The sequence below is a fragment of the Pseudorasbora parva genome, chromosome 15, assembly GCF_024679245.1.
Source record: "Pseudorasbora parva isolate DD20220531a chromosome 15, ASM2467924v1, whole genome shotgun sequence".
In the NCBI taxonomy this organism is placed as follows: domain Eukaryota; kingdom Metazoa; phylum Chordata; class Actinopteri; order Cypriniformes; family Gobionidae; genus Pseudorasbora; species Pseudorasbora parva.
The window spans coordinates 3,766,137-4,303,294 of NC_090186.1; the positions used below are offsets into that span (position 1 = coordinate 3,766,137).

At 38.7% G+C, this 537,158-nt stretch overlaps 15 protein-coding genes and 4 long non-coding RNA genes across 28 annotated transcripts in view; 7 read left to right on the forward strand and 12 right to left on the reverse strand.

Annotated features, from left to right (window-relative positions):
• Positions 1 to 34,492, reverse strand: part of map3k5 (mitogen-activated protein kinase kinase kinase 5) — a 60,505-nt gene extending 26,013 nt beyond the window's left edge. Inside the window, exons 1-11 of one of the 2 annotated variants that reach the window (XM_067416761.1) lie at positions 33,477 to 34,491; positions 21,538 to 21,677; positions 18,145 to 18,168; positions 15,568 to 15,761; positions 14,391 to 14,559; positions 9,228 to 9,334; positions 7,858 to 8,028; positions 6,911 to 7,023; positions 5,056 to 5,215; positions 3,861 to 4,014; positions 44 to 151 (exon numbers count right to left, since the gene is read on the reverse strand). In XM_067416761.1, the coding sequence (XP_067272862.1) occupies positions 44 to 151; positions 3,861 to 4,014; positions 5,056 to 5,215; positions 6,911 to 7,023; positions 7,858 to 8,028; positions 9,228 to 9,334; positions 14,391 to 14,559; positions 15,568 to 15,761; positions 18,145 to 18,168; positions 21,538 to 21,677; positions 33,477 to 33,873 (1,737 nt within the window). In that variant the 5' untranslated portion in view covers positions 33,874 to 34,491. Of the gene's footprint in view, positions 1 to 43; positions 152 to 3,860; positions 4,015 to 5,055; positions 5,216 to 6,910; positions 7,024 to 7,857; positions 8,029 to 9,227; positions 9,335 to 14,390; positions 14,560 to 15,567; positions 15,762 to 18,144; positions 18,169 to 21,537; positions 21,678 to 33,476 lie in introns of both variants that reach the window. The other variant, XM_067416762.1, reaches the window with a different exon arrangement.
• A 10,108-nt stretch (positions 34,493 to 44,600) lies between these two features.
• nt5e (5'-nucleotidase, ecto (CD73)) lies at positions 44,601 to 66,552 on the forward strand. The gene is made up of 9 exons (XM_067416767.1): positions 44,601 to 44,959; positions 49,179 to 49,401; positions 53,011 to 53,199; positions 57,879 to 58,076; positions 60,925 to 61,079; positions 61,749 to 61,857; positions 61,943 to 62,092; positions 64,310 to 64,510; positions 64,602 to 66,552. Exons 1-9 carry the CDS (start codon positions 44,636 to 44,638, stop codon positions 64,760 to 64,762), a joined length of 1,710 nt encoding a protein of 569 aa, XP_067272868.1. The 5' UTR covers positions 44,601 to 44,635; the 3' UTR covers positions 64,763 to 66,552.
• On the reverse strand, positions 66,145 to 134,273 carry snx14 (sorting nexin 14). 3 transcript variants are annotated; one of them, XM_067416766.1, is made up of 30 exons: positions 134,137 to 134,273; positions 133,489 to 133,630; positions 133,166 to 133,286; positions 120,443 to 120,519; positions 119,325 to 119,403; positions 119,197 to 119,240; positions 119,010 to 119,097; positions 118,849 to 118,933; positions 118,517 to 118,673; positions 116,664 to 116,739; positions 115,174 to 115,218; positions 114,993 to 115,073; positions 108,585 to 108,699; positions 105,509 to 105,664; positions 104,928 to 105,052; positions 104,785 to 104,843; positions 102,592 to 102,615; positions 99,794 to 99,926; positions 93,841 to 94,033; positions 93,672 to 93,755; positions 93,487 to 93,587; positions 91,596 to 91,704; positions 80,125 to 80,165; positions 76,440 to 76,559; positions 74,605 to 74,728; positions 72,708 to 72,872; positions 69,840 to 69,935; positions 66,880 to 66,971; positions 66,708 to 66,764; positions 66,145 to 66,618 (listed from the first exon to the last, which is right to left on the reverse strand). In XM_067416766.1, exons 2-30 carry the CDS (start codon positions 133,623 to 133,625, stop codon positions 66,577 to 66,579), a joined length of 2,826 nt encoding a protein of 941 aa, XP_067272867.1. In that variant the 5' UTR covers positions 133,626 to 133,630; positions 134,137 to 134,273; the 3' UTR covers positions 66,145 to 66,576. The 3 variants fall into 3 exon arrangements, with proteins under 3 accessions (XP_067272867.1, XP_067272865.1, XP_067272866.1); XM_067416764.1 differs by lacking the exons at positions 119,197 to 119,240; positions 119,325 to 119,403; positions 120,443 to 120,519; ... (1 more) ...; positions 133,489 to 133,630; positions 134,137 to 134,273 and having other exon boundaries at positions 66,713 to 66,764; positions 119,010 to 119,093; XM_067416765.1 differs by lacking the exons at positions 102,592 to 102,615; positions 119,197 to 119,240; positions 119,325 to 119,403; ... (2 more) ...; positions 133,489 to 133,630; positions 134,137 to 134,273 and having other exon boundaries at positions 119,010 to 119,093.
• Positions 134,274 to 137,559: 3,286 nt separating this feature from the next.
• Positions 137,560 to 142,113, reverse strand: cnr1 (cannabinoid receptor 1). Its single transcript, XM_067416771.1, has 2 exons — positions 142,011 to 142,113; positions 137,560 to 141,051 (listed from the first exon to the last, which is right to left on the reverse strand). Exon 2 carries the CDS (start codon positions 141,025 to 141,027, stop codon positions 139,588 to 139,590), a length of 1,440 nt encoding a protein of 479 aa, XP_067272872.1. The 5' UTR covers positions 141,028 to 141,051; positions 142,011 to 142,113; the 3' UTR covers positions 137,560 to 139,587.
• A 28,055-nt stretch (positions 142,114 to 170,168) lies between these two features.
• rngtt (RNA guanylyltransferase and 5'-phosphatase) lies at positions 170,169 to 330,057 on the reverse strand. The gene is made up of 16 exons (XM_067416772.1): positions 329,728 to 330,057; positions 326,713 to 326,822; positions 326,525 to 326,628; positions 325,427 to 325,515; positions 305,758 to 305,833; positions 289,471 to 289,723; positions 287,720 to 287,829; positions 285,115 to 285,216; positions 277,687 to 277,822; positions 275,146 to 275,217; positions 251,183 to 251,347; positions 238,561 to 238,629; positions 191,639 to 191,739; positions 179,900 to 179,966; positions 172,640 to 172,763; positions 170,169 to 171,160 (listed from the first exon to the last, which is right to left on the reverse strand). The coding sequence occupies exons 1-16, from the start codon at positions 329,789 to 329,791 to the stop codon at positions 171,006 to 171,008; spliced, it is 1,797 nt and encodes a 598-aa protein (XP_067272873.1). The 5' UTR covers positions 329,792 to 330,057; the 3' UTR covers positions 170,169 to 171,005.
• On the forward strand, positions 221,241 to 223,152 carry LOC137040849 (uncharacterized). Its single transcript, XR_010897995.1, has 4 exons — positions 221,241 to 221,391; positions 222,083 to 222,129; positions 222,307 to 222,340; positions 222,710 to 223,152. It is a non-coding gene; the product is annotated as an uncharacterized lncRNA (long non-coding RNA).
• A 1,650-nt stretch (positions 330,058 to 331,707) lies between the features above and the next one.
• pnrc1 (proline-rich nuclear receptor coactivator 1) lies at positions 331,708 to 336,524 on the forward strand. Its single transcript, XM_067418439.1, has 2 exons — positions 331,708 to 332,188; positions 335,511 to 336,524. The coding sequence occupies exons 1-2, from the start codon at positions 331,967 to 331,969 to the stop codon at positions 335,934 to 335,936; spliced, it is 648 nt and encodes a 215-aa protein (XP_067274540.1). The 5' UTR covers positions 331,708 to 331,966; the 3' UTR covers positions 335,937 to 336,524.
• Positions 336,525 to 340,265: 3,741 nt separating this feature from the next.
• gabrr1 (gamma-aminobutyric acid type A receptor subunit rho1) lies at positions 340,266 to 359,449 on the reverse strand. The gene is made up of 10 exons (XM_067418440.1): positions 359,194 to 359,449; positions 356,960 to 357,010; positions 353,644 to 353,750; positions 351,246 to 351,313; positions 349,888 to 350,111; positions 344,279 to 344,361; positions 344,043 to 344,183; positions 342,549 to 342,701; positions 342,222 to 342,412; positions 340,266 to 340,565 (listed from the first exon to the last, which is right to left on the reverse strand). The coding sequence occupies exons 1-10, from the start codon at positions 359,268 to 359,270 to the stop codon at positions 340,266 to 340,268; spliced, it is 1,395 nt and encodes a 464-aa protein (XP_067274541.1). The 5' UTR covers positions 359,271 to 359,449.
• Positions 359,450 to 366,817: 7,368 nt separating this feature from the next.
• Positions 366,818 to 385,039, reverse strand: gabrr2b (gamma-aminobutyric acid type A receptor subunit rho2b). Of its 5 annotated transcripts, none has more exons than XM_067416774.1 (9): positions 384,838 to 385,039; positions 384,060 to 384,166; positions 377,719 to 377,786; positions 374,435 to 374,658; positions 374,208 to 374,290; positions 373,981 to 374,121; positions 371,761 to 371,913; positions 368,706 to 368,902; positions 366,819 to 367,471 (listed from the first exon to the last, which is right to left on the reverse strand). In XM_067416774.1, exons 1-9 carry the CDS (start codon positions 384,951 to 384,953, stop codon positions 367,163 to 367,165), a joined length of 1,398 nt encoding a protein of 465 aa, XP_067272875.1. In that variant the 5' UTR covers positions 384,954 to 385,039; the 3' UTR covers positions 366,819 to 367,162. The 5 variants fall into 5 exon arrangements, 4 of the variants coding, with proteins under 4 accessions (XP_067272877.1, XP_067272874.1, XP_067272875.1 ...); XR_010898010.1 differs by adding an exon at positions 367,700 to 367,794 and having other exon boundaries at positions 367,333 to 367,471; positions 374,208 to 374,658; XM_067416775.1 differs by adding an exon at positions 367,700 to 367,772 and having other exon boundaries at positions 367,333 to 367,471; positions 374,208 to 374,658.
• Positions 385,040 to 386,776: 1,737 nt separating this feature from the next.
• Positions 386,777 to 407,781, reverse strand: ube2j1 (ubiquitin-conjugating enzyme E2, J1). The gene is made up of 8 exons (XM_067416778.1): positions 407,552 to 407,781; positions 406,134 to 406,207; positions 402,139 to 402,270; positions 399,281 to 399,365; positions 398,957 to 399,062; positions 392,356 to 392,485; positions 390,204 to 390,326; positions 386,777 to 389,354 (listed from the first exon to the last, which is right to left on the reverse strand). The coding sequence occupies exons 1-8, from the start codon at positions 407,580 to 407,582 to the stop codon at positions 389,085 to 389,087; spliced, it is 951 nt and encodes a 316-aa protein (XP_067272879.1). The 5' UTR covers positions 407,583 to 407,781; the 3' UTR covers positions 386,777 to 389,084.
• Positions 407,782 to 410,714: 2,933 nt separating this feature from the next.
• LOC137041772 (uncharacterized) lies at positions 410,715 to 412,629 on the forward strand. The gene is made up of 2 exons (XR_010898143.1): positions 410,715 to 410,764; positions 412,340 to 412,629. It is a non-coding gene; the product is annotated as an uncharacterized lncRNA (long non-coding RNA).
• Positions 412,630 to 417,711: 5,082 nt separating this feature from the next.
• ankrd6b (ankyrin repeat domain 6b) lies at positions 417,712 to 453,368 on the forward strand. Its single transcript, XM_067416779.1, has 16 exons — positions 417,712 to 417,872; positions 430,658 to 430,924; positions 435,145 to 435,243; positions 437,356 to 437,454; positions 437,718 to 437,816; positions 439,084 to 439,182; positions 439,987 to 440,085; positions 441,756 to 441,854; positions 445,531 to 445,608; positions 446,011 to 446,109; positions 447,091 to 447,210; positions 447,358 to 447,525; positions 448,825 to 448,977; positions 450,359 to 450,472; positions 450,755 to 451,049; positions 452,696 to 453,368. The coding sequence occupies exons 2-16, from the start codon at positions 430,799 to 430,801 to the stop codon at positions 453,178 to 453,180; spliced, it is 2,232 nt and encodes a 743-aa protein (XP_067272880.1). The 5' UTR covers positions 417,712 to 417,872; positions 430,658 to 430,798; the 3' UTR covers positions 453,181 to 453,368.
• A 2,601-nt stretch (positions 453,369 to 455,969) lies between these two features.
• Positions 455,970 to 460,301, reverse strand: LOC137041773 (uncharacterized). Of its 2 annotated transcripts, XR_010898145.1 has the most exons (6): positions 460,271 to 460,301; positions 460,015 to 460,098; positions 459,561 to 459,918; positions 457,795 to 457,894; positions 456,736 to 456,849; positions 455,970 to 456,287 (listed from the first exon to the last, which is right to left on the reverse strand). It is a non-coding gene; the product is annotated as an uncharacterized lncRNA (long non-coding RNA). The 2 variants fall into 2 exon arrangements; XR_010898144.1 differs by lacking the exon at positions 457,795 to 457,894.
• Positions 460,302 to 463,488: 3,187 nt separating this feature from the next.
• Positions 463,489 to 468,087, reverse strand: lyrm2 (LYR motif containing 2). The gene is made up of 3 exons (XM_067418442.1): positions 467,950 to 468,087; positions 466,505 to 466,645; positions 463,489 to 463,921 (listed from the first exon to the last, which is right to left on the reverse strand). The coding sequence occupies exons 1-3, from the start codon at positions 468,034 to 468,036 to the stop codon at positions 463,841 to 463,843; spliced, it is 309 nt and encodes a 102-aa protein (XP_067274543.1). The 5' UTR covers positions 468,037 to 468,087; the 3' UTR covers positions 463,489 to 463,840.
• Positions 468,088 to 469,260: 1,173 nt separating this feature from the next.
• On the reverse strand, positions 469,261 to 476,521 carry LOC137040938 (uncharacterized). 2 transcript variants are annotated; one of them, XM_067416781.1, is made up of 5 exons: positions 476,142 to 476,515; positions 475,963 to 476,065; positions 473,414 to 473,636; positions 471,194 to 471,310; positions 469,261 to 471,017 (listed from the first exon to the last, which is right to left on the reverse strand). In XM_067416781.1, the coding sequence occupies exons 1-4, from the start codon at positions 476,406 to 476,408 to the stop codon at positions 471,253 to 471,255; spliced, it is 651 nt and encodes a 216-aa protein (XP_067272882.1). In that variant the 5' UTR covers positions 476,409 to 476,515; the 3' UTR covers positions 469,261 to 471,017; positions 471,194 to 471,252. The 2 variants fall into 2 exon arrangements, with proteins under 2 accessions (XP_067272882.1, XP_067272883.1); XM_067416782.1 differs by lacking the exon at positions 469,261 to 471,017 and having other exon boundaries at positions 473,448 to 473,636; positions 476,142 to 476,521.
• A 2,485-nt stretch (positions 476,522 to 479,006) lies between these two features.
• LOC137041816 (uncharacterized) lies at positions 479,007 to 493,983 on the reverse strand. The gene is made up of 13 exons (XM_067418488.1): positions 493,798 to 493,983; positions 493,528 to 493,712; positions 491,799 to 491,936; positions 491,599 to 491,716; positions 491,340 to 491,482; positions 489,054 to 489,221; positions 488,572 to 488,979; positions 483,350 to 483,547; positions 481,906 to 482,043; positions 481,706 to 481,823; positions 481,426 to 481,568; positions 479,506 to 479,673; positions 479,007 to 479,417 (listed from the first exon to the last, which is right to left on the reverse strand). Coding segments are annotated over exons 1-13 (2,337 nt in total). The 5' UTR covers positions 493,799 to 493,983.
• LOC137040939 (uncharacterized) lies at positions 484,646 to 486,314 on the forward strand. Its single transcript, XR_010898011.1, has 2 exons — positions 484,646 to 484,911; positions 486,099 to 486,314. It is a non-coding gene; the product is annotated as an uncharacterized lncRNA (long non-coding RNA).
• Positions 493,984 to 502,991: 9,008 nt separating the features above from the next.
• Positions 502,992 to 512,418, reverse strand: LOC137040937 (leukocyte elastase inhibitor-like). The gene is made up of 6 exons (XM_067416780.1): positions 511,916 to 512,418; positions 506,009 to 506,146; positions 505,809 to 505,926; positions 505,549 to 505,691; positions 503,560 to 503,727; positions 502,992 to 503,461 (listed from the first exon to the last, which is right to left on the reverse strand). Exons 1-6 carry the CDS (start codon positions 512,381 to 512,383, stop codon positions 503,048 to 503,050), a joined length of 1,449 nt encoding a protein of 482 aa, XP_067272881.1. The 5' UTR covers positions 512,384 to 512,418; the 3' UTR covers positions 502,992 to 503,047.
• Positions 512,419 to 522,164: 9,746 nt separating this feature from the next.
• LOC137040940 (leukocyte elastase inhibitor-like) lies at positions 522,165 to 533,443 on the forward strand. The gene is made up of 6 exons (XM_067416783.1): positions 522,165 to 522,513; positions 526,354 to 526,491; positions 526,574 to 526,691; positions 526,829 to 526,971; positions 529,604 to 529,771; positions 529,858 to 533,443. Exons 1-6 carry the CDS (start codon positions 522,280 to 522,282, stop codon positions 530,272 to 530,274), a joined length of 1,218 nt encoding a protein of 405 aa, XP_067272884.1. The 5' UTR covers positions 522,165 to 522,279; the 3' UTR covers positions 530,275 to 533,443.
• The last annotated feature ends 3,715 nt before the right edge of the window (positions 533,444 to 537,158 follow it).

Below are 537,158 nucleotides of genomic sequence, written 5' to 3' on the forward strand. Positions count from 1 at the left end.
ACACATTTAAGAACAAATGGGTAAATAGTAAATGATTTATTACTTTGTCATCAGGGGTCACGTGCCAGATGGATAACGTGTTCTCTTCCGCATCTTTGTTTATCGAGAGGTAAGATGGTTGGTAAACTTTAGTGGGCTCCAATATCAATACCTGCACAAACCAAAAACAAGCAACACTTACACCGTTAACGGCCCATGCTTTAAATGCCATTAATACCTAATAATCTTAGGCTGTGTCTCAAGTCAAAACTCAAACTAGCAAACATGAATATTGCATACTGGACAAAAATATAGAATATATAAAAAATATAATTTTTTAAACAGCTCTTAACAACGCATTATGATTATATATAGGACACATGCTATCCTGTCTCAACTTTAGGCCAAAGTATTTCCAAAAAATAAAATATTTTGATGGTCCTTTTAACACATTCTGTTGACAATAAGTCACATTGCACTTACATATCTACCGACTCTTGTAGTGTTAGTAGAGTACTATAGGGTTAGAATAAGTTGACATGTAGTTGCAAAGATAAATATAGTCAAATTATTGTTCAAAAGGACTATTAAAGTAATATTTGTGTGCAAAAAGCAAAAAAAAACAAAAACTACTTTAATCAACAATCTCTTCTGTGTCCCTCTCAGACACTCATTATTGGCCAGCTCCTGCATCAGCATCTATGTAAACAGCGTCAGAGACCGACACAGATGAGATTGTTGATTAAAGGTCCTGTTCTTCGCGATCCCATCTTTCAAACTTTAGTTAGTAGTGTGTAATGTTGCTGTTAGAGCATAAATAATACCTGTAAAATTATAAAGCTCAAAGTTCAATGCCAAGCCAGATATTTTATTTAACAGAAGTTCCCTTTCACAGCCTACAGCGAACGGCCGGTTTGGGCTACACCGCTGCACTTCCTGCTGTGATGACGTCACTAGAACCGTTTGTTGACTAACCCTCCGCCAACAAGTACATGCACAATAGGGGGCGTGGTCTCGTTGCTCTCCCACGCCGAGAGGAGCGCACATTGAGCGCTTGCATCTCCCCATTATGGTAAGAGGCGGGACCTTTCTGGGCAAAGTGCGCTAAGCTGCTGTCCAATCACAACACGGGAAGCACTGGCCCAATCAGAACTCATTACGTGTTTCTGAAGGAGAGACTTCATTGAACAAGGAAATAATCAGGCTGTTTATAGCACAGAGGAAACAGCGCTGTACAGATAAGTCAATTGTGTGAAAAATACTGTTTTTTTACACACGAAACATTATAACGGAACTCATGTTATATTGCACACTGTAAACATAATCAAAGCTTCAAAAACACGCGAAGAGCAGGACCTTTAAAGTCGTTTTTTTTCTTTCTTTTTTTTCTTATTGCTTCATAACATTAAGGTTGAACCCCTGTAGTCAAACACATTCTATTAACAATGTCTTTACTACCTTTCTGGACCTTGAAAGTTGCAATGACGTTGCTGCCTCTAGGGGGTCAGAAACCTCTCTAATTTAATCAGAAATATCTTTATTTGTGTTCTGTAGATGAACGACGGTCTTACGGGTTTGGTTCAACATGAGGGTGAGGGTCATTTTTGGGTAAACTATCCCTTTAAGATGTGCTTTTGTCGATCGGATCACAAGTGGGCGAGGTGTAAATGCGATCTAAAGCTTTTTCTTTTTTAAGCTTGTCCACTTTCGACCACTTCCAGAGGTAGTCGAAAACACAACTGATTGCTTTAGTAGTGACGCATATGTGGTCAAATCCACTGGAACAGACACAAAAGAGTCGCTACTCTCCGCCGACTGACCTATGCGTGAACATTATGGGACGCACGCTAGACAGATGGGATTTTGAATTTTTTTTTTTTAAAGTGTACCAAGCACAATGTTATCTCACCATTCATGATTTCTAACACACACTCACAGCGTTCAGCTGGTCTTGCGGCTATCAGAGCAGAAATCAAAGCTGACGCTCTCTGTATGTTTTCCTTACATCTCTGGTCGCGATAATGTTAATTGTGTGAGCTTATTTTGTCCATTAGATTGAAAGATCTGAAAAAACCCTCGAAGAGATCAGGACAGAAGTGATTGAAAGTGGACAAAAGAGAAGATTAAAACACCAGATGTCAACAGGAATGAGTCTCCCTCATCTACAGGGAGTGCAGAATTATTAGGCAAATGAGTATTTTGACCACATCATCCTCGTTATGCATGTTGTCTTACTCCAAGCTGTATAGGCTGGAAAGCCTACTACCAATTAAGCATATTAGGTGATGTGCATCTCTGTAATGAGAAGGGGTGTGGTCTAATGACATCAACACCCTATATCAGGTGTGCATAATTATTAGGCAACTTCCTTTCCTTTGGCAAAATGGGTCAAAAGAAGGACTCGACAGGCTCAGAAAAGTCAAAAATAGTGAGATATATTGCAGAGGGATGCAGCAGTCTTAAAATAGCCAAGCTTCTCAAGCGTGATCATCGAACAATCAAGCGTTTCATTCAAAATAGTCAACAGGGTCGCAAGAAGCGTGTGGAAAAACCAAGGCGCAAAATAACTGCCCGTGAACTGAGAAAAGTCAAGCGTGCAGCTGCCAAGATGCCACTTGCCACCAGTTTGGCCATATTTCAGAGCTGCAACATCACTGGAGTGCCCAAAGCACAAGGTGTGCAATACTCAAGAGACATGGCCAAGGTAAGAAAGGCAGAGAGTCGACCACCACTGAACAAGACACACAAGCTGAAACGTCAAGACTGGGCCAAGAAATATCTCAAGACTGATTTTTCTAAGGTTTTATGGACTGATGAAATGAGAGTGAGTCTTGATGGGCCAGATGGATGGGCCCGTGGCTGGATTGGTAAAGGGCAGAGAGCTCCAGTCCGACTCAGACGCCAGCAAGGTGGAGGTGGAGTACTGGTTTGGGCTGCTATCATCAAAGATGAGCTTGTGGGGCCTTTTCGGGTTGAGGATGGAGTCAAGCTCAACTCCCAGTCCTACTGCCAGTTTCTGGAAGACACCTCCTTCAAGCAGTGGTACAGGAAGAAGTCTGCATCCTTCAAGAAAAACATGATTTTCATGCAGGACAATGCTCCATCACACGCGTCCAAGTACTCCACAGCGTGGCTGGCCAGAAAGGGTATAAAAGAAGAAAATCTAATGATATGGCCTCCTTGTTCACCTGATCTGAACCCCATTGAGAACCTGTGGTCCATCATCAAATGTGCGATTTACAAGGAGGGAAAACAGTACACCTCTCTGAACAGTGTCTGGGAGGCTGTGGTTGCTGCTGCACGCAATGTTGATGGTGAACAGATCGAAGCACTGACAGAATTCATGGATGGCAGGCTTTTGAGTGTCCTTGCAAAGAAAGGTGGCTATATTGGTCACTGATTTGTTTTTGTTTGGTTTTTGAATGTCAGAAATTTATATTTGTGAATGTTGAGATGTTATTGGTTTCACTGGTAAAAATAAATAATTGAAATGGGTATAAATTTGTTTTTTGTTAAGTTGCCTAATAATTATGCACAGTAATAGTCACCTGCACACACAGATATCCCCCTAAAATAGCTCAAACTAAAAACTAAAAACTAAAACTTCCAAAAATATTCAGCTTTGATATTAATGAGTTTTTTGTGTTCATTGAGAACATGGTTGTTGTTCAATAATAAAATTAATCCTCAAAAATACAACTTGCCTAATAATTCTGCACTCCCTGTACTGGTCATCCGATCGACCAGAATGAATCTTAAAAATATCAGGTATAAACTGTGCCTTAAATGGCTCTCGCAATAGGAGGTCTTTTTGTCTGTAATTGTGGCAACGTAATGTGACAAACGCATTGTAACAGTCAGTGTGTTAAGGGGGTTCATACAGGAAAACGGACAGATGTCACATCATTTTTGGTGGCTTCCACCATGAAGTCCATCCAGAAATCCACAAGCTCTTGTTTAGGGGCCTGTGGTTCGGTGCTTGGTTTCGTAAAGTGCTTATAGATGAGGATGGTCTCAACCAGGGAGCGAAGATACCTGAAATACACAAAGCACAAACACCTTAATTAATGAACCGTACTCTAAAAGACATTAAGACAACTTATTATAAGAGTTTAATTCTTGCTATTAACCAGTTGGTTATTAGCATGCATATTAGTTGGATACTGTCTGTTTATTAGTACTTATAAACAGAGGTGGACAGTAACTAAGTACACTTACTTGACTACTGTACTTAAGCACACTTTGAGTATTATATTTTCTGGAAACTTATGACTTTTACTTTACTACATCTGAAAGACAAATATCGTACTTTTTACTCCACTACATTTCTATCAAGGTCGAAAGTCATTTCTGTAGCAGCTTTTTAAAGTCAGTGGATGATTTTTTTTCTTCTTTTAAAGGTGTTTGGGTTTTTGCAGAAAGCCTTTCAGGAATCACTCTTGTAGAGTCTTGTGAAGTTCAATGATTTCACAGCAATTTTTGAACACTGATCAATTTATAGCAAAATGGAAGAAGTTCTAATTTTGGCAAACAAAGTTGATTCTGTCTTAAGTGAAGGTGAACAGTGTGAGAATATCAGATGTGTATCAGTGTATTGGATCCGTGCATTCGGCCTTAAAGTGACAGCAGCTTTATAAAGAGCTTCGTAACTTTTCTACAAGTATTTAAATGAGTTTAAGTTAGTCGTATGCTAGTGTGTCAGATGGAGCGTCACTGACGGGCTTAAACCATGATGGCATAATGTGCATTTATACAACAATAATAAAATAATGCGCTGACATAAAAAAGGAAATGTACTTTTGATACTTAAGTACTTTTGAAAACAAATACTTCTGTACTTTTACTTCAGTAAAAATCCTTTTTTTACAACTTTCACTAGTAATGGAGTAATGTTTGACCAGTAGTACTGTTACTTTTACTCAAGTAATAAAGTTTTGTACTTTGTCCACCCCTGCTTATAAAGCACATTCTTGTTCTTATTCTATATGATTTTATGCATGCACTTAGCAAACACTAATAATTAATTGTTGAGATTATTTTAAACCATGTGTGGAAAATGTGAATGTGTGCACATACCAAATTGGTGCTTTAATTTTGAAGAGTTTCTCAGAGGCCTGGATGACTCGTGTGTTGTCACAAGCGAGAATACTAGCTCCGAGGAAGAAGCCCACGTCCCAATAACTCTGTAATCTATCCAAACTGCCCTTCTTCCCCAGGAGACTGCTCAACTTTACACCTACAAAACACACGGATTAATGTGTTTATGTTTATCCTACAATATACTGATATATGTCAAGTGAAGTACTTTCTGACAGAAGATATATACTATATGGACAAAAGTATTGGAACACAAGAATACACATATAATTTATTTAAAAAAAAGACCATTTGTTGTTCATTAGGTGCACTGTTTTTATTTAATTTTAAGATAAAGATGTGTTATACACCGATCAGGCATAACATTATGTACACTGGCAGGTGAATTGAATAACACTGATTATATATTAGGCAGCAGGTGAACATTTTGATATGTTAGCAGTAGGAAAAAAATGGGCAAGCATAAGGATTTGAGCGAGTTTGACAAAGGCCAAATTGTGACGGCTAGACGACTGGGTCAGAGCATCTCCAAAACTGCAGCTCTTGTGGGCTGTTCCCGGTCTGCAGAGGTCAGTATCTATCAAAAGTGCTCCAAGGAAGGAACAGTGGAGAACCGGCCACAGGGTCATGGGCGGCCAAGGCTCATTGATGCACGTGGGGAGCGAAGGCTGGCCCGTGTGGTCCGATCAAACAGACGAGCTACTGGAGCTCAAACTGCTCCAGAAGTTAATGCTGGTTCTGATAGAAAGGTGTCAGAATACACAGAGCATCTCAGTTTGTTGCGTATGGGGCGGCATAGCCGCTGACCAGTCAGGGTGACCTCTGACCCCTGACCCCGCCGAAAGCACCAACAGTGGCACGTGAGCATCAGATCTGGACCACGGAGCAATGGAAGAAGGTGGCCTGGTCTGATGAATCCCGTTTTCTTTTACTTTTACATCACGTGGATGGCCGGGTGTGTGTGCGTGGCTTACCTGGGGAACACATGACCCCAGGATGCACTATGGGAAGAAGGCGAGCCGACGGAAGCAGTGTGATGCTGCTGCTAACACCTTGGTGCCAGATACCACAGCACACCTTCAGAGTCTAGTGGCGTCCATGCCTCGACGGGTCAGGACTATTTTGGCAGCAAAAGGGGGACCAACCTAATATTAGGAAGGTGGTCATAATGTTATGCCGGATTGGTGTATGCCACAGCAGTTAAAACTGTGTCTCTATTGATGTTCAAACTTATAAATCATTCATATTAACAAGTTAATAAATCTTTTCACCAGGAGTATATAATTGGTTTGGATATTTTAGAGAAATTCTAAATTAATGCACTACAATTGAACCTAACCCATTAGATTTTAGTCAACTAAAACAATTCAGATGACTAAAACTAAACTCTGTCAAAATGAACACTGGCACAAAGCAAGGTCCATAAAGATATGGTTGGATGAGTTTGGTGTGAAAGAACTCGACTGGCCCGCACAGAACCCTGACCTCAATCCCATCCAAAATCCTGTGGAAAGCCTTCCCGAAAAAGTGGAAACTGGTAAGGCTGCAAAAGTTGGACCAGCTCCATATCAATGTCTATATATTAAGAATGCAATTTCATTACAGTCCCTGTAGGTGCAATCATCAGGTGTCACAATACTTTTGGGCATGTTGATCTAGCACAATCCCTATGTTGTCCCAATTCATTTCAATTAAAGAAATATCAGGCCAGTACTTCCTGTGATACCAGACATCCATAGCAAAAATAAATTAATGGATAAAAGTTTGCTCAACCGCTTTAGTAGGACTGTATGTGGCTCAAGTCAATATGATCCAAACTGTCAATCAAACTTACCAACTTTACGCAGCTCAAAGGAGGAATCAAACTGATGTCCTGCGGCCAGTAGCAGCACTGCATAGTTAATACCAGAGTGTAGAGTGGGCTCCGATTCGAAACCTTTTCTAAACCTGATGTTGGAGAAAGAGACGATGTCATTGCAACGATGTCTGCTAATATGGCAACTTTGTTGGTGAATCCGACAAAACCTGACAAAAAGTTAAAGGAACACTCCACCGTTTGTATAAATAGGGCTTATTGAACATCTTTCCTACATTTAGATATGTGAGAAAATGCATTTTTGTCTCAGTGCATTGTTTTAGTTTGCCAGGGTCGGCGCTAGCTTAGCTTAGCATAATAAATGGAATCCTATGTTGCCAGCTAGCATGTCCCAAGTAAAAGTGATTCAAAAAAACAAAACAAAAAAACACCTAATTATTTCTTGTGGCGTGTGTATTCACAACGAGTACAAATAGCGATGCAGATAAAGGCGCAGAGATATTACGCAACACACTGCGATTGTTCGACAGCCGGAGGACGTGAGGATGAGAGCCGTGATATCTCTGCTTCCTCATAATATAGTCCCAAGTCAATATCTGAGGAAATCGCCTAGTCTTAATCTGCATCGCTATTTGTACTCGTTGTGAATACGCAGGCCAAAAGAAGTAATTAGGTGGGTTTTTTTTGGTGATTTTGGATCACTTTTACTCGAGACATGCTAGCTGGCAACATAGGATTCCATTCATTATGCTAAGCTAAGCTAGCGGCGACCCTGGTAAAACTAAAACAATGCAAAGAGGCAAAAATGCATTTGCCCACATATCTAAATGTAGGAAAGAAGTTGAATAAGCCCTATTTATACAAACGGTGGAGTGTTCCTTTAACAATCCTACAAATAAGTCTTCATTTTCTTGACGTGAAAAGTGACTCCGATGTTTTGGTGAGGTTCACACTCATGTCCTCACCAGTGCATGCCTTGATCTCTGCTATCGGTGTCGGTGAAATGAGAATCCAGGAACATATCCTTATAGATTCGGCCTACCAGGCAATAAATATCTGATGCCACCTGTTCCTCTGAGTTCACCAATGGCAACATGATGTCCAGAGCCTTCTGTCTGTCTCCGGGTAGGTTTCTCCTGCAGAGACAGACCAAAAAGAGACGGTGAAAACCAGAAATAATAACTGGAAAAAATAAATAATAACTGGAAAAAATATTCAGGTGGACATTTTTTCGGTGTTAAAATGCGTTAGCCTGGATGTAGCTCAGTCTAATGACTCCCCAGACTAATGTTCAATCTAATCAATGTTCAAGATGAAGTTATTAATCTTGAAGTTATTTTTGCTTTAAATAAGGTCTTTATGATACCAAAATACCACTGATATTTCATAATTCTCATCATCATTTTCAATATTTAAAAAACTAATACTAGCCTAAAAATCTCACTGAAGGCAAGTAAACAGTGATAAAGAAAGAGTAAAGAAAACAAACTACAACAGAACAAAGACACAAATGAAATAGACATGAAAAACTTTAAGCACTACGAAATTCTACATAAAATGTAATCAAATGTATAAAAAACTATGCAGTGTTTACTGTGTAAATTAAATATACATTTATTCTTATTAAAGTAACAAAAGTGATTTAGTCAAGCAGTGAGAGGTTTTTCTCTTTTCGTTGTTTGATTAGCATTAATAATGACAGCAGGTCAATTTTGACACTGTCCCTTTAAGAGCGAACGCACAGATCCAATATACTCGTGCCTTTTCTTTCTCAACTGTTAATGTTCATTTAATACATAAATGACTCTGTTTGCTTGCAAATACACATCGCTTTAACACAAAGGTGTGTGTATTTAACCACTCAAGCCCAATTAGGGGTCAAAAAGCCCTCAGTCCAGTTCTCAGGCGCTCTATGAGCAGCGGCTTCATGTCTCATGTCTCTCAGAGAGCGCTCATATACTGAAATGAGTTCTCTTTCGCTGCTAATTGTGCTTTAATGTTTTAAAATCACCTGTTTTTAAACCGTAATGCTTAAAAACACATGCAAACGATAAGCTTGCATGTGTTTGTAATGACGCTGAAAATTGAGCTTTGATCACAGGAATAAATAAAATTTTTAGATGCATTAAAATAAAATAAAAAGCATTTAAACTTTCAGTGTGAAGATATATTAATACTGTAACAGTAAACATATGCCGTAAGCTAATATTTGTGCCTAGTTAAAGGGTTAGTTCACCGTCCTGGACGCCCAAACGAGAGTAGCGGTAAATCAATCATCGGTAATTTTCATTTTTGGGTGAACTAATCCTTTAGGGCACATTGAGCTTAGTCTCACCTGTTAAGGGCAAAGGCATAGTGGAACTTTATATGAGGATGAGCCACGGGGTCAAAGGTCGGTAGCTTTTCCAGTGTTTCAACTAACTTCACCACGGATTCATAATCCTAGACAGACAAATCAAAGTGGAAAAAGAAACGTTTGCATAAAATTCTTATTTTTCATACAATATTATAAATTGTGGGGTTTCAAAATGCAAAGCTAAAAAGAAATGACTATGGTTGAAAGAATAAATATTTAACACTAAATAAACAATGTATCCAATGTTTACCTGTAAGATTCCCACCCCTAACCACCAGCCTGTTTTATTATATTACAACACATATTACAATACATGAAAAAATAAAATAATTCTGTATTAACGGTACATTTATTTCTTTGTATATTTTATTCTAAACCTTTAGTAAATAATAAAACACATTGTTCAGAGACAATGATTCTGGCATGCAAAATTTATTTGCTTGATACTTCAAATAAAAGTACTGAAATATTCATTAGAACCAACTGCACATTGTGTCAGTAATCACAAAAACACACACACACTCAATTCAACAGACCTTCGGCACGTTTTCTTTTACTTTGAAGCTTTGAAATAAAGATATGTTTTATATTAATGCAGCCCATCATTGATATGAAGCAATGGTGCAATTATTAAAAAAATGTTATGATGTCTGGTGATACCGTAATGATGGGAAGTAAAACAACCAATGAATCAAGTTAAAACATGAACAATAACACTTAAGTGTGGGGAACATATTCACTATAAACTACGATTTTTGCCTCAATAAACTCCTAATTACTGCTTATTAATAGATAGTACGTGATTTTTGTAGTGTATAAGTTTAGGTATTGGGTTTGATTAAGGGATGTAGAATATGATCATGCAGAATAAGGCATTAATATGTGCTTTATATGTACTAATAAATACACAATGTCTAGTAATATGCATCTAGTAATATGCAACTAGTTAACAGTGAGAATTGAACCCTAAAATAAAGTGTTAGCAAACAAACTCTGCATTTAGAACTGATCGGCAAAATAAGTAAAACTTCCCAATACTAAAACAAAACTACAAATGATTATGAAAATTGCAATTATTCACATATGACCGCCACTTTTTTACATCAATAGCTACAGTATTTTGTAACACGACTCAACCCAACCATGATGAACAATGTTGGCACGCAGAGGTTAGCCAAACATAAAAAAGGTTATTCACATACACGTACATGTACACTTAAAAGTACATTAAAACACAACCTGCAAATTAATGTTAATGTGTTTGATAATTTTGAGGCTTAAATAGAGGGTGGGAAATAGCAATGAAATTAAATTATGAGTGCAAGAAACTATGACTAACATTGTAAGTGGACATAACGTGTGGAGTACGGCCCATTTATTAATGTCGCAGGAGGTTAGGAAACTACATAAATCTACTTAAAGGGATAGTTCACCCAAAAAAGAAAATTTGTGAGCAAGAATGTTTGTGTCCAAGCAGGTTTTTGGCCCCATTGACTACCATAGTAGGTGGAAAAAAATATTATGGTAGTGAATGGACGACAAGATCTGCTTGGACACAAACATTCATCCAAATATCTTCCTTTGTGTTCAACAGAAGAAAGAAATTCATACAGGTTTGGAACAACTTGAGGGAGAGTAAATGACAGAAATTTCATTTTTGAGTGAACTATCCCTTTAACTGTCATTTATCATACTTTTGAACTTCTAAAGTAACGCAATGCCGAGGTGTGCCAGAGTTATAGCAGAGCATTTATGACTTCCTCTTCTCCTCTTATTAATTTGTAACAGCACAGGCACTAACAGTCCCAACAATACTAGGATCCTCTCGCTCCACGCACAACGCCAACATCCAAAAGCAACAGTCCTTATATTGTTCTAGTTTTCTAGCCAAACATTCATTCGGTAGCAGCTCGACCAAACATAAAAAGCTGGTGTAAAGCAGAGCCAAGCTCAGGGACACGCTGAGCTCTTCCAGCATTTACTACACAGTCCAGCTCCAGCTCTGCACCTCACCTCGATGTCATCAGGGGAAATCTACAGTAGATCCGTTTCTTTCCATGAGAACTATTTTTCTTGGACGCAACAGACTGAAAATGCCAGAACTAATGATTTAATAATAATCTAAACCAATTTATAATAATTTATGGGCTATATTATACAGAACAAAACATGCTAACGTTTAAGGAAATAGACCCTCAACTCAACTCAAGACTCAAGCATTAACTTTTCCGAACAATAAAACGTGTTTGAGATGTAAATATAGTGGTTTAAATGGATGACTGCCGGTGGGACTGGTCGGATTAACCTCTGCTGATTCCTGTGGGTGGAGTATGATCCAAGTAAACAGTGTTTTATGGACACGCATCCTTGCACATATCATGCATCATTTACCATCTTTACATGACCATGACAGGAGTTGAAATATCAGATATAATTTGAACAAACAATTTTAGGTCACACTTAACATGTATAATACTTTCGATAAGTGTGCATTCTAGGGCGCTTTCACTGATTTTTTTGTTTGTTCCGAAACAAGGGCTTGTTTTGTTCAAATATTGCAGTTTCTTCTTGGTTCGGTTCGGTTCGCTTTCACAAGGCAACCTTTCAAAGTGTACCAAAATGTATTCAATCCAAGTCACATACAAGTACAGCTGTTAAATTATACACTACATTCATATTATTACTGCAGCAAATTCAAACGCTCTCTCTGGATTACTTGTGTTGAATCTGTAACAAGTGCAACCGAAATCAACCAAATGACACTCCCTTAACTCCTTTCTCCGCTGCATAAAGCAAATCTTTAAATGTGAAGTATGTAAGATTTGGTATGTTAAAGGGATAGTTCACCCAAAAATGAAAATTCTGTCATCATTTACTTACACCTCATGTTGCTCTAAACCTGTATGAGTTTCTTTGCTCGGCAGAACACAAAATAAGATATTTTGAAGAATGTTTGCAACCAAGCAGATAGAGCAACCATTGACTACCATAGTAGGGGAAAAATACTATGGTAGTCAGTGGTTGCTCTATCTGCTTTGTTACAAACATTCTTTAAAATATCTTATTTTGTGTTCAACAGAAGAAAGAAACCCACGTTTTCATTTTTGGGTGAACTATCCCTTTAAAATAAATTATCGGTCCCTGTCCCAAATGGCACAATTCATATGCCTTTTCGTTCTTGTGGACTTGCAATGGTTAACTGCGTGCGCGTCCACATGGGTGTCCCATTTGTCATTTTAGGTTTCAGAAGGGTGGCATTTGGGACAGTGCCATTGAGCCTCCCAGGCATCCTCTAAACACAGAGCTCAACCTATAACAAGAGTTTTGGTTGTGGCTATTGTAGCCGGCGGAGCTAGAGGGTGACTTATGTGTTATATAGGGAAAAAAGACAGATGCAACACACTACATTGGACACTTTAATACACCACAGGGCCTTCATTTAGCTTTGGAAAATGGGGGGGGGGGGAATTCCCCCCTTGGGTGGTTAATTTGAGGGGGGCATTTTTTTAGACAATTTTTTATCATGTTTTATTCACCTAAATGTTTGCTCATTGTATTTGTGTTTTTCCAACGAGGTCATTTTGTTGCTCAAGAATTTACACAAGGTAGCTTGTGTTCTTTGAATTAAAATGAAAATAGTAGCACAAATAACTACATTAGAATAAAGATACAAATGAAATAAAGAGAAAGTTTTTTTGTTAGAAACTGAATAAGGTAATCAAATGTTAAATAACACTGGACAGTGTTATTCCTTTATAAATTAACCACATTCATCTATTGAGATTATATTAATACTGATTTCTTACAATTAAAGGTGCCCTGCCACACAAAACCGTTTTTACTTGTAATTTTTGAAATATGTTAGGTCCATATGTGTTTGTGTTATGGTGTGAATGTGAAAATGAACTGCTACTTCCTCTGTTAGCTCTAGCCACTGAAAAGAAAGAAGCAGAGCAATCAGGCCAATTACAAAAGCTGGTCAGTCTGATGTGGTGTTGCCTGAGCTCATTACTATTCATGAGCTCGCCCAGTTAAGACCACACCCACAGAATTCATCAAGCTCAGAGAAAGCTTTCATATCCAGCAAGGATGGCTGAACGTCATATAGCAATATGCCTGAAGAAGCCATTTCTGCATCAAACCCAGGCGATAGTAAACAAAGTTCCTCTACTTGTTGCACTGGGTAAAGGATGCTGATAGCCAGGCTCTCATTGGCTAGCTGTTAGCCAATCAGAGTCAAGCAGCTTAGATTGTTGAATATTAATGAGAGCCAAGTCTTCCTTTCTGCTTTCTATACCACGCTAAAATAGCTTGGAACAAGCTAACCAAGGGATTTTGGTAGAGTCTATGGTAGAACTTGGTAGGCATTACCACAAAAGTAATGAAATACGAGTGGCAGGGCAACTTTAAAGCAATCTTTTGTAGTTTTAGCAACATTAATGACAGACACATATTAGGCTGCTGTCACTTTAAGAGCTAGCACACTGACCCATGATTTTACACTGTTATATAAGACAGGGGTTTTAAAAAATTTGAGAGAATAAAAAGACAAAGCAAATATGGATAAAATCTACCAAACATTCAGTTTCATTACTAAATGTTTCTCTCCTTTCTTGCCGTATACATACTTTCCAGAATTGTTTACCTGTATTTAGTGAGTTTTGCTTACTACGGTCTCCTTTATCTTGCTCACTAGGGTTGTAAGGAAGTATTCTCAATACAGTATGTAAGCTGATTACATACATTTATTGTGAAAGTTGCAAATCATTTTTAATTGAAAATGTTCTTCAGGTTTATTATACGTCCAACATTAACTATAGCCAATTTAAGTTTGGAAACATGTAAATACAACACACAATATGTTGTATTTAAAATGCTACACTTACTATTTATCAAACAGTTTTAATGTTTTTTTTCATACATAAAAATATACAGATGGATTTTAGGAATCCTCATAAAATCCCATCATATTTGGGGGTCCTTGGCATCATAAAGTTTGAAAACCCCTGATATAAGACATAACTGACTCACCAATGAATTCAATACTCAGATATTTTGACATCATTTGTTGACACCTGTTACATCTGCAAGTCTGCCCGAAATAATTTTTCATGAATAACAACCAAAAGGTTATGCGCTCACCTGAATATCTCTGTATGAGAGGAGAAGGTTGATGACGACATCGGCTGAGAGACACTCCACGTTATCGAGCCGCTGCTGGATCCGTCTGAGCTCTGCCGCTAGTTCTGCTCCGGTGTAAAGCTCGCGCGCTTTACGAATCTCATTCAGAACGGTCTCGCGGAAGTACTGACTAAACAACCACACAAGAAACAAAAAAAGTTATGCAAAAAATGCATAAAACCTTAAAATTGCACATTAAAAGAAGGGCTAACATTATTTAAACATAAAGGGTTAGTTCACCAAAAAATTTAAATTCTGTCATTAATTCCTCTCCCTCATGTGGTTGGACACCCGTCAGACCTCCGTTCATCTTCACACACAGATGAAGATATTAGTGTTGAAATCCGATGGCTCAGAAAGGCCTTCATTGACACCAATGTCATTTCCTCTCTTAAAACCCATAAAGGCACTAAAGACGTCGTTACAAAGCCCATCTCACTACAGCGGCTCTACAATCATTTTATGAAGAGATGAGAAGAGCTTTTGTGCGCAAAAAACAAAAACAACTAAATAACAACTTATAGTGATGGGCCGATTTCAAAACAAAGATTCGAACCGTTATGAATCAGCGTATTGATTCGTGATTCGGATCGCCAAAGTCACGTGATTTCAGCAGTTTGACACGCGATCCTGAATCATGAATCGATTCGCTGATTCATAACGGTTCGAATCTTTGCTTTAAGTCGTTATTGAGTTTTTTTGCGCACTAAAACTGTTCTCGCCGCTTCATCAATGATTGTAGATCCGCTGTAGTGAGATGGGCTTTGTAACGACGTCTTTAGTGCCTTTATGGGTCTTGAGAGAGGAAATGACATTGGTGTCAATGAAGGCCTTTCTGAGCCATCGGATTTCAACACTAATATCTTCATCTGTGTGTGAAGATGAACGGAGGTCTGGCGGGTGTCCAACGACATTAGGGTGAGGAATTAATGACAGAATTTACATTTTTTGGTTGAACTAACCGGCTTATTAAGCATAATCGGTTTAAGGATGTGCATGTAAACACGCTCACAGTATAAAAGCACCCAAAGCACAATCATTGTACATTCAGCCATAAAGAGAATAGCATTACTGGTTAAAGTAACTGTGAGAATGAAATGAGCGGTAAAGGAGGATAAAGGAAGGAGTGAGTTCTCACCAGGTGTTGGTTTTGCAGCCGGTGAGCAGTTGAGTGAGTCGGTCCAAAAGGGGCATACAGATGGGCCCCAGTAGGGCCTCGAAACTGGGCTGCATCAGCTCACTCAAACCCTTCATCAGATTGCTCTCACAGCAATACACCTTATTCTGAGGCGTCATCATGTATGGAATGAACGTGTAATTAGCAGCACATGTCTGGGAAAAAACAGGAAGAAAACCAAAGCAGTGGAATATTGTTAATATCTACAGTGAACATGAACACTGAAGATCTTGTCTGTGTTGTGGACAGTAGGGGAAAAAAAATGCTAAATAGCACATCATAAAACTTAACTAACCATACAATACTGCACACACTGTAAAAAAATCATTTAAAAAAATAAGTTACCTGGTTGCCTTAAAATTTTGAGGTCATTGAAATTAAAATTGAGTTAATACAATGAACATTTTTTGAGAATCAACAACTTTATTCAAATATTATTAAAAGATTTTGTAAGCATATTGGATAATTGTGTGTTTTATTTGTGATGACGCAGTGAAACATACCAAATTGTGCTATTTTCATTATGTATAAAAAAATTGATGTGATTCAGATACGATAATATTTTGAGTTTTTATTTATTAAACCAATTTACTTCATTGTATCAACTCAAATTTTGCATTTTGTACGCAAAAGAACAACAACTAACGACTTATATAATGATGGGCCAATTACAAAACAAAGATTCGAACCGTTATGAATCAGTGAATCGATTCATGATTCGGATCGCGTGTCAAACTGCTGAAATCACGTGACTTTGGCAATCCGAATCATGAATCGATTCACTGATTCATAACGGTTCGAATCTTTTTGAAATCGGCCCATCGCTATATAAGTCGTTATTTAGGTTTTTTTGCGCACTAAAACTCTTCTCATCTCTTCATAAAATGATTGTAGAGCTGCTGTAGTGAGATGGGCTTTGTAACGACGTCTTTAGTGCCTTTATGGGTCTTGAGAGAGGAAATGACATTGGTGTCAATGAAGGCCTTTCTGAGCCATTGGATTTCAACACTAATATCTTCATCTGTGTCTGAAGATGAACGGAGGTCTGACGGGTGTCCAACCACATGAGGGAGAGGAATTATTGACAGAATTTTTATTTTTGTGTGAACTAACCCCTTTAAAGTGTAATTAATGGGGACCCGGGATTGCAAAAGGGGACATCAAACTACAAAAATATTCTTTAAAAATTCCCCCTTTGTGGTTTATAAGAGCAAGTCATGGTTTGGAATAACTCAGCAATAGTGTTTCACTTCTGCATGTTGAACTGGACCGCTATGGAGCCCACACGAATTGTACTCCAGATCACTATTTCACACCCAAGTTCAGAAAACCACTTTATAAACAACAAAGCAATGTATGAGAAAGGAGTAGGTGTAGAGGGAGTTTCAAAGAGTTCCCCTTGGTTGTGAAACATTTCTAATAGTATTTTTGCCTCTCTTTATTTTTTTTGATACTGACGAAGGCAAAGAGCCGAAACTTTGGTACTTCTAGAGTGCCAGACTTTTTTGTATATTTTTTCACATTTTGGTATTGATATACAGGTCTTTGCACCTAATTAGCTGGGTGAGTGTTTTGATTGCATTCATTTTTTTAAACGCATACATTTTATAAGACAGTTTGCTAGGTTTTCTGGGCACCCTGTACAGAAGATTTCATTGGAAAGTCTAGTCTACCACAATCTCAATCCCTCACTGAAATGTAAATGAAGGTGATTGACTCAATGTGGTTGTGTTTTGGGCGGGGATGCTACTTTCACAAGAGAGAGTTTAGATGTTAATTTCCTGTTTTCTCATTCACAGTCTCTTCCAATTTTCCAGTTTCTCCAGTCTTACGGTCCCTTTAAAAAGTCTTTAGGCCCTTAATGATTCTGTAGGCTGAAAGTAGTCACATTGTTGCGACTTTTTGCCAACAATCAACCATCAAAACACATTAATAAAAGGCAGAAAAATGCGAATAAAGCAGACTGCGCCAGTCATCGTGCAGAACGTACAGACTTGAGTCGATCTCTGTGTTTATATTGTTTTTATGTAATTCCAAACATCGAGAGACAGACAATAAGATTGTGTGATCAAATACAATCAACTTAACATACTTAGTTGAGTTAGTTATAACTCATTTTTTGTGGGAATTATTATGGATTCACTGCATTTACAGCCAGCAAAGCAGCGTAGCAAAATTCTAATAGTATTTTTATTTTTCAAATGTTAAATTACTTTTTGAATATTCGTGCACACCCCTACGACATTTTAGACCTGTTCAGACTCTTTTAAGACCATGCAGAAACCCTGCATGAGGAGGATCATATTTGGGGGTCCGTAGCATCTAAAAGATTGAAAACTCCTGACCTATAACATAAAATATCCAAAACTAAAAATACTTTTTTTAAAAACAATTAAAAAAAAGTACACATTTTTCTTTTTTCAAGTTTGCAATTGAACCGATTAGCCCACACGAGTCTACAAACACAAATAATCTCTTCTTTCTATCTGAAAATGAAAGCAAATGAGTCAGAGAGTGAGTGAAGGTTAAGACACTTACCATATTCTTCTGACATATCAACTCCTGTACGAGAAAAACACCAGACATGAATCAATTCAGGTTGTATACAGGGCCAGTTCTATTTCTGACTCACAAAAAACGTAAAGAATATACCATGTATCTAAATATTTTAGATTAACCGAGTGCGTGTCCATGTTTTTTTCTCGAAATGTAAAAGCATTTTTGAAACTCGTTCTCTTACACCAGTTTAATAAGACAGCTTAAAGTAAGCCAATGATTGGTTGACTTACGATGTAGCATTCTACCATTTTAAATGCTCATTAACACGTATTGTGTGGTGTTTCTTAAAACAATAAGTATCGAGTCTACACTATGCGTATGCATATGTTTCACTCGTGTTCGCCAAGCTTCATCCTCCACTAAATTCTGCCTGGTAATAAAGAGTTCATCTAAATATATCTCACATTATGCAATTTACTCCCCACTCACCTGGCATAATTCCATTTAGTAATGTAAAATGATAACAGAGGTGCCTAACCTTGCTGGGAGGATCTCCATGACAATAACGCCTGCCTACTGTGGTAACAAAACCTACATTGAGATGTGATGGGCTGCAAATAGTGTTGTATTAATCATTTGTGTATATCCAATAAATGTGTGAGCACCTTTTTCCTCACAAGATTATAAGCATTTCTCCTACTAGCCCAATACATCTTTTAGTTTCCATTACAATAAATGTATTTGCAACACACCATGATGCAGTTGCTCAGTGTTATCTTCATTAAGACAACCTCCTTCATCAATATCAGATTTTAGAGTTCAGTTTAAGACTAGAAGTGTCAAGCAAGACTCTTATCAAGCTGTTATTTGCTTCTGACCATTCCCTCTTCAAATGCGCACTCGATCAGTTTGTTTTGTTGCATCAAAGTCTACTTTTAATCAACGTTTTTCTCTATTTCATTCTACACACATCCATACAATGGACATTTTTGGATCAATATCAGTGATTTGTGCGTTGTTGGTGGTTCTATATTCAGAATAAATCAGCTGGTCACTAGACTCCAGATTTCACAAAAGTGCTTAAAGGAATAGTTCACCCAAAAATGAAAATCATCCTATGATTTTCTCACCCTCAAGCCATCCTAGGTGTGTATGACTTTCAGCCAAACACAATTGGAGTTATATTAAAAAAATATCCTTCTTCCAAACTTTATAATTGCAGTGAAGGGTGCCTTCACACCAGCACTTTTGGTGCGCACCCGGGTTCGATTGACGTCAGAGTTCGGTTCGTTTGGATAATGTGAACGCGGATACGGTTCGCAGCTGATATGAACATAATCGTATTAAATCGCAGAAGTTAAAAAAAACGCTGTTGATGACGTATGATTTGATAAAAATGTGTGTTTGTGTGTGTGTTCAACTTGTTTTCCCGGCGAGCGTGACTGACATACTGCAAGCGGAGAGCTGTAAATCCCAATTCTGCTCGCCTTTTCAGAGCATTTGCAGTACATTCGTGACAGAAAGACACAAATGTCTTTTCGTACTGAAGCTATAGAAACAAAACCAACGGTTCAAAAATATAAAAGTGAGGTGAGCAACGCCATGCACTGCACACCGCCTCGCTTGCTTTAATAACGCTAACGCAGCGCGGATCCAAATAATATAATCTGAACACAGCAGGGGGCAATTGTGAAAGCACCTTTTGAAGCTCCAAAGAGTGCATATATCCATCATAAAAGTAATCCATATGACTCCAGGAGGTTGATAAAGGCCTTCTGAAGAGACTCATAATGGCTGTACGTGGGTCAGAGGTTTGTAAAGATATAAATGTGGATATTTTTCTTACAGAAACACATCACTTTGCTCCAGAAAGCCTTTATCAACCCCCTGGAGCTGTATGGATTACTTGTATGATGGATGGATGCACTTTTTGGAGCTTCAAAAACTCCATTCACTGCCATTATAAAGCTTGGAAGCAGTGTTGGGAAAGTTCACGTTCTACATGAACTAGTTCAAAGTTCAATTCACAAATTTTAAAATTAACTAGTTCAGTTCATAGTTCTTTTTTTTCATATGTTGCTGCGAGCTATTATTTTTCACAATTATTGCCACAGCCCATATAGAATCACAGACAGCAATTATTTTATCAGTTTTAACAATGAAGCTATGCGTCAGATTTCATCTTCATATCCAATTTTGAATCCTTATCCAACCAGGGTTGACATTATCATTGAGGGGACAGCATTTCCCCATTGTTGCTTTAATGCTTTTTTAAACGTGCTGCTTGAATGGTCTTTTTTAATCAGGTCAGTAATCATTAAGGTGCAAACGTTTTTCAATTTTAATAATTTTCCATTGTCCTCATGCTAAAACAGAATATTGGAATCCTGGAAAAATATACCAGGCAGGTTCAACAAACAAGTTACATGAATAGTAAAGGCCTCTTTTTTTTCTCCCATTCTCACAGACCTTGTCATAAAATTCTTTTAAATGATCATACTCCTTGCAACATGCTGCTGTCGCCTCCATGCCTTTTTTTGTTTTGATGACGCGTCACACATGCGGTGCGACACTGGTGGCTGGTGTTGCCAGATTGGGTGTTTTTCCGCTACATATTAAGACCCGTTTCGGTGTGTTTTAGCCGAGATTTCGCCTGGAAGGCTCTATAGAAATCTGGAACCCTATTGAACGAAGTTAACCTGAGAGAGCGTGCCGTTCACAGACACCAGAATGAACGAGTTCACAGTAACGTTCATCAGGCAGTAATACAGCACGTTCAGTTCACGTTCGCCCAAAATATGAACTCGTTCAGGTACAACACTGCTTGGAAGAAGGATATTTTTTACTATAATTCAGATTGTGTTTGGCTCATGGTGAAAGTCTTATAGGATGACTTAAGGTTGAGTAAATCATGGGGTAATTTTCATTTTGGGGTGAACTAGCCATTTAAGGGATAGGTTGTGTTAGGGATAGGATTAGAATGTGTTATTTTGGGATGTTGTTGCTATTCCAGGAAAAAAATCCTACTTGGCAAATTCATGGTCAGCTAATGCAGTAATACAGTCAAAAGTTTGACTTTGGCTGAACTCGTTTACTTTTAGTTTTGCAGACAAACATAAATCATGCCAACATATACAAAAATGTTGTTTAAAAGTCGTAGAAAGTGTATAGTGAATCAATGCTTAACTAACGTTTGACCTCTTTCAAAACGTCTCATGCCAGAATGTATTATTTCTGCCAAGAGTGTGAGCAGAGCTGGAATCTAAAGGCTGAACTTTAAACAGCTGACATTTTTGGTGATCACTACACACTTCTCATATTATTTCGTAGTCATAACAAAGATTACTCGTGCTTTATGTCTCTTACTGTAGACTAGTAGAAGATGAAATGCACGTTTGACTTTGGTGACACTGAGATAAAAGCCGTTCTGACCTGAAGAGACTGCAGCGAGTCGGAGTTGAGATCAGAGTAAAGGATGATGTTGTTGACCATGCTGAAACTCTCTCTCACACCCAAGTGATAGAAGAGCGAGGGCTGTCGAAATGCATCCGTCAATTCAACCACTGCAATATCTGTGAACAGAGACAGACAGGGTTCACGCTTTTTTTAATCCTTTTAGTAAGACTTGATAGATGTTTACAGCTAGATAGATAGATTGACAGATAGATAAATGGTTTACTGAGTGTTTGTGTGTGGTTTATTTTCAATCGGGCCTGTCCCTGCAGTTGAGTTCAGTGCCCTACACGCTACATTTAAATACCAGCAGGAAGTCAGTTCCTGTTTGCATGCATCTGTGCCAGAGCTGTTGTTTCAGTTAACCCAGAGGAAACAGATATGACTGAATTTGAGCACAGCAGCATTCATTCCTGAGGAGAAAGACATGCCAAGATGCGTCTTCTCATTCAAATAAACCTAAATAGGAAAGTTATTAAAATTTTATATGCAAATCCATTTACATTACATTTGTTTTACAAATCAAAAGGCATGTCAGGATGCACAAGAATGTATGAGTCTACCAGGGTAACTAAACTATGTTTAAATGGACACAAAAAAGGCAGGTCCAAGGCACTCGTAAACACTCATATTAAAATAGCCAACATGTTTCAACCAAAAAATAATAATAATAATACATTTTATTTATAATGCACTTTGTATTTAACAAAATCTCAGTGCTACAGAATTAAAAACAATCAAAAACAATAAATAAATAAATAAATAAATAAATAAATAAATAAATAAATAAATAAATAAATAAATAAATAAATAAATAAATAAAACTGAAAAAATTAAGAAATAAGTCAATTAAAAGCTCTGCTAAAAAGGTGGGTTTTAAGACCACGCTAAAAAGCATTTCCAGTCTGTGGGGTGCGCAGGTGTTCAGGGAGAGCGCTCCACAGACTGGGGGCTTCAGAGCAGAAGGCCCGATCTCCCAGAGTACGGAGATTGGTCCTGGGAACTTTGATGATGTTTTTATTCCCTTTCTGGACATGGACAGTATAGTGTGCATACACTTGCATACGCTCTCGGACTAAATATAAAATATCTTAAACTGTGTGTGAAGATGAACGGAGGTCTTACGGGTGTGGAACGACATTAGGGCGAGGAGTTAATGACAGACATTTCATTTTTGGGTGAACTAACCCTTTAAACCAGACCAGACTGGACTACTGAATCTAATAGGGCATCCACCGTTACAGACTTCAGAGTAGAAACAAAAGGGACTGTGAGGGATGGAAGTATACTCCATTTAATATCTGAAAGGAGTGTGTAAACTCATTAGCGGCCATTTTTAAATAGCTTAGCCATATACTCTCCTTCAATTGTTTGGATGAACAGGTAGTTCCTGTTATTCTACCTTTATAGTTCCTATACTACTGCAATTCAATCAGTGACGTTACACAATAATACAGAATTACAGCCATTTCTCCTTCTTTGTTTATTAGATTTGTCATCTAATGTAAATTTGCAGAATGACTTTCAAATGATTATTTGGCTGAACACTCAACACCCAGGAAAACAAGGCACTGTACTTTAAGTTAAATATGGCATCTCCTCTGACTTAAGGCCAAGTTTGCAGATTTTGATTAACAAACTGATCAGCAGCATTTTGCATACACTCGTAAATAAATGCTAGAAGAGCGTCTGATAGTGGGGCAGAGCTAACATTAAGCAAAGATTCAACGTTTTGATTAGTAACAATTGTATCTTTTTTTCTTAGAACAACCCATCATTTTAAAATATGAAACGTCAGCTACACGCCAAATAGTACAAAATAGCATCCACTGTTGCAGGTTCAATAATGCTAATTTCTGAAAGTTATTATGTGTATTTAGCAAGCGGCAACCTCCCCCAGTTTCTGGTGAAGCCAATACGGAAGTAATGTAAACTGTAGTTCATCGACTGGCCACTAGAGATCTCATTGAGCCTCATGTTAAAATGCCCAACTTTACAGCAGAAAAAAAACATGTTTACAGACTGGTACAAATTGTGGTTTTGGTCTATACGGCTAATTTTGCCCTTCATGACGACTGTGAGGGGGTGAATTTTTTTATAACTAATTCGTTTACATTATATAAAGCCTTAAAGTTCTGCATAACTAAGGGCGTGGCCACTTTGATTGACAGGTGGATGGCCGTTTGTCTGCTGTCTGTTAGTCATTGTGTAAACTAAGCTCCGCCCACATCCCGCCTCTTTGCCCATTTTCTATTATCAGGGCGATAATGCGTTGCCAAGATGGCGGCGGCCATCTCGTCTCTACTTTACGCTTGAAAACTGCTCTTCAGAATCCTATGGGTGACATTACCTAGATTTTTACAGTCTATGGTATTTAGGGCCCTATGATTTCCGCGATGAGGAAAACAGACAGAATCACGGCAAACAGTCAAAACAGAATTTACAGTAGCACGTAATTTCATGGAATTTGTAACATTTTTGATCAATAAATAAAAAGCAGGAAAACAAAACCCAAAAGACTATTTAAATATGAATCCTGCACTAATGAATAGTTTAATTTACCACACACACACACACACACACTGAAGCACGCGAGACACTCTGCCTTCTCACTATATGAGGACATGAATGCATGAACTTCACATCCAGAGCCACTTCGTGAGCATTTTACTCTTTCTTTAGAGAAAAACTATCATAATTTTATAAACACACGGAAACTCAAAGGTCTTCACAGAAACCAGTCAAAATAAAACTTATAGAAATATAATACTGTTATAATTTTCCTTCCATGTTTTAGCTTTAACAGTAAAGCTCATTATCCAGCACAATGTTTGACAAAAAGTTTGTTTAATTTCTTATGATTTAAATAGAAATTAAATTAATGTTTTATTCCTTTATTTGATTACCAGAAAACGCACAGAATCGTTATTTTAAAAAATCATAAATTATTAAAATTATTTTTATGATTTCAATTAATTAGACATGCTTTTTGATAATTAAAAAAAGGAATTAAACCATTAAAAACAAATAAGTAACAAATTAAACAGAATTTGAGAGGGAAAAAAACATTATTAATTCATTTTAATGTGGTACAAAATTAAAAATGAAGTTGAAATTGGTCAAATTATTTTGATGAGTTTTTCATATGTTTTTTATGGAAAAACATATGTTGTCATGTTGTTGAGTGATCACATCATTTTTACAGAACATTTCATTTTGTAAAAATATTTATAATTAAGTATAAATGTATAAAATAAGCAGGCTATATTCACATGATGTATAATGTATTCACATAATATAAATAAAAAAATATAGTAGTAAAAAAATATTAAACATGTTGTTTAGGGACTCACGATATATCGGCCACCATATCGGTACCGGCTGATATATGTTCATTTTTAATGTTATCATTATCAGTATCGTTATATAATAAAGCTGATAAATAACAAATTATATCTTTCAGAATCGCACTGTTCACCATGATGGTTTTGAATTGCGTGAAATATGATTGGAATAACTTAAAAAAAAGGAAAATACTACTAAATGCACACGCAAGTCTGTCATATGAACCTATTATATATAATGTATATAATAATATAATTGTGCGCTTGGGACATGGTGAGACTTTTGTTTTTGTAATCAGGCAGATTCATCAGCCAATATATCGGTTCCAAATATATCTATAAATATATATTTTCCAAATATGCATCATAAGCAATTTCCCCGCATTATTTCCAATTAACATTCACACCATGTTGATAATTTATTCTAAAAATCTATGCATTTGGTCTCATTTGGAAATTTTTTCTTCCAACAGCAAACGTTGATGAGCAGCAGGCATTCCAACCAAATAATTAGAGGAATCCGAATCACTCAAGCTCTCAGATGTTTCCTGAACGTTGAACAAGGAAATGGTACAGAAACCTGAGGTACTCTGAGGTAGTGAAGCCTCATGTGATGGAAAAGGAATGTGCCATTTACAGAGTTCAGCAAAGTGCAAGACATGAGAACAACACCTGAAACTGAATCTTAAGAGTTTTACTCTTAACCAGTTTTTAGAGTTGAAATTGAGGAATTAAAATAAACCACTATTGTGCATATTAAGGTTAAGGATTGGAACAAACCCCTACTGTAAGTGTTGCTAGCCTTGGTTCCATAACATTTATGCCACATACAGAAAAATGATAACTTAATTTGTGAATATTTAGTAGAGATAGAGGTTACTTCTCTAAGTGATCAGACGTATGATTTTCACCTGGTATACGATAAAATGGCAGAAGAAAAATGCAAACATTTCATTGTGTTGCTAAGATCGATGCTAGCCCACTTCCAAGTCTCCATAATATTACATCTTAAAGGAACTGTATAGCCCCGTTTCCACCACAGGAACTTTACCCAGGAACTAGGAACTTTGGGTGGTACTTCGTGTGTTTAGACCGCAGGAACCAGGGTAAAATTGAAGTTCCGGGTAAATATTTCCCCCTCCAAACGGCCCTGCTCGCGAGGTAGTACTTTTTCAAAGTTCAGGAACTTTCGAGGGCGGGACTTGGGCGCTGAACATGCTGATTGGTTGAGCTCACGCAGTTCAACCGGCATTTTTAAGTCTTTTGCGAGGTTCGTTCTGCGTTCAGTAAATATCAGTCTTTGCTCTCTGTCTGGTGGCGCGCGGTCGTCTCAGCCATCTCACGTTCAATGTCCGTAATAGCTGATAATAATATACATTGTCATTTTAAATCTAGCTTTACAAGCTTTCTGAATATGCTGCAGCTGCATGCTGCTGAATCTGCATATTAGTGCTCTTTTCTGTCATTGTTAATTACCTCTTTAGTAAACCTATACATAACCAGCAAAAGCAGCAAAGCTTGAATCTCTTCCATACTCGTTATTAATTTTTTTTCACCATGTAAACGACCTGGCCGATTACTTTTAAGTGTGTGTCCTTACATGACGTGACGGCGCGCGCCGCGCTCATGTTGACAAGAGAGGAAAGTTCAGTTTTCTGAGGGGTAAACTTTTTATTTCGTAAGTTATGAAGATAATGTTGGAGTAATGACACAGCGTATATTGCCCCGGGCAGTTTTTACTTTAACTGCGCCTGACAGAAGATTTTTTTTTCTGAGATGATTATTACACTTTACAACAAATAGCTATAAATAATACTGTATTAGTCCTGGTGGCCGTTAAGAGTTGCTATGGCTTCAGTCAACACACTCCAGCTGCTGGAGAAAACAGCGTTGACATTTTTGGTGCGGCAGACAAACTGCATGTGACAAAATGATTGCGATTGAAAGTCATCACATGTAAACACCAGATCGGTTTAGATAACGTCTCATGTAAACAGATCACTAAATCTTTCAATCGGTACACACACAAATGATTACTGTCCTTCACTGATTTGGAGGAACAGTCGCGCGCAGTCCTACATCACCGGACTAATTTGCCTAATCTTCTCGGAACTTTATCGCGGTCGAAACGCAGACAGCTGCAGGTCTGGGGGGGAGAAAAGTTCCTGTAAAAAAGTTCCTGGTACAAATAGTTCCGGGTAATTTTGGTGGAAACGGGGCTTATGTAAGAAATGTATTTCAATGAATCATAAAATGGCCCTGATATGTGACTAGACATTAAGAAATCATGTTAATTTCAAATACTTATATCACTGACAACTGTAGTCCGGCCAGGATTTTTTCATTATAAAGTAATTTGTGTTTTGGCCTGAAGCTCCGCCCTCCACCTAATCGACCAATCACAAAGTAAGTAGTGTTTCAGCATCCGGGTTGCCAGATCTGCTGTAGTTACCACAGCTGCAGCTACAAACATTCCTGCAGCCAATCGGGCAACCTCGAGTCAGGGGGAGGGCGAGACACCGCTCTACAGTCATTTGAAAGTGATTGCAGTACCACTTTTCGCCACAATCTTACACACACTTCCTTTAAATCCAATCCCGTAAAGGCTCCTAATTTTGTTTTGGAGTCTCCTCAAGGTTTACATGCATCAAAGGTAAAAAAACACTTTAATTTTATCATAATATATTATACATCCCCACATTGTTCAATGATTCTCAAACGACTTGACGGATAAATCAGTCTCTCTAAATCCCGCCTTTCTGTGAGCTGCTCTGCTCTGATTGGTCAGATGGCCCAGTCTGTTGTGATTGGTCTACCGTGTACAGCTCGTGTTTCGGAAGCTAAACGCCATCACCATAACTGAACTTCAGCTCCAGAGGCTTCCTATAGCTCAGCGATTGGACACACTGTAAAGACAAAAACGATGACGTCGATTTTACCACATCAATCCGAGCGCGAGTCCAATGACGAAACATTAACTAGTTATTCAACTTGAACCTCCATCACAAGGACGACTTGAGCAGGAGTTTCTCAGTGATTCGCTACTCATTTTGAGGTTCATTATGGGATGTTGAGCTGTAATTCCTCACCATCAGCATTAACAAGTGTGTGTCCATCAACAAACCCATGTGTGTATTTCTCATTTATTGGTGCGCATGCGGGAACTGATTCAATAACAGCGCATACGTGAGTCCAGCACTGACGTCAATGACTGATGGAAAACAAATCTCACTCCATCCTTTCTCTTTCCTCACAGTAGTAAGAACGACGGACGATCTGCATTAATAGACTCAGTTTGAGGTAATAGTGGCCCACAGCTGATGAGCAGAAGTATTTCAGTAAGACTTACACAAAATTTACACAAACACAATACAACGTATTTTAAACACATCAATAATTACAGATTATTTGCAGGTTGTGATTCTGAGGAGCTGGTCCAGATAAACTGGTACTGACCGTCTCTCAAGAGCAAGAGTTTTGTAAATCCTGCATTGAACTAAAGATTTAAGGAGCAGTCGTCAGTAAAGTGATGTTTGAGGATCAAGCTGTTCATTGGCAGACGACGTACAAAATAGGCCGACAATATGCATTATGCAAATGCCTTTTCTAGTGATGTAAAACCATAACGCAGTGAGTTTCGACTTACAAACAACTTGTTTAGTCAGTTTAAAGTCTATTCTTTCTTTTCGGAGACAATAACTTTATTTATTGTGCATTTTTTTACTTTAAAACTTTGCAGAATGTTTACATTCACTGTGATACTGGGACACACTACCCATAACTTTCCTAAAAACATTATGGGGGAACTTTAAATTGCTAACTGTCTAACAACGTCTGAATTAATGTCAAAAAAGTATGTTCCAGTATGTGATTCTGGACATACTATATTCGTCATGTTGACCCACAGCACTGATTCACTCCTCACTGGATAGTAAAGCGTCCATCGGGTGTGGTATGTTTTTCACCCACTGTGTGTCCTCATATATATTGCATTGATGGTAAAGGACAACAGAACAAAATCAGACTTACTTTAGCTTTCCGCATACAAATAACAAAGGAGAATACTATCTGATCCCCAGCCCTTGCAGAGATAACCACAGTACAAGGGAACAGTAAGCTGCCCTGTAATCAGACAGAAAAACCTTTGATAAGATTACGCTCCACTACAAACCTTTTCCTTCAAAAACTCCCAGAGTCCAGAAGTACAATTACCCTCCTACACATTCCAGTTAAAACATGTTTAAACATTTTAAAAATGCTATAAATATGTAAAACATGCTATCTTTGATCAATAGATGAAACATTCAGGCCCCAAAAATGCACGGTATCAACAATGCACTCATCAAAACAAGCCAACAACAATAAAAAGATGCATGGAGAAAAAAAGACATGATCTTAAAATATGCAAATGATAACAAAAGCATGCCTTTTTCAGCTTTAAGCTTGCAGACAGTTTCATAAGTCAGTTCCTCATGAGGAAAAGCTGAATATTCATAAACAGTATCATTCATTCATATTTAGTGGCCAACAGATATGGGTTTAGTGGTTAACACCAGAATCTAAACAGAGATAAAAATACAAATTAAATATAAAAATTATGAATCAGCACATAAATGTGCATTAAGTAAACTGTGAGGAATCTTTTTGATGAATGAAGAATTGGCTGATGCCATAATCTCAAAATAAAGTTAAAGGGGTCATAATACACACCGTTTCTGCCAAACTCATGTTAATATTGAGTACCTATAGAATAGAGTTGATCCCTCATCTTTAGTTTGATCATATTTATAAAAGACAGATACACTGAAGTGATTCTTTCTGAAAACAGCCGAACGCGTGGAGGCATGCAGTGGGCGGAGCTAAAGAGTCACAAACACGCACACACACACACAACATGGCATTATCCCTAGATAACTTTATATTCACATTAAGTTGTTGACATTATATGGACTTATGAACCGATTGCCATCAAAACACACACATTTGATGCAGTTTCACTCACTGCCTGTGGTTTTCACTCATGACTGGAAACAAACAAACACACATACACACACACACACACACACACACTTGCAGAACTCCGGACACACAAACTGCATCCACTGTTCCTTAACGCTGGGTTATTTGTCAAGCAAAAAGTGATCACACACACACACACACACACACACACACACACACACTTCTTTAATGACATTGTTGATCTCGTGTCTAAAAACAATATGACAGCACTGCCGACGACTCCTGTAACCCGAACGAAGCTCATTGATGGACGCGGTCTTGCTCTCACTCTGGTGTGTGTGTGTGTATCAACTCTTTAACAGTATAAATAAGTCAAAATGCATGAAATAGCATTAGACTACATGGTGATGATTTTATTTATTATACTATTCCTTTAATTTCATGAAATGGTGCTGTACAGGTTTGACAAGCTCAAAGAGTTTGCTAAAGAGCTCAAGACTAAAGTCATCGTCTCAGTTTGTGAAACTTGGACATGCTTCAAACAAACGGCAGAGAATTCTGCGAAGTAACAACCGAAGCGAAGTACTGACAACATCATACTTCAGCGTCCAACATAAGACAGAGCTACTCGTCTTGAGTCTTTAAACCTAAAGGCCTCATGGATGAAAAGGCATTCATGAACCAAACATCAAAACCTTAACTTTACAAATGATGGCGGGAGAACAATGCAGCAGGCAGTATCAAAAAACTCCTGACCGTCTGTCTCTGACAGACACTAAAAACCAAAAGAAACTAGGTCACTCAAGATGACAACGATCCAGAACACAAGATTAAATACTTTAATCCCTTAACCGTCATCCCCACGGCTCTATTTTTGAGAATAGACGTGAAAATGCACTATTGTTGTAATTCAAGAATGCATTGGAATAGACCTACGTCTTGTTTTAAAGAAGACACTCAGCAGATTATTGAGCTTCAAAAGATGAAAGTATGAAGAAGTTATGGAAGTTTAAATTTACTGTAAATTAAATGTACTCCACTAAATATTTTTCATTTTATATAAATAATTTATATAAAACAATTCACTCTAAAATTACTTTGAAATCAAAGCCATACGTCTAACCAAGTTGTGATCCAGATTTGAAGTTGAGATCACAAAAATGGGGAGCCAGCTAAAATAATTTAAAGTACGTTTTCGGTGGTAACCTAACGTCCAATTTCAAAACGGCTTACACAGGATGAATCTTGAGTTCGTAAGCTTTCGAATGATATATAGTTTGTCAACATTAGATCAGGATAAATATAGGATATAATTGTTTTAAACATGCAGTGACAAATGGGCCCACCGGTGGGCCAGTGACACTTAACATTTAACATTTACATTTAATCATTTAGCAGACGCTTTTATCCAAAGCGACTTACAAAAAAGGGGAGAGTAATAGAAGCAACGGAACAGACAAAGCCAAAAACCTGTAAGAGCTGTAAGAAATCTCAATTAATTAGCACAATACACAACAATTTTTTTTTTTTTTTTTTTAAAGACAGACATCTACAACAAAAACTCACGTACGCAAAGTGCCGAACACTGGATTTTGATAGCTATGATAAGGGGTTGACTTAAGGGGTTAAAATATTATTAAAAGATTTTGTGGCCACATTGGGTAATTGTGTGTGTTTTATTTGTGATGACGCAGTGAAACATGCCAAATAGTGCTATTTTCATGAATTATCAATTTTTTTATGTGGTTTAGATACAATATTATGTTGAGTTTCTATTCATTAAACAAATTTTCTTCATTGTATCAACTCCAATTTTTAATTTCAATAAACTCAACATTTTAAGGCAACCAGGTTACTTACTTTTTTAAGTTAAACCAACAAAATTCTTTTACAATGTAGTCAGTGATAGAGAGAAAATATTTCTGTATTTTCAGCTTTTGGGTTACCAGCACCAAGTCCCAGTGTATTCAGTGCCACCCCTAATGTAATACCAAATTAAGCATTCTGATAAACAGTACATTTTTAGCAGTTGCCTTTTGAGTATAGCAATAATACCATATTGTGAGTTCAGTATCGTGCTGTGCATCGAATCGTGACATGAGGGTATCGTTACACCCCTAAATAAAGGACATTTCTATGAAATTACCGGATAAAATCCTGGCAGTACATTTTCCGTTTTATTTTTTTTTAAAGTGTACAAATATATGAAGCATCTTCAAAATTATTTATTTGATTTATTTATTAATTAATTGTCTTTTGACACTGCATGTATTTTAATGCCTTAATGGATAAGGACAGTCTTGCAATGCATAAACAGTTCAGGTGGTGTTTGTTGTTATTTAGTGTTTGGGGAAAAAGTTAAAACTCATCAGCTGCTCGTGACTTAGACAAGGGATTGCGCTTCAATGCATACAGCTCTGGTTATAGTGATATTTAAACATTTTAACAAGATTGTGCCTCTCTGGTTTTGCTGCAGATCAAATGTTTACATTAAAGTTTCATTGCCATTCAACTGCACTCCACCCTGGGATGTGGGTTTGAGGAGGAGTGATAGATACCAACACATATCACTTCATTCTGAGAACTTTCCTGGAAAACAAACCAAGGAGAAAGAAAGAAAGAAAGAAACCAAACAAAGAGTAAAGGCCAAGCATTTGAGCTGCCAACAAACGTTGTGTACACTGTAAACCTTACTGCTCAAAATAATGAATTGCTTTGAGAAGAGCTAGCTCAAATTAAACAAACGATGGATACTTTTATGAGTATTTACAACTTTCTTTTTCTCAAAAGTTCTCAAAACCGACACATTTTAAGTCATGTGAATTGTTTCATTGCTTTGAGTTTCATGAATTTTAATTTAGACAAACTTATATTTACCTGAAACTGGGCTGGGATTTCCATTCTCCAGCATGCCTTGCCATGACACTCAAAAGGGACAGACAATGCCAGTTATGCTAGTTTAGTAGAGTTTCTGTTGTGTTGGGGGTTTTGTAGGGTTTCTATTATGGTGACGAGTGGAGCATGAGCTTAGTTTGAGCTTACATTTTTATATTGCTGTCCTTATTCAGCAGTTGCTATGCTAATACTATCAAAACATTGTGTACCCAATTAGCAAGGTGGCAATTATTGAATTAGCTAAAGTCAAGTTTACACTACAAAAAATGTGAGATTACATGATATTTTAAGTTAAATGTATGAATTAGCTAGTTAAAGTCAAGTTTACACAACTAAAAATGTGAGATTACATGATATTTTAAGTTAAATGTATGAATTAGCTAGTTAAAGCCAAGTTTACACTCATAAAAATGTGAGATTACATGATATTTTAAGGTAAATGTATGAATTAGCTAGCTAAAATCAAGTTTACACAACTAAAAATGTGAAATTACATGATATTTAAGTTAGCTTGTTAAAGTAAAGTTTACGCTCATAAAAAATGAGATTACATATTTAAATTAAATGTATGAATTAGCTTAATCAAATATTTCAAGTTCAAAGCAGCCAAAATGTAAGTTCTGTTTACTTAAACTATACATTTCTTAATTTAAAAGTTTTACCAACTTCTTCGGGTTTACCGTGTAGCAAATGGCCTTCCCAAGGTTCTCTCAAACTTACCTGCATTGTAAAAGTGATCCAGAACTGAAGTTTCACCAAAGTCCAGCTTTCCAAAGGGAATTATGTCTAGTTTACACCCCACAATGTCGCAGGCATCCTTCAGACACTGTAGTGCCATGTTTTCTGGGTTGTGAGGTGGGCTCGTCTCAGAGTTCCTCACATAGGCCACTGTTATGGATCTGTTCTTACATTTACCCGTGGTCAACAAGCTGCCACTGTCCGAGGGCAAACTAATGACCACAGGGCTGGCATTTTTACAGATAGAGTGGTCCTGCCAGAAAGCCCCGGCACCATGATTCCCGCCGCCACTGGACTCTGCATGACCCCTTCCCATCATGTCTAGATGTTGGCCGAGAGAGGGTACATAAAGAGAAATGGCCTCCAAATCTGAACTCATTTTTCATCAGTTTGTTGAATGAGTCCAGCTTGTCAACCAGCGCACCTCAAAGCTGGCATTCCTGGTGCCTAAAGTGGCATCAAACGAGCAAATAAAAGTGGAGTGACGTCATCGGAACCGACAACATATCAGAAAATAGGGGGAAAGGGGCACGATTATCGTTTCATTTTTAGATTAGGCTCTTAAAAAATCCGCTTAGCAGTATATAGGACTGGACGAAGAATGCCAAAAATTAGTAAGAAGAGAATAACTGCAGCGATCAAGGACTGCTCGCGGACGTCGCTCAGGTCACGACTCTAAAAAGAAACGATAACCGTTAATGTCACTGTAAATCCACTGAAGCGTTTGCGAAGAACGTAACGTTACCCTCGTTTATCCGAGCGTAGTTTCCGAAGTAACGTTTACGCGGTTTGACAGCGACAGTTGACTCCGTGCACATCGCAACGAGACACCGTTTCACCACGAGACAACGCGTCCTGTCGTCAGGGTTATGTTCCGGTCATTTCGTTTAAATATGTCATACTTAAGTTGTGATCCCTCTCGGCTGAAGCGCGTTTGTTTGTCTCCTGGACCCTGCCCTATTTTTCTATTATTATCTTCAGCAGAACTCACGCTCAGGGGGCGGAGTAACACGCTGGACTTGCAGGAAGAGAATTAACGAAACCTACTATGGAAAAGACTTAGCTCATGCATATTAATTAGGCAACGTGACGCTATCTCGCGTGGGCCTGTCACAGTCGAGAGTATGCGCTGACGTCACTTTCCCGACGGAACACGCCCCCTCTGCCGGACTGAGTGGCGGAAGAGCTGCTGAATGACTGGATTAAACTGTTAAAACGCGAGTAAAACAAACGATTATCAGTTTAAACGAAAGGTTGGCCTTGATAGTGTTCATTACAACTTACCAAAGATCCAGTGATCCATGAATTTTGACATGCAGCCAGGAATCGTGATTGTTTTCTGAGACTTATGGGCCTGATTTTGACGGCCGGGAAATTAATCAAATTAGCTTGTGAACGCTTTATATAAATAGGCTACTACTAAAATATACAGATAGTTATACATTTATATATCAATGTTATACATATATATATATAATCTAGACCTAAAACATAGTTTTTGTCATTGTTTATTTGAAAACATTTATTTATTCGATGGTAAATGTTTAATTGAGATGAGTTGGTCCCAGTATAGCTCATAAGCCCATGCTCTCCATGTATTCTAATGGATGAGAGACAAACTAAACAATCAAATAACCCCTGAAATAAAGGGATAGCTCACCCAAAAATGAAAATTCTGTCATAATTTACTCATTGTCCCAAACCTGTATGAGTTTCTTTCTTCCGCTGAACACAAAAGAAGATATTTTTAAGAATGTTTGTAACAAAGCAGACAGACGTTGACTACCGTAGTATTTTTTCCCCTACTATGGTAGTGAATGGATGTATCTGTTTGGTTACATTCTTCCAAATATCTTCTTTTGTGTTTTGCAGAAAATGGTCCTAGATGGTAAAAGATTAATTTATCTTCTAACCACAGCTCCTCTGGTACTGTCTCTACTCTCTCTCCTTGTATTGGCTATGCCCAATCTCCGCTGCCCACATTTCTTATATTGAGGAAAGTCTGACGCTGAGAGACTCAAAAGCAACCAGGATAGGCCCCTGTGAGGCCATTGGCGTCAGCACCACTATTTTTCCACCCTATTATTGTGCCACTGAACCATGATGGTGTGGCTCACGTCCAGCTGCTGGGTGGTCTGCATTACACCAGAATGGCCAGAATGCACCGCCTGATTTTCCTGTAGTCCTCCAGGATGAGGTCCCATCTGGACACATTCAAGTGTTGAAGTTCTTTCACTGCGTGTCCCCTTCTTTTTGGAACTCGTGGATGGCACAGAGCCTAAAATATTTAGATATGTCAGTCGAACGTACATTCAGGTGTTGAACGTACATTCTAGTTCTTGTTGTATGAAATAGTCATTTTTTCTAAATAGTTCTTTGTTCTTATATTTTGTTATTACATTAAACATAATATTTTGGTTATTTCTTTTATTTTATTATGATGTTGTCTTTGATTGTGAACCTTACAGGCCTACATAAATTGTTTCAAGGTTAAGGTTGGGGTATTAAGATAATGGCTTGTCCTGCAAAATATCGCTTCACCAAAAACTACTGGAATGTCATTACTGGATTCATGTCTGTCGATATTTTGGCCATAAATTAGGTCAATAAAAATAAACATTATTATTATTATAATTTAACAACAATAGAATTAAAGCTAGTGTTGCTAAAATAATACAAATAATGAGGGTGGCATTGGAAACAGAAATCACAGCTGTCCAAGATGTCATGAGGATGAGGATCAAATACTATAAATTGCTTAATAAACACATAGAGGAATTAGGCACAGAGAATCATTCACACTACAGACGAGAACAGTGATCGGAGACTAACTAGGAATTAATTAAGACTAACCTGAACTGAAAACACACAGAAATGGAAATAATGGTTCAGTGCAATATATTATTGCACATGCATACAAAGGGGAAAAAAGAAATGTGCAACGTTATCAACATCGGCTATCGGCCAAAATGAGTTGAATAAATATCGGATATTGGCAAAAATCCAATATCATGCATCCCTAATGCAAATTATTCTGCCTTGAGGTACTGTAACAGCAAATAGTGACACAGAGGCTTAAAACATACACACTAATAACTCTTACATGATAACATAACTTTCAATGTTACATAGCATTAAGATTCTTAGTGAAACACATAGCATTCAATCCCAAATCCAAAGAGTGTGTCCTAATACTAAAAGAATACTTTCAGTATGATTTATTATCATTAGTGATGGAGAATAAAATGCTTTTGTGCTAATAATGTATGTGAAATACGTCTAAAATCTAATGTGTGTGTCTTGTTATTGATTCCAAGAAGAACATTTAGGTTTTATTCAGAGAACTATAGCCCAACACATGCTATTGAAATGTGAAGAAATGTATCAGTTCATTAAAAATAAATATAGTCTTTTATCTTAACGTCAAAGTCCGTCTTCTTGTTGGAGAGGAACATTTAGATGTTGGTTTTATACACAGAACTACAATTGAGAAAAAGTTTGCCAGAACTATACCAAAGTGTGTGTGAATATCGCCCTCTAGAGGAACATATAGCCTAGCAGTGTTTTGACTGAGTTTAACATGTAAACTTTGATCAATTCATCTAAAACTCATGGTTTTCTACTCTAACATCAAAGAGTGTGTTTTCTTACTGATACAAAGAAGAACATTGTGACTGAGTTTGGCTGTAGAAATGTTATTGAAAATAAAATCAGTAGGGCCTATATTCATCATTTATTTAAAAAAATATACAATTTACTATTTCAACTCCAAATGTTGTCTTTCACAGGTTCCTAGAAGAATATTTTGATGTTGGTTTTACTGTCAAAAGTGTATATGTGACCAGTTATAAGTCTCACGGGTATATCTGTGGCATAGCCAATACAGTGCATGGGTCAAAATAATCCCTTTTTCTTTTATGCCAAAATCATTGGGATATTAAGCAAAGATCATGTGCCATGAAGATATTTTGTAAATGTCCTACCGTAAATATATATAAAAATATTTATTATAAGTAGTAGTATGCATATAAGGACTTCATTTGGACAACTTTAAAGGGGCCTATCCTAACAAACAATACATAAATGGAAAGCTTATTTATGATTTATAAATCTAAAACTGGAGCCTTATTACTGGTTTTGCGGTCCAGAATATGCTATTGACATTTAAGAATCAAGAAAAAGCTTGCAAAGCACGAGCAGAATATCGCCCCCTAGCGGAACACATAGCAGTTGTTTTGACTGAGTTTTACTTAAAAAATAATAATAAATTAATTTAACATTCATGCAGTTTTCTGTCTTAACCCTGCACGGTATTTTGATTTTCTTTTCTATTTAAATGCACATTTATTTTCTTTTTTAAATGATGATTTTCCATCTCAACTTTAAAAGGGAGTGTCTTGTTAATTGGACCTAAAAGAACATTTAGATGTTGGATTTATCCACAGAACAAGGCATGCTATTAATATTAAAAGAAATTCAGAAATTAATTGAAAAGAAACGTCACAAGCATTTTTGAAAAGCTGGATTTCTATAAGAGTGCGTTGCGTGTTGCACCTTTTTCAAATGTACATGAATTTTATTTGAACAGATATGCAGCGTTAGTTCTTTTCCCTTCAGTTTAGAGTTGTTTTTTTCTGGTGAAGTCTGGTCATCTTTGTACGTTTAGCCTATACTTCCTCCGATGAAGAATGAAAATTATTTGTAGATTTTATTATTTTTTCGGTTATGTGCACCATCCACAACTGTCAAGTATCTCTTTTATCATATCTAGATTTTATTAATATAATCATATTTTTCTTTTCAAGTATAGTATAAATGTCAGGATGTACATTTCCAAACAAAAAAAACTAGTTCTTTTGACTATGTGTCAGTCAAGACAAACTGATCAGAAATGTAGCGAGGGATAGGCTATGTATCAGTCACGCTTACATCAGTGACTGAGGTATTAGTGATGGGAAGTTCGGTTCTTTTCCGCGAACCGGTTCTTTCGGACAGTTCGTTTCAGTGATCCGGTTCAAAAAACCGGATCACCGGTTCTTTTACGTCTTTACGTAATGACGTCATTTCTATCATCCCGGCGGATGAAAATACATTCAAACACATCCATTTAAAGTATTTGTAATCAAAACTTAGTATAGTAATAATTATAATTGACATCATCATCATCTTGGAAACATTTTTTCATTTATGTTTTTCAAAAGCACTCAATACAGTTCACCAAATCGAACTGAATCGATTGTTACAGCATCTACTTCAAGATATTAGTTTTATTTCTAATTTGAGAGACTGTCACTGTCACTGTCGTGCAAACACTGATGTTTTACACGGATTAAATAAACATACATTGACATAATAGGCCTACTTACACAAATCCTCAGTGTTCACCCGGGCTCATGTATTATCAGCATCAGCTGTCCCACTCCGAGAGAAACAGTTCGGTTACGACGCTCTCACGCATGCTCAGTATCTCAGCTCACCGGTTCTCAGAATCAAACATGACCGAAAGATCGAACGTGTCCGATAGAAACGGTTCTCAATTCTGTACCGGTGATCCGTTGCAACCGGTCGATCTGACTCGAGAACCGCTGTATCAGTGTGTGTGTGTGTGTGTGTGTGTGTGTGTGCTGAGCACAGGGTGCTGAGCTGCGAACTGCTGCAAGCTGAATATCAAACCTACTGTTTTGATTACATGTATTTTAAAATCTTTATCGACTTAGAAATTAAATAAGTTAAAGCTGTTCCTGAAAATATCATGCATTATTGATAAAACAAAAAATGTTTAATTTGACCGTTTTACAATCTATTGTTTCCAAAACTTTAAAATAATACAGTGACAGCTTTGTTATAATGTTTCCAAACGTGATTAGTTTTAAATACACTTAACCTGCATTTCGTTCCTCTGAACAAATAACACGCATGCGCAGCTCATCGGCTCATCGGTTCTCAGTATCGAACGTGTCCGATAGAAACGGTTTTGATTCTGTACTGCTGATCCGAGGATCCGACAATCCGGTACTTTCGGTTACACGCGCATGCTCAGTATCAGCTGCTCGTGAGTTCATCAGATCTCTCAGCAAAACATGTCTCACTTCAGCTAACGATTGGAGTTACAACATCTACTTCAAGATATTCGTTTTATTTCTAGTTTGAGAGTCTGTCACTGATGGCAGAAAGTTAATATCTACAGTATTTGTGGGATCAGCCCTGATTTGAGACGCGAACCGTTTAGAACGATTCAGTTCGATTTGGTGAACTGGTTCGACCGGTTCACTATAAAGATCCGGTTAAAAAGAACGATTCGTTCGCGAACCGGACATCACTATGAGGTATTAGGATCTCACTTGAGAGCACAATCACCTTCAGGTAGTATCAAAACAAGCCAATAGACATTAGAGAGTGAGATCTGCGTTTAAGGAAGCGTGTAGCACTCACTCATTAAGCTTTCGCTTTGCATTTAAATTTAGATTTAATCATTTAGCGGACGCTTTTATCCAAAGCGACTTACAAAAAAAGGGTAGAGCAATAGAAGCAACGAAACAAACAAGGCCAACAACCTGTAAGAGCTGTAAGAAATCTCAATTAATTAGCACAGTACACAATTTTTTTTTTTTTTTTTTTTTTATATATAGCCAGCTACAACAAATACTCACATACGGAAAATACAGAACACTGGATTTTGATAGCTATGATAACAACCCATTAGGACTAAGGCTGATGCCCCAACTGTTGTCGTTAATGCGGATTCAGTGGCCCAATGGGTTGGTTTTGTATGGCATTCTAGCTAAACGCGCAGCAATAGCCATCGACAGCAAAAACTCACGGACGCAAAATACAGAACACTGGATTTTGGTAGCTATGATAACTATGTAACATACCCGCCTGAAGGCACAAATCCGGATCAGAGACGTAGATATGATCAGTAAGTGCTATTCTGTATTGGTCAAGTGCAATAGGAAAAGTGCAATTGGAAAAGATGTGTCTTAAGATGGCTTTGGAGCACAGTGTTTTTAAACTGATTCTGCTCTGCATTCATTATTCTTTGGTACAAGACAACCGGAAAGAAGGTCGACATGGAGTGTTAGTGTGACAGTGTGTGTGTTTACGTGCACGTTCTTAAGCCGATTATGCCTAGTAAACCGACAATGAACATGGTCATGTAAAGCGGTAACCTGTTTTCTTTTATCGGAGTAAGGTCATAAACGGCGTAAGCATAAACAGGTCAGAACAGGTCGTTTTTTGCCTCTTACCCTGATTTTGCGCTGCATGTAAACGCATTAACCTGCTTTGTGTCGGCTTATTGAAGTGCGCATGTGTGATAGGTGACAAAAACACAAACTTATTAAAGTTACCTCCTGAGTCCTGAGGTGATTCAAAATATGATGGGGGAGGGGTGAGTTCTGTTTCAACTGTCAGTCCAACCAGTAACCCAAAAATTGGGTTACACAAAAAAACAACCCAACACTGAGAAAATAACCCAATAAAATGACCCAACAGTCTCAACCCAGCGGTTGGGTTAAAAAAATAACTCAGCATTTTTTAGAGCGTAGACCACATTTAAATGCATCCAGACAGAGCGAGCTAGCATTTTAAATGAAATAAGGACATATATCACAAACGCAGACTCTTTTAAGACCCAGAAAATTGTAAAGATGTGTTCTCATCTCATACAGCAGAAGTAGAATAACACAGATCAAGAAAGCAATATTATGAGATTCTTACATTTTGGTAGCCCGTCTGGAAAACACACAGCCCCGGGACGTTGAGCTTTGGGAGCCCTGAGATGTCTGAGTCCAGAGTGCTAAAGGTATGCTCTGTTAGACACGTACACACAAGCAAAACAATCTATAACAATGCAATACTATTACATATAAAAACACGTTTTACTCACATAAGTGTGTTGCACCATTCCTGTCGGGCATGGGCGTCGCTAGGCCCTTTTTAGGGGGCTTCAGTCCCCCTTAACTTATGCCTCAGCCCCCCTAAAAAATATCCCGTTTCTTAGTCTGTCTCTCCAATCCGCAGCGGCTCTGAGCAAAGCGCAGTGCACGGCAGAAGCAGAGGTGTGTGTGTAAATCTGAGCATCCGTCACCGCTCGTCAATGTCAAAATATTTGATAAAACCAATCAAATCAGAGTAGGCGGGCTTTATGGTCACACAGAAACTGCTGAGGCTGAGCGTAAATTTTGCGCAACTCGACGTCAAGTAAGATAAATATATGCTGCTAAACTAAACATTCATGTTTGACAGCTGCTGCTCAAACTCAGAAATGTTAAACAAAAGAAAAAAACATTTTAGGCAAATGAATAAACTTTTGTCTAATTTCGCCATTTTTAACTGAAAATATGCCTATGTGAATCATAATGTATAGGCCTTAACGAACAATAAATATTAACCAAGCCATTTTAATCAGATTAGGCATAAGATTAATAATGAATGTGTATATATTATAAATTAATATAATTCTATTTGTAACATTCGGTAAATAAAAAAACCCTGTATTGGGCATTAATGAATGTGTTCATATTGGGAATTTAATAAACTTAAAACTTTGATAAACAGTAAATTAACATGTCTAAGAAAATTATTCATGAAACATATAAATATCAGTATGTTAATATGTAAACCGTATGTTTACTTTATTTACTGACAAAAACAGAACAAAATATCAGTCAAAGCTCAGCGTTATGAGGGGAAGAGACGGGACAAGATAAAAACAGTGAAAAAGAGAGATGTGGACATAAGAAAGACAAATAATCTACTGCCTAGTGGCATGGTTTTCAAGCTATTGTTATCTAATTATTAATTAACATCTCTAATTAACATCTTAAAATGCACATATGTAGATCATAGAAATCAACATTTTCTTAGGGGAGCATGCCCCGAACCAGCCTAACATTTGGGACAGTATGGCCATGCAGTAAGGTGTTAATATTTGCTTTATAAGTAATAATAAACAGCCAATATCTTCTGGGTAATAATAATAATAATAATGCGTTCGATTTATATAGCGCTTTTCTAGGCACTCAAAGCGCTTTACATTGAAGGGGGGAATCTCCTCAACCACCACCAATGTGCAGCATCCACCTGGATGATGCGACGGCAGCCATTTTGCGCCAGAACGCTCACCACACACCAGCTGATTGGTGGAGAGGAGACTGAGTGATGAAGCCAATCAGGATATGGGGATTATTAGGAGGCCATGATGGACAGGGGCCAGTGGGCAAATTTGGCCAGGATGCCGGGGTTACACCCCTACTCTTTTCCCGAAAGACATCCTGGGATTTTTAATGACCACAGAGAGTCAGGACCTCGGTTTAACGTCTCATCCGAAGGACGGTATGCATGTTTGTAAGCTAGTTATTAGTTAATAGCGCAATTTGAACATTAAACGTTACCATTTTTTCTACAGGCCCACCCTCAATGGGGGCAGAGCCCCCCTAAAATGAAAATCTTAGAAACGTCCCTGCTGTCTGGTCCGATATAGAAGAACAGCATTGTGAGATTTGTTTACAAACGGTTCCCCAGTGAAATGAAGCGAACTCCATTTCTTCCCCATGTCAGCCAGAACTTCATTAAAAATAAAGTTTAACCACACATTGCTAATATTAGGATCCGAAGGAAGCTTATGCGGCGACTGTGTTCTTAGACTGTAGGTTCTTCCACAACCAGGAATATCTTGCTATATTCTTCGGCATGTTCCGATCAGTCTGTGGGCGGGGCTACTGAATTACACCTGCTTATTATTCTGTAGAGGCGGAGTTTCGTCAGTCCATGACGTCAAGATGCGAACACGATCGTTTTCTGGGCCTGGTGTCTATAAAAGCTTTTCTTTGACTAACAAGCACGTTTTCAGCTCTGAAACTTACAGGATAATCTTATATTACCATGACCTTTTATAAATCAACAGCTCAAGGGAAAGCTGATTCCTCAATTCATCACCCCTTTAAAAACATGAACCAACACCAAAACACCCTGTGACAGCTTTCTGTCTGTTTCTGCCATCCCTTCGCCACCTCCTCGTCCTCCTCGCCTTCTTTTTATGGCACGGGGACGTTACGTTAGGGTGACCCTAATTGGGGGAGACTTTTTTTTTGTGTGTGGAAATGTTCTGTCACACCTTCATTTGTTTCTCCACTAGAAGTACATAATGTATGCAAAATACCTTCCAGATAATTTGTCATTTAGGGTCTGCTCAAAGAATGCAACTTCCAAGTATGCCATCCTTGGCCTTCAGACTTTCCCCTTTCCCCTTTCACTTTTATTGGCAATGTTCTTTGAGTATATCTTCACCGAATAGGGTACAGTGAAGTTCTGTGTTCTGGTTTTTAACCTAATTCACCGTTTACTGATGGTCTTTTATAATTATTAAGTGTGTGCTGTTATGGCCATTAAGACACAATTTCAATTTTGTTGAGCCCACCCCAAAAGTCCAGTTTTAGACCAGACTCCCATGGGTGAACACACACACACACACACACACACACACACACACACACACACACACACACACACACACACACACACACACACACACACACACACACACACACACACACACACACACACACACACACACACGGGGGAACAGGTGCATTTGATATTTAAACAACGAGGAGCTGGATGCACTCTAAAACTGATAGGTCAAAAACAACCCAAGTTGGGTTGAAAATGGACAAACCCAGAAATTGGGTTGTTTGAACCCATTGAATGGATTTATTCAAACAACCCAATTTCTGGGTTTGTCCATTTTTAATCCAACTTGGGTTGTTTTTAACCCAGGATTCAACGAGTGTAGTGTGAACAGGACTTTAGTTTGTATCACATCTCGGCCAGAGCCGTTGAGCTCGGTAAAGCTGCAGTTTCCTCCTAATCTCTAATTTTTTCTCCTAATATCCTCCATATTGCTTAAATTACAGCATTCTGAGCAGAACTAACGTGAAACAAGACTTTATTCAGCCCAATGGAAAGCATGTGTACACTGTCTGAATCGTTCCCTATCCCATATAGTGCACTATTGTTGCTATACGCTTCAATCTTCTCTGAAACGGGACACCCACCCGTGGTTACCCCGCCTCCACAGACTGACTGAAGCCTGCTGAGCCACTGAGGAGACTCTCAGTACAGTGAAGAAAGAGAAGAAGATGATGATACAGTGGCTCCATTCAATATTTCTCATCTGGATTCACTGTCAGATGTGCAGGACAGAGTTTGAGCTGACTTTACTCCACACTAATGATGTCCACGCTCGAGTGGAGGAGACCAATAAAGACTCGGGCAAATGCAGTAAAGCGCCCTGTTTCGCTGGAGTCGCTCGCAGGTTTACGAAGATTAGAGAAGTTCGAGCCCAGGAGAAGCACGTCCTGCTGCTGGACGCGGGAGACCAGTTTCAGGGCACCGTCTGGTTCAACTACTACAAAGGCGCAGAAGCGGCGTATTTCATGAATAAACTCGGATACAATGCGATGGTAAGAATATTATGTCCACATTAACTATCTGGTTCAATTTAGGGCTTGCATTTAAATAATTAATTTGCATCGAACAGGCGCAGATTTATTTGGGGTCGTTCCAATACCCCCGGACGGAGTGTAGCCTATACGGGAACGGGACAAAATAACGTTTCAAAGTTTAAATATTTTTACTATGCGTCTGGTGTATGAAACATTGTCCAACAAATATACAAAAAAGCACGCAATGCCGTGAAAAAGTAAATGCAAGGCTGCAATTAAGAAACAAGTAAAAACAGTAGGCTAATATTGTGAAATATTATATCTCCTAAATAAACTCAGGTGATTATTACTTAGATTACTTATATTATTTATTATTTATATTTATTCTTACCACCCAAATACTGTAAATGCTCATAATCTATGTCTTCTGACTAAACGTAACCGTGACCTTATACTGTTAATATTTTTCTTCATATTTTTATTCTTAGAATTTTTTATTACTGTATTGTATTGTATTATTTATGTGCACTGGAAGCTTCAGCACCAAAACAAATTCCTTGTGTGTGAAAGCACACTTGGCAATAAAGCTCTTTCTGATTCTGATTCTGAACTGAAAACACACAGGAATGGAATGAATGGTTCAGTACAATATATTATTGCACATGCAGGAGAGACCTGTTTCCAAACAAAGGGGAAAAAAGAAATGTGCAACGTTATCAACATCGGCTATCGGCCAAAATGAGTTGAATAAATATCGGATATTGGCAAAAATCCAATATCATGCATCCCTAATGCAAATTATTCTGCCTTGAGGTATTGTAACAGCAAATAGTGACACAGAGGCTTAAAACATACACACTAATAACTCTTACATGATAACATAACTTTCAATGTTACATAGCATTAAGATTCTTAGTAAAACACATAGCATTCAATCCCAAATCCAAAGAGTGTGTCCTAATACTAAAAGAATACTTTCAGTATGATTTATTATCATTAGTGATGGAGAATAAAATGCTTTTGTGCTAATAATGTATGTGAAATACGTCTAAAATCTAATGTGTGTGTCTTGTTATTGATTCCAAGAAGAACATTTAGGTTTTATTCAGAGAACTATAGCCCAACACATGCTATTGAAATGTGAAGAAATGTATCAGTTCATTAAAAATAAATATAGTCTTTTATCTCAACGTCAAACTCCGTCTTCATATTGGAGAGGAACATTTAGATGTTGGTTTTTAAATATTAAAAAATTTAATGTTTTTAAAAATTTAAATATCTTTACTATAGCCTACGTCTGGTGTATGAAACATCAATATGTCCAGCAAATATACAAAAAAGCACGCAATTGAGCATGCCGTGAAAAAGTAAATGCAAGGCTGCAATTAAGAAACAAGTAAAAACAGTAGGCTAATATTGTGAAATATTAATTTACAAATAATTGTTTTATATTTCAATAGATATTTTTTTCCCCCTGTGCTCAAAGCTGAATTTATCATCATTACTCCAGTCTTCAGTGTCACCGATCCTTCAGAAATCATTATATGATATCCATAGGCTTATACTCAAGACATTTTAAATTATCATTATCAATGTTGACAACCGTTTTAGTGCTTAACATTTTTGTCAGAAACAATGATACAAAAAAATGCATCAATTTAATTGATCAAACGTAACGGTGAAGACATTTATGGGCTAATGTTACAAAAAATGCTGTAATGGAATTTTTTTTATTTATCCAAAAATTCAGAAAAAAGTATCACCATTTCCACTTAAAATGTTAAGCAGCACAACTGTTATCAACATTGATGATGATGATGATGATGATAATAATAAATGCTTTTTGAGCATCAAATCAGAATATTATAATGATTTCTGAAGGCTCATGTCATGTGACACTGGAGTAACGATGCGCGAAATTCCGGTTTGATGACAGGAATAAATACAATTTTAAAATATGTTCAAATGGAAAATAGTTATTTTTAATTTGTTATAAAAATTTGGCAATATTACTGTTTTTACTGTATTTTTGATTACATAAATGAAGCCTTGGCTAGCATTAAAGGCTTCTGAACTTCTGCCAGGAGCTGTATATCATATATTTAAAGAAAGTCACTCTGCAAGCTTGTATAGGCCACGGGGCCAAAAACAAAGTGTCTTGTGTCCATGTTTAATTACTTTTTTAGTTCTGTTTTTTTTTTTAACCATTCCTACAGACATAGCATAAACCTTCAGTTAATTGCTCATCACAGCGACTCATTCTCTTAGATTAATCTAGGTATCAAAAGTGTTGACAGTTTTTCCATCATTATAGGTGCCAAAGGGACGTATTCCTCATATTATTATTGAGGTAATGTAGAGCAGAAGTGGACAGAGCGTCCTGGACAGGTGTCCATGAGCCACTGGAGTCTTCATTACGGTGGACAGAGCACCTGTTCAGGGGGCGCGGGACTCAAACTTGTGGAACATAAACAGAAAAGGTGTTTCCCAAATGTAGATTCCCCAATGGTACCTGATCACCCACTGTCAAAGAAAGTTTAGACATGGTTGAGTGAATTCTTCTATTCTCATTCTGTGAAAATGTCAAGTGCTGTAGACGAGTTTATTAAACAGAGTGTTTGATGGCAATAAAAGAGATCATTTTGGCACCTGAAATCGCATACTCTCTAGACCAGGGGTCCCCAGAAATTTTCAGATAATAAAATGACAAAGCAGCAGTGGCTTGTCTACCGAACATTCTGGTTTACTTCTAAATGTTTCTCTCATTTCTTGCCGTAAACATACTTTACAGAATTGTATGTGTTTGCTCTGTGAGTTTTTCCCACTATAGTCCCCTTTATCTTGCTCTGTGGGGTTGAATAAGGCAGTTTTCTTCACGCACGTGAGCTGCTTACATACATTTTATTGTGAAAGTTGCTTATACAAATAATTTTTAATTGAAAATGTTCTTCAGGTTATACATTCAACATTATGCATACATAGCCAATTTAAGTTTGGAAGCAATATGTAAACTATTTTTCACATTTACTGTTTATCTAACAGTTTAAAGTTTAACATATATATAGATAGATTTTAGGAAGGGGTTCCCTCATAATGGGTTCGTCATATTTGGGGTCCTTCGCTTCATAAAGTTTGAAAAACCCTGCTCTAGACTAGGTACTTAATTGAATAAGTAATTACTTCATGACTGCTAAAGTATGATCTATAGTGACCTGTGCTGGCAAAATTAGCTTTTTCACACCCTCAATTAAAAAACCTTTGATGATATCTTCATTGACATACAAATCAACAGTGATGATTTGTTTGAATCAGACAAAATACTGAGCTAAACCTGCATGAAGTCGATAGAGGCAGCCAAGTCAATTTTAAGAATTCCAAAACTAAATCTCCTAGCAACCACACCTTAAAATCCCGGGTAATAACACCTAATTTGGTGCGCTTCAAGTCAAAACCAAATATTTATGTACTCAACTTTTTCCCCCATGATACCACACTCTAAAAAATGCTGGGTTGTTTTAACCCAATGTTGGGTCAAATATGGATGGACTAACCCAGCAGTTGGGTTGTTTTAACCCAGCGATTGGGTTGTTTTAATCCTGCGGTTGGGTTAAATATTTGCTTAAAACAACCCAACTGCTGGGTTAGTCCAATACTCAGAATTTTTTAGTGCACATTTTTTGACTTCAACAAAACTTTCATCAAAAAATTAACATCTAAACTTCTGTTAATTCTCAATAATAACCTTTGTGTGTATGACAGAAATTAAGTATAAAAAATAATTATAATAATTGTAATAATGTGTAATGGTGCATAATACTAATCAGTAAGCTGATGTTATGTTCAATAATGCTTGATGTGACGAGTGAATCAGGCCACTACTTGGTGATAATATAAGTTCATTAAAACATAACTGTTCAGACATGGTCATAGTTTCTCTTGCCATAACAAATGTGCTTTGTTAACACAAAGTTGCAGTTACCAGAGAAAAATCAACATTAAAAGTCACTTAAAGCAAACACTGAACAAACTAAACTTTCATCAAAACATAACATCTAAACTTCTGTTAATTTTTAATAATCACCTTTGTATATTTATGACAGAAATCAAGTATCAGAAAAGATTAGTAATAAAATGTGTAATGGCTGGTGCAAATACTAATCTATGCTTTAAGCTGATGTTATGTTCATGACATATATGACATTTTACTGCATAAAACATTGTGTGTGTGATGCTTTAGGCCTTAGGAAATCATGAGTTTGACAATGGAGTGGACGGCCTCGTGAAACCTTTCCTTCAGGATGTGAAGTGTTCTGTTCTTAGCGCAAATATTAAAGCTGATCAGACAATTGCTCCTCGGATCAGCGGCTTATATCTCCCGTATAAAATCTTCAATTTTACCTCAGAGAAAGTAGGAGTTGTTGGCTACACATCAATGGAGACCCCTGCTTTGTCTGTACCAGGTGAGAAACTTTATTACACTCAATTATATCCAGGCTTACACATAATGTTGCACTTAAAATATCTCTAATCACCCGTACTTTACAAAAGAGAAACAAATATTTCCAAAAACCAGCATGTTGTGTACTTTTGAATGGTATAGCGCCCTCCACTATTATTGGCACTCTTGGTAAATATGATCAAAGGCGGTGTAAATAAATCTGCATTGTTTATACTTTTGATCTTTCATTTAAAATATTCACGAAATTCTAACCTTTTATTGAAGTTAAATGATTGAAAAAGGGGGAAACTCATAATACGAAGTAAATGTTTTTCTCTTATTGGCACATCCTTTCCCGGTATAACAGCTCTGAGTCTTCCTCTGTAATGCCTGATGGGGTTGGAGATCAGAGCCCATTCCTTTCAGACAGAATCTCTCCAGATTTCCAGCTCTTCTCTCCACTCAATTTCTATGAAATCCACATTAAAACGCAAGAATTATTCCCTTTAACGGAGATGGCTGATCTAATGATAATGCAACGTGTTGACGTTCCGCAACTGGAAACTTAAAAAATGGACATCAGATAATACCCAAAATAATATAGCAATCAGAATTATCTTCCAGAATTATTAATAGGTAGGGATGCAATGATTCAGAACATTCCTTCAGTTATGATTCAGTCGGATTTTGGTACAGCAATTAAAGGTACAATATGTAATTTTCGCCACTAGAGGTCACTTATTCAAAACAAAGGTGTGGCTTGATGACAGCTTGATTTTTTGGGAATCATGGGAGTTGTTGTCTTCACCTCTACAGCCGGTGGAAAAGAATCCGATGGGATTCGGGCAGGAATCATATTCATGAGCGAATGCATTACAGATTAATGAGCGTTACTGTAGTATGACGCAGGGTGGAGCGGAACGCAGCGCTGCTTTATCATATCACACACATCTGAGTGTGTTGAGAGTGCTGTTATAATGCTACTCTGTGCGTTCACTCGGCGCTACTATGAGACACTTGTTCACACTGCAGTGAGAGATGGATATTAGGCGGTAAAACATGGTCCTCTCTGCGGTAAATCAAGAACACCAGATTTAAACAATAAGACTGTGTTGAGCTGGAGAACAATCATTAGTTTCTGTCAATCAATGAACCAAACAGTTGCTCTCCCGTCTAATAAAACACATCAGATATTAAAGCGGCTTTGGCGTTTCCATGGTTACTACAAAATAAAAGCAGAAATACGCGGGAATGATGTCATCGGTCCGTGTCCTGATTAAAATCACTAATTTCTCTGGATTTAAACATTCTTGGAAACATTTGGGATAATTAAAGTACACAAGTCAGCAAAATATATAACACTGTTCTAGTGGTTTTTGGATATTCTAAAAAAAAATCTTACATATTTTGCCTTTAAATGAATGAATGAATTAACTCAATTGTACAGGACCTTCTAAAAAAATTTGCATAGTGTGATAAAGTTCATTATTTTCCATAATGTAATGATAAAAATTAAACTTTCATATATTTTAGATTCATTGCACACCAACTGAAATATTTCAGGTCTTTTATTGTTTTAATACTGATGATTTTGGCATACAGCTCATGAAAACCCAAATTCCGATCTCAAAAAATTAGCCTATTTCATCCGACCAATAAAAGAAAAGTGTTTTTAATACAAAAAAAGTCAACCTTCAAATAATTATGTTCAGTTCTGCACTCAATACTTGGTGGGGAATCCTTTAGCAGAAATGACTGCTTCACTGCGGCGTGGCATGGAGGCGATCAGCCTGTGGCGCTGCTGAGGTGTTCTGGAGGCCCAGGATGCTTCGATAGCGGCCTTAAGCTCATCCAGAGTGTTGGGTCTCGCGTCTCTCAACTTTCTCTTCACAATATCCCACAGATTCTCTACGGGGTTCAGGTCAGGAGAGTTAAGCACAGTAATACCATGGTCAGTAAACCATTTACCAGTGGTTTTGGCACTGTGAGCAGGTGCCAGGTCGTGCTGAAAAACCAAATCTTCATCTCCATAAAGCTTTTCAGCAGATGGAAGCATGAAGTGCTCCAAAATCTCCTGATAGCGAGCTGCATTGACCCTGCCCTTGATAAAACACAGTGGACCAACACCAGCAGCTGACATGGCACCCCAGACCATCACTGACTGTGGGGACTTGACACTGGACTTCAGGCATTTTGGCATTTCCTTCTCCCCAGTCTTCCTCCAGACTCTGGCACCTTGATTTCCGAATGACATTCAAAATTTGCTTTCATCCGGAAAAAGTACTTTGGACCGCTGGGCAACAGTCCAGTGCTGCTTCTCTGTAGCCCAAAGTGTCTTGACCTGGGGGATGCGGCACCTGTAGCCCATTTCCTGCTCACGCCTGTGCACAGCGGCTCTGGATGTTTCTCCTCCAGACTCAGTCCACTGCTTCCGCAGGTCCCCCAAGGTCTGGAATCGGTCCTTCTCCACAATCTTCCTCAGGGTCAGCTCACCTCTTCTCGTTGTGCAGCGTTTTTTGCCACACTTTTTCCTTCCCACAGACTTCCCACTGAGGTGCCTTGATACAGCACTCTGGGAACAGCCTATTCGTTCAGAAATGTCTTTCTGTGTCTTACCCTCTCGCTTGAGGGTGTCAATGATGGCCTTCTGGACAGCAGTCAGGTCGGCAGGCTTACCCATGATTGCGGTTTGGAGTAATGAACCAGGCTGGGAGTTTTTAAAAGCCTCAGGAATCTTTTGCAGGTGTTTAGAGTTAATTAGTTGATTCAGATAATTAGGTTAATAGCTCGTTTAGAAAACCTTTTCATGATATGCTAACTTTTTGAGTTTTTTGGGTTTTCATGAGCTGTATGCCACAATCTTCAGTATTAAAACAATAAAAGACCTGAAATATTTCAGTTGGTGTGCAATGAATCTAAAATATATGAAAGTTTAATTTCTATCATTACATTATGGAAAATAATGAACTTTATTACAATATGCAAATTTTTGGAGAAGGACCTGTATAATATTACTCTATTTAGCCTATAAGATTCCTCTAATAAAATTTCAAAGAGTACTTTTTCAGTTGAATTGTATTTATTTTTCAAATTGACAATCTTTGAGAGCATCCTAAGTGACCTCACTACATTAACAGCTATTGTTCAGTTAATAAATGCAGTTTTAGCGACCTGAATTTACTGAGAGAAAAAATTCAGTTTAATTTCAATTTCTGACTCTCTCTCTCTCTCTCTCTCTCTCTCTCTCTCTCTCTCTCTCTCTCTCTCTCTCTCTCTCTCTCTCTCTCTCTCTCTCTCTCTGTGTGTGTGTGTGTGTATAATCGAATGGGCTCTTCCCCTATTTCCAAATCATACACAACACATTGAAAAGTCTACTCTTGGATGCTATGCTACACATACAGAAATACACTGACACACACACAAAGAAATACACTGACACACACACAAAGAAATACACAGACACACATACAAAGTCTAGTTGATTTGCTGAATGGACTGAATGACTTTAATCTCCTCTTAATTCTAGTGACTGACCTGCCAGGTGGCAAATTTAAATGCATTTAGGTGGACAGATACAGGTTATTACACAGTAATATGACTGTTTTTTTTCCATATTTATATGGTTTTACAGGCCCCCATCTCAAGTTTGAGGATGAGATTCCTGCTTTACAGCTTCAAGTGGACAAACTCATTGCTTTGGGTGTCAATAAGATCATTGCCCTCGGACATTCTGGCTTCGAAGTGGACAAAAAGATCGCAAAGAAAGTTCGTGGAGTGGATGTTGTGATTGGAGGGCACACCAATACATTCTTGTACACAGGTATTACAATTATTTCATAATTGCCGCAATGTTAATGAGTTATGTCTATACTTATTACTCATCCAAAAACGGCAGTTCACCCTCGGGTGATGATTTAACCAAGATCATTCATTTTTCTGAATAAGAAAATGTTTGTTTTCTTCCGCTGAGCACAAGAGTAAGGTACAACAGACACACCTTAACGGGTTAGTTCAGCCAAAAATGAAATGTCTGTCATTAACTCCTCACCCTAATGTCGTTCCTCACCTGTAAAACCTCCGTTCATCTTCACACACAGTTTAAGATATTTTATATTTAGTCCGAGAGCGTTTGCAAGTGTATGCACACTATACCAGTGGTTCTCAAACCTGTCCTGGAGGACCCCCAGCACTGCACATTTTGTATGTCTCCCTAATCAGACACACCCACTTCAGGTCTTGCTATCTCTACTAATGAGCTGATGAGTTGGATCAGGTGTGTCTGATGAGGGAAACATACAAAATGTGCAGTGCTGGGGGTCCTCCAGGACAGGTTCGGGAACCACTGCACTATACTGCCCATGTCCAGAAAGGGAATAAAAACATCATCACAGTAGTCCATATGAGACATCAGTGGGTTAATTAGAGTCTCTTGAAGCATCCAAAATACATTTGGGTCCAAAAATAACAAAAACTACGACTTTATTCAGCATTGTCTTCTCTTCCGCGTTTGTGTTCAATCCTCAAATATAGATTCAAACGGTTATGAATCAGCGTAACGATTCATGATTCGGATCGCCAATGTCACGTGATTTCAGCAGTTTGACATGCGATCTGAATCATGAATCAATTCGCTGAATCATAACCGTTTGAATCTTTATTTGAGGATTGAACACAAACCCGGAGTCTTTAATTACATCTTTTTAATTTTTCGTTGAACTAACCCTTTAAGGAAAATGGGCTTTTCACTTCTCCCAAAGTGTATGATAAGATTGCAGTAGAAAAAATATTTATGTTAGTGTTGAACATTGATGGAGAAACTTATTTTTGTGTGTGATGATAAATGACAGAAGTGGTCAGAAGGCTAGTGAAGGCTGTGGCTGAAGTCAGTTGTAGTTTTTGCGTTTCTGCTGATCTCGTCTCGTTTTTCTCTTCTTCTTGTTCCTCTAAATTGACATTCCCAGAATTCCCTGTGTGACACTTCACATTTGATGTTATTTTATTTCAATAATTATGTGTCTTCTTAGTTTTTGTTATCAGTTTAGTTTAGAGTCGTGTGTGTCACCATGATGGTGTTTTGTATTTGTGTGTATGACAAACTCATTGTGGTGAACTTTTGAATCATCATGTGTGTGTCTTTTTTACCAGCTGTATTATTATGGTGGTTATCAGTCTATTACAAAGCTATGCACATTTTAGTACTTCAGTAAAATGGAATATGTTTTTTTTTGTCGTTGAATTTTTATGGTAAAGTACTGGAACTCACAGCTGATGTTTTTTTTTTGCCATAAATTTAAGTCCTGTAGAACATAAAAGTTTGCTACCGTATTTTTTACAGTAAAATATTGACAACCATAGCTGCTGTTTTTCCCCACAGGTTTTTTCTCTTTTTTTTTTACACCATGTACTGTATTTTTTACAGTAAAGCACAGGAAATCACATCTGATTTTTTACTGTAAATTTTAGTCCTGTAAAACATAAAAGGTTGCTACCATATTTTAAATTCCACAGGTTTTTCATTTATTTAATTGTTTTTACAGTGTACTGGGAACCACAAATGCTGTTTTTTTACTGGAAATTTAAGTCTTGTAAAATATAAACAGTTGTTTTTTTGTTTATTGTATCTTTACAGTTACTGGGAACCACATCTGATCACATTTTTTTTTAATACCATAAATTTAAGTCTCGCTGATGGTTTTTTTTGCTATAAATTTAAGTCCTGTAAAACATAAAATGTTGCTGCCGTATTTTACATTTCACATGGTTTTATTTTACAGTGCAGATCCACAAACTAGAGGATAATTTGTGCATAATTTGATTCGTTAAAGGTGCTGGACTGTTTATTTTCACCCATGATTAGAAAAATAACTCTATTTTAGTCTCTTAAATGTGCTAAAGTCTGCAAATTACAGTTTCTGGGATCAGGGTGCGGTCTCTTGGATCTTGTTTTACTGTAAAGTGCCTCAAAAATACAATTAAGTTTGTTATGTGGTTATGGAGTTTGCTCAGGTGAATTTGCTAAAGGTCTTTGCTGATCTCGCCACAAACAAAGAGGCACCCATGAGCCTCTATTTCCACTGTCATTAAATGTGATTAATCTGGGAATTTATTTCTGTATAATTTACAGTGACATCTCAGGATTGTAATCTAAGCTGGGGAATAATACGAGATGCTTCAGCCTCACGTATCTGGTGGGCAAGCAGCTTCCCTGTTCTATCACTTTGCTCATAAACCCTATGCTGAGCGTGTAGGATAAATTTTTCAGCCTCATCAGTTGATAACGTATCATATTCTGTCTGTAAGAGCTGGCACTCCTCAAAGAGATCAGGTGAGGGATTCGAAGCATACTGGGTATCAATAATCGCGATAGAGTTAGATGATTTTTTAGGATGCCTTTTTTCTCTTGATTTTTATGGGATGAATAAGAAATTATTAAAGCACGTAAATAACATTTCAGGCTTTCCCAAATGGTAGAGTATGACATGCCAGGTGTTGTATTGATTTCCATAAAACTTGAGATATTAGTTGAAACAAATTCAATAAAATCCTTTTCAGATAGGAGGCTTGGATTAAGACGCCATTGACAGTGTTTAGGATGGCCGATGTGGGATCTGGAGCTCTAGTAAAATTGGTGCATGATCAGAAATTACAATGCTTTGGTAGGAGCAGTCCTGTAAATATGGAAGACATTTTTGGTCCAGAAAAAAGTAATCAATACGAGAGTATGTCTGGTGGACATAAGATAAAAAAGAGTATTTCCTTTCAGAAGGATGCAAATGACGAAAAGCATCACATATTTCATATTTTTGCATAAATGTATGGATAACTGAGGCACATTTTGATAAGGTTGTGATTTTTTTTAGAGGATCTATCAAGAATAGGGGACATAACACAATTAAAATCCCCAGCTGAGTGGATGCGAATGAATATTAGGAATACAGGACAAAAAAGAGGACATAAAAGTAGGATCATCATAGTTTGGAGCATAAACATTTGCAAGAGTCAAGGGGGTCGAGAAAAGTGTTCCTGATATAATAAAATATCTTCCTTTATCATCCACAATAGTGTCAGAGAAATGTGATTAATCTGTGCATTGATAAAAGACATGAACTTTGCGACCATAATGGGTATAAAGATGAACGTTTTTATGCTTTATTTCGATACAAACGGCTAACCAGGACAACGGTGACATGAAAGTTTCCTTTGCCTCCAGAAAGTGTTCAGATTTGCCAAGTAACACTCATTAGCATTTTACTCAGCCCTGTTGCAGGCTTTGTGTTTGTAATGAGACACTAACCCGAAGCACCAAACCTGGGTGTTCACGATTGTCCATTAAGCATGAATGATGCCCCGAATCATGTTTTATATTTTTAAGTGAGTGACTTTGCTTTGGTTTATGATAAGATGGGCAAAAAAGACATTAAAGTAGAGACCGAGCCATATCTACACAGCACAATATAATAGAGATTAGGAGGCGGAGACTTGTGTTGTTATTGTCAGTCAGTCAAGTCTTTTCTGTAGCGCTTTTTACAATATGAATGGTTTCAAAGCAGCTTTGTAGTATTGAGAGGAAATGAATGGAAGAGAGAAAAGTTATTGACCAGCTAAAGTACGTTTTTAATCGATTCCTTTCCGTAGTCAAACATCATTAGTTATTTACTTTGGGGCCGCTTACACAACACCATTTTCAACTAAAATAGAAAACTTTGAATGCCTTCTGACCGTTCACTTGAATAGCAGCTGTGTTTGGTGACTTGAGGACACAAACGTTGAAATAGTTTTGAAACGATACCATTACCATTTTTGTGTAAACGTAAAAAAACGTGGTCTGGGATGCATAATACAGCGTTTTTAGACGTTTCCGCGGATCCATCTGAACGGGAATCATTTTGATTTTTATCTGTACAGAAGAAAAGTGAAGTGTTAGTGAGAATATACATATGAATACATATATACAAACAGATGAAATTTAACAAATAATCTTCACATTTCAATCTAACAACATGTCATGACTCTTTTGTTAGTTCCTGTTTTGTCAAGAGGGAGTGGATAAATGGGAAACACCTTCGAGAATTAATCAACATGAAAAACTACAAAGGACTACAAAACATGACAAAACCATATTGCTTGAAAGTAAACTCTTGGAAAAAAGTGTTCATTGGGGTCCTATATAGAACCATAGGGTTCTGTACTCAACTCCAAAGAACCTTTTATGCTAAAAAGGTTCTATAATGACTAGAAAGAACCCTTTTGGAACTTAAAAAAAGGTTCTATATAGAACCTTTTAGGGGTTCCAAATACATAGCGTCTAATAGAACCTTGGTATGGTATGGGTGGGCATAGTATAACAATATTAGTACTTACAGTAAATTATTTTCATTGTGACGAGGGCAGCTTAAATAAGTGTAACTCATGGCACACTAAAGCAAAAGATATAAATAACCATCTTACTGTACTTGACTTCCATATTGACTCCTCCATTTTGTGTGCGGATCTCTGTAGGAGAGCAGCCATCCACAGAGGTTCCCGCAGGACCATACCCTTTAATGGTGGATTCTGAGGATGGCCGGCAGGTTCCCGTGGTCCAGGCCTACGCATTTGGAAAATATCTGGGATTCCTAAAAGTGTCTTTTGATTCAAATGGGAATGTGGTGAAAGCTGTGGGCAACCCAATTCTTCTGAACAGCTCAATAGCACCAGGTGAGGAAACTCTTAACATGGAAACAGGCTGGGGAATTTGTAAGTCACACTGTAAAAAAAAATGCAGGTCTCCAATTGAAAATATTCTACATTTCTAATCTAAAATTTTCAGTTGCATCAATTCACAGAATGTGATCGGTCACTAGAAAATTTCCAATAGGAGACATTATTATATTTTTTTATAGTGCAGTAAATGGTACACTGCAAAAAATGCTCTTCTTATTTAGTATTTTTTTCTTGTTTCCAGTCCAAATATCAAACTATTCTTAAATCAAGATGCATTTAGATAAGTAAAATGACAAAAGATATTTTTTATTTATTCCTGGGGAAAAATATCTAAATGAAGTGAGTTTTTGCTAAATAATCTGCATGATTCATGATTCGTCACACTGCTGAAATCACGTGACATTGGCGATAATCATAAGCTGGCAGAAAATATAGATTCAGAAAATTGCTTCATGTTTGATTATCTGCTAATTTATCTCCGCTGCCTTTTACTTTGCACTTGCAGACGTAACCGTGACATGCATGTACATTAATCCTTGCAACGTCATGACCCCTGCACATTCAAAGTCCACATAAAAAAAGAATTGCGCGTTATGAGGGCTTTTCTCAAAGGCATACTTCAACGCTTTTTCATTTTAAATTATGTTATTCCCTTAACTAAGAGGAGTTGACACACACCTCTCTCGTCTGAGTGTGTGCTCTTAATCTCTCTGGCGCACGATCTGATAGCATTTAGCTTAGCCCACTAAGCCCAGTTCATTCACTCTGGTACCAAACAGAGATCAAGTTAGAAGCCACCAAACACCTCCACGTTTCCTCTATTTAAATACAGTTACACCAATAGCTGAACGATTAAATATGGTGACACAAAATAAAATGTGGCTCTTTTCTTAGCGGGTAAAAAAGGAGAACTATACACTCTAAAAAAAATTGTGCTATTTGGCACTAAAAGTGGTTCTTGGCTTGTAATCATAGGGGAACCACTTTTGGTGCCAAATAGCACAATATCTTTAAAGGTGCTCTACAGCACCTTTGTCAAATGGTGCTATGTAGAACCCATAAGAGGTGCCATATCGCATTTTATTTCTTCCTCAATAATGGTGCTAAACGGCACCAAAAGTAGTTATTTGGTGTGTAAAGAACCTTTGAAGGGACTTGAAAGGTTCTTTGTACGGCAGTGGTGCTATATAGCACTTCAGCCATCCCAAAGAACTGGTGAAGAACTGCTGAAGAACTACTGAATCACCAAGATTTGGTGCTATACAGCACTTAAAGTGGTTCCCCTATGATTACAAGTCAAAGAACCACTTTTAGTACTATATAGCACCGTTTTTTTGGAGTGTATAATGTATGGCGGAATAGCACTTCTGAGAGTACACTAAAAAGTCCCGGCTGAAACATCCTCCCTCGCATCTGCCCCTCGTCTCTCATTTCGGTCAATAGGGGGCTATAGTGTAGGGGTGAGACGCATGTCATCAAGTTTTAACACAAATCAATCAGGGGTTCGAATCCGCCTTTTGCCACACTCGCTCTACTCCCTTTTCACATCACATATCAGATCAGAAAGGCATTTATTTTCAATAAAAATTGAGAAAATGTTAGAAAAGGGGAAATCAAGCGTCTAACGTGTTTAATTATAAGTGTGTATCGGTTAGGGGTAGGTAAACAGACGTGCTGAATAAGAGACGATAAAAGTGAGTGGGTCTAATATCATTGGTTGTGATAATAGTGTGTGGGTCTCGTCCCTCTGAAGCTCTGGCTTTGTGTGGACGGGGCCTTATATGTCTCCTTTCTTCAACACTCCTGATTCACATCATCAGCCTGTTAGGAAGAGCTCCATGAACTGAACCGAGTGTGTCAGATAAAAGAGACAAACTAAACTACAGCACAATGTCCAATCCTGATCCCGGAAGGCCACTATCATTCAGATGCTCTGTCCATTTCCCCACATTTGAGGTCTTTGCACTTGACCTCTTGTTTACTTACATGACATTTTGCCTGTATTTGGCCCAAGTGTTCAAGTAGGCTATAGAGCAAGTGTGTATAGAGCTTTTGATGACTTGATGGGACACACTTATACAGCTCTAGAAAAAATTAAGAGCCCACTTGACACTGATTTCTCAATGTTAAGCGGTCTCTCAATTTTTTTCAGAGCTGTAGTGTTGCAAACAATGCAAGTGTTTACAGAGCTTTTTACATTTTATTTTCAATACTTTGCGTTTTAAAATCTAAATGTTCAGTAGTCACTATGTAACTAACAGGCATACTTTTTTATTGTGGTGCTTATAATTAAATTAAGTGATAAAAAGCAGCTGCAAATGCACAAAGTACACATCCTACTCATCTCTGCACCAATAAAATGTGCAACACTTTGTTTTAATACCAAATTATATGTAATATCTAATTAATTTATCTTACAGGGGAACGTTTTCCTCGACATCTCGCGATTTCGGGGCATGTGAGTTCCCGAACAAAATGCATGATGGGATATGCTTAGCCTTGAAGACTAATCTAAAGCAAGATGGGTTTAGTGTGCAATAAGGGCACTACACTCTGGCATTTTTAAGCCATGGGACAGTCACTTACTTGCTGTCACAGGCTCGCGCTCTCGTTGGCCAAGACCGCAACATGTGGGTATTTAGACAGGGCAAGAATTTACCTCCAACCCTAATCAAACACAGCTGAAGCAGCTAACCAAGGCCTTCAGGATTATTAGACACTTCAGGAGAAGGATTGGACACCACTCTATTAAACTCGATCTATCAGATCAGATGTGATGCATTGCTGTTGTGGATTGAGCTTTTGATATGTCAGTTTCAACCTGTGATCTGCCTTTATTTAGATCCAGAAATTCAGGCTGAAGTGGACAATTGGAAGAAGAATCTGGCCAATTACTCTTCTCAGTATGTAGGACAAACTCTCGTCTATCTCAATGGAACTTTTGAGGAATGTCGATTTCGTGAATGTAATCTGGGAAATTTAATCTGTGATGCAATGGTGAGTGAATAGGTTTATGACTTTTAACATAACTTCGCCTTTCAAGTTTGTTGCAATTTTTTTATAGCATGATTTTGCACTCACACTTATTGGGACAAACACTACATTTGCCCTCGACGAACAAACATTGAGTACAAACCTTTCATTCTCAACGCCTACACTGTAAACAATTATATGTTCAAAAAGTTATGACCACATATGTTTTTACATCGTTTTAACTCATCAAAATAAGTTAAACAAGATGTAACTCATTTTTTAAAGTCAGTTTAACATCATTTAAGTTGAAATAACTTAAATATCCAAGTCGATTGTACTGCAAAAGTTCAAAATTTGCCTCTTTTTTTTTACAGTGTACAAATGTATTCAGTTATTAGGCAGATATTAATCGTATAGGCCTCCTTTACACCTGGTATTAACATTAGTTTCAGGTGATTTAAGATAAATCTAGATGTAAATGGGGTCTAAAGCGTTTATGATCACCCAAACCACATTTGGAGGCATGTACTGTACATCACATTTATAAGGACAGCCTACTTAAAATTATAATTAAATGGTAAATTAAAGCGCTGTCAGACAGAACAGATTTTTTTGGAAGATAAAACAAAGTGGAAGATTTACTGTTAATCTTGCCCTTAAACCCACAGGACACCCTCTTTGCTTGTTTTTCAGGTTCATAATAATATTAAATATGCTGATGAAGTCCAGTGGAACCATGTCAGCTCTTGTATTCTGAACGGTGGAGGCATTCGATCACCTATTGATGAGCGAAACAGAAATGGTACGGTTATTCAACATCTAAAGGCCAACTTCAGTGCTTATTAGAAATAATACTGAAAGCGTCCTAATGCATGTTTTGATGGAAGGCTCCATCACGATGGAGGATCTGATCACTGTGCTGCCGTTTGGAGGCACATTTGACCTGGTCCAAATGAACGGGTCTACTCTGCGAGAGGTCTTTGAGCACTCGGTTCGCAGATACGGAGGAAACACTGGAGAATTCCTACAGGTGTCAGGTATGCGTACTGTACATTATAGGGCTGGCCCCTATGGCCGACTTAATTGAAACAGTCAGATAAAGTGATCATACGAATCCATATTAAACCCTGCGGCTTGTGACACATTGATGTCTTAAAGGGATAGTTCACTTTGAAATTAAATTTTAATATGTTTTAGCTTACCTCATGGGTATCCGAGATGTAGGAGTATTTGTTTCCCCAGTAGTTTAAATTTTGATCATTTTAGGTCAAACCGTTCTTGTCTGTGCCTCACGTAATGCAGGTCTATGGTCACCACCTCAAAGAGCATACACAGAGAAGTCCAAATGAAACAATCCCCCATCGTAAGAACACACTGATGGCCTAAGACACGAAACGAGCGGTTTGTGTGAGAAAACGAACAGTATTTATATCGTTTTTACCTCTTGTACACCACAGGAAACACGCACGCTCGCCCTCGGATCAGTCAGACGTAGTGGTGTACAAGAGGTAAAAACGATATAAATACTGTTCGTTTTCTCACACAAACCGCTCGTTTCATCTCGGATGCCCATGAGGTAAGCTAAAACATATCAAAATTTAATTTCAAAGTTAGCTATCCCTTTAAGACACAAAACCATCGGTTTCTGAGAGAAACACAACAGTATTTGGTTTATTTTTTACCTCATAGCAGACGAATCTCATCTTCAGTAGATTAAGGTCAAAATAACGGTGCGATTGTTCGTAGAAATGTGTACATAGATGCCTCATTCGACTGATCCGCATAGGCACTAATGAGGCATATATATATAACGGCCCTCATTTATCAATCTTGCGTAGAAACTGGTGTATATGTTGGCGTAAGATTATGCTTACACTCCTCTCACCGCCTGATTTATGAAGCTGTGCGCACCTCTGCAATCCAGGTGTACGCAATACTTGCCCTTAATAAATGTGGCAGCTGAAAACGATCGTCATTAGAATAACACGCCCCTATATATTCAAGTCTACGCCTCTCCCACGCCCTCATTTTACGCCATGGACAAACAGAAGACGGCAAAGAAGCGAAACTTCTTCGACGTGGAGATCGGGCGCGCTCAATCATCTCACTAGTTCACTAGTCAGGGCACTGACTAGGACATAAGTCAATGGGCTGACTCCCTGATCAGTGCTCTGACTACTGAACTAGTGAGTTGATTGAGACGCGCCCATCGAGATCACCACCAGGGAAGTGGGGAAAAAAAACGAAATTGTTTTATTTGGGAGTTTAAAGAGTGGGATTAAAGGCACCTACAAAAAAAAATATGGACCCAAATTATGAGTATCTTAATAGTGTGGAGGTTGATAAGTGCACTCCAGCAGTTTAAAGCTGTTTGGATGATAAATTACCATCACAATGCATTATTTTACAGCACGTTTTCAAACAATTAGCATTTAATTTCGTATCACGGCACATGTATTGGGGTGTACGACAGTGATGATGATGTGATGTGGAGTACTACCATTCATTCACATTAATAATTACATGACAATTTGTAAGATTCTTATAATTATTATGATTTTTATTCTTAATGACGCTTGTTATTTAGAAGAAGAATAATGTCGTTTTTATTGATTTTATTATTATTTAAAAGAAGAAGGTCATTTTTATTATTTTTTCAGTCTGAATTATTTTAGTCCCAGTCCGTGCGCAGCTGCCGGGCCAGGCGGGCCTGAAACGTCAGATGAAGCGCACAGGCTCGCGACTGGAGGAATACATATGCCTACAAATCAAACGCTTTGGTAAAGTCACACAAATTAAACATTGACGTTCATGTTTTCACAAAAATAAACACTGAATGTTGTTGTTGTGGTTTTTAACAGTGGGTCATAATATAGCATATCTTGTCAGTGCGTTTTGTGGTGTTAGGAATTGTTTTTCTGCGCATTTTCGCACTAACTCAAACGTGCGTACACCACCTCCTGAGCTGGCGTAGGATTTGAGCATGCTGTACGCCAACGTCCATATTGATAAATCTCAAAGTCACCGTGGGTTTGGGTGTACGCAAGGTGTACACTGGAAATTTGGTGTACGCACTTTTGATAAATGAGGGCCAATGTGTGTATATGTGAGCTTCTTGTAAACTGTTTAAAACAACTATCCTCATCAATTTGAGCATTGGTACTCCATCGTTAAGCTCTCAGGATTGCATAACATGATAAATCTAGTCCATATGACAGCTTAAGCATTTATAACGGTTTATAATTCCTCTGCAGGTTTTCAGATAGTGTATGATTTATCGAAACCATCTGGAAACCGTGTTAAAAGTGTGAATGTGCTCTGCACTGAGTGTCGAGTGCCCCGCTATGAACCGCTCAACCCCAAAAAGGTGTATAAAGTGGTGCTGCCCTCTTACCTCGTGGATGGAGGAGATGGATACGCTATGATCAAAGAACAGAAACTCAAACATGACAGTGGTAAGTCATTGGGTATGTATATTATGCACATTTAACCATGCATTTCATTGTATACTTAGTATTACAACATACCCTGTACTGTATTCCCCAGGGGACCTGGATATAGCAGTAGTTGCCAGCTATATCACAGAGAGAAAGAGAGTTCATCCAGTTGTGGAAGGACGTATTCAATTTTCCAGCTCTTGCATTGGACATCGAGGATACATGCCCATCATTCTGCTGGCGTGGGCTCTCTGGGTCATGATTGTTTAGCCAGATTATCTGTAATGTCCTCGTGTAACAACATGTAGCCATTTATGTGTAATTGTACAGTCAGTGGAAAAAACTATTTAACCCAAAGATTAGTTACCGCCATAGAAGCATCCCGTTCAGATTAACTGATAATTAGTGCGATGAAGAGATCTTCAATACAGGCATTTTCTACTAGCCTGACAAGCCAGACAGACATCAAGATGTTTGGTCTGGAAACTCACCATAGACAGCTCAATCCGAGGGGCGGATAAACGGTTGTCTTAAACTCCCTCTGCACGCGATAGGATAGCGGTACACCAACCAGAGCAACGGAGGTGAAGCGGAGCTGATAGATTAAACATTCGCCTTATCCGGTCGGCTAAACCCCGAACACATCTTCCCTTTTTAAGAATGACTTCAGTGCCGCTCTTTGTTCTTTTCTCAGAGAAAAGCTTAACTCCAAGTCTTCCAGAGTCGCAGTCAAAGCTGATTCGAAAGACCGCCGCCGTTCGCCAGTTTCTGTGTTTACTAGAAGCACGCAAACGCAACTCGGCCGTCGTTATTATGGCCCCGCCCACCGACTCTATACACGATGTGATTGGCCCGGCAAGAGTTAGGGGATTACAGCTCAGAAGGGTATTGAGAGTTGCTAGAAGACACTCGCGGGCAGATTAGATTTGCTGCCGCTAGGGTGCGTCTAGATTTCTAGGCTAATTTTCTACACCTCTTTATAGACAAAAGTCACAGAATTCATAAGAAGGTATACTATGAAATTTATTTTTGCTATTTTAGGTTATTCAAATATTTTTGTGATGATATTTTCATGGCGATTCAGCACTTTTAACGTCAAATTCTCATTATCATTTTGAACCAAAAGCTGAGAAAATTACCCAAAGACATAGGGCATCAGCGATGTTTTATTGCTTGTATCTGCTACTTCTTCACCTGTGTTTTGATCTGGAGGCTCTGTACTCTTTCAGAAGATGTTATAGTCCCCCCCACTGTAAAACAGTGAAAACATGGAAAGCCAGAAAATTCTGTCAATGGCGGGGAAAGAGTTAAAAAATGGAGTTGGGCTTAAACTGTTAAAAAAGAAAAAAATCTTAGTGACAGTCCGATTTTCTTAATTCAAAATATCAAAATATATATATTTTTTTCTTTCTTCTTAATTATGATTTGTACATCTTTCCGTGCATTTTTCTTTTCTTTTTGCAAGTTATTTATTTTGTTATGTTTCTTGATGATGAAGTTTAATAAGCACAACTTGTGACTATTATAGATCATGGTTTGTCTGGCAAGAAATCTCCACCTCTTTTCTTAGGGTTACTATTCATGTTCCTATAAAGCACTTAAACTACAGCAGATCACACATTTCTAAACACATTTAACAAGGGACAAAGAGCTGGATATATTACAATTTTATTTACTGAGAGCAAAGCCAGAACATTTACAAAACCCCCTTTTATTCCCCGCACACAACACATAATTGTATGAAACTACATGAAATGTCTCAATTATATTTTTGAACGTTTTACTTGTTTCTGTATTTTGTGTCTTTTTTTAATCAATCTAGAATGTAAGAACGGTTTAAAATGGCCTGAAGGATGTTTTCACACTGATAATGTCATGGTGTGGGTTGAATGAAGTTGATTTCTACTTGATGCAGACTCCTGATGTTGTAATTCTCTTACACTTTTAAACAAAAAAGTGGAAAAATAAGGCAGGGCTCCAACGATGCTATGAAATAATCATGGCATACAAGTCAATAAATATTAGTATTTTCGTAGTGCAATAAAATACTTTATAATGTTGATGTTGAGACTTCTGATAATGTTTTACATCCATCTAGAGGAGACGGAGAGACCTGTCTTCTGATTCTACAAAAGACAAAACAGCAGAAGCTCCATTAATAAGCATCACGAGCAGCTCTGAGTCTGAGCATGAATACGGTACAGAAGAATGTTACCTTACTGAGTTCGGGGAACAGCTCCTGGACAGCGATGTCAAGCAACACGTACGTCATCTGTTATCGAACCAAAGGGTGTGACCAATGAAAGAGAAACGGCACAGTTAGCAGAAAGCGGGAGCATTTGAGGGAATGGCATCAGTACATTAGATGAGCATCTGGCGGTTCGTACCTGTTTGTTTAGCAGCGGCTGCTGAATGGCATTGAAAAGCATCTTGACGCCCTCGTACCTTGCTTCCTCACCGATACATTTCCCCACTAGATCTGAGAAACACCACACAACAGTTAGGGATATTATTCTATTATTTTATACAACAGTTATTTCTGGTTCTCGAATCTGATTGGCTGAGAGGCGTGCGATATTCTCCCAGTATCAGCACTGGAACCGTTTCATCGTTCGTATCACTCCGCTTGTGACGACTGTCATGGCGGTTTGAGCAAACTCACTATATTTTGTTATAATTACATACAACCGTTATTGTGTCATGGAATGGAGTTTTTTATTAGAGTTTTTAGGTGAGAATGTCGTTAATTGGGGGGGGGGGGGGGGGGGGGTTATTTTTGGGGTTATTTACCAAAAATAAAAGCCAGAAACAAATATCCTTAGGTGATATATTTTCAGTGTTGTAAATTAGAATAATTCACTAATGTTATCTAATATTATCAATAATATTATTAGTGTTTATTTGTTATTATTAGATTATATTAGCCAACAATATTGTCTTGCCATGGATCAGGCGTTCTGAATTTTGGTTGCTTGCTTTCTGGGCATACATTATTTTTGTAATTCTGATTGGTGATGCAAAAATACACACTTATTTTACACATAAATTATTTAGATTTGTTTTGATATTTAAAATGTCAGATTTACTAGTATTTGTCTTAAAGGGGGGGGGGGGGGGGTGAAATGCTATTTCATGCATACTTAGCTTTTTACACTGTTAAAGACTTGGATTCGCATCCTAAACATAGATAAAGTTTCAAAAACTAACGTTGGACGTTTGATGGAGTATTTCTGTGTCAAAAATACTCCTTCCGGTTTCTCACAAGTTTCGGAGAGTTTTTTTTGAGTATGGGTCGGCTTGACGTTAATAGAGCGGAAGGTCCTTGTATGGGCCGTACGGGCTCTTCTCTTCCGGTAGGGTGCGCGCGCGTGACTAGAGCGAGAGAGGAAATGCACGCCGTAAACAGTCTCTCAGCTGCAGATCCAGTCGTCGTTATAGCACGCGCCGCGCTCCACTTTATTCCTATGGGTGACGTCGAGCGACTTCAACGCTTCAGCACAGCATTCCGGGAAGGCAGCGCTGCATTTGAACCGATTTGAACGCAGAAATGACGGGAAGCTTCACAACATCGCGATTCAGTCGTGTCGCAAAAGTGGATCTCCACGGTCACTGCTTGACGGAGCGGTCCCAAACGATAAAGGTTCGGTCCTGCTTTGGAAGCAGCCGGTGAGTTAAACTGCTTCAAATGTCTGTTGTTGGCTATCGTCGCGTGAGTAAATGGACTGCTTTTTATATAGCGCTTTTATCCAAAGCGCTTTACATTTTTGCCTCACATTCACCCATTCATACACCGACGGCGATGTCAGCCATGTAAGGCGCCATCCAGCTCGTCGGGAGCAGCTGGGGTTAGGTGTCTTGCTCATGGACACTTCGACACTTGGTCAGGTGGAACCGGGGATTGAACCACCAACCTTTCGGTTTGTAGACAACCTACATGAACCACTGAGCCACTGCCGCCTGATGAGTAAACATCAGTAAACGACACGATCGTGTATAACGTTAGTTAATTTATCAATGGAGCATGCGATCTATGGTGTGTGTTTAAATACATTTGTTTAGCTGAGCACTATAGGTGTCAGTTTGTTTATTGTAAAACCACCCAAACATAAACCTAGCGTTCACACAAAGCGTGCTTCGTCATTCTAATGCGCTAACGTTACTCCATTGTTGTTCTGTATAACGTTACACTAGTCTGACGTGTAAAACCGTTTTGCTTGCTACTGCTAAGGTTTAGTCGCATACAATAGTCCATAAACCGAATCATGTCCTCATAAACTGCGAGTAAAGACACACAAATACAGTCACTAAATACAGTCCATACCACAGAGACGGACGTCCTGCTGTTGCTGTTTCTCCTGTTCAATTTATTTCAGCCTCCGGATCTGATTCTGGATCATATCTGTATTAGTTGAATCTGATTGATAGCCATGGTTTATTTAGGGTAACGTTTTCTTCTCCACGCATGACGATGTCAGCTTTCAGAAGCTCTCGTGCAGTAGCTGCGCATTCGTCATTCTTTAGCTCCGCCCACTCGATACGCCTCCAGCCGCTTGTTTTTTTCCGGAAAGACTTGGTACAGCCCATATTTATTTTATACATATAATAAAACTAAAGACTTTTCAGAGATATGAAGGATTTAATACTAACTCTATAGGCACTCGAGATTGACATGAGATTGACTGAAACTGAGTGTTTCACCCCCCCCTTTAAATCAAGATGCATTCACAAGATGCATGATATTTTTCCCCAGAAAACAAGATAAAATTAAGTGAGTTTTTGTTTAAAACAGGCAAAATGCCAATGGGGTGAGAAAAATAATCTTATTTCTGTTTGGGACGGAAACAAGAAACAAGAAACAAGATTTCAATCAGAAATAAGATTCTCACCCCATTGGCAGATCATTTTGCCTGTTTTAAGCAAAAACTCACTTCATTTTATCTTGTTTTCTGGGGGAAAATATCAAAATGAAGTATGTCATTATACTTAACTAGTGAATGCATCTTGATTTATAAATTGTTAGATATTTAGACTAGAAACAGACAAAAATTACTAAGTAAGAAGAGCATTTTTTTGCATTGTATGAGCTCTTACTGTACGTTGGAAGTGGATAAACATGAGATATAATTAATTTGGAGTTTATCAAACTGGCAATCTTTGGTCTCATTAATCAATTACTTGCTCCAGAGAAAAACGATTTGGGTTAATGCAGTAAGACCGTGATATTAAAATACCACATTCAATATACACCTTATTGATGTAGCATACTTTGTACAGGAAAGCAGATGAACAGCAAATATTAATGCGACACACTTTAACACGAGCGATAACTGCAGCTGTTCTGGGGTACCTGGCAGGTAGTTCATCATCTCCTCAAAGGTCTTCTTGGCGCGTCTCTGTTTGTCCTCAGCGGAGCGTTCCTCTGTGTTCTCACAGAAAACTGCATCTGTAGACGTGCAGGATTGATCATCTGATCAGTTGAAGTTCACAACTCTACCCATGATCCACAGCGGCACAATAACTAACTGCTTCAGATAGTTCTTCAGCTGTTTGTGCGTATCGCTTCAATATTTTATGCCCTTCTTCCCTCACTAACCTTTAATTCTTTTCTCCATATTTCTTGTGATAATTATTAAAGGCACAGTATGTAAGTTTCACCACTAGAGGTCACTTATTCAAATCAAAGGCATGGCTTGATGACACTGTGAATGAGAGTGGAATCATGGGAGTTGTAGTCTTGACTCTCTGATGGACTCCGACGAATGTATTAAAGTTTTATTAGCGCTACGGTGGTATGAAGCAGGACGCGCGAGAGCCCTTGAGAGTGAATGCTAATGAGAGAGACCTGCGCCAAACACCGTCTCTGAGCTTTTATTCTCCTTATGCTGCAGTCGCCGCTTGCGCTCTTTACGTTGTGTGTGTGTGTGTGGGGGAACGCAGTGCTGTTTTACACGCTTAAAACAATCATACTAAACTCATTTGAGTGTGTTGAGAGTTATGTTATTACGTTACTCTGTACGTTCGCTCAGTGGCTGCTATGAGAGACTTGTTGCATTTTGCAGTAAATCTAGATCAATATTAGAATATCACATTAATAAACACAGGATGATTAAATTACATTTTAACATATTGTATGATGGAGAAAGCTCTCTGATTATGCTGATATCTGATTAGCCTCTTGATAAAATAGAGTCGTCTCTGAGGTAAATACGTTACTCACATTGAACCAAAAAAACAACAGATTCAAACAATAAGACTAACCGTGTTGAGCTGTTTTCTGCTGATCGTCTGTCTAATAAAACACACACCATATTAAAGCGTTTTTGGTGTTTACACGGTTTCTACAACACTCAAGGGTAGCGCGGATATTACGTCATTAACACTGGGTAAAATAGAGGATTTCTCTGGATTTAAACATTATTTGTTAATAATAATAAAAATATTTGTTGATAATATAAGTGCACAGGTCAACAATAAAAATTTTCAAGTGGTTATTGGGTATGTCAATCTTAAAATCTTACATATTGTGCCTTTCATTTTAAAGGTTTGTTTAATCTGCTTTGTTCATAGTGTGATTTTTGGTTAAATGAATTGAATCCAATTCATAAAAATGTGAACTCCCTCTGTCAAAACCAGAAACCTTTGGCCCACTTAAAGTCGAACAAACTTAAAAACATGCTATAATTCCCCAAGAGGAAGTGCTAAGGGAAGTCAGAAAGTGTGTGTTTGGAATGCTGTCCTGAAATGCATGGCTCAGATAAGGCACTGATGGCGTGCCTCCAGGAAATAATTAACGCCATTATGTCTGTCTGTTCGGGTAAAAGTTCTGGTTTAATATTGTTCGGGACCATGGGCATTGGAAGCAAAATAAAAAAACAGTAGATGAGTAAATGCCATTTACATTAAGTACAAAATATGTCACCTTGTTTAGAGAATGTCTTCTAAATGTCTGGTTTGGCCAGACAAAAGTACTGACAACACAGAATCATTTACAGCAACAATAGTGTAAGGGTAAGATGGCATCTAGTTATGACGCAAATCGACCCGAGGTTCGAATCTGCCTTTTGCAGAACTCGCTCTTCTCCCTTTTCCCATCACATATCAGATCTGAAAGGCATTTATTTAAAATATATACATATTAAAATATTTAAAAAGTGAAAATAAAGCATCTTAACTTATAACAAGTGTTTATCGGTTACGGGTAGTGGTGTTCGATTCCAGGTTTTTTGGAGTCGACTCCGATTCCCGACTCCGACTGTAGGAGTCTACGAAATCGACTACTCAACGTTTACTTTACATCAATACAGGGTTAGAAGTCAGACAAAACTGCTGTTGTTACACACTTAAATTATTTCCTCCCAACACAAAGTCCTAAAATCCTCTTAATAAAACCGCACACTTTTAGCGTGGCCATCCAAATTAGCGATGACTTTTCGTGGCTATCAACATTTCTGTATCTATTATTAGGCCTACATAACCTAGGAAAAGTCGCAAAAAAAGGTGTTGTTGAGTGATGGCGCTAAACGCACATGATCGTCGTCTTAAAAGGTGAGTTAAAGATACTATACATAAAATAATGCACACTATTGATGCGTTTCTTCTTGATATTTTTATGATTTATGGTTAGCTTAATAGACACATGGGAAACCAAATCTATCTATACCATCAATTAAACTAAAGCTAGCACGGAGAAAGCCTATAATTACAAACTAAAGTCGCTGTGATTGTTTTTATTTCTAAAGTAAGCACTCAAATAAATGTGTGACAAAGTTTCTGCGACAGCTCTCTGACACGGTGCTTTTATTACGTCGGTGTATTACCTCGCGGCTCGCTTCATTTCACTCACTCCTTGCTTATAGTGCACTCAACTTCCATGCACTTTAGATGAGAGATTCAGTAAACAAGAGCGGTTTCGGACACAGCAACAGAGTCGACACCAGGAGTCGATTCCTGTACTGGAGTCGACCCCGACTCTGGGGCTATTCAGAGTCGAGGAATCCACTCTTTTGGAGTCGACTCCCCATCAGTTACGGGTAGGTAAACAGACGTGCTAAATTAGAAAGTGAGTGGGTCCAATGTCATTGGTCTTGAAAAGTGGTTTGGGTCTTGCCCACCCACCCACACACAATGGTGCTCGTGACACATTTAGGCAATATTTGTTTTGCAGGTTTTACAGTATGCATGTAAAAACTTAAAGAAATGCTTGAAGCACACAAACCTCGCAGCAGAGTGATGAGGGAGACGAGGCGATGCTCTTGCATGATCTGCTCTAATTTGGACTGTAAATAATGCCCGACGTACGCCTCTAGGGTCCTCTTCAAGAGAATACGACCTCCACTCAGAAAGTGATGCAGCCAATCAGGCATGCGGAAAACCACACGACCTGTGTCAAAAAAACAACACCATAAAACTCTCCACTAACAACTGTAATAATAATAATTATAGATTTTATTTATAATGCACTTTTCATTCCGAAGAATCTCAAAGTGCAACATTTTTTGAAAGTGTTTTAAATATTGAGTGTTCTTTGGAGGCGTCCAAAACCTATGAACTTTTGTCTTACTTAAACCACGAATACACTCAAAACAATTGTCTGGAATCGAGGGGTTTTGTGGTTAAAATTTAAAAAAGGAACGACTCCTTCACTCACGGGTCAATTTGACCCCATTAGGAATTAATAGAATGCTTCAGTACACATAGACAAACATATGCGCTCAAAATTCAAACTAAAACTGCTAAAATTTGACCAAAAATGATTTGATAATGTCTGCATGTAAATCTGAATACACTCTGAAGAGAAACTGAGTTTAGGACCCAGCGGAACAGCTCATCCGCTCCATATAGAGCTGTAGGAGTCATCAAATATCATCTTATATTATTATTTTCCATAAGAGGTTGGTAGACACACCTAATGTGAGATATTCTGAGCTGAATTAAAATGATTATGCATGAATTGTTATTTTGAAAGAATGTGCTTAAATTATTTTTCATTTGTTAAAAAATGTAGTAACTAAAAAAATAAAAAATAAAAAAATAAAATTGCATTAAAAAGTAAAGTTATTTAGACAATTTTTTAAAATTATTATTATTTTAATAACTTTTTTTGCACCATATATACACTACCGGGTCAAAAGAACTGGAAAAGTTTTAGAACAGTAAGATTTTTTATTGTTTTTAAAGAAGTCTCTTCTGCTCACCAAGACTGCATTTATGTTTTTAGAAATAAAAAAAACTGTAATACTGTGAAATATTATTAAAACATAAAATAACCGTTTTCTATTTAAATATATTTTAAATTATAATTTATTCCTGTGCTCAAAGCTGAATTTATCATCATTCCTCCAGTCTTCAGTGTCTCATGATCCTTCAGAAATCATTCTCATATGATGATTTGATGTTTAAGAAACATTTAAGATTATTATTAATGTTGAACCAGTTGTGTAAACATTTTATTTAAAGCTCCACTGTGTGATATTTTCCTCATCTAGCGGTGTAAAGGTATATGACCATCCAGTGAATATTAGCTTCTGTTCCTCTCAATTCTGATTTAGTTTTAACTTCTACGGTGGCTGATTTAGTCCAAGTTTAACATGGCAATCCCCCTCCTCACATTCGACACGGTGCCATCGAGTGTTAAAACGTGAAAGGCAAAGCTTGAATTTACGGGTATGTCCCTCTTTGGCTAATGTACTTTCAAGATGGAGGAGCAACATGGCGACCGGCATTCGAACCCCTCACCCGTATGGATTTTCAATGGCATATTATAAACTTACGAGAATACTTTATTACTTATAAGAAGTAAATATACATTAATGAGCACATAATGAGCACATAAAACAAGTGCTTTTAGCTAAGTATAAACTAAAAAAGTTACACAGTGTAGCTTTAAGATTCTTTGATGAATAGAAAAGCCGCTTGGACTACTTTTTATGTAACAAATTAATAAGATCAAACAGGTGAATAAAGTTTAATTTGTAGGTGAAATGCTCCATTAATAAGAATTTTTAAAAGGATTGTGTAGACCTTTTGTATTTTCTCTACATGTGTGTTAAACAATATAAGATTTTTCGAATTGTTTGGATCAGTAACCCCGAGTTAGCTTGAATTGCACTCACCTATGAACATCATATAGTCGTATGAACCATCAACCTCCATCAGCTCCATGAAGTAGTTCTGGTTATGTTTTCTCTCCACGCCTTCAGGTAGATTGGCATTGTTTCGGTACAGCTCATTGAACAGCTAAAATGACATGAGGACAAATTGTGTTTATGATATTAAAGATACACAGACAATATGACAGGTTGATTTCTTTATTCATTCATTTTAAATAATTTGTGATAATAAATGGATGGTATCTTTCAATGAAAGTGTACCAGTGATCTGTACAAAACAAGGTATAGCCCAAATATTATTTCCTCTTCACCTTCAGATATTTCTGATACGTTATTTTTGTTAATGTTTCAAAATTAAGACGTTTAGTTCTTATCAGTTATGAGGCTAGTACAAACATGATCAATGCTTAGAAAATTTAAGAATGACCATTTCAAATATCATGAAGAATTGTATGGAGTAATGTAAAGATTTAAGAGTCAAATTTGACTTTCCTTACTGTAAAGAAGCATTTTTCAAGCTTGGTACAGATATTTATGAAAAAAATGGGTTTTAAGCAGCTTTGTTTAGACTTTTTGTAGAGTATGCATGTGCTACAATGAATTTTATATTGATCAAGCAACCAGAAAACTATTTTTGTCCATATCAAATTCTCAGTTGTAAATTATTCTGAAACACTCTGTTACTATTACATTAGATAATATATTTTAATACATTACAGATATGTTATATTTGAATTCTGAAAGAGTATTTTTTTCTGAAAGAAATTAAAAGAATTATATTTTAGTTGTATTAGTTTTAAAGGGTTACTTCACCGCTTTTTCATATTAAACAATGTAATTCCCTTAACTAAAACGAGTTGACACACACCTCTCTCGTCTCAGTGTGTGCTCTTAATCTCTCTGACACGCAGTGATGATCCCTTTAATTTTACTGTCAGCTAGCCTTTATTTGTATATTTGTAGTTTTCATGTTAATTTGAGTTAATTATTTTAAGTTAGCCTAACTTTTGTCATTTTATTTAGGTTTATTTTAGTTTTAATTTGAGTTTGTTTCAGATTTATTTATTTGCAATTAATAATTTTAGTGTTACAACATAAACTTATTTCAGTTTATTGCCATGGTAACATTTCTAATTTTAATTCCAAATATTTTTAGTTGATGATAGGGGTGACCCCTAATAGCCGAAGATTCGGTGCATCGATATGCAGGACCGGATTCGACCACTGATCTCATGGTCGAATCTTTGCGGGTGTTATGAAACGAGGATCATACCATTTTGGCAATATGGGGGTGCTCAATATTAGTGTTATAAACACGTGTCGCGGCGCTGAGCGATAAACCTATTTTTTTTAGGTTTATTTATCAAAATGTTCTTTTATATATTTGTGTGATGTTCTGTGTTTCGATCGCGGCCTTTAAATGCTATGAGAGAACGGTTAATTTACGAATGTGTAGTGTATAGTTTTGATGACTTTATTAAAAGTGGTGTGTGTGTGCCGTGTGTAAAGTAAAATAAAAATAGTCTTAGCCTCCTGCTGACTAGTGTCCTGCCCTTCCCAACCCGTTTATACCGTTTATTTTTTTTCCGGTCTATGGTTTACACACACACAGATGATTCGACTATCGGTCGACCACAGAGAGATTCGAAAATTATGATTCGAATGTGTAAATCCTTAGTCGGGGACAGCCCTAGTTGATGACAATAAAATTGTTTCATACTGTAATTTTCCTCGATAATTTTTTTTTTGTAACACCTTTTCCAGAAAGTGATCCATTTATACAATATTTATTTAGTAGGGGGTTATGGAAAGTGGCTTTTTTTGAGTAGCAAACATACCTTTTTATTATTTTCTGCAGTGGGGCTGAGGATGGTGAGCTCGGGTCTGCTGGGTTTGGGTTTGGGGGATTCACAGGAACTGAAGAAAGACTGGATAAATGGCTCCAGGTTTTGCCCTTTCTAGAGAAATCAGCAGGAACAGACACAATGAGTCATATGAAAGTCATTCAATGCTTGTGAAATGTTGTGATCTTCTATCAGAAGATAGATGTGTGTTATTTCAACACATAATTGATAAAAAAAAATCTGGAGAAATAACTACAAAAATGTCACCAAACAGTGTGAACATCGTTACATTTGTAACCAAAATAAAACATTAAGACAAATACTAGTAAATCTGACATTTTAAATATCAAAACAAATCTAAATAATTTATGTGAAGTGTGTATTTTTGCATCACCAATCAGAATTACAAAAATAATGTATGCCCAGATGACAAGCAACCAAAATTCAGAACGCCTGATCCATGGCAAGACAATATTGTTGGCTAATATAATCTAATAATAACAAATAAACACTAATAATATTATTGATAATATTAGATAAAATTAGTGAATTATTCTAATTTACAACACTGAAAATATATCACCTAAGGATATTTGTTTCTGGCTTTTATTTTTAGTGAACACTGTTACAAAGATTCAAACAGCCCAACTAAAGCAAACACTGATCCCCATAATGGTGAGCAAACATTTTTAATAAAACATCAACATCTAAACCTCTGTTAATTCTCGTTAAGAGGTTCTGCTGAGATCTTGAGAGATGTATTGTCTTCTTTTATCTTCAGATGATTTCAGGCTGTGTGGCATTAGTTGTTGGGTTCATTAGTATGCTGTTGAACCAACATCACATTGTGCCATTACCATTGATTTTTAGAGGAAATTTCAACATTTTTCAGCATTAATTGCGGGTGCAAAAGTGATGTTAATTCAATGGAGTTGATCACATTAACATTTATTTAACATTGTTTTGAGGATTGCTTGCTATCTGGACCCACGACTTTCATTACGTCAAATTAGACTAGTCCTGCCCAAAAATTATAAAGTAATAAAGAAATTAGAGTAAAAATTAAAGCTTGGAAAACATCTGGGAAAAGAGAACCTTTTGTGGACATAAGAGTAACATCACTCATTTCACAATAAAAACATAAAAGATAAGCTGGACAGCATTCAGAGATCTTTATCATTTGCTGTCAGTACGACACTGATTAACCACCCCACATTTAACATTTCAGGGAGGCAACTCCCATGATAATACTAATACTTGGCACACACTTCTCAGGAGGCTTTTGACAGTGACATGGTTGAAGGCTGAAGTCCAAGTTTACTATCAAGAACATCTCCATGTATCCCAAACATAATGAGATATTGAAATGAAAGGAACTGTATGTAAGAAATGTATTTCAATGAATCATAAAATGGCCCTGATATGTGACTAGACATTAAGAAATTATGTTAATTTCAAATACTCATATCACTGACAACAGTAGTCCGGCAACAATATCGTCATTTAAAAGTTGTTTTTGCAGCCCTTAACTGATGTTGATGTTGACATGTTGTGTTTTGGCCTGACTCTCCGCCCTCCATCTATCGACCAATCATGAAGTCAGTAGTGTTTCGGCATCCGGGTTGCCAGATCTGCCTAGTTACCACAGCTGCAGATCTACACACGTTCCTGCTGATCCTGCAGCCAATCTGGCAACCTCGAGTCAGGGGGAGGGGGAGACACCGCTCTACAGGCATTTAAAAGTCACTAGAAGGTATGCTGTGGTATCTGGCACCAATATGTTAGCAGCAGATCCTTTAAAGGTGCGATATGTAGGGTTTGACCTAGTGGTTGAAATGGAATGGGTACTGCAGTCTAAATTCAAAATACTGGAGTTGTTTCCCCTGCCCCCTCCTCCTCAGACTCAACGCTCACGTTGGTGCCAAATTTGACGACAAGCATCAGGAACGAGCACAACTGACAATGAAAGCCACACTGTAAGTTGATCAATTGATTTATCGGCATTTTAATATGCTCTCATTCATAGAGAGTTTTTGATGGATGGTGAGGCTTTTTAGGTCGGGTAGAATCTGCAATCACTGACCCAATTTGTTTGCTATCTTCCATGGCATTAATACGCTGTGTTTTCTGCCAACTGGCAACCTGTGGTGTCGAAATACTACTGGGTAAACTGGCAGCGTGCGGTATCACAAAGACCAAAACAAAAAAAAGCAATCTGACTGGGAAAGCACTTCACTCCCCACGTTTATCAATGAGCCTTGGCCGCCCATGACCCTGTGGCCGGTTCTCCACTGTTCCTTCCTTGGAGCACTTTTGATAGATACTGACCACTGCAGACCGGGAACAGCCCACAAGAGCTGCAGTTTTGGAGATGCTCTGACCCAGTTGTCTAGCCGTCACAATCTGGCCCTTGTCAAACTCGTCTCAAATCCTTACGCTTGTTTAATTTTCCTCTCCCAACCACTAACAGTGGTGCCGTGATGATAATCAGTGTTATTCACTTCACCAGTCATAATGTTGTGCCTCATCATTGTATATGGCATAATTATGTATGACCCACAGTACGAGCTGTTCTTCCTTTTGAATAAGCTGTCTGTGGCGAAGGGGGTGTGGTTCTGCGAGGTCTGCAACGGGAGAGAGAGCTCAGAGCGAAGCGGCAGGTAAGTAGGTCAAGCACAGATGACGAACACCTGTTTCTGATTGCAGTTATTGGCAGGGAGAGAGCACGTTTGAGCCGCGGCCGGGAGAGAGTCGGGAGAGAGAGTTGGACTGGGACTTCGCATGCACAGCAGAGAAACTGAGAGACTGACACAGAGTCTGATTGAGAAGGAGCGATCCATATCGTGGAGAAACTGAGTTATCACACACACACGTGTGTTTGTTATTTGTTTTCAAAAGACTGAATAAAGAGAGCGAGTCCCAGTCAAAGCCGACCCCTGTCTTCTTCCTTCCTTCCATCAAAGAACCTCATTACACTGGTGCCGAAACCCGGGAAGGGAGACGATCGCCCCGCTGCTTCTCACACCACAGTGTCATAAATGACAGTCGTGTCAAACTAAAATTCGTCCACTCATCATCTGTGAAGTGGAGCAAGTTCTTGCTTCTGACTCTCATCCACAGACGGCTTGTTTTGGCCACGGGAAGATGCGTTTTTACTGCTTGATAAACTGCAAATAAGCAGCACGGCACAACGTGTGCTCGACGTCTCCTAATTAGGACCCAAAATAGATAAATGTTACATCTGCTCTTTAAAACAGAGAAAAGTAGCAATGGATAGTAAGTATGCGCCAACAGCTGGAAACTCTGTATATTCGTGCAATGAGCGTCAAAATATCTGATTTAAAGATTGGGACATAAAACCACACACGTCAAACCAAACACTTTATTTCGTGTTCATGTAAACACTACGTTTAGATTAATGAATCATAATTATTTCCTCATGTTTGCAACAAAAGTTGTCCATGGAAACTTAGCTAATGACTATTTAGCAACAACTAAGTATAAAGTCAAGTCAGCCAAAAAAGTTGCTTCACAGTAAGGTGGAGAAGTTACTATATATGTTGTGTAGCACATCCTGTGCAGACCTCAACTAAGCAGAAGTCTGCATGGCAGCTGTGCATGCAAAAAAAGACCAGCTGGTTATCATTGCATTTGGAGTAAAGTGGAAACAAATCCTTACCTCTTTCATTAGCTTTCCTGGGACAGACTTGAATATCTTCCCTGCAGAGAAAAGCAAAGTAAATTCATTGAATTCAGAGTCCACTTTTCCATGTTTTATAGTCTTTTCAGTGTTATAAAACATTTCAAAATGCACTGAAGTGTTTTTGGCCTCGGTTTCTTAATCAAACCCCTCGTTCCAAGAATTGCATATTTGGATTTCCTCTCGAATTCCTAGCAGATGCTGTCAAGTTCTGTCCGAATGCATATGGGACACGTGGGATTGTATTTAAGGATGTTGAGCTGAGTTTCTCACGGACAGGAATAAAGAACCAAGAGTTAATCTAGCCATCTGTGTGTTTTATGTCAATGTCAAGCACTGTAAAAAAACTCCTCTTAACTCTTTCCCCGTCAGCGTAAAAAAGAAAGAAAAGTCGCCAGCTGCCAGATTGTTTTCTTTCATACCCGAACATGCAATATATCAAAAGAACAGAGCTTAACAAATAAAGTTTCTTCAAGCTTCACGCATTGTTTTTAAATCAACACATGAATGTGGGCAAGTTTTATTAAAAAGCTACATTTTCAGCGAAACGCTAAGAGAATCACGTTTTTGTCTAAGACTAAGATATCCAGACGGGGTTCAGAGCGATGCTCAAACACAGATCGAGTCCATTAACACACCTAAAGCTTCACAACATAAGGACGTAGCCATCAATTAAGAGAAAGGTTTTACACCATAGTCTGCTAGTTTATGTGAAACTTTCTCTCTTTCTGCTGAGAAACGTCCAAACAGTTGTCCTCTCAGATAATGTTTAACTCACGTTGTCTGATTGATTAATGGACTTCCTGAATATTCTCCAAACACATTTTTTCTTCCCACGACTGACTAACTATCTAGCAAGTCTACGAGCCAACTTCATCAGCCTGGAAAGCCTTTTATGCACTTCTGACATTTGATCAGATAAGCAACATTTGATGCTGTTAAAATAGCTTTTCATATTCATATGTGTCCAATCAGCTGAATTGTATATTAATATATTTTAGGGCTACAATGAATAAAATTAGGCCAATAACTTACAGTGGCCTTAAAAACTATTCGGACACTTATACAAGTCACAGTTAAAAGACAAAATAGCACTGCATCAGATGACAAACAGTGTCATTTTAAACAAAGACACGCACATTACAAAAGCAGCCACAATTATTCAAATAAATATAGATCAAAAATGAAATGACTGTGCCATTTTGTAGGTAAAATATTATGGTTTTCTGTGATGAACTAATTTACACAGCAGAAAATTCTCTAACATCATAAAGCATAGATGACATTTGGTTTAAATATTTTATCTCATGATTGTCTGAGTGTCATTAAATTCTCCAAATGTAAATTACTGGAATAAATGCTTATTGTGATTATTAATATTGTTATTAAACATAATTATTGGTAAATAATTGGTTAATTATTTTGCAGAACTCCAGGACTTTATACGCTCACTGAGCAATTCATCACAATAACTTTGTAATTAATGTGATTATCTAATCAGTCAATCATGTGGCATTAGAACAATGCATAAAATCATGTAGAGATATGGGTCAGGAGCTTCAGTTATGTTTGCATAAAAATTTAATATCAGTGATTTGGACTTTGGCGTGATTGTTGGTGCCAGATGGCCGGAGTGTTGGATGCTAGATGTTGAATATCCAAAGTTTGTCAGAAACGTAGAAACTTGCTGGTGTGTCTGTGTCTGAACACTGGAAAAAGCTCTAGTCCTTAATGTCTTTAGGTTATTAAGTTCATGATGCTTAAATCTTGAATTCCTTGAACAACCCAAAGCACATGGAGATACCGGGAGCAATAGACCTCGATCAGGGGATTATGGGTAATGTAGTACACCATATGGTAATGTCAGTTACTTGGGTTTGTGAGAAACATAGTACAAAGAAAATAAAGGAGGGGAAAAAAAGAAACAAATAGATCAGTTTACAACAGACGCCCCCAAATACTGTTATTGCTTAATTTCAGGTAATGGGATCCACTTAAGGGTTACTTCAGCGATTAGCATATGGCTTTGTATCAGTAGAAACCCTGGAGTATATTCAAATTATTGTGCTTTCCCCCCTTATATCCCCCTGAGACAAGAGACTTATGCATTTTATTTCTGGAAAAATTCCTCCTATGATGCAAATTGATGATTTTTGCATCATAGGAGGAATGTTTGCCCAAAGGCTAAAGACTACAGCCAGCAGAGGGAGCCATTTCTGCATGTTTTGAACTCGCGCATGGAGGATGGGAGATTACACTCAGCTTGCAGGGAGAGCTCAGCTCAGCTACAGGCACTCATTTAAACGGAGCTATGGTGTGCATGCAATGTAAGTCTTTTAACTTCTCAAATTAATTTCTATGAATGTTAAGCTTGCAAAGGCATGAACTGAAAAGCGCCAGACTGAACTCGCGTTGTGAATGTATGCCGCGAGTGTAGTCGCTATTACCTCAGCTCTCATCACTCCTGCAGTCAGTGCTCAGTGCTGTCTGTGATACTCGCGCGGTGACTCACTCATTATATTGAACAGACACGTTCAGTTTTTAATTGTAGTGTCTTCTCTAACTCAGTCACAGTAATGAAGTTGGTGGCGTTGGGGAATGGCACAGGGCAGCGAAGCATTCTGGGAATTGTAGTCTTTCATCCCCATGGGACAAAAATACATTTTCTGTCTTTTCTCAGTCTAGAAGACACCAAATTCAAAAATAATTTCACATTTCTACTGCATTGATGACCCAGTTTAAATACAGATTCATCTTCCCAGCGCTGAAGTACCCCTTTAGCATCTAGACATACATACGTTTTTCCATTAATAACACTGCTCTATACACGATTTTCCTAACTAGGTAGAAGGCGTACTACCCTGCCAATAGACCATGATGCCCTTGGGAGTTGAGGGTCAATGACTAACACTACAGCGGAGTCATTTAGATTAGGAGTTAGGAGTTAGATTAGGAGTTTATTCGAAACTATCCACCAGGTCAGCAGCTTCATCAATAATGGAATAGAGAAACTCCTAATCTAACTCCTAACTCCTAATCTAAATGACTCCGCTGTAGTGTTAGTCATTGACCCTCAACTCCCAAGAGCATCATGGCCTGAAAATCAGGAAATTCATGTTAAAGCAGTGGAGATTGTTATTAATGGGAAAACGTATGTATGTCCAGTTGCTAAGTTGATCCCATTACCTGAAATTGTGCCATAGCAATGACTGTATTTGGGGACGGCTGTTACTTGGGTTTATTATTTATGGACCTTGATCAGGGGATTATGGGTAATGTGGTATAACATATAGTAATGTCAGTTAATTGGGTTTGTGAGAAACATAGTAATATACTACAAAGAAAATAAAGGAGGAAAAAAAAAAGAAACAAATGGGTCAGTTTACAACACTGAGCACCAGAGGAACTCAGTCCCGGGAATAACTAGGATTCCGAAACCACCCGCAAATAACCAATGGGCCAATTTCGCTTATCCTAAAATAATGCACAATTTTGGGTAAGCTGATCTAGTTGGCTCTGATGCTGCTTTAATATCTCCTTAATAACTCAACCAATTCTGGTCTGACAATGCAGAACGACTGCAGTCCCAACTACTTGTAGACATTGCCTCAAATTCCTAATAGGAACATTGCTGCATCACATACAGATCGCTTAAGCTCCCTACGAAGGACACGGTTACAAACATTCTCCAAAAACTGATCACACAGAAGTGTGTCAGCATTAAACAAAGGAATGCATAGAATATCGCCTGCACTGCTAAAGACAACCCATGGTAATTATTTGATACAGTGGCTAAATTCATGAGAAATACAGCTTTAACAAGTTCAGACATTTCCCAACCGCACAGCAGCAATTATGTTTAGTAATAATATGATAAATATAACCATGCAATCATCTACTTCAGACAGTGCACTGTGGATTCCAATAATGTTTATTATGGGAGAGTAAGAATTGTCTAAACTTGTTAAAGGGGTGATGAATTGAGAAATCAACTTTCCCATGAACCTTTGATACTGGTAATATAACCATATATATGAAAACTTCCTTGTTAGTCAAAGAAAAGCTTTTATAGACACCAGGCCCAGAGAACGATCGTGACGTCATCTAGTGGCGAAACTCCGCCTCTACAGAATAATACGCACGTGTAATTCAGTAGCCCCGCCCACAGACTTATCGGATTACGCTAGCCAGCAGTAATAAAAGAAGATAGCAAGATATTGTGGAAGAACAGTCGCTGCATTATGCCTGGCTCACACTACAGGAGTTTTAGGCTGATTTATGCCTGATTTTCCCCTCACGAGACTCGAGAATTTTTTTTTTCCAGGACTCGATCGGTTCCGATGTTCGCCGCAGATTATTTGGTAATGTGAGGCGTTCACAGATCAAATCTTGCACCTCCCGATCTGCTCTCACGCAAATCGGGCTCGCCCCGATCATATCAAACAAGTTCGATATATATCGGGATGAGCAAGATTGTAATAACGTCTGTACTGCCACAATAGCCAATAGGAAACAAGTCTACAACGAGACAGACATTTCGAAATGGCGACCGCGAGTTGAGTTGCCGTAGTTTGCTGTAACGTTAGCTCTGAGAGAGAGAGAGAGAGAGAGAGAGAGAGAGAGAGAGAGAGAGAGAGAGAGAGAGAGAGAGAGAATATCAGCATTTCTTGTTTTTCATTTGACAGCACAAATCTACACTGTAACAGTGACGATCGCTTTTGAACTAGGCAGCGGTAAACATTCTAGCACACTAGTGTGACCTAGCCTTTGTGCAGGGTTCGCCTAAAATACTCAGAAATAAGAAAACAATAAATGACAGTCGTCTGAACGTTCCTTCACTTTATTCTCGGTCACACACATAATAACTAGCTTGAAAAACCCGGTACACTCTAGTACAATTATACTATACAACTATACGGCAAGCCCCGAGGGGAAAAATACATTGCAAACACACACACACACACACACACACACACACACAACGAGCGCCAGAACGACAGGATCAAATAAGGTCAATAATATTACCTCCATTTCTCGCTGAAGAACTGACAATCCATGTTGAGCCCGTCTCTCCAACCATTTTCTAATCCACACTTGTTTATTCTTACACTTTTGGTTTTTTTTCACAACAAATGATCATTATTGATACAGCAAGTTGTCATGTTACAGTAGTAGGCTGATCCGTTTTGTTTTCCCGCTTACAATCTGCTGCATAGATCACGTGACGCACTTTCTCTGGCACGATAATCTTAATAATATTTTGTAGTGTGTGATGCTCCTCGATTTTCATATCTTGTAGTGTGAGCATGTTTAAGATTTGAGTTAAGAAAATCTGCAAAGATTCTCCTGAAGTGTGTACTGCAACCAGATTTTACAATCTGATAGGATTTTAAAACTCCTGTAGTGTGAGCCAGGCATAAGCTTCTTTTGGATCCTAATATTAGGAATGTGTGATACTTTCACACGTGTGATTGCAGCTCACGTGGGGAAGACCGTTTGTGTGTTCACTTCATTTTACCGCGGAATCGTTTGTAAAAAAGACATTGTGCAGACACAATGTTGTACCTTCTTTATTGGATCCGACAGGAATGGTGCAACAAACTCATGTGAGTAAAACGTCTTTTTTATATGTAATAGTAGTTCCGGGGCTATGTGTTTTCCAGACGGGCTTTAGTGAAATAATTCCTTTCTTGACCTGGGTGCGCGCATACACACGTGTGTTTGTGTGTTTGCGCTTATATTCACCGATCATGTGGGCCATTTAATACAGAAATAATATTCCAATCAATCGCGGGTGGATGAGAAATAAATCATTGTGTTTGATTGATAAAGATGTGTACGAGCGCTGTGAGAGAATCATTCCGGTTGCCGCTTTCAAAACAATCTCTCCCTCTTGTGAACTGAACTGAGAAGAGGAGCTGAAGCTCATTTAATATGCAAATCTTATCCAATCCTAGCTGTTGGCGTCTCCAGTGACACGCCCATCAAAACCCAGCGTTTAGGAGAGAGCCTCAAAACCAGTGTAGAAAATAGCCAATTACTTAAGACGTTTGTGTGGTTTTTAAATTCAAAAACATCATAACTAATAAGTTGACCTCAGACAAAAGTTTAACAAAATAAAAAAGCCAGTTCATGACAATTTTAAATCATCAAAATCAAAACATGCATCTTCAACCCTAAGCTACTGAAAGGGATCCAGAAGTCATAGATCCTCTTCTTATTATTAATTCATCAATTTCATTAGGATATGTCCTAAAAACATTCAAGCTGGCTGTTATAAAGCCTCATTTAAAAAAAAAACAATAAAAAAAAAAGTTTATCCTAGAAAATGTTAACTACAGAGCAATCTTGAATTTCCCTTTTCTGTAAAAAATACTAGAAAAGGCAGTATCCTCACAACTATGATCCTTCTTAGAAAGAAACTGTATCTGGAAGGATTTCCAGTCAGAATCTCATTAGTCACAAATGATTTGCTCATTATGGCTGTATTTCTCTATTAGTGACACTCAATCTAAGAACTGCATTTGATACTATCGACCACACCATTCTTTTGAATAGACTGAAATTATGTTGGCGTTATTGGAATTGCATTGGCATGGTACAAATCAAACTTATCTGACCGTTATTCATTTGTAGCAGTAAATGAAGACATATCACATGAAATCAAAAGTTCAGTGTGGAGTACAGAAAGGCTCAATCCTAGGACCGCTGCTTTTCACCCTGAACACGCTATATCTTTAAAAACAAGCCGACTAATTGTCCAATGCCTCGCCTTCCTGTTGTTTTCTAAAGAAGAAAGCTTCCAATGATGGTACGCATGACTGAAAATGTTTCTGCAAGATAGACATTTTACAGGCTTCTTCCTTTCATCTAAAGAACACGTAATCTCCCCTCTAGTTTCCTCCTCTAAATGGTCAAAGTTCACAGTCATTTTTTTTGCTACATGGAGCCAGTGCTTGACAGTCAGGTCGCTACTGGGCATTCCCACTACTGGCCTAATAATGCTTAATAATGTTTAAAAATTACAGTGGTTAACAATTTCTGATGTCATACCATGTTGTTGGCATTGAATCAGTTTTATTTCTGCTAGAAATAAACATTATAGATGGAAGGATTACATATGAATTTGAAAGTTTGGCCTATCTCGGACATAAACACCAGACTATTTAATCTGCTGGTTAAAATGGTTTTTAGAAGAATCCAGGATGAATTAAATGTTAACATTATTTGCAAGGCAAAATCATACACTTAATTAAAAAATAATAATAAAAAATAATGAAATAAAATTGGTAAAAATGCTTTTTTTTTGCTGTTTGCCAATTCCCTTTAAATACCCAAATCAGAACAAAGAACCATAAATTCAAACCAATGTAAACTTGCTGGCCTAAAGTGGAGTACGAAATGACATCTGCGAGCGATATTAGCAGGGGAACGGTATACATCAGAAGAACAGGATCCTCCCGAGTTTTGAGGTCTACTCTACTGCTGTGGGAATGAGACCATCTGTCCAATCGCACCAGATGATTGTGGATTTCCAAGCTATGAGAAATGTAGTGAATAAGCATTTTACATGAAACTTTGGTTCTTTGAGTAAACTTTCGGTTACCTGGGCTAGGTCAGGAAAGGGGGCGATGTGAAAGAGGGGGCAGAGAAGATTGGGCAAATGGCTTTCTGTGCCCCTGCTTTGTTATCTCTTCCTCAGGAATGTAGATTTATCGTTTATTGCACGCTGTCTGTTCACTCGAGAGTTCCTGAGCTCATGCTTTAATAGGCTAACACACACACACACACACACACACACACACACACACACACACACACACACACACACACACACACACACACACAAACACACACAAACACACACAAACACACACACAAACACACACACAAACACACACACAAACACACACACAACACACACACACACACACACACACACACACACACACACACACACACACACACACACACACACACACACACACACACACACACACACACACACTCTCTCTCCTGGGACTTTCACACAGTACAGTTTAAAGACTCAGAACGCTGCCAAAAAAAACAAACAACAGCCGTTGAGCAGCAGTTCTGCGGTCGGAAATGCCTTGTAAATTAGAGAGGTCTATTAGCCACACTAGTGTGAGCTAACCAAAAGGCTACCTTAACTCAGATACACACTCTGTGTAATTGTGGATTGGGTTAAAATAGCTCACTCTCATGAATAAATGCAGAGGACTGGCTGACATAGAATCATGCTGGCAGCCAATCACACGCTCCGAAGGCACGATTCTAACTCACATTCTGTGACATTGCTTCCACTTCGCTTTTCAACTCAAGAACGAAATTGCTCAGAAAAACCCAAATAACAAATTTCCACCAAATTTATGAGTGCTTTTAATGTTCTCAGTGAGGTGCAGCCTGATCTCTAAAAATGTGTTTCGGGGTTTTATGACCCTTTAAATGGCAGACCAGAGATGTTTGAAGGGCGGAGAACTGGAGCAACAGACCCTTCTGTTGACTTAATTTTGCCGTTTGTGGTTATCTTGATGTTGTAATATCGCAAAGAAATCATTTTTAGTTCTCTTTTAAAAGAATATATTTAACCCAAACATGTGAGTAATTTTGTGTCAATAATTTTTTACTATATTTCTTTTCTTTTGGAAGCTGTAGGAAGGTGGTTTCCTTTATACACTCTAAAAAATTCTCGGTAAAAACAACCCAATGTTGGGTCAAATATGGACTAACCCAGCGATTGGGTTGTCTTAAGCAAATATTTAACCCAACTGCAGGATTAAAACAACCCAATCGCTGGGTTAAAACAACCAAATTGCTGGGTTAGTCCATATTTGACCCAACATTGGGTTAAAACAACCCAACATTTTTTAGAGTGTACGTTTTATTTCTGTAATTCTTTTTTTACTTCCATTAGTTTATTTATTGTAGACGGTTTTCAGCAGTCAGTAAATGTTTTGTTAGTTATGTTGGCCTTATACTACATTGCTGTTGAAAGCTTGAATCTGATTGGCTGATGAACGTTCTAAGGTGTGCCATTATTTTCAGGGCAATGCACGGCTAAAGTAGTTCCAGCAGGTCTTGACCGCATTACAGCTCCATATCACTCCGCCAAATGATTTCAGTTATTTCAAAGCTCCCGACAACAGCAAAAGAACCAAAAACCACAGCGACACTGAACAAGCAAAGAAATATAGTATACAATAGGATAAAAACAACAACTTATTTCAATTTTTTTTGCCACAAAATTATGTTTTATTACATACGGTATTATTATGTTTATTATGTACGGTTTCTCCCACTCAGTACGGACACATCTGCACAGAAATGTGTACTCAGCACTGCTAGTTTATCTTAATTTAAAAGCTACATGACATTTCTCACTAGCGAGGTAATAACGGCGGTGTTCTTGAAGCAGATAAACTTACATTTAACACTGTAAGTGGAGAAGCTGCTTCCGAGCACTGATGAGAGACGCACAGACTGAGGTAATACACTCTCTCTCTAATAACTGCATTAATAACTGCATTAGTCAGCTATCAATGGCTCAATCCTCCGTTACAAGCTCTAAAATTTAGTTTTTGTATTAGCAGCGGAGGCTTGGGATGAGATGCATGAGAAATTAGTCCTACTTGAGCGTTTTAAGGACAAAAACCTGAAAAATGTCCCGAAATATATCACCTGAACAGTGTTTTGAGGCATGGAAACCGTAGTATAAGCGTAATAATTGACTCTTGAATTCTTCACAAATAACGCACACCACATTACCACCTCGGGTGTGCATTATCTTTCTAATAATTCAATTATTTCTTACTTGAAGTTCTGTTGGCTTTCTTGTGTTAGTAAATTTTATTTAATTTTGCATCAACAATGGTGTCATGTCTAAACCAGCAGAAGGGAATAATTTCATCATCTCTCTCGACTTGGGATGAACATAACACATCTCATAATGCTGGCATGTGGAAACTTGCAGCAGCAGGGATACAGCAACCGTTGACTATGTCAGGTTCCCCTTCTGTCAGCCAAAAACAGAAAACTGAGGCTGCAGTGTGCACAGCTTTGCCAAAAACGGAAAGACTGGAAAAACAACCCGAGCTGATAAATCCATGGTACTTTAATCCATGTCCTTTACTTGCAATGTGTGAACAGTCCAAACTGGTAGTAGTGATGTAATGGTGTAAGGGGAATGTGCCAATGTCTTGGTATACTTTAAGCCCATTAAACCAAATCAGTCATCACTCGAATGGGTAACACTAAATGTTAGATGTGTTTAACTACCATGTACTTGCATAAAGAAAATGTTAGGCATAATGTACTTATTGTGTGTTCCTGTTGTATCGCAAAACACTTCTGCTACTGAGGGGGGACACGGGTAAGGTTAAGGACAGATTTTGGGGTCAGGTTAGGTTTAAGGGAGGGTTAAAGATTAGGATAAGGGTCAACAAATTGCTGTAATTACGTGGCGTTTTTTTAAAAACATTTTTTATAGAAGTACAATGAGAAAGCATTTACACAATTGTATCAAATGACCCAGTTAGTACATAGTTGTAAGGTACTCGGCCCGGTAAACTAAATACATAACACACAGATGATAATTATAACTAACCAAAGTTACACAGCAAATTGATTTGGCTATGTTTGGCATAATTTCATAACGTTATAGTTTCATTTAACTGAAATATGAATGCTACTATAAAGCAAAACTGTGTACATGTGTTTATTTCATGTTGTACAAACTTCTTATACTTTTATAATGGCTAACACAAATTATTTGATTGTTATTGATCAATAAGTCATATTTTATATGAATAACATGCCAGATTTGGTATTGAGAAAGGGTCCGTTTGTGACGTCAGCGAATGTTAGCTACGTAATTGCACCATTAGATGGCAGTGAAGATTGCCTTTATGAGTGAGTAGCAAAGACTTTTATATTGAATGGAAAAAAACAAGGAAACAAGGACGTTGTTTTTACTTTAAACAACTCCTTAAGACACAATTTATAAATGTGTGTTGGTTCATTACTAGATCTAGTGATGTTTCAGAATCAGCAACAGAGGCTTGGGCTCAACTGTTAAACCGTCAACTTGACATCTAAATCCGTGGCTGAAGGAAGTAGTTCCTCATAAAAGAGGGTTTTAAAAGACACTCCATTGTTGTTGTTTATTTATTTACCCACGTGTGCCATTGAACTGTTGTATAAACACAATATCACACCCGTGTGATATGGCTGTATATCACTGATTACCGACAGCACAATCACAGCCGTGCTGATATACAGCCATGTCACACTGCTACTCGTGTGGTATTGCTCACATGTGTATATATGGTGCTCCTAGCTTTTTTAAGTTGGGAGCACCAGTGCTAAAGCAAGTAAAAAAGTTAATTTCAAGCCCTGTGCTGTGTGTAGTTATGTAGAAAGTTTAAACATACCTAGGTTGACATCTAGCGTTTTATCATTGAACTGCGACTCAATGCTGTGTGGAGACAGGAAATCTGCCAAGAGCTGGCTGTTACTCAGTTCAGGATGATGAAGCAGTTTCTATAGAAAACACACAGAATTCAAAAAAATAAATGACAACATTAAATTACATTAAATGAACACACTTGAGGGCTTTTCACACTTGGGTCATTGTAAACCCAGAGAAAATGGAATCCTGTGCTATCTTGCTTCACGTTGCTCATAATGTACCTGGGGTTAATTAATTCTGGGTATTCATAAATTACATTCCTAAATCCTAGATTAACATCCTTGTTTGCAAAATTGTAGGTGTCAGTGTCATTGGACGCCATCTGTTTACATAAGAGCTCTAACATTGGGCACCCTCACATTACACTGTTGACTGTGCTAAGGTTTATTTTCTCAATGGACCTTTCAGACCATAAACGTAAGAATGAAACTTCTTTAATCCAATTGATGCATTTTCTGCTGACATTTGAAATTTTTCTTATCAAACAATGTAACAACTTTTTATAAAACACAGCTTTTCTGTGACTGTACAAAGCACGTGATATGAGGCACATGAACATTCACAAAACAGGTTTAACACCTCAAAAGTGGTGCCAACCCTTTTTGGGGTCTCATATCTCAGGGTAAAAAGCAGTGCTAACTCCGCTTCTAATTTACAAATGTGAAATGGTAAATTACCCGGGGTTTACAATGATGATAACCCAAGGTTAAGCATAGTGTGAAAAGCCCTTCAGTGTAGTGTAAAAGCCAATATTATTGTGTCTGTCTCTGTGTAAGTCCCTGGTTTCACAGTCAATGCTTAAACATATAGTCCAAGACTAAAAGGCATGTTTGAGCAATTTGCACTGATATATCTTAAAATATGTCTGTGCCTTTGTTTTGCCTAAAGATACACACCAGTAATGTTTATTTTAGGGCCGGGACTTTAACACGATAATTAAGATTAATTAATCATGGGACTTTAACGCTTTAATTAAGATTATTTACACAAAAAATAAATAACATTATTTTAATCACACTTATTTTTGCACCGCGGAACATTTTTCAATTAATGAGTTTCGACGGACGGACCGATTATACTGGAACACCAACTAGCGTTCACGAGTCACGACAACAACAAACCATAGTGAACATGAGCGAAGAAGCTGATGAGACCGCTTTTCTTGGCCCCGTGGATTGGAAATTTTGCTTTAAAAAACGAAAGGATGGCAGCGTTGACAAGAGCATGGTTGTGTGCAAGTTATACAACAAGGAATTAGCGTATCACCGCAGCACATCGAGCCTCAAATATCACAGATATGCTTTTGCTACACTTAATGGCAAACATTGCACTGGTCTGCTGGACTGAAATAAATGAACTATATTTTGTTGATTAAGCTTATGTATTCAGTCATTATTATGGTATACTAAAAATACATGTGACAAATTACTTCTCACTGTTCTCAGATCAAATATTTATATGCAATTAAAATGCGATTAATTTCGATTAATTAATTACAAAGTCTCTAATTAATTAGATACATTTTTTTAATCGAGTCCCGGCCCTAGTTTATTTATAAGGCACGTTAACTTAAATGCCCTTATATTGAACTAAGTCCTAATTCTAAGCCCTGTTTGTGAAACCAGGCCGAATTATTACAACATAGGAACATTTGCTGATTTAATGTAATGATATTTTTCTACCTTGTTAAATATCCATTCAGCATTTATCTAGTTTAAATGTTATAACCATCCCTGCTAGAGATCTTGAGCTGGTAATTTAGTACTGATTTCAATGTAACCCTATGGCAGATGGATGATGTGTATGCTTTGTTAATAAGATGAAGCAAGTGTACAAAAGGTCAAGTAAATTACCTGTAAATACTCCTCAAATTCACCTCGTTTGGAGGACAGGAATTCATAATTCTTTGGTCCAATGATTCTTTTGGAAGGGAGCTGTGCATCCTGGAATGGGCCTGTAATACAAAATCAAACTTGAGAGAGAAATAACCAAAGCATGAAGGCTCAGTCGTGAAGAAAGAGATGATAATCAACTTTACCATGAAACTCTGTGAGTTTAGATTCGAGCACATAAAACTCCACGTATCTTCTGTACACAGACCAGTTCTCTGTCTCATGCCCCACTGCAAAGCAAAGAAGAACTCTGGTCTCGCATGACATTGGCATAATAAAATATAAATGTGTAAATTTAGTGTAAATGTAGCTTACCATTCTTTCTGTCATGGCGCTCCACATCGATGCAGAAGACTGGATTGCGCTCTTTCTTAACCTCGTCCTCAAAAAAATCCACGTACGGGATAGAAATGGTCCAAGCGGAGAGGTTGCGCAATGATCCCGGCGTTCCAACCCCCTCCGCGGGCATTGGAGAGTCGTCTTCAAACACCATCACCGCCTCCTCCACCTGACCGCACAGAACAGAGAACGTTCAGCCAGAGATTTCAACCACTTTTAGCATCAAAATGGATTCCCGTGCCATTTATAATGCATGTGTATACAATACAGTTAGTCCACGGCTCAATACATACATCGTTTTTTAACCACGGTTTTCGGTTCGGTTCGGTTCTAATGGCTAGTCACATCAGTTTTTTGCTATTCTATTCTTAAAGCTACACTGTGTGATATTTTCCCTCATCTAGCGGTGTAAAGGTATATGACTATTTAGTGAATAATAGTTTCTGTTCCTCTTAATTCTGATTTCGTTTTAACTCCTACGGTAGCCCATTACCTGTCGAGAAGAAAGCAGGCAATTGGCATCCTTTTTAAAATCGTTGCTCCTCATGAGCTCTTTCCATCTCGGAAAGGCCGCGCCAATATTGACTTTTGTCTTGTTGATTTGCCTGTTGCGTTGCCATCTTATTTCTCTTTTCCGCTTCCTTGGCGACTCTGATCCATATCCTCGAGAATAAGAGTGATCCTCCATCAGCAAAAGACTTTCAAAAAGGCTTTCAGGTTTTCATATAGCAGTCTCAAGCAATCCCCCTCTTCACATTCGACACGGTTCCATGGAGTGTTAAAACGCGAAAGGCGAAGCTTGAATTTACGGGTATGTCCCTCTTTGGCTAATGTACTTTCAAGATGGAGGAGCAACATGGCGACCGGCATTCGAACCCCTCACCCGTATGTGTTTTCAATGGCATATTATAAACTTACGAGAATACTTTATTACTTGCAAGAAGTAAATATACATTAATGAGCACATATATTTTTGAAAGAACTAAGTGTTTTTAGCTAAGAATAAACTAAAAAAGTTACCTTTAAGCAACAGGAACAGCAAGAGGTTAAGGTTTTGTTGTTGTGTTAACATTAAAGCGATAGTTCACTCAAAAATTAAACCCCTGTCATCGAGAAATGAACACAGGTTTGGAACATTATTAGATTGAGTAAATAATGACAATTTTAGAGGTGAATGATAAATGTAGCTATAATTCATTATAAGCATGGGCTTCATAGAACATATAATTCTCCGACATGATTTGGGGCGGCATTAAAATAAAACATTTCACAACGTTTCTGACACTGGGATCCTTCTGAAGTCTGTAAAGAGACGCAAATGAGCCTAGATGAAAGGTAAATGATTAAAGCTAACGTTAAAGCAAACATTCTTTCACTCATCCTGTTGTCGGCAGACTCAAGTGTGTGAAGTGTGTCAGAAACTGAAGGCACATCTGTATCCAGTTCAGTCATTATAATGGCTTCCATTTGCTTATGTCGCGACACATATCTGGTGTAGAGGTCGACCGATTCATCGGATTTGCCGATTAATCGGCAACGATAGCTGATTGGTGGAACAACCGGTTATCGGCAAAAATCAATACCGATAGTTTTTCCGGTTTGCGTCCATTGCGGGAGCAGCTGAGAAGGCTGCTGTCATTACACAGTAGCCTACGAGAGCGCTGAGAAGGGTCTGCTGGCATTATATAGCGCGAGAGCGGCCTCTAGAGGCCAAATTAAAAACTATCACTGATTGTTTACATTAACACGTGAGGCTTCGCGCTTTACTGCTCACGCTGACACATCTGATGCGCGTTTAAAACACCAACAGAGAAACGGTATGAACACAGAACACTTCAGTACATGTTGCCAAATCATTATAAAGTAATTGATTTGTTGACTAGATGCTTTAGCAGGGGAAGAACAGCAGTATATGTACTTTGTCGTCGAGGCTGACAGGACGCTAATATTAGCAGCAACGGTTACCTCAAGCATTTAAAACGATGTAACTGAGAAACTTTTTTTGATGTGAGAAACTGTATCATGCACCCAACAGAAATAATAACGCATTAGACGTCAATACATATGTTGTTATTTTTCTAAAAAAGCGAACTGTTTGGATTTATATCAGGGTATCTGCAGGTTTTACCAAGTCAAATTTAAGACTTTTTAAGACCTTTTTAAGACCATTATGAATAAAATTTAAGACCTATATTGGGCAATAAAAAAACATGCATAAGAAATCCAGAATCACTCAATTACTTAAACTTATATTATTTAATTTATTTTAAATTGAACAAAGTATTAGTGAACTTATTCATAGCTCAATCCCACCAGGATTAGCATATATATATATTAGGGCTGGGCAAAAAAAAAATCGATTTTTCGATTAATCGGTTTTTAAAATCTGGTCGATTCAGAATCAATTCTCAGATGCCATGAATCGATTTTTTAAAATATGTATTTCCGCTAACATTGAACATAAGCTTAACGTAAATCTAATTACTAGTCTTCTCCACTAGATGTCACCCATTTGCCTTGCGTGATCTTACAAAGGAGCAAGAGGCGCACATCATTTATCCATTCAGTGTTTAAATGGCAGCATCCGGTGCGTTGTCGCCTTTTATAAAGCTGAGGTGAAATGCTGTAGTAATACTAAAAATCTGCGGAACCATTTAATGTGAAAACACTCACACAGCCGAGCACACACACACACACACACACAGCCAATCACACAACCGCTAAAAATAATTACATAGGCCTACACGCGAATGCTTGCCTTGCATTAGGATCAAACTTGAGCAGTCACTTAAGCACGTACGTTAGCCATTATAGACATATTCAAATTATAGTCCATATACAGCGCAGGATCAATAATTCAAACCCTATTAGCTTATATTATAAACAGATTTCCTCTAATAATAGTTAGTCCACAGTCAGCTTAAGTCAGTTAAGGTATTGTTGTCCATTACCACGACAACTACTCACCCATAGACTAAAAAAATAATGAACGCATTTCTCATGTATGAAAAGTAAATTTGCACACATGAGCAGCAAAATTGCAAGAAAAGCTTGTCGTGTAGGCTACTGAAAATTGCTATAAAAAAACATCCAATATCCTAGCTTTTTATGTTTTAGAATAAATATATCAAAACATCCATAAAATACTTCTCAGATAAATTTTTTAAATAAAGTTGCATCAAAATTGTATTTAACAATTGCATGGATTTGAAATATAGAGATGTGTTCTGTTTTAATGTACTCAGGTGTACCTAAAATAAAAAGTTTAACATATATGATTGTGGCTCTTCATTTCTTTTTAATTACACATTTATGTTCACTGTTCTTTTTTATAAATACCTATAGTATTTATTAAATCTATATTCATTTGAGTTGAATCAAAAATCGAATTGAGAATTGAAATTGAATCGATTTGAGGACTTGTGAATCAAAATCGAATCGAATCTGAACATCTGAATCGATACCCAGCCCTAATATATATATATATATATATATATATATATAATTTTTTTGTGGTGGTCACTATCATACATTTTTATTTTTTCAGAACTAGGATGCAACATTAACCATATTATTATGTTAGATGCACAATGATCACACATGGCAATAAAACTAACAAAATGCATGAATCTTGTTTGGTAGGCATATTACAAAAACAAAAAAGGCTGTTCCAGTAGTGCACTATCTATCTTTAATAACACGATCGCTTGGGGTGGGAAATATGACCAACATCTTAAAAGTAAACAAGAGCAATAAGCAATTGCTTAATATAAGTAAAACGTTGTAATTACGTAATCAAGTAATAAAATATATACTTATAAACAAATGACAATAGGAAAAATAAATACAACATAAAGATGCATACAAAGAGGAACACTCCATTGTTTTTAGAAATAGGGCTTATTCAACTTCTTTTGGATAAACCCCATTTAGATATTTTGGCAAATACATTTGTCTCAGTGCATGCATTGTTTTAGTTTGGCAGGGTCGCCGCTAGCTTAGCTTAAAATGCATTTCCCCACATATCTAAATGTAGCAAAGTAGAATAAGCCCGATTTCTAAAAAAGTTGGAGTGTTCCTTTAAGTGTAAGTGCTGTTTTCCCCGTTTGTGTTGTTGCTAAGCTATATTAGTTTGCTTTCACTTTGTGAGCTTAATGCCCAAATCCAGTACTTACTGACAGTTCCCAAACGTTTTAACTCAAATCAGGATATAGACATATCATAATGTGTATATTTGATCGTTCAAGAGTAACGTTAGGCTAATGAGCCTAAAAATAACACATTCAATACACTCGCGCGAGCGCTGACAGGCAGCAAACACATAACGTTACAGTCTGACATCGGAGTTCGGCGTTTACATCACTGTTATTAACTCTACTTAGTGCAATCGGGAATATTATACTTTTATGTTGTCATTATGCAAGATGGTGAGAAAGATTCGCCTTCGCGTTCATGATCGCGGAACTGCAAGAACCGTCAGATTCAGCTGAAGAATAAAATCTGTTTTATGCGTCTGTGGGGTACGATCAGAAAGAGGCTCGTGCCAATAACACGAAAGCTGATTGGCTGCAATATAAGTGGCATGCTTGCCTAATTTGTAGTTGTAATAGAGCGAACAATAGTTGGTCTAGCGAAAGAAAGAACTACAAACACCACGGAACAAACACACACACACATACACACGTGCTCGCGTGCTGCGGGAGGCGAGAGCGTTTCAACGAGGTAGCGTTACATGGACGTAGGAAAATTAAGACTATTTAAGACCTAGAACGCAATGCTTCCGCGAATTTAAGACTTTTTAAGGCCTTATATTTTGATTCTGAAATTTAATACTTTTTAAGACTTTTTAAGACTCCGCGGGGACCCTGTTATATGAAATGATAACACTTAATATAATACAATAATATTCAATTTGTAACATTAAGTAAGTTTAATAAATGCTGTAGAAGTATTATTCATTGTTAGTTTTATCTGTTAACCTTTTTATGCACTATGAACTAACATGAATTATTAAGGTAGAATTGTATTGATCGAATATTAATTCTGCTGTAAAATGTACATTACATAATGCATTTAGATCATGTAAGCTAGCTAAATAAATACATCATTGTTAACAAATGGGATTTGCAGTCTGTTACCTGACATTTACATACATATTTCTAGGTTATAGCTTAAGAAACATTTATTTGTAATATTTTAATGTTTTAGTTATTTTCTGTCAGAACTCATTTTAATATTTTCATATTTACATATGAAATTTAACACATTTTCATGGTTCAGTACTTTTTTTAATTTCTTGTAATAAAGTTCAGCACTGCTTTTTTTCCTGTTATTTGATGTATTATTATTATATTTTAATCTAGTATCTTTTTAAAAACTATCGGTCGATTAATCGGTTATCGGCAAGCGAGATCCAACCTAGCTATCGGTATCTGTAAAATCCACTATCGGTTGAACTCTAATCTGGTGTAGGCAAATATCAGCTGTTAAGAAACTTAACGCCAGTGGGCGGAGCTTATGGTGTGACAATGTATCACTATTCGTTGATGTCTTGCTCTGGAGGCGGGCATATGCAAATGTATTTAGGTGTGATGTCACAAATCCCACAATTTCAGAACGAGCTGTTTTTGGAGCTTGACTAAAATTTATGTTTTGTTCAAAATGAAGAGGACATTTTAAGCTATGAAACTTGCAGGATGATTTAATGATACAAAGACCATGAAAGATATGTCAAAAGATCAAGGCAAATTTGACTTTTGTCATGACCCTTTTAAAATATTCTTTTTTATTTTCACATAGTGAAAGAAAATAGTTGAATAGCTTCAGCAGTTGCTGCTAGGGGCACTGAAATTGGTCCCAAACTACTAAAATTTTGGTATTGTGAAAACACTAGTTCAGTGTCAGCATGTTTCTACATCTTTTGTCTCACCGTGTCGTCTTCTCCTTCAATCATGGCATATTGTGGTAGCATTGCACCCTCCATCGTGCTGCTCTTAAACACGCCCTTTATCTTGCTGCCAATACGGCTGATCCCAAACGACTCGCCCCGCTTCGACGTGTTCCTGTACGCAAAAAAACACAGCTGTTGATTTGTGACAAATTCTGAATGGTTGCTTAAGAGAGACCAACAGCACTCTACACTGCACCAAAGTCACACAACCAATGACAGGGCCCATAATAACATGAGCACATAATCACAGGAAATGATGGGTATACCGAAGTGTCTTTAAAAAGAGCATGAGCAATACAGGTACAGGCTCAAACAACGCAAGGCAATGCAGACAGTCCAGTAAACACATGCAGCACTCCTGTTGCCTGTGCTTAACTCTGACCAACTTTACCTCCAGAAAACAATTTCTGACAGGCAAACTGATCTAAGATTGGCAGCAACTTCCACCCCAGACTTACTTCCCGGGGAGGGCTGGTAATACTGTAGGGCGACGTGTTAAGGCAGGTGTGGCTCTGGAATTGACCACTGGGGACCTGTAGCCAGTGACATAATTCCTGGCCAAAGGGATGCTGTCAAGTCTAAATGAAGCAAATAAGCATGCCAGCACATGTGATGGGGGAAAAAAAGAGATGCACATCAGCACTAAAAGGACAGCTGGAGATGGGAGAGGACATATTCAAATGCACATCAAATTGCCATTAGTTACTAGTTCATTTACATGAACACTTGAAGAAGAAAAAAAAGCAAGTCGGCAGGTAGTTTCAGCTTCAGATAGCACACCCACAGTCCATTTTGCTGACTGCCTAACTCAATTGCACACAAAACTGAAAAACAATTTGTACGATCCAGTCAGAATTCGCAACTACAAAGCAACATCCATGAGTCCGAATATCAGTGCGCCAGAAAACAAAACAGTTTTTATGAAATAAGAGCTTCTGAGAAAGACTTAGGTGCTGGATTTGCCAAAGTTTGTGGGGTCAGAATCAAAGCTTTTCCACAGACTGTTTTAATTCAGGTTCATAGAAACATGCAAACTACTGTAGCTTTTTCCAAGGACTTTGTGTTACATTTTGTTTTCATTCTGTGTAATAATCTGATCAGAAATTAATCTAAATGCTCAAAATGCTATCACTACAACTCTCATTTGCTATTCTGCACAGAAGTTCGACTCAAAAACATGCAACTCAAGAACTGACGTGAGAGTTGATCAGTCACCATTCATGTCCGTAGTGATAAATGGCAAGTTTTGCGTGGAAACGAAAATGTCCTGTCGTACGTTTGCTTCATAAACGAGTCCCAATAAGTCTACATGCATTTCTGCTAGTGTTTTCTGAACTGTTCTTGGCCAGAATAAGATGGTAAATTATCCAGACTTGATGTCGCCACAGGAACTCAAAGCCGTAGTGGCCGCACTAACAGCAAACTGATCTAATGGACTGACTACAGTTGAATGATGATTATCTCAAAAGAAGAAATTAGAAAACTTTCCATGTTAAAGAAGCTGGAGCCTCAGAGCCACAACTACCTATTACAGACCAATGGTTGTTCAAAGGTGTCGACCAGCCAGAGAAAACTTTTCTGGAAAGCCGTTTTCCAAATGTCAGTCAATCACAACCTGACTAAAATCCTGCCTTTTATTTCTAAATGATAACAATTTTAGATATGAAAAAAAAAAAAAAAAAAAACACTAACACTATAAGTGCACCCAAGAAAACATTATCAAACTATACTAATTATACAAACTCAACTATTAAACAATGCAGTTCATGACCCCTTTAACACTTTTATTTGATGGTTTATAACTGTGAAGCTGCTTCGAGACAATTTGTATTGTCTTCCAGAAAACAGTTCAACCATCTTCTCTATTTTTTTGTTCAACCCTCAAATATGTCAAGATTTCAGCCAAATCTGATGATTGTTATGATATTCCAAACAATTTTTTGGGGCGTTTTGAGTTTAGAAATGGATGGCTGATATAACAGCAAGCTTTTCACACTGTCAAACCTGTGTGTAGTCTGACATCCAGCTGGAAAAATTGGCAGAAGAAAAATGTAAAAACCATCTCCTAGAATCCTTCTAATGTGACAACAAAGGAACCAAATGAAAAAGCCTGAGCTCTGAGGTTTTTGATTATAATATCTTCATACGGAATAGGGCTGGGCAATATAACTGAGGGGGAAAAAATATTATATTTGATAATATTTCCTGTAGTGGGGACCAAAAGTCTGAGATCACATGGGAAGTCTGGTATTTTATTCATTAAATCATTGAAATTATAAGAAAGTTTTAGGATTTGGACATTGTTTCTTGTTTCCATTGAATCACACCAGACGTTCTCAGAGTTCATGTCAGCTTGATTAAACATGAGGAGATGATAATAATTCTCAATTTCATATCCACAGTATTTTTAAATTCAACTTAAAACATAATTTTTCAGAAGTGGTCTAAGACTCTGAACCCACTATACATATGGTATATTTTGTAATGATAAACATTTGTCCTGAAAAGGCATAAAAGAGTTAATATTAGTGTAGCATATAATTCATTTCATACAGTAAATATTAAGGTAAAAATGTTAAAATCATCATGATATTTACTATATTCATATTGCCGCCAAAACAATATAGAATTGATTGTAAATATCTGATATATTGCCCCTCCTATCAAAAAGTCTAGATGTTTTTCATGACCTTGAGGTGCGTCATATGGCTTTCAGGCAGCTTTATATGGCATGCAGTGAGAGCACTGGACACTTGAACCTCAACAAATACACTTACCTTAAATCATCCATACTCAAATTCCTGGAATAACAGGCAAAAGGGGTTACCATCTGCCCTGCATGTCTCTCACTGCTACACATAAACATGTCTATATGAAGTGAATAATACTCACTCTTTGATAATGAAGCACATTCATGTTGTATGAGCTCACACAGAATATACAGCAAAGAAAAGTGCCATTTAACAAGGTGTAAATAGGCATGAAAATTCTTGTTTTATGGAACCCATTCAATATAAAAATACAATAATAATAATACATAATTTAAATATTTGTTTTATTAAAAGAAAAATGTATTACTTTATAAAACATGTATTACATATAAAATATATGATATTCCCCCAGTATCAGTATTGTGTGTATCGCTCCACTTGTGACGACTGTCATGGTGGTCAAACAAATCCACAGTATTTTTTTTTTAGTTTTATATATATATATATATATATATATATATATATATATATATATATATATATATATATATATATATATATATATATATATATATACATATATATTTAATTTTTTTATTTTATTTACCAATAATACTGATATTGTGTCATTGAATTTAGTTTTAAGAGTTTTTAGGTGAGAATGTAGTTATTTAGTCCTCAAATATGACTCATATATAAACCTAGCGCATGATTTACAATTTGTTTAGACGCTGTCAGCATCTGTTCAGCGCTAATGTACTAGAGATGGGCATTTTTGTCAATTTGTCATTTTGATCATTGATACTCGAGTACTCGTGGGGCGGGGCATGGCCATCATGGAGATACTGAAAATACTCTTACAAAAATTAACATGTGAACAACATCTGACAAGAAAAAATAACTGCTAGATTACGACGCATCAATGTTTTGGAAAAAGAAACATCTAAAAACAAAATGACAGTCTCAAATAACCCAGTCAATAATGTCGGGCACTGCATTTGAGCTGAAGCGGTGAATAAACACCACCCTGCAGAGCTTTGCTGGTGGATTAATAAACTCAACCAAAACGTATCCTATATTAGATTAATCAAAACCTATTGCAACTTGCATCTGCACAAAAGGATGCGAGTGAGCACGTAAACCGCACTAGTTTGGTGTAACTCTCGTTGTGGATTTCCTTTAACAGCTGATACACGGGGAACTAAAGCACAGAGAATTTACATTCTATCACAATTTGTTCTCATTATAATGGTGTGTATATGACAGATTGGCGCTGCACATCTTGCACTGTATTTCATGATCAAAGTGATTCTAAGCATCACTTTTGTCCATTTGACTGAATTGTTTGCTTGTGTTTATTTCCTGTTGGCTTTTATAATGGCTATTGTTGTCCATTTAAATATTATTGTTCAATAAATATTGCTTTATATAAATAATAATATGCTGTGAGAAAGGGTCCGTTAGTGATGGTGATATGGACTCACATTATTACACCATTAGATGACAACACTTTATGAGTGAGTCTCTGGTCAGAACAGGGAAGTTGCTTAAAGGACAAAGATATCGCTTTCCTCAGCGGACACTCAAACTGATTTTTATAATGCATATAATATGAACATCGAGCTAAAGAATGAATGCTATATCAGACGCAGGTAACACACTCGTTTAGTCGATCTCTCTCTCACCACAATAATCTTCACTGAAGCGAATCAGCGTTTCCTGATCTAAAGTGATGTTTCAGAATCAGTAACAGAGGCTTGGGCTCGACTGTTAAACTGTCAACTTCAGATCTGAATCTGTGGCTGAAGGAAGTAGTTCTGCACTAAAGAGAGTTTTTAAAGACACTCCGTTGTTGTTTCTTATTTATTTACACACTTGTGCCATCGAACTGTTGTATAAACGCAATATCACACCGGTGTGATAAGGCTGTATATCAGTGATTACCTATGGTCGAATCACAGCCATGCTGATTTACAGCCATATCACTACTCGTGTGATATTGCTCATATTTAGTATCGTACTGTAAAATAAAAAATACTACATAATAATAATAATAATAATATACATTTTATTGAGCACTATAGTAAAATTATAATACTAATGTTTATGGCTGTCTTCTGTGATTTCAGCTGTCAGTCTATTCATAATCAAACTATGTATGGACATAATCTTTTTGCATTTTAACTGTACAAACGCTATATTGTGTTCTGCTGCTGTGTGAGTGTAGCAACACAAGCATACAAATGCAAGAAAACTCACCTGTTTAGCTTTGAATTTCTAGCAGGAGACTCGGCACCCCAGAGCAGATGGCGAAAATACTGAGGATGAGGAACAGAGACAGATGCATGATGGACAGTTTAAACATCTTCAGCAGCTCTGAAAACACAACCCGTGGAGGTTACCTCATCACTGTGGCAGAACATGGGGGTGAACACTTTCTCCAGCAGAGACAGCACATGTTCATAAGCCTCAAAAAGACATCTCATCGTCTGGAGCTTCACCACGCCTGTATACGGCCCCTGAGCGACTGCAAGAAATGACAGAGATGGAGAGAACAATGAGAGACGGTGGCATACACTGCAAAAAGTGCTTTTCTTACTTAGTATTTTTGTCTTGTTTCTAGTTCAAACATCTTAAAATTCTTTAAAAAAAAGGAGCGTTTACTAGACAAGCAAAAGTAATCGTCTTGTTTTGGGAAGAAATAACACAAAATTAAGAGAGTATTTGCTCATTCAAACAGAAAACAAGATTATTTTTCTCACCCCACTGGCAGATTATTTAGCTTATTTTAAGCAAAAACTCTCTTCATTTTGCGTCATTTCTTCATAAAAACAAGACAATAATTTTTACTTGTCTACTAAATGTTTCTTAATGTAAGAATTTTTAGATATTTTGACTAGAAACAAGACAAAAATACTAAGCAAGAAAATCCTTTTTTGCAGTGCGTATAACATGTTGCACAGAAAGCTGTGATGAGACTGACTGTTGTGGATCTCATCTACGATGAAGGGGTCAAAGCTGATTTTGTCGATGCTCTCCTCCAGACAGTACGTCTCGTAGATCTTCTGGACCTCCTCATGCAAACGCTGCATCTCTGCGTCACTCAGATCAGGACACAGGATCCGGTCATTAAACTCCTCTACACACAAAACCCCCCCCCACAAATTTACATTCATTAACATTTTTAAACATTGCACACGTTAACATCAGGCATTGTGAACCCTTGAACAATACATGTGAACAATCTTGTAAACCAAGTTTATTCAAAGTTATTTAACATAATCCCCCTGATACTAGCACAAGGTAAAAGGAGTCATCGGACACTCTCACACTCATCTTAAGTGATGCGTGACTATAACTCACTAAGTAATTTGGCACATTGTGTGAGGATCACAACATAATTTTGTTAACCCATGCAAGAACCACTAATTATACTACAGGGCTGTTGAATGCTTAAATTTGTTTGGTTGATGAACATTCAAAATTGTGGGATTATTTTCAGGGCAATGCACGGCTAAAGTAGTTCCAGCAGGTCTTGACCGCATTACAGCTCCATATCACTCCGCCAAACGATTTTGGTTATTTCAAAGCTCCCGACAACAGCAAAAGAACCAAAACCCACACTGAACTGAACAAGCAAAGAAATATAAAATACAATAGGCTAATACTTTCCATTATAAGGGAAATAATGTTCTGCTACGCGTCGTGAATTTGGGTATGCATTAATTATATTTTTAAATGCCCATTGTCAATTATTCCTTACATAATTGGTGCCCCGTGTGAGGACTAATACACATCAGAGGTCTTTTCGGGTCCTTTTTTTTTACATACAAATTGCTTACTGCAAATATTGGGATTGGCTACAATGATCAACGCTTCAAAAACATGTTTTACAGCAAATGAAAACCTTTGACGGCCTTAACAGCGCACTCACATATACCGTCAGATATAAAATAACTTGGGAGCATCTGAAAAAAACTGTCTAAAAACTGTCATAGTCATAAGATAAAAAAAGGAGTGTAATTAGCTAAATTGGCTAAAAAAGTGATATCGCTAATACTCAGTGTATTGCCCATTTCTACTTCTTACCCGAACCCGAAGTGCATACATTCATTTTTTAACCACGATGAACACCGTAATAAGTTTAATAATGCTCACCATGTGAATCATATAGATCTGAGAAAGACCATTATACAATTATGTGCTAATAAGGACACTGATACAGCCGTACATATGGTCATGAACGCGATGACATGATGGATTATTCTGATACACAGTAGACAATGATGTGCACTGCAAAAAATGTTTTTCTTACTTAGTATTTTTGTCTTGTTTCTAGTCCAAACATCTTAAAGTTCTTAAAACAAGAAGTATTTACTAGACAGGCAAAAGTAATTGTCTTGTTTTGGGAAAAAAAAACTTTAAAATGAAGAGAGTTTTATCTTAAAATAAGCTAAATAATCTGCCAATAGGTAAGAAAAATAATCTTAATTCAAACAGAAAACAAGATTATTTTGTTTACACCATTCGCCTTATTCACCTGGCGGCCATTTTGGCCGTTGTGGGGTACACAAACCCGGAAGCTGGAATCCGATACGGTACAAATCAATAGCAGCATTCTGTTTCACTGCACTTCGTCACTCAGGAAAAAATCCAACAGAGGACAAACCTTTCACCGTTTTCCGGAGGATAAGGGATTACATGGAGAGTGGCTTAAAAAAATATCAGAAGGGATCCTGGTCGTAATTTCTGCATTTTACTACAGACGAAGTTCGAAAGACTCAAGCAATAGCAAGACTGGGACATGTCAAGTCAGCTTTATTTGGCGCTTTTACAATACCGATTGTTCCAAAGCAGCTTCACGGTGTTAAACAGGACAATATTGCAACAAAATTTGATTCGGCTGTAGTCATTCTGGAGAAAACGGTGATGTTATCAGCTTATTTAAATTTATCATATAGTGTCAACGGGGGCAGATCAGTATTATAGTTGATACAGTTAATTTACATGTGGGAGATATGTGTATGTATAAGCTACTGGATCTTCATATATGTAAAATAAAATGTCCATTTATCTAAAGAATAAAGTACAATTTTATTACACATGGATGATGTCTTTCATAACTTTACAACTTGTCAGAACATCAGAAAGAAATAAGTAATTCAAAAACATTGATAGACATACTCCTCTAGGTTTGTAAATGGTAACTATGTACATTTATTGGTATGGAGGAATACATATGGCCTGCTTGTATATTGTAAGTATGGAAAAACGTACCAGAAAAGGGCAGAACATTAGAAATTACATTAGGACCAAACTTAAAAAACATTAACAACAAAAAAACTATATACATAAACATATTATCAGTGATGCATTACATGATTTTGTTACACACAGCAGGCAGAAAGTGAGTGACACAGAATGCTGCTGCTGATTAGTACTGTATCGGAGTCCAGCTTCCGGGTTTGTGTACCCCACAACGGCGTTAGAGTTTTCAAAATGGCCGTCAGGTGAATAAGGCGAATTGGCAGATTATTTATCTTATTTTAAGCAAAAACTCTCTTCATTTTGAGTTATTTTTTCCCGAAACAAGACAATAATTTTTACTTGTCTAATAACTGTTTCTCAATGTAAGAATTTTTAGATATTTTGACTAGAAACAAGACAAAAATACTAAGTAAGAAAAGCATTGTTTGCAGTGAAGACCAACAATGAGAATGGGCAAAAAAAGTAACTATGACTTTATTCTTTCTGTGATAAACTGGCATGTGTCTGTAATTATATAGTTATATAAGGTTAGATTTGTAAAATGTATCAAGGTGCCCTCGACTTTTTTTCCTCTCTGTGGTCATATTTTAATATTCATGTGTCTGTATAATGAGTGTGTTGTAGGTCTGTTTTATTGGTTGTTGTCTCTTCCTGCCCTCTACACTCTCACTTTTCCACAGAATTAAACGGGTTTCATGACACATATTATGATAACAGAAACCCACACCTCCTCTATTTAGTTACACAGTCATAAATCGTGTGCATGCTAGCAGTGAAATGCATGTCCTCACCAACAGTCAGGCAAAACTGCAGGACATGAACCGCTCCTTCCTCCTTCAGGAAACTCATGAAGCGAAACAACAAATCCTGCTGCTCTCTGATCTCCTTCAAATCCAACTTCAACACCTGGCAGAATAACAAATAAAAGAAGCAACCGGTGAGGTTTTAGAAAAATTGACTAAACCCAAAGACTCAAAAAACACTGAAATGATACTGGAAGTGCAGTGTGGAATTCATCAAACTTTTCACTATATCTGTCTTTAGACGTCTTGATAAACCTGAAAGCGTCACCTTAAAGGGTTAGTTCAGCCAAAAATGTAAATTCTGTCATTAATTCCTCTCCCTCCTGTGGTTGGACAGCCGTCAGACCTCCGTTCATCTTCACACACAGATGAAGATATTAGTGTTGAAATCCGATGGCTCAGAAAGGCCTTCATTGACACCAATGTCATTTCCTCTCTCAAGACCCATAAAGGCACTAAAGACGTCGTTACAAAGCCCATCTCACTACAGCGGCTCTACAATCATTTTATGACCAGAATAGTTTTTGTGCGCAATTTTTTTTTAAAATAACGACTTGTATAGTGCCCGATTTCAAAACAAAGATTCGAACGGTTATGAATCAGTGAATCGATTCATGATTCGGATCGCCAAAGTCACGTGGGCTGCGTCCGAAACCTGGAAAATGCTGCCTTCGGAGGACACATTTCAAGCCAGGAAGGCATCAAGCAATGTCCAAATCTAATATTTGCTTCACTTCCTGTCTCCTGAGATACATCTGATCGATTAAGTCAGCATGCATGTATCCTTCGCTGCCTTTGATATCCCATAATCCTGTGCTTCCCATTCAGTGACAGTTGAGCTTGGAAAATAAGATCAGGGTTCTTGCAGGTTTCAGTAAGTTAAATTTAAGACCTTTTTAAGACCTTTTAAGACCATTATGAGTGAAATTTAAGACCAACACGACGCATTACTAAAAGCATTATAAATGATCTCAGAAACTGATATCAAAATACTGAGTCCGATATTTTCGCATGCGGTTTTTCGTATTCTGAAAAATTTGTTACGCACAGAGATCTTGCACACTGAGTCCGATGCGTATTAATGAATGCGTTACGGGGGAAAAACGCAAAACAAGACAAAGTGACGTCTAGTGAGGATAATTTGTTTGTCCTGAGGAGATGTGGAGAGACTCCTGTGATCGCGTAGAGTTTCCCCTCCTTATCAAGCGGGATCAAGACCGACCGATTAAAAGTGTCAGTTTGATGCTTTGCTAGCGATACTGGAGACACATATTAAAAAGAAGACCACTAATTTCCGTGAATCAATTGATCCCGAACACCTGGCAGTATGTCTATGGATCCGATCACACACACACACACACACACACACACACACACACACACACACACACACACACACAGCTTTACAGAGACTTGATGTGCTATAATTATAGCTGTGATATAATAATATTATTTGTGGTATTTTTGCTAGAATAATAATTTACGCACTTCCCAAAAAAATTTGGAACAGGTTCGATTTTCTGCGTTTTCGCATCCGTAAAAACGCATTTTGAGACGTTTTGACAACTCAGAGCCACCATACATATTATTCTAGCAAAAATGCTACAAATATTATTATATCACAGCTATAATTACAGCACATCAAGTCTCCCCTTACGAAAGGAAAATATATTTACCAATATATTTTCTTGAAATATATTTTAATATATGGAATAATATATTGATGGCATTATAAAATATATTATATATTCATGCAATATATTGGAAAATATACAAATGATTGCCGCTTTCAATATATTGCAATATATTGGAAAATATAAATATTAAATCCCATATATGTGAATATATTGCATGATATTTTCAAATATATTGCAATATATTTTTGTTTCGTAAGGGTCTGTAAAGCTCTGTCTGTCTGTGTATGTGTGTGTGTGTGTGTGTGTGTGATCGGATCCATAGACATACTGCCAGGTGTTCGGGATCAATTGATTCACAGAAATCAGTGGTCTTCTTTTAAATATGTCTCCAGTATCGCTAGCAAAGCATCAAACTGAGCCACTGAAACTGCAACTTTGAATCGGTCGATCTGGATAATCCCGCTTGATAGGGAAACTCTCCTCTCTACGCGATCACAGGAGTAACGTTAGATGAACCCAATATCTCCTCAGGACAAACAAATCATCCTCACTAGACGTCACTGTCTTGTTTTGCGTTTTTTTCCGTAACACATTCATTAATAAGCATCGGACTCAGTGTGCAAGGTCTCTGTGCGTGACGAGTTTTTCGGATCACAAATACGAAAAAACGCATGGGAAAATATCGGACTCAGTGTGCAAAGACCCATGTTCTTTGAAAACGCGCGTAGACACAAGTGCATACCAGACAAAACAACCAACCTATGATCAGGGTATCTGCAGGTTTTACCAAGTCAAATTTAAGACTTTTTAAGACCTTTTTAAGACCATTATGAATAAAATTTAAGACCTATATTGGGCAATAAAAAAACATGCATAAGAAATCCAGAATCACTCAATTACTTAAACTTATATTATTTAATTTATTTTAAATTGAACAAAGTATTAGTGAACTTATTCATAGCTCAATCCCACCAGGATTAGCATATATATATATTAGGGCTGGGCAAAAAAAAAATCGATTTTTCGATTAATCGGTTTTTAAAATCTGGTCGATTCAGAATCAATTCTCAAAGGCCATGAATCGATTTTTTAAAATATGTATTTCCGCTAACATTGAACATAAGCTTAACGTAAATCTAATTACTAGTCTTCTCCACTAGATGTCACCCATTTGCCTTGCGTGATCTTACAAAGGAGCAAGAGGCGCACATCATTTATCCATTCAGTGTTTAAATGGCAGCTTCCGGTGCGTTGTCGCCTTTTATAAAGCTGAGGTGAAATGCTGTAGTAATACTAAAAATCTGCGGAACCATTTAATGTGAAAACACTCACACAGCCGAGCACACACACACACACACACACAGCCAATCACACAACCGCTAAAAATAATTACATAGGCCTACACGCGAATGCTTGCCTTGCATTAGGATCAAACTTGAGCAGTCACTTAAGCACGTACGTTAGCCATTATAGACATATTCAAATTATAGTCCATATACAGCGCAGGATCAATAATTCAAACCCTATTAGCTTATATTATAAACAGATTTCCTCTAATAATAGTTAGTCCACAGTCAGCTTAAGTCAGTTAAGGTATTGTTGTCCATTACCACGACAACTACTCACCCATAGACTAAAAAAATAATGAACGCATTTCTCATGTATGAAAAGTAAATTTGCACACATGAGCAGCAAAATTGCAAGAAAAGCTTGTCGTGTAGGCTACTGAAAATTGCTATAAAAAAACATCCAATATCCTAGCTTTTTATGTTTTAGAATAAATATATCAAAACATCCATAAAATACTTCTCAGATAAATTTTTTAAATAAAGTTGCATCAAAATTGTATTTAACAATTGCATGGATTTGAAATATAGAGATGTGTTCTGTTTTAATGTACTCAGGTGTACCTAAAATAAAAAGTTTAACATATATGATTGTGGCTCTTCATTTCTTTTTAATTACACATTTATGTTCACTGTTCTTTTTTATAAATACCTATAGTATTTATTAAATCTATATTCATTTGAGTTGAATCAAAAATCGAATTGAGAATTGAAATTGAATCGATTTGAGGACTTGTGAATCAAAATCGAATCGAATCTGAACATCTGAATCGATACCCAGCCCTAATATATATATATATATATATATATATATATATATATATATATATATATATATAATTTTTTTGTGGTGGTCACTATCATACATTTTTATTTTTTCAGAACTAGGATGCAACATTAACCATATTATTATGTTAGATGCACAATGATCACACATGGCAATAAAACTAACAAAATGCATGAATCTTGTTTGGTAGGCATATTACAAAAACAAAAAAGGCTGTTCCAGTAGTGCACTATCTATCTTTAATAACACGATCGCTTGGGGTGGGAAATATGACCAACATCTTAAAAGTAAACAAGAGCAATAAGCAATTGCTTAATATAAGTAAAACGTTGTAATTACGTAATCAAGTAATAAAATATATACTTATAAACAAATGACAATAGGAAAAATAAATACAACATAAAGATGCATACAAAGAGGAACACTCCATTGTTTTTAGAAATAGGGCTTATTCAACTTCTTTTGGATAAACCCCATTTAGATATTTTGGCAAATACATTTGTCTCAGTGCATGCATTGTTTTAGTTTGGCAGGGTCGCCGCTAGCTTAGCTTAAAATGCATTTCCCCACATATCTAAATGTAGCAAAGTAGAATAAGCCCGATTTCTAAAAAAGTTGGAGTGTTCCTTTAAGTGTAAGTGCTGTTTTCCCCATTTGTGTTGTTGCTAAGCTATATTAGTTTGCTTTCACTTTGTGAGCTTAATGCCCAGATCCAGTACTTACTGACAGTTCCCAAACGTTTTAACTCAAATCAGGATATAGACATATCATAATGTGTATATTTGATCGTTCAAGAGTAACGTTAGGCTAATGAGCCTAAAAATAACACATTCAATACACTCGCGCGAGCGCTGACAGGCAGCAAACACATAACGTTACAGTCTGACATCGGAGTTCGGCGTTTACATCACTGTTATTAACTCTACTTAGTGCAATCGGGAATATTATACTTTTATGTTGTCATTATGCAAGATGGTGAGAAAGATTCGCCTTCGCGTTCATGATCGCGGAACTGCAAGAACCGTCAGATTCAGCTGAAGAATAAAATCTGTTTTATGCGTCTGTGGGGTACGATCAGAAAGAGGCTCGTGCCAATAACACGAAAGCTGATTGGCTGCAATATAAGTGGCATGCTTACCTAATTTGTAGTTGTAATAGAGCGAACAATAGTTGGTCTAGCGAAAGAAAGAACTACAAACACCACGGAACAAACACACACACACATACACACGTGCTCGCGTGCTGCGGGAGGCGAGAGCGTTTCAACGAGGTAGCGTTACATGGACGTAGGAAAATTAAGACTATTTAAGACCTAGAACGCAATGCTTCCGCGAATTTAAGACTTTTTAAGGCCTTATATTTTGATTCTGAAATTTAATACTTTTTAAGACTTTTTAAGACTCCGCGGGGACCCTGATGATAGGGGCGGATCTACGGTTGGGCCTGAGATTGACAGCTGCCCACCCAGTCAGATCAAATACATCAGAATACATTACGCTTAACCCTATTAGAATGCGAGTGTTGGCGCCAGCATATTAAAGCGCTATTTGACCGTAAATCCTCAACATTTGGCGTGTTTAAAAATCCTTAAAGACAAATCCTTAAATCCTTAAAAATCCTTTAAAAAAAATCCTTAAAGACAAATAGCGCTTTTTGCCAAAATATGGTTTATTACGGTAATTTCTTGCTTTCCGTTTGCCAATCGCAGCTTTCTGAAAAGCTGAAGGAAAAGTGTAAGGAGTAAAAATGCATGAAGCAGTCGGGTAAAGAAAACTAAAAGGTTTTGTTTCTGAACGGAAGTAAAAGTTTTAAGACTTTGGTAAATTAAATTTAAGACCTAGGATGAAAATCTGGGCGTTTTTAAGACTTTTTAAGGCCTTAAATGTAACTTTCTGAATTTAAGACTTTTTAAGACCCCGCGGGAACCCTGTAAGATGGCGTCCGAAAGTTGAGTTTGTTTCTCAGTTTGTGTGTAAATGAATGTTTTTAACCAATATTTTCCTCTTCTGATGTCATTTCTAGCGAGAAATGACTACTGTAGTAATTAAATATGTGTTTAGTTCTCACCAAAACCTTGCTCTATTTTGCTGTCGATCATTAGACTGCTACACTGCCTCAGAAGTCTGTCCGAAATCGTTTCGTGAGGTGCCTTTATGCACAAAACGCTGCCTTACAAGCCATTGCCTGATAAGGCAGCGAGGCAACGAGTCAGCTGCCTAGGTTTTCGTACGCAGCCGTGATTTCAGCAGTTTGACACGCGATCCGAATCATGAATCGATTCACTGATTCTTAACGGTTCGAATCTTTTTGAAATCGGCCAGTCGTTTTTTAGTTTTTTTGCGCACAAACTATTCTCGTCTCTTCATAAAATGATTGTAGAGCTGCTGTAGTGAGATGGGCTTTGTGACGACGTCTTTAGTGCCTTTATGGGTCTTGAGAGAGGAAAGGACATTGGTGTCAATGAAGGCCTTTCTGAGCCATCGGATTTCAACACTAATATCTTCATCTGTGTGTGAAGATGAACGGAGGTCTGACGGGTGTCCAACCACAGGAGGGAGAGGAATTAATGACAGAATTTACATTTTTGGGTAAACTAACCCTTTAAAGTGACATAAGCTGCACATACCGAGGATTTCTTATTGCGTGGATCTGCAAACTTCTCCAGGAAGGGCACCAGGTTAGATGGAGGATCGATGACTGGCTCAGGCTAGCCGCAAAATGACATAAAAAAATATGGAGAAATTAAGACACAGTTGTCAGGAAAGGCTGACTGAACAGTCTGTTATTGATGTGGTTAAATCACTCACTGGAGAATCATCAATGAAGATGAGCACCATGTGATTTACTGTGTCCTGGGAAAATAGTGATTTATAGATTAGATAAAACAACTATAAGATTCACATACATATCTTATAGCTTAATTAATTATAGCTGTGTTTGATACAAGCAATATTTTACCAATTTAATGCACACAAATAGTGAATGGCAAAGAGAAAATATCGATGGTTTAAAGGGATAGTTCACCCAAAAATAACAATTAGCCCATGATTTACTCGCCCTCAAGTCATCCTAGGTGTTTATGACATTCTTCTTCCAGACGAATAAAAGTCCTGGCTAATCCAAGCTTTATAATGGCTGCTGTTCTGTTTTTGAAGTCCATAAGAATGCATCTGTCCGTCATATAACTGTTCCACACGGCTCTGGGAGGTTAATAAATGCCTCAATGAGTTTGTGTAAGAAAAATGTCCATATTCAAAACTTTTTAAAGTAAAGTTCAGGCCATAGACTGTAAAAAAATATGGACGTATTATCTGTGACGTCACCCATAGGATTCTGATAAGCCGTTCTAAAGCTTAAAGTAGAGTCGAGCTGGCCGTCGCCATCTTGTGAGCGAGTCATTGCGTGTCACTCCCGGATAACAGAAAATGGGCAAAAAGGCGGGATGTGGGCGGAGCTTAGGTGACGCAATGACTACAGACGGCGGATAAATGGCTATCCACCTGTCACTCAAAGTAACCACGCCCTTAATTATGCAGAACTTTAAGGTTTTATATAACTTAAACGAATGAGTCAGAAAAAAATTCACCCCCCTCACAGTTGTCATGAATGTCAAAATTAGCCGTAAGGGCAAAAAACACAATTTGTACCAGGCTGTAAACATGTTTTTTTCTTCTGTAAAGTTGGGCATTTTAACATGAGGCTCAATGAGAATCTGCTCCTTCTGGAGCCGCTCTAGTGGCCAGTTGAGGAATTTCAGTTTACATTACTTCAATTCTGGATTCAAGAGAGATCGCGGGAGGTTGCCGCTTGGTTCAGGCCGATCGTCGTCTGTGGAAAAGTGTTGAAAGTGCCTCTCGGAGTTGAAGATGCGTACGCGACGTTTGACGAGCGTAACTGGTCTCGTAAGCCTTTGAACTGCAGAGGCACTTTCAACACTTTTCCCGTAAACTGAATACAGAAGGCGATCGGCTGAAACGTTACTTTATAAAGTTTTAAATATGGATATTTTTCATACACAAACGCATAAAGTCACTTCAGAGGCATTTATTAACCTCCCGGAGCCGTGTGGAGCAGTTATATGACGGACAGATGCAGTTTTATGGACTTCAAAAACAGAGCAACAGCAATTATGAAGCTTTAGCCAGGTCTTTTTTAATATAACAACTTTTATTCGTCTGAATGAAGAACGTCATATACACATAGGATGACTTGAGGGCGAGTAAATCATAGGCTAATTTTCATTTTTGGGTGAACTATCCCTTTTATGTCCTCATTTAAGGTAATCTGTTACACTCACAGGATCAGCCACAAAGTCCATTATAGGCAGAAACACAGAACCTGTCATGACCTCTCGAATCAGCAGGGCCAAAGATCTGAGAATGAACCACAGAGATTAAATGAGAACAGCAGAGACACATCAACTGATCCTCATCACACTGTTCACGCCTAGAGACTGGACACAATCATACGTTATTATGGGTAAAATCATTACAGACGGTTAAAATTGTTCTCAAAACACTATAAATGGCCATGTCTTTGATGGGGTCGGTAAAGAAATGAATTATTTTATTAACCAAGAATGCATTTGATTGATCATATTGATCTGTTTCCAACAAAATCTGTTCTTTTGAATTTTCTATTTAATCAAAGAATCTTGGAAAAATAATAATCAGTTTCCACAGTTTTTTTTAATTACTTTTTTCAACATTATTAATGATCAGGAATGTTTCTTGCGCAGTAAATCAGCATATTGGAAGGATTTCTGAAGAATCGAAGATGCTCAAAACTCAGCTTTGCCATCATTATACATTGCAATTTTCTATATTTCCACACAAGTATGACCCAAAACCTCATCAGATGAAAAGTAGACAAAGAGAACCCAGTCAAACAAATTAGGTAAAAAATATTTAATTTGTTATTTATTCACTGAGAAGAACTGATGTCCTGACATCTTTCGTTAAAGTTTGATGATCAGTCATCATGTGCAAAAGCCAGAGAGATATTGGGAAAATGTTTTGTGGACGGATGAGATAAAATTGGGTTTAGGAACTTTTATGTTTAAATGAGAAGCGTTTTGTTTGGAGAAATAAAAAATGCATTCCAGCATAAGAAGCGTATCCCATCTGTGAAACATGGTGGTGGTATTATCATGGTTTGGGCTGGACGAATTCGTCCTGGAAATCTGATGATGTTTTGGGTCAAATGCATGCAGAAATACAGAACATTTCGGTAACACTTTATTTTAGGATTCAATTCTCGCTATTAAAGGTTTAGTTCACCCAAAAATGAGCGTGTGATGTTTATCTGCTGACCCCAGGGCGTCCGAGATGTAGGTGTGTTTGTTTCTTCAGGAGAACACAAATGAAGATTTTTAACTCAACCGTTGCTCGTATAATGCATGTCAATGGGGTGTATTTCTATGAGAGTAAAAAACACACACACATACGAATCCATATTAAACCCTGCGGCTCGTGGAAACACATTGATGTCTTAAGATATGTTAGTATTCCCAACGCCATTACTTCAGTAGAGTAAGGTCAAAATACCGGTGCGATCATAGATATATCTACATAGATTCCTCATTCGACCGATCCGCACAGGCACTAATGAGGAATCTATGTAAATATATCTATGATCCCGCCGGGTTTTTGACCTTCTTCAGTAGAAGTAATGGCGTTGGGAACACTAGATGAAATTCGTCTGATATGAGGTAAAAAAATAACACAAATACTGTTGTGTTTCTGGCAGAAACCGATGGTTTTGTGTCTTAAGACCTCAATGTGTCGTCACGAGCCACAGGGTTTAATATGGATTCGTACGTCTGTGTGTTTTACTCTCATAGAAATACACCCCATTGACATGCATTATACGAGCAACGGTTGAGTTAAAAATCTTCATTTGTGTTCTCCTGAAGAAACAAACACACCTACATCTCGGACGCCCTGGGGGTCAGCAGATAAACATCACACGCTCATTTTTGGGTGAACTATCCCTTTAAAATTGTAGTAATATTGCTACAGAATTTTTTGTTGAAATACAGTCTTGATTAGCATAGGAGACTTTTAGAGAATACTTTTAAAAAAATCTCACTGACCCCAAACTTTTTAATAGTGTAGTGTGTGTGTGTGCGTGTGAGTGTGTGAGGTGTACCTGCAGTCTGTAGCTCTAGGGGGCATGACGTAAGGAAACAGCAGTTCTGTGAGTTTCCTCAAATACAGCAGCTCATCTTTGCGGCTCCGCAGGGCCACATGCAAATCGGCCCCGTACTCAGCTAGCGCCGCCTGCTGGAGGCTCTCCGTATTCTTCACTGCTCACACAAACACACAACATTTAAACAAAAAATAAGATGTTAAAAAAATATCACATTTATATAATGGTGCCAAAATGTAAAACGTCATTTATACTTCTACGTTTCTACAATGTGTTATGACAAAGCTCAGTTTTTTCCATTTATATCTGTTTAATTTCATCACAGGACGCACCTTTCTGCTGTGCTTTTGCAATTATCTCAAGGTGCTTCATAGCTGCTTTCATCATTTTGTCCATCACAAGCAAGGGCACATCCACCTACAAGACAATTTTAGTCAGCATGCCACTTCACAGATGTATGTAAATTGTGATATCTGTGTAAAGGTGTGTGTACTCTTTGTGCTCGGTGAGCCAGAACTGCAGCTAAGAAACGGATTGTTTGTCTCAGTTCATCCACACACGCCTCGTCATCTGTAATATCTCTGATTTGCAAAACATCACAAAAGAGACAAAAACGTTAAGTTGAAATGCATTTTCCCCGCTTGTGATAAAAGCAACTTTTGCATTTAAAGCACTCATACCTATACCATGGATACACAAAGTTCTCAAGAACTAACTCCAAAACCTGAAGATCAGTCAAACAAAGAATGTATTAGTTTGATTTATGAATAATATATCAATTAACTCATGACTGGATTCATGGCTCTACCTCTGAAATACAGGCGTCCACTTTGGACGACACCTTTAAGTCCAGCCATGGCTGATAGTTCTCCAGCAGAAGGGTCGGTCTTTGGAATAAAAACACAAATGCTTCGTAGGTACATTTACATCTTCATTATTTAATCAAAAAAGTCTAAAAAGGCAAAATAATTGATGTTGTCTGTGGCAAGCAGGGTGGGGCAGAGAGCCGTGGGAACATCTCTCGACATTTGTGGCCTCTTTTGGAAAGTCATGGAAATGCTTTCTTTTGCTTTTGAAACAAATGGGATGACAAAAAGTAACTGTATATTTGCTGCTGTCTCTCATTCACCTCTATAGAAGTTTACCAAACTATGACGAGTTCCACGTCTGAGAACGGCCGGAAATGTGAAAATGGTCCATCATGTAAATCGCAAAACTTGAAAGAAAGTTTTTAAAAAACAATATCATGTTCTTAATCTTTGTGCCTAGAAACAACTCGCAATGCTTGCTTAAACAGTAAGAGCACACCAGCCACATTCAAAAGAAAAAAACTGGTGGTGGAAGAGTAGGCCGGCTTACATACAGCCAGTTTTCAGTCGACTTCTGCATATAAACAGACATCACAAGTCCAGATGCCTGTGGTTTCCTCCCTCCCTCTCTCTCTCTCTCTCTCTCTCTCTCTCTCTCTCTCTCTCTCTCTCTCTCTCTCTCTCTCTCTCTCTCTCTCTCTCTCTCCCCCTCTCTCTCTCTCTCTCCCTCTCTCTCTCTCTCTCTCTCTCTCTCTCTCTCTCCCTCTCTCTCTCCCTCTGTCTCTCCCTCTGTCTCTCCCTCTGTCTCTCTCTCTCTCTCTCCTTAAGTATTTGCGAGGCTCCTCCATGTGTCTCGAGAGCAGTGGGCGATGCAGCGGTCATTCGTTACTCATTCCCAGCCTCGCCCTGCTTGCCACAGATACTAATATAGTGCATTAGTAGCTAAATCACAAAGAAATTGAACCAATGGATCTGAAATTCAAGGGGAAGGGTTTAAATATGGATGGAAACCCAATGGAAACCAAAAACATAATGTTCCAAAAAAAATATTTGAAACATGGGCTGAAATATGCCCGGTACTTTTTGATCAAAGTTTTTGTGAGATTTGAGATCATACCTGTGGCGTTTGCACTGTTTTTTCCCACAAACTGCACAACTGTGACCCAGAGGGAATAATTCCTGCTGTTCCTGTGGCTGTAGATACACAGATATACAGTATATTAATCACAAATACAGTACAGACGTTAAAAGAGTCTCAACAACTGAGTAATACAATATAATCCAAATGCTTACATTGCTTCAAATTAGTAGTCAATAGAGGCTTTTGCATGATCTAGAGCGCAGGGATCGATATAGTGCTTATAATATATACATAATACAGACCAACATAGCACATAATATTGATAAAATGACAAACAAACACTTATTTTACACAATATATACTCCAAATCCATAAAAAAAGGCAAAGGTATTACCCAGGCCAATATATTGGTCCACAATATATCCAATATATAGTTCAGTCCTAGAATCTGATTGGCTGAGATGCCTCCCAAATGTACTGATATTCTACCATGTTGTCCATTTATCACTATTTATTAAACTCAAGATCTGTTGGCTGAGCCTAACTACGACTTTCAAGTCCTGGGGTTCAAGTCTTGGACTGCCATTCACTGCCATTAACTCAGATTGCATTCGTCTGAAAAAAGGATGCCATATAAACCTAGAATGGCTTGAGGGAGATAAAATCATGGGATTATTTTTTATTTTTGGGTGAACTATCCCTTTATTAAGGAGAAAGAAGTGGCTGAAGGTAAGCTTGAGTCTGAGATTTCTGTAGAAGAGATAAAAAAACTTAGCCAAATTATAGATTTTACTGTTATGGATAAGAACATGAAAGCTGAGATCATATCAATTTTTGGGCAGAAAAAATATTCTCGTCACGTCATAAACATTGCGGTTGCACCACTGGAGTCACATGGATGATTTTAACGATATCTTTTCTACCTCTCTGGGCCATGAAACTGTTAATGATGTCGCTGTCCATTGATAGTACAGAAAGCTCTCAGATTTAATCAAAAATATCTTCAATTGTGTTCCGAAGATGAACGATGAAGGTCTTAAGGGTTTGGAACGACGTGAGGCAGAGGAATTAATGACAGAAAGGATCATTTTCAGGTGAACTTACCCTTTGAAACAGTTTAATCTACATGAAAACAGAAATAATATCGTTGGTTGGTTGATTGATTGCAACAAAACATAGGTAGACTTTTATAGTTTGGTGTCATACAAGACAAACAGACTAAGAAAAGAACAGGATAAGACTGAAAATTCCCAATGTAAGGGGCGTATTAGTGAAACTAAAAGAAGGAGTAGGCAATTGTTCAGACCAAAGACGTACATTTATGTCGTTTTGTTTATTTATTTGTTGTGTTTGTGGATTGTGTGTTTTTTTGACTTCTGCTGCTATTACATGTACTTTGCTGCTTCTCTCTTCCTTTCAATAACCTCACAGTTCAGATAATTACAGTAATTACTGTTCCCACTACAAAAGATTTACAAGGGCACATGGTGCGCATAACATACAGTAACATACAGTGAAGACTGCAGACACACAAACGCCTTTATCCTGCCTTAAGATGTTGCTTTTTTTTTTTTTTTTACATTGTTTGTTTGCTTTTGTTAAGGTTGTGGTAAAGTCTTTAGGGGGTATTTCAGTTTTTCTCGTGTTTTCTCGAGTCAGCATAGGAGGTAGGGAAGGGAGGGAATGCTACTTTTTTAAATGTACTCTCGGTTGTTATTGTGAAAGACTGGAGGCGGGTGAGTAATCTTGTTAATGTTGCAGCACAAACCTGTGCCATAAAAAACATACAGAGACAGCAGGTAACACCCTAAAAATAAGCTGCAGACTCTCAAAGGACAACATCTGTGAGACAGTGAGCTCAGTTAGCTCAGTTACTGTGGCAAATGCTCTCCCAGTTTCTATTCTAGCTGCCAGTTGCACAAACAGCACATTATGTTAAGACTGTCTTAAGTACTGGTATGACCGAATACACTGTAAAACAATATTTAAAAACAAGTTACCTGCACTGTAAAAAATGATTTAGGAAAAAAGTTACCTGGTTGCCTTAAAATGTTGAGTTCATTGAAATTAAAATGTTGAGTTAATACAATGAACATTTTTTGAGATTCAACAACCTTAATTAAAATATTATTAAAAGATTTTGTAAGCATATTGGGTAATTGTGTGTTTTATTTGTGATGACGCAGTGAAACATGCCAAATAGTGCTATTATCATGATTTATCAAATTTTTTATGTGGTTCAGATACAATAATATTTTGAGTTTCTATTTATTAAACAAATTTCCTTCATTGTATTAACTCAAATTTTTAATTTCAATAAACTTAAAATGAAGGCAACCAGGTTACTTACTTTTTTAAGTTAAACCAACAATCTTTTTTTTTTACAGTGTAGCCAAAGTGAGTGCAGGCTCTCAACTGCATCCCCTCGTGGTTCGTAGAAGTACTAAAAAAGTATGTCATGAGGATGGAGAGGAAGCCATAAGACCCATTACAACCAATTACTAGACCTAAACTCAATGCATTATGAGCTGAGAAAGTAGTTGACCCCCTTAAAAATTCCACAACAAGCAAAAGAGCATCAATCCTCTGAACCGCTTGTCCTATGTAAGGTCACTGAGATGCAGGAGATGTCTCGGTCTGAAGGAATGGAAATACCCAGGACAGACGGCAGTCCATATGAGTGTGTTAACACTCGCTGCTGCATGTCTTCGGATTGTGGGAGTAACCAGGAGCACTTGGAGGAAACCTTGGAGGAAGCATGCAAACTCCACACAATAGGGCCTCCTGACTCAGCCAGGACTCAGTTATATAAGAGTCTGTGGGAGAGATGCTGGATCCATTCCCTCATTGACCACGAAAGGGAAATTATATCTAGGAGTTGGAGATGTCTAGTAAAAGATCTCACAGTTGCTGAAAGACTATATAAAAGCAAAACTGTTTGGTCAAAGGTAAATTAGGAACATAATATAATATTAATCTTGAGTACCTATAGAGTGGTACTGCATCCTTCATTTCTTCAAAAAGTCTTTAGTTTTATTATATTTTATAAAACACAGATACACTGTGCTGATTCTTTCAGAAAACTCATGCAGGAATGCAGTGGGAGGAGCTAAACACACACACACACACACACCAGTACACTCATGCAGGAATGCAGTGGGAGGAGCTAAAGTGTCTCACACACACACACACACACACACACACACACACACACACACACACACACACACACACACACACACACACACACACACACACACACACCTTCCCCTAAACCTACCCATCACACACACACACACACACACACACACACACACACACACACACACACACACACACACGGCCCTTAAACCTACCCATCACAGGAAACATTCTGCATTTTTACTTTCTCAAAAAAAAAAAAAAATCATTCTGTATGATTTATAAGCCTTTTGATAAGTAGGGGCCGCTCGCTGGTCCACACAATATAGGTGATCTCAGGTTTTAATATCCTTATGGAGAAATTTGTCCCCACAATGTAATATAAATAAGGGCGCACACACACACAACATCATGGAATTATCTCTGGATAACGTTTGATTCACTATACATTTCTGTTGTTGTATAGTGCACATAAGTGCACATATACAGCACATAAGTGCATTATATGCACTTATGTGCTGATTACCAACAAAACACACATTTGATGCAGTTTCTCTCACTTCCTGCGTCTTCCACTCATGATCGGGATCTTTTATCGCTCCATAAGTTTCAAATGATCTGCAAATCCAGCATCAAACTGAGCCTTGTTTATAAAACATTTGTCACAGAAATGCCGGGAACAAACAAACACTTGCAGAACTACGTTGATGCCCCGGAAAAACTGCCCAGTTGCTGTCCAGGTGTGTGTGTGTGTGCTCATCCGAGAGAAGTTCCCAAGGAATTATGCCCTTTATATCATCACATAGGGCTATACTCCAAAAAAAAAATTCCCGAATCTCTGAAGGAGTGTATTTGGCACAGATGTCAGATCATATGTGGCCATGTATCAATTTTGACATGTTTAGCTTGAGAATCCACACTTTAACCGAGTAAATGAGCCAAAATGCATGAAATAGTGTTAGACATCCCCTTTAAGTAGAAGGCCAGGAAAGACATGGCGGACTACACAAATACCGCTTTTCCACCAGAATGAACCGGGTGCTAGTTCAGAGCCAGTGCTACTGTCAGTTCGAAGTTGGTTCGACTGACGAGCCTTTAAGAACCAGTTTGGCTTTCCACAGGCTAGAGAGGCAGCACAGAGCCAGGTCTAATGTCACTGTATACGTCTCATCTTTCTCAGCAACGCTAGCGAGGCAATGGGAAACACACACACACACACACACACACACACACACCAGGCATGTTCTAGATGCATTGGCGCTGCACGGACCGATCAGCGTATGATATCAAAATACCGTGTGAGCAATTCAAAAGCATATGGAGTCGTTTGCACTCACTGTAACGTTAATTTGATTTCATACGGTGATCTGTCTACACAGCGCTCGCCGATGCATCTCAAACGAGCCTTCCATCAACAACAACACCTGATGACTTGATGATCCTACATCGGCATCAAAATACCGCGAATCCAACGCATTCGTGCAGCTGACCGTGTTTTGTATAGATGGAGATTACAATCGAGCAGCTGTTAGCTTGATTAGCTGCTATTCAAAAAATGGCGGTCACAAGTTTGTGTTGGTCTTGTTGGTCACGCCACGGTAACCCTGCACTGCAAAAAATGCTTTTCTTACATAGTATTTTTGTCTTGTTTCTAGTCAAAATATCAAACAAGTCTTACATTAAAGGGGGGGTGAAATGCTGTTTCATGCATACTGATCTTTTTACACTGTTAAAGACTTGGATTCCCATCCTAAACATGGACAAAGTTTCAAAAGTTAAGGTGGACGTTTGATGGGAGTATTTCTTTGTCAAAAATACTACTTCCGGTTAGTCATAAGTTTCGGCAAGTTTTTTGCGATCATGCGTCCCCTTTGACGTTAACGGGGGCGGAATTTCCTTGTATGGGCCTTACGGACAATTCTACCGGAAGAGCGTGAGAGAGAGAGAGGGAGCGAAAGTAACAGGCTACGCCCATCAAAGCGCTGGCTCGTAGGATGCGCTGCACAGGTGATGTGCACAATTAACAATGACATCAAAAAAGTGCGTTTTTGGTTGCCAGACCAAGACAGTCCAGCACAGATTCCCCAAAAACCCCGCGGTAAGGCAACAGTGGATGGAATTTGCTTTTCCGGATCAGCAACTGAGTTGCGCGAATGTTTATATCTGTTTGCTGCATTTCGGTGCCGACTGTTTCATAAACAAGGCCCAGTTCGACGCCGGATTTTCCCGATCGCCTAATGCTGAAGGATGGAGCAGTCCCAACGATAAAGGTCCCAACGTTAGAACCGCAGGCGGTGAGTGAGACTGCTTCAAATGTCTGTGTTTTTGCCTATGCTCATCAAGTAGCCCAAACATGATCACGTATAGTTGATCAATGGAGCATGCGATGTGTAGTGCGTGTACATTTGTTTAGCTGGCCACTATATGTGTAACTTTATGTTTGTGTATTGTAAAAGCACTCCAAACAACAATACACAAAGAGTGGGGAAATATGTTGAACTAAATAAGCGCGCTTCTTCATTCAAATGCGCTACTATTCCGTGTCTTTCTATGTAAACACTAACTTAGCCTGCCGTGCAAAACCAGTCCGCTTAATAACGTTACAATTGTCTACACAAACCACGCGTAAACACACACACACACACGTGCACAACTGCACTTCCCACATGTACACCTTCAAAGACAAAAATACGACGATATAATTCAAGTATAAATATGTAAATAACACAAGCTGCTAAGCATATTATATAGTTAGTGTATAACTTGTACCACATAGAGACGTCCTGCTCTAGTCGTTTTTGCTGCTGCTCCTGTTCAACTGCAGCCTCTGGGTCTGATTCCGGATCATAGATGTATGGCTGTATCTGATTAAAAGCCATATTTTTATTTTGAATAAAGTTTTTTTCCCGCTGTTAGGGATGACACAGCTTTACGACGCACTCGACTCAACACAATAGCAGCAGCGAGCACACGTCATTATTTAGCTCCGCTCACACGACACGCCCCCACCCGCTCGGCTTTTTTCGGAAAGACTCGGAACAGCGCATCTTTCTTATATAATTATAAAAAAAATAAAGACTTTTCGGAGATATGCAGGATGCAATGCTACTCTATAGGTACTCAAGATTGACATGACACTGACTGAAACTGAGTGTTTCACCCCCCCTTTAAGAAACATTTTCTACAAGTACAAACGATTGTCTTGTTTTGGGAAAAAATAACTCAAAATGAAGAGAGTTTTTGCTTAAAATAAGATAAATAATCTGCCAAAGGGGTGAGAAAAATAATCTTGTTTTCTGTTTGAATTAAGATTATTTTTCTCACCCCCATTGGCAGATTATTTATCTTATTTCAAGCAAAAACTCTCTTCATTTTGAGTTATTTGTCCCAAAACAAGACGATTACTTTTGCTTGTCTAGTAAATACTTCTTGTTTTAAGAATTTTTAGATGTTTGGACTAGAAACAAGACAAAAATACTAAGTAAGAAAAGCATTTTTTGCAGCGCACCTCCAGCCGCTGACGCAAGCAGTTCTTACTTCTAGCCCAGCAATGTTTTGGCGCTACTCAAAGGGTTAGTTCACCCAAAAATGAAAATTATTTCATTAATTACTCACCCTCATGTCGTTGGACACCTGTAACACACTTCATTTACTGTACATCTGTAAATGAAGATATTTTTGTAGAAAGGCTTCAAAAAGGCCTCCATTGGCATTCAGTTCATTCCCACTGACCCACTCACAAGACCCATAAAGGCACTAAAGACTTCTTTACAAAGTCCATCTCACTACAGCGGCTGTACAGTAATTTTACAATGCGACGAAAATAGTTATTATGCGCACAAAAATCAAAATAACGATATAATCCACCAAATTATTGACGTGAACTCGACGCATGCGCGAGAATATGACGCAGCTCTGCCGTTCGAATCATAGCGAATACGTGACCCGGAAGAGGAGGACGCCGCTCCAGTTCCAGGTGAGTTCACGTCCGAGACCTACACGGAAGACAATATCTTGGCGGATAAAGTCATTATTTTGATTTTTTTTTGCACACAAAAACTGTTCTCGCAGCTTGGTACAATTGTTGTACAGCCACTGTAGTGAGATGGACTTTGTGTCGATGTGTTTAGGGCCTTTATGGGTCTTGAGAGTGGGAATGTACTGAATGCCAATGGAGGCCTATCTGAAGCCTTTCTCAGCTTTCAACAAAAATATCTTCATTTGTGTTCTGAAGATGAACGAAGGTCTTACGGGTGTCCAATGACATGAGGGTGAGGAATTAATGAAATAATTTTCATTTTTGGGTGAACTAACCCTTTAAGAACGCTTTTTTCTGGCTCGGAGCTGAAGCTTTGGCTGTGGAAAGACAAAGAACCGATTTAAATCTAGGCTCTGGCTCTGAACTAGCACCAGCACTGCCTTGGTGGAGAAGGGGTAAGAGAGGCTGATGTCAGCATACATTAAGCACTCTGGGATGGTAAAAACACTGACCCCGATGAGCAGAGTAACAAGGGAACATTTGTTGGGATATGGCGAGATGACCTAAGCCATGATCCGAAAAAAGCACTAGTAGTCCCTATGTGAGAGACAAGCATGTCAGCTTACCAAGCTGGGACCCCTGCTTGTCAAAGGCCCCTGTATTGGGAGAAGGGACATATTCTCCAATGGGAGAAGGACTGTAGGAAGAAAAAGGAACAAGGTAAAAAATCCCAACTCAAGAGACAACTCCTCTGGGAGTTTATCTCAGAAAAGACACGTTGCATCAGTAATTTACTGGTACAGCCTGTTGTGCAATCGGACATGCCCACCAATTACAGAGGCAGAGAAAGGAAATGTGCCAGGCATCCAACAGGCGGGGGGATATAATTAAGGGCCAATCCCCCTTAAATAGCTCCATATGGACAGCGAGAAAACCTCATGGTACCTGGTTGATTTCTGCGGATAACTTTGTTATCAGTTTATTGGCAAAATGATCCCATATGCCATTTTTTCTGCTGTAGAGTTTTTTAGTCTGTGGATTACATCAAAGCTCCAGAACAGGACGCAGCGAAAGTAATGTCTCATTTTTTTGTTTCAAGGCACCAAGTCTCCATTAAAGCCCATGTCCTCTATAGTTCAGGGAAGGGAAATATGGTGCATGCCACTCACCATATCTGAAGTGAAGTAGGAACTGAGGAGTGAGCAGAGCCTGAGGAAACACTCACACTTATAGGGGATAACAGGTTCCTGAATATTGAAGATTGGATCTATCCCGGCTCCTGACTTATCCCGCTATTATAGTTGTGAGACTGGTTTCGGGAGTATAACTGACAGTAAGACTGGTCACTTGAAAACACATTGCAATATTGTATGCAGGGCTGGAAATAAGGGAGACTAAGGCGGGACAACTGGATCTTTATGACCTTTAACATTTAATATAAAATGTTGATAAAATGTCAAGTATTTGCTTTGGTTCTTGTTTTAAATGATTTTGTTCTGTTGTTGTGCTTGTACAAGCAGGATGTGGCGGTTGGTCAGTGTGGTTTTTATCCCACCTTTCCTCCTCTGTGATTGGACGGCTGGGTTAAAAGTGACATTTATGAGCGCTGCGTTTTACCCAAAGTTGAATTTTTTTAACTCTTGGCATCCAGAAAAAAAGCCTTCAGTGTGAATTAACACTCAGCGGCTCATAATGCTGCTGCCGTTTTTAAACACACAGCGCTCCCATTGAAAACAATTTAAAAAATAAACTGGCCTACACTGATAAAAGTATGCTGGCCTTAGGTTAACTCAGCCTCAAGAATTGCTTAGTGTAGCCTTGACTCTATGGACTCAAAGAATGATCACAAACTTATTTACTATCATCTTATCTATGATTTTGTATTGTGCTTACATTAAAGTGCACACACATACATATGTCAGAGCGGAGATCGTGCTGTGCACACAGAAACTTGTTATATCAACGCTGCTCTGCGACTTTTAGTAATAAAGTAGTTTCAATATTCAATTGCAACATTATATTTCTCAGCATTCTCTGATTCAAAATGGGTCATTTGTGTTATCCAGTAACATTTTGGACAAAACTTGAATATTTGTTCAATTATTTAATCAATTTATTATCAATTATGGTCATACAGACAGGAGTAAGACCTGTAAAGGGTCTATTTTATTGGTGTGCAATCACAATAAAAACAAAACATTGTGCTTTTGTAACATAAAAAACAAACAGGTCCGTCTCAGTTTCCTTTCCAAGACGTTTGTGGAGCAAAAATGTATTGTAAGCTCTTGCATGCCATCTGAACTCTTGTGCTGCCGCCCAGTTCGCCTACTTATACTACGCCTCTTTTTGTAAAGAAAAACGACATACTTTTGAGTGTATAGCAAAAGATTACTATAATACTATCACGTCATTCAATTGTGTTTTTTTAGTATGTCGCGTCCTTTCACCGTAAACTGGTCTGTCAATCATCCTGTCACGATTAACATCCTCCACATTTCACTTCATCAGAGAGAAATGCAGCAGCATGTTGATCATTCATGCGGAGGCTCTCCTCATATTAATAGATAATGATGCTTTTAAAAGTTAATGGCCAAACTGATCTTCATAAAAGTCCACCTTGTTATTGAAGATTAAATATAATATATTTTTATTAGGTTAAACTGATTATTTGTCAACTCAAAACTTTATCTAAACCTCTCGTCAATCGCAAATATCCACCATGTTTTTTACCAATTTTTACTCGTGTTTGTAGTTCCGAACCAAATCCTCCTCCAAAGCGCAATGGATTGTGGGCAATATAAGCCTTTTTATGGACAGATTTCCTAACAGCTTGCTCCAGCACAAACCCTCTTTTGGTGTTAAAAGTACTGTGAGGATTTACTGAGGACCCGCAGTGAAACATTAGCGCTGAAAGGAGTGGACAGGGTTATTTCTGCAGCTGATCTTATTGCATTTGTAGGAGTTTCTCTTTCAGACGCAGTATTTATGGGAGGACAGTATTTAAATCAATCATGAGGTGAATTACTAAGGGTTGTGCTCGTCAGTTTACTGGTGTTTGCGCCTTTATTTACCGCACAACCGCTTGTCTTAAACCAGACGCTAAGTATATAATAAGAGTAAATAATACGATTATTTTACTCACACCATTGGAAGATCATTTTGCTTGTTTTAGGCAAAAACTCACTTCATTATGATTTTATTTTCAATAAAACAAGAAAAAGATATCTTATGTCGTTTTACTTATCTAGTAAATGCATCTTGATTTAAGAATTGTTAGATATTTAGACTAGAAACAAGACACAATTACTAAGTAAGAAGAGCATTTTTTGCAGTGCAGTACATCTGTGATAAAGATTAATGAAGAAAGCGGAGATGTGGTGTGTACATGCATATTCTCTGGTTGTTTTTTCAATACCACATTTTGGTTGATTGGAGTGCTTATCGTTCACATAATGCTTGAAGGCTACCACCCTGCAGCTCTTTATCTCACTCAGGTTTATCACTTTGTGTAACTGAACAATCCCTTACTAAAGACTCCCATTATTGCACTCCTGACTAGACACTTCTCAAATCCTGATGGACACACAGCGTTGAGAAGGTTACTTATAAAACACACACAAGTTTTGTAACTTTATCTAAATACTTTAGAACATTTTGGAATACTAATAAGGTATGTTACAAAGGGACCACCAAACATAGGACTGGGTTTTTTTTTTAACAACATTGGTTTTCCACAAAAGCAGACAATCTTAGAAAAAAAGAAATAAGTATTGGTGCTCTAGAAGGCAACACGATGCATTGAGATCTGGGTTGTGTGTAAACTTTTTAAAATTGGAGGGACAGGGTGAATAGGGAAACAGTTATTAGCTTCTGAAGGGCAGTACTAAATGAAAAAATTTGATCTTTAAACTAAAAATATTCTGCTCTTAAAGCAGCACTGGGTAACTTTTGCTCTCGGGGTCCCCCTACAGTTGGGAAAAAATAATGTCCTCTACTACTGTCGTAAGATCTGTCATCCTACAACAGGGGACGCCATCACGCGTGCATTTGTTGACATGACAACCCTGATAGCCCTGAACTAGTGATGCGCGGGTCGTCTCATAACCCGCGGACCCCGTATGTCTATTTAATGGTCGCGGGTGCGCGGCGGGTTGTATTAATATATACAGTGGTGCGGGGCGGGCCAAATAACTCCATAAAAGCGTCCCCGCGGGTTGGTGCAGCACTAACAGTTCCCCTGAACACTGCAGGAGGAGTTCACATGCAGGTGTTCTTCTGGCGGCGCGTGTGAAATGTCTTCATCCCAGGTACAGTCACTGCCATATGCTTCAGCATGTCATATGAATATAATTTCATGGGTTTTATTTTTTTCAAACGCCAAATAATCGCGATGCTCACGTTTACAAGCCAGCGTCATTATAGTAGTCTATTGGTTAGCGTTTTACAGAATCTATATGATCCTTCAGTTCAATGTTTGAGTGGTCGGTAATCACCGTAACAAGCAGGACAGCATCGGTCGGTACGCCTCCTTCAGCTCACGCCGACGAGCAAACGCTGGTCACATGCTGATCCTCGTCCTGCCTTTAATCACATCACTTTTTCGTTTCCGCTTAGTGCTTTCCTCCAACAAAACCTTCTCTTTTTTCTTTGTCTCTGCTGCTTCGGACATGACTATATTATCCGACAAACAAAGTTGGGCTCGCACGTCCGAATGTAAGGAAGTGTGTGTGTTGGTGGAAGTGGCGTATATGCCATAAAGCAGTCGAATTTAGTAGTTCTTTTTGTTCTCGGGTTACTACCCGAAACCCGAAGTTTAAAAGTACGATTAAAAACGATACAGACCCCATCAGGCTATGGCAGACGTGTCATTCAACCTATTGTAAGTCGATGTATCATCACAAGAGTCTTGAAAAATATATTATGACGGTTGAAAAGTTACCTAGTGCTGCTTTAATACATGTTTCATGGATGGTGGTTTCCGCCCCTAAGTATAAAAATAAAAACCGTAATTGTAATTTATAATTAATTTTCACAAACTATTCTGACTTTTTTTTCTCCGAATTTCAAGATTTAAAGAGTTAATGAGTTATAAAGTCAGAATTGTGAGATAAAAAAAAAACCTTTTTTAATTTTTTTTTTTTATTAAAGTCATAATTCTGAGAAATAAAAAAATCATCAATCTTTCCCCCCACATCATTGGAAAGTATAATGTGCAATTGCAAGTTTTGAAGTCCGAAGTTAAGATTCAAGGGTATGTACATTTTTGTGGCAATTAGCATGAATTCATTCATTTTGTAATGTACCAAATCATTTTCATTCATTCAGTCAAACGTATGAGCAGAACTGCATCTTATTCTTAGGATGCTTTCTCAGACTTTCAAGAGTCTGAGAATCACCAACTGCTGTCTACATTAATTGTCAGTTACATATTTCATTTAATGCTTAAAGGAAATAAATTACATTAAAATTCAAAGTAATCACTTTGGTAATCTAAAATACTTTACAGATGTAACTGTAATTTGATTACCACCCTTTTAAAAAGTGACTGTAATGAAATAAAGTTACTCAATTTTTGTATTTTAAATCGATTTTGTTACACCCCACTCCCTGGACACAACTGTGTGTTTTCTGACACTGACCTTCCTCTTGGACCGCTTTGAGATGAGAATATTTGGCAGAAGGTATTCCGGGCTGAGGGAGCAGTAAAATGTGATCACTCCAGCCAGAAACGACCAAAAAACCATGAGAATATGGAGATACCTGGAAAAAGTGGAAATATGCCTTACTGAAAGCATGAGGATACATTTGTTAATCACAAATCATAATGGATTTGCATGTAGAGCTCCTGGAAACTGGTCATGAAAAACTAAACTGGTACAAAAACTGTTATTGATATTATAAGTGAGATTCAGGGGAGGGAATAACATACTCTAGACTTAAATATGAGAGTAAAGCTACTCACTGGTTGAGGATGATGGTGGAGGAGATCATAAAGGTGAAGATACAGAAGATGACAGGATATTGACGGGCAACATCCTTGAACACATCTAACCGCAGACCTCTTCTCACACAGCCCAGAATTGAGTGAGGGTCTGCCATTATATCTAAACAAGAAAACGGAAAGATTACCATATTCATGTGTTTTCATGGTATTAACACAACAACGGTATTACCATAGTGCCATTTCCAAAACATAGCAATGTCACAGTAATATACACCTCCATATAAACATACACTAAAACGAATAGTTAATATTTACTATGGTATTCACATACTGTGCCATGGTACATGATCCTTCAAAGGTATCTCAAACAATACCGTGGCATTACCACAGTACTAAACATCTTTATTTACATGAATAGTTAATATTTACTATGGTATTCACATACTGTACCATGGTACATGATCCTCTAAGGTATCTCAAACAATACCATGGTACTTTTACTTTTTGTTACTGTTAAGTCAAGACAATAATATCAGAATTAAACCACAGTAGATGATGATGACAGTCTGGTAATCTCAGACACCTGGGAATGTGTAAACAGTGTAAATAACACGGAAACATTTGCTCTTAAATGGCAGTTTAATTACGATATTGTAGCTCTCTCACCTCAGAAATGATTCGCAGGTCTGATATAAACTCTATCAACACATTCTGACACTAATGTTTTGATCATCCAGCTGATCGTTTCACATGATCAGATTACTGATCCTTACGTGAGCTGCACTTCCGGGTTTAACGTGAAGGCTGCAGCCTGAGGCACCGTTTCAAAATAAAAGTCCTGCCTCTGGCCGACATCCCTCACAAAATAATGTGGGTTAACAGTTTGTGCTGCTGTATTATGATGATAAATTAATATGGGGTTAGAGTGGTACATATTTTGTGAAAGGAAAAGGGTAAAACGTGATGTTGTGTCTTGTGTGTTGCGTCCCTCTGGATTGTATTGTATTCCCCTTTGGATAAAGGAGACTAGTATCGAAACAGACCGGATTATAATCCATAAAGTGTTTTCCATGGTAATATTAGTAATAATCTATAAAGAGACCAGTCTTCCCGTGCTGTGAGTCGAGACATAAAAACGTCCACCTCTTCGTCAGACTGTTTATTTGAACCACTTCCAGTCAAACTCCCACATTCATTATTTAAACATAAAATTCATCATCATTATGCAGTATATTTGTGTTGTTTTTCAAATTAATGGAGGTGCTTATCCACATCAAATTGATTAATCACATAAATTGCGTCCAAAATAAAAGTTTGTGTTTCCATAATATAAGTGTGTGTGTGTGTGTGTGTGTGTGTGTGTGTGTGTGTACTGTGTATAATTGTTATTTATAGCCCATATAAATACACATATGCATATTAATACAGCTCTAAAAAAAAGAGAGAGACCACTTAAAATTAATGTTAAGTGGTCTCTTAATTTTTTCCAGAGCTGTATTTAAGATTTAAAAAAAATATATATATAAATAAATAAATAAATAAATATATATATATATATATATATATATATATATATATATATATATATATATATATATATATATATATATATATATATTAGGTTTAAATAGGGGTATAAATATATTTTTATGATCTTGCCTAGGGCCCCACAACCTCACGGGCTGGCAATAAATAGGCCTACAGCAGCTGGGAACAGGGTTGCAGGTTTAGCCTGAATTTTATTTTATATTAAATAATTGTTAAATCAAGTTTTTTCTTTTCTTTTTTCCCACTTCATTATTTCTGCCTCATTATTTAAATGGTGCTGTAGGCTGGTGATTCTCAATAACTCCACAAGAGGGCCTCAGCAGACCTCGAAGGAAGCCGCAAGATGAGTTAAAATGGTTAAAATTTATTTACAGTTGAACTTAACCGAATAACAATGATTAAAAATGCACAGCCCATCACAATAATAATAATAATAATAATAATAATAATAATAATAAGATGCAAATTACTATATTTTTGGACTAATAATTGGGAATACACTACACCTTTGGACAGCTCACAACCTGCTATGAATAAATTAATAATAATGCATCCCCTATAGCCGTCTAAATTCTGCAGAGACCTAGAAATTTTAGATAACATTTTTATTAGATTACAAATTTAAACTGGCATCCAAGATGGAGTATGAAATACTAAATAAACAACCAGGGACAACCAACTTTCTCCCACATTTGTCATGAACATAAGAGCAGAATCTGAGCAGATATATATCAGGCAAAGCAGCAACACCGTAATCCAATGAGAAAATCTACCTTTAAGTAATTCTAAATGGGGGGGTTCTAAAACTTTTTAGCTCACTGACGCTGACGGCACTTTGTTACACTTAGACATGTAAAACATACAGGCATGTAAAACATACAATTATCAGTTTAAACTTAAGGTTAGACTCAATAAAGTCTTCATTACAATGTATTAAAGATCCAGTGATCCATGGATATTAACATGCAGACAGAAATCGTGTGTCCTGACGTTTATATGGGGACATACATAAAGCAAAGTTGCATGTGAATACTTTCTATAAATACAATATAGGTAGGTCTAAATCCGGGTGATCACTTATTCAATTTTATATCATCCAGCCCCAAAACTTGTTTTTGTCACTAAAAACGTCAAATTACTCAGAATATGAAATGGTAAATTGACTGATTAATTGATTGGTTGTCAATACCAATACGCTGTAAACCAGTCTCTCTGCCACTCAGTCTTTTTGCCACTCATGAGCGTAATCACTCTGTGACATCATGTGCATAACCTCTATGTTTCGTATTAGGCCTATCTAACCTTCCTTTAGCTAGATATGGCAGTGAGTTATATGTGTATGCCTGTAGATATGCGTATGATCACTAAGGTTTGACAAAAAGTCTGTGTTCCAAGGTTGTTGCGCAGAACATTAAGTCGCGCTTAGCTGCGTTTTACAATGGTTTCTGAAAAAAAAGAAAGAGAGCGAGCGACAGAGCGAGAGAAAAGTGCTTAATGTAAAAATATTGTCTTTCACCTTGCGTTATGGTGTCATCCCTTTGCAGTAGTGGATTGTGTTTCCGACTACTGTTGGTTCTCCCTGGTGTTTGTTCCGGTACGTTAAACATGAAGCTAGCGTTTTTCAGATGAAGTGTTCAGCATGTTGTGCACCGTCACTGGCCATGAAGCCAACAACACCCCGCTGTTACATGGACTGAAGCTTTATGAGATGAATATGCCACATTATCATATCTCTAAGATTCCAGATGGGTTTTATTCTTCTTCTGGAAAACGCATTAGGCTATCTTAAAATGTATTTGCTGTATAATTCTGTTTATAACTGTGTTGCTTCAGAAGTTAATTACTTTCCTTTCTAGAAAATGACTCCTGTAACTATGAAACTGTAAATATCCACAAGAGGGAAACAGAGACATTACCAACATTACCATGTTCACTCCAGTCACTGTGATTTTGCCAAGCGAGAGGTGTCCCTGTCAACATATTTTGTTGTTCTTGGAACAACATTCCTGTCTCAAAATGTAAGCCCTACCCATAACTTATCCCTAAAATCAGAGGGAAATGAAGTAAATAGCACTGATGTAGAAGCATGTTTGTCTTTAAATAAAAAAGAAGAAAAAAAGAAGAAGAAATTGTTTGTGTACCGTGCTCGGATAACTGAGACTTCTTACAGCTCTTGCAGGTTGTTGGCCATTGCTCTCCCATTTTTTGTAAGTCACTTTGTATAAAAGCGTCTGCTAAATTATTAAATGTAAATGTTTGGTAATACTTTATTTTACAGTGTCTTTACATTTACTTACCATAGTAACAACAGTAAATTAAGCATTATTACATGGAACTAACCCTCAACCAAACCCTAATCTTACCCTAACCCTATAGTAAGTACATAATATTACTCAGTACTTAAATAAATAACTACACTGTAACAATGACACCTTAAAATAAAGAGTAGGTACTAGATGTTGTCCTTTTTGAACTCTTGTCCACCCTTTGACTCCATAATAATGTGACATGTAGTTTGAAATAAAAGTATCCCATACACAGTTTAGGTCAATAATGACTTTATTTATAAAAGGAAAGAAAGAAAAAAGAGCTTGAAATGGAAATTGAGATACATAGGTGTGCAAGCAGCTTCTGTATTGTAATACATCACTTTGAGACAGACTTTTAGGAATTACTTTGGGACAAAAGCCACTGTGACGTTTGATGATTTTTAAGCTTCGATACTTAAGTAGATTCATTTCAGGTTCAAATGTACCTATACTTTTGAAAAGTGCAAACAAAAAAGCACCACCACACCATATCACGGTTAAAGGAATAGCACTGAACAATTATGATATTTACAGTTCAACTGTTTGTTAATTAACTACAAGATTAAATACTAATTTTTATTAACACGCTGCGGGTAGTTTTTTTTCTCTGGGCATTTGTGCATGTCGTAAAATCTATTTCACTTCACATCTCAGAGAAATACATAAGCAGAAAGACCAAATAAAACGCTTAGATCCAACACGGTTATTTCTGTCACTGTATTATCTGTGACACCAAACCACAATTACAGGCCATCTTGTAAAAAAAAAAAATTGAAAATAGTCTTTTTTTCTGATCCTCACAACATTAACAGGAAAGTATCATGTGGACCAGATTATATCTTAGAAAAACAATATTCAATACATTTGTTATACACTTTCTTTCATTATGTATGTACTTGAAGAGCAACAAAACCTCCTCCTCTCTTATAATACTGTCATCTCCATTCATTTCATTGGCAAAACATCTCAAAAACTGAGAGACTTTTATCTTTTATCGCTCATCACAAGGATGTTGGATACACTAAATCACCACAGAGCTTTACAACATATTTACATAGATAACAATGTGTGTATACACACACACACACACACACACACACACACACACACACACACACACACACACAGACATACATTTATATATCTATATATTTTTTAATTCATTCTTAAACAGTTTTCATATTAAAAAGATCATTAGCCCCTTATTCCCATGTGAGAAGATGTCATTGTTCAAAAAACAAAAATTCAAAGTATAAAAATATAGTACTTTCATAAAGCACACAAAACATCCACACGTTACATTTAAATATAGGAGCAAAGAACAACAAAAAAAGCCCCAACAGAATTACTTGGTGAGAACCTCTCTTTTTTTGAGGGGGAAAAAAAAAATTGGCACTTTAGCGATGAAATGTCATATTCAACAGGTCATCAAACCAGTGGTAACTTAAGCAGCGCTGTGTTTGTAACTTCCCAGCAAGCAACAGCCGTCATTTCACCGTCTCGGTTAACTATAGACCAGATATAGTCTAGATATGAGTAGCCAAAATAACCCTGAATTTGGTCACATGCCAAAATTACTTAAGGTATATAATATTCCATCATGTAAGCAAAGTCAACAATGATTAAGAGGTGTTTGGTTTCATTTCTTTGACATGTTCATCTTCTTGAAGACTAGTCCACTGCAAAAAATGCTTTTCTTACTTAGTATTTTTGTCTTGTTTCTAGTCCAAACATCTAACAATTCTTAAAACAAGAAGTATTTACTAGACAAGCAAAAGTAATCGTCTTGTTTTGGGAAAAAATAACTCAAAATGAAGAGAGTTTTTGCTTAAAATAAGATAAATAATCTGCCAATGGGGTGAGAATAATCCACCCCAATTAATAACAATTAATAATCTTAATTCAAACAGAAAACAAGATTATTTTTCTCACCCCGTTGGCAGATTATTTATCTTATTTTAAGCAAAAACTCTCTTCATTTTGAGTTATTTTTCCCCAAAACAAGACAATTACTTTTGCTTGTCTAGTAAATGTTTCTTAATGTAAGAATATTTAGATATTTAGACTAGAAACAAGACAAAAATACTTAGTAAGAAAAGCATTTTTTGCAGGGCTATGGTTAGGCGTTTATTATATTTTCACTGACAGCCCAAATATTGCCTCGTTTTAGCCTGGCCGTCAGGGCAGTCTTCAGACGACTAAAATTACTTGCTGGCAAGTACACAAACATTCTTTTAAGACGTGATGCATCAGAGCACAATCAAACCGCTTCAGCCGACGTCTCCGCAGAGACGGACATTGTCAATTTGGCTATTTTCACAGTGGTCTTCACACAGCTTTCGGCAGCACGGTTGGCGGCGATGTGGTGATGCCTCTGACAGTCCGACTCCAGGCTGTTGTCTAGTTGTAGCGTCGAGCTGGTACTTCTGCAGCACTGGCAGGTGGTGAGGAAAGCCCTCCGCAGGTCTTTACTCCTGAGGGCGTAGATTATTGGGTTAATGGTGGAGTTGAGCAGGCACAGCATACTACAGAACGCAAACACTGTCTTAATGTTGTCATCCATCCGCCAGAACAGATCATACACCATGATGGCCAGAAGAGGCCCCCAGCAGATCACCAACACCATCAGGATCAGAACCAGCGTTTTGGCCAAGCGGATGTCCATGCGAACCTGATCCGGCCTGGCGGTCTGGACCTTCGTACCGTCGGACGAGTGGACGACCAGGCTTTTCTGTGACGTGCGTCTCAGCATCCTAACCGCGTGATGGTGGGCCTTCCATAGGATGTACATGTAGGCGTAGATGATAAACAAGACCAGAACGCTGGTCACACCAATCCAGAACATCAGGTAGTTCTCGTCGATTAGCGGAAAGATGTCAGAGCAAACTGAATTGAGCCGCTTGCAGTTCCAGCCTAGCAGCGGGAGCGCAGCGATGATAATGGAGATCGCCCACATCATGCAAAAGGCGATTACCGCTTTGGTGCGCGTCACGATACGCCGGTACGCCAACGGGCGGTGGATAGAAATGTATCGATCGATGGCAGTGAGGAACAGGCTCCCTACAGAAGCCGTGTATGAGGCCGTCACGCCGCCCAATTTGAAAAGGAAAATGTTCGGGCTGTCTTTGCGGTGAAAGACGTGAAAGTCCAAGAAGCTGTAGACGAATATAACGCTGCCGAGCAGGTCTGCGATGGCCAGGCTGCCAATGAAATGGTACGAGGGCCTGCAGCGTAGGGTGCGTGATTGCAAAATCACACACAAGACCACGAGGTTCTCCAACACCGTAAAAGTCCCCAGCGTGAGAGACAGCACCGCTATGGCGAGCTGTTGGCTCGGTGTCAGTATCATGAAGCACTCCATGTCCATAAAGTTTTCCCCGCACTGCAGGCTACTCCCATCTTCTCCGAGGCTCCAGTTCCCAAACACATCAGAGCTGTTAGTGGGATAAAATGGGATACCTTTCACGATGAGCTCCTCATCCGGTCCCACTTTATCCGCGAAAGAGCTTCTGCGGTAGGCTGCAAACGGCTTAGGCAGTGGGTATCCGCTTTTGCCGAAGTCGCCATCGATAATGTGGTCGTCGTAGCCGATGTCGTTGGACCCGATGTACTGAAGTCCGGAAGTGATGGTTCTGAACGTGGTTTCTGCCACTCCATCCAGAACCGATTTAACATCGGACTTTGAAGCAGGGAACAGCATGGTCAAAGATGCTCTAAAGGAAACCTATTGGATGAAATTGGGAGAGTGTTTGTTCAAACAAGACTGACGGAGGCATATGGATCCTCATTATTCCAAGATAACAGAATATTGAGCTCTCGAAAGCTCAATCGATGCTTCACTGAGCACAGAAATAAATGCCCTCTCAGACGAGCCATCATACCGCTCTTGTATTTTTGCGCTTGTTGTTTTTCTTGCATGGATAGGCACCTAGGGATTATTACTCTGAGAGACGGGCTTTGAATAATTGATGCCTGCAGCTGACAGATCAACCCAAATACCACACTACAGTCATATAACAACAACTTAGTATGCAACTTTATATTATTATTATTATTATTTTATCTCATAGAATTAAAGATGCAATTGAAACATAACCTACTTTGTGAAACTAAAGTATTTTGAATACATTATAAACTCTCTGAAAACAATAACTAATGGCATTGAGACAAAAAAAAAAAAACAAATTAAGAAAAGGGTGTCAAAATTGTACCTTTAGGGGTACAGCTTGTCACTGGGGCATCTTTGTACCCTTTTACTCCTAAAAGGTGCGTATTACATCAGAGTATAAAAACGTACCTAAAGGTATCACTATGAACCTTTTTGTGGTTGAAAAAAGGGGTACAAATGATGTCCTTTAAATGTACTACTCCAGCTACAAGCTGTTGTAGCCTGGCTACCCCTACAATTTGACACCCTTTTCTCTGTAGATTGAAAACATTTAATAGTAGTGTTTTGGATAAGGTTAAATTCCGCATTCACTGTGCAATGCAACATGTGAATCACAACGAACTTTGCAATGATTAATTAATTTTGAAATTACGTAAAATAAAAACGCGAGGCGCATTTGTGGATTATAAACCACTAACTTTTCTGTTTGTGCTGAAATGCGATGTCACATAGTTCTTCTAAAGCGTTGTAATAACACTGACATTTGATTGAATAAAACATTAATGTAGTTTTACCTTCACATAGTTCGCGCAGGTGTTGCTCTCTGTGTGCTGTCGATCGCAGATCCAGCTCCACTGCAGCCGGACGAGAGAGTGAGAGAAAGAGAGAGAGTGAGAGAGAGAAGAGAGAGAGAGAGAGAGAGAGAGAGAGAGAGAGAGAGAGAGAGAGAGAGAGAGAGAGAGAGAGAGAGAGAGAGAGAGAGAGAGAGAGAGAGAGAGAGAGAGAGAGAGAGAGAGAGAGAGAGAGAGAGAGAGAGAGAGCGTTCAGATGGTCTGCAGGTTTGAACAAAACGAGATGCTCTTCTCCTCAGCGCATCAGAGTCTATATGACGCATCACATGTCACATGACCACCCACATACACGAGCATCTTTAATGTCAAAAATGAAAATAACTCTAAAGTGTAATGTATGTGCTTTTTTTCTTGGCATACTCGATCCTGTTTGTCTAGTTTCAAATGGTTCATCTCCAGAAGGATCTCAAAGAATATTACCTGCGTGCATGCATGCGTTTAATCATTTGGTCTCCTGATTTCAGTGCAGAACTGTGTGTGTGTGTGTGTGTGTGTGTGTGTGTGTGTGTGTGTGTGTGTGTTTAACAATTAACCCATGCAAAATGATGACATAACCTTCATTTTCTTTCCGAATCATTTATTTATGAATAAATGGTTTCATTTATTTATTTATGAACCATATATGAACATGTACATTTTTTACTGCCCACAAGGATTCATATGCATCTCTAAAATTGTATGCACTTTTTGTGCACGTAAGGATTGCATTAGCAGTCTATTCCAAAGATAAAATACACCCCATAATTCAAGTAGCCTATGGAATACCAAAAGCACGTTTTTTTAAACCATCTAATTTATGCTTATATGTAATTATAAGCCACGAGCTTACTACGGAGTTAATCAAAAAATCACAAATTTTGATATAATGCAAAAAGCATTTTTTTTAGGGTTCAATTCTCGCTATTATCTGGTATAGCTCATGCATAATAGGATATTGGCTGTTTATAGCCTACTTATAAAGTACATATTAATGCTTTATTATTAATATATTATTATAACTAACTATTAATCAAGTTATCTAGCCTAAATAAAGCTCTTTATACGATGCAGATTTTTAATATATCAAAAACATATTTGCAGTGATAAACAAATAAGTTATTGCATTTACATTTATTCATTTTGCATAAGCTTTTATCCAAAGGGACTTACAAATGAGGACTACAGCTAGAATCATCACGAAGAGGTGAATAAACACAAGTGCTCGAAACACAACGCTTCAGACATTGTCTCGAGTATAAGCTACAGTAGGAAGGGATTAAAGGTGAAGTGAAGGTGAAGAAGAGATGAGTTTTCAGCTGTCTTTTGAATATCGTCAGGTATTCTGAATACCGGATGAAGGCGGGAAGATTATTATTAGGCTACACAAGGAACAGTGAACGAAAATGTCCTGGAGAGAGAGAGAGAGAGATGTTGTGCCTCTGTTATGGCACCACCGTCGCTCATTTTCTGCTCATTAGCTTCTGATAGGGAACGTCTCAATCAGCTTCAGTAGTCAGGGCACTGATCAGGAATCAGTCAATATGATTGAACGCACCCGTAGACTCTTAAGCGTGTGTGTGTGTGTGTGTGTGTGTGTGTGTGTGTGTGTGCTGAGCCTCGTGTCATGTATCTGTAAATAAGCCTCAATGCTTTACTGGTAGCCGGTGCATTGTTTAGCTGAAGTCAGTTCAGTGTTCGTTTAGTTCTGTTGCAAAGATCATCAATTATTAATACATATATATAAAGCAGTTATATAATTACACAGTATGCATGCAAACATTTAAGTAGTTAGAGAGTTAAAAAAAAATACTTTGATACAATGCAGACTGATTGTTTTAATGAAAGTAAACAGCATATGTCCTAATAGCTCACACGTCCTAATAGGTCTGTGTTCAAAGGTTTAAACATCATTCAAAATCAATTCCCCATTTGGAGAAAATGAATGGGATTTTTACTGTTGTACTATATATCCCATAGTTCTATATGTTCCTCTAATAGTGCTGGTGACGAGCATATCACCCGACACCAACCCAATCAATCCATTATCCAAACCGCACATAGGGTCTATACAACATTAGCTAAATTGAAGAAACCTCAACCCACCAGAGGAAACCTTTTCCCCACCATGCACAAGCGTTCTTAGAGACGGTCAGTTGAAAAATATTTTAGCAGATCATTGGAGAAAGAGTAGAAGGAGTTGATCACCCGAATCACTGCTTGTGACAGGGTGTAAAGGGAGAACCCCATCGATCTCTGATTCATCGATTCACTGAAACAACTGTATTCGGTGACCCCAAGGGGACTGTCTTTAGTGAGGGAATGAATGACCGAGGTGTGTTTGACCGAGGTGTGTTTGTGCAATATTACTTAACTGAAGCCCACCATGAGGGTACCACAGTATACAACACAGCATGCGGATTTCATCTTGGTGGTACTGGCTACTGTAGGTCTTTTGGATATACACCCTAAAAAATGCTAGGTTCAACCAACCATTTCTGAGTTATTTGGCAACCCAGCGCTGGGTAAATATTGGACCCCTTGGAGCACTTTTGATAGATACTGACCACTGCAGACCGGGAACAGCCCACAAGATCTGCAGTTTTGGAGATGCTCTGACCCAGTCGTCTAGTGCTGTCACTGGGGCGGTATAAGCCAAAAAGGTAATATGTACCATTAAGGTACTCTTAAAGTACTGTAATGCACCATTTAGGGGTGAGTAAGTTAGATGCATCTTTTCACTTTTGTATATAAAGGGTACCGCTCCAGTGACAGCAATGTACCTTTTGTTCTGACAGTGCAGCTGCTGGGTCATTTTTACTGTCATTACAAATAATGAACCCCTCACATACCATGGACAAACCCAACTGTTGGGTTAAAACTTGAACTGAAAATTTTAATCCAACGGCTGCCTGATGTCCTCATGCTCATGATTCTAGTCAGAATATGATTCTGCAACTTTTTTTCAGAGAGTGTGAGTACAGGCTAAGCATTTGGGTTAAAAAGAAAAGAACCCAGCATTTTTGTAGAGTGTGTAGTGTAGTACTATGCAAGTGTTATGAAGTAGGCATGAGGAAAGGAGGTACATAGACTATATTCCTACTGTTCTGTCCTTTCCCTTCCTCTCTCTTTATAAACATATGCAGCATCTGTCAGGAGCTCCCTCGGCATCATGGCTTAAAGCTGCCTTTATAGAGTAGAGTTTATCCTACTTCTGATCAGGGTTGGGCATTAAATTAATTTTCAGTTTATGAATGTGAATTGGCCGCAACACACGGGAAGGTGAATTTATTATTATTATATACAATTTAATCGTTTTATTTTTAGCTTTTTTAAATTAATTATGTATACAGTGCTGCTTAAAAGTATGTGAAATCTGCCATGTTGCTGAGTCATTATGTCCCTAAACAAGTGGACAGCCTTACCTTAACAGAGGTGTCCTTGGTATTGACAGATTAGCCAATACAATGACGACTACACAGACAAACCCCAATGGGCCACCATTATAGAGCACACAAGCCTCACCCCCCAAGGTCTCACTTAACACTGACCCTACGGAGCGCCAGAGGCTTAAGGATGCGACAGATGAAGCTCGGAAATCTCCAAGTTTAATGGCTACACCTTGCCCCTGAACTCATGAATCAACCACTTTTGTCTTAACTAAAGGTTATTTGGATAACAGCACCAGATTCTGCCATTTACAAAGCATATATGCAACCTTTCAATGGGTGTGATTCTAAGACCCATTCACGTTTTCATTTATTCATGAAATTACAGGACTATGCATTTATTTATATTATGTAAATTTTCAGTTTCAGCGGATTGTGAGAGAACTCGATCATCCCATTTACTACACTACAGCACAAAATAAACATCAGAAAGTTGAAAGATACAGAATAACTGCTGAAATCTCTGTCATGTCTCATGTAATCACTCAACCAGTGTTGCAAACAATGCCACGTGACATATTACCTCAGAAAAGCCATTTGTTAATGATAGTCAGCAAGAAAAAAATAACCCTAGAGAATGCGAGAGAATAGAGAATAACTAGAGTATAACCCTTTTTACTGTTTAATATTTATATAATAATGTTTAATATTTAATGTATGCTTGAATGAATCCATCAAGTTTTTATGAAAGCACCATTTAAAGGTGCACTATGTAGGATTTTTGCAGAAAAATATCCAAAAACCACCAGGCCAGTGTTATATATTTTGTTCAGTTGAGTTCTTACAATATCCCAAATGTTTCCAACTAATTGTAAACTTTGAGAAAATTGCTATTTTACCCAATGAACCGGGACGTCTGAGGGAGTCGCCTGTCATATCTGCGTTACTCTCGGTTTCCGGCATCATAACATAATTTTTGAACACACTCAGATGTGTCTAATATTATAAACAGAGCTGTGTTACCTCACACTAATGACCGGTAAAGTGGAAATGGTGCCGGCGACTGTGGCCCGTCATTATAAAAGCCCCATGTGTTTGCGTAACAATCTCTCCAGTGGCCTCGCTCAGCTCCTCAACACTCGCTCCTGCTCTGCTTCACTACAGTAACGTTAATAATCTCATCAAGAACATGATCTCTGCTCGAGTCCTATCCCGATTCTTTCCCACCGGCTGTGAGGTGAAGACCACATGTCCCAAGACTCTGAACTCAAACTTGCCATCATCAAACTACGCCTTTGTTTTGAAAAGGCGACCTCTAGCGGACGGAAAAGTTACATAGTGCAACTTTAAAACAAAACAAACTGAATTAAGCAAGTATAAGTAGGTATTGTTTATTTTTATAAAATGGACTTAAAGGAAACTGTTTCTGCGTCCGGGTTGCCAGATCTTCTGTAGTTACCACAGCTGCAGCTACAAACATTTCTGCTGATCCTGCAGCCAATCTGGCAAACTCGAGCCAGGGGGAGGGGGAGGGGGAGGGGGAAACACCACTCTATAGTCATTTGAAAGTGTTTGCAGTACCAGTTTTGGCCACAATCTTACACACACTTCCTTTAAACCGGGTGATTGCCTGTGTTTAATCAAACACACCGGCTTGGACATACTTCTCGTGTCAGAGCCTGAACACGCTCACTCGTGTGGGAATTACACACTGTAAAAGTCAGTAAAAATAGGGCACAATGCAACGTGATCTCATGAAAATGCGTGAGTATTTTTACGTAAAGTGTGATTCTACTACACGTACATTTACTAACGTTTTCACACACAATAAAACGTACAATACTGACTTATTAATGTACAATATTGACAGCACTAAAATGTAAATTATCTATGTATCCAAGTGTGAACGTGTAAGCAGCCAGCCACCGGCTCCCATAAATCGTGGCATTAATATTGTTTATTTTATTCCAATAGTCACATCAATACATGTTTTCAGTCACATTTATTAAATGCATTTTACTAAGATAATCAACCTAATATAAAATAACAGAAATATAAAATAACATTTTGCTCTCGTGACTTCTGCTACAAACTCATTTCGGATGACTAGATAATGTTAAAAGAAGACTGAATTTTAAAACCGTCAGATGAATAACATTCTTGCCAAGCATTTTGTAGTATTTAGCTTGTTGTTTGCTGTGAGACATAAAAAGGCATTTTCTCCTATTCAGCAACTGGCGATCACAAGATACACCAAAACACAACATCAATTCACAAAACACAACACTTTATTCGTTCGCTGTAATCCAAATCGTTAGAATCCATATGTTTGCGAGAAACAAATCCAAAATTGAGCCCGGTGATCTTCATCTCCATTAGCCTTCCATTAGTCTTCATCTCCTCTCAGTAGCGCGACGGTAAACATCAAATCTCGCGGTTGTTATGAATTCAAATTTAAAAAACGCGCCCTCGTGAAGCGTTACGACATGATTTACGGCAGTGGCATCGAACGCTCATTGGCTCTCGCCTGCTTCGTCACAGATTTTGACATGCCGTGTTTCAGTCGATTTGTATTTGAAATGGGAAACGTGCAACTTCACGGAGAGAAGCCGGATTAATATTTTCATTGATTAATAGCTAACATTCTGCTCTGTACCTCATACAAAACTATTAACGTTATATACCACCCGAGAGGACTGCGACTGCAACACATCTTCATTTGGACTACTTTTGGTACCGCTTTTGACATTTTTGCAATAAATAAATGATTGTGATTACACTGGTCTGTCTGTTATGCTTTGATTTATAACAGTACGTTGTTTTAATGAATGCTAATGGGTAGGTTTAGGGGTAAGTGTAGGATTAGCCGTTCAAAATATTTTTTAATGCTATATTGTTACCAATATCGTCATTTTCCAACGTTTTACCTTTTATTTTCTTTATATTCTGTATTAAATTGGTAGGTTTAGGTTTGGGGTAGTGTTAAGGGATCGTACATTAATCAATAAAATGGTCAAAGGGAAATTATATAGATATCTTTATGATATAACAAAAAAAAATGTTTTTACCAGTATAAAGTTTTGTATTCTTAAAAAAAAATGATTTCATGATGGATTCGTAAATATTTTACGTTTTTTAGCTGTAAAAATGTAATAATACTACGTTTAAATGTTGCAAATACGTCTATATTTTACATTTTAGCACTTCTCCAAACGTACTAAGACGTACGTTTAGTCTCTTTGAAAGTAACGTATTAATACCTACGTAATAACGGGCTGCACAATGTACTGTATAAATAAGAAGGAATTTTCCGTATTGTTTTTTTACAGGTGTTTTACCTGTATTTTGAATAACACATTGCATTAGTTTGTGTTTTAAGGTTAACGGAAATCTCCGTAAATTACAGGATAATGTACTGGTAGAAAATTCCCAGTACGTTTTGATTTTTTACAGTGCAGTTGCAGATCACCCTCCGTGTGATCTTCAGATTTTTCCACCATTTGCTAAAAAAAAATTACAGCCAGGGTTGTAAAAATGACCCGTCATAATTACCCGTAATTTTAATTTTCATTATTGTAAAGATAATAAGCCATTTAATAGGCTCTTTTTTGTTTACATTTTATTTTTTATTCACAAACTCACAAGACAATCATATAAGTGTTACATCTGGCCTTCAGTTGTGCTTTTGATTCCGTCACATGTTGCTTTGCTCATTTCCCGGCACTCCTGTGTTCCCATGATCACCGTCATAATGAGTTCATTTGTCCCAGCTGTGTCTTGTTAATTAGTCTATTAATCGGCTTGTTTGCCCTGTGTATTTATTCTGCAGTTCTCCCTCAGCGTTTGTCGGTTGTTGTCTATGTTATCTGGTGTGTCCCTGCATGTTTCCTGAGTGTTTGGTCATTAAAGTTACTATTTCCAGTTCTCTGGTGTCTTTGAGAGTTTTGATCACCAGAGTCCGTAACAATAGGCTAAATTATGCATTTCTTTGTTTATGAAGAGAAAGTTGAACAGTAGACTTTTCAGTGTGTCACTTTTCAGGTTTCATCATGACTGTTTGTGCAATAAATTGCAATAAGCTTTGTGCTGTTACTTTTGATTTGAAACAAAAGACCAGATTTCCTAACAGCTTGCTCCAGCACAAACCCTCTTTTGGTGTTAAAAGTACTGTGAGGATTTACTGAGGACCCGCAGTGAAACATTAGCGCTGAAAGGAGTGGACAGGGTTATTTCTGCAGCTGATCTTATTGCATTTGTAGGAGTTTCTCTTTCAGACGCAGTATTTATGGGAGGACAGTATTTAAATCAATCATGAGGTGAATTACTAAGGGTTGTGCTCGTCAGTTTACTGGTGTTTGTGCCTTTATTTACCGCCCAATATAAGCTTGTCTTAAACCAGACGCTAACTGGTAGATTGTGTTGGTCATGATGGAAATGATCCGGCTGAGTCTGTGTGCTTTAATTTGTTTCGATCACTCCCTGAACTTTACACTCACATTGGCGCTTTTATGGGATTGCACTTTCAGACTAATTTGCCCTGTTTAATAAATCTGGCCCAGTCTCAGCTTTCAAATTCTGTCAATTTTATCTCAAAATTCAAACAATAAATATCATTTTGGTACGAAAGATCAATGTTGCGCCTCAGTTCAAACGATGTGGGACATGAGTGAACATGATCATCCCTTCCTCTTTACTAGTTTACAGAACATAATACATAAATTCAACATCACAAAATATGTTAAAAGATACAGTCCAACTTACCAAAATCCTTCTCATATCGCTCATGTAATCGTTAAATCAGTGTTTTAACAGCTGTCAAATTGACGGACGTTGTTCTGATGATTTGTGCTACCCACTCAGATTTTGCTCATTTGCTACCTCATATTAAAACAGTAATTCAATTGCGAAAAATGCTACCAGCATTAATTTCATGTGGTTTGATGATGTATTAACATCCATAAACCTACCCTAAACCAATGCAAATAAAGTGTTGGTAGCAGTAGCATTATTTGACAGAGCAACAGCTTTCAGATTTTTACGTCACTGCTAAAAAAAAAATTCTGTCAATTACAGCAAATTTTCAGTTAATGTTAGCCTGGATGCCAGCCGAACTTAGCCCCGTCCCAATTTTTTTTAGGTCGGAGGGTTCGGTCTGGCCTCGCTCCATAGAGGAGTAATTATCCCCGAACAGAAACTGTTCGGACCATCAGGGCGGGCTTTAGACGATGACGGACAGATGATCAACAGTAACGTAATCATCACGTCATCAAAGGAGCTTGGGTTATATTTACTCGAATCCTAAACGGAGAGCTTGTTTGTATCTGCATCACCTTCACTATTTCTCTCAGAAATGATGATCATGTTGGGGAAGTACTCTGTGTATCATTAAATTCTTTTATTTTTTTACAACACCGGCAAAGATCGTTTATTTCAGCGTGCGTGCAGACAGGGTTGCCAAGTTTTTACAACAAAACCTGCCAACTACTAGCCCTACAATAGCTTCTCTGGGGGTTCTCCGGGGGGGAAATAGCGTTTGGGGGTAAAATGTGTGTTATTTTGGAATGGTTGCCTGCTAAAATTCGCATTCATGGGTCTATATATCACATAATAGGACTTCACTTCAACCCGCTCTTCAAAAACGCGGACTTGGCAACACAGTGCAGTTGAGCTCTGTTGACGTCGCTTCGTTGCTCTGATTGGTTGTAGGTCTGTCCAATCGAGGTCTTTCCTGGTTCGGTTGAAACACGCCCCATAATCACAGCCCAATGGAGAAGTTTCACTCATATTCTGACTAGAATTGAGTATGACCACGTCAGGCTAGGTTAATGCGACTTCTACTGCCAACCATATAACAAATTCCCCACTTGCAAGCTGGGCTCATGACAAATCAGGTCCACCCTATAGTCTCCATCAATTACTAGTTAATAATACTATATACACAAAGTGCATTTAATAACAATTCTTATAATAATAACTGAAACAGACATTAATGATCATTATAACTTAGTTCAAATGACATATATAATGATCAGTGATTTTGTCGGGGTTGTAATTAATCACTGAAGAGATTACCTTGGGATTTGCTTGGGATCCTAATGGAGATCTGATCTCGAGGGAGGTTTTGGAGTGCTAGAGGCTGGAGAGCGGCATGCTTTACTGCGACCGTGGACCATTACTGCACTATTCTGATCCTCAATTTATAAGTGCATTTGATTTCCTTGCATGTCTGGATAAAATGTCTGGTTATAGCACTTCTTTCCATCCTTTGATCAGATTATGCCTGGTTAAAACTCATTTTTGCACTGAAATAACTCACATTGGAAAGTGGCATGTGATTTATTGAGTGCCACCCAGGACTCTTCAAAGTTTACTTGGGTTGTTGTGACCAAAAGAAAGAGCCATAATAAAACCACTGGTATAAATAAAACTAGAAGCTCTCAGGAAAGTTCTCCAGCCCTAAACAAAAAAATCCCGCCCCCTCACAAACCCGACAAGCACAGCCAGAAACGTCTCATTCTGCAGCTACAACAGTGCAGTTATAAGTTATTTTCCATGAGTGGGTATAACAGCTTTACCAATATCACACGGTGACTCACCAGCTCCTGCTGTTCGGGCCTCTCTGGACGTACATCCTGTCTTATGGAGGATCCTACTCACAGCCCCTTCATTCATTTGTTTTAGTGATCACAGAGCTACTGATCTGAAAGGTAAAATCTCGTGAGAGTGTGAACAGGAATTACTTCTTGTGAGTTATGGCTCAATTAAGCTCATATAAAACCTTCTAATCATATTTTTAGCGATGGAAGCAGGTAAATGGCATTCTGATTCTGAATGCCATGTGGGAGCTTGTGGAAGCAGAATAAAGAAGGTAATTGCGACTTTTTACCTCACGATTCTGACTTTTCTACCTAGCAAATTGAGTTTAAAAAAAATCCAAAATGTGAGATAAAAAGTCATAGTCATTTTTTTTTTTTATTTAAATTATTATTATTATTATTATTATTATTATTATTATTATTATTATTTACTGGAACTGTAGGCTACACTGCAATGCAGACACCTGAATCGATCGGCTCTTTAAAATGCTGAAATTGCATTTGACTAACTGGCACATCTTAATATGTCTGTTATAACGCACCTTATCATTTGATCATCAGAGATTGTGCCTGAATGAATCGGGTTGTGGGTGGCTAGTCAGGTCTTGTATGCATTTTGGTCAATCGGATCACAAGTGAACGATGCCAATGCCAAACTGTGGACCAAACTGTCCTCCAAAAAAGCGACTTTATAGCTCGTTTTTAAAGCACCTTATATTTACCTTTATTTACGTTTTAAAGTCATGCGCCCTCTAGCGAACGTTAACATAATTACAGGGTTGTGTTACGTCTGACGTCATTAAAGGACATGTGACTGTCGTTACCAAGCGGCAACCTCCCGCAATCTCTCTTGAAGCCAATACGGAAGTAATGTAAACTGCAATTCCTCAACTGGCCACTAGGGACAGGCTCCAGAAGGGAGCAGAATCTCATTGAGCCCCATGTTAAAATTCTCAACTTTAAAGAAGAAAAAAACATGTTTACAGCCTGGTACAAATTGTGGTTTTGGCTTATAAGGCTAATTTTGATCTTCATGACAACTCTGAGGGGGGTGAATTTTTTTATAACTCATTCGTTTCCGTTATATAAAGCCTTAAGGTTCTGCATAATTAAGAAGTGGTTACAAGTGGATAGCCATTTATCCACCGTCTGTAGTTATTGCGTCACTTCAGCTCCGCGCACATCCCGCCTTTTTGCCCATTTTCTGTTATCCGGGAGTGACACGCGTTGACTCGCTCACAAGATGGCGACGCCCAGCTCGCCTGTACTTTAAGCTTCAGAACGGCTTATCAGAATCCTATGGGTGACGTCACGGACGCTACGTCCATATTTTTTTACAGTCTATGGTCGTTACCAATCAAAATGCGTGTTGATTTTAATGCAATTTGTGGACTTTATACCAAGGGGGTAATCTAGCGCTCAGAAAGCATTCCACCCATAGGGGCGGCCATTGCTAACCAAGCCATCACCTGCTGTTAGCATCCCATTGACTCCCATTCATTTTTGAGTCACTTTGACAGTGAATAACTTTACATCTGAGGCGTTTAAAGACTCCATTTGTCCATTGTTTATTTCTAAAGAAACACGACAATGCATAAAAGGCTCCATTACCTTGTATCTTACACTATCTGCCCGTAGAAGCTGTTTTTGTAAAAATAGGCTAACGATTGCGTAATAACCAACGCGACTCTGTCGCACAGTTGAGAAATTACCACCATTTGTCAAATTTCCATTCAGCAAAAATGTTTATATTTTTATTACCACTACACCCACCCCATCCCTAAACCTACCCAGTGATTTTACACACTTTATGAGCACATGTGATCCTTAGGATTGAACTCATATCACGATTGCATTGCATGTGGTTGCAATGCTTTACCAATTGAGCTATGCAAAACCTGAACTATAATGCAGATAAAAGGGGAAAATGCTATAAAATGAAAGTGTCCTTTTTTCAATAGGAGCACAACTTTAGAAAACGTTCCTATGGGTCGTATTTCATTAATTAAAACATTATGGGATGCGCACTAGCCAGACGGGATTTAAACGTGGTTGACTAGAGACACAAGTTTGATTTGAAGATGAAACACGCTCCAAGCATGTTCTCTCACCATTCCTGATTTCTAACACACACTCACAGTGTTCGGCTGGTCTTGTAGCGAAATGAAAGAATAGAATATAAGTTCATCTTTAGTCTCACAAGAACATATAAAGACCACAAAAAACTACAACAAACATACAGAGAATACAAAAATTATATGCTCCATGCATTACAAACACATTAACAAAATAAATATATAAACGTATTGACCATAAATAGGATAACAAGGAATATTACCAAAATAAGCACCCTTAATTTCATAATATACACAGACATAAGTCATTTATTTAATAAACTGATGGCAGATGGTATGAAGGATGCTATCCGTGTGTTTTTCCATCATCTAGTCATGCTCATATTTAAATCGCAGAAGCTTATTTTGTCCCTCCCTTCGGATAAATCAGGACAGAAGTGGTTAAATTTGACGATTAAAACACCAGGTGTACGGGAATGAGTCTCACTCGTTTACTTGTGATCCGATCCACCAAAACGCATTTTGGTTCATGTACTGCATTGTTTTATGATGTTTCCTATGGTGCACTTATAATGTTGGTATGATTTGTACATCAAAACCTGTCATAAATTAGAAATACACTGCAAAAAAGGCATTTCTTACTTAGTATTTTTGTCTTGTTTCTAGTCTAAATATCAAAAAATTCTTACATTAAAGCTTCACTGTGTGATATTTCCCCCATCTATGACCATCCAGTGAATAATAGTTTCTGTACCTCTCAATTCTGATTTCGTTTTAACTCCTACGGTGGCCGATTTAGTCCAAGTTTAACATGGCAATCCCCCTCTTCACATTCGACACGGTGCCATCGAGTGTTAAAACGTGAAAGGCGAAGCTTGACTTTACGGGTATGTCCCTCTTTGGCTAATGTACTTTCAAGATGGAGGGGCAACATGGCGACCGGCATTCGAACCCCTCACCCGTATGTGTTTTCAATGGCATATTATAAACTTACGAGAATACTTTATTACTTGCAAGAAGTAAATATACATTAATGAGCACATATATTTTTGATAGAACCAAGTGTTTTTAGCTAAGAATAAACTAAAAAAGTTACACAGTGTAGCTTTAAGAAACATTTACTAGACATGTAAAAATCATTGTCTTGTTTTGGGAAAAACGAGAATTACGGGAATTTTTGCTTAAAATAAGATAAATAATCTGCCAATGGGGGGAGAAAAATAATGTTGTTTTAAGATTATTTTTCTTACCCCACTGGCAAATTATTTTGCTTATTTTAAATTATTTTTTCCTAAAACAAGCAAATAATTTTTTCTTGTCTAGTAAATAGTTATTAATATACTTCCTTCTTGTTTTTGCAGTGTTAAAGGCATTTTTCCTACCCTGATTGTAGTGCCGGATTTGAACAGTGTTTAAAAAAATATTTAAGTAAAAAAAAATGTTTTGTGTTATTTGTCTATTGAACAACAACAAAACAATAATTGTTTACAGGCACAATGTTGGATATTCTCACATTTTTTTTATTGTAAGTGGCAGCAAGAAAAAAAAATCCTTTTTTTTTTTTGCCTGCTTCAACAAATGCCACAAGGTGTCAGGTCTAAAGCCATGTAAGTGTGGGCAAAATGGAAAAATAGCCTATGGCACCGGATTAAGGCAGAATCTTACGGGAAAGGGACTGAAAATCCCCACACAAATTGGTATAAATGTTAAGTGTATTTGCTCCACAGTTTTAGTGGTACTTCTGTAAACTGGGATTGTTTTTCTTCAATTAGACTCTGGAAGAGCTCGTCCCTGTAGTCCTACACTCAAAATACCATTGACATTTTGAGAGTTGAGCTGGGGAGAATGATCAATAAGTGAAGACTATGGAGTCTCGAGGTGCTTTTATGTGTCCCATCTTATCCGGCATCATAAAAGACTGAGTGCTCAAAGGGAGTGTGCGCCAAGTCCTAAATTGCAGGGGTGCCAATGAGAAAAACATTCTTATGTGAATATGTTTACCTCACTGCAAGGTTATATTCCTCGCATTCTTTCAGTCAAACACATTGTCTCTTTTGTTCATCGTTGCCTTGAGTATCGCTGTAGATAGTCTTCTTTTGTCTGTGCCTGGCTTGTGAGCTTCTCCTCATCCAACAAAGAAAACCTGCAGCAGGAATCGTCTAAACTGCCAGCGATTACCACAGCAGATACAATATGTGCTCAGACGAGGAGTGTGATTAGTTATGTACGGAGACAACTCAATGGGAAAAAAAGTCCTAGCTTATCCCCATCTGCCTCCCAGAAGACAACCTGCTCACCTACTGTGCTGCAATTCTGTCCAACTCTGAACATATGACTCCATTTCTCTCTCTAAATCGAAAATACATAAACGGCATGACAATAATCATCACATGCTTGCTCTCATGGCAACCAGGCTGTTATTAATGAGATGATGTTCCTTCATCTTCATACCAAATGGCTGGGAATGAGATGGGAACTGTGTTCTTTGATGCAGTGAAATTGGCCTTCTTAGTCTCATAATGATGTGGAGATGCATTACAAACCCCTTAAACGCACACACACAGACATTACTAGCAAATAATAACACACCTGTTGGCATATTCACTCTCTCGCTCGACGTCCCATAAATGACAAATGATTCCTGGATTGTTGATGATTGCAGTTTTGCCTTTGAGCAGGGGTTGTCCTGTTCTCCTGCACTAATATTACAATGCAGCTCTGTATAAAAGCGTTCATTAGTAGCCTAACCAAAAATATGTGAGCAGCTTTGAACACTTTAAGGCCTTTAAGCACATATTAGGGCAGGGTTTTGATTCAAATTTTAAGAATCGATTCGATTCCAATTCTCAAGATCTTGAATCGATTATCATTATTCGATCCGATCTGAGATTTGGTTAAGTGTTTTTGAAGAAAGCATTTTTTCCAGCTGTTACCTGAATATTACAGGACTGTAGTTATGCAACACATTGATACTATTATTATAGACATTCAACTGCAAATTAATGGATTATTGATGGTTGTAAAGAACAGTCCTCCTTCCAGAGTGCTCTAGTCAGCGAACGCGCGCTGTGGAGAGGGTGTGCGCTGTCATGCAAAGGCAGCCATTATAGCTTCGCTGGCGGTAAGCGCGCGCTGCAGTGAGAACGGCTGTGACGTAAGTCGCGTTCTCGACATATCCAGCAGCCCGAGTTCACTCGTCTACCTTACTCTAGTATTCTCTGTCCGCTTCTTCAGCACGGCCGCGGCAGTATAGTGACGAGAGCTTCGGCTTGAGTTTGTTTACCTACTCTAGTATTCTCTGCCTGCGGCGGTTCTGGAGTTTTCAAAGCCATGTTCGTTGTTTTAATGTCCTTCCACCTCGCGCGCATGCGTGAATTCAATGACGCGGCGAAATAAAATTCATGGGGAAAATGTAGGCCTATTATTAAATTGATCCTCTGAGTTACGGATCGATCTTTAGAAATTAATATGAAAATCGATTCAGAATTGGTGAATCGATTTTTTCAACACAGCCCTAGCACATATGCGTAAAAAAGATTTATTTAGCAAGCATGTAACCACTTAAATCATAGAAGGAAAAGACCATTTACAGTCAATACAGCCAATTTATGATTTCTAAATCTTTTCAACAGTTATAGTGCCACCTATGGTCCGATCTCCATTAATGACTCCTATATGGAGCGGATGAGCTGTTCTGCTGGGTCCTAAACTCATTTCTCTTCTCAGGAAACGATTTGTTACTTTTAAAAATTTCAAGCACAAAACTCTTTTTTTTGTGGTTCAAGTGTGACAAAAGTTTTAGGTTCTTGGACCACTCAAATGAACACTCAATTAAAAAAATAGTTTTGTGTCAAACTGGCTTTTTCTTTGTCATTTGTGAATTTTACTAGCATTCTGAGTGAAAATATTTTTTCTTCAGGGAAGGAGCTCTGCAAAGACATTCAGACAAAACGTCAATTGTCTTCCTCCACGGCATAAAGTGAATGTATAAAAGACAAGTGAGAACTTGAGATTGGCACTTTCACAGGAATGCGATCAGTCAGCTGAAGTGAAACCATTACCCGCGCTAACTCCAAATCTCAGCACCGTCTCCGACACACGGCCCTTTGGTGAGATGAGCCATAAAACACCTGCTCTGGACTCCTCCACTGCAACCACAGAAAACCATATGGAAAGGCTTGAGGACAAAAATATATTACTTCAAATGTTAAATCATGACTATGAGGCTACAACCTGCTTTATTATTATTATTCACAGATTTATTTCTGGTACTGTAGATGTTTTTGTTTTATTGTTATTTTTAATGTTACACAAAATGTCCCCAATACCGGATTGATATGACATTAAAGGGATAGTTTACCCAAAATGGAAATGTTCACACCCTCATGCTGTTCCAAACCTGTATGAGTTTCTTATGTTGAACACAAAAGATATTTTGAAGAATGTGGATGGCAGCCATTGACTTCCACAGAGAGTACGTTTACATGCACACCAGAGCTGATAACTCAAAAATATCAGTTTATTGAAATAATCAGTTTTCCCCGTTTACATGCAAACCAGTTAACTGACAATGCAAGTAAACCGCGTTTGCAAGAGTTTACTAATAAACTGGGTTATTTCCTTGTAGTGACGTCAAACATACACTGTAAAAAATTATTTAGAAAAAAAGTTTCCTGGTTGCCTTAAAATTTTGAGTTCATTGAATCAAAATTTTGAGTTAATACAATTAATTTTTTTTGACATTCGACAACCTTTATTACAATTTTGTAAGCATATTGGGTAATTGTGTGTGTTTTATTTCTGATGACGCAGTTAAACATGACAAATTGTGCTATTTTCATGATTTATCAAATTTTTATGTGGTTCAGATACAATAATATTTTGAGTTTCTATTTATTAAACCAATTTCCTTCATTGTATCAACTCAAATTTTTAATTTCAATAAACTCAAAATTTTAAGGCAACCAGGTTACTTACTTTTTAAAGTTAAACCAACAAAAACCAACAATTTTTTTTACAGTGTAATAATGTCCATATCCCAAATGTTTCGTCAGTTGTGATGTTAATAAAGCGTGTCAGCGGGAGATTTACAGCTCATATTATCCCTCATCAGTTTCAGATGCAGCGTTTAGACTGAACCTCTTCTACTTCTGCTGTATGAGATGAGAACACATCTTTACAATGTTCTGGGTCTTAAAAGAGTCTGCGTTTGTGATATATGTCCTTATTTCATGTAAAACGCTAGCTCGCTCTGTCTGGATGCATTGAAAGCTGCTCTAAGTTTGTGTTTTTGTCACCTATCACACATGCGCACTTCAGTAAGCCGACAGAAAGCAGGTTAATGCGTTTACATGCAGCGCGAAATCAGGGTAAGAGGCAAAAAACGACCTGTCCCGACGGTTTATGCTCACGCCGTTTATGACCTTACTCCGATAAAAGAAAACAGGTTACCGCGTTTGCATGACCATGTTCATTGCCGGCTTATTAGGCATAATCGGCTTAAGAACGTGCATGTAAACGCACCCAGTATTGTTTTCCTACTATAGAAATCAATGGGTGCTTTCAACTTTTTGGTTACCCACATTTTTGCTATCATGCACATTTGCAGTAATTCTGCATTATAGTTCAATTTTTCCCAAATCATACGTTTAATACGGTCTGTTACAACTGGCTGATGTGCCAGTCTAATGAATATGATTTACATTATCTGTGTCGACGTGCAATTACTCATGCAGAGGGAGCTTGTAACCCCGTTTTCTGGGGACAGTCCCGGTTTTTGTTGTTCTGACCCCGACTGGAAATGTCTTAGACAGCTCGTTCAAAACAACCTGTAAATACATTGCAAAAAGGCCCGACCAACACTCAGGAGCTGCTGGTTATACGAACAATCGTGCAGTGATTATTTTCTCCAACAGTTGGAGCTGAGAGCTACGCTGACTCATGTTGTCTCTTCTTCTGGAGTCTCTCCATCATTGACAGTTTCTGATATTTTCACTGTGTGTCTGCCTGAGGTAATCAGAGCTGCTAACACGAGCTCTTGAAGCTCCACCTTCTTCCTGAAAGGGGGTGGGGCGCATCAGCTCATTTACATTTAAAGGGACACACACATAAAAATGGGTTTTTGCTCACCTTCAAAAAGTGACACATTTAACATGCCATAGAAAAATAATCTGTGGGGTATATTCTCATCAGAGACTTATTTTACATTTAACATACATAAAATTATAAGACCCCTCCCTTTAAATTGTGTTGGTTTTGTAGTTGTCACTATATTGCTGAAATGAAACATTACATCTTTGTAATGATGATTTGAATTGTATCACTTTTTGTTTAATTTTGGTGATATCTCTCACACTCACTGTGATGTTTGCTTGTGCTGTTTCTTGCCAAAGGTATTATAGAAGAGGACACAGTAAGCGTGGAGGATTTTAGGCTGAGTTTACTTTTTCCTGAGGAGGGAAGGGGCTGAGAGGGCCAAGGTTTGCTACAGCAGTTTTTGTCTTCTGTATGCAGCTACAGTAAAAAAAAAGATGCTTTAAAAAAAAAGATGATTTAAAGGCTAAAAAGCATTTAGGATGCCATCACTTTTAGCTTATGTATGGCATTGAATGCACTACAGTGTCACACACCATTACACACATATCAGTTTATGTTACTGTACCAAGGCAAATGATAACACGGGTGAATAGCGACCATACATGAATATTTAAAGGTGCACAGCTTCACAGCTCCACTCATTTTTCCATGTGGATTTTTTCTCACCTCTCACAGCAGCAAGAATGTGTTTGTCCTTGAGTACAGTTTTGAAACCACGGTTTATTAAAGTTCACAGTGACCGCAGATCATCTGTTTCTTGACTCACTGCACTTGTTTTTCATCGTGAAGAATATCATCCCCATGTAGCTCCGGATCGAGCTGAATGCTGAGAAAATCTGTTGCTTGAAGCCGTGCTTTCATGTTCCTCGATCCATCCCACGCCGTCACCAGCAACTCACTAAAAGTGTCTCACTGTCATTCTGTCATCAACTATAATGTTGGGAAATGTTTGCATTATTTGCACTACATTTTGGGGTCGATAAGATTTTTTCACGTTTTTGAAAGACTTTTATTTCTGCCACGGCTGCATTTCAGACAGGTCCACTTGAGTCAAAAACACCATAGACAAACTTTTAGTTAACTTTTTATTGTGTATTTTGCATAAATTTACATTCGGCGGAATGGCTTCATTCTAAATTCTCCATCCTTTTCATGAGCTCCACGAAAAGCCAAGACAGGGAACAACAGCTTCTGGGGACAACCTCCCAAATTTCCAAACTAGAAAGGCTCCATTTAGAACAGAACATGCATCAATGACAGGATTGACATTGGTTAAGTTAAACACGGTTAAGGAGGAGCTGGGTAGCAAAGCAGCAAGTCCCGCAATAGCTATAAGGGGCCGGCTATGTAGGAGCCATTTTTGCATTTGAGTTCATCTAAATTATTTTCTATTTGAGCACTGGTATGTTTGTTAGATTAGGGTCTTTTATTTTGTAGAGACTTTTATTTTGATGGGTGGTGAGAATATTTGAAAAAAGAAAATGGCCACCTCTCACATTCGAAACAAAAGTAACATAGGAAGCTTGTAGAAGGAAATCCAATTACAAAAAGCCTTTATTAAACTGGCTATTTCATGATAGAAAGTATAAAAGACATGGGGGGAAAAAACAACCCACGCGTAGCGGCCCAAACAGCCTTCTTCAGGGTATGTGTTACAATCAAACAATTTACTCTTTTATAGATGCTGATTAGAAACACCTGAATGACAAATCACATGCACATACAGAGAAGGTCCAGTAGGAGGTTACATAGCAACAAAAGGCATATCAGAAAAAGGGGCTGAAATCTATTTCTCCGTTCAAACCAGGGTATATTGTGGCCTGTAACTCATATATATATATATAAAATGTTTCTCTCTGTAAAAGTCATTTTAATCGGTCACCACCCCGAATGCTCTTTTTGATCATTTAGTTTGTTTCTGTATTGATTCTATATAAAATTGCAGATACAATGTAAAGTATTTGCTCTGGCTTTTGTTTTAAATCATTTTATTCCGTTATTATTTGCTTGTTGTCATCTGATGACGACACGCAGAATGTGGCAGTTGGTCTGTGTTGTGTTTGTCCCCCCCCTCCTCCACTGTGATTGGACGGCTGGGTGAAGAGTGACAGTGATGAGCGCTGCGTTTTACATTCTTCAACTCTCGGCGACCAGTTAAAACCGCTGAGCGCTCGAGCGCTTGAGCGTGAAATACTCGCCCAGTGCCTCGTTGCGCTCCAGGCGTTCTAAAAACGCGGCGCTCTCATTGAAAACAATTGAAAACGCCAGCCAGCAGCGAGAAAAACCGCTTTGGTGGACACACGGCCTTAGGCCTTCTGGATTACTATTGTGCACATTTTGAAAATGCTTTACCATAGGGTAATCTAAATGAGCTTTTCTAATGGCATTTTTATGCTCCGATACTCTGTCTTTGAGACGTCTCTTGGTCCGGCCTACATAAAAACATCCACATTAGCCAATGTGGATGTTTTTATGTAGGCCGGACCAAGAGACGTTCCCGACCCCAAAGAGCACCTTCAAATAATCCTTTTCTAACTCCTTGAGCACCCAGGACACTTTTTTTTCCGAGCTGTTGGAACGTTTAAGCACACAGTTCTTTACCATCGCTATTTGAATCATTGAATCACTGTTGAACATTTATTGAACATTTAGTTGATATTAAATTGTGCCTTCACCCACCCTTTAACTACCACCCCTCGTCAACCTTGTAACAATCGCTTGCTTGTTGGGCTACTGGAGTCCATGCTTTGTTGCTATTACAACCTGCTTACCCGTCTGCTGCTTGTCTTGCTCTACTCACCTGGCCCGGACATCCATCGGCTGGAACCTGTCACATCCACCACAAAAAGGTACAATTAAAATTTCTATAAGTCGAATAGCTTGTCAGAGAAGCTAAGCTATACGTCCCAGCTAAGAGTGGTCCGCCAATACATTACCAACTAAGACTGAACTAAAGCAAGCTACACGTCAGACGCCCTGTTTGAGATTTGCCAATTGAGTGCATGGGAATTGGATAAGCTGATATGGGCGGGGATGGAATTTTTCCAATCAGCTGATAGCGGAGCTTGACTACAGGGTTGCCAGGTTTTCACAACAAATCCTGCCCAATTGCAAATCAAAACTAGCCCAAAATCGCCTTTTGGGCGGGTTCCCTGAAATGAAAATGTAAATTCTGTCATTAATTCCTCCTGTGGTCGGACACCCGTCAGACCTCCGTTCATCGTCACACACAGATGAAGATATTAGTGTTGAAATCCGATGGCTCAGAAAGGCCTTCATTGACACCAATGTCATTTCCTCTCTCAAGACCCATAAAGGCACTAAAGACGTCGTTACAAAGCTCATCTCACTACAGCGGCTCTACAATCATTTTATGAAGAGGCGAGAATAGTTTTAGTGCGCAAAAAAAACGAAATAACGACTTATATAGCGATGGGGCGATTTCAAAACAAAGATTCGAACCGTTATGAATCAGTGAATCGATTCATGATTCGGATCGCCAAAGTCACATGATTTCAGCAGTTTGACACGCGATCCGAATCATGAATCGATTCACTGATTCATAACGGTTCGAATCTTTGTTTTGAAATTGCCCCGTCACTATATAAGTAATTATTTAGTTGTTTTTTTTGCGTACAAAGAGATAAGACTTGACACTGACAGCATGACGCATGGCTGACCTCAGTGTTAAAGTTGTGTCTGGATCTACAGAAGACGTGAGGACAGAAACGACGGTGACCTTGAGCGGCTCAGCCACATTACATGATGGGGTTTTTACTGGAGAGCTCAAGCCGTTCTCATCTACTATATCACTGAAATACACCCACAGACTCAAATGAGCTATGAATAATGCAGGCATTATTTTTTGCAGCGTGTATAATGTGCGCTCAGAAGAGAAAAACACTCAGAAGAAAGCTTCTGAACCTAATCCTGAAATAATTTTATGGATTTATTTTTAATTTTTAATTAAATTTTATGAATTAAGATCATAATTCATCACTAGAAAATAAATGAAACATGAGTCATTTAAAGGGATAGTTCACCCGAAAATGAGACTGATTTTTATCTGCTGACCCCAGGGCATCTGAGATGTCTTAAGACATCAGTGTGTCGTCACGAGCCACAGGGTTTAATATGGATTCGTATGTGTGTGTGTTTTTTACTCTCATAGAAATACACCCCATTGACATGCATTATACAAGCAACGGTTGAGTTAAAAATCTTCATTTGTGTTCTCCTGAACATCTCGGACGCCCTGGGGTCAGCAGATAAACATCACACACTCATTTTTGGGGGAACTATCCCTTTAAGATATTTCTTCTTAAACAGAACCGTATGACATAAAGGGTTATTTAAAATTGAGTCAAGAACCTGTGACTGTCTGTTCTATATAGCACACCAATTAACCTTTTCCCTGAGTGTGTTTGCAATGCCTGGGTATCCCACAATGCAATGGACTCAACATCTCCAATTATTGTACTGTAATTTAAAATATTTATTTCAGATAATATAAAAGAACAAAAGGAAATCCTGCACACTAAAACTCATTTCAATACATTTACACAATACACTTCAATGTTTTGAAGAAGAGTTTCATGTGTTAATGTACCCATTCATGTGTGTATGGATCCTTAAATGTATTTGTGTATCTAAAACGTGTGTATACTGCATGTATGATGTTATGGTACTAATGATTCAGCTAATGAGACATTCAGTCATTGAGTGTGATTTACTAATGAATGGTTCTCTGCAACGATTGGTCATGTTACCTTTTTAAATGTCATGGATTTTGAGTGTTATATATATATATGCCTGATGGAGGTCACGAGACCGAAACGTTGCTAATAAAATGTTTCTGATTTTTGCAAGTAGCAAGTATTGTGTTCCAGATTTCCTTTTTTTGTTTATTGAGATTTTTGGATCTGGGTATCCTTCGTCCTGCGCACCTACACTGTACAAATTATTTAGAAAATAAGTTACCTGGTTGCATTAAAATTTTGAGTTAATTGAAATTAAAATTTTGAGTTAATACACTGAACATTTTTTGAGATTCGACAACCTTTATTCAAATATTATTAAAAGATTTTGTAAGCATATTGGGTAATTGTGTGTTTTATTTGTGATGACGCAGTGAAACATGCCAAATAGTGCTATTTTCATGATTTATCAATTTTTTAAATCTGGTTCAGATACAAAAATATTTTGAGTTTCTATTTATTAAACAAATTTCCTTCATTGTATCAAGTCAAATTTAAAATTTCAATAAACTCAAAATTTTAAGGCAACCAGGTTACTTACTTTTCAAGTTAAACAAACAAAAACCAACAATACTTTTGTACAGTTTTACAGTGTGTCTATTAGCTACAGGTGTGCGAGGGTAATTGTGCATTAATAGATAATATAAAAGAAAAGAAAAACTGCTGCCTTAAATTTGTGTGAAATAAAAGTGCGAAATAAAAAGTAACATTATATGCATTTTATATAATTCCTCTTATTTTGATTCTGTAAGGTGTGTGTAAACTTTTGAGCAAGACTGTAGATCACTGAAGAGTAAACTAAATCTCATTTACAGTCAGCTGGAATTCTTGCTTTAAATTGAAAATATTTCCTACTTGTACCTCAGAGAAAATCAAATCACCGTCACACGGCAGACCCGTTTGAGATGTGGCCCGCGGGCGCAGGGTTCACCTTCTCCTGTTCGGCCGCTGCCGGGACTGTATTCACTCCTTCATCATTCAGCTGGTGTTGTGGTGTGGGAGTTTGTGGAAGACTTTGAAAGGTTCTACCTCAGGCTACTGAACATGTATTTGCACTTGAATGAAATGAAAGCAGCACACATGAACACAGATTTACTGGAACTTGGACTTGCTTATTTGAAACATGTTTGGATCCAAATGTGTCAAACACAAACCTCTTTATTCGGAATATGATCCCTTCTGAAAGCCAGATTATTTGATATGTGTTTTAATTAGATAATTTAAAAATGCCTCATTTGACAATTGTGGAAGTAGCCGCTTATATCGGCTGATTTGGTAAGCCAGGGTTTCTGCAGGTTTAATGAAGGGGAATTAAAGACATTCAAAGAATATTTTATGAATAAAAGTCTAAGCACACACTGAGTTGTATTAGCAACACTTCCACGTTTGAAAATATAATTTTCAACAGATCTCCATTACCTTTTAACTTATCTTACCAAAAAACAAATAAATAAAATAAAATATTATATCTTGTGAGTGCATACATTGACAGATATTTGTTTCTTGTTTTAAGCATAAACTCACTTCATTTTGTTTAATTTATCAGAAGACAAGCGTTAATCTCTCCATTTTGCATGTTAAGTAAATGTGTCGTGATTTAAGCATGTTCAGTCAGGGTAAACCCAATTGTGTTCAGTCATGTGAACTATGCCCGTTGATCACTCCTCTTGTGCTGTAGAAAATACAGAGCAGACTCCACAGACCAGTGTTCAGTCTTAAACTGAGCTTGGTCTGCTGATAGCCAGACAAACATGTTCAGATATTTGTAATGGAAAACACAATTTATATATATATATATATATATGTATATATATATATATATATATAATATATTTGCAGTTACTAATTTAAAGGATAAATTTAATTAAAATGTCTAATTAATTGAAATCATGAAACAGACAATTTAACAGCAATTTATTTAAAGTTTAACCAAAAATATTTTTTTAGGGCCCTATTGGCGCATGAGTATCTGAGTGTGTTTAAAATGATGTTATGATCCGGAGACTGAGAGTAACGCAGATATGACGCCATTGACAGGCGACTCCCTCAGACGTCCCGGTTCATTGGGTAAAATAGCAATTTTCTCACAGTTTACAAATAGTTGGAAACATTTGGGATATTGTAAGAACTCAACTGAACAAAATATATAACACTGGCCTGGTAGTTTTTGGATATTTTTTACTGCAAAAATCCTACATAGTGCACCTTTAAGATTTTTTTTTTAAATATTCATTTTTCAAAGCCAAGATCTGTCACATGACTAAAGGTCAAGTTCATCCAAAAGAGTCCAAGGCCAAGTCCAAGTCCAAGGCCAAGTTTATCCACATATCCCAGTGTTGTTAAATCGGTTGCAATCTGCTGTTTTTGCAGTCATTTCTATTAACCAGCATTAAAGGACTGCAATAATTATTGTCAAAAGTTTAGATTTTTCTAGGGCAGCCTAGAACAATGGCTAAATAATAGATATTTGGCTACTGGGTCATAATAACGGTAACACCTTATTTTACTATGTCCTTGTTACGCATTACATACTTAGTAATTATTATGGTAAATAATTACAAGCAACTAACCTTAAACCAAACCATTATCCCTTATAGTAAGTTCATGTTGAATATTACTCAGTACTGTGTAATAACATTGCAATCCTTTGATTAAAACGATCAGAGACATTTGTTAACATTTATTAATAGGGTCAGTTTTGATTTCATGAGTTACTTTATATCAGCCAAATACTGCTTGATGCTCGTCTCCTCTCATCATGAGCGTTTTGAGGCATCATAAATCCACCAGAATTGCAATATGGGCTGCAATCAAAGTCTAATCACTTCAGCATGCAGATGAGCTCCACACAGCCTCATAGTGTCGCATCTCAGGGACTCTTTCCTTCATTTGTCTTATGAGGAAACGACTCTAGAAGAAAAGAGGACATGAATGTCAGGTGTGACTGAGTCCCCAGAGACGTGATAATGTCAGCTCTTCTCCGACGTGTGGATCTGATCTCTTCACATCAGGTTTCAATATTGTAAAGATGAGACGTGCGAGAGCAATAAAGAATGCTGTTAAATTTAGCCGTGACAGTTCAATTACGAGTGACAACTGATGAATGTTCACACATCCTTATGAATGACAAAAACAAGATCCAACATTAAGTTCAGCTGAAATGATCACATGTGACCTAGTATCAATATCGACACATACCGTTGGTTTCAATCAGTTGTTTGACTCTTACCCATTCAACCGAGGCTCAGGTCGAATTATTGCCATTCATGATCGTTTACTAAAATCTGCATTGTTTATACTTTTGATCTTTTTTTTTTACAAAATTCGTACCTTTCATTGAACTAAAACGATTGCACGTGGGGGATATTTATAACTCACATTATAAAATAAATACTTTTTATCTAGTTTACATTTGCCACAATTATTAGCACTTCCTTTTCCCAGGATAGCAGCTCTGAGTCTTCTTCTGTAAAGCCTGATGAGTTTGGAGATCAGAGTCCATTCCTTCATCCAGAATCTCTCCAGATCCCTCAGATTCCAGGGGTGCTTCTCAATATCCCCCCTCATTTCCTCGCTCCTCCGTCCTCCATCCTATGACCCGGAAACCGATGGAGCTCAGCCATCTTGTAGGAGATCTCAATTCTCTAATTGCACCTCGAGGAGGCGAGGATGGAGGAGTGAGGAGCTACCTGAGGAGTCGTGAGCGAGGATACACAGGAGTATCCTTAGCGGAAGTGTTTTATCGATTAAACGTGACGCACGCATTAATTCCCCCCCCTTCACATCGTGCCACAGTTTATTAATCATTATTATTATGTTTACATGTACAAGACACAAATGTTTGTCAAATAACAACACCTGACAGCTGCAGAATTATATCAACGCACAAGAAAATGAAAGAAACAAATAGAAACTTATATACAACGAAAAAAGTTAATAACTGGAATTCGTTGTTAATAATAACTGGTAATATTGATTAAAATATGGACAAATGTGGTATTTTGTGGAGGCTGAAGCTTACAATATAAATAGTTATCTCTAATGTTCAAGAATCCCGACTAAATCCAGCGGTGTAGAGTCATCATTAACTGACGCCGCTTTGAAGTGACGTTAAAGGGAGCGAGGATATATCAATTCACTTGATTCAATTCCTCCGTCCTCGCGTCTTTTCCTCGTGCCTTTCCCTCACATCCTGAAGGGGCGGAGCTAAGGCGCGAGGAAAGGAAGCTAGGAAAGGAAACGAGGATGCACAAATAAGAATTGGGAAGCACCCCAGCTCTTCTCTTCAGCTCATCACTCATTTTCTATTGGGTTCAGCTCAGGAACTGGGACGGCATTGGCAGAAGCTTCATTTGTGCTCAGTCACACATTTTTGTGTTGATTCTGATGTTTGTTTTGGATCATTGTCCTGATGGAAGATCCAACCACGGCCCATTGTCAGATTTCTAGCAGAAGCGTCAGGTTTAGATTTTTTATCTGTTGGTATTTGCTAGAATCCATGATACCATGAATCTGAACAAGATGTCCAGGACCTCCAGCAAAAAAACAGACCCACAACATTAAAGATCCAGCGGTGTGTTTAACCGTAGGGGACTTTATCCCTGTCTGCACCAAAGCATCTGGTGGCTCTGTCATTAGTGTCATGTGACCACAGAACCAGGTCCATCTGAAGCTCCAGTCGTGTCTGAACTGGATCTGCTGGAGTTTGTTTCTGGATGAGCGAGGAGGATTTTTCTTCAAACCCTCCCAAACAACATGTGGTGATGTTGGCGCTGTTTGATCACTTTTTTATTCTTTCTGAGCCCGAGACTCAACTAATCTCTGCACTTCTCCAGCTGTGATCTCGGAGAGTCTTGGTCCACTTCTCTTCTTGTGCATTAGGACGATACACACACACACGCACGCACGCCCTCTTCCAGGCAGATTCAGAACATCTTTAGTTGCTTGAACTTCTTAATTATTGCCCTGATGCTGGAAATCGGATTTTCAATGCTTTAGCTCTTTACTTTCTATTTTGTAAAGCTCAACAATCTTTTGCTGCACATCAGAACTATATTCTTTGGTTTTACTCATTGTGATGAATGATTAATTTTCTCATATTTATACTCCTGTGGAACAGGAAGTCATGGCTTGACAATTTCATGCTCTAATCACCCTGGTGTGCTAAAATATACTTAGGATATATTTTACTCATCAATAATTATGGCCAACATTCATGGAAGAAAACCATTTATTTCAATGTGAGATTTTCCACCATTCTCAATTGTTTTACTCAAATGAAAGGTTAGAATTTTGTGGATAAAAAGGATAAACAATGCCGATTTATTTATCAGGGGTAATAATAATTCTGACCACAACTGTATATCTTGTATCAATCCTTTATCTGTAATGTATTGTAAATGTGAAGGTATTGGCAGCTGGAAATCTTTATTTTGGATTTATTGCTTTAATATTTTATTTTCCAAAACAATGAGCCAAAAGATCCAGGAAAACTTAAATACACCTGGCATTTTTTAGAAACAAAACCTGAGAAAAAAGGGATTGGGGTGACATTTTCAAATAAGCAAAATGACATACAAAACACTCTCACCAAACAAACACAATCACAGGCCATGAGCCCATGAGAGCTCCAGATCTGGGCAAATTCCACAGTGTTTTCAGTGTTTCAGGTCTGAATCGAGACAATCTAGCACACTTTACTGCTCGGTTCAGTAAAAAAAGGAGCTGCAGAACAAACAATGCAAAGAGAAGGAGCGCCTGTAGCAAATACAGAACATAAAAAAAGAAAACAATGCAATTTATTTTACTTTTTATTCTTTTAAATAAGAACGTGCCTAAGCACTCAATGCTGAAACAAGCTCTCTCAACAGTGTCTTTAAATAGATCATCATCATCATCATCATCTTCAAGATCCGAAGCCAAAGTGAGGCCAAAAAGCAAAATGTTCTCCAAAAGTCTCTCCTCTTGCGGTGTGGACCGGCAGAGCTGCTGAACATTTTGGGAATAAAAAAATACCAAACTGCTTAAATTGTGCCCCGCCGGCACTGCGCTACTGCGGGATGCTGTGATTGGCTCTTTTCGGCGGCGGGGGGGGCATGAGCTCGGAGTCGGCCGGGTTCTTCCGGGATTGCATCTGAGCGCACCGGTCCAGAAACTCGAACAGAATTTGCTTTGTGACAGGATGCTGGATACTGTTGCACACAGCTGTGAGGACGACAGGAGACAAAGTGAGGATTTCCAACAGAGTTTGGCTACCTTTAGGAAGAATAACTAGGGTTGGGAATCAAAAATCGATTTCAAATGTTTTGCTCTAACAAGTCAAAATGTCCTTGTTGTTTTTTCTTAAAGGTAAATTTGAGCAGCATCTAGTGGTGAGGTAGAAAGAATCGTCTCCTTCTAAGGTAAAAAAACATAACGGTTTATTCTTTAAAGGGTTAGTTCACCCAAAAATGAAATGTGTGTCATTAACTCCTCACCATAATGTCGTTCCACTCCCGTAAGACCTCCGTTCATCTTCACACAGTTTAAGATATTTTATATTTAGTCCGAGAGCGTATGCAAGTGTATGCACACTATACTGTCCATGTCCAGAAAGGGAATAAAAACATCATCACAGTAGTCCATATGAGACATCAGTGACAAATAAAGATTCAAACGGTTATGAATCAGCGTATTGATTCATGATTCGGATCGAGTGTCAAACTGCTGAAATCACATGACATTGGCGATCCGAATCATGAATCAATCCGCTGATTCATAACCGTTTGAATCTTTATTTGAGGATTGAAGACCAAACGCGGAAGAGAAGACAATGCTGAATAAAGTCGTAGTTTTTGTTATTTTTGGACCCAAATGTATTTTGGATGCTTCAAGAGACTCTAATTAACCCACTGATGTCTCATATGGACTACTGTGATGATGTTTTTATTCCCTTTCTGGACATGGACAGTATAGTGTGCATACACTTGCATACGCTCTCAGACTAAATATAAAATATCTTAAACTGTGTGTGAAGATGAACGGAGGTCTTACGGGTGTGGAACGACATTAGGTGATGAAATTATAGTCGACTAGTCGCTGATGACGTCCTTAATAAACAATAACCCTGAACCTTGAGCTGAGATCCGCACATGGGTTTTCTTGTGCACAGCACATCTATGGCATGACACAGTGAGGTTATATATGTTATTATACATGACGATGCCCATTAGGTCATTCCTCCTACATAACTGCTTTAGTACAGCTGTCAAATCTCAAGTCATCCACAGTGGCGCACAAGAAATCACCAATTATTGGACGCGTCAATCAAACATCTATTAAAGGAATATCAACGTACAGTAATAATCATGAAATAGTTTGAATGGGAGTCTAGTGGACTCGGGGATAAGTCCAAATCCTATTATGTTTGAGTACGGGTCAATAGCGAGTCCAAATGCACACGACCAAGACCATTAAAATATAGCCTTGAGACCGAGTCTGAGTACTACAACACTGAGTGATGAGAATCAGAACTGTTAAAAAATTTCATACAATACCCAACCCTAATAACTACCCTTCGATTAATGGTGCAAACATTTTAAGTCTCTTATATATAACTCATCTAATCACCTGAACACACACACACACACACACACACACACACACACACACACACAAACAAACACACACACACACAACTCTTACCCATGGCTGTGTCATATGAGTTGGGGAAGCTCTTGTCAACCCTCTGCCGCATGAACACCCAGGTGTTATTGACGAATGTGCACTCAATTATTTTATTATCATACTGTTTCAGATCCTTTGATATCTGGAACAAAAAGAAAAGAATAACAGGCATCAAAGCACTAGCAGGATTTTGAGAAAGAAATGACAGATGCATCATTCATCACCATAAAGCATTCTTGTAAACATGTACAACCCACATTGTTGAAGTCGCTATTTTCTTGTATTAATATTTGGGATTTCTTTGTCATGTCTTTTTATTCATATTGAAAGTACTGAGATGAATAAAACAGAAGCTTTTGAGGATGACATTAGGCTGAAGCCACTGATTACCACAGGGGTGTGTGATCCTGATTCTGAAGAGCTATTGATTACGGTTGAGCTTTAACAGCAGTTAAACACATCTAACAGCGGCTAATCAACGGCTTCGGGATTCACCAGACACTTTCAGGAAGTGGTGCTGGAGTCAAGCGTTGCAGGTTTGGAGACCCCTGATTAACAGAGGAGTTCATTGCATTTTGTATCCATTACAAAGTCTTCTTGGCACAGCCCTTGTGACGGTACTGGATCCACGGCTGTGTGTGTGTGTGTGTGTGTGTGTGTGTGTGTGGTTCCCTGATGATCCACTGCTGTGTGTGTGTTTTGTGATGGTTGTTCTTGAATCTATTGTTTGTCCTGATCAATATACGAACCGACGTTCGTCAGAAAAATCCTCAAATTCTTCAGTTTTCCAGCATCTTCTGCATATTTGAGCCCTTTTCAGCAGTGTGTGTGTGATTCTGAGATCTGAGGACGATTGAGGAACTCAAACACAACTATTAAAAAAGGCTCACACATTCACTGACGCTCCAGAAGGAAACACATTAAGAGCTGGGGGTGAAAACTTATGAATTTGAAGATTAAGGTAAATTGTACTTGTCAATTGTAATTTGTCTTCCGGGACACGTGAGTATCTTCTGTTGTTTCTGAAGGGCAGCATTACTTGAGAAGTGATTTTTAGACAAAATAAGAAAGATTTGGAAATCTTCATCCTGTTCATAAGTCTTCACCCCGGCGTTGTGTTTCCTTCTGGAGCGTCAGTGAATGTGTGAGCCTTTTTGATAGTTGTGTTTGAGTTCCTCAATTGTCCTCAGATGTCAGAATCACACACACACTGAAGGAAAGAGCTCAAATATGCAGAAGATGCTGGAAAACTGAAGACTTTGAGGATTTTTCTGAAGAAAGTTGGTCAGTTTAACTGATTAGGACAAACGAGACTCAAGAACAACCATTACAGAACACACAAATACAAACACACACACACGCACGCACGCACACGTGGATCATCAGGGTGCAACACAGTATTAAGAATCAAGGGTTCATACACTTTTTTTGAACAGGTCATTTGTATAAATTTAACTATAAATTTTCAACTGTTTGGTCTCGTGGATTCTATGTCAACATCTTTTATGTAAAATATCTTATTCAGGACAGTACTAAATAAAAAATAACTTCACAGATCCTGCAAGGGGTTCACAAACTTTCAAGCAGTACTGTATATGTAAAAAAACCCACTGATGCAGGAAGAGGGAATGAAACGAGCCGGATACAAACCTCCAAACTCTCCGCTACACGTGTCCGCCCTGCAGTGGGTGTGCCAACCACCAACCAAATTGTTGATCGTTTTTTGTAGGTTGTAAAGTAACTGCGGATGCGTGATGTGTAATTACAGCCACAACACAGATGTCTCAATACATGACAGTTTCACAAAGGCCTTAAGAAAACAGGAGCGCGTTTGGCCCAAGTAAGCGAGAGAAAGAAATATCTCAAAGATAAAGAGACTAGATCCTCACTTAACCATGGCAGGTTGGTGTGTGTGTGGGGGAGGAAGTGAGCTGGCAGTAAAGCCGCCCCCTTCTGCGCCTATTGGCATGATGGGATGAGTAAATATCCTCACCATCCAACAGTGAAGGGCATCTGTGTGCGCAGAGGGGAAGCTGAACATTTCAGGACTGACATACACACAACAATATTCCAAAGATTAATTAACCTTTGGTGGTGTGGTACCTTTTCTCGCAAAAAACACACATCTGCACCACGAACGGCTGAAAGAACGCAAACACGGACCACTTAACCGACTCGAACAGAGCCAAATATAATAGAGGAGTCAGGCCAAGGACACACTTTTCACACCCCACACAACTCCATCCACACACAAGTGTGGCAGAGATCCAGGGATGTTGTTCGGCTTTCGTCTGGCACGGAACATGATGCTCCTGTTAGTTTTGGATCGGACCATCGTGACACCACGGTCACCCTCTTGAAGTCCTGGCAGCCATTTACACACTCCACACGGTGCCCGAAGCGGCCAAATCCACTCCATTACAGCTTAAGCCTGCCAGACACCTTCCTGTTTGTTATCATCATACAGTCGTCGACAATAAAAAAGTAAATCAATTTAATGAAAGTTACAGTCAGGGGAACAACAGCCCCTCCAACCACACTGTGCGGAACTGTGTGTAAGAAATGTATTTCAATGAAACATAAACTGGCCCTGATATGTGACAAGACATTAAGAAATCATGTTAATTTCAAATACTTATATCACTGACAACTGTAGTCCGGACAGAATTTGGTCATTTAAAAGTTGTTGTTGCAGCCCTCAACTGATGTTGATGTTGACATGTTGTGTTTTGGCCTGAAGCTCCGCCCTCCACCTCTCGACCAATCACAAAGTCAGTAGTGTTTCGGGTTGCCAGATCTGCTCTAGTTCCCACAGCTGCATTTCTACAAACGTTCCTGCTGATCCTGCAGCCAATCTGCCAACCTCGAGTCATGGGGAGGGGGCGACACCGCTCTACAGTCATTCGGAAGTGATTGCAGTACCAGTTTTGGCCACAATCTTACACACACTTCCTTTAGGAGGGCTAACGAAACAATCACACGGTTACATCACCAGCCTTTCAGCAAATCACGTGTGACTATCAGTGTTGGGTGTAATTAGTTACTGTATTTTAATTACTTTTCCTTGAAAAAGTAAAGTAAGGGATTACTCTTATTTTTTCTGTAATTTAATTACAGTTACTTCACAAGTATTTGAACTAAATACTAAATATAATTATACATTATGCATACAATTATACACTTGTCTTTCCTGTAGCTCAACCAGTAGAGCGTGGCGCTAGCAACGTCAAGGTCATGAGTTCGATTCCCAGGGAAAGCAAGAACTGGCAATAATGTAAAAATGTGTAGATTGAATGCAATGTAAGTCGCTTTGGATAAAAGCGTCTGCCAAATGCATAAATGTAAAATGTAAATGTACATAATACAATAGTGGAATTCACTTTAAAAATTCATGTTTTATGTATCCTTTTCATATTTGTAATACTTTGGTCAGTTAATAAGAGTAATTTATGTAGTTTTATATTATTTATTTGAATGAATTAAAAGAGCCGTTTCATGTCTAACCTTGAATCGCTTAACTCGAGGTTGATATAAGATTTAGAAAGTAATTAGTAATAAGTACTTAAATACTTTTTGGAGAGAGTAATTTGTACAGTAATCTAATTACACTATTGAAGATGTAATTAGAAACTAGTAATTAATATTCATGAGTTAAGCATGAGGTGGTTCATATATATACCCGTATTAAAGAAATCCTATCACTGCATCAGTATGGTTAAAACGCTCTTTTTAAATAGCAGGACCATTATTGAGGTTGCATTTTTAAGATGCCTCGATTCAATCCTTCAACTCGGATGAGCTCTGTCTTACAGAAACTGAATAATTTGGGATGCTCTACATCACACTTGACACAAAAGCACATGTGTAACAAGGAGAAATGGGTGTTTTCTGGAAAGCGTTTAGATAAGGAGTCTTTCGTGCATTATTCTCTCGCATGATTACGCAGCCGGTTCAGTGGCGCGCCAGAAATCCCCAAGAGGACGGACCTCGGTGAATAGAGGCGGCCTCTGTTCTGTGCACCCTCTCAAATGTGAATATAATGAATATTAGCATTTATAAATATTACAAATATTATTTATTTATAAATAATATTCGCTTTTTATTATACAGCACAAGGCCAGCAACTGCTGTCATGTCCGAGTCTAGAAAAACTGATAGCCTGTCTGTGGAAATTTCAGCACATAATGCATGCTAAATAAACAGAATAACTTTATAAATGTTAACTGGGGGAGAGACACAGTCAGCAGCACTTCATACATGGTTTAGGATGAAGGAAATAAATCAGTTATGAATGAAAAAATACAAGTTACCATAGTTACCCATTTATTTACTAAGTGTGCATTTTAGAGACCGTAAAAAAACTATTTCCAAAATAGAAACTAGACTTGATTTGATTTGTGAACACAGACGGCGACTCCCCACGACATGTTCATCCCACAAAACAGTGAATCAACTCAACTCTGACTCCTATCGAGCTGGCATTAGCTGTTTCTGACGTCATTTCGCAACTATAAAGACATGCAATTCATCAGGGGAAATAATCCTCAACATCTCTGTTCTACATGAATACATCAGTGTTTTTATCACTTTATCTTCCATCTCTCTCTCTCTCTCTCTCTCTCATTTTTAATTCAAGGACAATACACCTTTAATAATACATGGAATCAATGTAAAATGTGTCAGATTTATTCAGGATGGCTAGTTTTCATCTGTATTTTCATCTGTCCCTGGGCAGCTTGATGATGAAAAAGATTACAATAAAAATAAAAATGAAAAAGATTACATAAAAAGCACACCTGCTTTAGGCCAGTGCTATTTATTTCAATATTTCAGTATCAATATGTATAGGAAAATCGGTAACACTTTACTTTCATGAACTAATAATGAACTGCACTTATAAAGCATTTATTTATCTTTGTTAATGTTAATCATCATTTACTGATACATTATTAAAATCCTGTTAACATTAGTTAATGCACTGTGAACTAACACGAACAGCTGGATTTATATTAACTAATGTTAACAAAGATTAATAAATACAGCACCAAATTAACTGCTTATGATTAGTTCATATTAATTAATACATTAACTAATGTTAACTAATGAAACCTTATTGTAAAGTGTTACCGAAAAATCAATATTTTTGAAAAAAATAAATAAAAAAAATATAGGCCATAAACTTCCATGTGACAAAATGTGAGCTGTGTGTGTCAATCGTTGTTGTTCAGATGTAAACAGAAGCCTAAATTAAATCTGTTCAGCATGTGAAGTGATCGTGTGTCTTCAGAAGCCACTCGTTTTACAACACCTTTACAGAACGTTTTGGATCTTTCAAGTTTTCGACTTTCAATGGATGGACAGAAAACTCTCAGGTTTAGTCGAAAATCCCTTAACTTGTGTTTCAAAGATTAACTTAAGTCTCATGTGTCTCAACCTAACCAAGAATAGGTTTACAGGGAGTGCAGAATTATTAGGCAAATGAGTATTTTGACCACATCATCCTCGTTATGCATGTTGTCTTACTCCAAGCTGTATAGGCTGGAAACCCTACTACCAATTAAGCATATTAGGTGATGTGCATCTCTGTAATGAGAAGGGGTGTGGTCTAATGACATCAACACCCTATATCAGGTGTGCATAATTATTAGGCAACTTCCTTTCCTTTGGCAAAACGGGTCAAAAGAAGGACTCGACAGGCTCAGAAAAGTCAAAAATAGTGAGATATATTGCAGAGGGATGCAGCAGTCTTAAAATAGCCAAGCTTCTGAAGCGTGATCATCGAACAATCAAGCGTTTCATTCAAAATAGTCAACAGGGTCGCAAGAAGCGTGTGGAAAAACCAAGGAGCAAAATAACTGCCCGTGAACTGAGAAAAGTCAAGCGTGCAGCTGCCAAGATGCCACTTGCCACCAGTTTGGCCATATATCAGAGCTGCAACATCACTGGAGTGCCCAAAAGCACAAGGTGTGCAATACTCAGAGACATGGCCAAGGTAAGAAAGGCAGAGAGTCGACCACCACTGAACAAGACACACAAGCTGAAACGTCAAGACTGGGCCAAGAAATATCTCAAGACTGATTTTTCTAAGGTTTTATGGACTGATGAAATGAGAATGAGTCTTGATGGGCCAGATGGATGGGCCCGTGGCTGGATTGGTAAAGGGCAGAGAGCTCCAGTCCGACTCAGACGCCAGCAAGGTGGAGGTGGAGTACTGGTTTGGGCTGGTATCATCAAAGATGAGCTTGTGGGGCCTTTTCGGGTTGAGGATGGAGTCAAGCTCAACTCCCAGTCCTACTGCCAGTTTCTGGAAGACACCTCCTTCAAGCAGTGGTACAGGAAGAAGTCTGCATCCTTCAAGAAAAACATGATTTTCATGCAGGACAATGCTCCATCACACGCGTCCAAGTACTCCACAGCGTGGCCGGCAAGAAAGGGTATAAAAGAAGAAAATCTAATGATATGGCCTCCTTGTTCACCTGATCTGAACCCCATTGAGAACCTGTGGTCCATCATCAAATGTGCGTTTTACAAGGAGGGAAAACAGTACACCTCTCTGAACAGTGTCTGGGAGGCTGTGGTTGCTGCTGCACGCAATGTTGATGGTGAACAGATCAAAACACTGACAGAATCCATGGATGGCAGGCTTTTGAGTGTCCTTGCAAAGAAAGGTGGCTATATTGGTTTCACTGGTAAAAATAAATAATTGAAATGGGTATAAATTTGTTTTTTGTTAAGTTGCCTAATAATTATGCACAGTAATAGTCACCTGCACACACAGATATCCCCCTAAAATAGCTAAAACTTAAAACTAAAACTTCCAAAAATATTCAGCTTTGATATTAATGAGTTTTTTGTGTTCATTGAGAACATGGTTGTTGTTCAATAATAAAATTAATCCTCAAAAATACAACTTGCCTAATAATTCTGCACTCCCTGTATATGTTTCAGTAAAAATGTTCAGAAATTAATTTAATTAATTTCTGAACATGTGTCCAGTTAATTCACTGAGTCTGGGCTTGCCAGGTCCACAAAGGATGCATGTCTGATTTTGGTCAAAAAGGGCGACCCGTTTAGAGGCCTACTTTTCAGACCGGCCTTCACATAAATAGGCCGATCAGAGATTCAGTACGGAGCTCGTGTGTGACACAATGTTCACCTGTCTGACTCAATTCATTAAAAGCACATCATGAAATGACACGACTAATTTCAGCAGAGTCTGTACTTGCGGTGAATCAAACCGAGGGAATAATCAAAGAAGGGAACCAATGTTTCTCTCACCTTCATTTGAGCAAAGGGCATGTCATAGCTCCCCACGTACAGGAGACCCACCGTCTGCGGGATCAGTCTGGAGAAAGAGACAAAATAAAGATCTAAATTAAATTTCACATCCCGACAAGCAAGCATTGTGATATTCCCCAAGACAGCAGAACTCTGGGAAATAATACCAGCTCTGCTATGGAGGATTGTCCTCCGATACTGCCATGTAATTAACTGGGCTTCATAATAAGTGCCTGCAAGACTTTCACAGCCAGGGTGAGGCTCCCAAATACAAAGACACAGCGCTTTATGATTGGAGGAGGAGTGTTCGGAAGGGAGAGTTTTTGAGGACAAGGAGTTTATGATTTTGAATGAGATGTCGGTAAATTTAGCACACACGCACACACGCACACACGCGCACACACACACACACACACACACACACACACACACACACACACACACACACACACACACACACACACACACACACACACACAAACAATTAAGGTGCTGGTCCCCTTTTGCTGCCAAAACAGCCCTGACCCGTTGAGGCATGGACTACACTAGACCCCTGAATGTGTGCTGCGGTATCAGGCACAAGGATGTTAGTAGCAGATCCTTTAAGTCTGCAACAATGCTTAGGTAGTTGGAGCGTGTCAAAGTAACATCCACATGGATGGAGGACCCAAGGTTTCCCAGCAGAACATTGCCCAAAGCATCACACTGCCTCCGCCGGCTCGCCTTCTTCCCATAGTGCATCCTGGGGCCATGTGTTCCCCAGGTAAGCCACACACACACACACACACACACACACACACACACACACTCGGCCATCCACATGATGTAAAAGAAAACGTGATTCCTCAGACCAGGCCACCTTCTTCCATTGCTCCGTGGTCCAGTTCTGATGCTCACGTGCCACTGTTGGTGCTTTCGGCGGGGTCAGGGGTCAAGCTTGGGCAAAATTGCTCAAATCCTTACACTTGCCCATCTTTCCTGCTTCTAACACATCAACTTTGAGGACAAAATGTTCACTTGCTGTCTAATATATCCCACCCACTAACAGGAGCCACGATGAAGAGATCATCAGTGTTATTCACTTCACCATTCATAATGTTATGCCTGATCAGTACATAATATATATATATACACACACATGCATACATACACAGTATATTATATTTGTTTTTAAAATAAGCCACTTTTAATGTATGTACAGTGCTGTGCAAGTCAGCAGGAAATATCTGATTGCATTTCTAAACATTCCTTTAATCGTAATAATGCAGTGAGATTTATTTATGCACAAGGGGAACGACAGCAGCTGGTATGATCTGATCTAACCATCATCGAGTCTGTGATTACATGAAGAAAAGAAAAAACGAAATCCATGTCAATGTCTCCAAGACGCTTAAAGAAACCGACCACAGACGTGTGTATAATATCTTTGAATTATTCTCACTTGGGGGATTTTCTCAGCGAATATTGATCTAAATATTGTAATGAATTCCGTTAAAACATTTAATGGATTACAACAATAATAAACATCAAAAATGATCACATCAGACAGATGACATCTCATCATCTGACTGAAATAATGAACAAATCAGGACTAGAAATGAATCATTGCAAATGTTTCCTTTGTCTTTCATTTGCCAAAAAACAGACCCTCTCCTCTCCGCTCATCACCGGAGGTCTATAATGGTCCCAGCTGTTCACACGTACACGCCCACTAAAATGTGTTACCATCCAAAATAGTAGTAAATCACCGGGGAGGAGACCGGATCCAAACACTGACAGTGAGGGCTAAAGCACACCCTGCCAGTCAAGCTAATGGGGCTGTGTGTTTGGAGCCTCCCGAAACACCAGCCTCTGTTACTGTGTGCTTGTTCTGTCCCTTTGAAACCCACATCACTTCAGTCTTTTGTCAAATAACGAAACCTCTGTAGTTGTTTACCTGGCCATTGAGATCAACTTCAGTGCCTCAACATCCAGAGACTGATTGATTGCTCATCTGAGCGGCCGCTGTGTTTGCCGGCTGCTCTTTCAGCAGGTGAACTTCACACTGGTGTGTCATTACGCTTTCCATAAATGGGATAGCAACACGCGAACTGCTGAAATGTGCATTTCTCTCCTATTATAATTAAGACCATCAAGCTCAACCATCTGCTCAGATTCATTTAGGAGTATATGGTCTTCTTTATTCACTTGATGATAATGTTTCAGAGGAAATTCTGTGAAATGTGTTCATGAAGCGCTGCCATAAATAGACTGGATGAACTGGATGGCTGCGTGTCAACTGCAATCTGTGAAACGTAAAGCCCCGTTCACACTGACAGCGATTAAAGCGTTAGCACAGTATCCAATCGCATCATTCGGCAGATCACGCTCTGCAATATTATTGGTCGAGGCTGTAGCGTCACCTCTCATTTGCATACAGGTCAGCATGCTCGATAACGAAAGGAAAAAACCCCGTTGAAAGTTCTCATTAATATACTCTCTGTATTCTAGTTAGGTTCACATGGTTTTCTCAAATAAATATAACTAAAGTACAGTTTCATTTTAATAACACTACTTTTTCCCATGTTTATTTTAATGTCCTCCTACATATTTTGAAGGTAAAAAATATTATAATTTTTCAATTATTATTACTATTTTTTTACAATAAATTGTACATTTCATTAAGCTTTTGGAATGGCACCAAAATAAATTATATAATCTGAAGTAACCTTATCATAAATGCATCAGATAATGTACATCATGACTGTACACGCCCCCTACTGCTGACTGGCTCTCTCTCTCCTCCCATCATGACTGTACACGCCCCCTACTGCTGATTGGCTCTCTCTCTCCTCCCATCCTGACTGTACACGCCCCCTACTGCTGATTGGCTCTCTCTCTCCTCCCATCATGACTGTACACGCCCCCTACTGCTGATTGGCTTAATCTCTCTCCTCCCATTATGAGTGTATACGCCCCCTACTGCTGATTGGCTTAATCTCTCTCCTCCCATCATGACTGTACACGCCCCCTACTGCTGATTAGCTTAATCTCTCTCCTCCCATCATGTGTACACGCCCCCTACAGCTGATTGGCTTTATCTCTTTCCTCCCATCATTTATGTGTACACGCCCCCTACTGCTGATTGGCTTAATCTCTCTCCTCCCATCATGACTGTACACGCCCCCTACTGCTGATTGGCTTAATCTCTCTCCTCCCATTATGACTGTACACGCCCCCTACTGCTGATTAGCTTAATCTCTCTCCTCCCATCATGTGTACACGCCCCCTACAGCTGATTGGCTTTATCTCTTTCCTCCCATCATTTATGTGTACACGCCCCCTACTGCTGATTGGCTTAATCTCTCTCCTCCCATCATGACTGTACACGCCCCTACTGCTGATTGGCTTAATCTCTCTCCTCCCATCATGTGTACACGCCCCCTACAGCTGATTGGCTACAAGTGTGTTGTGGTGCTCAGTCCGAATCCCTCTCAACAGGGTTTTACAAAATTACACTTTATTTTATTATTTTAGGGTTCAATTCTGACTGTTAACTAGTTGCTTATTAGCATGCATATTACTATTCTACATCCTCTAATCAAACACAATACATTATCTTAAACAACTACAATACTAACTATCAATAAGCAGTAAATTAGAAGTTTATTGAGGCAAAAGTTGTAGTTAATATATTAATATGTAATATGAATGTGTTCCCCGTGCTAAAGTGTTACCAGATTTTTTTCCTCAACATGATATCATAATTTTTTTGGGTCAAAAATTAAACACAGATGTTTATCATAGAAAAGGTGAATTTAATTCATTGAATGTATTCATTGCATTGTTCATGTACTTTTAAATAAATTGAAAAAAGGAGAATATCTAAACTGCCCCAGCCTCCAGAATCAGCAAAAGGCAAAACCGACAAGTCAGACGAGTGTGGTCTGCATGGGATTCTTGCCAGAGAAGGGAAAATGGAGGGTGACCAGACTGAAAATGGGAAGACAGTTCACCTTTTAACAAGTCCAGGACTGCAAGGGAGAGTGTTAGAGAGTTGGCATGTTTCAACTTCAGCCGTATGATAGAGGAGTCCAGACGTTTTGTCAAAGAAAGCCTTTGGAAGAACTTGAAAAATCAATACTAAAAGTTTGAATGGTTGTGGATAAAATCATCTCTTCATATCTTCTGATGCTTTGCAATGTGTGGCTCTCTCTCTCTCTCTCTCTCTCTCTCTCTCTCTCTCTCTCTCTCTCTCTCTCTCTCTCTCTCTCCCTCTCCTCTCCTCTCCTCTCTCCCTCTCTCTCTCTCGAAGGTCAGTTGAGATGTCACTGCTGTAGTTCATGCAGATACAGCATTAACTCAAAAGCTCAAAGTTTAGCTCCTGTTTACACTACAGAGTCTGTAAATTCAGGTTGAGGAAACAAAGGCTTATTGCAAAAATTTTACTAGACCATTGAGGCATGTTGTGAAAGAATGCTTTCTGCTGCTTTTAACACATGAAGCGTGTTTGTGGAGCAGCTCGCTTATTGAAATGTCTGTGTTTTCAAATTTGAAGCACAAATTCATTTCCTTAAAAATGGACATAAACGAACCCAAGATCTTCTCATTACCGCTCTCCAGCATTCAGCCTCGTCTATGCAAAGAGTCAGGGGTTCTTGTTTTATTTTATCCATCTCATTTCAAAGCTCTCGTCAAATAAAGAGGGCATGGTGAGAGGGAAAAACACTCACAGATAGAGAGAGAGAGAGAGAGAGAGAGAGAGAGAGAGAGAGAGAGAGAGAGAGAGAGAGAGAGGGAGAGAGAGAGAGAGAGAGAGAGAGAGAGAGAGAGAGAGGGAGGGAGAGAGAGAGAGAGAGAGAGAGAGAGAGAGAGAGAGAGAGAGAGAGAGAGAGAGAGAGAGAGAGAGAGAGAGAGGGAGAGAGAGAGAGAGAGAGAGAGAGAGAGAGAGAGAGAGAGAGAGAGAGAGAGAGAGAGAGAGAGAGAGAGGGAGGGAGAGAGAGAGAGAAAAAGAGAGAGAGAGAGAGAGAGAGAGAGAGAGAGAGAGAGAGCTGTGTGGGAGGAGAGTGTGGAGATGTCATCTCTCTCTGTTTCCTGGCAGGGAAGTAACCCCGCTAATAACCTCAGCCGCTCGCTGACACATCTGCTGTAGAGAAGCAAGGACCCTGTGATGCTTTCTTGCCCATTGGCTTTCATAAAATATACATTTAACATACCTGCTGGACATTTTTTGCCTCATCCGACAAAAAAAGCTTGAATGATCATTCCGATTGATGAATCTGAATGTAGTGTTTACATGAGCACTAAATAAAGTGATCAGTTTTATGTCCCAAGCTGACACTGCACGAATATACCTGCACATATTAACTATCCTCCCACCATTGATTTTTTTCCTTTGTTTTAAGGAGCAGACGTAATATTTATCTATTTTGGGTCCCAATTTGGAGACAACGAGCAGGTGAACAGTCGTGCCGTGCTGCTCATATTGATCAAGCATTAAAACATCTCTTTCCAAACCATAAGGAGGACCTGTGGATGAATCGAGGACCTGTGGGACATTGTCCTGCTCCACTTCAAAGATGATGAGTGGAAGAATGTTAGATTGACATGACTTGTTCGACAACAGCTTGCTTCATGCGTCATTCGTCATTATGCCATATCCTTACAAGTAAGCAATAAGGTACGAGAGGCTGTGCTGTAAAAGGGAATAAGTCACGGCTGAAGGGTGTTGTTAACGCGATGCGAACACGAGTTATTCTCAATACACGATATACCTCGAGTACCTTACTTATAAAATGGTTACCACACAATACAAATATTAAAGCCAAAAATGTGCATCGAAATCACTAAAAGGCTTCCTTCCACTGGAAAAAATAGTCCCTGACCGTGAACAGCAACAGAAGTTACATTATTACACCCTTAAGCCGGGTGCACACTGTGCGATTTTGGCCACGATTTGGCCGTCTGGGACAAATTTAGCAAATGCTTAAAGATTCCTCAGATCCTAGGCTAAAATCGGACGTCTTTGGTCGTTAGTTTGACATGTTCACCGGCAGCCGATTAATGAGCGCTGCGATCAGATTTTACCTCAGATGAAATTCTGGCAGTGTCAAAAGATTTGGCACACAATCCTGCAGTGTGACTTCTCCTACGACGACAGTCAAATATCTCCGTTTTTCAAGACAAACTATGACCAAAACGAGAGCTAGAAATTTATTTGTAGCCTCCATTTCGGTCCCGCGTGTAATGCAGCTCACTGTCACTGAACGCGTCATTCATCGATGATATAATGAGTTTTCTTGCGCGCGTCCGTTTTTAGCACGCCTTAACTATCGTGCAGTCTGACATTAATGCCAACTGAGATCTTACAGTGTGACATGGCTTACATCGGCGATCATGTTCGTACAGTCTGACAAGGGACATTCGCAAAGGATTTTGAAAAATCGCACAGTGTGCAGGACCCATTAGAGACTGTCTTTATGAGCGAGTCAGTGAAAAGCGAAGGATGTTAACCGATTACCGTTTGACAGATGGTTGACCGTATTAACGTTAACCGATCAAAGTTGTCGGTAAAAAAAAAAAATCTCTAAATTAGGCTATTATAGACAGTGGACTAAACGCTACTACTGTTAGCCGTCTCATTCCAAAATCTTTTTGTGTGAAGTGAACAAAGCCCCCACAATTTTTCATAACTCGCATTTTTGTACTTAATAAACCAATAAAAACATTTGCTGCGAGGTCACAGCGTTTGGGTTTACGCGCTCACAAGGTTTGCAAAAAGTACACAGACTAAAACACTCGAGGTTAGAGTCAGAGCAGACGACAGGATGAAGCGTCATTCCGCATAAGATGGGCTTACATTTGGAAATATATTACATCTACATTTCAGTGGTAACACATTAGGTGTTGATCATCATCTTTCTTTATTATTGTTAGCACTACCTCGAACTAAAGGTTCGACGCAATTTTTTATTTTCAACGCCATCACCTCGTACCCAAACCATTTCGAAACTAAGGAGCCATTTGTCCTCAGATTACAAACAAGCTCCTCGGCGGCGCGTTTACGGGACTCATGTTTCGTGCTGTAGAGGATTTTAAAAAAGTGACGTGACGAGTGGAAGGGAGGCGGCAGTGCCAGGACAGTGTGTGTGTGTGTGTGTGTGAGAGAGAGAGAGAGAGAGCGGAAGCGCGGCTCGCGGCTGTTATTTCAAATTGCGCAGCATATTTTAAACTAATCGGTCAACCGGTTTCAACCGGCTAATGAGGCTCGGTGGTTGGTCAAGAAAATGTTTAGTTTTCGCCATCCCTATTTTATATTGAAAGGACTGAAACTTTTTGTACACACTTGGAAAAATAACGTAGCTGTCTATGGAGGGACAGAGAGCTCTGAAATTATCATCAGATTTGGCCAATTCATTTCAACTGGTGTGATTTTTTTTTTTTTCAGACTGTGCTACTAGCCTGATTATAATCAGATTATTAGAGTCCATGTAAAGGCAGCTACTGAAACATGTTAATCAAAGCCTACAGCAAAATATCCACTGGGTAAAATCCTAATGATGATGTAGAAACATTACATGAGTAGTTGGAAAACCAGTGGGTATTCAGCTTGCTTACATTACTATTATCACTATTATTATTTTAATTTTATAATGGCATTAATAACATTTTGTATGTGTGTTTGAAAGTCTTTGCAAGCTGCCTTATAAATGCGTCTTTACCCCAAGAGTCAGCACTAGCTCCGTTCATGCGTCCTGTCTGATCTATTTTTAAGTTTTGCTCTACGTATACATGCGTCAGACGAACGTCTTTCTCCAATGCCTCTTGCCATTTTCCTTTTCTGAGTTTGTAAAATGGCTCGTCATAGTTCAATAGTTTAACTTTAGTTTGGCAGGGCATCAATGACCAATGAGAAGAGTGTGGGGGCGGGACACTGAGTGTGTGAACTGTGCACTTGCCTCAGGGTTTAGAAACTACAGTACATGTTTGGTGTGTTTGAGCAGAAACAGCATTTTAAGTTCTAGCCTCTTTTTCCAATGTTTCAAATAAAAGAAAAGAAAGCTTAACGCCATTTCTTTTAAATAAATGCTATATCATTCAACACAGAGATGATATAACATGTCTCTGCATTGATTCTATTTTTCTATTTAAAAAGGCACAATATTTCATAGTAACACTTTATTTTAAGGTTCAGTTAACTATTAACTAGTTGCTTATTAGCATGCATATTACTAGGATATTGTCTGTTTATTAGTACTTATAAAGCACATATTAATGCCTTATTCTGCATGAGCTTATTCTACATCCCTTAATCCGACACGATACCTAAACTTAAACGTTACAAAAACTACCTTACTAACTATTAATAAGCAGTAAATTAGGAGTTTATTGGGGCGAAAGTTGTAGTTAATAGTGGATATGTGTTCCCCGTACTAAAGTGTTACCTATTTCATATTTTGTGATCAAAAAAATCCAAAAACCACTAGAACATTGTTATATATCTTGTTCAAATTATCCCCAGAGAAATAAGCGATTTGAACCAGGACATGGTTATTATACCCGCTTATATTATAAGACATTATACCCGCGTTACCCTCCGACACCAAATACGCTTGATATGAAATGACTGCTGTGTGAACGTTCCCTTAAGTGCTATAATAGTGATAAAAAACAACCACATTTATTTTATACAAACAAAAATAAAGTTAATAAAGAGAACAATATATATTTTTTAACCTAAGATATTGATTTATTGCTGCTTGATGTCAAATCTTAAATTTAGATACTGGATTCACCCTCCTATCCTCAGACAGCGTTTATTTTCAATAAGATTATAAATAAAGTTACATTAAACCTTTTCCTAATAACTGCTAAGCTTAATGTCAAATGCTGTTACACAGTGAACAAATTACCATAAAGCTTGAAAAAAACTCTCAAAGTCACTGTATCAGTACATTAAACTAATTAAGCTTCCTTGCATCCGGCTTCACTGGGCCAGAAAAAGCTTATCGTAAAAATATTTTATTTTGCTATGGATTATGGTGGTGTTGTTTTGAGAGTGACAAGGCAGGCGTGAGAGAAATCAGAAGTGGGGATTCTGAACCATGAAATGATGCCATGAAAACTGATCAGGGTTGACAGAAATGGATATTGTTTCTCTAACATGTTGAAAATCGCCTTATGGTTTTCGTTTCATAATCAGTTTTTTTTGTTATCAGTTTAAGAAACGAAGAAACGGCTAGAAATGTGCCTGCTGCAATGTCAAAATAATAATTTGCCTTATAAATATCTTAATTATGGACAATTGGTGGTGCTAAAACACGTCCCGAGACACTGGTGTTCTGTTCTATTCCACTGAGCACATCTAGCGAGTACCTTCCTCCAGGCAGGAAATCCAATACCGAAACACAAACAAGCATTACAATATAGCAGTGAACCATGAAAACAACGTCCAGTCGTATTTAACTGTGTTGCACCCAAATGTGTTACTTTTTTGAGTTTGCTTGTAACACTCATTGCTGGTGATTCTGATTAAATTCCCATAACTGTAATAAAATGTACATTTTTCAGCATAAATTAAAGGCTGTAAATCTAAATATAGTTTAACATTACAGTATTGTGCATTTGTAGGAAAACATGCTTAATCTCATTATAATGCAAAATACAGGGCCGTAACCACCGTAGACACTGAGGGGGAGTCGTCCCCCCTAGCACTCTCTATGTTAGGATGCCAAAAAGGTTTAAAAGTTACCTTTTTAGTCTGCCTCAAGCATAAACCCAACAGTATTTGTGTTATTTTTTTTTACCTCATATCAGACGAATCTCATCTAGTATTCCCAACGCCATTACTTCAGTAAAGTAAGGTCAAAATCCCTGCACTGTTATAGATACATTTACATAGATTCCTTATTCGACCAATCCGCGCAGGCACTAATGAGGAATCTCTCTCTCTCTCTCTCTCTCTCTCTCTCTCTCTCTATATATATATATATATATATATATATATATGATCGCGCCGGTATTTTGACCTTACTCTACTGAAGTAATGGCGTTGGGAATACTAGATGAGATTCATCTGATATGAGGTAAAAAAAAATACAAATACTGTTGTGTTTCTCGCAGAAACCGATGGTTTCGTGTCTTAAGACATCAATGTGTCTCCACGAGCTGCAGGGTTTAATTTGGATTCGTATGTGTGTGTTTTTTACTCTCATAGAAATACACCCCATTGACACGCATTATACGAGCAACGGTTGAGTTAAAAATCTTCATTTGTGTTCTCCTGAAGAAACAAACACACCTACATCTCGGACGCCCCTTGGGGTCAGCAGATAAACATCACACGCTCATTTTAGGGTGAACTATCCCTTTAAGGCCATTGTGGGGACTCTATTCTTTCCGGTGAAATCACAAAACAAAATGCACACAAACGTTTCCCTGGTCTTAATATACAATCACTGATGAACATCTTTGATTTTAATAAAGAAAAAAATTAATATGAGGGCGAATGAGAACTTGTAACCTTCGACAAGGTTTACAAAATTCAACTGTTAAAGGTGCTCTATGCAACATTTTTTTCAGTAAAATATCCAAAAACCAAAGTTACATAGTGCACCTTTAACAGTGGATCTATGTATTTATTCACTAACGGAAATAATCTCGAGACTAACAATATATTTGATGCAAATTAATGCAAATAGTCCAAAAATTATTATTTCCCAACTAGAATTAGACCTAGAATTTCATTCACAGTTTCTTTAAACTGTTTTAAACTGTGTTAGAACAAATTCATCTTGATAATGTCTTGATAGAAATGGATGTAATGGGATTACAATCAGCTGTTAAATTTAAGCACACGATTAGATAATACCAGTTCAGCTCAACCAATGACCAAGCAGTGCTTCATTTAGTTCAGTCTGTGGTGTCAAAGGTCACATTAACAATTAAAGAACAAACACTTCAGCCAAACATGCTCAGCTCAAAGTGTCTGAATCATTTTGCTCCCAAATTTTTACTGGTAGTCACTGTATGAGGAATAGTTGGGTGTAATGTGTCACAGTTTTCTTTGTTTAGCTCTCCTGACTTACACAAATGAACTCTAGTGTCCTACACACACTAGTAAAATATTATATCTGCTGTCTGAATAATTTTTGGTTTGACTGTGTTGTTGTTTTTCTTTTGATTTTGGCGTGAAATATAAGCTGGACATGTTCTTCACAGAATTCACAGACGAGAAAACAAAAACATTTGCTTTGTACGTGCAGACGGGTCAGCTCGGTCCCTCTGGATCGCCTGCGTTTGGAAGATAAGCCTGGCTCATTTGAGGACAGTAACGTCTCGAGTCTGGACAGAGCGGACAGATGGACTGAGAGAGGCGTAAATGAGGACTGCTAGAGAACTCACACTTTATGCTTCGCTACGTGTCTTCTGAGAGAAATGTCAAGCCGCACATAATCAAAGTCACCAGTCTGTTCAGGAACCGACCTCGCAAATCACATTTTGGTGCATAATGTGTTCTGAACTCGAAAAGTTGCTAATGCTGCAACCACCTGTGTGTGTGTGTGTGTGTGTGTGTGACTCATAGCCGAATGTTTCATAATCGCTCAACACATCAGCGCATACAGGGAGACAAAGACACACGCATCAGAAATCCCAAATGTCTCCGTGTGAGTTTCTGGGAAGTTTGCATGGATGTGTTGTGATGTTTAGCATCGATTTTTGAGCGTAGTGAATGCAGTTGCCATGGCGACGGTGACTCACCCCTCCCCGCCGACTTTGGTGATCTTGAGTCTGAAATCGACGGAGTTGTGGCTGGGCGGCTTCCACTTCAGGATGTCATCACATCGGCCCGGCTTATATTTCTGCAGGGACATCACAGACAGAGACCAACTCACTTTATGACTCAAACCAAACAATGCAGTAGAAGAAACCTCACTCCTTTATTATCTATAAATCAACTTTATTTATATCGCGCTTTTACAATGCTGATTGTTTCAAAGCAGCTTCACAGTGTTAAACAGGACAATATTGCAACAGAATTAGATTTGGCTGTGCAGTCTTTCTGGAGAAAACACTGATGTTATCAGCTCATTTTAATTTATCATAGCGACAATGTTGGCAGATCAATATTATAGTTAATACAATTAACCAAGACCTAATAAATTAATTTTATTTAGATATTTAGATCATAATTTTAGTGTCTCCAACTGAGCAAGCCAAGCCAAAGGCAACCAAAGGAACCCAAACTCCATCAGGGCATGATGGAGAAGAATAGACCTTGGAGAAACCAGACTCAGTCGGGGGTTATTAAAGAATGATTATTATTCTGGCAACCTTAGGCCGCGATCACACAGAGCGCGTTTTTCAGGTTCGAAAACACGACGCCCTTTTCTGGTTGCCGTTTTTTCATTCAGAAAGAGAATGACATTCACCCATTCACACACCAACGGCGATGTCAGCCACGTAAGGCGCCAGCTCGTCGGGAGCAGCTGGGGTTAGGTGTCTTGCTCATGGACACTTCGACACTTGGTCAGGTGGAACCGGGGATTGAACCACCAACCTTTCGGTTTGTAGACAGCCTACATGAGCCACTGAGCCATTGCCGCCCCATTTTAACTTCATGCGCTCGGAGCGCTCCTTCAAAAACGCGAGGCGCAGCAAGTGGTTTAAACACAAGGCGCCCAGGGTGCATAACGCTCTCTGCCAACCGTAATACATTTAAAAAAGGAGCCTCTCGCTGCAAAAACGCGTTCTGTGTGATCGGGGCCTAATTACAGGTCAGAAATCATATTAGATTGGAATATTACAAATTTCTGGGTATCACGCAAGAGACAGGTTTATTGAGAATGGCGTGTCGATTACACAAGAATATAAAGAAAAATCCTGTTAGTTATTGCCAAGAGCAGTGGATCACATATAGCTCCCAGAAAACCAAAAGACCCACATTAGACTTCATGAACCAACTTTTTTTAATCGGGCGAAACGCGGTTTACAAACCTAGTGAGCTGCCTATATACTGTAGTTAACATCTTAAAGGATTTATTCACTTTAAAATGTCCTGATAATTTACCTATCCCCATCCAAGATGTTCATGTCTTTCTTTTTTTCAGTCGAAAAGAAATTACGTTTTTGGAGGAAAACATTCCAGGATTTTTCTCCACATAATGAACTTCAATGGGGCCCAACGGCTGAAGGTCCAAACCAATGCAGTTTCAGAGGAAGAACTTCAGAGTCTCTGACCGATTCCAGATTAATATTCGGGTTATTTGTTATTTGTATTTATATCTCTTAATCATAATTGTAATACATCGTAATGTCCCCCCACCACACAGTTAAACATAACAATAGCACTTAGAAGACTTTTCAAAACTAAGCATTAAAATATCATCTCATCTTACTAACACATGTTATTGGCAGATAATGGGCCAGATTTACTAAACAGGGCAAATTAGTGTAAAAGCGCAATCCCATAAAAGCACCAATGAGAGTGTGAAGTTCAGTGGTGTGTGATCTACTGACAACACAAATTAAAGCACACAGACTCAGCCGGATCATTTCCATCATGGCCAACACAATCTACCAGTTAGCGTCTGGTTTAAGACGAGCTTATATTGTGCGGTAAATAAAGGCACAAACACCAGTAAACTGACGAGCACAACCCTTAGTAATTCACCTCATGATTGATTTAAATACTGTCCTCCCATAAATACTGCGTCTGAAAGAGAAACTCCTACAAATGCAATAAGATCAGCTGCAGAAATAACCCTGTCCACTCCTTTCAGCGCTAATGTTTCACTGCGGGTCCTCAGTAAATCCTCACAGTACTTTTAACACCAAAAGAGGGTTTGAGCTGGAGCAAGCTGTTAGGAAATCTGACCCGTAGAGTGACAACTTATTTACATGTATCTCTAATTATGATTACAGTACATCTAGGTTTTGAAACATATTGTAACATGTAGTAATATTGCTGACACAGTTAGTTATGTTATGGCGGGCAATTTAGCTGTCTTCAACACTGAACACACTTAGCATTTTCACTGCCCTGCTACACTGTTTTCTGTTCATCTTTCTAGATTTGAGTTCTTTGGTGTAAGCCTGGTGGACTACAACAAGTGTACAGAGGGTTAGCGCATCTAGACCAATCAGCAAACATTAGAGCGTGATGTAAATGAGATGTGACGAGCTTAATGGAGCTCTAATGAGAGTAAAGCAGCAGTTCTGTCATGAGCGCGCCTTACTATCTGTACACTGTGCATGAGAAAACAGCCATAGCAAACACATGTACACACACACACACACACACACACACACACACACACACACACACACACACACACACACACACACACACACACACACACACACACACACACACACACACACACACACACTTAGTGCAAAATGGCTCTAAATGTAGCCATAATTGCCTCAAAACACCAGTTACATCTTACAGCCTTTATGAATTAATGAATGAATAAAACTGAAAAGTTTTTGTGAACATGTCTCACCTAAATGAAAAGCAACTATTTACATAATTGTATTAACAATTCATTGTGCTTTTCTTTTAAGAAAGAGGCCCAATAATGTCTCTCTTATCTGTAGTCATTGCTTGCTGTACTCAGATTAACACACACTTCTTTCCATGAGCTGCTGAAAAACACTCGAGCTGTAGGTTTGAATCAGTCGACTGTTTTGCAGAAACCCCAGTAAAAAAAAAAAGATCTGTCCAGTTATTATCTTTGTACTTTACATTTAGACTTTATTTATTGTTTCAAGCTGATGATTCGTCTCTGAACTACTCAACACTCCTGTACATTCTGTCATCATAAACCCTTGAGGATCTATTTCCATGTTTTAGTTGAGTTGTTATCAGACTTAAATAAATAGCTCCTCAGCCATCAGGAAGTGTTGGCTTTAATCCGGCTGAACTCATTCGCATTACGTTTACATTTACATTTAAATGACAGTCATTCAGTCAGCAGACGCTTCTATCCAAAGCTACTTACAAACGAAGTAATCTGCAACACAAGAATGAAACAAGCTTTCCCATACAGATGTTTGTTTGAGACTGTATGCAAAAAAAAGAATGACATCAACAACAGAAACAAAACAAATTGTCAAAAAAATAAAAAATTATATATATATATATATTGAATTGTATATCTATATATTGAATTTTACATTATTTATATATTTGGAAAGGTATTTGGTATTAATTTATTCTTGCACTCAATGGACTGAAAACTAGCTAATGCTAGAAAAGCTGCTGATAATGCATAACATTTGCGGATAAATAATGTTATTTTATAACGTTATAAATAACATTATTTAAAATAATGCAATACCTTATTTTAATAAATGATTTGGTTTTGAATGTATGACTTTCATAAACACCGCATGTGTAGGGGCTGCTGTTGTTTTTTCGCGGGTCAGAAAAAACACTGCGGTGTTTGTGTAAGTCGCACACGATATTTTACAAATAACAAAATAAAAGTATAGCAGCTTCTCTTCCCTTATGCGCCATTTTTTGGTCCTCTGTTTCCCTCAAATAAGCAAGGAGTAGCAGATTTGGTGATAGAAACGAATGTAAATGTGCATAAGCCCCGTATTTGTTTATTTAGCCATGCTTTGTTTATTTTTTACGTTAGCGACCGCAATTCCTCGTGCTCAGGCGGTTTAGTGTGACTTCGCCTGGGACGCTACAAAGCTGTGAGTCGTGGTTTGAAATCGTGACTTATGGATTTATAAACCTGCCTGGAGCGCAGCATTAATGTCATTAATCTCTGGTGCTGAGAGCCCGCCCACACGCTGTTCTGATTGGCTGTGGTTTTTGATTGATTTTGCATCTCGTAGTCGCTTCCCGTCTGGTGTGGACAGACCAGTTGCTTTTTGCTGGAATCTTATCACGTCGCGTGTTGTTATGACTCGGTGTGAGTCGCTTCAGTGAAGATTACTGTGTTATGAGAGAGAGATCGAATAAACGAGTGCGTTACCTGCGTCCTATATAGCATTCATTCTTCAGCTCAATGTTCATATTATATCCATTATAAAAATCAGTTCGAGTGTCCGCTGAGGAAAGCGATATCTTTGTCCTTTTAAAAGATTTCCTATGACAGCACTAAAGCAACTTCCCTGTTCTGACCAGAGACTCACTCATAAAGTGTCATCATCTGATGGTGTAATAATGTGACTGAAGTCCATATCACCATCACTAACGGACCCTTTCTCAATACCAAATACAGCATATTATTAATATAAAACAATATTTATTGAACAACAATATTTAGATGAAAATTAATAGCCATTATTAAAGACAACAGGAAATAAACACAAGCAAACGATTCAGTCAAACGTACAAAAGCAGCGATTCAAGTTAATATAGCCTAAATATAAGGTGATGATACTTAATTTACCCCTTAACCCAAATCGATTTTCCCTGGAACAGGTAATTGATTTATAAGACCAAAGATTGGCCGTTTGATTAACCCCAAATTAATTATATCTGATGTTTATCCATTTTCTACATACAGAGCCAGCACCACATTGTACATTCATGTCAACGTTTTGGACGTGATGAATCAAATCTGGAGAAACCAAAGAGTGGGAAGACAAAAATGAGGCGAAGTAACAGATGCGTTGCCAGGAAACACGATTTGAGCCGGCAGGACTGCTACATGGTGGGAGGTTGAACCTCTAAAAGGCTCAGTGTAAGATTGGGGATGAAAGTACAGTTGTTACGGGTCAGAGTATCCAAACAACCTTCTCACTTCCGCTGTAATACTCCCTGTAATAATCAAAGCTGTTTACCAGCGGCTACACTGATGAAGAAGAGAGGATACAAACACTAGTTCATAAACCACAAGAGCATCATCTCAGGAGAAGAAAAACACATCGCCTTCCTTCCAAACAGCCTGAAAACGACTTTATAAAATGGATAATTCTGGTGCTGAAAGCTGATTGGTCAATGCAGAACTCCAGACAAACCATTTTTTAGTTGTAAACTTCAAAGACAGATCAATCCAAAATGAACGCAAGCATGCTGAAGATCAGCAGATAGTCTGTTGAGATTCATTAAATGATAAGCCGTTTCCTCACAGAATCAGTTTATTCAGTGCTGAAGCCTCTCCTTAATTGACATACATTAAAAAAACTCCTCGTCTCCACTTCACCGAAGCATTACGTGTTTTTTAAAAAGTTTTTTTTGCTAACCCTGGAGACTTACCTTAATGAGACTGTGTCAATACCAAGTTTAATTTCCTGAAGTGACTTGGAGGACTAATACTAGACAATCTATTACCCCTGATGTTATCAGATAGCAAGCGTGGTCAGAGTTATTATGAATCAGGAGTTTTAATTAAAGGTTTACAAACTGACCAATCATCAGCCACTAACTGAGATCGAACGCAATGACAAACACGCTCATGAAGTAACTTCTGTTTTAATGAAACACTGCATATGGACACTTAAGACAGTGTAAAAGCATTTAATCTAGAACATTATACACATGGAATTTCAAGTTGTCGTAGGTCAAATGTCTGCATGCTGACGAAATATGGTGAAATAGTGCCCAGTAAGTGACTAAAGTAACTCATGATCAAGACTGCTTCTTGACAGGGCAGTGATCAAACACAGATGGAGTCGATCGAGTCCATCAACACCCCTAATGCTTCAGTCCTGTTGCTGGAGATTCAGTACTCTTTCAGAAGATGCGTAATTGCACCCCCTAGCGTCTTTGAAAACAGAAAAAAATAGTGTGTCTGAAATTCTGCATTGACCAATCAGCTTCCAGTATCTGAATTATGAATTTTATATGGTAGTTTTCAGGCTGTTTAGAAATAAGTTTTTAATATACTAACAAATAATGGAAAATTCCAAGTTTGGCTGGGAAAGAAAAAAGTTATTTTATGAAATCATATTGAACTGACCGACAGCTTCAGTGATTATAAAAGGAGTAATTCAGTCACAATTTGAAGAAAACTTTTGTTTTTTTATGAAACTTTTTATGAAACTTTGTAAATTCTTTCTCTTTTCCCCATATATGCGGCAGTGGAAATGGAAAATAAGTCAATAAGTGCCCCTGCTGCCATCTACCGGTTATAGTGATAATTTCATGTCTTTTTTAAAATAAAATGAAAACTTATAACATTAAAGCAGCACTAGGTAACTTTTCAACCTTCATAATATATTTTCAAGACTCTTGTGATGATACATCGACTAACAATAGGTTGAATGACACGTCTGCCATAGCCTGATGGGGTCTGTATCGTTTTTAATCGTACTTTTAAACTTCGGGTTTCGGGTAGTAACCCGAGAACAAAAAGAACTACAAAATTCGACTGCTTTACGGCATATACGTCACTTCCACCGACACACACACTTCCTTACATTCGGAGGCGAGCTCAACTTTGTTCGTCGGATAATATAGTCATGTCTGAAGCAGCAGAGACAAATAAGAAAAAAAAGGTTTTGTTGGAGGAAAGCAATAAGAGGAAACGAAAAAGTGAACGGATTAAAGGCAGGACGAGGATCAACATGTGACCAGTGTTTGCTCGTTGGCGTGAGCTGAAGGAGGCGTGCCCGACCGATGCTGACCTGCTTGTTATGGTGATTACCGCCCACTCAAACATTGAACTGAAGTATCATATAGATTCTGTAAAACGGTAACCAATAGACTACTATAATGACGCTGGCTTGTAAACGTGAGCATCGTGATTATTTGGCGTTTGAAAAAAATAAAACCCATGAAATTATATTCATATGACATGCTGAAGCATATGGCAGTGACTGTACCTGGGATGAAGACATTTCACACGCGCCGCCAGAAGAACACCTGCATGTGAACTCCTCCTGCAGTGTTCAGGGGAACTGTTAGTGCTGCACCGACCCGCGGGACGCTTTTATGAAGTTATTTGGCCGCCCCGCACCGCTGTATATATTTTTACAACCCGCCGCGCACCGGCGACCATTAAATAGACATACGGGGTCCGCGGGTTATGAGACGACCCACGCATCACTAATTCAGGGCTATCAGGGCTGTCATGTCAACAAATGCACGCGCGATGGCATCCCCTGTTGTAGGATGACAGAGCTTACAACAGTAGTGGAGGACATTATTTTTTCCCAACTGTAGGGGGACCCCGAGAGCAAAAGTTACCGATAATATTTAGAGCTTTGAAGTTCTAGAAAGTGTGAAGCCCTTGAAATCCCTTGAAAAATGGAATTTCACTCTTAAAATTTTGTACGAACCCTGAGATGAATAATGTAAAAAAAAAAAAGGTTACAGTTAGTGTTACTACATTAAATACTACTGTTTATACCAGCCACACCGCTGCAGACGTGTGCAGTTTAAATAGAGGGTAAGTGTCCCAACCCACATAGATACATATCAAAAGTGTGGCTACATTTCACCAGGCAAAGCATTGTTCATGACAAGATCCTTTCTACTAAGACCGACAACACGACAAATCTGAAGCACTGGACAGTGCACGGAATAAACTAAAGAGCAGAAAGCTTCTCCGTATTCGACTGCAAGAAGAACTGCAGCGAGTCACATAAATAAACCGAAACTAAGCATACACTTTCTTCACAGACATGACAAGTAGACAAGCTTGAAATATCTACATTTAAACAAGCCAATTAAAAACAAATACTTTGATTATGTAATCCGTATGAAAGGTGCATTTCCCTCTATAGGTGTGCACGGCGGAGATATGACGACTTATCATCGCAACTTCATCTTTGCAACCCAACATGGACTCAGAAAACACTAGTTTATTAATAAACAATTAAAATTAACCGGTCTTAATATTATACATTTGAGAGATACCCAGCCCTTTGAATGGCAAAAAAAATATTTAAACTAAGTTGCTTTTCTGAATAATAGACAAACCTTAGCCAATTGTCTTTATAAAGGTTTATTTTCTTGCAAGAAGAGTCACAGTCACACTGTGATTCTGAATGTCTGCACAGTTCTAACTGAAGACATAACAGAAGTCACAGTCTCTTATACCACCATTGCCAAAACAATCTCTCAGTAGTTTTCCACACATGCTAAAAGTAATAAACACAGCACACAAATGACTCCCCAAATGTCCTGGTTTCCTTACACCTGGCCCTTAGAATTAGTTCTGTCCGATACCTTTGGTTTGGGAGAGCCCTCAAATTAGGTTTGCCCTGACCCCATAGGTCTCCAGAACAGTCTCTTTGTCTATAAAGTTTTAGAGAAGTGTCCTGCATGGCAGAAACACATGTTAGCTCCTGTATGAATTCAACCACACTAAATAATCATTCTTCTATATCAGTGATTACATTTTTTGGTAACAATTTAGTATGGGGAACACATATTCACTATTAACTACAACTTTTGCCTCAATAAACTCCTCATTTATTGCTTATTAATCGTTATTAAGGTATTTGTGTGGCATTTAAGTTTAGGTATAGATAGAATATGATCATGCAGAATAAGGCATTAATATGTGCTTTATAAGTACACTGTAAAAAAATATATGTTCAATAAGTTATGACAACATATGTTTTTACATTGTTTCAACTCATCAAAATAAGTTAAGAAATGTTAAACTTTTTTTAAAATAAGTTAAACAAGATGTAACTCATGTTTTAAAGTCTGTGTTACACTGTGTTTTATTTCATGTTTAAAATAACTTAAATATCCAAGTTGATTGTACTTAAAAATTTCAGGCTGAGACTTTTTTTGTTGTTGTGTACTAATAAACAGCCAGTATCCTAGTAATATGCGTGCTTTTAAGCAACTAGTTAATAGTTAATAACTGAACTTTAAAATAAAGTGTTACCCATTTTTTTAACCACCTACTTATCAGTTGGGCAAAATGGGGGTCGTACCAGTACAACCTCTATCCAAATGTAGTCACACTGGCAGGAAAAAACGGTTGAAAAACGCCACCCTTTTTTGCAGTCTGGAGCCCTGACCCCACCGTAGGCAGCATGTATTTCACCAACATATCTTGTAGCCGATGACCAATTATAAAAGAAAATAATACAAGATCACCATTTACTCACTCCTCAGATAATGGCTCAAAGGGAGAAACACAAACTGCTAAGGACCAGGTTAAGGAATTATGGGAAGGGAGTTCAACAGAGATTTCCCAATCCGTCCCTCTCACTAACGCCTCCGTCCTGACTGACAGGTTTCTGCCAGTTAGCCAGAACTGAAATGAGCATAGATGTAACATGCCCAGCCTGACCACAGGTGTTGCTGAGGCTAGAATGTCTCTAAGACCTCACAGTGTGATTTATTTTACTGTGACAAGTTTGACTGGCAGCACCTGAGCTATAGTGAGTCAAATACATCGTGTTGTGACAGTTGTGAGAGAAACTGACATGCTGTAACACATACTAGATAGTTTGCAAAATACCTGCTTGTCACAATTGAGAATAAAACCCGGCTTTGAGACATCAGTTATGGAGGCGTCACATATTGTCTGTCAACAGAAGAACCATAATCGCCTTTGTGATGCAGGGAAGCTCGAGCTGAATGCACGTTTCATCACCTCTGAAGCCAAAGATAATCCGAAGGGGAAAACTTCTTGCGTTTGAAATGAAAGTGAAGGAAACACTGGTATTGAAACTCAGTGGGGAAGTGTAAATATGGGTCTTCAACTGAAAGACTGAATTATGGCATTGTAGATTTCCCATGGCAAACCAGCTATTCAGTTCCACTACTCATGCTCTGAATCTCAAACGTACTTTGTATAAAGTAGGTATTTTAAAGTTAGTTCAACCAAAAAATTAAAATTCTGTCATTAATTAGTTACCCTAATGTGGTTGGACACCCGTCAGACCTCTGTTCATCTTCAGACACAGATGAAGATATTAGTGTTGAAATCCGATGGCTCAGAAAGGCCTTCATTGACACCAATGTCATTTCCTCTCTCAAGACCCATAAAGGCACTAAAGACGTTTGCTAAAAAGTCTGTCTCAGTTGTTGCGCACGATTCAGAAAAGAAGACTGTACTCTCCAAACCTGACAACACTTGCAACAACAGGCCAAATGTCCAAGAGTTTTACACACCAGTCTGTTATTGTAGGGCCATCAGGTTACATTATCACACCCCTAAACATGATGCAAAACAAAGCGAACTGTGATTGGGTGCTTTACATGTCAGTCAGATGGCCCCGGGTGGTCTTTGGCCAATGAAGGCTGCTATGGGGTCCAGACCAAGGGGGTAATCTAGCACTCGGAAAGCGTTCCACCCCTAGGGGCGGCCATTGCTAACCAAGCCATCACCTGCTGTTAGCATCCCATTGACTCCCATTCATTTTTGAGTCACTTTGACAGTGAATAACTTTACATCTGAGGCGTTTAAAGACTCCATTTGTCCATTGTTTATTTCTAAAGAAACACGACAATGCATAAAAGGCTCCATTACCTTGTATCTTACACTATCGCCCCGCAGAAGCTGTTTTTGTAAAAATAGGCTAACGATTGCGTCATAACCAAAGCGACTCTGTCGCACAGTTGAGAAATTACCGTATAGACCTGAGGAGACGCTCGCAGGCAATCTTTTACTGTCTATGAGACAGTCGGGGGGACGTGGAGACATAAAGTCTGATAAAGTCAAGGGAGAAGAATGGAGAGAAGCCCATAGTGAGCCAAAAGCAACGGGAGAAAATATTTAAACAACGTGATTCAGCTTTCCCTTTCCACAACTACTAGAAGACCTACAGCTGTCAGACAGGAGGCTCACGTCACATCTACGTCCTCAAGCTCAGTCTGAGCCGGCGCAGTTCGCTCAGCCATCAGGAAGTGAGTGCTCCTATACTGACATCACTTAACGCTGTAGAAGGCAATGGGATCGCTTCGTCCATTTCTTTTACTGTCTATGGTCCAGACCTTCATCCGTGAGTGTGTGTCTGCATTCCACATCCGGACATTTCGGGATTTGTCTTGGAACAGAGCAGGAGACGTGATTCCTGGCTGGCCTAACTCAATTCGATCAGATGAGTCTAAAGCCAATTTCAAGTTCCGGCTAAAGATGCATCTATATCATCATACTAGGGATGCCACAATTCAAAATATAATATTGAACCGTTCGGTACGGCATTCACGCTTCAATTCGCGCTTGTGAATTGTGGTTTATTCGGTTTTGCATTGAATTTATTATTTTTATTTCTCTCCGTTTTAAATATTTCTCTCATATGCACTAAAGTTTGGGGGAGTTTAGCCACGCTTGAAATGCCAGTGTCAGATAGTTATTATCACGAAACACTACAGTTATTCACAATCACCAAAGTTCATAATTTGCATACGTTTTAAAGCTTTCCCGGTTGAATATTTCAACGTTTTTATGCACATCACGTGCTTATGCACCGTTTTACACTAAAAGCCTGTCAAAAACGTGATTACTGGACTAAGAAGTCTTACTGCGCTAATACTGTCAAATACACACAAGGTTAAAATATATAAAACACAGTCATGTCTAAAGTGAAAGTAAAATCACGTGTGTTTGTATATGTGATGAAAGAATAGAATAGCAAAAAAACGAACCGAAAACCATGGTTAAAAACTGAGGTATGTATCTAAACATCCATAACTCACACGTACTATTATGTAATATTTCTATTCTATTAATTTTTTAATTAAAAAAGACCTTGTTACTTGTTCTGTGCTATACTAACTGTGACTTTTCACAGCACTTGCATATTGTTGATTTGATTGCTTCTGTTGTTCTCCTCATTTGTAAGTCCCTTTGGATAAAAGTGAATGCTAAAAGATTAGATGTAAATGTAAATGCATGACAGCATCTGCTTCTTTTGGTTATAAGCCCATCCTTGCCAAGGCGGCTTTTATTTTATTCTTCAGACTAGAGTTGTGACAGTCCAAATCATTGTTTCTCTCATTCACATCTACTGCTACAGGCATTTCTTCCTTGATGAACAGCACATATCTGTAGATGCTTTAACACTAGAAAGTGGCATTGGGTTGGGGCAATGGCTGAATCCTCCCCAAACCTAGTGCACTTTGCCCATTACTGCTACAAACAAGGTTTCTTCTGGTTTCTTTCATTTTGGGAAAGGGGCTAAAAAATGTTTGGTCTTTTTTGGTGGCTGTCAAAGTTAGCATCAAATCCCATGCTGTGTCTCATGCTTCAGGTGAGCAGGGTACCTGGCACCACAGTATTATTATTTTTTAATTCTCCTATATGCATATATTTTCAGGACTGGAAAGGTCCACTTTTGGAGAAACATGCTCACCCAGAAAATAGCAGTAATGCTGTCAAAAGCTGGAAGCACAGAGCCCAGACAGCACACCACTTTCCAAGGTAAAGTCACTATCTAACAAGTTGCAGGAATACAGAAATGCTGTCAAAATAAAAATCCTAATAGCTGTTCTCACCCCACTGCAGACTCTCGGTATGAGGTGAGAAGATGAAAGAGGAAGTGATGACGTGCTTACGGAGTATATATGTAAGCCACATCATTGACACGCCACGAGGTGAAAACTTTGATGTTGGGTTATCAGCGAGAATGGCATGAAGCCATTTCCACTGGCACTCTCTTGTTATTTTCATTTATTCACAGCTATTAATTTAATACATTCCTCAAAATAATGAAGGCACACTTAATTCACACACTGCTTCTAAGAGCATAGTATATGGCTTACAGGCTGATCCAACTTGCATGAAGTTCATCACAGCAACTCAGAATGCAAGTCAGTGGTGTATGGACCTCACGTCTGAGCATGGGCCTGATGAGATGGCAGATGGTGTCCTGGATCAATGAGCTCCTGGGCAGCCCGTTTAGGATTTAGGTCTGGGGAACGTGAGGGCCAGTCAATGGCATCAATTCCTTTGTCATCTAAAAACTGCCTACACACTCTAGTCACATGAGGCCAGGCATTATCATGCACCAGGAGGAACCCAGGACCAGCATAAGGTCTGACATTGGCTCTGAGGATTTCATCCCAGTAACTAACAGCAGTAAGGGAACCATTGGCTAGCAAGTGGAGCTCTGTCAACCCTCCAAGGATATTCCTCCCCAGACCATTACTGACCCTCTGTCAAACCAGTCATGCTGGATGTTGCTGCATGCAGCAAATCGTTCCCCAAGGCATCTCCAGACTCTTTCACGTCTGTCACATGTGCTCAGTGTGAACCTGCTCTCATCCATGAAGAAAATGGGATGCCAATGCTGGTGTTTTCTGGAAAATGCCAATCGAGCTGCACGGTGCTGAGCTGTATGCCCCACTAGAGGACGTCGGGCCCTCACGCCACCCTCAGGAAATCTGTTTCTGACAGTTTGGTCAGAAACATGCACACTAGTATCCTGCTGGAGGTCATTATGTAGTGCTTCTCATGTTCCTCCTCGCACAAAAGAGCATATACCGGTCCTGCTGCTGGGTTTTTACCCTTCTATGTCTCTGTCCAGCTTCTTTGTGTAACGGCCTGTCTCCCGGTATTTCCTCTGAAACTGTGCTGAGAGACGCACCAAACTTCGTTGCGACGGCACGTTTAGATGTGGAGCAGGAAGGCCTGTGCAACCTGATTTGGTTGTGGGTACTGCCTCATGCTACAGACAGTAACCTAACCCTACAAAACACAAAACTAAAGACAAATCAGTCATGTAGAATAAGGAGAGATCAACTGTCTTATGATCACCACTTGGGGGTTGTCTTGCTTCTCCAGTGCACATCTTGTCAATTTTTAATTTGCACCAAAGCGAGTGAAACTGATTGACAATCACTTATGCTTCCTTACTGGAGAGATTGATATCCCTGAAGTTTAATTGTCTTGGTGTTATACAGTGATAATGAAGTGTTCCCTTAATTTTTTTTGAGCATTGTATTATGAAAGTTATTAACAGTCATTTTCTTCAGCGCAAATGTAGTGCTCTTACTGATTAAACACCATTTGGGAACGAGGGGTGACATAAAGCTTAATGTCGTGGACCTGTAGAGATTCAAAGACGGGGAAAAATACTTAATGTATCCTCAGTGTATTTAAGGGTCACTTTTATAAGCACCACAATATTTTTGTATAATTTATTGCATTTTTAATGATAGTTGATTCATCATACTTTGCCTTTACTCTGACAAGTTTTGAGGAGGACAGGAAGTAAGATAGAGGAGCGAGGACAAAGGGATCAGATAATTTCCTCTAGGTTGGGACTACCTAAAGCAGAATCTTAAAAATGATTTTTAACACCGTCCAAACACACAATGCAGACGGGCATACATTAGAAAAAAGCAAAAGCGTTTCTAATGTAAGATTGATGGATAAAGCTGGGGCTTAGTAAAGGGTCAAACAGAGGTTATGTTTTTAAACTTTTTAAAAAACTTTCAAGGATGAAAACATACCCAGCAGAAGGTAAATCAAAAGCAATATTTTGAAAGCACTTGAGTTATGCAGAAGATTGTTGGCCCTGAAAATTGAACTCATATTAGTTGAAAGTGAAAGGCGTCTGGAACAATAACGCTTTTATGGGGATTGAGTTACGGCTGCAGCTCAATTGCCTTAAGCATTTGAAAAACGTATTGTAATAAAGCCCGACAGACCAAGGTCGGCCCGACGCTGCTGCAGATCTTCTTATGGCTTGTCAAAACATTTTGAAAGTCAGCTAAATTGTATTTCTTTAATCAAATCAAATCAAGTCATTGAGTTGCAGTTATTCAGTCATGTGGTCGACACACAAAGATCTCAAAAGCAGAGCATCGTTAGTCCTTGATGGAGTCAAACACAATGAATGCCGGGGTGAAAATCAATCAAGACCGCAACACAAACCTGAAGCATCACCATGGAAACAAGTGCGACCCTGTTAATATTCCTTCATGCCAGACTAACCTGTTTACCTGGAGCTTTTCACTTCTTTATAATGCATGATGTTGCTGTATGGTTTGTGTGTTAGCGTCCACATGCTTTCAACCACAGCAAACTCTTACTTCTCATTTATACAAAAGCTCTTCTATTTCCATCTGATAATTAAAGGATGGACATGGACAAATGTACAGGAGTGTGGGAGACTGTCTAGAATAATCCCACCATCTGTCTCAGAAATGAAAAGTTCTCAAATTGTGTAAAGTGATTAGCTTGTCCTCAGTGAAAGTGGAAATGCTGCATGACATGACAAAAATCACAGCCAATGAGAACACAGTTGATGTGTAAAATATAGTTATGCAGAGCCAGATTTTGGACGAATAGGATTTCACAGCGGGCCACAGAAGTGCCTGAACAAAATGTTCTGTTGCTCATCACGGCTGGTTAGGACAAGAGCTTTTATCACTTATTGGTTAGGACACAGCCTGACAGAGTCTCCTTCTGGTCCTAAAAACACAAAGCCATGGTATGGTTTCTAGGACGTATTAGGCTTGCAATATTTTTGGAAAACGTAGCCCAAGACAGTTGACTAGTCACCCGACAACCTACTGCTTTATTAGTGACTTGTTTAAATGCTGAAATAGATCATATACACTAAACAAACAAAAAAAAAACATTCAAATGTAATGCTCCAACAATTAAAGGGGTCTTCCTATCATTAAAACTTTCACCGTCAGCGTTTAAAAAAAAAAGAGTTGCCAGCCACTGCCAAGGTTTTTGACCATTTTCACCTAAATTGAATAGCCCGTTTGTTTTATAAATATCTGAGCATGATATGTATCAAAATAAAGAACTGACCCTCTTCTTTTAAACAAACAAACAAAAAAGGTTTTATTCTAGCTTCTTGCATTCCTTTTTTATCAACACTTGAATATGGGTAAGTTTCATAAAAAAGCAACATTTCGAACAAAAAGCTGAGAAAATCACTTTTTGTTTAAGAAATGCATTCAGGTCAGATTCAGAACGATTATCAAACCCAGATTGAGTCGATCGAGTCCATCAACAGCCCTAAAGCTTCAGTCCTGTAGCCATCCAGAGTCCACATCTCATTCACTAACATTAGATAGTTTTGATTTATATTATATTTAATGTTGATGATTATGTTATTTTGCATGTGCATATGATTACATCCAATCGCTTGTTTTACTGCGTGTTGTTTCTTCCTCGTGTGTGTTTGGATCAGGAGATTCAGTACTCATTCAGAGGATGTGTTATAGCGCCTCCTAGCGTCTAACAGTGAAAACACGGACAATTCCGTTTTTGGCAGGGAAGCGTTTTCTCACAAATAACGTAAAATTCTGTGTTTGGCTGGGAAAGAGTTAATACATCCTGCAAGTTCCCTAAACCAAAAACGTCCTCGTCATCCATAAAAAAACATTTATATAATCAAGCTGTAAAAAAGCTGGCATGTGATGTCACAGGGGTGCATTCATTTGCATACGACTTGCATCATCACATCGTTTCCCTGCCCTCTGGTGATCAGCCGATGAGCAGCGAGTGGATTTAAAGTAGTTGTTTAATATAAGATTTTGCTCTTTACACTGAAGACTCACAGCAGCCAATCACAGCAGTGGGCGTTTACACTGAAGTCTCACAGCAGACACGCCCCTTCAAACAGAGCATTCAAATCCAAGGCTAAAATCAGGGTATAAAATTGTTTCTAAAAAAAATTCATATTAACATTATAAGCACACATTATTAAATAATGCAATAAATCCAGTTCATGAAAACTTTTTGACTAAAATAAACAGGAATGTTCACCCATCCCCAACTTTCTAACATTGGGAATCTTTCAAAGGATCGTTATCGTTAGCTCTTTTGATGTTTAGGAATAATACCATCTACTCTAATTTAAGTTTAGAATCACCGAATAGGCATCATTGAGATGAAAATGCTCTTATGGTTGATCATGTGTTCTGGTGTGTCTGACATCAAGGCTCAGGACTCATTTTTGCTGTTTCATTTCAATAAATGCTATTTTTGGATTGGTCAGGAAGCTTGAGTTCTGAAAGGCAAATTGTGTTCCTTATGACATAATGTCTAAGATGTTAATGAAACGTTAACATATTTGTAGTGTTAGTTGTTATCATAATGATAGAATAAAAGAATAGCTCAGAATTTATGTGGAACATGTTTTGAAAGCACAATGGCAAAGGTCTAAACTGACTGGCTGTTATCACGCTAACACTGTCTCAGAAGAAAACAAGTGCTGCGTGGGTGAATTTCCGCAAAGGGCCTTGTAAAATACAACATTACCAAGATTACAAAGACTCTAAACTTCTGCAACAAATTCATCACCTACAAATGTCAAGACAATTACTTTTGGACTTCAAATCCACTGCTCTGTTCAACGTTTCCGTTATAATGGATAATCCATAGTCTGTGAGGACTTTTGGGTAAATAAATGGTAAATGGACTGCATTTATATAGCGCTTTTAACAGACCCTATGGCCATCCAAAGCATTTTACATTTTGCCTCACATTCACCCATTCACCACCGACGGCGATGTCAGCCACGTAAGGCGCCAGTTCGTCGGGAGCAGCTGGGGTTAGGTGTCTTGCTCAAGGACACTTCGACACTTGGTCAGGTGGAACCGGGGATTGAACCACCAACCTTCCAGTTTGTAGACAACCTACATGAGCCACTGCCCCCCATGTGTGTGTTAGTGTATTGTAAAGTAAAACACTTTACAATAAGTGTATATATATATATACTGTATATATTCCCATATAGACCATATACTGCATTTTGAGCGCTGCTGAACAGATTTATAAACTACTCTAATTGGCTGTTGTGTTCACATGCTCAACATATATGTCTGTGATTGGCCGTTGTGTTCACAAACTCAACATACATGTCTTTGATTGGCCGTTGTGTTCACAAACTCAACATACATGTCTTTGATTGGCCGTTGTGTTCACACACTCAACAGACATGTCTCTTATGGGCTGTTCTGTTCACACACAACATATATGTCTTTTATTCGCTGTTGTGTTCACACACAACACATTTGTCTCTGATTGGCCGTTGTGTTCACAAACTCAACATATTTGTCTCTTATGGGCCGTTGTGTTCACACACACACTCAACATATGTCTCTTATTGGGAGTTGTGTTCACACACACACTCAACATAAATGTCTTTTATGGGCCGTTGTGTTCACACACTCAACATATATGTCTCTTATGGGCCGTTGTGTTCACACACACACTCAACATATATGTCTCTTATGGGCCGTTGTGTTCACACACACACTCAACATATATGTCTCCTATGGGCCGTTGTGTTCACACACACACTCAACATATATGTCTCTTATGGGCCGTTGTGTTCACACACACACTCAACATATGTCTCTTATTGGGAGTTGTGTTCACACACACACTCAACATAAATGTCTTTTATGGGCCGTTGTGTTCACACACTCAACATATATGTCTCTTATGGGCCGTTGTGTTCACACACACACTCAACATATATGTCTCTTATGGGCCGTTGTGTTCACACACACACTCAACATATATGTCTCTTATGGGCCGTTGTGTTCACACACACACTCAACATATATGTCTCTTATGGGCCGTTGTGTTCACACACACACTCAACATATATGTCTCTTATGGGCCGTTGTGTTCACACACACACACTCAACATAAATGTCTCTTATGGGCCGTTGTGTTCACACACTCAACAGATGTGTCTGTGATTGTTTTAAAATGATCAACGCTTCAAATACATGTTGTAAATAGACATCTCTGCCGCTCTTCGCCGAGTGCTTACACAGATACACACGGGAGCTTTTGAGAGCAGGCGTCCATCAGCGGATCCTAAATATATCCGCAGATAGACGGATCCGACACTTCGGAAAAACATTACTGCTATGCATCTTGAGCCAAAACAATGGCATTGACATGTTTTAACATCTGTCAGTGCGAGTTGTTTTCTGTTTTCTGTTAAAACAGCTCAATAACGCATTTTAGTCTGGGACTACACTTAAGACTAGTCTGTGATTCAACCAGGGGTTGATTTAATAATGTATAATGAAATATTGAGATTAACATGTCTTATCTTTATAAATGGAATCTTATTGTGTTGTTGACTATTGTGCAAAAATGGTTATAAACATTTAGCTGTTTTATATCTGCACCTCTCACTATTGAACAGATATGCTTGCCATCCATACATGGTGAGATGTCTGTAGACGTAGGAAGGAAAGGCCCTAATCTGGCCTCATTTTGCAGTACGTCCTTAATACAAACTACCCCATACGTCACTCAGACAACCCAGTAGATTTATAAACTGAGCTCTTTTCCATGCTGGAATAATAGAGGAATATCTGTCTGTGAAGTGTAAGAGATATACGTTTGACAAACCCTTGACAGAAACATTTACCACGGAAATGTTTCGTCTGCTGACCTCGCTCTTACTGACAGATTCTGAGAACAAGAACGTATGAATAAATGACAGGTCACAGGTCAGCACAAAGCCAGAAGAGCCTTAACCTCCATACTGAGTGATATCAAACGCCACAGGCAATAGGTGATATTAAGCACATCTATCTCTGTCAAAGATATTCAATTACCACAGGGCAATTTCCTTATGCACACTGCACAACTGGCCTCGTTGTCTGATCGTGTAATTCGGTTATTTATCTGAAATACAGTTTTCATAAAAACAACAATGGAGGACACGTTCATGAATTTTCATTACAACACAAATTTTTTGCTTTCATTTTAAAAGCTCAACGAAACCATGACCCTGTGTAAAGTGCTGTTTCTACAAACATCCTGTGACCTCTCATGATGAGTATTAAAGTCAACATGAAACCGCATTTGCAAACCCATGATGCTTTCCTAATGCGACAAATAACAGGATTTTAAATGACAAAAGAGGTTAAGGCAGGACTTGACTCAATCCTGTCATATATAGCTGAATGAAAACCGTGCCTAAATAGTTATTTGGCCTTTCAAGATTATTCATTCAGCGTTGGCGAAATGCAAAGCTGTTTCAGAGTACATTTCATCCTTTAGTCTTCTAATAAACAAAATAATGAACAAATTCAATCCCCTCTTAACCACTTAAACTCGGAGCGCTACCGGGAGGACGGGCGCCAAACCAGTCAAACACACAAGCTTTCGTCCTGTAACTTCATAACCACTTGCTTGATCAATGAAAAGTAGGTGTCAACTCTTAACAATTGCTTTTAAATTTGCTGAAATATTGCGGGTGTGCCATTGTTCATAGAGAAAAAAACCCTAAAAGCATCATAAATATAGATTATCTTGTGTCATATATCGTTGAAAAGGTCTCAGTTGGAGGAATACACAAACCATATTTGTTTCAGTTTGTGACCAAACTATACCAAGTATTTGGATGGAAGATCACTGCTGATGCACATAACAACAGTACACAGATGAGGCTTTTGCATTACGTTTCAGTAAACAGTGAAATAGTAAATCTGGACAAAGTACACAACTCTATTACTTGAGTAAAAGTAAAATTACTACTGGTGAAATATTACTCCGTTACAACTGACAGTTATAAAAATAGATCTTTAATTAAGTAAAGGTACAGAAGTACTTGTTTTAAGAGTACTTAAATATCAAAAGTAAATTTCCTTTTTTATGTCATTGCATTATTATATTGTTGTTGCATTATGGTGGTTTAAGCCAGTCAGTGATGCTCCATCCGACATGCATATGACTACCAAATGAGACCATGCACGTTATATCTAGTGAGAGTTCGAAGCCATTACTTTTAAAAATGCCATCATTAAAAATACCTTCAGGGTGTAAGTGGTGAATAAACGAGTGTTGTGATCTGCACTCTGCTAGTCTTGTACATGTGTGTTTCCCTTTCAGACATCAAAGATACTGAAGCACCTGGTGTCTGTTGGATGTGCTGGTACATAAGCATGTGTGTGTGAGAGCAGCTCAGGTGATGTGAAGTGACCTGGCGCACATCAAAGGTAGAAAGATCAAAACCGACTTAGTTGTGCTTGTTTATCAAGGGTGTGTGTGTGTGTGTGTGTGTGTGTGTGTGTGTAAAAGTGTGTTTCCACAACCTAAATGTGACTCCTTGGCATTTTCCTTAAAATGTCATTAATAGCATAAGAGAGGCAGAGATGTGTGATTGATTGGTGTGTGTGGAGAGGTTATTATAAACTCTCTGTAAACACAGCTGTCACTTTACCATTGTCTCTCTCTCTCTCTCTCTCTCTCTCTCTCTCTCTCTCTCTCTCTCTGTGTGTGTGTGTGTGTGTGTGTGTGTTTTAGAGTAGACAGCTTCATTCATTATAATGGGGGCGATTCAGTTTTGACACGTTGCAAGCATGCCACTTCGCTAGGTCCAAACTAATTGTGTGGCAAACTGAGAAAATTTACCGGCCATGAAACATTTATATTTTTGTCACCATGACAATGGCTTGTTTTTCTCCCTACACACACACGCGCACACACACGCACACACGCACACACACACACACACTGTATGTCATTCGCAGTATCGTATATGTGAAGAGCCAGCCTCCTCAGTAAAACTACACTTGTCAGAAAGATGTTAACACATCAGAAACTTGTCTTTGAATAAAGGGGGGGATTGAAGGTTTACATAAGTGGCCTTGACAAACGACAACACTTTTGTAGTGCAAAATTGAACAGTAAAATTGCATTTCTCAGAAGAAAAAAAAATGGCTTTGCAACTTTTTTATAGCACAATATAATAAGTAGTCGGCAAATAGAGCTGCTGCTAAAAAGTTACTGAAACAAAAACAATCATTTTATGAGCACGGGGAAAAAGAAAGAAGATTGTTTGCGCCTGGTAAATTAAGCTGACTTCCTATTGAGATCAACAAGAAACTGTTCCTCCAACTGCTATCAGAAGCCCTAACATTGCTAAAACCAGGAACTCAAAATGTAGAAAAAACTCTTTTCATAATGTAGATAGAAAGTTCTGTTCCAAACCCAAAGGAGCTGCTTCAGCAGGGTTTCCATCCAATTATGATGCACATTTTAAAAGTGCACATAAGAAATCCTGAATCTAAACGTTTGAAATGAGAGTAAACTTGCATGAAAATTTGCATTAAAAATGTGATGCACTTGGCAGGAGTGAATTATCTAGAAAAACTACATTACCCATGATTCTGTGCAGAAAATTCCACCAATCTGAGTTGCAGCAAAAACATGTACATAATCAAGTTGCTCTCGCTACGCTGTCAAAATACTTATACTATCAATATAACACTTGAAATACTTATCAAATTTATATATATATATATATATATATATATATATATATATATATATATATATATATATATCAATGAACTTACATTACTGGCCAAAAGTTTGGATACATGAATGTTTTGGATACAAAAACCTTTGCGTTCCCAAACTTTTGACCAGTAGTGTATGTCGTGATTCTCCAAGTAGCTTGTTGGCTTGGTTCACAGCTTATAAGGCTTTAACGAAGACTTCTAAAAATCCTTATGGGAAAAATTAATGACGCAAACATGCATGGAAACTAGTGGGTCTTCACAACACGCCAGAACTGTTTTGTGCGTGGCTGTTTCCAGGTAAATGGAGGCTGGTGACATATGGGAATAGGCATTTGAGCCATCATTATGTGAGCTATTGCGACATCTCCCTCATGCAGCATTGTTTAATTGCCCTAATACAGCAAATATAACTCTCCCCAGAGAAATCAAGAGGTCATTCAGCTGCTTCATCATGACAAGACAGGCTTCCTCAGGATAATGTGGATGAAAACGCTCAATGTTTTGCGTTTCTGAATCTTCACAAAGACACATAACAACTGTGAAACCTTTTGGAATGGAAACCGAACTATTGTCTCTTACTTACACAGGCAGCATCCTACACGAAACGGACATTTACAAAACATCAGTGCACTTAAAGTCTACATCTTGGCCCTATTTTAATGATCTGAGCTCGTGGTCTGAAGCTCATGGAGCAGGTGCACTTAGCTTGTGTCCAAATCCACTTTTGCTAGTTTTATGGTGTAAAAAACGGTCTGTGCACCAGGCTCGTGGTCTAAAAAGGTTCGTCTCTCATCGCTTAATGAGTCATGGGTGTGTTTTAGGCATAATGTGCAATAAACCAATCAGAGTCTCATCTTCCTTTACCTTTAAAAGCCAGTTGTGCTCGCACCATGAGCGGATTCACTATTTACATAGAGGAATATAGACACACTCAAACTGATGAGTTAAAATAGATGTGTGTATTGGCGTGAGGTTAATTCATTAATTAAAATGTCATTTGTCATTACTGCAAATAGGTCATTCTGATACATGCAATGAGTATCCATTATGACATGTATTTGTATCTTTACACTCTAAAAAATGCTGGGTTAAAAACAACCCAAGTTGGGTTGAAAATGCACCGACCCAACAATTGGGTTGTTTTAACCCAATGGTTGAGTTGTTCTAACCCATCAATTGGGTTGTCTTAAGCAACATTTAACCCAACCACTGGGTTAAAACAACTCAACCACTGGGTTAAAACAACTCAACCACTGGGTTAAAACAACTCAATTGTTGGGTCAGTGCATTTTCAACCCAACTTGGGTCGTTTTTAACCCAGCATTTTTTAGAGTGTATGTACACAGTAATAATACAGTTTTACATTGTAACCCGTTTATTTTGTAATATTTGGCATGTGTGTGCTGCTGCGCATCCCTGTGTGTGTGATAATCAGAGTGTGTGTGTGTTGTGCTCCGCCTATAGGCTTATATTACTAACACACTCTTTAAATAACACTATCTACTGCACAAATACTGCACTATTGACTTGAGAGCAGGTGTGTCAATGGTCAGAGGATTTTAGTTCCTCACAATAGCAACGCTCCAACACTGGGGGCAGTGTTTGAACTATACCATGGCCTTTGGGGGAGCCCACTTGTGTATGGGGGGGGGGAAAGAGAGAGAGAGAGAGAGAGAGAGAGAGAGAGAGAGAGAAAGAGAGAGAGAGAGAGAGAGAGAGAGAGAGAGAGAGAGAGAGAGAGTAACCACCATAGTCATTGATCTATATTTTTGATATTCTTGCACTGCTCTGCTTCAGTACACAGAGATCTGTATGCTAGGATGCCAAAAAGGTTTAAAAGTTACATTTTAGTCTGGTTTGCCTTAGATCTAACGGTGCTCGTCAATTTAAAAATGATTGAGATGGCCAATCAAATCAAAGTAGGCGGGGCTTGCGTGCACTCTCTTTTGGCTCGTGCACACAGTCGTCACACACAGACGAGCATGACAATCTATCGCTTAATGCCATTCCGGAGACTCTTAATATACAATCATCGATCTTTGATTTTAATGCAAAAAAACACGAATTGATAAGTCAAAAAGCCACCCTCAAATAGCCTATAAACCAAGCATCCGGCTGTCTTTGAGACAGTTAAAGTTACTCGTCAGGCTACAAAAGAATACCATAATTCCTCCACTCAACTAGGCTACAACACATCATTGTGAATAACATGCCTTACCTTAACACTAATCGACCACAAAGGCCTGGGGTACGCTTTTTTTGCTTTTACTAAATGTACTAAACGAGTGGACTTTGCACCGCAGCGCCACCCCACCTCGATGGTCAAGACTAGAATAGCATATAGTTATTTTTATTGAAGTGAATAAGATTTAAATCGCCATCATCCATGAATTAATTATATTTTTGAGCAATTTTACACATAATAATCCACGATGGCACATTACACAAAACTGAAATTGCACCTCAAAATAGCACAGTGTCAATATTTTTTGGGGAACGGGGGAACAGATCCGCCAGTGCATTTGATATTTAAACAACGAGGAGCAGGATGTGAAAATGAAAACTGCGTTGGGCTGAAACTGGCAGAAAACACTTGCGTCACACTGCACCGGGTCAGTGATAGGGCCCTTTGTTATTATGCCCTGGGGACTGAACCCATGACTTTAACATTGCTGGTGTCATGCTAACAGGTGATCTAACAGATACTGACATACTCAATGGCTCTACATAGACAGAAAGCACATTAGATTTCAATACAGGCAACATGATTTATTTTTTTCACATCACTAACTGCAAAACATTCTGTGATCCTACAAAGTACACACACAGTGCTGCCGTAAAGAGTGATCCAATGGTTCATTGTCCATTATCAATAGAGTAGCGATGCATGAAGCGCAGATTACTCAGAGGTCACTTTCAAACGAAGCCGTTTTATATTGGTCAGCGAGGCGAAACCGCACATCGAAAAACCTTGAATCTGACTCCTATTGAGAAGACTGCTTGTGGCCTGCTGAAGCTCACTGATTAAAGGTCAGTGTAACGGCACCCGCAGCATTTGGCAAAATAAAGGTGTGTTAGGTTTTTTGTCTCCGAAACCAGAGAAGCGGCTCACCAGGGTTTCGGAACGGAGCAAAATCATGTGCAAACTGTAGCAGGAAGTCTATAATACTTCTATGTGTTACCTAACATGGAGTGACCAGAAGGCCTGGATATTATTCAGCATCAAAGAGGGACGTCTGACATGCTCTGCTATCAGTGGATGCACACAAAGGCTTTTGAAAGGCTTGAATGGGCCTATCTTTTTGAAACGCTGAGGAGATTTGGATATGGTGGATTGGCTTGTTCTATAAAAATCCTTCAGCTGCAGGGCTGATCAACAACATGGTGTCAAAGTCATTTAACATTTCCAGACGCAGGGCTCCTCCGTCCTCTTTATCATTTCCACAGAACCTTTTGTAGAGAAATAAATAGCCTTTGCGCTATTGATGTCTTACTCTATCTAAACTGTCCTGACACATCTGATCCCACTTTACTAAGTCTTATCGACACATTTAGGAAAACATCAGGCTTCAGAATTAATAAGCTGCAAGATTTATCCAAAGTGATAGAATTAATATTCTGAAACTGAACCGACTGCTAATGCATATGGGCAAACAGATGGCTAACTTTAATGTCAAAGGGGTCATGAACTGCATTGTTTTATAATGTTTCCAGGGGTGGGTTTCTACAAATGTTAGTATGATTTTTACAGAAAAAATTGGCAGTGTAAGCGCCCACTGCTGTGATTGGCTGATATCTTCGCGTATGAAATAGCTAGTATTACACATTGAATACTACTATTAGGGCTCTAAAGGATGATTAATCGTGAAAGTGTTAATTATAGCATTATATTCAGATCTATGGCATTATATTCAGATCTATGGCATTATATTCAGATCTATGGCATTATATTCAGATCTATGGCATTATATTCAGATCTATGGCATTATATTCAGATCTATGGCATTATATTCAGATCTATGGCATTATATTCAGATCTATGGTATTATACTCAGATCTATGGTATTATATTCAGATCTATAGCATTATATTCAGATCTATGGCATTATATTCAGATCTATGGCATTATATTCAGCTCTATGGAATTATATTCAGATCTAAGGCTTTATATTCAGATCTATGGCATTATATTCAGATCTATGGCATTATATTCAGATCTATGGCATTATATTCAGATCTAAGGCTTTATATTCAGATCTATGGCATTATATTCAGATCTATGGCATTATATTCAGATCTATGGCATTATATTCAGATCTAAGGCTTTATATTCAGATCTATGGCATTATACTCAGATCTATGGTATTATATTCAGATCTAAGGCTTTATATTCAGATCTATGGCATTATATTCAGATCTATGGCATTATATTCAGATCTATGGCATTATATTCAGATCTATGGCATTATATTCAGATCTATGGTATTATATTCAGATCTATGGTATTATACTCAGATCTATGGCATTATATTCAGATCTATGGTATTATACTCAGATCTATGGCATTATATTCAGATCTATGGCATTATATTCAGATCTAAGGCTTTATATTCAGATCTATGGTATTATACTCAGATCTATGACATTATATTCAGATCTAAGGCTTTATATTCAGATCTATGGTATTATACTCAGATCTATGGCATTATATTCAGATCTATGGCATTATATTCAGGGCTATGGCATTATATTCAGATCTATGGTATTATACTCAGATCTATGGCATTATATTCAGATCTATGGCATTATATTCAGGTCTATGGCATTATATTCAGATCTATGGCATTATATTCAGATCTATGGCATTATATTCAGATCTATGGCATTATATTCAGATCTATGCCATTATATTCAGATCTATGGCATTATATTCAGGTCTATGGCATTATATTCAGATCTATGGCATTATATTCAGATCTATGGCATTATATTCAGATCTATGGCATTATATTCAGATCTATGGCATTATATTCAGATCTATGGTATTATACTCAGATCTATGGCATTATATTCAGATCTATGGTATTATACTCAGATCTATGGCATTATATTCAGATCTATGGTATTATACTCAGATCTATGGCATTATATTCAGGTCTATGGCATTATATTCAGATCTATGGCATTATACTCAGATCTATGGCATTATATTCAGCTCTATGGCATTATATTCAGATCTATGGTATTATACTCAGATCTATGGCATTATATTCAGCTCTATGGCATTATGTTCAGACTATGGCATTATATTCAGATCTATGGTATTATACTCAGATCTATGGCATTATATTCAGCTCTATGGCATTATGTTCAGACTATGGCATTATATTCAGATCTATGGCATCATATTCAGATCTATGGCATTATATTCAGATCTATGGCATCATATTCAGATCTATGGCATTATATTCAGATCTATGGCATTATATTCAGATCTATGGTATTATACTCAGATCTATGGCATTATATTCAGATCTATGGTATTATACTCAGATCTATGGCATTATATTCAGATCTATGGTATTATACTCAGATCTATGGCATTATATTCAGGTCTATGGCATTATATTCAGATCTATGGCATTATACTCAGATCTATGGCATTATATTCAGCTCTATGGCATTATATTCAGATCTATGGTATTATACTCAGATCTATGGCATTATATTCAGCTCTATGGCATTATGTTCAGACTATGGCATTATATTCAGATCTATGGTATTATACTCAGATCTATGGCATTATATTCAGCTCTATGGCATTATGTTCAGCTCTATGGCATTATATTCAGATCTATGGCATTATGTTCAGACTATGGCATTATATTCAGATCTATGGCATTATGTTCAGACTATGGCATTATATTCAGATCTATGGCATTATGTTCAGACTATGGCATTATATTCAGATCTATGGCATTATGTTCAGACTATGGCATTATATTCAGATCTATGGCATTATGTTCAGACTATGGCATTATATTCAGATCGTGAAAGGTTGCCGTGATGATCATTGTAGCCGATCACAGACATGTTGAGCTCATGAATGCTGTGATCTCGTCATTACAACTCGATTTCTGCTCACTAACGAATGCTTTCCTCATAACTAACAGTGCAAACACAATGTCAATAAGAGATCTGTTGATTAATACGGGAGTTTTGTCACGAGTCCAGAACTCAGTCTCTGATAAACTTTAATTTGAATCACAGTTTAAATAACAGATTATTTTCATCCTAAGAGAAACAATGTGAAGTTGAGCGTTTAGTCACTGGTTTGATTTACTGACAATTTGTAGTCAATCCTGTATCGCTCTTCTCTCCTCGTCATCTCACTAACACTCCAGTGGGCGGGGCTAAAGTGTTGATGATGAAGTGGGCGTGGCCAGTGATGATGATGATGAAGTGGGCGTGGTCAGAGTGAAGATGCAGAAGTGGGCGTGGTCAGAGTGATGCGAACAAGTGGGCGTGGCCAGATTTATGATGAAAAAGTGGCCGTGACCAGAGTGATGATGAAGTGGGCGTAGCCAGAGTGATGATGATGAAGTGGGGCGTTCTCTGGGCTTGGCGTCATTAAAAGCTGTTTCTGGACTAAAAAGGACGTTTTCAGTTCGGAAACTCACAGGATATTCTCAAGGAAAATTAGATTTTTCTGTTCATGACCCTTTAATAAAGAATAAAATTAAAAATAATGCTCCCTGCCCGACACAAGAACTCCTGTGTGGATAGAGACTGTAAGAATGCTATTTGAGAATCTACGTCTCTGGTCTTTAATAAGTTCTTTTCTTTTTTTGCAATAAAGTTACAATCTCTGTTTCTGTACATTATGTTCCTCAATTTCTCCTTCAGTGCATGTGCACCGGTTGTGTTTGTAGATTCACATCTACTTCATCTTCATCTACTACACTGTAAAAAGTGATACACCCTCAAAGTAGGGTTTATATATTTAAAATAGTTATACTCTAGTTTATTTTATTTGTTTTATACTAAAGAGAATCAAAATACTTCCTCTTTACTTAAAATTTATCAGTTTTTATATAACAAAATATTTTAAATAAAACCATTGCAATTTATTTGGGTAGTTATTTGTATGTGGTTATTGTGTACAAGAAATGTTATAAAAGTGAGTTGACATACACAATTAATTTGAGCTGCGTTGTCGATGTGGCAGGTGTGTTCATCAAACGTAAATATTTTAAATTTTATAAGTTGGCATTATCCCTTTTTCTCTGGCGCGAGGGGACTTGCCCAGGCAGATGCAGTATCTCCCTCGGCACTTCAACTGATCGTTCGATGCAGCGGATCTGAGTTTCAGGAACTGATTAACACGGTAAGTTGAACAAATTTAGCCAAATGACTGGTAATGTAAAGTCACGCGAAATCGCTTACTCCAGGGAGCTGAGGTTAGGTTTGCAAATTGTAGGCTACTGTGTAGCTAGCTGTCCTGCACACATGGCAAGCTAAGATAGCTGCACAGTGCGGTCGATCGGCAGACAACAGTTAACATTAATAAGTTAATATGAAATTAATAAGTGCTGTAGTCATGCCTACTATGTGTTTTACATCATTGCCTGTTATCATCGCCACTATAACAACATTCAGGAGGGACGTGTTTAAAAATGCAGATAGGTAGGTAATAATTCATTGCACAAATGCCCTCAGTTATATTTTTATATTGCACAGATTCAATTTCGGGATCATATGCGATCGAAACAGTTGCAATTTCAAGACAATAGTTCAATAGTTGTGCAGGCAAATAAGGGAAAGTAAAATGCAGGACTCTGGAATCAGTGAATATGTTAGTATACTTTTGCATTACTAATTCAGATGCAAAGTTTATATTTTATAGATGTATGCTTAGTAGACTATCTGTTTTTAGAGATTTGATCCACTTTTTTAATGCTGTATAGTCGATTATTGACAGATTTGTGGTTGAAAAACCCTACAACTTCTAACCCATAAATAAGTTGCATTTAACACATTTTTAACCTTATTCTAACATGCATTTTCCTGGTCTTTAGATACCCAAGCGCTTTTGTTACATGGGGTCTTCAAGCTTCACATCCAGGTAAGAAACACTTCAAAATAGATACATGGCTATAACTCATCACAAGGCTAAAGAATACAGTGCAGTATGCACTAAGTCAACAACAGTATCTTTTTCGTGCTGTGCCACAATCAGAAAAATTATGAGAAAAATTCTGGAATGTTTTCATTAAAAAGCTTAATTTCTTTTTGACTTAAGATAGAAGGACATGGACATCTTGGATGACATGGGGGTGAGTAAAATTATCAGGAATTTTTTATTTGAAAGTAGACTATTCCTTTATTAATGGGATGACCAATCAGGTACACGCAAATACAATTGCATTGTTTTATTGTAATGGATCATTTGAACCAGGAAAAGACAACACTCATGCTACAGTAGATCATGATAGTTTAGTACCCATACTCAATGGCATTGTCATGATAGACTTCACTCTGGTCTCATGCTCTAGTCACAGTATCCATCTAGTATCCACCACTTTTATCAACAAAAATTAAATTTTGACTTTGTGTCTTATCTGTCTTCTACCTGTCTGCTATATGCATGTAATTTACAGTTTGTCTGACCAAAATCTTTATCTTTTTTTTGTCTCCACCAATAGAGTCGTGATGAAACCGAGGTGCATATTGAGCTTGGCAGTTTTAGCCCACTGAAAATGTACATGTGCCATCAACCCGACACAATTTGGATGATCATAGAAGGACAGCCCGTGGTCAGAGGTGTGCCAAACCTGTCGAAAGCCTGCTGCTTCCTGTTTGGACTTACCTATGCCCTTGACCTTAAGTATCCCTAAAAACTGATGTATACATTTGAGCTATATCAGTGGCTCTTTGTGGGACTGATACTTAATGTGGACTTTGGACTGTGTTCTGTTTTCTCATTACCTCATGAGGTATATAATCAACACCGTTGTGTACAATGTGATGTTATGGCTTACATTTACCTTTATCTAAACATTGCAGATTGGGCAGTTTGGATATTTTACTTTACTCTTCAGAACAGGTGAAAAATACACATATACAGTGTTTGTTTTATATTATTGTGTACATGTGCAGCCACATTTATTGGGTGTTTTGTAGTCACTGTTAAAAGTGACACTGGTTGACATTAAATAAATATTATTGTCTTCAGTCTATCTTCCCATCTTTTTTCTTCTTCAATTGAATGTGTAATTGTTATTAACAAAGTCTGATTATTCAAAGTTAATCACTGTAGTGCTTAGAATATAGACATTTAGATTTATTTTCTGAGATTATAGCTAGGGCTCAATTAAAATGTTTATTCACGTGTGATTAGGTTAATTTTACTAAGAAAATACATTTCATAAAACCTAATTAAAATGAGTACAGGTTACTTGTAACAACCCACAAATAAGTTACCTGTACTAAGAAAAGTAGGTTTATCTAACTGATTAATACTAGTATTATTAGTTAACTCAACTTGATTTTGTTGCGTTTGTATTAAGTAATGTTACAGTGTTTATTATACTTAAAAAATGCTGCAAGTTGACTCAACTTAAAACATCCAATGCAGCCACTTGCCTCACTTTTTATGAGTTATATATAGGTAGTACTTTTTACAGTGTACTAATGCAGAAATATTAAAATGATAATTTTGTCTTGGTCACATAATTAAGCCTATTTCTCCCCCGAATTTGCATTGCTGTAATGCAAATGAGATGAGACCGAATGCAAACGGATAGGCTACTGTCAGGGGTGCACCGTCTGCTCCTGGAGATCTAACACACGTGTCTGCACAACCTCGATCATCTGCTTCAGGACTGCTGGATTTAGGTCAGATATTGCACAGGAAGGTTGCTGAAATGAGCATCACAGTATGTTTATGGCAGCATTTATTTTACTGCCTTTAATTTAGTTTACTCATTATATTGTAGTAATAAGAATCTAATATGAATCCCCATGAATGGGATTTACTTGTGTCATTAAAAGGCCATATGCAAAATATTGTAATACACTGTAAAAAAAGATTGCTGTGATTATCTCAACTTGAAATTCCACATTATACAATAAAAAAGTATGTGTCTATGCTTGACTTAAAATCTTAAGTTTAGTTAACTTAAATATCCAACTAAACTGAAGTTATCTCAACATATTTTAAGTTTTAATAACTAATTGCAGCAACATTTTTTACAGTTATATAAATATAAAACATTTTTTCTTGAAAAATACACACAACAGTTCAAAAGTTTGGGGTTGGTAAGAATTTAAAAATATTTTAAATGAAGTCTCTTCTAAAATACAACAAAACATGCAATACCATGAAATAATATTACAATTAAAAAAATAATAATTAAAAAATGTATTCCTTTAAAATGTATTTAATTCCTGTGATTTCTGCATCATTCCTCCAGGCTTCAGAGTCATATGATCCTTCAGAAATCATTCTAACATGAATATCACGCCTCTTGTGCAGCAGAAAATACAGAGCAGACTCATAAAAGAATGAGTTTGGTCTGGTGATAGCCAGACAAGGTTTTCGGATATTTTATAACAAAAAACGTATATATTGTGTCTTTAATGCAAAAACAAAGCAATATCTTTAATATTTTTATATTATTTAAACTATTGAAAATAGATTATATATATATATATATATATATATATATATATATATATATATATATATATATATATATATATATATACACAGTGCCTTGCGAAAGTATTCGGCCCCCTCGAACTTTGCGACCCACATTTCAGGCTTCAAACATAATGATATGAAACTGTAATTTTTTGTGAAGAATCAACAACAAGTGGGACACAAACATGAAGTGGAACGAAATTTATTGGATATTTCAAACTTTTTTAACAAACCAAAAACTGAAAAATTGGCGTGCAAAAATATTCGGCCCCTTAAGTTAACCCTTTGTAGCGCCACCTTTTGCTGCGATTACAGCTGTAAGTCGCTTGGGGTTTGTCTCTATCAGTTTTGCACTTCGAGAGACTGACATTTTTGCCCATTCCTCCTGCAGAACAGCTGAAGCTCAGTGAGGATGGATGGAGAGTGTCAGGTCTTGGTAGATTTGCAGTGGTCTGATACTCCTTCCATTTCAATATTATCGCTCGCACAGTGCTCCTTGGGATGTTTAAAGCTTGGGAAATCTTTTTTAATCCAAATCCGGCTTTAAACTTCTCCACAACAGTATCTCGGACCTGCCTGGTGTGTTCCTTGTTCTTCATGATGCTCTCTGCGCTTTAAACGGACCTCTGAGACTATCCCAGTGCAGGTGCATTTATACGGAGACTTGATTACACACAGGTGGACTCTATTCATCATCATTAGTCATTTAGGTCAACATTGGATCATTCAGAGATCCTCACTGGACTTCTGGAGAGAGTTTGCTGCACTGAAAGTAAAGGAGCCTAATAATTTTGCACGGCCAATTTTTCAGTTTTTGATTTGTTAAAAAAGTTTGAAATATCCAATAAATTTTGTTTCACTTCATGTTTGTGTCCGACTTGTTGTTGATTCTTCACAAAAAATTACCGTTTCATATCATTATGTTTGAAGCCTGAAATGTGGCAAAAGGTCGCAAAGTTCAAGGGGGCCAAATACTTTCGCAAGGCACTGTATATTATATATATATATATATATATATATATATATATATATATATATATATATATATATATATATATATATATATATATATATATATATATATATATATATATATTCGTTGTATGTACCCTGTGAGTGTTTATGAGATTCCTCCAGTAAAATAGCCATCCTTTCACATTTAAAACACTCAGTACAGGCTGACTTCAGGACAGTATTTATTTAGCTAAAACCAGAAATTTTGCCACAATTTCAATTTGAAAGACAACTAACAATGAATAATTTAACCAACGCATTTTTTGTCATATATGTACCAGTACAAATCTTCCTATTTCGCTCTCCTCTCCTGCTCTCTGGAAAAGGTCATGTGGAATGTCATTATTGTACATTACGCCGGTTTCAAGGTCACAGGATTTCTCTCTTCAAAATGTGAGGCTGGAGCACTGTATGCGAGGTAAGAGCGAACACAAGACTGGAATTATTACAGTACACCTGGCTAATGTGCACTCCAGCCGTGTTACATCCACACAACATCCTGGACATCTGTGTGAAATGTATGAAGTTCAGAGGTCTACAAAAGGTCTCATTGCATTACGGTGAAAGAAAGTCAATATCAGCGTCTGATAGAAACCCCGAATCATGTCAGCAGAGAAAATACATTACTCTGTATAAACTGAGGCCTTCTGAGGACACGTCCTTTAATACATTTCTAAACATATTGACGTGATTGATCGGTTGTGTGGTGTCTACGACCTTTACCTTGCATTTGTAAAGAGACTGAACAATATTGGAATTTTGTTTGCTTTTTTGTTTTTGCCAGAAAGACCTGATGAGTATTTTTATGATTTCTTCAAGTTTAATGATGCAACTGAAAACATCTCCCTCTCTCTCTCCCTCTCTCTCTCTCTCTGTCTGTCTGTCTCTCGCTCTCTCTCTCTCTCTCTCTCTCTCTCTCTCTCTCTCTCTCTCTCTCTCTCAAGATTCAAGATTCAAATAGCTTTATTGGCATGGTGAAGGAAATCTTTACATTGCCAAAGCATTCATAACACTATACGAAATAAATAATAATACAAATAAAATAAAATTACATGAAAATAAACATAGCAATAAAAATGTCCAATCTTCTAATATTTACAAAGTGGTTAGCTCTGTCCTGCTGGAGGCTCTTTTGTCGTGACAGGACTTCACGTATCTGGCAGCCAGGTTTGGGTTCGCTGGGCTTTCTCCGAGCAGGAGTGGGAGTTTGTCCATATTTGATAATTGAAGGAAGTCGTTCTGATGGGTTGTGAAAATGGGATAGAATGTGTCTCTAATGTTTTTATAATTGGGGCAGAATGTCAGGAAATGTAGCTCTGTTTCCAGCTGCTTCTCTGTGCAGTGAGGACACAGTCGCTCTTCCTTCGGCAGCCAGGTCTGTCTGTGTCTGCCTGTCTCTATGCTCAGACTGTGTTCACTGAGTCTGTACATGCTCAGGACTTTCCTCAGCTTAGGGTCGCTCACTTTACTCAGGTATCCTGCCAATTCATATTTTCTGTTTAGGGCCAAATAGCATTCCAATTTACTCTGTTTCTCTGTTGCAACTGTCCAATGTTTGAGGTATTTTTCTTTTTGTGTTTTAATGATTTGGTTTGGTCTGGCTATGTTTTTATTGTCAGTTTGTGACGTCAGCTCTAAGACCAGTCGGCCGAGGGCGTTGTTCTCTGGCTTCAGCTCTCGGTAGGTCAGGGCTTTGTGATGGAGGGTCTGTTCATCGCTACTTTTTAAGTGGGCATGGAATTTAATGGCTCTTTTTTGAATGGTTATTACCAGGGGGTATAGTCCTAATTCTGCTCTACAGGCATTATTTGGGGTTTTGCGCTGAACTCGTAGCAAGATTTTGCACAGCTCGGTCTGCAGAGTCTCTATTGGGTGTTTGTCCCATGTTGAGAACTCTTGGTCTGAGAGCGGACCCCAGACTTCACTCCCGTACAGCGCGATGGGCTCTATTACGGTCTTCATTATTTTTAGCCAGATTCTGATTGGGATGTCAAATTGTATATTTCTCCTAATAGCATAAAAAGCTCTCCGTGCCTTTTCTCTCAAGTCCTTAACAGCTTTTTTAAAATTCCCTGTGTTGCTAATATTTATGCCGAGGTAAGTGTAATCCTGTGTGTGTTCGAGGGGCATGTGGTTTAATTTGAAACTATGATGTTGGTCTTGGCGGTTGGGTCTCTTTTGGAAAATCATTATTTTAGTCTTTTTGGGGTTAACTGATAGAGCCCATGACTGACAGAAGTTGTTTAGGAGGTCTAGATGCTGCTGTAGACCCTCTTTAGTGGGAGACAGCAGCACCAGATCATCAGCAAACAGAAGGCATTTGACTTCAGTGTCCAGTAGAGTAAGGCCAGGTGCCGCAGACTGATCCAGGGCCTGTGCTAGTCCATTTATGTAGATATTGAACAGCGCAGGACTTAAGCTGCAGCCCTGTCTCACTCCACGACTCTGAGGGAGGAATTCTGTGTGTTTGTTTCCCATTTTAACTGCAAATTTGTTGTTGGTGTACATTGATTTGATGATGTCATAGGTTTTTCCTCCGATGCCGCACTGGATTAACTGAAGAAAAAGACCTTCATGCCAAATGGAGTCAAAAGCTTTTTTGAAATCAACAAAACATGAGAAAATTTTACCTTTGTTCTGGTTGATTTGCTTGTCAATTAAGGTATGGAGGGTGTATATATGGTCTGATGTGCGATATTTTGGTTGGAAGCCAATTTGACATTTGCTCAGAACATTTTTGTCTCTGAGAAAATGGCCTAGTCTGCCGTTTAGGATGTTGCAGAAAAGTTTGCCTAGGTTGCTGTTTACACATATACCACGGTAGTTATTAGGGTCAAATCTGTCTCCGTTTTTATGGATTGGGGTTATAAGACCTTTGTTCCAAATGTTGGGGAATATACCTAAACTCAGGATGATGTTAAAGAGCTTGAGAATGGCTAATTTGAATTTGTGGTCAGTGTATCTAATCATTTCATTTAGGATGCCATCGACACCACAGGCTTTTTGCGGTTTCAGGTTTTGTATTTGGTCTAATAGTTCAGCTAGTGTTATTGGAGAGTCTAAGGGGTTCTGGTAGTCTTTGATGGTTGATTCTAAAACCTTTAGTTTGTCACTCAGGGCATTTTGTTCCTGATTTTTGTTTATGTTACTAAAAAGGTTAGAGAAGTGGTTTATCCAAACATCTCCATTCTGAATGGCTAGTTCTTGATGGTAAGATTTGTTTAGTGTATTCCAATGTTTCCAGAAGTGGTTAGATTCTAAGGATTCTTCCATTTCCCTGAGTTTAATTTTTGTGTTCTGTTCTTTTTTCTTTCTTAAAGTATTTCTATATTGTTTAAGTTTTTCGTGATAAAGATGACGGATGTTCTCATTGTCAGCATCTCTGTGTTTCTGGTTGGATAGGATTCTTAATTCTTTCCTAAGTTTTTTGCAGTCATTGTCAAACCACCTCTCAGTGGCATGTGGTCTTTTTGCTTTTCTTTGTGTGGTTTTTAAGTTGGATAATGTTGCTGATACCTCAAATATTCTGTTCAGCTTTTCTACTGCCAGGTTTGTACCTTCACTGTTGTGTGGGAAAGGAGTGGCAAGGAATTTATCTAATAGGACTTGAATTTTTTGTTGACTAATTGTACTCAGATAAGTATCTTTACTGTTTTGTTTCCATCTATACATGTTTCTAAATGAGTGGAGCTGGGTTTGTTTAGATGCTTCTTGGTTGGGCATTGCTCTGTTTAAGTAGAGGGTTATTTTACTGTGGTCTGATAGTGGGCTTAGTGGGCTGACTGTGAACGCTCTGAGGGAGTTTGGGTTAAGGTCTGTCAGAAAATAGTCGACTGTACTGCTACCGAAAGATGAGCTGTAGGTGTATCTACCATAGGAATCTCCTCGAAGCCTGCCGTTGACTAGGAACAGACCTAGTGTGCGACACAGATGAAGAAGATGTGTTCCGCTTTTGTTTGTTGTTTTATCATAGTTGAGTCTCTGTGTGTGTATAGGTGTGTGGAGGACATCTCCTCCAGGCAGGTGTTTGTCTCCCTGAGAGTTGAGTGTGTCAAGTTCTTCACCTGTTCTGGCATTCAGGTCTCCACAGAGCAGTACGCTTCCCTGTGACTGGAAGTCATTAATGTCTTCCTCAAGAATGGAGAAACTGTCTTCATTAAAATAGGGGGACTCTGCTGGAGGGATGTAAGTGGCACACAGAAAGATGTTTTTCTCTGTTGCGGTGACTGTCTTATTAATTTCTAACCATGTGTAGAATTGTCCTGTTTTAGCTACATTGATGGCATGGGCAATATTTGATCTGTACCAAATAAGCATGCCTCCTGAGTCTCTTCCTTGTGTCACTCCTGGCAGTTTAATGGATGGGATGATGAGTTCTCTGTAGCCTTTAGGGCAGCCGGTGGGTCCATCTCCTCTGCTCCATGTCTCCTGCAGGATGATGATGTCCGAATTTTTTATTTCTGAGTTGAAATCTGGGTTTCTGCTTTTGAGGCCAAAGGTAGATGATCTCAGGCCTTGAATGTTCCAACATGCTATTATAAATGCGTTGTTGTCCATGAGGTCTTATTTTGGTGATAAGTTGACCTATGACAGTAGGTGTGAGCAGATGAGGTTGAGCATCTGGCGGATGTCTCTTAGCTCTGTTGATGTGGCTTGCTCTGGTGCTGTTGTGGATCTTCTGCTCACTATCTGAGCGTAGCTGAGTCTGCCCGGGGCCTGTGGGGTATGAGGAGTCTCTCTCTCTCTCTCTCTCTCTCTCCCTCTCTCTCTGTCTGTCGGTCTCTCTCTCTCTCTCTCTCTCCCTCTCTCTCTGTCTGTCTGTCTGTCGGTCTCTCTCTCTCTCTCTCTCTCTCTCTCTCTCTCTCTCTCTCTCTCTGTCTGTCGGTCTCTCTCTCTCTCTCTCTCCCTCTGTCTGTCTCTCTCTCTCTCTCTCTCTCTCTCTCTCTCTCGCGCGCATGCGTGTGTTTAGTGTGGTGAGGAGTGTGAGAGTTGTTTGATTGATCGTTCCTTTACTTTTTTCCCCCTTTAATCTTATTTCATGGATTTTTTTCTCACTTTAGTTAAGGATTTAATAGCGAATTGGTAGGAAAAACTTGGCAGCTTCCATTTGAGGAAGTTAAGCATGGCTCCACTTTCTAATGAGGGAACGTCGGGTTTCTCCATTGGAAATGGATGCAAATGTTTTCCTGACCAAGGTTGTACGGTGGAAGATGTACTGATGGCTATGGGCAATGTTGTTGGCCATGAAAAGATTATTTCAGCGTCTAGAATGAATAAGTCTGTAGTGGTGTTTTTGGAAGAGGAAAAATTAGTGAACGTGCTTGTAGAGAGTGGAATTGAAATAGCGGAAACTTTTGTGCAGGTGTCACCTTTGCGTTCACCTGCTACGCGCGTCATAATCTCGAACGCTCCCCCGTTCATAACAAACGAAGCGATCACAAAGGAACTGAGTCGCTTTGGAAAATTCGCGAGTTCACTTAAAACAGTTCCGCTTGGCTGCAAAAACGAAGCGCTGAAGCACGTAATGTCTTTTCGAAGGCAGGTTTTCATGTTCTTAAACGCTCCGACCAAGTATTTAGAAGTATCTTTCCGTATACAACACGGTGAGAGCTCCTTCATGATTTTCGCTACAACTGAAAGTATGCGATGTTTTGAATGTGGTGACTTGGGTCATAAGAAATTATTTTGTCCTCATAGAAAACAAAATGAGGAGATAAGTGACGAGTCTGAAAACAATGAAACACGAAATCAATCGGATCGCGAAGTAACTAGTGATAAAATCGAAAAAAGGCCTACGCTGTTAAGAGAAAAGTTTGTTCAACCGGAAAATAAAAAACAAAAATTGCAAAATGGGACAACAAGTGAGGAGTTTCAGGATAAAAGTACAACGGACAGTGGATGCACACGTTCCCTTGAGAACATGCAGGACTCAGAAGGACAGGCGGAGTTAGATGAGGAGTCAAAGTCAAGTGCTGAGGTGAGTGTTTCTTCTATTCCGTTAGTGCTTGGTGTGTCAGATGGAGCTGAACAGAGCATGTTATGCGGTGATGATAATGACATGGAAAAGGCTATTGGAAGTGGTGTACAGTGTGTTGAGAGTGTTGATGATGTGTGTGTGGATGAATCTAGATGCGATAGTGACAGTCTGTCAGAGGTTTCGGATTTTGAGATGAGCCAATCGTCTGGAGATTTGTACACTGCAGAAGAGATTAATGTATTTTTGGATCAGACAAAAGGGCAGAAAGTAGATGTTTTGAAGTCCTTTCCTGATGCAGGAAAATTCTTGAAGTCAGTAATGAGAGTTCAGAAAAGTGTTGGTTGTGATGTAATATCAAAACAAAAAAGATTTCGTTTGAAAAAAATGGCTACAGTAGTTCGTAAAAGCTTAAAAGGAAAGAAAAAGAATAAATAGGTTCACATGGCTATGGGTGCTGCTCTTATCCTTTTCCTTCTGTCTTTTTTCATTCCTGTTTCTTTTCCCCTCTATTAGCATGCAAACTTTAAGAGTTAGTTCTTTAAATGTAAATGGTGTGAGGAATAGAGGAAAAAGAGGGTTATTAACAGAGTTTCTTAAACTTAAAGACTCACATGTAACGTTTTTACAAGAAACTCACAGCGATGAGAGTAATGAGGTAGATTGGGGATTGTGTTGGGAGGGCAGTTACTCTTTAAGTCATGGCACAAATTTAAGTGCTGGAGTGGCCATACTTTTTTCATCTTACCTTAATGTAGATATATTATTAAAAGAAGAATTGGAAAAAGGGCGGCTTCTTGTTGTTAAGGCAAGGATAGATAGCTATAACTTTATATTTGTTAATATTTATGCCCCAAATAGTAGTGCAGATAGATTAATTCTATTTAAAAAACTGAGTGAATATTTGGAAAATATAATTTCAGATGACTTTCTATTAATAGGTGGGGACTGGAATTGTACAGTTGACTTTACTCTGGATAGAAATAATACAGAACCAGATTTTGAGTCATCTGTTGTTTTAAAAAATGTTCTGATTCAAAATGAGTTGTTGGATGTATGGCGAGAGAGGAATCTAAAAGTTAAACAATACACCTGGATAAAGATTTCACAGGAGAGAATAAGTGCAGCTAGGTTAGATAGGATCTATGTTTGCAAGAGGACTAACATTAGGATTGTAGCGGTGAACATTGCACCATGTAGTTTTTCAGACCATCACTTTGTTTCTTGTAATTTGACTCTGTCACAGACCCAGTGTAAGAGTCCTTACTGGAAATTGAATGTCCGGTTGTTAGAAGAGAAAGATTTTATCGAAGGATTCAAATATTTTTGGGAGTCTTGGGTTTCTCAGAAAGGGGAATATGAAAACCTAATTCAGTGGTGGGAGTTGGGAAAAACACAAATTAGAATATTTTGTCAACAGTTTTCTTCTTTCTCTACAACAAAGATTAAGAAAAGAATCAGTGAATTAGAGAAAGAAATAACACAGATTGTATCTGAGGTGGTGCTGCAACCAGATACTGTGATGGCTGAGAATTTGTGTGAGAAAAAGAATACTCTTAATTCTCTCCTACAAGTACAAGCTAAGGGAGCACTTATAAGGTCACGCTTTTTGTCTGTACAGGATATGGATGCACCAACTGCATATTTTTTTAATCTTGAAAAAGTTTCAAAAAAACAGAGTGTAATGCATTGTCTGAAATTTCCTGATGGGTCTAAAACATCCGACCCAAAAAAGATGAGGAAAATTGCTGTGGACTTTTATACAGAACTTTTTAGAGCTGAAGAGTGTGATGCACAGAGCTCCTCGGACTTGTTAGATCAACTACCCACAATTAATGGAAAACAATGTGCAGACTTGGACAGTGTTGTTTCTTTACAAGAACTGACTGAAGTGGTACAACAGATGAAACCAGGGCGTGCACCAGGTATTGATGGTCTGCCGGTGGAATTCTATAAAGTCATGTGGGGAATTATAGGCAAAGACTTTCATGAGGTTGTCAAGAAATGTTATGAGGAACAAAATCTTCCCAGGAGCTGTCAGAGGGCTGTTCTTGTTCTTATTCCTAAAAAAGGAGACATAAGTCTCATAAAGAACTGGCGACCAGTTTCCATACTCACTACGGACTATAAAATTCTGGCAAAACTTTTGGTCAACAGGCTGAAGTGTGTTTTGGGTGATATTATTCATAAAGACCAATCATACTGTATTCCAGATAGAACTATTTATGATAACATTTTTCTAGTTAGAGATTTACTGGAGTATTGTAAATTAAATGGGATTAATTTAGGTCTTCTATCATTAGATCAAGAGAAGGCTTTTGATCGTGTTGATCATGAGTATTTGTTTAAAACACTAAAAGCGTTTGGTTGTGGTGATGTTTTTCTTTCTTGGATTAAGACTTTGTACACTAATGCTTCATGTTTAGTTAAAATTGGAGGAAGTTTAAGTCCACCAATACTACTGCACAGGGGTATAAGACAGGGTTGTCCTTTGTCTGGACAGTTGTATGCATTAGCAGTTGAACCTTTGTTGTGTTTATTTAGGAAAAATGTCGGTGGTTTACTTGTAGGAAATAGTGTTCATAATGAAATGAAATTGACGGCATATGCAGATGATATCACTGTATTCGTTAAGAGTCAAAAAGATGTAAACGTAATTGAGAAGTGTCTTAATGTGTATGAGAAGGCATCTTCTGCAAAGTTAAATTGGAGTAAAACGGAAGCTTTGTGGTGTATTGAACATTCAACAGAGGTCTTACCATGTATTCCTGGAAATGTAAAATGGGGTAAATTAGGATTTAAATTTTTAGGGATTTATTTAGGAAGTGAGGAGTTTAAAAAAAAGAATTGGGAGAATGTAAAGGATAAAGTATGTGCTAAGTTGTCTAGATGGAAATGGTTGCTGCCTCAGCTATCCTATAGGGGAAGAGTGCTGGTGATTAACAATTTAGTTGCATCTACCCTGTGGCACAGACTCAATGTGTTGGATCCACCATTGGACTTTTTTGTGGATATCCAGAGAGTTCTTGTTAATTTTTTTTGGTCCGGAATGCACTGGGTGAAAGAAGCAGTGCTATATCTTCCAGTTCACGAGGGAGGACAAGGCCTAATTGATTTGAAGTCCAGGTATGCGGCTTTTCGTCTAAAGACTGTCCAAAGGCTCCTTTATCACCAAGATCAGAACTGGATGGAAGTGGCATGTGCCCTCTTGAGGAGGGTGGGTCGTTTGGGTCTTGACAGACACTTGTTTTTAATGAACGTGAAGGAAATCGACCTTAATGGACTTACATCTTTCTATGCTTCAGCGATGCAAGTATGGCAGATTTTTTCCGTGGAAAGAGTTAACGTTTGGACTTTGGAAGAACCTTTGTTTTTTAACGGACTGTTCTCTGTTGAGCTACTGAATTCAGGCACTTTCCGTAACAATCTGATAAAAGCTGGCATTTCAAAAATTGGACATTTAAAGATTGACAATAAATGGATAACAGCGGAAGAGTTGCATCTTAAAACAGACATACGGTCTCTTCGAGTTCTTCAAGGATTGCTGGAAGAGATAAAGGATTGTTTGTGTCTTCAGCTACAACATATGGAGAAGTCTGATGGATTATTCCCCAAATTACATGTGAAAGCAGAAGTGGGAGATTGGGAAGAGACTGATGGGAGTTTATTGACTTTTAGAACACCTGTACCTGGAGATTTTGAACTTTTTTCTAAGAAGGATCTGTACATTATATGTGTTAAAGTGCTCAACCTGAGACTTCTGGAAAAAGTAAAGGAGTCCAAATGGATTGGTGTAACCGAGCATGGATCTTCCCCGAAAGGTAGTTGGAGGTCCCTGTACAAGAAGCCTATTGAGAAAAGATTGGGTGATCTGCAGTGGCGAATTGTACATTGGGCTATAGCTACAAACAGATACAAAGCACATCTGAATCCTTTGCATAGTGTAATCTGTAGTTTTTGTGGGGAATCTGAAACAGTAAATCATCTCTTTTTTGAATGTTCAAGATTAAGAGAACTTTTTTGTTTGTTAAGAGATATTTGTCAAAGCTAGTTTTTTGTTTACTACTGGTTTATTTATATTTGGGCCTAAATTTAATGCTTCAAAAAAAACAAAAAGTAGTATTATTGAATTTTATTTTTGGTAAAGCAAAAATGGCCATTTGGTTAACCAGGAAAAACAGAACTCTAAATTTAAGTGGAGTAGATCCAGTGATTATGTTAAAAGGGTTTATTATGGGACGTTTGATGCTGGAGTTTGCATATTATGAAATGGTAAATGATATTGAGACTTTTTATTTGCGGTGGGGAACAGAAGGGGTGCTGTGTCAGCCCAGTGAAGGGCAAGGGTATCAATTAAGCTTTGGAGTGATATAAAAATGGAAGTGGTTTTGTATTATTATGTGTGTATGTATGTATGTGCATGTGTGTATATATGTATATATATGTGTATATATGTATATATGTATGTATGTATGTATATGTGTATATATATATATGTATATATATATATATTTTTTTTTTTTTTTTTTTTTTTTTTTTTTTTTTTTTTTTTTTCAAGAAGGTTTTTTGGTTTTGTGTTATGTATTGATATATTTATTGTAAATAAAAAAGATTTTAAGGGTCTCTCTCTCTCTCTCTCTCTCTCTCTCTCTCTCTCTCTCTCTCCCTCTCTCTCTGTCTGTCGGTCTCTCTCTCTCTCTCTCTCTCCCTCTGTCTGTCTGTCTGTCTGTCTCTCTCTCTCTCTCTCTCTCTCTCTCTCTCTCTCTCTCTCTTCTCTCTCTCTCTCTCTCTCTCTCTCTCTCTCTCTCTCTCTCTCTCTCTCTCTCTCTCTCTCCCTCTCTCTCTGTCTGTCTGTCTCTCTCTCTGTCTGTCTGTCTGTCTGTCTGTCTCTCTCTCTCTCTCTCTCTCTCTCTCTCTCTCTCTCTCTCTCTCTCTCTCTTCTCTCTCTCTCTCTCTAATCAGTCAAAGGCACATTGATGGCGAGCTTATGTTTTCAATCCGGCACACCTGTGGCGAATCTCTCCAGTGTTTATCCTCCTGGGACCTGCTTTTGTCCTCTATAGAGCATATTTGTTTCTGTGAATGTCTGAGACCATACATGCCACATTTATAAAGCCACATGCCTGCTGAATTATAATGTGGGCATCGTGTGCTTTCTTCAGAGAATTTTAATGTTTTGGGGTTTGGCTATGGGAATTCAACATTTGTTTTAACCTTCTGGTGATCTTCGTTTCAGTCAAAAATAATCTGATTTTTTTTTCAGTTAAATGAATGCACTATATTTTAGTTTGATAATGTTTTTTTTATATAATATTTTGCATTAGTGGATTTTATGGTACTAAATTATATTTATGCCACAGGTATAATCCATTTATTCACTTTTTGAGCACAGACTGGACAATGTAATTTCTAACTGCTGTAAATCTTGAGGCTTCTGAGCACAGACTGGTCTCTTTTCAAAGATGACACTTGGCAAATTTAACCAAATTAAAAAGGTTAACTTAACAAAAAAATTGTTGTGTGTTCAACCTTTACCAAGTTTCAACCAGTCCGATGAAGTAAAAAATGAATAAATATGACGAAGAACAACAGAGGGTTAAATGTTATAAATTAGGATCTGGAAATGAAAGCTAGCTTGTGTACAACACATACAACCCTTTTTATTATGAGAAAGAAGGCATTATAAAAGAAATGTAGGCTACAAATAGGTATTTTAATTAAATGTCTTTGTTTTATTTAAAAGCTTGACATAAGAAATAATAGTTTGATAAATATTTTTTATTGGACAGTTTACTGAACTTTTAGACAAAAAAAAAAGTTTTTGGTTTTATTTTGTTGATACTATTTACATTAGATCAGGCTTTTACGGCTCATTTACATGTCATATGATAGTGATAGTAAGAATATGGAACTTATCGTCAAAACTCAATGAGATCTTCATAATGATATAGACTACTCAACAGAAGACATCAGCAGCCTGCTTACATAAAACGCATATAAACATCAGCTGTCACTCGATATCTGCCAATAATATGTCTTAGTGAGATGATATTTAAATGTTTAGTTTTATGATCAAAGCTCTGTAGTTTTAAAACATATAATGCAATGCAATGATGATTGACAGATGAACAAATAAATGTTCTTCTAAAGCCTCATAATCATATTTGATACTCGCATTTTAAAATGATCTTTCTAAAAAATGATGTACATATAATCAAGTAGAAAGTTGCTTTGGTTCGGTAAGTGTTTGGAAATATGACTAAAAATATCAAAGTTGTTCTTATGTTTACTTTATAAAAATCAGTAAAAAGCCACAACCTGAACGTGGATGTTTTTATAATTATACCAAAAGACCTTCACCTTGTTAAAAAAGAATAAACTATAATCAGATGACAGATGGACTGTTGTAGATTGTGTGCAAGCAAAGATGTGATCATGTGCATAATTTAGTGGCCTTAGCAATTAAGTCCAGGTGTAGCAGCTACACAAGACACATACGTATATGATATTCCTGCAAAATTCATAATTCATGTTTACATCTTTCGCTGAGAATCTTCTCAAGATATTATCGACTAGTCTCAAAATCAGTTTAGTTTGCAGCTTGAGAGCATTTGTGCGCATACACTGTATAATACAGCATAAATGATGGATTATTACTGCCATAAACTGAAATGCTTATGAGGACGCATGAATGAACACAAAACAAACAACTCTTCAGCTCATTGCAGGTAATTATTGTGTGGCAAAGTTACAACCTCTGTTCCCCACATCCTGAATTTGCAGTCAGAGTGCATTTCTCTTTGTGTGTGTGTGTGTGTGTGTGTGTGTGTGTGTGTGTGTGTGTGTGTGTGTGTGAGACTCACCCCTATAGGCTGGAAGATAAGACCGTCAACTTCATGGCTGACCTGCGAGGTGAAACTGCCCTCCAGGAGCTGTGAACAAAGCAAAAGACAATGAGAATATATAATGTGGATATGCCATAAAAAACATGTAGCCTGTGGGCAGAGACAATCTCCAGGACAGAGGACAAGACAAAAAAGTTATGTTTCCAAAAGAGATTTCCCAAACACTCTCTCCACCTGCCAAACACCACTCGGCCAGAAGTTGACATGTCAGACTGCTTCCAGTCATGCTTCACAGAGACACTTTTAGAGGAAATCAACATAGGATTTGATATGGAAATCTTGCATATGAAACTGGGATATGTGAAAGTATTTTAATATCCCAAAAATGTATGTTTGCAAGCAAGCATTAGTGTCCGAAACAATTCATTACAAATTATAGTTAAGTATTTTTTATTAATATTATTAAAGGGTTAGTTCAACCAAAAATGAAAATTAGATATTAAATGGCGTCCAATATTAGCCTAGAAATCTAGACGCACCCTAGCGGCAGCAAATCTAATCTGCCCACGAGTGTCGTCTAGCAACTCTCAATACCCTTCTGAGCTGCATTCCTCTCACTCTGGACAGGCCAATCACATCGTGTATAGAGTCGGTGGGCGGGGCCATAATGACGACGGCCGAGTTGCGTTTGCGTGCTTCTAGTAAACACAGAAACTGGCGAACGGCGGTCTTTCGAATCAGCTTTGACCGCGACTCTGGAAGACTTGGAGTTAAGCTTTTCTCTGAGAAAAGAACAAAGAACGGCACTGAAGTCATTCTTAAAAAGGGAAGATGTGTTCAGAGTTTAGCTGACCGGATACGGCGAATGTTTAATCTGTCAGCGAGCTCTGCTTCACCTTCGTTGCTCTGGTTGGTGTAGCGCTATCCTATCGCGTGCAGAGGGAGTTTGAAAGACAACCGTTTATCCCGCCCCTCGGATTGAGCTGACAATGGTGAGTTTCCAGACCAAACATCTTGATGTGGGTCTGGCTTGTCAGGCTAGTTCAATATCATATGCAAACAATATATTATAAATGTGTACAGAAATCAAAAATGCATATCTCAAACAGCAGAGAGTGCAGTGTGAAATGAAGAGAGCGCTCAGTTTTTATTGTTTTCATTAGTGCGTCCGCGTCTATAGAGCAGCCGCCGTAAATGAATTCCTTTCTAATAAATGTTTCAAGACCTTCAGCCTGTCTGTTTCAACCAATGATCGCTTCACAACTCAGACAAGGTCTCTTAACCTGATCTCAGGCCGAACTGAACACTGTTCAATAGAAAAACTCTTGACTTCTTCCATTACGGTAATCTGAACGTGCCGCTACCCATAATCCACAGGGACTTTTGTTAAATTAGCATAGCACACACTGTAATGAAGCACGGCCCTCCACTCCACATTAGCTGCCTTATTTTCTCCTTTTAATCTCTCAGAAACACGTCTGCGCTGCTGTTGAAAGAGCCTTAGATGGTGTATTAAAATTCTAGTCAGTCAGGCAGTCTGCAGCAAACAGCATCATTCATGCCTAAAGCTCAGCCCTCTCCATGCTCCAGCTCTACCTGCAGTCTTCACAGTCTGTTCAGGTAAGTGGCTAGTTTCCATATCCGACCCAGTTTAATGAGGACATTACCACTTAATGAGATCATTAAGTCCTGTTAAAGTCGCGCGTGAGATGAAAGGTTGGCTTTGAGCGCTGCAAATGTGTGGGAAGAGTCTGAACCACTGAGGAACAGGTCGTTCATGTTATCACTGCGCTCTTGAAATTCCCATCACAGATGAGCCTCTTTCTTTGGTTCTCGTCCTTTTTGTTTCTTCTTTATTTACATGAGTAGCAGTGTGATATGGCAGGATATATCGCACTGCTACGAGTGTAATATTGCGTTTACACAACAGTTTGATGGCACAAGTGTGTAAATAAAGAAAACAACAACAGAGTGTCTTTAAAACCGTCTTTAGTCCAGAACTACTTCCTCCAGCCACAGATTCAGCTCTCGTTTGACGGTTTAACAGTCGAGCCCAAGCTTCTGTTTCTGATTCTGAAACATCACTTTAGATCAGGAAACGCCGAGTCGCTTCAGTGAAGATTATTGTGTTATGAGAGAGAGATCGAACGAGTGTGTTCGCACCTGCATCTGATATAGCATTCATTCTTTAGCTCGATGTTCATATTAGTGTTGTCACGATACCAAAATTATGACTTCGATACGATACCAGAATAAAATATCGATACTAAATCGATACCACAGTAAAAAAAAAAAAAAAAGATAAGATGCTTAATATGACAACAGAACTTGTTATTATTCATTGTTATTTTTTTACTAAAAATTAATGTGGCCAGCATGCTCCTTAGGGTTGGGCATCGTTTTGATTTGAACAATTATTGATCAATTACTATTAAAATTATCTCACAAATTTTTGCTATCTCAATGTATTTTTTACAACGGGGTAATTGTGTTGCAATAGCTTACACACAGCACAAGAAAGCTTGATTTCGGATGGTAAATTGAATTTAAAAAGACGAGTAAACAGTAATAAAATAAGAACAAATAAACAGATTACAAACAATAGCACAAATAAATACAATAGAATAGAAGATACAAGTTAAACAGACTGCTTTATTTTTTCAGGTAGGTCTAACATTCAGATAAGAAACTGAATAAAAAAATGCATAGTAATCACATTTAAAACAACACTGGATAATGTTCTTTGTAAAAAATTCAATAGCGTACAGATGAAACTATTAAAGTTACACAAGTTGATCAGTCAAGAGCAGTTGATCGTTTGTCTTTTTGTAGTTTGAATAACAAATGACTGCGGTCCCTTTAAGACTAACGGACACACGGATCCTAAACACTGTTCCTGTTACTCGTTCTTCCTGAACTGTTTGCGACTGTGTTTACGTTAATACTCTTCCAGATGTGCACTGATAATTCTTTGAGTGTATTTGACCAATAATAAGCAGGAAAAAGAAGCAAATGTTTGCACTTGTATCATGTCAGAGGCGGCTTTATTACGGTAGGCTGTGTGTGTGCGCTTCAGATGTGAGCACGAAATCTGCGGGGATTAGTAGAATTAATTTATGTGCAGTCCCACGCGAAATTCAGACTGATCACACACTAACACTAACACACTGTCATGAGGAAAAAGTCCAGCAGAACGCGCATTCGCCATGCTCAGAGGTTAACCGGGCTGAGTGAGAATATGCCGGTGTGTGTCAGCTCGCTTTCGGTCAGAGAGGAGAGCGCAGCTGATATCGATACTGTAAAAACTGAGAATCGTATCGTTTCAGATATTCCAGTATCGATACATATCGAAATATCGATATTTTTGACAACACTAGTTATATTATACTATATCCATTATAAAAATCAGTTTGAGTGTCCGCTGAGGAAAGCGATATCTTTGTCCTTTTAAAGATTTCCCATGAAAGCCCTAAAGCAACTTCCCTGTTCTGACCAGAGACTCACTCATAAAGTGTCTTCATCTAATGGTGTAATAATGTAAGTCCATATCACCATCACTAACGGACCCTTTCTCAATACCAAATACAGCATATTATTAATATAAAACAATATTTATTGAACAACAATAACCATTATTAAAGACAACAGGAAATAAACACAAGCAAACAATTCAGTCAAACGTACAAAAGCAGCTCTAATGCCGGTTTGCTCTAAAAAGTAATAGATTAATAAGACCAAAGATTGCCCAAATGAATTATTTCTGATGTTTACCACTATCTACATACGGTAAAAGCTCATATTTATATACAAGTCTTATATTTGAGGTCTAAATAACTGCATTCTCACCTAAAAACTCTGAAAACTACATTCAGTGACACAACAGTTGTATTTGTAAAAAATGGGATGATTTTGGTCGACCGCCATGACGGTCTTCACGAGTGATACGAACGATGAAACGGTCCCAGGGGGAATATGAATACATTTTCTTTATCCTTTCTTGCGTTTCGTGCATTTGCTCTATCTGTATGATTTGTTCTCTCGTTCATTCTTTTTTTCTCTCATTCTCATTTGCTCTATTCGGTTTGTTTTTTCTCTTTTGTTAATTCCTCAATTTTCATGAACTTTGTTTCATTTTTGTCTCATTCAAGTGTTTCTTTTGGTCATTTATCATCTTTCAATCATTCCTTCTTTTGGCTCTTGTTCATTTATTTCCTTTATTTCCTTAATCATTTAATTTCTCTTTTATTTTGGTCTCTTTCACTGGTTCCTTTTTTTATTTTATTATTATATATTTTTTTCTTTATTTTGTTCACTTTGTTTTGTTTTTCCCTTATTCTGTCATTGTTATTTTTTAAAGTGTTCTCTTTTTTTTCTTTCATCTTTATCAAATGATCTTTCATTTTGGTTAATTTTGTTCTTTCAATATTTCACAATTTGGTCTTTCTTTTAATATTTTGTTCGTTATTTCATTCTATCCTTTTTTATATCGTTCTTTCGTTTCGAATTGTGGCCTTCCCAATCAAAAGTTGCACATTTTCCAAATATATGTATGAAAAGTTAGTTACTTAAAGTACAACGGGTAAATAAAAATAAAATAAAAAAACTCCCTTGTGACAACTTTGAAGGCCAGTAAATTAGAATAAATGTTATTATATATTATAACATACATTATAGGTTATATATTACGAAAATATGATTTATTTGATCCCCGACCCGGCCCAACCTAACAGAGTGCATCTTAAAATCATTAAATCAAAACTGATAAAATAGTGAACTTTAAGGCCAATCTTTCTCCGGAGATACGGGTTATTTCTGTCTCGCCTTTCTGGCGGTGCTTCACCAGTTTTTAATTGAGTTTAAATGTCACACAAGTTTAATGGTTAAAAATATAAAAATGACTTTACTCTCAAAAGAACGTCAGAACAAAGGTAGGAATAGTATTGTATTCTGAAAATAATGGATGAAGGATAGAGACATTTTTTTGAGAAGTGTCAGGATGATGACAGGACAGAATTTTGCCCTTGACAGGATGATTGATAGGCCTGTTCACGGTGAAAGGATGCACATAAATATGCAATAATTATAACTCAATTAGTGTCTGAATATTTATGTCTAGCTCACAGGTTTTGCAGCAATAAATCGTATTTTAATGGAAAACATTGTTTGTGCTGGCAGACACATATACAATGGTGGAAAAATGTCAAACCTCTTGCATTCATCAGATGCATAAAAAAAAGAGAAATACCATTAATCAATTCACTAATGCACTAATAATTTGCAAACAAATGTAGGTTGTATTATATCTGTAACTGAATGTATTAGTAAATGTAGAGTTGCTTGCATTAGTGTCTCAAGCTTTCAAAACAGTGAGAAATTCATATCTTCATCATATATTCATACTGACTACAGCGGCACGATTAATCGTTAAATGACCGCGATCTTGACTCAAACACACACACGATCTTATTTCTTAAATGCTATAATTCTGCTTTATCTTTGACCATCGCTGGTAAGCCTCTCAAGCGTCAGAGGAGTGTGTATTGAATGAGAGAGTCGCTGTCACGATTCACATCTGAACGCTCTCATTCATTGATATGGCCACGAGAAACAGGCTTTAACGCTCAGACTTTAGGGGCTTTAGTTAACCTTTGAAAGTACGATCATCACACTACAACATTCAGATCTGATTCTGAGAGAGCAGCCGTCGTGTAAATCAGTCTTTTCAACCACGTAAATAACTGGACAAATGTGCACTGGGATAAAAGATTATAGTTTGGGTATAAACATTGATATATACAGTATATGGGAAGCAAATCATTTTTTTTTAAGTGTTTTGACACTTGTATGGTTTCGCTTATCTTGTGATGCCAGGAGGAGGTGAAAAATAAACGGGAAAAACAAAACAAAAAATTTAATTAATATTTTGAAATTTTGGGGGATTTTATGGTATGACATTATATTTACGCTGTAGTTATAATACATTAATTCACTTTTTGAGCATAAACTGGAAATTTAAATGTCCATCTTAAACTGTGGTAAATCTTGATGCTTTATAGCACAGACTGAAGTTTGGTCTCTTTTTGAAGACAACACTTGGAAGATTATTGCTGAAGTGAAAGTTTTAAAAAGTGAACTTAAAAAAAGTTAGTTTGTTATATAAAATGCACAAAAATTATTTTTTCAAATTTTATATGAAATATATATTTACTCCCAAACTGCAAAACAATCAAAGCCATGAATCTAAACAAGCTGCGTTTCAAATTTGAGCTTGACAAAATGGCAGTACCAAACGCTTCCACTAGATGAAATTCATCTCCCCTTAATTTCCAATGTGCTCGTTTTTGACTGAGAGGAACACAAGTGACTTTTGTCCATGTGCATGTGTTCACACAGCATGTCCCAAAACCTTTACCAAGTTTCGTATCATTCTGATGAAGAAGAAAAAAAGAAGAAGAATTTTTTTGGTCAAAAATGACAAACACTGAATAATCCAATAATTAAACAAGTCTTGAAACAAGACATTGACTCCATTCAAAATTAATTCAAATGCAAGTCGTTTTTAAATAGACTGAAGCAATGAAAGACGTGTTATTTTGTTTAGTTGTCTAATGTTTTTTCTTCACAATCGTGTGAGAATTGCAATCTCAATTTTAAACAAAAAAAATTGTGTTTCTCAATTTATCCAGAATCATGCAGCTCTAATATCCTGGCCCCTGTCCATCATGGCCTCCTAATAATCCCCCTCTCCTGATTGGCTTCCTCACTCGGTCTCCTCTCCACCAATCAGCTGGTTTGTGGTGGATGTTCTGCCGCAATATGGCTGCCGTCGCATCATCCATCCGGCTGCACATTGGTGGTGGTTGAGTATGTAAAGCGCTTTGAGTGCCTAGAAAAGCACTATACAAATGTAACTAATTATTATTATTAATTATTAATACTGACCACATAGGATTATCAATGACAAGCTGCTATTTATGAGCTAGATATCATCATTTCCAGCTCATGTTCTGACAGTCCGTCCTCAGACAAGAAGTGCTGGAGTCGTGAGTGAACCAGACAAAAGCTCTTTGATCCTGACCGTAGTCCGCAGTAGAGATGCCATTCTCTACCGATTACTGATGGGAATCTTTTTCCACTCCTCTATTTTCCATTTCCTGTCCGCACATCAGATGGCTGGACTCTACAACAATGACACCCTTTCAGTTCTCAACAGCTCGTCATTATGACTTCACGCAGAAAGACTTCATCTTCAGATCTAACTCCCGAACGAGACAAAGCCGAGACACACACAGATCCAGCAAAGGTTCGGGGCACAGAGCAACCAGACGTATTCATGGCGAACAATGAACAGAGAATGAAATGTGGCTACTGCGGACATGGGGTGAGAAGCTCTTCTAGCAGGAAATTTCTCCAGCATGTTAATTTCACAGAAAATGATCCCACTTATCCCTCACAGACACGGAGCAGAAAAGCACAGATTAGCGGCTGATGGTCCTGATATTGAACTGTAAGGCCTTTGTAAGAGAGCAGGAAAAAGCCTTTTTGTGGTGGTTCATATCTGTGCATTACAGGGCTGAACAGCAATCTGTAATTAAACCGCTACAGAAATGACCCTGACATGGATGGGATTTTTTTTGCATATCATTTAATAATTTATCATGATATTTATTTCAGACCATTAACTGGAAACATGGAGCACATCTTTGTTCAATCCGTGAGAATGAATATAAACATAACTCATTTCTTTACAACTCTACAGAATCTTTTAAATCAAATAGTTTTACATCTTTTTTGCTCGATTCGGTTTCATCAAAAATGTTGTCTAATCGAATCAATTCATAAAACTTCAACAATGTAATCAGTCTTTTAAAAGATAATCGCATTTATTTTGTGCTGCACAATAGAACATGTTCACTGCAAAAACAGGGTTTTCAAAGTTGTAAATAAAAAGTATAATTATTGAGTGCCTTTTACAAGAAAATACTATTTTAGTCTTTCTACTTCATAATTGAACATTTAATTAAATGTGTTATGTGTATATAATTGTGAAATTTACAAGCAATTATTATTATTACTTTGAGAGTACAATTGACTGTACAACAGTAATAAATTTTTTTCTCCCATATTTTTTCAAGTTAAAGTGAGTTGTATTAAAGTCAACGCCTCAAACTCGTTGTTGTGCTCCTCAAACCATTCCTGAACCATTTGTGCTTTGTGTCAGGAGCATTATCCTGCTGGAAGAGCCACAGCCACCAGAATACCGTTTCCATGAAAGGCTGAACATGGTCTCAGCAATGCTTAGGTAGGTGGAGCGTGTCAAAGTAACATCCACATGGATGGAGGACCCAAGGTTTCCCAGCAGAACATTGCCCAAAGCATCACACTGCCTCCGCCGGCTCGCCTTCTTCCCATAGTGCATCCTGGGGCCATGTGTTCCCCAGGTAAGCCACACACACACACACCCGGCCATCCACGTGATGTAAAAGAAAGCGTGATTCCTCAGACCAGGCCACCTTCTTCCATTGCTCCGTGGTCCAGTTCTGATGCTAGCGTGCCACTGTTGGTGCTTTCGGCGGGGTCAGGGGTCACCATGGGCACCCTGACTGGTCAGCGGCTATGCCGCCCCATACGCAACAAACTGAGCTGCTCTGTGTATTCTGACAGCTTTCTATCAGAACCAGCATTAACTTCTGGAGCAGTTTGAGCTCCAGTAGCTCGTCTGTTTGATCGGACCACACGGGCCAGCCTTCGCTCCCCACGTGCATCAATGAGCCTTGGCCGCCCATGACCCTGTGGCCGGTTCTCCACTGTTCCTTCCTTGGAGCACTTCTGATAGATACTGACCACTGCAGACCGGGAACAGCCCACAAGAGCTGCAGTTTTGGAGATGCTCTGACCCAGTCGTCTAGCCATCACAATCTGGCCCTTGTCAAACTCACTCAAATCCTTACGCTTGCCCATTTTTCCTGCTTCTAACACATCAACTCTGAGGACAAAATGTTCACTTGCTGTCTAATATATCCCACCCACTAACAGGAGCCGTGATGAAGAGATCATCAGTGTTATTCACTTCACCTGTCAGTGGTCATAACGTTATGCGGTGTACAACAGACTAAGGATTGATGAGCTGCTGGGTTTATGAATATTCATATTAATTAAGAACATTGTCAGTGTTCGCTCAAACTGATTTGCTGTAATCAAAACATGGACGGCTATAGATGAGCAGCAGCCAATGAGATTGCCGTTTGCGCATTAGCTCCGCCCACCACTGGAGAAACCAGCATATCTTCTGCTTCTTCTAATAGCTGAATAGTTCCAAATGAACTCTGGTATTTTGACAAGAAAATATAACAAAGAATATCCTTTACATGTAGTGCATTGATTCTGTGTGATGTGTAAGATTCTCCATCTCTGTGTGTGTGTGTGTGTGTGTGTGTGTGTGTGTGTGTGTGTGTGTGTGTGTGTGTCACAGCAAAACGTTGGCGAGTCATGGGCTTCACGCTAGAGTTTACGGTGTGTCAGATACAGGTACACTGAGCATATTTTCAGCTGAAATGAAATAGACAGATCGCTTGACGGAGAGAGAAACTCTCATGTACTCAGTCAGTGTTCAGCGAGTAAAACTATATCTATGCAAAACTCATATTTAGCCTCTAATACACTCACACGAGTAAAAATGTAAGAATTTAGTAGCCAATGGCTAATAATAGATATTATTTATTCGCCTAGACACATAATCAGTCACATATGTGAAAGATTTACTTTCATTTTAAAGGGTTGTTTCTGTGTGTATGTGACAGTTTTTCTCAAATGGTGAAAAGCTGGTGACGTGACAGATGAAGATCATGTGTTCATGTTCGATGCTGAAACACCACGGGCGTTACATGTGATCTGTATATTGTGTAGTAGACCAAACTGACACACACAGAAAATGCAGACCTTTTAAGGACATGCACCTGATCGTCCAGGAATTGTAAATAAAATGTTAAGTATCGAAAATGTCTCAGTTTTCCAAAAAAAAATTGATAATTTTTCACCCAGCTCTCGTATAGGGGACAGACATATGCGTGTTAAATGAGCTGAATCTTTTCCCCTGGGCAATGAGGGTGGAAATGTTCGATGAAGCCACAGCTATATGCCAATTAAAATCAAAACCAGACCCGGATCAATAACAGACCTCCTAAGACCATCAACAACACTAGGCTTACTGTACATCCAGAACCAGACAGAAAGCTGTCGGTCCAAGAACACGAATGACCATTTTAATGAACTGAAATGGGCACAATACTGAATATATTTCAATTTGTCAAATGTCTGCAACTTGAGAACTGTCTGTGTGGTAAATGTACCAGCCGGACTGCGTTTTGAGGTGATTATTGTCTTTAGTACACTGCAAATTGTCTGTGGTGACTGACCAGCCCCAGTCTCCCCTACGTCCTGCACACAACCATCAGAACAATCCGCATCTAACCATCAGGCTTGTGAAAAAAACAACCGTTTCAAACTTTAAAGTGCCTAAATAATGCCATTTTAAAGGCTCCTAATTGTGTTTCGGAGTCTCCTACAATAGGTGTACATGCATCCAAGGTCAAAAACACTTTCAGTTTCTCATTATATACATTGCACATCACCACATTGTTTAATGATTCTCAAACGACAAAACGGATAAATCAGTGTCTCTAAGGTTGGTTTCTGCTTGGTGATGTACAGGGAAGGCCTATGCTTCATGTTAAACATAAATATATCACCCACTGGTACAGCAAAGACAATGGCGGCAATATTGGCGGCAAAATATCCTACAGAATAATTAGTTCTGTATTGACAGGTGCAATATTTCAAAATCGATAATCATATTTTAGTTTTTTTCAATTACAATTAGGCCTATCTCTGCATTTATGTTAACCTAGAAACTTTCAAATATCAAAATGTTGTTTATTAATATGCATCTGTGTCAAAATTACATGTTTACATCTTTTTCTATTTTATTTTGCCTGGAAACGCTTTCAACATGCTTGCGTGAAAAATAGGCGTCGGCTCTATTTCTAACATGCACACGTTTTTTTCTCAAGCCGCGCCCGAGATGCGCGTGTCACGCAGGCAGTGTGCAAGCTGTAACCTGTTAACATGGGAGCCAAAATAAAAATGGACAAGCCACGCTGCTCTGCTCTGATTGGTCAGATGGCCCAGTCTGTTGTGATTGGTCTACCGTGTACAGCTCGTGTTTCGGAAGCTAACCGCCATCACCATAACTGAACTTCAGCTCCAGAGGCTTCCTTAAGCTCAGTGATTGGACACACTGTAAAGACAATAACGATGACGTCGATTTCACCACATCAATCCGAGCGCGAGTCCGATGATGAAACATTGAAGAACGAGTTATTCAACCTGAACCTCCATCACAAGGACGACTTGAGCAGGAGTTTCTCAGCGATTCGCTACTCTACTCATTTTGAGGTTCATTATGGGATGTTGAGCTGTAATTCCTCACCATCAGCATTAACAAGTGTGTCCATCAACAAACCCATGTGTATATTTCTCATTTATTGGTGCACATGTGGGAACTGATTCAATAACAGCGCATACGTGAGCCCAGCACTGACATCAATGACTGATGGAAAACAAATCTCACTCCATCCTTTCTCTTTCCTCACAGTAGTAAGAACGACGGACGATCTGCATTAATAGACTCAGTTTGAGGTAATAGTGGCCCACAGCTGATGAGCAGAAGTATTTCAGTAAGACAGGTTAGCCGGAAACTTACACAGTATAAAAATCAAAGCTACGTATTTTGAACACACGGTAGAAAATACATCAATATACATATATCTGGTACAATATATGGGCAGATGACATCCAACGGGCGGACATTATCCAAATGCCTTTTCTAGTGATGTAAAACCGTAACGCAGTGAAATTCGAATTACAAACAACTCGCTTAGTCGGTTCAAAGTCGATTCTTTCTTTTGGGAGATGATAACTTAATTTATCGTGCACTTTTGACTTTACAACTGAACGTTTATATTCACAAACAGCGATATTACACACTGCATGAAAGGGGATATTCGAAAAAACATAACTGGGGGACTTTAAAAAGGTGCTGCTGCTATTAATTCGATTCTGTTGTGTTCTCTGAGCTGCGACCTTCAAAGTTTAAATAACTTCTGAAAGAGCATCAGAGAAGAATACCTTTGCACTTCTACAGTGTGTTTTACCTCACATCGGTTTACCAACGGACTGAAAGCAGCTTCACAGAGAAAACCGTTTAACAAAGTGACTGAAGCAATGGAGAACTGCATGAGATGTTTGCATAGGCTGCTCATTTAAAAAGGTTTCTAATGTGAATAACCGTAGCACATTATATGTTTTCAATCACAGACTCTTCAGTGGTATTTACATGTCTTTTCACAACACCGCACTGTAAAAAAAACTTCTGATCTCCAATTGAAAATTTTCTAGTGACTGATCACATCTAAATTTTTCAGTTAGCCGAACTGAAATTTTGTGAATTAAATTGCATCAATTCACAGAATTTCAATTTAGCCAACTAAAAAATTAAGATGTGATCAGTCACTAGAAAATTTTTAATTGGAGACTTTTTTTTACAGTGTGCAGATGGCCAGAGAAGGTAAGGGATGAATACCTTGCGTGCAGCGTGAATGTCGAAGAAAGGCTTATTCCTGACGCTGAAGGGCTCCTTGGCTTTATCGATCTGTCCCAGCTTCATCTTCTCAAATCGTGGGGAGATGATCTCCTTCTCGATGCACAGCAGACGTCTGTTAAAGTCACACTGACCCACAGGCTGACCCTGCAAAACCAATCACAGTCACAATTCATTTAAACTCAACAGATTCTGCACGACTAGTTCCACACTTAAAGATGATTAATGCAGTTTGGCTTCTCCAGTTGTAATTTGCAATGTAACCCTGTGCTGTGCAACATGTCAGCCTTTGTGGTTGAATAACACTATTACTCATCTGTATTTGACTACTACTTTTTAAAGGTTTTTGTATTCTGCCGTTGTGCTCTCATGATGGTAATCAAGGTTTCTTGGTCTAAAAATATTAGGCCTTTGCGACCATTTTACACCTCTGTGATGTCTACATGTCCATGACACCTTGATTATAATTAGCAAACCTCTGTGTGTAGTTCACAGCGTTGTTCATTACAGTGTGTAAATGTGCTTACGATGACAAGATGATTTTGCAGCTTACATCATGAACTTAACAGGCATGAGACAATTGTCATGTCTTAACAAGCCATGACCGAGGAAAATAACAAGTGACAGGACATGTTATTGGTCTTTTTTTGAGATTCTATTACAGTCATGTCCCCCCACAGTGAAATTTCATTGGCCCGGGGACAAATCGTTAAGAATAAAAGTATTCTTAACGGCTATTTCCTAAATTAAAAAGCAAAGAAAATAGTTTTGAATATATTGTTTTTGCAATAAATAGTTCTTAAGAATGCTCTGCAGTGCATGTTAATGTGTTGTCCCCTGTATTGACTGACAGCTCTCCTGTCCTCATGTTGAGAGGAATCGAGAGAAAGTGCAGAGGCGTTGTGTGTGTGTGTGTGTGTGTGTGCTCTGTAAACATGATGATTACTGTACACTCTTAATTCTTAAATTCTTAAATGTTTCTTAAATGTTCTTAAATGTTTCTTTGGCAGGGTTTATGGATTCATGAAGAAACTTTAATATTCAAATAACCTTTTTCATTGGACAAAAAGGTTCTTTAGACTATAAAATGGTTAGGGGAAAAAGGTTCTTTAAAGAACGTTTCACAAAACGGTTCTTTGGGGAACCAAAAATGATTCTTCAATGGCATCACTGTGAAAACCCATTTTTGGTTATTCCTGGCACCTTTATTTTTAAGGGTGTAGATATCAGAGATGGCCACTCGTGTCACATTTGATGAGACTTGACTTGACAAAAAAAATACTTTTTTAAAAATAAGCCTTGTCTACCGTAAATTAAAAAACATATTTATTGTCTTTATTTGAATTATATAATATCTACTTCACGTATACGTGATGTGGTAGATCGGTCGTTGTTATAGGATTTGATTACATATGTCCATATATTGCGCACAAACTCTGAAATGTCATTAGAGTCCATGAAACATGACAGGATCCATCGTGCCATATATTCTCACGTTTGGATTTATTACCATGTCAGATCAGCTGAGAATCTGTGGAAAACAATTAAACACACCGGAACGACAACATTACATTTTATTATACGTAGCTACAAAGGTTAGTGACATTAACACACACAGCTCGCTGTTATACTGTGGTGTAGCAGCGGCATGGCTCTTTTGGATTGCCAAAAGAGTTAAAACATGAATAAAATCTAACCTTTAAACCTAGCAGTATGTTTTACTTTTATCAATCTTTTCACAGCTGGAGGAAAAAAAAGAGCCAGTCTCTTTCCTTAAAGGGTCATGAAACCCTAAAGCAAATTGAGATTTTAACAGAAGTATGTGTTGAACATCATGGAAGGCAATGATACCACCCATTCGTTTTGAATGTGGGAGAAAACTAGTTCATTTTAAACCTTTTTGCTTTGATTTCAACTCTGTTTTCATAGGCTGTGATTTTTTCTCGTACGGCGATTACTCGTCGCTGTCTCTAATTATTCATGACAGCACGCGTTGGTAAGCATTTTCCTCTGGCTGGCACTTCAGACAGTGAGATCGCATACAGTAAGAGAGAGATGCATTAATAAATCAAAAACAAGCGTTTTTCCCACTTTCTTCAATAGATGCTGAATCTTCACACAAACGTGATTCATCCACAATCTAAAAGTACCTAAAGTATCTAAGCCATTGAACCGGCCAAACAGCTATAAAAACTCCACAAAATAAGCCTAAAAAGTTATGCAAGAGCGTGTTCGTATATATATTTTCGAGAACAAATTGTGAATAGCTGTGCATTAAATTGTGCATTGAATTATAGCTGTCACAGAATACAAGTATTGTAGTAACAGCGAGCTTACAAATCCATGTGTGTATTGTGTGGTTTGGAACTTTTAATGAGAGCAAAATAAAATAATCTGAATCAGAAGAAGCCGTTGATGTGCTGTTGGTCTCCCCTCATCCCCCTCAAAAAAAGATTGTATGATGCTGTTCACTTTATTTAAGCAATTCATCTTGATTTAACGCCATTATATCAGGTTTCTGGATCAAATGTAATTGCTTCATGTTATATTGTGTTAAAACCGTTACTCTTTGGCATAACTTTTTTTGTTTTTTCAAATAACATGTTTCAATCAAGTAACCCAATCAAACAGGACTTTCACTTCCCATCATGCTTTGCAAAGAGTCTGAATTCAGAGAGTAAATGTTTAAATAAAGTGCTGTGTTAAGAAAATGGAGAGACTTTTTAATGTTCTGTTATGTTGGTATTTAAAAGTGTGTGTTATGTTAGTGTTTTCAGAGGTTATCATTATGGTGAAGTGTAGAGCGTGTGCTCGGGGTGAGGATCTGCTACTTTGGGCATGCCATGGATGTAACAAAACCATCTTCTGGCTAGCCAATAAGATCTTGTAAAAGAGTTTCTTTATATACTTGTTATGGTTCATGTTTGATATTCATTTGAACTTAATAGTTTTGGACAAAATTAAGAATATTAACCTGGTTCAACTAAATGGCATTGAATTAACCTTACGTAAAAAAAAAAAAAGTTTACTGGAATAAACAATGTTAATTTAATTCAACTCATTTTTTTGAGTGCATTTATAGCATTTTTTAAAACTGTGGTGAGAACTGACGTCTGCTGAAACAGAGGGTTTCGTGACCCTATAATGCAGCATCTTCCATTTTTATTACAGATATTTTGATGCAATTTCACAGGAAGTGACGATTTTGTTCTCTTGAACACATGGGATAAAAAGGCTGCTTTTTTTGCAGATGTGTTTATGCGGTAGTCCGTTAAATTCCCAATTTTGAATGAAAATATAGATATAGACACAGACACTTCACATGGCAACAAACTGATATGGGAATTGGGTGACATGATCATAATTTGCTGTATTCTCACTTGGTTTGGAAATGACCTGACACTGTCCAAAACCTCATAATGGACTTTTCTTCATTTCTTTACATCAAACTCAAATGTCAAACTATCTCTAGTGTGTAGGTCTCCGGGTGGACTGGGGAGTTTAAATGTTATGTCTACACTGGACAAAAAACCTTCCATTTGAAAAGATCAGGGGAAATTCGATTTATCTTGATATGTTCCCTTTAAGCGCGATCAGGGAGTGTGTTGAAGGAACAGACGGCGTGTGTATACGTGCATCAGAGCTCTGGAAATAATCCACCTCACTCTCTTTCCATCACGACCGCAGCAGCCGTCTCCATGGAAACATCTCCACATAACGCTCTCTAGTCTTGGACGCATCGCATCGCTCCGATGGGACCGCGATCCTCGTCATCACGACTAACTCAAAGCTTCGCCTCGTCACTTAATGCCTAAAAAAAGGCTGTGACTTGGTTAACAAAATGGATTTGAGGGGCCAGATCCTGAACCCATTCACCCTTGTGTAGACACAAGACTTGTGTATTACACAGACAATACTTGTGTATTACACAGACAATACGCGTGCATTACACACACAATACTCGTGTATTACACTGACAATACTCGTGTATCACAGACAATACTCGTGTACTACACTGACAATACTCGTGTACTACACTGACAATACTCGTGTATTGCACAGACAATACTCGTGTATCACAGACAATACTCGTGTACTACACTGACAATACTCGTGTATTACGCTGACAATACTCGTGTACTACACTGACAATACTCGTGTACTACGCTGACAATACTTGTGTATCACACTGACAATACTCGTGTACTACGCTGACAATACTCGTGTATCACACAGACAATACTCGTGTATCACACTGACAATACTCGTGTATCACACTGACAATACTCGTGTACTACACTGACAATACTCGTGTACTACACAGACAATACTCGTGTATCACAGACAATACTCGTGTATCACACAGACAATACTCGTGTATCACACTGACAATACTCGTGTATTACACTGACAATACTCGTGTACTACACAGACAATACTCGTGTATCACAGACAATACTCGTGTACTACACTGACAATACTCGTGTATTACACTGACAATACTCGTGTATCACACAGACAATACTCGTGTACTACACTGACAATACTCGTGTATCACACAGACAATACTCGTGTACTACGCTGACAATACTCGTGTACTACACTGACAATACTCGTGTATCACACAGACAATACTCGTGTATCACACAGACAATACTCGTGTACTACACTGACAATACTCGTGTATCACACAGACAATACTCGTGTACTACACTGACAATACTCGTGTATCACACAGACAATACTCGTGTATTACGCTGACAATACTCGTGTATTACACTGACAATACTCGTGTATCACACAGACAATACTCGTGTACTACACTGACAATACTCGTGTACTACACTGACAATACTCGTGTATCACACAGACAATACTCGTGTACTACACTGACAATACTCGTGTACTACACTGACAATACTCGTGTACTACACTGACAATACTCGTGTACTACACTGACAATACTCGTGTACTACACTGACAATACTCGTGTACTACACTGACAATACTCGTGTACTACACTGACAATACTCGTGTATCACACAGACAATACTCGTGTACTACACTGACAATACTCGTGTATTACGCTGACAATACTCGTATGTTAGGATTACAAAAAGGTTTAAAAGTCACATTTGTTGTCTGGTCGGCTCAGAGGTTTAACAGCGCTAGTCAATGTCAAAATAATTGAGATGGCCAATCAAATCAAATTGGGCGGATGTGATGCAAACTAACTAACTTTTTTTCACAAATGTGGTGGTTTTGAATTGAAACTGCCTTTATGTGATTCATGTCATTCCTAACTGAGTGTGAAGAGACAAGAAACTGTGCTTCTTATTTTGCAGAACTACTGACAATTGATATTGTCGAAATTTTTCTGACAGCATCTTTAGGGTTAGGGGTTAGTTACTTTCTTGATATGCGCAATAAGAACAGTGATGCTTGGCTTTATTAATTGTGACCATCACTAATGATGAAAAGTAATTTTAATATAGATTATAATTAAGAAATATCTAAGACACTTAAAATCCATGTTTTACAGAATAAAACCTCAAGCATATACAGTGTGTATGTTTCAAAGGTAGATTTTTTGAGGAAGAGATGAGAGTATACGGGGACACAACAAAGAATGAGATTTAGCAGCAGACATCTTCTAAAACCAGCCACTATAAATTTTACATCTTATTTGCAATTTTCCAATTTCCCAGTTTCCCTATCGCAAGAACACACACACACATCGGCAGCCTGACTCTCAGCGGGCAACTTTCAAACGCAAAGCGAGGAATAAAACGCTTGTTTAAATTTAAGAGACTCTCTAGACTTACACATTCCATATCCAAAAGTAATGAAAGCTTCTATAAATCCAGGGCCTGACAGAATAATGGAAACATTATGAGAAAACGGAATTAAACAAAAGATTCAAAGGTGAATTATATTAGATAAGAAGAAAGAGTTAGCATTAAAGACAACAAGCCCTTTTTCAGTTTCCAAAGACAACGTAAATGATTTTGTGACTCAACAAACATGTCGCACTGCAGTATTTGTTTTCATGAATCACACTGTTTCTGAGAACATATTGTAACATCCAATCATTAAACCATCCCAAGCTTTGATGTTACGGTCAGAAAATTACATAAATGACAATTACTTTTTTTAATTTTTTATAATGAATTCACGTGTTGCAAATGTTTTTATATTATTTTTTCCAAGATGAGTAAAGTGCCTGGAGTAGCTCCACAGCATGATAAACAATTGATCAAGTGTTTTAAAGTGTTGTAAGCATAGACTGTAAAAAAATATATTGACGTAGTGTCTGTTATGTCACCCGTAGGTTTCTGAAGAGAGTTTGTGAAGTCATCGCCTGGATAAGAGAAAATGGGAAGAGATACAGGACATGGGCGGAGCTTAGGTGACTCAGTGACTAACAGACAGCGGATAAACGGCTATCCACCTGTCACTCAAAGTGGCCACGCCCTTAATTATGCAGAACTTTAAGGCTTTATATAATGTAAATGAATGAGTTATAAAAAATAAAAAAAACCTCATCAAAAGCCGCTCTAGTGGCCAGTCGATGAACTGCAGTTTAAGTCACTTCTGTATTGGCTTCAACAAAAACTGAGGGAGGTGACGCTTGGTTGTAAATTAAGGCGCCGCATCAAGGCCCCATCCACACAGAGACTCGTTTAGCTGTAAAAATGTGGTATCGTTCGGTGTTTCGTCCACACCGATCCCTTATTTTAGGAGCTTGGAAGCAGTGGATAAATCTGAAATCTGTGTACATCCAATCTGTATATTCATGCTCCAAGTCTTCTTCTCGGTTTTTAGTGTATTTCTTTTGCAGAATTACAGCGCCACACATTGGTCTGGCATGTATACTACATCAGTTTTGAGTCGGTATCAGTGGTTTCCTGTACGCAGATATTTCTGGAGATGAAGAGGGAAAAAGATCAGATAGGGAAAGCTCTGGCTTCATGTGGATGTGGCCCAAGTGTGTGCTAAATTCGTTTTTGAACAAATTTGTTTGTTAAATTCAAAGGACATGGACTCGAAATGGCCATGTCAGAGTGGTTCTGATTTCTGACTCTCTGTGATTTGGTCTGTTCGGTGTCTGGCCAGAGCTCTGAGGTGCCATATTGAACATTTGGTTAAATCCAACCATGTCACACACAACCGACAAAAGGAAACAAGGAGAATTAACAGGAGATGTTAACAGGCTCTTAAAGAAAAGAGTGGTGGTTTTCAATGACCTGGACATTTCTATGCAGTAACTAAGGTGTTGTTCTTGGTGGTTGTTTGGTGGATGTTTGCTGCACTAGATCTCTATGCTGTTCTGCTTTCTGGATATGACTCAAGTACTCAAGCATGGCTTTTTTCCACCCATGTTACAATCTGGCAGGAGAAAAACATGTCTAATCACTTGGAAAAGTAATAGCACAAATCTCTCAACAAATGCACAATTGAAAGTGTGATTCACGTCAGCAGACCCAGTTCTACAGGCGTGCTTGAGGCAAAAAATAAAGCAGCGTTTAAAAAAAATCCCTTATAAGCTTTGGCAAAGTTTTTGAAAAATGTACATACATATCTTTCAATGACATACACTATCGTTCTAAAGTTTGGGGTTGGTGCAATTTTTTTAAAAATGATTTTAAAAGTAGTCTATTCCAATCATTAATACAGTAAAAACAGCTAAATTGTGAAAAATTATCATAATATAAAATAACTGTTTCCTTCTTTACCCTTTTTGAATGTAATGTATTCCTGTGATAGTAAAACTGAATTTTCAGCATCATTACTAACATTATTAGTGGAATTATCATTATCAATTTTTAGTAGATTATCATGGAATCATTTCTTATTTTTTATAATATTACTGAGCCCAAACTTTGAATAGCTGTTTATACTAGTAACTATTTTTTTGTTTTGCTGTGGCATTGAAAGTGTGGTTTAAGTAATAAATAAACAAGGTTGTGTTGTTGCAAAGTGCCGGACAAACAGAAAATTACAATATAACGGAGACATGTTTTGAGACCGGCGGAGACGGTTCGGTCATGATGTAAATAAGACAACATCTCTATTGGCAAACCCCTCCATTTTGTAGTAAATGTGTTGGTTTGTATACAACAAAAACAACAATGTCATTGCAGATATTGCAAAAAGCATCAATAAATTACATCAGATTCCAATCAGATACACAAGCAATGGAATATAGACTGACAGTGTGAACATAGCTTTTGTATGTCTCCCTTATTCCACACGCTGGGTAAGAGCTCCATGAACTGAACTGTGTGTGTGTGTCAGATAAGAGACACAAAGAAAGTGTGGGTCTCCAGGACCAGGAGTGAAAAGCATGTAAATAATCAATACATTGAAACAGTTTCTGTTGTTGTTGTAAACAGCAGTCATTGTCAACACATTACCTGATGATAACTTTGCAGAACCAAGCAAACACATATATCATAAACAACTACCATTCAGAGACCATCTAATAGAGTAGCATTGTGCTGCAAACCACATACTGGAATCATCCACACATGATCTCGCTGACCTTCTTCAATACATCTGGGGTATAAAAGAACTAAAAGCCTCACAGAAAGGCTTTTGTGTCTGCCATGTTAGTCTGCGGCGTCCTCCGCAACCTAGTTGAAGAAGAATTATGTTGTGCAATTTACATTCAGCACTAATTCCATGGGTGTGTTTGCACTGTTACTTTATTTGCATATTTCCTTTAGTAAACCAAGAGCTAAAACAACTCCAACAGTGCTTGAAAATAACGCTAACAGCAGGCACAATCCACCCTGTAGTGTAATAAAAAACATAAAAGACAGGGCTATTAGCTTTCATTTCTTCTACATCCCAGATGCCACAAATCTTCACTACAGGAATAGAAAGTAAGAACCGGCAGGAAACTTTGAGCCTAAATCATAAAGAAAATACAAAGAGCTTAGGTATTTTAAAATAAGTGCTGTTCGTTCGGTATTGCTGAGAGTCTCCAAAGGACAGAGATTGTAAAATGAAGCAGAACATCAGGGCCCCTACAGTGCAAGCTGGCCGCTTGGGCCCCTGGGAGCCTTGGTGCATTTAGTGGTGCTGACTACTGACGCGTTGAGTGCACTTACCACTAGAGACCCGACTACTATTTTCAGAAATCTAAAATTTGCCTCCCAAATCAGCTTTTTTCCCTAGATTCTTCTTCTAAAGCCAGCCACTTATCATACAGCAGGATGAGGGGTGTTCAGTGCCATGTGGTGTGTTTGAAAGGCAAAGACATTGTGCTTGAACACCAGAAACGAAAGCATCTCTGGGCTTTACAAGATTAGATGCCAGATGGCAAAACACGGCCAAAGCTGATGCTATCTCTGCCTTGCTGTCTAATAAGATGCATCTCAATTTAAAATGGTGGAAGAGTTGAATGATCTACTCTAGTCCAAATGCAAATCTGACTGCACATAATAATCAGTTCGCAAGGAAAGAGTGTTTACAAGTTACTGTTTTCTTACAATGAGGACACTGATATTTTTAATTATATTCTTTTCATGCGGTCGAGTAACCAGCATATTAGATATCCATGAGCACTGTGTATCTAAGCTTTACTTTCAAAAAATGATGTATGTGAAATAATCTGGTTTTATTATGGTTACACTTTATTTTAATGTGTCCCTGTTACAGTGTTATTATACATTTAAGTAATGGGCAATATTAATTACATGTAGTGTAACCGAATACAATTATGTCTAATTTATGGTTATTACTATAGTAATTACATGTAACGTGTAATAAGGACACATTCAAATAAGATGTGCTTCAACCCATTTATTTGGTGTGGTCTGTACAACAGTCTTTGAAGCTATATCATTACTGCACATCAGTCTGCTTTTGCAGTTTGATCAAAGTCAGATTAGTCTATCCTTAAACGAGGGATGAGGTGAGTCTGAGTCAAGACCAGAAGAGGGTTGAGTCTGAGTCAAGACCAGAAGAGGGTTGAGTCTGAGTCAAGACCAGAAGAGGGTTGAGTCCGAGTCAAGACCAGAAGAGGGTTGAGTCCGAGTCAAGACCAGAAGAGGGTTGAGTCCGAGTCAAGACCAGAAGAGGGTTGAGTCCGAGTCAAGACCAGAAGAGGGTTGAGTCCGAGTCAAGACCAGAAGAGGGTTGAGTCTGAGTCAAGACCAGAAGAGGGTTGAGTCTGAGACAAGGCCAGAAGAGGGTTGAGTCCGAGTCAAGACCAGAAGAGGGTTGAGTCCTAGTAAAGACCAGAAGAGGGTTGAGTCTGAGACAAGGCCAGAAGAGGGTTGAGTCTGAGTCAAGACCAGAAGAGGGTTGAGTCTGAGTCAAGACCAGAAGAGGGTTGAGTCTGAGTCAAGACCAGAAGAGGGTTGAGTCCGAGTCAAGACCAGAAGAGGGTTGAGTCCGAGTCAAGACCAGAAGAGGGTTGAGTCTGAGTCAAGACCAGAAGAGGGTTGAGTCCGAGTCAAGGCCAGAAGAGGGTTGAGTCCGAGTCAAGGCCAGAAGAGGGTTGAGTCCGAGTCAAGGCCAGAAGAGGGTTGAGTCCGAGTCAAGGCCAGAAGAGGGTTGAGTCCGAGTCAAGGCCAGAAGAGGGTTGAGTCCGAGTCAAGACCAGAAGAGGGTTGAGTCCGAGTAAAGACCAGAAGAGGGTTGAGTCTGAGACAAGGCCAGAAGAGGGTTGAGTCTGAGTCAAGAGCAGAAGAGGGTTGAGTCTTAGTCAAGGCCAGAAGAGGATTGAGTCTGAGTCTAGATCAGAAGAGGGTTGAGTCCGAGTCAAAGCCAGAAGAGGGTTGAGTCTGAGTCAAGACCAGAAGAGGGTTGAGTCAGAGTCAAGGCCAGAAGAGGGTTGAGTCTGAGTCAAGAGCAGAAGAGGGTTGAGTCTGAGTCAAGACCAGAAGAGGGTTGAGTCTGAGTCAAGGCCAGAAGAGGGTTGAGTCTGAGTCAAGGCCAGAAGAGGGTTGAGTCTGAGTCAAGAGCAGAAGAGGGTTGAGTCCGAGTCAAGAGCAGGAGAGGGTTGAGTTTGAGTCAAGAGCAGAAGAGGGTTGAGTCTGAGTCAAGGCCAGAAGAGGGTTGAGTCTGAGTCAAGAGCAGAAGAGGGTTGAGTCTGAGTCAAGAGCAGAAGAGGGTTGAGTCCGAGTCAAGACCAGAAGAGGGTTGAGTCTGAGTCAAGACCAGAAGAGGGTTGAGTCTGAGTCAAGACCAGAAGAGGGTTGAGTCTGAGTCAAGACCAGAAGAGGGTTGAGTTTGAGTCAAGAGCAGAAGAGGGTTAAGTCTGAGTCAAGACCAGAAGAGGGTTGAGTCTGAGTCAAGGCCAGAAGAGGGTTGAGTCTGAGTCAAGAGCAGAAGAGGGTTGAGTCCGAGTCAAGAGCAGGAGAGGGTTGAGTTTGAGTCAAGAGCAGAAGAGGGTTGAGTCTGAGTCAAGGCCAGAAGAGGGTTGAGTCTGAGTCAAGAGCAGAAGAGGGTTGAGTCTGAGTCAAGAGCAGAAGAGGGTTGAGTCCGAGTCAAGACCAGAAGAGGGTTGAGTCTGAGTCAAGACCAGAAGAGGGTTGAGTCTGAGTCAAGACCAGAAGAGGGTTGAGTCTGAGTCAAGACCAGAAGAGGGTTGAGTCTGAGTCAAGACCAGAAGAGGGTTGAGTCAGAGTAAAGACCAGAAGAGGGTTGAGTCTGAGTCAAGACCAGAAGAGGGTTGAGTATGAGTCAAGACCAGAAGAGGGTTGAGTCTGAGTCAAGACCAGGAGAGGGTTGAGTCTGAGTCAAGGCCAGAAGAGGGTTGAGTCTGAGTCAAGAGAAGAAGAGGGTTAAGTCTGAGTCAAGACCAGAAGAGGGTTGAGTCTGAGTCAAGGCCAGAAGAGGGTTGAGTCTGAGTCAAGAGCAGAAGAGGGTTAAGTCTGAGTCAAGACCAGAAGAGGGTTGAGTCTGAGTCAAGGCCAGAAGAGGGTTGAGTCTGAGACAAGGCCAGAAGAGGGTTGAGTCTGAGTCAAGGCCAGAAGAGGGTTGAGGTTGAGTCAAGAGCAGAAGAGGGTTGAGTCTGAGTCAAGGCCAGAAGAGGGTTGAGTTTGAGTCAAGAGCAGAAGAGGGTTGAGTATGAGTCAAGACCAGAAGAGGGTTGAGTCTGAGTCAAGACCAGGAGAGGGTTGAGTCTGAGTCAAGGCCAGAAGAGGGTTGAGTCTGAGACAAGGCCAGAAGAGGGTTGAGTCTGAGTCATTAAATTGACAGCTCAGGCCTGAAAATAAATGAGAAGTTTCATTTTTAGGCCAAACTTTGTGTTGATGCCCACTTTCAGACACATTTTCAAAGAGCAGTAACTTTTTTATTATTTTTAATGTCAATGTCGTTTGATTAATATATTCCCCAATTACCAGTTTTGTGTTTTTATGTAAATGGCTCTGGTGAAATAATTTAATAAATTCCTCTTTGTTTTCCCGTACCGGTAATTAAAGCAGCATATTCTAGACTTTATTAAATACAGCAGATCATGAGCAGTACAGCCTCTCATGGGTAAACCAAGGTTTAACTAAATAATGAAATACCACCATGGCATGGATGACAATGCCAATATATGCATACATTCTAAAAATGCACATAAAAACTTTTTATCTGAAGAGAAGACATGCGCAAAAACTATGTTGGAAACACATTTACTGAATACATCCCTTGAAGTGCAAAAACAAACTCATTGACTCAACATGACTTTGCTTCAACAGAGGACATGATTGGATAACAGGACTAACTAGTAGACAAATCACATCACAGCATCTCAAGTGTCTGTTTGGTGGTTCTGAAATCCCTTAATCAAAGTCTATCATCAGAATAATTTTGCATAATTACCTCCCTGAACACACAATTGAGTTCCCAAACACCAGTCTCCAACCGCAAGAGAACATGACAGCGTTTATTGTGTTTCGTCTGACGCTCTGAGATGCAAGTCATTAATGACAGAGGAAAAAAGAGCCACAGTTTCTTCCCCATTAGCAGTAACTTCCCTCTTTATTACAGATATGTTGTGCCAGTTTCCTAAGAAGTGGCAGATTTGTTCTCCTGAACACATGGGATGAAATGTTGCTTTATTTGCAAATGTTTTTGCGATATTCCAATCCCAAGCTAAATTCGCAACTTTGGCTGGAAACATAACAAATATTGGAAAGGGTTGAAATATGCAGATGCTGCTATAAAACCAATGAATGTGAAATACCTGGAGGATTTTTCTAAAGAGCAGTGAGCAATTTAACTGCTCAGGAAAAACAGGGACTTGTGAACAACCTATCAAAACATTCAACTAACAGACCGTATTCAGAAACGAGTATATGTAAACCTTTAATTAAATTCAGCTATAATGCTGAATGCTCTGTGTGACAGAGATGCCAGGCCAGCAACAGCAAGAGATATTTTAGTAGCTTAATTCATCAAGAATTTGACCGTCTCCCACAGTGACCCAGTGCAGCAGTAAGTGTTTGCACTCGGCCAGAAAATCCATCAAATTCATTAGCAAGTGCACAAATTGTTACTTGCACTAGGATGAACAAATGGCTTCCAAAAAGCTGTAAAATGTAGCCTGCTATCCATGTAAATAGTTGTAGCATGTTTTTTTGTGCACCGTATCTTTCTCTTTCCAATATTTTCCATGTACTCTACTGTTGAAGTATGGAAAAACTGAAATAGTTTCAAACAATTCTTCTGGGTTGCATTAAATAGATTAAAATCAGAGGCTGATTACAAATGACTATTTAAAATAAATTATGTTCTTCAAAAAAATTAAATCCTCCTGATGTGCAGCACAACACTTTTATTATTAAGCACCACAGCAGCATGTTTTAAGGGTGAGATTATACAATGATTTCTTAAGAGACTGGCTGCTTTGCCAGAACAGGGAAAGAATAAATTATAAACGTAATCGTTTTTATCATTATTAATCTCTTTGGCTGTATTGTTAAACAATTAAATGCTGCTAGAGAAAGCAGATTCTTGAGTGGTTCACACAGAACACATTATTTCTTTCCACTGCAATGCTTTTCCATTGTTTTCTTGGTAAACATGCACTACAAACACCTTTCACTGTTAAGCTTCTGCATCGCATCTTTCATAACATCTCCAAGGTAAAAGAAGTTGAACTTTTATAAAAGTGCATCTCCAGACCATTCAACTGCCCTGGGTTTCATGTTTTTAATGTATTGCAATTTAAAATAACATTATAAAATGTATTCCTGTGATGGCAAAGCTGAATTTTCCATATAATTAGTGTCTTTAGTGTCCCAGGATCCTTCAAAAATCATTCTAATATACTGATTTGCTGTTCAAGAATTTTTTTTACAATACTAGACAAAGACGCATGGCAAACACTAGGGCTTAAATACACAGAGACTAATGTCTAAAATCAAGACGATGAACCAATGACAGAACTGAACCAAGAACCCAAATGACTAGATCAACCAATGAAGACAACACAACAGACTTAGGCAAGAACATGACATGATCCAAGATTCAACAAAGTGAGGCTGAAGCACTCAGGCTATCTTAGAGTTGAATAAACCATTGTGAAGAAATCAAGAGTATTGTGAATGTGGAATAAGTGTATGTATGTATGAATAAAACCATTTTTGTGTATGAATAAAAATGTCAGACTTGTCTGACAATAAAATATAATATCCTATCATATCATATGATCACATGAGGGCACAATGAAATCACATGACAACAGGAAACATGACATTGAACATGAAGCAGAACCAACACTAGACATTACAAATGAAATCACAAAACAATCTGCACACACACACACACGTCTCTTGATACACAATAACTGATGAACACACGTGTGACTGGGCGATAGCCAACAATACATTGCATGGGTCAGAATTATACATCTTTCTTTCATGCCATAAATCCTTTGGATATTAAGTAAAGATCATGTTCCATGAAGATATTTAGTACATTTCCTACTGTAAATATTTCAAAAATGTATTGTTTTTAGCAAAATGAATTGCAGAGGACTTCACTTGGACAACTTTAAAGGAGATTTTCTCAATATTTCAATTTTTTTGCACCCTCACATTTCAGATTTTTGCACGCTTAACTTTTATAGCAGATCTGTGTAATGATCTGTGTATAATCACAGTCTTGAAGAATTTTCACTATGATGATTTTGATATACAGATGAAACTATTGCATTAAAAATGTTTGAATTCCATGTCAATAAATACAACTCAATGTACTAATGAAATGGATTTCTTGATATCTATGTTATTTTTTGTTTGTTTCACCAGGTGCAGTATAAATGCAGATATCATATATGGGTCATTTTTAAAATTAGATGCAAGCAGTCCGTAAAAAAAAATGGATATAGTCAAAAAAATCAGAATTGGGCATCAAGACCTGTAGTGTAAATGCGGCCAAAAAGAGCACAAGAGAGGGAAAAGAGATGCTGATTTCCTCTGCAATTGTATATGCTGTTGAAAAATAACTGCTTTACACACCATTTGATCTTTTATTTTTTACATTAGTTTTTTTTTGTAGTCAATTATTTTCTCATTTGAATTTTCCTGAGACGCCACTTCCTCAGAGAAAACAGCCCTGCTCAGAAAAGCTGCATAATTATGTCGCTTTTCTTTTGGAACAGGATTTGAGTCGCATGATTGTGATTCCTTAAAATGCTGTCTGGGGATGCGAAGTTTTGGAAGAGAGTCACAGAGACATTTCTAAGAAGTCAAATCTGCACATAAATGCCAGTTCTGTCAAAGCAACCTGGTACATTACAAGACTATCAAGATGATGTGCGAGAACAAATTATGGATTAAAATCCAACGTCCCTAAAGAAAAAGCAAAGCAAGATGCAACTATATTTTTGGCAACACTGATTGATGAGAAAGCAGGGGTAAGGTAGAGCCTGCCAAGCCCAACAGGGAGACACAAGAGAAGCAGAGCTACAGCACAGCAGGGGGACTCAGAGCACCCACAGGAAGCCTTGGCCAAGGAAAGAGTCAAGCCACAATCCTTTGTTTTCATACCATATGCCACACACCCGAGACGACAAGCTTAACTCTTCACACTACAGGGAATATTCTCTTTGAAAGAAATTTCATCAAACAATATTTTCATATTTTACAAGAAAAATGTAGTGATGCCAAACCTTGCCAAAGCCGCCACATTTAACTGTGTTCTGAATGGTCACAAAAGCATGCTAATAATGTGCACTGTTTGTTCTTACAAGTCAGGGCTTTTGTTGCTTTTTTATTGAAATGAAATTATTTTGGGGGGATGTTATGGTACTTAGTTATATTAATGCTGAAGTTATAATCCATTTATTCACTATTTGAGCATAGACCTTAACATTTTATTAAGGTCTTGAATGCTTTATAGCAGGGGTTCTCAACTGGTCCCACCCTGGGACCCACATTTTCCCATGGTCATTAAGTCGCGACCCACTTTTTTAGAATTCAACCAACAAAATTTATTTTTTCAAAAATAACTGTTGAAAACACTCATATATCATCTTTTTAAAAACATAACCCTACATATATACATATATTATCCCATACAACGTACATTTCAGAGCTTAATAAGTAACTGGACCCTGACAACCGCATGTACAAAAGTTAATTAAATAAATAAGTCCACATAAGATATTTTTACTCTATTCAGAGCATATTAATAAGAAACTAAGGAGGACCATGACAACTGCATGTACAAAAGTTAATTTCTTTCGATGCAGGATGTATTGTTTCTAAATGGCGCTTCAGTTTGGACGGTTTCATGCTCTCATTGGCAAGCACTTCACTACAAAGCACACACTGGGGTTTCTGTCCATTTTCTAAAGAGTTTGGGTCATATTTGCGCTTCGCCATCTTGAATCTGAAAGCCAAAACAACAGGATGGTTACCATGGCTACCATAGTAAACTACCGCACGTCTCTGACGGATGCCTGTCAAAATAAACCCTTTAAAAAAAAAAGACCAATCAAACATGAGAAGCACAATATATATATATATATTTTTTTTGACCAGCTTACCAAGACCCACCCAAAACAGGTCTGCGACCCACTTTTGGGTCGCGACCCACCAGTTGAGAATCACTGCTTTATAGCACAGACTGAAGTTTTGTCTCTTTTCAAAGATGGCAGGCAAATTATTTAAAAAAGTGAATTAAAAAAAGTTACTGAATTTTACGTTAAATTATGAGAAATGCACAAAAATACTATTTAAATTTTTTATATAAAATATTTTTTTTCAAAAACGCATTTTTTACAATAAAACTGCAAGAAAATCAAAGCCAAAATAAGAAAAAAAAAAAAAAAAAAAAAAAGAAGAGTTGTGCTCCAAATTTGAGGCTGATATCTTAAAAAATGAGCTCTCAGTCAGATTTAGTTTGGGCGCAGTACCAAACGCTTCCCCTAGATGAAATTATCATTTTTCTCCATCATGCCCTGATGGAGTTTGGGTTCCTTTGGTCGCCTTTGGCTTGGCTTGCTCAGTTGGGGACACTAAAATTATGATCTAAGTTATTCAACTAGTTATACAGATAAATTTATGATTTAGGTTTTAATTAATTCTATAAACTATAATACAGATCTGCCAACATTGTCGCTATATGATGAATTAAAATAAGCTGATAACATCACTGTTTTCTCCAGAACGACTGCACAGCCAAATCTAATGTTAATGCAATATTATCCTGTTTGACACTGAGAAGCTGCTTTGACACAATCGTGATTGTAAAAGCGCGATATAAATAAAGTTGATTGATTGATTGATTGATTGATTGATTGATTGATTGATTGATTGATATTAGTGCATTAGGAGCACACGTGACTATTTTTTTTCAGGACCATTTAATGCTGCTGTCCGTAACTTTTTTTGTGTTCAAGATTTACAAAAATGATATAATGAGAATGTACAACATGAATCCATTTTCCATTTTCCTTGGCTTTTCTGTCTTACCCTGAATGATTATGGTACACTTATAATAAGTATTTATATTGGGACTATTTCAGGCCAGACTGGTAGGTACCGCTGCGGAGGAGCACAGTCCCTGCGTGATCCCCCATAGCCATAAACAGACAGAAGTAGCTCCGGCTGCAATGTTATTCCGCAAGATGCACGCAGTTCTGTTTATTAACCACTAGAGCGCAAAAAGTTACGGACTGCAGCTTTAACCTTTTCGAGTCATGTTCATGATTTTTGTGTGTTTTCACATAGCATTTACAAAGTTTCGTACCATTCCAATGAAGGGGAAAAAAAGGAAAAAAACTAAAAGGAAACATTTTTGGTCAAAAATGCCCAAAGAACACCATAGGGTTAAGCAAATCTCATCAAATTCCTTAATTTCAGTAAATTTTACTCTGACTTAAACAGCAAAGAATTTAATTGTATAGCTACTATCAATAATTTATCTGAAATCTCTTCTGAAATCTGAAAAAACAAAAAATCATGAATATTTATAAATTGAACACACCTTTTTTTAAAATAGAAGCAATTTGTTAGGGTTCTGTCACTTCAGTCTGGTTTATTCTTGTTTTTGTTTCTTTTTTTTGTGACATGATGTGTGGAGCATGGGGTTCAGAACCTAGCATCAGGGTCGGACAAGTTTTGTCTTTTGTTGTGAGCGTTCATTGCCGTGCGCTCTTGTGTGTGTGTGTGTGTGTGTGTGTGTGTGTGTGCGTGCGTGTGTGTGTTCATTGGTCAGGCGCTCGTGTTGTTTTGTTCTGTGTAATGTTCGTCATGTTGTCATGTTCTGTGTGGACACAGTCTGTAAGAGCTCTTATTGACTGCTTGTTCGTGTCATATTTAGTGTGTGTCCAAAAAATTCATGCCAGAGCCAGTCGTGTTTCCACTGCCACTTCTAGGGCTTGATCGGGCCTCGTCAGGGCTTCCTCGGGGCCAATGGCCAGGGTTTATTGGCCCACTGAATACCTTTGGTCCAAAGCGGGCCAGCTCGGGCTTGAGGAGTGGTTACGATCATGATGATTTCATATCCCAGCTAACATCAGTATTAAAGACTCTTACGATCATTTTACCTCAAAACTCGCTTTCAGACACCAGCGAGTGTTTGAAATAACTTCAGTTTGTGATCCGATGTGGATTTTGATCTCAGTAAAAGGCAGAAATATGTATTTGCGATGCAAAAGACTATACGTGCTAGCCCTTATTATAATAAACCTATTAAATATGACCGATTTAAGAATAGAAACCAGACAAATCATATGGGTGATCACAATCTGTTGGTACGTCTCATCTCAGCTGTGTATAATTTTATGGGCAAATAATCAATCTTTTTTTAAAATATATATATATATGAAACTCAGGGCCCTATCTTGCACTCAGCGCAATTGACTTTGTACACCGACGCATGTGTCATTCCTATTTTGCACCCGCGCAAAGCGCGCTTTTCCCTCCACAGAAGCACGGCGCTAAACTAGTGAATGAACTTGCGCTCCCTGGGCGGTTCAGCCCAAAAAAGGAGGCGTGTTCCGGCGCAAACAATCCCTGGTGCTATTCTGCTGTTCCATTAAACAGTCGCGCCACTGACCAGAAAAAACCTAGTCTAAAGTCAGCGGCGCGTTGCGCGCTGTTCATTATGCTATTTTAAGGGCGCATGCTTGACCATAATGTATAGCGTGCACAACACGCATACACTTTGCTCATGTAATCTACACAGATGCAACAGTTATTTTTGCAAATCATAAATTGTTACACTAAAAAAAATATTAACACATTATGGTGTGCCACAAAGATGTGAAAAAATAGGCATAAATCTAGCATACAAATTATTCAGGCTTATTGTAGTAATTAAGGATCAGACCTGTTTGCCCAATAGTGGCAAGACATATATGTATATAAGGACATCTGACAAATTGGTTTGTCCGTCAACAACCAAGAAAAAAAATCGACTGAAAAACTGAAAAACCGACGCTATTTTCGGTGTGTTTCTCCCATCCCCATACAACACAACTTCTCTGTCTTTCACTCCCTTACGAAAGGAAAATATATTTACCAATATATTACTTGAAATATATTTTAATATATTGTAAATATATGGAATAATATATGGATGGTATTATAAAATATATTATATATTCATGTAATATATTGCAAAATATACAAATGATTGCTGCTTTCAATATATAGCAATATATTGAAAGATATAAATATTAATTCCCATATATGTGAATATATTGCCTAATGTATTGCATGAAATTTTCCAATATACTGCAATATATTTTTGTTTCGTAAGGGCTGCTCTTACAAGAACGTGCGCCTGGTAAATACACCATAATAATAGCGATCCATAATGGAACTTGCGCAGCTGCTTTTAAAGGGAATGTTGGATGCCGCTCTGATTGGTTTATTCACGTTACGCCCAAACCACACCTATGAATAATGAAGCTCCTTCAGACCAGCCCATTTTAGATTTGCGCCGGGGGTAAGAGCCATTTATCCCGCCGGGAAAATAGCAACAGCGCCGAGACCCGCCCACAGAGTTACTTGCGCTTCGCGCTTTGACACTTGCGTTTCAGATCGTTAAAATAGGGCCCTCAATGCCAAAAATGCAATTCCATGTGAGGAGTAGGGTGACCTTTTACTCTTTTCCCGCCATTGATGTAAATTTCATGGCTTTCCGCATTTTCACTGTTATACGGTAGGGGGCGCTATGACACAACTTCTGAACGAGTAGAGAATCTACTGATTAAAACACAGGCGAAGACAATGCAGAAACAAGCAATAACGTGATCAAATGCATATGTAAAATAATACAATCCCCAACATTAAAGGTAGGGTAGGACGGACTGATCTAAAACACTTTTGTCCAAATTTGTTTAAACTTTCTTTATATGTCAATACATAATTAAAATGTAAGTTCTCTGAAAAGGAGAGTATAAAAACCGAGTGACTCTAGACTTTTTAATCTGCAATAAATACCGCTCATTATTTTCGTTCGGGACGAAACAAATGATTGGCTGGGGCGACTGTCACTCTCTCTCACTACCATGGCGACCAGCGCTTTCGCTACAGGATCTGCCCACATGCGCGCGCTCGTTTGATTTGAGGAGTTCAAGAGGCAAGAAACCGAGGCAAAATAATGGCAGAGAAAGAGCATTCAAAATTCACAGTGCAGGGTTTTACAGTCAGCGAAGGCAAACAATGCAAAAAAAGGAAGACCGTACAAGAAAAGGCAATGCACAGAAAGTATTTGGATAAACAAAGAAATCAAACGCGAGTAAATATCTGCGTGGCTCTTCAACGATGGTGAGAACTGAGAGACCTGAAAAACGACTCATTGCTGGCTGTATTTCTGCTGGACAGGTAATCTTTCATTTTGATTATACATTTTTTTGGTTTATGTTTCCATGAAGCATGTATCAAGAGCACATGAAGCTGCCTAATATAGCTAACATAACATTACTTAGCATAAAGTTACAATATTATACACTTAGCCATTAGTAGAGATGATAAATACTCAATATGCTTAGCAGAAGTTGATCGCTGTCGTGTTGAATTTCACAAAATTAACTTTAGATAACAAAATGCATGTGTAAAAGCTAGTACACCGCATCCAGGAACTTTTTTTAGAGCTAAGTTAGCTTTAGCTACTGCTAATCAACAATGCTTTCATCATGGAAACTCTTCCATGCAAAACACTGTATATGTTATGAATCTTACCAGAAATTCATCTTCATCACAGTATAACTGATGTTATTGGAAAAACATGATGCTACCCGTTTTCTTTGCCTTATAAATATAACTAGCTCGTTACCAAATCAAACAAAAATATATTTTAAACTTTACCATTCTAGCTTGATAGTGAGTACTAAAAGACATCTTATTTGTTTATATTCACACTGATAAAGTTCGATTTTTTTATTACATGTGATTGTGACATGATGTCACTACATGCACACTGCTCCTCTGAGGTAAATAAAGGTCTTCCAGCTGATTGGCCGGTGAGGCGATCATGTGTTTTGGGGGCGTGGCTTTGGAAAGAGCCCAGAAGGGAGAAGGTGGAGTAAATGGAAATAATGAGCTGTCTTTAAAACAGTCCTGAGTGGTCTACAGACACTCAATTATTATACTTTCTTTTTCAGAGTACTTACATCTTAATTATGTATTGATATATAAAGAAAGTTTAAACAAGCTTGGAAAAAAAAGTTTTTTAACCAATTCCTACCTTTAAATGTTACTGTTACTGTTACCTAGCGTTACCTAATGTTACTGAATGAAATGTCGTTTAGGACTGTGAAGCTTTAGGGGTGTTGTTGGACTCATTCTACTCCATCTGTGATTTGATCCTCATTCTGAATCTGGATGTAGACAAAAACATGGTTTTCTTGAAAAATGCTTAATGCTTAAAATGCTGCTTTTTAATGAAACTTTAAAAACCTCACATTTAAGGGTTGGTAAAAAAAAATAATGCATGAAGCTAGAATAAAACAGGATCTGTTCTTTCTTTTGATATATTGCATGTTCAGACATTCATGCAGCAAAATATTCTGGGGGCCATGAAAGTTGAGAAAATGATAAAAAACCGCGGATGATGGCTGACAACTTTTATTTAAAAATAAAACGCTGACGGGGAAAGAGTTAATAAGCTATCCACAACAAACTCAAGCATCTCCTGAGCCGCTGTTTGCTCCAGCAGTGCGCAATAAAAACCATATTTAAAAAAAAATATCCATTAGTCTTTAATGTACTCATATTTTAAATGAAAAAGCAATAAATAAAGTTGATGACGTGTGCTTAGTGCATACACAAGCACTATAACTGAATTGAGTATTAGTCTTCCGAAGCATCACTGGACAAGCTCAATTAATGTGCCGTCTATATTTATACACTGGTTGCCTGTGGCATCAATCTTAAAAATGACGGATCAGCATTGCATTTTTGGAAAAATGTTCCTTTCGGTAACCAAGCAAGACAAATCCAAGCGTCCTGTCTCAGATGCACACTGTGTAAAGACGATTGCCTGGATTTGTTTGATGTATACTGCACTGCAATGAGCAAAAGATGATGCAAGAACATCCTAAGATGGACTCATTCCCTCCCAAATCTAAGATGAGTTATGACTTTAAATGAACTGAACACAATTCACTGATATCAAATCAATGTGAAATTAAAACGGATCCAATTTTCTGTTCTAATACACATCTCTGGTCTTATTGTGAATGATTTAACACTGCATGCTTTTTCACAGAGAAAAATAAAAGATGATAATTCTCAGCAACTTTGCACAGTTTCAATTTAGGGAGAATACATTTACAGAAAATCACCCTTACCTTAAAGTTCCTCTGAAACAATACGTGTGTGTGAAAAGTGCACTACAAATCAAACTTACTTCAAATTATTTCCTTTTCGCTTGAAAGGACCAAGCAGTTTTTTGATATACATTTCATTTCATGAAGAAATGTCACATTATAGACATAAAAAGGGCTGTGTGTGCAGTTTCATGACTTATACAACTTCCTTTAATCTCTGCATAAACACAAATAGATATTTTGAATAGTTTGAATGGATGACAGGATGACACTTAACAGTGGTCCACTTGATTTATGTGCTATATTCAAAGCCATAGATCATAATTTGTCTGAGAGGAAGAATATATAGGGGGAAATTATAAATAAGTTCAAGCCTGCTGTGTCTAAAGGTGCCATTTTTTAATTGAAACCTACTTGCTAATTAAATCTAACAGAAGTAGTAGCTGTATGAACTACTGTTGTGATACTTTTATTTAGTATGGTTATTTTTGTCATTTTTGTGGACTTTTCCTTTTGTATTTCATAAAAGATGAAAGTTTGGAAAGGCATGATGGATAGTAAACAATGCCAAATTGAATTGCTGGGTGAGACACCTCTGTTCTTGCTCATTGTGATTTTGCATTAGGTCTACTGCCAACAGTAATTCTTAATTAAATAAAGAACAAATGAGAGTGTGTTTTTGTTATAGCTGCTAAAAGGCACTCACGTTGAATTTAATGATGTCGTAGATGAGATAGCGTGGGACGGGCTGGCCGTTCACTTTGTCGATAATCATCTCCTGCAAAAATAAAGAAAGATGATAACAATAAGAAATCCAGATATACTACCCAAAAATCAACATGATAGAACATTGAGATTTAAAATAAACACTCAAAATTAAGATATATAGCTTGAAAGCTCAAATAAAAATATTGTTCGATTAATTATGTCTGAGATCACTGAAATAAGTCATGTTTTTTTTTCCATTGAAACCTGTAAATTAAAACATTTAGGACTTAAAATTGTTTTCCAATTCCAGTCTCTGGACGGTCGGTCCCATTCTTTATCCATTAGGTTCAATATGGATTGGCCCACCCTTCGCAGCTCTAACAGCTCCAGCTCTTCTGGGAAGGCTTTCCTCAAGGTTTAGGAGTGTGTTTATGGGGATTTCTGACCATTCTTCTAGAAGCTCATTTGTGAGGTCAGGCACTGATGTTGGACGAGAAGGCCTGGCTCTCAGTCTCCGCTCTATTTCTTACCAAAGCTGTTCTATCGGGTTGAGCTCAGGACTCTGTGCAGGCCAGTCAAGGTCCTCCACATCAAACTCACTCATCCATGTCTTTATGGACCGACGTTTGTGCACTGAAGCGCAGTCATGTTGGGACAGGAGGGGCCGTCTCCAAACTGTTCCCACAAAGTTGGGAGCATGAAATTGTCCAAATTGTCTTGGTGAAGCATTAAGAGTTCCTTTCACTGGAACTAAGGGGCCAAGCCCAACCCCTGAAAAAAAAACTCCACACCATAACCCCCCCTCCACCAAACTTTACACTTGGTGCAATGCAGTCAGACAAATACAGTTCTCCTGGCAACCATCAAACCCAGAGAACACGTCTCTGCTCTAGAGACCAGTGGCGGCTGCTTTACACCACTGCATCACATTGCTTTGCATTGCACTTGGAGATGTAAGTCTTTGATGAACTGCTCGGCCATGGAAACCCATTCCCTGAAGCGCTCTACACACTGTTCTTGAGCTCATTAAAAGGCCACAGAGGTTTGGAGGTATGTGGCTGTTGACTCTGCAGAAAGTTTGTGACTTCTGCGCACTGTGACCCTCAGCATGTGCTGACCCCGCTCTGGGATTTTACGTTGCTGTTGTTCCCAATTTGTTCAACTTTGTTATAATCCCACTAACAGTCGAGTGTGGAATATTTAGTAGTGAGGAAATTTCAGGAATGGACTTATTGCACAGGTGTCAGCCTATCACGGTACCACGCTTGAGTTCACTGAGCTCCTGAGAGCGACACATTCTTTCACTAATGTGTGTAGAAGCGTCTGCAGGCCTAGTGTTTGATTTATACACCTGTGGCCATGAAGTGATCGAACACCTGAACTCAATGATTTGGAGGGGTGTCCCAATACTTTTGGCAATATAGTGTATATCTAATAATATTCTTATCTAGAGCCAAAAGAGCTTCATTCAAACTCTTTCCGTTGTGTTCAAGTTGCTTCTCTCTCCCGCTAAAGACGTAAAGCACCACATTAAGAGCTGCAGATGAAGCAGTTATTTTAACAACAAAAGCAGAAACAGGGTGAGCAGCAAAATAGACGATTTCACGAAAACACTGCAGAAAACGAGAATGCAGCTATTTTATCATACTCCAACCGTTTAACTAAACCAGGTTTGAAACAAGTTAACGTGTGGCGTCTTTTGCCTACATTTAGCATTATTATTCAGCATATAAAGACCATTTTATAATAAACAATGTTAGAATTTGAAAAAAAAATATTTAGAGATGGCAAGAGAAGACAAAAAACGTTGCAGGTACTAGTTTACTCTGTTTTATCCTCATGGTGAGAGTTGTTAATATTATTAGATTATGTACATTGTTTGTTTGTAGTTTATTTTTTTGAGCAAAATATAAAAATGGTCCATGCTTTTCTTGCTTTCACAAAGGTGTCTAAATGTAAAGTAAATTAAAAATAATTGCCGGTTAAAAACTAACCTTTTTATATTCATCTCCAGTTGGAAGAAGGAAATGGAGAGAGCAGACCTCTTAGAACTTTAATTGAATACCCTTGCTTTAAACTTTCTTTCTCAGTGTAGCCTCAGTGGAAAATTATACATTATAATACACATAATTGCTTAACCTGCATGAGCTTAATGTCAGATACAGTTTCAAAGGCTGAAATAGTAATATTTGTATTGCCTACTACAATAGTTAATTCATCATGCCAATCAAAATAAATTGCATATTTTAATGTTAAAATGCGTAAAAAATTAAGTGGTGCAGCACACCTCAAGACTTAAACTCTGCTTAATTGAGCCTTTAAATGTGAAACCCACCCTTGCTATTCCTCCAGCTTTGAGTGAGCTAAATGCTTTGAGAGCAAGATCCTCTTTAACGTCTAAAGAATTAACTCACAACACTGGCTTATTTTTGACCATCCAATGTAAGCCAAACCTGTGGGCATCCATTAAGCATAGAAATAGAGCAGATCCTCTCTTCCTAACCCGATTAGCAGGCTTTCAAACCATGCAATAACTCACCCCATCTAAAAGCGTGTTGGAAAGGTGGATGCGAAGATCCTTCCGGAAAGGAAACTCCAGGTTGTCTATGTGAAAGACTGAGTTGTCTCTGTCAATCATATAGACTTCGTTTTTTCCGTCTATCAACATCATGTACCTGTAAAAACACAAGAGAGAGAGTGAGGATTGCTGACCAGCTTAAGCCTTTCAGTAACTAATTTATGTTGTCACTGTTTTACGGTAGGGGGGCGCTATTACGCATCTTCTAAAAGAGGAAAGAATCTCCCGATCAAAACACAGGAGAAGAAGAAGCAGAAACAAGTGATGACAAGTAATCATATGCACATGTAAAATAACGAATATTAAACAGTATACTAGTTGAAACGGCCTAATGTTAGTGAATGAACTGTAGTCCCAGGGCGAGCTACAGGACTGCGAAGCTTTGGGGTGTTGATGGACTAAAATCTACTCCATCTGTGTTGATCATCGTTCTGAATCTGATTTTCTCAGCTTTTTGCTCAAAATGTTGCTTTTTTATGAAAACCACATTCAAGTGTTTGTTGATTAGATGTTTTTTGTTTAATTTTCTTTCAATATATAGCATGTTCAGATATTTATGCAACAAAATATTCTGGGGGCAATGAAAATTGTGTGAAAACAATCAAAAATGCTGGCGGTGGCTGGAAACTTAAAAAAAAAAAAAAGTTAAAAATATGTCTATATACTCTTTTTATAATTTTTTTCCAGTTTAGTTATTTTTTGCAATTCCTTGTAAACTGGCTGAAATATAAGAAACAAAAAAAGTTGTTTTTTGGTTTTAGTTTTATTCACTATAAGTAACCCAGCGCTCGCGTGTAAATTAACCCAGTGCCGCTCTTCACGCTGAAACCTGCAGCGCATGTGTTTAAATCGATCTCAGCCTTCGCAATCTGATAATCATAATAATCCCTAGAACAGACCAATTACGCCTATCAAGTTTCATTACGATAGGAAAAACTGGAGAAAATTTTAAGAAGCATAGTTAAAAGAAACATTTTGACATCTCAATATGAAGATCATATTGCTAAATCATGTCTCAAAGATAATTATATTTCTAGGCCAAACGTTAAAAAGTTAAACTGAATGGTGATGCAAAGAGGGTTTGGCACAGAGACCAGCAAATACACTGGACCCTAACAATAACAAACAATATGAAGGATTTGTTGTGTAATAAGAACCCAAATGTCACAGGTAAATGGCAGAGGTTTAAGAAACAGCGGCTGGAGGATTTTGTGGCTATAACACACACACACACACACACACACACACACACACACACACACACAAAAAGATGCAAACAAGTCTGGAAACATTTATCAGCTCTTCTCTGATTATGAGCAGAAATTAGCAGCTGAAAAGAGAAACACTGATTGAGAAAACACATCCCCGGTGGCACTGAATCCGCAGGAACTGATGAGCTCCAATGATTAACAACAATAGCTTGTTTTGTGTGCTTCACTTCCATCAGAAAAATTAAGAGAAACACTTGTCATAATGAGTTTAATTGAACAAAGAGCCAGGTGAGGTTCAGTCTAGTGAAGTTTAGCAATCACTGCAGGGGTGTTCTTTTCAGACATTACGATAAAGCATAGATGATAGAGGTAACGTGATAATTTTTAAAACCAGAATACTAACAGGACACAGGGGGAAAGAAGGTCCTGCTCGAAAGAGAGGGGCATAACTTTAGGGATATAAGCTGCATCAAGATGTAAAATCAGGGATGCACCAAGAGTAAAATTCTGGCCGATACGATAACTGATTTATTCTTAATCAGTCCCTCCAGGATTTCACAATATTTTTTTGTGATTTTTGCGATCAATATGACTGATTTTGTGGAGGTAATTTCCAGAAAATGTGCAATGTTTTTTTAAAATAATTAAGATACCACATTTACCATATTATGTATTATGTTAGGTGCACAACAGTCATACACAAGAACTAATAAACAAATGATATGAAGACAAATAAATACAATGATAAATAAATACAAAAATGCTTTTTTAAGTCGTTTTTTTATCGTTTAAGTCAGGCTACTATTATTTTTTTTATTTTGTTCAGTGGTTGTTATTTGATAGGTAGCCTATAGGCTGCGGTTGCTTTCACTTTAAAGATTACTGCCTACAGTAGGCTAATACACGGACCCAATAGCCTATAGCCTATACTGTCACACTTCCCAAACCTATTCACTCAAGACACAGCCAAGACGGACATTTAGACATAATAATGGGTGTATTTGATTATGATTGTTAAAGGGCATAAGCCTACATAAAAACAGATCTGTATACTCGCGAGCACTGACAGCCGGCAAACAATCCTCCGCCAGTCTGACATCGGATTCGGTCCGTCACCGTGTGTCAGGAGCGAATTGAGTTTGTGGTATACAATGCTTTTATTAACTATTTTTTTAGTGTTATCGGGCATATCATACTTTTATTTGGTCATTCATCCATCTAGAGTAATCCATTCGTCCGGTCCTTGGCACTTATAGGCCTATGCGAGACGAGAAAGATTTACTTTCGTTTTTACAAAGACACACTGTGCAAGCACCCCAACGTCTGTAATCCTCATGAAAACAATGTATTACAGCTTTAAATAAATTAGAGATAGTTCAGTTAGATATTTATTTGTATTTTTTGTTATTGAAAATATTTTTTTGTGATTATTTTGCAGGGAAATGGCAAATTATGCAGGATTGCAAAAAAATATTTTTCTGATTTTGCATTGTATTCAGCGATCGCGGAATCGCGAAAAACTGGAGGGACTGCTTAATACTTGAAGACATATAACCGATTTATTGGCAGATAAATCTAAATCCACATTTTTATAGAATTTTTGAGAGCCTGATTACAAAAACAAAAGTCTCACCGTTAAAATCCATGTCCAAGCACACAATTATGATGTTCTCCTAATACTTGTATGACTATATGACAGACTTCTTTCTTCTGCTGAACACAAAAGAAGATATTTTGAAGAATATGTGTAACCAAAACCCCATTCACCATTTTTTCCCCCTCCATACTATGGAAGTCAATGGGGCTCATCAACTGTTTGGTTACCTAAACGTTTCGAATAATCTTCTTCAGACAAATTCATACAGGTTTGGAAGTTGATGGTGAGTAAATGATGACAGAATTTACATTTTTAGGTGACCTGTCTTTTTAACTGCTTTTGACCCCTAAGTGGAAAACGAAAACAAACTTTGCTATCCGTATATCAGGGCCAACAGAGCTGACGAAAATGTGCTGATGGAAAGTCAAAAGAGGCATCCTGGTGTGGACAATTCCCAGACACACCGAGCAGGGCTCATGACTACGCCTTTCACATATCAAAAAGACAGATATCAAACCGTTTCATTAAAGACGCAATTAGATCTGCAAAACAAAGCAAAGAAACATTGTCTTTCTGACTTTTGGCTGTGACACGATAACTCCCACTTACCGTTAAGCACAGTGTTTGTCATTGTGAATGTCACAGGACATCACATTAATATTCAGCGCGCATGTCCACGTCATTATGCGCCATTGGCCTTTTAGATGTGAATAAAGGTGTCTTCAGGGAATTATGCGAGAGAGAAATATCCCAGTCACGAATTGAACCGACTGATTGGGAACACTTTGAACTTCAGTCAATAGAGTCGTCTTCTCTCAAACGCTTACAATGTCTGCACACATGCCGAAATGAAAAGTGCTTTTGGAGATATTCCCACTGGCATCCAAAAACAATTGTTCAGTCCTCGTCTTTGCCTTGAGCTTTAATATCCTCTCGTTTGGTCATTATTATAGAGCGCTCTGCTGGACGTCCCCAGAGTGAACGCATCCGAGTGGCCAAAGCACAGGATGATGGGCTTGTTAGAACGGATCTCCAGTTAAAGAGATCAGCTGCGCCTTTTGAGCGTCTCCGTGATGGAGCCAAGTGTTTTTCAATCAAAGAGCCACGGATGTTCTGCTCAACTTTCAGCTAATTTTGGATCACTATGACACCAGCTCATTCGCTGCTGCCAGGGCATAAAACATCCTGCAAAGTGCCAACTGTGGTGCATTTGAGATCCGTCCTATGGATGAGTGTCTAATGATGTTCATGCAGACGTTAGAGCGCACGAGCCAGCGGGAGTGAAGGGAGACAGATCACATCATTACAGCAGACAAGCTCAAGCCGAGCTGCCATAAAATGACCTGTAGCTTCATTAAATGGCCCCTCTATGAGCACTAGACTCCAACATTACACAATCTGCACGACATAATTATACTGAAGATCTTTTGAAAGGGTGCTACAACATCAAAAGAATGAAAAAAACCTCAACCCGAGCTGGATGGTCTGATTTAATTCATCTCCTCTAGGCATGACTTCTGGCTATCTGTGTGTTAGACAGGAGGGGAGAGTCTGAATAACACACAACAACCAACCACGGTTCACTATGACCTACAAATCTGAGTTTGGGCTTCCTAAAACGGCTCGTTTCATTAGGGAAAGTTAAATCTGAAATCTATGATAACACAATAATGAAGCAGAGCAGCAAAGTGTTTACTGCATAGTAAAACACAGCTGGCTGTGTGAATTGTTCCACGTCATCATTGGTCTAAACCAAAAATTATAAATATAATAAATGTATATACAGTCAAACCAAAAAAGATTCAGACAGCAGATATAATATTTTACTAGTGTGTGTAGGACACTAGAGTTCATTTGTGTAAGTGAGGAGAGCTGAACAAAGTAAACTGTGACACATTACACCCAACTATTCCTCATACAGTGAGTACAAATTTGGGAGCAAAATGATTCAGACACTTTGAGCTGAGCATGTTTGGCTGAAGTGTTTGTTCTTTAATTGCTAATGTGACCTTTGACACCACAGACTGAACTAAATGAAGCACTGCTTGGTCATTGGTTGAGCTGAACTGGTATTATCTAATCGTGTTCTTAAATTTAACAGCTGATTGTAATCCATTACATCCATTTCTATCAAGACATTATCAAGATTAATTTGTTCTGACTGTTTAACTCTTGAGTTGTCATATTTTATGTCCATTTTCTAACTATAGCGAATAAACTGAGCTAATGTGAGAACATGTTGAAGGTGTCTGAATAAATTTTGGTTTGTATATATTATAATATTAATTATAAAAATAACACTACGTTCAAAAGTTTGGGTTTAGTAGTTTACTTTATCTTTTTGATGCCCAATGCTTTTTCAAAAATACAGTGAAGATTGTAATATTGTGAAATATTATTACAATTTTAAATAACTTTTTTCTGTACATATACATTTTAAAATGTCCTTTATTTTAATGCCATCAAAGCTGAATTTCCATCATCATTACTCCAGTCTTCAGTGTCACAGTTGTCATTAAGGAGGAAATTTTTGGAAGTTGCGATTTATACATCAAACTGAATAAATAAGCTTTCTGTTGATGTATGGTTTGCTGGACAATATTTGTCCGAGATGCAACTATTTGAAAATCTGGAATCTAAGGGTACAAAAAAATCTAAATATTGAGAAAATCTTCTTTAAATTTGTACGAATGAAGTTCTTAGCAAAGCATATTACTACTTATATTACATTTTTGTTATATTTACAGGACGTTTACAAATCGGTATTAGGCATGGTAAAACATGGTACTCTGTGCGGTAAATCAAGAACAGATTTAAACAATAAAGGCCCTTTCACACTGGACGCGATTTTGACGTGCGAATAATTTGTGCGATGTTTTTTTCTTTCGATCAGCTGTTTGTGTAATGAGCGCTTCCACACCGATATGACATTTATTTTTTCCGTTTCGATGTCGATTTTTTTTTACTCCAGCGGTGACAAAAACGGCTTTAACCAATCACATACAAGGAAACAAAGGTGACGAAATGTCCAGTTGATGTCACGAGCTATTCACTGAACTTTAACCTTTGCCAGGCATGGCATTTCTCATGAGATTACAGCTGTAAGCTGTACAGCTGCAGCTGTGTTTGCCCACTGTATGCTACGGACAGCAATAACTTATAACCTTTTATAAATAGTTGATATTTTTCTAAACCTTGTGTCCGCGATTATGGAAAGTGAACGTGTTGCTATCAGTACGTCTGTGGCACTGAAATGTTTACATTGTGACTCGACTGGAAACATCTGCTCGGATCGATTGATTCCCTGAAGTGTGCGGTTTGTCTCGTCAGATGCACTGCCGTCTCTGGAGAAGATCCTCAAATTGTCCCACAGACTTTAGAAAGTAAGGGCAGAAGCGGCCATGATAAAGTTTTAGCTCCTGTACAAGATTAGCATCCTCCCCTTCAGACTCTCTGTTCTATAAGACTGGCTGCACCCAAAACTTTCCTCTCGGTCTGTTTCTAAGAGTGATACAAGGTACACATCTTGCTTTTGGAAATATTGGACCCCAAGTCTGTATATGTTTTAGAAATGACTCCTGATGTGCTCATTTTTAACATATATATATATATATTTTTTTGTATTTTTATTTGTATTGTGTTGTCTTTATGGACTTGCGTCTTGAATAAAAGTTGATTATAAATAAAATGAAAAGCTCGTCTTCACTGAATGATGAACTGCCCGTGTTTTCTCAGCTGTCGCTGCGAATGTTTTGGAATGTTGGAGCTCTGAAATGTCGCAAATTCGTGTCGCGGCTGATGTGAATGGTTTTGACACGAAATGTTCGCGTGCGTAATATTCGCCTATTCGTTACGTTTTTCCGTTACGCGTCCGGTGTGAAAGGACCTTAAGACTAACTGTGTTGAGCTAGAGAACAATCATTAGTTTCTGTCCACCAATGATCCAAACTGTTGCTCTCCTGTCTAATAAAGCACATCAGATATTAAAGCGGCTTTGGTGTTTCCATGGTTACTACAAAATAAAACAGAAATCAAGGGTAGCGCGGGTGTGATGTCATCGGTCCGTGTCCTGGTTAAAATCACTAATTTCTCTGGATTTAAACATTCTTGGAAACATTTGGGAAAATATAAGTACACAAGTCAACAAAATATATAACACTGTTCTAGTGGTTTTAGGATATTTTAATCCAAAAATCTTACATATTGTGCCTTTAAACAAAGCTGGAAAAACAGCACAGGCACAATAACAGTGTGTTTCATTGTAAGGGTCAGAGAGAAGATGAAAATAGTCACAAAAAGTCACAAAATTAACAGTAAAATAGTTAATGCAATTACGAGATTCTTGAAAATACTTCAGGATTTAATTAAAAAATGGCTACTTAAGTGTAATATGGCTATAAAAATACTTGAAAATATTCACAATACGTTTAATCGCCCTCTTTCAGTTTAGTTTCTCTAATGAGATTTTGCAGCATCTTCTGACACTTTGGAGCGCAGCAGCAAATCTGCAAGCGCTGTGGCTATAAGCGTTTGATGGATTAGCCTAGCGTGTGCTTCAGGCCTCAGAATGGCTGGACTCACCGTGTGCCGTCCGCTTTCCAGCTGACTTTATAAGCGTTCTTCTCCAACAGACGAATGTTCCTGCGGTCCATCGATACGGGCTGAGCTCCAGGAAACCCGGATCTGACAAACGAGCACATCAAAATAAGAAAAAGTGATTATGGGACACATTTCTGGGTGGTATTAATTGATCTCCACTCATCAATGGAAGTAATCACGGCTGCTGCTTTATCAGGATAATGACTCGCAGCAGAACTCAGCTGTGACTCTTTCAATTAGCAGGCTACAAATATGTTTCCCATTACTTATTAGGCACTTTAAAGGCACAAATGTCATGTGCTTCGAACTATATTACAGTTGGCATTAAATGAAAATTTTCTGAATGTCCTTAATTAATTTATGATTCATCCATGCACGTTCTATTTTCCCTCGTAACTTTAATAGTACCATAACTCCACCCTCCGGTCTTCTCCGAATTAAGTCTGCTTAAACTCTGCCCCTTTCTTACGACCAACCGCAAGCTCTCATTCAGATCTGCCTCCATCCAATCAACAACTAATAGACAGAATAAAGTTCAGGCGGGTGACTGTCTGGCATGCCTTGCTGACATGACCCAAACTTCACCCATACGTGATTTAAAACGTTAAACTGTACCCAGATTTCACTTCTACTGTTAGTGGAGTTTTGTTAGGCTACATTTGTCTGGCTATCACCAGACCAAGCTCAATCTTTTATGACTGAACATTGGTCTGGTGAGTCTGCTCTGTATTTTCTGCTGCACAAGAGGCGTGATCAAGGAGCATAGTTTAAATGACTCTGAACGCAATTGGATAGTCCTTCAACCAATCAGGCCGATGATCTGGGTGGCGTACATTGCAGATCTGGTAAATTAGGCTTTTACCAAAGTCAGTCGGAGTAAGGCAAACACATCCTTCTTTTGTAGGAACTGTTCCAGGGGAAGTTTCTGTTCCGTTTCAAAGAAAACTTGCCTTTGAAATCTTTTAAAACAGCAGCGATAGTGGCATCAACAGGTTTCTGTTCTTCGGTGGCCGCCATGTTCAATGTTAACAAAAAACTGCTTGCCATCGCTTCTCTATAGCCCCTTTCACACTGCACGTCGGACCCGCAATATTCCCAGAACATTGCCGGGTCGCCTTCTGTGTGAAAGCAACCACGTCCCGGGATTGATTACCGAATTGAACCCGGGTCGGGGACCTAGTAACATTGCGGGATTCGACCCGGGACGAGCGCTGTGTGAACAAAAGCCAAAACTAATGCCGCAACGTGTACGTAGTTATCGTGCGACTCCTAGAGCTTGTTTTTTCAATAATACAACCCTGCAGTGCCAGAAGAGCTAGTCGGTGTTTTAAACGCAGAGAGTGTTCGTATACAAAAGAAACTAAAATTAAACAAGCAGAAATGTGCGCAAACTGGACACAAGTCGAGACCACGAGCTCCTTACTATCCGCGCTGAAGCGGAGATCGCTCGCCACTATACGTCACATCAGGATGTCACGTGAAGTCGACCCGGGACCGTTACGGGTTGTGTGTGAAAGCGCACATATTACGGTATTTCGCTGGCAGTGTGAATGGACCAAATCTAGCGGCCCGGGAACAAATGCCGGGTCGCATTATCCGTGTATTTGCCGGAATCGCAGTGTGAAAGGGGCTTATCAGTCATTGTGTTAAACCCACCAATAGCACGCCAGGTTGTTAAGCCAGTCTGTGATTGGTTCCCGCAAAAGTGTAACAGAAGCAGGATAAATGAATGTACAGGTTTCCAGCCTGAGCTGCCGGGCGAAATCTAATCGCTGGGTTTACACAGTCTAGGGCTACATGGTTTTAACTATAGGATGGATAGCCTAATTGTGGAAGAAATCAGATGGGCTACAGGTTATTTTTATGGTATGCCAAAAAGTGATTATTTTTTAATAGTTTAATACAAAAGTTTAATACAAAAATGAAAATGTAAAAATATGCAATATGAAAATGATCTTCAAATAAAAGCATTCTTTATAAAATACAAGATTTGTCTTCAAAAAGACTTTTATCAAAAGGTGCATCTTGAAAATTTCTTATACTCAAGGTCGTCTTATATTTTCGGAAAAAAAAACACGGCAATCAATTATTTTCTTATTTATGAGAAATTAGTATTTTGTCAATAACAGTCAAATCTTACTTTTGGTTAAAATATACAACCATGTTATCCATTCTAGTGTATATTTTATAATTTTTTGTTACATTTAATGAATGTTACTTCGATTCTGTTTATTTAATGTTTATTACTAAAAAATCTTCAAATGTGGGCAACAGGGTTGCAAAATTCCCACCTCATCTAAAGTAAAAGTACAATAAAACAGCTCATATAATATTTTTGCTTGACCTCCTAAAGTTGATGAGTGGCATTTCCTGTAAGGTTAAGCACTTTATTTCATTGAGCCATTTTAATTTAAAAAAGGAGGTTTAGTTCTTTTTTTGAACCATATTCATGCCCCACACACATTCCCAGCCCTCACCATTTGAACGCTTTTGATTACTTGACATATCAGTGACCCTCAGAGCTGGTAAGCATCTGTGGGGGGTAACACACACACACACACACACACACACACACACACACACTCACCTGTCCCACTCGGAGAACTCCTGACATTTGCGCTGGATGGTGCCGAGCTTGGGCTGTGATGTGATTTGAGTGACTCCTTTGACACACACCCCCTCCAGAAACACAGCGCCCTGAGACACACACACACAAACAACCGTCATGTCTGCACACTTCATCACTAACAGCTCAAATGGACAGGAAGCTGACACCCTGAACAAAAAAGGAAAGCAGCATCATTGATAAGCTGGGCTTTATTTATATCCCAGATGAGCTGTGCTGTATTGAACCAGTAATATTCCTTTAAGACCATGGGCCCTATCTTGCACTCAGCGCAATTGACTTTGTACACCGACGCATGTGTCATTCCTATTTTGCACCCGCGCAAAGCGCGCTTTTCCCTCCACAGAAGCATGTCACTAAACTAGTGAATGAACTTGCGCTCCCTGGGCGGTTCAGCGCAAAAAAGGAGGCGTAAACAATCCCTGGTGCTATTTTGCTGTTCCATTAAACAATTGGCGCGTTGTGCGTTGTTCATTCTGCTATTTAAAGGGCGCATGCTTGACCATAATGTATAGCGTGCACAACGCGCATACACTTTGCTCATGTAATCTTACACAGATGCAACAGTTATTTTTGCAAATCATAAATTGTTACACTAAAAAAATATTAGCACATGAGATGACGGAAATCATTGTGGTGTGCCACGAAGATGTGAAAAAATAGGCATAAATCTAGCTTACAAATTATTCAGGCTAATTGTAGTAATTAAGGATCAGAGCTGTTTGCCCAATAGTGGCAAGACATATATGTATGTAAGGACATCTGACAAATTGGTTTGTCCGTCAAGAACCAGGAAAAAAAAAATAGACTGAAAAACTGAAAAAAACTGTTTAATCGACGCTATTTTGTGTGGGTTTCTCCCATCCCCATACAACACAACTCCTCTGTCTTTCACTGCTCTTACAAGAACATCAGTCTCGTCGGCTGTGAACCGCTCCTGGCGTGCGCCTGGTAAATACGCCATAATAATAGCGATCCATAATGGAACTTGCGCAGCTGCTTTTAAAGGGAATGTTGGATGCCGCTCTGATTGGTTTATTCACGTTACGCCCAAACCACACCTATGAATAATGAAGCTACTTCAGACCAACCCATTTTAGATTTGCGCCGGGCGCAAGAGTCATTTATCCCGCCGGGAAAATAGCAACAGCGCCGAGACCCGCCCACAGAGTTACTTGCGCTTCGCGCTTTAACACTTGCGTTTCAGATCGTTAAAATAGAGGCCCATGGGCGTCGGAACCATTGTGTGTGTGGGACAAGACCCACGACCAATGATATTGGACCCACTCACTTTTATCGTCTCTAATTCAGCACGTCTGTTTACCAACCCCTAACCGATAAACACTTATTATTAAACACATGTTAGACGCTTTATTTCCCCTTTTCTAATATGTTCTCCATTTTTATTGAAAATAAATGCCTTTCTGATCTGATAAGTGATGGGAAAAGGGAGTAGAGCGAGTGTGGCAAAAGGCGGATTCGAACCTCTAATTGATTTGCGTCTAAACTTGATGACATGCGTCTCACCTCTACTCTATAGCCACGGTAAATAACTTGGTAATTTCCGTAATTTTGTCTGTCCCAATCAATTGTTTAGTAAACGGCGGTATATTTATGTATTTATTGTAAATGGCATCTAATGTTGCTCCAGTAAAAAAAAACATTCTGAGAGAGAGGACCCAAGACTGTGAGCTGGAATGAGTTTTACGCACCACTTTTAGTCGTTCTTTCTTCTTCTTGCCCTGACTGGGCTGAGAGGAGCTGGGCTCGGACCCCTGAGCAATGGCATTCCCGTCATCATCCACATCTTCATCCTCGTCCTCATCAAAGCACCATTCGGGGAGAGCAGGGGCGGCTGGGGCGTCCTCCACATCCCCATAGCGCCGGAAGAGCTCCTTCAGATAGTCTCCTTTATAGATGCCCGGGGGCCGAGCCTGACTGAACGCTGCCACCGCCGCCTCGATACTGACGGGAGAAAACACACAATCTCTCAAGCTGTGTATCACCATTCAGCATACGGCATACCAGCATACCCCTGGACTTGGGTCCAAAAATAACAAAAACGACGACTTTATTCAAGATTACTAAGATTCAAACGGTTATGAATCAGCGTATTGATTCATGATTTGGATCGCGTCTCAAACTGCTGAAATCACGTGACATTGGCGATCCGAATCATGAATCGTTACGCTGATTCATAACCGTTTGAATCTTTATTTGAGGGTTTATAAACAAACCCAGAAGACAAGACAATGCTGAATAAAGTCGTAGTTTTTGTTATTTTTGGACCCAAATGTATTTTGGATGCTTCAAGAGACTCTAATTAACCCACTGATGTCTCATATGGACTACTGTGATGATGTTTTTATTCCCTTTCTGGACATGGACAGTATAGTGTGCATACACTTGCATACGCTCTCGGACTAAATATAAAATATCTTAAACTGTGTGTGAAGATGAACGGAGGTCTTACGGGTGTGGAACGACATTAGGGAGAGGAGTTAATGACATAATTTGGATTTTTGGGTGAACTAACCCTTTAAGAACTTGGGAGTCATTTTTGATATGCAGATAAAGACAGTTGTCCGTAATTGTTTCTTTTATTTGAGATAGCCAAACTGAAACCAATACTCTTAGCCAGCGACCTGGAAAAAGTAGTTCATGCATATATTTTTTCCCGTCTGGACTACAGTAGTGCACTTTATGTTGGGACGTGTCAAACACACATTGTATGCTTGCAGCTTGTTGATGAATGGTGGAAAAAAGGACCTGTTAGATCTTCCATTAATTAAAATGTTCATAAGGATCACTTAAAATCATATCTGTACTCTTTGGCATTTTAGTACATGGATGTTTTGTGTTTTGTCTTATTGTATTATTGTTTTCTTTTTTTACTGCAATGTAGAGCACTTTTGAACTACCGTGGTAGTCTGTAAGGTGCTATATAAATAAATGGACGAACGAAATTAACTGCTTTAAGCTACTGCACTATGGGCTAGACTTTTCAGCCGGGACTTTTTACTGCGCCGAGCCGAAGTACTCTCAGAAGTGCTATTCCGCCATACATTATAGTTCTCCTTTTTAATCCGCTTAGAAAAGCGCCACATTTTATTTTGTCACCGTACTAGGTTGTTCAACTATTGGTGTAACTGTATTTAAATAGGGCAAACGTGGAGGTGTTTGGTGGCTTCTAACTTGATCTCTGTTTGGTACCATAGTGAATGAACTGGGCTTAGTGGGCTAAGATCGTCACTGCGCATCAGAGCGATTAAGTGCACACACTCAGATGAGAGAGGTGTGTGTCAACTCGTTTTAGTTAAAGGAATAACATAGTTTAATATGAAAAAGCGGTGAAGTATCCCTTTAAACCAGATGCTAACTGGTAGATTGTGTTGGTCATGATGGAAATGATCCGGCTGAGTCTGTATCGTTTAATTTGTGTTGTCAGTAGATCACACACCGCTGAACTTTACACTCCCATTGGTGCTTTTATGGGATTGCGCTCTCAGACTAATTTGCCCTGTTTAGTAAATCTGGCCCAAAGTCTTCACCTACTGGGGAAAAACAACCACACGACATTCAAATAAAAACAAAAGACTGGAAGATTTACAATAAAATACTAACAATTAAAATCTTTCCTCCAGACAACACTAGCATGCTTGACTGAACATAATGAAGTATTGATTAGCCAAAGCAGGTGTTGGAGGGGTGGGATTTAATAACCCAAGAGTATATATGCTGCTCTTGTAAAGTGTTACAGATCAACAGATTTTGCTTCAGGACCAAATATGGATCCAGTGGCAACCCAGAACAATACTAAAAAAGTATTATCATACAAAAGTAAAAAAAAAAAAAACCTTAACCTCAAATGCATTAGTGCATATGCACAACAATATGGCAAGTTATTATTATGACAGTTTGGTGACTGATAGTTTGGTTGCTAAATGTCTCTCAAATCTTGGTTTTGTGCTCTCAGCAGTTCATACCTGAGCAAAGAAAACACACTGTGCCAAGTCAAGCTGTGTTTAATGCATCATTGCACAGGTCTGTTCATGTTGCCTGAAGATGAAGGCATTTCATTCAACCGATCCTATGCCATAATAGCATTTTCTCCTCTTTTTACCCTTCATTTTGCCATCCTAACTTTGCACGATTTTGCTAATTTTCTGTGCAGTATATAACCTTATCAGAACACGCGATGAGAGATGCATTGTGGTCAGTATGAGGGCGGGCTTATATTTGTTCAAAACCAATCAAAGCAATGTTATTTCTCTAACACCTTTCAGAGATTCACTGTCATTTTTAATCAATATAATGCATCTTTGCTAAAGAAAAGTACGCATTTCTTCATTTCAAAATCTATATGGAGTCAAAATAATATTAAAACCAGGCTAAATGAATTAAAAAGATTAATTATACAATTTCACAGAGGCTTATGGAATTGGCACAGGCCTTTAATCACCATTTTATTGAGTTTGTGGATAAAAAAAGCTTCAAGCTTCACAGTACAACCTTATTTACGTGCCATCAATGCTAGAGAGACAGCGCTGGTATAACGACCAGTAACTAAGCTGAAGGTTTAAGAGTAGTCATGTCTCTTAAGTCATCAAGGGCTAAGGGTATTTGTGGTATGAACACACTTTTACTGAAAGACTTGAATTATTCAATAGTTAACCCTCTAACACATTATTAATATTTCATTAGGTCAAGGGAGACTCCCTAATTCTTGGAAGCCAGCGGTTGTGGCTCATATACATTTAAGGGAGACGACCCTCGTTTAACTTGTAATTATAGGCCCATTAGTAGAGATGGTTTTTGAAAAACTTGTGGCCAAACAAATTATAGATCATCTTAATGATAGTTCCTTCCAATTACATCCTATGCATTTTGGTTTAAGGATGAATCACTCAACAGATACTGCTACATGTTACTTTGTAGAAAAGGTGAAGGCATTAATCTATAAAGGAGGAGTGGTAGGAACTGTATTTATCGATTTGCAGAAAGCATTTGATACTGTGTGTGAAAAGGACTGTATCATCAGTATACATTATGATATTACATTGTACACACACCTTAGGTAAATCATTAATGTATGCCAAAGAGAATTGGGCTCAAGACGGACCCTTGTGGAACTCCCATTGATAGACATCAATAATTATACATTTTTACTAATTGAGAATAGGATTGAAGATAAGATTTGATTAAATGTACAAACTCTAATTGATGCAAAAGATGATTTACCTTTTGCATTTACTCATTATGTCTACCAACTGGTGATCCACAAGGGTCTGTACCAGATTTTTTTAAAGTGCGCTCCGCTACCGCTCCATCACAATTGCATGCCAGTGGCATATAACATAACTGCATGTTTTTAGCCAGAACGCCCGCGACAAACACGTTTAACAAGCTCGATACAGATGGATCACTCAAATCCAAAAAGTCATGGTGACAGCGATGGACATGATGGATGTTATAGTTCAAGGAATTTTTTTGTACCTACATACTAAATATGATCGGGTGAAAGCACATTTTAAAAAGGTAACACTTATTCACACGCAATCACCCTCGCTAATATATTCAAACAAATGCTTACAGGGCTTTTCTGCTTACAGTTCTCTGTATCTGATTCTGAACAAGTAGAAATCTGTAATGTAGTGACTCGTAGATAAAATAACCGATGAAAACATACTATTTTCATCTTTCTGAACAAAATTGCACCGCAAAAAGCAGCAATGATATTTAAAAAAAAAAATCTTCTATAGTTTCAGTAAACCCACGTTGAAACTATTGTTTTTTGTTTTTGTTTTAATGTAGGTTATAAACCGAACTTTTGGGATATTTTAGAGCTTACTTAAATACTTTGGCAGTGAATTTCCTCAGAGCGTAGACGGAGCGGTGTTTCTGATATCAGTGAGCCAGGATTGGAGCGGGGAGCAGGAAATGGTGATCCCGGAGCGGACTGATTATTGAATGCTTAGAGCGTGGCGGGAAAATTGCTGCCGCTTCACTCCACTCACAAACTCTGGTCCGTACTGGGCCCAAATCTCTATAGCATACATTAATGATCTACCCAAGGTTAGTGATGTAATATAGTAATGTATGATGATGATGATACAGCAGATATTTTCAGACATGGTAAAAATGCAGAAGAGGTTGCAAAAAAGCTGAGATGTTAGCTGACATTCTGGCTCAATGAGTGTTAATGTGAAATTAAATGTCTGTATGTTCTGTTTTAAAGGACATAGTGTTGATCTACAGCAGGATACTTTCATTTCGGGAGATAGATTAGAAATTGTTTCCACTCAGAATGTAAATTCTTGGGATTTTTTGGGGAGGGGAGGGGGGTATTTTTTCAGTGTTTGGGTAGTTTTTGTGTTGTCCAGATCCTGGGTATATACTAGATTATTTTTAATAAGCATAGTTTGCTCAGCTGGGAAAACCTCATTAAGTGTAAAAATGTTCATAAGATTATGCGTTAAGACATGCGTCACATGACGAGTTGTTTACATGCGGTTAACACTGATCTACAGGCTGTTACACTATACTTGGACAACTAGTAAAAAGTCATAAAAGCAATCATTGATATGTATAGATCAGTAAAACAGTATGTAATCACAGAGGTTCAAATGCCAAGATTCTGAGGATTAAGCATTACGGTAAATTAAATATAATGTAAAGTGTTTCTGAGTGCCTCTGAGAGAATTTTTCCACACGTATTTGCTCTTTACAAACCTGCAAGCAAAGGCAGTGAGTGACCTAGTTAGTCCCTATCTTGGATATTTCATCATTTTATAAGCTTGCAATGACTGCAACAGATGAATATGGACAGATAATATTGGTGAATATGTACAGATAGTTTGTGTATAGAATGATCTTAATCTTACTTAAGGCCCATTCACAACAGGGACACTAACTATAAATATAGCTGCAAGCAGCAATTGAATATCACATGCAAGCATGGCTGCAAGATTTATATTTTAGTCGAACTGGCTGAAAAAAATTATATACAATTACTTATATACGATTAATACAACTACTGTAATATAATTCATTTGCTTATCACTTTCAATAGGTGGCACTGTTATGAAATTATCATGGTGTGGTCAGTGTGAGGTGACAGAGAAAGTTTGGTGTCAATATGTCAAAGCGAAGCAAAGTTACTGCCTCAGAATCAGCTTTGCATCATATTTGTTCATGTGTTACTCGAGAACGATTTAATCTATCAAAAAGCTTTTGCTAACTTTTTCCGGCATGGTCTGAAGATAACCTGAGCCAATTTTGGTGAAAATTTAACCAACGTTATAGGAGTTGTTCGAAAAAGTAGGTTTTCAAAAAAATGTAAAATGGCGGACATTAAGTTAAAGCAAATATGGCACAATGGGTATCATTGCTCTTGCCAAGCTCTTGCCATAAGAAATCTTAGAAGAGTCAAAAGGTATTAGCATTGTTGACTGCAAGGTGGCGCTGTCTCAAAACGTTTTGAGTACTTTTAGGGCATCATCCCCATGACACTACGCTAATAAGTTCTTCAAATACAGCATTTTAGGACAAAATTCAAAATGGTCGACACCCACAATAGTCAATATGTTAATATTGGGCATCTTTGCACATCATTTGACTCGGCATGATGCACAGATTCATAAGAGAAGTTAATAGTAAGAGTTCACGCTCAGGACAAATTTTGGTCTGAATACGCCAAAGCGTTGCGGAAATATAGCCTTGTGTCCAATTTGGCGTACTCTTCATCAAATTCATTTGTACGTTATTTGAAAATGGTTGGGTTTATCAAAGAGCTTTTGATAACTTTTTACCAGCATGATCTGAAGATGATCTGACGTCATAGGGCTTGTGATCGAATTGTCTTGAGCAAAGGAATCAGAGAAAAAATGTGTTTTGTTTCTAGCCCTTATGGTTCAAATGTTATCAGCATAAATGTAACTGAAACTTTGGACAGTTGGTGGCGCTACAGAGATTGAATTAAAGACTTTAAATTTGCAATGGTGAATGTTTGGACTGACATCTATCAAGAGTAGACATGTGCCGATTTTCGATAATGCGATTTATCACGATAATGAATATGCACGATATTGTTATCGTGGGCACTTTAAAATATCGTAAATAATAATTTATTAACAACTTATCATTTTTTTATATTTGCACTCAAGAATACTTTGCCCATTAACCGTATAAATGCTCAACACTGCTGTCTTCTGCGTCAAAGGGACGCGCGCTCAGATATAAACAAGCCCAACGTGCGTTTGCACACGACTGAACCGGTGAAGGAGACGCGCTGCTGAAGTGCCGCTCAGTGACAGCAGAGGGCGCTGATGAACTGCAGAATGCAGCGGTTACCCCGGAAACCAGCAAACAAACAAACAAAACGCGTGTAGTTTTTCGTTTTTGTAATCTCAATGTTGTTCATCACAGCACCAAATACTTAATACTTAAAGACTTAATAGGCTATTTATTTTCAAACTTAAACATTTTTAAGTTTTAATCTGGACTACAACATGCCCTAATAATTAGAACTGTTCTGGTTATTTGTTATTGTACAGTAAAACTTTGAGACACGACTTCATTAGTTAACATGTTAATTCATTATTACCAAACTGACAATGAAAAATACTTATAAAGAATTAATCATTCTATGTTAATTTCTTAGTTACTTTTTAATAACATTAAAATCAAAATCAAAATAACTTTTTTAATGGACCTAAGATAAAACTAACAATGATCAGTATTTCTGAACTAACATTAACAAAAACATTATACTTTATGTACTAAATGTAGCTGTTGCTCAATCTTAGTTAATGCATTAAATAACCTTATTGTAATTTGTTAGCCTACCTGTTGTTCTTTATAGCCTAATTCTTTTGCATTTTAATCTGTTTGAAAATTGTACTTTTACAGCTCTGAAAAAAATCAAGAGACCACTTAACATTGATTTCTCAATGAGGGGTCTCTTAATTTTTTTTCCAGAGCTGTATATATTTTTGGTGCATTATTGTATTTAAACATTCAGTTATTTTTGTTCTTACAAAATAGTTCTTAAAGCTGTTATGCTATGGCAACACTTTTTTTTGCAACTTATTTCAATATCGTGATAATATCGTATATCGTGATAAAACTTCATCAATTAATCGCAACATGAAAAATTGATATCGGCACATGCCTAATCAAGAGTGCCAAATTTCACATCTTTTTACCATACGGTTCTATGGGCTGTCATAAACTCCAATGGATACAACGGATACAATAGATGTCATCGCTTGGCCCCTAATGATAACGATAATCGTGGGTTGGTGTGGACACTAATATAGTTATTGTTATAGTTATAGTTCATGGTGTGAATAAAATGCCTTTGTATTATGATAATAAAGCTACACAAAACAGTTTTATTTGATCAACCCTACTGAATAAAAAAATGTAGTTAGCATGCATGTCTTCAATACTTAAACAATGCCATGTAGCCTTCAAGTACTTTAATGCAGTACTATTTGACTGACAGACTGCTTCCTCCCATTACTTAGTTCATGAATATTAATTAGGTAATGTTGATTGGTTAGCAGGCCTCCCAAAGCAACCAGTCCAGTCACAAGAAATTAATATTCATGGGCCAAGCCTTCTTTCCAAATCCTGCCTGTCAGCTAATCAAGCAGGCCAGAGCAAACACTGTCTAACCTAATTAATATTCATGAGACAAGCCTTGGCCGTGGCAGCATTTATGAACTCGCACTCGCGTACCAAAATGAGTCTGATGCCACAGAAAAAACATTTGGGTATTTCCCTCCTACGGTTTTGTTAACATCTCGAGTCTTAATTAAGAATAAGAAAAAATCCAATCTGTTGAAAATGTTGTAAGAGTCGGTCTGTATTTGCTAACACCAGGGACGTGCACAGGGGGGTTGCTCAGGTTGCCCGGGCAACTGCCCATATGCCCTTCTCGACTCACGTTGCCCTTCCGAGGTGGAAAAAATAAATAAAACAATCGTACAATGGATGCAGAATTTCACGTAGGCCTAGATCAATAAAAAAAATATAACAAAAAAAAAAAATCGCTAAGCCTCAATCACTTCCATATTCGGGTAACGTTACCCCTCCGAAAGTGAAAGTCAAACAATTGCTTGGGGTCCCGAGCTGGCCTGGGGCCGCAAGTCAACGACAGGTTAAGAATAAAATGCAACGACAGAGCGCCCCTTTGATAGTCAATGCAGTAAAGTGCAATGACACTGTTATCGGAATCCCCCTCAAGCGGGCCCTCTCAGTCGTCGCTGACAACAGCCACCCAATCTCTGCTGCCGGCAAAATACAAAACCTCCTCAACCATGAAGCGGAATTTTGCTTTAGGAAGCCAGAAAAGAAAAAAGCAAGATAGTGGTAAGTGATAAATTACACTATATAAAATAGCTATATTTGTACTATTAGGTAGGCTAGCAAAAATATGTTTATGTTAGCTACCTGCCTGGGAAATGTTGCTTGTAACAACGAACAGTTAGTGCAACTTTTTTTTCGAACGGACGGAATATGGTTACATACTGTAATATATTTTTAACGGGATAAGGAAGATGCAGATCTGTTTCAGAATATCTGTTTATCGTATTTAATGACATAAAATTGCTGTAATAGGTTTTGATGAAAGTGGCATAGCATGCTATACTAACTATTTTTATGCTATACATAAATAACCTGGAATAGTTAATATAGCATGCTATATTAACTATTATTATAAACATTATTTAACCAGAAAGAGGCAGAGGAACATTAATTTTTTTCATAGCTTATCTTAATGTGCTAGTGTCAGGATATATGGTAGAAACTGTTTATACAAATATGATATTATTTTTATAAGTTACCAATGGATCTTGAACAGTTACTTTTTTCTGTGTGGCAATTTTTACACTGTTGCATTTTGAAGTACAGTTTTAGGACAACCCACATGTTTTACTGGTACTGTTTATTAACTATTTAACAAGGTATTATAGTCATCTGTTGCAACTTTATAATAACCATCCAGATAATGTTTATAGACAGTTTACAAACCAACTACAAACCAACTAACTTCCCTTAACAAAGTGTTAGGAATATTTGGCCTGTCTATGTAATGTTTATAGATGTTTTAAAAATGGTTTCTTAAATTTTACAAACAATTTTTAATCATTAGCCGTTTATCTGTAGAAGGTTAGCCATGTCCATTTGCTTGGGGCCCCCAAATTCCTCCTGACCGCCCTGGCTGAGCCTACATGAGCGGCACTAGAAGGAGATTGTCGCGGTTGTCGGGTGAGACTTAACGTTGTCAGAAAGGTATAACAAACGGACGATCTTCATCAACAAGTTTTATGAAATTAATTAAAATCTTCATAAATCTACTTTTTCTGTCTGGACACGGAGCATAATAAACTTGCAACTTATTCATTATCATTACCTGTGAAACTGTTGATGGCAGTTAAATTAATATTGTCTTTTTTTATTAGACTATTGATATTGACTGGTTTGAGTTCTTTATTGGTATAGGCAAGGGAAATGGCCTCAAACGCACCATAATGCAGGAAATCACATCTACGAAATAAAAAAAATTCTTGGGGGAGAAACCCCCAGACCCCACTGCAAAAAATAGCCCCACCTATTATATTTTTCCTGAGCAGAACATAAATACCACTATAGGGGGCATTAAAATAATAATGATAATGGCAATAACAATAATATGTAATTGGACAGATGATGAGGGTTTTTTTTCGGTTGGGGGGGTGCTGCCCTTTTTTTAGGTCAGAGCAACTGCCCCTCAAAAATCCTGTGCACGTCCCTGGCTAACACTGCTTAGTATTCTGCCTCGCCGTCCTCTCAGGCCATGTCCCTTCGACTGAACAGTCACGAACACTGACCGAAGGTGATATAAGTAAAGCCTTCACTTCAACGCATGTTTTTTTAATGCCTTCTCATTGAAATTTCAGCAGATGGCTCCAAGGCAAACCTACTACTGTTCCAAGCCTTTCCATTTATAGATAACAACTTCGACTCAGAAATGACTTTTAACTTCCTCCAATGTGAGAGACGTCAGCAGTGTTTTTCTGATCTCTTCAGCAATTTCTTCTGAAAAACGAACACACGGTTGTCATGCTAGAGGAGTGACTCTGATGGTAAGGGTGAAAATAAAGAGGGAATGATCTCAAACTGACTCTAATCACGGCTCACAGTGATCAAGGTGGAGAAATAACAGGGACGGGAGCACGTTTGTTTTATTCGGCATGAAGAGTTCAAGATCAGATTGAAATGAGTCGAAATAAGCAATTCCCACACGGGAAGTTTCTACTTTCAACTCTGGACATTTTGCAATTATGCAGTGATGTGTGATCTTAGCCAGGATGCAATACGTACACTGGGCAATGTCGTCTCTCTTTTTATTTATGGACAAAGACAGGAAGACTACCTTTAAATTTGCAGGCCCACTGTAGTGAAAAATATGTAACAAATCCTATCATTGTGCCTATTCTAAGGATGCCGATTTATTGCCAAATTTTCCAAGGATCAGCATTCTCCTCTAAAAGTGATCGAGTAGACCAAACCGTAAGTCGTAGAGACTTGAAACTTTCAGGGTTGGTAGTACTCACACCGCCTACAACGTCACCAAGGCTTGCCCTAATCGGCCTGACGGGGGTGCTACAGCACTCAAAAAAAGTACAAAATGGCTCATAACTCATAAATCGTTAGGCATGCCTTTTATCAAGACGATCAGAACCAAACCGGTGCAGCAAGATTCTCTGGAGTCTGATTGTCAATAGGCATTGAAATTTCGGTTTTACTAAAATGGCTTTAACTCATGAACGGAATGAGATATTTTTCACCAAACGCAGCACACCTATGCAAGAGCTCATTCTGTTGTTGCGTGAAAAGAGGACGAGGCAACTGGCCACTTGATGGCGCTATAACAGGAAAAAAAACATGAAAATAGCTATAACTTCTTCACTGTTAAGCGAAGGTGTGCACGGCAAAAATTACGGCATTGCAGAGTGAGCAGTAGTACCCCATTTTGCGTAAAATTTCCACGCGCATCCGCATGAGATTAGGGATGGGTACCGAAAACCGGTATTAAACGGGCCCCGGGGGTGAATTTTGAGAGAGAGAGAGAGAGAGAGAGAGAGAGAAAGAGAGAGAGAGAGAGAGAGAGAGAGAGAGAGAGAGAGAGAGAGAGAGAGAGAGAGAGAGAGAGAGAGAGAGAGAGAGAGAGAGAGAGAGAGAGAGAGAGAGAGAGACGAGGACAGAACTAAACATTCAAACATAGCTGGTTACACTTTAGATCTGTGATAGTCTGAATTTATTTTAGACTTGTCTTCCAAAGATTATAATAATAATAATATTTATGTCTAGCGCAACTTAATTCCCTTTGCATCAACGCTGTCATTTCTCCATAAAACTCAAACATAATGACAGAATCAGCACGATCAGTGATTGTTGGGACGTGTTTAATAATAAAAAGAGCGATTAAAAGCACAAAAATGTCTGCGAGAGATTGTTCCCAAGTCGGTGCGCGCTCTGAAACGAGCAACGAGACAAGCAGATCAAATGGATATAGTCGGGAGAAAATGTAGTGCGTCTGCCTATTATCAGTCGCCTATAGATCTGCACATCTGTCTTAAAGAGGCAGCGGTGTAAATAAACAGGCTGATGAATTACTGCGAATTAAACAACCAAATGCAAAGAGAAAAATCCCTCACAGCTCTTGCATGAATAACTTCAGCTTTAATTAGCATTCATTTAGGCTATTTATGATAAACTGTGCCGTGTTATTTTACATTTGATTACTAGAATATATATATATATATATATATATATTATATTATATATATAAAAATCTCAAAAAGTACCGATAAGAATACCGTTAAAGTACCGGACCGATAAGCAGTATCGAAAAGAGTAGTAATACCGTTAAAACCTTAACGATACCACCCCTACATGAGATTGAGCCAAATCTGGTCGAATCATCACATCGACACCTAGTTTGCACAATCAGTTGCTTAAATTTACAAAATCACCCTACAAAAGCAGAAATAAGCTGTTTCATTAAAAATATAAATCCATGTTTAATAAAAAAAAATTACAACACAAAACTAAATGGAAATGTTTAGTGAAATTAGGAAATATTTAGGAGATCATTAATGTCACATGCCTGTCCTGTCTTGTGTGCACATGTGGGTTTTGTCATTCTGAGCATGTGCTCCTGTCATTGTCTGATCCCTCCCCCTTGTTATCTGATTAGTGTTGATTTCTCCCACCTGTCCCCTCTTGATTTCTTCCCTTATAAGCTCCTTGTGTTTGTCAGTCTGTGTCGGATCCTTGTACTGTCTGTGTCTCCCGTTTCCCCCTGTCACTTCTTTTGGTATGTTTGGAGTTTGGTTTATGTTCTATTATGTGTTTGCCCCCTCGTGGGTGTTTGTTTTTGTATTTATGTTTTATTTTGTTAGTAAATTATCATTTTTCCTGCACTTGAGTCCTCACACCATTTTCCTTTGTTTGTGACGTGACAGTAAATTTAGTTGTATACATATACACATAACATTTGAATTTAATGTCACAAGAAATAATATCAAGGTTTACTGAGTTTTACATGATTCTTTTGTGGTGTGGTTTTTGATGAAGTGTAACAGCCTAAAATAAATATTGTCACCTGTGTATATTACTTCTCACCGCTGTTTCCTGATGGTTTATAGAACAATTACTCAGAGTCGACCTCTGTCGTTTTTAAAGAAAAGTTCTCACAGTCAGTCAGCGGAGTCACGCGCTGGATAAACAAGGCTTTAGTCTGACTGAAAATCATCACGCACTGTAACTTTGGCAAAATAGTCCTAGGTTTTTGGCTCAAACTCAATGTTCAAACTACTGCAGCTCAATTATCAATGAAGAACCCCTTCATTTTAAGAGTGTTTATCTGCTGTATTATTGCAAAAAAACAAGACACCGTGTAAAAAGCTTAGCCTGCTCTGTCACAGACGGGTGCTTTCAGTGCAGACAGCTTCTTTTTTTTTTCATGCTGCAATGCGTTACAACCAGTGTAGATGTGCAGGTTGCTTAGGGTTGACCAGCAATGCCACAACTTGTCACATTAATATGTAATTTAGCTGATGATTGCAACAACAGCTTCCGTTGTTGCTCGTCCAAATCTAATTCAGAGCCAGAACAATACTTTTATAATATTCGTTTATCTGCTTTTGGCAGATTTTGTTGCATAATGTGTAGCTTTTATTGCACTAAGGCACGATCATTTGTTAGGAATAATTTTTAGCTTTTGGTTTGTCTCAATCAAGTTTCTAACAAAAAGAGGAAATAATCAAATGAGATGAAGCCTCTTACATTTAAAGTGTTTCATTTACTGGATGCTTCAACAAAACAGGCATTACTATGTGATTATATAGTAAAGAATGATTTAATGCTGAATTTCAAGTAAAATTTCACGCATATTTAATGCATACACTACGTCCTTTTTAATGTTTTTGAAAAAAAAGTCTCTTATGCTCACCAATGCCACATTTATTACATTGTTTTAAAACGTAATATATTCCTGTGATCAATCAAAGCCAAACTTTCAGGATCATTACTTAATGTCATCCATGTCACATGATCCTTTAGAAATCATTCTAATACAATGATTTGCATTTGTGATAACTATCAATGTTGAAACAAGTTGTGTTAAGTCAAGTCAAGTCAACTTTATTTATATAGCGCTTTTACAATGACGATTGTTTCAAAGCAGCTTCACAGTGTTAAACAAGACAATACTGCAACAACATTTGATTCGGCTGTACAGTCGTTCTGGAGAAAACACTGATGTTTTCAGCTTATTTTAATTTATCATAGAGTGACAATGTGGGCAGATCAATAATAAAGTTCATACAGTTAATGTAGTAATTTATTTGGATATTTATTTGTAAACTTTAGTTGAAATTTTGGCCCCACTTTATATTAGGTGGCCTTAAGTACTATGTTCTTACATCAAAAAATAAGTACAATGTACTTACTGTGTTCATATTATATTGCAAAACACCTTTGCTGATATTGAGGTGGGATACAGGTAGAGTTAGGGACAGGTGTGGTGGTGTGGGTCAGTTTAAGGGTAGAGTTAGGGACAGGTGTGGTGGTGTGGGTCAGTTTAAGGGTAGAGTTAGGGTCAGGTGTGGTGGTGTGGGTCAGTTTAAGGGTAGAGTTAGGGACAGGTGTGGTGGTGTGGGTCAGTTTAAGGGTAGAGTTAGAGACAGGTGTGGTGGTATGGGTCAGTTTAAGGGTAAAGTTAGGGACAGGTGTGGTGGTGTGGGTCAGTTTAAGGGTAGAGTTAGGGTCAGGTGTGGTGGTGTGGGTCAGTTTAAGGGTAGAGTTAGGGACAGGTGTGGTGGTGTGGGTCAGTTTAAGGGTAGAGTTAGGGACAGGTGTGGTGGTGTGGGTCAGTTTAAGGGTAGGGTTAGGGACAGCTGTGGTGGTGTGGGTCAGTTTAAGGGTAGAGTTAGGGTCAGGTGTGGTGGTGTGGGTCAGTTTAAGGGTAGAGTTAGGGACAGGTGTGGTGGTGTGGGTCAGTTTAAGGGTAGAGTTAGGGACAGGTGTGGTGGTGTGGGTCAGTTTAAGGGTAGAGTTAGGGACAGGTGTGGTGGTGTGAGTCAGTTTAATGGTAGAGTTAGGGACAGGTGTGGTGGTATGGGTCAGTTTAAGGGTAGGGTTAGGGACAGGTGTGGTGGTGTGGGTCAGTTTAAGGGTTAGGTGTAAGGGAAGTGCCAACTGTGTAATTACAAATGTAACTACAGAAATTAATTACAGACGTAATTACATGCAGGTATTTTTCAAATGCAAGTACAATGTAAAAACATGTATGTACACAATAAGTGCATTGTATCAAATGATTAATTACAATGTTAGTACATAGTAGTTAAGGCCACCTAATATAAAGTGGGTCCGAAATTTTTGTGTCCCATACTGAGCAAGCCAAGCCAAAGGCGACCTGTTGCTTCATATTTTGGGGATACTGTGTTTTTTAAAAGACATTATTAGTTTTATTCAGCTAGCACACATTAAAGAGATGGTTCACCCAAAAATGACAATGTTGCCATCATTTACGTCATTTACATTTACTCTTGTTGTTCCTAACCTGTATGAGTTTAGTTCTTCTGTTGACTACCCATTATCTAGTACTTTTTTTCCTACTTTGGAAGTCAGTCGGTGCCGTCAACTGTTTGATTACCAACCTTCTTTAAAATATCTTCTTTTGTGTTCAACAGAAGAAAGAAACTCATACAGGTTTCTTTAATGTTCTTGCTGGATAAAAGCAATAATTACTTTTAAAAAAAAGTTCCTCTTCCTGACCGTTATCTAGCACCAGACAAATATGGGTACTTTTTAGGCAGTGGCAGGTCATTTTTGTTAATCTTCCCTTAAAGTTTGTTGCTTAGACACAAGTCAATTCTATTTTATGTGATTTGTGTGTTTGCAGTATTAAATGTGATGATAAAAATAATGGCAAATAATGTTTATCATGAAGTCCTCAAGGGCTCATAGCAAACACAAACGGTAACACTTTATTTTAAGGTTCAGTTATTAACTAGTTGCTTATTAGCATGCATATTACTAGAATATTGGCTGTTTAATAGTACTTATAAAGCACATATTAATGCCTTCTTAATCCGACCCAATACCTAAACTTAAATGCTACAAAAACTACCTTACCAACTACTAATAAGCAGTAAAATAGGAGTTTATTAAGGCAAAAGTCATAGTGAATGTGTTCCCCATACTAAAGTTTTCCCACACAAACACACATTGTTAAGTTCTTTTGATGCTTTGAATTAGTCTGTTGAATAAATCACTGACGAGGGTTATTAATTTGTTATTAGTGATTTTTTAGGCAATTCATGTGTGTGCAAATAGAGCCGTGTTTTGGTTTGCTTGGTTTGGCCTTAACTGCAAAAGAAAAAATTAAGTTAATTCAGAGACATGTGTGCATTGGGTGAGAGCTCGTGTTTTCTAACCTCCAGTCCATTTTCTCCACCAGGTAGGCACATATTAAAAAGCCTGTGCGGTTGAAGCCATGCGTGCAGTGAACGCCTGCAAGAAAAAAAAACACAACAGTGACTTAAACACAACTGAATCACACGGACCACCCACCTGCCAAACCAATCATTTCTGCACACAGGAACAATTTTCATCCTTCACTGCAATCAATATCATCATTGTTGGCTATTTATGCCGTCTGTGCACATGGGCGGAACTGGACACTGGCCTGTGGAATGATGCAGTGGTAATTGACCACAGAACAAAACACTTCATCTGAGAGGACTACGATACACTTATTAAATATGCAGCGCTGAGGGCTGAACTCCGCTCAAACCAGCCGCAGTGTGAAAATAGCTGTGTGAACTTATTAAGATAATTACAGTCATCAGCAGGATGTGCAGAGAGACGTGCTTTCCGAGCGCTTCTTTCATAGAGTTGGCCTTTTGTTTTGAGTTTGCCATTTTTGCGACAGGGTAATAATCAGACATAGTAATGAAAAACAGTGAGATACAAAGGCCAAAGCCATCCATCTAATGCACATGCCGCGATATACTGGGACTGACGGCAACAGCAATATTCAATAAGTTAAATATTCATATTGTGTTAATACTAAACATACAATAATATTGTAAATAATCCAGCAGTCCAACACAGTAGGTGGCGGTATGGTACCTTAAAGGCCCCTATATACTTACAGCAAGTTTTTTCCTCCATCACTTTTAGGTAAAAATAAGTTTTAAATACTTTTCCATTGATATACTGTTAGCAAACATCTCAATGCAGATGAATATGCAGTTATGTGCTGTGCACATAAGTCCTAATCACAGAATAAACAAATATGACAGCGGTGAGAAAACAGCAGTTAAGAAAGCATCTGCTGCAGACTGCAACTAATCGGATATTCCCCAGTAAATGCAAGTCGTACGTCATTAAAAAAAATCGACGGAGGTGAATGATGTCAACTCAGGTGGACACAAACAGCAATCACATGACACTAATGACACGATGAAAGAGAGCAATGTTTTGCTGACCTTTAAAGAACATGCGGAAAACAATACATTGAATAATCATTTTGTCTGCATCCATTTGATTATTGCGTCGTTTTACTTCCTTTTCCGGGTCAGAATGTCTTGGGCTGATTCGCCAATTTTAAATGTAAATTAGGGATGCACGATATTATCGGCACGACATCGGAATCGGCCGATAAACGCTTAAAATATAAAAATCGGCATCGGTCGATATGAAAACATTATGCCGATATGCCTTGCCGATATGATAACGTGTTGATGTGCGCCTGCAATAACTCACGTGTGCAAGGAGTGCTACAGCGATGAGACCATGTCAGCACTGCGGTCATTCTTCAAGTGAAAACAAGAAAATACATTGCATGTACAGTGATTTATATTGACTGTTTTTAAATGCTGCCTTGAATTTCTGAATGCACGTACAGAAAGACGTGACCGTCAGCAGCAGATTTGCCACGTTTTCACAACAAAACTAGCCCAAAACAAGCCCAATCGCGTCTCCCACTCTCTAGCGCTTGCGGCAGCCTCCACAGCAGCAGAAGCTCCTCCAGGTCCTAGTGCCCTCCCGCTAGACCGCTATATATTTATACATGTAGTGGGTGCGCTGTTGTTACACTAATACAATGAAAAGTAGAATACACAAATTAATTGAAGTTACTTCTTCTTCTGAATAAACAAATCAGTAATGATGTCATAAATCACAAGCATGACACTTGTAAATTAAATACTTTTATATAGAGTGTATTAATCTGTAATAAAATTTTACGAAATGGATGATGAAAAATAATCCAAGGAGCTCTACAATAATTGTAGAATTAAAAGACAGCATCAATGGATGTCATGCCACCCCCACTTCATGTGCACAAACGTTAAATCCAAAAATACAATATTAAGGTTACAGCTGCATCTGGGGTGAAAAATTACTGACTTTATTATTGTTATTTTCAGAGCTTTTAATATACTCTTATCATAAAAAGAACTTTATTAACATTTATTTATCTTCAACAAGAATCCTTTTAGTAAGGAGACCTCAGAAATCTGAAACCAGAATGAAAAAAAATATTTTTTGCTCAAAATGGTGTTGTTTCCAACCAAAGGGAAAAAATAAACATATATCGGCATCGGTATCGGCATCGGCCAAAATGAGCTGAAAAATATCGGCATATCGGATATCGGCAAAAATCCAATATCGTGCATCCCTAATGTAAATGCAAATATCGGATACGGGTCGCTTTTAAAAGATGATGTAAGTTAAAAAAAAGTAAATGATGTCAGAGGTTCGACCAAAAAATATTTGGATATAGTCAACAAATCGGAATTGTGCATCAAGACCTGCAGTGTAAATGCGGCCAAAGTTTCATGAAAAACTATAACTTTTAGTCGAATTGTCACAAAATTGTACATTTCGTGAATTACACTGAAAACAAGAGCGCTCATTTTATTAGAAGATAGAACATTTAAATTAAGGTTTTTGCACATTACTGTTGATAATAAAAGTTTATTTTATCTGCATATCAATTCAAGCTCCGTGCTTCACTGTCAAATTTCCAATAAACACACGCAATACTATTAGTAACTGCTGTTATTAACAAAACAACTCAAAACGAGTCACTTTATTATTAAATTAACTTTATGATTATTTTCCTACCTGATCTGATTTCACTCCACTCAATATTATAATATAGCACTTATACAATATATTGCTTAGAAGCAACTTTATAGTATTAAACATGAAAAAACGTCAGTGTTGCTTTCAACAATACTTCAGTTTCTACTATAAAGCGGCTCTCCAGTATTTTCATGTTTTGACTCACGTCTGAGCTCAACGGCCTGAACAGAAGAAATGAACCAGAGAAGATTTCCACCAAAGAAGAGCCACACCCACCTATTACATCCTCATAGTTTGAAGGGGATTAAGTTCACTTTGGCAAACTGTTTTGAACTCCGGAAAAAAAACTGCAAACAAACTTCATTTAGGCCTGATTTAGTTCGAAATGATGTCACACCAGTTCATTTTTCAATGTTATCTATATTGGGGTGTCCCGCAGAGCTTAGCTCCAACTTACCTCAACGCACCTGCCTGGAAGTTTCTAGTATGCCCAGTAAGACTTTGATGAACTGGTTCAGGTGTGTTTCATTAGGGCTGGATCTAACTCTGCAGGACAGTGGCTCTCCAGAAGCAATAAAACAAACATATGCAATAAGGTCAGCCGCAAAAATAACCCTGTCCACGTCTTTTCAGTGCTAATGTTTCACTGCGGGTCTAAATCATGAAAGCAGTTGCAGAAGAGGGTCTGTGTGCAGTATTTGTCAAGACCCAGCATTTGATGAAGGGATTCTTACAGAAAAAACACACATTGATTGTAGTGTGTGTGTGTGTGTGTGTGTGTGTGTGTGTGTGTGTGTGTGTGTGTGTGTGCGTGTGTGTGTGTGTGTGCAAGCTGCTAAAGCGCCGTTCGGCCCACTATCAGTGGTTGTGAACAGCACTTACTTTTGCAGCACACAAAAGCTTGAACAAAATGACATGCAAATTTGTTCTGCAGATCTCCAGCTCTCAGGACTGCAGTCTGAAAGCCACTAACAATGCTTAAAGAGCTACGGTTTCAGAAAATATATGTGGTTTACCTGTATTTCTGTAAAACCAGATCATTAAATTGATTTTATGTATTCATTGGCAATTCCAAAACTTATATCAGGGGAACAAATTGAAGTTGTGTGGTGCAACAGGACAACAACCCAGAGCACATGATCAACAGAAGAAAATACCGGAGCGGCCGAGACCTCAACCCCGCTGCAGCATGACCTCGAGGGAGCGATTTACAACATATATCCCAAGAATATGGTCAAACCGAAGGTTTGCAATAAAATAAAAGGCTCACCGGCTGTGAAGGTCTGAGCCGCAATTACAGGAAATGTTTGGAGGAGGTTATTGCTATCAAAACACGGTCAACCAGTTATTAAATCTAAGGGTTCACACACACTACCGTTCAAAAGTTGTTGTCTTTTCAAGTTAATACTAACGGGAGTTATAATGTTCTTTCTGTTCATCAAAGAATCCGGAAAAAAATTATTACTATCCACAAAATATTCAACATTGATAATTATAATCATAAATGTTTCTGGAGCAGCAAATCAGCATATTAGAAGGATTCCTGTAGGATCATGTGAAAGTTCAGGAATAAATATTACAGTTTTTACTGTTTTTCTGATCAAATAAATGCAGCCTTGGTGAGAAGAGACTTCTTTCCAAAACACTTTAAAAAATGTACCGACCCCAAACTTTTGAACACAAGTGTATTTTCCCCATCATACACATTGTGAATGTTCAGTAATTGTGTTCAATAAGGATGTAAAACAGTGTCTGTTATTTGATTAAACAGTCTTTAAAAATGAGGACTAATTTAAGCAGAAATCCACGTAATAGTATAGTTGATGTAACAGATCTGATCGTTTTATTTAAAGGGGTGGTTCTGTGTTTTTTTCTAGGCTTGGTTGTGTTTATGGGGTGCAGTATAACATGTCTTAATACTACTTCTTTTTTTAAAACGCTGTATTTTTCTTATATTCTCCCTTTATTCCACACTGCTGTCTCCACTGTCCTTTGAACGGCTCGTTTGCTTCCTGCTTCTATGAAGCCCATCCCTCCGAAAAACGCAATGGTCTTAGATTGGTTAGATGGCCAAATGTAGTTTCCTGTAGCGTGACTTTTCCACACTGAATAGAGTGATTTTAATCAGATCCATTATTGATTTATTAAGACATATTGACGTAATATCTATATACCAACAGCTTTCTCACAGACCTGAGAAATAGGCTTAAAGGACAACTCCGGTGAGAAATGAACCTAGGGGTGATTAACAGATGGTTACCGAGTAGATCGTTCTCTGGGAAGCGTTTTAATGAAAATCGAATGTAAAGAGTTTTATCTCTAAAAACAGATTAGCTTATAATGCTAGTCTATGGGGCACAGGGTAGACACAGGGTGGTAAAATTAAATGGCTAGTTAATACGACTAACAAGGCTCAAAATAGCCTCACACTAACACGGTAGCATAATGAGGGTCCCTACATGCAAACCGAAGCATTGAGAACTTTGTAAGAGTACAAACAGTTTAATAAGAAGATACGTTGTAAACATAGTGCCTTACGCGTTCACGGACAGGCGCCATCTCGAAAAACAGTCTCGATGAATCGATTCACGAGCGCTGTTCTAAGTGAGCTGGTCGATAGGAATTAAGTTTGTGAAATGTAATAACATGGACATTTTTATTTATTTTTATTTATTTTCTCTGTTGCGTTCAGTGTTTTCTTCCGGAAACAACGGACCATATGAGATTCAGTCACAGTTCATCTCTTAGCAGAGCTCTCGTCGCTCAATGAGTCGAGACTGTTTTCCAAGATGGCGCCTGTCCGTGAACGCGTAATGCACTATGTTTACAACGTATCTTCTTATTTAACTGTTTGTACACTTATAGTTCTCAATGCTTCGGTTTGCATGTGGGGACCCTCATTATGCTGCCATGTTAGTGTGAGGCTATTTTTAGCCTTGTTAGTCGTATTAACTCTTTGCATTCAATTTTCATGAAAACGCATCCCAGAGAACAATCTACTCAGTAACCATCTGTTAATTATCCCTAGGTTCATTTCTCACCGGAGTTGTCCTTTAAGGACAGCACCTGGCCACATGCCTGCCCAATAATAATCTTATTTATATAAATATCTTTTTCTGGGTTGTACCGTTTCATTTTTCCATTATTACTTTCTACCAATACTGTGAATGAAAGCTGAAAATTAACACAAAAGACATGAATAATCCTGTCTAAAATTATAAAACGAAGGTTTCTATTTGTGACCAGTTCAAGGTACGTGCTGCTATAATCATGCCTTGAATCTGTTGATGGTATGTCATAGTTGTATGTCTCAATGTCCATTTCTATCCACAAAACTTGCCAGAAGTCATGGTTCAAGTTTTTTTATTTAATAATTATTATTATTACGGAGTTGCACACCCCCGGACCCCCTTTGGTAACAACCTCCGGTACGTAACAGCACCGCTGCTGGAAAATGTTCTAGGGGAACACTGGAAAGGGTGTACATATATTACCCTACATCTGCATTTGACTGCTGGTTGACATTAACCAATAGCCAGCACAGTCTAGGGAAGGTAAGATGAAAATAAAAGTCATTTCAGAGGTAGTGCAAGTACATTTTGATGAAAAATTACAAATAATAACATGCCCTGATGAAATAATGTTTCCAATAAGACCAAACATACACCATATTTTCTCTACACATTCCCCTAGGAATGAAACGGTCCTTTCATCTGGACAAGTGGAAATTAATTTCACATATTTCCTACAGACCTTGACAAAGTGTCTTTATTAATAAATCATTGGCAATAGGAAACATTTTCATATTTCAAAAGTGGACGCCAGCCAAATGTCAAATGATGGCAAAATGAACAAATTCAAGCAAGCGTAATGTCTGTTAGCTCTTGATCAGCCTGCCTTCACATAAACATCATATTTATACTTACAATGACACGACAAACGTATCTCCAGATGAGATTTCCTATCAAAGCGTTCTCACATGGGTGCAGCTGTATTGGTATTTCTGGGATTATATCCTCTGGCGATAGAAAAATAAAGATTTCATCAGAGGCGAACATGGCAAATGCCACACATTCATAAGTGTGATTTCATATCACACCGCACAGCTGTCCTTGTCACTAGATAGTGATTTAACAAAAAACTTAGACCACACTGATGCAAACAGCGATTTCTAAGCCAGTCCACAGATGCTCAACTCCATTGATGTCTGGGCTTTGATGGGCACCTAGGGGTCTTTGTAGGGATTTAAAGTGTTATTTATACACTGGAACATCTACTGATTTGCTTACCACATCATGGTGTGCTATGAGAAAACTGCCAAACACAACAGAAACGCACTAAAAGGCTTGAAGCAACAGCACTGGGGACTATGGGTTGCGATCCTCCATTAGTTTTGGGATGCAAACCATCCTCTGCAGCATTAAGGTCAGCTTCATCACCCAGAAACTGTACTGTGAAAGATACATGATTTTAAGAGTACAAAACAGGCAGCTGTGCTACCCAGAAATTCATAGTACAATAAATATTGTTTCAGGTACTCCAGGATTGGTATCTGCATATTTTAACTTCTAACCACAGACTACAACCAAATGGTGGCATTTTGCGACCTTTTTTCCTGCTGCGACAATTTTCTTGCCACTGTGAGATCTAGTGTGAAGTGCTCGGCACAGAAATTTTTGTTACAACCCAAAGATATCAGATCAAACATCATTAAAACAACAATTACAATATTATTGCAGACCCTTAGTGGGGGTTTATGAATGCAGAGTGCATCCGGAAAGTATTCACAGCTCTTAACTTTTTTCCACAGTTTGTTATGTTACAGCCTTATTCAGAAATGGATTAAAATAATTATTTTCCTCAAAATTCTACAAACAATACCCCATAATGACAACATGAAAGAAGTTTGTTTGAAATATGCAATAAAAAAGAGAATAAAAAAAGAATATGTACATATTCACAGCCTTTGGCACGACACTCAAAATTGAGCTCAGGTGCTCCAGGTTCCACTGATCATCCTTCAGATGTTTCTACAACTTGATTAGAGTCTACCTGAGGTAAATTCAGTTGATTGGACATGATTTGGAAAGGCACACACCTGTCTATATAAGGTCCCACAGTTAACAGTGCATGTCAGAGCACAAACCAAGCCATGAAGTCCAAAGAATTGTCTGTAGACCTCCGAGAAAGGATTGTATCGAGGCACAGATCTGGGGAAGGGCACAGAGACATTTCTGCAGCATTGAAGGTCACAATAAACACAGTGGCCTCCATCATCAGTAAATGGAAGACGTTTGGAGCCACCAGGACTATCTCTGAGCAATCTGAGGAGAAGGGCCTTAGTCAGGGACCAAAAACCCTTTCTCTGTGGAGAGAGAGAGGAGAACCTTCCAGAAAAACAACCATCTCCGCAGCTCTCCACCAATCAGGCCTGTGTGGTGGAGTGGCCAGACGGCACATGAAGGACTCTCAGACCATGAGAAACAAAATCATCTGGCCTGATGAAACAAAGATTGAACTCTTTGGCCTGAATGGCAAGCGTCATGTCTGGAGGAAACCAGGCACCGCTCATCACCTGACCAATACCCTCCCTAAAGTGAACCTTGGTGGTGGCAGCATCATGCTGTGGGGATGTTTCTCAGTGGGAGACTATTCAGGATCGAGGGAAAGATAAATGCAGCATGTACAAAGACATCCTTGATGAAAACCTGATCCATTTTTGCTATATAATCTGCCATCTGAGAATCGCTAGAATATTAGTCAATTAGTCCTGTGTTCAAACATTGGTTTTCTGATGCTTTTCACCTGACAGCAACCACATAACACCTTAACAAGAGTCAAGCTGTGGATGGGAACTGCTCACAGCTTAACAAAATACAACAACTGAGCAAGACTGAGCAGGTTTTGTTTGAGAATGTGTTTCTTCTGTTTGTGTAAATGCAATGAGAATTGAATGTAAATCAATGGCAAAACAATTAATACAAGTTAATTAAGTGTCTTTAACTACTATGTACTAACATTTAAATTAATCACTTGATGTTTCTTAAATGTCTAATTACATCCAACTATCCCACCTCATTAGCAGCAAAAGTGTTTACAACAGGTTCATTGTACCTAATAATAAAAGATCAAAGTAGTTAAAGTCACCTTATATAAAGCGGGAGTACATACATGTTTATAAAGGACAATTCTCCAGGATGAAAGTCTTACATTTAAGAGAAGTGTTGTAAACAGTTTTTGGCTAATTCAAGCACTCGCTACTCTTCACCAGCGTTACACTTCATTTCACACTCTCCCACAGCGCTTCACAAGTCATGTGACAATTTTAAATAGATGCACCATCCTACAACTGATGAAACCACGCCAAACATGAAAAAAATGTCTGCTTTCCTTAAAATAAACCACCTGAAATTCATTCATAACGGAGCTCAAATCACTGTGGAATGATCATGGCGTCTCTTAAATAAGAGAAGAATTAACTCTGCTAATTCACGAAGACACACACACACACACACACACACACACACACACACACGAGTCGACACGACTGCATGCTTCTCGTGAACTTAAAGTCAGCATGAAAGCAAAATTGGCAAATCTTATATTTGCGTGAAATATTGCAGTTTATGATTTATCCGTGCAAATCATTGTGTTCAATTCATGGGTCTCGAAATCTTTAACTAAAATGTCTTCCCCTCCCTCTTGCTGCTCATCTCTTCGCTGATGACGAGGGCGGGGCAACCTGTCACTCACATGAGATCCACCAATAGCAAAGCACAACCATCCAATCAATTCCCCACGGACAATATTAAGCCCCGCCCAGCATTTGTCCTTGTTCCAGAAGCCGATTCACACATCCGACACAATAGGGAAGAAAAAACTAGTGTGACTTCCGGTTTATGATGCTTTACAAACTTTCAGATATAAAGGTTTATATGCTTAAATGCCTGAAATTAGTTTTATAGACATATGCATTTAATTACAAAACTAGAGTTCAAATTTTAAAACAAAATTGAGAATAGACCACAAAATCAAAACTGATTATTCTTACTTTCTAAATGAAATATTGCAGCGCTTATTATAAATGATAAGTGTGCATAATAAATAAAAAAACAATAACATGCCCTCTTAATCCTTAATCAAAAACATTAATAATGTCCGCCCCCTCGCAATGACATCTCTTCTCTGATAATGCGTACAACGGCTGGGCAAAACCAGTTTCAATCCCTGCCATCCTGTGGAGGTACACTCACATTTACCACGGCCCAGTGAGATTTATCCGCAGTCAAAAACATTTCACATGAATAGAAATCTACGTAAACGTGAATTCAGCACATTGACCAACAAACTTTTTCAAGCCAACTGTAAAGTTTGTCCACATACCTCACTGATTTTGTCAGAATATTGCTAAAGTGCTTTAAACTTCGGCCTAAAAAAATTGTGAAATTGTCAGTGTAAGTGAATCTAGTGCACATTGTTATTATTCTAGCAGAAGCAGCATTTACTGTGAACCGAGCTGATCTGAAAACACACGATTATAAGCCATTACACACTATTAAAAAACACACTGAAGCATACAGCACAACCAATCATCCCGATTCCATATTATATATCACACATCATTTTATTTCAATTAATAGCACGGCCCCATTTATTAATTTTAATTTGCTTGCAAACACTAATTATCTAGAGTACTTTGATGAATTATGAATATTCCAGTATGAATACATCACGGACCCATGCTGTAAGCGTCGCGCCCAAGTGTAGCTCATTTAACTGATTAATAATCAGAGATGGCCAATAACAGTAATCTTGTGCTTCTTCACATATCTTCCTCTCACTGCCCTGAGCTCAAACTCTCTCTCTCCGCGGCTCATGTTCCCTGCAGTGTCAATCACACTGTTGCCATGGTGATAACAATGGCATTCATAATACTCCATCCTCATTTAGCCGGATCTGCAAAGGGTCGCGCGGCTCAAGAGCGCCTCCAACAGGCCAAACTCAAACATTACCGGGATGATCAGGGTGTCCGTGCAAAACAAAACCTAAAGGTTACATGATAAAATAGAATATATAAACATCATAAAATTATTATATTTGAGTTTTAACTACTGTATGGGGTCAGCAAGATAAAAAAAAACACTTTTATTAAGCAGAGGCACATTAAATTGATCATTTAATAATGTTATAATTGCTGCTTTTTTGAAATTTCCATCAAATAATCCAGAAATATGAATTGTTTTCGACATTGATAATGTTTCTTGAGCAGCAAGTCCTCATATCAGAATGATTTCTGAAGGATCATGACACACTGAACAGATGCTGGAGTAATGATGCTGAAAATTCAGCTTTGATCAGAGGAATAAATCACATCTTTAAAAGTATTCATTTATATTTAATTGTAATATTTTTTCACAAAAACACCTCCAACAGGCCAAACTCAATATGTACAATCAGTCAGTTTCCTAAAATAAACATTACCGGGATGATCAGGGTGTCCGTACAAAACAAAACCTAAAGGTTACATAATAAAATATTATAAATATATTAAAATTGATATATTTGAATTTTAAAGGTGCACTATGCAGCTTTGGTCCACTGGAGGGCGCCTAATCAAAACAAATCGTAGTTTGATGACGCAAAGTGTGAGCGCAGCATCTTGGGAGATGTGGTCTTCACCTCACAGCTGGTGGAAAATAGGACTCGGGCAGAAATCACGTTCATGGATGCGGTTATTAACGTTACTGTAGTCTAAAGCAGAGCAGGACCGAGTGTTGTAGGGCTGAGCACGGCTGCTGGAGCGATTGTTAAACAAATACCCGCCTCGTGAATACCGGGACTTTTATTATGACGGGACGGGACACATTCGCTGGGCGCCTGCACTGATCCGCTCTTCCGGTTATGATTATGAGGTAATGAAGCTCTGTTTATCATATTAGATACATTTAAGTGTGTTTAAAATGATGTTATGACGTTACTCTGTGCGTTCACTTGTTCACACTGTTAAGAGTAAAGCGCTCCTGCCAAATAAAAGCCGAAACCGAGGGTAGCGCAGATATGACGCGATTGACAGGCGACTCTCTCAAACGCTATGCTGAAACGCAGAGCCGGCCCTAGACCTTTGGGGGCCCTAAGCAAAATTTGGTTGGAGGCCCTTGACCGTTTTAAGTAAGGCCTAAAGAAAAGCAATGACTACCTTATAACTATACTGTACATATATCTACTATGTTACTTTAAAATTTTGTAGTCTATTAAATTATGTTTTAATTATTCTATGTAGCCTACTGTATGATAACTATCTTTTTTTTACGCTGCTGGTCCTGAGTACGTATTTCGTTCTTATGTGGTAACATGTACAGAACGTCAATAAAAGACCTTGAGTTCTTGAGTTGGTTTCCATGTTTGATGTCTAACAGGAAAATTATGATACCACTGAGCTGAATGGCAGTGCAGTGCAATGAACACACACGGATGAACTTGCTGAATAAAAAGACTGATAAAGTGATTTTCACTGACCATCAAAGAAACATTTTTAATTGAGTTTAAAAGGCAAAAACAGCACACGATAACAAATTTTGCTGGACAATAAATTGGTCAAGAAATTATTGCGATAAATGATAAGATTTTTCGTTCTAAACCCATTTTCATCTAAAATAATGATAATGGCATAATAATGCAGGTACACCTTTTTTAAAGATCAATAAACTTTTATCTCTAAAGACTCTGATACGGAAAACATTTTAAATATCCACAATAAATTAACAAAACAACCAAAAAACAAGAAAAGCAATGGACTCTCAGTCTGTTAACAAAAAATACACTTGAATAAATACCAAAAGCAATAAATAAAATTGATGAAAACTGCTTTAGGTACACATTAGGGGTGGCACGGTTCACAAAAGCCACGGTTCGGTTCGTATCACGGCTTTAGGGTCACGGTTTTTAAGTTCTGTACGGTTGTTGTTGTTGTTTTTGCTTTTACTTGTTAACACTCCAGAAATTTACTTCAGCATAATATGATATATAGCTTACTTATCCACAATTCAGGATACAGTATTAACACAATTTGTTATATCATGTAATCATGCACAAACTGAACTTGACTATCTCTGAGGAAAGCTAGGTGAGATTTTGATACAGCAAGAGAAAGACATTGATGACATGCTTTCATTTATTTGGCAAAAAAAGAGGAGAATGTGTATTGCTATCTCTACAGGAACTTATGTGCCTTTTTTAGACACAAATATTGAACTGAAGAATTAACTTGCATTTATCAAACGGCCAACTTCAGTGTAGCTTTAAGCCTTGTTTATACTTGACGCGTCCGCACGAGCGCGGCAAAAATTGCGTCAACGAGGAGTGCGCGAGACCCAATTTCGCTTGGCGGTGTGCACGTCAAATTTTGTAACTTTGCGTGCGGCTCCGCAACCGAAGAAGCTTGAGGCGAATCTGGCCGAGCATGACGTCTCATCACGCCTGCACCCAGTCTGCGCTTCGAGTATAATAAACACCTCCCCAAACAGATGAGGTGAGGTGCGTGCGCTCTCTAGGGGGCCCTCTGCAGGCCACGGGGCCCTTTGCAATTGCAAGGGTCGCTTAGTGGCTGGGCCGGCTCTGCTGAAACGTCCCTGTCCGCAGTTAAAATAGCAATTTTCTCACAATTTACAAATAGTTGGAAACTTCTGGGATATTGTAGGTACTCAACTGAACAAAATATATAACACCGGCCTAGTGGTTTTTGGATATTTTACTGCAAAAATACTACATAGTGCACCTTTAACTACTGTATGGGTCAGCAAGATAAAAAATAAAAAAAAGAAGAAATGAACACTTATTCAGCAGAGGCACGTTAAATTGATCATTTAATAATGTTATAATTGCTGCTCTTTTGAAATTTCCATCAAATAATCCAAAAATATGAATTGTTTTCGACATTGATAATGTTTTTTGAGCAGCAAGTCCTCATATCAGAATGATTTCTGAAGGATCATGACACACTGAACATATGCTGGAGTAATGATGCTGAAAATTCAGCTTTGATCAGAGGAATAAATCACATCTTTAAAAGTATTCTTTTTTTTATTGTAATAATATTTCAGAGTATTACTGTACTTCACTGTATTTTTGAGCACATAAATGTAGCCTTGCTGAGCATAGGGGTCTTTACCGACACCAAACTTTCGATCAGTGTATTCAGTGCTATGAAGCATCTAATGAGTAATTCATCATTTTCATATAGTCACGCAACAGTTTATGACTTCTGCTTGTTATTGGCACAGTCACTGTGATTCGAGTCAAATATGAACGCCTGCAGATGTCATACTCAGCTGCATTTCATATATACATACATATTTCACAGTCATTTGCGGTAATAAGTAATGATAGGAATTAATCAGAGTTCACTTCTGTCACTTACTCAAAGTCTGCATCTGTCACTAATCTCCCATGATGCCTCATTTATCAGGTCATTGTTGGAGAAAGTTACTTTGAAAAATATTAGATAAATACAATATTTCTGAGAAATATCAGTCAGGTTACAGACAAGGTCATAATACTGAAATATCATTACTAAAGGGTAGTAAATGATCTGAGATTAAACACAGATAAAGGTACGGCTTCAGTTTTAAGTGCTGCTGTGTTCTGTTAAACACACAGGAAAAGGTTAAATTGGTTAAAAAACGTGTATATTACAGAAAGCAATGTTTTAGTTAATATACTGTAGGTGATGGTATATCAAAGACATTAAATACTGCACGATGTGTCTTATTTTCATTATACATGCTCCCTCTGGGTAGCATAATTCAGAAATACGACATGAACTATCATTTTTATGCTGATGATTTACAGTTATATATTTCAGTGGAGTTCAGAGACACTGTTGTATTAGAGCAGTTGTCCAGCATTGTAAAGTGGATGAACACAAATGTTTTGAAACTTAAAGAAAAAAAATTAAATTCTTATTGTGGGCCCAAAACATGAGCGGGAGAGGACAGAAGCTGGATTGGGCTCCTTAGCCCTAGCCTGGATGCCAGCCGAACTTAGCCCCGCCCACAAAATTTGTAGGTCGGGGAGTTTGGTCTGGCCTTGCTCCATAGAGGAGTAATTAAAAAAAAAAACATTGAAATCATCAGGGCGGACTTTAGACGATGACGGACAGATGATCAACAGTAACGTAATCATCACGTCATCAAAGGCGCTTGGGTTATATTTGTTCTAATCCTAAACGGAGAGCTTGTTTGTATCTGCATCACCTTCACTATTTCTCTCTGAAATGATTATCATGTTGGGTAAGTACTCTGTGTATCATTAAATTATTCTATTTTTTTACAACACCGGCAAAGGTTGTGTATTCCAGCCTGATTTCAGCGTGCGTGCAGACAGGGTTGCCAAGTTTTTACAACAAAACCCGCCAACTATTAGCCCTAAACAATAGCTTCTCGGGGGGTTCTCCGGGGGAAAAATGGCGTTCGGGGGTAAAATGTGTGTTATTTTGGCAAGGTTGCTGCTAAAATTCGCACTCATGGGTCTATATATCACATAATAGTCGCTTCAACCCGCGGACATAGAAAACAACCCGCAGGGAAAAAAATGCGGAGCTCTGTTGACATTTGACAATGCGTCACTTTGTTGCTCTGATTGGTTGTAGGTCTGTCCAATTGATGTCTTTCCTGGTTCGGTTGAAACGCCCCATAATCACAGCCCAATGGAGCAGTTTCAGACTCATATTCTGACTAGAATTGACTATGACAATCTAAGAAAGAAGTAAAGAATCTGTGTGTCATTATGGACTGGCACCTGAGTATTAATCAAGTGCAAAAACTTGCTTTTATCATCTGAGAAATATTGCCAAGATTCGTCCTTTTTTTATCCCTGGATAATGCTAAAAAAACTCATTCATGCTTGTATCTACTCTCATATTTGTTATTATAACGCTATATGCCTTACAATATTACAGTAAACCCTTAAAAATGTAACTAACTGTGTTACTTAGTAACTTTTTAAGAAAAGCAATGCATTCATTTTGCGTTACGTTTCCTCACCTTGGCTGGGCATGTTATATTTTTGGGCAAATGTAAAGGCCCTTTCACACCAAAGTTGAGCTAATAAGGCTGAAGGAGATGCAGATTCATGCCTGTACAGTAGAGGGCGCCGCTCAAACAAACCTTTCTGAAGAATAGGATGCAGGAGAAGAAAGTTTAACACTTCACCAATAAAAACAAAAAAATAATTGCTTATGGTTTAACTGATTTAATGAGATTAAATGCATATTTTTAATTTAATATTTAATTATTGCAGGTTTGTGTAGTATTCTTATTTTGCATTTCACTGATTTTATTCATTTTGAGTAAATGCCTGCTCACATTTAGTCTAGATCTATAAATCCCCTCATGTTCACACACAACGCCTCTGATCTCACTCCTGATTTCTCTCAGCATGAGGACGGGAGAGCGCTCAGTCAATACAGGGGAAAACAAAGAGACTTAGGTTACTTATTTCAAAAAGTAACTCAGATATATTATAAATTTAAAAGTAATCCTTTACTTTAATTAATTCTTGACAAAATAATTTAACTCAAGTTATGTTATCAGATTACTTTTATCAAGTAACTAGTACTTGAAATATAATCTGATAACATAACTTGAGTTATTGCGTTACACCCCACACACTGTATATTGCGTTTTCAGATATTCATACAACAAGATATTATGGGGGGCACACTTTTTTTTTTTTAAATAATAAAAAAAGCTGACACTGGCTGGCAACTTTTTTCAAAAACGCTGGCGGGGAAAGAGTTCAACAAGCATTAAAAACAAAAAGCTTGAACAGAAGCATATAACATCACAGTAGGTCTGTCTTTAAAGGTTGACAAGTTATTGTTAAAATTCCCCTTGGAAGAAATGCAATTGGATTTTTTCTTCCAGAATCCGAGTGTTTGGCACTCCTTGTAGCAGCGCTAGGACTCCACCGCTACTTGCCCTCCATGTGACAACCCATGAACTCGAGAAGCGTCTGCATTCAAGCACTCGCCTGGAGTATATCTGGGCTCAAACTCAAACTAATGTTTAGATGCTACGTCTGAAAACAGTTTGGCAGTAACGTATTACAAAAGTAATGCCATTACAGTAATAAATTACTTTTAGCTGTAATATAACGTATTACTAATACAATTTTGGTAATATTATACCGTTACAATCTGAGTAACGCAAGTTATAACAATACGCTTTAAAGAATTTACCAACAGCGTGAGACATTGTAGCACCAGAGAAAAAAACTAAATCCTGCAAGTAAAACAGTATGTCTATGTTTCCTGATGCTTGGAGTTCAATACTTGAGATGACTAGCCTAGAAATCTAGACGCACCCTAGCGGCAGCAAATCTAATCTGCCGTGAGTGTCGTCTGGCAACTCTCAATACCCTTCGGAGCTGTATTCACTAGGGGTGTGCATTGGCACTGCCTTCACGATTCGATTCGATTACGATTCACCAGGTAACGATTCGATTCGATTCGATTCTACGATGCATTGTGATGCATCAAAATTCTACTGCACACAAAGCAAATTTTTCATCAGTCATGATGCAATACAAGCAGATATTAAACAACAGATTGTATTGGCTGCTATGTGTCTCCTGTATCTTTGACATAAAAGTTATTAAATAAAATAAAATGTAATTAAATAAAATGCAATTAACCCTTAAATGCATGACTGTTTCACCAAACCTTCTTACATATTCAGGTCGTTAGCGACCCAGATCTATATTTAACATGGATAGACCTCTATCTGTCGTGATAATATATAAAACTCCTGATTTTAGAGTAACAGCTACAGAAGAATAAAATAAAACCTATTTCGTTACCTTTTGGAGCTTGGAAGGATTCAGTTTGAGCAGATGTTTAATACCATCATCATATGACCTCTTCAGAGCTCGTTTACCAGTACTTTCAGCGTCTGCCTAATATTCGCGATCTCCAGCATATTCTCCAAACTCATTTTCAATGTCTTCAAAATCAATATTTTGATCACTGACAGCTTCTTGACCACATCCATCATCAAGAGACAGTGACACTAACATATGATTGTGTTTAGTACTTGCTCTCTGAAGTAAATCACTAACCCATTTCAAGTTTTGCAGATTATAATTATTGTTTCGTTTTCTGTCAGAGGTAACTATGAGTGAAACGTCACTTCATCATTGTGTATCAGACATTGCCACCTTGTGGAATAAAGGTGAATTGCGCCTGGAACCGGAAGTATTTGAAACTTCACAACTTTATCGTCCGCCAGAAAATAAACAGTGACATAATCGATTATGGCACTTTGCCGCATCGATGCTGAATCGTTCATGCCCCGCATCGCGATGCATCGCCGAATCGATTATTGTTGACACCCCTAGTATTCACCAAACTCTTGCCGGGCCAATCACATCGTGTATAGAGTCGGCGGGCGGGGCCATAATGACGACGGCCGAGTTGCGTTTGCGCGCTTCTGGTAAACACAGAAACTGGCGAACGGCGGTCTTTCGAATCAGATTTGACCGCGACTCTGGAAGACTTGGAGTTAAGCTTTTCTCTGAGAAAAGAACAAAGAACGGCACTGAAGTCATTCTTAAGAAGGGAAGATGTGTTGAGTTTAGCCGACCGGATATGGCGAATGTTAAATCTATCAACGAGCTCCGCTTCACCTTCGTTGCTCTGGTTGGTGTAGCGCTATCCTATCGCGTGCAGAGGGAGTTTGAAAGACAACCGTTTATCCGCCCCTCGGATTGAGCTGACAATGGTGAGTTTCCAGACCAAACATCTTGATTTGGGTCTGGCTTGTCAGGCTATGAGATGACGGCACGGATTCCACATTTGTGAGATGGACATTATTTTCAGTTCCTCTGAGAAAAGGAACGTAAGGTTCTGCGGTGCTGCTTGAACCCCGAGAAGTGAAGAGACTCTAGGCTGAGTGTGTTGTGTAAGACTTGTGTGAACTTGAGTTAAAAGATAGCACAAGAATAGAAATGAAAAGAAAAAGAGGTTGTGCGTCTTGCCATGTCATTAGGCTGTGAGATGCATTATAGTGGGCTCTAACTCTGCTGTGTTTGGCACCTCTAACATCATTTACAGACTTTGATCATGGCAGTGATTGTTCCTGCTCCATGAGCCTCCACTGTGCCTGTTGTTCATAATACTGGCCTACGCCACACCGCCCTCCACTGGACGTATAATGAGCAGCACTGCACTTCATTTAGCATTAGAAGGCGTTTAGTGTCAAACACAAAGTATCTGGATATGCACAGCTGTATTTAAGTAGAATATTTCCAGACAATAACACTTACAGTACCCCTATTATGCTATTTTGAGTCTCCTACAGCAGGTTTACATACATTGCACATCACTTCTTTTCTCAGTGTCTCAAACGGTTCAATATAGGATTTGGGTCTCTCTAAAACCAAAATTTCTGAGAACTTCCACTGCTCTGATTGGTCTGTTGTGATTGGTCTACTCTTTACCATATCTGAATTTCAGCTCCAGATCTTCCTTAGCACTTGATACACAGTGGTATGAACATTAACAGATTAACTATAACATTGGTATTACCGTATAAATAACATGCTTCGGATATAAATAACACGAAGCAAACTCTTCCAGTCTCAGCTACAACTAGTGTTTGAACACAGGTTCAACCAGAAAGTAAGACTGGAATTGCTGATGACTTGTTTCAGGCAGTTCAGAATCGCTTACTTTTAGGAGAAAATAACTCATTTATCTGTGCCTCGATCTTTAAAACTCTGCAGACTGTTCACGTTCACAAACAGCTGTATTTCACACTGCATGAAAGATCATATCTGATAAAACATAAAAATAACTCTTGGTATTCAGCACACGTCATACGGTGCTTCCATCGAGACAAACTGCATATTGCGTCAGGCCCTGATAGCACACAGTGTAATTGTTGTAATCAGGGTTTAATGGTTTGCAAAAACAAAATCAAGCAAAAGTGCCAAAGCTGAGCCGGCTGGTCTTACCGATGAGCTCGGTGGGCGTCTTCTCGATGAAGTGCTCACACAGTTTGATGAACATCTCTGTGGTCTCTACTGTGGGGCATTCACCATGACTGAATTGGACACAAACACATTAATTTTAACATGAAAGGTCAAAGCTGTATTGACAGAAAAATGTCACGTATTATTTTAAAGGGTTACTTCAGCGATTTAGCATATGGTTTTGTATTAGTAGAAACCCGGGAGTATATTCGAATGATCGTGCTCAACTGTAGACAAGAGATTTATGTATTTTATTTCTGGAAAAATCCTCAGATGATGCAAATATCATCATTTTGCATCATCTGAGGTTTTTTTAGCCAGTGGCTAAGGACTACAGCCAGTAGAGGAGCTATTTCCACATGTTTTCATCCCGTCTATGTGGAGTGGAATCGCACTCACAGCGGTGCGGAGCAAAGTGAGTGTTTCAACTTCTCAAATTCATTTCTATGAAAGTTAAGCTTCCAAAGGCATGAAGAGAAAATGCTCCGGACTGAACACGCGCTGAGAACGACGGCAGCACCCGCGCTTACCTCAGCTCTCCTGATGAATGTAATCTGACTCCTGCCGCGTTTGTGACTCTCGCTTGGCTCACTCACATTATATTGAACACACACCTTCAGTTTTTAATTGTGGTGTTTGTTCTCTAACTAAACAGATTTTATGAAAATGAATGCGGTGGGAAAGTGATTCAGTAATCCAGTAGCGGTGACTTTGGGAGTGGCCTCGTAGGGCAGCGGAGCAATGCATTCTGGGAGTTGTTGTCTTTCATCCCCATGAGACAAAAATACATTTTCTGTCTTTTCTCAGTCTAGAAGGCAGCAAATTCAAAATAATTTCACATTTTTACTACATTAATGACCCAGTTTAAATACAAAGCTTAATGCTAAATCACTGAATTAACCCTTTAATTATTAATTTGTATCCTTTATTCACACTGGACCAACTCCATCTTTAAAAGATCATTATTAGCACCGTAGAAACATAACATCAGCTCATGGCCAATCAATGCATGTCTCGTGGACCTATTCTAAAAGCATCTAATCAAAGAGACACAGTATTCGTATTCTGAGGTTCACATACCCTTTACAGGAAAGCTTCACGTATTTGATTCCTTCTTTTTCTATCTCGGCTCGATCATAGAAGCGGCTGGTGTTGGTCAGGTCCACCAGCAAACCCATCTTTACCTGAGGACAGGTGAGCACCACATCAACACAGCTCAGTCAGAACACAGAGCATTAGATATCAGATTAAGAGGAACATCCATTTACCTTCAAGCTTTTGAGATAGTTGGACAACATGCTGGGATGAAACCTGTTCTCCTCTGGGACTTTATCATCATACCGTGGTCCGAGCATGGTTTTCATGGGCAGAAATTTACCTGAAGAGAGAAAGTTCATGTCACGTGACCTTTAATACACACCCACGATAGAGGTTTGGTTCAGTGGAATCTTTACAAAAAGTATGTCTGTGGTACAACAGTATAATAGTGTCGAGCACATTTTATTTTAACACTCTACTCTGATCTTAGACAGGGTTGCCAAACACACGCTTTCAGACTCTGTCTCACACTCTCGCTCAGTCCGAGTAAAATCTTAAGACACATTTATGGTAAGTTTTAATACGAAATTCAAACGACATGCACATCTCGCCGGTGTCGCCGCCACGTAGTTCTAACCAAACCAGTGCCGTCAATACATTTGAATGGCTTTAAAAAGGATAGACATCTTCACTATAAATGTATTTGCAGCTATTTTTGGTAAACATTACAGAATAGTGTGCATTAATAATTATGTCGATGACATTTTCGAAATCGTTTTATTCTCGAGAGTGATGGAGGCGACATTAATGTCTTTCTTGTATTAAAGGTGCACTATGTAACATCTCCGTCCGCTAGAGGTGGCCTATTCAAAACAAAGGTGTAGTTTGATGAAGGCAAGTTTGACCGCAGAATCTCGGGACATGTGGTCTTCACCTCACAGCCGGTGGGAAAGAATCGGGATTGGACTCGGGCAGAAATCATGTTCATGATGAGATTATTAACGTTACTGTAGTGAACAGGGCCGGAGTGGGACCCATTTTCATCCCGGGAGCCCAAGACCCCCCATTCCCATCCCACATCAAACCGTGGTGGAACCTTGAACAATTAAGTGACAGATCTGTTCTTACTATCCTGATATTTATTATTACATGATTCAAGAAGAAATAGGAAAGTCACAAGGCTAAAATCCCTGAAATTTAATTGAAACAGATAATCAAAATAAAAACAGTGATCTGCATAAAAAATAATTCCTTCAATGTAAGTCACTTTAGATAAAAGTGTTTGCCAAATGCATAAATGTAAGTTACATATACTACTATAGTCACTGTAAGTTCCCTTGAGTCACTAAGTTCTGTGCTCGTTTGTCTAGAAATAAATATCTGTTTGTTTGGCACATTTGACCGCATCATCCTCCAACGCCTTTCTTTATTTTAACCTGGCTTTTTAAAATAAAGAGAGAGAGAGAGAGAGAGAGAGAGAGAGAGAGAGAGAGAGAGAGAGAGAGAGAGAGAGAGAGAGAGAGAGAGAGAGAGAGAGAGAGAGAGAGAGAGAGAGAGAGAGAGAGAGAGAGAGCACACTGACAACAGAAAGTGGCATTTTTTTAATGCACGGTCTAATGATCATGCGCTGTTTTAAATTCAAATCTAATGTAATTAATTAGCGGTGTTGTTATATCAGTCACACAGTAACTAAACATATATAGACATACAGAGAAAATTAAGAGAAAAGAAAAATGAAGCAGCCGAGTCTGCCGGCCCAATTTATGAGTGGACAGAGCGGCCCAGTGGGAATTCTCCCGATTCTCCCGATGGCCACTCCGGGCCTGGTAGTGAAGCAGAGGAGGAGCGAGTGTTGAGGAGCTGAGCGAGGCCACTGGAGATTGTTACACAAACACACGGGGCTTTTATAATGACGGGCCACAGTCGCCGGTGCCATTTCCGCTTTACCGGTCATGAGTGTGAGGTAACACAGATCTGTTTATCATATTAGACTGATCTGAGTGTGTATAAAATGATGTTATGACGTTACTCTGTGCGTTCGCTCAGTGGCTGCTGTGACTCTTGTTCACACTGCTAAGAGTAAAGCGCTTCTGCAGAATAAAAACGGAGACCGAGAGTAACACAGATATGAGAGTACGCCCTCAGACGTCCCGGTTCATTGGTTAAAAGCAATTTTCTCAATTTACAAATAGTTGAAAACATTTGGGATATTGTAAGAACTCAACTGAACAAAATATATAACACTGGCCAAGTGGTTTTGGTTTTTGCATATTTTACTGCAAAAATCCTACATATACCTTTAACCCTCAGATATTCATTACTATTTGGTCACAGTCACACTCCTTGGTGGTCAAATATGACCATACAGCTTAAAGGCACAATATGTAATTTTTCGCCGCTAGAGGTGTGCTTACTCAAAACAAAGGCGTGACTTGATGACGCAGAGCTTTTATTCTGTCAGATGAGCGCTTTCTTCCGCTCGTGTGTGTGTGTGTGTCTGTGTGTGAGAGAATGCAGCACTGCTTTATCATATCATATCATATCATATGAACACACTCTCTGTGCGTTCACTCAGTGCTACTGAGACACTTGTTTACACTCCAGTGAGAGATTGATATTAGGCATATACACGCATATTATGTACTTGATTTATAATTTTATTTTGTGATTAATCGTTTCACAGCCCTAATAATCATACACCATAGTACGATTCGTTAAATATACTGCCGACAACAGTGTCTCAGCGAATCAGGAGGGCAAACGTTACATTGCGTCATTAATATTCATGAGCCAAGCCCTCGCCATAGTAAACACGCAACTCCCGCCTCTTGTCCAATGACGTATATTGTGTTGATCTGCGTGTAGCGAGCTAATCCGGCTAGCCACTCGTTTTAAAAACCAGACAAAATAAACAAGTTTAGAGTGGCCCTCGTGTCTGTTTTGATGTCGTACATGCTCCCAATTTAAAAACACACGTAAATTAAGTTATCATTGGTTCTTTTAGGCAAAGTTATCATTGGTTAGTTTAGGCAAACGACGCATTCAGTGCTACAAACAAGCACAGGCTAATGGTAGCTATCTCAGACTGAAAGCTTTTTAATCTGCAGTCATACAGCTTTGGGTTTGAGTATTTATGCTCTCTATAATAGCATAACTCTAAGAAGCTAAATCATTACATTAATGAGACTGAGTGTGGGTTTGTAGAACAGATTTGTAGACAGTAATCTGGTAACTTAGATGCTCACCAGCCACAGGTTGTCCTCTCCTAGGACAATTCCTCCATCGAGGAGGCGCTCCGTTTTGAGACATGTTCTCGTTTCGAGACGAGCGAGAGTCCGCGTTCAGCTGCCCCGGAGCTCACGCCTGTCGAGCGACTGGAGGAGCTTCTGGGATCCGCTGCCTGGGCCTTTGACACAAACCCAGTACTGTTAGCGTTTCACGGCGTTATCAAGAGCTCCGCGCGTTAGAAAGGCCCTTCCTCGGGATAACTTTCATGAGATGAGGCGACCGTTTCCCAAACCGTGCTCAGAAGTAAACAGTAATTCCCCACGCTGTCCCGCAGTTCTGTCCCCGTTACCCACTACAACCGACCGCAGTGACTCGATGCGGACAGTAGGGGGTGCTAGATAGATAGATAGATAGATAGATAGATAGATAGATAGATAGATAGATAGATAGATAGATAGATAGATAGATAGATAGATAGATAGATAGATAGATAGATAGATAGATAGATAGATAGATAGATAGATAGATAGATAGATAGATAGATAGATAGATATTTTAAATGTTTGATAGATAAATAGTGTTGTGGAAATTAATTTTGCTTTATGGAAAATGTACTTTATATTATGTGTGCTTGCATGAAAACAAACATCTGATATTGGTGGAAAATGGTTTATATTGCAACAAAAGATATTAGTAAATTATAAAGATATAATATACATTATATAGATGTTTGAATTATTAAATTGATGGCACTTCTGGTCCTCCATAGTATGTCTACATCCTACTGTTGTTGTTTTTTTAAAAAGTGGTTTCTCTGTCTTGGGCCTAGAGAATGAGAGATGGGTTTGCCCCTTATATGGCTATAGATCTTCAGTTTTATTAACATAACAGGAAAACAGCAGGGTGAGAGATCTATATTAGGCAGTCTGCACTGAGTGAGGCTCTCCTTCTCTGCAGAAAGTTTATTTGTATTTCAATAGCCTTCTTGCAAGAAATACTTTGAAGACAAGTGGATTTGGTTTCATTACAGTCTCTACTAAAGAGTTAAAATTTCCAAGACGATGGATGGATGGATGGATGGATGGATGGATGGATGGATGGATGGCTGATGGACGGATGGATGGATGGATGGCTGATGGACGGATGGATGGATGGATGGATAGATAGATAGATAGATAGATAGATAGATAGATAGATAGATAGATAGATAGATAGATAGATAGATAGATGGATGGATGGATGGATGGATGGATGGATGGATGGATGGATGGATGGATGGATGGATGGATAGATAGATAGATAGATAGATAGATAGATAGATAGATAGATAGATAGATAGATAGATAGATAGATAGATAGATAGAATGATGTGCCAAATCCGGGTGGGTCATCTTACCCCAAAAGTCACATTTGATTATTTTACATAAATAAAAAACTATAACTTTTACTGCACAAATCTAAAAACGTGTCCACAAATCCCTCGTTGTCAAGCAGACAACAAACTTTGATATTCAGCATAATACATGGCACAGATCAGTTTTCAAGTGACAAAGTTAGATTAATAATTAACATCAAAACTGTTTCGCCTTACTAAATCTCACAAATGTTTATATTTAGATAAAGAGACGAAATTATGTCAGGACTCAAAAAATAATCTTACAGTGAACCCAACGCCATCTTGCCCCTTCCTATAGGCTACATATGTTATGCACTTAGTAGGCTAATGTGTACGTGTATGTATAAATACGCACACTTATTTAAATAATATACACGTTCCCTCGAGCCATAAAAGCGCTTAACATTAGCTCAGCACAAATTAAAACCTCTGACCATTTTTTTTATACGGTCAATACTTTAGCGAAATTTAAGTGTTACGACTCCTATTTGTCTTATTATCTTATACAACAGATATATTCTCTATATATTCAGATATAACTCTATATTCTTTACACGTCTCATATCAAATGTTTTCAAACCAATGATGTAATCGAGTGCGCATGCGCAGTGAGTGCAGAGGGCACAGCCATTACGAGAAATCGAAACGGCGATGGTTTTGCATTTGGACCGCGTTACAGGCGGATATTTTTAATAGTATTAGCGAAGGTTGAGATCAAAATATTTGATTCCGAAAACTGTCACCTTCTTCGGACCTCGAGTTACGACCGAGAGCTCCAAGCATCCCACGTACATCACAACACCATCACCACCATCAGTATCTGTTTACATCTGGGCGTATTTGACACAAAGTTATCTGTCATGCTGGGCGATGCTTTTGGACATCGTGTTGAATCGAGCGTGGAGAATAAAGCAATGAAGATAAGCAGATCAAAACAAGCACTCTTGAAGAAGAGAGGACGAAACGTCCACAGTAAACACAACAAAGCACCAGCAAACATCAACAAAAGCAGCTTTAAATCTCCAGTAACCATCCATGAGGAGCTTAAACCAGCTCAGTCCAAACCAGCCACGAATAAACAGGTAACATGCTGTGTTATTACTGCCCCCTGGTAATAGCAGGTTTGTGCCTTGACGCTTCCGCATTTTCTGTTCTTTAACGCTAGCCTAACTTATATGTTTAGTCAGTGTTGGTTTAGATGAGTAGGTTAATAACTGGAATCTTGATCTCTAAATCATCATCCTTTGCTCTGCAGACACTGATCTGCATCCAAAGACAGACTCAATCTGTACTAAATTAATGACCTCTATAATTAGGGGTTCAATCTCAGATGTTGGAACCATAGTGTGTTTGTACTGATTCTTTCTTTTCCTCCTCTTCTTCTCCATCTTCTTCTTTTCTGCCATATAAATGTATGCAGGATCAGATGTTCCCAAAATGCACACTTCTGCTCAGGTGCAAAAACACATCCGTCGGTTCAACATTGTAATAGGCCAATTTGGATTCTGGGATTGGCATTTTGGGCTAAAAATGAGATGTATAGCTATGTATACATCCTTGAGTGTGATTTTATTTCCTTCTAGGGCTGGGCAATATGATATGGAAGCTTCTTTCCACCACAGAATAAAACCTTTTAAAAGATTATATTTAGACTTTTTTTCTCAGAATTGCGAGATATAAAGTTGAAATTGTGGGATTTAAAGTCAGAATTGCATGATATACAGGTCCTTCTCAAAAAAAATTGCATATTGTAATAAAGTTCATTATTTTCCATAATGTAATAATAAAAAATAAACTTTCATATGTTTTAGATTCATTGCACACCAACGGAAATATTTCAGGTCTTTTATTGTTTTAATACTGATGATTTTGGCATACAGCTCATGAAAACCCAAAATTCTCAAAGAATTAGCATATCCTGAAAAGGTTCTCTAAACGAGCTATTAACCTAATCATCTGAATCAAATAATTAACTCTAAACACCTGCAAAAGATTCCTGAGGCGTTTAAAAACTCCCAGCCTGGTTCATTACTCAAAACCGCAATCATGGGTAAGACTGCCGACCTGACTGCTGTCCAGAAGGCCATCATTGACACCCTCAAGCGAGAGGGTAAGACACAGAAAGACATTTCTGAACGAATAGGCTGTTCCCAGAGCGCTGTATCAAGGCACCTCAGTGGGAAGTCTGTGGGAAGGAAAAAGTGTGGCAAAAAACGCTGCACAACGAGAAGAGGTGAGCGGACCCTGAGGAAGATTGTGGAGAAGGACCGATTCCAGACCTTGGGGGACCTGCGGAAGCAGTGGACTGAGTCTGGAGGAGAAACATCCAGAGCCACCGTGCACAGGCGTGAGCAGGAAATGGGCTACAGGTGCCACAGGCTGATCGCCTCCATGCCACGCCGCACTGAAGCAGTCATTTCTGCAAAAGGATTCCCGACCAAGTATTGAGTGCAGAACTGAACATCATTATTTGAAGGTTGACTTTTTTTGTATTAAAAACACTTTTCTTTTATTGGTCGGACGAAATAGGCTAATTTTTTGAGATGGGAATTGGGGGTTTTCATGAGTATGCCAAAATCATCAGTATTAAAACAATAAAAGACCTGAAATATTTCAGTTGGTCTGCAATGAATCTAAAATATATGAAAGTTTAATTTTTATCATTATGGAAAATAATGAACTTTATCACAATATGCTAATTTTTGAGAAGGACCTGTAAAGTAGGAATTGGGAGATATAAACGTGGAATTTGTGACATAAAGTCAGAATTGCAATATATAAAATCAGAATTGCGAGATGTAAAGTAGAAAATTGTGTGATATCAGAATTGTATTGCGTGATATAAAATCTGGATTGTGAGATGTAAAATCATAATTGCAAGATATAAAGTCGGAATTGCATGAGAGAAATTGGACATCGTAACATATCCTATAATGTGATTCTGCTACATAAAGTAAAACATGGCCACCACCAGCCAATCAAATTTCAGCAGCTAATAACTCCAACCATTGTGTTAAAATGAGTGTGTACAAAATTGTGTGAAATGGAATATAACCACAGCGTTTGTTTGTATCAAGAGGTGCATCAATTTTTGGTCCAGATCTTGTATTGAGAATGCAAGAATCCAGCACTCTGTAAAGTCTCCTCCAGCACATCCCAACGACCTTCAGTGAGTTTAAGGTCTGGACTCAGAGGAGCCGATTCATGTGTGAAAATTATTCTTTAGGCTAATTATTGTTTAGCCAACCATTCTTTCACGGATCTGAGCCTGGCGAATCTTGACATTGTCATCCTGGAATATGGCCATGATGTGTCTTCCTTACATGGTTGTTTAAGAAATGAAAAGCTTCACACTCCATCAATTAGGGTTAGAAGAACTGTTGGCAAACATATAACATGCTAGAAACATAAAATCACTGCATGCAATAATGATCCAATCACTGACTCTTAAGTATTTGCCAATTTAAAACCAAACAGTGACTTTGTTTTTTTTGGCTGGGCGGTGTATTTTGCGCCAATTATTCAGATTTCAGACAGTGATGATTTTGTTCTCTTGAACACATGAAATGGAAACTGTGCTTTATTCACAAATATTATATGCGATATTCCAATTTTGTGCTTTGGATGGAAACAGCAATTGTTGTGATTTGATCAGTTTGACTGAAAACAAATGATTCAGAATGGTTTAGACTATTTGTGCTGTGAATGCACCTGTTACTAAACCACACCAAGATGATATAATCACAGACACTAGAAATGAATACATATGAAAACAGCTTTCTGAGTGTGAATAGTGGGTCCTGCACACTGTGCGCTTTGTCAAAATCCTTTGCGGATGTTCCTTGTCAGACTGTACGAACATGATCGCCGCTGTAAGATCTCAGTTGTCATTAATGTCAGATTGTATGATAGTCAAGGCGCGCTAAAGACGGACACACACAAGAAAACTCGTCCAGAGTTTTATATCATCAGTCAATGACGCGTTCGGTGACGGTGAGCTGCATTACACGCGGGACTGAAATGGTGGCTACAAAGAAATCTCTAGCTCTCGTTTTGGTCATAGTTTGTCTTGAAAAAACAAGATATTTGAAGATTCAATTCAGTGCAGTCACACTGCAGGATTGTGTGCCAAATCTTCTGACACTGCCAGAATTTCATCTGAGGTAAAATTGTATCGCAGCGGTCATTAATCGGCTGCCGGTGAACATGTCAAACTTACGACCAAAGACGTCAGATTTTAGCCTAGGATCAGAGCAATCTTTTAGGATTTGCGAAATTTGTCTCAGACGGCCAAATCGTGGCCAGAATCACACCGTGTGCACCCGGCTTAATTAGAGATCAGAGAAAACAAATGAGCTGTGTTATCTGACACGATCCTAATAGTTTCTTGTTTGTCTTCTTCAGCAGCTGAAGTCAAAAACAGAGTGTGATGAGCGTGGAAGCCAGTCTGTGAATAGCTCGAGTAGGCTTGAGCAAACCACCGAAAACCTGAACAAACGAAGACAGTGGAGCAAGCAAAGAAACACGCCAGACAACGCTCGGCTTGCCAAAAGGCACCAGAACTCCATGTGCACAGAGAAGAGCCCGCTGTACCCGGCTGAGGGGCTCAAGAGGGTGAACATTTGTCCTCCTGAGCTCTCGTCGGAGGCAGATAAGACGTACGCTGGTGCAAAGTTCAGTGAGCCGCCCTCGCCCAGTGTCCTTCCCAGACCGCCCAGGCATTGGGTGGGAGAGCACGTTCTCCAACATGCATCTGCACAGCACGACTGCAGCAAAAAGCAGATGTCCGAGCACCTGAAAACCTTGCTGAAGGTCCAAGCAGAACCCTGAAAAACAATGGGACGCTTGCAAAGAACTATTAAACCTTTCAGTCGTTTCAGAAAGAACCCTCGAGTTAAACATGAAGACTTGTGAAAGTGTAAAAAAAGTGTATATTTTTTGCATGTTAATTTTATTGAAAAGTCAATTTAGTTTTGTTACTGAAGCTCTGTATTCTTTTTCTTTTTCTTTGCATTTGTGTTACACCAGTGTACAAGAATGAAAAGTGTATGAGAAAGGTTTGAAAGTCTTGGGAAGACGCAAACTTGGACAATCATCATGAAGAACTGGACAGCTGATTGTAAGAACATGGTGTTGTTGTTTTTTAATCTTATATTGAAGCACAGTGGACAGTAAGCAACTACTTATGTCAATCTTCAAGCAATCATACGTTTTATTTCAGTTTACACACACTTTTTAATTGACCTGAAGAATGTACCATATTGCACATGGTCTGTTATGTTGGGACGTCACGCTTGGTTTTAAACCGATTTTCTCACTGACTTTCATTGACAGTCTGCATCAGTTTAAAAAATTGATGCAGTAATTTTTATCTTTTTATTCTGCCCATTTTCAAATAAAGAGTTTTGGTCCCCATTATTTTTTGTGTGTTTTTGACTGATTGGTCTGTTAATGTCTGTGTGCAGTGTGTTGCAATATTAATGCTCCCATTATTGAATAACCAATTTATCACATCTTATTTTCTAAGCACCCTTAAGAACTAAATATTCCTGTGCCCAACCAAAGGCCAATAAACCCTTCAAAATAAGGATTTCCTTAGTGATATTTTGTTATGTTTTTTTCGTTTTTCTTTGATGGGCACATTGAGGGTTTGTCAGTCAGTTTGCAGCCTATTATTGGCCGGTTCTTAAAGGGGGGGTGAAACACTCAGTTTCAGTCAATCTCATGTCAATCTTGAGTACCTATAGAGTAGTATTGCATCCTTCATATCTCCGAAAAGTCTTTAGTTTTATCATATTTATAAAAGAAATATGGGCTGTACCGAGTCTTTCCGGAAAAAACCGAGCGCCTGGAGGCGTATCGTGTGGGCGGAGCTAAAGAATGACGAATGTGCACAAAGCGGTGATGTCCTCAAGCGTGGAGAAACCCATGCTATCTCAGCTAATACAGATAATGATCCACAATCAAATCTGAGGCTGAAATAAATTGAACAGGAGAAACGGCAACATCAGGATGTCCGTCTCTGTGGTATGTACTGTATTTAGGGGCCTTTGTGTGTCTTTACGCGCAGTTTATGAGGACATGATTTGGTTTATGGACTATTGTATGTGACTAACGTTAGACCTTAGAGGTAGCAAGCAAAACGGTTTTGCACGTCAGAGTCAGAATAGTGTAAGGTTATACAGAACAACAATGGAGTAACCGTTAGCGCATTTGAATGACGAAGCACACGATCGTATCGTTTACTGATGTTTACTCATGCGACGGTAGCCAATAGCAGAGACATTTGAAGTTGATCTACTCACCGGCTGCTTCCAAGGACCGAACCTTTATCGCTGGGACCGCTCTGTCAAAAACACACTTCTTTGGTATGATTTGGTGAAGTCCTGTGACAGCAGTGACCGTGGAAATCCACTTTGCGACGCGACTGAAGCGATGCCTTGAAGCTTCCCGTCATTTCTGCGTTCAAATCGGTTCAAATGCAGCGCTGCCTTCCCGGAATGCTGTGCTGAAGCGTTGAAGTCGCTCGACGTCACCCATAGGAATAAAGTGGAGCGCGGCGCGTCATAAGTGTTCACGGACGACTGGATCTGCACCTGAGAGACTGTTTACGCCGTGCATTTCCTCTCTCTCCCTCTAGTTACGCGCGCGCACCCTACCGGGAGAAGAGCCCGTACGGCCCATACAAGGACCTTCCGATCTATTTAACGTCAAGTAGACCCATACTCGAAAAAAAACTCGCCGAAACTTATGAGAAACCGGAAGGAGTATTTTTAACACAGAAATACTCCATCAAACGTCCAACATTAGTTTTTGAAACTTTGTCTATGTTTAGGATGGGAATCCAAGTCTTTAACAGTGTAAAAAGCTCAGTATGCATGAAACAGCATTTCACCCCCCCTTTAAAAGGCACCAGGAGATTGTGCCCTTCACGTTCACATATGATCCCCTATGGGATTTGCAGATTGTATTAGAAAAGACCTGGAAAAGCCTCCATTTGAGTCTTTGTCCTCTTTAAATCCAGAGCTTCTTTCTTTAAAAACATCCTTTCTTCTGCAAGGAGACAAGGTGTGTAAGGGAGTTGCATACCTTCTCTGTGCACCCAGCATGCTTGAGACTTGATGAAGAGGATGGACCCATCTCAAATCATGCATTCTTGCCCACGGACCCTTTCATGCACCTCCTCATGTCTCGGAGGAAGCAGCCCGGAAGCAACTAAACTGCCCAGTCAAGGCCATGAGAAGATATATAGCTTGACCTCACTCCATAAAGCAGATAGAGCTACTATTTGTCTGCTATTTGTCAGTGCAGGGCAAGGCTTCATCAAAAGACTGGGCACTATTCAAAGGTGTGCCTTTAGAAGAGATCTGTGCAGCATCAGACTGGACCTCCTCGCTTACATCTGGTCGGTTTAATTGCCTGAATGTGGCATCTTTCTGAGCTACCTCTGTCCTGCAATCAGGTGAGGTTACAAGTCCCCAAACACTTAGTTTTTGTTCAGGGTGTGTACATAGAGACAGAGCGTATTTAGGCCACGCCCACATGGTGGGGGGGGGGCATCCAACTCTCTCCATTGACTTTGTATTGTGTGAAGCGGTCACCTTGTCTTTTCTGACTTATAACAAAAAACAGAACAATCTCTAACAGCTGATATGTGACAGGGTGTTACAGCAAACAAGCTAAAAAAAACACAAAACTAAGTTTTTATAAGCTGTCGACCCCAAAAACGAGCGTTTAAAGAGACAAAAGTGAATACAGGCGATAAGATGTGAAGCTTCAGCAGGAAAAATGGGGAAATTTTGGGATCCTGACACTCAGTTTGCCTCACTATGCCTATGTGTGCAGTAAACATTTGGTCCAATATCCAAATGTCAGTTTTATATTTTATATCTGCTGTCGCTGATGACTTTCCCCTCTATTGTGTGTAGTTTTCAGTGTAATATGACATGTCATGCGTCTTAATAGCCTGTATCCACTTTTGTGTCCTTAAACGCTCATTTTATGGGGGCAACAGCTTATAAACACTTCAGGGTTTTTGGTTCTGGGTTTTTTAGCTTGTTTTCTGTACATGTTAGATTTTTTTGTAATAAGTCAGAAATGACAAAGTCAGAAACGGACCATTTCCCGCACTAGAAAGTCAATGGAGACGGTTGGTTTGTTTCCCCCACGGTAAGCGTGGCTTTCAGATTATGATGCGTGTCGCTCTGTCTCTGTACCCGTTTACTGTTTAATCACTGGTTTCACGTTAGAATATCATGATGTCAGACTGTTAAATAAAGGATTGAGTTTAACTCATGTCTGTCTCCAGTAGTCATGGCCCCACTCCTGACTTTATTCAGTAAACTGTTGACCCATATGGTGGCATGTTGACCGGATGGAATAGAAATGGAGGGTTACGCTGATGTTCTATGAATGAGGTCAAAACGGCACCAAACCTGGTCAGTCATGGACTAGTTCAGGAGTGGGAATCTTCAGTCTTAGAGGGCCGCTGTCCCGCACAGTTTTGCTTCATCCCTGATAATACTCACCTGCCTGTAGCCTTCTAGTAATCCTGAAGACATTGCTTAGGTGGTTCAGCTGTATTTGATGAGGGTTAGAGCTAAACTCTGCAGGACATTGGCCCCTCCAAGACTAGAAGTGCCCATCCGGACTAGTGCCGGACTAGGTGATGCCAGTTGGCAAAATAAGAGAATGTGTTGGTGGTATTGCATGCATGTTGAGCATTTTAATTTGATGTACAATCTTCTGACAGCTCCCCCGTAAGCAAGGCTGGCCAATATGGTGTCGTGTTGAACCTCGTGCCCTACGTAACCCCTTAATCTACAGTATGTTGATCATTTTGTTACATTTCTGTATTTTATGGTTCATGGTGAGGACAGTTGCATCAGTACAATTTCTGCAATTTACTTTAAATTAATAATCAAATTACTATATGAATAGGCAATTTATTGAGCTAGTCTATATTCTAAAATATATAAGAAATAAAACTTTATTTTGAGGAGAGACCAACTGCCCACATACAGTCACATGTATTCTTTTATTGTTGAGTGGCAAAAATGGATTATAAAAGAGGATAATAAAAGAGAACCAACTTATTTTTTCATAGATAATTTGTATTCCCAAGACTTTGTCAAACGTCATATAGTAAAGGAGCAGCAGTCACTGCAAGTAGATGGACCAGTATATGATGTTAAAGAGTGTGTATGCTCCAGGGAAGATAACCCGTGAGTATTTGTCTATGGCATGAGTGTCTATAAATAAGCTGCTGTTTGAGGTTACAACAGGTCTTTGAGCTCCCTGCTCGTTATCCATGACCAGATGGACCAGGAACTGCTCCTGTTTGTCCCCGTTCAGCTCCGACATGCCATAGTTTCCTGTGGTCATCATGTCCATGTCACTGTAGCTGCTGCTCATCATCATCTGACCAGGATGGGTCATTCCACATGTGCACGGCAACTGCTGGATTATACAAGCACATAGTACATGTAATATTACAGTACGTATTCTGAATTTAAATCACATTGTTCAGATAACATTTCCATCACATTGATCAGATATAATTTAGGGCCGGTTGCATTTGGTGCCGTGACCCGGATGGGAGTAAGGTAAGAGCCAGTAAGAGCTGTGCGTGTAAACCTCACTCCCCTGATCTCAAAAGGGGCTCTACCTTTAGTATTCTTTGTTAGAGCTCCCTTCTCCTACACCACAGAGACCACAATTTAAATCCAGCTTAGAGAGGGCCAGTAGGACGGGTTACATTTGGTGCCGTGACCCAGATGTGTGTGAGGTTTAAGGGGGCGAGTTTAACGGATATAAAGATTACTCTGTGCGTGTAAACCTTACTCCCCTGATCTCAAAAGGGGCTCTACCTTTAGCCCTTTTTTGTTAGAGCATCCGCCACCCACACCAGAGACTACGGTTCAAATCCAGCTCAGAGGGTCAGTAGGATCGGTTGCATTTGGTGCCGTGACCCGGTTGGTAGTGAGGTTTAGGGGAGGTGAGTGTTATGGTCATAGGCCAGTAACAGCTGTGCGTGTAAACCTCACTCCCCTGATCTCAAAAGACACACTAGCGGTTACACCTATAAAGCCTACTGCATTACATTTGGCCTTTTGTATGATTCATAAAATGACGTGTCTTTTTGCTGTGACATTTTTTACTGATGTAGACATAAGAATAACATTTTGTTAGTGATGTTTTAAGATAAACACGCTGGACTAAAGCAACTTAGGTTTACTTAATTATCCATAGATCTTTTTTTTATTACAATATGAAAATCAAATATAATCCATCCGGCTTTTAAGGGAATGTTTATTTGTTTATCTCTCTTTATTTTGTTTTGCCCTTCACAATAAAAACTACAGCGCTTTGATAATGAAACTAAATGCAAATTACATATTTGCTAACACTATTTTGATGGACCCCTTTGAAAATGTTGTTGACTTTAAGTAACTGCAACTACATGTCAACTAACTGCTTATTATATGTCAGTCCCTCAAATTATATTTTAGTGATTATAAGTAACTTTGCAACTACATGTCAACTTATTCTAGCCCTAACCCTAATTCTAACACTCATTAAAAAAAAAGTGTAATCACATTTTTTTATCAGCTCGTTTTAGCTCCATAAAAGCCTGAAGTATCAAACATAATAAAAATACAATAAAAAACATACAAATAGTTTTTTTTTAATATTTTGTCAAAAGTTTCAAGAAAGATCAAGAGATTTATTTTCATGTGCACAGTAAATACACCACGGTTTAGACCACACAATTAAATAGAACTTGGCAAGTCTCCCTTACACAAAACTATGCAATATAGTATATATACAGACTAAATACACGAAAATCTCCATTGTGCAAACATCAGGGTAACAGTCAGTGAGGGTCATGTTGAAGAAAGTAGTTACACTGTAAAAAATTCTGTGAATTGAGGCAATTTAATTAATAGAAATTCAACTGAAAAAGTTAGATGTGATTATTCACTTGAAAATGTTCAATTGGAGACCTGAATTGTTTTACAGTGTAGAGTTTATTGTGTTGTTCAGGGGTCTAATGGCTTGTGGATAAAGTTTTTTTGTTCTTGATTTCACACTAGCTAAACTGTCTTAGCTTACCCTGTTGCTTTGTACTTTGCGCTCCTGCAAAGTGGACAGGTAATTGACAGCGGCGTACTCGATCACAGAGAGAAAGACAAAGACGAAGCTGACCCACAGGTAAATGTCCACGGCTTTGATGTAGGAGACTCTGGGCATGGAGGCGTTCACTCCAGTGATGATGGTGGACATGGTGAGCACCGTCGTAATGCCTACAAAGAGATCAGCCTGAGCAGTTTATTCAAAGGTGCATGCTGCAAAATGTCATTTGGTCATTAGCCATTATTTCATAACATTTCGTTAGTCGTATTCAATGGTTCGCTGCATGATTCATTTAAAACATCTCACCCAGAGGAACCCTGGCAGGAACAGCTCGTCGGTCGATCCAGAAGGACACCCATGACAGCATGACCATCAGAGTGGCGGGAAAATAAGTCTGAAGCAGGAAGAAGAAGATATGACGACGCAGAGTGAAGTTGATGTATAGACGATTGTACCAACCTGTAGGAGATCGAAGGGGAAAAATTTGCAGTGTATTCATTTTGGCTGTTCATTTACATATCAACATGTTTTGGGGGTCTGAAAACCAAGCGGAAACTTTTCGGAAGGCTATCTCTCTGGAAGCCAACACGGAAGTGAATTAAACTGTAATTCATCGACTGTCCTCCAGGGGCAAACTCCCAAAGGAGCAGAATCTCATTGAGTCTCATGTTAAAATGCCCAACTTTACAGCAGAAAAAAAACATGTTTACAGTCTGGGACAAAAAGTGGTTTCGTCTATATAGATAATTTTTCCCTCCGCATGAAAGACGGCAGAAAATGTAATTTCCAGCAAGTGTCGTCTAGCAACTCTCCGTTGGATTGCAAGTTGGAAAAACCAAACTCTGGTCGGGCCAATAACATTGTGTATAGAGTCAGTGGGCGGGGCTTAACACAATGACGGCACGTGCTTCTAGTAAACACAGAAGCTGACAATCGGCGGTCTTTCGAATCAGCTTTGACCGCGACTCTGGAAGTCTTGGAGTTAAGCTTTTCTTTGGAAAAAAAAACAAAGAACGCCACTGAATTTTCTAATATTTTAAAAATTTTAATGTTATTATTTTTTTATTTACCTTTAAATTACTAGATTTTATCAATAAATAATATATAAATATAATTTAAGCAGATTCTGTCAAATTCAATTCAAAATAACTCCATCATTTCATGCATAACCCTTTTAATTCAGCTCAAAATATCTCACATTGGGTGTCTCTACTCACCTCTTGTGGAAAAGAATAATATAAGATGATATTTGATGACTCTTATAGCTCTATATCGAGCGAATGAGCTAAAGTCAGTTTTCTCAGAATGCATTCAGATTCACATGCAGACATTATCAAATCATTTTTTGGTAAAGTTTGAGAATTTCATGTTTGAATTTTGAGCATTTTTATAATGTAGCATTCATTACATTACATTCATACCTAAGGGGGTCAAATTGACCCTTGAGGAAAGGATTTATTACTTTTTTAGATTTCAACCGCACATCTCCTTGAATCCAGTAAAAAAAAATTGTGCAGGTCTTGGACCACTCTGATTAACACTCAATTCTGAACACAAAAAAAAAAAACGTTTTGGGTCAACATGACCAAAGGTGAGGATGAGTGTTAATAAAAAGGCCTATCCTGGAGCTCTGTATGTCTCCCTAATCAAACACACCTGATTCAACTCATCTGCTCATTATTAGAGACTTATAATTGTTGTTAGATGTGAGAGACATCCAAAATGTGTCCTGTTGAGGCACCCCAGGACCAGGTTTGGGAAGCTTTGCTCTAACCGTACCGGAGATCTAATCATCAGTACCTGTGCTGCTGTAGAAAGCGAGTTTTGTGGTGGTGTGAAACTCCTGAATGAGGAACTGAGACAGAGAGATCTTCTCATCCGTCTGCAGAGATTTGTTTCCTCTCTTCCAGTACAGCATGAGGTCGTCATCAGTGTAGGCGTCTGCAAAGAAAATAACACAAGTACATACAGTATGAACTCACTGAGACTCGAAAGGTTTAATTCAGTCAAATCACTCATGCTGTGTTTAGACTCACAGCTCTCGATCTCCAGCGAGCAGGTCTGTGTGTCCAATGGAAAGTGGCTGAGATCCATATTGCACATCGCTGTGACTGTGACCCTGTTGAGAGTGTATTAAAACTTGTGTCATAGATATATAGAGTAAATACACTATATAGAAACTGTTTATTTTAGTGATTTGTTATAGCCCCGTCTGGACTTCAGCCGCAGTGCAGCCAAAAAAACATGAAATCATTTATATGATTAAAATTTGCAGTAACACTTTATTTTAGGGCTCAGTTCTCACTATTAACTAGTTGTTTAATAGCATGCATATTATTATGATATTGGCTGTTTAGTAGTACTTATAATGCACATATTAATGCCTTATTCTGCATGACCGTACGTTTTTATTATGCAATGACATAAAAGAACCGCTGAATTTTTTTTTTAACTGGTTCAATGAAACAAACCATCCGAAAGAATCTGTTCGTCGAAATGAATCCCACTTCCAGTCACTATTAGAGAGCGAGAGGCTAAAATAATGATTAGATTTGTTGAACTGAAAAGGCTCTTAAAGAGGAATCAATTCCCCACGATGGAATCGATTCCCAACGCTTCAGAACCAATGAATCGTTTCTTTTTGAGATCGATTCCCAACCCTTAGTGTCAAGGCTTAGAAAACCCATATCTGCATTCACCAGATAACCAAGGCTTGAATATCAGTGGGCCAAGAAACAGAAAGACTTCCCCCTCCCAGACCATAAACTCTTACGTGGTGAACCCACTCACTGGAATTCATCTCATGATGGTGGAAGGGTTTTTAGAGCAGCTGCAGGCTGTTGGCTGTGCAGGTGGAAGACCAAAATAAATGTCATCTGATGCCAAAAGAGCCGATATTATGGTTTGAGGAACAGTGAAAGCAGTTCTTCAACCTCTTAGGCCTTTCACTGATGCACTTTAAGAAGTGTCAAATATCCCACCCTGTCCTCAGCTTTGACATTTATTTGTAAGATGCAGTCAATGCCGCTGTCAAGAATCGGGCGACTTTGCACTAACCCTGGACATAAAGTTAAGATCTGTGAATATCTTGATGGGCACATTTTGAACACTGCAACTTGCCTTAAAGGGTTAGTTCACATTCCTTCCCCTCATGTCGTTGGACACCCGTAAGACCTCCGTTCATCTTCAGAACACAAATGAAGATATTAGTGTTGAAAGCTGAGAAAGGCTTCAGAAAGGCCTCCATTGGCATTCAGTACATTCCCACTCAAAAGACCCATAAAGGCACTAAACACATCGATACAAAGTCCATCTCGCTACAGGGGCTGTACAATCATTTTACAATACGACAAGCATAGTTATTGTGCGCACAAAAATCAAAATAACGACAATAAGTTATTGACGTGAACTTGACGCATGCGCGAGAATATGACACAGATCCGCCGTTCAATACGTGACCCGGAAGAGGAGGAGCCGCTATCGTGGGAGTACCCATCAGAGACCTACACAGAAGACAATAACTTGGCGGATAAAGTCATTATTTAGTTTTTTTTGCGCATAAAAACTATTTTGGTCACATTGTAAAATGATTGTACAGCCACTGTAGTGAGATGGACTTTGTATCGATGTGTTTAGTGCCTTTATGGGTCTTGAGAGTGGGAATGTACTGAATGCCAATGGAGGCCTTTCTGAAGCCTTAACTAAAATATCTTCATTTGTGTCTGAAGATGAACGAAGGTCTTACGGGTGTCCAACAACATGAGGGTGAGGAATTAATGAAATAATTTTGAGGTCAAAGTTTCTGGATGAGGTGAGGAAAAGCGACCACAATATAAATGCCACTTATTTTAGGAGAAGGCAGCCTGCCTTGAGCCATTCATTTATTCAAGACTAATTTGATCCAGCTGCTTTTTCAGGAGCTTGTGCCACCTCAGGTCAAGCAGAGTTCCTGGTGTACTGTGACACAAGTAGGAGAATCCACTTTGTTCATGTATAACAAATATTGTGATCTCTTTTCCTCGCCTCATTCAGAAACTTTGACTTCATTCCTGACAGGCCACCTTCTGTATTCAACTTACGGAAAAAGTGTAACTGGCTCGACAATGATGTCAGACATAGCGTAATGTTTTTGAGCTGCGAGAGGCGTTACACTTTCTGCGTGAGTTGAATACAGAAGGTGGTCTGGAGGAAGCTTGATATTTTACTTAATATATATTATATATATTTAATTTTAAAGGGGTGATGAACTGAGAAATCAACTTTCCCTTGAGCCAATGATATATATATATAAGGCTCTCAGATATATACTAATCTATGATGTCACAGGAGGGGGAAACTCCGCCTCTACAGATAAATGTGTACGCTGCTTCTGTAGCCCCACCCACTTGCTTCTGTAGCCCCACCCACCTGCTTTTGTAGCCCCACCCACCTGCTTCTGTAGCCCCACCCACCGACTCATGGAGCTAAGGATCTACCAAGCTATAAACATGGCGAAGAGAATACATAAGCTTCCTTCTGAACACACACTTAACACTTTTTTATATGTGTTAGTGTGGCATTGTCACAGATCATTTGAAATCTCTTGATTACATATTAGCATGCTGTCACAGGGTGAAGAAGATGTTATTGGTTCACTCGTGATCAGACTCGAACTTGTAACTTTATGAGCCAGGGTAAAGGCCAACATCACAGAGATGTGTTTTACAGATGGGCTAAATAGTGAAATAATATTCCTTTCACTGTTTGTGTGTGTGGCCTCTCGTGTGTGTGTGTGTGTGTGGGCGCGCTCGCCTGTGTGTGTGGGTGTGTGCGAGTGCGCTCTCGTTCGTTTGTGTGGGCGCTCGTGCGAACACGTGTGTGTGTGTGTGTGTGTGTGTCCGCAGTAATATCCACCAATCAGGCGAGCTAAGTGGGCTAATACAAAAATAACATTCCAGTCAGTCGTGGGTGGATGACAGATAAATCATTGTGTTTGTTTGATAAAGATATTTTGCGAGTCCTCTGAGCATTTCCCCAGATGATTCCAACATGTACTGAGGGGAGCTGAAGCTCATTAAATATGCAAATCTTCTCCAATCCTAGCCGTGAGCGTTTACTTTCAAGTCTCCAGTGACACGCCCATCAAAACCCAGCGGTCAGGAGAGAGCCTCAAAACAATAGACTATTACTTATTAGTTATGATGTTTTTGAATGTAAAAACCACACGAACGCCATAAGTTGACCTCAGACAACCGTATAAAAAATTAAAAAGTCAGTTTATGACCCCTTTAAATATGGATATTTTTCTTACACAAACCCACCGACTCGCTTCAGAATAGCTTTAGTTCATTTGTCAGTTTAGTCTTGTTAATCCCTTTGTTAGTTTTCTTTGGTTTCTGATTAGATGCACCTGTCTGATTCTGTTCCCTTGATCACACCTGTGTATATACACTAATCAGGCATAACATAATGACCACAGACAGCTAAAGTGAATAACACTGATGATCTCTTCATCACGGCTCCTGTTAGTGGGTGGGATATATTAGGCAGCAAGTGAACATTTTGTCCTCAAAGTTGATGTGTTAGAAGCAGGAAAAATGGGCAAGCGTAAGGATTGGAGCGAGTTTGACAAGGGCCAGATTGTGACGGCTAGACGACTGGGTCAGAGCATCTCCAAAACTGCAGCTCTTGTGGGCTGTTCTCGGTCTGCAGTGGTCAGTATCTATCAAAAGTGCTCCAAGGAAGGACCAGTGGAGAACCGGCCACAGGGTCATGGGCGGCCAAGGCTCATTGATGCACGTGGGGAGCGAAGGCTGGCCCGTGTGGTCCGATCAAACAGACGAGCTACTGGAGCTCAAACTGCTCCAGAAGTTAATGCTGGTTCTGATAGAAAGGTGTCAGAATACACAGAGCAGCTCAGTTTGTCGTGTATGGGGCGGCATAGCCGCTGACCAGTCAGGGTGCCCATGCTGACCCCTGACCCCGCCGAAAGCACTAACAGTGGCACGTGAGCATCAGAACTGGACCACGGAGCAATGGAAGAAGGTGGCCTGGTCTGAGGAATCACGTTTTCTTTTACATCACGTGGATGGCCGGGTGTGTGTGTGTGTGTGGCTTACCTGGGGAACACATGACCCCTTGATACACTATTGGAAGAAGGCGAGCCGGTGGAGGCAGTGTGATGCTTTGGGCAATGTTCTGCTGGGAAACCTTGGGTCCTCCATCCATGTGGATGTTACTTTGACACGCTCCACCTACCTAAGCATTGCTGAGACCATGTTCAGCCTTTCATGGAAACGGTATTCTGGTGGCTGTGGCTCTTCCAGCAGGATAATGCTCCTGACACAAAGCACAAATGGTTCAGGAATGGTTTTGAGCAGCACAACATCGAGTTTGAGGCGTTGACTCTGCCTCCAAATTCCCCAGATCTCAATCCAATCGAGCATCTGTGGGATGTGCTGAACAAACAAGTCCAATCCATGGAGGCCCCACCTCACAACTTACGGGACTTAAAGAACTGCTGCTAACATCTTGGTGCCAGATACCACAACACACCTTCAGGGGTCTAGTGGAGTCCATGCCTCGATGGGTCAGCAAAAGGGGGACCAACGCAATATTAGGTTATAATGTTATGCCTGATCTGGGCTGCACGATATAGGAAAAAACTTACATTGGGATATTTTGTTTTTCTGCAATATATATTGAGATATGAAAACAAACTCACCAGATGATTTAAATAACTTTGTAAAGAATTAATAATTTTAGAATAATTAGAGCGATTTGTTAGAAGAGTGAATTCGGAAAGTGCATTTATTAAAATAATAAACCAATTACAAGCAACAGAACAAAGATACAAATGAAAAAGCAGTCATTATGTTATGTTTGATAGGTGTATATACATTATTCAGTTTTTCTGTCATCATCTTTGTTGGAAATGTCGTTATGCAACAAAATGTAAAAAATAAAAAAAATAAAAAGAAAGAAAAGTGGGATGAACACTTTCTGAATGCACTGTTAATAGAAAACCCTATGGATCAGCCATCTGGCCTGGGATAGAAGGACAGATACTGGATCAAACGGTTGAGAGAGAGGAGCAAGACTTGACACAACGGATCGACTTATAGATTGTAAGTCGAGATATACATAGAATAATAAAGTCATTTTGTCCAGCAGACTGTGTATGGGATGGATCTGAGATTAAAGCTCACCAATGAGCCAGCTTTGTGTCTGAATAGACATGTGGGTTGCATTAATCCCACAGATTCCCTCATATTAATCCACATATTCACTCATCTAAAGCAAGAACCAAAACCAGCTCCTCCTGGAGAAGTCAGGTCTTTATCGGTAAAAATTTAGAATATGGCAAACATGGAAATCCTAAATGCCAGTGTGTTGGTTCATATCAAAGATGGAAACCTAGAGATCGTTTTGTGAGTCTCTCCCACTGATTAGATTCAGATTCAGCTATGTCATACAGCAAAGCTGGACGTAACATAACTCCTCTGATGGCTGGCAATCTGTTTCTTGAGCTTTGATCGGGATTAAATTGGGCGTTTCCACAGTTCTGAGAGGGCAAAGGTTAAATACCAAAAGAAAAAGCAAAGCCTGGATAAAATGTCAGAGCTTTGTTGTAACACAAGATCATCAGTGTGATTCATGACGTTACCTCAAGCTGTAGAGCACTTTGCCATTGGGATGCACTCGGAGCATGACGTTCTCCGTGGTGGTGTCATGGATGAAGGATCGTTTGGAATGGACAAAAAATATGTCGGGAACCCAAATTTTCTTCACCAGCCGGCCATCAAAGGTCATGCTCTGGTTGGTGTTGCTGGGAAAGGACAGTCGCTCGTCCTTCCAGTAATGTCTGAGGTACAGGGTCATGGTGAAGTCCTGCAACATACAATCCAGTCATACATTCATCGAAACAACTGATTAAAATCATCAGCCCTTGAGCCCTCAATCAGAAAGAAGACAATGCATATAGGGGGCATGGAAATGTGGAATTCGAGCTCTTGCTACATTGGGGGAAAAAGTATTTGGTCAGCCACCAATTGTGCAAGTTCTCCCACTTAAAAAGATGAGAGAGGCCTGTAATTTTCATCATAGGTACTGTGGTGTGGCAAGCGTGGCGAGGGACCGCGAGAGCGGCCGGTGACGAGTGGTAATGAGTACCAGCTGCGTGACACATCGGTCTCGTCTCGCGGCCAAGGGACGGGAGCATAAAAGTAGGAGCGAAGGCAGCGGAAGAGGAGAGAGGACCAGGCCTGGATTTATGTTATGTTTTGTTTTACGTGTTATTATGTGTTTGTGGGCAGTCGTCCGCGAGGGGCTGCCCGCGGTTTTACTTTCGTTTTGTTTATTTATTTGTATATTAAAGTTTGTTGAGCGTTCGCCGGTTCCCGCCTCCTTCCTTCCCATCTACAAACCTTATTACAGGTACACTTCAACTATGAGAGACAGAATGGGTCTGATTTTTAAAGAATTTATTAGCAAATTATGGTGAAAAATAAGTATTTGGTCAATAACAAAAGTTAATCTCAATACTTTGTTTATATACCCTTTGTTGGGAATGACAGAGGTCAAATGTTTTCTGTAAGTCTTCACAAGGTTTGGACACACCTTGCAGGGACCAGGGTCTAAATGAACCCCTCGGAAAGTCTCAAGTCGGGAAGTTTAATTTCAGGAACATTTGGGAGTGAGGTGCTGAACATGCTGATTGGTTGAGTTCATGCTGCATTTTATCTTAAGCACCAAGTTTGTTGTGGTGCGTGCAGTAAGAGCTGTTTGCTGTTTGAATCAACAATTGAGTTTTAGAAAAATACGACCGATGGACCATCGACGAGGTTCAGGCTTTATTAAGCTTATATGAGGAGGAGGAAATCCAGCCGGAACTGGAGAGTTGTGAAGCTTCACAGCACTTTAGACCGCGATGGAATAAGACAGCAGGGGAAAAAAGTTCCTGGGACAAATTGTTCTGGGTAATTTTGGTAGAAACATAATGCAAGAGCTGTGTCAATGACCTACCATATCAACTTCAGAGATGGTGTCCAGACTCTCAAGCTGAACATCAACACCCACAGGTATCGCAGGACCTGAAATCAAGCACAATTTGTCCTCTTTAAATCATAACACATCAAACAAAAGCTGCACACACAAAGTAGAGGATAATCCAAGGCTAGATGTGCATTAAACGATTTAAATGCATGACGTAGAGGGAAAGAACGCCAGACGCAAAGCAGAGGATGGTTGCCTCCACAAAATGCATAACATTCATATATATTTACATAACTTAATGACATTGAACTTAAATGACTTCTTTTATTTATCAAAATAAACAGAAAATAGTTAAAACTTTGAAAAGGTGATTGGTTTGAACAAGTATAAACTTAGACACTTTTAAAAACATATGATTTTAGCTGCAGTATTTGTATCAATTCTGTCTTTTGTTCACCCCATACATTTATAAGATTTTTAAACAAATAAACCACTTTTATGATTTATTTTCTCACAAAATATGTTGCTCCATCAATGTTCTATAAAAACATATTTATTTCTAAAATCATACACTATGGCAGTAGTGAAAAGCTTTAGTACCCGAGCCTCTTCACCTCACTCATTAGTAATAAATGGCATGAAGAATGGTGTGGGCGGAGTCATACTTTCCATTTTCAGTGCTCAGTGAGGGACATATATATGTTTTCTCCAGGATCTGCTGGAAAAAGGGAAGGCTTTTTCTACTTTGAAAGTATACTTAGCAGCTATTTCTGCTTTTGCCAACAAGACGGCAGTCCAACAACCTTTAATAAGTCGCTTTATGAATGGGGCCTGGCAGATGGTGCCTTAGTGGGATTTGTCGATGGTTTTAGAGGCCCTTTCCAAACACACTTTTGAGCCATTAGAAGGCATAGGGTTGAGTTTCTCTCCCTTCAGAAAGCACTTGTAGCTCTGGTGACCGCTAAGATAAGTGGGTGACTTATAGGCCCTGTCTTGTTTGCAGTTTTCTCCAGGGCTCACAAAGGTTTCTTTTCGCCCTAACCCTGCTTTCGTACCTAAAGTGGTGGACTCGGCTTATAGATGTCCAACTACAGAACTTAACAGCTTACCACCCTCCTCTAATCTTTTCTCTGGAGGATGAGAGATTGAATTCATTATGTCCTGTACGGGCGCTGCGTGTGTGTGCGTGGAGAAGACAGCAGGTTTCAGGAAGAATTACCAGCTTTTTGTGTCTTAGGCTACTCTTCACCATTGCAGAGGCTGTCCTGCTGGATTGTTGATGCTCTATAGCGTAAAAATGCAGAGGATCTCAACCTGATTTCTCTCGCGCTTACGCTAATTTGCCCTGTTTGGTAAATCTGGCCCTCTCTTTTGGACCATTTTGTGACATTTCGCAAATGTTCACACTCTGATTTCTTCAGTTCCACTTTATCTTGACATACAGCATTAGATAAAAAACAAACCCTCACTGAAACTGAAGTACATTTTTGTAATAGACCATTCAATCATCATCTGCATTCTTGGTGATCGGTCTGTGCTTTATAGCTCACTTACAATATTTCATAACACTAGAGATGAGCTGAAATGTAATATTAATTAACTAAGACAACTATTAAAATCTATATTGATTCACTATACATTTGTTTTAGCAAATCTCTGTGTTTGTGTTTATAAAAAATCGTAACACTATTTTAAGGTCCAATTCTCACTATTAACTAGTTGCTTATTATCATGCATATTACTATGATATTGTCTGTTTATTAGTGCTTATAAAGCTCATATTAATGCCTTATTCTGCATGATCATATTCTACATCGCTTAATCAAACCCAATGCCTAAACTTAACAACCTTACTAACTATAATATGCAGTGAATTAGGGGTTTATTGAGGCGAAAGTCTCTAGTTAATAGTGAATATGTGTTGCATTAAGAAAAATAATTAGCATGACACTTGTAAAAGGCAAAAGACAATTTGTGAAAAACACTAAATGTCCCTTTTTTACACGGGACCTCATTTTCATAACCCTTAATCTGGGTTTGATCTGACCGTAGTATTTACAGTTTGTGTGAACTTTAGTGAAGATACAGACCGATGAGTGAATGCTCGTGGCACAGAGCCACAGTAAATCAGTGTCATAATCTGCCATGAGCTTATGCAAAGCTGATTGCCTGTGATGTCAGTCCAAATCCTACATAAGTCTGAGTCTTGTGGTGTTTATTAAGATCTGGTATTTCATATCTGCCATTAATGCATTCAATGAAAATCAGAGGTTGCTTATTAGTCCATATGCACCACAAATAAAGCCAATAAAGTAATGTTTATTTTTCAGACAACTGCCCATAAGTTCTACCTCTAGTGAGAACGGAAACTCTTTCCAACGCATCTGTCAGTGCTTGCTTTCATCTCAAAGTATTCTTCTGGTCTCACCTCCGAAGCCTGGCCTCATGGTGAAGTCATGGTCATCTAACTTGAGGAGTTGTTCTGATTTTGTGACAGGAGCTTTTGTGACGTCTGGACTTCTCATCATTAAGGTCCTATTAAACAGAGAAATCAACTGGTAAAGGAGGTAAATAAAAATATTGGGGACCGATTAAGTGGCCAAGCACAAAGAAGGCACGAGTCTGAGAGCATCAGACCAACTGCAACAATGAGCAATTAAAAGCATATTTGTAAAGCAAAATGCTGGAAAAATCAAATATATGGAGTTAAAGGTTTATCACTTTCAACCAATAGGTTAGCCTGACAAGCCAGACCCACATCAAGATGTTTGGTCTGAAAACTCACCATAGACAGGGCTCAATCTGAGGGGCGGATAAACGGTTGTCTTTCAAACTCCCTCTGCACGCGATAGGATAGCGCTACACCAACCAGAGCAACGAAGGTGAAGCGGAGCTCGCTGACTGATTAAACATTCGCCGTATCCGGTCGGCTAAACTCTGAACACATCTTCCCTTTTTAAGAATGACTTCAGTGCCGTTCTTTGTTCTTTTCTCAGAGGAAAGCTTAACTCCAAGTCTTCCGGAGGCGCGGGCAGAGCTGATTCGAAAGACCGCCGCCGTTTGCCAGTTTCTGTGTTTACTAGAAGACTGTGTTACTAGAAGCACACAAACGCAACTCGGCCGTCGTCATTATGGCCCCCCCCCGCCGACTCTATAGCCTACCTACACGATGTGATTGGGCCGTCCAGATTCTGAGGAATACAGCTCAGAAGGGTATTGAGAGTTGCTAGACCACACTTGCGGGCAAATTAAATTTGCTGCCGCTAGGGTGCATCTAGATTTCTAGGCTACCAATAGGTGGCACTGTTAGGAAACTGCTGTGGTGGGGTCAAGGTGAGGTGACAATGACACAAGTTTGGTGTCAATATGTCAAATCATTGCAGAGATACAGCTGAAGAGCCATCATACCTCAAATTCGTTGCTGCGGTATTCAAAAATTCGGTTTTGTGTATTGACACGAAATCCATAACATTTTGACAAACTGTCTAGGAGGAGTTCAAAAAAGTACGTTTTGAGATAAAAATCTAACTGGTGGACAGGAAGTTAGCCAAATATGACAAAATTGGTATCTGTGTTGTCGGCATGACCCAAGGAATAGTGACCGAGTCACTGAAAGGCTAATTTAATCAAAAGTTAGAAGCATTTTTGGAAATTTGATTATAACTTTTGACCACAAGGTGGTGCTGCCCCAAAACATTTTCAGTATTGTTAAGGCATGGTCCCGAATACACACACCAAGTTTCATACTGAAACGGCAATGTGTTCGTAAAATATAGCATTTTTTGACAAAATTCAAAATGGCTGATGTCCAAAATGGCTGATATGGAAAAAATTGGGTATAGTTCGACTCTGCATGCTGCACCGAATCTAAAGAGAATTTTATGACTTGTAGCCAAACCGTTTAGAAGTTATAAGCAAAAAGAGCCATTTTTCATATCTCCTGGCCACTAGGTGGCACTCACCAAAACTGTGCAGGTAGTCTCAGGTCATGGTTGTCATCACACACAGTAAATTTGGTCATAATATGCTAAAGAATTGCAGAGATATAGCCTCATATTCATTTTGGCAGGCACTTTGTTGAATTAGTTGTGCGTTATTTGAGAACGGTTTGACGAAGCGACTTGAATTCCGTACATTTTGTTGGCATGGTCTGAAGATGGTCTGAAGATGATCTGGTTACATATTATTAGGCCTACGAGGAGATTGGGAAAAATTAGGTTTTTCTGAAAATTCAAAATGGTGGAAAAAATAGTTTCTAGCCCTTAGGCCGTGTGTCCACCAAAGTGTTTTTTCACGCTGCTGGCTGGCGTTTTCAATTGTTTTCAATTAGAGCGCCCGTTTTTAGAACGCCTGGAGCGCAACGAGGCGCTGAGCGAGTATTTCACGCTCAAGCGCTGAGCGCTCAGCGGTTTTAACTGGTCGCCGAGAGTTGAAGAATGTTCAACTTTGAGTAAAACGAGGCGCTCATCACTGTCACTCTTCACCCAGCCGTCCAATCACAGTGGAGGAGGGGCGGGACTAATACAACACAGACCAACTGCCACATTCTGCGTGTCGTCATCAGATGAAAACAAGCAATAATAACGTAACAAAATGATTTAAAACAAAAGCCAGAGCAAATACTTTACATTGGATCTGCAGTTTTATATAGAATCAATACAGAAACAAACTACCTGTGAAATTAGTAAGACTTCCGCGGATTTTCCGTATCATAACAAGCAAAGAGTCTCAACTGAAGAAAAAAAAAAAGCTTTGGTGGACACACGGCCTTATGGTTCAAATGTTATTAGCACACAACATACGTCAAACTTTGGAGATGTGGTGGTGCTAGAGGGATTGTGTTAGAGACTCTAAATGTGCTTTGGTGAATGTTTGGACTGACCTCTATCAGTGTGCCAAATTGCACAACTTTTTACTATACGTTTCTATAGGCTGCCATAGACCCAAGAGCGGAGGAAGAAGAAACGGAAGAACAATAATAAGAACGCTAACGGACAATAAACCGATACAAAAAAACAACAACTATATTTTACAAATAAATTGGCATATCATTATGAAACTTGGCATGTGTCTTCAACACCATGCCCTGAAAGTACTCAAAATGTTTAGGAGCAGCGCCCCCTTGTGTTCAAAAGTTATAATGAAATTTCCAAAAATGCTTAACTTTTGATTAAATTTGCCTTGAATCATGCAGAGAACATAGATACCAACTTAGCCATACCAAAATCGAATAGTATCATCTTTAAACCGTGCCAACAAAAAGTTATGGATTTTTGGTTGATAGACAAAACCATTTTCGTATATTATAGCAACAAAGTTAAGGGTATGATGCCAAAATGACTCTTAAAGCTGTGACACAGTCCAAAGACAAATTCCAACAGTAAAACAAACAACTCAACAAGACGGGAGAACAAAAACCGCTGACCACTAACAAAGACAACTCCAAATCCAAACAGGCGAACAAGAAACTAAACGAGACACAGGTGAAAATCATAGGTTACTATGGAGAAACAATGGCAAAATAAGTCCCAGGAAGTGGGAAAATGGGGATCAGTAAATGCCAAAAACAGCACAGGGAATCAATGAGATACAAACATACATACAATACATGCATTTTTGCAACTTTGCATGTAAAATAATGCAGTTACTTCAATTAAACGTTATACTCATGCATGTCGGTAATATGTTTTTTTTAAAGGAGTATACTATTAAATGACAGATAAATTTGACAGAACAGTTGTTACCTGCCAGGTTTACGAGCTTCTCTCTCGGTTCTGGTGGTGTCTCGTTTGGATCTGACAAATGCAGGAAGTGACATTATCATTAGATATCAGAACATAACTCATTAGACACATTCATGATTGTAAGCATGATGATCTTTAATATTAATACCCATAAGTACAGTGGAGATCACTAGTTTTAGTATCCCTTTGTATCCCTTTTTGCTGTTGTGATGCCGGCGCTCGTGATGATCGTGCTTTTCTGCATGATTTGAGAATGTTCCAAACAGAAAATGACCATCTGTAGCAGTTCACACCAACAATGACAAATGTGTTTATAACTTATTAAATATTAATACGATTATTGACAAAGATCATTGACGAATTATTGACGAAGTTTAAAAAAAGAAAAACCAAAGTTTTACGTTTATGAAAATGATTTATGAACATTGTTTTATATATATATATATATATATATATATATATATATATATATATATATATATATATATATATATATATATATATATATATATATATATATATATATATATAAATAATGAAACTTGTTGCACTGTAAAACTGCTAAAAAAAATCCAAAACTACATAAATCTACATAAGTGTAAAATCTGAGGTTGATATCTCCAAAAGTCAGATTTAGTTTGGCCGCTGGACCAGATTTCCGCCTTAAGCTCCACCGGTACACAGCGTTTGGATTTGTGATTAGCAGAGGAGTTTTGCTCTCTCAAATATTATACACACAGTATTTGTTTATTATTGCACACATACAAACACACATCCATATCCACAAATCCACACAGTGATAGCTGCATAATTCATCCAAAAAGCTTTATAATATACAGAAAACATGAAAAATATGAGTATTTGCTTTTTAGGCCAAACCTGAGAGAATGGAATCATTAAAATTTACATTTTGATGGAAAATTAAAATGGTTTTATATGAAATGGCAGTGGGATTTATATTTGCTTTTATATTTGGTTTGGACATATTTCTCCAAAAGGTCCTGAGAGGAATTATTTTGTGTTACTAGTGTAAAATAGATTTATGAAAGCAAATGAGGGTGGAATACACCAATCCTAATAAAAATACACACCTGTGCAAAAATGTATGCTTTGGCGTTAACACAGGAAAAATTATTAACAAAAAAAAAAAAAAATGTCCATAAGGTACTACAAGGGTTAAATAAAGACGAGTATTCAAATATACTTTAGAAGCAGGCAAAGGGATGTATTTCTCACCATTTTATTTTTATTTTATTTCTCTTTACGTCCTTTTATTTAATTCTTACACATGGTATTCTTATTTCTTATGCATATGTTATCATCACTATTTTAATTCATTTCGATGTAAAGCACTTTGAATTGTTATTGTGTATAAAATGTGCTATACAAATAAACTTTGCCTTGCCTTAGCATTTTTTATCCATATACATTTCTTTTCTTTTTTTTCATTTTGAATTTAAATAGTTAATAGTCTAAATTGTTTCTTTTACTTGTATAGTTATTGTAACTATGGCTAAACTACAAACAAGAATAGTTAATAACCCACGCGCGCGAATCACGCCAAACCCGTCTGCCCTTCAGCGCGCGTTCTCCGGGATTTCCCTCCCACTCTCGCCGTGAATGCCCGGTGAATGCCCGGGTGCGCGGATCTCGCCGTGACTGCCCGGTGAATGCCCGGGTGCGCGGATCTCGCCGTGACTGCCCGGTGAATGCCCGGGTGCGCGGATCTCGCCGTGACTGCCCGGTGAATGCACGGGTGCGCGGATCTCGCCGTGACTGCCCGGTGAATGCACGGGTGCGCGGATCTCGCCGTGACTGCCCGGTGAATGCACGGGTGCGCGGATCTCGCCGTGACTGCCCGGTGAATGCACGGGTGCGCGGATCTCACCGTGACTGCCCGGTGAATGCACGGGTGCGCGGATCTCGCCGTGACTGCCCGGTGAATGCACGGGTGCGCGGATCTCGCCGTGACTGCCCGGTGAATGCACGGGTGCGCGGATCTCGCCGTGACTGCCCGGTGAATGCACGGGTGCGCGGATCTCGCCATGACTGCCCGGTGAATGCGCGGATCTCGCCGTGACTGCCCGGTGAATGCACGGGTGCGCGGATCTCGCCGTGACTGCCCGGTGAATGCCCGGGTGCGCGGATCTCGCCGTGACTGCCCGGTGAATGCCCGGGTGCGCGGATCTCGCCGTGACTGCCCGGTGAATGCACGGGTGTGCGGATAATCTCACCTGGTCTGGCTGCAGGTCTGAAGCGCTCCAGTGCAGAGGAAGCACGCGCAGAGCAGAAAGCAGACATCCGCGTGCATGATGCCCAAATCAACCCACAGCCCCGCAGATCAAATCAACAGCGCTGCCCGTGCGCCCTCACAGACGGCCATGCTTTAGGGAGCCTGTGCCATCTGATGCCCTCATGAGTCCAGATGCGTCTGAAGGTCAGATGCTGTTCGCTGACTCCAGGAGGGGCTTTCGCAGGTTACAGGGTGACCTTTGCTGCATTTGCTGACTGTATATTATGTAATGTTCTGTGGGTATTACGTGCTATTTGAATTAATCTTACATAATCCAGTGGTATAGTCACTAAAGATCGTTCTAATTTCCTCCTAATGGTATGTCTGTTGTTAAAAAATGCATACAATGTGCAGTCATATCCGTGATATTGGGCTATATTAAGTATAAATCGAAAAAGAGCTAAAAGATCTAGTCCCTGGCAGACAGTCATGCTTTTTTCTTGTGATAAATTGCAGGCTTAATCATATTTTCTCAAACTATGAAAAGCATGCTTGTTTAAATGCGTGAAATGAACGAATTTGTGCCTTTCTGTACATAACAAAATAAATGAATAATTATAAAAATATTTTTTATGTGAATAATTATAAATTATATGTTTAATTATAAATAAATATTTTATTTTCTAAAGGAAACTTCCCCCAACTCCAGTACTGAATAATACTTATAATTTTCCTTGTTAATAACTTGTAATTGTTTATTACATGCCTGTTCTCCACAGTATTTTACATCAGCGGACCACATCCTGTTGAAAAGGTTTGTTAATATAAAACAAATTGTAATCATATTTCAAAATGTCTAATCATTGTTCTAACTCTGTTTTTGTTGCATGTATTCAACATCTGATTAACCTTGTGTCACAACTGAAGATGAAACGATGTGTATGAGTTCATTTAGTCGAACCTTTCTTTGTTCTTTAACAGTTGTAAAGATCATTCGCTGTTTTCATGGCTGTTTAATATAATAACTTTAACGCTTTTCCTTTAGCATTCGCATGAATTGCATGTGTATTTATGTGTCTCTTGCACAAACACATTTGTTCTAGCTGATTAACTGATCGATTTCTCCATTGATTAGTCTAATTCCTTTCCATTGTGCCCACTTTGATTGTGCCATTGTAGGGCTGTTGCTGAAAGGTTTTCCGTCATAAAGGACAATTAGTTTGAAACGTTGAAATCTCTGAGCAACATCACAAACACTGCCTTCAGCAGTCATACAGTCACCAGTGCTTATGCAATACTGAATGATTCAGAATTATGTCAGATTGTCTTTTGAGGTTGCAAACAAGATGCAGAATTTTGTGGAATGCAGTTGTAAGGCTGGGTGCAGGGAAAGCATACTAAGAAGAAGTGTATACAAGACAAGTGCAGGAGTTAAATAATAATCCAAACAGAAAAACCAAAACATCAGAAACACAAGCGCTGTTTATACACGAGAGGTAATGAGACAGGGACTAATCAACATTAAAAAAAAACTATAAAAGTCTACAAACATGGCACAGAAACAGAAAAAAACACAAAAGCCCAAACAAGACACTGGGAATATACACAGATCAGGCATAGCATTATGAAGTGAATTACACTGATGATCTCTTCATCACGGCTCCTGTTAGTGGGTGGGATATATTAGACAGCAAGTGAACATTTTGTCCTCAAAGTTGATGTGTTAGAAGCAGGAAAAATGGGCAAGTGTAAGGATTTGAGCGAGTTTGACAAGAGCCAAATTGTGACGGTTAGACGACTGGGTCAGAGCATCTCCAAAACTGCAGCTCTTGTGGGCTGTTCCCGGTCTGCAGTGGTCAGTATCTATCAAAAGTGCTCCAAGGAAGGAACAGTGGAGAACCGGCCACAGGGTCATGGGCGGCCAAGGCTCATTGATGCACGTGGGGAGCGAAGGCTGGCCTGTGTGAAGAAGGTGGCCTGGTCTGATAAATCACGTTTTCTTTTACATCACATGGATGGCCGGGTGTGTGTGTGTGGCTTACCTGAGGAACACATGGCCCTAGGATCCACTATGAGAAGAAGGCGAGCCGGCGGAGGCAGTGTGATGCTTTGGGCAATGTTCTGCTGGGAAACCTTGGGTCCTCCATCCATGTGGATGTTACTTTGACACGCTCCACCTACCTAAGCATTGCTGAGACCATGTTCAGCCTTTCATGGAAACGGTATTCTGGCGGCTGTGGCTCTTCCAGCAGGATAATGCTCCTGACACAAAGCACAAACGCTTCAGGAATGGTTTGAGGAGCACAACGAGTTTGAGGCGTTGACTCGGCCTCCAGATTCCCCAGATCTCAATCCAATCGAGCATCTGTGGGATGAGCTGAACAAACAAGTCTGATCCATGGAGGCTCCATCTGGCAACCTACAGGACTTAAATGATCTGCTGCTATCATCTTGGTGCCAGATACCACAGCACACCTTCAGGGGTCTAGTGGAGTCCATGCCTCGATGGGTCAGTGTATAACAGCAATTCACCTAACTGAGGTAAGTATATATGCTCTAAACACTATATTTCTCCACATATTATATTTAGTTTGAATATCCCATAAACAACTTATCATACACACAACGGATAACAAGTGGCAATGCCTTCCCTAACCCTGTAGACCTTTACACTACAGCCAAAGTTACTCCCATAACAGGCTATTATGCAATTAGTTGGTCTGCTGTCAATAGCAAGACAGGCCAAGATATTTTATCTCATGAAACCATTTTTAATCTGACCTTTGAAAAAAGGAGGAACTATCATGCTCTTTACCACAGATGTATTTGGGTGTCTTTGATGTGTCCTTTAATCCATGATTATATCCATAGTTTCACTCAGACAGAGGTGGTTGTCCTCACACTGTCCTTGTTTCAACCTCCTCTTTTTGCATCCTCTGTGCCATCTGTGATCAGTGACATTACATCATCCAAAAAACTTCAATGATTTGAGTTTTGTAACAGTTATGGGTGTGTGTCTCATTATGGTGTGTGCACCTAAAGCAAATTTAATTATTTGCCCGAGTAGAATACAGACAAAGTCAATGCAAAGATGCAAATAGAGGCAAATCCGCACCAGGCGAAGCTAATGATGCAAAATGGGCGATGCAAATGTCGCAACTACCTCAATCGTATCTTCCGTGCAAATAGAAAAATTTAAACTTGAGCGGAAAATGTACATGTCGCGTTGGCACACAAACCAATCAGTAAAAAGGTTATTGACACATTATCAAACTGGGCATCAGTCCTTCTGAAGCACAGACTGTAAAACAATATGGACGTAGTGTCCGTGACGTCCCCCGTGGGTTTCTGAAGCCTAAAGTTGACCTTTTCCATCTTGGCAGCGCGTCAACATAGGTCACTCCTGGATAACAGAAAATGGGCAGAGGCGGGGATGTGGGTGGAGGTAAGGTGACTGGTTTTCTAAAACCACGCCCGACTAGCTTAACCATAGGGCAATCCACCTGTCACTCAACTGGCCACGCCCTTAATTATTCAGAACATTAAGGCTTAATATAATTTAATGTAGCCCTACTTATTTTAAACGGATTAGATATTAAAAAAATTCACTCGCTTCACAGTGGTCATGAAAGGCATAATTAGCTATAGAGACCAAAACTACAATTTGTACCAGGCTATAAACACTCTCTAGCGGCCAGTCGTTGAATCGCAGTTTAAGTCACTTATCACTTGTCCTCAAGAGCGCTGGAAGCGAAGAGTTTGTGTGCTCCTCTGGATGGTACTGTGAACCCAGATATGTCAGCATTCGGCTTTCCACAACAGAAAGTCCATAATCTATAGCAGGGGTGGACAATTCCAGTCCTGGAGGGCCACTGTCCCACAGTGTTCATCTCTAACCCTGATCAAACTCACCTGCCTGTAGCCATCTAGTAATCCTGAAGACATCGGTTGCGTCTGAAACCTGGAAAATGCTGCCTTCGGAGAACACATTTCAAAACAGGAAGGCATGTGTTAAAATTTTTGAACGTTTTTGGCATGTGTCAAACTGCCAAACTGCTGAAATCACGTGACATTGGGGATTCGAATCATTGATTGATTCACTGAGTCATGACCGTTTGAATCTTTATTTGAGGAACACGGAAGAGAAGACAATGCTGAATAATGTCGTAGTTTTTGTTATTTTTGGACCCAAATGTATTTTGGATGCTTCAAGAGACTCTAATTAACCCACTGATGTCTCATATGGACTACTGTGATGATGTTTTTATTCCCTTTCTGGACATGGACAGTATAGTGTGCATACACTTGCATACGCTCTCGGACTAAATATAAAATATCTTAAACTGTGTGTGAAGATGAACGGAGGTCTTACGGGTGTGGAACGACATTAGGGGAAGGAGTTAATGACATACATTTTATTTTTGGGTGAACTAACCCTTTAACAAAGAGGAGGTCATTAGAAAAATGTAGGTAACATACTGTTGTTTCAAATGAAGTACAGCCCATCATTCTTGATCACATGGTACACAATGGCCTTAGCTTACTTCACCCTGGCCTAAAAAGATCAAATTTGAGCTCCATTAGAGGCAAGTCTGCTAACTATTCACAATACTTTTACGTTGCAGTAAATTGCATTACTGGATAAAATAGTTTATAAAAAGCGAGGGAACTTCTCAACGAATGTGGCTATATATGACAATGGTGTAGCCGGCTCCTGGAGGTCCTAATCAAAGTTAACCACCTGTGTTTTTCTAGTTATCCTGAAGACCTTTATTAGCTTGCTCAGGTTTGTTTGATCAGGGTTGGAGGTAAACTCTCCAGGGCAATATTTGAGGAACCCTGCTTTACACCGGTTCTTGGATCATATGACACTGCACACTTGATAGCTTTTTCTAAATGATCTTGAGGAGGCCTGTCAGGGGGAAGAAACCACCTTGTGCTATTGTGTGGGACAATGTCAGTTTCCATCATCCAGAGCTGGTTTGGGAATGGTTTTAGGATCTTGTTCAGTTCATGACCCTGTCTCTCACCATATTAACTTTCCTCAACCCATTGAGGAACACTTCTCTGCTTGGAGGTGGAAGGGGAATGATGGCGATCCCATGTCACCCTCCTTCACGTCATAGATTAGGCTGGCAATGACAACTACAAAGAAATGTCAAGCATGAATAATCATGCCTGAAGGTTTTTCCTATTCAGTGAGGATTTTACTGTCATATTAACTAATATATGCCAAATGTTAAAGACAGGCTCGATTGTTAACTTGTTTGAGATTTACAATCTACAGTAAATGCAATGTTTTACAATGCAACCACTGTACTGTTGTAATGCATATGTGAATTTCTTTTAATGTGTTTTATAATCATATTTGTTGTATAAATATTTGTATTATATGTCAGTTTAGTTGGATAATATAAAGATTGTTTGATTCAAATATCCCAAAAAAACTAGAACAGTGTTATATATTTTGTTGACTTGTGTACTTACATTATCCCAAATGTTTCCAAGAATGTTTAAATCCAGAGAAATAAGTGATTTTAATCAGGACACGGACCGATGACATCATTCCCGCGTATTTCCGGTTTTATTTTGTAGTAACCATGGAAACACCAAAGCCGCTTTAATATCTGATGTGTTTTATTAGACAGAGAGAGAGCAACTGTTTGGATCATTGATGGACAGAAACGAATGATTATTCTCCAGCTCAACACAGTTAGTCTTATTGTTTAAATCTGGTGTTCTTGATTTACCGCACAGAGTACCATGTTTTACCGCCTAATATCCATCTCTCACTGCAGTGTGAACAAGTGTCTCATAGTAGTGCCGAGTGAACGCACAGAGTAGCATTATAACATCACTCTCAACACACTCAGATGTGTGTGATAAGATAAAGCAGCGCTGCGTTCCGCTCCACCCTGCATCATACTACAGTAACGCTCATTAATCTGTAATGCATTCGCTCATGAATATGATTTCTGCCCGAATCCCATTGGATTATTTTCCACCGGCTGTAGAGGTGAAGACAACAACTCCCATGATTCCCAAAAAATCAAGCTGTCATCAAGCTACACCTTTGTTTTGAATGCGTGACCTCTAGTGGTGAAAATTACATATTGCGCTTTTAAAGTGTAATCTCTATTCTGATGACTTTGTAATACAGTACATTACCATCTATTTAGCACCATGGGTGATATGAAACATAAAACAAAAAAATGTTTGATTTGAAAAATGACCACTTGTGCAAATAGTACCAAAATCATTTTAAAAATGATATAAACAAACAGAATTCTCACATACACATCTTCTTACCCATGAGTGTAGGGTACAATCGGGCTAAAGCCACACCAGCTGGAAAATATGCCCACTACTCCAGGGGTCTCCAGTCTAAACACACTTAACAATGGTGGTGGTTGAGGAGATTCTCCCCTTCAATGTAAAGCGCTTTGAGTGCCTTGAAAAGCGCTATATAAATCAAACACATTATTATTATTAATTAAGGTGTTCATAGTATAAAAGGTAAGTGTGTTGGAACTGATGTCTGTAAGAAGGACCTACTTCCATAGCGTATGATTACATCGCACTTGTATTCTTCAGTTATTTAAAAAAAACGTTGATTTAAAGGCACAGTATGTAAGTTTTGCCACTAGAGGGCTCTTATTAAAGGCGTAGCTTGATGAAACCGTGAATGAGCGTGGGATCATGGGAGTTGTAGTCTTGACTCTTCACCTCCACAGCCGATGGAAAGGACTCCGACGGACTCGGGCAGAAATCATGTTCATGAATGAGTGAATGTATTAAAGTTTTATTAGCGTTACGGTGGTATGAAGCAGGACGTGCGAGAGCCCTTGAGAGCGAATGCTAATGAGAGAGACCTGCGCCAAACACCGTCTCTGAGCTTTTATTCTGCTTATGCTGCAGTCGCCGCTTCCGCACTTTTCTTGTGTGTGTGGGGGAACGCAGTGCTGTTTTACACGCTTAAAACAATCATACTAAACACATTTGAGTGTGTTGAGTCGTTATAACGTTACTCTGTGTTCGCTCCGCAGCTGCTATGAGATCTAGATCGATATTAGAATATCGTATTAATAAACACAGGATGACTAAATGACATTTGAACATGTATGATGGAGAAAGCTCTCTCTGATTATGCTGTTAGCCTCTTGATAAAATAGTGTCGTCTCTGAGGTAAAAACGTTACTCGCTGTGAATCAAGAAAACAAGATTCAAGCAATAAGACTAACCGTGTTGAGCTGCAATAATCAGTTTTCTGCTGATCGTCTGTCTAATAAAACACACTATATTAATGCGCCTTTGGTGTATTTATGGTTTCTACAACACTCAAGGGTAGCGTGGATATGACGTCATTAACACTGGGTAAAATAGAGGATTTCTCTGGATTTAAACATTGCTGGAAACATTTAGGTCAACAAAATATATAACATTGTTCTAGTGGTTTTAGGATATTTCAATCTATAAAATTTTTACATATTGTTCCTTTAATTTCCTTGGACAAAACAAAAAAAGACCCCCATCAAGACCTCAAATATATATGTTAGTTTTATAGATTATCAATTGCTACATAAATCTATACATAAACTTAAATATTAGATCAAATTAGCGTGGAATCAACTGTGCAATGCTTCACGTGATTGTGTCAAGAAACTTTCCTAAACAAATTGTCTAAAAATGTCCACATGCATAGAAACGTGTGTGTTTAGGAAAGAGCTGTGGTAAGTTGTGTCAACTAGTGTTTTAAAGGAGATCCGGCAGTCTCAGACCGGAAGCCTAGGGTGAGATTATAACCTCTGCGGTCACCTTTAACCCTGCTGTTCCCCACATGCTGGATTCAAATCCGGCCTGCATCATGTCATGCATTACTTTCAATCAATGACAAAGACCAATTTTCGTTTACTTTCGTTAATATACAAGTAGTATAACATGCTACAACCACAATCCCGTTGCAAGGTAACTCAGCAGTACACAGACCAATAGATGAGATTGAAGAATATAAAAGCCCCTGGGAAGATCATGCGGGAGTAGGCATCAATGGCGTGAGTGTTTTGGATGATACGGAAGCCGCGGAGGGTCTTCTTTTTGGCTGCCGTGGCCTCGTTTGCCAAAGACAGGCACACCACCATGTGTTCCTGTTTATCTGCAGTTTCTTCCGAGGAGACGGGAGTCTGTGTGTATCCTGCCAGGCCATTGGCATCAGGCTTAAGGTACGCGTCGTCCAGCATCATAGTCTTTGTGTGAGATATGTCACATGTGCAGGGTAAAGGCTAAAACGGATAAACACAAACACTTACGTTACCATTCAGAAAACTTTTAACTTGGCTGCAGGGTGCAAATGATGTGGGTGTGGTAACTTAGGCTTGAATTAGACAAACAGGTCTATGACCTAAATTTACATGTAACTTTTGAACAAGAGGAAAGTCCTATACTCCTGAAAACCATAGAGAGCCATTGGGGTATATTTCTGCCCCGCTCATTTCACATGATGACGTTACCTTCATAGTTGAACTAAAACATTTGGTGATGCTGCTTTTAGCCGTTATGCTCCTCAGTCACCACTGGAACAACCTTCCAGAGAACATAAGATGTGCTGAAAACATTAATAGTTTTAAATATAAATTAAAAACTTATCTTTTTAGTCCTGTAAAATCTCATCATTTTTGTTTGTTTGTTTTGCTTTGTTTTTAATATTGTATTTCATTTTTCATAATTGGATTTGATAAACTACTGTTATGTATCTTGATAGGTTTATTTTACTTTTTATTTGTTATTTACTCAATTAAATTTGTATTAATTGAGTTCTTTGTCAAGCACTTTGAATTGCATTAACTTGTTTGGAAAGGTGCTATATAAATAAAAATTGCTTGCTTGCTCACATAAACATCTCTCCAGACTAAGACGATATTAGTCCACTTCAGATGTGTGTCTACTACATTAGGTCAGTAACTAGTTGGCATGACTGTTCTTCGTATCAAATGAATGAGTATTAGTTCTGTTCTGTTGTGTTTGTTTTATGTTTGTTCTAAGAATAGACATGACCATTTTTTTCCTCACTGGTATTCCTTCATTTAAAAAACATTCAGACACAATAACTACTACATGGGCATTGATCTGTGTGTTTGGTGTGTGTAATAAAGCCTGTCAATCATCATTAGAGCGCCACCCCTAGGCTCAATAACGCAAAGACATTAGAACTCTGATAAATCGAATATTAAGCTTACAAAATGGTTATCATAATTTCCCACAGTAAAGTAACCAACCAACCAACCAACCATAAACTAGCTCTACAACCCAGAATCTGCCCTACCTAAATGTATGGCCAAGAGCCACTACTAATGCTATACACCTTATAAAAACAATAACCTAAATACAATATACAACCGTAATTGTCGGGCCAACTTAATAAAGATACACAATAAAGGCAAGAAGCAGTAGTGAAAATGACTGTTAGCAAAATAAGGAGATCATGTGAATATAATTGAAAATCATTTATGCATTTACCTTCTCTCTTAACTTGCGTTCGGTCCCATCATGCACTGTGGTCAAGTAGTTCACGGCAGCATACTCAAGTACCGACAAAAAGACAAAGACGAAGCTGACCCACAGGTAAATGTCCACGGCTTTGATGTAGGAGACTCTGGGCATGGAGGCGTTCACTCCAGTGATGATGGTGGACATGGTGAGCACCGTCGTAATGCCTACAGGAAATCACACTGAAAATCTCCCACAAATAGTACGTCTCTATTTCAACTTCACAACAAATACCCATTTTGAATTTTAATGATGTGGCTTTTTCTTTCTTTCATCTGCACTGTGGTATTTTTTATTGCAGTGGCAACTGATTTGACAGGCAATGACTGCAACAGTTGCAACGGCAGATCTGATTTAAATACAGAGAAATTAATAAACACTCTTTGCACACCAGGGTGGTTGGTTGGAGACACAAAAGCAAACCCTCTCCCCTTCAAATCCACACTCGTAGTTAAAATTGTTAAATTAGGCAGTCCCAAATATTAAATAGGCTATTCTTGATTTTAGCACAACAATGTCAGATTATACATTAGAATATCTAGAACTATGCAAGCGTTAAAGGGTTACTTCAGCGATTTAACATTATGCTTTGCATCAGTGGAAACACCGTAATAATCATACTTTCCCCCCTCATATCCTCCTGAGACGAGATAATTATGCATTTTATTAATGGAAAAAATCCTCCGCAAATATCATAATTTTACCTCATCGGAGGGATTTTTGGCCAGAGCATAGACTGTACAAAAATATGGATGTAGTGTCCGTGACGTCACCCATTGGATTCTGAAGAGCAGTTTTGAAGCGTAAAGTAGAGACGAGCTGGCCGTCGCCATCTTGGTAGCGCGTCACAGAAAATGGGCAAAAAGGCGTGATGTGGGCGGAGCTTATGTGACGCATTGTCTAACAGACAGCAGACAAATGGCTATCCACCTGTCAATCAAAGTGGCCACGCCCTTAGTTATGCAGAACTTTAAGGCTTTATATAATGTAAACGAATGAGTTATAAAAAAATTCACCCCCTCACAGTCGTCATGAAGGGCAAAATTAGCCGTATAGACCAAAACCACAATTTGTACCAGACTGTAAACATGTTTTTTTTTCTGCTGTAAAGTTGGGCATTTTAACATGAGACTCAATGAGATTCTGCTCCTCCTGGAGCCGCTCTAGTGGCCAGTCGATGAACTGCAGTTTAGGTCACTTCTGTATCGGCTTCAACAGAAACTGGGGGAGGTGACGCTTGGGCCAGAGGCTAAAGACTACAGCCAGTAGGAGTTAGTTCTGCATGTTATCAAGGGTTGGGATCTCACTCACAGAATGTAAATGCGCACAGCCGCGCTCGGCTCGGGCATCCAGAACGGAGCAGTGCGAAGCAAAGTGAGTGTTTCAACTTTTCAAATAATTCCTTTTAAAGTTAAGCTTCCAAAGGCATGAACTGAAAACGCTCCAGACTGAACACGCGCTGTAAACGACGGCCACACTCGCGCTTACCTCAGCTCTCCTGATGAATGCTGATTATTACTATGAAAATCAAAATGATGGTGGTGGTGCCGCAGTGGGCAAGTGATAACCAGTAGCCGTGGCTTTGGGGGTGGCCTTGTTGGGCAGTGAAGCAAGTGCATTGTGGGAATTGTTGTCTTTCATCCACATGAGACAAAAATACATTTCTCAGTCTAGAAGGCACCAAATTCAAAAATAATTTCACATTTCTACTACATAAATGATCCAGTTTGAATACACAATCATCTTCCCAGTGCTGAAGTACTCCTTTAATCAACAGGAACTGATTGTGAAATCCTTGACACATTTAAAGGGGGGGTGAAATGCTGTTTCATGCATACTGATCTTTTTACACTGTTAAAGACTTGGAATCCCATACTAAACATAGACAAAGTTTCAAAAGTTAAGGTGGACGTTTGATGGGAGTATTTCTTTGTCAAAAATACTACTTCCGGTTAGTCATAAGTTTCGGCAAGTTTTTTGCGATCATGCGTCCCCTTTGACGTTAATGGGGGCGGAATTTCCTTGTATGGGCCTTACGGACAATTCTACCGGAAGCGCGTGAGAGAGAGCGAGGGAGAGAGCGAAAGCAACAGCCTACGCCCATCAAAGCGCTGGCTCGTAGGATGCGCTGCACAGGTGATGTGCACATAACAATGTCACCAAAAAAGTGCGTTTTGGTTGCCAGACCAAGACAGTCCTGCACAGATTCGCCAAAAACCCCGCGTTAAGGCAACAGTGGATGTAATTTGCTTTTCCGGATCAGCAACTGAGTTGCGCGAATGTTTATATCTGTTCGCTGCATTTCGGTGCCGACTGTTTCATAAACAAGGCCCAGCTCGACGCCGGATTTTCCCAATCGCCTAATGCTGAATGATGGAGCAGTCCCAACGATAGAAGGGTGAGTGAGACTGCTTCAAATGTCTGTGTTTTTTTTAGTCCGCTTACTGTCTACACAAACCACGCGTAAACACACACACACACGTGCACAACTGCACTTCCCACATGTACACCTTCAAAGACAAAAATACGACGATATAATTCAAGTATAAATATGTAAATAACACAAGCCGCTAAGCATATTATATAGTTAGTGTATAACTTGTACCACATACAGACGTCCTGCTCTAGTCGTTTTTGCTGCTGCTCCTGTTCAACTGCAGCCTCTGGGTCTGATTCCGGATCATAGATGTATGGCTGTATCTGATTAAAAGCCATATTTTTATTTTGAATAAAGTTTTTTTCCCGCTGTTAGGGATGACGCACTCGACTCAACACAATAGCAGCAGCGAGCACACGTCATTATTTAGCTCCGCTCACACGACACGCCCCCACCCGCTCGGCTTTTTTCGGAAAGACTCGGAACAGCGCATCTTTCTTATATAATTATTAAAAAAATAAAGACTTTTCGGAGATATGCAGGATGCAATGCTACTCTATAGGTACTCAAGATTGACATGACACTGACTGAAACTGAGTGTTTCACCTCCCCTTTAAGCATTGAGTTTCTAAACGGCACTGGTTTCACCTAGAGAGACTCTGGCAGGAACAGCTCGTCGGTCGATCCAGAAGGACACCCATGACAACATGACCATCAGAGTGGCGGGAAAATACGTCTGAAGCAGGAAGAAGAAGATATGACGACGCAGAGTGAAGTTGATGTACAGACGATTGTACCAACCTGTAGGAGACAGAGCATAGGTAGATGAAATTAAATGCAAAGAAGGAGAAATATATTCTGAAATGTCACACACTGATTCTCTATTCATTACAGCTCCTGTTAGTGGGCGAACATTTTGTCCTCAATATTAATGTGTTGCTGTGAGCCCACTGCTGTGATTGGCTGACATCTTTGCATATGAAATGGCTAGTGTTACATGTGTACATTTACACTTTTAGCACATTTTTACTATTACAGCTCTCAACTAATGGCGAAAAGTGTTAATTGTAGCATTATATTCAGATCTGTGGCATTATATTCAGATCTATGGCATTATATTCAGATCGTGAAAGGTTGCAGTGAGGATCATTGTAGCCGATCACAGACATGTTGAGCTCATGAATGCTGTGATCTCGTCATTACAACTCGATTTCTGCTCACTAACGAATGCTTTCCTCATAACTAACAGTGCAAACACAATGTCAATAAGAGATTCGTTGATTATTACGGGAGTTTTGTCACGAGTCCAGAACTCAGTCTCTGATAAACTCGCTCTGTTTGATTGACAGCTCCAGCGATTGTTCTTTGATCGCTTTCTATATATGATTTAAAGGTGGGGTAAGTGTTATTTCGTAACCGTTTTAGAAAAAGGACTCGGGCCGAGTGAAAATAACAAACTTGTAGCCAATCAGCAGGTAAGGGGCGTGTCTACTAATGATGGTGAGGAGCGCTCGCTCTCGCTCTGTGCACGTCATTATTCAAAACACACGAGTCACACATGACGGACATTAGCCGAGAACTACCCTAACATATGCTGCTTTTGCTTGAATATGCCCGTGTGTCATGTTCGCTTGTTTGTCTATTTGCGATCATATTGTGGCTCACTTCAGCGATGATAAAGACCCGTTCATTTCCACACTGTATGGAGCATCTAAATCTCCTCACTGTCTGTGTCAAGATCAGCTCACAAAATGTGTGATTTATATAACCCTTATCCGGTCATAATTGTAATATGGTCGTTAGTTGGACTGTGCTTGTGTACTATAGTTGTTGATGAGAACGGTTTGTGTTTTTGTGATCGCTATAACTCTAATCTGGTCATAATTGTAATATGTTGTTAGCTTCACTATTGTGCTTGTGTACTATCGAGTTGTTCATGAGAACGGTTTGTGTTTTTGTGATGAAAGGGGTGACTTTTTTTGTTGAATATTCGACCTGGATTAGTAACAGATTCTGCCATAGTTGTTGCCTGGGTTAGGCATGTGTGGGGCAGGGCTATTAAAATAGGGCCGAGACCTTTTTGGGGGTTGGGGAGTTTGTTTTGGTGATTTGAAATATCAACAACAGTTACCAGAAAGCACTTACCCCACCTTTAATCACAGTTTAAATAACAGATTATTTTCATCCTAAGAGAAACTGTGAAGTTGAGCGTTTAGTCACTGGTTTGATTTACTGACACAGACAAAGAACATCTGACTGTACATGAATCATTACATCTCAGAAATTACTGGTCTCAGATCAGGCATTATTAACACGGTGTCTGACATGTTGTGGCGTTACTGTCGAGTCTTGTATAAGAAAAGTCTGGTTGCAAAGCCTGCGCCTAAACTGTGACAGATTTCCCAAAGAATCCGCAGTGAAATGTAGCGAACACAAATAAATAAAGCTCAACTGAGACGTTCACATTGATGAAAATAAATAAGCACATTCCTAGCATTAGGATCCTTTGGAAGGGAATGTTATTTGTAGTCCATCCTGTATCGCTCTTCTCTCCTCGTCATCTCACTAACACTCCAGTGGGCGGGGCTAAAGTTTTGATTATCGCATTATAAATGTGTCTATAAAGTGCATGCGAAAACAAGCCACTGATGACAAAATAAAAATTAAGGGATTTAAATGTAAGTCAGAATCTGGTTTAGTAGTTATTTGAAAGTTGCTCAAATCGGATGGCATTTAAACAGTTTTGACCTATATGCAAACTAATAAGTCATAAGGGTGCAAAGCGACAGCACGTTATGCACTAGCAGACAGCCTGTATGTTTTGAAACTGAAACCTGTAGTTTACTCTTTAAAAACACCCGCGTGCACCTGTGCTGCTGTAGAAGGCCAGTCTGGACGTGGTGTGAAACTTCTGAATGAGGAACTGAGACAGAGAGATCTTGTCATCCGTGCTCAGCGATTCATCTCCACTCTTCCAGTAGAGCATCAGGTCTTCATCAGTGTAAGCATCTGCACACACAGCAGATGAACGAATGTTTGCAGAGACTCTGATGTGATACTAGACTTCAGTGTCAGGAGAACTGTACGTCACTCACAGCTCTCCAGCTCTAACGTGCAGGTCTGCGTGTCCAGCGGGAACCGACTGAAGTCCATGTTACATGCTGAAGTTACAGTCACCCTGACACATCGAAAAAACACACTCGAGCAGGGTTGTGACAGCAGAATAAAAACTACAGCTGTGCAAGCATGCAGGTTCAGGTTTGCAAGGCATTGTCCAAGCATTCGTGTTTGTCTACTTGTGTAAAGTATTTGTTGTTCTAACCTGAGGCTGTAGAGCACGTGTCCATCAGGGTAGACCCTGATCATGATGTTCTCCGTGGTGGTGTCATGGATGAAGGATCGTTTGGAATGAACAAAGAACACATCAGGAACCCAGATTTTTTTCACCAATCGACCATCAAAAGTCATGCTTTTATTGGTTTTACTGGGAAAGGACAGTCTCTCATCCTTCCAGTAATGTCTCAGGTACAGGGTCATGGTGAAGTCCTGTATGAAAAGCACAACATGGATTGAATTTTCAACCTCATTGAGTATAATACATGTACAAAATAGCTGCAAGCAGCAATTAAGGGGCCAAGCACAAAGAAGGTACAATAAGTCATGCAAGCATGGCTCATCAGAGCAACTGCAACAATGAGCAAATTACAAGCATATGAAGATGATTTTAGGCAAATGACTGGAAAATCACAATTAGAGTCACTAGTATTGATTTAATGGTTTATCACTTTCAACCAATAGGGGGCGCTGTGACCAAATTGACCTGGTGTGGTCGGAGTGAGGTGAGAATGACCAATGCAAAGTTTGGTCTCTAAGTGCTAAAGCGCAGAGATACAGCCTCAAGGGTTGCTTTGGCATCATGTCATCAATTTTGTTGATGCGGTATATGAAAGCGGTTTTGTCGATCAATGCGAGGTCCAAAACTTTTTACCGGCATGGTGTAAAGATGATACGATTTGAATTTGAAAAAAAAAATTAAAAAATCTGACAAATTGTCAAACAGGAGTTTTTAAAGAAAATCAAAATGGCGGACAATGTCAAAAAATTTCAGACGAGGCATGACCCAAGGAATCTATTAAATAAGTTTTATTACAATAGGATAATGAAATAAAATGTTATTAGCACTTTTGAAATGTAATTATAACTCTGCGAAACTTTTTGAGTACTTTCATGGAAAAGTGCCAAAGACACTTATCGAGTTTTCTAACGATATGCTAATGCTATATAAAATATAGCCTTTTACGTCAAAACTCAAAAACGGTGACACCCAAAATGGCCGCTATGTGGGAAAATTTGGTCTCGTTCGACTTGGCATCCAGAACCTAATCATAACCAATAATCTTTGTCAAAATCATTTGCATGTTTTTCGAGAAAGCTTTGGCAAATCAACTCCAATTCCATAACTTTTTGTCGGCATGGTCATGATCAGGTTCAATTTTCATGAAAATCGGAGTAATGGCCTAGGAGGAGTTAGAAAAAGGTTTTGTTTTAAAAAAAAGTCAAAATGGCAGAACAATTTTCATGACTGAAAATTATGCCATGGGGTGTAAACAAATCATTTTGAGCCAAGGAAATTTTGTTTCGTACGGTTAAAATGGTATTAGCATAAATGTGAGTGTAGATTTGGACAGTTGGACTTGGGTTAGAGCGATTGGGTTAGAGACTCCAAATTTGCTGTGGTGACGTTTCAGAATGTCCTCTATCTGTGTGCCAAATTTCCTAACATTCCTGCAAGCGGTTCTCTGGGTTGCAATAAACTCAAGAGCAGAAGAAGAAGAAGAAAGGGAAGAATAATAATGTCACAATTCACCAGTGTGAGTGCCCGTGATCACCACCAGAGGGCACTCCATCCCGGACTGTCACTCCATCACAAACTACATTACCCATAATCCTTTCCCCGGACTCATTAGCACTCACTGTTTACACCTGTGTCTCATCACCTCATCACCTCTGCCTATATAGCCTGGTTATCTCTGTAATTCATTGCGAAGTCTTGTTTAATGTCACAACTGCATTTCTGAGCGATGTATCTTGGTCTTTGATTTCTTGCCTTTTCCTTCTGTTTTGTTTGCCTTTTCGGACTGCTTGCCTTTGTATGACCTTTTGCGTGTTTTATGGACTACGACTTTGGATAACCCTTCAATAAATACTGCATTTGGATCTTCAACCCAACCTTCTGTCTCAGAGCGGTTCGTTACAAATAAGAACGCCAATGGATACAATAGGTGCCTATGGTGCTTGGCCCATAAATGCTTTCTCCTATCCCATCTTAGTGTGCAGATTAAGCTAGTAAGCCATTCTTAGGTTAACTGTGTCTGTGGCAGAACTTGTACTTATGTTTGAGCACCCTTTTGAGAAACAGAAATCAGGCTTTTATGGCCCTTATAGTCATATCTCAATGAGATCTTTATAACAGTATAGCAGATTCTTACATAAAATGCATACAAATACCAGTTTTAACTCTATACGTCCCAATAATATGTCTTAGCAAGAGGTTATGATTTTAGTTTTATGATGCTAAAACAAGTAGATTGTGTGCAACATGTTTGGCTTTGCTTATCATTTTAGGCCTTTGGTTAAGGAGTAACAACATTATGAAGTACATGTGCAGTAACTGACACTGCTTTCATGTGGCTGAATATATGATGTCCAGATGAGCATTAATATTCAATAACTATTGTCAGTTATTCTTCATGCATGGTTCTACACTGTATCAGTATTATTTCAAAGAGTGACCCAGAATTGTTTGGTATATATAAGACTGGCTGGAATGGCAGTGGTCTTGTTACTAATACTGTACCATCAGATCATGTGATCTCAACCATGACAAAGGATGAATAAGAGAGAATAAAATACAATTATTGTAGAATAAAACAGCCTAGTTCACATTTAACAATGCAGATATACCATTGATGTGCTCACAAAACAAATTTGCTAAAAAAAGAGGCTTTTATGCAAGGTGTTGACATACATTTCCAACCTGCTTAAACCCTTGTGAAATATTCCCATCTGTTGGCATTACTGAGGGATGTCAGCACTTCTACCAGCCTTCATCAAGCCGGATGGACTGCACGTTCTGATTGGCTTATTCCCGGTGATGTCACTGGGTAAACCTCATGGATTATTCTCTACGTGACTCGTAGTGTATTATGTAAGATCAAATCCACGCTCACTCGTAAACATCGGCACTGATATGATAAATCAAGTCATTTTTAGACACATCTCTGATGCTTTCAGGAGGAAGGTTAATCACAAACTCTGATATCCATATATAATCCATGCAGTCCCCCTGATGACATTTGGACTTCAAATAGCCTACTTTAACATGAATAGGAATCACATTCTCATTACAGTAATGGGCAGAAATGATACATTATTTCAACTGTAAAGTATGCATTAGTTTAATTATACTGAGTTTTTTTTTTTTTTTTACATTTTTTTTTTAGCTTATAATGACGATGCAAAATGAATGCACAAAAAAATATATATATATTATGAAATTACTATGTCTTGCATTATCATGAACAATTCATAATGATTATTTCTTACCATATCGACTTCTGAGATGCTGTCCAAACTCTCCACCTGTACATCCACACCCACTGGCACTGCTGGACCTGAGGAAAACACAACTGAATAAGTTTAAAGGTTTTACATTTAAAGGACTATTCAAAATCAGGAACTATTTATACATGGCATAAATGAGAACATAGAAACAAGAAATCAAAGGCACTCAAGTTATTAAATACAGCCTTTAATAATGTAATTAGTACTAAGATTTAACATTATTGACATGTTATGGCTAAGAGCATTCATCAGGGTTTGGATGTCAGAAGTATTATACAGTTGTGGTCAGAATTATTGGCACTCTTGGTAAATATGATCAGAGATGCCTAAAAAAGAAATCTGCATTGATTATCCTTTTAATCTTTCATGTAATCTAACCTTTCATTTAAGTAAAACTTTAAAGTGGGGGGAAATTTTCATTATAAAATAACTGTTTTTTGACACAATTATTGGCACAGCTTTCATTTTTGTTTGAGTAAAATACATCAAAGTAGTATATCCCTATTCATATATATGTTTTTTAGCACATTCATATGAGCATGACATTTTCAGACCATGACTTCCTGTTCCACAGGAGTATAAATATGAAGAAACACCAAGCCACAATTATTCATTCATTCATTACAATCAGTAAAACTACTCATTACCAATATAGTTCTGATGTGCAGCAAAATACTGTTGAGCTTCACAAAATAGAAAGTAAAGAGCTAAGCATTGCATTGGAAACCCCATTTCCAGCATCAGGGCAATAATTAAGAAGTTCAATGTTCTGAATCTGCTTGGAAGAGGACGCGTGTGTGTGTGTGTGTGTGTGTGTGTGTGTGTGTGTGTGTGTGTGTGTGTGTGTGTGTGTGTGTGTGTGTGTGTGTCGTCCTAATGCACGAGAGGAGGAGAGTTAGAGTGGACAAAGACTCTCCGAGATTACAGCTGGAGAAGTGCCGAGATTAGTTGAGTCTTGGGGTCAGAAAGAATAAAAAAAATGATCAAACAGCGCCAACATCACCACATGTTGTTTGGGAGGTTTGAAGAAAAATCCTCCTCGCTCATCCAGAAACAAACTCCAGCAGATCCAGTTCAGACACAACTGGAGCTTCAGACGGATCTGGTTCTGTGGTCACATGACACAAAAAGAGCTTTTTGGCACAAACACACCAGATGGAATCAAAATCCTATTTTTTTGCTGGAGGTCCTGGACATGGCCGTCCCATTTGCTGACCTGAACCCTTTAGAGAATGAGTGATGAATTGATCAGAAAAGCTGAGAATCTGGAGAGATTCTGTGTGATGGATTGTCAAGCACTCATTTGCTAGAGAAATGAACTAGAATTAATAGCACATGTACCATTAAAAAAAAAACTTAATCTGTCTCCACCTAGTGTCAGCCTCAGACATCACACTCACACACCAATGGCTGGCGGTCCAATACATAAGAGACACAAAAGTAAAAACACTCAAAAGTTTTTCAGTTTTGAAGTAGCCACTTAGGGATGTCTGGAAGACGTGTTTGTCATATTCTTTAAAGGGTTAGTTCAGCCAAAAATGAAATGTCTGTCATTAACTCCTCACCCTAATGTCGTTCCACACCCGTAAAACCTCCGTTCATCTTCACACACAGTTTAAGATATTTTATATTTAGTCCGAGAGCGTATGCGAGTGTATGCACACTATACTGTCCATGTCCAGAAAGGGAATAAAAACATCATCACAGTAGTCCATATGAGACATCAGTGGGTTAATTAGAGTCTCTTGAAGCATCCAAAATACATTTGGGTCCAAAAATAACAAAAACTACGACTTTATTCAGCACTGTCTTCTCTTCCGTGTTTGTTTTCAATCCTCGGATAAAGATTTGAACGGTTATGAATCAGCGAATCGATTCATAATTCCGAATCATGAATCAATACACTGATTCATAACCGTTCTAATCTTTATTTGAGGTCATTAATGACATCAATTTTATTTTTGGGTGAACTAACCCTTTAACGGTCCGTCTGGAAACAAAAAGACCTTTCACGTAATAATTGCCCTCTTGAGAATTGACTAGATGTTCAGTTTAAAACCCCCACAGGGATCCATGTTCAGGTTGTGAATTAAACCTGAATTGAACTGACTGCTGTGATAATGAAGACAGAGAAATATTCTAAAGAAGTAAGAAGCAAAACCAATGTGTAAATTAGAAAAGCCTTCACAGGAATATCACGTGATTGAACATCCCAATGGGTTCTGCTGGTTCAATTAACACGAAGAGTAACTCCCAACCATCCAGACCTCAAATCTCTGCACTATGAGGCTTATATTAGAAGTGTGGACTCCAGATGTCAGCAGTTTTTGCTAAATATGTGATAGCTAGTGACCCAGATGTGACATGGGAAAGGATTGTGTTGAATGTTTGCAGAGGAGACCAAGACAGACACTTAACCGTAATTCAAAGTGACATGAAGTGTGTCAGAGTCCAAACCTTATAACACATCATGCCTGGGTGTTTCCAAATCTCACAAGTTATTATTATCGGTTTAAAACTATGAACATCTAAACAAAGACTTACCACAGTTAGGGACTGTTGAAATTTTTACATAATAAATATTTGGTTACACTTTATTTTAGGGTCCAGTTCTCACTATTAACTAGTTGCTTATTATCATGCATATTACAGTAAATTAGCTAATTAAAAAGCTTGCATTAATGCCTTATTCTGCATGATCATGTTCTATATCCCTTAAAGGGGGGGTGAAACACTCAGTTTCAGTCAGTGTCATGTCAATCTTGAGTACCTATAGAGTAGCATTGCATCCTGCATATCTCCGAAAAGTCTTTTTTTTTTTTATAATTATATAAGAAAGATGCGCTGTTCCGAGTCTTTCCGAACAAAGCCGAGCGGGTGGGGGCGTGTCGTGTGAGCGGAGCTAAATAATGACGTGTGCGCGCTGCTGCTATTGTGTTGAGTCGAGTGCCTCGTAAAGCTGTGTCATCCCTAACAGCGGGAAAAAAACTTTATTCAAAATAAAAATATGGCTTTTAATCAGATACAGCCATACATCTATGATCCGGAATCAGACCCAGAGGCTGCAGTTGAACAGGAGCAGCAGCAAAAACGACTAGAGCAGGACGTCTATATGTGGTACAAGTTATACACTAACTATATAATATGCTTAGCGGCTTGTGTTATTTACATATTTATACTTGAATTATATCGTCGTATTTTTGTCTTTGAAGGTGTACATGTGGGAAGTGCAGTTGTGCACGTGTGTGTGTGTGTTTACGTGTGGTTTGTGTAGACAGTAAGCGGACTGGTTTTGCACGGCAGGCTAGTGTTTACATAGAAAGACACGGAATAGTAGCGCATTTGAATGAAGAAGCGCGCTTATTTAGTTCAACATATTTCCCCCCTCTTTGTGTATTGTTGTTTGGAGTGCTTTTACAATACACAAACATAAAGTTACACATATAGTGGCCAGCTAAACAAATGTACACGCACTACACATCGCATGCTCCATTGATCAATTAACTATACGTGATCATGTTTGGGCTACTTGATGAGCATAGGCAAAAACACAGACATTTGAAGCAGTCTCACTCACCGCCTGCGGTTCTAACGTTGGGACCTTTATCGTTGGGACTGCTCCATCCTTCAGCATTAGGCGATCCGAAAATCCGGCGTCGAGCTGGGCCTTGTTTATGAAACAGTCGGCACCGAAATGCAGCAAACAGATATAAACATTCGTGCAACTCAGTTGCTGATCCGGAAAAGCAAATTCCATCCACTGTTGCCTTAACGCGGGGTTTTTGGGGAATCTGTGCAGGACTGTCTTGGTCTGGCAACCAAAAACGCACTTTTTTGATGTCATTGTTATGTGTACATCACCTGTCCAGCATCCTACGAGCCAGCGCTTTGATGGGCGTAGGCTGTTACTTTCGCTCTCTCCCTCTCTCTCTCTCACGCGCTTCCGGTAGAATTGTCCGTAAGGCCCATACAAGGAAATTCCGCCCCCATTAACGTCAAAGGGGACGCATGATCTCAAAAAACTTGCCGAAACTTATGACTAACCGGAAGTAGTATTTTTGACAAAGAAATACTCCCATCAAACGTCCACCTTAACTTTTGAAACTTTGTCCATGTTTAGTATGGGATTCCAAGTCTTTAACAGTGTAAAAAGATCAGTATGCATGAAACAGCATTTCACCCCCCCTTTAATCAAACCCAATACCTAAACTTAATAACTACATTACTAACTATTAATAAGCAGTAAATAGGAGTTTATTGAGGTGAATGTGTTCCCCATACTAAAGTATTAACACAATTTTAAATTGTTGGTTCATAAAAACATAAACCATTTCTATATTTACTGTATGAAATGTCAATTTATTGAAATACACAGAACTAACTACAAGGAATCACTTTCCCGGATTTTTAAAAAGTTACTGTACTTGTTTCCCAAGAAGACGACAGTGTTAGTGAAGAGCTTGAAATGCAAAACGAGACACACTGTGTGTGAAGAAAACAGAGAACTCAAGATAATCCCTCGATGCTGAAGAAAATCCGTTCTGTCAAATTACTGAGGTGTGAAAATATTTGAGGTGTTTGTATTTGGGATAATTAAAATACAAGTGTAACAACAATCCACAGAAGGCAGGTGTAGATGAACCCAAGTACCGTTTATTCCAAAAAAAAAAGAAACGATGCAAAATAAACAAAAACTTGGCTTGAACACATGAACAGACACTCACTATAGCGGGTTACACAAACAATACTCGACCAGGAACAAGACAAACATAAAGGCTGAAATACACAAGCGCTGAATCCGAAAACACCCTCTTTATAAACCTCTGTCCACTAACACAGTTCACTTGAAGGAGTGGATGAAAACTAGCCTGACGCGGTCATACTCAATTCTAGTCAGAATATATACGAATTGCCCGACCTAAAAATGTTGTGGGCGGGGCTAAGTTCGGCTGGCATCCAGGCTAGATGAGCTTGCTACTACTGCTAGCAGCAAATTGTCCGTGCTCATTTTTGTGGTTTAATTTCAGATGTTTTATCAGGTTACTTGTATTATATTTACTGGGTTTTGTACCTCCTCTTGATATTAATGCAGAACAAAGCATGCAGTTTGCAATGTTGTTGTCATATATTTTGAAGTATTTCTACACCCCTTGTGTCTGCTGCTGCCGCCGTTCCGTCTCTGTGCACGGAAAGTCTGTCAGTTATGTCTCGAGTTATCAGTCTTTGGTTTCGGGGGTATTTTTTAACGAGTACGAGTAAAAGTACACAAGCTTGATATCAGGCCCGATACCTCGGTCGGTGCATCCCTAATGATTATGATGCAACAAGAGTAGATGTTTGCATTTGTTCATAAAACTGACATTACTCAGTTGTGGGGTATAAATATTATATAAATAATGAGAATGACCGAGCACATGTCTGGAAGAATGAGCCAAAATTACAGTTGAGAGTGAGAAGCTAGAACATACTCCAAAATATTCACATGGATCGCTTGTGTGAAGATAAAATGTGTAGATATCCTAATGTTGAGTCCACTAGGCTGAAAACTTTCCATCGGGATTAACAGGAATGAATATCTGCAATGTTGCTGGTTGAGAGCTTCAATCATTCTAATATGCTGATTTATTAGCAATGTTGGAAACAGTTTTTATTCTGTATTATATTTTTTATAACCTGTGATACTTTTTTCAGGATTAATTGTTGAATAAAAAGTTAAAAAAAGAACAGCATTTATTTAAAATACAAATATTTTGTAACAATATAGAATACGAATAAAGAAATGCTGTTCTTTTAAATGTTTTATTCATCAATAAATCCTAAAAAAAAATATCACAGGTTATTAAAAATATTATGCAGCATAAAAACTGTTTCCAACATTAATAACTGAGAATCAAATCGGCATATTAAAATGATTTCTGAAGGATCATGTGACACTGAAACATCACAATTGCTACAATAAAAATATATTTGTTTTGCATATTTACTAATTTAGAATTAATTAATATGCAAAAAAGGCACATTTCCACTTATGACCAAACAAAATGTTTATATTTATGCTATACATTTCCTATTAAATTCCTGTTAAATTTACTAATTGGAATATTTCAAAAATTTCCCAGATTAAGTTCCCATTGAAACTTTCTGGAAATTTACCAGATACTTTCCACCCCTTTTGCAACCCTAGGGTCAAATGTAAAGTTTGTTGTATCGGCACATAAATTGATGTTCTCATACAATAAATATTTTATTTTTAAAAAAAGAATGCAAATAAAGAAATTACAATCAGTGTGAATTGATAATTTAATAACACACACACACATTACCTGCAAATGCTGGTCTCATAGTGAAGTCATGATCATCAACACGCAGCAGATGGTCCGATTTCACCTCATGTGTCTTGGTTTCATCCAACATCTTCTTGAAAAGTGGACTGCAAAACAAGAACATCTCAGCACGTCAATGCAAGCTCACACAGAGACGCCTCAGTGATGAAGTTCATGACTATGCCGAGACAGTACACAGGCAAAAAGGGGTGTCTCCTTTTTAACCAGTCTCCAGGCTTTAAAAATACAATAAAGATATAGAATTAGGTGCAGTAGACATTTTTTTAATGCACATTAGAATATATTACCACTATTAAAAATACATAATGGGACTTTGGCAGAAATATTATACACCCACACCCCCAAACAGTAATTGTGTTAATTATTAATATTTCTCAAGATTTTTTTGTTGTTGTTGTTGTTGTTGTTGTATTACCACTTACTGTATCTTAAAGTCTTGACTAGCCAAAAAAATCTACAAGAAAACCTTGTTGAACTTACTGTAAAACAATTTGATGCATAATGGTTTATGAAAAAGCATAAAAGGACACATACAAATATTAAGCCCTTATTTTCCCTGGACTAATAATAATAAGTCTGATATATTCAACACCAACATTTCTGGAAAAAAAAATACTAGTCCTAACATATAAAAACACAAGTTTTTGTATTTAGACCTTTGACACAAAATCGTGTTGTTGCTGAAGTACAGCCTAGCACTGCTCCCAACTTACAGTAAGTTTGACTTCATCTCATAGTTTAAAAAAAGGACACTTACTTTCCGTGTTTGAGATGCTGTACGGATGTTCTCCTGACGCCGTGCTTCATCTTCCCGCACTGACAGCACACCCTCACGCACAACAAAAGAAAAGCAGCTTTTATAAAGTGAGGCATTGTGGAGGAAAGATTAGCCGGTCACCCGCAGTGGAGAGCATCGCGCCGCACCATCTTCAGCCGTTCACTCAGAATGAAGCTCGTTCCTCGGCGTCGCGCTGCTGAACGCGGGAGATCAACGCGCGCTCTGATTGGCCGAATCCATCGATTCATCGAGGTGTTTCATCGTTACTAGTTACATGCAACGGCGTTACCTAATTTAATTACAAAATAAATGTAACCGTAATCCATTATTACAGTCAATAATTAAAAAAAACATGTAATTACAAAAAAAAAAATTCAGGTCTCCATTTTAAAATTTTCTAGTGATTCGATCACATCTAAATTTTTCAGTTGGCCAAAATGAATTTCTGTGAATTGATGCAATTTAATTCACAGAAATTCAATTTGGCCAAATAAAAAAATGTAGATGTGATCAGTCACTTGAATATTTTCAATTGGAGACCTGATTTTTTTTTACAGTGTATGAAAATGTTAACGATTACAAACATCTGAATATTTTCTGCAAAAAGCTAGGATACATGTTGAATAATATTTATTTGTTGCCTGTTTTTTGATGTGCTCGATGTCTGTTGCCGTTTAGTAAAGCGATGCTATTCTGATGATTTATTCTGAACCTCTTGAAATTAAATCAAACCACATTGCTGCTGAAAGCTTTAAAGGTGCAGCGTGTAGGGACAGGGTCCAGAAGGGAGCACAATCTCATTGAGCCCCATGTTAAAATTCCCAATTTTACAGCAGAAAAAAACATGTTTACAGCCTGGTACAAATTGTGGTTTTGGTCTATACGGCTAATTTTGACCTTCATGACAACTGTGAGGGGGGTGAATTTTTTTATAACTCATTCGTTTGCGTTATATAAAGCCTTAAAGTTCTGCATGATTAACTTTGAGTGACAGGTGGATAGCCATTTAACCGCTGTCTATGGTCATTGCGTCACCTAAGCTTCGCCCACATCCAGCCTTTTTGCCCATTTTCTGTTATCCGGGCGTGACACGCGATGACTCGCTCACAAGATGGCGACGCCCAGCTCGCCCATACTTTAAGCTTCAGAACGGCACATCGAAATCCAATGAGTGACGTCACGGACACTACGTCCATATTTTTTTAAGGTCTATGTTCAAAAGTGAGGAGTGAGCGGGTCTAATGCACAACCTCAACACTAGATGGTGCTAAAATTACACAGTGGACCTTTAAGGCTTGTTCACACTGGGACAATTATCAGGCACATGGTCTTGAAGGGTTGGTCAATTGCACAGTGATTTTTAATTCCTCAAAAAAAGCAACCCTCCAACGATGCTCCTGAACACACCTGGTTAGCAGCCCATTATGATATTTAAACAATGTGGAGCTGGACGTGAAAATGAGCAAAAAACATGCGTTGAGTCTGGCGCCACATTGCACCATGTGTATGATAGGGGCAATAATGTTTTCCCTTAGCCTCCGTTGCCTTTGGCTTTTGGCTTGCTTATTTGGGGACAATAAATATTCAACTATATTACTGATCTGCCCGCATTGACACTATATGACAAATAAACAGAGCTAGACGACAGCATCACTGTTTTCTCCAGAGACTATCCACCCAAATCAAAATCTGTTGCATTATTTTCCTGGTATCACTGTAAAGCTGCTTTGAAACAATCCGTATTGTAAAAAGCACTATATAAATAAAGGTGACTTGACCTGATAGTTTTGATGACTTGACTGTTACTCTAAGCAGTAGAGGATGAGCGGGTGTGTAAATGAACATTTTTTCCTGTCGAAGATTAGGCCAACTCAAGGAAAACAAGACAAATGGAGAAAACGGCAATTGAATCTGAATCTCTGATTAATTTCAATATTTTAATGAATATCTGTGCTTAACAGTAGTAGACAATAATCACAATGCCCCACATTAAATGTCAAAGCCGTATACAGTATATTGATATAGTATACAAATTATTTAACACAATCTTATACTTAAAGCCAAACTATTTTGCACATATTGATATATGGAGTAAATAGAGAACAATAATGAAAATACTAGATTCAGGTCTTGTGCGTCACAATACCCGTGTGCTCCAGGAGGTTACTCTGTGTTTTGGTCTCTTGTTATGGCCGGTGCTTCTATCGCCCACCAGCTGAAAGTCTTAGAAGTAACAACCAAGCCACACAATATCCTTCATATATTCATGCCTAGTTTAATATTATCACTTCAATGCTTCAATGCATACTTCAAAACCTACAGGACAGAGTGAAAAGAGCAAACAGTTATGGATAAGTCACGTTTTTTCATTATTAAAGAAAACTATTGGTTGTTGCTCAAGGAAGTTAAAAACAGATGATGTTTTTAGTTGTTTATCATCATAGAGGCAGTTTAGCTTTTGTCTACACCATTAATTCATGTTTTATGTTGCCGACCCAGTCATCAACATGGTGTCGGCCCACATCTGGATTCCACGTGTACCAGATGTGGGCCAGATCTGGGCAGACACCATGTCGCCGTCTGGGGAGTTAAGATATATCAGTAAAACATCCTCACACTGTGACCGCTGTTTTCTGAAAATTAGCAGACTGACCAATCTCTCCAAGTGCATATGTTTGTTTTTTTACTGTGTAAAAGCAAATACAACCATGCCTACATTACTATAATGTGTATATGTACGATTCTAAAGACAGACAAATACATTTCAGAAGCACATCAGAAGCTGATTTCTTTCAGTCTAAGATCCAATTTTGTGCATACTTTTGAAATGCATTATTTGGGAAACAGCAGTTTCAAACCCTCTGTAGGATAAACCACCTGAAAACCACCTGTCTTTGTCATATTCACCCCAAAACAAAAATAATGTTATTAATCATTATATTTTGCGTAAAGAAAACAGGAACAGTACCCACTTGTTATTACATCATGTGATATATTTCACATTACAGGAATGTGTCCAGATGGCCTGCCTAGATGCAATTATATTTTTTTAAATAAAAATTTCCAAAATTAAAAGGCAGTACAATAATTACCACCATGATGCATAAATACTTTACAGTTAAAATAACTAGGGGATAATTATACCATTACAATAAATAAAAAAACTAAAGGTCCAAACACAGACTTGACTTTCTTCATGTAAAATATAAATTTGTATTTTTTAGGGGTGAAATCTATGTAAGCTTGTTTCTGCCACCAGATAAAAAATAAAAAGGTACATGGGACTTTTTAATCTCATTTTTATTTTTTTTGACAGTTCTAAATTTCTAAATTCTATTTTATATCTCTCAATTCTCTTTTTTTCCACGCAAGTACAAGTTTATATCTCTCACTTTTATTAACTTTCTTACTCAGATTTGCGAGATACAAACTAGCAATCGTCACAAAGAGTTTAAATCGCAAGATATTGACTAGCAATCGTCACAAAGAGTTTAAATCGCAAGATATTGACTAGCAATAGCAAGGAAAGGAGTCAGAATTATGAGATATAAACTAGCAATCGCGAGGAAAAGAGTCTGAATTATGAGATATAAACTAGCAATTGTGAAGAGTCTGAATTATGAGATATAAAGTAGCAATCGCGAGGAAAAGAGTCAGAATTATGAGATATAAACTAGCAATCGCGAGGAAAAGAGTCTTAATTATGAGATATAAACTAGCAATTGTGAAGAGTCTGAATTATGAGATATAAAGTAGCAATCGCGAGGAAAAGAGTCTGAATTATGAGATATAAACTAGCAATTGTGAAGAGTCTGAATTATGAGATATAAAGTAGCAATCGCGAGGAAAAGAGTCAGAATTATGAGATATAAACTAGCAATCGCGAGGAAAAGAGTCTTAATTATGAGATATAAACTAGCAATCGCGAGGAAAGGAGTCAGAATTATGAGATATAAACTAGCAATCGCGAGGAAAGGAGTCAGAATTATGAGATTTAAAGGTGGCAGTTTTTTTTTTCTTATTCTGTGGCGAAAACAAGCTTCCATTGACATGTTCTTGACAAGCGTATTGAGATTCGCCCCCTTCAGGTTGTTCTGATACTCCCAGAAATCTTGTTCCTTTTTTATGAAGACACAAAGGGCTGGTCCAGGAAGGACAAACACACATCCGGGTGTGCTGGATGTGGACAGAACGACAGTAGCGGTCTCAGGTGGCGTAGAAAGAGTTCACAGCTCGTAATCGAACTTGTACTCGTGGGCCAAATAGATTCTGCGGAAAATGAGCGCAGCAAGCGCAAGTGTGAGGAGAACTATGAGGACGGCCGAGCCGGTGTGACTGGTGTCCTGCGGCGGGTGCGGCGCCACGGGGGAGGCGGGGAACGTGGGGTATCTCGGGGACTGGTTCTGGTTCTGCGAGCGCCGCTGACGTGGACTCGGAGCGGTTGAAACGGATGGACCCTCGCTTGATGCCTGAGCAGCCATGGATGATGATTCAGTCTAGACCACAAGAAAGAGACTTAAAGGGTTAGTTCACCCAAAAATGAAATGTATGTCTTAACTCCTCACCCTAATGTTGTTCCACACCCGTAAGACCTCCGTTCATCTTCACACACAGTTTAAGATATTTTATATTTAGTCGCAGAGCTTTCTGTCCCTCCATTGAAAAATTATGCATACTATACTGTCCATGTCCAGATAGGGAATAAAAACATAATTAAAGTAGTCCATGTGTGACATCAGTGGGTTAATTAGAGTCTCTTGAAGCATCCAAAATACATTTTGGTCCAAAAATAACAAAAACTACGACTTTATTCAGCATTGTCTTGTCTTCTGGGTTTGTTTTCAATCCGTGTTTGCGACTCTCAGACTATAAACGAAGCGTGGGCGCCCAAGATAACATGTCAGCAGCGTCACTGCTGATGTTACATATGGAATACTTTGATGTTTTTATTACCTTTCTGGTCCTTCTGGAAATGGACAGTATACCGTACATACATTTTCAATGGAGGGACAGAAAGCTCTCGGACTAAATATAAAATATCTTAAACTGTGTGTGAAGATGAACGGAGGTCTTACGGGTGTGGAGCGACATTAGGGTGAGGAGTTAAGACATACATTTCCTTTTTGGGTGAACTAACCCTTTAAGATCATTACAGAATACAGACACACTAGCTAGAAACAGTGATGCAGGAAACGGGTGTCCCCATGCAATCATTATGTTTTCACACTAGAACTTGAGTCATCAACGAAAATCTACCACTTTCATTATCATGTATTTCCCAACCCTCCCCGGCAGCAGAATGAAGATGTAAGGAAATGATGAGATGTAAGTGTTTGCTGACCCACCTGCTCAGTTGAAGATGTGTCTTCTGTGTCTCTCTCTGCTGTAGATGAACTCTCACTGTCACTGGAAGCCGTCACTGCCGCCACAGAACTGCCATTGTCTGCAGCCGATGAGCTCGATTCGGCCTGATCATAGATTTTTCACATCAGAGAAATGAGAATTGGGACATAAATGCGTTAATTCTTATAAAAGAGAAATTGTCACAATGCAAAACTCTTACTGGTCCTATACTGGCTTCAGGCAAAACAATACAGGCAAAAACTATTTTAAGATTTGTGTTAATTTAGCTACGCCTGTAGATTTCAATAAGTCAAGCCACCTTTATTTCTGTTGCACTTTATACATTACAGATCGTTTTAGAGCAGCTTCACAAGTGATGAACAGAAAAATAACAAACAATAGCCATGTTTGCATCCAAAGTTGCAAATTTACCGTATGCACAACATTAGAATATCACATAAGCATCTGCATTACTTTCAAGTTGTTGTTGATTTCCACCCTTGTGAGTATGACTTTGGTGCTCCAACACCCCCAATACACTCTTCAGAGCAGACGTATAAATTCAGTGAAGGAGAAAGCTGCCAGAAGGAAAAAAATTGCATTGGCCTACTTTTGACTGGCCATTGGGCTACTTTTGTGCTACTTTTGACTGGCCATTGGACTACTTTTGTGCTACTTTTGACTGGCCATTGGGCTACTTTTGGACTACTTTTGACTGGCCATTGGACTACTTTTGACTGGCCATTGGGCTACTTTTGTGCTACTTTTGACTGGCCATTGGGCTACTTTTGTGCTACTTTTGACTGGCCATTGGACTACTTTTGTGCTACTTTTGACTGGCCATTGGGCTACTTTTGGACTACTTTTGACTGGCCATTGGACTACTTTTGACTGGCCATTGGGCTACTTTTGACTGGGCATTTGGGCTACTTTTGACTGGGCATTTGGGCTACTTTTGACTGGGCATTTGGGCTACTTTTGGACTACTTTTGACTGGCCATTGGGCTACTTTTGGACTACTTTTGACTGGCCATTGGACTACTTTTGACTGGCCATTGGGCTACTTTTGTGCTACTTTTGACTGGCCATTGGACTACTTTTTGGCTTTGTTTGACTGACCATGTTGTCACTTCCTGATAAACTGGCAATAATATTTTGTTCAGACATTTCAAAACGACCAAAACAACATTTCAGATGCGGCGCAACAAAATTGGTCCACTGGTTAGTCCAATTATGTCTTTTTTGATTCGCATCGAGGAATTTATTTAGTGCAAGTTTCGATCTAGGTTATGCCGTGTGTCAGATAAAAGATGTATATGACTTTTATGCGCATCTTGGCGTTTCCATCCAGCATTTTTTACACAATTTCCCAAAATGCACATAAAAATAGTTGGATGGAAACATTGCTAATCATGCACTCTTCCTTCGATAAAAGAATTTCAAATTCAGCCATAAGCAGCTCTAAAAAAGACAAGAGTCCTAATTCAGTTCAATGTTGATTCAGTTCAGTTTAACAACAGTGTTGATGATGCAAAACTCAACAATTACGAAACAATCGTCCAGCTTAATTCAGTTTAAGATTTGTTCCTATTCAATATTGTCAGCACAGTCAAATCAATAATATTACAGAATATTAAGTATTTTTAAACCCTGAATTATAATACACATTTTTAAAGGGCAGTTTCCCAACAATAGACAGAGTAAGAAATCTTTTATTTCTCTCTCTCTCTCTCTCTCTCTCTCTCTCTCTCTCTCTCTCTCTCTCTCTCTCTCTCTCTCTCTCTCTCTCTCTCTCTCTCTATATATATATATATATATGGAGTGATAAGAGAAATCCAAAATCCCCTCTGTAAAACCTTTAAGTTTTATACGTCAACAAAAGAAACATGAATGTAGAACCTGTTCAGATTTCTATTCTAGAAATTGATGCAATTTAGCACACGCATATATAATAAGATAATGCCTCATTTGTATATTTAAGCATAACGTTTCAGAAAACTTTCAATACAAATAAATGCCATTCTTAATGTAATCAATCAACTGAGGAAGCATGGTGACGTCTCAACTATTCACCCGGGGTGTCTTGCCGTAATTATCTTTGTAAAGAAATATAACATTTTGGATGTTGAGGTGGAATGCCATGAATACTCTCACCTTGAAGTTGATCTGCTGGGCCAGTCTTTGCGCCTGAGGGTCAACAGGTCGCAGGTCACTGTCAGGAGAAAGTGCTAGCAGAGCGGAGCGCATACAGCTGCCACACGCTTCACAGCAGAAATCCTGAGACCTGCCAAACAAACCACACACACATGCAGAAGAAAGAATCAAAAGAAATAAAATCAACAGCAAATGATTTTCCCATTCTGTTACAAAAACAAGAGATTATAGAATTGCAGTTCTGGATGCTGACTGGTCAATCCACTTAAGTCGTGACGTGACATCATGGGCGTCGGAAGCAAATAAAAAGTGGGTGGGACCTCTCTCAGATTTGTTTAGTAAGGTTAGATGCCATTTACATTAAATACAAATATACCACCGTTTACTAAACGATTGATTGGGCCAGACAAAATTACAGAGTTATTTACCGTGGCTATAGTGTAGGGTAAGACACATTTCATCAAGTTTTGACACAAATCGATCAGAGGTTCGAATCCACCTTTTGCCAAACTCCCTTTACTCCCTTTTCCCATCACATATCAGATCGGAAAGGCATTTATTTTCAATAAAAATTGAGAAAATATTAGAAAAGTGGAAATAAAGAAGCCTTTTTATATACGACACAATAGAGAAGAAAAGACAATCGCAATTTCCTTTGTTTGCTGACTAAAGTTAAAACACACACCATATACTATCGTAATCGTGTGTTTATTAGCTTCTTGTTTCACGTGTAGAAATGTTTCTTTGGGATTGTTTTACTTGAGCTCAGAATGAGGAACTGTACAGGACAGAGTCATCCAGAAGGGCAGGATTTATGGTCATGTAAGATGATTGACGGCTGAGTGAATGATTGACAGTCTCAATAGCCGGGTTTCCGTTACCCTTCAAACATGTCAATTTCACAAAAACTCTCATATAAATCGCAAGAAAGTTTTTACGCTCTTATGAGGTAGTTTTTCAAGCAATTCGAAAAAGGGCATTTCTGCGAAAATGCAATGGAAACGGTGACGTATTGCTGCAACAGGCCTACATATTAATTTTTCTACTCAATTAAGTTGTAATAATGAGATGTTATAACAATAACAACAAAGGCCGTGGATTCAGGGAACAGATTATTTTGAATGCACAACTTCAAACGCTGCCTTCAACTAAAAAATGCACTTTGTTTATTTAGCACAAAGTTTTTCATTTCAAAATTTCTGAATTCAGTTCATATTTCTAACAAACGAAATTTCAAGCCAAAATAACAAAATGGTAAAAAAAAAAAACAAGCACATTCAAACATTTTGCTCTTTTAATTTTATTTAATGCTTGAATAACACGCCTATATCTCCTTTCATTAATAATAATGGATAGTGCGTTGGCTGGGATATAGCCAACATAAACCAACCTATGTAACATAATTTTTGGAATGACTTATCACGAGGAAAAAAGATGTTTTAGTCGCATAACATCGGTTAATGGAAACAACGTCATTGCGCAATAGTTTTTTATCGACATTTAGAAAATATTGCAAAAGTTTTGCACAAATCTGTAATGGAAGCGCGACTAATGAGTCATAACTCATGCAAAACCTAGAGCAGGAGACCGAGCTATCTCTGAATGCTCTTACATCGCTTCAGATCACACAAATCAGTAGGAAACTGATATAAATGATATTCTCTATGACAAAATATTTTGAAAATGTGAGAATAAAGCAATATTTTTCCAAATATGTGCACTTTTGGACTAAGCGGATGCTCTTTGGTGCATCTATGCGAACAGAGGAGAAGCCGTTACGGAAAATTAATAAACTGAATTATCCTACTCAAGATATCAAAAATTACAGATCAATTATTTTGCACTCCTGACATAAATTAAAAAAAATAATTGTCACTGCAATTCAGTTTATCATAAACAGTGGTCAATTATTGAAGTTTGAGTCTTAAATCTTTCTAATGACAGTCCAGATCAAGTAAGAGTGTGATGTTTTAACATGCAGGGAATGTTGAACATAATAATCGGGTAGATAAAGACATGACAAAAAGCTATTAAAGCTATAATTTTTTCTTTAAATCATGTTTGAAACATTTTTACTTTAGGCATATAAGGGGATAGAAAATTCAGCCTTGCTATAAACAGGCTGTTTTTTTGTATTTGTTTTTAAATACAGTTAAAAAAAATACAATTCGTTTTAAATCGTAACTTATTAATACTAAAATATTAGCATTTTCACAGTATTTTGAGACTTTTGATGTTCTCAAACTTTTGAGCGGTATTGTATGAGCACATGTAGGCGGTGGCCAGCCGATGGTTTGAAGGCAGATTGAATAACTAGAGCCAGTGCAGTAATAACAGGAGTCCCACAGATCTTGGGTGTTATTTTCATGTGCTGGTATGTGTGATAAGGGACGACGTTTAATCAGCACGTGTTGATTGGAGAAATGTCAGTGAGAACAACAATCTGTCACATCTCCTTCTGTCTTCAGATGCATCTGTGTGTTTAGAAAGGACACAGCATGTCCACACATGCTCAAATGAGGCCTCAGCTGGATATGATAATGCCTTATTAGTCTCTGGGGCAGTGATGTATCAGATGACAATACCATCCATCCATTCTCCAAGCCGCTTGTCTTGTGTATGCTATCCCAGCGTCTCAGGCAGCAGAAAAGGAAACCCCCTGGACCAATAGCCAGTCCATCACACATTCACATTGATGACAACAACATACTACAACTTTTACCAAAACTATAACCCTTTTGCTTGCTTTGTTCTTTAGTGAAACAACCGTTTTGTTTAATTTTTGGTGTGTGTTATTCACTGGTTTTGTATTGCTAAATCTGTTTGTTTTTTTCGACTTTCATCTGAGCTGTCTCTCATTGCCAAGTTTCCCAGACCCAGTGAGCAGGATCAGGTTGATGTCACATGACTTCATTTACACAACACAGAGGTGAGTTGTAACCACATCAGTTAAATTAGACCTTATGAGAAGGCGGAAGGTTTTTTCTTCTTCTTTTTTTTCTTTTATTTAGGACCACTCATCGGCCCTCTCAGTGCAAGTTTTGTAAATAATTAACTGATTTATAATTGAATTTGGTTGTATTTCACTACTGTCTAAAGGAACACTCCACTTTTTTTGAAAATAGGCTCTTTTTCCAACTCCTCTACAGTTAAACAGTCAAGTTTTATCATTTTTTAACAATAAAACTCGTTTTGGCCAATATGGCTAGGAACTATACTCTCATTGCTGCATAATAATCAAGGAGTTTTGTTGCCTTACCATGGGTGCAGTGGCACAAAGACAAAAATAGCCAGAAAATAGGCTAACTTCCGTCAACATAACCAACGTGACAACCTACTTGCAAATGGAGCGTGCTAAGGACCATTTCCAGGCACTGCGTAATATCAGTGCCTGTGAAAACGGTACAACTGCTCAACTGTAGTGGATTTGGAAAATGAGCCTATTTTCAAAAAAAGTGGAGCGTTCCTTTAAGATTCATTACACGAATGCAAGAATCCATAATTACTTTTTGTTTGATTTATATAGAGGATAAATGTCAGATTTCTGGCTGCTTACTTATTATGAATATTTAAGTATTCTAATTAAAAAAAATTGTATCTTTATGTTATATCCTATAACAGGGCTATTCAATTACAAAATCAGCTGGGCCAGATTTTCAAACTAAGAAAGTTAGCTGGGCCAGTTATTTCAGCGGCGAAGCAACTCGTAAAGACACATTTTAAAACCAGCACAAACAAATGTATTGAATACATGTAATGTTTATTCATTGTTTCTCTTTTAACTTTGGTTAGTTTGCACATCAAAAGGTGCATCAAAATACTATAAAAGAGCTTACTGAACAGAATCTGAGGTAGCCCCTAATTTTTCAAAAAAACTGATCTAGGCACCTCTTGTCTTTGCCTATCTAGGCAACATATCTCACTTATCTGATCACAAAGTGCATAAAACAAAATAGTGCACAGTAGTAGATAAGCAATAACATTAAGTTTCCTTTTGAAACAAAATAAACATTTTGCTCACATTTTACCCAGGAACATCTCAAAGTGCATAAAAAAGTGCACAGTATTCACAACTAACACATGAATACAAGGTGGACTACTGCACATATTGCACATACTGAGGGAACATATTTTAAATCACCACATTTGTGATTAGGCATGCCTTTATACACATCCAACATTATACTGATGTAGGCTACAGTTATTCAGCTAATTTAGTGGGAGAAGTGACATTTTTTATTTTGAACGAGAGCAGTGACTTTAGGCTCATACGTTGTCAATGCAATCCGAAGGCATTGGTGGAGAGTACGGTCTGTCAGGGAGCAACGAGAGTTGCTTTTTATGGAGTTCATGTGTGAAAAGCTTGACTCACATGTGTAAGTTGAACCAAACATACTGAGCATGACGATCGCTACTTTCTTAATGTTAGGGAACTGATGTACGTTGACATCAGTCCAAAACATTGTAGGCCCGTTAGTGCGAAGCTCCTGTGCCATGGTTACAGATGACCGCATGTCAACAAGTTCGAGTGTGAAGTTCCCCTCGTCAATGGAAGGAACCACTTGCTTTGCTCTGGCGGATAAGTCCCCTTCTATTGCAACAGTGAACGGGTCTCTGACAAAAACGGCCACCTCTGTGGGCAGAACAAGTCCATCCAATCGGCCAGCAAAGTTAATTTTCAACCTCGCAATAAAATCTGTCATCACATCCTTGATTTGTGCGGGGGATGAGATGCATTTGCGGAGTGTCGGAAAATGCAGCATTCGGCCTGTGCTCAAACCAGTTGCGAAAAGGTCCAGTTTAACTGGGAATGCACGCATATGTTCCACAAGGTCGATGACAGTTTTGTCTCTGCCTTGTAGTGCCAAATTGAGATCATTCAGGTGTTTGAATATGTCACACAGAAAGCAGGCATCAGCCATGAAGTTGTCGTCCAGTATGCGACTCAAGTGCGTTTCTGCCTTTTTTTGCTTGCTGCTGCGGAGGAAAGTTATGATCTCCTCTCTGAGACCACAGAACCGCTCCAGTGCTTTGCCTTTGGACAGCCACCTCACGTCATTATGCAAAAGCAGGTCGTGGTGCTCAGCAGACAGTTCTGACAGCAGCATGCGGAACAAGCGGTGTTGGAGGCTTGATGTGGAGCGAATAAAGTTAATTGTAGCCATCACGTTGTCCATGGTCGTTTTGAGCGCCCCACTTAGTTTCGCGCACAACACCGCCTGATGCACAATGCAGTGTAGGAGATCAACTGAGGTGCAACAGCGGACCAACGTGCTGCCAAACCATTCACTTTACCTGTCATGGATGGAGCCCCATCTGTCACAAGCATGCACACACGCGTCATATCCAGACCATTGTCTTTAAAAAAAGCGGAAATTTTCCCAAAGACTATATCGCCCGTTGTGTGTCCTTCTAACGGCAGTAGGCAGAGAAGCTCCTCTCTGAAGCATTTGCTGTCAAAAAAACGGACATATATGCACAACTGAGCAGTATCAGTTTTGTCTGTGGACTCATCTACTGCTATAGACATAGTATCAGCTTTCATCAGGTCTCCTAACAGTGTTTCATACACATCTGCAGCAAGAATTTCAACCCTACGAATGTTGGAAGTATCTGACAGGGGTACGTTTTTTATAGCAGAAGCCACGCTTGTTTTAATTTTATCGTCATTTATCACCTCATCCACGACTGCCAGCATACAGTCCTTCACGGTTTCAGAGTCTGTGAATGGCCTTTTCTTTTTTGCCAGTATCCAGGAAACACGAAGGGATGCTGCGGTTGCTCTCTCTTGGGCTGTGAATGACCGCACCATGGTAGTACTGCTCCGTTTGTAAGATGCAATCAAACTCTGCACTTTTGCTACCCTCTTTTGAGATCCCTCTGGAAAATTGGTGCGGAAAGTCTGGTGTTTCTCGCTGTGGTGCCTCCGCACATTGTATTCTTTAAATACGGCAACGCACTCATTACAAATTAAACACATCGGTTTGGCGTTTGGATGTGGCGGTAAAATAAACAAATATTTGTCAGTCCAGGCAGGGTTAAACTGACGGTTTTCATTGGCAATTTTGCGTTTTAGTGTTGAGAAAGACATATTGATTGTAATCTAGGCTACAACCGGCTCGCTCTGCATTGTTTGCGTTGTTGCTAGGCTACGTGGTCTGTACTACTGTATGAATTTACGTAGGGATGTGCATTTTTGGCGGGACCACGGGCTGGGCCATTTGGAGGTTGCTTTCGGGCCGCCAATTGAATAGCCCTGTCCTATAACAACCCTAGACATAGAAATTGGATATAACTTTTAATTTGTTAACTGTAAGTTACCATATATGGTGAAAAACTGTAAATGGTTTCATATGGTGTTATGTCATTTTACAGTAAAGTGCTGTCAAATGTATGCTTGTTTTGCAAGTAACACCTATGAAACACAACATCATTTATGGTAAAAAGTTATTCCCAGAAGTCATACACAATATGCACTTTGTAATTAGTTTCATGTGTGTTACCCTGATGGTGTTTTGTCTTTGTGTGCATGACGGTGCCCGTCTACATGAGTAATGAGTGTTGATGAATGAAATAAAGAGGTAGAGCACAGGCATCTTACTTTTTAGCGAGCGCTCTTCTTTCCTCTGGAGTGTAATCCAGGGATCCTATCGCTCCTTCCCCTTTAGTTGGCATGAATCCAATAATCGCTATTAAGGCTGTCCGAACTGACACAAAAAGAAAAACATACAGCTTAAAAAAGGCAATTAAAGGATGAACGTTGAACCAGATGTGCTGCTTACAGACGTGTCACATAGCAGCAACTGGGTTCGCTTCATGCCGAGAACATGTCTGGCTCATATCATATTTTGTACAAAGAAAATTAAGGGTATATTAATTCAATAATTATCGCAATGGTATAAACGCAATTCATGAAGACACTCACTACTCCATGACGGCTGCCACGTCTCTGGATGGTGACCGGAAATGCTCAGACAGATCTTCTTCCCAACCTCAAACCTTCCATTGGGCTGAGGAGGATGAGAGAAACACTTTTATTAATTAAGAGAATAAAATAAATAAAGAGAAACAACGAAGGACAACAGAAGAGAGGAAGTCAGTGGATAACAAGAAGAACACTGAAAAACCTGCCTTAAAAAGCCCAACTTTAAGGCAGAAAAAAACATGTTTACAGTCTGGTACAAACTGTGGTTTTGGTCTATATGGCTAATTTTGCCCTTCATGTCAACCGTGAGAATTTTTACGTTGAACATATTTTGTTCATATTCGTTCATACTGCCTACATACCATAACCTAATAAAAGGATGTGCAAAACTGCCTATTTTAAACATCAGCTAATCTGTGGTTTTTCTAAACTGGTCAAGGTTTAGACAAAAAAAATATTACAAAGATGAAAACTAGCAGATCCACAAACTACTTAAAACCAATAGTGTGCCAAATAACAAAAACTAAATCTACAAATATGCACTTCAGTTCACATTTACAGTATGCTTCATCCACACAAAATACATTTATTTATACTCACTGCCCATGAAATTGTAAAAAAATAAATTAATCAAAATCACGTTTTCAATTGATAATATTTTGTCTATGGACAAATCAAGAAAAAGAGAGTAACAAAGAATGGCCTTTTCAAAAAAATGACTGCACAAATACATATTACTTATAAACAAATTTAAACAAATGCCCACTAACTCAGTTAAATTTCAAATACAGTGTAATGCAGGTTAAAAAAAGGGAAGATAGAGAGCAAGATAAAGGCTAAAAAGAGAAAAGAGGGATCTTGTAAAAGATTCCATTAGAATTTGAAGACAACCATTACCTTGAGGAACTATTGAGCCCCATGTTAAAATGCCCATCTTTAAGGCAGAAAAAAACAAATTGTGGTTTTGGTCTATGCGGCTAATTTTGCCGTTCATGACGACTGTGAGGGGGTGAATTTTTTTATAACTCATTTGTCTACATTATATAAAGCGTTAAAGTTCTGCATAATTAAAGGCGTGGCTACTTTGAGTGGCAGGTGGATAGCCATTTATCCGCTGTCTGTTAGTCATCGCGTCACCTAAGCTCCGCCCACATCCCGCCTCTTTGCTCATTTTCCTTTACCCAGGCGTAATGTGTTGACGAAAATACATTTTGGTACAAAAAATAACAAAAACTATGACGCAGTGCAGTGAAGCTGCTTACGTGTTATCTGAGCGCCCGAGCTTCGTTTATAGTTTAAAGGAAACTGAGCAGAAAACAAACCCAAAAGCGAAGACAATACTGAATAAAGTCCTATTTTTTGTTATTTTTGGAGAAAAAAAATATTTTTGATGCTTCAAAAAATTTGAACTAACCCACTGATGTCACATATGGACTACTTTGATGATGTTTTTATTACCTTTCTGGACACAGACAGTAAACCGTACACACATTTTGAACGTGATGGTGAACGTGTCCCTGTTTCTTTAGGTTTGGAGTTAAAACGGCAATGCGAATGTTAAGAACACAAAGACTTTTTTTTTGGTCCGGACCAAACAAACCAAGCAAACTACAAGTGTAAACACAGTGGTTTCTTTCTAAAAGCCAATACATTTCTTTCAAGGCACTTTTAGATGCAATTGCACAGCAGAAAACATGGCAATTCAAGAACCATTCATGAAAATGAGTGTCATGCAAATCATTGGGTTCCAGTGTTTGTTATGGCATATGAATCACTTCTCGACGAGGACCTTGACGGAGGGAGTAGGGGTGTCCATGGTTAACCGATCAACCGATTAACCGTTAAAAATTGCGTAACCGAGTGAAACATTTTGCTTGGTTAAGTGGCGTCAATGACGTGCTTTGAATTTAGTTGTAATATATTTTTGCACCACTAGAGACCGCCAGAGCGCTCCCAGACATTTGTAATATCCACAAGAAGAAGTCATGACCAGCTTTCTAACATGAAGCAGGCAAAGAAAAGTACAGCGTGGGAGCACTTTAAAATTGAGAGTGACGGGGCAAAATGCAAGTATTGCAATGCAGTGCTTACCGAATTTTTCAGGCTGTAAGTCGCTCCGGAGAATAAGTCGCATCAGTCAAAAAATGCGTCATGAAGAGGAAAATAACATAAGTCGCACTGGACTATAAGTCGCATTAGGGCAGAAGCAGAGCGCGAGCCGCGCGCGCTGTGCATAACGGAGCAGAAGAAAGAAAGTTTGAAGTGAGAAACTTGTGAATGACTAGAGAAAAGCAGAGGTTACTTTAACTGTAATGAAGAAAACTAAAAAAAGCTAATCGCGCAAGATGGCCAGAGCTGAAGGGACGAGTCCACAGATGCTTGAACTCTCTGCCGGGAGAGGCTCAGCCGCGCGAGTCAAACGCTGTGTGAATCATTCTCGGCTGCATATTTTACTACATGCCCTAATCATACAGGCGCCCTCGCCTCGCGGCCACTCACATTGCTCGTGAACTGGAGCGCATCTCATCCTAATTTAACGAAACTCAGCGTACGCCTCACAGACATGAAATATATCTTGCTTATAAGATTGAAATGTCTTTTAACAATTTAAAACGAAAAGAAATAGGCTACTCTCTGATTATGTAATCCATGATGTGCATTTCTCTCTATAGGCGCGTTCACTACGGAGATGGCGGTCGTCAAATTAATAGACTAAAAATAATAACCCTGACACACACTATGGTTAACCGAGTATTAACCGCTAAGGGCCTTGGTTAACGGTTAATGAAAAACTTGAAAACGTGCAGCCCGGGAGTGCAGGATTTGAGGGTTTAAAAAGTAAAAAACACTTGTCTCACCGTGAGCAGAATGATGCTGGGCGGCTTCATGGGGTATTCAGGGGGCAGCACGATCCGCCCGTGATAAACTCCACCATCGAAATCAGAGTCTGGAGGTCCTCTAACGGAGAAGTGCCACTCAAACAGGTTATCCTGAAGACACAGACACATGAAAAGTTGACATCTCTGACACTAAAGGCTACAAAGCTTAAAGTTTTTAAGTTCACTTTTTTAACTTTAGTTAGTGTGTAATGTCGCTGCTTGAGCATTAACAGTATCTGCAAAGTTACAGCGCTGAAAGTACAATGCAAAAGGAGATATTGTCTTTATTGCCTACAAAAATGGCCGGTTTGGACTACAACGAGCTTCTTCCTGGGTTGGTGACATCATTAACCCTTGCTAGTCTGATGTGACTTCTGCCCGTAATGGGAAGGGGCGTGGCCTTTCCGGCAACCTGTGCTTGGCACAATAAAAATACAGGAAACTACATTTGGCCATCTAACCAATCTAAGGCCATTGCGTTTTTCGGAGGGAGCCGTTCAAAGGACAGTGGAGACAGCAGTGTGGAATAAAGGGAGAATAGAAGAAAAATACAGCTTTAAAAAAATAAAAAGAAGTATTAAGGCATGTTATACTGCACCCCATAAACACAACCAAGCCTGGAAAAAACAACAACACAGAACCACCCCTTTAACAGTGATGTCTACATTTTTAGAGTAATAACTTAATCTGGGGTTCATGAAAAGTCTGAAGCTCCCAGACAATAACCCCTATGACATTTCTTAAAGTGGTCCTATTATGCTTTTTGATACGTTCAGCTTTCTTTAGTGAGTAATGTTGCTTTTGAGCACTAAGTCCCTCCAAAAGGAGTTATTCACTAGGCTATATCAGTAAGCACTAGAGCTGATTAATCGTTAAAGCATCATTATCTGGATTAAAACACCCCCATGATTTTTAAAACCTTTGCCAAAATCATACTGGAATATTCAAATCTGTTTGCGCTGCTGCTGATCCAGAGAGGGACGTTATTATGCTTAGGTATTAAACAGCTTCACAAACATCAAAGTATCTTTATTTTTGTTTTATAATTTCAAATGTTTACAAAAGTACTGATATAAAGGTTTATATTTCGGATATATATGCTGATGTCTATGGAAGCGTTTCGAAATACAGCAAATCACCTTTTGAAAAGCAACTTGGCACTTCAAATAAAGGCTCAATTACATTGTTACGCCACTATGTGGCAGCAAGTGACTGTTAAAAATGTGTGTTATTGAATCATTCAATCAAGAGATTCGTTCAAAACACTGATTCATCCAGTCACGAGTCTTTATGAGTTGAATCATTCATTCAAACAAATTTTTTTCAAATAGTTAAATAACTTTAAATAAACAGCATACTGTCTAGGGCCTTATCAATTTATACAAAAAACTGAATTGGAAATAATAAAAAAATCCATTTGAATTTTTCTGGATTTCTTATTTTTCCCGTTTAAATTTTTTGGACTCCTTTTTATTAATTAAGTTACATTTTAGTAATCAAATAGCAAGTCTAATTAATTGAAATCAAGAAACGGTTTAACAAAAATGTATTACAAGTTTAACAAAAATTACATGTTTATAAGTTTTATCTTTTTTTCTCTGTTTTAAGTTTTCTGGATTCCATTTTAATTGTTTACTTACATTTTAATAATCAAAAGCATTTCTAATTAATTGACTTGATAAAAAAAAAACAATTTATTCATTTAAAAATGAAAATGAATTTCTATGAACAAAAAAAAGTTTTTTATTTAGGAAATTCTGCGTTGTGTATTTAATTTGATTCTGGCAATCAAAGTAAGGCATAAAACATTAATTTAGTTTATCTTTTAATCATATGGAATTAAATGTATAATGTATCATTAATAGTATTATTATTATATTGAGACCTAGCTAAATTTTACTGCACAACTGTAATGTATTTCTGTCACAATTTCAAGTTAGACCAAACTTTTATTTTGAAAGGATGCCGTGAAGAACTTTGATTTTCTGTGTGTTTGTGAAATGATGGTAGATTTTCTCAAATGAAAGGGTAAAATGCTGATGAAGTGACTATTCAGAGCGGCTCTGGAGATGAAGTTCATGCATTCATGTTCATTGGTTGGAAACACCGCCCAAGGCATATGCAAAATAAAGGGGCAGGGCCAGGTTAAGTCGTGCTTGCGAAGGTGCTTCAGGTTGATCTTGACTGTTTTATTGGACTCAAACAAATACGGCAAAACTGACGGCATAGTTATTATAGGTACAGTAGATTACAACGCTTCAGAAAGCTGAAACTCGCCTCAAAGGGCGCTACATTTACGACACACTAGGGGTGGGCGATATCTCGATATTTAAAATATATCGAGATATTTTTTCAACTCGATATGGATTTGGACATATCGTATATATCGATATATTGTTTATATTTAATTCTGATTCCGCCACTTTGCTTGTTTGCCTTCTCTGTGCTGTGCTCGCTCCCGCTCGCGCGCCTCCCGCCTCGTTGCTTTTGTTCCCCCTCCCCTCGCGTGTTGTCTCATTGAACACGGCGGCGTCCGCAACCAGGTGAGGATTAGTTATCATGTTGACAAGCGCGCGCGTTGTTCGGGACTCAGTTTAGAGACCATGTTTTCCTTCTAACACAACTGCTTGCTAAAATTCATAAAGAAATATTAATGTTCATCATAGTTCAAATCGCACGTTTCACCCACAGTCAGGTGATTGACACTACTGGTGCGAGACGCGGTCGCAATCATGTCAGTTTATGATTTGTGTCTAACTGATCGCATGGTTTTCGGTTAAAATATCAAAATGATCGCATATCATTTGAAAACATTTAAAAAGTATTGCAATATCATTACTATTATTATTTTGTCAGCTTTATCACGGGATTATGATGAACAGGTCTATTCATGTTTTAACTAAGAGGGAAAAACGCTTGATCCCGGGTGTCCTGAGACACGCGGTGCTCTTCTGTAAGTTGTAGCCTATTGTATCATATTATCATAGCCTACCTTCTGACATTCATATTTCGTTCTGTAACTGGAAAAGAAGTGAAAGTCAGATGTGTAGCCTACATGATCCGCATGATGAGTTTGAATTTTGTCAAACTCATGACAAACATCACTGTTTGAATTTTGATACAAACTTAACAGGAAATGGTGTTATGACAAAATCAGTTTATTTATATCTCAGTCATGCCCCCATCTTTCTGCAAAATGCTTACTGTTTACTTTAAGTGTAAAAAAGGGAGTCTTTGATTCATCTTTTGAAAGCATGAAATAAATGAAAAGAAGGCAATATTATTTATTTTCTTTTACAGTTAAATTATTATTATTTATGTAATCAGGGAGGTTTTTTTTAAATGTCGCAAAAGCACTTTGTTCCTACATGAACTGACTACCTCTTTGCACTTCAATAAAAATAAAAATAATAATTTGTTGTATTTGGCATATTTGTTTTTGCTGTAGTATTTAGGGGGTTATTTTTCCTGTAAAGATATCGAGATATATATCGTATATCGAGATATAGCAAAATATATCAAGATATATTTTTTGCTCCATATCGCCCAGCCCTACGACACACGCTCTAAGTGGTAGACCAATCAAGACTGAGGCCAGATGACCAATCAGAGAAGACTGTGGTAAGGAGGGTTTTAAAGAAATGAAACTAAAACACAGCATTCAGACAGAGGGCGAAACAGATGCTGCAACAATTAAAATTATAAGAAAAAATAATGAGCTTTTTGACCAGTAAATAATGTAAACATATTCTAGTAGACACCAAAAACACAACTATGACCCTGTAAATGAGCATTACAAGACCTCAGGAAAGAAAATCATTCATATTCAGATGTATAGCTACATACTTTAGTAAAATAACTTGTAATTAGACACACAAAGTAACATAATAATAACAATATTATATTATAGCAATACTATAACTTAATTAATAATATAATTATAATAATCAAACTGGACATTAGTCATGTCTGACCTCCAGTGGCTGAGCATGATAATGTTCGGTGGGGTCCCGGAGTTCAGCTGCCTCCTTCATCAACCTCTTCACAGCTAGTACACAGAAAAACACACACACAAAAGACTGAAGAGACTCATCGAGCTGTGCTCTCATGTCAATATCTGCAACAGATATTCAATATATAGATGTACACATACAAGTCTCTCTCTCCTTTTATTGTATTTATTAGACCATTTATGATTTATAAGTAGTGTTTTACTGCATAATCCATCCCGACTGCACAACATATAGGAGTGATTTTTCGAATCGTGTGGGGGAAAAAACACCTCACAGAATTACACTGGAGGAGAGTCGAATAACATCAGAAACTTGATGGTGAACCCTTTTGACTTGGGATAATAACCACCTTGCAGCATCCCAAGAGATCCAAGCCCTAATAATTAGCAAAACAAAGCATGTTTGCAATCGGAGCACAACTGTGTGTGCACTATAAAACAATACATATTAGTTACTATAGTAATAGCTGTAACACTTCTTACAAGTAGTTACTATAGTAATAATGTTAACACACACTTACAAATGATGTTAACACTTACAAATAATGTTCACACTTACAAGTAGTTACTATAGTAATAATGTTAACACTTACAAGTAGGGCCTAGTTACTATCGAAATAATGTTAACACTTACAAATAATGTTAACACTTACAAGTAGTTACTATAGTAAAAATGTTAACACTTACAAGTAGTTACTATAGTAATAATGGTAACACTATTATACAGTCTCCTTGTTGCACGTTACAAATAGTTATTTTAGTAATAAAATACACTATTTTAAGGTGGCATTGTTACAGTGTACTTATATTTAATTACTTAGTAATATTTAGTAACTACATGTACTTACTGGTAAGATTAGGGTTCGGTTGAGGGTTAGTAATTATGGCTAATTTACTATTATTGCTATGTTAAGTACATGTAACGTGTAACAAGGACGCTTTCAAATAAAGTGTTACCAAATAAATTGCAACCTAAAAATGTGTGACTTGATTATTACAAATAATATTTGTTTGGCAAAACAAACAAACAAAAATCATATATTACAGTCAAACAGGACAAATATTTTACAGTTACTGTCTCAATATTTCCTTCCCAATATTGGTAGTACCATGTCACAATGATGGCACTGTGTAGCCTATTATACTGTATACCTATTATACCATATGGCATTGTCCTTTTTTGGGTTAGTGTTTGCTCGATCAGATTATTAATAAGAGAAAACCTTTGCATTCCAGCACATTATAAGGTGGACTATATTGACATAGCTAGCTAATCTAGCTAGCTCATGACATCTATGGGATGAATGTATGTATAAAGCATTTCCACAGCACACAACTCATGATATTAAATGTGATTGTAGAAAAGATGCGACGGCATACCTGGACTCTTCAAGTTATATTTGCTCTCCATGGCGGATCAAACCTCGCGCTCGGCTGATATTTTCCGTTCAGGTTGTGTGTTGTGTGTCTTTTGGGATTTCGGCCAGGTGTTTATCTAGATCTGTAATCCTGACGTGGCAGCACTGAATTTTTTTTTGCTACTTTCGAGATGAATTTTCTCAGATGTCACACAGGGGAAAAATGAAAACAGGAAGTAAAATGATCGTTTGAATGGCGGAACTTTATTGATGCACTTCACACGAACAGCGTCAGCGTTATGGCAAGTTGTTAATCTTATAAAAGTCTCTTTCGATGTAGATTTATACTCATACAACTATTATTTAAGAGTTGATTTCGTTCTTTAATGTTGATATAGCAGCAGAAGGTTAAATCCCAGGTGGGGCACGTTGACACAATGAGCCCCTATTAGAACTGATATATTATATTCTATACTTTTATGAATTCTACTGAGAAACCATGAGAGAAGGGTGAATAATGACTGAGAGTCAATGTTATGAAATTATTCATTATTATTATGTTTTTAGCTATGCTGTATAGCTGTGTTTAGTGATGTATTGTAGTGTTGTATGTGTAGTGTTGCCAAACTCAAAAATGAGTGTATTTTTAATTATTAAAAAAATGACATTATTTTATTTTTTAAAAAGTAATAATTGTATCTTATTGACTAAATGTTTTAGTTTGTCTTGGATATGTTTTGGATTATATCAGGTAACAGTTTAAACTGTCTTTTGGTCATGTTACGTGAGCATTGCCACATTTCCATTCTTTCGGGGTAAATAAAAAAAAAAAAGTATATACTGTATAAATGAAACACAACCACATAATTGTACTAGACGTGTGAAATAATGTGGGAAAAAAATAAATATTCTGAACCCAAGTGGATTTACACAAACTGAAAGTCAAAAAGTGTGCACCGCTCTCCCCGAAATTTCACATTTTTCGACAAAAAAAGCTTAGCCCAGCCACAACATTTGAGGGGTGTTCTTTCTGGATCCATTGTGGAGTAACTATGCTCGAACTAGAGCCAGTTCAGACCAATTAATTAATGAAATTTTTAGGGGGTGGGGGGTGCTCTGTGTATCCTGAAATTCTTTTTACAATACCGGCAAAGATCGTTTGCACTCTTCTTCTTCTTCTTCTTCTTCTTCTTCTTCTTCTTCTTCTTCTTCCAGCATATGTGCAGTTGAATTCTATTGACAACTATGCGTCCCTCAACATGCGTCACTCACTCCGTTGCTCTGATTGGTTCCTACTATTTCCCCTGGGTGTCCCAAACACTAAACGTTACAGCCTTCACCATTTAACTTGTGTTTTTGTCCCTCTGGTCCTCTTCGTTTAGGGGTTAGACTTGGCTCATTCACAGTCAAAAGTGTCCAAATTCTTAAAATGTAACTCCAGGAAAACCAGTGTAATACAGCTCTGGAAAAAATTACGAGACCATTTAAAGGGATAATTCACCAAAAAAAGAGAATGTGATGTTTATCTGCTGACCCCCAGGGCATCCAACATGTAGGTGTGTTTGTTTCTTCAGGAGAACACAAATGAAGATTTTTAACTCAACCGTTGCGGTGTGCCGGTCATATAATCACGTGAATGGGTAACAATTCTATGAGAGCAAAAAAAAAAAACATGCTTAGACAACATGCACACAGACATTGATATCTTAAGACACAAAACGATCAGTTTGTGTGAGAAATCGAGCCGTATTTATGTCATTTTGTACCTCAACGCCAGCCTGGAATATTGACCTTACCGGAAGGAATGCGTGTTCCAGGCTGTTGGATATATCAGTAACTCCTTACAATTTGTTTGATTTCTAAACATTAATTAAATTATCAGTGTTAAAGGGATCCCCTGGTGTTGAGACTTGTATGGCTTAATGTAACATAAATGATGTCTCTTACTGAATTATGTAGTAGAAAACCCATGAAAGATCTACGTTATTTTAAAAATCGATTTTATATTTGGACCATGGGCGGCGCCATTTTGTTTGCGTTCTAGGTTGATGACGTAGAGTGGTTGAACTCCTCAATCAGCTGGCATTACCCGTAGCTATTTTTACCACAACGCAACTCGAAAATTGTTTCAGAATTAAACAAAACCAATGAATTCCTTTGTAATTATACTTAAAACACACTCAAACATACATGTGCACACAAACTCACCTACACAAGTCACAAACAGATCGGCGGGCGCGCACACGACAGGCTCTGTTTCAATCGAGATGTTGGGCTGCTCAGTCTCCACGACAGGGGCTGAATCTGAAATCGACCCCTTATACCCTTAAATAGGGCATTATTTGAAGGGACGGACATTTGTAGTGTTGTCCGACACCATAGTGGACATGTTCGAGTGCAGTCATTCAGTCTCACGTTCCACCGCAATAACGAGTGTACAGCCGATTTACAAACAGCTGTCCGACTTCACGGACTCAAACATACATGTGCACACAAACTCTCTCTCTCACACAGACTCACACACACCCCAACAGATCGGCGCGAACACACACACACACACACACCCCAACAGATCGGCGCGAACACACACACACACACCCCAACAGATCGGCGCGAACACACACACACACACACGCACGCACTGCGTGCGCGCATACATAACCCTCAATCTATTCCCTGTGTTGATAATCCTAGATAGACTGTTGATAGTAGATTAACTGTAATGCCTGTGACCAGCAGAGGGAAATATCTAGGTAGGACGATGGGATAAAGTAACGTGAGGAAGAGAGGCAGGATGTTTTGGTGATGATGCATGCGATTGAGACAGAGCAGTCTGTCGCTGACCTAGGTGTGTGCGCGCCCGCCGATCTGTTTGTGACTTGTGTAGGTGAGTTTGTGTGCACATGTATGTTTGAGTGTGTTTTAAGTACAATTACAAAGCAATTCATTTGTTTTGTTTAACTCTGAAACAATTTTCGAGTTGCGTTGTGGTAAAAATAGCAACGGGTAACGCCCAAATACTCCTCGCTGCAGACTGTAGCGCGGTGACGTCACGAATATTGCGTCACGAATGTGTTAGCGCGCATGCGCAAAGTGACGTTTCGTCGGTATTAAATACGCATGCGCGCCGATGATGTCACTTTTGTGTATTCGCGCATGCGCATACATTCATTTTCAACTTCAATCACCTGAGGATGATGTTAGCGTTCGCTCGAAAGGTATGGATTCCATGGCAGTAAGTCAATAAGCAGTGTATTTATGTTGTATTTAACAATTGTGTGTTTGTGTTAACAGCTTTTAATTGTTAGGGATGCCATATAGAGCGTCATAAATGTTTAATTTATTAATGTTTAACATGTGTGCCTCTAAACAAATTAATGCTTTGAAGATGTCTTAAAATAGAGCAGAAAGACTTAAATTAAGGAAGTCATGTCATTGATTGTTGCATGCATTGCAAAAATAAAATAAAAATCCTAATTTTTGTCTTGTTTTTCCAAATAGATATTTAAACATCTTTAAACAGAGATGCATTTACATGGAATGCAAATGTAAATTGGAGTCTCAAAAGAATTAATAAAATTATGGGAATTTATGTTGAAAACAAATCAAATATCTGTCTGTCTGCCTGCATGTCATGCCAGTCTGTAATGTGTCTGTCTGTATGTCATTCCAGTCTGTAATGTGTGTGTCTGTCTGCCTGCATGTCATGCCAGTCTGTAATGTGTCTGTCTGTATGTCATTCCAGTCTGTAATGTGTGTGTCTGTCTGCCTGCATGTCATTCCAGTCTGTAATGTGTCTGTCTGTCTGTATGTCATGCCAGTCTGTAATGTGTGTGTCTGTCTGCCTGCATGTCATGCCAGTCTGTAATGTGTCTGTCTGTCTGTATGTCATGCCAGTCTGTAATGTGTCTGTCTGTATGTCATGCCAGTCTGTAATGTGTCTGTCTGTATGTCATGCCAGTCTGTAATGTGTGTGTCTGTCTGCCTGCATGTCATGCCAGTCTGTAATGTGTCTGTCTGTCTGTATGTCATGCCAGTCTGTAATGTGTCTGTCTGCCTGCATGTCATGCCAGTCTGTAATGTGTCTGTCTGCCTGCATGTCATGCCAGTCTGTAATGTGTCTGTCTGCCTGCATGTCATGCCAGTCTGTAATGTGTCTGTCTGCCTGCATGTCATGCCAGTCTGTAATGTGTCTGTCTGCCTGCATGTCATGCCAGTCTGTAATGTGTCTGTCTGCCTGCATGTCATGCCAGTCTGTAATGTGTCTGTCTGCCTGCATGTCATGCCAGTCTGTAATGTGTCTGTCTGCCTGCATGTCATGCCAGTCTGTAATGTGTCTGTCTGCCTGCATGTCATGCCAGTCTGTAATGTGTCTGTCTGCCTGCATGTCATGCCAGTCTGTAATGTGTCTGTCTGTAATGTTTGTCTTGCCAAAAATATATATATATTGTTTGTCTGTTATGTCTGTCTGTGTCTATCTATTTATCATGTTTTTGTTTCTGATAGACTGTAACTACTTTGAACTAATGAATCTTCAAACTTCATAGCTATTGAAACTATTTCAAACTTTCAGGCTAGGCTTTTTCAATCTAAAGTTTGTCTTGAGAATTTTTTTTATCTTGTTTTTATTCTTAATAAAATAAGTCTCTTAGGTACTTTACAGACAAAGCTAATAACACTCAAGCATATCTTTGTCTAACTTCTTCCAATAATACATTTTAAAATATTGTCCTGGTATGACCCTGTACCATGTTAATGCCTTTCTTCAAAATTATTCAACATTGTTTGTTCTATATTTTATCTAAATTAGGTGTCTAGAACTGGTGTGCATTTTCCACAGAACACAAACAAGAGTTTCGGGTGCCCTGCTCATTGACACTGTGCTTGCTCTGCACTATCGAAGGACTGCCCACCCGGGTCTGCTCCTGATGGCGGATGGGGAGACCTGTGGTGATTTCATCCAGATAACGAGGATGAGGGCTATTGCTCGGGATGAATGTTTGTATATGTGTGTATGATAATCTGTATGTGTACATAATTCTGTAATTATAATGATAAAAGCGATGTCTGCTTTGCTTTGAAATAAACGAAAGTTGTCACTCTTATGAGTTATAATATGGGATATAGACACTGAAAATGTACTGTATATAATCAGTTTAACATCAAACTACTTTATTGGCATAAATGTTTTACATGCCGTATTGTCAAAGCAACAGAAACTGTCCAAAAAATATAATACACAAAAATAAAGAAGAACAATGTAGGCTACAACATAATGTGAAAATAACACATTTATACCATCTGCCATTATTTTATACAATTAATGATCTATGTACATTATGTTACTAAGGGTGGTTTATTTATTTATTTAGTGATATTACTTAATTATGGTCTTAGCGTAATTAGTTTATACGTTTGTAATGCATGGGGCATGTAATTCTTGCAAGTTTCTTCGTGTGTTTGCTGTATTGAATTGGGAATTCAAATTAATAATTTTTGTGAGGCTAAAGATGAATTTCCACCTGCGTGGACAATAAAGAGTTGTAATCTAAACTACACTTAGTTTAAATAAAATACACAGCCATTACAGAGTATACTCTGTAATTCTTTATAATTATATTGTTTTACCTCAGATGGCATGGTCAAAACCAAGGATATGTGTACTCCGTTTTGCTGTTTTTTATTATTACTTTAGCGTTTTTAACATTTTATTAACCTATTAAGTCAAGTTTTCTCATGCATTTTAAAGACGTGGGACGTCAAACAAGAAATCAAAACATGTGACATCACCGCATAACGCAAATAGTACACACATGCGCTGTCACCACGTTATTGCGCATGCGTTTTAAAGATATGCGATACGTAATATTCGTGACGTCAGCGCGCTACAGTCTGCAGCGAGGGGTATCTCGTAACGCCAGCTGATTGAGGAGTTCAACCACTCTACGTCATCAACCTAGAACGCAAACAAAATGGCGCCGCCCATGGTCCAAATATAAAATCGATTTTTTAAATAACGTAGATCTTTCATGGGTTTTCTACCACATAATTCAGTAAGAGACATCATTTATGTTATATTAAGCCATACAAGTCTCAACACCATGGGATCCCTTTAACAACTCCCTTTTTAAGACGTAACAGCTGCAAAAAAACACGAGTAAGGTAATGGTGATGTATTTTATGTTGTACAATAAAACGTGAAAGGGTCTTGAGCTTGTGTTCACCACAGACCTTATTTCAGCCATTTAACCAAAACTCCATTGAAAAAACCCATTACTGGGACGAGGGAACCAGAAGAGTGCTAACTGGAGTCATGTTATGTTTAGCGCAGGCTTTATATTACAAAACCTCATTATAAAAAACACATTTTCCTCATTCAATCTTCTATTAATCGCCAACACATTTGTCAGGGTGTTGTGCTGATGGTTCTTTGAGAGTTATAGACCTAACTATAGTACTTGCTCAGGCCCATTGTATTTAATTATGAGGCTCAAATACGTTTTATGCACTAATTTGTGCTGGATTGTCTTATCTGCTGGTTTCTAAACAAGCATGTTTATTGATGCACAGAAAATATCAATGTTGTCAACAACAAGTTTTCAGCATATCAGAGTGAGTGTTTGTATATCTGTATTCATGCTTTCTTTAGTAATATTGCAGTCATTTGAAAATGATTCATAAAACTCAAAATATTATTTTCACTAAAACATGGTAAAACTAGCACATTTCATATTCAAGTAGCCTATGTCCTGTGAAGCACGTGTTATAGGCTATATTAAAAAGTATATGGGCTATAATTTGCTAGTTAGTTCACATGCATTATTTTACACACTAGCAATCAACAGTTTGAAATAATGAAGACATTTAAATGTTTTTGAAAGAAAAAAGGCTGAATGTATTTGATTAAAAATGCATTCAAACACAATATTAAGAAAAAATAAAACAATTTCTAATATGTTGTTAATTTTCAGTATCAGTAGCCTATTCAGTGTCACCTGATCCTTCAAAAATCATTTTAATATGCTGTATTTTTCATTTAAAAACAACTCCAGGACCAATATCATTTTTAAACTTTAATTTTTAAACAATTTGAGCTCAACAATGACAGATGTCAAGTTTCTAAAAGAACAAACACTATTACCACTAGAAAGGCAACATAAAATAGTCCATATTCTTCACTACATACTAAGTCTTCTAGACCATAGCATTGCTTTATATGGACTGATTTTATGGTAGGTATTGAACTTTAGTGCTATTAAAAGTCACTGAATGGAAAAAGATTTCAAAATATGTACAAAATAAATAAATAATGCACCAGGAAAGACACATTATAACCTAAGTAAGTATGCCAGTCATTAATGTTAATGATAATTATTTCAATAAAAAAAAAAAAAAGCATTTATATTTCTGTATAAATAGCATCTATATTTGTATGTTAGTAAGTGCTGTTTAAATATTGGCGGCTTTGTGCCTGAGAGTCCAGGGCCCCATTCCCCCCCCTGCCTACAGGCATTTATTAAATTACTGGATTGCAAAGCTGAACCTCCATAAGGAGCAATGCAGCCAAAGCAAATGTCGTAAGTTAACAATACATGTTTTAGTGCCAGAGTGGTTCATTACAGAAATACAATTTGGCTTTTCATGTCAAACCTTGCGCAACAACAATGTGAGACTCACCTGCCTGTGAGTCTCCTGTAAGAAAGCGCAGTCTTTACTAGTGGTCGTTCCTGCCTGGTACTGATGCGGCACTCAAATACATGCCAGCATTTATGCAAATTATACAGTTGTGCTACCATTTATGGATTCCAGTTTTGGATGGGCCAGACCAATTGTGGGTACATGGACTTAAATTATAAACTTTATCAAATCAGTGTTTAAGCTAATAATTACTGACTAATACACTGTTAGCTATATTATCTGTGCTTACATAACCGAGATTTGAATGTATTTTGTATTTGGAAGTTTTGTATATTGGAGCTGTCCGCGACTGCTCTCCTCGCTTCTGACCAAAGAAGAGCGCATTGGAATCTCCATTACGCACCAGGCTCGATTTAAAGCGCATCTCTCTATAAGGCCTAATGCGAAAGTGGTCAGGAACAGTCACAGCGCCAGGATTCAAGTTTTGGATGTGCCAGACCGTAGGCGAGTCTTAAATTAAAAACGCATTAATAGGCTACCAATTCACGGTCATCCACGATGATTTACAGCCCTTTAACGCAAATCTGATCAAGCATCACAATATCAACAAAGTTTGCTGCATTGCAAAAAAATTTTTTTCCAAAAGGCTTTTACTTATCGGGCTATAAATATCAACTGAGATGGCTAAATGGCACTCATATTTTTGTGCCAAAAGGCAAGCTTATGAGATTGCCAAATGTGAAAATAGATCGGCATGAGAAGAAGAGAGAGAGCAGGAGAAGAATATCCATCCAGCAGAGCAGTAGCCTACACTGTAAAAAAATTGGTTTGGTTTTTGTTGGTTTAACTTTAAAAAAGTAAGTAACCTGGTTGCCTTGGAGTTTATTGAAATAAAAAAATTGAGTTGATACAATGAAGGAAATTTGTTTAATAAATAGAAACTCAAAATATTATTGTATCTAAACCACATAAAAAAAATTGATAAATCATGAAAATAGCACTATTTGGCTGCATCATCAGAAATAAAACACACACAATTACCCAATATGCTTACAAAATCTTTTAAGAATATTTTAATAAAGGTTGTCGAATCTCAGAAAATGTTCATTGTATTAACTCAAAATTTTGAATTTCAATTAACTCAAAATTTTAAGGCAACCAGGTAACTTTTTTTCTAAATAATTTTTTACAGTGTAGGAAAAGGCATGAGTGACGATCTCTCTGAAATTACAGGAGTAGTCGGCAGGGTTTTATCTTCAAAATGTGATGAGCTAAGTGTTGTGGATTCCAGCTCTCCTTCATCTCCTGTTTGCAGCGATGACTCCGAGACCGTTCCTGCGTGTTTAACCCTCTCTTGTCCTCTTCACGGTCAAAAGCGAACAAAGCCTTAAAGGGATAGTTCACCCAAAAATGAAAATGTGATGTTTATCTGCGGACCCCCAGTGCATCCAAGATCTAGGTCTTTTTCTTCAGTAGAACACAAATGAAGATTTTTTAATTCCAACTGTTGCAGTCTGCCAGTCATAGTGCATGTGAATGGATAACAATTTTGAGAGTAAAAAAAAACATGCTTAGACAACATGCACAAAAACCCTGCTGCTCGTGACGACACATGATGTCTTAAGACACGAACCGATCGGTTTCTGTGAGAAACACAACAGTATTTATGTGTTTTTTTAACCTCATATCCAGACGAATCTCATTAGTGTCATCCGCCATTACTTTAGAAATTTTGTCTCCAATTGAAAACTTTCTAGTTACTGATCGCATCTAAATTTTTCAGTTGGCCAAATTGAATTTCTGTGAATTATTCCAACAAATTTTTTTAGATCAGTCACTAGAAAATGTACAATTAGTTAAAAATGTTTTACAGTGTAATCTGTAGGCTACTAGAAAATGTGTAATAGTATCCCCTACTATTAAAAAAAGAATGATAAAAGATTAAAAAAATGATAAGAGATTAAAAAAAAAAGAATGCATGAAGCTATAGTTAAATGTTTAAAGTACAGTAAAGGTATAGGGGAGAGCAGGACACAACCTAATGTGGATTGTAGCGCAAGTCAACTCGCATACCACTGACCACTGTAAGTTAGTTATTTTAGTCTATAAAGTTTTAAATATGGATATTTTCCTTACACAAACACGCCACTTCAATTGGCATATGATGGATAGATGCACTTCAATGGACTTCAAAAAAACAGCCCAACCGTTCACTGCCATTATAAAGCTTGGAAGAGCCAGGACATTTTTTAATATAACTTTTGATTTGATTCATCTGAAAGATGAATGTCATACACAACTAGAGTGATTGAGAGTGAGTAAATCATGGGGTCGTTTTTATTTTGGAGGGGAACTAACCCTTTAAAATCGAGAGCTTGGTTCATTAATATTAATCAGGTTTGGTGACTGGACGCTCCACCCACCGTTTGTGTCATCTGATTAATATTCATAAGCATTCGCCATCGTAGTGTAAATGAGCTAAATGGTTGTGGTGAAGTCTGTCTCTTCACCGCTGGATGGCACATGTATACTCCTCCTCCTACTCCTCCTCCTCCTCCTCACTTCATTGCGCAGTTTGGATCATGTTTATCAAGCGCTCCTCTTTTCCCACGCGCCAAATTGCGGGATTTTGCGCGTTTCTGGGAAAATCGGTATAACACTCTACAAAGAAGAGTTGAAGTGCCCGTCGTTCGTCTGTGTGTGAGGTAGGTTTGAATGGATATTCACATAGTTTTTGCATTGTTTTTTGTTTCTTTGTTCACTACCGTTTTAAACCGCTGTTAGCTAACCCATACGATAATAACTTCGGGAAGTTATGAGCATTTCATAGCTGTTTGATAGGAGCGAATCTCTTTACTCTCACGAGCTTTCCTGAATAATAATCAGCCTGACGTGCTGTGGTTGCTGGGACAATCCTTCAGAAGAATGTGCTAGACAGAGCACTAACTCCCACACACACACACACACACACACACACACACACAAAACACCCTAATCCTGTCAGAAAACTTTTTTTACTTTACAGCCTTTTTTTAAAAAATACCCCCCCCCCCCTTTTTTTTTTTCTTTTTTTTTTTTCCCCTTCTTCTTTCAGATTTTGTGTCAGACTTCTGGGTCCAAATTTTCCCCAAAAAACATGTTTAAAGGATTAGTTCAAATTTAATTATAATTTACTCGCCTCCGTTACATCTAAGATGTTCATGTCTTTCTTTATTCAGTCGAAAAGAAATACATAAATAAATAAAAAATCTTTAGCATTCCAGGATTTTTCTCCACATTATGGACTTCAGTGGCGTTGAAGGTCCAAATCAATGCAGTTTCAGAGGAAGAGCTTCAGAGGCTTTGCAAGATCTCAGACCAGGGTCTTATCTAGACAAACCATAGGCCATTTTCAAAAAGATTTTTTACTTTTTAACCTTAAATGCTTGACTTCGGAGTCTTGCTTCTTCACAGCGCACGGTCTATGACCAACCAAAAAACTCCATCTCATGGTCTCCTCCAACTTCAAAATCATCATACATTTTTGTTTTAGCTTTATTTTTTTGTAAAGGGCATTTGATTTTGTATATACACGTTCATTGGTGGGTTGGTACTTCCACCTATACGTCAGGTGTGACCTTTTTGATTTGACGGCGTCAAACGCGGTAAAGGATCACAACACAGAAGTTGCACATTTGAGGTTCTGTTCATTTTTTTCTTGAAAATGTCCGATGGTTTGTTTAGAACAGACTCTATTCCTTGTCTGGGATCATCAGGGCCTCTGAAGCTCTTCCTCTGAAACTGCAGTGATTTGGACCTTCACCTGTGGGTTCCCATTGAAGTCCATTATGTGGAGAAAAATCCTGGAATCCTTTACTCAAAAAAAATAAAAAAAAATTCAACTGAAGAAAGGATGAATCTTGAATGACATGGGGGTGAGTAAATTACCAGAAAATTTTAATTAAATTCTGCTGAATTGAACTAATCCTTTAGTTATTAATGCCATTATAATGCAATCATTATAAACCATGATTAACTTTATGAAGCCTTTTCTGTTTGAGCACAAACTACACAGAAACATTCTTCCCTATGGGATCCACCGCTGCTAAAATACTGCACTCGCTGTACCAAAATAATATACAGTTCACTGCTTGGTATGAGCCACCAAGTTTATTTACAGATTTGATTTTATGATTTTACATTAGGACTCTTCAAAATAAAGGTTCTTGTCTGGCATTGATGGTTCCATGAGGAAACTTTAACATCCATGGAACCTCCATGGAATCATTCTGCAAATGGTTCTTAATAGTGGAAAAATATTCTTTAATTCTTCACACAAAGAAAAAATAATAATTAAGAACTGATAATTGTACGATTCTTTGGGGGAACCACAAATAGTTCTTCTACACTCTAAAAATGCTGGGATAAAAACAACCCAAGTTTGGTTGAAAATGGAGAAACCCAGCGGTAAAGCAAACATTTAACCCAACCAATTCCAAAGGGTTTGTCCATTTCCAACCCATCTTGGGTTGTTTTTAACCCAGCATTCTTTTGAGTGTATGGTATTGCTGAGCCTTTGTTTCTGAGAATGTAGTAACTTTTGCCAAACTGTGGTGTCCAAGCAAGTCTGGCTAAAGTCAGAACATTATTTTACATGTCAAATCTGATGCTATTTTAAAGTTAACTGGTCATCCACACCGTTATTCTTTAACTGTGCATGAATGTATTTCTTATAAACACAGCTGAGCTCAGTTTACCACAATTCAACCTACACTTCAGCCACCGTTCAGCCCTATATTGCTTTAATACATCTTTATCATGATCCGTTTTCCCCCTGATATTGTTTGACTCGATCCCTTTGTGTGATGGAGGGGTTTGTGACTCAGAAAAAGGGTGTGGTGATTTCATTCAGACTCTCTGTGTCTAGATTCCTGGTGCTGGTCATCTGAATTACATATCTTACGCTATCTGAAACCCATCAAGTGGTTAATGCTCTGTAAAAAAATTTAAATAAATAAATAAATAAATAAATTATATATATATATATATTGCTGTAAAACAGTTAAGTTTTTTTGAGAAACAGATCGTTAAATCAGTTGGTTTAAGTTCAAAAAGGTTTTGTAACAAACAATATTCAGTGTTTTTCATTTAAAGAGTTATTTTAGGGCAAACTCTAAAATAACATAATGGGCATCTCACCATAAAAATTAATATTATACTATATTACTTCCAAATTTCAGCGTATTTTCATGTTGTCTGGTTAATCTGTGCCAATTGGAAAATATAATTTTAACCCACCACAAATATAATATTATGTTATGTGTACTAGTTGATTCTCACAAAAACATGTCATGGTCATATTTCACCTATAAAAATGTAGATCAATGGATGGACTGATGGATGGATGGAGATTATGGATGGATGGATGGAGACTTAGATGGAAAGAGAGATAGATGGATGGAGACTTTTGGACAGAGATAGACGGTTAGACTGGATGGATGGTTAGACTGGATGGATGGATGGATGGATGGATGGATGGATGGATGGATGGATAGATAGATAGATAGATAGATAGATAGATAGATAGATAGATAGATAGATAGATAGATAGATAGATAGATAGATAGATAGATAGATAGATAGATAGATAGATAGATAGACACTTTGAATAGATAGAGGGATAGATAGATAGATAGATAGATAGATAGATAGATAGATAGATAGATAGATAGATAGATAGATAGATAGATAGATAGATAGATTTTAAAAGTAAATAATATTTTGACTAAAATGAATCCTGTTGTACCTTTAAATGATGTGAAAATAAGTTTGAACTGACATGAATTGACAATAATCCTATAAATAGGTTTATTTTGAAAATGAAATATGAGTTGGCCATGTTCTTGACAGGTTTCGTGAGATTCACCATTTATTTTATTTCTGGATAAAACTTAGCATGATTTAATAGATCTACTTTATGCCTCTGAGCACAAACTCCAGACATTTCCTGGCAGGAACATTTAGGCGAGTTCCACCTGAAATCCTCTGAATAGAGCTGAAAAATGAAACTCTTGCTGTATGTCGCCACAAGGAGAAAGGATTATGACTAACCATCACAGGGATAAGGTTTCAAACAGGGAATAATGAAGACTCTTAGGAAAAGGTGTATAGTATAGCAGTCCCTATACTATATATATTGCTTTTTTCTCTCCAAATATAAGGAGCGCTCCTTGACCCGACCAACAGACCCTTAAATAAAACACTGGGTTCAATTAGCACAACTACTTCCACATTTTTCTTATTATGGCTCGTTTGCAGAAGCAGTGTGTGGCTGTGATGTTAACCTGTCTCATCTGCCCACACCACCTCTATTTGTGTGAAGCCAGACTTCAAAAGTTCTGGTCTTCACTGAAGCCTATTTGCCAAAAACCTTCCTTTTAGATATGAAGGTCAGACTCTTCATATCTAAAAGGAAGGTTTTTGGCAAATAGGCTTCAGTGAAGATTTAAGGAAAAACATTTATGCACTTCACACTTCTAGAGTGGTGCAGTTCTGAGGTCAGTGGATAATTAGGTCTTTAACTCAAGCAATTGTGTGTGTGTGTGTAGGCCTATGTCCCTTTTTAAATTAAATATTGGAATATATACATGACTGTACAACATATACATTTGCATGAAAATGCATGTGAACTGCTTTGCAGAATCTGTGAATGTGAATAATTTTAACAAAATAAGAGAGAATAAGAGAGAAAAACGGTGGGTGGATGGATGGACAGACAAACGATGGATGGATGGAGGGATGGATGGATAGATGGATGGACGGACGGACAGATGGACAGACAAACAATAGATGGATGGATGAATGGATAGACAGACAAACGATGGATGGATAGATGGATGGACAGACACGATGAACTGGATGGATAGACAGACAAAATGATAGAAGACAGATGGATGGATGGACAGACAAATTATGGATGGATGAATGGATGGACAGACAAACTATAGATGGGTGAATGGATGGACAGACAAACGATGGATGGATGGATGGATGGATGGACAGACAAATGATGGATGGATGGACAGACAGACAGACAGACAAATGATAGATGGATGGACAAACGATAGATGGACGGATGGATGGATGGATGGACAGACAAATAATGGATGGATGGATGGATGGATTGATGATGATGGATGGATGGACAGACAAATGATCGACGGATGGATGGATGGATGGATGGATGGATGGATGGATGGACAAATGATAGATGGACGGATGAATGGATGGATGGACAAACGATGGATGGACAAATGATAGCTGGATGGATGGATGGACAGACAAACGATAGATAGACAGACGGACGGACAAACAATGGATGGATGGATGGATGGATGGATGGATGGATAGATAGATAGATAATAGATGGGGGAGGGGTTGCGCTTCCCTCTGGAGCATCAGTGGATATTTTATTAGATTCTGCAATATATGATACTTTTTCGTGTGTGTGTGTGTGTATAATAATTTTTTTTTATAAAGAAATCTTTCTGTATTAATGGAGATAAAACTACAGTAATACTTTTCTGGGAACGTTTGGTGCTTTTTGCATGTAGTAAAAAATAAAAAGTATGAAAAGAGCACCACTCTCTCGATTTCACAGACAGGGATTAGCTTAAGCCAGGATTAGACCTGAGTTTAATTAGCTCATTTAAGCAGCTTTTATAAACATGTCTTAAAAAATATAACTGTTGTTGTTGACTTTATTGTCCCCTTGGGGAAATTTTGTTTGCAATTGTTTCCACTGCTGTGCATCTTGAGACGAAACAATGGCACGGACATATTTTAAGATATGCTTTAGCAGGTCGAACATGCATTATAGTCTGGGACTAGCTAAGCCTCGTCTGTGACACCGGGGTCATGTGTCATAATTTAATAATGCCATTCTTCAGAGTTTAATGGTTTTCAGGGCTTTTAGTTGTTGTTTGCAGAGAATGATGTCATGAAGATTAAATTTGATAAGTGCACTTTTACTCTCTGAACCTCTCTCTACATCATCCTCATGTTTCTCTCTCACAGGACCTTAACAAAATGACCTGGTGTTCAGATGCGGGTCTGATTTTACTCTTCATATCATGAGGAATCTGATTACTGCCTGTGTTGTCATGTTGGTGAGAGACGATGAGGGAGGGCTTTGTGTATTTATTGGACACACTGAGCAACAGATACAGATGCTGAAAAGATTTATGCATTTGTTTCCTTAATGACCTCAATGAGATGTCAAATGTTATTTAAATATTCCATGATTACAAATGTACAAATAAGTACATGTAAAGGGTGAGTAGTTGACTTAACTTAAAAAAAAACAAACAGACGAGCAATAGGACAATTAAGTAAACAAGGTTCTCTCAAATTAAAAAATATATTGTGTACATCTTGAAAACAGACTTTTCAATCACATTTGAATCCTCACGATGCAGGAACCCCAGAGCCATCCAGTATATTGACTGGTATGTTACATAAAAAGTAGATCGGCCTTTTGAATTGGAAAAAGTAAGACTTAAAAAAAGTAACTACTTGTTCTTAAAACACAGTTTTAACCCTTGTGCTGTGTGGAAAACCCTGCAAACACCTTTTGAGTTCTTGGTCAGAAATGACAGGCCATTTAAAAATAGCTTGTTATGCATTATTATCAACCCGATCTCACGGCAATTCGTACTAATTTTACGAGGTGGCTAATTCGTACGAATTGATACGACCTCACTCGTACGATTTCATACGATTTTTGCTAATTCGTACATATTTTACGAGTTACCAAATTCGCATGAATTCATACAAATGACCTACCCCTGACCCCGCCCCTAAACCTACCCATCACGTGGGTTTACACAGATCGTACGAATTCGTACGAGTGAGGTCGTACAAATTTGTACGAATTAGACACCTTTTATTTACTCGTATGAATTAGTACGAATTGGTCGTGAGATAGCTTTGATATTATCACAAAATATTGGTTTCAATCTTTTTGTGAACTTACTTTCTTTCAGTTAGCACAGGTTTTGATTGATCATAAGCCTCATCAGGGGCTCCGTTTCCATTACCCTTCTAGTTGCGCAAATTTTGTAAATACGCCAAATGCAAACGTCAATTTTGCAAAAACTCCCATATCAGAAAAAAAAAGCACACTCTTATTAGGTGTTTTTTTAAGGCAATTTCGAAAAAGGGATATTTAACTAAACTGCAATTGAAACTTGATAGATAACTTTTTTTTTTTTTTGCATTTACACATCACATGATCATTCTTTCATAAAGGGTCATGAAACCCCGTTTCAGCAGCCGTCACTTCTCACCACAGTTTTAAAAAAGTTATAAAAGTGGGCATGGTTTAGCTGCGGAGTAGAGGGGGATGAGGGGAGACTGACTGACAACACAGCAACCGCTTCTGATTCAGAGTTTTATTACACACTCAGGAAAAGCATCATTAGCCCTATTCGGACGGTAACTGTTTCTCATGGGGCCGTAAGGTATTTTCATCATTGAAAGGGACTAGTCTGTGATTTTATTGCCATCCGATTCCAGAATGTCAGTGTTTTTCTCCCACCACCCAAGAAATGCCACAATTTATCAAGACCTCTGAGCAAATATGAGGGAGAAACAGCCAGAAACTCCTCATACACTCCCAAGTATAAAGGGCTTTGCTTGACATTAATGCTTGGATAACATGCCTACGTCTCCTTCGATAAAAAATAATGGCTGGTGCAGTCACTGCGATATATATATATATACACACAGAGACACCTACACCATGATTGTTTGACATGAGAGGAAAAATGCTTTAATTGCATATCATTGTTTAATGGAAACACTGCAATTCGCAATTGTTTTTTTTTTCATTGACATTTAGAAAATAGCTCAAAAGTTTTGCGCAAATGTGTAATGGAAACCCAGCTATCTGAGCTTATGCACCTCAGTTTTTGAGTGAAAAAAGTATGTATTTTTGTTGATAAATTTGTCAATATACAACAAAATATGGATAAATATTTTTTTAAATTTTATTTTGTAAATAAATATATTTTATTTTGTACAAAATGACACAGTCACACTTGTAGCTAGTCAGACACATTATTCGTTATATTTAATGAATAATACACCAGAACAGGCGCCTCAAGACCGTAACAAACAAAGGCCTAAGCAAGCTTTGAGATGTCTGCTCTCCCGCTGATCATTATCAGCTTTTATCCCCCCAGGCTGACACTAGTCCTGCAACTACTGGACCTCAGAGACATTCCTGACCACAGGCACAGGCCAGAGAAAAGACTATACAATGGCCATAAAAAGGGAACTGATTGATATGCCTCCTTGATCTAAAGATAAAGTTCATCTCTGTGAACGAGAGAGCCTGTAATACTCAAAAGAGTGTGAGTGTGTGAGACGCATGCCACAGATCTTTGCAAGCACAGACGTAAATATGTTTCTCTTATTTTCAATCGCCCCCATTCATCATTTCCAATGGATGGTCATTTTGGACCAATATCAGGTCAGATCAATGAGACTTAAAATCAATCAGTCAGTTTTTATTTTATTTTACATATAAATACACTCTAAAAAATGCTGCGTTGTTTTAACCCAATGTTGGGTCAAATATGGACTAACCCAGCAAGTGGGTTGTTTTAACCCAGCGATTGGGTTGTTTTAATCCTGTGGTTGGGTTAAATATTTGCTTAAAACAACCCAACTGCTGGGTTAGTCCATATTTGACCCAACATTGGGTTGTTTTTTACTCAGAATTTTTTAGAGTGTACAATACCTGCCCTAATTTAAATAAACCAAGTTGACAAAAAGATCGAATCCAATATTTGGTGATAATAATTGATAAGACATTTATAAGCTTTTTTTGTAACCACTCTAAAAAATGCTGGGTTGTTTTAACCCACCGATTGGGTTGTTTTAACCCTACGGTTGGGTTAAATATTTGCTTAAGACAACCCAATCGCTGTGTTAAAACAACCCAACTGCTGGGCTAGTCAATATTTGACCCAACATTGGGTTGTTTTTTACCCAGAATTTTTTAGAGTGATTGATCACCACAAGTGTGACTTTGTGCCATTTTGTAAAAGGATCACAAATTCTTAGAGTTAAAAAAAAAAATCAGAATTTTTTTTTGAGAACTACTCTAGGTGAGTAATTTCAGTACACTCTAAAAAATGCTGGGTTGTTTTAACCCAATGTTGGGTCAAAATGGACTAACCCTGCAATTGGGTTGTTTTAACCCAGCGATTGGGTTGTTTTAATCCTGCGGTTGGGTTAAATATTTGCTTAAGACAACCCAATCGCTGGGTTAAAACAACCCAACTGCTGGGTTAGTCCATATTTGACCTAACATTGGGTTGTTTTTTACTCAGATTTTTTTTAGAGTGTACGCTTTAATACTATGCAATAACGTTAACTAGCATTTTCAGGAAAAGGAAAGTCCTCTCCAGGTTAAAATGACCGAACACAACATGATGGTTAATAGTGGCTGCCACCAGAAAACTTATCTGAAATGTTTTAAAGAGAAATGTCATAAATTAAATCAAATAAACTTATACTATTAAGTTACATTGGGTGCAGCATATCTGATTATGTCATTACAAATAATGATGCATTTTAAAGATAATGTGTGCTCCTCTTAAACCCTATGTTATGGGGACCAAAATGTTCCAACAAAGATAGTAATACCAATCATTTTTGACTTTTTGGGGACATGTTGTGGGCCCTTTGAGGAGAAAAACAGCTTATAAATCATACAGAGTTATGTTTTAAATATAAAAATGCCTGTAGTGTTGTGTCATGGGTAGGATTAGTGTTAGGGGACAGAATATACAGTTTGTGCAGTATAAGAATAATTTTATGTATATGGAAAGTCCCCATAAAACATGGAAACCCAAGTGTGTGTGTGTGTGTGTGTGTGTGTGTGTGTGTGTGTGTTGATAAAAGTTTTTTAAAGTTAAGTAAGCTATGCATAATTTTGTCTTGGCCAGTGACAAGTTCAATGAATTATTTTGGGAGCTGTTGGCACAAACACAAACGGCTCGTTTCACAGTCCACAAAGTCCCAATGTGCTTTTCTGTTGTTTGAGCATTAAGCTTTACACATGCAATTTTTGTCCACATTCTTCTAGGAAAGGTTAAGAAGGTTTTTTCCCCTTCTCCTTTTGGGAAAGGCTGATTCAGCTGTATTTATGAGCCTCTGGTATGTTTTGAACAGGCCAGTATTAAGGGTTTGCCATTGCCTAGGACTGTATATAACCTGTGTGTGTGTATAACCCTTCAAAGGCATGGATGGCTGTAGGAGCGAGTGTGGCTGTGGTGTTGAGGATCTGCCTACACATGCTCATGTCAGCTCTCATCTGATTTATTATCAGTGCATATGAGGCCATTACAGTGGTCATCAATAACTGACTTTAAAGTTCTTGTCTAGAAGGACTGGGGGTTTAGACGGGTCATTGATGCAGCTTTGTACATTTCAAAGCAAACAGGTTTATATGTGTTACAGCTGTTGATGTGGATTTTAAAGGATTAGTCAATGTTAATGCTGCACAGTGTGTCTTAGTGATGCTAATGATTAATCGACAATCAATTATTTGATAATAATTTAATCTATAAAACTTGATGGTTGTGTAAGCCCAAGCAAATCGTCCCAATGGAGGCTAACGATGGCGGGTGAAGGTCGCTGCATAAGGCATTTATTCCAATTTCTCTTTATCTGACTCCATTTAATCATAATTTCGAATTTAGGTTAGAATGCCAATTGGTTATTTGGTCATTTGTATATTTAATAGTTCAACCACACATTTAAAAATTCTGTTTAACCCTTTATTGAAATTATACCCGTTCATAACCTGAATAACACTAGAGCAAGTCAGAATCAATCAAAGTGTGACAATTTATTAACAGTCAGGTAAATGTATAATGCCAATTACATAATCAATTCATACCCAGACCAAATACAAAAACTCTTTCAAATGTAAATATGAGTTCACAATGGGAATTTGCATTAATCACTTTCCTATAGACCTGCATTGACAGCAGGAGGTAGAAAACATTTGGCTAAAGACGCACCACACCCATCACACATTAATCAAAATATCTCTCTTAAAACATTGATTATCTTTTGGTTCTTCTGTGGGGATGAGATCTTTGTACCAGTCACACTGAGACATTTCAAATGATATCAAACACTCATATACTGTATAGTGAGGACTGACAGAATCAAGTGGATTTTTTTGTTGTATTTCAGGTGATCTCGATATGAGGGGGAGCAGGAGTTTGGGGGAAGTTTCATGTGAAAGGATAGGCATGTAAATTAGTGTCATTCATAGATGGTTCACTCAGTGTGATGTCTCGGACAGAGATGCTAAGTGTATGAATGAGTTCAGATGCTAATTTCCATTGTTTTCTCAGGGAGTATGTTCCAGTCTTACGGTTGATTTATGCAAGGTCATCATTATAGTGCTCAATTTTCAGGTGCGTGTGGCTCATGCACAAAAGACGTACAGAAAACACACGAGGGAAAATAAAACGAGTGCGAAGAAAACATGAACAACTGTAATTTTATTAAAGGAGTCATTTGTTTTATTGTTTTATAACGTTTCCTTTTGTGCACTTCCCGTGTGAAAAAAGTATACTTCATTGTATTTCAAATAGATTCCCTTTTCAATAGTATATTGCAAATATACTAACAAGAAAATGTGCCATCTTTAATATATAAAAGTATATTGGCATAATTTTCACAATACAACTTTTAACACACTTTAAAATATTTGTATTTTAGCATATTTTCTAAAAATATATTTTAGAAAAATGTACTTAATCAAAGTTCTATGTACTTTTTTAAAAGTGTACACATATATATACAAATATATAAATTGTTCGATTGTCGTTGTAACAATGCACTGAAAGTATATTTTAAAAATACATAATTTCATATCCTTCTCAATGAAACAGACCCTCCTAACTTTACTTTAATGAGTGTCTGCAGAGCGGATAGGAGAGGTGGAGGTGTTGCTGCTCTTTTTTAAAGGGGCGGTGAAATGCTGTTTCCTGCATACTGAGCTTTTTACACCTTTAAAGACTTGGATTCCCATCCTAAACATAGACAAAGTTTCAAAAACTAATGTTGGACGTTTGATGGAGTTAAAAATACTCCTTCCGGTTTCTTACAAGTTTCGGCGAGTTTTTTTCGAGTATGGCTCGGCTTGACGTTAATAGATCGGAAGGTCCTTGTATGGGCCGTACGGCTCTTCTCCCGGTAGGGTGCGCGCGCGTGACTAGAGCGAGAGAGGAAATGCGCGCCGTAAACAGTCTCTCAGCTGCAGATCCAGTCGTCCGTGAACACTTCTGTCGCGCGCCTCGCTCCACTTTATTCCTATGGGTGACGTCGAGCGACTTCAACGCTTCAGCACAGCATTCTGGGAAGGCAGCGCTGCATTTGAACCGATTTGAACGCAGAAATGACGGGAAGCTTCAAAACATCGCTTCAGTCGCGTCGCAAAGTGGATCTCCACGGTCACTGCTGTCACAGGACTTCACCAAATCATACCAAAGAAGTGTGTTTTTGACGGAGCGGTCCCAGCGATAAAGGTTCGGTCCTGCTTTGGAAGCAGCCGGTGAGTAAAACGGCTTCAAATGTCTGTGCTGTTGGCTATCGTCACGTGAGTAAACATCAGTAAACGACACGATCGCGTGCTTCGTCATTCAAATGCGCTAACGGTTACTCCATTGTTGTTCTGTATAACGTTACACTACTCTGACGTGCAAAACCGTTCTGCTTGCTACCTCTAAGGTCTAGTCGCATACAATAGTCCATAAACCGAATCATGTCCTCATAAACTGCGAGTAAACACACACAAATGTGGAGAGGCCACTAAATACAGTACATACCACAGAGACGGACGTCCTGCTGTTGCTGTTTCTCCTGTTCAATTTATTTCTCCCTCAGATTTGATTCTGGATCATTATCTGTATTAGCTGAGATAGCGATGGGTTTCTCCACGCTTGAGGACGTCACTGCTTTGCGCGCTTGTCATTCTTTAGCTCCGCCCACACGATACGCCTCCAGGCGCTCGTTTTTTTCCGGAAAGACTCGGTACAGCCCATATTTCTTTTATAAATATGATAAAACTAAAGACTTTTCGGAGATATGAAGGATGCAATACTACTCTATAGGTACTCAAGATTGACATGAGATTGACTGACAAAAGAGCTCATGACTGTTCTCACCCCTTTAATAGTATTAATAAAGATGATCAAATGTTTTATAAAATAAATTACCCTGTTAGTTCATGTAAATGAATGTGATTAACTAATGTTAACATATGAGACCTTATTGTAAAGCGTTATTGGTTGATGCAGGCCTGACACCTCCAGAAACCTTCCTCTTCTTCCATGTCACATTGCCTGTAGTCACATCCGCTCTTACTCTGGAAAAATATTGCTGCTTTTGTGACTATTATGCCATTTCCTGTTTCCTACAGGCTTCTCCAAAGGACATGAGGGTTAGATCCCTCCAGAATCGGGACATCTATGGTTGCTCTCTCCTCTCATCCCACACCAGAGGGACTAGTTCCTGTTTCTGATCCCCAAACCTCTCCCCTCCCCAAGTCTTTCCCTAATTCATGACCCAGCAGGATGCCTCATCTGTGCGAGCTCTCTCTGAGCGTCTCCTCATAGCCTCGCACAAGGGCCAAGCTGAACATGTGGTCCAGCTCATCAACAAAGGGGCCAAGGTAGCCGTTACCAAGGTCAGTATAATGCTTTATAATCTTAGGGCCCTTTCACACCTACTTTGTTTGGTCTGGACTTTCAGGTTAGTCCGGATCAAAATTATAGGTGTGAAATTCTTGTTTAGGTTTAAATAATATAATGTTGTTTTTAAACTTCATCGATGCTATATTAATTATGAAAAATGCAAAGAAGAAGTCAGAAATAATTTTTGACCACTTCATTAAAGGGTTAGTTCACCCAAAAATGAAATATATGTCATTAATGCCTCTCCATAATCTCGTTCCACACCTGTCAGACCTCCGTTCATCTTCACACACAGTTTAAGATATTTTATATTTAGTCCGAGAGCGTATGCAAGTGTATGCACACTATACTGTCCATGTCCAGAAAGGGAATAAAAACATCATCACAGTAGTCCATATGAGAAATCAGTGGGTTAATTAGAGTCTCTTGAAGCATCCAAAATACATTTGGGTCCAAAAATAACAAAAACTACGACTTTATTCAGCATTGTCTTCTCTTCCCGTTTTGTTTTCAATCCACAAATAAAGATTCAAACGGTTATGAATCAGCGAATCGATCAATGATTCAGTTCGCCAATGTCTCGTGATTTCAGCAGTTTGACACGTGATCTGAATCATGAATCAATACGCTGATTCATAACCGTCATTATTAATGACATAAATTTAATTTTTGGGTGAACTAACCCTTTAAGTTTTGTTTTGTGGAAAGCCTTTCTTTAAAGTGAATTTTGTTTTATATTGATTGTATCTTTGATTGTATGTTTCATCCGCCAATTGCCTGGATTTAATAACTAAGAAGTGAATAGGTAATAGCAGACAATAATCATGACATGGAGGTGCCGGAGCAATCACTTGCATTGCTGTTTGCAACATGTCTCATAAATAAACCGAAACTCAAAAGGCTACTCGCCTCACAGACATGAGAAATATGTGTATAGAAATCTTGAAATGTCCACTTTTAAACGAAACTATTTGAAATGAAACAGAATATATATAAATGTCCTTATATATAAATAAATGATGCAGCTTTTGCACTATATTAAAGCTAAGTTATTATATTCTGACAGTTGGGACCGATTGTTTTTCTTTTTTAGATCTCTTTAAGATGAGATGTTCATCTCAATTATGATGCGCTCGGATAGAGAATTTATATTAAATAATGCAGTATTCCATAAAAAACAAAACAAGAATTGTTTTGTTTGATTTCATGGCGACATTAATTATAGATGTCCTACAATCAGAGACAATTTGAACAGAACGAGAAGGAAGCAAGGAAGGATTTCACACCGGAAAGAAACAGACAGCCTGGGGTCTAACAACCCTCTACACTGCGAGTAAATCACTCGCGGATGTGACTAAATGATTAGCCATTGGCTACTAATTTCTTCAATTTTACTCGCCAGTTTGAGCTTATTAGAGCCTAAGTATGAGTTTTGCATAGATATATTTTCACTCTCTGAACACTGACTGAGCACATGAAAGTTTCTCTAAATTATTACTATAAGGGATATACCAGATATTTCAGAAATATGCTCAGGCACTTAAACTTTATCCATTCTAACTTTGCACAGTGGAAGTACAATGAACAGGATGCTTGCATGGGAATAAAGCGTTACATTTACTCAGTAATATGGGTTTAAAAATTAGAGTGAGGATGTCAAAATAAAAACATTTAAGATTTTTTAGAATAACAATTGAAATAATATTTCTCAGTTTTAATGCTAATGAAGAGACACGAGCGACGGTTTATGATGAACAGATTTACAGCGCCGCACATACTGTAGTAAACACAGATGTTCAGATGATTGCGTGAAGCTCGAAAACAACTTGTGTAAGAAAATGCAGAATCATAATTCTTGTATGAGCTAAACATTTACAGTTCGAGAGCGGCCATTTTGACAAGCTGTCTTGCAATTAGAGCAGTGTTTCTCAAACCTTTTCAGCCCAAGGACCACTTTATCTTCCAATTGTTTTCTAAGGACCACCTACAAAATCCCACTGTAACAGGCCCCCAAAAACCAACAAAATAGGAAGGATAAGCTAAATTTAATTTTAATATGCAACTGTTTCAAGTCAAAAACTAATCATTCAAACACAAATGCAATGATATGATCATAAATTATTATATACATTTTTATTTAATTTGAAAAAGTAAATGTGAAATGAGTTGCAGTTTAATATGAACAACAAACTGCACATGTGAGGGAAAAAAAAACTGCAATTAAACATACTGTAACAGCCTAGGTCCCACTTAATGCCGTTCCAAAGAGCCATTAGTTTAAAACTGAGGTGGTGGGTGACTTCCTGTCTATGGTTGTAAATATGGTAACAATAAAATGCTGAAAAAAATGTTCCCCTTAATGTCCAATATCACTGAAATTACTGGGATTTTACACATGAAACAAAAACTAGTACATTATACAACTAATAGATCTGTGGATTTTAGATTTTGAGATTTCCATCTAAAACTTAACGTTAGGGATGCACCGAATGTTCGGCAACCGAAATTATTCGGTTATAATTATTCGGCCGAATAAGTAAAAAGGCCGAATAATTTTTGCCGAACAATGACGTTTTTAATGAAGCGATCAAATAGTAACCCACGTATAGTGAGAGGCGCGCGCTTTATGCAGCAAACATGTCAGCAGTGTGGAAGCACTGTTTAGTGCTGCATCTCATGCAGGTTCATCCACATTTTTTGCACTATTCAATGCACATTTGTTGTTGAAGACATACAGAGTTACATTCTTTCAGCAGTCAGTTATAGGCCTAACATACACTCTCAGAAAAAAAGGTACAGTTCTGTCACTGGGGCAGTACCCTAAGGTACAAAAGTGAAAAGGTACATCTTTGTACCTTACTCACCCCTAAATGGTACATATTAGTACATTAAAAGGTACAAATCATTACTTTAGGAGTGCAAATTAGTACCTTAAAGGTACATAGTAGAACCTTAAAGGTACATATTAGTACCTTTTCGATTTTGTACCTTAGGGTACCGCCCCAGTGACAGAACTGTACCTTTTTTTCTGACAGTGTAGGCTATTCAAGAAGGGGGGCTTCAAAGATGGCCAAATAAAAATATATTTTTTATTTTACTAATTATTTATTTTAAGTTATGTTGTGCTTAGTTTGTATAATATCTGCTGGAATGTTAAAAACATGTTCAGTGTTAAATAAATATTTTGAAATTGTATTTTTGTTATTTGATTTATTTCTCTGAAAAGCAACACAAAATAGTAAAAAGCTAATTTTTACTATTTAAATATTGTAATGGTAAAAAAATTGCCAAATAAATGGAAAAAATGCAAAACACCGCGTTTCGGTATTCGGCCTTCGGCCAAGCATTTAATTATTATTCGGTTTTGGCTTCGGCCAAGCATTTCATTTCGGTGCATCCCTAGTTTTTCCTTAAATCTGTCAGATTCTTCCTATCTAAAAGGAAGGTTTTTGGCAAATAGGCTTCAGTGAAGACCAGAACTTTTGAAGTCTGGCTTCACACGAATAGAGGTGGTGTGGGCAGATGAGACGTCACAGCCACACACTGCTTCTGCAAACGATCCTTAATAAGAAAAATGTGGAAGTAGTTGTGCTAATTGAACCCAGTGTTTTATTTAAGGTCTTAAATTTACATTAATTAAACCTGCAAGTGTGATGCAGAGAGGACATTTACATCATCATTCATTCGTATGATATTTCATATGCATATTATTGACACTATAGATACAGCAGGCAGACACTTATTTATGTTTATTTTATAATAAATCTTCAATTATCTGCACTTGAGTCCTCGCACTAGTTTTCCTTTGTTTTGATCATGACAGATGCATATTATAAACACTATAGATACAGCAGGCAGACACTGCGAGTGTCAACCGTTACATAAGTCACAGCTCTGGTGATTATTTCTCTTTGTGTGACATGCTCTCCTGACTGCAGTCCTCTGGGAGATTAATCACTGGACTTAAACAGTACAAAAGAGGACTGCTGCTGTCATATGTTCCTCCTGCTGGCTAATGCATGAATTCATGCATCATATTTTTATTTACTCACTCGTTATGTAAATGGTATTTCGCAGATTTGCGTTGCATCACGGTCACACTTCTGCTTTGTCCCACATGTGTTCCCTGGCTTGACCTCCATTCAGATTATCTGATAGCTGTTAAAGTCCTGTCTGTGTGTGTTTGAGGGCCTGATTGTGTGTTTTCTTGCAGAACGGCAGAACACCTCTGCATTTGGCCGCCTATAAGGGCCACATTGCTGTCGTGAGGATACTGCTGGCTGCTGGTTGTGACCTGGATATTCAAGATGATGTGAGTATAACAAGTTTGCTGCATTTTCTCTTTTGAGCGAAAATACCACACTGCAAAAAATGCTCTTCTTACTTAAGCCCCTTTCACACTGCGATTCCGGGAAATACACGTATAATGCGACCCGGCATTTGTTCCTGGGTCGCTAGATTTGGTCCATTCACACTGCCAGCGAAATACCGTAATATGTGCGCTTTCACACACAACCCGGAACGGTCCCGGGTCGAGTTGACACGTGACATCCTGATGTGACGTATAACGGCGAGCGATCTCCGCTTCAGCGCGGATAGTAAGGAGCTCCGTGGTCTCGACTTGTGTCCAGTTTGCACACATTTCTGCTTGTTTAATTTTAGTTTCTTTTGTATACGAACACTCTCTGCGTTTAAAACACAGACGAGCTCTTCTGGCACTGCAGGGTTGTATTATTGAAAAAACAAGCTCTAGGAGTCGCATGATAACTACGTACACGTTGCGGCATTAGTTTCGGCTTTTGTTCACACAGCGCTCGTCCCGGGTCGAATCCCGCAATGTTACTAGGTCCCCGACCCGGGTTCAATTCGGTAATCAATTCCGGGACGTGGTTGCTTTCACACAGAAGGCGACCCGGCAATGTTACGGGAATATTGCGGGTCCGAAGTGCAGTGTGAAAGGCTCATTAGTAATCTAGTCTTGTTTCTAGTCTTAATATCTAACAATTCTTAAATCAAGATGCATTTACTATACAAGTAATATGACATTATATATATTTTTGTTTTCTTAAAAATAAAATCCCAATGAAGTGAGTTTTTGCTTAAAACAGGCAAATGATCTGCCAATGTGGGGAGAAAAATAATCTTGTTTCTGACTGAAATCTTGTTTCTTGTTTCTGTCCCAAACAGAAATAAGATTATTTTTCTCACCCCATTGGCAGATCATTTTGCTTGTTTTAAGCAAAAACTCACTTAATTTTGATATTTTTCCCCAGAAAACCAGAAAAAATATCTTATGTCATTTTACTCATCTAGTAAATGCATCTTGATTTAAGAATTTTTAGATATTTGGACTGGAAACTGATAATAATACTAAATAAGAAGAGCATTTTTTTTGCAGTGCAGGAATGTACAGGATTAAATAGTTCAATTTTACACTAAATTACTGTAATTTACTGTGCAATTACGCATACTGAGTAATTTTCTTGCGAGTTACTGTTAATCAACAGCAGAATGATGCTGACATCACAGACACGCACTGCTCTTGTTTTACTGTAAATTCACATGATAAAAGTTGTCTTTGCCACTGTAAGAAATTATATTGTTTAGTAATTGTTCTGAAGTCACCATGATGGGGATACATTAGCTCGGGATCTTGGACCTTGTGTATTCATATTAACATTTCTGGACATACTGTCAGATCGCACATTGTTAAAACAACAATCACAATATCATAGACTAATCTATATTGCACACCCCTATTATGTACATTTAAAGTAACAATTCACCCAGGACTATACACCATTTTCCTTTGAGTTTCTTCAATGCAACACAAAATAAGATATAGGCATAAAAGCACCATAACTGATGTTTATATTGAGGTCTGAAGACCCATGAGGAGCAGACCCTCCATTGCTGGATTGTTTTATTGTTTTTCATTCACTTTTGGACAGATGATGTTTCCACAATACAAACTGTAATTTGTTTTCATGAACCTTATCTGTGTTTGGGAAACCATGAGATTTTTGTGTAGCTTGTTTTGCTTTCTTTACCAGAGAAACAATCCAGATTTTACAGAATATCCTCTATAGAAAACAGAAAACAGTGTAATGTTGATCTTAAACAGCAGTTCCTGTGCTTCTGTTTTCCTATCTATAGTGCTACAGCAAATAATAAAGCATTTTTAAAATGTCTAACTTCAAATTGAATCAAGATCTGTTTTCATGTTATGACCAGAATCAGAAATCTGTAGGACTGCTCCATAACTTTGTTTTATAATGCCCAATGTTCGATTCCTGTGCAACATGGCAAGGAGCCAGTGATATTAGCACACACCACTAAATACCTGCTCCATAAATAACAGTTCAGCCCACCATCATGGAGTAAAGCATGACTGATGTTCAAGTTTTATATATATATATTTCAGGCTGACCAGACAGCCGTCCACAGAGCAGCTGTGGTGGGAAACACAGATGTCATCTCCGCTCTCGTTCAGGAAGGATGTGCACTAGACAGACAAGACAAGGTAAATATTTCTCTTTCACATATGCTAGAAAAAAAGGTTACTATAGCAGCATTGCTCTGTTTCCATTACGTTCACTGCACATACGGAAATATGTAAAGTATAATGATCAAATAAATGAAATATTGATGTGAGTGTAAATACGTGTATTATGTGAGTCAGTTATTTAAAATTGAATGAATCCTTTAAGGTTTTTGTTGTATATTGCATTTAAAATAGCAAATGCCAAGTAGAGCTGTGATCCAGCAGTTGATCTGTTTCCTCAGGATGGGAACACTGCATTACATGAGGCTGCGTGGCACGGCTTCAGTCAGTCTGTCAAACTGCTGGTGAAGGCTGGAGCCAACGTTCATGCTAAAAACAAGGTAACATCTGCTTTAAACATTAAAGTCCCTCTGTAGTCAATAATGCATAGATGCAAACTCCTCATATTTAGGTGAGAATTCACCCTTTTGAGATCAAAATGAGTCACCTACGAGGTTTGCATAGATCCAATGAGAGTGTTTTTTTTTCGTTTTGTGAAGATTTGACATTACAATTTAATAAAGAAATAGAGTTTAACTTACCAAGCGATTTACAAAGTATCCCATATTATCCCATATTGATGCATTTGTAACGAGTGGGATCTTCAGTTTTCAGTTTTGAGTGTTTCTGAAGCTAAGATTATTTCCAACATACATTTTATCTGGTTATTGTTGTCTTGTTTTGTTTATGTATTCAGCTCCCATATCTATTGAATCCTTTTTTGTGTTTTATAAAGGGTTGTTTTGCCCTGCATAAAACACAAACTTTTTACCTCTGACCTGTAAGAATTAGTTTTCATGCAGATGCAAAGATACTTAAAGGTCTCTTTCTTCGCGTGTTTTCAAAGCTTTGATTATGTTTACAGTGTGCAATATAACATGAGTTCATGTCTCGCGTGTGAAAAAATGTTTCACACAATTGACTTATCTGTATACCGCTGTTTCCTCTGTCCTAAAAACGGCCTGATGATTTCCTTGTTCTGTGAAGTCCCTCCTTCAGAAACACGTAATGAGTTCTGATTGGGCCAGCGCTTCCCGTGTTTTTGATTGGACAGCAGCTTAGCGCACTTTGCCCGGAAAAGTCCCGCCTCTTACCATAACGGGGAGATGCAAGCACTGAATACGCGCTCTTCTCCATGTGGGAGAGCAACGAGACCACGCCCCCTATTTTGCGTGTTCTTGTGGGTGGAGTCAACAAACGGTTCTAGTGACGTCATCACAGCAGGAAGTGCAGCGGTGTAGTCCAAACCGGCCGTTCGCTGTAGGCTTTGAAAGGGAACTTCTGTTAAATAAAATATCTCACTTGGCATTGAACTTTGAGCTTTATAATTTTACAGGTATTATTTATGCTCTAACAGCAACATTACACACTAACTAAAGTTTGAAAGATGGAATCGCGAAGAACGGGACCTTTAATAGTGTGTAGAGCATGAAAAATAAATGTAAAAAAAACGAAACAAAAAAACTCAGATAATCTTTTCGCTACCCACGCAATGTTCTCACCTTTTTTTACCCCTTACCCGTTTGCATCCCTGATAATGTTATCCCTTAAAACTCATCTTTGATCACCAAAATGGCATATTTAAAACGTGGATGTAATGTCCCTCAGGCAGGAAACACAGCTCTTCATCTGGCGTGTCAGAACGGTCACGCTCAGAGCTCGAAAGTCCTGCTGCTGGGCGGCTCTCGCCCTGACTCCAAGAACAATGTGAGTACTGACAAACGCTTTCTCTCTAATATATTACCACACGTCTTTCTCTCTTCTCTTCATGTGTGTGTTTATTATTTAAAGGGTTAGTTCACCCAAAAATGAAAATTCTGTCATAAATTACTTACCCTCATATCGATGATGAAGATATTAGTGTTGAAATCCGATGGCTCAGAAAGGCCTTCATTGACACCAATGTCATTTCCTCTCTCAGGACCCATAAAGGCACTAAAGACGTCGTTACAAAGCCCATCTCACTACAGCGGCTCTACAATCATTTATGAAGAGACAAGAATAGTTTTTGTGCGGAAAAAAAAGGATGACTTTTATAGTGATGGGCCGATTTCAAAACACTGCTTCGAACTGTTATGAATCAGTGAATCGATTCATGATTCGGATTGCCAATGTCAGGTGATTTCAGCAGTTTAAAAGTTCGACATGCGATCCGAATCATGAATCGATTCACTGATTCATAACAGTTCAAAGCAGTGTTTTGAAATCGGCCCATCACTATATAAGTCGTTATTTAGTTTCCTCGTGTCTTCATAAAATGATTGTAGAGCCGCTGTAGTGAGATGGGCTTTGTAACGACGTCTTTAGTGCCTTTATGGGTCTTAAGAGAGGAAAGGACATTGGTGTCAATGAAGGCCTTTCTGAGCCATCGGATTTCAACACTAATATCTTCATCTGTGTGTGAAGATGAACTGATGGATGTCCAACGACATTAGGGTAAGGAATTAATGACTGAATTTTCATTTTTGGGTGAACTAAATCTTTAACTCGGAAACGACTTGTTTGCCTCAGGTAGGTGACACGTGTCTGCATGTGTCCGCCCGATATAACCATGTGAGTGTGATCCGAGCGCTCCTGGGTGCTATCTGCTCCGTGACCGAAAGAAATCACGTGAGTAAGGAGTTGAAATGTTTTTGGGACTTTGATGTGCTTTACTCTTAAACTATTCTAAACAGGTCATTCCGTGTCGGATTAAACACACTTTAAAAACTTCCCGGCTAAAAATATATTTCTGAGGAAAGAGAAACATAAATAGTGGATATACCCTGGATGCCACGAATCCACTATTTTGTAAAGAGGTGTCAAAATGATCAATTCTCACCTGATATTAGCAAACATGGTAGCACTTTAGGTAACACTTTATTTGACAGTGTACTTGTGACCATAGTAATAACAGTAAATTATGCATAATTACTAACCCTCAACCAAACCATATAGTAAGTACATGTTGTTAATCAATATAACTCAGTACTTAAATATAAAATTACACTGCACAATGACACCTTAAAATAGTCCTGGTCTGCATGTACACACTATGTACTCATAGCAATTACAATAACTGGATTATAACTAGGTACTAACTCTGAACCGAACCTTAACCCATGTAGTTACCTAATATTACCACTACTTTTCTTTGGTAAGTACACACACTGTAAAATAAAGTGTAACCACGATATTTGTTGCATTGTATGCCATTGATAACAGTTTAAAAATGGGGGGAAATTACTTTTTTTTGGCCAGCAACAAACAAAAAAATGGATATAAGATATCTTTAATACTTCTTGAGTTACAGGCATGCAAACCTTTTGCCAAAATGGCTTTTTCACATCTTTGAACTGTCGCTGTTGCTAGTGACGTAACAAAGATGGCTAAAGTCAATAGATTTCACTAATAACCTCCCAATCTCTGTGTGGAAATAAAATAATGATCCTGCCATCTTTTCTAAAGTCATTTTTACCCCCCTTGTAATTTGGCTCCAAATCTAAAGAGAAAATTATCAAGTTGTTATTTTGAACCCCATCTACAAAGTAGTGGATTACTCTTGCAATATTCATCCATTTAATCGAATTGGAAAAAACATTTTTTAGTTTTGTATTTCACTAGGGTTGGGTATCGTTTGAATTTTAACGATTTGAAATTTCACTTAGCGATTTCCGTTTTCTATCTATTCCCAATTTCGATTCCAATAAGGTAAATAAAGACTTAAATATCATTCACATTTATTTTAAGGCTTTTTGCAAAACATTTAATTGTAGCTGAAACACCATGAGCAAAAATCCACAGGCTAAATAACACTTACACACTAGGGGTTAACAGTTTATAGACCAAGAGTCAGGAGTGCAATTAATGGCAATTTCCACACATTGTCGTTTAATCAAATGGAAGTCTCCATAGACGTGTAACGGATCCAATACACTGTAACACACATGCTTTCTTTCTCAAAAACGGCGCAGAAGAGAACTCAGTTTAGTATCGCACCATAAAGTATGAGAGGGGGCTTTCTGTGCACACGTTGTTTTGGATGTGTGAGCAGCACAGAAAACAGCACAAGTCTCCATTACGTCACATTAAAATGTACACAAAGAAATCAATAAGAGGAATAAAAAATAAAAATTTCTAACAAGGATCGGATTTCTTTGACTCAACCCTAATTTTCAGCAGAAAAAATAACAACAAAATCCGTCTTTTAAGCTGGTGAACTGTTTAAGTTGGCACTGAATGACCCAAGCATCATTTTACTCATTCTCATGTAAGTTGTAATGATGACCATATGATTTCAGGCAGGGGACAGCGCTTTACATATTGCAGCTGCTCTGAATCACAGGAAGACCGTACGGATGTTACTGGAGGCTGGGGCCGACAGCCGCGTCAAAAACAATGTGAGCACCTTCAGAAATATTTCATGAGCTTAGTGAAGCCCTGAAATGTACTCTGCTCAAGCACTTGAACACAAATGCTTCTTGAGATGATACACTGATACAGTTTTACATAATGTGTCTGAGCAAAATTCATAATGCAACACAAGTAAGCGTTGCATTCTTAGCTGAATCTTACTGAGCAAGTTAGTTAACTGCCTAGATGTTTGCTATTTGGTTTATTGGCACAGAAATGCTAAACAAAAATCTATCACTCTTGAGTATTGAGATTTGGTACTATCACAGTAATGCAAGAACACTTTGAAAAGGCTATATGTAGAATTCACTTGTTATTAGCCACCCTGGTGTCCGTTAGGTGAACTGCAGCCAGCAACTTATTGTAACACAAGTAATGTACAAAAGCCTGAATGTGATATACTTACCGCAAAGTCCTTTTTCATTCTTCGCTCAGAAGTAAAACGTTGGAAATACTAGAAATAATAGAGTATCCCGATGCGTCCATGTTGCTGAGCGTGACGTTTAGATGAATATGTAAACATGTGCTGCATGCTTTACTCTTATTATTAAAATAAACACAACAAAAATGACAGTATGTGAAAACAGCAGTTCAGAAAGCATCTGATCGTAATCTCTAAAAGCTCCACGTTTCACCATCATGTCGACATGAGGTAATGAAAATTACACTGTTGTGATTAGTTTTAAATGGGTCATGAACTGCATTGTCTTATAATGTTTCATGGGGTGCACTTATAATGTTAGTATGATTACTACATTAAAAATTGTCATAATTTAGCCTGATTTGAACTCTCTGCTTGAAGTAATGTGTTGCTCTGTTTGTATGTGAGACTTCAGTGTAAACGCCCACTGCTGTGATTGGCTGCTGTGAGACTTCAATGTAAACACCCACTGCTGTGGTTGGCTGCTGTGAGACTTTAGTGTAAAAACCCACTGCTGTGATTGGCTGCTGTGAGACTTTAGTGTAAAAACCCACTGCTGTGATTGGCTGCTGTGAGACTTTAGTGTAAAAACCCACTGCTGTGATTGGCTGCTGTGAGACTTTAGTGTAAACGCCCACTGCTGTGATTGGCTGACATCTTTGCATATGAAATAGCGAGTATTACATGTGGAACTCTCGAAAACTTTTAGCACATTTTACTATAACGGCTCTCAAGGTTAACTAAACATGAAAATTGTTGATTATAGCATTATATTCAGATCTATGGCATGAACTGTTGCCGTGATGATCATTGTAGCCGAACACACACATGTTGAGCTCATAAATGCTGTGCATGTGAATTTTGCTCTCTAATGAATGCTTTCATAACTAACAGTGCAAACACAATGTAAATAGAAGATTTGTTGATTATTACGGGAGTTTTGTCACGAGTCCAGAACTCAGTCTCTGATAAACTCGCTCTGTTTGATTGACAGCTCCAGCGATTGTTCTTTGATCTCTTTCTATATATAATTTAATCACAGTTTAAATAACAGATTATTTTCATCCTAAGAGAAACAATGTGAAGTTTAGTCACTGGTTTGATTTACTGACACAGACAAAGAACATCTGACTGTACATGAATCATTACATCTCAGAAATCACTGGTCTCAGATCAGGCATTATTAACACGGTTTCTGACATGTTGTGGCGTTACTGTCGAGTCTGTATCGCAAAAGTCTGGTTGCAAAGGCTGCGCCTAAACTGCAACTGATTTCCCAAAGAATCCGCAGTGATATGTAGCGAACACAAATAAATAAAGCTCAACTGAGACGTTCACATTGATGAATATAAATAAGCACATTCCTAGCATTAGGATCCTTTGGAAGGGAATGTTATTTGTAGTCCATCCTGTATCGCTCTTCTCTCCTCGTCATCTCACTAACACTCCAGTGGGCGGGGCTAAAGTGATGATGATGAAGTGGGCGTCAATCTTCTTCTTTCTCCATCTATTACAGGCTCATTCCTCAACGAGTCGTTCTCTGGGCTTGGTTACAATAAAAGCTGTTTCTGGACTAACAAAAAAACTTTCAGTTCTGAAACACACAGGATATTATTATAGTATGACAACCTCTTATATTTCAAAAGCTCAAAAATTAGATTTCTCAGTTCATGACCCCTTTAATATAAAGTATATTTTAGACTATACAGATTTGGCTTTGTTTGACTATGCATGACACATGAAACATTACAGTACAGAAGGGAGCTTTCTGCATTATCCTGAACATTGTGTTAATTTCATGTGGGAGTGGAAGAAAAGTGGGAGTGCATATAAACATCACATACTTCAGATTTTTTTAAACATCCAAAGTCGTACACATAAATAATCAAGGCATGCATACTGTAGGTGAACATCTAGCTCAGTGTTCCTCATATCAGCCCTAATTTAACTCAAACCCTTGTCATACTCGCATACCTGTGATTTTCTAGTAACAATGAAGACCATGATTAGCTTATGCAGTACTTAGGGTGCCAAACGGGTTAGTAGTGGCACTGTCCACAGTTACTGTAAACCAGCGTTTCTCAAAGTGTGGGGCGCGCCCCACTGGTGGGGAATAGAGACACGACAAGTGGGGCACGACAAACGGGAGGAAATGTGTTAATTTTTTGTGCCCATCTCTATTAACCTTTTGAGCGGTCCCACATGGGATTTTTATTTCTATGCCCCTGAGAGTACGGACCCACATATGGGATTTAGAATGTTTAGTGACGTGACATAACTGTCAGATTCAAACGGTGGGACGCGCTTCGGCTGGCACTGAGCCAGATGCATACGCGCTCAGCTCTTGACATACGTCATGCAGTGTTTTCAACCGCATACTGTTTATTTTAGGTTTAATTTAATAGGTAACATTTAAATACACAAGTACTAGTAAAACAATACATTTAGAGTTTGTAGAATACACATTGGTGTCTTTGGAAGCAGCAATAACAATCCATTCAAATATAATTGGCCGACATGTTTTATTCATATCAGATACACATAGTGTAAGTAACTATAAAGTTTGCTCGATTCTTCTCCCAGTTCACCGGTCACTTACTTATTCCAGGAGAAGCTGATGAATATACGTGCTGTAAATCCGATTGACAGGACTCTGAACTGCAGTGCATTTGTTCAAACGGTTCAAACGTGGCAGCGCCCATCTCACATTATAGATCAAAATCAAGATCATTTATAAAGGGGTTTAAATGGCAAAACACACCTACAATTGGATTATTAGACAGTTGATGACATGGTAAGCAAGTATGTCAATATTTTGAATAAAAAAGAAAAAAACGTAATAAAAGCGATACATCTGTCATTCAGCGCTATTTTGATTGTGGTGAGTCACGTGATAAACATGACGCGTTGCCATAGAAACATTAAGATGAAACGTTCTAAAATAACGTTGCCTTAAAAAAAACTCAGCTAAAATATTTTGACTGTACGCATTAAAGTTTTAAATGTGATGTTAATCAAATAAATGTTAACAGGCAAACTTAAAGCCTAGATAATTACCATTTTGTTGGGGTGATTGGGGACAGGTGGGGCTCGTGGCCCTTCCCTACCTCCAAAGTGGGGAATGGCAGAAAAAGTTTGAGAAACACTGCTGTAAACCATGGTTCATGTTGGCATGCAGTAGAAATTACACTTTTAAATGTGTGAACATGTGCATGGTTTTTATCTGTGTGTTTTGGGTGAAGACAGGAGAGACAGCCCTCGATCAGGCTCGTGAAAATGATAATCCTGAAGTGGCGCTGCTGCTCACCAAAGCCCCACAGGTAAGAAAACACACATATACTTAAGAGACATTAAGTTCGGAGCCCCGCACATCACATGCAAGAAAAAAAAGGTAAATGGTGTGCACTATTTACTATTTTGTTCCCTTGAATGATAAATTGTGCACACGATTTAGTAAATCGAGGGAATTAATTAGTAAAATTCGTGCACTATTTATAAATCGAGGGAACAAATTAGTTAAATGTGTGCACGATTTGGCAAATCGAGGGAACGACTTTGAACCATGAACTTGCGCACTATTTATAAATCAAGGGAACAAAATAGTAAATCGTGCACACCATTTACCTTTTTTTTTCTTGCATGTCATGTGCGGGGCTCCATGCTTAAGAGACATTAATATGGCAAGAAAATGCCTTTAATTTTTCCCTTGTATTTGCATGTAGAGCTTCACTCGAGGACGCACTGTGAGGAAGAGGAGGGATAAGATGAAGACTGAGGGTCGAGCACAGTCAGTCCCTCGTGAAGAGATGCTGCCGAGAAAGGTAGAGGAGCAAAACTTCATTCTTTCTCTGACACAATCAACACAGAATGAGCAACCATACTAAAGACTAATCAAGTTCAAACATGCTGTCACTGAATGTCATTTAAGCAATAATTAATGACAGAATGTTTAATAATTGAATAATAATACTCTCACAGTAATAAGACACTTAAGATGTGCATGACATTTTCAATAATTAAAACATTTGGATTGTTCCCTGTATATCTCAAGACACATTAAGGTTTTTATCCTACAAGTTTTGTGTGTAAAACTACTTACAGCAATACTATAGTAACAGCCCAAATCAACATTACTATGTCTAAAACATGATATAAACCCAATCTGGAACTAAATCATAGAAGTGCAGTTACTAAAAAATAAATCACCCTTGGATGTTGTGTCAGCCAAGTCATCTCTGCCATAGTTAAGACTTGACAAATAAAACGTTTACACATCTGGACAAAGAAAACTCGAACCAGAGATAAAAAAGCGTACATGAGACATTATTTCAGATGTTTATTAAATACAGACACCAAATGTGTGGTGATGTCTTCAGGGAGGGAAACGGATTTTTCGGAGGAGTCTCTAACCGCAGAACTCTACAAAGAGCACAACTAGTCTCAATAGAATCTGAACATCCATTATTCGTAATTCTAGGCAAGGCACCTGGATCTTCCGGTAAAAAAATGACAGGCTTTGCTCTGGTGATGTGCTGGACAGAATTTACTAATTCAATTTTCGAGTACTATTTAGTATGGATAGTATGCGAATTGGGACGCAGAGTCAGACATCTTTTTTTTTCTCATCACAATATAGAAGAAAAGATCTTTACATTTCTGACAATTTCTCTCCGATTCCTGACCTTAAGTATTCGAATCGCTGTTTGATTTCCAACCCTAGTCGCTACAATAAATGTGTAGTACTCGCTGTAGACTTCGCTGGTCGTTGTTAATGCTGTGGCTTTACTCCTGTGTTTGTGTAGGCCAGTGTATCTCCAGCCAATGACACTCACGGCAGTGACAGTTCTCTCCGCCAGAATGACACCGTTATCGCCACTGAGGCTCGTGCAAACAAAAACAGCGACAGGAAAGTCAAAGAGAGGGTATGTCATGCATGCATGTTCTCTTTTAAGGCATAAAGTATATTCAGCTGAATCAGTCTGGGTTTATATCGCAGGAATGATAGTAGTAATTTGCATTTAAAAAAAGACTACACTCTGATATCTCATGGATTGTGTGCTTTTTTGCAGCTGTCACCGTCAGATGCCCTCATTCGAAGACAAAATAAACACAGTGATCATAAGAAGAAGAGTAAGACGGAGAGATCATGTCCATCAGCTGCTCCTCCTCCTCCTCATAACTACAAGGCATACCAGCTCTATACTCTCTACAGAGGCAAAGATGGCAAGATCATGCAGGCAAAGAATTCATTCATTTATTTTAATTTTTTTGGTTGTGGTGACACATCTCTACCTGTGAAAGATTTGAATTTACAGGATTAAAGAGTGTTATTTTACACTAAATGACTGTAGTCAGAAATTTACAGTGAAATGAATGCATGCTGATGGAAATGATCCGGCTGCGTCTGTGTCGTTTAATTTGTGTCTTCAGTAGATCATGCGATGAACTTTATACGCCCATTGGTGCTTTTATGGGGTTGCGCTCTCACACTAATTTGCCCTGTTTAGTAAATCTGGCCCTTCATTACTGTTTTTAGGTAGTGAAGTTTATAGTATAATATATGCTATACAGCTATATATATATATATATATGGGTGGGTCAGTAGATCTGCGGCTAAGGTAAAATATTATAGGTGGGGAAATTGTTTTGTGGGGGGTCTTGGGGTTCTCCCCCAGAAAAAAAATAATTTCATAGATGTGATTTCCTGCATTATGGTGCGTTTTAGGCCATATCCCTTTCCTATACCAAAAAATACCTCAAACCAGTCAATACCAATGGTCTAATAAAAAGACTATTAATTTAACTGCCATAGAAATCAAGTTTCACAGATAATGATAATGAACAAGTTGTTTGTTTTTTAATGCTCAGTGTCCAGATAGATAAAGTGCCGTTTACTATTGATTGGGCCAGACAAAATTACAGAAATCACTGAGTTATTTACCGTGGCTATAGAGTTGGGGTAAGACGCATGACATCAAGTTTTGACGCTAGTCGAGCATAGGTTCGAATCCGCCTTTTGCCACACTCGCTCTACTCCCTTTCCCCATCACATATCAGATCGGAAAGGTATTTATTTTCAATAAAAAAGAGAAAATATTAGAAAAGGGGAAATAAAGCGTTTAACATGTGTTAAATAATCAGTGTCTTAATACGTTTCTCGGTTAAGGGGTAGCCAAGGTAAACAGACATGTGCTGAATTAGAGACGATAAAAGTGAGTGGGTCCAATATCATTGGTCTTAAAAAGTGGGTGGGTCTTGTCCCACCCACACACAATGGTTCCGACGCCCATGGATATATATATTTATACATATATTTGTACGTCATGGTCTAAGAATAGCATTTTTGGTTGTCATTACCACAAAAATAATTCAGGAATAATCTATTTTATTTTATTTTAAATTAAAAGTAATTTTTCTGCTGGTTAGATTCAGTTTCTGTCAGAAAGCCCAACTTTTCTCCAAAAATAAACTACAGCAAATATCTCATGCAGTAAATGTTATTTTTGACTCTTGTGTATGTGTTATTTTCATTAAAGGCCCCATTGAATGGCTGCAGGTGTGAGCCTCTCATTAATAAACTGGAGAACCAGCTGATGGCCACGAAAGAGGAAATGCAGTCCGAGATTCACACTGTGCAAGAGCTCATGAACAGCAAGATGGGCCAACTGGACCGCAAGAACAAACACCAGGTGCACACAGCCGAGACCAAAGCTTAGTTTCAGTATAATAACCAGATTTACTTTTCATGGCCACTGGTCCCATTCACATGAAGTTTGCAGTGTGTCCGTCGCTCATGGTAAAAATGTTGATTTGTCAAACTTTGATACAAGCTAATCAACTGTTTAGCTGTGGCCTATGTTGACTTAACTATATATGAAAAGATAACCAATCCAACTTTAGCAGCCCATAATTTCAGTTGTTTATGGACAATCATTTTGCTGCTTGCGCCTATATTTATTGTTTGATATAATTTTGAAGAATATATTTATATGTATCTTTTTTGTTGTTGTCCTGAAACACTTTTTCATTTAATTTTGCCGATATCAGTGATTTTTCCCGATATCGGATATGTCAATATTTTTCATCTCATGTTGGCCAATGCCAATACAATATACGTTTATTTTTTCCCTTTGTTTGGAAACACCATTTTGCAAAAACTTTTTTATTCATTCTGGTTTCAGATTTCTGAGGTCTCCTTACTAAAAGGATACTTGTTAAAGATAAATAAATGTTAATAACGTTCTTTTTATGATAAGAATATATTAAAATCTCTGAAAATAACAATAATAAAGTCAGTAATTTTGTTACATTTTTAATATTTGTAACAAATGTTATTTTTGGATTTAACGTTTGTGCACGTAAAGTGAGGGAGGCATAACATCCATTGATGCTGTCTTCAGCTTCAAACTAAAATCCTACAATTATTTTTCATCATCCATTTCATAAAATTGTATTAAAGATTAATAAAACTGTATATTTTATTATGACTATAACAACAGCCACCCCACTAAATATATATAACATTCTAATGTGTGGGCACTAGGACCTGGAGGAGGCTTCTGCATGCACTAGAGATCTCTCTCACACACACACACACACACACACACACACATTTAAAAACAATATAAATATCAATATAAATCACCATAGATGCAAGTTACTTGTTTTCACTTCAAGAATGAACACACTGCTGACATGATCTTGCACACGTGAGTAAGTATATGAAATATCAGCACGTTATCATATTGGCAAGACATATTGGCATAATTTTTTCTCATTGGCTGATGCCGATTTTTATATTTTAAGCGTTTATCAGCCGATTCCAATGTCGTAACAATATATTTGTTATATATACTTTGACAAATTAAAAAAAAAAGTGGGTCAAATTGACCCGCGAGTGAAGGATTTGTTACTTTATTTAATAATAACCACATAAACTGAATTTTGTGTGTATTCGTAGTGTGGGTGCAACAAAAGTCCTAAGGTGTTGGACCACTCCAATGAACACTCAAAAAAATGAAAGGATGATGGTTTTAAATTTGTGGCTGATAATTGTGTGTTGATTTTCAGATCAGAGCTCTGGATAAGATCACGTTAGAGCGAGTGTCCGCTGAGAGGATTGAATGTTTACATCGAATTGACAAGAGAGCCATACAGGAACGCTTGGAAGGAGAAAAAAAACAGGTCATTTTTTCCACACTTTCCCTGCTTTTTGTCTTTGTCTAGATGTAAAAGAAACAATATCGGGCTTATAAGTGGTCCGGTTCATTTAGGGTTTGGCAATACAGAAGATCTGGAGATGATATTTGATGTACATCTCAGATATGTGGGATGATTAGTGACTGAATGTATCATCATAAACATCAACTCTTACATGGATTCTAGCTTTTATTATGATGCATTTTCTTGTCATTCCTAGAATTAATTATTAGCATGAGATTATTTATTCCATCTCTTTGTTAGCAGGCTTCAGTGGTCACCGATATCAAAAACTGGTGCCTTTCTAAGATCCAAAATCTGGAGACGCGTCTCTCTGGGGATCGCTGCAAGTTACGGCGCTCCTCGTCCCTCACTGACACTCTTTCAGATTGGGATCCCCATTCCCACACAGCTGGACCGGACACATCTGGGGTCAGAGCACGTCACTCTCCATCAACAAACCAAACCTTGTCCAAAGATGGAAGAGAGACGGCATTAGCGACCACGTGTCCTGAGGATGGGTCAGCCAGTTACTTTGTGATCGAGGTGGACGCCTCACCAGGTAACTCACTCATAGTCTGAATCTCTCTCTCTCTCTCACACACATACACACAGCTGTGTTTCTTTCGCTTTTACACACGCAGATGAGCAAAACCGATTTTCTGGCTCATCTCACATACAGACAGAGCTTCATGCAGCATTAATGGTTTTCCTGTGTTTGTCCTCGTTCAGTTAAAGGCTTATGTAAGTGTTACATAATATGAATAGGTGATGTAGGGTTATTAGAAGTAAAATATACAACTCTGAACACATATGAAGAGATATAGCAGACAATATTATTTATTTATTTCCTAAATAATGTACATAGATCAGGCATAATATTCTGAAAGGTGAAGTGAATAACAGGATTTGAGCGAGTTTGACAAGGGCCAGATTGTGACGGCTAGACGACTGGGTCAGAGCATCTCCAAAACTGCAGCTCTTGTGGGCTGTTCCCGGTCTGCAGTGGTCAGTATCTATCAAAAGTGCTCCAAGGAAGGAACAGTGGAGAACCGGCCACAGGGTCATGGGCGGCCAAGGCTCAGTGATGCACGTGGGGAGTGAAGGCTGGCCCGCGTGGTCCGATCAAACAGACGAGCTACTGGAGCTCAAACTGCTCCAGAAGTTAATGCTGGTTCTGATAGAAAGCTGTCAGAATACACAGAGCATCTCAGTTTGTCGTGTATGAGACGGCATAGCTGCTGACCAGTCAGGGTGCCCATGCTGACCCCTGACCCTGCCGAAAGCACCAACAGTGGCACGTGAGCATCAGAACTGGACCACGGAGCAATGGAAGAAGGTGGCCTGGTCGGAGGAATCACGCTTTCTTTTACATCACGTGGATGGCCGGGTGTGTGTGTGTGGCTCACCTGGGGAACACATGGCCCCAGGATGCACTATAATAATAATAATAATAATAATGCGTTCGATTTATATAGTGCTTTTCAAGGCACTCAAAGCGCTTTACATAGAAGGGGGGAATCTCCTCAACCACCACCAATGTGCAGCATCCACCTGGATGATGCGACGGCAGCCATATTGCGCCAGAACGCTCACCACACACCAGCTGATTGGTGGAGAGGAGACAGAGTGATGAAGCCAATCAGGATATGGGGATTATTAGGAGGCCATGATGGATAGGGGCCAATGGGCAAATTTGGCCAGGATGCCGGGGTTACACCCCTACTCTTTGGGACTACACTATGGGAAGAAGGCGAGCCGGTGGAGGCAGTGTGATGTTTTGGGCAATGTTCTGCTGGGAAACCTTGGGTCCTCCATCCATGTGGATGTTACTTTGACACGCTCCACCTACCTAAGTATTGCTGAGACCATGTTCAGCCTTTCAGATCTCAATCCAAAAGCATCTGTGGGATGTGCTGAACAAAGAAGTCTAATCCATGGAGGCCCTAACTCGCAACTTACAGGACTTAAAGGATCTGCTACTGACAACTTGGAGCCAGATACCACAGCACACCTTCAGGGGTCTAGTGGAGTCCATGCCTCGATGGGTCAGGGCTGTTTTGTTAGCAAAAGGGGGACCATTCAAATATTAGGTCATAACGTTATGCCTGATCTGTGTATATTAATGGAATATTTAATTATACATATAAATAATAAGTGGTCACCTTACTTTACAGGATGAAATCATCTTAAGCTTTTTCTTTTCAGATCAGCCGCCATCACAGAATCAATCTGCACCCCAGTCTCCTTGTATAGTCCGGCCTAAACAGCGATCGCGGGCCTGTAGTGACCCCCACCGAGGGCAAGATGAGCCTCAGGACTCGAGTCTGGAGCCAAAACGTGTCTCAGATCAGCAGGAATGTGCACTCGATCACAGGAACCTCAAAAAACGCTCGCAACAAAGAGCAAAGACCAAACAAAACGCACAAACCGTGACAAGTTTGGGAGACCGCCACACCGCCGAGGCTTCCTTCGCCCAGGAGCGGGAGAACATGCACGCGCTGGAGGTGACACAGTACTTTTTTGAGGCGGTGACTCTGCAGATGGAGCGCTGGTATGAGCGGAAGATTGAGGAAGCGCGATGGCAAGCCAGCCTCAGAGCCCAAGCCGACAGAGCCGCCCTGCTGGACAGAATAAGCTACCTAGAGGATGAACTCAGACTGCTGAGATCTAACAAACAGGAGGAGAGCTAGTACATGAGACGCCACTGGTGTAGCAGACACTGTAACGCCCGTTTCACACACACTGCGTTTGCAGTGCGTATGCAGTGCATGTTATTTTCCAGACCCATGTTAATGGATTACTATGGAAGCCCGTTTCCGCCACTAAATAAAAAAATAGAGTAATTGCAATTTATCTCAGAATTCGTACTTTTTTCCTCACAATTATAAAGTCTTTGAATTCAGAATTCTGAGATAAAGTCGCAATTGCGTGATATAAAGTCACAATTCTGTCACTTTTAATTATAATTTTTATCACCTTACACTTTTAATTTATATCTCAGAATTCGGACTTTATAACTCGCAATTGTGAGAAGAAAAGTCAGAATTCTGAGATAAAAAGTTGTAATTAGTCTTTTTATTTTATTTTTTATTTACAGCTTTCACACGGCACGCGGATGCGGTCCGTCAGTCCATTCCTGTCTGCAGCAGTACGCCGATCGTTTCCGTACCCAATCTATTTTTTCCTGTGCTGCATTAAAATTGATAGAACATTGTTCGCATTAAAATAAACATGTACTGATGTGAAAATCTATTAATTTCACCACAGATGCATATAATTAAATATATGCTCTCCTTTCAAAGTCAACACATGGCTTTTGTTCTCGGGTAAAGCAAGGAAACAAAACCTTACCTGGCGATTAGGGTAAAAAATGTGCCATAATAGAGAGCACTCGTCCTCTCTTGGAGGTGGAAAACAAAGTTCTTTATGACCTCTTTTAAAAGGGTTAAAAACAAAAGAAAAGACGAGAGTCGGCTGTTTTTGAAATAGACTATTGTAAGCTTCTAATTTAAAATGTGTGTGATTTTAGGCTATAACCTATGTTTAAATGTTTTGCCACTTGTGTGAGCTATACACTGCAGACGGAGTGTGTGAAACGGGCGTAACGCACGAGGTTCAGGTGGATTACTGAAGTTCGATAGAGCAGCTAACACATGTAGATAACACTGTAGACAGACGTAGCATCTAAACAGAGTTTGAGCCCAGATATACTCCAGGCGAGTGCTTGAATGCAGACTCTTCTCGAGTTCATGGGTTGTCACATGGAGGGCGAGTAGTGGTGGAGTCCTAGCGCTGCTACAAGGAGTGCCAAACACTCGGATTCTGGAAGAAAAAATCCCATTACATTTCTTCCTAGGGGAATTTTTAACAATAGCTTGTCAACCTTTAAAGACAGACCTACTGTGATGTTATATGCTTCTGTTTAAGCTTATTTTTTTAAAATACTTGTTTAACGTTTTTAAAAAAAGTTGCCAGCCAACGAAAAGTTTGTGCCCCCCCCCCCCCCCCATAATATTTTGTTGTATGAATTTCTGAACACGCAATAAACAGTGTGTGGGGTGTAACGCAATACAAGTAACTGGAGTTATGTAATCAGATTACTTTTATCAAGTAACTAGTAAAGTAACGGATTACTTTTAAATTTAGAAGATTTCGGAGTTACTTTTTGAAATAAGTAAAGCAAGTGAGATGCGTAACTTATTTCAAAGTAACGCATCAGGAGTGAGATCAGAGGCGTTGTGTGTGAACATGAGGGGATTTATAGATCTAGACTAAATGTGAGCAGGCATTTACTCATCAAATATGAACAATAACAGATTCAGTATTCCTCAAAATGAATAAAATCAGTGATTATGCAAACCTGCAATCATTAAATGTTAAAATAAAACATTTTTATGCATTTAATCTCACATTATTAACTAATGAACTTGCTTCATTTAAAGGTGCATTATGTAACTTTTCCTGAACAAAATCTATATAACTGTCCTGGTGTTTTTTGGATATTTTACTGAAATGTTACATAGTGCTCCTTTAAACCATAAACAGAAATGACTAGATTTTTTGTTTTAATTGGTGAAGTATTAAACTTTCTTCTCTACTTCCTATTCTTCTAAAAGGTTTGTTTGAGCGGCGCCCTCTACTGTACATTTGCCCTCACAACAAAAGTAACTACATAACGCAATTAGTCACTTTTTAAAGGAGTAACACAATAATGCAATGTATTACTTTTCAAAGTAACTTTTCCCAACACTGGATGGATATATATATATATATATTATATATATACATACCTCCGGAACCAACGCAACTGAAGAAGTGCACTGTATAGTTGGCCTAAAATCAAGGTTTGTTGCTGTCACAGATAAGCAAGAATGCACTTTATATATGCTTTCAGAGCCCTGTTTAAGAATCTGCGTCTGCATTTGCACACTTGCATGGATTATGTGTCTGACTTTAGTCATAATATCATGACAAACCATCACCACCAAAGATCTGTTGACACCCCAGGCTTGCACCTCTGTGAAGCGCATAGATACTCAAAACAGCAGCACAGTGTCGGCCCAGATCCCATACGCCACATGTACCAGATGTGGCCCGGATCTGGGCCGACACTATTTACGAATGGAAATTCAAAGGATAACAATTTTAAATATACTGTATAATGTAAATGTTTTCTTGATTATATAACATATAAAGCATGAAATGTATGGCATGGACACAGTCGCTCCAGTAGTAAAACCCAAATTTGGTGAAAACTGGTCTAAATTACGCCGCTGTTTTGATGGAGGTTTGCCAGATCCTAATAAATCAGTGAACAATGGAACGGTGACCAAAAAAAAAAACACTGATAAAAAAACAAGTATTATTTAACTTTGTGACGTCTGTTGTGTTTGTGTATATGTCAGGAGATGGCGCTATAGTTCACCTGTTGTTACCTATAAAAGGTGTAGAGTAAGAATGGAAGTGTTGTTGCACCTGCTGTCAATCATGTAACCATCTGGCACTGTTGCTTTGTTTGTCCTGCTTGTGGACTGAATAAACACTTGAGAATTGGGAACTTTCTTGTCCTCATGCTTACCTGGAGCTAAACATAACAAATTGGCGACGAGGATTTTGCTGTCCTACATGAAAGATGTCTGCAGTTGCTTCTTTTCCTACGCCATTCTTACCATGTCCGGGTGAGCCGTCTATTCCCTTTGAAGTCTGGTTGAAGATGTTTGAGAACTATTTACTTGTCATAAATGCATCAGGAGATGAATGGCCAGTTGCAAGAAAGCGAGCTTTGTTTCTTCATTGCCTAGGAACAGAAGGTCAGAGATTATTCTATACTTTACCAAATCAAGGAGAGACAATGAAGGATGCTATTCAGACTTTAAAACTGCACTTTATTCCTCGACGTAATGTTGTTGCTGAGCGTCATGCATTCAGAAAACGAATTCAAGCCTCAGGGGAAACAATTTTGCAGTATGTTGCTTCTCTTCGGGACCTAGCAGCCACATGTGAGTTTGCATCTAATGATGATGAGATGTTGCGAGATCAATTAGTGGAGAATGTAAACAGTCATCGTATTAGAGAACGTCTGCTATTAGAGACTGATTTGACTCTTAACAAGGCTATCACGATTGCTACGCAAATGGAGGCTGTTGGTGAACAAGCTAAACTTTTTTCCAATCTGAATTCAGAACCTGTTCAAGCAATACAAGTGACTGGTGTGCCTGCTGTTGATCGTTACACAAGACAATCACCTTTGAAACCTCTGGCTGTGCCTTCAAAGTCGTCTGCTACTCTCTTGACTCGTGCATGTTACCGCTGTGGATCTACCAGGCATCTTGCAAATGATCCCAGATGCCCTGCAGTTTCTGTAAAGTGCAATAATTGTCAAAAGGTGGGACATTTTTCCAGAGTGTGTCGTTCACAGCAAACACGTTCTGTCCATGAGATTGAATTGCCTGAGCTTCAGATTCTTTACATGCATGATTCAGTATCTAATAAGATAAAGTGCATTACTACTATCATGACTGCATCAGCTTCTGTACCTGTGGAGTTGATTGTGGATTCTGGATCTTCAGTTTCTATTCTGCCAAAATCTTTGTATGAAAAACACTTAAAGCAAGATGCCTTGCTGCCTCCTGCTGTTAAATTGGTAACGTATTCACGAGATCCAATACCAGTGCTTGGCTGTCTACCTGTTACTGTTACTAGAGATGATATGAACTGTAATACGTCAATATTCATTGTTGAATGTGGCACAGCTCTTCTTGGAATGGATTTGATAAATGGATTGCATCTTAAGTTTGAAGGTTCTTCTATTCTTCCAGGACATGTTAAGTCTTCAGTTCCTGTAATGCGACTTTCTGCTTCTGTGCCTGTTGGCAAGCTAGGATGTGCAAAAGGCTTTGTGCATAAGGTAAAAATTTCTCCAGATGTAAAACCTGTTCGTCAGAAACTCAGAAGGTTACCATTGTCTGTTCGAAATGCTGTTAGTGATGAACTGCAACGTCTTCTTGACCTGGGTGTTATTGAACGAGTGGATGCTTCGCAGTGGATTTCTCCAATTGTAGTTGTTCAGAAGAAGACGGGTGGCATTCGTATGTGTGTAGATCTGAGAGAACCAAACAAAGCTGTTGTTGCAGATTGTTATCCGTTGCCCCATATTGAGGAGATGATGTCTACACTGTGTGGAGCAACTGTCTTTTCTACAATTGACTTAGAGAATGCTTACTTCCAGCTTTTGTTACATGAAGAAAGTCGTGATCTGACTGCATTTATTACCCATGAAGGGTTATTCAGATTCTGTCGAGTACCTTATGGCCTTGCCTCAGCTCCGTCTGCATTTCAGAAAATGCTAGCAACTGTACTGCAAGGGTTGCCAAATGTGGCTAATTATCTGGATGACGTTATTGTCTGGGGACACACAAAAAGTGAACATGATCACATGCTTAAAGTGGTTATTCAGCGTATACATGATGCAGGCTTACAGTTGAATGATTCAAAGTGTCACTTTAACAAAAGCAGTTTGCGCTTTCTTGGTCATACTGTATCTGCACAGGGTATTTGCCCAGATGAGGATCATCTTAGTGCAATGCTTCATGCTCCTGTTCCTAATGATGCACATCAGCTCCGTTCCCTTCTTGGATTGTTGTCATGGTACAATAAGTTCATTCCAAATTTTGCCACAGTAGTAGAACCATTGCGTGCTTGCATTAGACAAGGTTCTGAGTTCAGTTGGTCAGATGAAGCTCAGAAGAGTTTCAGTACTGTAAAGGAGTTATTGCTTCAAAGCCCTGCTTTAGCATTGTTTGACCCTAACTTGCCCACTGTCGTTTCAACAGATGCATCAGATTATGGACTAGGTGCTGTATTCTCTCAAATCCATGAAAACAACACAGAGCGTATTGTTGCGTTTGCTTCAAGAACCTTGTCTACTTCTGAACGAAAATATTCAACGATTGAAAAGGAAGCTTTAGCATGTGTCTGGGCTGTTGAAAAATGGAGAACTTACCTCTGGGGTCGAAAATTTCTTCTACGTACAGATCATCAGGCCTTGACAGTGCTTCTCTCCTCTAAAGGTACAGACCGCGCTGGAATGAGGATAGCGCGTTGGGCAGAGCGACTCTTGTGTTTTAACTATGAGGTTAATTATTATCCAGGCTCTAAAAACCAGGTTGCTGATTATCTTTCTCGCCTACCCTTGCCGGCTTCTGATGAGGATCTTTCTGATACTGAGCCTGAGTTTGTTGCATTTCTGTCTTCTGAAATGTCTGCTGTGTCTCCAACTGAATTTGCTTCTGCCTCTGCCTCATGCTCAGAAATGACTGCGCTACGTGCTCAGATTGTTCGTGGATGGCCTTTTTCATCAGCGGCAGTGGATGTTGTTTTACGTCCATATTTTCAAGTACGTGATGAACTTGCTGTGCAAAAGGACTACGTGTTTAGAGGGTCACGTCTGGTTGTTCCTGTTTCATTACGACATGTCTTGGTGAGTCTGGCTCACGAAGGTCATCAAGGAATAGTGCGTACGAAGCAGCGCATTCGTGAACTTTATTGGTGGCCTGGTATTGACTGTTTGGTTAAGGAGCAGATTAAGAATTGTGAAGTTTGCTTGTCTTCTGATAAGACTACAACTCTCCGTGTTGCACCATTACAACCTGTACCTTTTCCATCTGTGCCATGGGAAAAAGTGGCTGTTGACATTGTTGGCCCATTTGAAACCGCTACTTGGGATTGTCGGTACATTATGACATTAATTGACTATCATAGTAAGTGGCCAGAAGTAGCATTCACTTCTTCAATCACAAGTAAAAATGTAATCAACTTCTTGACATCAGTCTTCAGCAGATTTGGACATCCTCATTACATTGTATCTGACAATGGATGTCAATTTAAGTCAGTGGAGTTTGCAGCATTTCTGAAAGAGAGAGCTATTCAACATCTACATACGTCAGTGTATCATCCAGCTGCAAATGGAGCTATTGAAAGATTCCATAGAGTACTGAAGAGTTCTATTCAATCAGCGATTCTGTCTGGAAAGCCATGGAAATCAACAGTTACAGCATTTCTTCAAACTTACCGTGCTACTCCCCATTCTGTTACTGGACGGTCTCCTTCTGAGTTGCTCTGTGGCAGGAAAATGCGCACTCGCCTTAATGTCCTTCCTCCTCCTATCATTTGTAAGAATGCTGATGTGAGTCAGAAAGTGGCATTGTCCCAAAAGAAGATGAAAACATACACAGACCTCAAACGAAGAGCTTGTACTCCTGAGTTCAAACCAGAAGATTGGGTGCGTATAAAAATTCCAGTTCATGTTCCTAAAGGACATCCTAGATTCTCAAAGCCTTTGAAAATTGTGCGTCAACTTGGTCCATGTACTTACCGGTTGACAGATGGGAAAACTTGGCATGCGTCTCATCTGTCTCCAGCTTGTGCACCTGTGGAAGATGGCAGTGAGAGTGAATTAGTGTCCTTGCCTCTTCAGTCTGTCCCTTCCTCTACTGTGTTGCCTAAAAATGAACTTGTGAACTTGCCTACTCAAACTGCCTCTCCATCTGTTCCTGAAAGATCTTCATCACGAGTAAAACGCCCTCCACGTTGGTTGCACGATTATGTCACTTAAAAAAAAAAAAAAAAAAAATCTATTTTTACACTAATTGAATTTGATGTAACTATTGTATTGGCTTTGCCTATTGCACCAACTTTGTATTTTGGGGGGGAATTTACAGTTCTAAGTAATGGGGGAATGTTGTGTTTGTGTATATGTCAGGAGATGGCGCTATAGTTCACCTGTTGTTACCTATAAAAGGTGTAGAGTAAGAATGGAAGTGTTGTTGCACCTGCTGTCAATCATGTAACCATCTGGCACTGTTGCTTTGTTTGTCCTGCTTGTGGACTGAATAAACACTTGAGAATTGGGAACTTTCTTGTCCTCATGCTTACCTGGAGCTAAACATAACAACGTCTTTGTACATTGACTTCCTTGCGCAAAATGAAAGGTCTTAACTTGTGATGTTTAATTAACAATTTTGGTGTAGTCAAAGAACACATGATTATTGTGTTTGTGACCAGATTTACACATGTGACATTTTCATATTTCATTTGCACAATATTAATAGATAAGTCATCAAATGTCAATTTTTTTTATTTTATTTTTATTATTAATTCAACAAAATCCTGAACACGGTTGGAAAGAAGTTTGTCCCTTTCTGTGGTAAATGTTCACCTCACGCCACTGCATGAAGACTGAACCTGATTGTTGTTAGTACTGTTAAAAAAGATCATAAACTAAAAGAAAATACAATTCATGGTCACTTTGATTTTAAACGGCCGTATAAAGTTTATTCATTGCCATTGAATTATGTAACCAATGTTGACTGTCTTGACAAATGCTACTCATATGTAATGAACACACTTTTTGTTTTTTATATACATGTACAACTACTATAATTGTTTACAGCTGCTTCAAAGGGAAAGGCATTATTTACTGTCATACAGCTGTTTGATCTGTAGATCAAAAATGTATGTTTAATAAACTACATCCATGTACATGTGTAGACAAAGAACATCTAGTGTCATCGGCTGATATCAGAAAGTGTTTGTTAACTGATGGATGGGCCATAAAGGCTAATTCTCAAATAGGATACGTATCCAGGGCTCTTTTAGGCCAACTATGGCACATTTGGCTCAGTTCTGGCAGTGGCATATGGACCCTAACTGGGCCACACACATCATTGTCATAGAGACGGTTTTAGTGTGAGTTGTGGCTTGCTGTGTGTGGCCCATGTGACCTTTGCCACTGCCATATTTGTCCCGGATGTGTATGCTATTGCCAGCCACATTCAGGTTTGAGTCATCGCCGTCATTCCATGCATATGTGGGCCACAACTGGGCCAGATGTCACTTGCTATTTGTGTCTAAATTATACACCAATCTGGCATAACATTATGATCTCTAATATTGTGTTGGTCCCCCTTTTGCTGACCTGTGGAGGCATGGACTCCACTAGATCCCTGAAGGTTTGCTGTGGTATCTGGCACCAAGATGTTAGCAGCAGATCCTTTAAGTTGCGATATGGGGCCTCAATGGATTGGACTTGTTTGTTCAGCACATCCCACAGATGTGGCTCGCCTTCTTCCCATAGTGCATCCTGATGCATTCCCCAGGTAAGCCACACACACACACACACACACCTGGCCATCCACATGATGTAAAAGAAAGCGTGATTCCTCAGACATGGCCACCTTCTTCCATTGCGCCGTGGTCCAGTTCTGATGCTCACGTGCCACTGTTGGTGCTTTCGACGGGGTCAGGGGTCAGCATGGGCACCCTGACTGGTCTGCGGCTATGCCGCCCCATACACAACAATGAATGTGCATCAATGAGCCTTGGCCGCCCATGACCCTGTGGCCGGTTCTCCACTGTTCCTTCCTTGGAGCACTTTTGATAGATACTGACCACTGCAGACCGGGAACAGCCCACAAGAGCTGCAGTTTTGGAGATGCTCTGACCCAGTCGTCTAGCCGTCACAATCTGGCCCTTGTCAAACTCGCTCAAATCCTTAAGCTTGCCCATTTTTCCTGCTTCTAACACATCAACTTTGAGGACAAAATGTTCACTTGCTGTCTAATATATCCCACCCACTAACAGGAGCCGTGATGAAGAGATCATCAGTGTTATTCACTTAAGCTGTCGGTGGTCATGATGTTATGCCTGATCGGTGTACAGTACATGCAATTCCCACTTTATTCACAAAATTGAAATTGTATTGTTTTATACATAGACTGTTAATATAATATTACTTGGCTTTGAGTAGTTTATACACCAGAAAACAATGGCTAAGTGTTTCCACCAACAAATGCCGTCATGCAGCATCTCTCCCATGATGCTTCACTGTAAGATGTCGTGCTCTGCTGTTCATCAAATGTTTTCCTCTTGTAAACCTCTTCTGTCTCAGTCATATCTCTCCTTTCCTCCACATCAGACTGCAACTTCCTTACGGCATCTCCATTTGCCGGGTCATTTGAGGGACACCGATAATGTGCTCAGATTTACGGTTGTTCCACATTTTTCTTCAGCTTGTAATGATGGATGTTAAACACAGCTTTGAGGTAGTCGTGCCCAGACCGGTATATTTCAAGGATGGTTTCAGATCTGTGAGGAATGTTTATTGGTGTTCGGTGCGTTTGTCCATTTATTATGCCCTTCCCTCCATCTCGTTCACTCGGATGTACATCAGTGCTGGCGTTGCACCAGTGCTCACTAATGGCAGAACCCTTCAACTGGGTTTATATTTATGAAAATCAAGTTTTTAATGTTTTTTTGTCTATGTGGTGTTTTTAATATGCTTTAAGACAAACCATGTGCACATTCACCAGTCAACACCATTGCTGAGTATTTTCTCCTAAAAACGGCCGTGAACGTGGTTTGACATCGCTGGTGTTTCTGACATCACAAACTACCATGGGTGGGCTTTAGCATATCATTAACTATTCTCTGAAGTACCAGAGTCTCAAGAGAAGCAGGTTATCCTGCTATATGTTTCTGTTGATATTAAAAATTGTGTACATTTAGCAATATAGCAGGTGATTAATGACATATATTATGAACTACACTTACTATAAGGATTATTAGGAACACCACACTAATACTGTGTCTGACCCCCTATCGCCTTCAGAACTGCCTTAAGTCTACGTGGCATTGATTCAACAAGGTGCGGAAAGCATTCTTTAGAAATGTTGGCCCATATTGATAGGAGAGCATCTTACTGCTGATGGAGATTTGTGGGATGCACATCCAGGGCACGAAGCTCCCGTTCCACCACATCCCAAAGATGCTCTATTGGGTTGAGATCTGGGGACTGTGGCGGCCATTTTAGTACAGTCAACTCTGTCATGTTCAAGAAACCAATTTGAAATCATTCCAGCTTACAGAAACAGGTGTATTTGATCGGAAATTATGCAATATTTTTCAACACACATATATTGATTATGACTCAGAGAAGTGAATATTTTACTTTGGCTTTTATTAATATTTGGCAAAGGAAAAGTACTCTTGCACTATAAATATACAAGTAGATATATACACAATAAAATATGAGATTTCTCATTAGTGTACTTGTTAAAGGGATAGTTCATACAAAACCAAAACAAATCTCATTAATGTACTCACGTTCTAAATCCATAAGACTCATTGATCTTCAAAACCCAAATGAAGATATTTTTAATGATTGTGAGACTTCAGTCCCTCCATTTAAACTCCATGAAAAAGACAAAACAATACAGAAGAGATGCATGAAGAGGTTTTTTTTGTGCAGACTGTCCCTTTAATAAATGATGAACATTTCAGTGTGATTTCCAGTTAAACTCCAGCCAAGGCGAGAGATTTCCTCAAGTCCTCCAGATGATTTTGTGCTTGAGTGACCATCATGCGAACGACATCCTGAGGAGGAAAACCATACAATATTTACAATGAATGTAAAAGGAGATGTCAAAAAGACTTTTGCCAGCAAACTAACATCATTCAGTTTCTATGAGAGCTGGTGATTTCTGGCGACAGCGACCGTTGACGGTGTGACAAGTTGAGCTCAACTTCATGCAAACGAGAACAAAACTACCAATGGGAGAACAGAAAAGGTGATCCGCTGCATAACACAGACACTGTGGTGGAGTAACACCACCACTAGAAACTGAGCTCCTGTCAGTGACACCAAGGAAGCCATTCGTTTTATGATATTTGTGTCCTCATATAATTGTTTGAGTCATAAAAGCTTCTTTTTTTCTTTTTCAGCAGTTCTTTCAGATGTTGGCGTCCGGTCACCACCCCGACCCAACAGCCTGCAACGCGCTTCACTTCCGGTAAGGTCAATATGCACGCTCTGGGTATACGAGCTTATAGCAGATTGACCTTAGCAGAAGTAAAGTGTGTGAAGGCTCATATCCTGAACCCAGAGTGTATGTGTGAATCAGTCAGTGTCGGGTGTAACCAGTCACTAAGTAATTAGTTACTGTAATTTAATTACTTTTTCCTTACAAAAGTGAAGTATGGGATTTTTTTCTGTAGTTCTATTGTAATTAAACTAAATACTGTGTATAGACTGTAGAACAATTATATGATACAATAGTGGAATTAACATCAAAACTTTAAAAAGCATGTTTTTTTTATCTATCCTTCTCACATTTGTAATACTTTGGTTATTAAGAAATATAAGAATAATTGCTGTAGTTTTATATTTTGTATTCGAATGAATCAAAAGAGCCGTTTCATGTCTATCCTTGAATCAATAACCAGTCAAGTTGATATTGGATTTAGAAAGTGATTAGTAATAAGTCATTAAATACTTTTTTAGAGAGAGTAATCTGAGAGTAATCTGTATTGAAGATATAATTAGTAACTAGTAATGATTTACTTTTTTAGAGTAACACCGTCTCTATTAATTATGAAGCAGTGTGGTTTGTAGTTACCTCAAAGGTTAGACAAATCTATGCTACAACGGTTGAGTTTCTAAGTTACTTCAGTGATGAATTACAGGACAGCGTTGACAGGCCTTAAAACGCATACAACTGACAAGGTTTTGTGAAGACGCAAGTAAGCGTGATCTGGCTTCAGAGACACGGCTCGGCTCTCTGTGTCACAGAAAACAGCTCATGAGCATGGAGCGGCGATGTTTGTCATGTTGTTGTTCTTGAATAGTGTAAAATCGCTTGAATGTTTAAACTGGCAAACCTTTAAAAGCATTTAAAGGTGGGGTAAGTGCTTTCTGGTAACGGTTGTTAATATTTCAAATCATCAAAACAAACACTCCCCAACCCCTAAAAGGGTCTCGGCCCTATATTGATAGCTCCGCCCCACACATACCTAACCCAGGCAACGACTGTAGCAGAATCTTGACAGTCCAACTAACAAACATATTACAATTATGACAAGATTAGAGTTATAGCGATCACAAACCGTTCTCATGAACAACTCAATACTCTTACTAACGATATATTACAATTATGACCGGATAAGGGTTATTTAAATCATGAAAAGAGGAAACAAACATATATTAGGAGTATAGTGTCTTACTTGTCGGACACATTTTGTGAGCTGATCTTGACACAGACAGTGAGGAGATTTAGATGCTCCATACGGTGTGGAAATGAACGGGGCTTTATCATCGCTGAAGTGAGCCACAATACGATCAGAAAATGGACAAACAAGCGAACATGACACACGGGCATATTCAAGCAAAAGCAGCATGTTAGTTCTCGGGTAATGTCCGTCATGTGTGACTCGTGTGTTTTGAGCGCTCCTCACCATCATTATTAGACACGCCCCTTACCTGCTGATTGGCTACAAGTTTGTTATAGGACTCGGCCGGAGTCCGTTTTATAAAACGGTTTTGAAATAAAACTTTAATTGACAAACTTCATGAGCACGCAAGTGAAAGTGATCTGGCTTGCACACGCTGTCTGTCTGTGTGTGTGTGTGTGTGTGTGGCAGCACATATAAGAACACCAATTAACTTACCTGTGTAAAACATGCAATTACCATAGTAATTCTGAGCATCCAGATTGTAAACCTAGATAATCTCCTGAATCTTTCTGTGTGCCTGCAAACTGCACTTGATGTGACTGACTGGGGGGAGTCACGTGACTAAAACTAAAATAATGGGAAATTACTTAGGCTAGAGGATGTGAATTTCGGTTTTGATTACTTTTCGAGTCATTGTCAAGCTAATATGAGAACAAATGATCACAGAACCATCTTCGCGCTGCTGCCGGTGGTCATATCAGGGATCAGACACATTTCCATGTGCATCTTGAAAAAACGTCTGTTTTGGAAAGTGCTCACGCAAGTTTCTCTAGTGGTTTAGAGGAGAATAATATCAAAGGCGCCTTTAGCCCCATGTTAGCCCTTTTGTCCCCTATGAATCCCCAAGGAGCACGATTTCATCTGATCTTCTTTACTGTTCAACTGAAGAAACTGAACATTAGAAGACTTTAGTGAAGCACAGGTGTGTGAGTATGTCCATGTGCCCACCTGGTCTGTTTCGCTCTTGTTCCTCTTGAACTCTTCTCTGGCCCAATCTCTCAGGTATCTGCGATCGGACTCCAGCGGGATTTTGCGGATGGTTCGGAGCAGATCTCTGTACACACCCAGAACCTTCTGTCTCTGCAGAAACTGACCACACACACCACATGGCCACACGTCACACTATAACATTACATGTCTCTCGTACACTCTTATGCTGCAACACTTTTTAAATTGTTGGTCAATGTATTAGTTTCATTGAAATACCAAGTATTGAGCAATTAAAGCTACACTGTGTATTTTAACACCACTAGGTGTCGCTAGCCTCTTCAAAACATTAACAAAGGCATAGATTAGGGGTCCCCAATCTTGGTCCTGGTCCTGCAGAGTTTAGCTCCAACCCCAATCAAACACAACTGAAACAGCTAATCGATGCCTTACTAGGTCCTATTAAGGCATTGATTAGCTGGTTCAGGTGTTTTTGATTGGGGGTTGGAGCTAAACTCTGCAGGACAGCGGCCCTCCAGGAACCAAGATTGGGGACCCCTGGCATAGATTGATGACGCAGTGAATGAGCTGGAATCATGCAAACTTGCCGTCATACTGATGGATCTAATAATGTTTCTGGATGAGTGAATGCATTGATGTTTTTTAACATGACTGTGGTGTGATACAGGGCACGATTACTAATAAGAGACAGATATCAGCGCCACACGCGAGTCCCGGGGGATATAAAGAAATGAGGACAAGAACCACCTGCAAGAAATGATTCACTTCTTATACAGGTCAGTTTATTTAACCCATTATCATTGTGAGGAAACTATTTCATCGTGAGCGACATAATATTGATTTGTTTTATGTTCATTCGCTCACTTGTCTAATAAAGCACATGTATCTCTGGCCTACTGGTTTTTGGATATTTCACTGCAAAAATCATACATATTGCACCTTTAAGTAAATGAACACTGGATAAAAACATAATCCAAAAAAACAACAACAACATAAGTACAGAAAGTGCTACATGAATTAAATATAATGAGGCACTGCTTACAATTATGATGCATTCAAAAGTTTGTCATACAATTTAAGAGTTTTCACCATTTTTATTACGTATAATGAACTAAAAGGATCCTTAACGTACCAAATGCAGTAATAATATTATGGTATATAAGGATATATATTATGTGAACTAAATAAAGAGTAACTAATAACTGTAACTTTAACTAATAGTAAATCCCAAAAGTATTTAGTTCTGAGTGATTAGCTTTCTTGATAGAAATACATTTCTTAGTATCTTATTTCTGCACTTATATTGGCATGTTACATAAATGTCTTTGGTCGCTGCATCGCGTCAAGACCGTGTCTCCTGTTTTTAAACGCGTCCTAACGGCATTTATCGCGGAACTTGTCGTGATGTCCACATGGGTTTATTGATGAATGAGAGGGATCTGTACCTGTTTGAGAGTCAGTGCAGCGGCTGGTAATCGAGACACGGCCATGTTTAAGAGCAAAGGGATCCCCAGACTGTTTTTGTTTTTCATTGGTCAGAATCAGTGACGTCGCCATCTTCTTCTTCTTCTGTGTCTTATGGCGGATTGACTGTCTCTTTGTATACCGCCATCTAACTGTCAATCACACGGATAACTGCAAATATGCCTTCTCCATTTGTGGAATCGTTTTTTTCTTCCATATTCTTATTTTCTCCCACACTCACATGCTCTCTTATTATTAAAACACTTTTAGCTAATTGTATTGTCTATTAATTTTACATTTGTGTGCTTTTATTCGAATTATATTCATTTTAGTTTGCACTTTATTTTAGTGTCCGTGTTACATGTACTTAACATAGTAATAACAGAATAATTACCTGAAACTAACCCAAACCTACCCTATAGTATGTTACACTTAAATATATAATTACGCTGTAACAATGACAACAAGTGATGGAGTTACATTGCACTTACTCAGATAAGTAATATTAATTAACTAGGGGGGGGGGGGGGGGGGGGGGGGCTTAGAAGTCAGTTTTCTATACATACACATACATGGTACGGGGGCCCAGCAAGATGGTTTGTACCCAGGGCCCAAAATTTGGTGCTACGCCCCTGTATGTACTTACGGTTAGGGTTAGTTACTTGTAGTTATGCATAATTCACTGTTATTACTATAGTAAGTACATGTAGTAATTTGTTTCCTGAATGTTATTTTTGTTCAGATAAATGGGTTATGAAACAGCTCTTCGTATACATATGATCCCATATTCTCAAGCATACAACAGTCATACACGTGACAATTTTTCTCTAATCATAATATAGAATACCTTTATTGTTTAACAAGAGTATGGAATAATTTGTTAATTGTACATGGAAGTGCAAAATTATACACACCAACAATAAGCCTAACATATACATTCTCTCTCTCTCTCTCTCTCTCTCTCTCTCTCTCTCTCTCTCTCTATATATATATATATATGCAAACACACTGTACACACACACACAGTAAAATAATATGATCAATAAGTTGACATGTTTTTTACATGGCTTTAACTCATCAAAATAAGTCAAGCAGTCTTCAACTTTTATTATAAGTTAAACAAGAGTCAACTAATTTTTAAGTCAGTTTAATTTAATTTAAGTTGAAATGACTTAAACATCCAAGTTGATTGTACTTAAATGTACTAACGAGGAAAGGTTTCAAGTATTTTATATATATATATATATATATATATATATATATAAACATAAAAATACACATACATACATATACACACACTGTATAAAAAAGTTGCCTTAAAAAGTTGGGTCGTGGATCGTTTATTTGACCTGTTCTGTTATTGGATGTCACACATGTACTCGTGTATTAATCAATGTTTCTAGCAGTGACAAACCTTTGTCATTCTGGTTTTAAAGGTTTTAGACAAACAACCTGAAGCCTCTGTAACATCCCTAGTATTTTTAATAAATGTGTTTTAATAAAAAGAGGCCAAGATCTAATCTGCACCACTGCATTTTTTATTGTTTGCTCACATATTCAGTTCTTGCTAAAATGTTCCCTTAAATATTTGAGCAAAACTCTACTTTTCTCAAGAAAAGTTAAAGGGAACATATGCACTTTTATAAAGTGTTTGAACACAGATGTGTGTAATCAACCAGCCTATAATGGTAAAAATACACCCAATACTCTTTTTATAATCCTTATCAATCATTATCAAGCTCTCATAACAGGCTGTTCCAGATTTCCCCTGACTCCTGTAAGAGTAGGGAAACCCTGCCCACGACGGTTGATGATTGGTCCTTAAGCATAGACACGCCCCTGAGTGAGAAGCACAGAGCCGCCATTTCTGTTTACTCGAATATTACAATGTCTGCGTCAAAAAACATGACTAATGTTCTGTTGTTGAACATACGAGCCTCCATAGACTCCGGCATCAGAGCCACTCGGCACACCGTGGAGTAATTTAATTTATGGTAAAATGTTATATATTTGCGCAAATCATTTTACACATGACGGCTTCACCAATGAGGGTCAGTACAACACTGGATTTGTGAAGAAGTTGTTTCTAAAGGTCAGGATGGTTTAATATATGCTTCATGCACCAACTTCATATTCAGAACAAGTGAGGATGGCGCTTGTTTTGTGAATGTTTGCAAATTGAAGATCTGAATGATCTTTCTAGAATACTGTACGGCTACTATAGTTAGTTCTGGTCTCTGAATACAGCCTGAGACTAGTGTGTCGTTGGTTTTATCCTGAAAACGCTCACCGTCTGTGTAATTTATAAGTGCACATTTATAATGCATCGTTTAGTCAGGTGACGGATGTGCTACGTTCCACACGGGCAATGATACAACAATTTATAGGATTAACACGCTACGGTACATTCCAGTCGGTGAGTTCGAATCAACGTAACTCCACAACTAACGTTACATAAATGTATCCACTAACCATTCAGAAACGTCCAAGTGCGTCTAAAAGTGTCCACTTCTTTCTGAGTCTCTCATCTGTGTCCGACTTCGGTTCAAACATGTACGGCTGCTCCACAACTGCTTATTCCTGACATTTAGGCTGAGTGAGATTTGCCTGTTTTGTTGTTGGAGTATCCAAAGCTCATGTAAAGGATCTGCTGGAAGGTGGGCGGGGAGCAGCAGCTCATTTGCATTTAAAGGGACACACACAAAAATGGCGTGTTTTTGTTCACACCCAAATAGAGGCAAATTTGACGAGCTATGATAAATGATCAGGGGGTGTTTTGAGCTGAAACTTCTCACACACATTCTGGGGACACCAGAGATTTATATTACATCTTGTGAAAAGGGGCATAATATGTCCCATTTAAGCATTTTTTTGCACATCCTGTACATTCTGACTATGACCACACACTTTTCTTCTTCTCACACTGAATGCGCTTTGTGTCTGGAGGGTTGGGCCTGTTGAAGGGTGTCAGCACTCAGAGCTCAGACCTTCGTTAGGGGCCGGGAAGGAGAACAACATCCTCAAAATGAGCATTCAGCAGGTCCATAGTCTAAAATGAGAACAAAATTGATTTGTCAGAGCAAAATTATTATAACTTTTTATAAATCATCACACCCCCATGATATACCTCTTTTAAACAATAAAAGAACAACATTTTGACAGTAGATGTACATCATGCATGTGCTGAATATACAGAGTATTTTAACAGTGTTTTGCCCAACTTACTGTACATCAGTGCCGTTTTTCTGATGAAAAGGATTCAACCTTTCAAACTGTGGCCGTCTTCACCTGACGTATTCCCAATCTGCACTTCCATCATAGTAGTGAGCAGCAAAGAGGGATCTACACATATAAAAGAGGCTTGAGTGAGACATGGTTCTGGAGTTATATCAGCTGACATGCAACCGGTTTATATATTGATTAGACTGCGAGCGATGCTGTTCTGGAAAGAGGTGGCAAAGTTTTGGGTTTTAAGTTAAAAAAAACGTTTTATTTTCTGTGCCAAATACACTTCTTTAGGTTTCGGAAAGTTTTTTGAGTATGGCCCTGTATGATGTCATAAAGGGCAGAATTGCTTGGGCATTAATCCCGGATGAGCATGCGCGCACACACACGCACAATAGCGCAGTATTTTTGGTGTTATTTAAAGGGCATGTTAGTAATATAAGCCTATAGGTGGTACACAACACGCATACACTCTGCTTACATACACAACGCGAAGTAGCACACACACACACACATTTATAAATATTAAAGGGGTGGTTGATTATGATTTGACTTTTTTAACTGTAGAGAGTGTGTAGTGTCGCTGTTTGTGCATAAAAAACATTTGCAAAGTTACGACACTCAAAGTTCAAAGCCTAAAGAGTTCGATAGTTAACTCAAATTCATCCTCCAAACATTCAGATACGTCCCGTCTCATTCTACATGTTGTCTTTTCTTCTTGAATCCCTCCATCATTGTCGGACTCCAGTTTGAACATAAAAGGCTGAACAGTTTCATTGCCTGTCTGCATGAGGTATAGCCTGACCCACATCAAGATGAAGTTTGGTCTGGGAGCTCACCATTAGCAGGGCTCAATCCGAGAGGCGAAATAAACGCTTGTCTTTCAAACTCAACGCTACAACCAACCAGAGCAATGAAGAAGGTGAAGCGGAGCTAGTTGATAATTAAACTTTCGCCATATCCGGTCTGCAAAACTTCGAACACATCTTCCTTTCTTAAGAATGACTGCAGTGCTGTTCTTTGTCAATTTTTTTCAAAGTAAAGCTTAACTCCAAGTCTTCCAGAGTCGCAGCCAAAGCTGATTCGAAAGACCGCCGTTCGCCAGCTTCTTTATTTACAAGTAGCACCCAACTCTGCCGTCATTATGTTAAGCCCCGCCCAATAACTCTAGACACGATGTGATTGGCCTGACCAAAGTTTGGTTTTTACAGCTCTCAATCAAACGGAGAGTTGCTAGACGACACTCGCTGCAAATTACATTTGCTCCCGCTAGGGTGCGTCTAGATTTCAAGGCTACATGAGTTAATCAGACCAGCTAACATGAGCTCTTGAAGCTCCGCCCTGTGAGCAATAGCTCATTTGCATTTAAAGGGACACACACAAAAACATTGTGTTTTTGCACACCCTCAAAAAGACAATTTAATTTTAACATACTAAACACACTTTGGGGACATCAGAGACTGATTTCACATCTTGTAAAAACGAGCAAACAACCACCCCTTTAAAAATAAAAGGATTCCTCTCTGGAGTAGCGTTCAGTCTTTCCACTCGAATGTAAATACAGGGTATATGCAAGAATCCTGAAGTTCATTTCAATACCTTTTTAAGACTTTTTTAAGACCTACTCAAAATATATAAAGACCTCATCACACTTCAAGTTCTTATCAGCAACAAAACTTTAACTTAACAAACAGTTGTAGTAGAACATAGAATTAAAATCTCTATCGTAGGCCAATTTTGTAGCGTTTATATTGCATATCTGTTTCGCAACATATGGAGGGCGACACATCACCTAACATTTCGCAAAATACGTGACGACATCCGTAGATGGCGCGTGCCGAGCCGATCTCAGACTGAGCACCCCGTTGTTTTTTAATACATAACTCATAAAATCGTGATTAAGACTTTTTAATACCTTTTACGGGTCTTAATTTTCCCAAAACGGATTTATCATTTTTAATGCTTTTTAAGACTCTGCGGACACCCTGAAATAGTGAATCCACTCATGGTGTGAAAACAAGTGGGTTTTTAAAGGGAAAGCGAGATGAGACCTCTGAGGTTTATTGCATGTTACGCCCAAAACACACCCAGGACTCATCTAGAGACTAAGGATAACCCTTTTGGATCATGCGACCATTTTTTGCCGTCGCTTAACTAGCAAAAGTGTATTCAGACACGCCCGACAGTGCACCTGCGCTTAAATAATGTCTGCAGACTCACGTGTCACTGTCCTCCTGATTGACATCAGACTCGCAGGGCAAATCCGATGCTGTCGACTCCTCTGAGCTGCTCGACCAGGTCTCGCCGATCTCGCAATCTTCTGCTTCTTCTTTCACGCGCTGTCTTTTGTTGGTTTGAGAAGACGTTACATTGAGGATGCTGCCAAGACGCTTAGCAGAGCTGGACATCCCGATAGAGAGGGTGGGGGGCTTCACCTGGACCGCTGAAATCACAGCACACAGATCACTCAACAGACGAGGCCAGTCTGATGACACACAGTGAAGTTGGCTTGAAAAGGCCAGAACATCCAAAAAAGGTTTTACATTTTAAACTTAAAGCAGTTTTAAAGTTTAAATGTTTTGAAGGCAATAAAGAAGGCAAACATGCCATTACCGTGATTTAACACATCGCTAGCAGAACACATGTTGCTAGCATGATTTTACATGTTGTTAACATGTTTAACACATTGCTAACATGATGAAACATTACTAGCATGATGTAACATGTTGCTAAAATGTTATCATTGTTTAACATAATGCTAACATGATTTACCACATTGCCAACATGTTTTAAAGCGTTGCTAATATGATTAACATAAATGCTCTAGGCTATTTAGTATTTTTTTTCTTGTTCCAGTCCAAATATATCTAAAAATTCTTAAATCAAGATGCATTTACTAGATAAGTAAAATGACATGATATTTTTGCTTCTTTTCTGGAAGAAAAATAATAATTCGAAATTAAGTGAGTTTTTGCTTAAAACAAGCAAAATGATCTGCCAATGGGGTGAGAAAAAAATCTTATTTCTGTTATTGGACTATTTTTCTCACCCCATTGGGCAGATAATTGTGCCTTTTTTAAGCAAAAACACACTTCATTTTTTTTTTTTTTTTCAACAAAAAAAGAAAAAATCTTATGTCGTTTTACTTATCTGGTAAATGCATCTTGATTTAAGAATTTTTAGATATTTAGACTAGAAACAAGACAAAATTACTAAGTAAAAAAAGCATTTCTTGCAGTGTAGCCTATTCTATTTTGCCTGGAACACTTCCAACACTCTTGCATGTTGCGTGAAAAAATAGGCATCTGTTCTATTTCTAGCATTGACGGCGCGTTTTCAGCGCGGCTCGATCCGCGCGTCACACAGGCAGTATGTCGCCGGCCTGAAGTCTCGCGAGATTTCCTGTGTTAACAGTCGGGACTCTGGTTAAAAATCTGTTCGTGTTTGTGTGCTGTCTTTGTCCCATCATGGCACACCACACACTATAGGACCAAAACGGTTAAATCTAGGGATTATTTGTCCTTATGTTTGTGGTCTATCACATTTTGAAAATCTTGTAAGATATAAAAAATCTTTTGGTGTGTACCCAGCATTACTAGCAAGTTTGCATGCATTAGGTAACGCAATGCTAACATGATTTCACATGATTTAAAGGGATAGTTCACCCAAAAATAAAAATTCTGTCATCATTTAGTCACCATCAAGTCATTCCAAACCTGTATGAGTTACCGGTAGTGGATGGTTGTTCTCTTTGCTTAGTTAAAAACATTCTTCTAAATATCTTCTTTTGTGTTCAGCAGAACAAAGAAACACATACAGGTTTGTAACAATTGAAGGGTGACTAAATGATGACAGAATTTTTATTTTTTAATGAACTATACCTTTAACATGACGCTAGCATGAGGTAACGCGTTTGCTAACATGACGCTAACATGAGGCTTATTTGGATTAGAATATGCTAACGCATTTTAACACATTGCCAGTATGAATTAACATGTTGATAACATTTAACACACTGCTAACAAGCACAAAGCTAGTTGCTAGGCTTTTCCAGTGGTAGTTTCGATCCATAAGTCAGATCAACTTGCTTAAAAAGATACAGAGACCCGAGTCAGAACCATCTAAAGGTCTGACCAGAGTTTGGAGGTTGTAGCTTTAAAGGGTTAGTTCAACCAAAAATGAAAACTCTGTCATTAATTTCTCACCCTAATGTCGTTGGACACCCGTAAAACCTCTGTTCATCTTCAGACACAGATGAAGATATTTGTGTTGCACAAAAACTATTCTCATGTCTCTTCATAAAATGATTGTAGAGCCGCTGTAGTGAGATGGGCTTTGTAACGACGTCTTTAGTGCCTTTATGGGTCTTGAGAGAGGAAATGACATTGGTGTCAATGAAGGCCTTTCTGAGCCATCGGATTTCTTAATCAAGCAACTTTATTTATATAGTGCTTTTACAATGATGATTGTTTCAAAGCAGCTTCAGTGTTAAACAGGACAATACTGCAACAACATTAGATTTGGCTGTGCAGTCGTTCTGAAGAAAACAGTGATGTTATCATCAGCTTATTTTAATTTATCATATAGGGACAATGTTGGCAGATCAGTATTATAGTTTATTAATTTGTGTTCCCAAGATTAACGGAGGTCTTACGGGTGACATGCGGGTGAGGAATTATTGATAGAATTTTCCTTTTTGGGTGAACTAACCCTTTAAAGCTCCAGGAGGAGATACTGTTTAGATTTAGGCTCAGAGGGAGTAGCCGTGCCTTTGCTCCGCCGTTTGGGCCTCGGGGTCGAGCGCGCCGCCTGCACCGCGGTGCTCCTCGTGGGTTTGGGGGAGCACTGGCAGCCCACGTCCCGTGTCAGAGGCTGTCGGATGAAACATCAAACAGGTGTCACAACCTCCAAGGAAAAACGTTATACGGTGGTCTCCCCCTAAACTAACCTTCGCGCTCGCGGGCGCTCCGACCGTGTACACCGACGGCACGGCCGAGCCCGTGAGCAGCAGCAGCTTCACGAACCCCATCTCGTGTTGCCGGAAGTTTTTAAAGCTTTCCTGCGTGAAGTGGCGCGCGCACAACCGCGTGTTCTCCGTTATTCCTCCTTCATCAAAGTGCAGGAACTCCAGCCAGCGGGCGCGCAGCCACGGGGTTTTGGGGATCGGGAAGAGGGGTTTTGGAGGAGAACAGCCTAAAATACATCTCATCACCATGTTGTTGTTGTTGTTCTTCTTCTTCTTCGGTTTCTTCACGCATTACTGTGCATATCGCCACCTACTTTTGCTGTTATGTAGTCGCAGTTTATTTATCAAATTGTTCTTGTTTTTTATGGAGCCAGATCACCCTCAATAAAAATACATTTACAAAACAATTCACATTTATAAAATCGGATTCGTTAATTCAAAACACAATTGATAAACGCACAAGTAAAAGCATGAATATTTTTTCAAACGCATCTTACCTAAATAAATAAAAAATCTTTACACAAATATGTATATATCAAGTTCTTGAATTAATTTACATCACACATTTATGAAAGATGTTGCATGTATTTATGGGTCGTTGAATCTGCATTTGCAAATCGTCACACGTGTGTGGACTGCTTTGAATTTGTGTGTGGGATTTTTGAGAGGCATTTTTGAGAGATTTTTGGGATTTTTTTCCCATAGACTTCAACGGCGGTGTCATGACAAATCCTGTCCCCCTGTGAAATCGTGTCCGCTGGTAGCGGTTTTAAATGCCTGATCAAAAGTTGTTATACATGGTTCTGGACAATTAATTGTTTGAAAATAACTAAATAATAAACTAATAAACTATAAATAAATTGCCATAATAAGTACACACGCAAAACATTTATTTTAAATATTTAATTGATTGCTATGACGGGAGCAAAAACATGTTCTGAATTATATACTTATATAAGCACTTATAGCTTCAGTTATATACTACTAATATATGAAACATATGCTTTTTAAGACATTAAAGACTATTTTAACACAATTTAAACAGCAAAAATCAAAACGCGGTTGTGTAAGAATTGTAATCAGGCTCTGAACAGATTACCTATTAAAATTTCTTTCAGCCAATAGAATCGCTCTTGGGGTCCTTGCGGACACGATTTCACAGGGGGACAGGATTTTTCATGACAGCGGAAAGTGAGGTAAACTAGAAGCACTCACTTCCTGATGGCTGAGCGAACTGCGCAGGCTCAGACTGAGCTTGAGGACGTAGATGTGACGTGAGCCTCCTGTCTGACAGCTGTAGGTCTTCTAGTAGTTGTGGAAAGTGAAAGCTGAATCACGTTGTTTAAATGTTTTGTCCCGTTGCTTTTGGCTCACTATGGGCTTCTCCCCATTCTTCTCCCTTGACTTTATCAGACTTTATGTCTCCACGTCCCCCCGACTGCAAAAACAGCTTCTGCGGGGCGATAGTGTAAGATACAAGGTAATGGAGCCTTTTATACATTGTCGTGTTTCTTTAGAAATAAACAATGGACAAATGGAGTCTTTAAACGTCTCTGATGTAAAGTTATTCACTGTCAAAGTGACTCAAAAATGAATGGGAGTCAATGGGATGCTAACAGCAGGTGATGGCTTGGTTAGCAATGGCCGCCCCTATGGGTGGAACGCTTTCCGAGCGCTAGATTACCCGCTTGGATTTTTGAGAGGCAGGTTACTATTCGTAAATATCTTTTTTTGGAGGATGTTCTGTTTAGCCAATCATGGTGAGCTTTTAATCCACCAATCAAAACGGTCCTTACTGAATAGACTCAAGAAGCTCAACTCTGCACTTGTTCTGTGCATTGTTCTGTTTCATGATCGGTTGTTTCATTACCTTTATGTAAAGAAATTTTAATGGGTACTCTTTTTCTAGCACCTAATTACAATTTCTACAAAATTATAATTTATGTTGGTCGCACAAAATACAACTAGTCGGTTAGCCTGCTGTCACCATGGAAACGGGGCAGCTCTTCTGACAAGAAGCTGGCACTGTTTTTTTCACTTAAGGTTAAAAACATTTAGACGTGGCCATCTGTCTCACATTGGTTCCCCCGATATAATTAAGTGAAAAAATGCAGACAACAGATTCTTATTCTATGTTTTTTTTTAAAAGTTATTTCAGTGTACAAATGACTGTTATATGAGAAAATATGTATATTTATTTTATATTCTATACTGTAATACAATCCATTGGCTTGAATTTTTCTGCTTTGTTCACTGAGCTTTTTGGTAAGTTTATTATATTTTGTGTGCATGAATTCCAGGTTCACACTAGATTGTTTTTTCAGTTAAAGATTTCCCATAATAGATTGCAATTTATAGTGTTTTGAACAGTGTTCATATAAATTTGTATGGGCCTGTGTTTTTTTAAATTGATAGTGCACATGACAGGTATATTACAATTCCAAATATTTATTGTATATAAACATACAGACAAACATACAATTTAAGGATCACTGCTGCTGTTAAAGGCACAGTGTGTAAGATGTTTGGATTAAAATATCCAAAAACCACTAGAACAGTGTTATATATTTTGTTTACTATCCCAAATAGGATAGCGCAGCGCTGCCCCCCCCCCCCCCCCCCCCCCCCACACACACACACACACACACACAAGCAGAAGAAGCAGAAGTGCTCGTCGGACAGAATAAAAGCTCAGCCAACTCAAGGCATCATCAAGCTATGACCTCTATCAGAGAAAAATTACATATTGTGGCTTTAAAAGGAGATTGGATATTATTGTAACTCTTTCTATAAGTGAACTAAAATTATCTCATTTGTGAAGGCATTCAGAGAAAAAACATCACGTTTCTAGACTGGGCCTCTGAATCTGCCAAGAAAGAGGATGCTATTAGTGGGGTTGTGTCTGATAAAGAAAATGAACGGGTGATCAGCCCTGAAAATCTGGAATTCTGGCATTCGGGCACAGCCAAGCAAATAGACTGCAGTTGCAGCTGTCGCCTCAGTGCCTTCCTCTTTCACGTTCACAAAGGCCTTGTGAATCATCTCTGAAATGAAGAGGCCGTCCTGACTGCTCATGCCGGTCAGATTAGCCTTTGATCCGAACACAGAGCTCATACCCATCCTGTGCAGTGTTGCTGATAGGGAGCTCTCAAACTCCACCTTGAACTTTGGCAAATAGACTTTGACATCCATCCAGAAGGATATGTTATGAATATCGGTCCAGTCAAGCAGCTTGTCAAGGGTCAACTCACTCTCCAGCTGTCAAACACACACACACACACGCACACAGATGCTGAAAAATAACATACACGGCAACAAACTATCTGATTATGGCACTTTTGCTGACCTTCAGAAGAGGATCAGAGCCGTCCTGAGTTTCTTTTGGAAGAAGGATCAACATGCTGAGCTCCTCATCTTTATATGGCAACTCCAGCACCTGCAGATCATGCTCTGGGATGCTTCTGAAGGGAAATATTTTCTTCTGGTACATCATTTCCACAGGCCGGCTCTCATTCTGATGGAAGACTAATGTTATCAGATGATGAAATACACAGCATTTACAAAATTAAGTTAGCCTATTTACAAACCCGTTTCCAAAAAAGTTGGGACACTGTACAAATTGTGATGGATGATGTGGAAGATTCAAATTTCAATATTTTATTCAGAATACAACATAGATTACATATCAAATGTTTAAACTGAGAAAATTTATAATTTTAAGCGGAAAATAAGTGTATTTTAAATTTCATGGCATCAACACATCTCAAAAAAGTTGAGACAAGGCCATGTTTACCACTGTGTGGCATCCCCTCTTCTAAAAGTCTGCAAATGTCTGGGGACTAAGGAGACAAGTTCCTCAAGTTTAGGAATAGGAATGTTGTCCCATTCTTGTCTAATACAGGCTTCTAGTTGCTCAACTGTCTTAGGTCTTCTTTGTCGCATCTTCCTCTTTATGATGTGCCAAATGTTTTCTATGGGTGAAAGATCTCGACTGCAGGCTGGCCATTTCAGTCCCCGTATCCTTCTTCTACGCAGCCATGATGTTGTAATTAATGCAGGATGTGAGCTGGCATTGTTGGCAATGTTGGAAAGTGCAAGGTCTTTCCTGAAAGAGACGATGTCTGGATGGGAGCATATGTTGTTCTAGAACTTGGATATACATTTCAGCATTGATGTTGCCTTTCCAGATGTGTAAGCAGCCCATCAAACACACACTTATGCAACCCCATCCCATCAGAGATGCAGCTTCTGAAATGAGCACTGATAACTAGTTGGGTTGTCCTTGTCCTCTTTAGTCCAGATGACATGGCATCCCAGGTTTCCAAAAAGAACTTCAAATTTTGATTCATCTGACCACAGAACAGTGTTCTACTTTGCCACAGTCCGTTTTAAATGAGCTTTGGCCCAGAGAAAACGCCTGCGCTTCTGGATCATGTTTAGATATGGCTTCTTTTTTTGACCTATAGAGTTTTAGCCGACAATGGCGAATTGGATTGTGGTCACTGACAATGTTTTCTGGAAGTATTCCTGAGCCCATGTTGATTTCCATTACAGTAGCATTCTTGTATGTGATGCAGTGCCGTCTAAGGGCCGAAGATCACAGGCATCCATATGGTTTTCCGGCCTTGGAGTCTGACTGAATTGTTACATCCTTATTAAGCACTGTAGATGATGATAACTTTAAACTCTTTGCAATTTTTCTCTAAGAAACTCCTTTCTGATATTGCTCCACAATTTTTTACCGCAGCATTGGGGGAATTGGTGATCCTCTGCCCATCTTGACTTCTGAGAGACGCTGATGGCGGAAGATTTGGATTTAAAGTGAAATGTAACAGCGTTTTTTTAAGTGAGCTTGTCATTGTTCTGTTTTGTTGTTGTGTTTTTCATTAAGAATAATAATGAAGCCACCATTCAAGCAACCTGCCCCTGTATTGGCGCTAATTCTAAACCGAAAGTAAAATGCGCACGGCCGCACAGTCATTCAAGTTTGCGTGTCCACTGGTTCGTTTTCAGTTCATTCCTATGGAAGCTTCCACAGGAATTCATTGAAAGCCCCCGTCGGTGATACAGGTATTACCGGTGTAGTCACACGTCTATTAACTGGTGAAAAAATGTCCTCAACATCACATCCCTACTTAGTATAAATTAAATATATTGCTATTTAAACATGGTGTAAATTAGTGCATATGTGGGTAAGCACAATCAAATTTTATATATTTTAAAAGGTAATCTCCTGCCCAATCTCAAAACAAAAAGTGGACTGTACCTGGTTTATCTTAAACGGCATTTCTTTAGTATCTCTTGCTTCAAATAAGTGCATCCAGTTTTCTTTAAAGTAGATGGCATTAACCAGAACTAAACGGGTCATCCCAGTCACCATTCCCGGCTGGAGAAGATCTTTGAATTTATCTGAAAAACACAAGTTTGTGTTTCTGACTTCACATCTTTGTCTGAAGATCAAGCTTGTATACTACCAACAGGTCTAAACTGATTTGCATGTAACTGTTTAATTTGAAACAGAAGTGTATATGAAGTGTTGTTCTCACTCTCCGTCTGCTCCTCCACCCATGTGTTAATGAGCTTTCGTGAGTCCTCAGCCGCTCCAATGAAGTCCACAGCCTGAAGCTCAGCGTGATACAGCTTCAGCGTGGACTCCAGATACTCCTGCAGCACAAAATAAAGCCACCGTCTCACAGCACACAGAGAGCATCAACATGTCTCATTATTACAGGCCGAATGGACTCACGGGTAAGAAGCTGTAGGTTTTCTCTCCATAGAGGCGGTTGGCCAGTTTGAGGATGTAGGAGGCCGATGGTCTGTTGATCGATGAGGTGAGGGACTCAAAATGAGAGTGAACATCAGAGACAGAACTGAAGGACAAAACCTGCAGAGCAAGACAACAGGTGAATCTCACTAAACCCCTCAAGAACATGAACATGTTACACTTCACAAAAGCAAAAACATTTTTTACAACCATTATATTTTGGCATTACGTATGAGTGTATTTGGTAATAGTATGAGTATATAAAAATGATATGATCATTAAGACAACATATGTATTTACATTAACTCACTAAAATAAGTAAAACATTTAAGTGCATTTTTTAGTGCAAAATACAAGTTATGCAAGATCCAACTCATTTTAAGCCGGTTTAATGTAATTTAAGTTGAAATGATTATACATCTAAGTTGATTGTACTTAAATTAAACACAGCATCTTCTCGATATGATGCTATCCAGTATCTGCTGCAGTGTTCGAGGTGGTTCAAGTTTTCAATGGTATCTGTGCACAAAATAAATTGGATATGCTTTTTCCTAATGCTAATGTATCTTGACGTCATGTCTATTGTGATCTTTCCGATGTGATTACATTAACACTTATATGCACAGAGCAGCACAAGATGAGCAATTTAGGTTATAACGTATAGCAAGGTTTTTTCTTTTTTTTCTTGAAAATGTTTTTGAAAATTAGACCCTATTCCTCGTCTAGGATCGTGCAGAGCCAATGAAGCCCTTCCTCTGAAACTGCATTGATTTGGACCTTCAACCGTTGTCCCCACTGAAGCCCATTATATTGAGAACAATCCTGGAATGTTTTCCTCAAAAAAACTAATTTCTTTTCGACTGAAGAAAGAAAGACATGAACATCTTGGAGGAGAAGGGGGTGAGTAAATTATCAGGAAATTTTGATTTTGAAGTAAACTAATTCTTTAAAATCATTCGTGCACAGGGCACATTTCACACACAAATTTCTCTATGTATGCTTAGTGAATGAGACCAAATAACTTTATATACCTTTCAGATTTAAACCTTTGCAGGATGTTATCATTTACTAAGAACTGTGTTACACACTACATGAAATTTAATTTTAAAAATCCATAATAGGGGCTCTAAAGAAATGTTATGATAAACTCTCAATATCAGTAATATCTCAAGCTTGGAACTGTTTATTAGCCTCGTGTAGCTGACTTTTATTTTGTTTTTAAATTGTTGGTGTTATTTTCACTACTAACATTATTACTATCATAACCACAACATAATAATAAAGTTTTTTTTGTGTACTCACTCACACACAACATATTCTGTGATATTCTGGTTTAAGTTAATACCAACCTGCCAATCAAAAATGTATTATAATCGTAATGACACTGAAATAAATCGCACCAAAATAACGTGTCGGTTCCTCATACCTTCTCCATTTCTTTGGCTGTGTCTCCTCGGGCTCCCAAGTAGACCATAGCGAGCGCGGCGCTGACGCTCAGCGGGGAAAAGAACATGTTTCCCTCCGCGTTACTCGCGCTCAGAGCCCGATAGAGATCCAGAGCGAAGAGACTGTTAGCGCGACTGAGACCCTCCATGACTGGGGATGAAGCCAAAATATCGGGTTTTTTATTAATTTATTATTTTATTCCCCCCCAGAAAAAAAAAAGATAAACCAGACTAGCTGACAGCGTGAGATCGTGAGATATATAACCAATCGGAGGAGAGCCCTTCTAGCCAATCATACGCGAAAAAGGCCTTCCCTTTCCATCTTGGGAAAAAAATAAATAGCGCGTCCCGCATTCTCACACCCTTTGCCTTTTCGAAACAGCGCCTCTTGCTGTTCTGAAGATAACACCCTTATCCAAATAGGATGTGTCATGTTCTTTTTACCGGGATCGGTTTATGAAACACGAGATGAGAGATGTTTTAATGCCGCACTGAACACACACATACAGGCTGTAACAGCCTATGCCACAGCTGCTGTAACGCCACTGTCCTCTAGCGGGACACTGCTCTAATAGCATTAAGCAAACATGCAATTACTACCACAGTATTTATGCATATATAGCCTACTACATCCCCCTTTTTTTAGAACATGTAAGACTAAATGCAGAAAATACTTATTCATCACATAATACTAATTAACAAAACTTTAACAAACAAAACTACCCCTCAATTGCTTTCTTTTCAAAACAACTGAGAATAATAACAGTTCCTAAAAACCTCAGAAAAATTAAAGACATTTAGACCAAACATATTTCTTAACTTCTTTCATCATCCTCCTTGTTTCTTTTTTCTTCTTCTTAACCCATTTCAAAATCACTTTTTTTTATCAGTCTCCCACTCCTTGTGTCTTTGCTCAGTGTTTTCAGCCAGCACAGTTTGATCTTGCACATCATCATTCTGGACTGACAGCTCTGTGTCATCTCCTTCAACTCCCTCCACGGCCTCTGGTCGAGCACGGCCTCCGCCTGTATGTCTGACCAGAATTGGTCACAATGTTGAACGTGGCTCCAGCCTTTGTTCCGTCACCACCATAGAATTAAAAAAATCTTCATTCAAACTCTTTTGCAATATATTTATCAAATCAAGCTTCAATATTCTCCTTCCATTTCTGTGCTTTGGACACTTAAAAATGTCCAAATTGGGCCCAGTTAGTCATTTTCATGTCGGTGTCATCATGTGACTCATTAGTGTTACAAGGTCTCAGGTGTGAATGGAGAGCAGGTGTGTTAAGTTTGGTTTTATCGCTCTTACACACTGAACATCAACATTGCACCTCATGGCAGCTCTCCGAGAATCTGAAAAAAATAATTATTGTTCTACATAAAGATGGCCGAGGCTATAAGAAGATTGCCAACACACTGAAACTGGCTGAGGGTCAGCACGGTGGACAACACCATACAGCGCTTTAACAGGACAGCTCAGAACAGATCTCTCCATGGTCGACCCAAGAAGTTCGTGCACATGCTCAACATCATATCCAGAGGTTGGTTTTGCAAAAAAAAAAACAGATGTTTGAGTGGGTTAAAGGGGTTTGAGGGTGAGCCTGTCATTGCTCAGACCATACGCCACACACTGCGTCCCAGAAGAAAGCCTCTTTTTAAAGATGACACAGAGGCAAATGTTCCCGTCAAGTTTGTTTTTTTAAATCACAACTTATGCTTGAACCAGGCAGATGGCTAAGCAAAGGTCCTAAAGATGGCGGCAAAAAAGTCAAATGGTTTTTAGAACCATGAATGCCAATATATAAAATATTACAAAATATCTATAAAAATGTGAGGGGTGTGTCAATCCAAAAATCTTTAAAAAAAAATCTTTAACAACAGCAATGGTCCTTAAATTGTGTGTTTGTCTCAGATAGTTAGGAAACACTGGCTATTGAAGGGTGTTGTCTTTACAGTAACTCTTTCCCTATTTTTACACTATTTGTCCAACTAATTCTGTGAAAGAAACATGACACATGAAGTATTGCACAGTTTTCTTCAGTTCAACTTTCTTTGGGATGATTGCTTAAACCACTTCAAAGGGTTAGTTCACACAAAAATGAAAATGTTATTAATGACTCATCCCAATGTCGTTCCACACCCCTCCGTTCATCTTCGAAACACAGTTTAAGATATTTCATATTTAGTCCGAGTCTACGGAGCCCCTAAAGGGACGTGGAGGAGGAATTTTTTTAGGTGGGGCGGTTTTTTTTTCTTTCTCTAAATCTTTTGCGTTCCCTCGCAAAGACATTGGCATTCCCTCGTAAAGACATTGGCGTTCCCTCGCAAAGACACGCCAATGTCTTTGCGAGGGAACGCGCCAAAGTGACGTCATGACTTCTGCACTCTATTAAGCGTTGTTATGACGACAGTTGTTATCAGAAAATATCAAACCTCGGAATGTTTACACAGTTGTTTTAATCAGAAGAAAATTGTACACATGCTGACTGTGATGCACTGAAATATGCGCTTTTAAGTAATAAATGGATTAGATTAACTCTCTCTCTCTCTCTCTAGTAATGTTAGACACATTGAGAGAGAAGCTGCTCTGAAAAGACTCTGAAAAGATTGATAAAAGTCAAACTGTGTGTGTGTGTGTATGTGTGTGTTATTGTTACTAACCTTTGCAGAAGCAAAATCTAATGTAATTTGATGTTGTTGTTCCGGTGTGTTTAATTGTTTTCCACAGATTCTCAGCCGATCTGACATGACAAAAAATTCCAAATGTGAGAATATATGGCACGATGGATCCTGTCATGTTTAATGGACTCTAATGACATTTCAGTTTATCCGCAATATATGGACATATGTAATCAAATCCTAACAAGAGTCTGATCTACCACATCATGTATACGTGAAGTAGATATTATAAAATTCAAATAAAGGAAAAATTCTTTATTTACTATATCAGTTTTTAAGGATCAAAGACAAGTCCTATTTATCAAGTCCGTTGCTAACACAAGTGCCCATCTCGGTCTCGTAGTATCCTTACAACATAAATCAACACACTCAGATGTGTCAGGCGCGCTTGAAGCCGTTTCATTCCGGGGGGCTGAAAGTTGAGTCGGAAAATGTGACGTCATTAAGTTGTCAGTGGCGACCAGACAGGTGTTGTAGTAGAACCAAGCGGGTAATCTAGCGCTCGGAAAGCGTTCCACCCATAGAGGCTGCCATTGCTAATCACCTGCTGTTAGCATCCCATTGACTCCCATTCATTTTTGAGTCACTTTGACAGTGAATAACTTTACATCTGAGGCGTTTAAAGACTCCATTTGTCCATGTTTATTTCTAAAGAAACACGACAATGCATAAAAGGCTCCATTACCTTGTATCTTACACTATCGCCCCGCAGAAGCTGTTTTTGTAAAAATAGGCTAACGATTGCGTCATAACCAACGCGACTGTCGCACAGTTGAGAAATTACCGTATAGACCTGAGGAGACGCTCGCAGGCAATCTTTTACTGTCTATGAGACAGTCGGGGGGACGTGGAGACATAAAGTCTGATAAAGTCAAGGGAGAAGAATGGGGAGAAGCCCATAGTGAGCCAAAAGCAACGGGAGAAAATATTTAAACAACGTGATTCAGCTTTCACTTTCCACAACTACTAGAAGACCTACAGCTGTCAGACAGGAGGCTCACGTCACATCTACGTCGTCAAGCTCAGTCTGAGCCTGCGCAGTTCGCTCAGCCATCCGGAAGTGAGTGCTCCTTTACTGACTTCACTTAACGCCGTAGAAGTCAATGGGATAGCTCTGTCCATTTCTTTTACTGTCTATCAGTAGACCCACCGCCCCAGATTATTTTATTTAAAATGAATTACTTGTTAAAACTTGATCATACCATCTGCGTCGGAAGCAAAACTGTGGGTGGTCTCAGAATATGTTTTGCTGGAAGAAGGTTAGATACAAATATACCTCAGTTTACCAAACGATTGATTGCGCCAGACAAAATTGCGGAAATCAGTGACTTATTTGCCCTGACTTTAGAGTAGGGGTTAGAGACACATGACATCAAGATTTGACACAAATTGATCAGAGGTGCGAATTCCCCTTTTGCCGAACTCGCTCTACTCCCTTTTCACATCACATATCAGATCGGAAAGGCATTTATTTTCAATTAAAATGGAGAAAATATTAGAAAGGTGAAAAAAAAAAAAAAACAGCCAATAAGGTCAAACACCTAAGACTTTTTTCTCGGTTAGGGGTTGGTAAACAGACGTGTTGAATTAGTGACGATAAAAGTGAGTGGGTCCAATATCATTGGTCTTAAAAGGTGTGTGGGTCTTGATGTCCTCACGACACTGGTTCCGACACCCATGGATCATACACACACACACACACACGTTAATCATCACTCATAAAGCATTCTTTTTATTTGTGTTCATAGGCTACATACAATATCCAGCATCTGCCAGGGCTCTTAGTCCATCATGTGCGCATATTTGGAGAAATAATTATTCATAATCATGTTTGTAAAATATCATGTGTCCCGACCTCAGCAGACTGGTGAGAGTAGCCTAACGTTACATGTTAACGTCCAGCTCACAAACCTCGTGGATGTCTGAACAGAGTTTTTTAAAAAGATTTCCCAATTTTACTTTTCTTAATCGTGTTAGTAGTAACGTTACTCAAAAAAGACTAAAAATGGGTTTCTGCTGCTTATTGCTAGCCATGACCAAACGAGAGTGAGCGAGGTGACGTGACAGCACTTCCTGAGGAATTATCAAAATAATTGATCATTAGTTTATATCTTATCCACTGCCCATTACTTTAATCCTATATCAAACACTTTGTTGTGTCAGTCTATTTTATTTTATTTTATTTCATTTCATGTTTTAAATACAATATTATTTTAGTCCACAGCCCCTCACCAGAGTGTGTACTGGATGTGTCTAACATGATAAAATAGCGTTGTAATCCCCCACATATACATGAACAGAAGCGCTCGTCTGACTAAAAGCTCAGCAAATCCAAACATCATCAAGCTACGCCTTTGTTTTGAATAAGCGACAAAAAATGACATATTGTGGCTTTAAAAGGAGATTGAGTATTATAATTCTTTCTATAAGTGATTGGGAATAATCTAATTTGTGAACACATTCAGAGATAGCATTTCTTTATTTGAGTGCACAGAGAAAAAAACCCCATCACGTTTCTAGACTGGGCCTCTGAATCTGCCAAGAAAGAGGATGCTGTTAGTGGGGTTGTGTCTGATAAAGAAAATGAACGGGTGATCAGCCCTGAAAATCTGGAATTCTGGTTCAGACATGGCACTGCCACAAAAATGGAGTGCAGTTGCTGCTGCCGCCTCAGTGCCTTCCTCATTCACGTTCACAAAGGCCTTGTGAATCATCTCTGAAACGAAGAGGCCGTCCTGACTGCTCATGCCGGTCAGATTAGCCTTTGATCCGAACACAGAGCTCATACCCATCCTTTGCAGTGTTGCTGATAGGGAGCTCTCAAACTCCACCTTGATCTTTGGCAAATGGACTTTGACATCTATCTGCGTGGACATTTTATCTCTTTTGCTCCAGTCAAGCAGCTTGTCAAGGGTCAACTCACTCTCCAGCTGTCAAACACACACACACACTGAAAAATAACATACACAGCAACAAACTATCTGATTATGGGACTTTTGCTGACCTTCAGAAGAGGATCAGAGCCGTCCTGAGTTTCGTTTGGAAGAAGGATCAACATGCTGAGCTCATCATCTTTATACGGCAACTCCAGCACCTGCAGATCATGCTCTGGGATGCTTCGGATGGGGAACATTTCCTTCTGGTACATCATTTCCACAGGCCGGCTCTCATTCTGATGGAAGATAAATGTTATCAGATGATGAAATACACAGCATAAACAATTTTACAGAGTATCTATTTACATCATGTGCAAATAACCTGCGTTGTTGGGAAATGCTGTTTACACTAACTCCGCTCACTGACTTCTGATTGGGCCAGACAAAATTACAGAAGACACTGAGCTGTTTACAGTAGCAATGGTGTTTGACATGAAGTTTTGACACAAATCAATTCGCGGTTCAAATACGCCTTTTGCCAAGCTCTCTCTAATCCCCTTTATCATCACACACGAAAGAGTCTGGAAATATGAGAAATATTAGAAAAGTGGATATAAAGTGTCTGACGTGTTTAATAATAAAGTGTTTATCTGTTTAGGGAGGGCATACTGTCCAAATAAGACGTCACCCATTTAATAATTTGAAAAAAATACATAATCATTTACACTCTGTTATAATTGCATACTGTTTAATGCACAACAACACTGATGTGCAAATATTATCTGCCACTATTTAGAAGTATCAATATCATCTAACTATTACTTTATTGCAAAGAAAATACTGCTGATAAAAATTATATTATTTTTATATTTTATATTATTTTTTCAAACAATACACCATATGACAACGTGAAAGAAGTTTGTTTGAAATCTTCTCAAATTTATTAAAAAGGGAAAAAAATAAATAAATCAGATGTACACAACTGTTCCACTGATCATCCTTTAGATGTTTCTACAACTTGACTGGAGTCCACCTGAGGTAAATTCAGTTGATTGGACATGATTTGGAAAGGCACACACCTGTCTATATAAGGTCCCACAGTTAACAGTGCATGTCAGAGCACAAATCAAGACATGAAGTCCAAGGAATTGTCTGTAGACCTCCGAGACAGGATTGTATCGAGGCACAGATCTGGGGAAGGGCACAATGAACACAGTGGCCTCCATCATCTGTAAATGGAAGACGTTTGGCACCAAGACTCTTCCTAGAGTTGTCCACCCGGCCAAACTGAACGATCGGGAGAGGAGGTCCTTAGTCAGGGAGGAGACAAAAAACCCAGAAGGTAACTCCGACAGAGCTCCAGCATTTCTCAGGAGAGAGAGGAGAACCTTCCAGAAGAACAACCATCTCCACAGCTCTCCACAATCAGGCCTGTGTGGGAGAGTGGCCAGACGGCACGTGACCACCCATCTGGAGTTTGCCAAAAGGCAAATGAAGGACAACAAAATTCTCTGGCCTGATGAAACAAAGATTGAACTCTTTGGCCTGAATGGTAAAACCAGGCATCACCTGGCCAATACCATCCCTACAATGAAGCATGGTGGTGGCAGCATCATGCTGTGGGGATGTTTCTCAGTGTCATGATCTGGGAAACTATTCAGGATAGAGGGAAAAATTAATGCAGCATGTCCAGAGACATCCTTGATGAAAACCTGCTCCAGAGCGCTCTGGACCTCAGACTGGGGCGAAGGTTCATCTTCCAACAGGACAACGACCCAAAGCACACAGCCAAGATAACAAAGAGGCTACGGGACAACTCTGTGAATGTCCTCGAGTGGCCCAGCCAGAGCTCAGACCTGAACCTGACTGAACATCTCTGGAGAGATCTGAAAGTGTCTGTGCACTGACTCTCCCCATCCAACCTGATGGAGCTTGAGACGTCCTGTGAAGAAGAATGGGACAAACTGCCCAAAAATAGGTGTGCCGAGCTTGTAGCATCATACTCAAGACGTGAGGCTGTAATTGGTGCCAAAGGTGCTTCAACAAAGTATTGAGTAGGGCTGTGAATACTTATGTACGTATTTTTTTTCTCTTTATTCTGTTTTTTATTTTTTATACATTTGCAAAGATTTCAAACTAATTTATTTCACGTTGTCATTATGGGGGATTGTTTGTAGAATGGAAGGACACATTTTATTTAATCCATTGTAGAATATGGCTGTAACAAATAACAAATAGTGGGAAAATGTAAGCACTGTGAATTCTTTCCGGATAACCTCAGTGTAAATAGCAGCTATAGCTAAGAAAACATTTAAACTATAAATTAGTGCATGTGTGGGTAAGTACAATTTTACAAAGATTTTAAAAAGTGATCTCCAGTTAGCATCACCCTTGAAACAAAAAGTGGATTGTACCTGGTTTATCTTAAAGGGCATTTCTTTAGTGTCTCTTGCATTAAATTTGTCCATCCAGTCCCCTTTTAAGTAGATGGCATTAACCAGAACTAAACGGGTCATCTCAGTCACCATTCCCGGCTTGAGAAGATCTTTGATTTTATCTGAAAAACACAAGTTTTTGTTTCTGACTTCATATTTGTGGCTTTTAAAAAAGGTTTTCTAGCAACAGATGATTGTTTAATTTGAAACAGAAGTGTATATGAAGTGTTGTTCTCACTCTCCGTCTGCTCCTCCACCCATGTGTTAATGAGCTTTCGTGAGTCCTCAGTCGCTCCAATGAAGTCCACAGCCTGAAGCTCAGCGTGGTACAGCTTCAGCGTGGACTCCAGATACTCCTGCAGCACGAAATAAAGCCACCGTCTCACAGCACACAGAGAGCATCAACATGTCTCATTATTACAGGCCGAATGGACTCACGGGTAAGAAGCTGAAGGTTTTCTCTCCATAGAGGCGGTTGGCCAGTTTGAGGATGTAGGAGGCCGATGGACTGTTGATCGATGAGGTGAGGGACTCAAAATGAGAGTGAACATCAGAGACAGAACTGAAGGACAAAACCTGCAGAGCAAGACAACAGGTGAATCTCACAAAACCCCTCAAGAACATGAACATGTTACACTTCACAAAATCATTTTTTTTTTTACAACCATTATATTTTGGCATTGTGTATGAACACTGCTCTAAGGTGCAGATCCTCTCGTCCGTGCAAGACTTATGACGCGCCGCGCTCCACTTTATTCCTATGGGTGACGTCGAGCGACTTCAACGCTTCAGCACAGCATTCCGGGAAGGCAGCGCTGCATTTGAACCGATTTGAACGCAGAAATGACGGGAAGCTTCACAACATCACGCTTCGGTCACAAAAGTGGATCTCCACTGTCACTGCTGTCACAGGACTTCACGAAATCAACAGTTACCAAAGAAGTGTGTTTTTGACGGAGCGGTCCCAACGATAAAGGTTCACGGTCCTGCTTTGGAAACAGGCGGTGAGTAAAACTGCTTCAAATGTCTGTTGTTGGCTATCGTCGCGTGAGTAAACATCAGTAAACAACACGATCGTGTATAACGTTAGTTAATTTATCAATGGAGCATGCGATCTATGGTGTGTGTTTAATAACATTTGTTTAGCTGAGCACTATAGGTGTCAGTTTGATTATTGTAAAACCACGCAAACATAAACCTAGCGTTCTCACAAAGCGTGCTTCGTCATTTAAATGCGCTAACGTTACTCCTTTGTTGTTCTGTATAACGTTACACTAGTCTGACGTCCAAAACCGTTTTGCTTGCTACTGCTAAGGTTTAGTCGCATACAATAGTCCATAAACCGAATCATGTCCTCATAAACTGCGAGTAAAGACAAATATGGACAGGCCACTAAATACAATACATACCACAGAGACGGACGTCCTGCTGTTGCTGTTTCTCCTGTTCAATTTATTTCATCCTCCGGATCTGATTCTGGATCATATATGTATTAGTTGAATCTGATTGATAGCCATGGTTTATTTAGGGTAGCGTTTTCTTCTCCACGCTCACCTTTTTGTGTGCGCTTGTCATTCTTTAGCTCCGCCCACTCCATACGCCTCCAGGCGCTCGTTTTTTTCCGGTACAGCCTATATTTCTTTTATAAATATAATAAAACTAAAGATTTTCGAAGATATGAAGGATGGAATACTACTCTATAGGTACTCAAGATTGACTGAAACTGAGTGTTTCACCCCCCCCACCCCCTTAAGACCAGCGCATGCGCATTATAAGTTAACCTAGAGATCGATATGACGTCACCATAACGATCCACCATCCAGTACGTATTGGATTTGATCCAGCAACGTCATCGTGCTGCAGGCTGCAGCAAAGGGGCGTCTCGAAAATTGCAACTACAGCACACATTACAGGCACTGATCAACATAAACGTATACATTTCGCTTAACAATAATCTGCATGCATAATAAATTACAGTAAAATGTATGGTTTTTGCATGTTTTAATAAAATGTTATTTAATAACAGTCATCATAATAAGCATATTTCCAGTAGTCTATTCTGTGATATTCTGGTTAAAGTTATACCAAACCCGTGAATCAAGAATGTATTATAATCGTAATGACACTGAAATGAATCGCACCAAAATAACGTGTCGGTTCCTCATACCTTCTCCATTTCTTTGGCTGTGTCTCCTCGGGCTCCCAAGTAGACCATAGCGAGCGCGGCGCTGACGCTCAGCGGGGAAAAGAACATGTTTCCCTCCGCGTTACTCGCGCTCAGAGCCCGATAGAGATCCAGAGCGAAGAGACTGTTAGCGCGACTGAGAACCTCCATAGCTGGGGATGAAGACACTGCGACAAATACAAGCCAGAACATCGGGTTTAAGTACTAGAGTTTGTTCAACCATCTTTCAACTCGCGTATAAATTATTTTTACTTTTATAAACGATGTCCTTTCGCCGTAGTTCAGTTGTCCTGGGGGTTTGTTGTTGTTGTTCGAAAGTTCCCTATAGGCCTGTCTGTGTGCTAAAATATTTACCGGATCTTCTAAAGTGGTTAACTTCTAAAATCTTCAGTAAGAAAATGTTTAATTGATCTGGTGGGTGCTGTTGTTAGTGTGTGGAGGAGGCCCCGCCCCGTGTGTGTGTGTGTGTGTCAGTGTATGCAGGAAAAGGCGTTATAAAATACAAAACAAGAATAAACATAATATATTTTACAGAAAACGTACTCGGTTACTTTCGTAACCTCGGTTCCCTGAGAGAGAGGAACGAGTATTACGTATGGGAAAACTCCTTTTCTCGAGAATGTGAAGCAAAACTTTTAATAAAGGTATCTATGTAAAGCGCAGTGAGCTGCACGGCCATAGCCCAGCGCGAGGAGCGCTCTGATTGGCCGGGCTGCGGCAACTGCAGGAACCTATGGTGAGGCGGCTGAGAGGAACGAACCAATGGGGGGCGTTCCAGAAGCCCGCCGAAAAAGGTGCTTATATTTGCATACAGGAGGCTATATAAGACCCTAATTCGCCATAGGTGTCAGGTTTTAAGATCGACTGAAGCGATACCTGAGAAGCATAAACACGGCACGGAACGTAATACTCGTTCCTCTCTCTCAGGGAACCGAGGTTACGAAAGTAACCGAGTACGTTCCCTTTCGAGAGAGGTTCCTCGTATTACGTATGGGAACACAATGTAAAGCGCCGTGTGTGCTGACTGACCCAGTATACCCAAAGCACATGTTATAAACCCCCGAGACACCGACAGAGGCGGCTTATAAGGGGAATGAAGAACCGGAAGAGTCGGTTCGTTTGAACAGCTGATCGGACATAGTCGGATCTTATGATGAATGAATAGTGCTTAAGGACTAATGTGTACAGGCCAAAATGTAAGGCAATCTGTTTGCCAGGGTCAAGATAGAGCCTAGATGGAGAGAAGCCCTGCTTGTAGAGCTGGAACCTCCAACTTGTAGAATCTGATAAAAGTGGACGGAGAGGCCCAGCCTGCCGCCGCACAGATATCTTCCAAAGAAATGTCACACGACCAAGCCCAAGATGAGGCCATGCCTCTAGAGGAGTGGGCTTAAATGCCTGTAGGACAGGCTAGGTCCTGGACCTATATGCTAGTGGGACTGCATCCACTATCCAGTGTGAGAGACTGTTTCATGACAGCACAAACTTTAGTGCGGCCACCGAAGCAATGAAGAGCTGATCCGACTGCCTGAAGGGGGCGGAGCGCTCTAGATACAATCTCAATGCTCTGACTGGGCAGAATAGGTTTGCGTCTTATTCTCTCTGAGACGCGGGTTAAGCAGTGCAAAGAACTGCATACTGAAGGGGTTGATAGCACTTTCAGCATAAAACCATGCCTCGGTTTGAGCACAACCTTGAAGTTGCTGGACCCAAACTCAAGACAGGAAGGGCTCACGGAGAGTGCACGGTAAGCCACCCACTCGGTTAACCGAGGCCACAGCCAGCAGAAAAACGGTTTTGAGTGATATGTGCTTCAAGCTCGTGTTCTGAAGTGGTTAGGAGGGGGAACCCTTCACGGCCTCCAAAACCACGGCGAGGTCCCAAATAGGGACCGAGGTAGGGGCAAGGCGGGCTGAATCTCCTGGCCCCTTTAAGAAAACACACAATAAGATCACTTTTCCCTAGTGAATGTGCCGCGATCGGAGCGTGGCTAGCTGCTATGGCGGAGACACACACCCCGAGTATGGAGGGGGGACGACCCGCATCCATTAGCTCTTGGAGAAAGCGAGCGGTTCCGCCAGTTCGCATGAGTGTGCGTCGATGTTTCGCGTAGCACATTGGTTAGAAAACCACTGACCACTTCAAAGCAGAGCTGCCAGATAGCAGGGGCTCTAACTTCCGAAATAGTGTTCATAACTTGTCAGAGAGGTTCCCGGATACCGTTGATGGGCCATACGTGGAGGGCCCACAGCTCGGGATTGGGATGCCAGACCTTCCCTTTCATTGGCAGAATAGGCATGGGGCTGTGTCTGACAGCTGAAACAGTATGGAGAACCATGTGCGGTTCTTCCAAAGTGGGGCTATTAAAAAGCACAGGCTGCAGCTGGGCCAACATGGGCCAGGGCATCCCTGCGTTTGCAGAAAAAATATTGGGCAGCGTGTGCTGTGCGAGCTGAATTGTTTGCGGGTAAAGGGACCATCCCCCTGGGGACATGGGTCCTCTGGATAACATGTCCAGACCCTGATTCAGAATACCTGGCACGTAAGCCGCCCTTAGGGAGCTCAGATTGTGCTCTGCCCATAAAAGGAGATGCTTAGCCATGCACGGTTCTTATGCCGTAAGTCTTGAGTCTATGACAATGACTGTACTGATAAGCCTGCCCCTCGAAGGCGAATCTCAATAATGGCCTGTAGTGGGGGTGGGGGGTTATCGTAACGTGAAGTATGCGTTTTTCAGATCTATTGAGAAAACCCAATCCCCGGGGCGAATGTGCGCGAGGATTTGTTTCACCGTCAGCACCTTGAAACGAGCGTGTCATAAGTGCTTTGTTCAGATGCCTGGAAAATGGGCCTGAGACCGCCACCCATTTTCGGCATGAGGAATTAGCGACAGTAAAAACCTGACTCGCTAGCGTCGGGTGTACTGTTTTCGCCGCTCTCTCCTTTAACAGTCTCAATGCCTCAGCGAGAAGCACGTGACTGACACTGCTTCTTACAGAGGGCTCGACCACGGCTTGAATCGCGGGGTCTGCGAGCAAAACTGTGGCGAGAACCTCGTTTTATATGTTCAACACCCAATATTATATACCAGGAATGGCCTGCCAGGCCTGGGCTCGTAAAGCCAGGGGTTGAATTAGATTCGGGGGCTGGCCGCTTAGTAATAGGGGCCTGTTAGCCGGGTTGCTTGTGCTGTAACACTGCTTGTAACACTGTGGGGATAGTGTTAGTTTTGGCGGTGCAGGCTTTGCAGTGGGCGCACGCCTCACATTTATATTGTGTGTGCGAGAGTGAACTTTGTGAAAAGTGCTTGGGTGCAGGAGTGCAGACTGTAAAGTGGGCACATTTCCTACATAGAAAGCTCTTTTGTGTGTAGTGTAAACAATGTGCAGTGGCGCACAACCTACGTAGAATACCCACGGTGCAAACCAGTGAGCAAATCCACAGGGGTAAACGCACACAGCATAGTGTGCAGACGAGCGTGTTTAACACAGGCTAGTTGACTGCAATATTTCATCTCCAGTCACTTAACTTAAGGGAACTGGGAGAATGTAAGGAAGTGCGGGTGGTATGTGAGCCATTCCACAATGCCGTTATGCTCTAGTCTAGACTGAAAGCGCGCATGCAGACAAGCGTGTTTGACCACAGGCTAGTTGACTGCAATAAGGCTAGTTGACTTTATATGGTGTAATCCGGCCGCGGCGGGATTTATTTGTGATTTTGTGAGGCTGAATTAACAGTGCTTTTGTAGGGGTGCACACTGTGTAGTGGACACTTTGTCTACAGTGTAAAAACCTTTCCAGCCGCCTGAATAAAGGGGACTGGAAGTGATAGAGTGAAAAAAGGGCTTAGCTTGGCAGCCATTTTCCGACGCCCTTATCCTCTGACAGTGAGCGCGTGCTATGACGTAAGCCGCGCTCTAGTCAGCAACGCGCTGTGGAAGGGGCGCGCGCTATCATGACAAGGCAGCCATTACAACTTCCTTGGCAGTAAGCGCGCGCTGCAGCGACATTGTTCTTGACATACCCAACAGCCCGAGCTCGCTCGTCTAACTTACTCTAGTATTCTCTGTCCGCAGCGCTTCAGCACGGCGGCGGTAGAATGAGCACGGCGAGAGCTTCGGCTCGAGTTTGTTTATTCACTCTAGTATTGTCTGTCCGCGGCGATAGAGCGACAGGACGAGAGAATTGGAAGCGTGAGGTAAAACTCTGTCCGCGGCGCTTCTAGCACGGCGAGAGCTTCGGCTCGAGTTTGTTTATTCACTCTAGTATTCTCTGTCCGCGGCGATAGAGCGACGGGACGAGAGAATTGGAAGCGTGAGGTAAAACTCTGTCCGCGGCGCTTCTAGCACGGCGAGAGCTTCGGCTCGAGTTCGCCTATTCACTCTAGTATTCTCTGTCCGCGGCGATAGAGCGACAGGACGAGAGAATTGGAAGCGTGAGGTAAAACTCTGTCCGCGGCGCTTCTAGCACGGCGAGAGCTTCGGCTCGAGTTTGTTTATTCACTCTAGTATTGTCTGTCCGCGGCGATAGAGCGACAGGACGAGAGAATTGGAAGCGTGAGGTAAAACTCTGTCCGCGGCGCTTCTAGCACGGCGAGAGCTTCGGCTCGAGTTTGTTTATTCACTCTAGTATTCTCTGTCCGCGGCGATAGAGCGACGGGACGAGAGAATTGGAAGCGTGAGGTAAAACTCTGTCCGCGGCGCTTCTAGCACGGCGAGAGCTTCGGCTCGAGTTTGTTTATTCACTCTAGTATTCTCTGTCCGCGGCGATAGAGCGACAGGACGAGAGAATTGGAAGCGTGAGGTAAAACTCTGTCCGCGGCGCTTCTAGCACGGCGAGAGCTTCGGCTCGAGTTTGTTTATTCACTCTAGTATTCTCTGTCCGCGGCGATAGAGCGACAGGACGAGAGAATTGGAAGCGTGAGGTAAAACTCTGTCCGCGGCGCTTCTAGCACGGCGAGAGCTTCGGCTCGAGTTTGTTTATTCACTCTAGTATTCTCTGTCCGCGGCGATAGAGCGACAGGACGAGAGAATTGGAAGCGTGAGGTAAAACTCTGTCCGCGGCGCTTCTAGCACGGCGAGAGCTTCGGCTCGAGTTTGTTTATTCACTCTAGTATTCTCTGTCCGCGGCGATAGAGCGACAGGACGAGAGAATTGGAAGCGTGAGGTAAAACTCTGTCCGCGGCGCTTCTAGCACGGCGAGAGCTTCGGCTCGAGTTTGTTTATTCACTCTAGTATTCTCTGTCCGCGGCGATAGAGCGACAGGACGAGAGAATTGGAAGCGTGAGGTAAAACTCTGTCCGCGGCGCTTCTAGCACGGCGAGAGCTTCGGCTCGAGTTCGCCTATTCACTCTAGTATTCTCTGTCCGCGGCGATAGAGCGACAGGACGAGAGAATTGGAAGCGTGAGGTAAAACTCTGTCCGCGGCGCTTCTAGCACGGCGAGAGCTTCGGCTCGAGTTCGCCTATTCACTCTAGTATTCTCTGTCCGCGGCTGTAGCGCGACGGAATGAGAGAAGAGTGGGAACAACTCTGTGGCAGCGGCGGAAGAAGAGCCGCGGCGGCGGCAGAGTGAAGAGAGCTTCGGCTTGAGTGTGCTCATGTCCTCTAACATTCTCTCTTTCCGCGGCGCTATTCAGCGCGACGGGACGAGAGCAGAGGGAGAGTGAGAAGAGCTCCGTCTTTCCGCGGCGCTTAACGACGCGGCGGAACGAGAGAGTCCTCGAGTAGAACAAGCCTGTAAGCTCTAGAAGTGGCGTTGCAGCGGCAACACACACACACAAACACATATAACACTCAACATAGACACAGTTTAAAGGATATATAACGCCGGATGGCGTAGCTGGAACGGCAGAGAAGGCGGAGAGGGAGTCCGTCGTCCTCAGCTGCAGGTTCCGCTGGTGCCTTTTCAACGGCGGTGCTTCTTCCGGAGACCAGCGAAGGTATCGCTGAAGGAGATAAAATCTGACACCTATGGCGAATTAGGGTCTTATATAGCCTCCTGTATGCAAATATAAGCACCTTTTTCGGCGGGCTTCTGGAACGCCCCCCATTGGTTCGTTCCTCTCAGCCGCCTCACCATAGGTTCCTGCAGTTGCCGCAGCCCGGCCAATCAGAGCGCTCCTCGCGCTGGGCTATGGCCGTGCAGCTCACTGCGCTTTACATAGATACCTTTATTAAAAGTTTTGCTTCACATTCTCGAGAAAAGGAGTTTTCCCATACGTAATACGAGGAACCTCTCTCGAAAGGGAACCACAAATCATCAGAAAGGTCAAATGTTTGATTATAAAATACTAAATTATGGAGAAAAAAATCTTATGCGTCCAACTGAGAAAAAAAGTAGGCTACTACACCACAAATCTATCACTGTACAAAATATAATTTATTTTCTGCCTCATTCTGTGATGTGAAACAGGAGGGGGTCACATTTTGAATTTCAATACTTTGCACGTGTGGTGAGATCTGGTATTAACCTCAACTCCTGATTAACCCTTAAAATACAATATTGATAATTGCAGCCTTGTGCTGTCAGGTCAGAATTAGGTCTTAACTTACACTAGCTTGTTTAAGTTATACCAGTGATCTAGGGGAATGACCCTTTAATGAACAATGCAAAATCAATAATCAGTCAACAAGCATTTGAATGAATTCATGCTTACCCTTCCAGCAGATTCTCTTCCGGTAGGTTAGTTGACCTTGGCCTTATAAGATGCACTATAATGCTCTTTCTATTCTTACAGAACTGTCTTTATGAGCTGAAGTAAAAAACTGAACAGTACTTTGTATTTATAAAATAAAAATGTATTTAAACAAAAGATAAAAATACTGGTTACACAATGATCAATATATTAGCAAAATATCAAAAGGTTACAGATTAAAATACTTCAGCTATTTTTCCTGAGGAACTGGGCCTGCTCGAGCTGTCAGGTGACTTGCGTTGGCAGATGGCGGGTTCTTCAGGTTCTGCCATTTTTGGACATTGTTCCTTCCCCTTGGCTTTGGGTTGTCTCTCATATGTATGTGTGTGTGTTTGTAAGTTCACAATACCGCTTAATATTTATATTATGATCTTCCCTTACACACTTTAAAATATATTTCTAAATGTCTGTTCTGTTGCCGCTATGTAACGGATGACAAAATGACAAATGACAAAATGAACTTAAACGTTTTACAAAATACACATCCTTACTCATCTCTGCACCACTTTAATCTCATCCTCCAGTTTTAGAGGTAGCCTATATTATTATATCGTGTCCTGTCAGACAGTCTTCTGTCCCTATACAGAATAATTACAGTTCTTCACATCTGACATAAGTGGCGCTATACTAACACTACACGATATTATACTGTAATAAAATCCATTGGCTTCATTTAAGATTTCTGGTTTGTTCACTGAACTTGATGATAGGCTTATTTTACACAATTATATTATGTTTTGTCTGCATGAACTCCAGGTTCACACTCAGCTAGATCCTCAAAGAATCATGTTTAGTCAGTTTAAGACTTCCCATAATAAATTGCAATTTATAGTGTTGTTGTAAAATGTGGCATTAGCCTGTCTTTATTTTTCTAACAGCCTGATAATAGCCTTGCTTTGCATAAATTAATAGCACACATGATTTAGTATGCAAATTCAAATGTTTATTGTATATAAACATAAAGAGAAACAAGCAAACTTGATTAAAATTGCAATATAATGAGTGTGGTACAAACACTCAGTAAAGCTTTGGCTAAAAGGATTCAAATACCGCCTTTAATAATACTCACATAATTTTTATTTCATTCATGCTGTTCATCGACAGAAACTAATGATTGTTCTCCAGCTCAACACAGTTAGTCTTATTGTTTAAATCTGGTGTTTTTGATTTACAGTGAGTACCATGATTTACCATCCCTAATGCCGGTCTCTTACTGCAGTGTGAACAAGTCTCCATCACTGGAGTCCGAGTCGAGTCTGGAGTCTTTTATTGTCACGAGTCTGAGTCAAGTCATAAATCATTTCATGTCTTAAAAAAATATCTTGTAAAAAAAATGACCTTTCTATCATCTATTTTGTTTGTAATAAAGGTCCTAAGATATAAAAGGATACATATTAATTTTCAATTCAGTCGCTGAGTGGACCCAAGATGGCGGCAGTCATGTTTGTTATTCAGTGTTATGACTAGCCTAGAAATCTAGACGCACCCTAGCGGCAGCAAATCTAATTTGCCGTGAGTGTCGTCTAGCAACTCTCAATACACTTCTGAGCTGCAAACGCCAAACTCTGGTCGGGCCAATCACATCGTGTATAGAGTCGGCGGGCGGGGCCATAATGACGACGGCCGAGTTGCGTTTGCGTGCTTCTAGTAAACACAGAAACTGGCGAACGGCGGTCTTTCGAATCAGCTTTGACCGCGACTCTGGAAGACTTGGAGTTGAGCTTTTCTCTGAGAAAAGGACAAAGAACGGCACTGAAGTCATTCTTAAAAAGGGAAGATGTGTTCTGAGTTTTGCCGATCGGATATGGCGAAAGTTTAATCTGTCAATGAGCTCCGCTTTTTTTACGTGCACGCCGTGCAGAGGGAGTTTGAAAGACAACCGTTTATCCGCCCCTCGGATTGAGCCGTCAATGGTGAGTTTCCAGACCAAACATCTTGATGTGGGTCTGGCTTGTCAGGCTAACGTTATGACGACAGTTGTTTTTAGAAAATATCAAACTTCGGAAAGTTTCCACAGTTGTTTTAATAAAAAGAAAACTGTGCACATGCTGACTGTGATGCACTGGAATATGCGCTTTAAAGTAATAAACAGATTAACATTCTCTCTCTCTCTTGATAAAAGAGATTGATAAAAGTGTGTTAATGTTACTGACCTTTGCAGAAGCAAAATGTAATTTGATGTTGTCGTTCCGTTGTCTTTAATTGTTTTCCACAGATTCTCAGCCGATCTGACATGCTAATAAATCCAAATGTGAGAATATATGGCACAATGGATCCTGTCATGTTTCATGGACTCTATAACAACGTCCGATCTACCACATCACGTATATGTGAAGTAGATATTATATAATTCAAATAAAGCAAAAAAAAAAATGTATTTACTATATCAGTTGCTAAGGATTGAAGACAAAATATAAATTTTTGTTGAGTCCGAATCAAGTCTGAAGTCTCATAAAATGTGAGTTGTTAACACAAGTGCCTCATAGTAGCCATTGAGGGAACACAGAGTAGTGTTATAACATAAATCAACACACTCAGATGTGTCTAACATGATAAAATAGCGTTGTAATCCCCCACATATACATGAACAGAAGCGCTCGTCTGACTAAAAGCTCAGCAAATCCAGGCATCATCAAGCTACGCCTTTGTTTTGAATAAGCGACAAAAAATGACATATTGTGGCTTTAAAAGGAGATTGAGTATTATAATTCTTTCTATAAGTGATTGGGAATAATCTAATTTGTGAACACATTCAGAGATAGCATTTCTTTATTTGAGTGCACAGAGAAAAAAACCCCATCACGTTTCTAGGATGGGCCTCTGAATCTGCCAAGAAAGAGGATGCTGTTAGTGGGGTTGTGTCTGATAAAGAAAATGAAGGGGTGATCAGCCCTGAAAATCTGGGGATCTGGAATCAGGGCACTGCCAAGCAAATAGAGTGCAGTTGCTGCTGCCGCCTCAGTGCCTTCCTCATTCACGTTCACAAAGGCCTTGTGAATCATCTCTGAAATGAAGAGGCCGTCCTGACTGCTCATGCCGCTCAGATTAGCCTTTGATTCCTCGAACACAGAGCTCATACCCATCCTGTGCAGTGTTGCTGATAGGGAGCTCTCAAACTCCACCTTGAACTTTGGCAAATGGACTTTGACAAACATTCGCGTGGACATTTCATCTCTTTTGGTCCAGTTAAGCAGCTTGTCAAGGGTCAACTCACTCTCCAGCTGTCAAACACACACACACACACACACACACACACACACACATGTTGAAAAATAACATACACAGCAATAAATTATCTGATTATGGCACTTTTGCTGACCTTCAGAAGAGGATCAGAGCCGTCCTGAGTTTCTTTTGGAAGAAGGATCAACATGCTGAGCTCCTCATCTTTATACGGCAACTCCAGCACCTGCAGATCATGCTCTGGGATGCTTCTGAAAGGAAATATTTTCTTCTGGTACATCATTTCCACAGGCCGGCTCTCATTCTGATGGAAGACAAATGTTATCAGATGAAGAAATACACAGCATATCCAAAATTAACTTTTACAGAGTATCTATTTGCAAGGCAAGGCAAGGCAAGTTAAGTTTATTTGTATAGCACATTTCATACCCAATAGCAATTCAAAGTGCTTTACATTGAAATGAATTAAAACAGTGGTAACAAATGCATGAGAAAAAAGAATACCATATGGACGAATAAAAAATAAAAAACAAGTATAGTTAAAACAGTTGTAAAGATAATAATAATAAAATAATAATAATAAAAAATAAGTTAAAATAAAATAAAACGGTCAGATCCACAATAATGGTCTGATATAAAAATAAAACATTCTTCAGTTTACAGCCTACATACATGTACCATCTTTATTAGAACACCTCTCCACATCATGTGCAAATAACTCTCCTTGTTGGGAAATGCTGTTTACACTAACTCCGCTCACTGACTTCTGATTGGGCCAGACAAAATTACAGAAGACACTGGACTGTTTACAGTAGCAATGGTGTTTGACATGAAGTTTTGACACAAATCAATTCGCGGTTCAAATACGCCTTTTGCCAAGCTCTCTCTAATCCCCTTTATCATCACACACGAAAGAGTCTGGAAATATGAGAAATATTAGAAAAGTGGATATAAAGTGTCTGATGTGTTTACTAATAAAGTGTTTATCTGTTTAGGGAGGGCATACTGTCCAAATAAGACGTCATCCATTTAATAATTTGAATAAATAAAATAATTTACACTCTGATATTATTGCATACCGTTTATTAATGTACAACAAGACTGAGGTGCAAATATTATCTGCCACTATTTAGCAGTATAAATATCATCTAACTATTACCTTATTGCAAAGAAAATACTGCTGATAAAATTTATATTTTTTTCACATTGAAATATGTTTGTTTGAAATCTTCTCAAATTTGTTAAAACTTACAAGTGAAAAAATAAATAAATAACATGTACACAAGTATTCGCAGCCTTTGACATGACACTCAAAATTGAGCTCAGGTGCTCCTCCTCAGGTGTTTCTACTGGTCATCCAGGCACCGCTCATCACCTGGCCAATCCCATCCCTATGGTGGTGGCAGCATAATGCTGTGGGGATGTGCCTCAGCGGCAGGAACTGGGAGACTATTCAGGATCGAGGGAAAAAATGAATACAGCATGTACAAAGACATCCTTGATGAAGCAATCTGGACCTCAGACTGGGGCGAAGGTTCATCTTCTAACAGGACAACGACCCAAAGCACACAGCCAAGATAAAGTGGCTACGGGACAACTCTGTGAATGTCCTTGAGTGGCCCAGCCAGAGCTCAGACCTGAACCTGACTGAACATCTCTGGAGGGATCGGAAAGTGGCTGTGCACTGACTCTCCCCATCCAACCTGATGGAGCTTGAGAGCTTGAACTGCCCAAAAATAGGTGTGCCGAGCTTGTAGTATCATACTCAAGACTTGAGGCTGTAATTGGTGCCAAAGGTGCTTCAACAAAGTATTGAGTAGGGCTGTGAATACTTATGTACTTATGTTTTTGTACAAAGGTATTTCACGTTGTCATTATGGGGTATTGTTTGTAGAATTGAGGGAAACAATTTAATCCATTTTTGAATAAGGCTGCAACATAATAAAATGTGGAAAAATGTAAGCACTATGAATACTTTCCGGATAACCTCAGTGTAAATAGCAGCTATAGCTAAGAAAACATTTAAATTGTAAATTAGTGCATGTGTGGGTAAGTACAATTTTACAAAGATTTTAAAAAGTGATCTCCAGTTAGCATCACCCTTGAAATAAAAAGTGGATTGTACCTGGTTAATCTTAAAGGGCATTTCTTGAGTGTCTCTTGCATTAAATTTGTGCCTCCAGTCCCCTCTTAAGTAGATGGCATTAACCAGAACTAAACGGGTCATCTCAGTCACCATTCCCGGCTGGAGAAGATCTTTGATTTTATCTGAAAAACACAAGTTTTTGTTTCTGACTTCATATTTGTGGCTTTTTAAAAAAGGTTTTCTAGCAACAGATGATTGTTTAATTTGAAACAGAAGTGTATATGAAGTGTTGTTCTCACTCTCCGTCTGCTCCTCCACCCATGTGTTAATGAGCTTTCGTGAGTCCTCAGCCGCTCCAATGAAGTCCACAGCCTGAAGCTCAGCGTGGTACAGCTTCAGCGTGGACTCCAGATACTCCTGCAGCACAAAATAAAGCCACCGTCTCACAGCACACAGAGAGCATCAACATGTCTCATTATTACAGGCCGAATGGACTCACGGGTAAGAAGCTGAAGGTTTTCTCTCCATAGAGGCGGTTGGCCAGTTTGAGGATGTAGGAGGCCGATGGACTGTTGATCGATGAGGTGAGGGACTCAAAATGAGAGTGAACATCAGAGACAGAACTGAAGGACAAAACCTGCAGAGAGCAAGACAACAGGTGAATCTCACAAAACCCCTCAAGAACATGAACATGTTACACTTCACAAAATCAAAAGAAAACTTTATGCATAAAGAAAATGAAGACTATTTTTACCATTAACCATTAATATGCATTAATTAGGCATAACATTATGACCTAATATTGTGTTGTTCTCCCTTTTGCTGCCAAAACAGCCCTGACCCATCGAGGCATGGACTCCACTAGACCCCTGAAGGTGTGCTCAAGGGGGTAATCTAGCGCTCGGAAAGCGTTCCACCCCTAGGGGCTGCCATTGCTAACCAAGCCATCACCTGCTGTTAGCATCCCATTGACTCCCATTCATTTTTGAGTCACTTTGACAGTGAATAACTTTACATCTGAGACGTTTAAAGACTCAATTTGTCCATTGTTTATTTCTAAAGAAACACGACAATGCATAAAAGGCTCCATTACCTTGTATCTTACACTATCGCCCCGCAGAAGCTGTTTTTGTAAAAATAGGCTAACGATTGCGTCATAACCAACCTCTCATATGGTTGCATCATAACCAACGCGACTCTGTCGCACAGTTGAGAAATTACCGTATAGACCTGAGGAGACGCTCGCAGGCAATCTTTTACTGTCTATGAGACAGTCGGGGGGACGTGGAGACATAAAGTCTGAAAGTCAAGGGAGAAGAATGGGGAGAAGCCCATAGTGAGCCAAAAGCAACGGGAGAAAATATTTAAACAACGTGATTCAGCTTTCACTTTCCACAACTACTAGAAGACCTACAGCTGTCAGACAGGAGGCTCACGTCACATCTACGTCGTCAAGCTCAGTCTGAGCCTGCGCAGCTCGCTCCGCCATCAGGAAGTGAGTGCCCCTAGGTTGACTTCATTCTTTCGCCGTTGACGTCAATGGGGTCGCTGTGTCCATTTCTTTTACTGTCTATGGGTGTGCTGTGGTATCTGGCACCAAGATGATAGCAGCAGATCCTATAAGTCATGTAAGTTGTGAGGTGGGGCCTCCATGGATCGGACTTGTTTGTTCAGTACATCCCACAGATGCTCGATTGGATTGAGATCTGAGGAATCTGGAGGCCATGTTAACACCTCAAAACTTGTTGTTGTGCTCCTCAAACCATTCATGAACCATTTGTGCTTTGTGTCAGGAGCATTATCCTGCTAAAAGAGCCACAGCCAGCAGGGAATACCGTTTCTTAAAAGAGTGTACATGGTCTGCAACAATGGTTAGGTAGTTGGTACGTGTCAAAGTAACATCCACATGGATGGAGGACCCAAGGTTTCCCAGCAGAACATTGCCCAAAGCATCACACTGCCTCCACGGCTTGCCTTCTTCCCATAGTGCGTCCTAGGGCTGTACTAGAATAATCGAATATTCGAATATTCGTTCGGTGAGGTGGTATTCGATTTTCAGTTTTGAGATTCGAATATTCAGGTTTTTTTTTTTCAACACGTGACTTCCGTCGCGGACTCATTCTCAATCATGCTTGAAATAATAATAATAAATATAAAAAAAACCCGCAACATGCTTTCAATAAAAGCATCGCGCATTTTAAAGATTTAAATTAACAAAAAGTCAGAATAAGACAAAATAAATCTCTTATATAGAATAAAACTAATTGTAATAGATATTACATTTTGTGTCATTTTAAAAACAATTCATTTATTCTTATTCAACTGTTTATAAGCAAGCAGTTCATTGAAATCACTGTGTGTTACTAATTTAATTTCTGTTTTGGGATTCATTTGTTTTAAAGAAAGGTTCGTTATTAATACCTTATTAAAGTTCTTGCTCTCAACAGACTTTGTGTTTTGTATCACTTGTGCACTGTCCGTTTTCGGAGCATAAACCTGCCCGTGTAATGCGTACCGGAAACTGTTCTATTTAAAAGATTATTAAATGTTTATTAATATTTAAAGAATGTGTGCAACCTGATCATATTGCACCAAATGCAACACTGCACTCCACTGGGTCTGCCGCAACACATTTACGATGCCGAAGAGTGAAACGTGAAGTCGTGAAAGATGATACAAATGCAAACCGACACTATTATTATATATTTAGCCCCACCCACCGAAGCTTCGAATATTCGATATTGATTGCCACCTAAGCAGAGGTGGGTAGTAACGAATTACATTTACTTCGTTACATTTACTTGAGTACATTTTTTGGGTAACTTGTACTTTTAGAGTATATTTAAAAATGGGTACTTTTACTTTTACTCAAGTACATTTCTTGTGAAAAAAACTGTACTTTTACTTCGTTACATTCGGTGGCGTTCCTCCGCTACTGTCAATGGTGATAGTTAATTATATATTTTAAAATAAGTTATGACTTGTTCGCAAGTCTCGCGAAACGTTGGAGAGGCTGCTTCGCGAGAGGTGGATACGCATCACCCGCATAAAATTAGCGCGCGTTTAGTCAGAAGATGATGGCCGAAGCAGAGGGAGATGTGTGAGCTACGGCAGATCACCCGTACGTGGCCTCAAGTTCAGCCTGTTTTCAGTCAAAGATGTCAAAAAGAACAGTTTCATAATGTAATGCATGCTGTGTGCACCAATATGAACGGACATCTCAGCATACAATAATTCCGGCTCCAACCTGAGAAAACAGCGGTAAGTGTAACAATGATGCCTATATTTGAACACTATTAATGGTAAATTGGTAACTATGGGCACTTTTCCTTTATTGTAATACTATTTCACACACTGTCCGAGTGTTTTCCTCATATGCGCTCTTGTGCAAGCATTGACAAATCGTTTGAATCCTCCGAACACACGTCCACAAACAAACGTTCACATCTGCACATTTACATATCTTTTTTTTCTCATAAAACGAGCAACCTCATTGGCAAAATGTACCTGTGACAATGTTTTTGCAAACCACAAAATACGTACCAAAACACTGCAGTTTCCAACAGAAATGAACACTATCAGAAAAACTGCATTTTTTAGTCTATGGTTTGTAAACTAAAACATTTTGAATTTTGCGTCACAGCTCCATGTTCTGCTTTTCTGATTCACCAGATTTGCTCGATAGCTCAGCTGATACAGATTTGTATTTGCAATGCGAAAAGCTTGAGAGCGAACCCCGTGAAGAACGAGTCATGATAAAAGAGCTCAAAGACGAGTTCTAAACACAAGCTAAAAATACATGGACACAATTTTATTTTTGTCACATTTGCTTTTGTTAACACTTTCGGGTAGGTTTAGTGTGGGTGTACGTTAAAAACACAACGTAACAAAACATGTCAGATTCATGCAAATCTGTTCTGGAAAAAAATGAGCTTTTAGCGCCACCCAGTGGACATTTCACTTTGAAACTGTCGCAATATGTACGTATTGGTACATATTTTGTGGTTTGCAAAAACGTTGCCATAGGTACTGATGAGATCAGGCTAAAAACGAAACAAATTGAATAGCCTAATGTAACATCTTGCATTTATACACATATCCGGACAGACAACAGTCTGCAGTGTATACATTAAAAAAAGGGACTGTATTTTTAAGAATGCATATATACTTATAAAAATATAAGAGCAAAGTATGTTTTAAAAAGAGCTGTGGTTAGCCCAGCACACCATTAATTTACACTGTTTAACCATTAAACACACACATACACACACACACACACACACACACACACACACACACACACACATATATATATATATATATATATATATATATATATATATATATATATATATATATATATATAGCTCTCTAAGTAGTCTGAAATTCAGGGTTTTTGGATCTTATCAATCAGATCGAAAGTAACTAGTAACTAAGTACTTGAGTAGTTTTTTCATCTAATACTTTTTTACTCTTACTCAAGTAACTATTACGATTGTTACTTTTACTTTTACTTGAGTAAATATTTCCGTAAGTACTTGTACTTTTACTTGAGTAAAGATTTTGGCTACTCTACCCACCTCTGCACCTAAGCTTCGAAGCTCAAAAAATGGCATTCGAAACAGCCCTAGTGCATCCTGGGGCCATGTGTTCCCTAGGTAAGTGAGACACACACACCCGGCCATCCACCAAACTGAGATGCTCTGTGTATCCTTTCTATCAGAACCAGCATTAACTTCTTGAGCAATTTGAGCTCCAGTAGCTCGTCTGTTTGATCGGACCACACGGGCCAGCCTTCGCTCCCCACGTGCATCAATGAGCCTTGGCCGCCCATGACCCTGTTGCCGGATATATATTTTGAATTGTATTACATAATGATGAGTCACAGGTACATTAAATCAAATTGAAAAAATGTACGTGTAATTGGCGTGCTGTCCGGGGGAGGACGGTGAGGTCAGAATTTGGCTTTCTTGACTGGGATAGAAACAGCCAAGAGTGAGGCGATGGGGTGGTGGAGAGATGCTGTGAAACTTGTTGCGGGACAGAGCTGAGAGTCGGATATATATGTATATGTGTGTGTGTGTGTGTGTGTGTGTGTGTGTGTGTGTGTGTGCTCCTCCAGAACTTTGTTAAATAAAACTGAATTTATAGTTTATGCCGTTAAGAAATGTGTTTGATAACTTTATTCAGGTGAAGGCCACAGGTAAATATGACATTTATTATAATGTATTATAATAATATTGGAATATTATAATAATATATTATAATTATGTGAGGATTGTTAATTAAAAGTTTTTTTTTTAATTCAATAGCTTTCAATTATACTGTAATGTTGACTGTCTATCATTCATGTTTAAAAATATTTAATGTTTCATAAAGACAACAGTATCTGTATTAGAAACTGGCCTTGATTCATAAAAACATGACATAACTAACATTTAAAATATACTACTGTATCTTTAAGTTGTTGCTACATTAATTTGGAGAGTAACTGAAATTATTACAATATAAAAATAACTGCAATTAATTACAATATATTAAATATATTAATCTTACTATTTCTTGTAGTCTATAAATAAAAAAGCTTTTTATGGAAAGAAAGCTAATTTATGACAATAATCACCATGAAAATTAATGCAAAAAAGCTTTTATTTTCTTTGTGAACAATATGCATTATTTATTTTGACTGTTGGTGTGAGGGTATTTATTGGTTCATCTCCAGTCAGAGTCAGCAGTGTGTATGATTCAGCAACAGTTTTGATGAAGGGCTGCAGAAAGCCCCAAACAATCACAACATAACACCAGATTTCCAGTATTGCAGTATTTTTTTCCTTTTTTAACTGAAAGTAAAGTCTACCGAGTGTTGCCGAAAAGCTGCAGTCACACGAACGAAAACCGGCAGAAATATTTGTGTGTTAAGGTAATTAAAAGGAGTTGTAGCTTATTCGTAAATATCTTGTAAATATTTGATTTATGACAAGTTGAAATTAGCTAAAATAAACCAAACAAATAAACTCGCTCATTTAAGAACGTGCACTTATTGCATAGCTGGAACATAATGTTCTTTGGTTTGCTGCTGATGCTGTAAACTGAATATACGAGGCAAACTTAGGCCTACAGTTTAAATAACAGCACTGAAATAAGAAAGCGCTTTTAATCAGTTCCACAGGACGCGTTTTTGTGGTTAAAAACGCCAAATAGCTCTATACTATATAACGTTAAACGCGATTTTTAAAAGTTGGTTTAACTTGATGCTGCGTCATGCACGATAACTTATTCTGCAAAAATATGGAAGATATCCTCTAGCGTAGTGATTAAAAACCGGTATAAAAGTAACGAAAGGCTTATGATTGACTTCTGAAGTTTGTCAAGTAGGCTAATGTATGCTATTTAACATTCCTCATACCTTCTCCATTTCTTTGGCTGTGTCTCCTCGGGCTCCCAAGTAGACCATAGCGAGCGCGGCGCTGACGCTCAGCGGGGAAAAGAACATGCTTTCCTCCGCGTTACTCGCGCTCAGAGCCCGATAGAGATCCAGAGCGAAGAGACTGTTAGCGCGACTGAGACCCTCCATGACTGGGGATGAAGACACTGCGACAAATAAAAGCCAAAACGTCGGGTTTAAGTAGTGACGAGACATTTTGAACCGAGGCGTCGGAGTTTGTGTCGAGAACAAACGAAGCCCCGAGTCGAGGCTGGTGTTGTTACCAGAGTTATCAAGTGACCAATAACAAACGAGATGTCGGAGGCGTTTCTGAGCATCCCCCAGTTTCTCTTGAAGCCCAAGCCAATACTTAAAGGAACTGTATGTAAGATTGTGGCCAAATCTGGTTCTGCAGATTGCCAGATTGGCTGTAGGATCCATCAGCAACATTTGTAGCTGCAGCGTTGGTAACTAGAGCAGATCTGGACACCCGGATGCCGAAACACTACTGACTTCGTGATTCCTAGCCTGGTTTTACCAGACTCCAAGCCGCAATATGTAATTTTTCGTTGCTTATTCAAAACAAAGGCACAGCTTGATGACGCCTGGACTCACTGAGCTTTTATTCTGCCGCAGACGAGCACTTCTGCTTCTTCCACTCGTGTATGTGTGTGAACGCAGCGCTGTTTCTGTTGATTAGTTGATTCGTTTTCCGATGAATGTCTCCAAACAGTCACCTGTCTAATAGGTCAGTGTATATTTTGGCCATTCGATTTTCCTTATAGAAACGGGTATTCAAAAACAAAAAACGGCTCCTTTTTCGTTTTTTCATTTTTTAAACAAAACGAAAAACAAGAATTCAGCATGATTTTTCGTTTTTCGTTCAGAGGTAGAAAATGAATAAACAGCTTGAATATTCGATTTCTACACGTGGGCGGTAATTATACGCCCGTGTCTGCTGATTGGTCAGCCAAAGATCAAACTGCACTTCCTCAGTTAAGCACAGCAGAATAAAAGTCCTGCACTGCAACAGCTGTACGGATTGTTAACGCATTTATTGCAGCTACATTTAATCTTTTATTAATCAAACAACCAGACTAATGAATGGCTCGACACATTCAGGGGCAGAGCCTCAACCTAGACAGGGCTTTCTTCTGTGTAAAAATCCCCCCTGGGCCCGTTTAATACCGGGTTTCGGTACCCATCCCTAGGTCCTTGACTCCTTGTAAATTTAAAATCCACTTATGGCTATGTAGTGTTGTAGCCTACACAATGCTCCTCACATCTCCTGTAGACTTTTGTTTTGTTTGGATGGGCAACTCTCAAAATCTGTGTGTCAGATTTTCTCTGTCAAAACAGCGCGGAGAGAACCCACATGCTGTTCTTTGGAAGTTAACATGGCAAAGAAAATAACACCATTTTGTTCGGTATCAATTAGGCTAATACTCAATATTGATGAAATAAACTCAAAAACAAAGGTAGCTATAGCTGCTGCGTAGGCTATTTCCTGAACTCTTAGCCTACATGCTGGTCTTCGCTTGATTGTTTGGCATGTTTGTATGCTTATTTAGTTTATTTAACCCAATGTAATTTAAGACTTATTTAGGACTCTGAATTTAACTATTGTTCTCTGGTTGTCATTTATCAGTTTTGTATTAGTGTTTAAAATATTAAATAACTAATTATATTAATTTATATCTTAATTAACTTCTTCTTTTTTTTTAAGACTGGGCAACCGGGGTGGACAGCTGTAATCCTCCCATACCCAGGCCTATGTGAATTTATACACAGAGGAAAGTCCTGTCTAGGCTCTTTCCCTGGGGGTATGGGTCGTGTCGAGCCATTCGTTAGTCTGCACTGTAAAAAAAAAGGCAAATTTTGAACTTTTGCAGTAGAATCGACTTGGATGTTTAAGTTATTTCAACTTAAATTATGTTAAACTGACTTTAAAAAATGAGTTACATCTTGTATAACTAATAAAAACAAGTTTAACATTGCTTAACTTATTTTGATGAGTTAAAACAATGTAAAAACATATGTTGTCATAACTTATTGAACATATAATTTTTTACAGTGTGGTTGTTTGATTAATAAAAGATAAAATGTAGCTGCAATACACTCGTTAAGAAGCCATAGGCCTATACTGTAGCAGCACAGGACTTTTATTCTGCTGTGCTTAACTGAGGAAGTGCAGTTTGATCTTCGGCTGACCAATCAGCAGACACGGGCGTATAATTACCGCCCACGTGTAGAAATCGAATATTCAAGCTGTTTATTCATTTTCTACCTCTGAACGAAAAATGAAAAATCATGCTGAATTCTTGTTTTTCGTTTTGTTTAAAAAAATGAAAAAACGAAAAAGGAGCCATTTTTTGTTTTTGAATACCTGTTTCTTTAAGGAAAATCGAATGGCCAAAATATACACTGACCCTAATAAAACACATCAGATATTAAAGCGTCTTTGGTGTTTTGGTGAAATCGAGTGTAACGCGGGTATGGTGTCATTTATAGGCGACGCACAGTCCGTGTCCTGGCTAAAATCGCTGATTTCTCTGGATTTGTACATTTTTGGAAACATCTGGGATCATGTAAGTTGACAAAATATACAGTATGTCACAAAAGTGAGTACACCCTCACAGTTTTACCAATTGTTTTTTATTTTTTAAATACTGAAGAAATGTCACTTTGCTTTGAAGTAGTGAGTGTACCGCTTGTATAGCGTTTGCTGTCTCCTCAAAATAACTCAACACACAGATATTAATGTCTAAACCTTTGGCAGCAAAAGTGAGTACACCTCGAAGTGAAAATGTCGAAATTACTCTTCTTTAGATTTTATTATGGTGGTTTGCATTGCATACAACTTCAAGGTGCATTACTGCCACCTGCTGAATAGGAGTGTGGCTCAAGATCACAATAAACTTCCTATATCCTTTTATCTAAATGAGTCATTTTTAAATATAGAATTAAAAAATCTTCATTCAAACTCTTTTGCAATATATTTATCAAATCAAGCTTCAATATTCTCCTTTCATTTCTGTGCTTTGGACACTTAAAAATGTCCAAATTGGGCCCAGTTAGTCATTTTCATGTCGGTGTGATGTGACTCATTAGTGTTACAAGGTCTCAGGTGTGAATGGAGAGCAGGTGTGTTAAGTTTGGTGTTATCGCTCTTACACACTGAAGTTCAACATTGCACCTCATGGCAGCTCTCCGAGAATCTGAAAAAAATAATTATTGTTCTACATAAAGATGGCTATAAGAAGATTGCCAACACCCTGACACTGGCTGAGCGTCAGCACGGTGGACAAGACCATACAGCGCTTTAACAGGACAGCTTCTCAGAACAGATCTCTCCATGGTCGACCCAAGAAGTTCGTGCACATGCTCAACATCTTATCCAGAGGTTGGTTTTGCAAAAAAAACAGATGTTTGAGTGGGTTAAAGGGGTTTGGGGGTGAGCCTGTCATTGCTCAGACCATACGCCACACACTGCGTCCCAGAAGAAAGCCTCTTTTTAAAGATGACACAGAGGCAAATGTTTCCGTCAAGTTTGTTTTTCTAAATCACAACTTATGCTTGAACCAGGCAGATGGCTAAGCAAAGGTCCTAAAGATGGCGGCAAAAAAGTCAAATGGTTTTCGGAACCATGAATGCCAATATATAAAATATTACAAAATATTTATAAAAATGTGTGGGGTGTGTCAATCCAAAAATCTTTAAAAAAAATCTTTAACAACAGCAATGGTCCTTAAATTGTATGTTTGTCTCAGATAGTTAGGAAACACTGGCTATTGAAGGGTGTTGTCTTTACAGTAACTCTTTCCCTGTTTTTACACTATTTGTCCAACTAATTCTGTGAAAGAAACATGACACATAAAGTATTGCACAGTTTTCTTCAGTTCAACTTTCTTTGGGATGATTGCTTAAACCACTTCAAAGGGTTAGTTCACACAAAAATGAAAATGTTATTAATGACTCATCCCAATGTCGTCCCACACTCCTCCGTTCATCTTCGAAACACAGTTTAAGATATTTTATATTTAGTCCGAGAGCTTTCTGTCTCTCCATTGTATACGTATGCACAGTATACTGTCCCTTTCCAGAAGGTCCAGAAAGGGAATAAAAATCATCATAGTAGTCCATGGGTGACAACAGTGGGTTAATTAGAATCTCTTGAAGCATCGAAAATACATTTTGGTCCCAAAATAACAAAAACTATGACTTTATTCAGCAGTCTTTTCATCCACGTTTGTTTTCAATCAGAGTTTGCGAATGCGCAGTGACGCTGCTGACGTGTTATCTGGTGTGTGAGAGGGAGGCGGATTGAAAGCAAACCCGGAAGAGAAGACAATGCTGTCTTCTTTAATTTAATTCATTAGAATGATACAAATACGAACCCCATGGCCAGGGCATCTACTGGTGGACTCATCTCAGACACTTTTCAAATTAATAGAGGCACAAGACGGGTCCCTGTTTTCCCCTCTCATGTTCGACTTCTCAGTAGAGCCTGTGGCTCAGTTTGTTAGACAGTGTAAAATGTTTACCCCCACGATTCAGTTAGGCTCAACAAACCATTTTATTTCCCTTTATGCAGACGATACTTTATTTTTATCTGATATACCACGCTCTCCTTTTGCCCCCCAAATCATAGAAGAATATGGCACACTATCTGGGTTTAAAATAAATCACTCTAAAACTATTTTAATGCCTCCCAAATCGAATGGTTTTATTGGTTTAAATTTCTATATTCCAAGTAATATTCAGGTATCAACACAGGTCAAATATTTAGGGATTGAGCTGAGACCCCCTTTGCCCCTTATTTCAAAAGTTAATTACATGTCAATTTTTGGAAGAGTTGAGTCTGATATTTTAAGATGGATGTGTTTGCCCTCTTCACCATCTGTCCGAATTTCAACTATAAAAATTAATATTCTGCCCCGCATTAATTTTATTAGCTCTATGCTTGCTCTCCCCTACCAGTAAAGTATTGGAAAAAGCTAGATTCTTTGTTGGTAAGATATATTGGGAATGGGAAGCGTCCTCGTATCAAATGGTCTAATTTTGCCCTAATTTTAAATGGTATCACTGGTGCTTTATCCTGCTCTCGGTGTCGAAATGGTTTGATCCAGACGAAGAAAATAGAAAAAGCATTGCACCAATCCGTTTGCAAGATTTTTTATTTTCAGGCCTATCACACAGGAAATGCTCATTATATTACGGTCCTATACTTTCCAAATATTTAAAAAGATAAAAGCCTGTTAATAATAATAATAATAATAATAATAATAATAATAATAATTTGTTACATTTATATAGTGCTTTTCTAGGCACTCAAAGAGCTTTACATATAGAAGGGGGGAATCTCCTCAACCACCACCAATGTGCAGCTCCACCTGGATGATGCGACGGCAGCCATATTGCGCCAGAACGTCCACCACACACCAGCTGATTGGTGGACAGGGGATTATTAGGAGGTCATGATTGACAGGGGCCAATGGGCAAATTTGGCCAGGATGCCGAGGTTACACCCCTACTGGCATCCTGGGATTTTTAACGACCACAGAGAGTCATTGTTCATGTTGTTCATCTAAAATCATGCGGCACACTCAGACTCCTATTTGGCACAATCTGAATTTGCTTTCAGGCGGACAACCTTTGTTGCAGACGGTGTGTGTCATGTAAAATGAGTTCTGTCCGTCGCTGACTGGGAGGAGCAGTCCTACATCCCCGGACTTATTTGCCTAATCTTCACGGTACTTTAAACCGCGGTGGAAAGCAGAGTGGGAAAAGTTCCTGCTAAAAAAAATTCTGGTATAAATTGTTCCAGGTAATTTCGGTAGAAACTGGGCTTAAGATTAGTTTTCCCAAAGATCCGATCATTCTATTGTTGAACGACAACTCTCAGCTTCCTTTAAATGCGAAGGTACGGAAACTCTGGCTAGCTGCCTTGACAGCTGCAAAGAAGCGAATTGTTCAACAATGGAAACCCCTTCATGAACTCTCATCAGCTGCATTCTTTACTGGAGATATATTTGGATCTGTCCTCTGCACAAACTAACCAGGCTAAACCGATGGCCCTGTCTTGGTGGAAAGACTCGATAAATAAAATTAAAGAATTGTTGTATATTTGTATCTTAATGCACAAAACCCCTCAAGTACATGTTACCCTTCACAAAAAACAAAAAAACAAATGTATGCACAAAGAAAATGATTATTTTAAAAATACTTAATATGCATTAATTAGATATAACATTATGACCTAATATTGTGTTGGTCCCCCTTTTGCTGACCCGTCGAGGCATGGACTCCTCTAGACCCCTGAAGGTGTGCTGTGGTATCTGGCACCAAGATGTTAGCAGCAGATCTTATAAATCCTGTAAAATGTGAGGTGGTGCCTCCATGGATCAGCCTTGTTTGTTCAGCACATCCCACAGATGCTCGATTGGATTGAGATCTGGGGAATCTGGAGGCAGAGTCAACGCCTCAAACTATCAAACCATTCCTGAACCATTTGTGCTTTCTGGCAGGAGCATTATCCTGCTGAAAGAGCCACAGACTGCAGGGAATACCGTGTCCAAGAAAGAGTATAAATGGTCTGCAATGCTTAGGTAGGTGGAGCGTGTCAAAGTAACATCCACATGGATGGAGGACCCAAGGTTTCCCAGCAGAACATTGCCCAAAGCATCACACTGCCTCCGCCGGCTCGCCTTCTTCCCATAGTGCATCCTGGGGCCATGTGTTCCCTGGTAAGCCACACACACACACCCGGCCATCCACCAAACTGAGATGCTCTGTGTATTCCGACAGCTCTCCATCAGAACCAGCATTAACTTCTTGAGCAGTTTGAGCTCCAGTAGCTCGTCTGTTTGATTGGACCACACAGGCCAGCCTTCGCTCCCCACGTGCATCAATGTTAGCTTAAACCAATGTTAGCTTAAGACACATTGTGCAGTTAATCTTCGTCGTGCATTAATGTGAGTGATGACGGATAATATGGGAGTGGCTTGATGCAGCGAAAGATGCAGATCATTTGATCTTGACTGTTAAAGGGGGGGTGAAATGCTGTTTCATGCATACAGATCTTTTTAGACTGTTAAAGACTTGGAATCCCATACTAAACATAGACAAAGTTTCAAAAGTTAAGGTGGACGTTTGATGGGAGTATTTCTTTGTCAAAAATACTACTTCCGGTTAGTCATAAGTTTCGGCAAGTTTTTTGAGATCATGCGTCCCCTTTGACGTTAGTGGGGGCGGAATTTCCTTGTATGGGCCTTACGGACAATTCTACCGGAAGCGCGTGAGAGAGAGAGAGGGAGAGAGCGAAAGGAACAGCCTACGCCCATCAAAGCGGGGCTTGTAGGATGCTGGACAGGTGACAATTACACATAGCACATAACAATGTCACCAAAAAAGTGGGTTTTTGGTTGCCAGACCAAGACAGTCCTGCACAGATTCGCCAAAAACCCCGCGTTAAGGCAACAGTGGATGTAATTTGCTTTTCCGGATCAGCAACTGAGTTGCGCGAATGTTTATATCTGTTCGCTGCATTTCGGTGCCGACTGTTTCATAAACAAGGCCCAGCTCGACGCCGGATTTTCCCGATCGCCTAATGCTGAAGGATGGAGCAGTCCCAACGTTAGAAGGGTGAGTGAGACTGCTTTTAGTCCGCTTACTGTCTACACAAACCACGCGTAAACACACAAACACACGTGCACAACTGCACTTCCCACATGTACACCTTCAAAGACAAAAATACGACGATATAATTCAAGTATAAATATGTAAATAACACAAGCCGCTAAGCATATTATATAGTTAGTGTATAACTTGTAACTTACCACATACAGACGTCCTGCTCTAGTCGTTTTTGCTGCTGCTCCTGTTCAACTGCAGCCTCTGGGTCTGATTCCGGATCATAGATGTATGGCTGTATCTGATTAAAAGCCATATTTTTATTTTGAATAAAGTTTTTTTCCGCTGTTAGGGATGACGCTCGACTCAACACACAGCGCGCTGCTGCACACGTCATTATTTAGCTCCGCTCACACGACACGCCCCCACCCGCTCGGCTTTTTTCGGAAAGACTCGGAACAGCGCATCTTTCTTATATAATTAAAAAAATAAAAACTTTTTGGAGATATGCAGGATGCAATGCTACTCTATAGGTACTCAAGATTGACATGACACTGACTGAAACTGAGTGTTTCACCCCCCCCTTTAAGAAACTTTAATTAATATTGTCACATAACAAATCCGCTTCAAATTGAATTAAAAATGAAATTACAACATTGAAATAAAATGTAAAGTGTGTACAGATATAAAATCGTGAATATAAATAATTGGGAATCATGTTCATCAAAACAGTGCACATTTAATTTATCTAACTAATTAATGAAAATATATGAACTTATCTTAAAACATCTGCAACCAGTGGCTTTGCCTTTTGCATTGACCTTTCAAAATGACAGTTTGGGAGCGAATTTAAACGAATCAAGGCGGGAAGCTCGTGAAAGCGCTGGGTAGAATCAACCAAGCATTGCGACCCAGCAGGTTTAACCCAACGACTGGAAATTTGAAACTACCCAATGGTGTTTAAATTGTGATAAAATAAACCAACAAAAATTACCCAACAGTCTTAACCCAGCATTTTGGGTTAAAAAATAACCCAGCATTATTTAGAGTGCTTGCACTGATTGGTTGATTCACACCTGAACTTCTCCCGAACTTTGTTAAATAAAACTGAATTTATAGTTTAGGCTATGTCGTTAAGAAAGGTGTTTGATAACTTAATTCAGGTAGGAAGGCCACAGGTAAATTACATTTTATTATAATGGGTTTACGGGAGGATTATTAATTGTTATTTTTTTAAAACAAAAGACAAACGACAATCCACCTGTCACAGTGACCACGCCCTTAATTACGCAGAACTTTATAATGTAAACGAATGAGAGAAAAATCACCTGCCTCAGTTGTCAGGAAGTGCAAATATAGACCAAAAGCACAATTTGGACCATGCTGTAAAGATGTGTTTTTTTTGTTTTTTTGCTGTAAAGTTGGGCATTTTATATGAGGCTCAATGAGATTCTGCTCCTTCTGGAGTCTGTGCAGTTTAACTCACTTCTGTATTGGCTTCTAGAGAAACTGCAGGATGTTGCCGCCATAGATATCCATAATAAAGGCTAGATGTCTCGTGCGCGCTATTGGCCAATGGAGGTCGCCGTCCGCAACTTGCGGCCATCTTGTCACAGGCAGCTCGCTCACTCGTAACAGTGTGTTTTAATGGTGCATGTACTTTTAAATAACCATAACTTGCTCGATTTTCAACTGATTTTCAAACTGTTTCGTTTGTTATAAATGTCAGAGATGTAGTTATGACACTACATACTTATGAATAATTATAACCATGGACTTTAATATGAAAGTAACATTGAACAGTACAGATGGGTGCAATGAACACACACACACACACACACACACAAACACACACACACACACACAAGGTATTTATGTTAAATCAATATATAGGCTACTAAAACTGTGTACCGAATGGCAACATGAGAAATTATATATATTTATACACATATACAGCTCTGAATTTTTTTCCCAGAGCTAGCTCTAAATATATATATATATATATATATATATATATATATATATATATATATATATATATATATATATATATATATATATATATATATGCTTTTTTAATAAGAATATAATAAAATAATTTGTATTTAAAAAAAAAATTAAACAAACAAAACATGCAAACTAAGTTTAGTTTAACTAGACAAAAGATTGGTTGTCATAAAATCGTTATTGGTGTCAATAAAACTGAACAGCTTTGAACAGCTCGATTGTGGTCTCAGCCCCCTTGATAACGTGCACATAAGTTAGCCGTAATACACAAGCTGCACGATTAAGTCGTTTATCGAAACGAAAAGCTGCAATTTCAACGTGTTAAAGCATCCTGATTTGTAGCCATGTTAATAACGTTTGTAAGAAACCAAACCATTTGTAAATCCGTCAAGATTTCAGCGAGATAAGAGTATTTATGTTCGGACAGACCACTCATCTTCCATCAGGTTCCACAGAGCCCAACAGAAAGCCTGCCTGTGACAAGATGGCCGCCGGTAATGCCGATGGTGACTCCGCCTTAAGATATCTAGTCCTTATTATGGATATCTATGGTTGCCGCTTGCAGTGCTGCTCAGAAACGCCTCCGACGCCTCGTTTGTCAGTGGTCACGTGATTTCTCCGTTAATAACACAATACTCGACTCGGGGCTTCATTTGGCACACTCATCCTCCTTATTCTCGACACAAACTCCGACAGCTCGGGTCAAAATGTCACGTCACTACTTAAACCCGACGTTTTGGCTTGTATTTGTCGCAGTGTCTTCATCCCCAGCTATGGAGGGTCTCAGTCGCGCTAACAGTCTCTTCGCTCTGGATCTCTATCGGGCTCTGAGCGCGAGTAACGCGGAGGGAAACATGTTCTTTTCCCCGCTGAGCGTCAGCGCCGCGCTCGCTATGGTCTACTTGGGAGCCCGAGGAGACACAGCCAAAGAAATGGAGAAGGTATGATGAGGAATACTATTTCAAGACATTTTAAATACATTAGCCTACTTGACAAACTTCAGAAGTCAATCATAAACCTTACTTTTACACAGTTTTTTTAAAATGTAAACATCACCCTAGACGCATCTCTTCTATAGGCTACTTTTGCATAATATCGCGCATGACGCGTTAAACCAACTTTTAAAAACGTTAGACCCAAATATGGCGTTTTTAAACCTCAAAAACGCGTCCTAAACTGATTAAAAGATAAACGGCACATTCTTATTTCAGTGCTGTTATTTAAACGGTCAAGTTTGCCTCGTAAATTGAGTTTACAGCATCAACAGCCAGCCAAAGAGGGCAAGATATCAACTGAAATATGCATTTTAAACACTTAGCTATTATCTATGGAGAGTGCCAAATATAAATAATATGAATAATCAATTTAACAATTCAAACATAAAATTATATAATATAAATAAATCACTTTTAAATGGACAAATTATACATATTTACAGTTGTTTATTTAATTTGTGTTTTTAAATGTAGTTTATTAAAACGATACATTTACAAAAACTTTTTAAATGTATAAATAAACTATTTAATTCATTGTTTGTTTTAGCTAATTTCAAATGTTGGCATAAATCAAATCATGTTTACAATATAGGTTCACGAATACAACTTGTAATTACAGGGCTCGACAAGGAGTGCCCGATTGGCCCGGCCGGGGCCAGTGTGAAAGATTCGGGTCAGTTGACGGAAATATCACTTGCCCGCTCGGGCCAGTGCTGCATCTTCACTGAAATTGATCATTTGTAAGCTTTGCCTATTTAAGTATTCAAGCGCTCCTAGACAACAATGTCTCCTTAGTTTAGTTCTCGCGTGGTACAGCAACACGCACCCACACCACGAGTCTCTCAGCACGCGAATATTCACTCAGAATAGTCAAAATGCAGGTCTCGTAAACATAGTCAGTTATGTCTTTTAAATGAACGTAATCATGAAATATGCCAGTCACTGTCAGCGTTTTTGTCATTTTCATAAGTTTCATAGCCCACCGAATTATCAAAACATGCAATTATATCAAAAGAAAGAACAAACCTTCTGCTTTATTCTAGCGTCATGCATTCTTTATTTATCAACACTTGAATGTGTGGGTACGTTTCATTTAAAAGCTGAGAAAAATTAGCATTTTTGAAAAATACTAACTTTAACGTTACATCCAGATGGGATTTAAAAACGATGATCAAAACACAGATGGAGTAACTGTTAGATCGAGTCGATTAGCACCTCAAAGCTTCTGTCTTAAAGCTCGTCCTGAGGCGACATCTCTTTCGATAACAGGCGCTTTTTATTAAGATGCTGTTTATTGCTGATTATCGTATTATTTTTCATATGCAGCATCTCCTTCTATGAGAGAGTGGGCTTCTGCTTCTTCTTCTCCTGTGTTTTAATCAGGAGATTCTGTACTCGTTCAGGAGATGGGTCATAGCGCCCCCTACTGTATAACAGTGAAAACGAGGAAATCCTGGAAATATTCGTCAATGGGGGAGTCTTTGGTTCTCATAAAAGACGGGAAAAACTGCTCAACTGAATAACTTTAATATGGGTGAATCTATATATGATATTTTACATTTGATATGACATTTTACTTTCAATTACTATTTCTGTAGCCTGAAAATCTATTTCAGACCTAGGCTATATAAAAAAACCTCAAAATAACTTTTTTTGTGTGTGTTTGTGCTGTTGCTGTTGCTCATAATTCTATTATTTGTTCTTACCAGTTTTGTTTTCTATTTACAATTATTTCATAATTCTATTATTTGTTGACCAGTACAAATTTTGGCAGGGCAAGTAAAAATTTGAACCACTGGCCCGATTGGGCCAGGAGAAAAAATCCTTACCGTTGAGCCCTGAATTAGCTTAATAGCACAAATATTTCTGCCTGTTTTATTTAGGTGGATAGCCATTTATCCACTGTGTGTTAGTCATCATGTCACCTAAGCACCGCCCACGTCCCGCGTCTTTGCCCATTTTCTGTTGACACAACGGCCAGCTCGTCTCTACTTTACGCTTCAAAACGGCTCTTCAGAATCCTATGAGTGACGTCCAAGCGGCAACCTCCCGCGATCTCTCTTGAAGCCAATACGGAAGTAATGTAAACTGCAATTCCTCGACTGGCTTTTATGGACGGGTCCAGAAGGGAGCAGAATCTCATTGAGACCCATGTTAAAATTTTCAACTATACAGCAAAAAAAAAAAACCATATCTTTACAGCCTGGTACAAATTGTGGTTTTGGCATATACCGTATTTAGACTTGAACTCCCTGCCGGGAGAGGCTCAGCCGCACGAGACGAACGCTGTGTGACTCGTTCTCCGCTGCATGTTTTACTACATGCTGTTTGTATTTTGCAGAATAAGATTTTCTTTATGGGGGCATTTTGTTTGTGTTCAGTCTTTCTAAGTTGTTGTCTATAAGTAAATATTAGGCTACAGGAGCAGCATAGAGCGCATTCTCGCGGCTATATGTTTATTCTTGTCAGTCAGTATGAATTAAATTTGATATATAAGTCGCACCTGACTATAAGTCGCAGGACCAGCCAAACTATGAAAAAAAGTGCGACTTATAGTCCGGAAAATACGGTAAGGCTAATTTTGCCCTTCATGACAACTGAGTTGGTGATTTTGATTTTTATGACTCTCATTTACATTATATAAAGCCGTACATTTCTGCATATTTAAGGGCGTGGTTACTTTGAGTAGCAGGTGGATAGCCGTTTATCCGCCGTCTATATTCCTTGTGTCACCTAAGCTCCGCCCACGTCCCGCCTCGTAGCCTGTTATAAAGTTATCTGGGAGTGGCATGCGATGACGCGCTCGCAAGATGGCAACGCCCAGCTTGTCTCTACTCTACGCTTCAAAACAGCTTATTGGAATCCTATGGGTGACGTCACGGACACTACATCCATATTTTTTTACAGTCTGACACATCGTCTGAGAAGAACTATTGTGTGATTGGTCAGAAATTTATAGTGGGCGCGGTTAATCACTGATCAGGCATAACATTATGAGGTGAAGTGAATAACACTGATAATCTCTTCATCACAGCACCTTTTAGTGGGTAGAATATATTAGGCAGCAAGTAAACATTTTGTTCTCAAAGTTGATGTGTTAGAAGCAAGACAAAAAGGCTAGCGGATTTGAACACATGGCCCCAGGATGCACTACGGGACAAAGGCGAGCTGGTGGAGGCAGTGTGAGGCTTTGGGCAATGTTCTGCTGGGAAACCTTGGGTCCTCCATCCATGTGGATGTTACTTTGACACGCTCCACCTACCTAAGCATTGCTGAGACCATGATCAGTCTTTCATGAAACGGTATTCTGGTGGCTGTGGCTCTTTCAGCAGAATAATGCTCCTGACACAAAGCAAAAATGGTTCAGGAATAGTTTTGAGGAGCACAACATCGAGTTTGAGGTGTTGACTCTGCCTCCAAATCCCCCAGATCTCAATCCAATCGAGCATCTGTGGGATGTGCTGAACAAACAAGTCCGATCCACGGAGGCCCCACCCGATAACTTACAGGACTTAAAGGATCTGTTGCTAACATCTTGGTGCCACATACCACAGGACATCTTCAGGGGTCTAGTGGAGTCCATGCCTTGACGGGTCAGCAAAAGGGGGACCAACACAATATTAGGTCATATTATGCCTGATCGGTGCATATTAATGGTTTTTAAAAATAGTCTGTATTTTTTTTATAGACATCATTTTTTTTTTTTTTTAGATTTAAAAAAAAAAGTGTAACATGTCCTTGAGTTTTTTTTTTTTTTAGATTCACCTGTTGTCTTGCCCTGTGCAGGTTTTGTCCTTCAGTTCTGTCTCTGATGTTCACTCTCATTTTGAGTCCCTCACCTCATCGATCAACAGTCCATCAGCCTTCTACATCCTCAAACTGGCCAACCGCCTCTATGGAGAGAAAACCTTCAGCTTCTTACCCGTGAGTCCATTCGGCCTGTAATAATGAGACATGTTGATGCTCTCTGTGTGCTGTGAGACGGTGGCTTTATTTTGTGCTGCAGGAGTATCTGGAGTCCACGCTGAAGCTGTACCACGCTGAGCTTCAGGCTGTGGACTTCATTGGAGCGGCTGAGGACTCACGAAAGCTCATTAACACATGGGTGGAGGAGCAGACGGAGAGTGAGAACAACACTTCATATACACTTCTGTTTCAAATAAAACAATTACATGAAAATCAGTTTAGACCTGTTTCTAGTATACAAGCTTGATCTTTAGACAAAGATGTGAAGTCAGAAACAAAAACTTGTGTTTTTCAGATAAAATCAAAGATCTTCTCAAGCCAGAAATGGTGAAGTATAAGCCCCGTTTGGTTCTGGTTAATGTCATCTACTTCAAAAATGACTGGATGCTCTACTTTGAAGCCAAAGATACTCAAGAAATGCCCTTTAAGATAAACCAGGTACAATCCACTTTTTGTTTCAAGGGTGATGCTAACTGGAGATCATTTTTTACAATCTTTTACAATTGATTGTGCTTACCCACACATGCACTAATTTACAGAAAGTATTCACAGTGCTTAATTTATTTTTCCACATTATGTTACGAGAAAACATTCTTGTATATTATACAAAACATATATGTACAGTAGTATCCACAGCCTTAATATTTTGTTGAAGCACCTTTGGCACCAATTACAGCCTAGAGTCTTTTTGGGCACACCTATTTTTGGGCAGTTTGTCCCATTCTTCTTCACAGGACGTCTCAAGCTCCATCAGGTTGGATGAGGAGAGTCAGTGCACAGACACTTTCAGATCTCTCCAGAGATGTTCAATCGGGTTCAGGTCTGAGCTCTGGCTGGGCCACTTGAGGACATTCACAGAGTTGTCCCGTAGCCACTTCTTTGTTATCTTGGCTGTGTGCTTTAGGTCATGGTCGTGTTGGAAGATGAACCTTCGCCCCACTCTGAGGTCCAGAGCGCTCTGGAGCAGGTTTTCATCAAGGATGTCTCTGAACATGCTGCATTCATCTTTCCCTCAATCCTAAATAGTCTTAGATCCTGCCACTGACAAACATCCCCACAGCATGATGCTGCCACCACCAAGGTTCACTGTAGGGATGGGAATGGCCAGGTGATGAGCGGTGCCTGGTTTCTTACAGACAAATAGATTTTTCGAAAAATGTCAAAGGCCATGAATCTTTTTCATATTATTTCCACAAACATTGAACATAAGATTAATGTAAATCTAATTAAAAGCCTTCTCCACTAGATGCCACCCATTTGCCTTGCACAATGTTGTAAGGAGCGTCGTGTAGCCTAGAAATCTAGACGCACCCTAGCGGCAGCAAATTTAATCTGCCCGCAAATGTGGTCTAGGAACTCTTAATACCCTTCTGAGCTGTATTCCTCACAATCTGGACGGCCCAATCACATCATTTAGACTATAGAGTCGGCGGGCGGGGCCATAATGACGACGGCCGAGTTGCTTCTAGTAAACACAGAAACTGGCGAACGGCGGTCTTTCGAATCAGCTTTGACCGCGACTCTGGAAGACTTGGAGTTAAGCTTTTCTCGGAGAAAAGAACAAAGAACGGCACTGAAGTCATTTTTAAAAAGGGAAGATGTGTTCGGAGTTTAGCCGACCTGATACGGTGAATGTTTAATCAGTCAACGAGCTCTTTCATCCTCTTTGCTCTGGTTGGTGTAGCGCTATCCTATCGCGTGCAGAGGGAGTTTGAAAGACAACCGTTTATCCCGCCCCTCGGATTGATCTCTCAATGGTGAGTTTCCAGACCAAACATCTTGATGTGGGTCTGGCTTGTCAGGCTAAGCGTCAGGTGCATCTGTCATTCATTTATTCAGTGCTTAAATGGCGGTTTCCGGTGCATTGTCTCCTTTTGTAATGCTGAGGGGAAATGCTGTAATATTACTACAAATCTCAAACTTATATTGTATTCACAATATAATGTATATCAAATGTTGAAAGCAAGACATTTTGAAATGTCATGCCAAATATTGGCTCATTTTGAATTTCATGTGAGCTACACATTCCCAAAAAGTTGGAACAGGTTGCAATTAGAGCCTGGAAAAGTTTAATGCACACATAAGGGACAGCTGGATGACCATTTTCCAATTTATTAGGTCAGTTGCTCAATATGTTTGGGTATAAAAAGTGCCTCTCAGAATGGCAGTGCCTCTCAGAAGTCAAGATGGGCAGAGGATCACCAATTCCCCCAATGGTCCGGAGAAAATTAGGGGAGCAATATCAGAAAGGAGTTTCTCAGAGAAAAATTGCAAATAGTTTGAAGTTATCATCATCTACAGAGCATAATATCATCCAAAGATTCAGAGAATCATACTGGACGCCCGCGATCTTCGGGCCCTTAGACGGCACTGCATCACACACAGCAAAGCTACTGTAATAGAAATCACAACATGGACTCTGGGATACTTCCAGAAAACTTGTCAGAGAACACAATCCACCGTGCCATTCGCCTCTGCTGAATAAAACTCTAGAGGTCAAAAAAGAGCTGCAGAACTTCATGTCACACACCTTACCCCTTCACCATTGCTACTGTAACAGTCCAGTGTCTTCTGTAATTTATTCTGGCCCAATCAGAAGTCAGCCAGCAGAGTTGGTGTAAATATCATTTGCCATTGTAATGTTTTTTTTTTACTTTGTCGCTTTACTGAATAAGAGACAAACATTAGTCAATTATCTTTTATAAAGGTTTTTTTCTTGCAAGAAAGAGCCATAGTCATCAGCGCCTGCATCGAGTGTGAACTGAAGACATGACAGAAGTCACAATCTCTTATACCACCATTGTCAAAACAATCCCTCTCAGTAGTTTTCCACACATGGTAAGAGTGTTAAACATAGCACAGAAGTGTCCTGCATGGCAGAGACCCATATTAGCTCCTGTATGAATACAAACACACTCTAAATAATCAATGTTCTTCATCAGTGATTGCAATTTTTCCACAACACCAAACAAGGCGGGTTATTTGCACATGATGTAAATAGATACTCTGTAAAAGGTAATTTTGTATAATCTGTGTATTTCTTCGTCTGATAACATTTGTCTTCCATCAGAATGAGAGCCGGCCTGTGGAAATGATGTACAAGGAGGAAAGGTTCCCCTTCAGAAGCATCCCAGAGCATGATCTGCAGGTGCTGGAGTTGCCTTATAGAAAATATGAGCTCAGCATGTTCATCCTTCTTCCAAACGAAACTCAGGACGGCTCTGATCCTCTTCTGAAGGTCAGCAAAAGTCCCATAATCAGATAGTTTGTTGCCATGTATGTTATTTTTCAGCATTTGTGTGTGTGTGTGTGTGTGTTTGACAGCTGGAGAGTGAGTTGACCCTTGATAAGCTGCTTGACTGGACCGATAGTGATAACATGTCAACGTGGATAGATGTCAAAGTCTATTTGCCAAAGTTCAAGGTGGAGTTTGAGAGCTCCCTATCAGACACACTGCACAGGATGGGTATGAGCTCTGTGTTCGGGGAATCAAAGGCTGATCTGACCGGCATGAGCAGTCAGGATGGCCTCTTCATTTCAGAGATGGTTCACAAGGCCTTTGTGAACGTGAATGAGGAAGGCACTGAGGTGGCAGTCACAGGCACTATACTCGTTACGGATGGCTGGGACGTGGTTACAGCATCCCAGATTTTCAGGGCTGATCACCCCTTCATTTTCTTTATCAGACACAACCCCACTAATAGCATCCTCTTTCTTGGCAGATTCAGAGGCCCATCCTAGAAACTTTTTTTCCTATGTGCCCTCAAATGAAGAAATACAGTGGCTATGGAAAGTACACTCATATATTTAACTTAGGTGCTTTCCATTTCTTCTAGCACTGGTTCTTAGGGTTGGGCATCGAGAACCGGTTCCAACTTGGAACCGTTTAAAAAATAACGATTCCATCGGAATCGTTTAGAAAATTTGTTTTCGGTTCCGATCTTCGGTTCCAAACGCGCAAGTTTTGGTTTCCATGGCCACCTGATTTCCGGTGCGCGCCCGCTTGTTCTTTTAGCCATGGAAGCCCGGTAAACGGCGCTCTGAAGTGTGGATTTATTTCACTTTTAAAAAGCCTGGGTCGAAACAGTGCAACTAGTGTTGTCAAAAATATAGATACTGAAATATCTGAAAAGATACGATAGCCTGCTCAGTTTCTACAGTAGCCTATCGATCCCAGCTGCGCCCTCCTCTCCTCTCTTTCTCTGACCGACAGAGAGTTGACGCGCAGCCGCATATTCTCACTCAGCCCGGTTAACCTCTGAACACGACGGACGCTCGTTCTGCTGGACTTTTCCTTACGACAGCGTGTTAGTGTTAGTGTGTGTGATCGGTCTGAATTTTGCGCGGGATTGCACATAATTCTACGAATCCCTCAGATTTCAGGCTCACATCTGAAGCACACACACACACACACACACACACACACACACACACACACACACACACACACACACACATACCATAATAAAGCCACCTCTGACATACAAGTGCAAATATTCGCTTCTTTTTCCAGCTTATTATTAGTCAAATACAATCAACCAACTTCTCAGTGCACATTTAGAAGAGTATTAATGTGTAAACAGTCGTGAACAATTCAGGAAGAAATGAAGAATGAGTAACAGGAGCAGTGTTCAGGATCCATGAGTGCGGCAGTTCTTAAAGGGACAGCAGTCATTTGTTATTCAAAGTCAAACTACAAAAAACATTATCCAATGTTATTTTAAATTTAATTAGCCACTTTGCGTTTTTAAATTCAGTTTCTTACCTGAATGTTAGACCTACCTGAAAAAATAAAGCAGTATTTTATTTATATATTTTATTCTATTTTATTTATTTATGCTATTTTTTGTAATATGTTTATTTGTTCTTATGTAATTACTGTTTAGTCGTCTTTTTAAATTCAATTTACCATTCGAAATCAAGCTTACTTGTGCTGTGTGTAAGCTATTGCAACACAATTACCCCGTTGTAAAAATACATTGAGTTAGCAAATATTTGTGAGATAATTTTAATAGTAATTGATCAATGTTTATATAAGAGAAAAAGCTTAAAAGCTTTATCATATAAAGTGATCTCTTCAGAAGAAATTTTTGATTGCCTAGACTTTCAAAAGACAGACAAAAAAAAAAAATATTATATAAAAAATATCTAATTGACAGTATATGCAGTGTTTTCCCCCGTGGTATTGAAAATAGCATTGAATATCGATGTGGCATGTTTTGACTCCACCCCTCAAAGAATCGGAATCGAGAATCGAAAAGAACCGGAATCGAAAGTAAGAATCGGAATCGGAATCAGAATTGTTCAAATCAAAACGATGCCCAACCCTACTGGTTCTACACCTTCATTTGAGTCCAGCGGTGTTTGATTATACTAATTGGACTTGATCAGGAAAGCCACACACCTGTCTATACAAGACCTTACAGCTCACAGTGCATGTCAGAGCAAATGAGAATCATGAGGTCAAAGGAACTGCCTGAAGAGCTCAGAGACAGAATTGTGGCAAGGCACAGATCTGGCCACGGTTACAAAAATAATTATTTTATTCAAGAAATAAAAAAAGTGCCCTCCATAATCATTAAATGGAAGATGTTGGGGACGACCAGAACTCCTCCTAGAGCTGGCCGTCCAGCCAAACTGAGCTATCGGGGGAGAAGAGCCTCCTTGGTGAGAGAGTTAAAGAAGAACCCAAAGATCACTGTGGCTGAGCTCCAGAGATGCAGATGGGAGAACGTTGTAGAAGGTCAACCATCACTGCAGCCCTCCACCAGCCCTCTGCTTTATGGCAGAGTGGCCTGACGGAAGCCTCTCCTCAGTGCAAGACACATGGAAGTTAGCTAAAAAAAACACCTGAAGGACTCCAAGATGGTGAGAAATAAGATTTTCTGGTCTGATGAGATCAAGATAGAATATTTTAGCCTTACTTCTAAGCAGTATGTGTGAATATAAATATAGCCTGTCCAATACAGTCCCAACAGTGAAGCATGGTGGTGGCAGCATCATGCTGTGGGGGTGTTTTTCAGCTGCAGGGACAGGGTGACTGGTTGCAATCGAGGGAAAGATGAATGCGACCAAATGTAGGCATATCCTGGACGAAAACTGTTTTCGGTTGTCCTTCAGGTGTTTTTTTTTTTTAGCTAACTTTTATGTGTCTTGCCAGAGTGCTCAAGACCTCAGACTGGGCCGAAGGTTCACCTTCCAACATGACAATGACAAGCACACAGCTAAAATAACGAAGGTGTGGCTTCACAACAGCTCCGTGACTGTTCTTGAATGGCCCAGCCAGAGCCCTGACTTAAACCCAATTGAGCATCTCTGGAGAGACCTCAAAATGGCTGTCCACCAACGTTTACCATCCAACCTGACAGAACTGGAGGGGATCTGCAAGGAGGAATGGCAGAGGATCCCCAAATCCAGGTGTGAAAAACTTGTTGCACCTTTCCAAAAAGACTAATTTGCTGTATTAGATCAAAAGGGTGCTTTTACTAAATACTAAGCAAAGTGTCTGAATGCTTAGAACCATGTGAAATTTCAGTTTTTCTTTTTTAAAGGGGTGCTGTGTGTACATTAATGAGAAAAAAAGAACTTAAATGATTTTAGCAAATGGCTGCTATATAACAAAGAGTGAAAAATTTAAGGGGATCTGAATACTTTCTGTACCCTCTGTATATTCTCTGAATGTCTTCACAAATTAGACTATTTCAGATCACTTATAGAAAGAATTACAATAATATTAAATATCAAACCACAATATGTAATTTTGCTTATTCAAAACAAAGGCGTAGCTTGATGACGCCTGGACTTTTAGCCAAAGCTTTATTTTTGTATTGCACTCATTATATTGCACTATTAATGAAGTTTGTTTCTCTTTATGTTTATATACAATAAACATTTGGATTTGCATACTACATTATTGTCTTGTGCGCTATCCATGTGTGCAAAGCAAGGCTATTATCAGGCTGTTGGAAAAACGAAGACAGGCCAATACAGATTTATATGAACATTTTTCAAAACTATAAATTGCAACGTATTATAGAAAGTCTTAAACTGTAAAAACATGATTCTTTGATCTAGCTGAGTGTTAACCTGGAGTTCATGCACACAAAACATAATATAATTGTGTAAAAAAAAAGCTTATCATAAAATATCTTAAAGCAGATCCTTTAAGTCCTGTAAGTTGGGAGGTGGGGCGCCTGACTTGTTCGTTCAGCACATCCTATATGCAAAAAACTGGAGAGGGGTCATATTTGGCCACAAAATTTGTAATTTTTTTTATTCACCCTCTTGTTTTGCCGTGTGGCATCTTTTTGATCACCAGGCAGATGGCTACGCAAAGGTCCTAAAGATGGCGGCTGTGACAAAAAAGTCAAATAATATATAATTTGTATATTAATATATAAAGTATTAATAAAAATGTGAGGGGTGTGTCAATCCAAAAATCTTACATACTGTGCCTTTAACAACAGCAATGATCCTTAGATTGTATGTTTGTCTCAGATAGTTAGGAAACACTGGCTATTGAAGGGTGTTGTCTTTACAGTAACTCTTTCCCTATTTTTTTACACTATTTGTCCAACTAATTCTGTGAAAGAAACATGACACATGAAGTATTGCACAGTTTTCTTCAGTTCAACTTTCTTTGGGATGATCGCTTAAACCACATCAAGTTTGTAGCGTTTCTGTTACTAGTGCGCTCATTATATCGCACTTTTAATGAAGTTTGTTTATGGACAATAAACACTTAGAATTGTAATATACCTGTACTTATCATGTACACTTATCAATAATTTAAAATAAAAAAAAAGACAGGCCAACAGATTTATATGAACACAAAAATACTATGCATTTCAATGTATTATGGGAAGTCTTAAACTGTAAAAACAATCTAGCTGAGTGTGAACCTGGAGTTCATGCACACAAAACATATAATTGTGTAAAATAAGCTTATCATAAAGTTCAGTGAACAAACCAGAAATCTTGAATGAAGCCAATGAATTTATTACAGTATATGAAATATCATATTTTCTCATATAACAGTAATAATAAAAATCAGAATAAGTGTGTTGTATGCAATTTTTTCACTTAAGTATATCGAGGAACCAATGTGAGACAGATGGCCACGTCTGAAAATGTTCTTTATGTGTGTAAAGCGCCACTACTGTCAGATGAGAAGTACTGTAATTAGTCTATTAGTCTGTTATTAGGTATCATTATGTTATGACTTTACTTGTTGGGGCACATGACTTAACTAATTCAAAACCCATAACCACAATTACATATTACTTAATCAATTAGTTAATAGTCATGTGCTCCAAGCCAAAAGATATTTTCAAATAACAGTAATAACCTATAAAAACACTAACAACAAAACGAATAGGCTACCAATAATAATAATGAACGAGTATCAGAAAGTTAGTTTTTTAAATAAAAGACATAATTTATAGAAATAAATATTTATGAATCGTATATGTAGAATATGCAGAAGTTCAAATGTTCTGTAGCCTACATTGAACTTTAATATGCTTACTTACTGCCTAAAAGTAGCCAAAATAGTTGTTATATTTTATATACTTTTTGAAATACAAAAGATCCACATCCACCGATAAGAGTATAGAAAAAGTCTTGTCTTTAAATTTGTCATTCACGGGCTTTGCCTGCACTTTGATTGATCTGAACATTCACAATCTGCAGAATCTGCCATTTTCGTCCGACAAAGCAGTCAAGAGAGTTCGTAGAGTAACGTCAGTGTGTACTGACGTCTTTCCGTGTATGAAACAACATTCCTTCTAAAGTTCGTTCGTGTTTATTTGAAACTATAAATAAGCTAGAAGGAAGAGTCGATCGGTTCACAATTACAATTTTAGGGTTGAGACATATTTATATTAAAAGTAACCTATTCTGTCCCATCTGTCAGTGCCTTGTCACTATTATCTTTGCTCTGCAATGTATTTTTCATTGCATGAGAACGTGTGTGTGTGTGGTGTGAGAGCACGGCTTGTCGGACATAGCAACAGTAACTAAAGGGGGCTGGTCTTTGAGTAGGCCTACTGAAATGGTGAATCAGTTATAATATATATACCGATTGTCTTCAGCCATAAATGATGGAAAATAGGAATTACAGTTGTTACAATGCCATTGGCTTAGTGTGTGAATTTAAAGGTGGACTATGTAGTATTTTTGCAGTAAAATATCCAAAAACCACTAGGCCAGTGTTATATATTTTGTTCAGTTGAGTACCTAAATATCCCAGATGTTTCCAACTATTTGTAAATTGTGAGAAAATTGCTATTTTAACTAAGGACCGGGACGTTGCAGCATTGCATTTGAGAGAGTCGCCTGTCAATTGCGTCATTTACATTTACATTTATGCATTTGGCAGACGCTTTTATCCAAAGCGACTTACATTGCATTCAAGGTACACATTTTACATTATTGTCAATTCTGCGTCATATCTGCGTTACCCTCGGTTTCGGCTTTTATTTGGCAGGAGCGCTTTACTCTTAGCAGTGTGAACAACTGAACGCACGGAGTAACATCATAACATCGTTTTAAACACACTTAAATGTATCTAATATGATAAACAGAGCTCCATTACCTCAAAATCATAACCGGAAGAGCGGATCTGTGCAGGCGCCCGGCGAATGAGTCCCGTCCCGTCATAATAAAAGTCCCGGTATTCGCGAGGCGGGTATTTGTTTAACAATCGCTCCAGCAGCTGTGCTCAGGTCCATAACACTCGGTCCTGCCCTGCTTTAGACTACAGTAACATTAATAACCGCATGCATGAACGTGATTTCTGCCCGAGTCCTATTTTTCACCGGCTGTGATGAGAAGACCACATCTCCCAAGATGCTGCGCTCACACTTTGCGTCATCAAACTACGCATTTGTTTTTCATAGGCGCCCTCCAGTGGACAAAAGCTGCATAGTGCACCTTTAATCAGTGCAGTGACAGCACATCAAAATCATCTGTTATATAACAGCAGTAGGGCCTAATGTGTGTTATCATTGACAAATAAATAAAAACACAGCTTATATTTTTGTTTTTTTATTATACATGCATTCATATAAGGCATGTACTTGAAATGACACAACATTTTGTGAATATTTTACATAAATAATCGATTTGGTCTGTGCTGCCTGGATTCGACCGCTTGTCCTTTACTTCAGGTCCCATGCGCTGCTTTTTTGGGGGGATTGACTGGTCCACACCTGCATTGTCCTGTTGAAGGAACGGACATAATCCAGATTTAATGAGTGATTCTTATTTTAAGGACCACTTGCTTCTATCATTTCAATATGAGGGGTCTTTTTTTATTATTATGTGATTTAAAGTGTTTAATTTCTAAACCTAAGTAAAACTGAGAGATATGAGAGTCTAACCAATGCTCTTTTCAGGGTCAGCTGGGTCCTGGGTTGAATGCCGCTCAGAGTCCTCTTTTTCAGAGTCCTCTTTTTCTTTATCTGTGGAGCTTGATAGTTGTGTAACTCCACACTTAATGTTTGTTGAGTTGCCTGTTGAGGGAGCAGATGCAATGTATAATCTTCCCATACTGGACAGATTTGTTCTTTTAAATCTAAAGCTGTATCTTCTTGAAAAATTAAAGGATTTTAAAAAGAGGACCT

Coding starts and splice junctions, on each gene's coding strand:
- nt5e (XM_067416767.1), top strand. CDS start 44,636: ATGATGATACAGTGGCTCCATTCAATATTTCTCATCTGGATTCACTGT. Junction 49,402..53,010: donor CCCTGCTTTGTCTGTACCAG/GTGAGAAACTTT, acceptor ATGGTTTTACAG/GCCCCCATCTCAAGTTTGAG. Junction 62,093..64,309: donor AGAATTCCTACAGGTGTCAG/GTATGCGTACTG, acceptor ATTCCTCTGCAG/GTTTTCAGATAGTGTATGAT.
- snx14 (XM_067416766.1), bottom strand. CDS start 133,625: ATGGCAGACCCTCACTCAATTCTGGGCTGTGTGAGAAGAGGTCTGCGG. Junction 119,241..119,324: donor TGGACGCCTGTATTTCAGAG/GTAGAGCCATGA, acceptor ACTGATCTTCAG/GTTTTGGAGTTAGTTCTTGA. Junction 115,074..115,173: donor TCTTCATTGATGATTCTCCA/GTGAGTGATTTA, acceptor TTTTGCGGCTAG/CCTGAGCCAGTCATCGATCC.
- cnr1 (XM_067416771.1), bottom strand. CDS start 141,027: ATGCTGTTCCCTGCTTCAAAGTCCGATGTTAAATCGGTTCTGGATGGA.
- rngtt (XM_067416772.1), bottom strand. CDS start 329,791: ATGTCTCAAAACGGAGCGCCTCCTCGATGGAGGAATTGTCCTAGGAGA. Junction 275,218..277,686: donor CCAACACGCTTTTAGATGGG/GTGAGTTATTGC, acceptor TTATTTTTGCAG/GAGATGATTATCGACAAAGT. Junction 251,348..275,145: donor ACGACATCATTAAATTCAAC/GTGAGTGCCTTT, acceptor TTGGTTTTGCAG/GGTCAGCCTGTGGGTCAGTG.
- pnrc1 (XM_067418439.1), top strand. CDS start 331,967: ATGCTGGGCGATGCTTTTGGACATCGTGTTGAATCGAGCGTGGAGAAT. Junction 332,189..335,510: donor AACCAGCCACGAATAAACAG/GTAACATGCTGT, acceptor TGTCTTCTTCAG/CAGCTGAAGTCAAAAACAGA.
- gabrr1 (XM_067418440.1), bottom strand. CDS start 359,270: ATGCACGCGGATGTCTGCTTTCTGCTCTGCGCGTGCTTCCTCTGCACT. Junction 357,011..359,193: donor CAGACCTGCAGCCAGACCAG/GTGAGATTATCC, acceptor TGCATTTGTCAG/ATCCAAACGAGACACCACCA. Junction 344,362..349,887: donor AAAGTGCTCTACAGCTTGAG/GTAACGTCATGA, acceptor CACTCTCAACAG/GGTCACAGTCACAGCGATGT.
- gabrr2b (XM_067416773.1), bottom strand. CDS start 384,953: ATGCCTCACTTTATAAAAGCTGCTTTTCTTTTGTTGTGCGTGAGGGTG. Junction 377,787..384,059: donor TATGAGACCAGCATTTGCAG/GTAATGTGTGTG, acceptor TGTTTTCCTCAG/GTCCAGCAGTGCCAGTGGGT. Junction 368,903..371,760: donor TCCTGCCAGAGTCTCTCTAG/GTGAAACCAGTG, acceptor GATTTCCTGTAG/GCATTACGACGGTGCTCACC.
- ube2j1 (XM_067416778.1), bottom strand. CDS start 407,582: ATGGAGAGCAAATATAACTTGAAGAGTCCAG. Junction 402,271..406,133: donor ATCATGCTCAGCCACTGGAG/GTCAGACATGAC, acceptor CTGTGTCTTCAG/GATAACCTGTTTGAGTGGCA. Junction 389,355..390,203: donor ACACATCTTCAACTGAGCAG/GTGGGTCAGCAA, acceptor CTTGTGGTCTAG/ACTGAATCATCATCCATGGC.
- ankrd6b (XM_067416779.1), top strand. CDS start 430,799: ATGACCCAGCAGGATGCCTCATCTGTGCGAGCTCTCTCTGAGCGTCTC. Junction 441,855..445,530: donor ACAGCCGCGTCAAAAACAAT/GTGAGCACCTTC, acceptor TTTTGGGTGAAG/ACAGGAGAGACAGCCCTCGA. Junction 450,473..450,754: donor TGGAAGGAGAAAAAAAACAG/GTCATTTTTTCC, acceptor CTTTGTTAGCAG/GCTTCAGTGGTCACCGATAT.
- lyrm2 (XM_067418442.1), bottom strand. CDS start 468,036: ATGAAAAACAAAAACAGTCTGGGGATCCCTTTGCTCTTAAACATGGCC. Junction 466,646..467,949: donor CTGCACTGACTCTCAAACAG/GTACAGATCCCT, acceptor GTGTGTGGTCAG/TTTCTGCAGAGACAGAAGGT. Junction 463,922..466,504: donor ACAAGAGCGAAACAGACCAG/GTGGGCACATGG, acceptor TTTCCTCCTCAG/GATGTCGTTCGCATGATGGT.
- LOC137040938 (XM_067416781.1), bottom strand. CDS start 476,408: ATGGTGATGAGATGTATTTTAGGCTGTTCTCCTCCAAAACCCCTCTTC. Junction 476,066..476,141: donor GAGCGCCCGCGAGCGCGAAG/GTTAGTTTAGGG, acceptor TTCATCCGACAG/CCTCTGACACGGGACGTGGG. Junction 471,311..473,413: donor AATCAGGAGGACAGTGACAC/GTGAGTCTGCAG, acceptor TTATATGTGTAG/ATCCCTCTTTGCTGCTCACT.
- LOC137041816 (XM_067418488.1), bottom strand. Junction 488,980..489,053: donor GCTCTGATCCTCTTCTGAAG/GTCAGCAAAAGT, acceptor TGTGTTTGACAG/CTGGAGAGTGAGTTGACCCT. Junction 482,044..483,349: donor CAGCCAAAGAAATGGAGAAG/GTATGAGGAACC, acceptor CTTGCTCTGCAG/GTTTTGTCCTTCAGTTCTGT.
- LOC137040937 (XM_067416780.1), bottom strand. CDS start 512,383: ATGTTGCTGATGGATCCTACAGCCAATCTGGCAATCTGCAGAACCAGA. Junction 505,927..506,008: donor AAACCTTCAGCTTCTTACCC/GTGAGTCCATTC, acceptor TTTGTGCTGCAG/GAGTATCTGGAGTCCACGCT. Junction 505,692..505,808: donor GGTGGAGGAGCAGACGGAGA/GTGAGAACAACA, acceptor TGTGTTTTTCAG/ATAAAATCAAAGATCTTCTC.
- LOC137040940 (XM_067416783.1), top strand. CDS start 522,280: ATGTCACGTCACTACTTAAACCCGACGTTTTGGCTTGTATTTGTCGCA. Junction 526,492..526,573: donor AAACCTTCAGCTTCTTACCC/GTGAGTCCATTC, acceptor TTTGTGCTGCAG/GAGTATCTGGAGTCCACGCT. Junction 526,972..529,603: donor TGCCCTTTAAGATAAACCAG/GTACAATCCACT, acceptor GTCTTCCATCAG/AATGAGAGCCGGCCTGTGGA.